The sequence below is a fragment of the Vidua chalybeata genome, chromosome 12, assembly GCF_026979565.1.
Source record: "Vidua chalybeata isolate OUT-0048 chromosome 12, bVidCha1 merged haplotype, whole genome shotgun sequence".
In the NCBI taxonomy this organism is placed as follows: domain Eukaryota; kingdom Metazoa; phylum Chordata; class Aves; order Passeriformes; family Viduidae; genus Vidua; species Vidua chalybeata.
The window spans coordinates 6152503-6729218 of NC_071541.1; the positions used below are offsets into that span (position 1 = coordinate 6152503).

At 43.1% G+C, this 576716-nt stretch overlaps 1 protein-coding gene and 2 long non-coding RNA genes across 9 annotated transcripts; 2 read left to right on the top strand and 1 right to left on the bottom strand.

Annotated features, from left to right (window-relative positions):
- Positions 1-72992: 72992 nt before the first annotated feature.
- On the bottom strand, positions 72993-73901 carry LOC128794243 (uncharacterized). Its single transcript, XR_008433032.1, has 2 exons — positions 73717-73901; positions 72993-73562 (listed from the first exon to the last, which is right to left on the bottom strand). It is a non-coding gene; the product is annotated as an uncharacterized LOC128794243 (long non-coding RNA).
- A 12861-nt stretch (positions 73902-86762) lies between these two features.
- Positions 86763-419870, top strand: MAGI1 (membrane associated guanylate kinase, WW and PDZ domain containing 1). 7 transcript variants are annotated; one of them, XM_053953674.1, is made up of 23 exons: positions 86763-87352; positions 253537-253653; positions 333575-333694; positions 345044-345250; positions 347829-348039; positions 351414-351496; positions 354282-354317; positions 358753-358810; positions 360973-361061; positions 364918-365100; positions 366251-366871; positions 382820-382851; positions 389410-389626; positions 395325-395402; positions 398049-398140; positions 399058-399250; positions 402473-402766; positions 405945-406148; positions 410653-410743; positions 410854-410917; positions 411920-412066; positions 413206-413344; positions 416988-419870. In XM_053953674.1, exons 1-23 carry the CDS (start codon positions 87067-87069, stop codon positions 417686-417688), a joined length of 4263 nt encoding a protein of 1420 aa, XP_053809649.1. In that variant the 5' UTR covers positions 86763-87066; the 3' UTR covers positions 417689-419870. The 7 variants fall into 7 exon arrangements, with proteins under 7 accessions (XP_053809649.1, XP_053809650.1, XP_053809654.1 ...); XM_053953675.1 differs by lacking the exon at positions 354282-354317; XM_053953679.1 differs by lacking the exon at positions 354282-354317 and having other exon boundaries at positions 410857-410917; positions 411923-412066.
- Positions 419871-534439: 114569 nt separating this feature from the next.
- Positions 534440-541394, top strand: LOC128794359 (uncharacterized). Its single transcript, XR_008433063.1, has 3 exons — positions 534440-534512; positions 540037-540104; positions 540660-541394. It is a non-coding gene; the product is annotated as an uncharacterized LOC128794359 (long non-coding RNA).
- The last annotated feature ends 35322 nt before the right edge of the window (positions 541395-576716 follow it).

Here is a 576716-nt window from a genome sequence, read left to right on the forward strand (position 1 = left end):
ACAGCAAGCACCCTGACTGGCATGAAAGTGCCATTGCCAGCTCCAGCAAATCCATTACAGCTCTCCTACAACCCTGTGATTTCTTTTCTGAGCTGCCTCAGTCCCTGGAGACAGGTGATGTTAGAGCAGTCTTCATTTCATTTAGTCTTCATTTTCATTTTGAGTGAAAAGCTCAAAGCTTCTACAGGCAAAAATTTAAAGAACCCAAGCGTGTTGCATTTCCCAACCTCCTTAGATTTTTAAGGCAGCTCCTTGGTTTTCTGTCTCTAACTTACAATTTTTGCAGTAGTCTGGTGGGTTATCACTTCTTTGCTTTAGTTTGGGCTGTATTGTGCTTATTAAGAAACACTTTTGTTTGTTTCATACCAGGAATGATCAAACAAGTGGGCTCCTTTGGCACCTGTCCCCAGTATGGCTGTCTGACCACCTGAAGTCTAAGGCAGGCTGGTTTGCTGTCCTAGGAATTAATCCCTGAAAATTCCCATGGCACAGGGGTTAGAACTAGGTATTTAAGGTCTCTTCCAACCCAAACCATTCTGTGATTCTACAAAATCTTTGATCCTGTTTCTGGAAGAAGCAGGAGCCACAGTCCCATACTCCAGCTGTAATATAGGGATGACTGGATTTGAGCAGTTATTACAGTAACACCCTCAGAGCACCTGGCTCTCTGAAAGAACCCTGCTATTTACACAGAAATAAGAAGAATCTGAACTCTACCACTTCCAGATGGTTTTCTGTTGAGTGGCTAAATAAACTCAAAAGCTGAAAGTTCCTCACTTTCCAGGTCCATGTCTGTCATTAAATAAAGCACATTGGAGCCATATTGAGGGAAAAAATCAGACATCTGCAGTAAATGAAGCGGGCTTTTGGACTCACTGCTATCCCCCAGAACCCAGCCATGGCAGCACTTAAAACAAGACCTTTTTTCCCCCATGTGCCCAGGAGGTTTCTTGATGTAAAGGTTCTTGGGGTCACAGCAAGCATTCTTCACATTGCAAAGCTTTCAGACACACTCTGTGGCACTGACTCCTTTATTTATCACCTTCTGTCAGTGGAACTGCTGCTGCATCAGGGAGGTCACAACCTTCTATTCTTCCAAGCCACTGTCCTGTCTTAAATGAGCAAGTTCTGCTTAATGCCATAGGCCAGACATCAATCTTTGTGCCAAGTCCTTCAGTGGACTCCCCCTGGGCTTGAAAGGTAAATTGAGTGAAGAAGGAGATCTGGTTTTTCATATCCTTTCTTCCCTGCAAGAAAATGCTGTGGGTGCTCTCCAGCATCGCTCCACTGTGAGGAAAAAAGATGGGCCCAGCAGAACCTTGCACAGGTAGTGCCTGGCTGCACCTGAATAGGGTTCATGCTGAACCCTATTTTCAGCTTCTCCCTGGCCTGAGTCCAGCTGTGGCTGGAGCTCAGGGGCTGGAGGGCAGGCTGGGGAGGCTGAGGAGCAGCCACATGGGGCTTGTCCCAGGCACTGCAGGGGCAATACCCTGAAGCAGGGGAGAGAACAAACACCTGTGTTCATCCTGCTGCAAGGGTAGACTCTGCCAGCACCACAGCAGCTTGCTGGCCAAAATTTTTTTTGCTCAGCCTCTCCTTTCATCTTCTGTTGTTTTTTTTGTTGTTTTTTTTGTTTGTTTGTTTGGTTGGTTGTTTTTTGTTTGTTTTTTTTTTTTTGTTTTGTTTTGTTTTTTTGTTTTTTTTTTTCTTTTTGTTCCCTGCTCTTCTTTCTCTGCCCTTCCTTGCCCACGGCTGCAGGTTGGTAAGAATGCTTTTTAAAATGGCCATTATGCCCACTCCACCTCACCTGCTTCCCTCAGCCTTTGCAGCACATAAAAACCTTGATAAGAGATAAAAAGCCTTTTAATTGTGAGAGGGTAAGGAACATACTGCATCTCTGGAGTGGGATATGAGCTGCCAGCAACACAGCGACCCTCTAGCTTATGTTCTGCAGAAAAAGAGATTGCAGGCAGTGAGTGTCAGCCACTTGTGGCTCCTCTTTGTCAGGGCTACTAAAGCACCATTTTGCATTGATTTCACATTAATCCATCCACTAGTACAACAATGCACCTGCACAGAAATGCCTGTATGTGTGGAGCTGTGAATATGTAAGCATGTTACATATTTGTGTGTATTTCCTCCCCACACTCTGGCTGCTGTTGGATATCTGACAGCAGCAGTAGCAGATTTATTGATCTGGTCATAACATATTAAGGCTGCTGAAGAGCAGATGTTAAAAATAGACTTCTTGGCATATATCAGCCCCCGGTGGTATTGGTCTCACACATGTTCCAGTTTATTTATTGAAGCAATTGCTCTTCTCATTCTCTTCATTATCTTCCTTCTGGGCAATTCAGGCACACCAGAGCCAACCTCTTCCAGTCAGTCAATCCTTCTTGGATCATCGTTTTTGCTGTAGCTTGGGCAACACCCAACAACTTTTCCTTCCGGAGAAGGAAAAGCCCATCCCACTGTTCATAAAAGCAGATGGAAATTTATCAGCTGCAAAAATTTATCCTGGCATAAATACAGTGAAAATAAAGACTCAGGGATCCCCCTAATTTGATAATAAGCAGGTGCTTAATGGGGCCAGGGAAGCTATCTGAAGGGGGAACTTCAGTGGTGTGACCATATACAGCAGCCAAGAGGCTGTGATGCACCACAGCATTTTGTGGCAGATGAGGAACAAAACACAGCCCTTTGACCAAAAAATTGTTGTTTGTCCCATTTTATTACAAACAGCCACAGAGCTGTGAAATTCATGCAGAGCAAAGGGTTCTTCCTGTGCAGGAGAGCAGCGTGGCTCCAGGCACCAGAAAAGTGTGACCCTGCTTCTTCTCCAGGAGACAGCCTTGTCACCAGCCTCCTTAAACACCTGATGTGCATGCTCTAAGGTGAGGGCTCCTTCCAGACTTGCAGCAGCACAGGTTTATATTCTGCAGCTTATTTCTGCCAGGGATAGGGCAGCAATGCTCCTGGCCACAGCTTTGGTGTAGTAAAATCCACAGGCCCCCTGACACCAGGGCTCTGGCACGAGGAAGCAGAGTCCTGTTCCCAGTAATTCCTCCCAGGACTGGTACTTGCCTCCAGCTGTCACCCCAGTGCCCCATGGCCTCTCTGTATGCTCAGCAGCTTTGCTGCAAACCTCTGCCCACATGCTTCTGGAGCTGCCACCTTCAGAAAAATTTAAATTCACTAAATATTTTCCTAATACCTAGCCAGCAGTGGACATCTGTAGACCTGGATGGGCAGGAATTTTTCCAGCTCTCCTAATTTTGTCAGTCTTCCTTTTCTTGCCTTAACCCTCATGCAAAACACAGGCAAGTCTGGTTTAATCTGGATTTTAGGTGATTTTTTTGCCACTCCTGCGCCATTAGCTCCCCCTCATGCTTACAGTAGCATTCCCTTTTCTTAAGTCTGGCAGGGTTTAGAAATTCTGCTGAAATAATAATTGCAGTAAATTTTTATGGAAACAGATGGGGGAACCAGACAGCCATAAATTTAATAACTCCTTTGAGTACTTAGCAGCAGAAACACGAGTCCCCAAATTCATTAAGAAAAAAAGTGATTAATGATGATATAGATTTTGCATAATTATAGAAAGCCTTAAACTGTACAACTTTTGAATGCTCCTCATTTATTCTGCCTTATTGGCTGTCTGGACAATTGAAGATGAAAGGCCTGGGAAAGACAGAAAACACACATTTTAACTACTGGGTAAAGTAAGTAAAATAATGATCCAGTGGCAATGCAGTGACCTTTACACATGAACATGTCTTTCAGACCCTCTGCAGTTAGTCTTACAGCACAGATGAGTTAATCTAATATTTCCATTTTAGCTCATAAGAGAAATGAAGGAAAATCTTAATTATGCCTGTAGTTGTGGTTATAATCCAACCCCCTGACACAGGAATTACTCACATCTGTTCTCAACTCATTTTGTGGGCCAATGCAATGACTTAGTTGACTCAGAAAGCAAAGCTAAGAAAAAATTTACAACAGAATGGCCCTAACCTGCCCAAATTGTGCATTTCCAAATTATCCCAGATGAGCCACCCTGATATTCCCACAGAGTGGCTGGAACCAGGAAACATGGTTTCTTCAGCCAGTGCTTTGCTTCAGTCATTCTAGTGATTTAGGCCCTTCTTTTTAAAAAAAGAGTATTAACAGACCTGGTCTCTTCCAAAGGTTGTTGCTGCAGTTAGTGAAACGTGATGTTGTCCCTCCTAGGAGAAGTGTGGATGCAACATTAGTGCTGGACCTGCTTTCCCTCCCCTCCCAACCAGTATGGACCAGCACAAGATCAAGGCCACCCTGGTGCCAGCTCAGCATGACCCCTTGGGCTATTTGGATGGACCTTTTTAAGAAAAGGCTCAAGTAGAAGAGGATTTCCTTGACTTTCGTGGGTTTGGAGAGCTGAACTCCTCCCTGTTCCATGGGGTTGGATGTGTCCCCCATGGCAGTGATGTGGCCCAGCAGTGCTTTGCAGAGATGGTGGCCCCGACACCTGGGAGAGGTTTGTGGCTCCAGCTCAAGGGTGACCCTCACCTCCACTGCTCAGCTCCATCAGCCTCCTGGCAGAAACAAACTGCAACTGTTTCTGGACAGACAAGGAGCAGCAGTTTTAAAAATCATTGACAGCTGTTTGCTCAGCTCCGAGTTTTTATCAGCTAAATCCCATCCCCAGCTCCCAGGGAGTGGATGGAAAGTGCTTGGAGTGGACATATAGAGCAGCCATCATGGCTGAAACAACCCCCCTATTGGGAGATGTCACTGAAGACAGGAGCTAAGGGGTTTATTTGAACAGCTGAACTTTGGCATGCAAACTAAAGATACAAACTATCTTTTTAACATCAACTGCAAAAATAATACAGTTTTCTCTAAGAAAAATGAGCTGTGTGGTTGGAACTCTGTACTTGATATAATTCATTTTTAGTATTATCTAATTCAAAGAAAAGAGTTTCTCAATCTGCTTAGGCTCAGAGAAGGACAAAGAAACCAAAGGACATGGGTGACAGGGTAGGGTCAGGGAGCAGAGGGCTGGAGGGAGCACAGACTCTCATAGCTGTTGGGGCACATGTTGACTGTCCCAGAACTCCTGCACATCCCTTTTTGCCATCACTCCACACTGCTGTCCTGTAAGACCACATGAAATCCTGCTCCATATTCCCTTCTAAAGAGCTGGGGACAGGAGTGGGCTGGATGGGGATGACAGCTCCTAAAGAGGAGGTGAGCAGTGTGGAAGAAGGTTGTCTAATTTCAGTCTTCCATTTCCTGTTAACTGTAAGTCAAACCCAAAGCAAAGCCCCTGGAGAGACGTGAAACAGCAGCTCCAGAAGATCAGGAGTGTGTCTTTGTCCACACCCAGCTGCACCTGTCAGGCTGTCCATACACCACCATCAAACCCAAACTAAACAGCTTTATTGGTACAGGTGAGTGGCTTTTACAGCTCTGCTAACTCTCTCCAGAAGACTCACTTTCCAGTGTCTCCAGCAAGCTGAGATCTCAAAGGGAGAACCCTGACCCCCTTGCTTGTTTTCTTTGACATTGTGGAGCACAACCCTTTGGTGAGAGGCAGCCGAGAGGTCCTTCCCAGGACCAGCGGAAGGAGCCTGCTGACAAGAAGTTTTAATTTACCTTCCTGTGACTTTCCAGGACCCTTTTCCTTTTCCTTCTGTTTTGTAGAGAGAAACTTGCCAGTTCTTCTCCTCTCAGCAGGATTATCAGAGCTGGCTTCCGATGTGAAGTTTCCCATTGCTGAAAGTCCCTGATGGTCCCTGCCTGCGGTGCCGTTGTGAGAGGCGTTGCCATGCCCAGCCGATAACCTCTGGCTCGGGTTCTGCTGCAGAAAAGCCATATTATCTAAGGGAAACAAAAAGCTCTGGGAACAGGGGCTCTGTACATGGGCATGGAGCAGTGCATGACATGTGAATTTGCCAGATGTTACCACTCTGAATCTTACTAAAATATGCCCTGACCACAGCTGCTTTATCTGCGTGGAAGGAGTTGGGACATAAGAGTTTACTGACAGTGCTGTAATGGCCTGACCAGGCAGCCTGGGATCAGCTCCCTGACACGCATCACAGTTCCTTGCAAATGTGCCAAATGTTGGGTTTTGTGTGGTCCTGAGCACTGTTTCATTTGACAGTGTCCTTCCTTCATGCCTATTCAGACAGATTGTTTTCCAGAAAATTACACCACACCATCTTCCAACATGTACATTTGGTTTATAAAGGGCCTTGACTTTTTCTGCAGTTCAGTTGATGCCTCAAGGCCTGTTTTAATGCTCTTCTGACAGTATCTTGTGTTTGTCTGATTGGAAATATTCCAGGTAATTAAGAAATTACACACCAACTGCTGCTTAAAAATCTATTGTGTATATATTTTGTATATTTTGGCTTTGGAGGAGGCTGCTTCAATTCTCCATCCCCCCTTTCTGAATCTCCCATGTCAAGACTGGAGCCCAAGCTCTTCTGAAGCCTGCAAAGCCAGAGAGTGCCCTTAAGTGAAGCCTGTTTATTTCTCATTGCCTTTTATTCTTTACAGGAAACAATATGGGGAGGCTGTGCCAGAAATACAGATACTGTAATTATTATTTTTATTATTCCAGAGTATGCACAGGAACTTATTATTTTTAATTCTGGTCATCCCTGTAGCCTGCAGTGCCTTCATTTGGAAATTCACACTTGAAAGGAGAGAGAATTGCATCCACATTCATTGTCTGTCCTTGTCACAGGCATGGGGTGCACTGATGAGCTCTAATCACACACGTGAGTCCAGAACAGGGAGAGGAGGCATTTCTCTGTGCACGGAATAATCAACTCTGAGTTAAATGCAGAGCTTGAAAGTGATTTGCATCCATCCTTACCCCCACCTCCTCAGTCTAATTAACTCCTCTAATAGAATTAATCAGCACACTAAATACGAGACTCACCAACAACTGAAAAAACCACACCACTATTTATTCCAAAATACAATTACACTGACAAACTCAATTACATGCCTCAGTCACTTCTGAAATTACTCACCAGTATTGGACTGCGCACAGTTTAAGTTTCATTGTTGAAAGAAATCATAAACACTTTCTAAATTGTACAATGTTTACAGAAATACACAGAAGCACAGCTTTTATTACCCATGTGGCAAAATTAATTTGACACATTGAAAGCAGATGAATAGAGCTGGAGGACTTTATTCAGGCAGTATTCTTCCCACTGATAGAATTTACACTGGGGGAGCATCTAACACATTAACCTTATTAAACTCTGATGTAGGTAAATAGCATTTCAAAGGGAATGAGAGAGGGTCCAAATCAAAATCCTTATTGCATTTGAATGAGAAACATCCAATTCTGCATTTCTAACTGTTCTTTTAGTTTACAACCCCCTTTCACCAAAGTAGGCTTTTGCTCTGGAACCTTTTGCAGCAGAAGCAGTCCACAATATGCAGTTTTGATTTTGGGTTTAGTCTTCTAAGTCTGTGGTGAACTCTACAGCTGAAAATAAACTCCCATCAGATTTGGTTATGTGAGTTTAGGTTAATTTGCAAGTCAAAAGAGGAAGATAAATGCTGCTTGTGTTTTTAATAATCCAAGTTTATCTAAGTTCATCTTGATCTGAAGATACAGAAAAGTCTTCCTGAACTTTTTATTTGTCTGGTCATATGCAGCACCTGCTTCTCAATTTAGTTTATTTTCAAACTGTGATACCAGTCAAACAGTAATATTTCTCACGAAAGAGATAGAGCTGCTCTTGCTTACAGCTGGGCACAAGTAGATAAAAATTTGAGCTCCAGGCTGACAAAGTCAGTGTTGAACTTGAAATACCCTCCTCTGACTGAAAGAAACATCCTCCCATCCTTAGCAAGGGCCCACATCCATGCAGAACCAGTACAACAAACTTGTTTTGAGCCTAAAAATTACAGTGGCACTTGCCTAGTAGGAAATTCTCAGGTCAGTAGAGTAGGTTACTGAAGGAGCTACAGATTGCTCAAAATTCCTTTGAAAAAAGAGAGTTCAGTACTTTGAAGAGTTCTTCAAGAAGGCAAGGAACATCCTACTGGGTCTCACTTCCTGCTGAACCTGAGAGAGACGCAGGACCTGTCAAGGGAAGAGGGATCAGAACTCCCAGTTTTAATCAAAACATTGGAAGAGTTGAGCAGATACATTCAGAGACCCAACACCAGCTCCACAGGGATGGAGGGACACTGGGATGGCACTGGGAAGTTGTGTTTTTAGGATGGATCACTCACGGTGTGCTCTGCCCATGTCCATCCCTGTGGGCTCTCCCATCCACCCATTCCATCCCCTGCTCTAAACCAGGGCAGCAAACAAATCATAGGAAAGGAAGATTGTTCAGTGCCAAATGATGATTGGCCTGTGTTAGTGAGAAACCTTTTCTCCTTCCACTTTCCTTAAAAATTATGAATTCTTATCATATGCTGGGACAGTAACATTTGAGGAGCAGGGCAACAGAACAGAAAGGATCTCCAGAAAAACGAATCCCATGCCTTCTGGATGTATAGAACAAATATTCTGGGGAATGTTTGTTATATTTTGGCTTTTTGCCATGCCCATTTATTTCACAGCACGCCAGTCATCCCTATCCATAGTCCCCTTCCCACTGGAGTTCCTTTTATGTGCAGCCAGGCAATTCACACCCACTATTCCCTTCCTTCTCCTTCAGGTGTTTAAAGGTTGTTTAAAGCAAAGTATTAAACCAGACTTTATTCTAATCCACATGTCTGCAGCTCCATAGCCATTCCTGTTAGAAGTGCTGTGACACAACCACACAGTTTCAAAGCTGAAGATGCATATTGGGATAAAGATAAATTCATGGTATGAAATTGGGGCCTTCTTTTGCTGGAACTCAAGAATAAGAATCACTTTGTGAAATAATAGATTTTATACTTTCATCAGTGGAATATCATCCATCAAATCAAAACCTTTCAGAAAGGCTGGAGCTATTCCACATCCAGGCATCTTCTTTATTAATTCTGCACATTTCTGCAGTCATCAGTGCTGCATTGGATGACACTTGCAAAGGATTACAGACCTGATACGATATTAGATAAAAATTACAAGTGAGAAGCTATTTCATTGCTATTTGTTTTCATCAGCAGAGCATCCCTCTCCCAAATGCCATCCTAGTTTGGCTGATATTGACTTTTCAGGCTGCTGAGAAGTTTTGTAATTCTTTTTTGTTCATAGTTTATGTATAGCAATCAATACTAGTTTGCAATTTGTTGAAACTGGTCACAGAAAGAGTAACATGTACCTGATTTATCCTTGCTTTCTATTCCCAGTCAGAATTGGATTAATTTTTCAGTCAATCTATGATATCTAATAATTAAAAATTGTGATATCCACATCTCACATGCACTTTTTATTAACCTCACACTAAAACATAACTGAACAAAGCAAGCAGGAACATGGCTGTGAATCTTCCTTAACATAACTGATGTCAGTGATTGAGATATCAAGGGTCTGGATTTCTTTTTTGATCAGAATTTGTGCTCATACCACCAGAAATAGAGATTTCACTGGTTTTCAGGTAGAGCAGTAATGATTAACTGCAAAATTATCAGACTCAAGATCTCATTTTCTGGAAAACAGTTGGAAATTGTTTACAGCTTTCAACTTTAAGTGCAAAAACTTTGGGTCAGAATAACGTTACCACATCAACCCAACTATTCACCTCAAATGTCGTGTTGCAAGGAGCAAACCCCACTGAAAGAGCCATGATTTGTGTCACGGCATTGTCAGACATCCCTGGAATGTTCCTGGACTGACACTACCATCTAGCGTCCCCATCACAGACTGCAGCTTCTCTGGGGGGGAAACGCACAACGCGCTTGTTTGTTCACTTCTATAATTACATTATCATAAATAATTCATCTCCCGAGACATATGTACAAATAGAAGAGAGACTGAAGGCCACACAATGCCAGCTTCCTTTTCCTCTTGAATTGTAATAGAAAAGCCAGCTAGGCACACAATCCTGGGGAAAAAAATCGTGAGCTGATTTAGTAATAGCTCTCACAAGAAGACTAAGTGATGTGTTTGGTTTCCATAATTTTCTCCCAAAGGTCCAGTAAAATTGAAAACCACATTAATGCTCTTGTAGCACACCTGGGATGTTCAGCAAAACTGGCACAGATGAAGTGTGGAGCCTCAGTGCCACACAGGGCATTTCTTACTGCCTTAGGAGCAGCTTTAGCTTTCCTGGGAGAGGCTCATGAGAGCTCTGCTGGACCAGCCACACTTGAGGACACTTCACATTTCCTGGTGGGGGCTAGTGAGCATATTTAGAACCTCTCCAGGATGCCAGAAGAGGTAGCTTTCTTCTAAAATAGGTTTCCTGCATCAAAAACTTCCTTGGAGCCCCAGCCCCACAGTTTTCTGCCCTGTCTCCTTCAGCAAGGGGCAGGTGACTTCAGCAAAACCAGCCTCATTAAGCTACAGTCTTTGCCTGCTGTGCCCACCCTGGAAAAGTGAGTCCAAAGAGCTACCAAGTGAATTGCAACCCCTGCAAAACTGCCTGAAGGGGAAAAGGACTCTGTTCTGGCCAGGTTGCTGCAGGGAGACTGGAAAACACACTGGAAGCCATGAAACCCTGAATGGTTGGGGGTTTTTTTTTGTTTTGTTGTTTTTTTTTGGTTTTTTTTTTGTTTGTTTGTTTGGGTTTTTTGTTTTGTTTTGTTTTGTTTTTTTTTGTTGTTGTTGTTGTTGGGTTTTTTTTTTTTTTTTTTGTTTTTTTTTTAACTTTTCCAGCTTTTGACTTTTATTACACTTTCCAAAACAATTTCAAGAAGTTCTCCCTTTGACCTATGAAAACTCCTGTGCCTAAATATGCTTTACAATCCTCTCATTCCCCCACTTATAGTTTCGATGTGCTGTAACAGTATTTTCAGCCAGAAAAATACTACATTGGGGACCGCTGAGGCAGCTCTGCTTTACTGCAGACACTGAATGGGCTGTGACAGACTGCACCACACCAGGCTCATTATACACATCTTCCACTGAAACACTGCAGTCCAGAGAAGCCTTTAACCTGCTGATTGCAAAGAAGAGCCATTACATTGCTTTTGATGCTGCAGCCATAATGGCACCTTATTTCTTCAAATTATTGACACAATGTCACAATGTTGTCTTGACATCCTCAGGCTGAAGGTATCAATGCTCTTGAACTCTTTTTAGAGCACTAGCCTTTCATTTTCAGCACACTTAAAACATGCTCTCCAGTGGACTGTGAAGAAATCTCAAACTTCTCCTGCAGCTCAGAGATCCCAGCTGTAATCCCCAGCACATCTAATGGTCCTTCTCTGATAAAGCCATTTGAAAATTAAAACTACTCAGTTATTTGGGCCAAAGCACATTTTGTTACTCCAAGATGAAAGTTCAACAGTTCCTGCTATGGAGGTGAAGGGGTAGAGCAGAGGTTGCTGGGTTGCAGAGCCCTCTGCAGTGAGGGAGAGGATGGAGATTGTTCCCAGTAAAAATCCCCTGTACTGGGGCCAGGGACAGACATTTGACAGGAGACTGGGGCAGATCTCTTCACCCACAGGCCTGAGGGTGCCAATTGCCAGCCCAAGGCTGCAGCAGTGTCAGAGAGCAGCAAAACTCTCACATCAGCCAGCACTGAAGAGACTTTCCTCAGCAAAGAGCGACACAACCAACAGCACACCTCACTCTGGTCTCGTCAGAAACGTGATCAGGACTGACATGGAGGCAAGTCCTTCCCCCTAGCATTAAAATGACATTGTTGACATCTAAACCTGATGGCTCTTTTCTCTCTCAATGTGAACCATGTGGCAGCAGCCAAGGAATCCCTTTCAAAGGAAAGTAGATTTATTTATTTAAGAGAAAAGCTTATTTGAGAGATTTGCCACCAACATTCTCACTTGCCACAGATATTCACCCACTAGAAGCTGAGTGACCATTCACAGACTGTTTCCATCAGCATGGGAGTGATATCAGTAGACTTCATCATGTCCTTTCTCTCTCCTGCTACCTGTTAGTGCCCTTATTAATTACACAGACACAAACAAACCCCCCTTCTTGTGGTTCCCAAAGTCCCTTGAAACCACACAGCTACTCAGGTTAGGCATGCCAGGAGATTATTTCAGAGTTTAAAACCAACAGGAGATCTCAGGCTGATTGATTAAGAAAATAGATACAAAGGGGAGATAGAGCACTAATGCACCTGTGACAGCAGAACCCCTCTGTGAAACAAAGGGGGGCAGACTACATTCACTATACTAAGGGGAAACTACTCCCCTGAGCACAGGAAAATGTGCTATATGGGTTTTTTTCAGAGTCTTGAACACCTTGCAGAAAGTCTGGGATACCCAATGTTCAGGGTGACTCCATAGTCACTAGGATCAGTATTTGTGTTTGTGTTTGTCTTTGTGTTTAGGCATCCGTGAAAATCTTATACGAACAACAAAACACAAGCCAGAACTGAAATTGTGGGCTTGGTTGGTCACAGCAGATTAGAACATTAGAACCCTTTCAACTAAGGAAAATACTCAGGAAAGGCTTAAGATCCACTTACTGTGCAAAAAGAAAAATCAGCGCACCAGCTCCTTCATCCTGAAGGCTAATCACTGCAAGATTAGCAGTGATTCTACAGAGCTTTGCTGTACCTTGATCTTTGAGAGCAAAAATAAAGTGAAAATGCAACTGTTTCTTTCCAGCCCATCCTATTGCTGTGCTCCAAGAGCACCATACAGCAGCACTCCTCAACTGAGAAACCTTTTGGCCCGGAGCAAAACTTGCTATAGCCCAGCCTGGTAAACCCTCTTTGTGTAACTGTGCTCAGCTTTACATTTGATGGATCAGTGATCCCTCCCTTCCTCAGCTGATGCCTGAATCATCTGGGAGTCATTCAATCACTGACATGGCTGGGAGTGACAATCCCTTAAAAAGGCAGATGGGAGAGTGTTACAGAGGAGAGGTTATGTCTTTTTCTTTTTTTCAGAGAGGACTGGGATAGGAGAGTAGAAAGTATCTCCAAAGTCAGCTGGTTATTATGCAGTGAGTTATAAGAACAGTCTGACCCAGGTGGAAGTGGAGGGAAAGCTGGGGAAGGCCCTAGGAGAAAATAGGCTGAATAGCAAGAGCAGGATGGTGGGAGGTTTTTTTTGCTTTATGGTCAAATTTGTCCTATCTGAGAAATGCTGCAGGACATTGACCAATCTCTGCTTGGTTAGCGGCCTGCTCGGGTAGGAGTATTATATTTAAGACCATAAATACTGTTCTTGTACTCTGTCGTGTGCTGTGCCACATCCCTCCAGGCTGTGCCCCCCAAAACTGACCCTGCTGTCAGTCAAGGGCAATTTACTGAAAGTTTTGCAGCAGGTGGTGTCCAGGTCTTGGTCTTTGAACTCACTGCGTACTCTGAGAAAGCCATTCAGTGATATTATTCAGAGTTTCAAATTACTTGCCATGCTCTAAATGCTTAGATAGATGCTGGACCCAGTCTTCAATGTGTTTAAAATTGTATCTGAGCTGGAGAGATTGCTTTAACTTTCACAGCTAAGACTTTGGACAGATAAGAAGAGCAATAATATGTTCCAAGAGTCAGAACTAGGTGTTTTGACAGTGTTTCTCCTGTCATTTTATTTAATAATCCATTGCCCCTTGGTTAATAGCTTTCTGCTTGATTAGCCTGTATAAATCAAAACTTCACAGCTTTATCCCTGACATGTTATACATTCTGAGCTGAGGGTAATGAATCGTGCCGTGGGTTGACGTACTCTGCCTTCCGTTCGGAGGCAGTCCTGTGTCAAGGAAACACCTTGGCTTTCAAATTGAGTTATCAGTACACTGTCAAAATCCAGAGGCGGAAATGCAGAGGATCCTAACACTGTGCATGAGGGATTGCACAGCCCCGAGCAGAATGTGAAGCTGCAGGGACTGGCTCAGCCTACGCCGGCAGCTCTTGGGTGTCTTCACTAACAAAGGCATGAAACTGCCTGCTCTGCATTTCCTGCCTTTCTGCTCCAACCTCCTGCCCACACTGCCCTGTTTGGAGTGGTGCAGCAGCACCAGCCTGGTTTCATTGCAGCTGTTCCCAGAGCTCCAGGCTCCGAGGGCTGCTGCAAACCTGGGTCAGGAGGCACCTGTGGCACCTCCAGAACGGGCATAGCTCAAAATGCTGAGCTGTGTTCAGTGTGAGCTGCTGCTTTTCCTCAGGCAGGAGGATTGCTGTTGGGTCCCACTGGGAGCAGCAAGGACAGAAGCGTTTGTTCCACTCCTGGAGCTGGCTGTTACTTTTCCTGCCAGCCTGGCCCACTCCTCCAAAGCCAAGCACTGCTCTCCTTGGCCACTAGATGCAGCTCACGCTGCACTGCAGTTTGCTTTACATCATTCTAGTTCTTTGACGTTCATTTTTTTTCCCCTTGTGTTTCTGGGTGTGTGTGGTTTGAGGAGGTTGAATCTTTATCCTAAAATCTTCCTGGTTTACTTCTAAGTCTCTTTTCCCCAAACTTCTTGCTTGCTGCATCAACTGTGCCCATTTTGAAAGCCCAATCCTGCCTCCTCACATTTCCATAGAGAAACCTACTCAGCTGCACTGCTCTGATGGACCTGTCAGGGTAATGGAGAGGGAAGAAATCAGCTGAGTTAATAGGGAACACACTGATTTTCAGCCTCCAGCTGAGCACAGAATTTTACACTGAACTTCCCACCTCCTGCCATTTCATTTTCCCAAATAGCTTTTTAGGCTGCAGATGCTGCACATCAATGCTGCCTCTCATCAGACACCCAGGGTAGGGATCTCCAGCTCCCACTTCTAGTGTGAGGAAAACCTCAGCACAGAGCCCAGGAGCACACCAGGGGAAGGACCAGGAGCTCTGCTCTGCTTTTAGTGCCCACCCTGCCTGACACAGCAGGGTGAGAGTCCCTTGGAGAAACAGGGAGTCTGCAGCCAGCAGCTGCAGCAGTTAGAGAGCTCATTAAGAGCTATTTGAAGTTGTCTTGAGAAGAGCAGAAATTGGGATGCCATTGCAAAAATCAGAATCGCTGAAAGCTGGGGCTGGACATCAGAAAGACAAAAGGGCTGAGGAAGCAAAGGAGTGACACTGTGGCTGCCCCTGCCCTTCCAATAGTCCTCAGCTCAGGAGTCACACGTGGTACAGGGGAAGGGGTGCTGGGGAAAGGCTGATTGATGCTGTGAAAAACCAGCTTTGCCCTGGGCAATTGTGGGAACACAGGGCCACAGTGAGAGACCCCCCTCACCTGCCCTAGCACTGCCTCTGAGCAGGTTTTCCAGAAAGACATAAAATCTTCCAATTTATCCTCTGCTTAAATGTGCTTCCTCTTGAAGATGTGCTTTTGGTCTGGATGCTTATTCCTTCCACTTCACCTGCTGCTCAGCCCAGGGGTTCAGGTGGAAAAACAACACCTGAGGAACCCTGAGCTCTCTCCCCTTGCATGTTTGATCCTTGCTGGTTGTGCTTGCTGGGCTTTCAGCAGAAAGGTACCTGCACAAAAGCAGCCCATCACCTCCACGTGGGTGCCAGCCCTGGCTGCCACTGAGGCTGGATCAACTCTGATTCTCCTGGAACACAGAACCTGCAACTCTGGCTGTCAGTGTGGAATCAACTCCAGCTTAGTATAGACTGTTTTCTTACACAATGAGGCTGCTTGTGGAGATGATATTCTTGTACTGTGGCATATAAGAAGCCAGGGTGCTAAAAATTACTGGCAGCAGCTGTGGGTACTTGTAGGTAACAGCTGGGGAGAAGACCTAAAGGGCCTGATTATTCTATTTTATTTGACACAGTGAGATATTCCTATTAAGCAATTTCCTCCTGGGAGAAGCAGCAAGGTAGCTGCACCATCATTCCTGGTTTGTTTGGGGTTTTTGGGGTTTTTTTGGGTTTTTTTTTAGAAAATCTAAAATAATTTTTTCATAATGCACCAGATGAGATGGCTCAGACCTGCTGTGAAGGAAGCAGAAAGTAATGCTCACAGTTTGTAATATTTCCTTGAGCTTTTGCTTTTGCACTGAAAAATGAGCTTCCTCCCATTAAAATGCTTTTAAATTACAAATCCACAGCTGCTCTCTCCAGCTTGCTTGAACACAGTAAACTCAAAGTGATCCATGTGATGGCTGTGGGCTAGCCAGCATGTTCTTCCCTTGCTAGGGGCATGGTGATGGTGTGGCAGCTCCTTGGGCTCTCTAAGGCCACACTGCCATCCATCAAGCTCTCCTTTCCATCACAGATGGAGCTGGACCAGAGGAAAAGCTCCCTGAGACAGAGCTTTGGGAAGCAGCAGGCAAAAATGTCCTCCAGCATCAGCCATGCAGAAAAAATTCTCCATCCAGCCCTTCAGGAGAGGCTGGGGAGCTGAGCTCCATGGCTGGGAACAGCAAGGTGCTGGAGAAGCAACTGCAGCTTGTCTGCCTGAGCATGCTGGATCAAATCCCACAGATCACAGAGGGGAAGCAGAGCCTGGCTTTAGGAAACCCAGCACTGCTGGTTTGTGCAGGTGCCACCAAACCTTCCCAGTAGAGGCAGTCCCAGCCCATAACCCTGGCTGTGAGCACAGGACCATCCTGCCTCCCCTCCATAACAAGAATTTGATCAGTTTCATTTTGCATTGAGGAAAAATACAGCAGAAAAGGAGAAGCAGATGTTTTTAGAAAATGTCTACAATTCCTGGAGCTTCAAAGAGTTTTTTGATTGCACAGACTTTAAGAAACATATAAAAAAGTGCCTTTCACTGTATTTTCACTAGGGTAAAACCCTCACTGAAATTTGTATGAGAAGTTTTTGGACTGAGCCTATATGGGAAAGTCTTATTGCTCACAAACCATTTTTAAAGTCCTTTTCGCTGTTGTCTGGTTATTTTTTCTTCTCGTGTGCTGCCTTGGAGGCATGTCCAACTCCTGCCTGTGCTGGTCATTATGGACAAAGCAAGGCAGGCTTGCAGGTGGCACAGGGTTTCTTCCCCTCCAAGGGCCACTGCCTGGTGCCACCAGGAGCTGCATCAGTGCCCCTTGGGAGAATGAAGCAGAGAAATTGCAGCTCTACCAAGTACAGCACTGGTGCTCCCACCTGCACTTCTTTACCCATCTTCAGCTCACAGGAAATAACAGGGACATGGGGAAGGCCAAGTCCTTCCAGATGGGAGTGCAGCTGGCATTCTACATACAATTCCTGGAGCAGCAGCATTTTGGGAGGCTGGCTGTGTCTCTCTAAGAGCTGGACAACTGTTGTTACTGCAGGGAGGACATGGAGATTTCTTCATGCTGAAGGAGTCTAGAAGATCTCTCAGGGTTTTAATTAAGAAGTTCCCTTCTCTGGCCATTTTGAGAACTTTTGTCCTACTCATATGAGGACCTGAAACAGCTCTGAATGTCATAAAGCAGGCACAGGGCTGCCAAGCAAAAGCAGAGATGCATGACTGTCAGAAAATCCTGTCATCAGCTTCAGATCCCTTCTGCATGAATCCCACCTGCAGCTCCACACATCCTACGTGTTGCAGGGTCCTTCCCAGGAGCTGCTTTAAATGCCTGGATTTCTGTTCCCTTGCCTGATAAAGGAGAAAGTATTTCTACTTTGGTTGCCTTAAGCTTCTATTTCTAACAACAAATCCTCCAGGAAATGATAATTTTTTTGCAAAGTTACCTTCTGAGTGAATTTTATTCTTTAATAACAGAAATTCAATGTAAACTGGGCATCCTTATTTCTGATCTAGAGGCTTTGGACCATGTTCTCTGCCTTTTCAGAAGGCTCCTGAGAAAGATGCTGCTGGAAAAGGTAACACACAGGGGCTGTGAAGTGGCAGTAGGTGCCAGCACTGGGCCTCCTTTTGCCATCTTTAAACTGGGAATGATGTTCACCTGCACGTTTCCTTACCCAGATTTGTGGCCCTGTAATGATCTCTATGCCAACAGACATTTCAGCAGAGGGAAACAAGAGGCTCTGCTGTCTCATGGTTACCCTCCTTTCTCATCATTTCTCACTAGATTTCATCTCTCAGCCCCTGGTGCGTGGAGGAGCTTTTCCTGGGGAGCAGGTCACACTCCTGGGCAGCCCCCAGGGGACAGTTCTGTATTTGGGAGACTTCACTGCCATGGGCCTCTCTCCTCTGCAGAGGCTTATAAGCACCATGATGCTGTCTGAAAGCAGGGCTTTATCAATGAGTTAATGAGTAAATGAGCTAATGAATAAAGCACTGTAAGCCCTGCTGAGAGCCCTGTGTCCTTAGTAAGCTGGCCAGGGTATCAGGATTGAAAAGTTCAGGTTAGGTCCAGGATGGCCTTTCCCTCCATGGCTACCCCAGGAACATCCAACACCAGCAACTCAGGTCCCAAAAGCTGCTTTTCCACCATTCTTGTTCTCCCAGAGGCTTCTTCTGCTTGGGGTAAGGGCTGCATTTCATCCAGGGGCCTCCCAGAAGGGGCTGGAACATGGCAGGGATGTGCTTGGCCGTGCACTCTCCTCTCAGCATTATTGTATTTGTGCTCTGTATGTGTATCCCATGTGGAGGAAATGGGAGCTGGCTGCTCAGGCAAGCTGGATTTTACACTGGGATAAAGTTTTGAGATTGCCTCATCCCATTGGGAGCCTGCCCCTTAAGTCCAGGGGAGCTTCACACACATGTTGGCTTCAGTGAGCTGTTCTTGTCTCCCTGAGCTCATGGCCAAGAAAATGGACAAATATCTGCCCTGCAGCAAGGCTGAGGCTCCCAAAAGCCCCCCCTCCCCCGTCTATAAAAACCACACATTTCTGCATCCAGCTAAAGGCAGATAATGTATAAATGCTGCCATATGTCTCACAGGGCTTTCCCTACCCCTCTGCAGAGCCACCTGACACTGCTCTCCCACAGCTCCAGGGGTCCTGTGAGACCACAAGCCTTCAACAGCAGATTGCAGCAAAAATGATAGTTTGGAGCTTTTTCACTCTCAGCATAATTTCTCACAAGCACAGTTTTTAATTTGATTTCTTCTTGGCTTGTTTCCTCCTGTGGTGTACACACATCTTGCAAGCAATGAGGAATTTGGATGTCACTTTTCATTTCCCCTCAGCCTTCCGGATCCAAGTCCTGGTTATCCTTTTCCCCCTCAATGTGGAGAAACAGAACAGCATGTTGGGAACCAGCTGTGAAGCTCTCAGCCAAAAGCTGAGTAGGAAGTATCTTAGGATGAGCACTGGGTACTACGTGTCATCTCTTCCCTCAACCCCAATAAATGCACCACAACAGGACTTTGGGTGCCTAGGGAAAAGAAATTGGCTCTGTTGGCTGCCCTTTCCTTTTCTTTTTTGCACTCCTGGGAAGAGTCACCAGCCAGAAAACTTGTCTGTTCCTTCTTGCAAGGACAGCAGCATGTATGACTTCCTGAAGAGTCAGAGTTGCTGATCCCCATGTTGAGAATATGTCCCTGTCTTCACTCTCTAACTGTGCTCTCCTTTGCCCTGCCTGCACACTCACCATTTTGCAGCTGGAAGAAGCTGGTAGGAAGCCACCTGTACCTGTGCAAAACCAGCCCTGGCTGCAGGGAATGCTTTGCCGAGGGCAGAGCAGCAGCTGATGCAAACCATTGCTCAAGACTTGCAGATAAGCTCCATGCTGCCAGGCTTGAATGGGTTTACACTGCTGAGCATGAGGATTATTCCTGTTCCTGCATGAAACATTGCAAAGACAGAGGAATCTGTGTCAGACATGAAGTTAAAACTCCCAGAAACCTATTTGAGCTCCTAGGAATGACCACTGTCTCCTGGCATTCCTTTTGCAGATCTCCCCTGCTGGGATCTGCTCCCTGGGCCATTCTCATCCTGTGGCTCCCTCTGGGATGCCTGAGGAAGGTGTGCTGGTATTTCTCAGTCCCGTGATTTCATATTTTGGGGTTACAGCAAGTTGTCTCCCAGGAATGTCAGGCCCTGGCACAGGGTGCCCAGAGCAGCTGTGGCTGCCCCATCCCTGGCAGTGCCCAAGGCCAGGTTGGACAGGGCTTGGAGCACCCTGGGATAGTGGAAGATGTCCCTGCCTGTGGCAGGAGGTGGAACAAGATGGGCTTTAAGGTCCTTTCCAGCCCAAACCATCCTTTGATTGCCCTTCCAGTCCCATGTTGGTCCTGTCAGTGTTTTTGGCAGGTCCAGGGGTGCTCAGCAGGGGGATGAGAAGCACTGAGAGCTGAGATGAGCACTGTGCCTGTGCCATGCACATCCCTGGCTTTCCCCGCTGCCAAGAGCAAGCCATGCCCACAGACATTCACCATAAGAACTCTCCACCACAAACTTAAAGAGGAGGGATGTACAAGGAGTTGTATTTGCAGTAACTAAGTGCTGGTATGGGGCATGCATAAGGTGATTAAAAAACTCTCCTCTCTGCCTTGCTTAATAATTCGGAAAAAGCCTGGCATACTCTCAGGGACTGCAGTTTAATATCTGGCTGATGATGCTAATTTAATTACATGCCAGCAGGTGGTGCCCAAGTAGAAAAAGGAGACAATTTAATACAGTATTCACACAATTTAATATCATATTCTCACTCCAAGTGAGGTTGTGAGTGGCGTTTCATTTTGGAGCCATGATCCAGCCATTCAGACAACATTTAACAACTCAATATTGGTGTTTTCTTCTTTTCTGCTTCATCCCATCTCCCCAGACAGCTCCCAGATCTTCAAGGCTTGTGAGAGGGCTGGGAAGTACCAGCTGATAGCAAGGAAAGCAGTTCTAAATGCACACTCAGTTTGAAGGGGTTTCTTGGTCCCACTGTGGTGGGAGGGGACAGGTCAATCCAAACGAGTGTCGCAGGGCTGGGAGGCTGCAGTTTTTCCCAGGTGCACTCACTGCTTCTAGAGATTTATACAAAAGAATGGGCCAAATAATGAGTTGGGCACTGTTGAATTTTTTATGCAGGAGAGAGAAGTGGCTTCTCTTGGCCTCCTTTTAAAAATACAAGGAGAGGGATTTTGTGTCATCTGCTTTCTCCTGCAAAAACAACATGAACCTACTCAGCTGGTTCCCACTAACAGCACATACTAAACAGATGCAAAAATACCAGGTTTATGTATTCTGTAGCTCTGGCAAGTTGCTGATCTGAGTGGTTTTTGCAGGTGCTAAAACACAGAACACAGGCACTGCCTCTGCAGGGCTTGCAAGCTCTTTAAAGGAAAGTACAAACCCCTGCAATTCCGTAACTTCGGTGAACAATGAGAGCAATTTCTCACTGGATTAGGACAGGAAACCTGTAAAGAGCACTTTCATGGTCCTCCTTCCCTGCACTAAGAATAGGGGAGCTCTGCCACTTTGCTGTGGTTACACTGGCTGTTGTTATGTGAAGATGGTCACACTCAACCCAGCCTGGGCAATGGGAGAAGCAGGACAACATCCAGGCAGCACCAGGCATCTCCCAGCTGAAAATCAGCCTTGTTAAAATATAAGCTGGAGGGAGCTGGGGTCTTGTTACTGCTGAAAGCAAAGGACAAAGTAAGTGGGTAATGCCTGGGAGTGACTTTTCCCTCTGATCAATGAAGGGAGAGGGCCTGAGCCTCCTGGGAGCAATCTCTGCTGCAGGAGGCTTTCTGCTGGTTGGGAGGCAGAAATCTCCTCTCCTTCTTGTTGAAATTCCCGACACGAGCAGACGAGCCTGATTAGAGTCAGTATATACTAGTCCTTTAGGAGCTGAGCAGACAGGGAAGAATGTCAGGGAAGAGATTGCTTCCAGTGGTAATTTATGCAGTTATTCTCCGTTTTTTTTTCCCTATGGATAACATAAAACACTTCTGCTGGGGAGGAGATGAGCCACTTCAGCCATCTGCAGACATCACCAAACACGGATTGCTCGGAGGCCTGAGAATGGGCCTACCTGTGAATTACATTTATCTCATTACAGTGGGGATCTCAGACATTTCATCCTCTAAACAGCTGAATAAAATAAAAGCTAGAACCTTACAGGGTCCAGATATATATCCTGGGAAGGAGTGGAGAGATGAGGGTACTAAATGATGAGCTCTTTTGTTTTACTCCTTGGTAAGCTGGTTTTCTGATCCTTGCTGAAAACATGCTGTGCTCTCATGGATCAAGCCTGGCTTCTGTCAGTGCTGCAGATGGTTGTGCAGCTTCTTCTGCTGTATTAATTCTTCTGCTGACAGCCATGCATCACTGAGAGGCTTGCAGAAAAGGTCCCACATGCTTTGTGTTGTTTTTTGCCCTGGGAAAACAGTGCAGGAACAGCAGAGAAAACACATGGAGGGCTCATAGGCAATGATTTGTGCTGCTTTCCTGGCACACATATACCAAGAGTCGTTTCAAACCTTGGTGGGCCTCAGCTTCCCTCATGATGTGCTCTGGACTGCACCAAAACCCCAGGTGCTCCCACTCCTTGGATATTGGACCAAATGTAGTGGCAAAGAGCTGCAGGAAGGCAGAGTGGTTGGGTGGCCCAGAGAGCACCAAATTCCCCCAAGTCCCAAGAAATCAGGTCTAGAGGGGTCCTTTGTTTCGTGCCCATTGCAGCATGACCCTCCCCAGCTGGTGTTTGCTTTCCCAGTCCAGAACAGCTCTCTGTTAAGCCAGGGCTGCTGCTGTCCCTTGCTCAGCTGCCAGTCCAGGACACTGTACATTTGCTCCCCAGCTGGGAAGGGGACACCTGGACACTTCTCAGGTGCTCATCTTCAAATCCCCTCTCAGACACCGGTGCTTGTGGTGGTGCTACAGGGGCAGTACCTCCAAGGAGGCAATTTAATCATGTACCCTCTCCACTGCTTCCCACAGAGGCAGAGGCCAAGTGCTACTGCACAAGTCAAGACAACCACGCAGTGTGTTCAGCTTATCTGGGAGATAATGCTTTATCAACATGCCAAGAGCTACAACTAATGAGGCACAGAACAGAGGAAGCAGTGCAGCAACTGGTGTGCACCCTCTCTCCAAACACTGATAGCAGTGCCTTGCAGGGAAGAGCACACAAAGAGCTAATGAGTAAACACCCAGGATCCAGGCACAGCCAGCAGCATCCCCAGACATTTGGTCTGTTCTTAACAGAACTGAAAATTGCTGCTGTGCAGCCAGCAAGAGCTTACAGGGTATCTCACTCATCTGTTTTAAATTTGTACATAAAATTTAAGGTTTTCTGAACAGAGGCTGGACCTTGAGGGTCCCCAGTCACAAAGAAAGCTGCTGGTGGGGCCATGAGCAAGTTTCTGCAATCAGTCTGTATTTTCTTGATACCCTTTCCCTGGCCCTGCCAGGGGGTGCCAGCAGGTCCCTTTGTTTGTGGAAATTCTCATGACAGTGCAAACAGCCAAAGCATTTACAGGGAGCCAAATCAGTCCCTGATACAGGGGGATTAACACATCCCAGGCCAGCCCTGTGGTACTCTAGAGCAGACAGACAGCAAAAGCTCCAGGAAACTTCTGCTCACTTCAGCCTCTTCTCGCAGGGCTGCTCGGGGGTGCAGGGGTTTCCTGGGGGAGAGAAGGGAGCTCCAGAGGCAGCATGCCTTACCCATTGGGCTGGAAGCACCAGCAAGCAGAAAGCCTGAGCCCAAGAGCAGTGTGTCCTTGACAGGCAAGAGGGAAACATCTGTTTCTGTAGGAGACTTTGCCTGTGCCAAGAGCAGGAGGCTCAAGCAAGAGGGAAGAAAGTGTGATGTGGGCAGAGAGCTAAAATCTCTTTTGTAATGCATGCTTGAGAGAGAATAGGTTTGAGGTTTAAACATCAGATAGCAGAGTCAAGTCTAGAAAAACCTGCTCTGGTGCACCAATAAACTCCTGGGTGGACATCGACTTCTTAAAGCTCCTATTTTCTTGTTGGTGATGTTATCTGAGACAAAAGAAGAAGAGCCTGATTGCTCATCTATGGCTCTTTTTTTCCCCACTGGTTTTCTGGTTAAGAAAGAAATTATTTATCACCATTGACTAAATGCTCCACTTCATTACTGGCTGCTGTTTCTCACAAAGAAATAAAGCTGAACATTAGCCATAATTTAGCAAAGTGCTGCAGATTGCAGTGCTGAGGGCAATTAAACAATGCAAAGCAGTCAATCCCTTTGCCATCCCCTCCTGCAGCAGGGCTGGGCCTGGTGTTAGACACCAAATCTCTTCCCAACCTCGCAGGGCCAGGACTCAATGCAATCCACACTCCCTGTACCTGCTCTGAGGAGAGGTTTAGCTCCAACTTTACATCGACTGAAAGGAGAGCTGTCTGTATTTTCCAGCACATTTTGCCTTGTCAGTGACTAAAGCTGTAACACTGGCAGCTTCCCAAGCCCTTTCCCCTTTCCAATTTAAATAAAACCAGAAAATCAGTGATGCTGGAACGAGAGGCTGCTGCTGTCAGTCTCACTGGATCTCACTCTTCTGCCAGGGGTCAGGTAACCATCAAATCACAGCCCTCCTCCAGCCCTAGGCCTCAGGTCACATTTTTGGAAAAATCCAAGCAAGGCTTTGCACAATCAGTCACACCTGGATTCAGACTTTTTTGTAAGTAATATATTTTGTATTAATATAACACATTTTTAGGGATTTCTTGCCCCCAGGAATTCTGACGGAGGCCAAGAATGTATTAAAGAGTTTAAAAAAAGAGATATTTATACCCATAGGAAGGATATCCAGGAGAATAGTTTGCATACACAAGGCTGCAGACTTTCAGAAAGGATGTAAACTCAGTCAAACATTAATAAACAATAAGCTGTTTTCAGTCTTTGCTGCTTCTTTCCCACCATACCTACAGAGAAGTGGCAAAAGCTTTCATTCAGGGACTTGGGACAGATGGTTATTGCTCCTGAAAGAGTGAACACCAGTTTCTGGTAGAAATTCAGAAAATGTCAGAAAGATTTGCAGGCAAAATTTACCCTACTGAAAGTAATAGAAGTAATTTGCCTTAGAGATAGGAAAAATCACAGAATCAGTGAGTGGTTGAGGCTGGAGGCAGCTCTGGAGATTGCCTGGTCCCTGCTCAAAGCAGGGTCACCTACAGCAGGTTGCCCAGGAATGTGTCCTATTGGCCTTTGAACACCTGCAAGGAAGGAGAAACCACAGCCTCTCTGGACAACCAATTTGAGTGCTCAGCCTTGCTCACAGTAAGAAAGTTGTTTGTTATGTTTAAGTAGAATTTCCTGTATTTCATTGTTCTTCCACAGAGAAGAGTCTGGTTGTGTCTTTTTTACTTCCTCCACCAGGTATTTGCATACACTGACAGGATTCCAAGGCTCCTCTTCTCCAGGCTGAGTAGTCCCAGCTCTCTCAGCCTCTCCCCATCAGTGAGGTGCTCCAGCCTCTCCAGTGTCTCCATGGCCCTTCACAGGCCTCACTCCAGCACTTCCACGTCTCTCCTGCGCTGGGGAGCCCAGTGCTGGACCCAGCCTTGCAGCTGTGTCTCACCAGTGTGAACTGGGAGGCAGGAGCACCTCCTTTGACCTGCTGACAGTCCAGGAGACCCGTGGCCTTCTTTGTCTTTGGTCCCTCTGCTGCCTCAGGCACAGCTCGGTGTCCATCAGGACGCCCAGGATCTTCCCTGCAGAGCTGCTTTCCAGCCCAGCAGCACCAGCCTGTCCTGGTTCAGGGGCTGTTCCTCCCCAGGCACAGGACTTTGCATTTGTTAGCCCATTTCTCCAGCCTGCCAAGGACTCTCTGAAGGACAGCACAACCATCTGGCACACCACCAGTCCTCCCAGTTTTGTGTGGACCATGAAATGTCTGTCCCCTCTCATCCCTTAAGCTCCCAGCTTCCCGAACACCCTCATTTTTCATCAAGGGGGGACATTTTAATGTGGCTGCAATTGAAAGAAGCTTTTGACAAACCATTTCTCAGGTGCTGCAGCCCTTGATCCTCCTACAGACTCATCAGTGTTCCCACGTTTCATCACCCCAGGTCCTCGGAGCTCTGATGTACCGGTCTGACAGAAAAAGAACACAGGGAAAACAGAAAGGGCGAGGGCTGCATAAGCAGAGAGCGGGAATCTGGAGAGTACCTCTAATTAAGTTATTAGTGAACAAAGCCAAACACCTTTACAAAATGAAAAGATCATCTGTGAAGCTGGCACTGAATCCAGCTTCTAAAATTAGTCCAGAGAGGAAAGACTGATAGATAAACCACCAGCCAAGGAAAAGCCATTAATTGCCAGGACAGGCTGCTGCTCTCTCTGCACTGCAGGCATTAACTGCAGTTAGAGGCAGGAAGAGTTGGATTAAGGGTACCAGAGATGATGGGAACCACCACCCTTGAACTGAGATCCCAGGAGAACCAAAAGGCCTGGAGGTGAATTAATAGTTACAAAAGGTCCTTCAGCCTGCTTGGACACCCAGGGTTTTGATAAAGCTTAGGGAAACCAAGGACACTGACAATTCAGGGGATAGACACAGCCATGGAAGATGAGCTCTTCCACACAGCACTTGGCCAAACACCTTCTTGGACCAGGGCTGTGAGATAAGTCCACCTTTCCCTTCTAGGATTTGGCAGTGCAGCTGCTTCCAGCACAAGCAACAGCAGTAAGGAGCAGCAGATTAAGTGGATTGATGTCAAACCTAATGCTCACAGAGCCACTGGCTGGCCAACGCCTTTGTTGTGCTGCAGGAGGGCTCAGCACTAACTGTGCTTCAGGAGGAGGAGTCAGATTGCAAACCAGCTCAATGAATTCTCCCATTTACAGTCACCAAAGGATGAAACCTATTTAATAACCTTCCTACAGGTCATTAACTGAAGATAAATGCCATGCAATTATGAATATATCTGATATTTATTATAATGGTACCGATCATAATGAATTAAGCCAGTGTTTAGGTGAGTTATTTCTATAGGTAATTAAAAGGAACTTAAATTTTCCTTTACCAGATCTGTTTTAAAACTTATAACTTTATCTTTAATGCATGATCAATCACTTAATGACAACTTTTGGCTGTGCATTAGTGAACTCCAGCTGATGCAATATTTCTTCCAGATAATTTTTCTAGTAAAGGAAGTACAGCATTTTATGCATTTTCAGGCAGGTCTTGAAAGAGGGGCTGAGAGTGAAAGTGCAGGTTCATATTTTTCTACAATGGAAGTGAAGATTAATATTTTGAGAACCTTTAGAGGAATTTTACAACCTCTATTTGCATGTGGTCAAGGGTCAGTGGATTAAAGACCATGGCTGCAAAACTGGACTGAAGGCAATTGTCCATCGGTGTCAGGGATAGTGGTGCTCATGGGTTCTTTTCTGAAACTTAACCAGCACAGACTGAAACCATGAGGAGGATCTTATTTCTAACAGAGTTTAGGAGAAGATGAAAGAAGAACAGGATAGTGTGACCTTCAGAAAACTGAATTAATTCAAGATGAGGAACCTTATTCACAGCTAAATTTCAGTGTAATTAAATTGTGATCAAAAAGGACATCAGGAAGTGATAAAATACATAAAATATATAGTTGAAAAAATTACCTTTCTTGGTGGCCACTGAACTTTGGCAAGACAGGCCACAAACACCAGCTATGAGCTAGAAATGGTATGGAATTGAAAATTAAACCATAAAACTGAGAGCCTTCAAATAATAATGAAGAGGGCATTTGGGATACAGAAGCACACAATAGGTGCAGAGCAAGGTCTTCAAAAGTGCTTGGAGGCCTTTTCTTGGGCCTCATAGAAAAGAAAAGGCACTTTTTCTGTATTCTGCACCTCAGTATTTAAGAATACTGATTTGGTTGAACATTTTCTAATTTACTTCAATTTATTTCATATCAAGAAAGAAATGTCATTTAAAAGGACTGCTGAGCTGCAAATGTCTTCTTACAAAGAGATTTAAAATTTAATCTTTTCAGAGGAAGAAAAAAATTAAGCTTTTTAGCCTCTGAAGCTACTTTCTAAATCAGTGTGCTGGACTTCCAAGTGAAGTTTGTGGAGCTCAGATTTGTACTTGCTGCTGAGCAGCAAATGCCAGCAAGGTAAAGCATTTTGTTAGGCCCTGATGACAAGAACAATCTATTAGGAAAGCTGGGAAGGTCAGATGTGACACAGTGAGACCTCCCAGCATGTCACGTTTCAGCACCACAATGCTGCTCCCTGCCTGTGCCAGGGATCACACCGTGGTGTGCCCAGGGGGGAAGGGGGTCATGGAATGGGCTCAGGGACTCTGTTCAGAGATGGTGTTGGCCAATCTCTACTCCCCAGGGAACTGCAAGCTGCCACCCGTTATGCCTAATGAATAATATTGTGAAAACCTGTTTCAAAGTTTGATCAGGACCATGCTCTGCACTCAGGGGGGGCAGCCCAGGGTCAGGTTCAGCTGTTTCACCTGCTGGGCTGACTGCCAGCACGGTGTCCCCTGATGCTCCCTGCCTCAGACAGGTGGAATGCTGCTCTGAATTTTGTGTCTCTAAGCTGCTTCTTGTCCCTTGTACTTGGGCTTTTCGAAATATCTTGAACCTTTTGCAAAAGGAAGTTACAGGTTCTTGCCATTAGCTTGTGTAAGTTCTTACAAAGCTCCCGATACCATAAAGCCTTTTTGGAATGATGGAATTATAGAGTGTTTGGTTTGCAATGGGTGTTAAAGACCACCTAATTCCAACCCCTCTGCCATGGGCAGGGGTACTTTCCACTACAGCAGGTTGCTCAGAGCCCTGTCTAGCCTGTCCTTGAACACTTCCAGGCATGGGGCATCCACAGCTTCTCTGGGCAACCTCTGCAGGGCCCCACCACCCTCACAGGGAGGAGTCACACTGGTCTTGCACAGAAAGCTTATTTCACTAGAAACACCAAGTAAGGAAAGACACAAAGACCTTCTACATGGCTTTGTTCCTGCTTTGGTTCTTCAGCAGAACCACAGTCTCAGTACAACCCTGATTAGGGCTGGGTTATAGGCTCAGCAACACAGGAGCACATCATGATGTAGCTACACTTCCAGTATGAGGTCAGACTCAGATCATGACTGAACTCCATTAGCTGGGCTGTTTATTGGAGATCTGGACTCAAACCAGATTCTATTTCAACACAAAGAGCCCCAGTCATGGTGGCAGGGTCTGTGGTCCTTCTCAGCAAAGTGGTTCACAAGTGACATTGTCACAGAAATCTCCCTGCCTTCTTACTGTGGCAGCAGCTCTCTGGCCACAGAGAGCAGGCACAGACTTTCCCAGGCATTTTCCTGGGGAAGGCTGTGAGGAGATCAGAGGAAAGAATGAGAAACAATTCTTATCTCCACTTGCACCTGCTGTTGTGCACACGTGGAATGTGTCATGGAGCTTTGTTTACCAAAGGCTGATTTCTTAATTGGACACTGGATGGTGTTTGGATGGATTGACCAATTAGGTCAAAGCTGTATGGGACTGGCTGTAAGGGTGACTGAGTTTCTCAATAAGTATGGTATAATATAGTATAAGATGATATAATAAAGCAATTGATCAGACTTCTGCAATCATGGAGTCAATGCTAATTATTACCCAGCTGGGGGCCTGCAGCAACATCTTACCTGCAACCTTCTCTCTCAAACAAGCAAGGAGGTTTCTACACCATGGCTCACCATCCTGGTCAGGCTCTTTCTAGGAGTCCTTATTGCCTTTGGGTGTAAAAAAATAGGATGTCTGGACATTAAAACAAATGAACAGCTTTTAACAGTGTAAAACATTTTGTGCTTGCTGCCAGCCAGAGCTCAGCATGTTTAATTAAGGTGTGTGAGCTTGAAAGAGGCTAATCTTTGTTGCTGAGGCTAATTTTTGCTAGTTTATTAGATAATACAGTAAAAGACAGATTGAAGCTCCTTTTTCCCCATTTTCTTTTCCTTGTCACCACCAGTAAGCAGGGAGGAGATAAAATCCCTTCACATGAAATAATTTTAGTGAAGCACCAGAACCAGGACAATTAAGCAGAGGCACAGCTGTACACCTCGCTGTGCACGCCAGGTCCCATTCCCCATTTCCCCCGTGAGGATATTTCCACAATGACTGCTTGGGCTAAAGTTCATAATTAAAGCTGTAAATCTTGGCTCACTGCTAAATTTGCCTGCACAGAGAGAGAGAGAGAGTGGGAGGGAAAAGGAGGAGAGTCTATCTCCCTCCTGGGAAGCCTTGTTTACTAGTATTTTGTAGGTTTGCTTATGCTGGTGGTGCTTATCAGGTATAAGAGGTGGGTACTGAGAGCACCCCAATATGGAGATTTTCTGGGGCCCTGACACCCATCAGCAGTGCTGGCTGGTTTCCCTTTTGCAGCAGTGACATATCAGGGGAGCCAGATGTCTTCACACAGGGTTCCCACACTGGCAGCAAGATTTGGGGGTGATCAGGGACATCATCATGCCATGAAGAACAGCTGAAAGCCTCAAAGTAAAGATCTGGGGGTGATCAGGGATGTCCTCATGCCATGAAGAACAGCTGAAAGCCTCAAAGTAAAGATTTGGGGGTGATCAGGGACGTCCTGGTGCCACGTAGCACAGCTGAAAGCCTCAAAGTGAAACACTTCACTGTGCACTGAATCATCCCCACTGCCAACCATACAGCAGCACCCTGGGAAGAGCAGGGCAGAGTTGGGACCCCAAGAAAGACCCTAGAAGGTCCCTGAATAGCCACGAATGATTGTAGCTTAAATCCAAGGAGTAATCTGCTGCCTGTAATTAATAGGTGCAGTTTCATGTGTTTGCAGCAGAAAGCTGGTGAGCAATCCCTGTTTTCTGGTGAGCACAGCTCCTGCCAGGGACAGACAGATGGCCCAGCTGTGACCTACCCCATCCCCAGCACGGGGTAGTTCCTCCTCTGGAACTACCTTGACATGTCTCACTTATGGACAAGATGAAGTATCACGGCAGAGTATTTACCACATTTGACCATATTTAACATATTTACCATATTTAACACATTTTCTGATAGACCACCTGAATTTTAGATTTTTTTCCCCCACAGGAAATGGCATATCTAATTTACCAGCAACTATGATCCTCTCTCATATACTTCTGATGGGGCTACTTATATGCAAATCCCTCCTTATCGTTTGTCCATAATCTGTCTAAATGTGGCAGAATAAGGTTTTATTAATAATATTCTCATGCCCATGGCACAGGGCTGAGTCATTGCTTGCAGTACACAAAGCAAGACAAAGCAGTGGAGCATGTCTATTAATAAACATGATAGGTTCATACCTTTGTGAATAAAAGTTGCACGTCTCTGCTGAAGAGACAGCCCTTTGTTGAAATAGTGATTTATTGCTATTAAAATTGTGTGATTAGCCAAGCTTGGAAAGCAGACCCAGAAAATCTCACGGCTGCCTACTCACATGATGAGTTTCACCAAGCATGGAAATACAGGAACATTTTATCAAGTCAGAACTTCAGAGGAAAACATTTAATTCCAAGGTCAGTTCCTGATGATATGGTTGTAGCTTTTCAGTCACAAAATTACGACATGATTTATAATGAAGTTTATATTTGAAATGCTAAAAGATTCACACACAGACCCCAAAAAAAGTCAGGGGAAAGGCTGTGATAAAGCTAAATTACATGGCGTCAATCAGCCATCTGTTGTGCACTGTGGTTTCTAATGATCAAGGTGAAAACTTCAGCAGGCTGCAAAAATAGAGAATTGCAACATCCACCCTCCCTGCAGTTAAAGCTTCCAGCATAGTCAACAGGATATAATGTGCTCTGGAATTACCACTGACTTCAGTCCTGTCGTGCACAAACCTGAGCACCTGATGGCCAAGGTGGGACATTCAGCCAGGACACACTATGAGCTGTGGATACACAAAGCAGGGCTCTGATGTGAAGGTCTGGTGAGCTTTGGAAAGGAAGGGAGAATCCCTGAGGTCAGTGTGAAAATCATCCTTCTCCAAGTGACCCCGCAGAGCCCTGGATTGTGTCATGTGCTCGCTGCTAATCTTTATGTAATCAGTAAATGAACTTTCATTTGGAGATTGTCCTTTATGTGCCCCCCTTTGCTGGCTCATTTTATTTATCTCAAATATCTCGATAATAGAATAATATGAACCCATCAAAATCCTCATCTAATTAAAATTCAGTGAAACCTTTTTGGTGGCTACCTTCAAGCGCTCATTTTAGAAGTCTCCAAAGGCAATGTTTACTTTTCCTCCTATAGGGTATCTTCCTTGTCACCTTTGTGCCTAATTGGGAGAAAATGTCCTTTTTTTTACAGAAATGTTTGCTCTTACTGTGTCTTCTCACTGGGGTTGAGCTCATCATGATGGTTTCTCCTTCTGAAGTGATCATGGAGTCAATTCGGCCAGGAGGAGTGAGGCCCTCAGAGTTCAGAGAAAGGAGCCAGGGTTTGTTGGTTCATAATGAACAACTCAGATGTGGGAGCAGGGAGACACAAGCTCTGCAGTAATTACACAAATACATGGCCAGGAGGAGATCTTTTGTGGGATGATGCAGCAATTTTTAATTTGCCTCATACATGGATGATCTTTTCTCTATTTTACACAGGACACTTTTCTCTGTGAATATCTGATACCTACAAGTGGGAATTCGTATGCTGATGCCATGAAGATCATCAATGGATGGATGGATTACCAACTCTTAGAAAAAGATAGTGATGGATCTGTGAGCCTGAGTTCATTTGACTTGTTGCAAGTCTTGGGGCCAAGGTCAGCAGGTGCAGGTTGGGTCAGATTTCATGAACGTAACTCATTAAATGCTGCCAGGCAGCTGCCAGCCAGAATCCTGCAAGAGCATGCTCCTCGTGCCAACTTCTCTGCTTGAAAGCACATTGCAAAGCATCAATCTGATTCTGTGATAGAGTCAGCCCATTTCAAGGGGCTTGGCTGCAGCTGCTGGAAGAGACTGCAGTCATGGGGTGCTGGGCTTGGGGTGCTGGGCTCAGCATCTGCTCCATCACCTGAGGAATAAGAGACTGCTGCTAGTGGAGCCTGTGGCATTGCAAGGGCTCCACAGCATCCATAACTTAATGTGGGAGCCTCATCTGCAGCTGGTGAAGGCAGAAATCAAGATAGAGGGGACTATTTACTGTGTGTCCCTCCCCAGGCCCTGCTGGACCCTCTGGACAGCATCAGCCAAGCTGAAGAGCAGTGAGGAGACCTCAGTGGTGACACAGATCATAGGTCTCAGGCTGAGCAGAGTGACCCAGATTACTCCAACAGGAGCCACCACAGCAGGAGGTCAGCAATTATCTGCTTGATTGGGCTTGGGCACATGTGAACAAGTGTGGGCTGCTGGCCAGGCAGAAAGTCACAGCTGCTGTGGCTGCTCCAGCCTGACCCAGTGGAGCTCAGAAGATTTAGAAGATGAGGGAACTGGAGGTTTCCAGGCTGCTGGGCAGAGGCTGTAGTGTCCCACTGCTCATGGGCTGATGTACTCTGGGGCTGGGGTGAGGCTTGTGCCAACATGCCCAGTGTACAACAAGGAGATCCCAAAACTCTGCACGGAGGAGCAGCTGAGGAAGGATGCAGTGCTGGAAGAAAGAGAGAGGCAGTTGCTATTTGATCAGTGTGATGCCCCAGGCTCTCATCCCTGCAGAGTGCTTTGATCTCACCCTTGTTTCTCCCAGTACCCTCCTACACAGGCAAAACTGGATTGAGGCCGTCAAGCAGGGCAGCATCACTGTTTGGCTCTCTGCTCTGATCACTTCTGTCGTGGTCCTCAGCCTGCCCTGTGTCCTTCACAGCATCCCAGACAAATGGCACCAAGAAGTCAAGTCTGATCCCAAAATGTGATGAGATATGGACAGGGACCGTTTCTGTTGGTGTGGCAGAGCATCCTCCAAGTGCAGCATCCTGGCAGCTCAGCACCACAGAGCCAGACACTGGAAAGCCTGCAAGATGTTAGATTAAAGGCAGATGCTCCAGGAACAAAGAGAGAGGAGAAGGATTATATTACTACTTCAAAAGGAGCTGATTCTGCAACTAATTAAATGTTTTTTCAGGTGAAAGATGATTTTTAATTCTTTTTTTCATGTGCTCATGAAAGTGTTATGAAAATATATGGAAGCTGGCAGAAGGAAAGGCTGCACAAGGTGGGGTTTGCTGGTGAATGGTGCATCACAACCACTGCACAGAAATGCAGCAGGGCACTGCACTGTCCTGTGCTGGATCACAGGAAGGGCTTTGAGCTTGGAGCAGTGCTCAGACCCCTCCGTGTGCCCTGACCTTTTCCTGTCTGTGATGGGGTCACACTTAGTGGCAGCCCACCAGCTGTCTGGCCAGCAAGCAGCTTCTGACCAGAGGCCATGGTAGGTTCCTGCAGGAAGGCAGAGCTGATTATGCTGTTTTCTAGTGAATTGTTGATTTGGAGAGAGAAGATCCCCCCTGAAATCCAGCCATTCTTGCTGGAATCCATCCAGTTTGCTGCTGAGCAGTGGAGCCCAGAGCAGCTCCACGCAGCCTTGCAGAGCAGCCCTCCCTGCAGAATAACACCACAAAGAGCGTCCCAACCAACAGCCTTAATGATGGAGCTGTTCTTTTAATGGTCCCCTGCACAGCCATTAGTTCTTAAAGAAGATTTACATTACAGCCAGCTGCTATGAAGATATTTTATTGGTATAGTAAATACAGAGAGAGAAATTGTGGCTTTTAGTCTCTGATTGCTTGCGCTTTCCTGCTTTCCTGTAATTCACAGCCCTTTGCATCAGAGGCTAAAATCTATCTGGGTGTATGCTCTGAAGTGTCCCCCTTGATCCCCCAACATGTCCAGTCCAAAACCACCCTTAGATGCCTCCCTCTTGATTTTAGAGTCTCCTGCTTTGGGATGGGTGGCAGAAGGATACCTGGCTGTGTGGGGATGGACCCAGGCACAAATTACCACAGCAAGTGTGCCAGGAGTGCTGCCTGCCTGTGTTAAATGGCCATGAGGGCACTGACAGCAGTGCAGCAGCATGTGGGCTTTTCTCCCTGCCCAGCCTCTGTGGGCACCGTTTGGCACCTCGGGCAGGAGGCTTGGCCCAGGGTGTTTATCAGCGTGGGGCGGGAAGCTGAGGCAGGGTTTGAAGTTGTTCCCATTCCCCCAGGGCATGTACACAAAGACCTGGGATAACTGCAGAGGTCAGTGCCACCTCTGCAGCTCAGAGCAGCATCAGAAGACTTCACAAATGACTCCCAGACACTCCACAGATGAGGGAAGCCTGAGAGCAGAAGCAGAGCTGCAGAAAAATGTCTTCTGTGTCTGCCCACTGAGGTGTGAGCCATTAGAATCACACAGGATGTTGTTATGCCTCTTGCAAGTCATGCCTGAAATCTGGTCTCATAAATGAGCTTGTTTTTATTAGAGGGAACGCGCCTTTACTGGGTTATAAATCCAAATGTAAATGCTAATTTTATAACCCTGCACCTAGAGAATAGCAGAAACACAAACATTACAATCCAGATAGCATGGCCAAAAGCACAGACACCACATCCGAGTGTGTTCCTGAGGAATTTCAAGCAGGACATGAGCTCTGCCTCCTCCCTCCCTCTCTGGTTGGCTGCTCTAGATCTGCTGGAGGTGAGCAGGACCTGCCTGGCAGAGCTCAAAGCACGCATCAAGCAGTTAGGAAGAATCAGTAGAATTAGGTGCTGTTATCCCATAGTTTAGCTGTTTTTTGGAAATTCCTATGGCACTTGCTGAGGGTGCAGGTTATGACAGTAGGGGAGGGTGTCTCTCATTCCTCTCTGCTGTAGCAGAACCAGCTGCAGCTGCTGGGTTTGGGCATGGGGAGCTGTGGCTGGACCTGCACCGAGCACTGTCTGCTGTGGGGAAAATGCCCGGTGAGGCTGATGCCACTGCCTGCCTCACAGCTCTCCAACAAGTTTTCTCCTCTTGCACAAACAAAGTGGCTCATCTCCTAAATTATTTGCTTGGAACATTTTCTTTGATGCAGAGATGCTCTGGCTATATAAACCAAGAATAAAATTACTTGATGTTAGGGCACTGCAAATAGCAGAGTCCAGCACAGAATAAAACCTCTGGGAGGTGCCTTGCCTACCTTGCTAAGAGAATGATTTCAAATGTAGTAGATTACCATGTCCTCAGTGCTCAAATTACAGCTATGTTTCTATGCTAGAAACTTCTCCTGGGAAAGTAATAAGAGTTAAGAATTTAAATTTTTTGGCCAACATTTCTTTGCTGGCAAAAGACGTTTTATGCTGGCATAGCTGCTTTCACATGACTTGTACTGGCTTGGTGTCATGAAGAAATGGTATCCCTAAGGAGCATTGCTGTGCTGGTGGAACTTTTATCTATAACTCAGTCTGGGAGATCATTTGTGTCTGTAACTAGAGTCGGTGTATTTCTTGCTGTAGTTTATGTCATTTCTTTGAATAAACTAAGCCATCACTTCTGTGTTACCTTGGCAAAGCTTTCCATTGCAGACAGAACCTATGTGTTGATTGAGAACAGATACAGGGGCACACAACACTCACTAGAAAGGTATTTTTGTGATGAATGCTAGGGACGCTGACTAACGCCTCTGGCAAGTGTTAAAGCTGTGAAGTGCACTGACCCTGAGGCAGGCAGGGCCCTCAGCAGATGCTGCAGATCAAAGGGAGGAGCAGAGCTGTTCAGTGGTTTCATTACTGACCGTGGCAGGCAGCAAAGTGCTGCCTTGTCCCATATGGAAAGTGGCTCAGCCATTAAGCAGGGTACAAATTTGCAGTTGCACTCTCTCTTGGTAATTATTTCCAAGGCTGATTTAAAGTAATAAATAGCTTCTTGAAGTGGCGTTGGTTCTTTTGAGATTAACTTGGGAAAAGTAAAATTTGATGCAATCACTGCAGCCACGAGCAAAGACAGAAATGACTTTAACCAAGGGCCAAAACTGTGATTGACACAGGGGTGCTGATCAGTCCAACTGCAAGACCTCAGCTGGTCTTGTAAGGCACTTTGTGTTTTCCTCTGAAGACCTGTGCAAAGGTGCTGAACTCAGCAGGGAGAGAAGGATCTGAATGTCCTGGAGACCTGTCTACCACTGTGATTATGTAACTCACCTCAGAAACTCAGGATAAATGATTTACACTTCCATTTAGAGCCTATTTGTAGCTTCTCATCCAGAGGCCGCCTAAGCCGCCTCCTTCCCCATCTGCACTTCAAATGTCTCAGAATGGAAAAGTGTGTGGAGCAGGATCTTCCTCCCAAGACAGTCCTGAAAGCCACCTTAAATTATGGCTCTTGTGTGAAAAATGAGTCATTAGGAACCACAACATAATTTGCCTTCTTTGAGTAGTTTCAAGCCAAATTTTCATAGTATTCTCTTTTTATTTTATCTGGATGCTTGACATGCACTTATTAAAACCGTTTCCCTTTAAAACACTGTGCTCATCGCCAGATTTTAAATATGTTTAAGGGGAGAGGGCTGGAACAGATTACTATGATCTGAACACCTCACAGTGCCAAGTACTTGGTATCTTTATGGCATTTGCTTCCAAACCCTGCAGTCAAACCAGGCTTCCACTGTCCAAGGCAAACATCACACTGGTCCTGGAGAGCCACAGGGCTGAATGACCACCACCATCCCCCCATGCTCTCCCCTTGCTGGGGAGGGGGAGCAGCCATTCCAGCAGCTCCAGACTTGGCTGTTGAACTGATCTGTGGCAAGTTCTTCCTATCCTGCTCAGCCTTCCCAAGGACATACCAGGTCTATGTAGAATGGGAAGGATCTGCCTTTCCCTCTGCAGGTGCCCAGTGCTGCCAACTTCTGCCTGAGGGGAAGATCTAAAGAGATCTAAAGATCTGGAGTGCACCAGAGTTAGGGCAGGGCACAGCTCAAGTAATTCCTCCAACCTCTCTGGAAGGGAGAGTTATGGCCCAGAAATATCTCCTGCTGGCCTGCTCCACGTGCAGCCACTGGGCCACACAATCCAGGCATCCAACACGCTTCCTTGGGGGAGGATGCTTCTCCAGGTTCAGCCGTCTGTTCTCAGCCCCTGTTGGCATAGAAACACCCTTTCCAATTAACCTTCTGCAAAACACACACATACAGAAACATTCTGCAAACAAATGATCTTCTCTTTCCTTTCTGTCCCTCTCTTTCCCTTTCTTTTTTCCGTTTGGTCTGTGAGAATGAGGAGTCAGGAGGTGTGAATCTGGGTCTTTTTAATTTTAGAGCATTTCAGACTCTCTGCAGGCTGTTGCCAGGCTGTGTAGCTGCTCCCTACCGATAGTAACAGGCAGACAAAATACTAAGCAATCAAATTTTCCCTCTCATTCAGCCCTGTCCTCCTCATGTTTTAGAGAAGAGAATGAGAGCTGGACCTAATAACTATGCAAATTGCTCAAAGCAGGAAACAAGTGAGGATTAGGAAACCCAGGGCTTTGGAACAGGACAGATCCAATACAAAGGGAGCTGAATGGCTGCCAAATGCCCCATCCTACTGGAAAGAGTGTGTCCTGCATACCTGTCATGGCCCATCAGTACCAGGCTCTTGATGGGTCACACTGCCTCTGCCAAAGCTGGAGGAGATGGTGTCCAGGGCCTGCCTCATCTCTTGCTGAAATTCAAATTGTTGAATTCAGAAGTCAGGGGAGAAATCCCCTGAATTACAAATCTTCTCTGCTCCTGCTGCCTCTATCCAATTGCTTTTCAAGGCCCATGTCTAAGAATCAACCTTGATATTCCTCTGGAAAGAAAGGGAACATGGCTCGTCTCCACAGAGTGGTGGAAAGGAGAAGTTCTCATCTCCAGAGGATTGTCCTGAAATCCAACGAAGGAAGGGCTACCACTGATGAGCAAAGTTGGTTTGCTGGAGGAAAGGGAGCAGATGAACACTTTATCCTTCACCCCAGCATTACACTGCCTTGTATGCTGCTGTACAGCATTAATCACACAGCTCTTCTTTCAGGTGAAGCTGTTCCTCCTCCCAGGATGGATTTGGGCACAAACAATGTCTTCAAAATCCACAAAAAAAGTTGTACCAGCAGAGTTGAAGTCTGAACCAACTTTTCCTCGGTTGTTCCTAGGACAACAGCATCTTAACTGTGTAGGATCCAGCTGTGCCTTTGTCTTGAAAAAAGGAAATAGTAAGATTTGCCAGGGGATACAGAAAGCAAGAACACTCTTATTTTTGCTCTTCTGAAAGTTCAGGAAGGATTATGGTATCCTAAAAGCTGGAACAGAGGAAAAGGTCAGTGAAGAACATGCCTGCAGCATGACAGCTGAAGATGTGTGCAATGAATTTCATTTCAATACATTATTTTTATCTGGTCTTGCATAGAAAAAAAACATGCATCAAATGTGTCTGGTTACTGACTCTGAGGAAAAAACACGCCACACTTGGTGTCTCTGCCCAATTAACTCCTAGAAAAGAGGATGTGTGATAAAATCTTTGTGGTGTGAGGGGCTTGAAATACCATCTAGGTGATGGCAAGATGCAGCACATGGAGTGAGTGACAGGCATTTTTAACCAAAACACCAACAGACAGACTGCTGACTGCTTGCAGTGCCCATGGAAGGGGTTGAAATTACAGCCCATCATGGGGGTACAGTGACATTCCAGCATGCTGCCATTTTCATTACAGCCTTTGTCAAGAAGATGGATACAGGTTCTGTGTACTGTTCTTGGTATAAAAATAAGAAAGAGATCTTTTTTTTCTTTCATCTTCTGTTCTCATCTTAGCTCAGCTCTCAGAGTGAGACATCAGTCAGCTGGCAGTGCTGATAGATCTTCATTTTCACTGCATGCTTTCCCTCACTTTTGTGACAAAGATTGCTAGACTAGAAAAGAGTGTGCCATTAATTCATTGCACTGTCAGTATTGGGACTAAAATGGAAGGGGGAATATGGCACAAGATGTGCCTCTGCAATGAGCAAAGATAGCAGCATGAAAGAATGAAATGACTGGAAAGGAAGGAAGGTTTGGCTGGAAGGTAAAATCCCAGCCATCCTACCATGCTGTGTTACCTGTAGCTCTGCCATTTGGGTCCATCTCTGGTCCTTGTACCGTGTCCAGCACGGTGGGGCACCAACACAGGCTGTGCCCAGATATGAAAATGTGCTGAAAATAGATCCTGGGTGATACATCTGAGCAGATATGCCTGTGTCTCCGTGGGTCTGGAGGACCTAGTGTGGCTGTAAAATGCCTCATGGCAGGGTTTGAAGAATGTATGAGTTCAGATCGTGTCCTTCCCTCCCTCATTCCACCAGGGACTTTCTCTGCTGATTTTAGCAAGGTTATCTGGGTTTCCTCACTTCCCTGTCTTCCAGGGCATCATTAGACAGGAAAGCACAGCCTGAAAGTGCAGCAGAGCACAAGAAGCATTTCAGCCAGCAGCTCTAGTGGGGTGCTACACCAGCCTGGTGTGTTAAAGGCATGTGCATGAAAGAGACAAAAGCTACATTACAGTGTCCTCAGCAAACGTGACATTCCTCTGCTTCGTGCTCCTCCAGGAAGGTCAGGTGCATGTTCTCCAGGACTGGCTGTTGCCATGGGCTGGGATAGGGCTCAGCCAGAGCAGGACACATCAGCTGTTGTCAGCACTCCTTCTCTCTGAATTACAAAATGTCATTCTGCTGTTACCACCCTGTCACTTTATCTTCCTGATGGTACCCTGCTCTTCTCTCACAGGTCACTTCTCCCCAGTCATTCTCTAAATGCATTAAATATTGATTCTAATACATAGGGGGGCTGTAAACTTTCAAAAAGGAGTTTTTTTTAAGTATTAAGGCTCATATCAAAAGACATCCAGATATTAGGTCTCCCTGCTGAGGTCCAGGAAGAGTTAAGGTATGGACTCTGACACCCTAAACAGGGAAAGATTCACTTCCCTCTGAAGGTTTTACAGCCCATTCTGTCAGCCACACTGCAGTATCCATGTCTCTCTCCTGCTGCTTTTATAAACAGTAACGAGGGAATAATGCTGCTGTCTAATAATCAAATAATCATTACTCTGTACTTGGAGGGAAAAACCAGCCTTTGTAACAATGAGTAATGCCATTGCAATATACAATGTCTGAGCTAGAGATAAGTGTGGCTGAGAAATAAGCTGCAGCATCAGATCCAAATTCAGCCTACATGTTCTTCAGGACCTTTAGACCTGGTGATGAAAAGACCTCCAGCTCCGGGGGCAGTGGCTGTTGATCTTGCTTCCCTCCTGCTTTCTGGTTTTTGCTGCTTCCTTTCACCAAGTCCACCGAATTCAGTGAGAAAACACTAGGAAACTGAGTAAGACTTCCTTTTGATTTGCCCATCTGGCCACCCCCCTTGCTATCTGTTGAAATAATGGCAGTCTATGGCTTGTATTGCCATCTGCAGCTGCAGGAAGAGGCGCTCCCCACCCACCTCACACTGCACCATTGCCTGTCCCGAGGGAAGGAGATGCACCAGTGTCCTTAATACATTTCCTTTTCTGGATCACTGGAAACTGCCTCAGGAGCTGGAGCGACATCCAGAGCTGCAAATGGGCAAGGTGCTCTCTAACCCAGATACTCTGTGCAAAAACTGAGATGACTGGCTCAAGTTTGGACATCTGTCGTGCCCATCTTCCCCTTGCCGCTCCATTTCCCTGCACTGCAGGAGGACCAGGGGTACACAAAATGGAAGAGACTTTTTGGCAAAGGCTGCAGAGCCAAAATTTGATTTTTTTTCTTCAAAAGATAGGCAGGCCAGCCCAGAAACAGGTGGAAAATATGTGTATTTTCCTATTTCTAGCTGCCTTAACATCAAAACCCAGCTCACAAAACCAGCCAGCAGACACCTTTCTCATTTGGAGATCCTTCCTGCAAAGGTAAATCTCTATATATTCATGGCTATGGCTGTGTCCTTCCCTCCAAGCCTCTGCCTTTTTGCGTTTTGGCTCTTTACCCACTGGACCCCAGTTCTGAAGCCAATAAATTTCTTTCTATCAGTGGCTTTCAAATCAACCTCCAGGATGGTGCATTCTCAGGGGAACATGCTGGAGATTCATTCTTTATTTTAATGGATGTAAACCCTAGCAAATTTCTAAACTTTGCTTTTTTAAAACACACAGGCTGATAAGAAAGGTTCTTAATGGAGACTTACCCATGTGCCTTGCTTACACAAATTCACCCATTATGATCCATTAGTATGTTACCAGAGTGAGGACTGAAGATCTTGATCTTCTGTCACTTCTCATTCCCAGGCTGACCTATAGGCTTCTCCGGAGATAATTTTGTAAACATACATGACAGATTGCTGAGAGTGTGTATTCCTTGCTCAAATCAGTCCATCCAGGAAGCAATCCCAAGCACAGAGCAGGGAAAGGCTGGCAGGTTATGCTGCTGAAAGCCTTGTGGGATTTCTCCAAGCTCAAGACACTTTATGTCATGTAAATGGTATGCTGGTAGTGGATCTGTTATAAAGAAATGGGCTTAAACATTTTCAGGCACAATTTCTGTATGTAAATCTTTGCCAGCAATTATCACACATAACCAAGGAGTTTTGCTAATGATCGAATAAAATAAACGATCCTGTTTATTCTTTTCATTCTGTTCATTATAATGTTTTGGCCTCAAAATCTAATTACAGATAGTTTGACTGTGTGCTAAGTTTTGCTTCCAGCCTCTTTTGTAGGTCCATTCTCCAGCCATATTTTAGCACTCTGCTGACAATGCTGCAGTTTCTTCTGGACCACGAATTTATAGGCAAGGAAACAAATGGCTCTTGCAGGCAGTGCGAGCAGAAGAGTAAGCAAATCAAAAAAGCAGATGGTAAGTGAAACACTTAGTGTAATTCAGGTTCTTAAAGAGAGTAAGTTCACTGCATTGAGCAATTCCAGTATCTTATGAGAGGCATCTATCCTGAGCAGAACGTGGGCAGCACACGGTAATGACACCTGATTGAAATTCAGAGGGAAACAGCAATGCAGGCTGTTACAGCAAAAGCTGGGAATCACTGGAGACTGAGCACAGGTTAGTTTGATGACTAAGAACCCAGCTGAAACAAGCAGAGTGTGTTTGGGTTCCTTCTTTCATAAATCAAAAGCCCGTATCCACGGCTACTTTTCCCCCATTAAGTGAGGAGGAGGGCAGGAAGTGAAGATCCCCCAGGAAATCTTGCATCTACATTCTCCTGTGCAGGGACTCTCAGCTTCTTCAGACACTAGCTTAGTTAGGGCAGGTGCAGGGGTAAAGCACTGGGCTGGTACAACTGAAGAGCAGAGGTCATGCTTGCTGTTCCTCCAGAGCATCCCAGTCATCTGTTTATTCCAACCTCTTTGCTGGTCCAAGCACTCCTGCAATTACCCCTGCTCCTCTTCAACAGCTCGATGGTTAAGTAGGCAGGGAGTGAGATGGCAAAGGTGAGCTACCAAATATTCCCTGCAAACAACCCTATCCTCTCTCCTCCCATGCTGTGCTGAAGGAAGACAGGAGAGAGGCAGCAGTGAAATACAGGTGTTAGTAGGAAAACAAAAGTGTTGATTGTAGAGCAAGAAGTAAGTGATGGAGAAATGCACATAGTGGAAAATGCTAGAGGGTAGAAAAAGTGGAGGAGGATGTGAACAGTTTCCAGCCTCAGCGTGTCCCAGGCATCAACACTTGCAATCAGCACATTTCTGTGCATTACAGAATCTTCTTCAAGTCACTGGAGGTATTCCAGCATTCTGCTCATTATTATTTTCCTTCCTGTACTGGATGTGGCTGGACTCTGAAATGAGGGAGCCTGGCTTCTCATCACAGAGTGGTGAGTGCCAGCAGGTAGAGGTGGGCAGGAATCTCTCACTGGCTCTCTTTTAGGATGTGCACAGTCAAGGATGGGGAATCTCTGCTGGAGCCTACTCACCTTTCCAGCTCCATGCCCACCCCGGGCAAGCACAGCCCCAGTGCCTTTAGGAGGTCCTGTGAAGGTGATCTGCCCTTGCAATGCCTTCTAAAGGAAATTTTTTATCCAAGAGTAAGAGGTAAGAGCTACAGCTCTTTAACTCTTCTAATGAAAAAGGATCCACATCCTGCTGCCACTGAGGTCACCCACAAAATAAGGTTTGTCAGTAAGCAAGGCATGTGGTATGGTATTTGACCCAGACTCACTTCACTTTAAACAAGGTTGATGCAGTTTTTTCTGCCTTTCTTTAAGGCAGTAAGGGTAAAAATGAAGTTTTCCTATCCAGAGAGACTTGATGAAGCAAAAGACCTGTAAATTAGAGGGATGGAAGAGTTTCTGCTTCTTTCTAGCTCCATTTTAGCACTGGCAATACTGCACAAAAGCTCAACAGCAGTTCTGGCAGCCAGAATCACTGCCCTTGGTGCTGGGCTGTTCAGGACATCCCTTTTTCCTGCTTAACTTGTCTGCAGCTCAGGCCTCTCAGAGGTTATTGATTTTTTTTTTCCCATTCTCTTCTTTCTCAAGCTCTCCCAAGGCAGATGATTTAAACATTGTTTTTAAAAGTTTATGGCGAGACAATTTAAAAATTGTCGTTGAAGGCTCTGATCTCTTGGCAGGGATGGGAGAACTTGCTTATGGCTTCTGCAGAGAAAAAATATTGGTGTGCTAATCCCCTGAACGACTTCTCTCACCACAGCAGTTGTTACTCCACAACGACCACCCTGAAAGCAAAGCACTGCTCTGCACTGGTGTGGGCAAAGCCTGGAGTCCTCAGGGGTCTGAGGTAAAGCTGGGGGATATGGAGCAATGTTAAAGCTATTCTGTTGTTATTACTTAGCCAGTTCCTGTGCAGCTACGTTTCCTTGAGCATTTTAGCAGCAAATTCATCAAGTTTAGAGGATCTCGAGGGGTCCCAATGGTTTGGCTGTGTGAGCAGTGGTGTAGAAAATGCTCAAGAGCCTGGTTAGGTCCCACTGAATCAAACCCTACTGAGACACATCCACAGGCTTCTCCATCCATCCTGAAGTTCTTTCTAAAATATGAGTCTGCCCACTGTGCTGGCCTTGTGCACGTTTGTCTATTAATAAAAAATTGGGCATTCAGCATATCCGTATCACACTTATCCACTCAGGGTGCTCCAACCACGTTAGGAATTTCAAGGGTGGCTACCAAGGTGTTTTACAGCCCTGACAGTAATTTATTCCAGCTAAAATTGAGCCATACCTGGTCATGGCTCCGTGCTACCCTCAGTCCTGGCCACATGCTTTTGCAGAAAAGGAAGAGAGTACTGCTTTCAAATATCTTCAAAGTATTGAATTATTGCAGGATTTAATGTTCAGTAGATGAAATTACCCTTTCAAGTGACCTCAAATATAATAAAGAACCAAGACTAGTCAGTGCAATGGTTTTATTGCAGAAAATTACAAAATGATGTACTGTAGCAGCATAAACTTGTAATAAATTACCTTGAGTAATGAACCATGAAAAATACCAAAGGCGTGTAAACTGTGTGTTTCTGAAGGAGGGTGCCTGTGCTGGGTAAAATATGTACACAGATCCCATAAGAAAATTGTAGGTGTGATTTAGCTGGATTTGTTACTTCCTGCTTAGGCTTGATCATGCTGAGTTGACTGCAGTGATGTCTGTGGAAAAATTACGCTGAGTGTAGAGTGTCATTGTTATAAATTAATGGAAATTAGCTGACAGCATCAAAAAGTATGAGAAGCATAAGGAGAGATGTTTTTTTGGTTCATGCTTTCTGTATCCTCTACATTTTGGGGTTTTGTTCTAGTTCAGTCATTTAGAACATGTTTCGTTTTCTGAAGTCCTGCTATTTCTCTAGAAAATATATTAGGGCTAGCTCCACACTGATATAAACATGGAGAGTCCCATCACTTCAGTGGAGCTACACTGATTTCCATCACAGCCAGGAGATTCTTGCTGAGACTCATCAGTGTAACTGCTTCATATTAACTGGGACAAGGGAGGATAAAATGCACAGTGACTTTAACTTCACTGTGAATCACCCTTTTCAGGCAGTGGAGCTTCTCACCTGCATTCTGCATTAGGAGTACATTTAGTAATTTTTTTAGGGCTCTCCTTGGCCAGGTCAGACTATCCCTTGTAGGAGGGGATTTAATCCCTCCTCAAAGGGACAGGCAATGGTACAGGGCTTCTCTTGGGCTGACGTGCACAAGCATCATGTAGCATGTAGCCTCAACTGCACAAGTGTTGGAGTGCCAAAGCCAAATAGGCTGTGATAGAAGGAAGAGGGGAAAAGGATAACATCCTATTGGTACCTTAAATACAGCTCCATGCATGGAGAAAGTTCCCTGCTGAGCAGGAGGGGTAGAGAGCTGAAACAAGAGATGTTCTCACCAGCCAGTGTGTTCTGGTTGTGCACGAGGGCAGAGTGAGGACATCTGTGCAGCCTGGACCCTCGGGTCTGGGGTCTGGCTCCTCATCTCCAGCTGTGTCCTACAAGCACTGAACTCAGAGTGACCCCTCTGTAATGGAGGGAAATTCCTGCACACACAGGAGCAGCTGAGCAATGGGTGTCTGGTGTCTGGTGAGGAAAGCTCTGCAGGTCCCCTCTCTGTGCCACCACCCACCACAGGGCACAGTGCTCTGAACCTGGGGTTGTGTGAGAGCCCAGCTGCAACGTGAGCCTTGGTCACAGCTCTGGGTGCAGGCAGGAATACACAGAAAATGCCCTGAGAGGCTGCAGAGGAGTTGTTTACTTTCCCATGCCATGGTTGTGTATTTTGGTGTAAATGATGGGCAACATGGGAGTCCAGACATGCTGGGTGTGCATATGTAAAGTGCCCATATGACTCCTGCTCTTAGCATTACCCACTGGGAAAGTGCCAGTGAGTATCTTTGTAGAGCTAATAGGGCTCACAGCCACCTCCCAGCCCTTTCAGAGGATGTGCAATAACACTCAGAGGGCTGGCTCTTGAATTAAAATGAATGAATTAAATTCTCTTAATTGAAAGGAGAATAATTTTGAATGCAAACACATTGTAATTGAAAGGAGAATAATTTTGAATGCAAACACATTGTAATTGATATATTATTTCTATTTGTAAAAGATGAAGAAACAGTTATGAACTAACATATCAAATTTGAGTTATCTCACAGCTGGGTGGATTTAATCCAGCCTGTTGGTGAGATTAAGTCCAGCATCGAGTCCAGAATTTAAATCCTTATTAAATATTTGTACAGCAACTAGAAGTCATGGTTGATAGCAAATTGCTAGCACGTGAGTGCCATGTATGTGCAGGAAAATCCTCAGCTGGAAGAAAGATATGATGGAACCAGCAAGGCAGACAAAGGATGTGCTGTTGGGGCAGATGGCAACAGAGGGAGGGAGTTATTTGCCTGAGGTGACAGAGAATGGCTGGGGCAGAGCTGGGGATTGAAATCAGATCTTAAGGACAGCAAGGGTGTTCACCTGAGCAAAGCCTGGCCTAAAATAAGTCTGATTTTTTTAGTCAATCACTCAAACTCTTTTCAATGGATGTGGTAAATTAACAGTTAACTGAGCTTGGGACAGCTTATGGAAAATTCTGTGCTCATTATAGTCTCTGAGGTAAGGTGGGTTTCTTTATCTTAGACATCTTCTCCATCAATCACAAATTCCTCAGTTAAATCTGTGAAGTGCTGAGTACATTTCAGAGGTTTTGGTGCTTGAGAGCCTGAGCTGGGTGACAGAGATGGTCCCTCAGGGCCTCCAGATGTATGACCTGGAGAATCTTCTCAGTCCTGAGCAAGACCTTGAGCATGGGCTGTCTGAGCTTCCATTTTTGAGATCTTTGATTTCAGTTTAGGGCAGGTTGCAAACAGTAAATCAAACATAAATGGATATAAATTCCCATTTTTCCAATTATAAATCACTGAAATAATAAAGAAAGCTGAAATTCTCCAAGATTTAGTCTGTTTTGAGAACCAGGCAAAAGAATGTAGAATTTATTTCCAGTTTTACTTACTGTGCAACAATTACTGTGAGTGCCCAAGAAGAGACAGCAAAGTTTCAGGTTTGCTGAATCTTGGAGCTTAGCCTCATATCTCTGAGGATGAAGCATGGGAGCAGAGATTGGGATATGGACCAGGCACATCACTGCTGCCTGCTTGCCACAGGACTATGAAAAGTATCCTTGCGGAATTCTCCAATCCCCACAGCACATGATGAATTACTGGCATTTATCTATCTGGCCATAACAGCCTCAGAGCTCACAAATCACATGTTCATGCCACTGCCTTTTGTAAACATATATTTTAAATATGCATTGATTGGGTATGCACTGCTATTATTCATCAAAATATTCTCCTCTCTTAACACTTAATAACAATTATAAAGATTAATGCCAAGCTCCAATATGGATAAAGGCTGCACGACTATGTATTCATTTTGCAAGTTTAATTAAGGCTGTTTGTTACAATAAAAATTAATGTTACTGTCTTTCATGTGCAGCACAGCCAATATGAAATAACTGGATTTCACACTGCAGCTATTTGAAATGGCACTGGGCTGGAATCAGTCAAAGGAGATGATACTGTGGATGTATTTGTGTTTATATCTTTTTGAACTGATGAATGATAAGAAAACGAAATTCCTGCAGTTTTCTTTTGGTGGGGTGCATGCGTGGTCTGAACCACTTCATTTCATTTGTCACCGTGTGAGTGCCACTATGGGTGACCTCTGATAATCCATTTGCCCTCCTCGGACCTTGTTCACCCTTCAGGTACTTGTTGGACTGGAACCAAAATTAAAGGAGTGCTTAAATGAATGAAAGAGATGAAGTTGTTGATGGCTATATTGTGAACAGTCCTTGATGCTATTAGAAACAGGAACCTGGTCTTATGATGGGCTGCAAACTGCCCGTGGTGTCAGAGTGCATTTCTCTTTCCTCTGGGGGTATCCTGGCAGAGAGGGATCAGTCACATCCCTGAGAGGGATGGACACAGAGGGGTTTGCTATGACCAGGGCAAGCAGCCCTCCCCTGCAAATCCAGCCAAAAGCACCTGGGAGGCTTCACCAACGTGTTCATGGAGAAGGAGAATGCTCCTGCCTCTGGGAGTTATCTCCCATCCAAAACTCCTTAAACTCCCAATGCTGGTCCCAGGCACTGGGTCATCCAATGATTCCCCAAAACACTGGCACGACCTGGAATAGTCATTGTCCTTGACTGTGCTCTCCTGCCACTGCCAAGCCAATCTTGTGTTTTTTCCTCCTGTCCCCCATGCCCACCCTCAGCCAGGGCCACCCAGTGAGGGCTGTCACACAGGAGCTCCCAGCTCCTCATCCCCCAAGGGATTTTGAAGGCGATGGCCTCTGCTCCTGAAGCTTCATATCTAAAAATGAATAAAACCCTTCACATTTCCCATCTGTCTCTGAAGCTGACGTCTCTGGCCTGTACCACTGCAAGAAGCAGATGGCACATCCTGTTACTGCAAATAGGCTTCAAAGTAAGATGTATTTGAGTTGCTTTATTTGAATCAATAACTCAAATATACTTAGGATATGCCATCTTGATAGGCTCACTTGAAATTGGTGTGAGTATATTGGGTTGCAAAGAAACAAGGACGGTCACAATAAAGAGTAGCAGACAGACCCTGACAGTTTTTTGTCACTGTTTGGGTTTTTTTTGCCTTTTTTTTTTTTTTTTTTTTTTTTTTTTTTTAGGTATTGTGCAATGCAGTGTCTGTGTCTCCCACTCCCTTAACTTCCATCAGTGCTCACAGACCCACTCCTTCCCAGCCTGCTCAGACCGTGAATGCGAATTTGCAGCTGCCTCAACAGAGTAAGGCAGTAGGATTGAAAATACTCATTGGGGCTGAATTGTTGTCGAAATGCGATGTTCCCCTTGGCAAAAAGATCTGCTATCAGGAGAAAATCAGCAGGTCTGGCTTTATCCAGCAGAGGGCAAAGCCACCCGCAGACCGCCCGGGCTGGCAGGAGACCCTTCCCGGCTTCTTCCCTGCAAAGCAAAACCACAGAGTAACTTCGGTTGGAAAAGACCTGTGAGATCATCGAGCCCCACCGGTAATGAAACATGCCCAGAGTCCAAGGATGGCACGTGAAAAATGCAGTTTGGACAACGGGTCCCTTCCGCAGGTGTGTCCCTGCGCGGGGGGGTGGGAAGCACCCTCGCTAACCAGGGGGGAGTTTTCATCATCTTTAGCCTTCCCTCTGTGTGCTGCTTTCCATAAAGGCTGACATTAAGGACCCTTTCTGCTGCCATAGCCGCAAACTGAGACGGCTTTTGCTGGAAGGAGCTGTGAGTGGAGCAGGGGAAGGAAAGGGGGAGCACACACAGGGAAGAGCCAAGGGTGCACCCAAGGAGGAGCTGTGTGTTTAAGCCCTTCTGCCATAACCTGCCACCCTAAAATACCCCTCTCTGTTGCTTATTCCCTACCCCAGTCACCATTATAGGGTTGAATATAAATATATAATATAATATATAATATATAATATATAATATATAATATATAATATATAATATATAATATATAATATATAATATATAATATATAATATATAATATATAATATATAATATATAATATATAATATATAATATAATATATAATATATAATACATAAGATATATGATATATTTTATATATAATATAAATTATAAAATATATTATATATCATATATCATATATCATATATTATGTATTATATATTATATATTATATAATATGTATTATGTATTATATATTCAATGATATTAGATAGTCTACATGCTATAATTTATAATAGATAATATATACTACATTATATATGGTATATATAATATATAATATATTATACATTATACATATGTATTATGTTATATGTTATGTGTTATATATTGTGTTCACTGTGTCTGCCCACTGAAAGGGGTTTTCAGGGTGGAATTTTCTAGTGCCAGGCTGACCCACTGCTGCTACTGAGATCCACAGGAACAAAGGATGTCCTGCTCACCATAAAAGTGGAGATTTATCTACCATCCATCTGCATTATTAGCATTTGGACAGGCACAGGGTGTGATTCTGGAGGTTGCTCTGTGCCAGGCCAGGAGCTTGACCTCGTAATGCTTGTGGGTCCCTTCCAGCTCAGGAGATTCCATGGATTCTATGCCAGCTCTGGCTGTGGCCAAGAGCATTAGAGGGTGCTTGAGCAAATTGTGCTAGGAGGGTGCTGAGTAATTAATTAACTGACAAAAGTCCTTGTTCTAATCCTAAATTGTCAGGGATCGCCTCACTCTGCTCAGCAGTTGGTTTTGATCCTTTCTAAAGCTCCTTGCAGAAAGTGTTGCTAAAAGTTATTCCTTCCTCAAGTCTGTTGAGTTCTTGGCTCAGAAAATGAGATCATTTTTATCTGTGTTTTATAAAGTTATGATCATATTCTAATCAAAACACTAATCCCAAGGCATTTCCAGACGCCTTGCCAATAACTAACAGAGACAGTAAATATGATTTGATACCTTAGAGCTCCTCTGAGTCTGATTCTCATTGAGATGAAAGCCTTCAGGCAACTGAGAATTTGGCTCCTACTCTGCTGATGAAAGCCTAATCAGAAATAGGGGTGGGATTCCCAGCAGTTCCCAAGAGATCCTTGCCTGGCTCTGAAACGAGCATTTAGGGTTTCATTTCTGGCAGTTGTCTTTTGGAAAAATAAAGCCTGACATTTTAATGCAGGCCCTTCATACTAAAGGAGTTTTTAGAAAGCAGAGAAATCTGCAAAGCCACACACAAAAAAGAGGAGAAAATTAGATGGAGGAAACATCTGCTAAAGTTTTCCTGCTATTTCAGGAATGTTTGTATAACTCAAGCATTCCCTACCTCCTTTTGATTCACAGACAACATCTTTGCTAAAAGATTATCTCGTGTCCCACTCCCCAGCACACAACCTCTCTCCCTGTTTGCTTTTGCTTACACAGAAAAGCAATATTGGGAATGTACTTAATGCATCTGAGTTTTGTTTTAACGGAGCAGCTGGGGACAAGAAGAACACTGCAGCTTGCTCACCTCCAGGAGACCCTGCATCTCCTCCTGCAGCTGTTAAAGCACATGGAATGATGTGGTATTCCATAACCTGAGACTAAAGCCCTCTACGTCCAGTGTAGAGCAAACACCCCAAACCCGAGGCAACCTTGTGTTTCTTGTTATGCAGTTAATGCAGAAGGCTGGTCTCGTTAAAATTTTAGTAGCAATTGGGTTTAGATCTGTGCATAAAAAGTGCTGAATACTGGTCTGATTATTGAATTTGCTCAGACCTTGCTGAAACTGGAATGCACAGAACACATTACATTGAGGATAAAAGGTAAAAACTCACTTGGATTGTCCTGGTGCCATCATAAATGAATCATCACTTAGCTATTAAGAGCCATGCTTGATCATGCAATTTAAAGCATACCAAAAAGGAGCACTGGCTGATTCATGTAGCAGTATCAGAGCACAGCACATTTCCCTGTGAAATGTCTGTGAAGTTGGGCAGAGTCAGATGCACTTCAGCTGCAAAGCTGGAAGAGTGTTCCTGATGGATATATCTACTTACCTCCAGGCAGACTGAAAATCTGTCTTCTGTCCAACCAGAAGGAAAAGAAAATAAGGAGAGCTTTAGTTGCACACTTTGGGGTAGGCTGTCCCTCTGGGTGATCTGCTGCCTGTCACCATCTCCAGCTCTGCCTTCTTCACTGCTGCTGTCACCTGCAATGTGGACACCTGCCCACAGAAATATGGACAGAAACACCAAATGGTCTCAGTTTTAAGAGCAGCTTTCTGAAACAACTCCCATAGCTGGGTTTTACACAGTAACATGGGGTCTTGGTCCTGATCCTAATCCTCTAAGGGTTTTCCCCTCCTCCGTGCCTATACAAGAGACATAACAAAATCCACCCTGTAAGGAAATTATTTTTTTCCTTGCTCAATCAGAAACACATGATATTAACCTTTGGAGAAAAATACATCAAGTTTTATGTTTGCTCCTACAGTAACATTGGGAATTGATTTCAGGACAGACTGCAGCAGTACTAGTTAGTACTTTAGCAGGACTGTAAAAATAGGTATCAAGTTACTGGTATGAGAATCATTGCCTAGATACCATAACAGCAGGCAAGATGGGAAAACCCTAAATAGACAGTGATTATGTATGTATGGGAGAGCATGCAATTTAGTGTGGGGATGGCTGGGCTTAACACCTGTATTTAGTCCTTCAGTTCAGCAAGCTAATTCCCAGAAGCCTAAATTAATAAACTTAATGTTTAATGTGTGGTGTTTTCTTCTCATTAGAGAGACTTTACTCCTTGTTCCCATTACCTTTACATGCCAAGTAAGGCACTTCTCTCCCTCGGGACCAAGGGCTGAGTAGCAATTTCATGTATAAAGCCCAGTCCAAATGCTGTCTTTCCTGTCCCCCTCCTCCCCCCATTTCCAGGGGGGAGCAATGGGATGGGTGTCTCATCCAGAGCTGTTCTTCTGATCATGGGCAGTACAGAGGCTGTGGGCATCAGGCTGTCTGGACAAGGAAGCATGCCAAATATCCTGCTGATATATATATATTAAAAAAAAAAAAATGCAGACTTACGCCTCCCTTAACTCCCACATGTTTCAAACACCAGAAAACACTATCTGCTAGTAGTTGTAAGCCTCTTTCTAGCACAGACACTGCTCAAACCTTCCATCTTTACATATTTTCCCAGCTGTGATATTACCTGTGTGTCTCTCACGTGCAGATGAGAGATTCCTGGCCAATCTCCTCTGCTCACACAGTTGCCTTCCTGCCTCATGTGTAACCTTTGGGCACTGGTTCCTGTCCCAGCTCCATCAGGAGCTAAATGCTCTTATATCTATCCTGGAGTAGGGTAGTTTGCCATGCCACCAGTTTCAAGGAAACTTTCCACAAACCTTAGTGGTAGCACAATGTGAATGACAAAAAACGTCTGCAATGTGGGATCAGCCACTTCTGCTGTACAGCAGAGCATAATGTAAAACAGAGTTACAACTCTTAGTTTCTTCTACGTGCATGTGTATGGATGTACCAGTGCACATGACTTTGTATTTCTCTTTATAAAGCAAGCTCTGAGAACATGAATGGAATAAAAGTACTAATTCACTGGCTGAATTCTAACTTTCAGGTAAACAACAGGGATCCACTGAAGGCAAAAAGAGCTTGCAAAGTTTTCTCCCCTTTATATGTCTCTGACTGAACTCCTCTGGAAATGAGTGTGTGCTAGATATGAAAAGCAATTAACGAGCATAAAATAATTCAAATCTTTCATCTAGGAAACATTTTGCTGTATTTATTTTTTCCCATAATCTTTAAGAAGCTGGGTTCTGCTTTTTGTCAGGAGCAAATTAGTGACCTCCATTTCTTCTCCTCTGCCTGAGGAAGAAGGTTTGTGTCAGTAACAGATCAGAGAATGAGCAGAGGTTGCGGATCAATTTGCAGCTGATGTTTGTTTGCATTGTTTCAGAGTTCAGTCATCTTATTAGATATCCTTCAGCTATCACATGAAATATCCTCTGGAGCCCAGGGGAGAGCTTGCAGCTTGCCTCTGCAGGGGCTCTGTTCTCCTTGAGAAAGAAAAACCCTTCAGCAAAGAGCTGAGTGACTGTGCAGTGCCTGCCCACGTGTCCTCCTCCAGCTCTTGGCCACTGATCCCAGTAAGCCGTGTGCTCATTGACTGCTTTGACAGATGCCAAGCAGAAAGCAGGTTGGATCTTCAGTGTAGTGCACTTAGGGTTGGTTACTGCATTGCCCTGAAACTGGAATGTAGGTTTTCAAAAGAGATTGGGGTCTGGAAAGTAATGACCCTGCTTATATTCATGAATTATGCCTCAGGAACTGATTTACTGCACACTAGTTTGGAGAGGTGCAGCACCACTCTGGAGGCTGAACAATTCCACAGCCCTGGAATTGTTCAAGGTCAGACTGGATGAGGCCCTGAGCAAGCTGACCTAGTGAGTGCCCTCTCTGCCACAGCAGGGGGGTTCAAACTAGGTGGTTTTTAAGATGCCTTCCAACCCAGGCTTTTCTATGATTCTATAATTCTGAGGCTAGAGTCTGGACAGGCCAGAAATTTGGGAGCAGGAGGAGCTCAGGGCTGGCAAAGACCCAGTGTGGCACTGACTTTCAGAATGGAGGGACAATGAGCCCCCCAAGCCCTTTGTTGGTCCCACATGAATCCAGGGCTGGGGCACTCATTTGGTGAAGAGGTTTTGGGGTTAGCAAAGTTGCTGAACAGCTCCTGTCACACTCTGTCACCGGGCAGAGAAAGGTGTTTGGACATGCAGGGGAGTGAACAGATCAAGGCACAATTGTGTTACATCAGTTGTGACAAATTCTGCTAATTGCTATTGATTGTCAGGAAATTTTATTAGACCAGGATGTCAGCTCAATTTTAGCCATAAAAATGTGTATTTCAGCTAAGATAATAATCAATGGTAGCCTTTAAATGCTACAAACACTTTTGTGATCGAGCAGATTGAATGCTGTGCTACTGAAGTTGCTAATCTAACACATTGCTTGGCAGGTATAAATCATTGCCTGCATGAACACAAACTTCTCAATCTTTCAGCTACAGCCAGTATTTTTTGGAGGCATATTTGGACACATTATACTGATCATTAATAATGTAGAAAACTAAACAGCAATTAAAGACAGAAAAATATATGTTCTGGTTTGTAGGACTGCTGAGTAACTGCAGTCCTAGTTAGAGATAACAGATGTTGTGGGTGTTCTGCCCTTAGAAAATATCCTTCCCATGGTCCTCAGGAAAATGAATGGGCCTAATTTAAATGAAGAGATTCTTCTGGTTTTGGAAATGTCATGTGGATTCATTTTATTGACTCATTAGTAAATTACTTCCTTGAACCTTAAGGTTTTGGATCAATGAAATACATGCCCAGGAGTGTTTAGGGGCTTCTATGACTATTAAATTTTTTTATTGTATTTTGTACAATGTTTGGGCTGCTTTTGTTTGTTAATTAATATCTTTGCTTTGGCTGTAAACAAGGAACATTTTCCAGTGGGGATGGAACAATTTTGGGGATATGGGGGAGACAAACAAATACCCTTGGCCACTTGCACCACAAGTTCAGCCACCTTGCAGCTCAGCATATGCCATCTACTCCCCACCTGACCTTTGGGATTTTCTTCTTTCCCTCTCCCGTAGCGTGTCCTTGCCACGTGCTTGCCTTCCTTTGCCATTTCAAGCAGCTCTGCGTTTGCCAGGCTGGCTTTTCGCAGCAGCTGTGTGATAAAGAGTTATGTTTTGCAAAGGTTAGGATGTGCCTTTTTGTGCCTTTTCTCTCTCTGTCAGGCAGCAGAGGCAGCTGCTTGCTCACCCCATGTCAGATTGTGGTAAAACATGACGGGTCAAGTTCCCTGGTCTAACCCAGCTGCTCTCAGCCCAGCTCTGGGAGCAGAGTGGTTAGACTGGTTTTAGGTCACCCTCTCTCAGCACTCCTCCTGGCTCAGCCTTAGTCTGAGCTCTGGCAGAGGTGAGGGGGTCTTGGAGGCTGCAGGGGCTGCCAGCAGCCCCAGCAAGGGTGTGGGGTGATGGTCACAACCCCCAGGGGAGACTGGACGAGCTGTGGGCATTCCAGGCAGCCACAGGAACCCGAGGTGACCATTTCTCCCTGCAGGTGTTGTTCCTAGACTCCCATGCAGGTCAGAAACACTTTACTCCTTTTGTAGACCTTTAGTCCAGTTCAGGAAAGCTGCAGAGCTTGTACCCATTTTGGATGAAATGCAACTCCTCGGTTTGACACACCGTGGTCTCAGTTATGTTTTGGGCTGGTCTGGAGGGAAGTCCTAGGCACTGGAAAGGCATTATGCTCCCTCCAAAAAACCTTCCTTGAGAGCTCTCTTCATTTCCTGGGTACAGACAACCTTAGGACATTGCAGGTGTTTTGTCTCCTGTAAGGATTTTTGCTTCTAAAGGCTGGGCAATGAACTGGTTTATGGCAGTTTGGACATCAGCTTTACTTCAAAAATGCCCATTTTATTCTTCCTCATAAGACAACAGAAGACATGATATTCTGCTTTAGCACCAGGAGTAAAGAAACCACCATTTCCATTTTTTCTAAACCCAGTGCCCTAAAAAAGGGCTGGATACACCAGTGCCTGCTGCAGACCAATGTCCTGCAGAGCTGTAGCTCACCCAGACTTCTACATTTCAGGGAATTTCATGTGCTCTCAATTTTTTTTCTTTTTATCACAAGCACTAAGGAAATTGGGTGGACTTAGATAAAAATATGTTGATTGCTTGTTTTTCAGTTACAAATATTTATTGTCTGTTGGCTAGGATAGACAGTTGTATTTCTTGCTCAGTGTTTCAAAGATAATGATCAAGAGCATTTACTGCAGGAGGATGGCTCTCCTGTCTTCCAACAGGTTCAGGCTTTAATCTGCTTTATTTGGAGATCAGGGCTGAAAACTGGATTGTACATGTCTGTTGAATGCCAAAGTAAAAGCTGTAAATCTTTGTAGTAAGCTAAAAGAACTGATCTAAAATTAGGCAGTTCCATAGGAAACTGTGTTCCTGTGGTCTTTCTTGCCATCCCAGCAGGGTCTGGGAAAGTTTGGTGTTCTTATTCGTGTGTTGTACTGGATGGAATAAAAGCAGCCTCATTAGCTCCATATGATAAATTATAGATCTAAAAATACCCATCACATTTAGATGCTGCAATGAAACCAATTTTCACTCAGGAGCAGAAAAAAGAGGAATTTGTTAAGAATCAATTGGATAAGACATCTGCTGAGACTGCTGTGCTGTTTCTGCTAAACATGAAGCACAATTAGCTTCTGGTGAAAAATGCCATTTTAACCAGCCCCATACCCAGGTGTGCATCAGGGCCTGTGCATGATCACAGAGCTGCTCAGACCTGGGTATCACAGGGAATTCTTGCTTTCTGCTCAATTTTGCAGTCTTGTCTGTTCAGAACAAGGACTACAAAATCCAAGCTGACTATGGACATATTCTGTGCCTTATTGCAGATATTTCTGGTCACACATTATACTTGATGGAGCTAAAACACTTCTAGAGACTTTTGGCAGAACGTGCTTTCACTGCCAGTGACCTTTAGAGATTTACAATTGTTGTCATGCTTTCCATGTGAGTTACATTCCTGAGAGAGGAGTAAGGAACAGGGAGCTGTGTTCTGTTGGATACCCAGTGCCAAGGATGCCATGAGAGACTCATGAAGGAAGGCTGGGTGGCCACAGCAGGACATGGGGCCACAGTGTGAGACAAGGACTGAACAACTCCTGGATTTTGAAAAACCTGCTGAATCAAACTTCCACCCAGCAGCTTTGGTAGACATTCCCAAAGCAATCTCTTGGACTGAAAAGGGCTGAGGAGCTGTAGGCACTTGGAGAATGGAAGTTTACATTAGCTGTGACAGGTACAGCAAGTTGAAGAAGCTCCAAGGGCAAGCAAAGCCAGTGAGATCCTACATCTTGTTCAGGAGCCACATGTCACACCACTGCCTGTTACTTAGAGCCCTGGTGGGTGCTTCAGCCAGTTCCTGCCGTCAGCAGAGGTTTGTTACTGCAGACCCCAATATTGACATGGGATTACTTTGGGTAGAACTGTCCATACTGCTTTTCTTGCATTAATTCATATTAAGAAATGCATCAGATCTCACACCAGGTTCTCAGTTTAACCCTTCAGGCCCAACAGCCATAGTTTTATTGCCTGTATATGTTATTTTTTGTCCATGTGCCTCCGACAAGTAAATGGTTTTGATCTTGCTCTCAGTGTGTACCCTTTGCTTCCTCCCACTCTTAGTGAAAGGCATAAATCAGCAAAATTAATTAAGGATTCTTTGAGAGCTCTAACACTTCCAAGTCTTTCAATGACTGTATTTAAACAATCAAGGATGTGAAATGTTTTTCAAACCCTCTGAAGCGATGGTAGTGTGTGCACTCTTTATGTGGGGGATGGCAGGTCGCTGCCTTTACAGTTTTACTCAGTCTTCAGGCATTTACTGCAGGCCAGAAGCTGTAATGACAAGGAAAGAAATTTACTCCGTTGCAGACAGAGCTATTAAAAGAAAATTCTTGTCAAAGTAATTCTTATCTCATGACAGGATTGCTGAATTACAGCGTATTACAGGAAAGGGAATTGAAAATGTGTTGGCTCTTCTTCCCATTAGAATTTTTGTTTTATTACAATTGTCATAAGCACACACACACTTTTTTATAAAATCTTTTAGAATATGAAATCATCCCGCATTAGGTATGGAACGTAAGATAATGTTATCAAAATTAAAGAGCAGATTGCTCACATAGGTTGGCAGAGTGAGCAATTCCTTTTTTTGGCAGTCTAAGTGCATGTCCCAGACAAAAGCAAGAGTGGGGCACTGAGGAATGACTCCTCCATTCCTCTGGGACACCAGAGAGGTAATTCTTCCTAGGAGAGACAGCTCAAACAGTCCCTTGCACTGACCCCTCTCCTCATCCCATCCCCATGTCACCAGGATGCAAATCCATGGACTCTGCAGGCCAGTCCCACCAGCTCATCACGGTGAGAGCTCTGCCTCCAGTTAAGGTTCCTGGATGAAAAGGGATGGCAGTGCTCAAGGTTTTATGTGGCCCCACAGGCAAAAAGACCTTTTTGGTCCCTTCTCAGCTCTGGGTCATTTTGCATTTGTGTTCCAGCCCAGTTCCTGCCTCTCTCCACTCAACTCCTCACCTGCCTTCCTTTACCCTGTGGTCTCAGTGGAAGTGGCAGCCCCATTTGCAGGTCTGCAATGCAACAGAGCAGCATAAGAAACATTTTCACTTGCCACTGGTTTTAGACCAAAATACTAAATCTAATTGTGCTTCAATTTCTATTCCAAATGTCCAAGGCAATGGTGTGGAAATAATATGTAGCTTAAAAAAGAAATCAGAAGAAATACTATTCTCAGCCTCCTGCGTATTACAGAACATTAGTCCACCGACACCTTCCTGCAGAAGCTGCAGGGGCTGAGCTTTTTGGGATCGTTCCCAAAGTGTGCCCCAAAGGTGCACACACATCCAGAGGTGCTTGGGATGTACCAGAGGAGGAGTGGCTGTGGGTCTGTGTCACCCTTCCAGGTGTGGGCAGCAGCAGAGCCTGTGCTCTCCAGGGGTTGCTGACCCCGGAGTCTGCAGCAGCCACGACACTGAAACCTTTTCCTGTTCACCAAGGGCACCATCAGCTCTTCTCCCACCTTTAGTTTCCTTCTCTTAAAGCTTCTGCACGATAACAGGACACAAATGTGAAATCAGGAAACTGCCTGATACGCCCTGGCTGACCAGTTAATCACTGGTCCTTGTGCCTGTGGTGACAGGCCCCCATAAACAGCAGTGCCACTAACCCTTCACTTCCAACTGCTTATGTCTCCCAAAATCCCCTCTCCATGAGCTCACCCTCTCCTTCCCAGCACAGCACCACACTCCAGCAGCAGCCAGCTCAAGGACACAGCCTGGAGTGCCTCTCCAGAGGTCCTTCTGCTAAGGCAATGGGCCATTCTCTTAGTATAATGTGCATTTTTGTCCCTAAACAAACAAGATGGGCCATTCTCTTACTATAATGTGCATTTTTGTCTCTAAACAAACAACCCTCACAAGGTCTGTATGTGCAGCTGCCTGTTACCAGCTGGGGTGGGGTCCTCTCCAGCCCTGGGAGGCAGAAACCTGATAAAGTCAAGTGTGCACCAACCCCTTGGCCATGTCTTGATCTCCTCCTGGGATGAGGACAAGGACCCAGCTTGGTACAAAGCCTTTTTGCTAATCTGGCCTCTCCTGTAAATGGTGTAGGAACAGGAAACCATTTTCCTCCTCTTTAAAGTTTTGGTGTAACTTGAGAGTCAAGCTTTATGCAGATCGGAACATGTTAGTAATGTCTGGAAAGTAATTACGGCATGTATTATTATTTTAATATTTACCAAGTGCTGACAGAGTAATGCTTTTATTAAATCTTTAGGGAGGGTGAAATACATACCACAAGGCATGGTGAGATGAAGATAGTCTTCTGAAATCATTCATTTAAAATTCAATTTTACAGTCACTTCCCTGTGATCTACTTTTAATCATCTATTGGTTTCTTTGCATCTTAAATTATACAAGGTGGCTAATGATTCTAACTTAAAGTTCTTTATGGAAGAATGCAAATAATACTTCTGCCTAGTCAAGGCATGCCATGAACTTCTTACTGAAAAACAATTTATCATTATACTGAAGTGCAATGGAACTTTGCTGCAAGCTTGAAGTCTTTGTTTTCACTTATTGCACTTGTGCAAGAGCAATATGCCAAGGGTTATCAGCAGATCTCAATGTTTCAAATGGAGACTATGAGATTAAATAACTTTTGGCCTCTGTTTTATTTTTTGGCACCTGTTTTATTTTTCTCTACAATGAGGAGAATCTACTAAAGTAATCTTGCAAAATCAAAGAGCAGAATTTCAATATTCCTCATGTATAACATTTTGGATAATCCAATCCAATCCAATTCAATCCATATTTTCACCTGATTTTTTTTTACTCAAAGAATATTTATCATAACCAAGCATTAGGGTTAGACTTTTTAATCCAACTTGCATACTCCTCAGAGAATGTATAGTCTTCTGTGACTTGGCATTGAGTTTAACACATTAATTGGCTATCAAAGTGATTGTAAGAATTAGTGGACTTGATTTAGATGCTCCATGAAGATTTGAGTCACAATGTTGGTGAACCACTGAGGCTGGGCCCTGGAATAAATGTTTGTGATGTGTCCAGTCTAGTCTTCACTGTAACATTTGGTAACTCAAGCAATTGGCCCTTGACTATTTTAATTTAAACCATGTCCACAGACTTGAAAGAAAAATCTATAGCAATATAATTATATGAATATATGAACTTCGAGACAGCTGAGGGACATAAAATCACTGAGAAGCCCACAGTCTAAAAGAAATGAGTAGCTGATAGGTGGAGTTCCCCGACATCTGGATTTCACTACAGCAAACCATTGTGGAAACCTGACTGGGTTTCATTTGCTCATATCCCATAGCTTTAGCTAAAACTCCTAGGTTTTATACTTTGTTTTAATTCCCAGGTTATTAATTGCCAATACAGATAAGATGCCTTAATGTGTGCGAGCTCTCCTTCCATTGCATTTCATTAGGAAGATATCATTCCATTTCAGCCACACATCATTAAACATTTCAAAGCATATCCAGAAAGGCAGTTGTATATATGAGACACATTATTACAGGTAATATATTTTGCTGAGCTGCACAGCCCTGCAGATAAAGAGGCAGCACTGCCCTGGCCGCTGGCACCGGTGTGTTCGGGGCACACGCAGCATCCATCGCTGTCAAACACAAACTCTATTCCTTTTTCAACTTCTTTTTCTTTGCCTCTCCACTCCCACCCTTCAGACACCAAGGCTGTGTGCCTGCCTTTGCAGGGGAAGAGAACAGACTGCAGCCTGAAAGCCAAAATCCACAGTCAATGCAAGGATGAATGCTTCACACCAGACCCCTCGTGTAGCTATTTGTGTGAGAGTAAAGTTCAAAGGCAGCGAGCTACAAAACACTGCCAGCCCCCTCGGTGTGCGAGGATGGGGAACTGAGCCCTTAATCCACACTGGGCTGTCTGGGAGCACTCGCATCGATGGATTTCAGCTTTCCCCGGAATTGATTAGCACTGCAGCGCTGCTTCGCTGCCTGCCTGGGCTTGAGCGAGCCCTGTATCTGTTACCAGCCACTCTTATCCTCAGAGAACCTCTCTCAAAGGTCAGCACAGTGAAGTTGCCCACAAGGCAGCATTATTCTAGTCAATACAAATATAATAAAGGCCAGCAGGAGCGCGGGCAGGCTCCTTACACTGAGTGAAAGCTCAGGAGAGATGTGATTTCTTAGAATAAGCAGCAAATATACAACTGCCCTCAGATAAAAAAATCACCAGGCAGTCAGTACCACATTGAAGGTATTTTGTTTATTTTTTTCCCAGCACTTGTGACTTGTGCATCTGGGCTTCCTCAGAGACCTTTTCCACAGCTGTGTGTCAGATTAGACTTAACACCATTACCGTGGTGAAGGCAAGAAGTCTCTATTAAGAGACTCCTAGCTGGGCACACAAGCTGGCATATTAATTTTCCAGACACTGCAGTACAACTGCACTAATCCACCGAGCTGGCTCAGATATATAAGGTCCTCCACAAGTCAGAAGACGCTCTCAGGTTCTTCCCCCTGTGTGGTACAGCCCCACAGGGGCCAAAGCTCAGTGGTGCAGAGCTGGGTAATCACAGCAACAGCTGTGGTGAATCCGTGCTGGCCTGGAGTGCACGTTCATACAGTCATAGGATATAGAAGGGACAGGGTTATTGGGAATAACTGAGCAAACTGGCTTTTTAAAAAATATTATTCTTTGAGGGAAGGTAAAGAGAAATTTAGACTTGACTCATTTCTCCCAGTCTCCTTTGCTGTGGTGGTGAAGTAAGTGCTCTGCACTATTGTGAGCTTTATTAGATGGCTTCTCACACACTTAAATGTAATCCTTCAGACAGGAGATGTCTACAAATCCGATTCTTTAAACATGCCATGGCTCCTGGTGATTTGCTTTTTGTCAGCCATCCATGCACCTATTTTTCATATTTATCCACTTTAAATGGCATTAGCACCAACACTACACCAGTGTGCAGCTCCTGGTCTGGCTGTGCCCCACTCATCCTGCTGGCTGCCTGCAGCAAGGCAGTGGGATTTCAAGGAGGTTTTTCTTGAGCCAGTTACTGTAGCTGGATTAAAGAACTGACATAACTATCACTGCTTGTTCTGGCCTGATAGATTTACTGTGATTCTTTCTCTAAAAGTCACATTTAGAAGGAGCCTGGTGGGGTGTCTTTGCACATGTCTAGAACTGCAGCTGGTACGGAAACATAAGGTGCTTAAACATGGTGCTCTGGGTGTAACCAGTGCTGGCACAGTTCTGGGAGGAATTTTCTCCTCTTTCCACCACACAGTCTGTTACAGAACTGTCCTTCACCCCATGGGCTATTCACTTGCATCTGATTGACTGAACATCGACTATCTCTGAGTCAGAAACCAGGATTTTGATGAGAGAATTATTTGAATGGGGCTATCCAATCCTGCTCCCTCTGTCTTTAAAAGCTCTCTCCGTGTCTGCATTGCTTCCTTTCCATTTGCAAATACAAAAGAGCAGCAACAAGAAACTCTCAAACCAAATGGAAAAGGAATAGCATGACATGAGACAAAACAGTCAAAACCCAGCCCTACTCCATGCAAAGCAAGGTCTCCCCTCAGCACACAGCCTGGCCAGGATTAGAGAAAACCCCAGGATTTTCTTTTTTAATCCTAAAAGCTGTTGTATTTTATAAATAAACAGTTGCTTTTATATACCAGTGAATGGTGTAAATGACAGTAATAACACCCCAAGGTGCTGGCAAACAAACTGTATATTTCAAACGGTGGGTAATGGGGGAACTGGGGAGGAGCTTAATTAACTCTGCCACTATGCAGCAGCTGAGTTTTGTCAGCCCAAGACAGAGCAGAGAAAGAAATGCATGTTCCCGAGGGGGCCACAGGATGGTAATAGTGATGGGACAATTTGTGTGGCTTCGCTCCCTGGGCACCATCACCCACCAGGGAGCACAGCGGGATGGGGGGAAGGGAAGGGACCACGGATCAAGCAGGAGTGGAAGGAAAACTGGGATCCTCAGACAGATCTTGGAGGAGGCAGAGGGAAGAGGAGTATCCTGGAGAAGTCTGAGTGTGACAGGAGTAGGAGTGGGTTACATTTCCCTCCTGGTTTGATCACACAGGAAGGGTTGCTTTGGCACCAGCATCTGTATGGGCAAAGGTACCAACCCACGGTACCAACCCCTGGCCACAGGCAGCAAGGAGCAAAAGGGGAGAGACTGGTTTGGAAGGAATTTGGGGTACATACCTGAGTGTAGTTTGCTGCTGGCAGCACCCCATAAAGGCAGCACAAATATGCAGTTTTCAATGGAGCATCATAATTAAGACTGAATATAGAAAAAAATCCCTCAATTCCTCCATGAAGTCAGATTACTCCAAACATGAAAATTCCTCTCCCTCTCTCCTAGAGCAGCTGCTTCATTTAGGTAACTCAGACCCCTCCATTCCTGCTCTGTAGGATGCTAATGGCTGGAGATGCTTTGCAGAGGGGCTGAGTCCCATCTGTGCCAGCCCCTGTGGGCACCGACTGTGGGTGACTGCCTGGGGAGGGAGATTTGGGGAGCCCAGAATCCTCCCTGCTCTTCATTTGCTCTTTGTTTCTGTGCATGCTGCTGCAGAGGGAAAAGCCATCAAGCCTTTCAGAGGGAACAGGGATCGATGCCACACAGATCAACTCAGCAGTTGGGAAACTTTGGGTGAAAGTGTAATACTGTGAGTGCTTCCAGCTAGGTTTCATTCAAGTCCTGATACGGAGGTTTTAGTATGATGCCAATTTTATCTTGAATTGTCTGACAGCTCCTCTTTGTGAACAGAAGCAATATTGACAGAATGGTACTTTTTGAAGGGTGAGTGATTTCTTTTTTTCCCTAGAGAAAACACACTCCATGTGTAATGGGATGATGCTGCTTCTTTTCCTTCTGAACTAAGGCTGTTTAAAATGAAAGTCTGAGAGCTGGCTTTCATTACAGCCATGGCTTTGAGTTTTCTGGGAAAATCGGTATTAGCTATAAGATCTGAGGCCATGCTATTTTAGGGAGGTTCCCCTTGGAGTTACTGTTCAGGTGCCTTCTCTGAGAAGCTCCATGGAACACGTGCCCTGGGCAACTCATGGCTAAATCCCAAGGGTCCTGGGCAAGGAAGGACAAAAATCATTGCATTTTAATGGGGCTCTCCTTAATTATTCTCTTGAGCTGAAGGGGACCATGGTATATTAAGTGGCATCTGTACCATAAAGCAGAATATGACCTCGAGGGAGATTAAAAAACCCTTCACATGTGCAAAGGCATTCCCACTTCCTGGGTTCTCAAAACTTGCATCATAAATCTCAGCCTGTTGTCCCCCAGACAGAGAAAACTGTTTATACTGGGAAAAAACAATCTGACGAGCATAAATTTCTCTGCTAGGCTCCTTTTTCCTTCATCATATAATTTTTTTCACATCTTGTCATTCACATCATGCCACAACGAGAAACAGCAAGGAATGAGCAGCTATCAATGAGTCCTGAAATCACAGTACAATGGTAAATCACAAAGGCAGCGTGGCTGTGTCACCTCTGCAGCTTGGAAAGGGTGGGGGGTCAGTGGACATCCGATTTCCACCCACCTCTTCTGCCTGCTGCAGCGAGCTGCTTCCCTGGTGAGGGGTAGATAATGGGAATACTCAACACTCTCTTACACAATGCTCTGACATATTCTGCCTAAGCTCAACGAGATCCAGAGATAGAGAAGTTGGTGTCATAACAAAAATTGTAATTAAAGTTATGGTCAGATTGAATCCATTACATCTCTCCCAAGTACCCAGTATTGATTTCAGCCCCAGCCCCAGGGATATGTAGTCTGATACTTCTGTAATCCTCCTAGCAGAGACCTAAGCCCATTGCACATGCCATTTGTGTGGCTTAAGCCCAAGAAAATGCTTCCAACCAACTTCAGCTCCGTAGGATTCCTGTTTTATTGACTCTGAGCAAACGCAAGCAAGCGGAAGCTGTATCTGCCACAAGGAAAATGGCTTTGGAGACACCAGCTGTAAATAGAAGGCAAAGGGCTATTTTGGCTATATTTTTGTGTTGGCATAAAACTGCAGCAGATTGCATTATTCAGTGGTTAATGTAATGTTAATGCAGCCCCATAGCTGGGGGCGAGAGAACTTAAGGTTTAATCATTTTGTAATGCACTTACATTGCCCGTTTTAGATTTGTCAGCTGTCATAAATGAACTGCAGTTTTATCCCAGGACTATATATAGAATGACTATTTATATATTTTTTCATCTGCAGCTTATGCAGTTTAAATGGAAAAAAAAAAAAAAAAAAAAAAAAGGAAAGGAAAGAGCCAGGATGGAGCAAGGGGGGATGCGCTCTTGGCTGTGCTCCATTCAGAGAATTCCTCAGTGCCTCACCTAAGCCTCAGCTTAAGTAGTTGACATTTTCAATAAAACAACACCCATTTTCAGCAGACTTTTAATGTTGTGGGGAGTGAGGCACAGAAACATTGCATGTGAAAACGCAGCCACATAGAAATGGCAGTTGGTGAACTTCTGCTTTGTGTCTCACGTACCTATCATTCATAAGAACCTAACTCCAGGAAATCCCCTCCCATGGCATCACTCCTCACCAGTTTTTATTGAAAAACCATAATATCCTTTTGCATTCTAAATTCTGACTGGAAGCCACCCACGTTACAGCTTTTTGTATACATATTTTTAGCAGTTCTCAAACAAAGACAATTCCTCCTTGGACTGCTGTGTCCTGCTGCTTTCCCTGCTGCGGTTCCTCACAGCATCACTGGAGATCTCATGGCGTGTTGCAGACTGCCCGAGTGCTGATTAATGTCCTTGCCAAGAAAAGAAAGAAGGGGTTTGCAAATGGATTCGCCTCTCCTATCAGCTCAAAGTACTTGAATGTATTTGCTTTTTTGGGGCAGCCATTTGGAAAAAAATCTGAGGGAAATTTGAGAAAGTAGAACATCCTGCTGGTCTTAAATTCCAAATATTCCCATTGTCTCCTCTTTTAATCAAATTCTTACTCTGAAAGTGATTTCTGTAGGGAGTTTTGCCTTGACTGTTCTCTCTGCTGCTACATCCTACAGGCCAAAGGAATTCTTTTCTCCAGTAATAATAATCGATGTTTTTTAAGAAGCAAGAATACCCCTGTTTTCATCCATAGCATTTACCTACAAAGAACATGATAATTTATACAGCAAATGCAGCCTGTGCTTCCTGCTGGACAGCCTGATTTATCGACTGTGCATCTGTTTCATATAAAGTGCCCTGAGCAGAACAAAAACCTCCATTCTAGCAAAACCAGGACAGTTTCTCCAGTTTTCAATAAATCATGTTCTACCTGTGGGATACCTTGTTAACGACTATACACTAAATCCAGAGGGGGTTTTCCTTTTTCTTTTTTTTTCTCTTTACTTTTTTTATTTTTAACTATCCATCCCAAATATTCTGAGTTTCTGAGGCCATTTTAATGCCCTTGTTGCCCAGGCAAAACTCCTTCTCACTTCTGAGGGAGTTTGCTATTAGTAAACTGGCTACATCAAATATCTCATTAGTAACACACATCTCATAAACCAGCCTCATAAAACCACAAGGCAAAATCTTCCTTCATTCTGCTTGTAGTTTACATATTTGCCTTTACCCAGCCAACTTTTTTTCTGTACAGGATGCAGCTGAATTTCCATTAAGGAGCCTGATTTCTATATCCAGGGAAAATACCTGGATCCCCTCTATGGAAAAAGCTTCCTTAGAATCATAGGAGGGTTTGTGTTGGAAGAGAAGCAGAGGACAGTTGCCTAAGCAGGACAGTGAAGGAAGTGAAGAGACTGACAGTTATGGAGGAGTGGGATGAAGTTCCAGCAGAAAATGCAGTTCCCCCTTTGAGCCCATGCCTTCCTGGAGGAGATCCCAGCCCAGCACAGCCTTGCCACAGGGAATGGCTTCTCACTTCTGCTGCCAAGCTCTCGCTTTGAATCTTCAGCACCAACTTTCCCCAAACCACCTGAGGTTTTAGGAAACTGAAGGATGGGAGAAAATCCATGTTCCCAGTGCAGCTCCACTGAAAATGTGCAAGTGCTGCCAACCCAGGCCCAGGGGGCCTGTGTCTATCAAAGGCACTGATACAAAGCCAAAATCATCGTTTGAAGATTTAAATTGATGTAACTGGGAGTAGAAATTGTTTTTTTACTGAGGGCATAATTCATGCAGGAGGATGCTTATAGCATCCAAAAGGCTTTAAGCTGGTGTTACAATACTGACAGTGAAGTACAGAGGTGTCTAGGGAAAGGGGAGTACATTCCTGTAAAACACCACCACAGGGAGCTGTGACAGAGCTGGATCTCATTTCTTACCCTGTGGGCTGGAGCCTTACAGCATCTGCATCCCCCTTATCCCCCTTATTGTCTGGTGAGCCCCAGCCAGGCCAGCAGTTCCTCAGCAGAGCTGGAAGATCTTTGCTGCACCAGATCCCTCTCAACTCCACTGTGCCCCAACATCCCACTGAGTGTACTTCCCTGAAGAGCACTCTGGGGAGCTGGCCTGGAGCACGTGGCTCTGAGGCACACACTGCCTCTCATCTGGGGCTTTTCCTGGGGACAATGGGGGTCTTAACTTCTGACAAGACCTCTTCTTCCCACTGTAATATAAATTGCCATGTGAAAACATCACAGATGGGATGAGCGAAGTCCTTGACCTTGTTTCTTTGCTGCACAAAGCCAGGTGGTGCTTTTGCCAGTTTCTCTATTGCCAGTCAGGAATCAAACAGTTCCCTGTCATTAAATTGCCAGTCCTTTGTCCCTGGGCATAGTGCAAGACAAAGTCACCTTTCCAACAGTTTGCCAGCTCTCGAGACGTGTTGCTATTTCAGTGTTATCTGCAGGGTTGTTGGCTTTGCCCAGGTGATGTCACCAGGCTGCTGGGCCAGACCTCGGGGACGAACCGTGCAGCCTGCATGTGACACTGCTCTGCAGGGGACACGCAGAAGCCCTTGGGCTGGAGGACACCTTGCTCTGCTTGTTCCTCTTCTCCTCAGCAGGAATGCCCCAGGCTCCGGCTCACCCTCCTGCAAGCTCCCAGGACACCTGGCAGCAGCACAGGGTGGCCAAGGTGCCATTTTGGGCTTCTTCCTCCAAGGAATTCTTTCCAAAACACTTTGGTCTGTAGTGGTTGCGTCTGTCCAGTGTTTTATAAGGACAATTTCTGTTTCAGTCTTTTTTCAGCTGTTTTGTCTGTCTTTCTGATGCCTTTGCCAGTCTGGCCAGGACTGACTTTGGCCCCTTATAGAAAGTTCTCCATTAATCAGAGATTTGCCTCAGTGGCAGGGTTGTTCTGACGTCTAATTAAGTTTACAGTTTCTAATTAAATTGATTTGAGATCCTGGGGTGGAAGGCCTTTTAAGAGAAATCATATATTAAAAATGTAAGATTTTTTGCTCCAACAACCTTTTTGTGTAAGACTAATTTGAACATCTACACGTGAAGGATGAGTAATCCTTTCTCAGGCTTTGGCAATGTTAGCTGAAGCTTTTTCTCATTCACCTTTATCAGAGAAGCAATAAAAATTTGCTAATCACCTTGACAAAGGTACTCATGCCAAGGTGAAATATTTGGCAATCGTACACAGCCAGGATCAAAAAGAATAAAGTTGCTGGACTGAAGAGGTGTGTGAGACCCAGACTGCAACTGTTTTGCCCTCTTCCTGTGGTGGTTTTTAATCCCAACACCCAGATAATTAATAAGAGATGTTTGAGAGGGTGTCTCATATCCCGCTCCTGAGCCAGTCACTTCGAACAGGCTGTGGCTGTGAAATGCACATCATCCTCAGTCAGATAAACTTTATAACTTCATTTCTTGAGACTCAATCAACCAAATCAAATATTTCCTGTTGAAGATTTGATTAAATGTCATTAAGATGTGGCAGAGAAACTTTCAAAATGATGAAAATTGACCAACACACTCCCCTTGCTTTTGTATGTCAAAGTTATCTTAAATCTTAATAAACCCTAATCAATGCCTACTTTATACTCACACATTAAACAACCCTTCAAAGGCCTCCCTTGGGAGACTTTAAAGGGTGTTTGGGGTCAGACCAGGTCTTTACATGGTGTTTCCTCCAGGGCCAACTGCACATTTGTTCACTTTTAGTCCTAGAGAGCAGGGAGCCTCATTGCCTTTGTGCCCTGCTTGTGTTACAGCTTTTTGTGATGGGAACTGAGCCACCCCTTTGTCATTTTGAGGGTCCACTGAAACATTATCTCCCCAGTCTTGTCTTTGGAGAAATGCTGAGGGTTTGACTGATACTTCATTTAAGATCACTTAAGATACCTCATTTAAGAAAATGAGAAGAAGAGCTGTGGATTGAGATGTAAGAGATACAGAACTGTGATGCTCCTGTCCTGCTCCACTTGGTTATGCTCTGTTCCCAATACCTGGACAATTAAAAAATGCTGTTTGATGGGTTGTATCATTTAAGGTAACTGAGAAAACTTGTCCCCCTCCAAGGCTCTTGCCTTTAGAGATCAGTAATATGCAACAGATGAAGGACTGAGAGGTTAATGGATTTTTAACTGGGAGATTTTTTTTCCCCCAAAGTAATGATGACTTATTTATTTTTTTTTTCATCTTGAAAAGAGATGTTTTGATAAAGCTTTTTTAACACTCTGAAATGTTTTTATGTTTAAAATGAAATTGCTTTCCAGATATGCAATCTGAACCATATTCTTGATGTTAAAAAGTAAAATAATTATAAAATTGAATTATAATAAGGCCAGAGAGGAAACAAGAAACATCTCAAACTAATGTAAGCAGATCCAGGATGAACCTTGTCTAAATTTTCTTTCACTTTTCAGTTTTTATTCCTTTTGTCCTAAGCTAAAACAGAGAAATATTTCAGAATCTGCCACATGCAAAACCATTTCCTTGCCCAGCTCTAATTGCTCAATTGAATTATTTGCAGACAGATCACAACTCGCTTCAATTAATCAGTTCCATGAATGCTGTTTTCCCCCAATCCCTGACCCATAGCTCATTCATGGAGCCCATGCCTGTGCTGATTTAATTTAGCTCACGTGGCCTGGGCAGCTTTCCTGTTTGCACAGGCCCTCACTTAAACTCAGGATTTGCATACAGCTTCTAATTCTCCCTTAATATTCACCCTTCCACCCTTTTCTGCCTCTGACCTCCCATGTTGGGATGGATCCATGTGGGAACCCAATGCACGAGGAGCACGAACCCAGCTGGAATGAATTTGTTTAAAAAGCTGGGAGGACTTTCACTGAGGTTTTTTTGGAATTGCTCACCCCGTCCTAATTGCTTTATAAATTTAATGGAGTTAATTCTGGCCACTGCGTGCTGGATAAGAGGTATAAAGGCAGCACAGAGTCACAAAACCTCATCTCTTGGCACAGGGAAAGTGCTGAGGAGGAAAATGAGAGGCAGGGAAGAGAGAGCATGCAAGTGAGACTTCAGACTCCTCTGCAAGAAGTTGGAAGCCAAGGTGATGTTCCTGGAAATTTTTGAGTTTCAACTCCCATAAGCCACTGAGGTGGTAAGGAACTGGGTGGGTTTCTTTTTTTTTTTTTTTTTGGTTTTCTGTTGTTGTTTTGGTCTGCTCCCTAGTTCACAAGAGCTGGTTACTGGAAACTACAAGAAAATCAGGGCTGCCAAGATATCTCAGTGGTTCATGAAAAATTGTTGAGTTTGGTTGTTTTGTGAGTTTTTTTGTCTGTGTGTTTCTTGTTTACTTGCTTTTGTAGGGTTGCCATAAATTCCAGTTTAGGGTAAATCTGTAGCTCTCCTGTTCCTTTGTCAGTGGAAGAAATCTTTAAGTATGTTAAACCTTTCTGCTGCTGATTACTGCAGGGATTTTTACTGCAAGGTAAATCTGCATTTTACAAACAGGAATGCTGTCCAGGTGGATGTTTCTGATATGCATCAAAGGCTATATCTGATAATGTTCTCTGCAATTGAAGGCGACAATAATTATAGGAAAGAAAATGGTCTACTTCTGTGCATATCCCAGAATATTAATTTCTCTGGTCAAACCAAGATTTTGAAGAACAAAATACTAAAATTGCTTAAAGATGAGGCTTAACACTCAATCAGCCAAATTCCCTTAGTGTCTCTTACCTGCTCATCCAGAAATAGATTGTAATCTGCTTTTGCACATGGATGAGAAGAGTGAGGAGTGGGGTAATTCACAGAAAGAAAAACATATTTGTAAAATACCTTTTCTTGGAATGTTGCCCACAGTGTCATGCGAAGTTTAACTGCTAAAGGATCCCTTCAGAGGCTGGTCTGTGCAAAGGAAGGTTGCTCTGCTGTTGTGCTGCCCCAGGCCATGCAGAGGCTCTGCCTCTGCTTTGTCCCCTGCTCTGGTCTCAGCTACTGTAAGCAAAGCCCCAGCAGCCAATTCACAAAATTAACTTTGGAGAGATCTGGATTTATTTCTAGTTCTTTAAGCACCAGGGCTGTCTTTTGACAGAACTTGTTGCGGATCAGCTCAGACTGGGCTGGGCAGTTCTTGGCCACACCAGGGCAGCTGCAGAGAATAAAGAGCACAGCCATAGCTCAGAGTGTCAAGGGGAGCAATAAAACCTTATCAAGAAGGAATCACAAGCACCTAATGAGAATCAGATGCAGCATAAAGAGGCCACGGGCATGCTCTTATCCAGATGCACAGGGAATTATGTACATAAACAGTGGATAATTTGGTTTTACATCTTATTTTTCATCCAAAACTTCAGGGAGAAATGACTTGGTTACTGAAGTGGGAAACTTTTCCTACTGTGTAGGAAAGCTGCTGTTAAAAGCACTCAGGGATTGCTCCCACAGAGCTTGGGGTGATGGAGCTGCCCTGGGGGATCTGACACCTCCACTCAAGGTGGGCTGGAACAAACATCACGAAGTGCCCAGCTCTGGCTGGGACCCTGCAAATGAGAAGCCTCTGGGTCAGGAGAGGTGAGCCAGAGTCCCCTGGAGCTGGGCAGTGGTGGTGTGGGGCTGTGGTCCCTCAGCACAGGAGGTCCTGCTGCTGGAGCTGTGCCATAGACCACGTGCAGAGGTGGCTTTGGATTCAGTCCAGGGGCTGAAGGAAGGTTCTGCCTGCTGTGCTTCCTGCTCCTGATGTTCTGGTTTCCAGGCTGGAGGGACAGAAGGCTGTAGTGCATTAGTGGAGATTTGCTTCCCACATGAAAAGGAAGTTGCTTCCAGCTTTGCCTGCCTTGTGGTTGCAGATATGACTGCACTTGTTGTGATAAATGCAGGAAACCCTGGACTAAAATACAAAGGGAAGGGTGACTGTCAGTCAGCACAGAAGGTTGGAAGGGTGTTGATGGTGTTAAGTCTTGCTTGGCCTTAGTGAGGTACATAAAGCTGGGCAAGTTGCAGAAAGCTCTTGCCTTTAAAATGAAACATGTCTTGGGCTTCACCTCCGAGTGCAAGGTACCATAAAGGGGTCTGGTTTGATGGAATGGAACTATGTCTCTTCTGAGGCTGTTTGAGGTTGCCTGACTTGTTCCCAGGATTGACATTCCCAATCTGCTTTAAGAGGGCTCAGTCTAACCCCTGCACTGCAGAAGTCATTTCACTCAGGGGGCCTGACAACAACGAGACGTTCTCCCCAAGGATCCAAACCTGCCTGACAACCTCATTCCTCTCCACCACAGAGCTGACTTCACAAAACCCCTCTCTGACATGCACCACAGAGCAGGCAACTGCTTTGAGCCAGCCCAGAGCTGTGTGTTACCACCAGCTCTCTTGCCAGGAAGGCTTTTTACCACGTGCTGGCGTCCGTGCTGACGCAGAGCTGTCAGTGCTGCTTGGAGAGAAGAATAATGTGTTTAGGGCAGGTCTGCAGGACTGTAAATACTGCTGCTTCTCGCTGGGAAAGTGATGCCCTCAGAGATTTGGCCCTCTGTTTCCCATGTATTTTGGTGTGAAATCCTTTTCCAAGGATTCATCATCCCAGTGTCTGTGCTCCAGGAGCACCGCAGGAAAACCAGTCCCTGCTGCTGTTATCCAGAGGGGAGCCCAGCATCCAGCAGAACCCAGCTCCATTACTGCCAGAGCAGTGTAGTTGAACCAGAATTGTGTTAATTACCTACTTACCTGTGAAAACCTTAAGGTTCAGGACTAAGGGCAAAGAAATTATTACTCAGGGGATATTTTAATGAGCAGAAAAACCCATACTTTGTTTCACAAGTCACTTTTTTTACATTAAAACTTCCTGGGCTTATAATTAGAAATTTAATGTTTTGTGAACTGCAGTTGTTCAGAAACTATGGGGGAAATGGTTTATTTCCCAGCTGCCCTCTTGCTTAATGAATCCTCTCAGGTTTGTTTTCCAGTGGTTAATAACATAGCACTTATGCCCACCCTGTCTCACAGAGGAATTTTAAATTTACAGGGCACTTCTGGTTGTTTTACATACGTATGTATAAATTCAGGCAGCCAGTGAACCATAACTAATGCAAGTGTTTGGGAGCAGAGGAGAGAGTGAAGGAAAGGCAGGCAGTGTGGGGACCATGGGCTCCCCAAGGACTGTCACCCTCCCGGCTCATGGGAGCCAGTCTGACAGGCAGGGTGGCGTGGGGGGACATTCTCAGGGCAAGGACTGTCTCTTCCAGAGGCCATGGCACCATGCAAAACACTTAATAAATGACACAATTTAGTGGCACTTAGGTAATTGTACCTCTCTGCTGTGCTCCTGAGCTCAGCACACACTCCAAGCTCTCAGGCTTAGGCAGGTGTTACCTTGATCTCTGTAAAGCTGAGTTTTTGGAAGGGTCTTTTTGTTACATGTTTTTCCCTCTCTTTAAGTCCAGAAACTGTGGCAGGAGAGCTGCTGGCTCTTTGCTGCTCCTCCCAAGGGCACCCAGCTACTCTGCCCTTCCTAATATCCACAGCCCATGCCATGCCAGGGGAGTATTTTAATGCACAGCACTCCCCATTTCAGGGGTAGATGCACATATGTGGTGAGGCTTGGGGTGTGTAGAGACACCTCCCTTACAGTGCTGTGCCAGACAGCACCACTGAAAGAAGCTGCACAGGGAGGAAAGAGTGACCAAGGGGCTGGGTATAGCTTCAGACTGCCTCCTCATTAATCTCAGGGCAAAGTCACTTAAAATAATCCTGACCTTCCCTTCCCCATCCATTTGCAAGAGGCTGTCTAATTGTTCCTGTTCCATGGCAAAGGACCACGGGCTGCCTGGCTCTCCAGTGAGTTGGGCTCATAAGGAGAAATGCTGACAGGGCTCGGACTTGGCACTTTGGGGCCCTGATGACAATTTGGCAGGGAAAAGGTGCTTATCTGAGCTGGGTGGATTGCAGGAGGGCACATTTTTGGGTCTGGCTGTGCACACTTTTCCCCCTTGAGGGAAGCAGGTGTAAGGGAGAGGTGTCTAGCAAGAAGGCAGCAGCACAATGAGCCTGAAGGATGCCTGGCTGCAGGAGGAAGCTTGCAACCAGAGAAGTAGGTTTCTCCAGTCTGGGGTCTGGGTTTTTAAGTGCAGAAGCTGGCTCCTCAGTGGAAACATTTGGGGAACAGCTGGTATCAGCTATCACTGCTCCTCCTTGTCCGTGGGGATGGATTGCACTGCTGTAAATCACTGCCTTGGCAGCAGTCCCTGTTCACACCCCATGCCTTGGTAAAATCGTAGGCTGGGAGTGGAAGTTGTGGAGAATCAATCCTGGCTTTATGCCACCTGGGAGTGAAGGCAGTCCTTGGGTACCATTGGGTGAACTATCTAGGAGGTTTTTACTGCCTGAGAAGTGGTTGTGAGGGACAAGCAAATTTGGATCTAACCCACATGATCTGCATATAGCAAAAATCCAGATACACCCAGAAGGAAAGAAGGCAAATTAGGACAACAGAAGTTGATGGGCTGAAAACTTAATTAACATGTTGAAAAATTTGACCTGATCTCAGGCTTTTTCCCTTTCTTTTTTGCTTTTTGCTATTGGTTTGGTTTTTAATATTACTGCTTAGGATACATTTTGGTCTCAAATTAGGAATAAATTATATCAGCAACATGTCAAGATAATGTGTTAATTCTGTTGCAACACAGTGGAAACACGATACAATAGAATTCCCCTCATGTACCTTCCTCTGGTTTGCTCTGGGGCTCAGCTAATAATCTTGCAGCCCTGTAGCTTCAAAAAAGCAAATAACAATTTAAAAGTTTTCTCTTTATTGCATTCATCTGTTCTGCTGGGATGAGGAGCAGCTCCTTGTGATACACTTGGAATAACACATCTGCTGCTGTGTTATTCCATTCTGTGTTACATCCCAGCCCTTCCCTTGCTTTCCATGGCAAACAAGCAACAGAATGACAAATAAAGCCATGGTTGCCATTGTCAGTGCCAGTGCAGGCTGGATGAAATATCCACACAATCATGGCACCATCCCACATTTATTTAAAAATATTAAACTACTTATAATGGAGGGGTCATCAGCATGCTGCATTCATTAGCCAGGGCTCCAGGGAAGAGATGGCAGCACACAAAGAACACAAACAGGCTCTACACAAAAGGAGAAAAGAAGCATCCTTTGGAAATGTCAGTGCTGAGCAGCAATTAAAACCAGCAAAAGTTAAAATACAGGGAATTCCAGTAGTATGAGTGCAGCAGCCAGTCCTGACTGTCAGGGAACCTATGGTGGGATTCCCATGGATGTAAGGACAGATGCACAGTAAAACATGAATGGGTTTTCTTTATGAAAAGAGGAATTAAATTGCTGCTTGCGTGGAGAACCAGCAGTGCTGGAGGCAGGCAGGTGTGCTGCAGGTTGGAGAGAGAGACAGGGCTGGGTTCATGCCAGGGTTTCATCCTGCAGGGTGCTGAGCTTCTCTCTGAACTGTGGGGAGGCTGCCAAGCTGCACACAGGTGAGTGTGAGGTTTCTGCCAGGAGCAGGCTGGAAAACATCACTTGAGGGGAAGAGACTGCTCTGCATGATGTGGTGTGGGCCCAGCATTGGCTCAGGCTGCTCAGAAATGGCCATTTGACCTTGCAAAGCACTTCTGGGCATCTCAGGGCAAGTGGTATTAGAGTCAAAGGATAAAAGGAGGGAGTGAGGGATGTGCTCTCTTGTGGAAAATGTTTCTGAGCAAAAAGGTGTTTGTCCAGTAACTCCATTTGAAGTTACTCCATGCTATTGCAGTGATTTTATAGCTCTTAGTCCCCTTCACTCCATCTCCCACTGGAATCTGTTCAGGAGGGTTGTTACTCCTTGTGCCTTCCATCCCTCCCGATTTTGCATGCAGAGAAATGCTACTGTGGTCTTGAAGCTTGCAATTAGGATAATGAACTGAAAGAGGTCAGAAGAAATGAAATATTCATTTTTGGCTTGCCATGCCCTTTCAGGAATTAATTTACATTGGGCAGTTATGTGGTACTTTTCCTTTTATATTTTCTTTTCTCATTCTTTTTTAAAATAGACATGGATCACATCCAAAACCCAAAGTGCTCAGATGGGCTTTGGAGCTGTCCCTGGCTCTTTATACTTCCCATTTTCCAGGCTGCCTTCTGAAAATGTGTTTTTAGAGGTTTCCCACTCCAATTTTCCCGTTACCTGCCCACAGGATTTTAATGTTTTTAGTGACAACAGAACTGAAGCTGGTGCAAAGTGGCCAAAACAAAACCAGGAATTGTATTTCCCTTCCTTCTCCACCTCAGGATCTTCCACCTCCCCAATTTCTGCCTTTGCTCTTTCTTCCCTCTGCCCTGAAATTCCACTAAACATTTCCCAGATTTTAGCAGTCCCTGCAGGCACAGAAAGAATGATCCTTAATTCCCAATTTCCATTCTGCTGCTGGTCTCAGGGCTTTTTATTTCAATGCAGAATTATACAGAAATTCCTTTGGGGACTTTTCACATCCATATTTCCTTGTAGCGCTGCTGCTGAATCATCTAGGAACTGAAACTTGCTTGGCTGGAGAGCAACGTGTTTTTATAAATTATCGACATGCTGAAATTGGCCCTGGTCCAAGGCAAGCCTTCTACTTTGCTAATGTGACTTGGGTCTAATCCCCATCACATTGAGGAGGATGAAGATGACTCATCTCCAGCCGGAAAGGCTGGATCTAGGACCTAGTGACACATATGGGAGGTGGAAACTGGGAACAGATATGCCAGGAGTGGATTTGTAGCCAACACAGCGCTGCAAACACAACTCTGTTGGTTCAGATGTTGTCTCCAAAGACTCACTGGGGAGCAACAGCTCCCAAGAGCAAGTAATTCACTGCAGGAGCTCTGATGGGCTTGTTTTCCCCAGTTCTGGATCTCTGCTGGGCAGTGGACTGTGTCTGTCGTTGTACAACACAATTCTCTTTCCGTGGATCTGGATCTTCACCTAAAAGCTCGTTTGATTCAAGTCAGGAGTTTTAAGACTTTATTCTACAGCAATAAAAAAAAGAAATGAGCCTGGCAGTAAAAGGGTGTTGAGGGATGTATGGAGATGTGGTGTCCATCCATACGTGGTGCTGCATGGATGGATTTATTGCCCAGGCTTTTGCACAGTGCTCTTGGGACTATGGAAAGCCTCCATGACATCATGCTGAGAACTGGGAGTTGAGCTGCTCCTGCTGTGTGATGGGAGCAATATCCTGATTTATCCCTGCTGCAATGGCTGCCTGTGACAGGTCTGGCAGAGCTGTGCAGTGGATGCTGTGACCTCTGTGGGCAGAGCAGGAAGGTGGAGCTGCTTCCTCTCGGAGCTGTCTGCCAGGGACATGATTCAGGTTTTACAGCTAATTGACTGCACTGATCTTGCTGCCAGAAAGGGATAATATTCAACGAGTCGCTTGTCTTTCAATAGCTGCTGTCCGAAACTCTGCATGCACCTTATAAAACCAGTCCTGTGACTTGGCTGACTGGCTGCTCAGGGGCACAGACTCTCCCACGACCCCCTCTTTTTCTTTTCCCCGCTTCTCTGTGCCCTGCAAGCAGTGCCTCACCTGGGCTATGTGCTGTGCGACTCAAAGACAGGATTTGATGTGATTCCCCTGTTTCTTTCTGTTCCTGTTTAAAGCCTTGCTCCACAGAGGGTAATGAGCCTTTCCATTAGTGGAAACTAATGCCATCAGCCCCTGCTAGCAGGAGGAGATGGACTCTAAGCCAACCAAAACTGCTGGGGGCACTGGTTTGAAACCCTATTAGCCCCAGCCCCCTTGTGCTGAGGGCTGGGTGTTTCTGTGGACAGCCCTGAGCTTGTGGCTGGAGGGCACAAGATAAGAAGCTCCTGTGGCAGACAAAAACCCATCAGCCCATCCACCACTGAATGCAGCGTGAGGAAGGAAATTCAGGGAACTTGTAAATACCACTCTGAGGAGGCCGGCCTGTGCTGCTGCTTTCTCCTTGGCCTGCTCATCTGCCACCAGAGTTCATTTGTTAACACTTCTTCCCCAAGCTGGCACCCAGCAGAGCCACCATGGAGCTGGCTTTCATCCCTGCCCGCGCTGGGGAGCGGTGCCAGCTCCAGGATGCTGCCCGCCATACTTTGGGGATGATGCTTGGAAAACATGGAGCAAACAATGCTGTAGGAATCACTGAGCCCACATGCACTCTGTGAGAGCTGTTCCCATGATGTTTGCTCAGCCCCTGACTGATTTAGCACACAGGATGGGCTGGCAGATCATGCAGCGAGACGCGCTAATTCGGGCCTGCAGCTCATGTGAAAGAACGGCGAGACGAGACGGGCTGGGAGACAATGCGAGCTAATATTAGGACGCCAGGCAGGGAGTCAGGAATCCCAATCCCAGCTGACCTGCTCCCAGGCCCCAAATCCCTCTTTGGAGCTGTCTGGAGAAAAGGAGCATCTCCCTTTATGTTAGCCCTGGGAGCTGTTTGTCCCAGCCAAGGCTGCTGGCTGTAATTCTGTATAAATAGTAATGATGATGATAATCTTTCCATAGGGGGTAAGGCATGCTGGGGTAGTGCCTTGTATCAAAGCTGCTGCTTTTGTTGGACCCAGCTCAGATGTGCAGTAGATGCTGCTTTAACATGGAGATGCTCTTGTGGGACCAGCGAGCAGGAAGTTGATCGGGGATGCTTCTGTGAAGATACAGCACCAGACACCGCCGTGAATTCTTCTGCTTCACTGCTTCAAAAAGCAAGATGGGGTTTGTATACCTTCCAAATCACAGAGTGAGATCTCGTGGTGTGTTAATTGGCTCTGCTCCTGAGAATATTTGTGTGTGCTCAGCCTTACACATGTGGCTTGTCTGATGCCTGTAAATTACTCTCACGAGCAAAGTACAGCCAGGCCCCAGATGGCTGCAGGATCAGGCTGTGCTGTCTGTTGCTGCCTTGTCTCTTCTGCCTTTTGCCAGGATTGTAATTCTGACCGAGAGGGATTTCCCAGCTACTCCTCACCATGAAGGAATAGCACATCAATACTGCTCCAAAGGAATTCCTTTTCCAAACCTTCAGCTTGTCCCATCATTGTGCCTCACTGCTACCTTTTTATTTCTTTTAATCTTGCTGAGGGTACTTGGGCAAACCTTTTGTGAGGATGAAATCAATTCTCTATTACAGAAATCTTTCCTCAACTCAGTATTTTTATGAGAGAAAAGGTATTTTTTCTGTTTATTCTTTATACAGAATTGCTATTGATATTCTGTGTATTGATTCTTTTCTTTTGAGAAAAACAAACCCCTTCAAAGTGGAGCTGGTGGACAAGATACTGCACTGATGTGCCAGTTAGTTTTGGGAAGCTGAGCCATTGTGACTAGTTTTATTTTCAAACCAAATAATGAGATTGACAACTCTACTCAAGTTGTTTGAACCAGACTTTGCTATGGGGAGAGATGGGTTATTCCCAGCTTTTTCTTCCTGATTTTTTTTCCATATTTAAGCCATTAGACTTTAATACAAATCCACCACAAGGGACTACCAACTTATTCAGCATGCAGCACGTTTGAAAAGTGCAGACTTTGCCTCTTCTTTATGGCTCCATAAAGACTTAAAGCAGAAATCTTTCCTGATACAGCTTTAGTTCTCAGGATTTTTAGGGGGAATGAATAACAAGGTTTGTGTTCAAAATACATGGAGAAAATAGAAAGGAGAGGACTGGAGAGGTGAGGAAACAGGGGAAGGACAGGGAACAGCATCCCCATAAGCCTCAGCTGAGCAGGGGTGGAGTTTAAGGATGCAGTGAGGCTCGCTCTGTATCTGCAGAGGGAACAAGGACAATAAGAAAGGAGGAGAGAATGAGGCTCTCGAGCTAAAGTGAGTTTGGGTGAGTGTTGGTGCCTTGGGCAGTTGCATTGAACTCTTGCAGCACAAATCAGAGGTGAGCCCTTTTTCTTTTTCAAGCAGCAGAAGTGGAAAAGTGGAGGTTTATCAGCTGAGACAGGTGAATTGGGATAGCTTATCTTGGCAGGACACAGCTAGTGTCTACTAAAGAGTCTTTGGTGACAGTGTCTACTGAAGAGTCTTTTTAATGTGGAGACATTAAAATAGCAAAGAAAAATTCCTGGGGAAGAATGTGACTTAATAAGACCCAATATCTACCAGACAAGGAGGAGGAATTTGCTTCTTCTATAGCTTGATCATGGTCAGGAAAGACTAGGAAAAAACATTATTTTCTTTTGTTTTCTTCTTCTTTTTTTTTTTTTTTTCCTTTTCTTTTTGGAAATACTCTTGTGGGTACCAGAGACCTCCACTCCAATAAAATCTGTCCCAAATGAAGATTGACATTTCCTTCAAGTCTCTTTCAGAAAGTTGAAACATATGGCAGGCTTAGCTTCCCCTGCAAAGCCAATCTGATCCCTGCTCTAACCAAGAGGCTTTGCCTGCTCTGTGCCCAACTTCTTCAGAGCTTTTCAAGCCTGCCTCCCTCCATGCCAAAAAGCTCCACCCACAAAATCCTACCCTGGAACAGAACAGCTTCTGCAGGGAAGATGTGCCTGAATGAAACGAATAAACCTGGGAATGCAAGTGCTAATGAAAGTTCATGAAATTTGTGATTGATTTTTCTAGAATCTTGCTTTTTTAAAATGACTGGGCCCCCTGAGGCTGGTATCCTCACTTCCAGGTGGTCACTCTGACCCTTTGCTTCCACCCAATAACCTCAACCACATCCCAACATACTCAGCCTATTGTGTGTTATTTAAGCCATAGGATATGACAGAGCATGTTTTATGGAGCCATTCATTTTTGCTGTGGGTGACTTTAACCACCCAAGAAGTATATTAATGGTCCTATAAAATACACCCCAGAGTGTCTTAATATGGTTATGAGATTGATCTTCAGCTTTATATTCCACTATGTGTGATATTATTGAAATAAATTGTAGAGGAAGGTGACATGAAGTCCCACTAAGGGGTGAGTTTCCTTTTTCCTCCCAGCATCCTGTGGTCACAGATTCACTCTGAGCCAGCCCTGGATGGGACTCCAGCCACCCTGCTGCAGGAGGCTGGAAATGCCCTACACAAGGGGCTGCCTTTTGGGATGGACCTTGCTGGCACAGCTCTGTCCCTGAGCTTAGGCAGGACCTGTCTGTGCTGGCTGGTCAGTGGCTTTAACCAGAGCTTCTCAAGTCCTGACACTTGGAAGGTTTGCTGTAAATACAGGCTTTGTTCAGTACCTGGAGCTGGGTCATCTGTTGAAATGCAGCACCAGCCCATCTCCTCCTTGCTACCAGAGAGCAGCACCAGCCTGTTGAGAAAGCCTGGATGCTGCACAGAAAATTCTCCTCCAGTAAGAGTTAAGCGGGATTACTATAAAAACAATTATTGTTTGGGAAATAACCACAATGCATGGCTTTCCTACTGACAGATTCGGGTAGTGTGAGTGTGCCCACAGGAAACTTCAATGCCTGAGAAACTGGATCTTGTTTAAAGTCTGTCTTCTCTCTTTTTGTTCCAGGATCGATGTGCTCAGGCTTTCAAAGCCTTGAGACCCATAATATCAAAGGTTTGGGGGTTTGGGGTTTATCTGGAAATTAACAATAAATTCTGCTGTATTAAATAAGCTGTACTTTCATTTGAAGTCTTAATCATTGTCATCTTTCTTTATGTTCTCTGGTGGGAGTACTTGGCTGTGAACTGCCATAAACCCACAACATTCTCAGTGACTAGACATGGTTTTCCATTCCAAAAAAAGTCAAACTGTGGTTTCCTCAAGTTTCAGTAGGAAAGCTGAGAGAATGATGCTTGGGGGAGCTTTGACCCATTTTAGAATCCAGGACACAGCACGAAATTTCAGAGATGTTTGAGACCAAGACCATGGGTCAGTATCCTATTTGAAAGAACCATTTGAGCTGTTGTGTGTTTGTAGCAGGGCCCAAAGCATGTAGAGCACCTTCTGAAGGAGGAAGAAAGCACCAGCCTTCTCATCCTGACAAATTAGCAGCTGCCAATGCATGGGCCAAAGTGACTGCGGACAAAAGAGCACAAGAATCAGGCTCTGCTTTAAAGCCTGAGCCCACCCAAATCAGTTTTCACAGCAATGTCATGGGCTGTGAGCTGGCAAAGAGCATGCAGACCTGCATGAGATGAGGCTGGACCAGCTGCTGCAGGTGAAGTAGGATGGCTGCAGTGAGCCATTCTCGGATGAGGAGTGTGCCCTGAGCTTCTCCCTGCCCCGTGTTAATGTTCAGCTGTTCCCCAGGTTGGTGCCCTCTGAAGATTCCTCAATTACTCTTTGTGAAGCATTTAGAGAGCCTCACAAAAAGCAGAGTATCATTATTAGAACTGCAGTTGTCAGAGATGAAGACAGTCTGTTAATCATTAAATCCACCCCCTGCAAAGGCTGGACCACTGTCCCTGGGAGAGAGGCCAGGCTCCGCAATGAAATGCAATGCCAGGTTTGTATGGAGTAATCACCCAATTATCCATCAGCTGGTGTCAGGGACCCTTCTGGGCAGGAGATTGGTCAAGGGCTCAGTACTGTTAAAGGCTGACCAAGAGCTTCCTTTAATCGAGGTGGTTGGAGCAGCTGTGCCCTGAAATAATCTCCTTGTAGCAGTAAGGTGCTGGGCAGTCACAGAGTCAGCAATCAGGACAACAAAAAACCTTGGCTGTATTTGAGCTGATATAAGCAGTGCCAGCTTCCAGGATCTAGGGTTATCCAGATTGACCACCTGGATGCAACGAGGCGATAAAATGGTAGGAAATTGGTCCAGGACAAAAACTAAAGTGCAAATCTGAAAATCAAGATGAAGTTCTGGTTGAGAGTTGCTGGTTTTGTTAATTATCCGCAAGAACAATTTTGGGAACACAGTGGCCCAGACATGGGTACAGTGTCAGGATTACAATGGGGACAGCTCACTTTCATTACAGTTGCAGTGTTTGTAAGCAAACTGAAAAGGGCTCTTGGAAGTCTGTCATCTCATAAATTTTACTATCAAAACCTGTTTTTCTAAATAGTCTTTTCCAAAAATTTTTCCATGAGGCATGAGTAGCTCTGTAAGATCTATTCAGGGCAACCACAGCTCATGTGATGTTCACATGGATCCCAGATGATTTTTAGCTTAGCAGGGCTGTCACATAAGACATCCTGCAAAATGATGGTGATGAAAATACGTCACACCCGGCTCTGGGCTGTGAACAAGGGGCTCCCTGCACCATGAGCTCACGTGTGTGACACAACTATCAGCCAGTGATCAGATGAGAGAGAAAGCCTTCCCCACAAGCCATGCTGCTGCCCTGTAGGGTCTACAGACCTCTGGAGCATTTATTGCCCAGGGGATCCAGCCTGATGACCTATCCACTCTTTACTGGTGAAGGCACAGTAAAAAGTGTGCCGTCATCTTAAAAGTGACAAATGGGGCAGCTGGTTACTGAGCCAGGAAAAGCAGATGTGAGACAGTTATTGCTGCTCAAACATAAGGGATCAGCACAGCTTTAAGGATGAAAACACAGATGAAAGTTCCAAATGGAAAGAAACCTCTTGGAAGCAAATGGGGGCTAGACACAGCAGGTACATTGAACTTCATGAGTCCATTTCTACCCAGGAAGGCAGGCTCTGCCTCTCCGTTGGAAGGACTTTCCTGAGCTCTGGTAATCCCATCTGCTTCCCATGGACAGAGGTGCCTGAGGCACAGGGGATGGAGCTGAGTCACTGCTGTGCTATGTGACATTGGCCAAGCCTTCCATTCCCGTGCCTGGATGTGGCTGTGCCACTCGGGCCGGGCACTGCGGCTCCCGCGGCTGCAGAGCAGTGTCCGCAGCGATGGGAGTTCTACAAGATAGCCGGATGAGGGATTGCAGTGGGGAAAGGAGCGTGGAATGCAGGAGGTGAGGGAAGGACAGGCTTCCCAGGTCCATCCGGGACAGGTGCGAGGGCAGGGAAAGTACCCCGGTCACCTCTCAGGTCTGTGCGCTAAGCCGGCTGATCAGCTGGGCCAGCATCGGACGATGTTAGGCGGAGCTTCTTCCCGAAGCAGCGATGCTTCCCGAGCCTGCCGCCTCTCCTGCATCGCAGATCACCGCGGGACACGCTTGCCTGGGGAGATGAGAGGTGAAAGAGCGACGCGGGCAGCAGTGAAAGTCTGCGGGCTGTAGTGTCTGAGCACGCATTAGGGCAGCACAGGCAGCCAGACCAGACTCTTTGTTTCCCTGTGTCACTCCTCAGTCCCGATTAGCGGCAAAATAGGGCACGCACACATCTGACAAGTGAATTCCTGGCTGGAAGGGATTCGGTCATGCATAAGACTGCTCAAAATGAGGCCTGGCTTTCAGTTTTGGAAGCATGGAGCATGACCTGGAAGGGACAGCTGGTACGTGCGCTCTTACTTATTTTCCCGTTTTGAGTTTTGCACCAGTTCTGGGTAACTTTGAAGAGTTTTGGCGAAGGACAAACAAATGGATGCCCGTCCCTTTCCCCAGCAGCCAGACCTCGCTATTAGTCTGTCCAGCTTCTAAACAATTACACGAGGACAGGACAATGTGAAAGCATTATTAATGTCTCAAATTCGAGCACTCAATCAAAAACTGGAGTGGAGAACTAAGAGTAGGAGACACACTTTCACTCAGCCTTGTGCAAGCGCTTTGATACCATTTTAATGACGGGCTTGTGCAAGTTTTTCCTCAGGATTTGTACTTTGCGTCCTCTCCTGTAACAACCACCTGGAAAGCGTAGGTAAGAAGTGATCGCAGAGGTTTGCAGCTGGGAAAATCCTAGAAATCCTCTTGGGAAAGCAAAGATCTGCCATCCCCCGTCCCCTGGAACATGAGCATCGAAGGGGGCGCGGGGCAGAGCACCCGCGCTCCGGCCCCGCTCGGAGAAAGACGATTCCAGCCGCGGGGGCGGTTCACCCTCGCCACGGGCACCGACTTCTCCCTCCGGGAAAGTTGTCCGTGGGAGCGGGAGGAGCCGGGGCCGCACGTGGGGCGGGGGGGCCGCGCCGGCCGGGCCGTGCCGGGGGCGGGGAGCGGGCGGGGGCCGGGCCGGGCCGGGGCGGGCCGTGCCAGGGCGCCTGCGCCGGCGGCGCGGAGCGCGGCGGAGCGGGACGGACCGAACTGGAACAAAACAAACGGCGCTTTGTATCGCCCGAAAGGCTCCGCGCCCCGCGCAGCGCCCGCGGAGAGGGGCGGCAACACCGTGCGGCTGCCGGATTTGCTTTTGCAGCGCTTTAAAATTATTTTTAATTTTAATTTTTTTTTTTTTCCTTAATAAGAGGGGAGAAGGGACGGCGCGGAGGGGCGGGCGGGAGGCGGTGCGCGCCCTCCGCGGGCGCGGAGCCGTGCGGGCGGTGATGGCCTGAGCGGGCGGCGGGTCCGCGCCCCCTGCGCACCTGCCGAGCGCGCTCCGCGGGCGCGGAGGGACGCGCAGCGCCATGTCGCGGGTCGTGCAGAAGAAGAACCACTGGTCCAGCCGGGTGCGGCAGTGCGCGCTGACCCGCGGGCCCGGCGGGCAGCTGGGCTTCGCCCTGCTCGGCGGCGCGGAGCACGGCGAGTTCCCGTACGCGGGCGCGGCGGCGGGGGACGGCGAGGCGGCGCTGAGCGAGGGCGAGCTGCTGCTGGAGGTGCAGGGGGTCCGCGTGTCGGGGCTGCCGCGCTACGACGTGCTGGAAGTGATCCGGAGCTGCAAGGACCCCATCGTGGTGAAAGCCGTCCGACAAGGTGCGAGGGGGAACGCGGCGGGGACAGAGGGAACCCGCGGGGCTGGGTGGCCACGGGCGAGCGCGGTGCCGGGGGTGGCGAGCATCAGCCCTTCGGGGTAGCGCGGGGCCCCGACGGAGGCACGGCCGCGGGGGCCGATGCACCCACGCGTGTGCGCACCTTCTGCGGGGGCACTGATGCACAGGCACCTCCTCGTCCGGACCCGGCTGCAGCCGCCCCGCAGTCCCTGCCCTGCGCTAAGCGCAGCGAGCAATTGCGTGAGACTTTCCCAAAGGCACCGCGGAGCTGCCAGCGCTCCCTGCGGGGAACCCGCGCTTGTCCGGGGAGCTCGGTGTCCGGCTGACCCTTGGAGAGGATGAGGGAGCTTCGCTGCTGGGGGAATGGGGCAGGGATCCCCTCCTCCAGCAGCTGAGCATCCTTTGGAGCTGCTGAGTGATTAGTGGAGTCCTGTTCTGAAAGTGCAGCGGGTGTTTGCCGGCTGCCAGCGTGGGAAGAAGAAGCTTGGACCCTCCTGCATCTTCCCTCTCTGGCTGAAAGGCTGCTCAGATTTACCTTTCTTCCCCCTGGTTTGCCCTAGGTGAGGGCACATCCGTGCTGCCAGCCCTGCAGCGCACAGGTGAAGGAACAGACAGGTAGCTCTCCTGTTTGGCTGAGGAAGAGGATAGGAAGAGTCCTCCCATGCTGGATTTAAAAGATGCCACTCCACATCCGTGTTGTACATTCCACAGTCGCTCAACAGGTTAGCTAACAGGCCTGGCTAATGGGCTTGTGATTTCCAGGACAGGACTTCAATTTAGTGCCAAAAAGCTGTTGGTGCTGCCGCAGCCACCGAGGCTGGTTGGACGGGCAGGAGGAGCAGGACTGCAGCTGGACAGCCGGAGGTGTGAGAGGTGGAGGAGCTCCCCGAGGTCAGCTCCAAGTGCAGGAAGGAAGGGAAGTTTTCTTCATGTTGCCCAAGAGAGTCCTTAGGGGAAAGTTTGTCATCCAGACGTGTGCATCCTAAAGGTGGGGGTTTCACCCTGGCTTGTGGTGTGAGGGTTTTTTCCCCTGTACTTCGTTCAACCCAGCTGGTAGCTGCAGACAGAATTTCTGGCCAGCTGGCAGGACTGTCACCTGAAGTTTTGTCCCTGGGCTCACTGATGAGCTGAGATGAAGGGCTGCAGGTGCTTGTTTCATCCTTGGAGCCTCTGGAGCCAGAGCAGATGACAGCGAAGGTGTCGGAGAGCAGCTGAGCCTGTGCACTGCCCCTCCACCACCTGCCCCGGAGCTGAGCCACCAAAGCACAGAGACTTGTTAGTCCCTTCCAGGACTCAGCAGCAATATTCCAGCAAACACTGTCAAACTTCCAAAATACCCAGTTTTTCTTAAACAAATGCCTGTTTTCCCTGCTGCCTTCACTGCACTGGGAAGTGGTGAGGGAAACTCAGCCTGCTGGTTTCCCTGCCCAAGTGGGAGGGGGAGAAAAGCATGAAGAAAAGTATGAGGAAATTAGGCAGAGCTTTTTTTTTTACATTCTGATTGTTTTAGCAGAAGTATTAAAATACAGCTTGTGGTGTTGCAATGTGATCGGTGTTTGTGGAAGGAAGGTGTGTGTAAAACCCTTCCCAACCAAACAGTTTGTGATCAAACTTCTTGCTGTTTTGGAAACATGAGTTAGTATAAATAAAAATAATAATAATAAATTATTATTTATTATTACACTGGGAATAAACTGCACATGACAGAACTTGGTGGTAAATGTGTCTCTGCTCCAGGATATGGTCAAAAGAACGGGCAGAGAGCTGAGTTTTAGCGTTTTGGTTGGGTTCACCTGGAAAGTGGGAGAAAAGGGTTCAAAACCCATCTGTAAGTCAGGGCAGGCACTTAAACCTTGGACTATTCCCATCTAGAGCTGAGAACCAAACCCTTGGTTACTGTGGGATTGTAGTTTCTTTCTTTCTTTTTTTTTTTTTCCCCCTCCATATTTTTAAGAAATGCTTTATTAGCCAAGAATGTGGAATAGAAATAAATATTTAGTGATTTTTTAAATCACTAAATATTTTTGTGGTCTGGAAAACCTGTCAATGGTAGCCTGGCATCTGCATGCTGCTCTGTGCAAAGCAGGGATCTCCCTCATGTATCAGGATCATAAGCGTAGAAAGGAGAGTATTTTAATTAAAATTCATTACTTCTGTGTTGATTAAAAATCTGATTATGGGAATGGCAACTGTCATTCAACAGGAAAAGTGCAGCACTAGAGCAGACAGCCAAGGAGTGTGCAGATAAGATTGTAAACATGTTTTTAACTATGATTTTCCTCCTCCCAGTTTGTGTTGTCTAACCAATTGGTGCTGAAGTGCTGGGGCAATATTAGCCTGGAAATGTATACATTTTATTGCCTGTCTGTTTTGTATGACATTTATAAGGCCAGGAAAACAGGAAATTTACTATAAGTCAGTCATCTGCAAGCATGAGCAGGAAAATAACAGTTCTGACCTTGCTCTTGGTGAAAGAGACTAGGATGGAAATGTGGGTGGAATAGGCTATGCATGGACTTTATCATTAAACCAGAGTTTGTAAACTTACAGGTTCAGGTGCAACATTTTTTTCTTGCTTTTGTGAGTGGTAAGTTTGAAAAGTAAGTACAAAAAGGAGGGACCTCTATGAAATCTCTTAATGGAAATACTGGTGTTTAATACTGGACATATGGGATTTCTTGGTCCTTTGCTTACCCTGGGAGGAAGAGTGAAGAAGGCTAAAGAACTTGAATAGAGCTTTCCCTTCCTTTTCCCCTTATGCCCCCTTTTTTGCTGTGACATTTGAGAATAAAACTGTGCCATTGTAGTTGCCTGTTTTGGGGGAGAGAGAGGAAGAATCTTGCTGCCATGTATCTTAGTAACTTTCAGAACTGTCAAATGTGTGAAAATGCCTCAGTTAACGTGTAGTGCTTTTATGACTGACTGTTTCCATCTTACATATGTGCCTAAGTTCTGATGAAGTTGGCAATTAACTTCTGTGGAGTTAATAAATGCATTTTTATTATTACTTGGTCAGAGAGTATGGAATTAATAGATTGAATTATAGGAACAGTGGTCACATATTCTACTGTAAAGCTGGTATTGCCTTAACGTAGTGATTTCCCAGCTGTACTGTGACTATTGTAGCTTCCTTGAATACATTTCACATTTGTCAAAATATCTCACTTGGATAAATTGATAATTGATTGCATTGAATAGATCAGTTACAAAATCAGGCACACCATTTCTTCTCATGGATCTTGGTTAGCAGAGTCCAGCACAATAGAAGAGAAGTTTGTTGTGCCATCCTTCAAAAGAGAAGAATTAAGACTATCTGTAAATAATAGACCATGTTTTGTTTGAGGCAGGGTATCTGGGTTTTCATTCTCCCTCAGTGAGAGATGAGCACTTTCAGAGAGATTTCCAGGTTTTTTTAAGGCTCCTTGGTTCAATGACTTGTGCCAAACCACACCAAGCCAGATGCTTGGTATGGGAAACTGTCAAAGTTAATATGCTTGTAAATTAAATTGGTTTTTCAGTTCTCATTTCAATGCTTTGCTTCCCTAAAAAAGTCAGAATCCCAAGCTCCTAATGACCTATTGCTTTGAAACCAGGAGGTGCAGAGAGCAGTTTATGCAATTAATAATTTTGATAGGACTTTGCAGCTGGGATGATCCCACGGTAGGGAGGGATCGAGTGTGCTTGTGGGGTTTTTTTTAGCCCTGTACAAGGCAGACAGGAGCAGGCGTGATCCCAAGCAGAAACAGTCACTGTTTACCCAGTGCTATCAGCTGCATTTGTTCCTTTTCAAACATTAACTTGACCCTAAGATAAATTCTGCAATACAGTGCAGTGACTCAATGCTTCAATGTCAGGCTGGCATCTGCTGTACATGAGATGTTAAACTCAGTTACATATATTAGTGTGAACAAAACCAGCTTCTTTCAAATAGTTTGAGTGAGCTGGCATTTGAGTATTTTCCTTTTATTTTCCTGAGAGAGCTTGTCAGATAATTTCTGTTTGTTATTTTGGGATTTTTTGGTAAAACATTAAAAAAAGAAAAAAGAAGAGTTGATGCATCTGTAAATTCCTGCGTGTTTGGTGGTTTAGCACACAGAGGGAAGCAGTGTCACTTTGTGAGCGGTGATGCTGAACATGCCACGCTAGCTGCCCATGCCTGGCTCTGCAGAAACCCAGCAGTGAGTGTGGAGCAGAGTTTTGGGGTTGATGTGTTGGGCCAGCAAAGGGAGAGGCTGCTTAGAGAGTGAGCTCTTGCTGTTCCCAGTTTACCTCTGCAGCGTCTCGCTGCAGCTCCAAAAAGTGTTTTCCTTCAGTCTCTGCAGCTCAGTGCCAGTCGCTTGCACGGTGAATCCTCTCAGTCATTTTTCCATCTGACCCAAATTCTTTTTGGACCCAGGTGGGTTTCAAGTGGAGAGAAAGAAATGTTGCCATCCACAAACCTCAGAGGTGTTCTTGTATTCTAGATTTATAAGGCCTGTTTTCAACTGTCACAATTGGAGTAGTCGTGAATGAAATGTAAAATAAAAAAAGACGGAATCTCTTCTTCTCTCGCTTGGAGCATATTTTGCTATAAATCAGTAATCTTCTTTCTTTAAAGAAGTACTGCACTTAGTAGTCATGAAATTTGTATATCTTGTATTAAAATACTGCCTTGAGGAAGACCTTATCTTTGTGCCTGAATTTACAGTGTAGAACTTGCCAGCATTGAGAAGTTGATCCTGCTTGTGGCAAAGCAGTCATCCATCCTCTCCAGCCATGGAGTAGCACCCCAGAGATGGAAGAGAGAGCCCAGGAGTCACATTATGCCTGTTATAAAAATTTCCAGGAGTTGACATGATACTTTTCATGGCATGAAAGGGGGTTATGCTTTCCACAATAAAGTTGATCTTTCCACCTATTGAGATGGGACTCCTCGCTCCTTCTTTTTGGCCAGTCAGATCACAGAGCAATTAAATCACAATTATGGGCTAATTATGAGCAGTCATTCAACACCACTGCAAAATAAGATGTTAACACCATCCTGCATGTTGTTCCACGTTTTTAAGACCGAGTTACAACTCCTGCATGAGTGAATTATTGACCTGCTATCATGAAATTTAAGATTCATCTTCCATGTTAGAAATGTAAGAACTTCTTTTTAATAGGTGTGAAAGCCAAACCAACAGTAGCTCCTTGCATTCCTGGGTTTGGGATTGTCATTTTCTTCTGGTTCAGCTCAGGCTGTGATCGTTCATGCATCTCTTCTGGCTGTTTCTGTATCTCTTGATCTGATGCCTGAGAAACAGCACTTGCTTCTTTGGCAGTGTAGTGCACAGGGAAACATTTGCCCCAGGGCAGCTCCATTAAGGTGTAAAGATATTCAGAGCAGCACTTTTGTGGCTGTGCAGAACTGATGATTTGAGCCCTCTCTCATTAGATTTCAGCATGGCTCAGTTTGAAGTAATGTGGAAGCTGAGAAGATGCTGCTGCCTCAGGGGCTTTTTTCTATTCCATTAGCAGGGTCTGGGCTGTGGGCAAGGACAGGATCTTTGGGACCTCTCCTGAGGTTTTTAAAAATAATTGGCCAAGTTTTTTATTTGCATTCCTTTACTTAGCTCCAGACACGAGCTATGCCTGCTAGTTATTTCAGGTGTTTATTTTTTTTTTCCATACTTCCTCTGACTTTGACTGAAACTTGTAAATCAAGGCATTTGGTTTTGATCTTTGTGTGCTGCAAGTGACTTAAATTTGTTGGTGAAAAGCACGGAGTAGTGGTTCTGTAAGAGCAAGTGCCGTGAATTTGTAGAAAGACTATGAAGAATTTGAGGCAAAATGTTAGCTGAAGGCATAGGGATCCTTGCTGTGAGCACTCAGTGGTACTTGCAGGGCTGGTACTCAAACTTCTGCATCCTGTCTGAGCTCCTTCCAGCTGCATGTCCCAATTCCAGCAGCAGCAAAATGCAGATCCTCCTGGTCCATACTTCTCCAGAGTTTTTCTCTAGTTCAGCTGTGGAAAAGATCTATTTTTGCCTTTTAGGAAGCAAGTATGAAGTGACCTTTTTGCACCAAGGGCGCAGGGCTGGGTCATCCCTCCCTGTGATCCCTGAAGATCCTCTTGCCCTGTCACCCGGGGCATCTCCTGCAGGATGGGAACAGCAGCAGCTCCTCAGTGCTGAGTGACAGCACTGCTGAGCCTGCAACACCAGCTCCTGCAGAAACATCATTTTCACCACTGTCATCGTTTTCTCTGTCTCTCTGGACACTTGATGTTTTGCTTTCTCGGTTTGTGTTTCGGTCTCGTGCAGTTTGCCTCGGCAGGTTTGACAGGTAGGGGCTCAGAGCTGGCAGCCCAGAGAGACCCACAGCATCAGTGCCTTTGGGGGCTCCAGTCTGGGGCGTCCTGCAAGGATCTGGTGCTGGGAAACAGACATAAGCCTAGGCTATCATCCAGACTTTATCTGCTGATTTGAGAGGGAGCCGTGGAAGAGGCTTCCTGCTTCCAGAGCACTTTGGTGGCTTTTGCATTGCACTGGTATGTTGGCAGATTGGGATATTTATTTTCTTTCCCCCTTAATTGTAGTTTTTTGCTTTTCCTTCTGAACCAAATAGGTGGGGCAGCATCTCCCTTGGCCCTGCAGGAGCAGTATGGCTCAGGGTAAATGGGATAGTTTTGTTGAGATCCACCCTTCAGTTTCCAAAGGTCACATCCACGCTTCCTCTTGTGACATTTTAAATGGTTTCCAGAACTATTCCACTGCTGCAAGCAGTAATGATGGCATCATGCTCTCTGTTGGTCCCCAACCCTGACTCTGGCATCATTTCTGCTGAACTGTTTTGTGTTAGTAATATTATTTAAACCTGCAGATTTTTTTTTAACTGCCTCTAGTAGACCTTGGAGAAACAAACCAGTTTCTTCTTCAGGTCCTGATGTTTTGGTTTACATTTTTACACACTTGGCTTTTGGCTAAAGACAGTTCCAGTTTTTATGGTTGTGAGGGTTTATATCAACTTAAAAGCAAAATAAGGTTTTAAAAATATGTATTGAATTTCATTAACTGTCCCTTATTAGACTAAACAGTAATGCTTACTACACAGTGTGAAAATAATGCAAAGTGCCCTGTCTTCATAATGGGACAGGAAATCAAAACAAACAAAGCCTTTGGGATGACTTGCAAAGTGGAACAGATGCCCTTACAATTGCAAGGCATTTGAATAAGGAATCAGTTTTGCATGGTTTGCTAATCCTTCAGTAAAGAGTTCATTGTCTTGGATTACACATCTCTAATTTTGGAGCCCTCAAGTCAGTGTCTCAGTACAATTAGAGTGGGAAGAGACTGACTTCTTTCTTCATATCCTTTATCTCTGGCTTGTTTTTTAAGAGGAAAACCTCAACTCTGGGTTTTTCATTTAGTTGTTAACAAAAAGCCTTTGAAAAAGAAGCTGCCTAAAATCCAGCCACTCCCTCAACACAAACAAAGCTGGGCAGATATTGTGTACTTTAAAAAAACCAAACTTTGATGTTCAACCTGTCTTATTCCAGTGGTACAGATCCTGCACCAAGTGGGTGTTAGACCAAACTGATGACAGACACAGATGTCTCAGAGGTTTTTGGATGAATAAGAGGAGAGTTACTTCCCAAACAGGCTGAACTGGACAGGTGGGGACCCGGGCTGCAGAATAACTGCAAAATGCCTTTTCTCAAAAATAGCAAGGAACATGCCCATCCTCCTCCTTTCCCAAAGGCTCAGCTAGAGCTCCCAGTTAGCAATTTAAATTAGCAGGGGTACAGGTGGAGGTTCCTGAGGCTTGGAGCAATTCCCTGGAGCCCTGTGGGAAGCCAGGGATGGCTGGAGCAGAAGTGGAGAGAGCAGCACGGAATACATAAATGATACCAAAAGCTTTGGGTTAGGGAAGAGTTTCCCTGTTCCCTAGTGGAGTTGTTCATACTGAGGCTGTCTCTAAAAACAGGCTGAGTGTTTTCTGCAGGGCCAGCCAGGAGCATGGCTCTTTCTAGCTGGTGACAGTCCCCAGTCCCACAGCAGTCCATCGTCTTGTTCTGGCCCTTACAAGAGAGCTGGAGATGGACTTTTTACAAAGGTGTGCAGTGATAAGGGGCAATGACTTCAAGCTGAAAAAGGGCAGAGTTGGTAAGATACAAAGAAGAAGTTCTTTGCTGAATTGGTGAGAGTGGAGAGGCCCTGGCACAGCCTATCCAGAGAAGCTGTGGCTGCCCCTGGATCCCTGGAAGTGCCCAAGGCCAGGCTGGATGAGGTCTGGAGCAGCCTGGGACAGTGGAAGGTGTCCCTGCCGTGGAAGGGGTGTCAGAACTGAATGATCTTTAAGGTCCCTTCCAACTGAAACCATTCTGTGACTCTGTGATGCAGCTTTGCTGTTCAATATTCTGTTAGGGTGTAGTGCATAAAATATCTTGTGCTGCCCCAGGACAGCACATGGCTCCTCTGTGTGGCACAGGGACAGTGGGGGACGTGTGGCAGAGCCCTGGGGGAGCTGATCCGGGGAGCTGGGGGGTGAGAAGTCTGCAGTTTGGCTGAATCTGGGGAAACTGCTGTCTCCAAGCTGGGTCTCCTCTTTGCAGTGCTGCTGCCTGGGGGAAAGCACTGAAGACACCTGATGGGGCTTTGGCAGCCACTGGTCCAGCCCAGGCTTTGTTCTCTCCCTGTCCTGTGGGTGAAAGAGGGATTAGTCTGGTGCAAAACCAAGAATTATGTTCTTCTCTTTCCCCTGGTAGGCATTTTTCCTTAAACAATGAAGTGACTAATATAGAATATCTTCTCAATGTGCTCTGGTGGTGGTTTAGAGGAGCAGCAACAGCCTGACTGCATGAGCAAGTCCAGAGGCTCTGCTGACTGCTCAGCAGGGACTCTGAGGATCACAGAATCTGCTGTTTCTGAATAAAATCAGTAAGTTGTTTACTTAGTGGGAGGGGATGGCTTGCTTTGTTGTTGGTAGATTCTCTTCTGCTGGTACCCCAGCAAACGCTGTGTATTTGTTTGATGTGCAAATACCAAACTTGCTTAGCAATGGTAGATAGTGTTTTGTTAACTTGTGTATAGTCTGTGTGCCCTGTGGAGTCCTCCCTGTCACCTACCGTCTGCTTTTATTAATTAAACTGTTTCCAAGTGGAGATCTGAGCTGCCAAATGCTTTTATACATGTACCATAGCTTTGCTTCTATTTTTTTTTTTATTTTTTTTAATGAAGAGATATGGGCATGCTGAGATTGTTCCCCCAGTTTCATGTGGAGCTATTTTTGTCTGGACTCAGCTACAGTCTATAAATCCCTCATGTTGCAGGAAGCTTTGTTTGCTCCAGGTGGAGTGAGGCAATTAAACCCCCACTGTCTGTCTCTGGCTTTCTGTGGGAGGCGTGGAACTGCTCTGGGCAAAATCCAGATGGGCACTGAGGATATCAGGGCTCTGCTGGTCCAAGGGTTGGCTGCTCCATGAGGTACAGGAGAAAATTTTATATCTACACACAGCCTGCACCCAGTATAAGAGGAGGAGCTTGTGAAAATAATGTTACCCATCAAAATAGATTGAAGTCCTGGGTGAGACTCTGAGACTATATGATGGTGTGTATATAGATATATTTAACTTTTTCACTTTAGCATCCCTATTGTCAAATGCTGCTTCAGTGAAAAGTTCCAGAATGTCCTTGTCTTCACTCTTAATTTTTCCTTTACAATGGAATCCCACGATTTCAGCAGCTCAGGTTGCTAAACAGCCAGTGCCATGGGTTTCACCACGAGTGCTAAAATTCATTGTTGGCACAGCCCTTTGGAAGCTGAAAAGGAAGAGTATGAAACCACCACCATTCTGGCTGAGAACAGTTCCCATGCCCATTATGTCATCATGAGATGCACGAGCAGCCTCTGATCCTGTAAAAACTTGGAAAATCACTATTGTGGTGTTGCTGTGGTGAAACTGTTTCGGTGATACTTGTCCTGTAAATCATCTGCAGGAACATGTTGGTTTTGGGAGATGGTTTGCTCATGAGACCTCAATGGCTTTCAGGTTCCGTGATGCAGCTGCTGAAGGAGATCCAGATTCCCTTTCCTGACAAACACTGGGGACAGCTGCTATCTAGACCTTGGCTGGCCCCTGTGAGTCATTCCGAGCGTGCAGGAGGGAAATCCAGAGTACACCTATCAACTGTATCTCGGAAAGGTGCCCAGTTTCGTCGTGCACAGAGGCCTCTGGCATGTTAAAGGCCATAAAATGGCATTTAGCTCCCTCATTCCCGGGGCAGGTGGCAGTTACACTTTAACACAAGGTCATTCCTTTATGAGGATGGGAAATGTGGTGAATACCTGGATGCATGATGTCAGCCTGTCAGGAGTGATAACTTTGGGGCCCTCTTGTGCCAGGCAGTGCATGGACCTGAGAGAGTTGTCCCTGCCTCGGTGTTTACAGGAGAATGAGGGCTATGGAGAGCTCAGGTGATGAGTGGAGGGGAGAAAGGCTGTGTGGCTCAGTTGGGATGTTTGTGACAAGGGCATGGACCCCCAAATCTTGGCTCCCTCTTGCTGTGCTGTGGGGCTCAGATCCTCATTAAAACAGGGGAAAAGGGTGAATTGCCTCAGCTGGAACAGCTCCCTTGTTGCATTGCCAGGTTGTCCTGCTCAGGTGGAGCTTTGTCACAACAGTGTTTCCATAAAATGTCCTATGTTTTTTTTTTTTTAACTTGTGCTTATAAAACGTGTCAAAGGCTGAAATTTTTATCAGCAAAAGAGACGGACCAGGGACTAGCCAAGGCGACCTTTCCATTTATTTTTGTTTTCTGTTGCCAATTTTCCAGTTGTATTAGTTGATGCTAGAAATACCCACATATCAGTTTTTCCAGGAGCTAAATACAAAGAGGTTTTTTTTACATAGTTCTGAGCTGGGATAGCATATCTTGGTCATATTGCAGACTGGCAAATTTGGATGTGCTGAAGTTGTTGCACATGAGAAAAGCCCCAGTAAAAATGAGAGTACTTAAATTTAAGCATGTGCTAACATAACACATTGCAGAGGGCTTTTTGTATCTTGTCTGTAAAAGATGCTATAATCAGCACTGAGGCTTGCCTAAACCGGTGTGGAAATTGCTGTTTGCCTAAAAAGCCAGGCAAGTTGTCACAATCCCAACATTAAAAGGCTGCAGAGGATTAACCAAAACCTATTTCCAGTTGATTTAGTGCAGCTGATGTGCAGCTCAGCTGTGTCCTGCCGGGGACTGTGGCGCTTTGAGCTGCTCTGAGTCCCGAGACCAAGTGGGTGAGTTGGCACTGCAGCTTGCTGGGATGGCTCTGCCCGCTGTCCCCCTGAGGATGCTGAGGAAGCAAGGGAGCCCTGGCTCCCAAGCTGGCTCCTCACACTGAGCTTTTATTTGCTGTGCTCTTGTCCCACTCGGCGCAGCGGCTGCCGCGGCCGTGGCTGCCCGGGTGGGATCTCGCCCCTGGCAGGGAGTACAAGCATTTTTCCACGGTGCAGTTGAGTTGGCAGGGAAGGTTCCATCAGCTGCCTGGCTGGAGCCCGGCTCAGGATGTGCTGGATACAATAATTCGTTGGTGGATTTCTGACAAAAGAGTGTTTCTGCTGCCTGCAGCACCTCCTGCCCTCCAGGCCCTGGGTGTGTGCTCAACAGGAAGGTTCAAAACTTTCCTTCAAAAAGCTAGGGATTTTTTTAACAGTCTTACTGACTTAATTGAAGCTGGTCTTCCTTTTTTCCTGTATTAGTTGCAGATGGAGGTAGATTTTACAAATAATAGGTGACTTTTGATGCTGTTTTGATGCTGTTCTACTCCATTTTTGTAAACCTCAAGCATCTTCCAGCAACCTGTGGGCTTTGTCAAGCAGAGCCTGCTCCTCCCTGAGCTCTGGCTGAGGAAAGGCTTCCCATTAGCAGCACCAACTGATAAACAAAACTTCATCAAGGCCTCCAAAGGACAGAGCTTTCAAGTACTGGGACACAGCAGCAGCCCTGCTGAATGCTGATAGCTGTCTGAACTGGTGGCAGAAACAGCAGTGAATATTTACTGTGTGCTTATTTCTCCCCAGAGTCCCTGATGTAGAAGAGACTTCAGCATTATGGTCCATTGTAGTGGATCATGCTCAGAGAACTTTTTGCCATAAAAACATTGTTTTAGCTCAGGTGTAGCTAAAAGGTACTGTCAGCCTCAGTTCTCCTTCAGCTGGCATTTCACATTGATGCCGTGTTATACCCTGGTGAGCTTTAAGTTGTAACATTGACAGGAAATGTAGCTGAAGCTTCCCCCTCTTGGAGGTAAAGATGCAATATTTGCATTTCTTAGCACTGGCTCACATAGCTGCCTTTGAATCAAGTTTTAAAAAATGACAGAATGGTAAATGCATTGTTTTCTCCTTCTCTCAGCTCTGCATTTCCTCTGCATTGGTCAAATCAAACAGCAGTGACATTTCAAAGTCTTCCTGAATGGCAAAATTAGAAATACTCCTTTTCTAAGGAGTCTGTGAGAAGCAGTTTAAACTTTGCATGCAGCCGTTCCGGTAGGAAGTTGTTTAACTTGTCGAAATCTCTCTTTTACTGCAGAACCTCTATTGAAAATGACAAATTGCTTAAAGCAGTTTCCATGTTAGACTTTAAAAAATTCAGTTTCCTTCCACCCAGAACACGTGGAAAGCATTTGTGCACTTGCCTGACTGTTTCTCTGTCCTAAGGCTCACACTCGGTGGCTTTGGACTTCATGTAATTTTCACATGCAGCTGCTCAGGTTTGTTTTCCTCAGTTTTCTATGGAATGGGATTTTCTCCTGCCTCAGCTTAGCTGTGAAAACTCAACTATCTTCCTGGTTCAGACTTTGGGGACCATGAAGTGAGCAGAGGATAGACACTCCAAAGTCTGTGCATTTAGAAGTGATGTTCAGAGCATTAAAATCCATAATTTAAGCAGGAGAGTCTGGATTCACAGCCAAGTTGTTGTAATGTCCTTTAAAAGCGTTGAGCAGTGTTAATGCTTCACAAAATGACAAAGCATCTTTTGCTTAAACGTTTTCAACTACTTCTCTGTAGCTGTCACTGTAGCAAAGGGTGGCAGGAACCAGATAGTGAGCCAGGCAGTTGTCTGCAACTGCTGTAAAAATAAAAAATGCTCAGTTGAAAAGGTTTTTTCTCTCACTCTTGGTTTTTTTATTTATTTATTTTTTTAAGAAGTATTTCAAGTTGTCATTGTGCTCAGGTGGCCCTGCAGAGAGCAGCACTCTGTGTAGTGTGTATCCCATGAGGATGCATTGCCAGGCCTTGCATTTGGGCTTGTGAAAGGAGAGAGGGTGCAGAAGAGAAGTGGGTCCCCTCAGCAGTGCTCAATAAATGGCAGGCTCCAGAAATAAAGTGGAAATTATACTTGTGGAACCTTGACAGGCTGAGATGGGGCTTTCTGTGCTCTTCCTTTTGCCTGGAGTGAGTTGCACCAGTGTATAAATTTGCAGAGTTGTTTTTTGGTGGCTCTGGTGCAGTTCCCGTGGATGGAGATTGGTCCTGCCCCAGGGCCACAAGCAGAAGGTCGTGTGTGTGTCCCCTTGTGTCCCCTTGGCTGAAGGGCAGGCTCAGGCTGCACCCAGGTCTGTGCAGCCCAGGGCACAAACTGTTCCCTGGCTGGCTGGGAAGGTGCTTTGCCCCAAATGGCATTGGATGAAAAGAAGTCAGCATTGCCCCATTGCTCTGCTTGAGACAGCCCCGTTGCTCAAGAGGGATGTTACCGAGTTAGACAGCAGTCAGGAGGGGATCTGAGGACAATCCAGATGCTTTTTCTATAACTCCCAGGCATGTCATATCCTGGCATTTCTATTTTTACCCTCCAATACTTTCTTTTATCTGTTATGATTCCTTCGGTTTTGGCAGGTTTGGGCTGATGTAGTATTTTAACTTTCTTTTTGTAGCTATGCCTTTATTTTCCGTTTAACATTTTGCTACAGTGTTGTTTTTTCTAATAGTGGTAGTTAAAAAAGTAACAGTTAGAAATTTTCTGGGTTCTGTTTTTGTTGCCCTTCTTGTGAGTGGTTTTGGAAATTACTGTGTTGCCCCATGCTGTTTAGTTTGGTGTAGGATGTGTCACAGCAGACTCAGGTGAGCCGTCCTCTCAGTTGCTTTCCTGATGCAAATACTGGTTGATATAATCTGTTTTAGAAGATAGCTTTAGAAACAGGTGCCTGCTGGGAAGAATAACCCATTCCTGGTAGAGTGTCCTGGTCTCTTGTAGGCAGAGGGCAGTTGCTGGAGGCAACTCACATAAAGCTTTATGTTTTTTTAAACAAGGCTTTATGTACCTTGTTTATAGTGTGTGTTGCCTTTTGTGGAGTATCAGATGCTGCCTTCGGCTCTTCTTGTTATGAGAAGAAATGTCTGATCCATTTCTGAGCCCTGCAGAGCTCCTTGATACCAGGCATAAAATATTTTTTTAATGGGCATTAAGCCTGCCTTGCTGGTCGTGATGACTCTGGCTAATAAAGCCATTGCACCCCAAATACCCTGCAGATATGGATATCTGTTTCAGAACCAGCTTCTTTAGTTATGTAACAGCATGAGAGCTTTAATCCCTTTCCTCTTGCAGCTGGTCTGGATCCCTTTCTGCTTGTCCAGCAGCCAGTATCATCACCAGCAGGACTGGGCTGCTGCTGTGTTTCCACATTTTCAATTATCAACCCGTGGTTGATAATTAACCCACTTCTTTAATAATGGTGCCATGTTTGCTCTGACCTTTTTTCTTTCCCGCTCTCCAATTGCAATCCAGATAAAACTCAGCCTCTTTCCAGCAAAACACTGGAGTTAATATTCCACCAGAGGTGTGCTGATAAACCCTTTGGTTACCTGGAAAAAACTTAGCTCAGAGTGCATGATTTAATATCTCAGGTCAAAAGAATGCACCAAAATATAGGTGTAAGTGCCTTTGAAATGCAAGGTGAGCTCACAGGTTCAGTTTCCTGATCAGCAGTGTTTGTCATAATTGACACACCAGCAAGTTTTTCTCTTTGAGGAGGGTGTTTGACTTGTAGAGAAAACAGACCCACATTCTGTGTGAACTTGCACAAGCTGGGAGTGGGAACAGGCTCTGCCTCAGCCTCGGTGTCTGGCTGTGTTCCCTGTCCCTGACAGGGTGGTGGCTTTCAGAGGGTGCCTGGCTGGGGACGTGGCCCTGGGCAGCTGTGGAGGTTGGCAAGGTCAGGTCTAAAGGCACCAAAGGCAGTGTGCTCCTGCAGCCCACTTCTGGAGCAGGGCTGAGTGAGCAGGGCTCATCCCTCTGCCAGCAGGCAAATGCTTCCAGGGCTTGGTGCATTCCTAGGTATGGGCATGGCAAATCACACAGCATTAAAATTAATGAACCCTCATGCAATTTTAACTAGAATGAAAACTGTTGCAAAACTTACGTACTGGATAACACCAAAGCCTGTTTTACTGGGAAGAGATGGGTGTTTGTGAAGCCACTGGGGCTTAGCTCCTCCACTGCTTCCCTTTCAAAGATGACATGTTTTATCTTCCTTTCCCAGAACCTTCTTTCAGCCTTAGAAAAGCAATGCTTATCATCACTGTTGTTGGGAGCCTGTGCAGCAGTTTGAATTACTGCCTTTCCCTTTCTAGTGCCATGTAAGCCAGCATAAATCTGTACATTACACCAATTTACATTTGGTGGGATTTGTTCTGACACGTCCAAAGCTTCTGACTCTTGATTCATTGTATGAACAACTCCTTTAATATGGAGCCCTGGGGACAAGACCCAATTTAAAATAAAGTTGTGCAGGTAAAAGCAGAAAGGCATGGACTGTACGCCTGTGGTCTGCAGCTGAGCTAACTGAGGAGTTTAAACCCTGCTCTGCATTTCATCTCGAGTGCTGCACTCCAAAAGGCAGTGCCAGCTTCTGGGCTCAGCCTTGCCTTGGCCAAGACAGAAGCTGCTGGGTGTGAGCACCCAGGATCTCACAGCAGGAAGAGGCTGAGAACAGCAATTCCTCAGCTGCTTGCAGAATGAATCCATGTTGCTCTTCTCATATGTACTCATTTTATTTAGGTTAGCCTTGCTTGTTGAATTAAAATATGTATGCAGAAATCACTTCAAGTTCTTGTTAATGTGGGTTTTGGGTTGTTTTATTATTTTTATATATTTTTACCTTGCCTAATGTGCATTTCTCTGTTTGAGAAAAAGGTAGTTTTAAGTAAAGTGTAAACTATAAAACGTCCATTAACTCCATCAAGGGGATAGGATAGCAATGAGCCCCAGCTAACTCTGTGAAACACCTTGGCTTGAAAGTTTACTACTCTGGCTTTATAAGATTGAAAGCCTTTTGACCCAGATGAAAGGAAGGCTTTGCTGTAAAACCCTGTTCCTTACTAATCTGGCTATTCTGAAGTTAGATGCAAACTTGCTGTGTGCTTTGTGAATCTCTAAGGGAGAAATTGGACATGTGTGAATAGCTGAGTGATGTATTAAATAAATGAAGCAAGGAAATGTGCCATCTTCACTTGATAGAGACTTCTGTCACTTGGGACTGATTTTTCAAAGGATCTAATTTCTAATTCTAATAATGAGATTTTTAAATATGTACAAGCCTCTTAAAATCAGTATCTCTAAAGGGCCAGATTTTAAGTGACACCTAAAATATACAGGTTTCTTATTGAGAATGCTATATATATGCACATAGTAGAAATTCATCTCTATAGAGTCTACAACTAGAAACTTTTGGGGAAAAAACTTAGTCTATTGCCAGTTCTGGGCTAACACTTTATTTTTCTTAGATACTTTTGTAATCCTTTTTATGGGTACTGGATTACTTCTGTGACACACCACATTGCAGACAAGGGCAAAAGTTTAGCAATCTGCCGTGCAGAAGGGCTGATTTCATTGCCAGCTGCTGATTCTGGCTGTGCAGCTCTTGTACCAGCCAATTAAACCACGCTCATTACAGCCTTTGTGGTTTGGAAGTGAAGTGTTCCTGCCTTTAACTCGTAGTTTTACAGGATGTTGGTTTAGGCTGGAGGTTTGCAAAGCTTGAAATCTTATATTTTCCTCTGCTGTGTGCTCCAGGGTAGGGGAGGTGAAGAAGGAGAGCTCCATGGAGAGTGGAGTGAGAAGGTGAGCCTCTGTCTTAGAGCACTGTGAAACTGCAGGCATCTCTTGAAATTTTCATGAAAGACCATGGTATCTGATGTGCCAGGCTGCGACAGATAGGAATAGTGTTGGCTGCAGTGTTGGTCCTGCAAAAAAAAGTGTCCAGTGCTGTAGGAAGTGCTGAGCATCCCTTCCTAAGCACGTTCCTTCAGCTTCCTTCAGTTCCTTCAGATTTTTGCCTGCCACCCTGGGGAAATCCTTCCATGCTTGCAGGCCAGTCTGGGAAAGCTGCTGGGCAGAGATGGGAGGAGGCAGAGATGGAAGAAGAATGTGACCCTCTCAGCTGTGACTGGTGACTGTGCTATTTTAAAGTCAAACTTAATTTTTAGCTCTCCATAAACAAATTTCCATGCCAGCTTCTTGTGTAGCTCTGAAATCGCTTGTGTCTGCTGTGTCCTCCGTGGGTGCCACAGGGAGAAGAGCCCCAGATGCCTCTTGGCATTCAAGAGGACCTTTGAAGAGGTGCTTTGCAGAGGGATAAACCCTTCAGCTCTTCTGAATGTTGCATGACAGCTTCTTTATCTGGGGGTAAACAGATCTAATGGATTGAGTAGGACGCAGGTTACTGTGGGAGCTGATGTCCTTCACCCACACATCCAAGGGACTGTCTTTCACCCCAGTACTTTCATATTTGACCTAGAAATGCAGTATTTTCCTTGGAAATACCACGTGCACCATGGGCAGGGAAGCAGCAGGGATCCCGTCCCTCAGGAGGGTCAGTGGTGTTTAGTTTCCTTATGACATTACTGCCCTGTTGATTTTAACTTGGAGACTTCAGTGAAAACCACACACACTGCTGTGAAAATTCATACTTAGTAACAAGTAAACAAGTGATCCAGCAGTCTGACTGAGTCAGGAAATTCCCTCCAGACCTTGTGGGGAGGAGGAGCTTTGCGTTTTTCTTGTCCCTCGTTTATTTTTAGTCTTGCCTCTAACATTGCTGATAGTGCCATTACAGCCCTGCAGATTAAAGCCCCAGCATGGGGTGGAGTTGAAAGAACTATGCTGCAAAACAGTCAAAACCTCCAGGATTTTCCAGCAGTGTCATGCTACAGGCAATTGATTTAGTCCATTATTTGCCTGCCTGGGCACAGCTCAGTGCCACAGTTCTGTGAAAGTCTTTGATATCCTTGTGCACCTCTTGTCAGAAGCCATGTCTTCAGTGAAAGTGCCACCTTTGGGATGCTAATATTTTGGGTGTAACAGCTGTCTTTTTAGGCCTCTTTCTCCCTCAAATATATTTTGCCTGTGCTCTGAGGGTGTGTTGTGTTTTAGAGTGGAAAGACAAGAGTTTAAGTCCTATACAGCTCCCACCACCCATAACCTTGGTCTGAAGCTGTCAGTAATCCCCAGAGGGTTTTGGGTGTCTTGGAGGAGCCAGTCTTGGCAGGAGCACCCATCTGCAAGACCAGGTGATTTACCCAAGAGCTCTTGGCATTTCAAGGAGGCCCTTTTTTTTTTTTTTTTTTGCCATGGCTGACTCTGTTAGTCTGAGTCAACAGAAGGGTATTTAAGTCAAGTAATGGTTGTTGGGTTTTCTGAGTCTTCATTTGCTGACCCGTTAGTCAAAGCCCTGAGACATGGCAGAGGATGTTATTCAGGACTGCCTAGAGCTTGAAAACTCTTAGAAATAGCAGTTTCTGTGAAGAGCTGGTGTGCAGTCTTGGTTGCATTGCATCCATTTCATAGGAAACAATTTTACCCAAAGTATGAATCTAAGCTCGTTTATCTTCTCCAGCAGTGGAATCTGTACCTGGTCTGTGATGAGAGAGGTGGTGGAACAGACACAAATTTCACTGTGCAGGTGGGGAAGTGTCACTGTTATTTTGGCAGGACAAGGCTCGGGGAGCACACAGAGCAACACTGACAGTGCAGGACCCAGAAACAGCATCCAAAGCTGGGCTGGGCTTTGGCTTTGGGCTTGGCTTGGAGAGCTCTCATCACCAGCCAGCCTGGCTGTCAGCTCCCCTGGTCAGAGCCCTGCCCTCTGGGAGGGCTGGGGATTTGAACAGAGCTGCTTAGCCCTTTGGTTGTGGTGTTTTGGATTTCTATGAATTTATTTATTGAGATTGACACAAGCATTTTAGTGCATTTAAAAAAAAATATATATATAATTTACGTAAGATTTTGATGCCCACATGTTCCCTTCCAGTTTCATTCTACCACATATGGACATTTGCATACAAATACAAGGAAATGTCTTCTGTCTCCTTGTGGATATACCTTAAGGCATATCCTCAAGCAGTGACTGAGGAGCCTGATTGTGTAATAAGGACCTGGCTGTGCTCAGGTGCAGATCTGCTGCTGCTTGGGCTTGGCCAAAGTGTCACAAATCTGCTGGATTGTGGAGAAGGAGGCTGGTCTGTCACAGGGAACCTGAAGAACGTGTTTAAAGACAAGACCTGCTGCTTTGCTGTTTGGGGTTTTTCTTGTAGACTTCTGCCAAGCATCTGCAGGCTCTGATCAGCCTCTTTATACCTGAGCAGCTTTAACAAAACCTTTTTGTTTTCAGTTGAACTGGCTGTTGGGTTTGCTTTATTTTTAAACAAAGCAAGATCTCTGGGGGCTGGTGTCAGTGGAAGTCTCTGTGATAACATAGAAAGGTTCTCAGTTAAAATGCAGCTGGAAAATAATTTAAAAATACAACAGTGTGTGCAGAGGTGATTATAGAAACTGAGGAGATCTGTTTCTTTGCTTGGGAATCTTGGATTAAAGTCTGTTTTACATGAAAATCCAAATGACAAGTTTTACTCAGTCTCCATTATTCATGCAGTGAGCACTTCTTAGGGCTCCCCATAAATATGTCCTTTTCTAGACTTACAATGAGTAGACAAACACTATGTGTTTATACCAAATGCTGGAGGATTTACAAGTAACTACTACATGGCTTGAAGTAACAATATACACAATGTATTGTATATTTTTATATTTGGCCTATGTTCAATATAAGATTAAATGCACGGGCTTTAAAAAAAATAAAAAATCTTTCCAATGCTGAAAGCAAAAAGCATGATCTATAATGAGGCTTTACAGTATATAGAATTTTTAAGGGCAATTTTTAATTTCCTTAATATATTTTCCATGTACAAGCGTGTATTTTGCCCTTCAAGTAAGATTCTGTTGGTTGCACTTAGCAGCAAACAGCTGGGGATTCTAGTGCCTTAACCACACAGCAGCTGCTAATTAAAAATATATAATTCTACCCTGATTAGTTTATAACGATTATAATCCCCTTAAATTTGATTATTACCACAGCGTGGTAACCTCAGCCACCCCCTGTTTCACATTGTGGGGCCTGTGAGTAACAAAACTACTCATTAAGAGCTGATATCTGGCTCCTGAATGATTTCTTCCCACAGAGCAGCACAGGGGAATAAAGGCACCCCATTCCTGTGTGGCTTTGGACATGCCTGTTTGGAGTTTGGATTTTTTTGTTCATGTGCAACAGGCAAGCAGTGCACTTAGTTCTTGGCTGGAGTGAATTTTCTACAATGCTACTCTGCCTCTGATAAATTTATTCAGTTTATTCTTGTTTTCTGATATGAATTTTCTCTTTCCTTCTTTCCTTCTTTCCTTCTTTCCTTCTTTCCTTCTTTCCTTCTTTCCTTCTTTCCTTCTTTCCTTCTTTCCTTCTTCTTTCCTTCTTTCCTTTTTTGTTTAAACCACCTGGTCAGCTTTGCAAAACAAAAAAGCTGTACAAAACATAAAAGTCATGCTTTCAGCCCTAGGATTGCTTTGCTTTCATCTTGTGCCCATCTGCTTATCCTTTGCCAGTTTTTTCTGAAAATCTTTTGTAACTTTTGATAGCAGGGAATGGCCTCCTTCTTTCCTCTGCAGCACCTGGGTGACATTGTAGGGCAGAGCAGTAATAAATAACTGCTGCTGGAGAGCAGTTTGGAAACCCTGAGTTCTGGGCAGTTTTTTCCCCTCTTGCTGCAGTCCCGAGACATGAAAAGAGGCTGTGTCAGAAGCCTGTCAGAGAGATGCCCTAATCTGAAAGTGTCAGAGTCACTTAGAGTTCACCTCTGACTTCAGTGTCTGGTATTAATGGGAGAGCTGAAAGGCCAGTTTTAATATATACAGGAGATAACAGAACCTGTCATTAAAAAAAAGAAATAACATCTCCCAGAGCACACAGAAGGGGCTGCATCAGTGTGTTCATTAGGAAAGTGCTTAGGCAGGGGAAGGTTGTGCTTGTCCCAAAGGTTTGGACAGCAGAGCTGTGCTGGCCAGTGTGAGCTGAGTTTCTCCCAAGATCTCTGTGTTGGTGGGACAGCCAGAAGGGTCTTACCTTTTTTTTAAGCCAATTAATTATGAATTATTTTGTATCTCGAATAACAGAGCCTGGATGTCTTCCTGTGTAGCTGTTGTACTTCAGAGATCAGGGCAAGCCTAAGTGCCTCATACAAGAGATACAGGAAAGAGTTTTATTTTTTTTTCCTTAACATCATTCTGATTATTCCTCTTAGCTTTTTAATTGCTTGGTTGGTTGGTTGGTTGTGGTGTTTTGGATTTCTATGAATTTATTTATTGAGATTGACACAAGCATTTTAGTGCATTTTAAAAAAAATATATAATTTACGTAAGATTTTGATGCCCACATGTTCCCTTCCAGTTTCATTCCACCACATAAGGACATTTGCATACAAATACAAGGAAATGTCTTCTGTGTGTGTGGATAATTGATAGCTATTCCTTAGGTAAAGTCAGCTAATATAATGCTCATTAATTTTAAAGCTCTCCTGTGGTTGGCAAGGAACTGAAGGAATCGATCAGGCCCTGAGAGATGCAGTTTCTTGCAGCTCTGAAGGATGAGTCTGAGAGTCAAGAGTCCACAGTCAACTTGTTCTTGGGTAAAAGAGAAAATTTCAGTGATTTCTAACTTTGCTTTCCACTCTGCCCGAGATGTGAGGTGTCTGTGCACAAACAGAGCTACAGAGATTTATGGTTCTCCTGGTGAAGAGGCGACTTGCACTGCCGTGACATCTTGTATCTCAGAAGTTAATCACAGCTTTTCTCTGTGTTGCTGGGTTACGTTGCTTTGAGAAAAAACAGAAACTGCTATGAACAGTATGAATAGCTGAAACCACAAGTCCCACTGAGATTACAGCCAGCTCCTCCTAAAGGAAACGGATTCAACCACCAACATAGTTTTTCATTAGATGATTTTTTTTCTGAGTGAACAAAATACCCCTATTGTGGCATAATTGTTTAGTTTTTGGAGATGTAGGCAGAGTTGCAACTACATGACTGGTTGAAATAATAATTCAACTAGATGAGGGGGGAGGGCAGAGAGACATTTGGCTTTTTATTGCATTTTGTAGCATGTTGCAGACTAATGCAGAAGGTTTTAATTTTCTTGGTTTTTGTGCGTTTTGGCTCTGCAAAGGGGGGAAAGAGGAAAGTCTGTCTTGCATTTCAGGACAAATCTAAATCTGATGGACAAAAGTTTTGGCTATCTGATTGAAACCTTTTGTTGCTGAGACTGAGTGACTCTACCAGGCTGGTGTGGCTGAAGTGATTTCTGTCTCGGATTCAATGTTTTGAACTGGTAAAATGTATTTATTTGTGGTTAATGGAAAAGTTAATACTTTCATTGTAGCAATATGATAATGGCTAAAAATCAAGCTGAGTTTTAAGTGGGGAAAATGAAGTATAGAAAAACCATGCAAGCAGAGTTTGGACCCACAGATGTAATTTAATATAGGCAATTTTTGATTTCTGGTACCTTGACCTTTCATACCAGAAACACCCAGAGCTGTACCTAGTTCTCCAAGACGTGCAAAATTATGGCGATTTTAATAAATTTAATTAAACAGAAGATGGTGAAGTTTACCATATTAATGCATGTCATCTGAAATTACTTCTATGTCTTAGCTGAAGGCCCAGAAATTACTATGGTCCATTCTTTTCCTGCCCTTGTATTGACAGAGTACGTCATTCATCAACAAAAGATGTTGCTGTTTCATCCAGATGAGCACATCAAAAGGCAACATTTACTTAGGGGTTTAGGAGGTGCAGACAGTTAGGAATTTAAAAATATGATCAAAGAATGGGGGATCTTGGATCTGTGTTTTTTAGTGTGAAGAAAAGACAACAGTTTCCAAAAAGTGTTTGAATATCTACCCACTGGAAGCTTGATTATTTAAACAGCATCACATTGGGATATCTCCATCAGTTTTAATTTTACAAATCTCTGTTGTGTTCATGTACTATCTAGGCTAAATGTAGCAACCATACTGTAGGAAATTTTTAAATAGAGGGTTGGCCAGCTTCTGTTTCTTTGGAGACTTTTCTCATGGGAATTGTCTGGCTGGTTACACCATGACCACCAAACATCAGACAGTACAAGGAACTTCTTTCCCTTGCCCCACTTTATTTCCATCTCTCTTCCCAAAGGCAGTCCCTTGGAGTGGTGGCTGTGGTTTGCTTGTTTTTGTTTTTTTTTTCCTCTAGGAATTTTGTGAGGAAACTCTTGGACTTACTCATAAAGGCCTTTCTAGCATCTGATTTTTGCTAGAAAGTTTTCCAGAGAAAACTGTGCTGTGTGTGTGTTTGTTCAGAATTCCCTTGGGAATTAATAACAAATGAGGGAGTAAAATTATTTTGTTGATCTTCTTCAAAAGCTGCTGAGCACCTCATGAGTGTTTCCATGGACATTGCTGGGTGTCTGTTAAAATGACTGAAAACTGTTGGGCTTGAAAACTGCACTGTGAGCCTGCCCATGTTTAGAGCCTCTTTTTAGGCAGGCTCTCATCAGAGCTTTGGAAAGCCAGTGGCATGCAGTAGGCACTCTGGGAAGTAAAGAATGTCTTTGCATAACTCTGGATTTAAATACTCTCATTTATTTGGTCTTTAATGTTTTATTAACCATCTAAACCAGTTTAGATTGCAGCTAGAGATTCAGCAGCAAAACCAGATAAACCAGTATGTTTTGCTCCCCTGAACATTTGTTGATAGGAAGATACTCCAAGCACTCCTGTGTGCTCTTGCAGAAAGCTGGGCTGGAGAGGAGCAAGCACGGAGCCCTGGCAAGCCAGTGCAGAAGGTGAAACTCCAAAAGAGGTGGAAAACGTCCAGAGAAGACATGTACTTCAAAAGGAGTTTTTCTAATGAAAATAATCCATCATGAGGAAATGAGTATGTTTGAGGCTCATTCAGCAAGTGGGAATACAGCTCGAGAAACTGATACAAGTAAACTCTGTCTGAATTGCAGAGGAAATTAATACTGACAGTTGGTTTAAAATATGACAAAACTTTGAATTTTAAACTTCATAAAAAAGACAAATGAAACGTTTCCATAAGCAAAGACAAACCTGTGAAAGACAAATCAGAATGGAAAATAGATAGAAAGTTACTCATTTAAAAACAAACAAACAAACCCCTCAAACCTATTAAAAGCATGAAGAAAAGGGAAATTGCTTTTAGACCATATGAGATGGCTTGTGACTGTTGGTGCAGTGGCCTGTGAGATTTTGGAAATTAAGTCTGCTGTGCTTCTGGTCACTGCTGTCATCTGGAGCATGGGGATGTGCATGACCCCAGGTGATTTGAGAGCAGCTGTCATCCCTAAGCCTCTGACTCCTGCTTTGCATGATTTCCTAGAGGGGGGTTGGGGTGAAAATTCAGGACTACAAAAAACCCCCGAATGTACAGTTTGATGGAAAAGTACCTATACAGCCAGTTTGGGCCCTGCCTGGCCCTTTGGTGTGGATTCATTGGGTGCAGAGATGCCCCAAATGAGGAGCAGCCCTTCTGGAGCACAGTCCAGCTGTGCTGCACACAGGGACAGTTTGGTTTCTGCCTTTTCCCTGCAGTGTCAGCAATTCAGAAGCAGGCACTGAGGAAGAATCGAGCAAGGCTGTAAAACACTGCTTCCAAGGGCCTCTGGAGAAGCTCAGCCCTCCCCAGTCTTGCCTGGAGTGGGAAAGCTGTGTTGTGACATGAGGTTGGGCAAGTTTGTCTCAAGGACAGAGCCAGATAGCAGAGCTAGCTCCCATCCATGCACCTGCAGCAGAATAGTGAGGGCATTTATGCAGAGCTCCCTGCAACTGTGCAAAATTGAGAATGCTGCCTCTAAGGCTGCTTGGGGCACGGAGGCTCCTGGGCTGTGTCAAGGCTTGGAAGCACCTCTGATTTATTTGATTTAACTTGCATAATAATATGAGAGTGCTTGTGTGGGGTGTATTAACCATTGCAAAGCAAGCAAAGTTGATTTAGAATCATAGAATCATTAAAGTTGGAAAAACCCTCCAAGATGATCAAGGCCAGCCTTCAAACAAATACCACCATGGCCACCAAGTCGTGTCAAGAAGTGCCATGTCTCCTCCTTTTTTAACACTTTCAGGGATGCTGACTCCACAGCTTCCCTGGGGAGCCTGTTCCAATGCTTGATCATTCTTTCCGTGAAGAAATTTTTTCTGATATAGAACCTGAACTTCCCCTGGCATACCTTGAAGCCATTTCCACTTGTCCTAAAGGGGAAATGTTTTATCATCTCTTGCAGCTTTTAACACGGGGGATGTGCATAACATCATTTTATTTCTACGGTTTTCGAGGCAGAAGATTTTTAACCTGCTGTGCTTTGAGGTGCAAATGGATCCCCCATATCTGCAACAAGATCACCCTTCTGTGAAAGGGGCCTGTTGGGCACAGGAGCAGAATGTGGAGTGGGCAATTATCAATGGCCTGGGCACACCAGAGCCAGATCAAAGCAGAGGCTCAAGAATTAACATAGAAAAAGCCCGGCTTTGCAGTAGTGAAGTACATTTACCTGTGTGTCAGGGTGGTCTGGGTGTGAGACTCCTCACATCCACGGCTCCCAGCACTCCCAGCAGCGTGTAGCCCCAGGGAGTGGCAGGGCAGGGCTATTTGCATTGATAAGGAAATGTCAGCTTCTATCATATGGAAATGTAGTATTGTTTTTATACACACACAGACACACAGAGATATGTATGAAATCTCTATCCTGTTCCTCAGGAGCCATCTTTATGAGGAAATGTTTGTCAAACTGAAGGTAGCTGTGATGCAAGTCCCAAAAGCAATAAAAGAAGGTTCAATGTGCACAGCTGCTCTGAATGTAATAAACTGTGTCTCAGGGCTGCAGGTGTGTAGCAGTATCTGGGGTTTGGTTTTGCTATTTTTTGTTTTATCCACTTTCTTCACTAGATCTTTAAAATGAATGTTCGTGCTTTTCAATGTGCAATGCTTTTTGTAAGTACATGCTCTGGAGGGAAGATGAAGGTGTCTTACAGAACCCAGGTTTGTCCTTTCATGTTGCAGAGGCAATTTAAAAAGTCTGGAGGGCTGCCCCAAGGACAGCACCCATCACCTGGGGAAAACTAGGTTATCACATGGGAGTTGGGCACCTCATCAACTGCATTCCTGGTAAATCTTGGGGAGAGGAGAGGTGACCTACTTGTAAATGGCAGCAGGCTTTGGTTTGGAGAAGGCTAATTGCCATTTGGAAGATAGGATATATATATCTATCTATATCTGTATAACTTTATCCACTGAAATCTCTGTAGTCTTCTTAATTTTTCTGGTGTGTAAGCACAGCTGGACCTTAGGCAAAATGCTGTTGACCTGAGGGCAGTCTGGTATCTCAGCTCCTGGTCGATCAGAGGAGGTACAAAATCCTTCCTGGATGAAGACATTTGGGAATCTTACCCCAGAAATGCATAGTGCTGATTTTCTGAAGTCATAACATCATGACAAAATTTTGCCAAAGTTTTTCCTTTACCAGAACTCATCAGTGAAGAAAAGCAGTCAACCAGCCTATTCCCAAATACGTAAGGGATGGTCTTCCAGCAGAGCTTCCATTTGCAGCAGTTTTCAAAGATTTTTTTGGTATCTCATCAGGACACATGGTCCTGGCTCAGAGCAAGTGTTGATATTATCAGTCCCTCCTCTGCTCAGGAACTGTTTGTTATATTTGAAATTTTATTTGACTCCTTGTGAATTAGAAATTTTACTACTGAACTTTTCACTAGGTCTACATTTTTTCTTTCCTTTGCCATCCTTCTTCCCCTGCTGCATTTTCTTTGTTGCCAGACTGGATTCTCACAAGGTGGTTTTCATCCATCTCACCCGAGGGCTATATTGGGTTAGGCTGGGCACCTGCCAGCATTGGAGATAGCTGGGTTAGTCCCAAGCAATCCATTGCAATTTGCATACTGATGAAGGTGGGGCACTGTCTCTCATTTCATGTTGTGAAGTGAAATAATTATTTTCCCACCCAGTGACCTGACATGGCTTTATAATTAATTTTTGTAATTGGTGGAACACATACTTTCTAATGATACCAGTCAGTTGTCTGCCAGGACACAGTGATGTATTTACTACCAGATGCTGCCTTTGACTAAATCAACAGTTCTACTCTTTGAGCACGGGATGATCCATGACTCTGTGTCAGAGTAGTATTTAATTGACTTACAGGGTTTACTCAGAAGTTGTTGGCTAGCCTTGTAACCACCACTTCTCTGAAAAATCATTTGTAGTAGCTGGCAAGCTCCATGTAAATTTTGTGTGAAATATCTTTTTTTTTTTAACGTTTGCAGGTGTTTCTTTGCCTCCCTCCCAGGGGAAATTCATGTTCTTGTAGTGTTTGTGAAGCAGGGTTGTTTCTGCTGTGGGGCACTGTTATGTGCAGGAAGGACTGTTGATGGAATTAAGTGTGTGTAAGTTTGTATATATTTGTATTTTAGGTCTCCATCTCTGCCAAGCAGAGATGCTTCTGGTGCCAAGAGCTGCTGAGGGGTTACCAGTAGCTCCTCAGGGCAATGTTTAGCTCAGCTCTGGGCATAAAACAGCTGAGCAGAGTGTGGTCATCCTTGAGATGGGCATGAGAAATTAGCACTGATTTGTTGGATAAAGATTGCTTATCCAACAGTTCAAATCTGATAGGGATGAAAAGTTGATTTCCTCAGGTGATTTCCAGGTTTTCTGTTTTGTTGGGAGCTTCTGTTCAAAACTGTTCTTATTTCTAATGTTCATTATCTTTCCCAACAGGGAAACCACTTTGTGTTTAGCAAAAGGGTGAGGCAGAATCACCTTTGATGAAAACGTTGGTTCAAAGCCATTTAATTACAAATCAGTGCAAGTTCCTGCAGCACTTTGGCATTTTTGCTTGCAAATGTCAGCAGACAACCTGAGTGATGTGCACAAACCCCTGGAATCAAGCTACAAAAGTGCTTAAATAAGAAAATATTACCGTGCAGGTGAGGACCTTGTGTGGTGGGAAGTAAATGAGGATGATAAAGCTGTAGGGTCTCCTGGCACAGATGGTATTTGACAATGTGTAAAACCATCTTTTGGGGACTGGGCCCACGTGTACTAGGTCACAGGTCTGTGGTGGCTAGAGATGTCCCTTTCCAGGCCACCAGGTCCATGGGAAGATGGAGGGAGCGTGTCCTGGGATGACAATCAGTGGGTCAGGCCAGACTGCAGGGTGGGGATTGGTGCCGGTCGAGTTTAGGGGATGTTTTGTCTTACTATTGTCCCAGTGAGCTGATGGGGTTTATATCATCTTCAGTCCTGGGGGAAGCTGTGTGGGTCTGGTTTTGTGCTCAACCAGCCCTGTATAAATTCTGAGGGGTATTTGAGCATTCTGCACAGACAGCAAGAAACGACAGGTTCCTGACCTAGGTTGTGGTGGAGGGAGGCTTCAATCAAAGGGCTTTGTTTGTGTTTTTGCATTTCCCAGATGATGTGGCTGAAAACACCTTCCTGCTCTGTCCCCACTGAGGTCTCTCTCACACGGATGTACCTGAGTGAGCCTTGGGAAAGGCCCTACAGACATGACTGTGAGAGCTGTAATTAATGCCCTGCTCTGAGCAGTCCTGAGCCATTCCCTGTCCCTCCAGCTCCAAGCAGGGGACTGAGAGGGCATTGCCTCCAGGCAATGGGTTTGGGGCTTGCCATGAGAAAGAGGGGTTTATGTGCTTCCCTTCAGGTGTGGTCCTGTCACATGCTGTCCCTTGTGCTTGCTGCCCTGGCCAGAGCTGGTGTTGCACACCCCTGTTTGCTGAGCTGCTTTCCCTGCCTGCCCTGCACCTGGCTTGGTGTGTGGCTGCACAAACATTTGACATGTCACAAACAGCAACAGGAATGGGTCAGACAGCCAGGATCGCTGCTTCCACCCCCAGTGACAATTTTAGTTTCAATGCACATCAGACTGCCACCAAAGGGAAGGGGAACAGAGCTGAGAGCTTCAATACTGGCCAAAGATACACTATCACCACGAGGAAATGTACTGATGAAGCTGACTGTGGGAAAAATTGCTGCTATTTCAGATTTCAAGGTGTGAGGAAATTCTTACTTTACCTAGTGCTAATTTGTAAATTGTAGCCACATGAGTGTGGCTGTTGCAATTCAGGAATGGCATATACAACATTCTGGATGGATGCTGTGCATTTCATTGCAACCACATAACCTGCCTTGGGCTGGTTTTTAACATATCCCTTTTGAGCTGAAATTTTTTCTGGAGGTCTCTTTAATTTTGGGTGGCCTGCATGGATTGTAGCAACCCAGCACAGTAGGGATGAGTAAGAGGAGAGACAGTGTTGTTTCTGAATTTCCTTGTCTTTGAAGACTGAGGTTAGATACTTTGTTCTTCTGGCTGAAGTGGAAGCCTATGGTTTAATTTTTCTTGAATATGTGTATTATTTCAAGTCTGTGCTTTCCCATAAGTGGTTTGCTGGCCTTTTAGAGGTTTCATTTCTTAAAAAAAAAAAAAAAAAAAAGAGTTGGAAGCATCTTTTAGACTGCAATTGCTTTTGAAATCTCACTGTGAGGAATGGGTTGAAGAAGAACTGTGGTGCTGCATAACACGGGAACCTCATCTCAGCTGTATGTTTAGGGCAGCTTTTGCTCCAGCAAAGTGCTCTGTTCCAGTGGTCTGGCAGAAACCCAGCAATACTGGGTATTTTATTGTCAAGCAAATGTAAAAACAAACAGGTTTTGTGCAAGGGGGCCCCAGTAATGCCAGTCACTCCAAACCTTGCTTTTTTGGAGAATTCTTGGCCCAGGCAAGAAGACTTTGCCAAACAAATTGAGCCCACTTCTGTCAAGGCAGGGCTCTGCTGTCGGTGCTTTGGGAGCAGCTGCAAAGTGCTTGTTGGAAAATTGGAGCAGTTCTCCTACAGACTAATGCAAAAATGTAAAAAATGGACATGTGAGGTGTCTGCAGCAAGAGGGTGCAGGGGATGAGATGTCTGTGTGTGTCTGGTGGTCTGGGCAGAAATGCTGGGAGGTGAGTCTTGTTGTCACCTTTTTCTGAGGTGCTTCAACTCTCTTCCACATTCACTGCCTTTTATCCTATCTCTCTCCTAAAAAGACACAAAAATTCAAGGCCATCACACCAGCATCTGCTTGATTATTGTCTGGGCATCTGTGTCACCCTTGAGAAATCTTATTCTGACTTGAACATGTTTGTATAAACTCCCACAGCTTTGGACCAACTGTCTGCTCCTGCCAGACAACCTCAACCATTCTGCATCTGTGCTTGCCTTGTGTTGGGAGAGCTCCTTTTGAATTAAATGGGATTGAAGGGGGTTGTTTTATTTTGTGTGACAGCTCTTAAATGGGAAATTTCCTTTTCACATTTTTTCTTTTTTTTTTTTAACAGTGCATAGGTTTTTTTTTTTTTTAACAGACCATGGTCCTGCTCATCTGGCAGCTTGAGCTAAGGCTGCCCAGGACTTTGCTGCGTCTCAGAGTGGGGAAGTTGAATTTTTTGTGAGTCAGTTTCAGGAGAGATGCACCTGTTGGTTTGCAGTCCCCAACCTCTTGGAAATGTTTTAATTGCCAAGATTTAAGGAAAGATCTGTGGGAAGAAGTTTCTTACAGAAAGTGATTTTGTTTATAATTTTGCTGCAGTTACATGGCCTTTGATTCTTTTCTATTAAGGAATGAAACTGAATAAAATTTAGTTATATTTCCTTGGCATTTCCTCTGCAACAGTTCATTTATTATGTATAAATGCAGTGTTATGTATTCCAGGTAATTTATATAATTACTGTGCCATTAATGTGTCTGGTTAGAATCAACAAAATTAGAAAATGTGAATTTTCAGTGTCTGCAGTAGTGATTGCCTGGTTATGTTATATCCTGAATGGGATTCCCATGTGAGATCCTTCCTTTCTCTTTTTTTTTTTTTTTTTTTTTTTTTTTAGTATGTGAACCTTTAACACCAGCATGAGTTGCATTAACACTAAATGATTAGACAGGAAAAATATTTCATTGGAATGACATATATGTAAAACATGACTTCTTTAGTGATGTTATTAGAATATTTAATGTTTTCATTTCCTGGCCTCTGGGAATTTAGCTATGCAGCTTTAACATTGCACTCCAAAGGAAACAGGGAATGGTTTCCCCCTTGTTAATTCACAGAGCTGCTTGCCATGGGGTGTTACTGAGGGCCAAAATTCAATGTCTGAGACGATGCCAGTAATTAAATATACATGAACTGCTGGAGTAACAGAGATTTAAGGCAAAAATCCACCCAAAACAAAACCCAGCCCTCTGAAAGTAAGAATATTGGATGGGTTTTGTCTTCATGCTTCAGGATATAAATCAATATTAAATTTGGATTTGGGAAGAAGAAGATTTTTCCGAAGCACATCAGGAGGAATTGCTGTCACTGCTCCACCCTGTGTTCTGAGCCTCCCCTGCTCCAGCCAGGATGCTCTCCCTGCCAGCAGAGATCTTTAGCATGAAATACCACAGCATCAATGGTTTGTAAAAGAGAAGGGATAGATAAAAAAGGGATTCCTCCTTCATTTCCCCGCTGTTTCTGGAGCTGTTTGCAGCTCCATTCTGGGTGCTGCTGTAATACCAAGACCTGTTTGGTCAATTGTTGGAACCAAATAATCTTTCAGGTCTGTTCCAGCCCAGGCCTTTCTGTGGTTCTATAATTGTTATCCACCTCTGTTCAGGCCACGGTTTCCACCTAGCCAAAAATAAATAATTAGGGACTGCAGGAATGCTGGGGGATGTCTGTTCCTGGGTAGGAAGCTCTGCTGAACTGTTTAAAAAATAATAATCTGAAACATTTAAAATATCTTTGTCTTTATGGGTTTTATGTGGCCATCAGTCATCATACTGCTGTGTTTCTGCATGAAATCACTGCACTGGGAATATTTCTCAGTGTTTTCAGCCAAGGACTATCAGGCAGCCCATGGATGTCCTGAATTCTCCCACACTTCCCTATCAGCAGTTGTCCAAGACTTGATGGCTCTTCTCTCATTTATAAAGATTGGAAGCATTGTCAAGCCAGGCTTTCCTGATGTTTAAACATGCTTTTTGACTGTGTTTTCTTTGGAGTTTTTTGTTGCATTAGATTATAAAAACTTGGTGGATCAAAGTGGGTTGAATTCCAGCTGGCACAAAAAAAAAAAAAAAGAACGGTGATTTATTTTCTTTCATCCAGGATCATCCCTAGGTACTGTACTGTTCTTGGTTTTAGAAAACAGTATTTTTCTGCAGGGGTTAGAATTGGTTCATTCAGCCTTTAGGCCTTTCTTTGCTCCATAGTGGTTTTTATCAGTTCCAATCTGAGAGCACAGTGCCCTTTTCCTTGTGAGAAAATGTGAAGCTGTAGAGGGAGGGGAAGGAAGAAAAAGAGCAGGAATGTTATTTCCTCTCTGAAGTCATCACCTACAGAGCCAATGGCATTTTAATAGATGAGGTGCTCCCCATCCAATATTGTGATAGAAATTCATTGTGTGGAGGATCAGGGAAGTTGGGAAATAAAAAGCACAGAAAAGAAACAAGAAAATACTGATTTGAGCTGGAAGGAAGGGGAAGGGCAAAATGTAATAAATGGGATAGTTAATATTTAGTGATTTAATGGGGTCCTGTCAACCTTGTCTAAGAACTCTTGGATTCTAATAAAAGAATTCAGAAATGTTGGGTAGAAACCAGCTGCTCTTCATAAAGCTCTTGTCCAGCCAAAATGTAGTCAAGGGTTTTTTAGATGTTTGCTTGATTGTACATTCAGTTTTTCTATTTGTTTTTAGAAAAGGATTTGACTGATATGGGATTGATCTCAGGAAATTAGGGTGACACATTAGTTTTGGGGCAACAATTTGCTTTTCTATGTGGGTGCTTTGCTTCTGTGGAGAATAATAGATCAGGCTTCAAGATCTGAGCAATTGCCTGAGTTTATTATTTAGCTGTGCTGGTTTCTGTGTGTGAAATCTCCATTTTCCCACAGATTCAACTCGTGGAGGCAGCTTTGGGGAAAGAAATTACTTCAGAGCTTCGAAGAAACAAAAAGTGCAACTTTAACATCTTGGCCAAAAGCATTTAATACCAAGAATATTATAAATGCTTTCTGTTGGAATTGCTCCCTCTGGGCTGCTAATCTGGGAGCAATTCAGGCGTTTGCTTCTGACCTTACCCCCCTTCCTGGAGAGCCAAGCTCATGAGAGTGCAGGACAAGGGAAGGAGGGGCTGGCAGAGCTGTTGTTTTCCAAAGGAAATGAAGTCATGTCACTTTTGCTTGGAATTACAGCCTCTGCAATGTCTTCAGAAAAGGTGACGCTCCTCAGAAAGGAAAAACAGCTGATGGGAGGTCCTTGAAGGTGCCTTGAATGTTTGTGTGCTTTCTTCTCTGCCAGCAGTGCAGGCTGGCTGTAGCTTTATGTGAGTTGGTAGTTGGTAATTTTATCACTTTATCTGTTTGTTTTCTGATGGATGGCAAATACATCTCTTGGGATTAATTCACCAAGGTTACACCTGCAGGAGCAGGACACAGAGCTGTGAAATCCCCAGGGCATGGGAAAGGTGGCCCTTGGTGTCCCTGCAAACGGTGGTGTGTGATGTGGTCCCACTTTACCTTGTCTTGCATAATCTGCATTTTCATGTTATTCTTTGTGAGGATTGTGGTCCTGGCAGAGAGGCACTCAGGCTGCACACCCAGGCACCTGCATGGGCCTGTTGGATGGGTTTCCACCTGCAGGGCCCTGTTGATTCTGCGACTTGTTTTAAGTCATGAGAGTGTTTAAAAACCTTTCAGCCTCGGCAGCGATGTGCAAACAGTGCTGAAGCCAAGACTGGCCTCCTGCAAATGGCAGCTTTGGGAGCTGTCAGGAGTTTTTGGTATCTGCAGCAGGTCCTTGCTTCTGCTGCAGCAATGTGCTCCTTGGGACTGTTCAGGAGGCTGGGACTCACAGGGGAGAGCTTTTGTTCTGCTGGAGATGACCATACTGCTGTGCCCCCAGCCCATTTAAGTGATCAGCTGCCTTTTATCGTTGTTATTTTCTCCTTTTTCTTCCCCTATATGGGAAGTTTCAGTGCTAGTGGAGCATGGAGGTTTTATGTACTTGTTTTTTGGAACTAATAAAAACTTCCAATATTCTTCTCCTGAGCTCACAGCAGCCAGGCAGCATGGTGCAGCTCCTGGAAGGGGCTGAGTGTGTGATGGTGCATCTGGGATGTTGGAGTTTGGATGTTTGGGTCTGTTAGTCCTCAATTTGCTCCACATCCACCAGGCTTCATTTGCATTTTCAATGAGCCCTTGGCCTTTTGGTGCAAAGCCTTTGCACACCCTGTGACCTGTGCAGGGGGCACCTTCTGCAGCTCATCCCTTGTGAAGGCTCAGGAAAGGTTAACAGAACTGTTTATCCATTTTTTGCTCAATTTTTTACTTCTTCCTGCCTTTCCTGTTCTTACCCAGCCACTCAGGCTATGGGGGAGAAAAAAAACACGACAGGTTTCCTTGCAATATTGGTTTGAATGTTCTGGAAAACAGGAATCATGAGTCATTGGTCCTAAATTAACGTTTGTGTGCGAGGCTGAAATGACATGCAAGAGATGGGTCACCTCTGGAGACAGGAAGAGTGTGGTAACATGCTCAGAACTCTCAAGGCTACAGTTCAGCTCTTCCGTTTATAAAATCCTCATTGGGGAGCCTTGTAAACACCTCTGTGTACATTAGTCTTGCTCTTGAATCCAGGGTCTCAGCCTGGGAACAGGTTTTAAAAACAAACACTCCTCTTCTGTGGCTCTTCCACTTTAAAGTTTCTTTACATGTCCTTGGAACTTGCAGAGATCAGCAGTTTCTGGAGGAATTTGTTCAGCCAGGTTTCTTTTGCAAAGTGTAAACGCAAGCCACGGGGCTGAGATGGATTTCTGGATTTTGAGTCTTGAGGGTCTGTTTCTGAGCTACTTGCTGGCAGTAGGAAAAATGGGTTTCTCTGCATCTCCTAGGGAAATTTTATCAGTTGAAAGGCACTGGGGTTTCTTTTTATCTTTTTTTTCCCCCTCTCTTCTTCCTTTCCATTATTGCTAGACTCTGCCTTCCTGTTGTAGCTGGGCCATCATCTCCTCCTTTTCAGGCACCTGGATTGGAACACACTGCAGTGGAGCACACCGAGTGCTCCTTTAATCCTCTGATTGGCAAAACCATCTGTGTAAATGTCCTCATCTGCACACCCTGTGGAGCCAGAAGAGATTATTCCAGCCAGCCTCAATTGCCTCCCATGACCAGGAGGTCTGTGAGGGTCCTCTCCTGATTTCTGAAGGGATATTTTGGCCAAGCAAGGTCTCTCTCTCTTGCTTTGCTCAGGTACTGTGTACTATTTTTAGGCACTACTGGCTTTGGCTTGCTTTTTTCTTTTTGACAGAACAAAAATAGGACAATATTTATGCATCATTTGGGTCCATCCTGAAGTGTGTTGTTGTTGGTTTTTGTGGCGTTTGGGTTTTTTTTTTTTTTTTTTTTTGCAGTGCTTGATCTTTGTCATTTTGGTAATCAGCATTAACCTGAAGGGTGCTGATTTTATCAAGCCTTGGAGTTCTAATTGGTTGATATTGTTTAAGAAGCCAAAAAAAGCCTCAGAACCTACCTAGGTTAAAAACAAATATCCTAAGTCAGGATGAAATTCCTCCTTCACTGAAATGTGGTGTAGAAAAATATTTCACCACTACAATGCCTTTCAAGAGCTTGACCTTGGATTGTTAATCTCAAAAATATGCAGTGCAGATGAGTTTTTTCTTTTCTAGAGAGGGAAGAAATGCCATGTTTCTCAAAAGACCTCCCTGGAATTAAGGGAAACCAAACTAAAACCCAGAGTGGATGATAAATGGAGTACAGGCTAATCTAGGAGTTACAAGAATTTCATGCCACCAGAATCAGCTTTATTTTGTTAATTTGCCTTTTTTTCCCCTTGCTGTCCCATTATTCTTGTTGTAATTTGCTATCTGTCAATGTATACACACTAGTAAGTGCTTAAATTCTGTGTGAGAAGCTGCAGCCTTGGAAGTTGAAATGCTCCATATTTAGCCTCTGCTCATGTGCCTTATACCCAGATTTCATCCAGGCTGCTCGGCTTGGGTGGGCTGAACCCCTCTGAGAATTTGGCACAGTCCAGCTTCTGCTGTCTCAAACAACTGCTGAGGTGCCAATTTCACATCTGCTGCCACACACACCTGGGGCTGGGTCAGGTTGGATCCCTTTGGACAAAGAGCTCTGCCCAGCCTCCCAGCAGTGACCAGTCCAGCCTCTCAGGAGCAGAGATGGTCACTTGCTCAGGCCATTCAGGGGACAGGAAAATGCCACTTTGGATGCTGGAGCTGGGTTTGAGGGTTCTGCTGGATTACAGCTGAAACTGCCTCAGCTGCTTTGAGCTGGTGGAGGGGCTGGGTGTGCCACTGGCTGGCCACGTGCAGGGGAGAGTTCTGCATCCAAAATGCAGTTTGTGGTGGGTGGTTTCAGCCATCCAAGGAAAACCAGACAGCTCTTGGTCAGGCCAGGGTGCCCTCCCTGCTTTGCCTCCGGACACTCAGCCATTGCTGCACGCTGGCAGCACAAACCTGCTTTCATCTCTCCTACTGTTTGGCAATCTGCTCTTCCTAAATACACTTCCTATAATTATATTTTTGCTCCCCAGCTCTCTTGAAACTGGAGGAGTAAGGGGCTGCCTGCACTCCTGGGCACAGGGTGGTGGTGAAGAGGACGTGTGGGATACCTGTGTGTTTTAAACACAGGGGGTTAATGGGGAAATGGAGCTGAAACCAGCCATGAGCAGACTGGCAGGAGGAGGGTGATCAGTAGAAAAAACAAAAGGTTTTGAAGGCAGGGCATGAAATGGAGGAGAGCTGGCTGCCATGGCATGGCTGTGCATTTGGGAGAAGGAAGATGCTCTGTTCCCAGTCCACCCTGGGAGCGTGGTGTGGGGCTGGGGGGCCCAAGGAGAAGTGTGTGGGTCACCTTGGGCAGGGGTCTGACCAGGTGTGAGTAGGGTCTGCAATCCCCAAAGACCTGCCAGCCACCTGGGCTTTGAAGTATCCTTGAGGCTGACAAGGAGAGAGGTTTGAGCAATATTGTTCTGGGTTTTAATTAAAAAGACCTATGTTTCTGTAAATGCTTTTTTTCAGGGGGGTCAGTATTTGTTAAGGCTCTTGCTGATGGTGAAAATTGGAGGTGACTTATTTCTAGAGCATTTAGTCTTCTACTGGCCAGAGTAGGCAGGAAGCAGGGCTTGTCACAGCATTTGCCACTGGCACTTCCCTGTTAAACTGCACATCATTTCCACTTACTTTTTACGAAAGGATGAGGAAATTTCTGTGTATTTATCAAGGAGTTTTATTCTCCAGTTTTTCTTTCCCCGTTTTGAGAACTATTTTGCAGGACTGTGTTTCTGTGGAAGAATGTGCTGGGTTTTTAGTAGCTTACAAAGCACAAATAGTGTGACACCCAGAATTGTGGTGTGGGACACCAGGGGTGGCTTGATGCTCTTGGCTTTGTGTAAGGATGTCATGGGAATATGGTACCTGATGCCAAGCACTTGGCTATGAGAAGGTTGACGTATCACAGGGAAGAGTTAATTTCTAATGAAGGGGAAAACTTCGATGGAGAGGGAAGAGAATTCCTATAACAGAACAAGTGGCAGAATTTCAGCTCCTGCAGAAAACAGGAAAACAATAGAGAGAAAAAGAGGAGAGGTTAAAACATTGCAGCTGCAATTGGAAAAGCTGTGTTTGCTGGGAAGTCTTAGGATAGAGGATGCCCTAAAAAAATAAATGAGAAACAGAAAAATGAAACGTTAAAACATGTACTTTTCTTCCCATCTCTCGTTTGCCAGATCTCAGTTTGTTTTCTGTGTGCACCTGCAACCCAGTTCAGGCTGAGAAAGATCTGAGTAGGCAAAGGTCTGCTGGAATGGAAACATTAGGAAATTAGAGTTTTTATATTATACAGAATTATTTGGAAGACTGGTTTTAAGTTTTTTAATGTGCAAATGCAGTTTTCTGAATATATATGAGGTGTTGTACATCTATATTGACTGCTTCCACTATATTATTTCCTTTTGGTAATGCTCAAGGCCTTGTTAAAATTGGGTTTATTGCAATGCTTGTTCACACATTTCTAGAAAAAGGGCATGTGTATAATCATCTGTTTCAAAATGAAGCATCAAATGGCAGTTCCACACTGGAGTGTAACAGAATATACATTTGAAGGCTTTTCTGGTTTTTTTGGGTTTTTTTCCCCTCTACTTAGAGCCATGTGCAGCCTCTGCCTTTGTCCTCCTGGCTTGCTCACTCATTACTGTTTGCATCTCCAGGTTACAACAAAACAGTCAAATGCTGTGGTCATTCATCTCTGAAACCTTTAATGAGCTTATCAGGAAAGAACTATAAATATGTATCTTGTACTTCTCTTGTATAGGGAGATGCTTCCTCAGGCCATGAATAATTACATTGGCCCACCTAAGCTAATTACAGACTGTCTCACTATTCAAAATACCCTCTGGGGAACATTGTTAGGACTCTCTTACCAGGTCATTGGCTTCTCTGCAGCCTGAATATTACCTTGGCCTTTACTACCCTGATCAAAAATGCACTGTATGGGAGCTTTTGCCATGCCAATCTGGGACTTGTTTTCTGCTAAAAGCATCATCTTTCCTCCTCCTTGAATGATGATCTGAGAGGGACAGGGCAGAGCTTGTCTGCATCAGGCTCTTTGGAGTCCATCCCTCAGTTCAGCAGTGCAGCTGTTAATGCTTCTGTGAGAGTCTGTTGAGTGGCAAGGTGGAAGACAGCAAGTCCTAAATGTCCCTGGTAAATCTGATGGTTTGTGCTTCTGCCATGATTACCTTTCAAATCTGTTCAGTGTTGTCTAGCAAACTTAACTCACCCGCTTATCTTCAGGAAAACAAATGTACCAGTTATTGCCTACTGGAAAGTGCGAGCTGAGCTGTGTGGTTTTTTTTGTTTTGTTTTTTTTTTTTTTTCTTTTCAGTGGGCTTGCTGTGATTTTGTTTTGACAGATTGAGCTGTGTTTCACTTTGCTTTCATTTTTCACCCTGTCAGAAGAATTTTTAGTGCATTTTTTTTCCCTTCCCCAGCCTCTTGCTGTCTGTATGGATCAGTGCACTGAAGCAGTGACTCCCTCTCCTCTGCATTGCTGCTTTGCAGCTTCTTGTGCCACAGAGGCCTGAGCTGAACCTTCTCCATGGGAAGCTTGGGTCAAACCTTGGCCATCTCAGTGGGCAGCATCTTCTGCTCTGGCCAGGAGAGCTGGGAGGGGCAGGTGAGCCTCCAAGTGGGAATGTCTTAGGCAGTCTGAAAGTTTTCTTTATTTTTCACTTGACTTGTGCTGTGTTTCCCTGACCCACCCCGAGGAGCAGCACACCCTGGGCTGGATCAGCTCCTCTGCTTGGGGTGTGCTGTGCACAGTCCCTCTGCCTGGGTGTGGAGAGGATGTAGGGCTGTTGCTGCACGGGGTGGTTTGCTGAATTTGATGTGTGTGAGGGTTTAGGGGTTCAGCTTCCACTGCTGCCCTCAGCTGAGGGACGCCCCCTCATGAGCCCCTCATCAGTCACTGTGGTAATCTCAGGAAGCTTCATGCCCATGTTAGAAGAGAGTTGCTGCTGTGCAATAACCAGAATAATTAGAAAATGAGAGGGTTCAAACCAAACTCACTTGACCACTTGCCAGGCCTAAACTGAGCTGGTGCTGAGAAGTTTAGTGGTGAGTGAGTGCCTGAGCAGCACTGACTGAAGCTGGGGGAAGCTGAAGTCAGGTTTAACTGTGCCATCTTTGTGACAGCAGTCTCTGTAACAGAGCCCTGCAGAATGGACTGTGCTCAGTGGTGTAAACCTCTCAGTGATGCTGCAGTCCCTGCCCTGGGGAGCCTCTGCTCCAAGGGGAGCAGCACAGGAACATGAGCTGCTGCCAGCACTGCAGCATGTGTGCTGCTGGAAAATGAGCTGCCAGATCCCTCCTGCACTGAAGGCAGTCTGGGTGCATTAACCACGTTAGACACATCTTGGTTTGTTCTTTTTATTAGCAAAGGCCCTGTGTTTGTGCAGGGCATGCACATGGAGCTTTCCCTCCGCAGGCTCCGTGTCCCTGCCGTGCTCCCCTCAGCAGCAGGTGTGGCTGGTTCCTGTGGGTCCCTGCTGGGGCTGCAGTGGCACATTGCTCCCATGGCTCTCACTGCCTTGGCATGTGTTCTCCAGGGACCAGATCCTGCTGCTCTGCCTGCAGGGAGCTGAAGTGATGGTGATCATGTATCAAATTCTTAAGTACTTTTTTCTTTTTTCTCTTCTGAGCTTGGATTTCTTTTTTTGGCTGCAGTTTCCCCTTTTTTATGGGCTACATGTGCCATTCTTGCCTGCTTAATACTTCATTTCTTGAGAAGTTCAGTCGCAATGCAGTGATCAGCAGGTCTGGCTTTATTATGAATTCTTCCAAATTCTCTCTCAGTGTCTAGCAGTGTACTTAGGACAAGCAGAGATTTATTTGCATAACTGGTCAAACAGAGGTTAGTGTGAAATAAAATACATGCATGTGCTTCTCTCGGCCTCCCCCAATGCAAGGTCAAGGCTGGCTTATTTTTTCTGAGTCCTCCCATTGTCAGAACCTCTCAGGGATCTGGGCTCTGGTCCACTTGCTGTCAGTAGTAGTTTACTTTGCTTCTCAGTAAATTGTCCAAGTTTGCAAACCTCCCCCAAGGCTATTGTATGACAGCATCCCTCATGTGATGGGTCTGGTAGCAGGAAAAAAAAAAAATACTTTCTTGTAGTCCAAACATGCAGCCCTTTCAATTATGTACGAGTGAAGTGCTCAAAGGATGCAAACCCCTTGAAGTTGGCTCAGGTGTCTCTTCTCCCCCCATTCTCCACCCTCCCTGGTGCTTTATCATAGTGGTGGGGTGAATTTGCCATTCACTGGGTGAAACAGAGGGAGAGAATGATCTGGAGAAACCCAACCAGGGCTATACCAAGATAACATTTTTGGCTGTGCTGGTCCTTGAGGCACAGCCTCTGCCAGGTGGAGTACTCTTTGGGGAAGTACTGCTGTGCACTTGTCCTCCTCTGGGATTCTTCCTGAAGCAATTACTGCTGCTGTTCCATGAGATAGAACTGGGAGGATACATGTTCTGCCAACCTCTGGCCTTTCTTCATGGATAAAATGAAGCCCTGAAGCAAGGCAGTTCAGTGCCTAAGTGATACAGAGCTCTCTGAATGGCTGTGGGCCAGTTCAGGTTTTGCCTCAAGTCCTGACCCTGTGGTGAGCCCAGGCAATTCCCCTCTCAGATATCCCTAAAACTGGGGCCCAGTGTGTTGGTTATACCTGGATCTGCTGCATGAGGTGCTTTGGGCAGGGCCTGAGGACAGGCTGAAGGGAGCAACTCACCTCCTAGAAGGTCTGTCCCTTCAAAAGGTGGATAATTATTGGCATGTGCCCCTTATGCCCTTTCTGGTCCTCTCCTGCCTCCATAAGAAGTAACCAGAACTGTCCTCAAGCAGTGGGGTGGTGCTGGAGAAGGGACTTGCCAACTACAGGCAAGGGCCAGTGTTCACAGTCAATTGTCTGCAGCTTTCCAGTCCCAGATCTCTCTGAGTCATTGTTTGAGAGATTTGCTACTGGAATTCCCTTCCCTGATGGCTGGAGAGGGATTGGAGATGAAAGGAAGGTAGTGATAACAGTGGAAAATGGGTTTTCCACTCCTTCCCTTTGAATGTAGAATGCTTCATTCTGCCTGGAGTTTAGCTACAGGTTACATTTAAAATGTTTGTTGAAGCTGGGAGTGGTTAGACTGGTAGCTTAAAATAAATAAAGGCAGTGACTTGAGACAGTGAGGTAGGAGACAGTGGCAGCGGAGTTGTAACTGACTTATTTATTGCAGCCTTGAGAGCAAGAAATATTACAGAGGACAAAATTTTTGTAATGTTCATATAAGGCTGTAAGAAATTGATTACAGCTCAGGTATGTTTTGTTGCATGCTGCTGGGAAGAATCATAAAAGTCATGCAGCAAAGTTTTGAACATCATGTTATTGCCAGTCTGCTCCAAAGCCCCATTTGCCACAATGAAAACCTGTCATTTGTTCTTTTTGCTAATTCCAGCTGTGCTGGCTTCCAGCTTCTGTGAGTTGCTGCTTGCAGGATTCAGCTTTTTCAGGCTGCAGTCCTCTGGGGGTGAATTGTTTCTTCTATTCTCAGCCATTTAAAACAAACAAACAAAAAACTCAGGATTTTGCGGAAGTGTTTCCCCACAGATGTGTTTTCTTTTAGTTATTATTTGTAATTTGTATTATTTGTCCTCTTCTGTCATACTAAGAACTTTGGAAAGGCTTTCCTAGTGTTCTCCCCATTTTATCCCACCTAATCCCATTCTCCCACTGAACCATGCAGGACTTGATGCACCAGCACATGGTGCCCAGCAGCAGCTCTGGGAGAGGGCAGCTTTCCTGCAGCTGGTCCTGATGGGACCAAGCCCTTCACTTGCTCCTTGTCCTGGAGGATTTTGGGGGTCCTCAGCAGTGGCTTGAACCCCTGGCCACCCCCTTCATGCAGCTTCAGCGCGAGGGTAAGCAATAGATCTTGTAAAGATTCGTTTGGGGTTTGGCATTTACGATGCTCTACGGCCAGAAATTCACCTCTCCTCTTGCTCTCCTTACACTTGCCCAAGGCAGTGTGTGATAAATCTCTGTCTCTGAGCATCCACAAGCCTCTGCTGGTAAACGAAGTTACTTTTGCCTGTTTACGTTCTGATATTCTTTCAGGGAATGTGCATTAAATTGTTTTTCAGGTGGATCTCCTCTGAATAAATGGCATCTTGTGCCGCTTCAGGAACTGCAAGGAGCAGTAGAATGAAAGCCATAAAAATAAAATATATGCATTGCTGGTGTCCAGCAAGACTAAAGACTAAAGCTGACAATAAAAGGGACACAGGAGTGCTGTCTTCCTGCCTGGCACCTCGCAAGGTCCGTGGTCTCTGCAGGCCTGATGGAAGGTGTGGTGGAGCAGGCTGGGTTGCTCACAGTGATGCTGGGTGATTTGGGGCAGGGATTTCCTAGCAGTTACCCTGGATTTGAGTTCATCCCTGAAAACACACTGCACACAGTGCCTTGCCCTCGTTTTTGTTGATAACTTGGAGCTGACTGTAGAGGCTGGTTTGGCCTTTGCTTGGCAGAGGTTTGTGTGCAGAACAGACAAGGTGCTTTGAGGTTATGAAGCCCACCTGCTGTTTGGCAGTGCTGTTTGAGATGAGGGAGGGTGTGTGGGGGCTGAGTGTGCTGACAGACTGTTCCTGCACAGGTAAAACAGGTTTGATCCAAACTTGTTAGTCAATAGCTGTGCTCATGTGTTGCTGCAGCTGTTCTTAGCACACCTCTGCCCAAGTCCTCATGTTACTTCAAGGAGAAAAGTCTGGTAAGCTGGACACAGGATTGCTGAGCTGCACAAGATTGTTAACCTGCTAATTTTAAGCCATTGCATTACTTTGTCACTGGCATCAATGAAAGCAGCACTTGCCACTTATCTCCTGGTATATGCCTATGATTGAGCAGCAGAGAGAGGGATTTAAATTGTCATTTCCAGCTTCACTGATGATCTGACACTCTGTGAACAATCATCCCACCAGATCTCAGAAGATGGAAGTGCAAATCCCACTCAGTCTGTGTGAACCAAGAAGGAAAGTCAATGGAAGCACATCTGAAATAGCTGCAACCACGAGGAGAGGATTAAATAATACGGCCCTCAGACAAAAGGATTCAGTTGTGTTTATTTTGACATTAGGAGAATGGGGTTGAATGAGAACATGTGTGGTGTTGTTTTCAGCATGTCTGGCATTTTGAGATGTAGTTTTGTGTGAAAATGAAGTGCAGTCTCTGGTTGCAGAACCTTAAATATGATGATAATTTATTTGAAACTTCTCAAACAGTAGAGGTGGTACTTTTGGGAGGACTGAAATGTTCACAAATGGTTGTCTATGAAGCTGGATTTCATTTTGATACTACAAAAAGTGCCTCAACATTTTTTATTGTTATTGCTTTTATTATTATTTTGCTATTAAGTGCTGAGTATCTTTGGGCCTTCACTGACTAGAGGGAACTGTAAGACATTCAGTACATCTGATACTTCCTATGTACAAGATCCAAGCATGGATTTGAGTGCCTGCCTTCTCTAGTAAGGATCTTGATTCATGTAATGTAAACTTAGAACAACAAAATTAGATTCAGATGCTCCCTTCTTTTTCTTCTTTTTTTTTTTTTTTTGTCCCTGTTGCAGTCCTAAGCCAAATGATTTACTGTGGAATATAGTTGAATTGCTTGTTTTATCTCATGAAACAAATACGCCTTTGTTGCTCTTTTGGACTGATGTTTTCCTTAGCTTGCAGTTGTGGCTTAGCTATACCCTTCCTTCCCTCTTGGACTTTTTAACTTTTCTCACACCATGCACGGATCTTGAGTTTGGCCTTCTCTGCTGGCTGATGAAATTGTCTTTGCCATGCCATAGGAGCCTGCTGCCTAGGCAGTGGAGATACACTGATAAACCCTTTGCTTTTGTGTTAGAATTGGTGTTTTGTTTTGATACAGTGTATATCATTTCCCATTTGAAACCGCTGTTATTGTATGCTTGGAAAAACCCTCTTACTTGGCATTGGCAAAGGAAGCAGAGTTTAAAAAGAAAGAAAAAAAAAATCCCTTTAATTTAATAAGCAGTATTTCAGGGTTCCTTTTGTTACGTGCTACCTTTTGAACTCTGCAAAGCAGCATGCAGATCTAATCCACACCAGCGTCACTGCGCTGGGCTGCACAAGTAAACACTTTAAATGGGAGGAAGCACCTGCGCATCGCTATTGTCTCCCTTCTCCCATTAGCAAAAGTCTCGGGGCTGACTCTGCTCCAGCCAAACCCTCCAGGCAGTGGGAATCCACAGGCAGAGTGCAAACCTCCCTGCCCTGGGCTGGAGCAGTGGGAGCACCTCGGGGACAGCTGGCCATGGAGGGGAGCATGGGGCTGCGTGTGGACACCCGCACACGGGTGGGCTACCGGGCGCTCGCCCATCGCCTCGGCAGCGTGGGATGCAGGGATCACAGGGATCACAGGAGCCAGCAAGGTGGGTCTGGGCAAGGCATGCTCTGCCTGGGACTGTTCTGGGGCTGGGGAGGCCGATGGGCCTTGAGAGCCACAGTGCTCTCAACATAATGCTCTGGAATCATCGCTGTCGTCCCACTCGTTTGTGTAACCGAGTGCTTGACTTGATTGCTTTCCCATGGAGTTTGTGTTTTTGCACCATTCCTTATTGAGGAACTGGTGAAATGTGTTATGGGCATAGATATAACCTACAGCAAGTTTACAAGGCAAAGTTTAAGGCTGAAAAAGCCGGTTTGAATAGAAGAGCACTGAAGGCTAAAATCTCTTTAATTTACGCAAGACAGGTCAGGTAAATTACCATGTGATTTACCATGACCCAAAAGTATCTGCAAACAGAAGTACTGGTATAAAACTTCTTTTGAGCTAGAAAACCAAAACATTAAAAAGTTCATTGTTTTGAAGCTAAATTTGACTAAATTCAACTTAGAAAATACTAGGATGGGTCTTCTGTCTCCATTGCTGTGTTAATGTTGTGCTCTGTGCCTAGTGAGAAATATTGAGGAGGCATAGAAATCACAGGATAAAGTGCTTAGTGTGAAATAGGAAATCTTGTTAGAGTAGCATCACTTAGGGATTTTTAGGTTTTCAGTCTCTATGAGACATTTTATGGTTGTGTAGTACCTGGGGAGCTGGAACTACATCTTAATTTATTGAGTGTTCATTTATTGAAGTTTGAGATGCCTTTGAAGATATGTTAGTAATTATTTTATTAATCCTTCTAACATCAGTTTCCATTTAGGAGAAATTGTCTTTGTGCCCTCTAGTGGAAAAACTATTTACTTGAAAGCTTCTAAATTGGGTGAAGTTTTTGCAAAGAAAGGTGGAATGTGTGAGAAAAGACACAGAGGAGCAGAACAAGGCTGGAGAGATGAAGTGCTCTGTGCTTCCTCTACTTCAGTCCTCCCAAAACTGTAACGGTGATGACATGCACAGACTTTGTCAAATAGAGAAGATATTCAATATTCATATCAGTTGGACTTGGTGAAATTATTCTAGGTATAATTATGAGGAAAACCCAGTCTCAGCAAGCTCTGAACACTTGTCAATCATGAGTAATTGCCATCAATGTTCTCCAGGGATGTCATGGAGAGGGAAGAGCAAAGCAAAGCCCACACTGGACCTTCAAAGGGAGGAGAAAGAAAGACACAGAAAATGAATGATCAAGGAATATGACACTGGTTTCTCAAAATAGTTCCAGAGCACTTTGTTCATAGCAGAGAGGAGGATGGGATGAAAAAAAAAAATCTGGCTTAAAAACAAATAGGTGAATCTGTCCAACTTCCCTCTTTAATGGGGTAACTCGTTAATGTGTGAGAAGGGCTGCTGATGTGACTGAGGCTTAGGAGCAGGATTTGGATCATCTTGGTGAACAGGAAAGCCAGCAGGGCACCATCGTGATGAGGAGGAGGGAAGAGGAAGGTGCAGAGGTGGCTCTGAGGGAGCAGGAGCTGGATGGCCGAGTGCAGCAGCCAGGGTGGTACTGGGTGGTGTGACCTGCTGTGCATGGCCAGCCCAAACAAACCAACACCCTCCTGAGGTTTGAGGAAAAGACTTAAATCTCTCTCTGAGTCATCTTTACAGAAGCTCTGTGCGTAAGGCAGGGCTGGAAATCCCTTCCTGCTGCACCAAGGGGAGCTGGGCAGTGCAGGGCAGGGGGAGAATGGTCACAGTGGCAAGTCTGGGCATGAACCACAGAGGTGGGAGACTCAGCAAATGAGGCTGGAGAGGGAATACTGAAGGAGCTGTATTTGGAAATATAAGCCTGAGTGCAGGCAACACATTTTCTGATGCATAAAAGATTTCTGTAAAAAGGATGATCATTAGCTCTTACTTGCTACTGGAGAAAAATACCTTGATTTGCCAGAAAAAAAAATATTCAAGGTGCAGATTGGAGAAGAGTTTCTCACTAAGAGGTAATGAAGCAAGAGCAAAAGAAATTGTGAATCTGCTTCACTGGAGGATTTGCAGAGCAGTTAAAGCAGTGCCTCTTGCTGATGGTGTGATTTCTCCCCCTCTGTTGCCCTCTGTCCATCCACCCACTACACAGGGTCTATTTCACTCATTGCCCTTCCAAGCTGGACTTTTTATTTCTGTTGCTAGAGTTGGTTTCAGGGGCCAGGGGTCAAAACCAGTAGCAGTGTAGTAGGCTATTGCATGGCTTTGGGATATAAATTCTGCTCTCAGTGCAGTCATGAAAACTTCAAGCACGGATGTAGATCACAAGAAGCTACTGCTGTCCCATATATCTTCCCTTCTCTGTTTCTTTCTGGAGCTGCTCATTCGGGATGCTATGAGAGCAACAGATGTGAACGTGGTGGAGTCCCCACACCCCCCTCCCATCACTGTCATCCTCCCTTTCCTCGTACTGGACTGTCATTCTTGTTTATTTTGGTTTGAATTATAATTGCAAAGCCTCTTGCAGTGTTGTTTGTGTGCTGTGTGTCGTGAGTCACTGTTTGTGTTTGCTGCCGTTCGCGTTGCCGATCCTCTCCCCCGTCTCGCTTGCAGCCACAGTTCCCCTCCCAGTATCCTGGAGCCTCTCCTATTCTGAGTCTTCAGCACTCCTGTGAGTGCAGGGAAAAGCAAGCTGTCAGGGAAGATCCAGGATTAGCCTTTTTTTCCCCCTTTGTTTTAGCTTTCTTCTGGCATTTTGTAATGGTCCTTGTTCAACTCAAAAGACTCCTTGGAGATTCCTTCCCTGAGATCTCTGTGCTCAATTAGTCTCTTCTCGTATTTCTACCAGGCAGCAAGATCAATACTGTGTTTTCTGGCTCGCAGATTTCAGGAAGGGGGGTGGAAATCGTGTTAAAAAGACCTTTTTTGAAGTTACTGAGGTGCTCATGTGCAATTCCAGCACCTGCCATCACAGTGGAGGTGTTAATTTCTTCACATGCATTGTCACTTGGGTGGACACTTCAGCATCCTGCTTAAGATCATAAGTTTGGACCAAGTGGGGCTGACCATGCTGGCCTCTGAGAAGGGTTGTGGGTGCTCTGGGTGGATGGGGAAGAGACTCTCCATGCCCTCATGGCCTTGGGTGATCCCTTGTGCTGCTTCTTTGTGCTCCTGGTAAAGTGCCATCATTGCTAGCCAAGAAATCCTACAGCTCCGTGCCTGGGCAATCTGAATGGTAATGGCTTACAAGTCACTCTGTGGATTTATCAAGGAGAAACAGACACTTTCTTTATGTCAGCTTAATGAAGCTTCAGCTCACAGAGCTCCATGTGGGAGAATTAGCAGTGGGTCTCGAGTCTCTCTCAGGTTGTCCAGAAGCTCAGCAAATGTTTGATTGTGAATCTACTGTAAAATAGCTGCAAGATTCCTGTGCCTCAATTAGCAGCCTTGCTAGAGAGCAGGCAGATTTTCAGGTAAAAAAATGTCCATTTTGACTCTTTAAGTGTTCTCATGTGGCCCATAGAATGTAAATGTTTTACTCTATTTGTAATGCAAAACCTTTTAATTATCTCCAATTCATAAATCCCTAGTTTGTTACTTCACTGCTTGTAAGAGAATGCTCATCTTTTAGTGGGTAGTAATCAGTGTCAGAGGAAATGGGGAATAGATGGTGTGTTTTAAATGGTGTCAGTTCCAGCAAAGGGGAATGTATAATTTAAGTCACTTACAGTTAATCATCCTTTAAACACTGAATCCCAGCCTCTGCTGCTTGTCTCCCAGGAAGCTGACAGCTTTTTAATGCCACTGTGGCAACACTTGCAAGTTCCTTAACCTGCTCTAGGCTGTGATGTGGCTCTGTACCACGTGTATTGGTGCATCCGTGGCTGATTCTCTGAGCCTGGATGCAGCTGGATGCAGGGGTTGGTTGGGCTCTGCTTTACTCACTCCCAGCCCCAATTTTGGAAGTCTCAACTGTTTTACCTTTTTACGGAGCGGTAACATCTGTTGTAAGTACCACAGCAAATGTAACAGCTGCTGAGGCTGGGATTATGGATCTGGGGTGTGTGTATAACAGCTAAACATATTCTAGTAATTCAGCAGGTTGAAAAATAAGGCAGATCAAGCTGCGTTCATCATGCTCTGGAGCTGTGTGGTGGGGATGTTTCCTGATGGAGTGAAATTGTGCTGGTTCAGCCTAGGTTCCAGTGCCTGGAAGTGTGAGGCTTTGACCTCATGCATTTCAGCAAGGGAACAGGGCAATGTGGGGTGCAGCAGGTCCTGATCCTGCCTGGGGAGCAGAGCAGCAGTGCCCTCAGTGCTTGTGGGACCCCACCAGTTGTGATCATTGTGTGTGGGGCTGGTGACATGCATACAAGACACTGGCTATTCACTTCAGTGACAATGTGCATGGTTTCAACCTGCACATGTAGATGCATATATAAATACATGTGCACATATATAAGGGAGACTTCAGGCACTTTTAAAAAGCAGCTGAGAAGCCCTGTTTGGACTCATGTGGGATTCTGACCCCTGGCTGCCTCCCCTCTGCCTGCTCCCTTGGCAGTCTTGCTGCAAATAAAGTAATTTAATGCAATTCTTGCTCCCAGCAACTGGTTGATGGCATTGATGGAGTAAGTGGAATTTCACCCATAAAAAAAATACATCTGGGCTGCTGGGGAGTGAGCCCCACAGTCAGAAAGGGTCAGTGGGTTCAGAATTGGTCACCTTTATTTGTGATTGCCCATTGAGATGGCATTAGAGCTGACTGACCATCCACATGGGCAATAGGTATTTTTTGTTGTGCCTAGCGGTCAAATGGTATGGTCTTAAATTAGAAGCTGCCACTTCTGCTTAGAATAAAACTTGCATTTCTCTGTACATATGAAAATGGGAGCGTTTCAAGCCCGCTGCGCTCGGCGGAACGCAGCGGATTTGCCAAGGAGCCCATTAGTGCTTGCAGAGGTTCAGAGCGAGGAGGGGGCAGCGGGAAGGAACATCTTAATGAGCTGGGGTGAGGAGTTGATGTGAGGACACGGAGCACTCGGAGCCACCTTCTGCTGCAGGGGGGATCCAGCTGTGGCTGGAGGAGCGGCAGACTCGGGGAGCGGGCGGCTCGGCGCTGCTGTCGCCCAGGGGAGGAGGAGGAGGTCTCCCAAGTGCCTCTCCCAGAGTGTCCTGCAGTGTTGGAGGTAGTTCAAATGTGGATCAGGAGGTGGTGGAGGAGCTTTGGTTCTCTGCTGCCCACAGCCACCAAGTGAATCAGCCACAGAGGAGGGAAGAGCTGCTGCTGACCCCATTTCCCTGGGGCTCAGGGGTCTCAGGTCAAGCAGGGTAGGAGGGTGGCAAGTTCAGCCTGAGCTGTGGAAAGGATTCTGCTCCCATGTGATAGCTCAGGAGATGGGTGGCAGCCATGGTCTGAGCCCAGCAGAGCCCCATGAGAGTGGTGCTGGCTTCACTGAGGCTGCATCTGCTTGGAGCATGGGCAGAACTGGCCCCTCGGCTTCCAAAAAACCTCTTAGAAACACACAGGCTCAGCACCAGCTGTGGTGTGGGCTGGCCTGGGGCTCCCCTGTGCTGGGACTCCTTCCTGGCAGTGCTGCTGTGCCAAACTCCCATTCCCCACACCAAAGCCATCCTGGATGGGGACAAGACACCCTCTGTGACCCTCTCTGGTGCCATGGGAATGACCCATGCCCACCAGAGCACATCTCAGGTTTCTGTCTTGAGGGATCTGCTAGAGGTGTGGTGGAAAAATCTAGTATTCCTTAATTGTAGTAGAGCTTCTCTTCCTGGAGTGGCTCAGAGTTGGCAGGTGCCACCAGGTTATGCTGTGTTGGCTTTCAGTGGCAGTCTCATCTCAAAAATTGGGGGATTTGTAGGGTTTGGGGGGGAAGATCTTAGAGTGGAACATGGAGTCTTTTGTCTGTGCCTTTAGAGCTCTCCAAGTTGTATTTAATTTTTAATTTTATTATTTGAAAGATAGAGCACTCTGTAGTGACAGGAGGAACTAAAGGTATAATTGGGAGTTTGTTCTGTTCATGTCACCTTGGTTCATATTGCTGAAGGAGTGGTAGAAAGCACATAATTTCCTTGAATTTATTCACTGCTCAGAATTACTCACAGCATAAATTTCTGGGAAAAAAAAAAAACAACCAAGCAAACAACTTAGATGTTTATGTAATTTGTGAGATAAGCTCCAATAAAAAAAAAAAAGAGCATTTAGCTTACTTAGTGCCCACTCCCCCTGAGATTTAAAGGAACAGTAACTGTTAAAGGGTTCTTTGCTGTAGGATTTTTCCAGTTTTGTAATGTAAAGGTTCATTTTTCTTGTTTCCTGGGCAAAAAGATGATCTGAAAGCCTTTTCCTTAATAAAAGTGCATGTTTGTTCTTTATCGCATGACTCCAGGAGCTGAGTTTTTTTTAGGAAAATCATCAGATATGTGTGAAAATCATCAGTGTTGGCAGCACTGAAGTCGTTAAGGACAAGTTCAGTGCTGTATTTGCTCAGAACTGAGTGTATTGGGACCAGGGAGGTTGCAGCAGTCTGGCGTGCTGAACAGCCTGGCTGTTTGAAAGCTCCTGCTGCAAGTGCCTGCGATTATATTTTGAAGTTTATTTTGTGCTGCACTTGATAAAACTTCATTCATTGCACTGTTTGACTCTAAAAGGCAAAATCCTGGAGAAGTGCAAGTAGCTTCTTCAGGGAAACATGGATTTTGCTCTTGGCAAGCTGTTGATGTCAAAGCTGCAAGTGGAGGTGTGCTGTGCACCTTTGCTGTTTGGGGTGCTTGGAGGTTCCTCATTTTCATGTCTCTGGTGACACGTGACTCTCCGGTTGGGTGTGTTGAGCTGTACTGTGGTCCCAAAAACAAGTCCTTGTGCAGGAGGAGGCCAAAGCCATTCTGATGGTGACTGGTGTGGCCCCCTCACCCTGCTTTGCTGGGTGTTTGTATGGGAAGACCCAGTTTCAGCTGAACATCTTCAAATTTATGACTTTTTGAGCTGGACATTGACCTCTCCCTGCTTCATGGTAAAGCATGAGGCTGCCAGGTCCTTTCCTGGTATCACCACATCCCCCATGCTCAACATCACTTCCCAGCCGAGCTCTGTGGTGACAGTGACCCCTGGGAAAGGTGTGTAGCTCCTGCTCAGGGCTAACCCACACCTGCACCCCTCCATCCTCCTCTTGCCTTTTCAGGTAGTTTAACCTGTGCTAAATTTCAGAGTGAAATGAACCAGTCTCATACCACAGCTCCTGTGGGCACCAGGAGAGGCCTGGAGAGAGAAGAGGGCAGGATCACACCTGTGTTAGCTGTGCTCATGCTGACAGCTTCTGTCTGTACTTCTGTGTTACCAGTGCAGGTACTGGTAATACTGGACTGCAGTCCTCTGCTTTGAGTGTGACTGAGCTGCTTCTGCTCCCTCTGAGACCCAGCTCAATTAAAAGGGCATATTTACAGCTTTGCAGGACCTGGGGAAATGGCATAATTTACAAGGCAGATATGCTAAAAATGGGCATTTCTGTGGCTGGACATGCACATCAGCATGCCAGCTCAGCCCCAGCTGGCTGGGGGGATGTCAGGCACTGCACAGGCACTCAGGGGAGCCCTGGCCCCCATCCCAGCCGTCTGGCCAGTTTGGCACTGGTGTCTTGCATGGAGAGTACCTTTATGGAAAGTTGGCTGGTTTAGGATTTTCACCTGAGGTGCAGCATGGACGTGTTGTGGGGATCTTGCTGTGCAGTGGGCACAGAGATCCCTCCAACTGGGAGAGCAGAGGCTGTTCAGCCAACTGTAGGTTTGTGTGCTGGAGTGAGGCTGACATAAGGAGGCTGGATAGAAACTGCATCAGATTCTGATGCAAGATTTCTGGCAAACTTCGACTCCAGGGAAGCAGTAGTCCCTGAATCAAATGTGCACTTCCAGCTGTGGGGAAGCAGCCTGCCTTTTTCATCCTTCTGCCCGTTTTCCTTTCTGATCTGTAAGGTTTCACATCTCGACTCCAGCAGCTTTGGTTCTATTGCTGGCACTGTTTGGATACTAGAGGAGACTTTTTTTGGCAGCCACTTGAGAGCTGTTCCTTATTTGCCCAAGTTCTGGGTTTACAGTGATGCAAGCAACGTGATACTATTTAGCAGCTCTAATAGAGGTCAAGGTGCTGTTGTCTTAGGTATTGTAAAAATGCCTTATAAAAGGCTGTACATTATCCAAATGGGCCACAGGGAAGGCAAGCAAAAGAAGGAATAAACCAGGCCCTCACAGCTGCTCCGTATAGATGTGAAACTGAGGCACAACCAAACACGCAGGTGTGTTTTGTCAGCACCTGAAATGGGACCCAGCTCTCCTGAGTTTTTCTCTAAATGACTTTTTGTTCATATGGGTTGATTCAGAGTTAGTTGCTAAAATGAGCTAAGGCTGTGTGTGCTTTGCTCATTGCTTTATCCCCCTTTGAGTTTAAATGCTTTGAAAGGGATCCTCAGTAGAGCTCATCCACTGCTGGGACATCCCTAATCTGCTTTCAGGGAAGCTTTTTTTCCCCTTGAAACCTGGCCAGGGAGGAGGTGGGAGCATGCTCAGTGTCCCAGGTATGAAGCAGAGGCCGCACCCTCTGCCAGCAGCTCATCAGTCTCTGCTTAGGGATCCCAAAACAGAGCGAGGGAGCGACAGAAGGCAGCAGGTAAGGAAAGCTGAGCACGGCTTGCCCTGAACCTGGGCAGGTTTTGTCTTCTCCCTAAGATGCAAGGAAGAGGCTTGAGTAAGAGTGAGTGAGTTTGGAAAGAGTTTCTGAAGGTGCATCCCCCAGGCAGCTGCTGCAGCTCTTTGTTTGCTCCTTCTCCCCATCCTTTGGAGAGCCATGTTGAGAGCTGGGGTAATTGATTGGGTTTGTTTCTGATGGAATTCCTGCTCTGTGGGCTGTCAGGCAGAGCTTGGCCCATGTCTGCATGCTTAGTGCCGCTGTCAGCTTTGGCTCCAGCTTATAATTTTGGTAATTAGGTTTACAAGCTGCAAGTTTTATTAAAAAAGTCTGTTGGGTTGGGTTTTCTTCTTCTTTTTTTTTTTTTTTTTTTTTTTTTTGTTTTGTTTTGTTTTGGTTTTTTTTGGTTTTTGTCTTTTAAGAAAGAAATTACTCTATTTCTTGCTTCTCTGAAAATAGTAAAATTCTTGCTCTGGCTGTTGTTAGGTGGCTGCCAGAAAGGGCGGTGCTCTGATCCTGTCCTGGTGTAGCTAAGAATTTGTGTGTGTTCTTTCCTGCATTGAAAGCCTAAATATTTATGTTACAGTTCTGGTTCCTTGCCATGATCTTTACTTATATATCATTGTGGTTATAGTTCCTAAATGATTTGAGCGCTAATAAATAGTTTATTCTGTTTCATATCAACCAGCCAAAATAATAATTGATCTTTCAGGATATAAACTCCTTTTATTACTTGAGGTATTGTTTGCTTTTACGGTTCAAGTTGTTTACAAGGAATTGTTTTTATGCAATATATTGTTCGCTTGTGTATTGCAAAAGAATAACAATAAAACATCATTGTGCTCCTGATTTCCCTTTGAAAAGGCAAAGCAACCCTCCAAGCATGGTTACTTTCCGTGCTCTAATGGTTCTGTGCTCTTTACCATTGTGTTCCTTAAATAAAAAGCACAAGATGATCCTGCCGTACAGAAACACAACAATTGCTTCTGTAAACAGAGTGTGCTCTGGTATCTGTGGCAAGTAACTAGTTTCTTGTTTATTATTTTATCTTCTTAATGAGAAATCAAGTTGCTGATACTTCCTTGCTTTTTGGAACGAACTGTTCCATGATTTTAAAAAACACTTAATATAACTGGTAGTCATTAACTTCTAAATGTGATGTAAATAGAGGAAGTCCTTATCTGAAGGGCTCTCATGGCACAGATATCCCAGCAAGGATTGCTCTGGGTGTGCGTTCAGTGAATTCCTCAAATCCATCCTCCTGTTCCTTGTGCAGGAGCAGAGGTAGGGACCAGCCTGTCCATGGGCATTGGGTAAGGCTCATGAAATTGAGAAAAACCCCAGAGCTAAGCGGGGGCTCAAACAGCTGACAGAACCCAGCCGTGACTTGCTCTGTGTTACTGCCTTGCACCTGCGTGTCCTGGAGATCGCCAAGGGGCCACGGTGGGGAGAGTTTGTTCTTTGCTTTGAAGGGCTGGTGATAAATGTCAGTCCCCACCCCCAGTCATCCAGGTGGGCGATGGAAAGATTCCCAGGTGACTGATGGGGAGGGGAAAGGTCGGCATTTTAAAACCCTGACTGAGGTGCAGGGAAGTGCGCCTGACAGTGCAGAAAATGCTTGTGGGGTGAGCTTGTGGGGCAGCATCCCTGGGACTGGGGGACCAGGGCAGTGCCAGCAAAGGACCCAGCTCTGGGGAGAGGAGAGACGTGCCTGAGAGGTGCCACAGCTGAGTAAGGGCTGTAAAGCCTTCTGGAGCACTTGCAGACACTGGAAGGTGCTGCAGGCACTTGAGCTGCAGCAGGACAGGTGGGATGCAAGGGTCTGGGACAGAGCTGGGGGCTGAGCTGTGTTAGTGCTGCTGAGCTGTGTTAGTGCTGCTGCTGCCCTGCCTGCCCCTTGCCTGGGCAGGAATGCAGCAGGCAAGTTGTTTTTCTTCACCAGGCAGGAGGAGTTGATGTATTTTCGTGTCCAAATCTTACTCAGTTTGGTAAGCATTACCCCAGCCTAGAGATACTGACTGCTCTCACTTGCTGGTGTGCTCGGTGCTCTTTCCAGCAGCAGCTTTGTCACAGTCTGTTGGTGACAAAAGCACCTGAGGAGGGCATGGGCTGGTTTCCCTGTGAGGATCCCTGGGTCCTCTGCTGTTTCCAGCACTGCTGGCAGCTCTCCTGAGTTCCTGTGCTTGTCTGAAGGCAGGGCAAACTTTGGGTTATCTCATCATCCATTCTAATTGGGTGCTCTTTAAGGCAGAATGTTTTTCTTTTTTTTTTCTTGTTCCTTCTCCTTTTCTGTCTTGAAGTAGCACTGCTGCAGCCCATGGGCTTTATGTTCCCTCTGCAGAATCTTCTGACAGCAAAGCTTGAGGGATGTGGCCCTACTGTAAAACACTCTCGGATCACTTGCAGAAAAGAGAGATTACAATCCCTGCTATGTTTTGCATGCCACAGCTTGAAGCCTTCAAGCCTGGAAGGTGGGCTGCCCAGCTCCTGTCTTCCAGAGAGAGCCTCTGAGAGGAGAAAGCTGCTGTCTCTTGCTGCTTCCTATCTCCATCTCCGAAACTGTTTCCCTGTGAATGAGTGTAATGGTAAAACAAAGCCTGGCAATAAGTGGCCTTCCAAAACTGTGCATTTTCAGTCTTCTGATCTTGCTGCCTTTTGTCTCTGGGCTGTTCTGACCTATTCATGTCAAGAGAGCAAAGAATCTGTGAGACTCTAATAAATTTGTACAGCCCCTGCATAGTCTAGGGGAAGGTTTAATTTGATCTGACATTTACTAATCTGCCAAGACTTTCAGTGATTTGTTTTCATACCAAGTTGAGTTTTATATCCCATAGAGAAATGGGTAAACATATTACATTGGTAACAACAGCAAGTGTATAAAGCCAAAAACTTGTATTCATGCACTTGAAAATTCCTTTCTGCTTGCTTTTTATGGGGATTTATTCCTCTTGCTAATTGTCAGGTTGCTGATTTCACTCACCTGGTAAAGTGCTGGCAGAGTCTTAGCTGTGAATTATGTGAGCCATTTTGTTTGGTTTAGTCTTGCATTGCATTCATATTTTCCTAAGGCTGTTGCCTTAACACACTGGCTGTTAAAGTGATTCCAAATATCAGATCGTTTTTCTACCCACCACATGTGACTGGTCTGACAGCAGCTTGTGTATAGATATTCTTGAATTTATGTCCTTAAATGGCTCTCAAACTACAGTGGGAAATTCCTTGATTATTTATGTGTTTCTCACACTTTGTTAGTAAATTAGTGAAGCAGTAGAATTCTCCAGTGCATTTTTTGAGTGTTTTGTTGGTTTGTGTGTTGTTGGTTGGTGGTTCTTTTTTCCCCTTTTCAACATCTTTTCAATTTCTATTACTACTTTTATATATTTTAGGATACCCTGATTAGATACCAGTAGAAAAAAAATTGTGTTTAGATCTGGAATCTGCATTCAATGAAGTCATACTAGGAGTTTACTTGAACCCCTGGATCAGAAAAAATAATTTCACAGTTGTAATTGTTGTGTCTGAAGCCCCGAGGATGATGATCCCTTTTTTGTAATTACTATTCCCTTACAAAAATCCGTAGTGATGGCATAAATGTGGCATGGGAAGCTTATGCATGAGAAAAATCAGTTGAAAATCAGAGAAAAAGTTTTCCCTCTAAAGGAAAAAATAAAACCCCAAACCAAGAACGTGCACCCTGTCCTTACACTGCTGATTTTCACTTCAAGCCTAAACAATGTATTGCCTGCCACAAAGTAAAGCATAGTGATGGATTTGACTGTAGAGATTCTGTGCCTGGGATACCACAGGTGCTCATCTGGATTATCCCACTGGTTTAGATTTGTTTCCTTGTTGTGAGAGGTCTGTTCTGAAGTGGAGACATTGGATTGAGGTTTCCAGGTGTGTTTGAAGTGTGTGGGTGGATGCAGCCCCACTGGGGCTGCTGCAGTGCTCGTGATCCCCCCTCACCAGGGTCTCTGCTGTCACTGCTCCGGTGACTTCGCTGCTCCCTCCGAGGAAAACCCAAATCAGTACCCAGTGGGTAACCTTATGTTATGTAAGCCTTTATTGCCCAATTTCCATATCTCTTTCCTTCCTTGTAAGCCCTCCATCTCCTTGCTGGATGGAGCACAGTGGGGACTCTGTTCCCAGCTGGGAATGAGGTGATGGTGCCTGCAAGGACATGTTCACCCCCACCAAGACAAACAGAACCAGCCATATGCCACTCTGCTCCCCTAACTCCAGTAACATCCCCTTTCTGTGGGGAAAGGGCTCCAGCCAGCATAGCCAGCTCCAGGGCCTTGTGGCAAGGCATCACTGTCCCTTTTTATTTCCTCAGATTGTATTTCTTTAACCTTCAGCTTGCTTGCTCACTGCAAACTAATTTCTGACAAGCACCCGAGTGAGCTTGGGGTTTCTGGCCTCCTCCACCCTGCTCTGCACACCATCAGGGCACTCCACCTTTCAGTGGGTGCTTGGAAGTGCTGGCTGAGCTCCTCAGCATCCTCCTCCTCACCTGCTGCAGCATCCCTGCCCTGAGCCAGGGAGGGATGCTTGCTCTAAAGCACTGGGGAATGGTTTCCAGCCTGGTAAACCCAGCAGCAATCGGGAAGGTGATCACTCTTTCTGGAATTAGTAAAATGTTAATTGGCTGCTAGTAAACCTGAGTCAGGCACAGCTGCCTGTGGGTTTGATTTAAAAACTATTCAGGATAAAAACTGTTGACAGCTTAAAGCTGTGTAGTGCTTTTTAATTTTTTTCTGTTTCCATATTCTCACCCTGAGTAAGTTGGCAGAAGGTCTGGGATGCTCACCAACCATATTACTCAGGTTTTGGTATCAGCATATTAACTGCACACTTGGCACTTTACAATTGCAATGGCTTTGTGTTAAGCAATTATTTTGGTAATAATCAGAGGGATTCTGATGAATTAAGATATTAATTAATCATGTCTGGGTTCTTTCTTAGGGTTTAAAAATTAGTACCAAGTTTTGAAGACAAAAGTTTTTTTAGAAAAACAGCTTGATTTTTAGAGGGACTTCTAATAGCTAACAGAATACTCATATATTTTTTGAACATGTAGGGAAACTTTGAGCCACTCTTTACAGTAAATCCTCATTCTTCATTATGATTTTTGCTATGTCTAAGTCATACTTTTAAAAAAAATCACTACTTTTTACTTTCTTTCCTCCCAAAAAGATATTGTCCATTTTGTCAAATGCTGTGAGAGTAGGAAAGGTGGCTCTGAGTAGAACTCTCTGCTCTTACCAGAGGTTCTGCTGGCTGTCCAGAGTGGCAGAGGAGAAGTTTGTCTGTCCATTTTGGGGAACACAGCCTATCTTTGCCCAAATGTAATGTAATTGTGAGTGTGGCATTAGTGGGGAATGATGCTGAAAACCAGGGTGCTCTGCAGTCAGGTGGGACAGGTTTTGCAAGACTGTCTCACAAAGCCAGTGCTAGTAAATACATTTAAATGCATTCATTGTCAGTATTTTGGACTGTAAATAAGAAAAGATAGTGAACTAAAGGGGAGTCCTCCCTTAATTTCAGCTACTGCTGGTCTTTAGTTTTATGGTCCCTGAAACACATTCCTCCCCTTGACTCCTCTTATTTTGTGGGGCTGTGGCACATCCAGAGTGCAGAGGTGCCAGCAGAGAACTGATTAATGTAGTAAAGACTCTCTTCCCTCCCTTTCTTTTTATCTCCATCTCCTTTTTTTTTTTTTTTTTTTTTAATGACCTGGCCAGTGCACTAAAGAGTTTGATTCTGAAAGCCTTAAAAATGCTGGTTCAGGCCCAATTGCCTTTATATGCCAAGGTTAAGTATGATGTAGGTCTTAAATGTGTCAGAAGAAGCTTATGCATGCATAGCTTGCTTTATGTCTTCAAATATTTGACATATGCAAAAAAAGAAAAAAAGCTGTAACTCTTTGCTCACTGAGATGCTTTTAAAAGAAGCTAAAAAAGAGAGATTCTTCAGTTGCTTTCACTGTGCTAAATGTTACCTCATTAATTCAACTTGATATTCATTGTTAGACAGTGCAGTTGGCAAAGTTCATCCCCTCTTCACCCAGGCAGGATGGACCTGGGCAATTACTGGCAAAGTGGAGGTGTTTGAATGGTCTTTAGAGAAGGCCTTCTGCAAAGGAGGAGGTTTTTACCATGAAATATCTTGTTATCCTGACCAGGAGGCTGTTTATTTAAAGACCAAGAGCATCACAAGGGTCTTACTTCTCATGTCCAGAGTTCATTGTCCAGGGATTTAGCTTCTTTTTTTTGCTGAACAAAGGTGATTTTAATGCTATATATAAAGATAGGCTTCCACTGCCAGCTGGGAGAGTGATGTGGGACACGTTGCTGTCCGTTATTATGGAAAGTCTCTTTAAACATCTCTTACTCATCTTTTCTATGCAGAAGTACCTTGTTTTGTGTTCTTTTTGTTCAAGCAGTTGGGAGATTATGTTCTTATTAGTCCACTCTTAAACAGCTACAGATTATAAAAGGCTTTTTTATTAAAGCTCTGTTGTAATTTTGCAAGTAATGCATTGTCAGGAAATTGAATACTTTTTTTTTTACCGGAGTGGATAATTAACCACTGAAGCAATTTATCAAATGTTACCCAGTGGGTTCCCTGTCATGGAATGTGTTAAGTCAAGGATTGATGTATAGGGAAATGCTCTAGATGGAGCAGAAGCCAGGGAGGAATTGATTGATATGATGTGGCCTGTGTTATGTGGGGAGATGGGAATAGATCATCTCGGGATCCCTCGAGGCTATAAATCCATATGAATCTGTTACCTATAAATACTGATAGGAGATTACATCTGGATGTGTAAAATGCCTTTAATTTCTCTGAGTGACAGCAGTGCCATATTGAGGCATTGTCCTGGTCCCAGCACGGTGTCACTCTGTGAATTAGTGGGGTGATTTAATGAGCACTCCTGGGTGGCTGCCCCTGTGTGTGCTCACCAAAGTGAGCCTGGCTTCGCTGGGGAGAGGGGAGATCGGGTGCTCAGAGACCAGGATGTTGTGGCAGAAAAGATTCCACAGTGAGAACTATCCTCCTCCACTGTTGGCTAAAAAGCCCTCCAAACTGAAATAATGAAGACCTGTTTGTTTCATGCTTTTTTCCCTGAGGAAAAGTGTCAGTGTTGAGGAATTTTTAATATATATATATGTGTGTGTGTCTATATACATATATGTATATACATATGTATATATCTAAAAGTCTAAATCGATTTTTTTTCTCTGTGTGATTTTTTTTTTTTTTTTTTTTTGTTGAATGCATTTACTTGCTCACTTTCCTTAATAAGAGAAAACCTTGGAGGGTTTCAGGTTTTAAAAAACCCCTCGCTTTGAATTCCATCCAGTTCTGGTTGTAAAGTGAATCCCCCCATTTTATAGCTGAGTAACTTTGGGAAGTGTTAGAAACCTGCGACCTGATTCCCCTTTCAGTGTCAGGATACTTCACATGTTTTGTAGGATTACTGGGAGCTTGCTTAAGAAAATGTTTTTCTATTTGTGCTTCTCTGCCAGTCATTGGATTCATACTAATGGTTGTCTTTGCTTTGTATTAGCATTTATATAATCACAGATTTATTTGAGCTGCAGCCTGTTTTGAAAGCAATTGCTGGCTGAGTGATGGTGTGGCCGTGGTTGGTGCGGGAGGAGCCTGCCCATGAATATTAAATGCTCGTGGAGTGGTACTTTGTGTGTTGGGGCTTAATGGAAGGGCTGTCTTTGATCCAATCACTTTGTTATTAAGTGTTGAGAGGGCACATATAGTTGAATGAGGGGGTGAGAACTTAGTCATGGATTTTAGAATCAAGGTGCTTAAATGTAAAAACAGATTTAAAAAAGCCCAGAGTTGGTTGTTTACATGGGGGTTTATTGTAAGTGGTTTGTTTTCCAGCAGTGACTCTATATTTTCTTCTCCCCTTTTCCTGCAGCTCGGTGTTGATGGGACTCTGCATGTCCCAGTCCTCCTCGGGGAATGTAGATGCTGGGATTTGGGTTCTGTGCCTGTGCTCTGCACATGGGAAATGCTGCTGGAGCCTCGGGGAGCCCAGCTCTGCTTTCATAAAGCCAGGGCAGCAGAGTTGCCCTTAACTGGACTGTTAAGGGCAGTGATGAAAAACCCTCCCCTCCGTTTTTTTAAGGAATTTTTATGGTCATGTCCCTCCCTGAGCACTGAGTCAGAGCCTTCCTGGGGTTTCAGCTGCCCCCCTCTCCCCATTTCCAGGCAGGGTGATGCTGTCTGGCGGGGATGGGGGAGGAGGGTGCTGCAGGGAGCCTCCAGCCCTGGGGATCTGCTGCAGTCCCTTGACCAGGTCCCACAAACAGATCTGCACCCTGTCTTTGAGACAGCAATTTTCTTGACCAATGGATTCAAAGGTCTACCTGTCTCTGCTTTATTATTGCTATTTATTGCCTCAGTGTTTGTTTGGCAGAAGGTTTTTGTGTTTAATACCAGCCCTGCTGCCCATTGCCAGGAAATTTAGAACCTGTGAGTGATTTCAAAGGCCATCTGACTCCAAAGCTTCTAGCAGGATTTATGTTCTTGTGGGTGCAGAGTTACAGTGTCATAAGCTTTTTATTTGTTCTTATTATATCATGGGCATCTGCAGACTGTTGAGTCCAGTTTTCTTCAGCTGTTTATGTGCAAATACATCTCTGATCTTGTGAAAGGAGGTCATTCATTATTTCCACTGACTGCTGCTCCAAGGAAAAGGCTCCCCCCCCCCCCCCGCCATAAGTCATTAAAAGAAAATTGAATTAGTTGTGCCAAAACTGATGGCTACAAAATACATATGACTCCACTGTTCATATGAAGGCTGAAAAAAGCTTTTGGTTATTTGGAGTATACTCCTGATTCTGTGTCTGATCAGGTTTTATTCTGGTAAATCTGGCTTGCTGTCTACAGTTTAGCTGGCAATGGAACCTGGGGTGTGCTGCCAGGGCTGCAGTGGGATCCCTGGAAGGCTTAATTTAGTTTCAAATTGTTGTAAACAATCATTTATTAAACTCCTACTCTGTTTCCTGCCTGGCCAAAACAGTAGCAAGTTCCCTTCCAAGATTACTTCTAAAATTTTGACTTTTGGTGGAATCCAAAGGTTGCAGAGTGCAAGACTTGGGGTCTGGTCCTTCCTCCTTCTGGCCCTTGCAAATGACTTAGGAATTCTGAGTCAGGGCTTACTGGTTAAACCCATTTCTGTCTGCTTTCAATGTGTTTATTAATGCAGTATGATTTGAACAGCTGCCAAATGTAACAGAATAACTAGGTTTAATTTTTAAAGTGCTTTTCTGGAGATCTTCACTTTTTAACTTCTGATATTTCTTTTCTTTTTTCTTTCCTTAAAAAAAACCAAAAAAACAAAAAAGGTTTTGCTGACTGACATGATATGTAATCCATCAGGAGAAAAGATATACATTTTCTAAGTACTGGTCTGGTGTCTGTGTGGGGGTATGTGGTGGGTGCTGGGTCACTGTGGGATGAAGCAATGCAGTCATGGCATGACCAATCCTGACCCTTTATTTCTGCTTCAAGCTTTAATACCTTCTGTCTAAGGATATGATGCATCCAAATCATCCAAATAAAGCACATTTCTGTGCCACTAAGAGCACAGAACAGAGAGCTGTAACAGAGTTCAGATCACTGAATGATAAAATTCCACTTTTACTCCTCCCCCAAGTCTTAGCCATGTCTTTCAAATGTCATCTGGAGGTGTTGTCATTATCTGTATCTGCTTGTTGTGCCTTGGACAGGCAACAGAGATTTGTGTGGGAAAGGAATATCCTATAGAAAGTAATATAGCTGAATGACTCTTCCAGCTTTTGCTAATGCCTCTGCAGAAAAGATGGCTATAACTCCTGAGTCCTGGGCTGACAGCACTGTTGGAGTGTGTGCCACACTGGCAGTGTAATCTGTCTTCCCAGCATTTCATCTAGCATGCATTCGCCTATCCAAATATTACTTTGCTATTTTTATAGCTGTCACTTGCAATTCAGTTCAGAATAGCAAATGTCAGAAAAGAGTTACAAACAGCATCAGCATTTTTGGTGGTGTATTTGTTTGATGGCTCCTCCACGTAACTATTGAAAGGGGAAGTATGGAACAGGGGAATGATTCTGCGAGGGCAGTCAAGGATTTCTGGTTTTTTCATCCTAGGCATCCCTAGCAGGTAACAAAGATGACAAGTCTTGTCCTGCAGAGCTGCATTTTTGTATATCAATGTGTATTTTTACCCTAGTATTGATCCTTCTTTGTACAAGGATTTCCAGCGTGGCAGGGAGGGAGGGGAGCCTCTGTTGAGCCCAGCTCCAGCTGGTCTTAGAGGCACAGTCACAACCGGCTCTGATATTCTGAGGCACCAATCCAAGCAGTTCTCCAGTGTGGCCTTAAGGCAGCATTCCTGGAAATCCCTCTTCTGGGTCTTTCACCAAATGTTTCAGATGGGGCTTTTTGAAAAATAATCTACATTACCTTTGTAAGGAAAGGTAGTTGTTCCGAAATGCGTATTTCTCGTGTAGTCGTCTTGCTCCCTGAGAAGGCTCTCTTGAAAATGAGCCCTGCTGTGCTTCACTGCTAGAATGATGTCATCTGGAACCTTATCTGTGAATTTTGGATGTGTTCTTGTTGCTGGAAAGAGCACTGGTGTTGATTCTGCTGATACATTCCCAGATACACTGCTGGGTTTTCTAGTAGGCAGATTGAAAGGGAGCACTGTGGAATCAATTGATGCTCCATGTTCTGCTGTGAGGAGTTGTGTAGCAATGACTTGTAGCATGTAACTGCACATCTTAGCGTGGATGCAGATGTGTAATGCCAATTCTTGAACACGCTGAGTTGGTTCTTTTGAAATCAGCATTATTTCAGTTTTCTGGCAGGCACTGGAATAGATAGGGGATTTTGCATATTTTCCTTGAAGTCAGTGGACTGTTGGCATGGCATTTGAAGGTGTTTGAGGCTGGGAAGAAGTTTTATGAAATCTTCAGGAATCCTTCAGTTGTGGTGAGGAGCTGTTGGGAAAACAGGGTGGTCTGGTGGGAAGGAAACTCCAGGCATTGGCCTCCAAGGTGGTCTTAGCAGGCTGTCCCTGTGAAAGGATGATAATCGTAGCAGCTGGTTTCTTTGAGCTTTGCTTGGCAAATGGCTATTTCCATAGAACCTAGGCCTACAAAAAGCAAGCTTTGTTCTCATTGTTGCCATTGCTATGGAAGTTGTTTTGATGCTGTTGCTCCATTTGTGGGCTCATCCAACAGGACCATCCAAAAGCAGAAGTTTCCAGCTTGGCTGTGTGATTTGTACACCTAGAGGTGCCATCCCAAGGTCAGGAGCTTGGGTGGTCATGAGATGGTCTTTGTCTCTGGGGCTGTAGGGAAGGACTCTGGGGAACCTGAGACTAATTTCAGCCCTTCTGTTATTATTATTTTTTTCCCTTCTTTCCCCACAGTGCAATCTGGCTATTAGTATTTGTGGAAGTCTAATAAAAACCAAAATAAATGTGGACTATTATATTTTGCTTCCCCTGTAATTGCCAGCCCATATCTCCCTCCATTATCCTTTCATCTTCTTTTCAGACTGGCTAATAGTTGCTTAGTGATTACATTTAATGGTGTGAGAGCCTTTTAGTTTGGATACCCTGCTTTTCCTTCCCTCTTGCTTATAGAGATGTTTACATTTTTAGCCAGAGCTATGATTTGTCTCCTATATAATTGCATGGAAAGCAACAATTCACATTCCTAGACGGGCATCCTGGATTTATTTTTATATCATTCTAATGCCTTTCCCACACTCAGTTCACTCTGTAGAGTCTCTTGATTAGTTCAACTAACTGTTCCCCTTGCCATAGATTTATTTCTTTGCAGTGAACTGCATACTTTAGCCTGTCTTGTGTGGTCTGTCGGGCTTTTGGAAATTCGCAGTAAGCAGGTTGAGGTGGAGGAAACTATGGTAAAGGAAATATTTCACCAGGTTGTGCTTCATGCAGCTGAAGTCTGTGGAGTCACTGGGATGCTCTCCTTGCCCAGGTGCTTGGAGGGCCTTGCCAGTGAAGGTGCTTCACTTGGAGCAAAGCAAGTGCTGGCAGAAGCTCTTTGGTGTTGGCTAACTGACCATGCTTGGACAGTGTGGAGGTCATTTAAAAATTATCCACTTCATCAGTGTTATTGGTGCAAATTATCAGGATGGAGCTCATCCAGGGCTGACCTTCCATCCCACCTGGGTGGCTGCTGAGGAAGGAGTGGCTCTGAGCATCCTGACTGTGCCAGCACATCTCTGGCTGTGGGTGGGGGACAGGGCTCAGCACAGCTCTGAGAGCTTAGACTCATCCTTGAGCTGCTTCACTTGTGAGATGGGGAAAAGGGGATGGTGTGAACACACAAGGCACAAAGCAACCACCTCTGGGATGAGAGCTGCAGTGTTGTTTCTTCAAGAAAAAACATGTTGTGCAGTACAAGGCAAGCAAGAGGCTGAAGCACTGCAAGCCCTGTAAGTCTTCAGTCCCCATCTCTTAAGGCTTTTATCTGTCTCTCTCCTGTTCTGGCACCAAGAAATTTGGAAACTTCAGGAAGAATGTCCACTCTTAGTCTTTGATGTAGGAGCACGACTGACTCATCATCACTTAAGCCTTTGTTAGGGAGTGAGGAATTTTTGCTTTTTGTTAAAGAGCCAGGAGCTGTCTATTTTCATCAGTGAGTTTGCAATCCTAGCAGTTGGAATGAAGCAAATTTCAAAGCTTTGGAGAAGTGGCTGGGGGTGTGTGGAATGAGTAATGATCCAATATGAGGCCTCAGCAGGGTGAAAAATGTAAAACTAGCATCTCTTCTCCTGTTGGGGTTTTTTTAAGATAAATTCACTAGCAATGAGAAGTATTTTAAACGTTGCTGCTGTTGCTGATAGAAACAGGCCATTAAATTGCTACAGTCAACATTCCTTTGGGTCCTGGTCATAAGCCAAGCTGCCAACTATTTGTAAATTTACTGACAGTTAGTAAGCAGAATACAATATTTAAACTGTCAGAAAACTAATATTCACTCATTTCAGGGAAACATAGCTCTGTTTCTCTTGAGCTCTGGCTTTTCAAAGTATTTGGTTAGTGCTTTTATTTTCTGCCTTTCTGAACTCCAAGACTGACCCAGGAAAAAGCAGCGAGGAGATGAAGAAGAGGCTGCCTGCTTTCCCCTACCCTGTGCGCCCTGTTCTTATAATCCTTAACAATATCCCAGTCCTTTTTGGCAGAGATGCTCCAGATTGCAGCCAAATTCCCGGGCTCCCAGGGCCAGGGTTCTCAGTCTTGCCATGGCTTGCAATAGATGCTGTTCCATCCGAGCGAGCTGTAAATATGAAGACAGACACTCACAAGTGCTAACTGTAAATGCGTGGTGGCTTCCTGTGGTGTGCACTCAGAGATAGTGCAAAGCAGCTTGAGAGAGCCTAGAAAATACTTTGAACTTATTTATCATACTACTAAAATGTTGTGGGAAAAATGGCAGAATCATTTGTTTGCTGCTTGCTCTTGAAATGCAGGCCTGGTATGAATTACCCATGCAAAGAGAGCTCTCTGTTGTGAGCCAGCATTGCTGGGAGAAATCTGCTTTTCTTTCTTTACAGCAGCATTAAGGGTTTACCCTGTTGTGGGCCTTCATCTGAAATAGCTTTTTTGTGTAACTACCTATGTGGATGTTCATAAAACATGAATCCAGGTGGGTTTTCCCCAGGCCCTGCTGAGCAGTAACTCTCCTGTCCCATCAGAAGAATGAGGAGCTGAGCTGTTTGCAGGGGTGGACCTCTATCAGCATGGCAATCCTCCCCTTCCCATGCCTTGCTGAGGGACAGTGTGCTAATTGCCTCTGGAAGTGATAATTTCACTGGGCACTGTAGGCTGTGGCCTTGAAAAGCCAGGAGGATGAATTTGAATGGACTGCTGTGGTGATTAGATAACAGACAACAGCAAAACAAGATATTTACTTCTTTTGTTGTTGTTGTTTAATTTAGAGAAGTCTTTTTTTTCAGACCTCAGGAAAGCCCCTATTCCATGTCAGGATTATGCCAAGCCTGAAATGTTTGAACCAAGAGGATAAAGGGCACAACAGTTGCTTCTTGGAGAGCAGTGGTGATCCCTGCTGAGGGTTCACCAGCACTGCCAGACACCTGGGCTTGAGTTCTCTATTTCAGCTGGGTGCTGCAGAGCTGGATCCTTTCCCCTTGCATGCCAGAGGAGCAAGCATGCCTTTATCCTGCTGGTTTTGTCAAAATTTTTTCTCTGAAAATAAGCAGCTTTCCTCCTCAAAAGCAGCATTCTGCCCAGAGCAGTCCTGGCTTGGGTGAATCATTGTGTTCACAGAAGAAATGTGTTGTAACTCGCTTGCATTCCCCACTGTCTGTGCTCCTGGGGCCCAAAGTGTGTGGGAAAGCCATGCTCTGAATTTCCACCATCACCTCTGAAGTTTGGCCCAGCCAAAAGATGTAAGAAATTGGTAGATGTTGTGTGATCTGCAGTATCCTCGAGCTACAGCTGATATTACCTGGGCATGGAGAGGCCACTTGTGTGTGCTGTTGCTGCTCAAGTGCAAATAAATATCATATTTATCACCGTGTACTGTCAGCATGTTAGAAATTAAGCTCACAGCCAGCTATACCAATAAGTGTTTTACCAATCATTATAGCATTTGTCAACATTATGGGCTGCAGTCTGGCAGTAGTAAATGCATGCTGGTCGTGCTAGAGCAAATGGCTTCTCCAAGGAGAGGTGTATTTAATGAAGAATGAACAGCACAAGCTGTAAAAGGAGCAAGATCAGTGATTTTTACAAAATGGTTGTAAGTGGCACAAAGCAAGGTGGCACAGGCTGTGGAGTGATGTCCCCAAGGGTGCCCTGGAGTGAGCTGAGGTGGCCACCCCCACTCTTTGGAGGATGCATTGAAATTAAGAAAATGATGCATTGAAATTAAGAAAAAGAAGGCAAGCCACTGGTTGCTGGCACTGCTTGGGAGTCAGGAGCCAGCCTGGTTTGTGTTGGCAGCCCCTGGGGGAGCCTCCTCACTGGGAGAGGTGCTGAGCCAGAATTTCACCTCCCACCTGCACTGGGGCAGGGATAATGGGGTGGGCTCCTCATGGTGAGGGGATGGGTGTTCAGTAATGGCTTTAGAAAGGAGGAGGGAGCTGCCAAGGCTGCTCTTCCCTCCCTCCTTCCCTCTGGCTGGAACTGCACAGCTTGACTTTTGGTTTCTGCTCCCTTTATTTCAAAAGGGCAGTTTTGATGTGTGTTCAGCTTGCCAGATGGTGGTGTGCAAAAAAAAGGCCTGAAAGCATGAGGGAGGAAGGAGGAGGGAGAAGCACGTCCCTGCCTGGGACCTGGGGAAACCTGACTTCTGAAATTGCTGTCAGCTGCTGGAGAACCACGGGGTGTAGCCTGGACTGTGGAAATTGGGATTGTGGTATTCATTAACAACACATCTCCATCCTAGTACAGGCTTTGATATATGGAGTTTATACCAACTTTTTTTTCTCTTTTTATTATCCCTATGCATGAACTATCATGTGAGAAGTGACTGTCATTTAGTTCCAGGACTGTTGTGCTCTGTGTGTGTGAGGGGGTTTGTCTTCCCTTGTGCAAATATCCCTTTCCTTGTCTTCCCTTGTGCAAATATCCTTCTTTTTCACAGAGGAACAAGTTTGCTTTTTTTCCCCCTCATAGTATGTGGCAGGTAAAGGTGGTATAAAAGCAATGGCACCAGTTGAGATCCAGAAGGTATTTTTGTCTACTGGATGGAGAAGGAAGGACAAGATGTGGTGAATTTTTTCTGGCTCCATATCCATATTGCTGAGGAGCACTGGAGTGGGACATCCAGGGCTGCTGTAGCACAATTTAGAAAAAGTTGCATTATCAAAATACCAGGAGAGAAGAGAAATGAAGCCCCGAGTCCATTTGTTTGCAACATGGTGTGATTAAAGATTCGACTGAAGTAACAAAGCTGTTGGATTTAAAACTAACTTAATGTAGTGTTTGTTTCCTGAAGAAAAGTTGATGTGCTGTCTCCCTAACAAATAGCTCATGCTGCAAAAGTGAAGTATGACACCTTGTACAAATCAGACTTTTATGAATGACAGTGTCACCTATCACTGTGTCAGCAAGATGCAGGGATGACTTTTCAAATGGTTCAAAAACATCTACTTTTCATTGTGTTTTCCCTATAGTGAATATTCCACTTGCACCCAAAACATTACTGAAATAAACTTTGTCTTCACTGCTTAGAAGTAAACACAATAAATAGTAATATATATGTTATGTACACTATTGTCTATAGTGTGTGTATACATCTATATATATCTATTTTAAATGTAAATATAGATTTATAGTATTTACAGCAAAAGTAGCTGTAGTAAACACCTAATAGAAAGATAATGCCTGTGCAGGTACCAGACATCATGGTTACTTTGTTAATTCATGCCTATTAGCTACAAGTCAAAACTCAACTGGAGTAACCTTGAGACCTCAATGCAAAGGTGTCCAGAGGTACAGTTACACCATCTGTGTCAGAAATGGCTCTTTTCCTCCTCTTCTGTACCTCATCCCTCCTACAGTGAGGTACTTAAGGTCTTAAGGCTTAGTAACGATTCTGGTTCACATCTGTCTTTCACAAATGCAGTTCTAAAAATATTTATTATTCCCTCTAGGAAAGAACTTTCAAGTCAGGGTTCAGAAGATCCTCTGTTACTGCTCTATGCATATGTTTAATTTATAAAATCTTCCTTAGTTAAGGTGGTTTATCAGCTCCAGGTCAGGGGGACTGTTGGATCATCAAGCCTGACCCGTGTCAAGCCATTGGATCCCGCTCAGCAGTTCCTGGCATTCAGCTGCAGCACTGACCCCCAGGGTCTGAGCAGAGCACTGGGAATGTGGCTGTCCTTCTCACCCAGCTTGTTTTTTATCCTAAGAGGAGTTTTTTTCTTTAATTTGAGATCTGGCTGCAAAGCTTGTGTTTTCTGAGTCTGTTCTGGAAGATCACTGGAGTGCTCCATTAGGCAGAGCATTGCTGCTCTTGTGTAAAACAGCAGCACAAGAAGGAGGGGGACACAGCCTGGGCTGCCACCTTGCATTGATCAGCCTCTCTGGGTGACCCTGTAGGACTTGCAGCACACAGGGAGTGTTAGAACAGGTTTCACTGTTACAAGAGCATTGTCAGGAAGGGGAATTTCCATCTGACATGAGATTACACATCCCAGCGCATCAGCTCGGCTCACTGATTCACCCCTATGGAAAATGGTAACTGTGATACCTCTGTCAGAAATTTGAACTTCAGCCTTGCAGCGAATCTCATGAAGTGGCAGGCACAAGACTTCATCATCATCACCTTGGGGAAGGGAGGGAAAGGCAGTCCAAAGCAATATTTACTTCTCAGCAGTGATGAGATCAGGTTTTCAAAGCATCAGTGCTGTGTGTGGTGATGCCTTTTAACTGTGGAGTTGAAAGGATGATGCAATTTCTAAGTGTTGTGCCAAAAGAGGCAAAGTGTGTCAAAAGAGATGACCGTTGGCAGTGTCTAAAGGGAAGAAGGTTGATATTTTAAAATTTTCTTTTTTTTTTTTTTTTTTTTTTAAATCTGGCTGAGGAGCTGGTCTGGGAAGGGTTGCAGCATGATAGGACCGAGTTCTGAGCAGCTCCTGGCAAACCCAAGTAAATGAGCTGAAGTTCAGTTAGAGCAGGGGAAGAGATTATCCATATCCTTTATACAGAGGCACTCCACATTTATGAAGGAAAGCACTGATTTTTTTTTTTTCCCCTGTGGCCAACTGTGCTTCTTAAGTACTTTTGCAATCCCCTTTAATTAAAGGGTGTCTGTCAGCCTTTCTCAAGTTTTCTGTTATCATAAGCAGCACAGTAATGGGTACCTGGAGAGAACACCAAATACCTTTCGGTGCTAAATGGGCTTTGCAATCTGCAGTTTAGCTGAAACATTTTAATACCACCCAGGTGTTGCAGTGACAGTACTCCAGAATAGTGCCAACTACTCTAGAGGCTTTGCACATCTTGTTTTCATCATGTCATAATCCTTGTCTACCCTCATCCCATTTCAGATACTAAGTTTGGAGCTACTGTAAAGGTCAGTTTCAGAATCTCAGGATTTTAATAATTTTTAACCGCGGTGACTACACAGAAAGGTATAAAAGATCTGCCTGCAGGAAACTTGGTCGGTAATTTTTTACCATGTGCATATAGAAGGAAGTTAACTTTTTGTAGTTTAAAAGTCTGAAGGTTTTGGGTTTTTTGTAAAGCATCGCTTTGAACCAAGCGTTGATGACCATGGCATCGCTTAGGAGAAAGTGTTTCATGTTTTTCAAGTGTGTGCGTGTGGTTTTGTACGTGCCTGGCTGCCTGCCTGGTGTTGCAAACTATAACAGTGCTGCTTCATGGTGTTAAAAAAAAAAAAAAAAGTCTTAGAGGTCTTGTCACTGAGCTCTTTGTTTGCATAGGGAAACATCTGTCTGAGATTTAATGTGCTGTTCGTAACACTGCTGTTAGAGAGCTGTAAATCCTTCCCACTTCTTCTCCAGGGATTTGATCATTGTGTTTTTCCTCTCTTCCTCATCAAAGAGCTGCAGTTGAGGGTTGTAATTAGTGTGTATTAATTCATTAATTTACAACCGGATTGTCACTGGTTGTAGTAATCTGTGATAATAACATGACAGAATTTTATTAGTTCTATAATAAAATGCTTAAATATTGTCACTTGAAATAACATTAAAATAGAGCTTTCATATGTTGTTTTTTATTATCAATTTGTTATGATTGACTAATTGCACTTGTTTGCATTGACACCATTCATTCCTGCAAACACAAGCTGTTTAAAGATTTAATTCTCATTTTTTAACTTGTTCTCAGGCAATTGGAGGAGGGGAGGGGGAAGGGATCTTGGGCGGAGTTGTATGCACTAGGTGTGTGACATATGAAAATAAATTGTGTTTTCTGCTACTTACTCAGTTGGTTTCGACACAAAATGAAGCATGAATTTTCTCCTCCCAAACTGACAGCATGCTTTTTAAAACAAGACGTTGTCCTCTCATTTTGTTACCTCACCAGCACCTCCAGCTTGGCAATTTTCATGGATTGCAGTTCAGTTTAAATTCCTGGTCAAAGTGTTAGATAAAACCAGTGCTCCACATCAGTAATTATTACCTAGAACACGCATGTGGGTGTTTTTGCAGGATGGATTGGCATGTTGGGTGTTACCTCCTTTAGCACTCTTGTCTGATTTATAGCAGCTTGTTTCAATGAAGTGCTGTGAAATTCCCCTCCCTCGGGGCCCCCGTGAGCCCCAGAAGGGAGTTTGTGTGGGGAATGGGACACCCAAACCCTTTATGGGCTCTTGGAGCCTGTCTTTGGAGACTTCACAGGGAAAGGACTGTCCATTTGGGCAGGGAATGGAGTTTGGGTGCCTGCTGTCCACCTCTGGGGGTGTCTCAGCCCCTCTCATCTTGGCTCCCTTTGGCTTTTCTGGAAGATTAAACAAGATTTTTGTGGGCGATGCTGAGGGTGTCAGAAGTCACTTGCTATTTCTTGTGACAGTAGCTTGGGAAACTTTTGAGCAGTAGCCAAGATAGATCTCTTCCCATGGGTGAAGTGGTCCAAGGGCCCCTGGGGACGGGACGTGCAGAGCTGCTGCCGAGCTCTGCTGCAGTGCATGCCAGGCCTGGCTGGGACTGTGTGTGTACTTCTGCAGCCTGCTAGGGCAAAACACCTCGCAGAACTCAACCTGAGGCAAGGAGGCAGCAGGAAAGGAAGAAAGGTCAGGAGGCACCACTAATTCTTTGCTTCTTGTTGGCCCCCTGCATGTCCCAAAAAGTCTGGACTCAAAGGCAAGGTGAGCTCGTGTGGGGGAACAGCTCCAGATGTAAAGAAGGAAGAGCTGGTGGCCTGGTCTGGGAGCCTTCAGGGAAGAAGGGGAGAAGATAAAGGGAGTGTTTTCTACTGTGACCTGAATATTTGTCAAGTGTAAAACCTTCACAGCTCGAAGCTGAGTGTTTTGGCTCGATCTGCAAGGTGTTCTCCAAATGTGTTAGTGTCTCTTCCTGGAGGCATCTGTGCCCAAAGTGCTGCCAGTCCTTAAACAGAGCACTTGCCGTGGGCTGCTGTATAATAAAGTAGACTGGGAGGTACAAGCAGTGAATTTTCCTTCTGAATAAGCACATTTTCCCTGCCTCTTCTAGGAGTACACTTAATGCTACTATAAAACGCGTAAACCTAATAAATGTCACCTCTGTGGATGGATTTGGTGTTCGGTGTTTTTTTCCCCAGATTGTGTGCTGGCCCCTCCCGAGCTCTTGTTCCATAAATCAGGGAGTAATGAGTTGTGTTACTGTCAGGGGTATCATCTTGCAGTTTGGCAGTGGCTGTGGTCTAACAAATGGTCCCAGTGTGGCAAAGCCCATTTGAAGAGAGCAGAAGGTAGTCTTGTACAGAAGTTTTGCCAGCAACATCCATCAGCAATTTCATCTCTCTCTTATGTCTTTATTATTTTTTCTGGTGTTATGTTTGCTTTGTGTTTTCAGGAGACAGATTGCTCTGATTTCTAGGGAGAAATAAAAACCACCAAAGTTTGGTCAGAAAGCTTTCACAAATCACTAGGAACTCTGAAGTGTGTTGGTCAGCCCTCTGGGCTGTGTCTAATTGCTCTGTCTCCCTGCTACCATGGGAAATTTACAGTGATTACTCTGTTCTTTAAAATAATGAAGCTTTTGCCAGACTATTTTGCCTGTAGATAGCAAAATGTCTTCTGTTTACAGCTGCAGTGTTACGGCTGCTCTTTGCTCAGACAGGGAGGGATGATTTAACTGCAGATGCAAACTGTGGTGGCACTGGGGGAGTTCAAGGCCAAGGCTTCCTACATTTTTGCATGTTTTCCTTCTATAGATACAGACTTTAGTTTTTTAGAGCAGCAACAATAGCAATGACTATTTGGTATAAGAAGGAAAGTGAAATGAGTTTTGAAGTTTGGTATTGAGGAAAGGCAGCGATAAGGAAGGGAAACTTAAATGAACTGTAACATCACACATTTGGAAATATGATAAGGACTACAGTTTATCAGAGACTACCTTTCCCTGGAATTAAGCAAGCAATCCAACATAAAAGCAATTATTTCTGTACCCAGGAGTTTGAGCATCTCATTTTTCATTTTCATGGGATCTTCCAAGTAATCACACCTAATGACATATCTGCAAACCCAGGGCAGCACATTGCTGCAAAACTCTGAATCCAAACTTTAATTATAAGAAGAATGATTCCTTCCTTTGGAGGGACTATTTTTCTGCCTTCAGGAAATGAAAAGGAAATTATTTCACTTTTGTATACAGGAATGCAAATGTCAATTTTCTGATGTAATGGGAAAGATTTCAGGTGGGATTTAGTGTTTCTGGCTCAAGGCTCTGGTGTGAAAAATGGTGCCTGCCTGTTAGACCCCTCTTGGCCATGAATCTGAAGTTCTTCACTGTATGGAACCTGTCTTACTCATAAGGTTTATGCTATGGGGGGAGGAAATAAGCTTTTACTCATGCTTCGCCCCATCTTATTTATCAATTGCAACATGAAGCACAAAGTTAAGTTAAAACTTAAGTTAAAACAAAGAGCTTATGTATTACAAGCCTTTTGCTGGGAATCCAAACATGAGCCAGTGCCTGGGATTTTCTGTCTGTGTTTATGAGGGGTCAGTATTTAAGATTTAGAGATTTAGTATATGTATTTCAGACATCACTATTGCCTTACTAAGTGCCACAAACATGGCAACATCTGGGTGACCCCAGTGTGTCTGTGTGTGAAATGACAGTGTGTGCATGCAGGGTAAGGCTTGCCCATGAATTTAGCCTAGGCTTTAGTGACCTGTTAGTAGATGCAGTTTTATTACCAGATTTTTTTTTTTTTCTGAGGATTAAGTGGCATTTGGAGCATGTCAATTTAGTCAACTGATGCTTTTGTTAATCATGTGCTTCACTGAAGCAGCATGGTCTGAAAGGGGGACAGAACTGGCACTTAGTTATGTGTAGAAAACATGGGGGTATTGACTATGTGAAATACATGTAAAACCAAAAAAAAAAAATCCCAACTGTTTTTTCTCTACATGTAACATCTGTAAGTTCAGGGTTACTGCAATAAGCAAGAGATTAAAGGCAGTAGGAGTTTGGAAGGGATTTGGTTTGTGTTTGCAGTTGGCTTGTGTCTTGACTCCCTACACTAGGGAGTGGAGCACGGAGCCAGCTGGACAGGAGCTAAAGCCAGGCTCTGGGCTGGGGCTGTGCTTTGAAACTCTAGACCAAGGATGTGAGGGCTTACTCAATGAGAGGGTGTGCAGGATGGGAAAGCCCCGAGACACAGCTTGGGATGTGTGGCAAAAATAGAGCTTTCCCTGTGGGGAAAAGTGCACTTCCAGCCCTGCTTCTGCCCAGTGGCCCATCAAGGAATCCTGGAGAACTGTTTGGATGCTGTGGATCCTGAGTTCTGCAGAAGCCTGTGGAGTCCCAGCCAAGTTTCTGAAAGTCAGAAAGATCTTTCATGCTCTGGTAGCTGACAATCAACCATATTGCCAGTATAAAATTTAATTGCCAGCATATGGGCCATTTGTCTGACCACAAAAGCTTTTATTCACATGCTTTAAATTTTTAAAGGCTTGTTATCAGCAGAAATATCACACAGCATGAAGGGGTTTCTTCTTTTGCAGCCACTGAGCTGTGTGGCACAGCGACGGAGTGGCAGGAGTGTGCCACCACCCCTTTGGCTGTGAGCTGGAGTGTTTGGGGTGGGGAGCACATGCTGCTGGGCTCCCCTGGGTGAGTAATCAGTAAGTGACTATTAGCCATGTTTGTCTGCGAGGAGAGGAGGAGCTGGGCACAGGGAAGCTCTAATCCTTTGTCAGAGACCCTGGTGGTGTGTGGCTGCTGTTGGGGTCATGCAGTGCACTCATGTATTCAGATCACTTATTAAGAGTGGCATGTGGCATTCTTACAGGTACTAAATTATTGTCTGTTAGACAAAATGTCTTTTTTTTTTGTCTCTTACCAGCTTCATTTGTGTATAGAAGTGCCACCATGGTGTGGTGCCTTCTGGTCTCATCTATTCATAGCGTTCTCCTGTTGTTTGTGCAAGTCTTCTGGAGGAGAGGCTTCTGAATATTTTGTAAGACTATGGAAATATGGCTGTGAAAGCACTTGAAAGCACTTATGACTTCTCTCCAAATGATTAGATGTCAAATTAACAATGTCCTTAACAGCAAAAACATGTACTGTCTTGAATTATGAACACGGTGAAACACATCACACCATCAGCATTAGGTAACTAAAGACAATCTGTTGTTCTTTTATACAAAGCACTTCAAGTTCATAACTTTGTCAATCAAAACCATTATATTTTCAAATCTGCTATTTATTTAAAAGCTGTCTAGACTGCAAAAGAAATGTTATCTACTTGAGCTACTGATGTGTTACCCCTGGTGAAGGATAAAGATAGACCTTGGTGCTTCATTAGCTGTTATTGTGGAAGATTTCTTTTTTGCATGTTTGAGATACAAAACTGCCAGAGACCTGTGGGTCATTTCTGCAGACCCCTAAGTGCCAGGAGGGATGATGCCTTATACAATACTTTGAGAGAATTTAATGACATAATTTTCCTTTTCTTGCCTCAGATGTTCCAAACCTCACTGGCTTGGTGTTTAAAAGCCTTCATAAGGAGCCTTCTCCTGTGCCATAGTGGGCAGGTGGGCACAGCAGTGTCCAAAGCACCTGGTGGTTCACAGAGAGTGGCATTAGTGTGAGTGCTCAGGAAAGTGCCAGAGTTTGCCTCATGCTTTACATCCTCTCTTTTTTATAAAGATGGCTTTCCAGCAGATGTGCTTTTATCTATGCCCAGCCCAAAGCTTCCCTGCCCTGCGTTGGAGAGGGTGGTGTGGGATGCAGGGAGGCTCTGCTGGCAGTGCTCTCAGGGCAGATGTGTGCTCATGCATTTCTTGGGAATATCTGCCAGTCTGGCCTCAGCCCTGATTTGTCTTGGCATGGCATTACCTATTTAGCACTATACAAAAATAGAACATATCCTCCTGTTCTCTACAGGCTGTCACTTTTTAATTGCTATAGAGGCAGCACTTCAAAGAGTTTCTGTAAATTTCCCCCCCCCCCCTTAAATACAAAATTTTTCTCACTTGAAATATCATTAGTGGATCAAAGAAGCCTTTATCATTTCCTTGAGATAACTGATAAAAGCTGGTGGTTACGTTGTTGCAGTGGCCAGTTTCTTGGATTATTGTGTAATTAATCATCTTATTGAAGGAGAGAAAACTGAAATGGAGGTTAGATCATAACTAACTTCTTTGCATCATCCACTAAAATCCATCAAGGCCTTTTCAGAGCTTATCAACTCCTCTCCAGGTTATGAGTCTGTCTCTCCCCAGCAGTCTCAGCTGTTTCCAGCTGAGTTGCTCTCCTGTTGGTTGGTGCCTGAGAGAGGGCATTGGTCCCTATGTTAAATGTCACCATAAAGTTTTATAAAACATCTTCTGAAGGGATCTTGGGAATTGAAGTCTTTTGTTACCAGAGAGGATCAACTTTTCTTCAACCTGCCTGAGCAGATATTTATTTATGTGCCCATTAAAAGACATCCTTCCAGCTCTGTCAGGTCACTTATTTCCTTGCTTATCAGAGATCAGAAGCAACAGCCAGAATCTGGAACGTGGGGAAATTTGGGCTTGCTATACTTAAAATTTCTCTCTGTGTGCTTCTCCCTTAATTATCTTGGATGTGTTTCCTTGTGATTCTGGTTGCTAATTAACATGGTAAAGATTACTCCTGTGAGTACAGTCAGGTTTTTTTTTTAAGTTTTATCTGCTGATATCTGTGCACAGGCTGCCTGAAAGATTGAATCATTTAATTAAAGAAAGAACAAACAAGAGGATTAATGTAATCTATGGGATGGGGACAGGACATTGGAAAGGGTCAGGCAAGAGCTACACAGGGCCCACTCCAATGCCTGGTGAAAAGCACACATGGTTCACTGCCTGCTGAAATTAGTAAATAGAAATACTTTAATACTTCTGGCAAATAGCAAAATCTTGGTGTCAAATATGAATGTTCTCATTTACATTTAAATAGTTTAGGTTTCCTTGTGTGTGTCACACATAGGATAAAACAGTGCTCTGTTATTGCAAATATTACTTGTAGTGAAAGTAAATATCATTGTCACCAGGGTTAATCTGCTGCACTCAGGAGTCTGTTTCCAAATATTGATTTCTGGTAAATGACCTTTATCAGTGTCGCAAGATTTTATTTGGAAAATGTTTTGTGTCAAAGCCTGGCAATGTTCACTGGTGACCTGGTTACATTTGTTAGTAGCCATCAACATCCAGTTGCCCGATGTCTTACAGACATGTGAAGAACAGAGCATCCTCTCTTTCAAAAATTTTGGGGCTCTGATGATCTGGGGGCCAATTGGGACTCAGTGGCAATCACTGAGTGATTGAGGGATGAAGAGAGATCAGCAGATCTCAAAGCTATAGGATGACCTCTTCCAGGAACATCAACTTTGTGTGACTTTTGAAGCCCCAATGTGGATTTGAGTGTGGCACAGATGTTTAAGAAACCATTCTGGCCTGTAGAGCTGGATGCTGGTCCTCATTTCCCAGCTTGGATTCAAACCTGGGGACTGACTGAACATCTCCCACCAAGGGATTTTCTCTTTTTAAAATTATTGCAGTTTATCAGGTCTGACTTGGAAATAGCTTGCTCATCTACATAATCAGGCTATAAATAGCAGAGTAAATGAACTTGCTTTTCAACTTTTCAATGAGGTTGTTTTTTCTTCTTGAAGCTCAGGGGACTTATTGCCCAGTATGTGAGTGATTTTCCTAAACCCTTGTCTTTGCCAAAATGATGGTTATTCATCCTGGGGTTCTACAGAGTCAGGTGCTATTTGGGAGTAATTAAACAATGACTTTGAGTTATAGGAGCCTGTGAGTGACAATAGGAGTTAGGAAAACCTCTCCCATTTTTGTATTCTTCTGTATAAACTATGAAGCTGGAAGGTAGGGAGAGACAGGACAAACAGACATGGCTTCCTGTTGGCATTTTAGCTGCCTCTGAAATAAAAATGAGATGACTGAGGTCACCAGTTGGCTGTAAGTCAGCGAGTTTGTGTTGGAAGCAGTTCTGCCCCTTGGCCAGTGTTATTGATAAACCTGATAACAGCTTCTGCCATTGAAGTTTGCACTTAATTTACTGCAGAGAAAGTCGTGCTGACTGTCCCTGTAGATGGTTTTTCCTGTTGGGATAGGTTCTGACTTGGAGCCAGGATGCTGGCATGGATGCTGGAGCAACAGCCCTTGTACCAGCTGCTGGGTGCCACGCGGCAGCGAGCCAGGAGCAGCTGATACAGGGGATTGGGTTACCAGGCTAAAAAGTTTGTTTGCTGCCTGTCAGGAAGTGCGTATCCAAAAAAAGACGAGAAACTCATGCTTAGTTTTTAGATGAAAATCAGCCATGCACAACAAGAAACAGCTTAAAGTGGCTTGAAACTCAGTCTCTTGTGATGCCAGAGTAGCAGATGGCCTGTTGTCACTGCCGATGAAAATTATGTTAATTAATATATTACAAAACTGACTCTGGTTGAACATTTGTTTCTTATGAGCATGTGATTATCAGCTTTTCTGGAAGATAAATTTTGGGAGTATTTCAACTGATATATTTCTCTGAAATAGCTTTCTGGAGGTTTAATGAGCTGTTTGTTTTTGGTGCTGTAACACTAAATGGATATCAGTCATTCTGCTGGTGTTAAAGAACTTGGAGATAGTGGAAAGCAGAGTGAGAAAGCCTAGAAAATACTTTGAGAGTGTGCACTCTCACCTGCTGCACACGTGGGTGCCCCAGGGATGGCCACACCATGGCCCTGTTTTGAGCAGCAGCTGTTTCCCATATTAACAGCAGTGATTTTATGGAGGGATGAATTGAGTGAAGATCTGGATTCTTTCCTATTCGTGGGCCATTTATGCACTTTTTTTTGCTCTAAAGGAAAGCTGTAGAAATCCAGGAAGTTTTCTGGGGACTCTGCCCATCATGTAGATTTTCTGGGTTTTATTAAACACCAGGCTTGAGGATAGATGTTTCCTTTGGTAAATTTCCCAAGTCAGGGCCAAGTCCATGTTTTTGCAAATAAAAATTAAGTTCTACATGGCCTGATACAATCAAGATTTCATTTCTGTTCTTCTAAATTACTGAAAAGTCATACATGCTGGCACTGAGGACCTTTGCACACAACCTAGAAAGCTTTGCATTCCTTGCCTGTGGAAGATGCTGGCTCAGGCTGAAGAATGGTTTTGACAATAGCAGGCACAGATGCTTCAGAAGGTGTAAATCCTCCCCAGTGGCAGATGCAGATAATCTGTCCCCTCCTGTTAGCCACATCCTGATCTCTAACAGATAAAGACTGACTTAATCCCCAAAGCATGAGTTTTAATATCCTTTACAAAAGCCTCCTCCTAATTCGAAAGGCCCTGGTATGGTTTTGTCCCCTGTGGAGTCTGAGAGCTCTTCAGGGCTGTCTGAAAGGCAAAGAGTGTTTGCTGCAAGGGTTGGTCACTGCCCCAGAGCTGCTACCAGCTTCTTCTCTGCAATGTGCAGAAGCTGCTGACTCTTGTTTACCGCTTATTAATTGCTTAAAACTTATTTTATTATCCCCTCTTTGACTTGCTCTCTTTAATTTTCTTATGAAAAGAGTTGTTTTTTTGGTGATGCAGCCCTTGCTCCAGTGTCTTTAGTGTGATACAGCCTCATTCCTTCACTTCTGCAGGGAAATGGAGAGATGGGGCTGCTGGCCCGTAGAAGGCACTGAGCATTGCTTTGTTTTGTGACCAAAGCAACCCTGTCTGACAGCCCTTTCCCATCCCAAAAGGCTGGGATTTGTCTTCCTGCAGATCAGGGCTGGCTGGTGTGGGCAGCAAGCCCTGGAAGGGAGGTGGCTGGGTGGGATCAGGAGCCTCTGTGGCTGTGCTGGTCCCAGTGCAGCAAGTGAAACCCAGCCTGACACTGGTGCCAGTGTGAAGGACGATTTTGCTGCCACAGTGGTGATTTTGGCTCAGGAAAGCATCTTGGAAGAGTTGTGAGAAAAGCCACTGTTGGTCTGTGCTCTGTGCCCTCTCTAAACACGTGCCCCTCTTCTGTCTCTGCAAAAGTCTGAGCAAATCTGACTTTTACCCTCAGTGAAACCATGTGTGATGCTGCTCCACCCCAGTGTTTGTTCCCTGGGAGGCAGCAATGACCTGGAACATCCCCATGTGCCTGACTCTGTGTAAGCACAAGGCTGACCCTTCCCTGCTGCACTGAACATTTGTGAAGCACTTGAGATCCTATGTGGAAATTCCAGCAGAATATTTTGGTTGTGTTTCCCTAGTCTCTGTAAAAGCACAGTGTGAGCACTTGTTTTGGACAAATCTGGAGGGAGTAATGAGCTTGTGTTGAAGGTTGAGGAGTTTTGATTTTTTTTTTTCTTTTTAGGGAAACCTGTTTGTTTTAAGTAAATTGAAAAGGACTCTGAACACCCATGAGAGCAGCTTTTAATTGCTTTGTAGCAAGTGTTATTTTTCTTCACAATCTCACAATTAACCTATTCCCTGTGGCTTCCCTGTGTAAGTTCTGCTGTTGGTACAAATTGATTTTGCCTCTGCCTTTTGTATTTGGGAGGAGAGGGGAAATTAATTCCCAGTGCCATTTGGCTCACTGGAAATCTTTTCCTGCCAGGGTCTCTGAACCTAGATGGTGTTCTGGGATTATTTAAGGGCTGAGCATCTTTGTATTGTCCTGAATGCTATTTCATTTCCTTCCACCACCCCTCCAGTCTTTATTTTTCCTAGAATTTAAATTGCAGCTGGTATTAGCGATGAGCAGGATTATGCAGGTGTGAGTGACTCAGTGATAAACCTTGTGTTTCAGTGGCTTGTTAAATTTGCAGAAGGAGTGGGGAAAAAAATCCTGTCATTTTGAGCTGACAATGTGAATGCCTGAACTAAACCAGCAATTCATTATATTTGAAGGAAAGTTTGGACAGGGATTTGCTTTCCTAATTTGAAATTGTCTTTGAATTAGTCTCTGACAGTTGTTATATGAAAACTCCAAGAGTTTTATTTTACTGTCAGTGCCTAATCAGTGCATAATGGCAGCTTGAGTTAGTGAAGAGGTAGCAAATGCGTGTAGTTTGCACAGCTTCCAGGGCCATAAATAGACTCTGGCACACATTTCTTTTAAAACCTTGATTTGAGCAGCAAATAAGCATGTGTGTAAGCATCTCACCAATTCCTGCATGGCTCTGGTAGTGGTAAGAAGGACAGTAAAATCCCAAAGGAGAGCAATGGGTCTGGGTGCAGGTGTGCCAGCATGGACACACGGCTGTCTGTGCACATGCTGCTGGTGTCTAAAGTTTTCTTTTTTTAAAGTGGAGAGGTGTGGGAAAATAGTGACCTTAGATACTGCTGGCAAGTGCTGTCTGAGCTGGCAAGCCCTGTGTCTGTGCTTTGTGCAGACGTGGAATGGTTGCTGGAGGCTGTGGGTCATTGTTTCCTGTGCAGGGTGAATCAGACTGACCTCACTGGTGGGGAAGCGGTGCACAGGCACACCCCAGCCTGTGAGCGTGTGCTGAGAGTGTCTGGGTGTGTTCTGGATGTGTCTTCAGCTACATCCAGAATGAGCAGGTATCACTACAGAGGGGGAAACACATCTTACACTCTGAGAGTGCACAGGAGAATGAGTAGTGAGGGCTGATCAGAAATCAGCCAGGAAGGATCTCGGAGAACATGCCCTCGAGCACTGAGAGCAGCTTCCACTGCCAAGAGGCTGCTCCTGACGAGTAAAAAGGCAGACTGTGGGTGGGGGTTTGGAGCAGTGCTCAAGTCAGTGAACCAAAGATTTGCTGCCACAACCAACTATTAGTAACAGATGGTTTGATCCTGAAACTGTAGGTCAAAGCCAAAAGGCTGGTGATGTTGAGCCACATTTGTCTTGTCTTGCTCAGCAGCCTGGTGTGCTAGTCTGGGGGAGTGTCAAATAAAACATCCAGCCTGCTCCTTGGTTTCTACCCATGTTGCCCCATGAGGGAGGACAGAGGGGTTCCCAATGACCCTGACCAGACCATGCACAATGACATGGCCATCGCTGCCATGTCACACAGGGCTACTCCTTTCTGTGGATCGTGGGTATCTTTTAGCAGTCCTTTAAACGCCTGTGGTCACAGTCTGTCTCACCTTAGGATAGGGTTTAATGTAGGTCTCTTTCTTTAGTTGCTGTTAGTGTGCTTTGCTCTATAATTTTTGACTGCTTCACTTGAAAAATGGATCTCAGGTCTGTGCTTTCATTACTTTGCCCTCTTGTCTAAGTGATGAAAAAGATGTGCTGAGGATGTCAGCCTCACTCATCCCTTGTACTTCTGCTGCTAGCAGGGTTTTAAAAGCAGAAAAATAAGTGATCTCATTCTGTTGCAAAGATTTGTAGACAGAATTGCCTTTATCATCTCTTTCTCTCTCTCTCTCTCTCGCTGTATGTGGATGTTGTTCTTCTCTTCACTGTCTTTTCTCAAATACATCTTGACATAGAACATGTCCATACAGGGATGTTCAGGAAAGCTGAATTAAATTAACTAGAGGTGTGAATTTAAAAAGGATTATGTAAACCTCATTAAACCTCTGTGTTTGCACACTTTTCAAAATTAAAAGTTGCTTTAATTTGATTTCAGTTCACTCCACTTCCTAAGTGGAGTAATCTCAATTTAATTAAGGCAAATTAATTGAGTAAATGTCCAAAGAGAGATTTAATGTCAGGTAGAAGAGGAACATTCAAGGAAAATGAGTAAAAGGGAAGCTGAGCTTATTCAAAACTAATAAAAGCAGAAACTCTTTCCAGTCTGAGATATTGCAAGAATTAGACGTGATCTGTGGCAAACACTGTAATTGTTGTCTTGTAAAGGATACTATCAACAAGTGAGAGCCATTTCTTTTGGCTCATATGAACAAACTCTCATCACTCCTTCAATTCTGGGCACCAGCCCAATATTGTGAAAGGAGAAAGCTACGTGTATTGAATGTCTTCACTTTTTACTTTATTCATTCCTTTACGAACCAGAGTAGATTTATAGCAAATAATAACCTGTTTGTTTTTATTTTACCTCCCTGTCTCCTCCATCTGTTTCTTGCACAATATTTTTCTAGTGCTTTTTTTCTTGAGGAGAAAAGAGATTGGGAGGAAGAGGGGTGAAAACACATCCCTTCTTTCATGTGAAGGTGCTTATCTCCACCTGTGCAGGAGGTGCTCGGCCAAATCTCATTTCTATCTTGTTTCCAAAGAAATTCATGTCAGGTCCCTATCTGTCAGTTCTGCAGAAGGCTCAAGAGCAGCAATGGTGAGGAAAGTGAAGGGGTGTCATTGATGGCAGCAGAAGGGTGGAAGGCAAAGGCAGGATGTTACGTGCTGCTGGAGGTGCTCAGCGTGACCTTCAGTCTGATTTTCATCATCTGAGAAATGCAGTAATTAATGAAGAACCTTCTCTGCTGCAGAGGCAGGATTTGAGCAGCATTAAACATCATAAAAGCCAGGAAAAAGGTGTGATTTACAGCCCTAAGACCTGTTTCCTCTCTGGACAGGGTGAAGCACCAGGGGTGTTAGCTTTGCTCATGCTTGTACTCTCATTGTTGGGTTAGCAAATCCAAGCATATGGATGAGGCGTTCTGCAAGTATTTTCCAGTTTCCTTGCTTTGCTTCTGTGACAGAACAAATATTTAGTGAACTGAAGCTCATCCTGGGATAAGCTAGGCCAGCAGTTTGCATTTTTTATCCTCTTATGTTGTATTTTTAATGGCGGAAATGAGCTTCTCTGGGTTTCTTCTTTGCTCCCTGGCTTGCAGTTGGGTGATTTTTTTGGTGTGGGGATTTTGGGTTCTTACCCATCTCTTTTCTTATGGAGCTCCATGCAAAGGGCTTTTCTAAAGGGAACAGAACTCTTTTCCAACACTTCCTCCATCTGGGAGATGTTTATGAGCCAGTGCCTGCCCCCACCAACTTAAGGGGCATCTCAGAGTCATTCAGAAACCAAGTTCTGCCCACTGGTCTCACAGCAGGGCAGTTCACAAGGACAGACTGGATGATCAGAGGGAGAGAATGTAGGTTCCTGCTGTTTCCTCTATGTAGTGTTTATGCATTAGAACCATACGGTATCAAAATGTTTGTATCTGACACTGGTTCTTCTTTCTACTTTGTTAAACCCAAACCCCAGTTTTCAGACATCTCATGGTCATGCAGTGCAAGAGGTACAAATTTGGGTTTGATTTTGTCTTTGGGCTGTCAGCTGTGCAAAGAAAGGGAAGAAAGGACACAGTTAACAAAGATGTCTTTGTAGGAGATGATGTATGCTAAATTCAGAGACTCTTTAAACAGACATTTAATAAAAAAGCGGGTATAATAAAGAACTTTAACCCAAAATGCTTTTGATGGACAAGTAATGTGTAGGTAGGCTACTGATTTCTCTAGCAGCAGTAAATTACATGATGTAGTTAGAAAGCTTGAAAAAAGTTATGAATATAGACATAGGTATTTAGATTGACCTGTGTTAATAAGGCAAAAGTATCTCTGCCTGAATAAAATATAAGCATCAATTACTCATGTAAATTTATTGCTGTGGGATTGATGGTAGTGGTCCTTAGACACCATTTAAAACTAAAGTAATAGCTAATGAAGGCTAGTTGAAATGAATAAAAAAATCTTGTTATGTTTGATTTGCACGTCAGTAATACAGGTCAGAAAACTAAAATGTCATTGGAGATCTGTCAAGGCAGCTCTTTGGATTTGATATTGCCCTCCAGCAGATGCAAACCTATTTCTTTGAATTGGAAACATCTACATTTTACCATCAGTCAGAGCCAGAAACCTTCCATGCCTGACTCACAGGACTCAGGCTTTCACAGGCTCTGCAGTGAAGACACAAAAGTGAATTTCCTCCTGTGGATATTCTTCAAGGTTGACTGATGGTGAGCAGTTCCCTAAAGATGATGCTTTCTGTCAGCCAGTCTCTGATCATGGACTTTTTTGGATTCTTTAGTACTCAAATGAAGTGAAGACATTCCTGCTGTGCTCAGCATGTCCTCAGCAGTGTTTCTGCTTTCTCCTGCAGTGTGTTTCTGTCTCAAGGGTATTGCAGCCAGCGTTGGAGCCCTGAGGTTCCTAAGGAAGGCAAAGTGTTGCGTAAGAGTTGCATCAAGTGTCAGTGCAAGATCTGTAGCAGCAATAGGAAAAGGTTAAAAGGAAACATCCAAAGGTTTCTCTTGCTGCCCAAACCCATTTGATTGTAATTTTCAATAGTCCCCCAAGGCACCCTCTAACTCTATAAAGATTTTAGAGATGGCTCAGAGCTGGTGAGGTCCCTGGCACACGGTTCAGTCCTTTCCCTGTCTGAAGGTGTGGTGTTCCATCAGCATTGGCTGTCTGGGCTCTCACTGTCCTCACCTCTTTCTTCTGGAGTTACTCAGAACTCTGTAATGGGCTCAGTGAAGTCATGCACTGTGTGAAGGTCAAGGAGGTTGATGTTGGGTGGAGCAGCAGCCTGAATTCTGATGTGCTGTGAAGAAGTAAATTTGTCCTACAAATGAAGAAAGTGCCTTCAGGAGGACAGGCTTCTTGTCTGGACAGTTGACTAATGGATTTATCTAATGAGGCTCATCTTGCATGTAGCCTATTGTATGTGTGTTTGCCAGATATTCAGGACATGCCTCTGTTGATTTGGCACTAGAGATGCATCAAAAGTCACTGATTTTAGTCTTCAGAGCTTTTTTCTTTTTCCTACTACACTGTAACAACTCCAGTGAGAAGCTAATCCTGAGTGAGTTTGGTGTGCTACTGAACTCTCATTTCAGGGACACCGTTGTAGGGTTTTAATGAACATTTGAAAAAAAAAAGAAGCTGAAAGTTCTTTCATTAGACCATTGGGTATTGTGCAAGTCTTGATGAAAAAAAAATCTTTATTAGGATTTTAAGATGGTATTTTTCCCACATAATAAAATATCTTCAGGGACTAAGTGCAAACATAATTTTAGTGATCTTCCTGAACTTCATGGGAATTTTGCCTGCTGCTGCCTCAAAGACTGTCTTGGAAAGAGGGGACACTTGTAAAGGTGCTTGTCACTGCCATATAGCTAGAAAGAAGACCACAAAATGAAGGCTTGTCTATTCTAACTCTTGGATATGTTTGAATTTTTTTCAAATGGGGTCTAAGCTTTACAGTTTTCATTGTTGACCCTTACAAGGAAAAGAGATGCAGCATCTGTCAAAATCCTCTGTGTTAATATTAACTTATTTTAAAGAGCTTGCTGATATTAAGGCAAAAACTATTATGTAGTACTTGGCTTATGCCTTTTTTGGTTTTTACCCTGTCTCAATGGTAGACAGACTAAACTGGTAGGTAGTGAGAATAAGTTCTTGCTGTGCTTCAGTAGAAGCTCAGTATCTTGAAAAATAACTAGGTGCCTTTTCCATTTCAGTTTATAAGACAGTTGAGTGGGAATATTCTTAGTAGCTGCTTTTAAACTGTGTGTAAATTGTTTTCTCTTGTAGCTACTTTCAGCAGGGAGAGGTTGAGGCATTCTCAGGCACAGAACTCTCAGGACAGCAGAAGCTTGTACTCCTGCCAGAGTCTAAATCAAAAAAAAAGAGAGTTCTGGGGAGCTTAGGAGGGGAGAAGGCAAAGATGTGGTGACGGAGAGTGAGGTGCCCATAGCTGCAGAGCTCATCATTGGCAAACTTGTCCCAGCTCTGCTGAGCCCCTTTTCCTTTGGGCTAGATATCCTATTGGGCTTTTGCACTCAAGCTGCTACAGGATGAGGGGTTGTTTCAGGGTGATGTACACCTCAACACCGAGCTGGGAGTGGGTAGTGACACTACCTGCTGCCACCTTTTGTGCTTATGACAGTACAAGGAGAAGATAATTACATGTGAGTAACTGGCTCACATTTGACCTTGTTTTGTATAGTTGAATAGAAGACCAGGAGGATTTTGATTTATATGAGGAAGGGGTCATATACATATGCAAGATATCAAGCTTATGAGATTTTTTTCCTTTTCTTGTTTTTTTTTTTTTTTCCAGCTATCTGCAAGGAAAGGAAAGACTGGGCTGGTTTATTATATGGCATTAGGAAATGGATGTGGTTTTCTTTCCTCTCTGCAGCATCTTGCCTTTTAGAGGAAAGAAGCAGTCAATAGGAAACAGGTGGTGATTGGTGTAAGAGTTTCTGTAAGCTGTATCTGCGTATTTGAACTTCAGGTCTTGACATGGTTTCTTGTCTTGCCCAGACTGTGCTGACAGTTGTAGCTCTTTTGAGAAAGCTGGAATGAGCAGACAGTGAAGCCTTTCAAAATAGGAGTTACTTTATCCTTCCATTTCCTATTGTGAAGCCTTTTCATTAGGGTGAATTTCTTACCCCCTGCAAATCAGGCACTGAAATGATGGAAGCTCTGCCTTCAAGGCCTGTTTGCCGTATTTTAAAAGCAGAGAATGTCTTCCCTGTTAAGAACAGAGATCAAAATGTTTTGCACACAGTCAGTGCCCAAGTAAAAATCTAGCTTGCCCCATGAACCCTCTTGGAAACCACAGTCCCTGATCCCAAAGGATGTAGCCAAGCATCTCTGTCAGTGAGGCTGGGTGGGAAGGCAGTGTGAGGATGTCAGGAGCCTGGGTACCTCCCAGCTCCTGAGAAGCTGAGCTGGTGGAACAGAGTGGGAATTGTATTGTTGTTCTGTGGGGCTGGCTGACCTCGGGCTGAGCTCTGGCAGAAGCTCAGTGATGTGTTGCTGCTTTTCCATCCTGTGCCAAAGCTTTAATGAAAAACATTTAAGGAAATATTAAGGAAATAGTTGCAATATTTGTGTCTGCTCTCCATGGCATAAACTGCATTTTGCAAATTCCACAGTGTAGCAAAGCAAAGAGAAGGTTTTCTCATCCTTAGTTTTGAACTGTGGTACAGCTTATGAATGAGCTTCTAGCAAAATTAACAGAAAAATGTTAATAATTAGAGCAAATAACCTTTCTTTTTTTTCCCCTCAACTTTCTTCTGCTTCACTGTGTAAACTAATTAACAATAAAGCCTTAAACAAGCACTGTAGCAAAGTAACTGTTGTCTTTACATATATAATTATAATTAAAAGGCATTTCCTTATGGTCTTTCAAATCTAAATCCTTATAAAATAGGATCTCTCTACTGCAATGATTTTCAGAGGTTTCATTAGTTCTCAGCGTAACCAGCATTTATCGCGTTCCGCTCTCTCCTGAAAACTTAGTGGCTGTTAAGATTGAGAATTGCATTGCAGTGCTGTGTACACTAATTAGTTTTTTTTTTCCAGCCTTGGTTTATGCCTCAGAGATGTGCTGCAGAAAAAAAAAAAAAAAACCCAGTTAGATAAAGAAAGCTGTTACAGAACTAATGAGTCTGTGCAGCTTGACTGAGAGGTGGCATGAGCTGATGGCACTAGGCTCTGGGGCAGGGAACGCTTTGGGGACTACAGAGACCCTGAACTCACCCAAGTGAAACATGACCCCTCTGCCTCGTTCCTTTGATTGAAGAACCAGATCAGGACAACCCTGTTAGTTGTAAGAAAGATGCTGCCAGGAGTGCTTTGTACTCTCTTTCATGAAATGCTTTGCTGCCTTCCACCAAGAGGTGGGATTGAAGCGTTGCAAGATCTTTCCTTGAAAACAGGAAGGGAAGTTGCGGGAGAGGTAAGGATTGAGTGGTTTTCTGTGGCTTCCTTCATAAAGTTGCCTCCTGTTTGCTGCAGGCACATAGTCCTGTCATGCTCCTTTGTTCTCCAAGGTTGGATGTGTGTGGAAACCTCACGAGCAAAAAAAAAAAAATGCTGGTTAGGAGGCCCTGGCTGGCCTGAATTGCAGTTCAAAACTCTTCCTTAGAAATGCAGTAGTAGGCTTCAGTTGCCCCCCAGCATGGGCAGTTATGGGCAAAGGAGAGAGTGCAGCCATCCTGTTGGACCCAGTGCCAAAGCATGCAGTCATTCTGGTTAAGAACAGTCCCGTTCTTCTGAATCTCCCTTTTATGCTTAGTGGTGTCTCCTTTGTTTAAGCAAAAGCATTGGTGCCATGATTTTTATTTGTAAAGTGTTTAATGGCCAGGGCTCCTGTGATTCTTGGTGCCCCTGAGATGGACACAGAAGAGGCAGTGAGCAATGGATGGAGCAAACTCCATCCCTCTGGCATGGAATACTGGTTAGAAACCTGCTGCTGTAGTGGGGTCACTGACAAGAAATACAAAAGTGAGAGGTGTTTTAAGTGGGTTCTTTTTCCCATCCTTCCCCCATCCCTCCCTTTAATTCCTTTATTTATTTTTTTTTTTTTTAGCCTATGGTTTTCAATCAACCAAAATTGTGTTCAGCTGTAGCCAGCATTTCTGCCTCTGACATTATTGATGGGAAGGTTCAAATTGAAGATTCCCTGTAGCAGCCTGTCATTTCGCAAGTGCCAGTAGCCAGACTTGAGACTCAGTCCTGGCGGTGAGGACTTAGCTTAGCTTAGCTGCTTAGCTCCAAGCTGGGCTCATCAGGGTATGAGCAAGTCCTAAATCTGCCACATAACAGTCAGCCACAGTGATTTTGCACAGTCAGAGAAATACTGTCTTATCTCCTTCATGTAGTATTGACATCATGCACTGGGGGTTGTTGTGTGTTTTCGTTTACACGCAGTGGCTTTGGGCAGATAGCTGCCATAATGAGGCTTTCGAGAGCATTAACCCTTGGAACAGGGAGCTAATTTGGCTCTAAATGAAGAGATGAAAACGCACAGGGCTGTCAGAGGGAGAGGGAAAGATTAATCAGAAGCTGTTTTGATAAAAACATCATGCTTTTGGCAGAAGTCCTGCTGAGCATGCTGCATCCAGGACACACAGCTTTGTTGTAGTCTTTTACTTCTTTTTCTCTCCAATTGACATTAAACACAATAATTAAAGCAACAGAGATTAACATGTCAAGCTTTTCATTTGTCCTCCTTTATTTTTTTCTTTTTCTGTGAGCTACTAAATTTTCCCTTAATTCAGCAGATCATGTATTTTAAGGAAGGTTGACTCTACAGCATGTTGGTGGCAGAGGGAGGTAAAAAGTCTTGCTCTCCATCTGGAATTTCTTCATATAAATACTTTGTTGTGTGCTAATGAAAGAAAATTATCTTTGTTAGCAGCCTTTCTTCTGGCAATAAGCTTGGCATAGCAGGAGTTTTGAGGCATTAAGAATAGAGATTTATTTCCAAATGACCATCCAGTCTGTTCAAAAGGATTTTCATTTTCATAATTAGTTTTTCCTGCTTGTATTTTTCACTGTCTTTATCTTCTTTGCTTGAGCAATGCAGAGCTTTTCATTTAATCACATGTACTTGCATTTCTTTGATTTTATTCTGCTTGATATAGTAAATGCATCCAGACAGTGTTATAAATCTTCTTCTATGGGATTTCTGCCCAAAATGCTCATTGTAGTGTAATGAGTGTTAGTAGAACCTCTGTGTAAATGGTGTTGTATCACAACAGCATTCTGATATGAGGAAAGATAAAGCAATTGTTCTGTTCCAGGGCAGATGAATGTTTGGGGCTGTGGTGCCCCACCTCATTATCCTGCAGAGGGGACCTAGGAATTCTGCAGTGAAAGGAGCCGTAGCTCACCAGGTGCTTTTTTTCTGCTCTCTCCTTAGAGGGTATATCCTTACCTATGAGCAAACCATAGGCAATCCTGGAACAGCCATTAAGTACCTCGTGGAAGCTTTTCACGGCACAGCACAAAGCTGGGCTGCTGCACTTGAGGGGTGCCAGTGGTCAGCCAGGCTCCCTGTACAGAGCACATTTGGTGAGCTGTTTCTGCTCCCTCAGGACACTAAGTGGTCCAGTTTTGCTCCACTTCCAATTTACCTGCTTAAGCTGGTGATGAGACAGAAGTTGTGGAGCTGCCTGTGGCTGTGCTTGCCCTACGGGGTGTCCAGGGGAAGGGGTGAGCATCCCTTGGTTGGCAGGCTGGCACGTGCTCCTGTCCTGTTCTGCTTTGGGTTTTAAAGGTGGAGAGTAAAGCTCTGAACCTGCTGAAAGGCAGAGCAGAGCTGTGAGCCACCACCTCCCACCTTTTGATGTCTGTGTGGTTTATTAGATTCCTGCTGTGCTTGGCCAATCTCACCTGGATGGCCAGACTAGAACCAGCTCCTGATGGATGTTCTCCTGCTGGGAGGGGCTGATGTAAACAGGGCAGAGGAGGCTGGATTGTGACATGCACCACATTTGCTGGAAGTGAACACCTGGGAGCCTCTCCTGCTGCTCTGGGCAGCCTTGGTCCATTGTGCAGCACGGAATGGGAGTGCTCCTTGGCTAAGTCCTTGTTAGTGAGATGTTAAGTTTAAGTCCATCACTCTTCCAGTGAATGAGCTGTAGCACAGATGCATATCTTATGTTTTTTAAAGGCATACAGCAGGTAGAGCTAAACCAGCCTCTATAACTTGTGTCTTACTGCTTTATTTATCTGCAAAATGGGCTCTCCTGCTTTGCTGGAAGACAGAGTGTTTGCCAGCCTGGCTCTTGTGTGTCTCTGGGATTTAGTTTCCACTCACAAAGGCTGACTGCTGCTATGCAGACAGAAAACCACAAAACTTTGATTTTAGTTGGCAGTCATACTTGGACCACTGTAAAAGAGAAAATGTATCTGGGCTATGTCTGCCCATAACTTGCCCACCCCTCCACACTTTGACCTCTAAGAAGAGATCAAGGCAAATGCTCTGCTCTGGATTAGACTTGATACAGCTTTGAGATAGACTATTCCCACCATAGAGAAAGGCTAATGAATCTGGGGAAGCTTTGGGAAGGTATAGGACCCTGAATGTGTCTCTAATGGAGCCAAGTTACTGCAAGTTATGGAGATAAAATTGATGGACCTGAAAGTGCAACTATTTTGGGTGCTGATCCAACACCTGCTTTTAGAATTTAGCACTGCCACTAGCACCTTCTGAGGATATTGGTGACCCCTTCAGCAAGCTGCCTTGGGTATATCTTAAAAGAATCAGTGAAATTCTTCCCTGCAGTGAGGATGTTCTTGCCTCTCCAGGACTTGCTCCCCTGGGAAGCAATGAACCTCTGTCTTTGCTCTTGGCTGTGTGTTCTGTCCATGTCAAGGTGTGTTGACTGGCCTTTCTGATCCTCCCAATCTGCTCATCTCTCATCTGCTTTGTATGACCACAATGATCAAAAGCTGTCCAGCTGAGCACAGTTCAAGCAATTATAAAAGGAGGCCTTGTTCTGTTGTTTAACAAGGCAAAAACATCACTACAGGTGTTTGGGAGGAGTTGCATAGAAGATGCTCTTACATCTTTTCAACAGACTCCTTTTTGCTTTTCTTCTCAATTACCTATTGGTTTGCTCTTCTGTGGGCTCTTTTCTCAAGGGTGTTTCAAACCCAAAGCATGTTTTTTGAGTGCAAACTGCTCTTTTCCTCTGCTACACACACGTATGGGTGCACCCACGCTGGCTCTCGTCTGGCAGCACTCAAAGTGTTTGTGTTCTTTATAAAACAATCTGCTTTGTTTCAGTACAGTAGCACAATGCACACGATTGCTGTCACTTATTGTGGGGAAAGCAGCTTCCTTACGTACTCATCATCCAATGCAGGAGAGACTCCCCTTGTACCCTCTCTGCTTTTGCCCTGGAAAGCCTTTGTGGTGGTTCAGCTGCTGCTGTTTTTCTGTGTGCTGGCCTCTGGCTGGCACTGCAAAAGCGAGACAGTGGCTCCCTCTGGAGCCAGCACCACTGTGGCTCCAGGGGCTGTCTCTTGCTGAGGCTGTAATGATTTTCAGCTAAATATTTCAACCCAAGCAGTCTTTAGTTTTACCACTAAGGAGGCCTGTTTCCTGCCCAGTGGTAGTCTTAGAAAACAGTAATTAGCTCAAAAGTTCAAACAAAAGCTATACAAAGAGGGACATGGGCTTGATGCTCTATAATTATTATTTTATACCTCCATTTAGCTATCACCTTCCATCCCAGAAGTTTCTATAGAGATTCTCATGATATCATATCTTTGAAACAATATCGGTGCAATATTTCTATGGATAAATTTCACTGAATTTGCTGGGCTGTAAGTGGAATTATCCCTTGTCAGGATAGACCAGTACAGCAACCAGCATGCAATGACAGCAGTGCTGTGGTTACTGTGCATGCTTCTAGGTGAAGTGATGGCCCTAAATAGTGAATACCATTTGCATTGGGGTTGGGTTTTTTTTAATTAATTCTTTAGATAAAGCAGCAGTTGTTTGCAAAGTATTACTTTGATTGCTTTCAGGAGAGTGGGCAGTTTTACAGCAGTTTTACAGGGCTGTACACCTTAAATTCAGCATAGCTGGGTGTTGCTGCACTGTACAGGCTCCTTAAGTGGGCTTCTAGCATCAAGGCTGTTTTACAGACACGAGAGTAGGTGACAGGCCTGCCCTGGACAGTGTAAACATTTGTGGCACGTGAGCTCAGCCTGTGAGCAAAAGCTGGCTTAGAGGATGGCCACTGAAGGAGATGACTGGAATTTGGCTGACTGGGGTGGGCCAAGTGGAAGTTTCTTGGATCTGGGCTTCCTGCATGGCTGCTCCTGCAGCAAATGGTGCCAAACGTGGCAGGCTGGAGGTGGCTGAGGGATGTCAGCCTCCCTTGTCAGCCCTGTCCTGGCATCATCACTGCCAGTTTAGGGCGGAACCAAGGCTGGGCTGAAAGCTCTGATTGGTATGGGTGCAGTGAAGCAGTGCTTCTGCCTGATCTGCTGCAGAGCTGGAGTCTGTAGGATTGGGGCTGACATAGTTTGTGGTCAGTTAAGCCTGAAATGATGCTGGAAAGGAATTGGGAACAAGACTGGGGAGGGGGAGGGAAGTCTGAGGGGTGTTTGGAGTGTGTGGGTTAAGACTCATCTCTAGACTTGCTGGATGCTAGCAAGGTCTCAAGTTTGTAACCTGTGCTGGGAAGGAGGTGTGGTCATCCTGGTGAATGTTTGTCTGCCTGACAGGTTCCTGGAGCAGATGGGGCAGCAGTGCACTGGCTCTGCTATGGACAGTCCTGTACCCAGCCATCATTTTCATTCTCACGTGCCAATCTCTGAAGTGTCACCTCAGATGTCACCTGTGCTATGTGCTAGGAAGATGGCAACCTCTAAACTAGAGTACCATCTTCTGGAGAGGGTGGATAAGCTCTCTAGTCATGATGAGGGGATTTTGCTTAATTGTTCTATTTATATTCTCTTAGAATCAAAACAATTTAGTATTTCTATTTGTATCATTTCTGACCTCACAAAACTTAGGAAAACATTGATCCTTCCTTTTGAGACACAGCATCCACTAATTTTGATGCATACCAGCTTAAGAGCCTTCCTTAGCTGCTAAGTGCTTTCCAGAGGTGTCTATTGGTATAAGAATGACCCACAGAGATGTGCAGGCTGTGGCACAGTAGTTGAGTTCCCTGGGCTCTCTTGTGACAGTTTCTGTTGTGCCTCTGGAGCTGGTGTGAGAACAAATGTCCTTTAGCAGCCTTAATTTAAGAAATAACTGAGCATCAACCCTCTGCCTTTGCCAGACAGATGTTGCTTCTCATGCCCATTTACTGCTAGAAAATTTTAGGATAAATTGGACTGTTAAGTATTTTGGCTTTTGTTGATTTTCTGCCAGTATGTGTTTGAATGACTGACTGCTCTGGTGCAGGAAGTCCCACTGAATTCATCAGATTTTCTTGCAAGCTGGATTATAATGGTTTCCTTAGCATTGTACATGGCTATATTTCAACATAAAGAAAGTTTTGACACAAATGCGGAGTTTTTATTATCAACAGGCTTTGTGGTGTCAAGGAGTAGAAAAGAGTCATTGTTAATTGTTTCATTATACAGAGCCCTGATCTCAGGCTTGTAGAAATCTGAGAGCAAATGAGGAAAGCAAGTTTCCTTTGAAATGTTTTGAAAAGGTTTATTAGCAGGGAAATTGATGTGGAAAGCCCTGAATGGGATGGCACAGAGTAAGGTATTGGAGCCAGTATTGGCTGCTCCCTTCTTGAACGAGTGTTTGCCAAGGAAAAGTATCACTGTTTTGCCTCTAATCAGAAAGGAATAAAAACTGGACCTGTGAATTCTAATCCACTATCAACTAAAGCAGGTAATGGGCTATCTTCTCTGTTTAAAAGAACTGCAGTAAAAGAGGTCTGAATGTGTACAAGACACCTCTACAAACCTGTAATATGAAATAATGACCTTCCTGCAGATCTGCATTCTCAGCTCCCAGGCACCATTTGGAACAGAGCGGTGCTGCTGCTCTGTCTGCAGCAGGTTTCCAGCGTGCTCTGACAAATGCAGCCCAGAAATAAAGCTGGCAGGGCACTGTGTGTTATTCTGCAGCTTGAAGGAGAGATGAGTGCTTCCTTTCATAGAATATTTTAATATCAGTACTTCTGAGTGCAGTTTAGCCACATAAATAATTTTCTTACTAGAAGTGCAGCATTGACTTTGTGAGCATTCTGAAATCACAGCTGACATTTCGAGGTGACAGCAGAAGTGCAAAGTACCTTTGGTGTCCACACAGCACCAGGGTCAGCAAAGAAATGCTCAGCCTGTCACATGAATGTTTGTCCTGTATCGAGCCTGAGCACGCTTATTGACGTTTCAAATTTTCAATCTTTGTGCTGCCTTTTCCCCGAGCACTTTCCCACCTCGTGCTCCAAGCCTTTATTCCCTCACCGGAATAACATCTGCTCCTAAGTAGGAGTTTGGTGTTTTAGGTTTTTAAAACGTGCCCTCTCGTGGTGAGCAGCGGTTTGTGCACTCGGAGTTTATTTATTAATTTGTGAAAATCCTGTTCACAGAACACAGATGTCATGGTCGTCTCTTAGTCCTGTGGGTAGATGTTTTGAGTTCATACAGATAAATATGCCTCTTTGGCTCTTGTGTCATTACAATGATGGTTTTGCCGAGGCTGGAGGATGTGCCCCTTTGTGCCCAAGGGATGGTGTGGAATCCTCAGGAATTTGGGGTAGTGAGTTTCAGCAGCTTTGAAAGCTGTGGCTGTGGTCATTCACCGTGATTTTGTGAGATATATTATATTTAAATGTAGGTACTGCAAAGACTTGTTTTGATGGTTCACATAAGGTATCATCTGTCTATTTGGTCTATTAACTGGATTGCAAAGAAGCATTCGTTTACTTTGAAAAGACAAAAGAGAAACCCTACCACCTCTGAACCTGGTACTGTTCCATATGGCTTGGACCCCAGCTTTTAGGGAATGGGAGCACTTTTCTTTATGAAAGACAAGTTGCATCTTCCTAAGTCTTTTTTATTAGGCTTACCAGACAGTAATTCAGTTAAAGATATCAATACAAATAGGATTTTGGGGGCAAAGGAGCATCAGTGTGACTGAAATTTGTGATTTTTGAGTAATACTCAAGCTAAAAAAATCCCAACAAAACCCTCAAAACGATCCTAAATGATAATTATTGTCCTTAAAAGCTCTTTTTAAATGAAACATGTAACTCATTCACTGCAGACAATTTCTTCAGAATTATGCTAAAGAGGTCTGAACTTCTCAAACTTCTCCTCCAATGTCTTGTTAATTTGTGCCCAAAACGTGTGACTTGACTGACTCATCAAAGATGCTAATCGAGGATAAGAATCTGTTTGCACAGGCTGAACAGTGAATCACCAGTGTCTGAGCTATCAAACTTGAAGCACAAATGCTAGATGGGACAAATATTGATTATTTCAGTCTAGAACAGCTAAAAATTAGAGCTTTCTCTAAACTTTTCTAGAGCCTAGCTGGGACCCTGCGAAGTCGATTGGAGATGAGTTGAATTAATTTGCTCACACGTAGCTGTAGAGCAAGGCTGTTTGCATTAATAGTGGCAGTGTGACTGGTTGGTGATGGAAGAGGTCATATCTGCAGTAATGTGTGCTGGAGCATAAATTGAGTGGTTGAGATGAAAGGGAGGCTCAGTAACTTGCTACTGTTGTGGAATTTAAGAAATTTGCACTGCTTCCAGCTATCTATTTAAAAGTCAATGACTGGAAACCAAATTACTCCTTGGCCTTAAAGGCAGCTTTGAGTAATTTTTCATGAAGTGATTAGATAAGGGAAGGGGTGAGCAAGAGATGATGATTATTTTTTCTGATTTATCTCATGAATTGTACTTGCAAGGTGTAATACAACCAGAAGTTCCCTTTTAAGAGGAAGTATTTAAATGCAAGTATTACAATTTATCCATTGTTATAATGAAGGCTTCTCTCAGAAGTTAAGAACAGTGTGAAGGAGCCAAACCCATCTGGAGGCACAAATTAGTGATCACATGCTGCCTACTTTAATTCTGACAAGGCTATAATCATAAAGGGTGCTTGGCAAGGCAAAACCTATGTTGCAAACTCAGGGTTAATACCACCCATAAACGCTAAAGAGAGTGCTGCCTAGCACACAACTTGATGAACCTGGTTGTGCCTCTCTTGGCCCGTATGTGTTTTAAATGTGTGCTTACATCCTGTATGCTGTGCTCTCTAGAAGAGCTGCCCGTATTTAAACTCCTACTTCAGGGAAAAAAAAGGAGGTAAATCAAAGTAACTTCTTGATCTTTGAAAACAAGATGAGCTGTTTGATGTTTACTGTGTAAGGACATGGAACAAGTAATATGGAGATTTGTGGTGAATTTCTGTCTTAGAGCAACATTATCCAGCATCTGTATCCTGGAGCCACTCAGGTTAGGGATTTGGGTGAGGTGAATCATGTACTTCCCGTGTCCTGGAAACCTCAGGTATTAAGGACTTTTTCCTGAAGCATAAATCTAAGATCATATTTGTATTAAATTCACGAGGAGCAGAAGAAAATACAGTTGTGAGTCGGTAAAGTACTTGCTAGTTTTACTGGCAAAAGTGGGGGGATCTGTGCTCTTTGTAGGAATGCAGACCTGTGATGTGTGCACAGCTGAACAAGGCATTCAAACGGGGAGTGGTAACAGGAGAACCTGCAATTGAAAGGAGGGTTTGTCAGGGGGATTAAATGACCACTTGTTAACTAATCGCACAAGTGTCTTTCATCTGCTTCTGGCTGTAGGCAACACAGAAACATGCTTTCTATTAAATCTGTGGTTCCACTGAGGGGCACCAGCTTTCATCGTTATCATCTTCTTTTTTTTTTTTTTTTTCTCTTTTTGGTTTTTTTTTCCCCCATTCTAATGGGTGAAACTGGATTTCATTATTTTAGTGGTATGCATGCCCAAAGTTCTTATGTCCCTGCCAACAAAATTAAATCTCCTTTCAATTTGATATAATTTTAACATATGTGGGGTTTATATACTGGTTATTTTTTTAAATAGCTTATTTTTATACCTTTTTAAAAAGAAAGTAAAACTTAGCTCTGTGGAACTGCTTTATTTGCAGTTTCTTGAGTGGTATATTTATTTGTTCTAAATGAAGATATTGGTCAATAAAATAGGTTATCTCAGTGGTATTTAAAGCTATTCTGCAGATCTCTCATCTTTATGGTCTTTATTACTTTTATTACTATCATATGAACAGTGCAATAATGTGTATTTCCATAATACGGTATTGGGATTTTTTGTCTTTTCATCTTGATCTCCCACACCTCAAATGACAAACCTAAATAATATTTTGATTTCCTTTTCTGGTCCTAGTCATCTGTAATAGGTTGTCCTGGACTTCTGCTCTCAGACTTCATGCTTTGGCCATACTGTCTGCAACCAAATGAAGGGAGCACCTGATTTTAACGGACAAAATAATCCTATGGAATACTCAATCAGATTAGATGTTAAAATCTTTGATTGTTTCTTGCATCAGGGGAACAAGAGATGATCTAGTGTTGATGATCTCAGTGTTGCAGGCACTGGTCAGTGTCCTGTGCAGAGTGTTCTTGCCTATCTTCCTCATCTCTTTGGGGGACACTGGGGAAGTCTTTTTCACTTTTCTGTGAGTTTTCTACTCATGAAACAAAGTACAAGGTGAACTCAATTGAAAGTTCAGTGAGAAAAGGGCAGATATTTGCTGAATTAAAAGGACTCCTGCATGTGATGCTAGGGAACTTTCCCCAAGGTGTGTTTCTTTACGTGACTGAGTCCCAGCATTAGCTCAGCAAAATAGCTCTTGTTTGCCTTGGGTGCCAGTTCATCAAACTACATTAAGTAAGTATTTACACTTCTCCCAGCTGAGAAAGGCATTCAAGCGTGTAATTAAGTCCTATCTAAATCAGTGGAATTTAAGTACAAGCCTCAAGTTAAACATGTTGAAATGCTCTGCTGAACAGGGAGCGGTTGCTGGGTGGAGGGGCAAGATCCATCTGTGTTTTCCATTTTGGGCAGGCAAGTGTCATGTGAGAAGCCAGGTGTAAAAGCAGCCCCTTGCCAAAATCCTCGTGCTGTGCTCTCGGCTCTTGGAGCGTTCCCAGCCCTGCCAAAACAGCTGTTTATCTGGGGGGAGGAGGAGGGATTGTGCTTTGGTTTTGGGTTTTTTTCCTGGCCCTTTATCCCTTGTGTCTTGGCCTTGGTGAAACACAATCCTGCAACAGGAGTGGAGCCAGCCCAGCAAAGGCTTCAGCTGGCACCACCCTGCTGCCCTGGAGCCCAGACTGGGGCTGTGCTGTGACACCAAAGGTTTCCCTAGTGGGTTTGGCAGTCAGTTTGCTGCCTTGGTGAGTGAGGAGCAAAAGCCTAACTAGAGCATTTTGGCTTCATCCAAAATAATGGTACAGTTATTATAAATATACCCCTGCTGTGCCCCAGGACAGGAAGAGCTGCAGGGTGACACCATGGTCGTACAGCTGGTCCCAGAGGAGCTAAAAAATGGACTATTAGCAGTATAAGGCATCTTCCTCCCACCATCCCTGTGTTTGCATTAGTTATAAACAGTGTAATTTTATTGATTTAAAAAACACCACATTAAAATCATCCCTCCCTTTGGTATAATTATGCACCACTTTATGGAGGCCTTTAAATCAAGGCAAATCTTAAAACTAAAAGAGTGTTGGGCTTGATCTTTCATTATGGTTAAAAAATAGTGAAATAAACTCTTAGGAGAGTGAGGTGGAGCCTGAAAGCAGCTGTGGGAAATCTGAATCAATGTTTTGGACCTTTTTTTTTTGTTGTTAGCTGTGATTTAATCCTTCACTGGATATCCATGTCCTGGTTTCTGACTCCGTTAAGTCTGCTGTTGCTTTTTAGGCTACAAAGGCTGAGAAAAGATGAGTAAACACCATTGCTTTCACAGCAGAGAGAAGATGGCAGAATTACAGCAGGAGCTGGTATTTCCCCTCAGCCTTGTGGTGTGGTGACCTTGTCCCTCTGCCACGTGCCCACCCTTTGCCTCCTGAACAGGAAAAGGGGAGAAGATAAGACCAAAAAAGCTTGTTGGTCAAGGTGAAGGCAGGGAGATTGCTTACCAGTTACTGACACAGGCAAAACAGATTCAGCTTGGTGAAAAGTTCATACAGAGCCAGTCAAGCCAGGTTTGGATAGTGAGAAACTAAGCCAAAGTCAAACAGCTTTTCCCCAGGCTCAGCTTCAGTCCATCATTCCCTCTCCCCAGGGGGATGCCCAGTCCATCACAGCTCTTCCTTCCTCCCCAGCTCTGGAGCTCCTCATGGGCGGCAGTCCCTCCAGAGCTGCTCTAGCGTGGGTCCATTGCAATGAGCTCATTTTTGGAGTCAGACTCACTGTGCACCCTCTACCTAATGAATGTCTCCCTCTGGGTCAAGTGGCTTCTCATTTTGGAGGCTGAAGCCATCTGCTAGATTTGCTGTTGAGCTTGGCATTACTGTTGGGCCACTGCAGTCCTCATTATCTACATCCCTGCGGCATTAAGAGCAAACAAAATAAGCTGGAACATTTCAAGTCATGTGTTTGAAATAGTTTAAATTTTACCCTACATGCAGATATTAAAATGCTTTGGTATTTTTTTAATAACAGTTTCTTCCCAGGGTTTCAGCACTTTTCTTTTATCTCCTTTATTCTCATTTTCACCTGTCTTTTGTGCAACCCTTCCACTCATCAAAGCCTTAATGAGATTTAAAAGTGAGACTGGTTAGCAGGGAACTAAAGTAAGTGTTACAGGGGTCACTTGTGAGTGGCTGAATAGTTTTGACTTCAGATTTCTTTAAGCAACTATTTTGAATTACAAATTCAAAGAGGAGAAAGAATTTTAAGAAAAATAGAGAGGCTACAGGAAGAGAACAGCTGCCTGATCCGTGAGCTGGATCTGCCCATGTGCTGTTAGTCTGGCTCAGCCAAGAGATTGCTTTTCATGCCTGAACTGTTCTGGACAAATATCCCTTTACAAAAATATAGATTATACCCTCTCCAATTAAGCAGTGCAGTAAAAATGAATTGTATATTTATCTGCTTCCAGTGACTTAGGTATTTTTTTATTCCCAGCTAACTAATGTGGAGGTACCTTCTTTTTTTCTCCAGAAGATTCTCTGTGGCACAAGACCTTTGAGATCTGGAAATGCTTAATAACCTCAGCCTACAGTACTGCCTTTTAGCTGAATTTAACTTGCAGCATGAGGTTGTAAACTAGTTTGTGAATATTTCAGTAAGAAGAAAGTATAGCTCTGTAGTAATTTCAGTTGCTGGAGAATGACCAAGAAGGGTCCCTGACTGTTGAGGTGGTGAAGGAACCCTCCCTTGCTGAAGGAACATTTCCTCTGTTTAATATGGTTCCTTCCTCCCCCCTTGTTGAAGGAACATTTCCTCTGTTTAATATGGTGCAACTTCAGTTTGCACCTGAGAGATGAGGAGAAGTCAGTGTCTCCACAAAGAGTCTCACATCAGTCATGAGCCTGTCGTGGTTGGGTGAGGTAAGCTCTGGGGGCATCAGAGACACAGCAGTCCTCTTGAAATAGCACCTTCTCTGTGGTGGATCCTGGGGGTTCTTCCACTGCTGCAAAGAAACATTTCCCACTTGTTTTTTGTCTCTTCCCTCAAACACTGCCAGTTGCTCCTGACAACAGAGATTCAGCTGCAGAGACAGGCGCTGGGCACTGCCTTGGCTGGCAGCTTGGGACTGCAGCTTTTCCTCTGGTGGTTAAAATTCATTTTACCGACACTTTCAATGGGCAGGACATTTCCCAGTGCATTATGAGAGGGAAGAGGTGGTGCTTGCCAGACAGTAAAGGTGTTTCAGATACCTGTGCACTGACCTCTCCAAACCTTTTTTTAGTTTTACTAACACTAGGTCTGGCTCTTCCATGTAGTTCCAGATGCACACTGTGTATTCTATTTGTTGTGTCTGTTTATGTACTGTTCAGTTTTTTGGTTTGAATTAATACTCCCTTTTACCCATAGATCCTTTCTTTTGCATTTAGTGACATGGTTTTGTGCTGGGTTTCTTCTGGATTGTGCTTGCTGATGCTTGAGGGGGCGGGGGTAAGTCATATAGATGGTTAGGCTCTGATTCTTTTTCTGTAAATTTCTTTTAAAATAAGCTGAAGTTGAAGCAAGTGCAAAAAAACTTTGCCTTTTCATCAGCTACATGAGCAGCTGTGTCTTGAGGAACTGGGTTCTGCTGATGTGTCCACTCCTGCCTTTCAGGATGAATGATGAGTGGTGTATAACTGAAGGCAACAGCATCAACTCTTTATATTTGGTTGCACTCATAAAACTGTGTGTTATTCCCCTCTATTTTTTTGCATTTTGCTGACAGCTCTTGATAAAGATGATGTCAGTAGGAAGTGAAGGTGCAAACACTGCATATCTTTAGAATTATATAGAATGAAAGGCAGCGTTGTTTATGAACAAATAACGTTGTTCCTTTTTTATTTTGAGACTTCAACGAATGATCCAAATGGGAGAGACTTTGTATAAACTATCTTGGCTGTTATTGACATGAACTAGTGGACTACAACCATGAACCATCAACAATTTTAGTTATTTTTAACAATATGAATGAAAAAATGTTTTCTGGTATTACATTACAAGATGCAGTGATTAGAAGTAATAGCCTTGGCATAATTTCATGAGTATTACCCATGATTATAAACACAAAAATATGCCTGATGTTGAAATGTGGGCATGCTGAAAGTGTGGCAGTGTGCTGGGATCTACCCCAGGGTCCCTTTTGTGTACCCACAGCTGTCTGAGATTGGGAAGAAAGAGTTTGGCTGATTTTCCTCTGTGTTGCTGCCATGGAATTTCCTACAGGTCACGTGTGCATCAGAGGGATGTCTGGCAAGAAGACTCAGACCTTTTCCTGCCCATAGCCACATTTTATTCTTTCCTGGCTGCAGTTTTCTGTTCTCACGGTGTTGGTGATGCCTCTTCAACCCTTCCTGTAATAACCCCAGGGGGAACTGCTGGCTCAGAGCAAATTTAATAAAATCTGTGTTCACCTAAAGGTGGGGACCCCTGTGCAGATCCACTTTGCAGAGAGGGGCTTGTGCTGAGGGAGCAGCCCAGGGTCTGCAAGGGAGGTGGGGGGAAAGGGAAGCTGAGAGGTGGAGGAGCTGCTGGGGCACGAGGACCCTCAGCTTTCCTGGGGTGGCAGGAACAGCCACATCCAGAGTTTTGACACCACAATTTGGTGGCTGGATGCTCTTGTTCTTCTATTTCTGTTGGCTCCATCTCACTGAAGATATGGGAAGTTAAAAATCCATTAGCTGATTCTGCCATAAACCCAGGCTTTTCCTGTTCCTTGTGAATCTTACACTAGGGAGGTAAAAAAAGCTGCCTGAATTTGGTAAATATCACTTTAATAACACTGTAATAACAAATAACACTACAATTTTATATCGACAATTTATGTTTCTTATATTTTTTAGACTCTGGATCAAGAAAGTGTAGTAATAACTGGTGTCAATTTAAATAAAGAAAGGACATAATCATAACCTTTGAAATAACTGGAACTTTTTATGTACTTTGCAAATATATTCTCTGAAAGGTTATGCTAGTGCTTTAGCTAGACACAGAAATTTTAGTGTCTTTCTCCCCATAATTTCTTCAGTAGCATTTTCTTTTTATTAGTATAATTATTGCAGGTTAGCACTGCTATCATTTTCTCTTTTCATGGCTCTGTAACATGCTATTATTTTCAGGAAGCAAAAAATAGGTGTCTTTTATAGTGCCATTACTGCTCTTCAGCCTTTAAATTTCCTATAAAAAGCTAGTTAAGGGGTATGATCCTAGTGTTAAAATTGCTCTCCATGGAATGCAATAAGATGATTTATATCATAAATATAAACCCTTAATAGGCACCCAAAATGGCAACCCTCAGAGATTTAGTATCCCCAGTACTAAGCTTTTGATCACTTTAACAGTACATTTGTAGAATTTTTATGCAGAGGAGGAAAATTTATTTCCTTAGTAATGGATCTTTGGGCATCAGCTTGTCTGTGTTTCATTCTGTTGCCCTGGAATTTAGGTAATTTATTGACAGTATTGAGATGTAGGGAAGGCAGTCCTGGGGGTTTAGGATGTTGACAGTGAAAATTCAGATCAGTTTAGAAGGGACTGAAGCTTTTCATGCAAAAAAGGATTTGGCGTTTGTTACCCACACCAGGGAATTTGTTGCTGTGATTGGCACCAGTTGGCAATTCAGTAGCTCTTGGAGCTGTGATGGAGATAACAAAGCAGCCTGAAGCTTTGGGGCTGTGATTTTTGGTGGTCAAAAGTTTCTGACTCGTTGGTCATGTTTTCCCAATAGTTTTAGTGGTTCTGCTCACCTCGTCCTGCGCCACAGTGTAGCTGCAGCTCTCTTCCCCTGCAGCTCTGCATGACTTAACCAGTCATCTGCCAGGGCAGCATTTCTGTTCCCTCCTCTCCTGTGCAGAAAGGTATCTAGCCAGTTCATTTCCTTCCCTGCCAAGGAAGGGGCTATTTAAAGTTATTTGGGTTAGATGACCTTTGCCTGAGGCTCCATTTGGCTGCAGTAAGGTCAGGGGCAGAAGGCCCTTGGCAGCAGAGCAGTCGCTCTGTTATCATCCACCTACAAGTAATGAAGTTTGCACTGTTCTGAGTTGGGTTAATAATTAGTTCCCAAACTACCTTTCTCTGTGTCCTCTCTCAAGTTTCAATGCAGCAACACAGAGCTGAATCTGAATCATCTCATTATTTTTTATGCTGAGGAATGTGTTAGTGCTACCTGTTGTGCCTTTGCCCTGTCCATCTACCTAGTCCTCTGCAATATGCAGGGCTGGACACTCATCCCCCAGGGCAGGAACTTGGCAACCAGTAGTTGGGGGGAAAAAATCCCCCAAAGATATGGTTTCACAAAACATGTGGTAGTATTTAATATGGGAACGTTTCAATACCAAATGTTTCCAGATTTCATCAGAAATTCAGGTAACTGACCTCATTTGCTGTCAATATTTATTCAAACAGCTAAGGAACTACTTGCTCTCTAAGCTGCTGGAATATTAATTTGACTGCAGATAATGTTCAGTTTTGCTGTTTCCCTTTGGCATTTCTTTATTTGCTGCCAGTAAACCCCTAACTTCCCACACTTAGCCAGGGCTTAGTACTTAGATGAGTGTTAGTCTATACCTAAGGTTGCAGTCATGACTTTTTTAGCCATGACATTTTTTAGCCTTTGGAGGAAGCAAATGTTAGGAAACCAATTTTCTCCCCACGCAGCTGTGTTCAGAAAGCTGCTAGTGAAAGCTATTGCTGCTAAAATAACACTGAATTTTTAAACAAGTGCTTCATCCTGTTATACACAATATGGTGTTCTTTTAAAGTTATGAAATAATGTAAAGATTCTTTTTCAGTTTTTATTAGTTGCATACCATGAAACCATAGAGATGTAAAAGCTTGTTTGGCTGTGCCATAATCTTCAAGCTAATTGCTAAGATAACATAGCTGCAACGTAGAACCTGCAGCAGTTCTGCAAGAAAGCTTCATTGTTTGATATTTTAGTTTTCTATCCCATTTCAATTGCTGTTGTTTGTTTCTGCAAGTCTGTGTGTCATGTTCATAAAGCCATATCAGAATATTTTCCGTTTTCTTTTAAGAACATTGTTTTTATTACTGTGTTTCTGGTATAAACAGTGCATTCATCACCAGGATAGTCTCATATGCCAACTCAAGAAATTAAAAGCATCTGGGAAAAATCAGCTAAATGTTCTGACCTGTCCCATTCAATTACTTTACATTTTATATTTTCCAGTATAACCTAGACCAGAGTCACATGTATTCAATGTCTAAATGTTTGTTTTACTCTGAAATGAGGAGAGGAAGGTCTTTTTTAAGACCCCCCATTTAACAGTCAAAGCTGGCTTTGTTATTCCTTTTCTATATGCTGGAAGTGCCTCAGGTGGGATAAGGAGGTCCTGCTGTGCCCTGTGAGTCCTGACCTCCCAAAATCAGGTGTCTCTGGGACAGACAGGGTGCAGAGGGAGGTCTGAGGTGTGGAGTGATGTGTCCAGGACTACCTGGCACATTGGCAGCAGGGTCAGGATTGTCATCACTTTGTCTCAGCTGATGTGCTGAGGGTGAGTGTTGTGTGCCAGGTGCAGTGCCCAGGGAGCTCAGTTTGAGGGGCTGATGTCACCAGGACTGGCATTCTGCCCCAAATTTCATGGGAACCTCTCAGGGATGGTCAAGTAGCAAGCTGGGAAAGAATACAACCTTTAAAAATCTCTGTGAAAAACTTTTCAGAAGTGGTGGCAAATATGAAGAAAATGCTAGTACAAGGTTTCTCTGGAAAACATTTAGATAATTCCTATATGGCTATGAGCAATTCTGCCAGCCCAACCCCAAGCAGATAAGTCACTCTGTTCCTTGTCCCAGATGTATGCATTTTAAATGGGAATGTCACACTTCAGATCCAAGTCCCCAAACTATATCAGGTTTCCCGTGACATTGAAGTGTTGCTGTGCAAACAGAGTCGTGTGTCACCATCATGTGTTAATGACACCTCTCAGTGTGTGCGGTGACTTCAGACACAGCAGCTCAGTGTGTGGGTTAGCAGAGCTCTGCAGGAAGGAATGATCCCCTGTCCTTAACGGGGGGATGAGGCAAAATCTCCCCTCTGCAGGGGAACCAAGAGGTGCTGCTGAGAATGAACAACTAGGCTTGTGCTGTTTCCTAACATCAGAGCCTGTAACATTGGAATAAATTTTGCTTTTCTTTCTATGTAATGTTGAGCTGAGCCAACAACATCTGTGTCAAATTTCTGTCAAATATGGTTAAAACCTGTCAGTTTTGAGCCCTCCTGCATCACACATCTGTAACAGGAAGTGGTGTTTGAGCTGAACTGAGCCAGGCAAGCAGCGTGATCTGACATTATACTGAAATGGATAAAGGAGACACTTTGTTCTCCTTGTGCTTTGGGCCACTGCTGAATCCATATCTGAAAAACCTTTGCTCATTGTTGTGGCATTGCCTGATGTCTACTCTTTGGGAGAGAGTGGCCAGTCATTTGGGTATAGACAATTCTGCTCTGATATTATCTCATGCTACAAACCTGTGGGGAAAATAAAATGCATCAACTCTGATCAAGCAAGTTCAAGAATGTCCCTTGAACTCGGAGAAACTCTGAAAAGCCCTGCTGATACAGCTTTGTCAGAAAACCTGTTAAAATATCATGGTCTGGTTATCTCTTGCATTCTTAAACACAGGAGAGAAATTTGTCTCTGAAGGGCCTTGCTTGCAGATAAAGGTACTTCAAGAAAATCACATTAAAAGATATGGGGTGCAGGGAGCTCTCCCAAATTTCCTGTGTAGTGAAGTTGAACTTCCTTCAGTTTAATTATTAAATGCAAGATGGCTTCCTCACAGAAAGAGAAGCATGAATACTGCAGAACTGAGTGTTTTGCAGGTACTTTGATTAGATTGATGGATACCTATTCCTTTCAGCTCAAACCAATGCTCCACCCCAAAAGCCCATGGCATAATTAAAATACAATTAAAAAACTTCCAGGAGAAGAAATTTCCTAGAGCTTTACCTGAGGAACTCAGGGAGCCAGAATAGGTTGTTTGGACATATTAGATATTTTTCCTTGTATCTCCATGAATTTTTATTTATGTGCATTAAGAGTTCAACCCTAGACTTACTAAACTTTTCTTCCATTGCCTCTAGTAGCAGGATTGGAATGCATTTTGAGGAGGAAGAGGGGAGGAAAAAGAGGACACAGTTTTTGTGGAATTAAATGTGGCCTTTCTTAGTTCTCATAGTTTCCTGGGCATTTGCACTCTGTTTGATTTGTATGGATTCCCATTGCTGCTTGAAGATGTCTGTAAAGAGCTGTAGTGTTTTACTGATGCTTTCTTTTTAGTGTTGTGGGTTTTGTCCCTTGTGGAAGCTTTATACATTAATACCTTTTTTAAATGAGTATAATCCATCTCTGACTGCAGCTGAGGACTTCATGGCAGCTGTATGGATTCTGCCTAGATCCCTGTGGATTTCAGATGATTCTAGGCTTATGGGTTTGTTCCTATTTACTGCAGAGACTTGCACCAAAAACATTTAATACCTGAGCAGAGCCTCAGGGGTCTGTTCATATCTAATACAAATTGATCCAGATGGAAAGGAACTGCAGATCTGATGTGAGTGCAACACGGGGGAAAATGAAAATGCTCTCTGAAGTTTCCCCTGAATGCCAGTCTGGGATTCAGACCAGAGCCAAGCGACACTCACTGCTTGAGGCTTGCCTGTGCACATCTCCCACCTGTGCCCTCCTGCCAGGGCTGAGTCTTACATCTGTGAGCTGTGTGTGAGACCCCAGAGCAGGGGAAGGTGCTCCAGGAACATGTGCCATGCTCCTGTCCCAGAGAACTTTCCCTGGGCAAAGGAGGACCCTTAGGGTGTGTGTGGTGGTCGTGTTTTGGATGTTAGCTCCCTTCTTCTGGTGTCTGGGGGGATCAAACAACTTCAGTCCTTGAGCAGAGGGTAATTATGGGAAGTGTTGTACTCCAGTGAGCTTGTATCTTGTAAGAATGTTAATCACGTTGCTGTATTTGGTATAAATATTTACATCTCAACTGTTTTAATTGGAAACTACTGTTGATTTTAAAAACATTCTACACAAGTGATGTAGCATCTTTGCATGCTTAATAGGAGGAACTGGTTTCGTGTGTGATTTAGGGTACTAAATAACATATTAAGTTATGCAGAGCAAAATGTAAATGTGTGTTTCTTATTTATGTTTTTCAGGTAAGAAATTGCATTCCGTTAAGCAAGGCTGCCTGAGGGAGTTGACAGATGCTGGCTCTGTGCATTCATTTGTAAGCTACCAAATCATGCAAAGTATTCTAGCATTAATCCTGTTTGATATTTTGGCAGCTTTCTGAATTAAATTATTGCTTTTAAAATATCCAAACAAAGTATTTCCTCAAAATTCTGTTGTTCTTTTCCTTCCCTTTGCAAAACTGTTTTCTAAATACTAAGTTAAAAAATAGTTTCTGGTCCTTTCATAGATCTGCAAGTTTTTCAGTGAATAATATGCAAATTTTGCCTGATTACTCTAGATCTTTCTGAGATCTCTCAGATAATCAGTTGCATGGATATTTTTTTTTTAATAAATGTCATGAGGCAGTCTGCATGTCTAGTTGAGATAAATATTTGGGAATTCCCAGACAGTATTTTATCTCCATATTGATATATTCTCCCCCAGGATCAAGGCTTAATTTTGCCTCCCCATTTTTTTTTTCTTTTTGGGTTCCTCTCTGCAGTAAGCAATATAAAAGGCATAAAAGTGTTGCTTCCAGTCTCTTACAGCTAGGAAGTCTACTAACTACAATCAATAACTCTGAATTTCTAGGGTAAATTAAATGAAAGCAATATACATGATTCTCCCTCATTACACAGGAGAGGAACAGAAAGAAACGTGATCTGGTTCTTGTAGATACTTGATGAAAAATAATACAGCTTTGCAGCAAGATAGCCACCAGGAGTCTAAAATTGATTTTCTTCATTATAGCTGTTTGAGATTTGCATTTTTCATATCAAGAAACTTTTACAGTGGGAAGCATTTTTCCTTCTGAAATAGTTTCTTTGGTAAGACAGGGAGAGAAAAGATTTTATGTAGACAAAAAAACCCTCAAGTGTTACTTAAGAAGGCAAAGCTACTGTGCATCTTTGCCATGGATACAGTGAGGCACAGGTGCAAGACAGTTAATTCAAGTCATTAATCCTAATATGACTACATTTCCTTGCCTTTCAGCACCAAAAGGGTTGTTTGAAGGAGCTCACCATTTTATCTCTGGAAGTAGATGGAGAAATGTGCCTTAAAATTGCAGTGTGGGCCCCTAGTTCTGATTGGGCTCCAAAAAGGAGCTGTTCAAATACTGCTTTTTAATGGTGATCATATTTATCAGGCCTTATCTAGAGCATGACTCATCTCATGGGAGTCAAAGTGGGTTTCAGCTGTGTGGTACAAGCTGCCATGGCTTGGTGGGACTGGGGAGCCTGACGAGCCCTTGGGCAGCACCTGGGGCTCCATCCCACTGCCACATTGCATTCCCTGTGCTGAAACAGCTCTTCCAAGCTGTCCGTGGTGGTGTGCCTAGGCCAGCCAGGCATGGCTGGAGTAAAGGGAGCAGCTACATTGGCTTTTAGACTGAAGGAGCTGTGGGTAAGACACAAGTGAAACCCTCAGCTGCCCATCTACTTGGTTGCAATCTGTTCCTCTGCAAACAGGGACTTTTGTTGGTTAATAGATGATGGCGTGTTGAGAATGGCTACCAGTCTTTTGGATGATATGGGAAAACCTTATTATTAGCTGAACATAAGGCTGGAAAATATTTGGCAGGAAGATGCCTTTGCATTTTAATTAATCAGTGTTTCTTTTTTTGTTTTTTCCTGGAAACAAATTGAACCCTGTGCACTCAGTTGGCTTGGACAGTGGAGAGCAATTCCACAGCAGAGCCCACAATTTACTCCTTAGTTTCAAAATAGATCCCTGGACCTGGGCAAAGAAGGTTATATGGGGGTTATGCTGGTTTAGAATTTGCCCTGCATGTTCATTTTGATTCCCTGCATGAAGCTTTCAGCCAACAGAGATGGCCCTATAGCATCATAAAAGGGATGGATGTGAATGTTTTTCTTGCAGAACTTAAACCCAGATTTATATATCTGGAAAATTGGCTCTGCTATCCAACTGATGCAGTGTGTGAATTTTCAGACTGCAGGCTCTGCTGTAGAGATTCCTCTTGCCCCTTTCAAACTGTTTCCTCAGAAGGAAAAGTGCCAGCATAATTTGAATATGCATAAACTGTGGAGGAAATGATGATAATTAACAGCAGGGTGGCCAATTTTGAAATCCTGTATTTATCCTTCTTTATAGGTCTTTTTTATCATTCCCACTTTTCATCAGGCTGGAAAAGATTTCTCTTAGACCGTGGATTATGAAAATAAAAATTTTCTGCGGTTTTCTTGCAGAAAAGAGAGAAGGTGATCCAGGGAAGGCAGAGCCTAGTCCTGGTATTTGTTAAGTCAGTTCCAAGGCTGTTATTTATTTTACCAGTACTAAGGTTGAACCTATAGAGTGTAGCTCATCCAGAAATACTCCAGACTTCTGTAGGATAAAATCAGTACAATAGAAATACGTTCCTCTTCTTTAATTGTCCTGCCTTTAGATTTAACACAGAATTTCATTCCTATGCTAAGTTTCATATGGAGTATTATCATCATTAATTCATTTTTGCCATCATGTAGAATTTGAATCAGCTGGGAACTTCAGTCTTCCAATTCAAAACATAACTTAAATCCATAAGGAATTGCAGTTGTTGTTAATGACTCTCACATAATTAATTTCTTCATAAAACAGAATGAATGCATAAGTGTCTCAGGTACTAAATGGTCTGTATTCTTACAATGCAATTTCAATTTTAATTTAATTAAACTGTGGGATATCTCATTGAGAAACATTATATGTGAAAAAGAACTTACTTAATGTGAAAGGCAAAGTGCTATTATTCTTGCAGTGATAAAACCTAAATCAAATGGAAGTGGAAATCTAAATCAAGTGGAAGACTAGTGCAGAGCCAGTAATCTCTGTTTAAAATGAGACACTTTGCAGTCAATAATTTAATCTCATTTGTTTTCAGACCAGTCTTATTTTAAAAGTGGCTTTTCTGTCTTTGCTCTGCGTTCCTCTGCATGGCATCTGAGGTGGCTTACACAAGGCACCTGATTCTGTTCATTTATTGCACTTTTGTACAACTGTAATTCTACTCAATAAACACTCAGCTGGCCATGAATCTCTTAAACTCAATAGATGGCAGTGGTTTACACAGTTCTTGCCTGTTGTCTTTGCCAAGGTGATTACTGTTCTGCAAAGGCTTTTGAGAAAATATATGAGCTTTTGTATACGCAACGGTCTGTATGTTGTGGGTTACTGTGGTTTTATGGGGTTGTTTGTTTGTTTTAACACGTGCACTGTAATTTAGTGTTTTCAGAACATATTGTCTTTATAACCCTATGTCCTGTGTACTACTTGTGCTTATGACAAATACCATCAAATTATTTGGATTGGAAAGATTCCTGGGAGATTGTATAGTTCAGCCTCTTGCTCAAAGCTGGGACAGCACTGACTTTATACCAGCTTGCTCAGGGTTTTGTCTACACCTTCAAAGACAGAGATTCTTCAGCTCCTCTGGCCTCCTGTACCAATCCCTAATTATACCCATGTGTCCAGTATTTCCAGTCCAGACAGTCTCATTGTCTTTCCTCAATCAAGAGCATGGCTGTGTTCTCTGTGAGCCCTACCTTGGTACTTGATGGCTTCTGTCAGCTCCCCAAAGCCTTCTCCTTCCCAGGTCAGACTAACTCAGCCTCTCCTCACAGCTTGCATGCTCCAGTGCTGACCATCCTGGTGGCCTCAGGTGGACTTCCCCAACCTGCTCAGCATCTTTCTTGTATTAGGGGAGCCTCAAGATCGGAGGCACAATTCCAGCTGTGGTTGAAAGAGCTGAGAAAGGGGAATAATGACTTTCCTTGATCAAGTGCATTATACACTTGTTGTTGCAGCCTTTGGATCCTGGCACTCTTCACTGCTGTTAGGGCTCACATGCTGCCAAGTGTCCACCTGGATCCCAGGTCCCCGGGCAGTGTTTGTACAGATGTGGTCCTAGACTAAAGTTTGCAGAACTCTGGTTTTTACTAAGCAAGGAAAACATTGCATTGACATCTTAAAACTTTAACTCACATTTGCCCTTGCCAAAAGAGTGAGCCACCTGCTATTAATTAAAACCAGCCTACTGCAGCTAATGGCTAAAACCCAATTCAGGCCTATGCATCTTCTATTTTAACCATTCATGTGACTCTCCTGGCATCCTGTGTCTTTCAAAGGCCAAATTCAATGCTTTCTCTTGACTCCCACAGGCTTTGAGCGGTGCCTAAAACATTTCCTTTCAGTCAAAAGCTGTCCAACTACTGCTTTCTAGACTGCCCACACACGCAATGAAAGAGCCATGTGGAGGCATTAGAGTGAATTAGAATGAATTAGAGGAGCCAGGTTTTATAAAGGCTGGAGGAAATGCAATGTAAATGGTAGTGACAGAGAGGAACTGCCAGTTCCTTCAAGCTGAAATCTTGTTTACGTCTTTGTGTGCGTGCTTTTTCCTTTTTCACAGAACGAACTGCCTCTATGCCCTTCCTCACAGCTCTTTGCTGTCTTTGTCTAGCAAGTCACTTGTCTTCACTTGTGGACTATATTTATCTTCATCCAAGTCACCTTTCTCAGTTAATACCAGATTTTCCACTGCTGATGTTAGTGGGACCCTTTCCTCTGTCCTCTCTCATTCCCAATTTGCACAGCCTTTCTTGCCAACACAGACCTTAGACCCCAGGCACCATTTTCTTTTCCCATCAGGTACAGTTTAAAAAAAGAAGCTGTCATTTAAACTCTTGGCTTTTTAAATAACTTTCTGCTAGAACTGTGAAATCCAGCTGTTTTCTAGCACTTACCTTTTCTTAATATAATTAGAAGTTTAGACACAGGTTTATTTCACAAACCCAAACCCAAATCATTACAAAAAGGAAGCACAGGACTGGTAGAAATACTGCTGCTTGTGGTAGCCAAACTTTTAATTTATTTATCTTCTGACAGTGCTGCAATAAGAACTGAACCTTTTAAATGGTGTTTTACTATTTTCAACATACTCTGAAGTACTTTCTGAAAAAGCTGAGTTCATAGGGGTTGGCATTGTGGCTGCAGGCAAAACTAACAGCTGTTCAAATGCCACAACAAATGGCAGAACTTGGAGTGTTTTTGGATGAAGGGTCCTTGGGCCAGCACCCTCTCCTTGGCTGTAGACATTCTGTTTAGTTTCACCTGTGCAACAGTGCAGAGCTGTTGCCATATGTTTTTCCCTGTTCCTAGGGAATACTTAACTGTAGGATGTGTGGGTTGATCTCCTCCTGCACATTTCTTGTGTTCTGGGAATTGTTTGATTCCCAGGGGACCGAGTGTGCCAGTGCATCCTCTGCTGTGGCCTGCCTGAGTGCTTTCAACACTCCTGAGAGTCACCTTTTCTCCATTCATCCTCACACTCCTGGGCTCTGAAGGCTCTGATAGGTTGGACTTGATCAGGTGCAATTTGCACCATGTTCTGTATAGAATTTGTAAACTGTGCCCGGGTATTTGAATGAAGTCTCTCATAAGCTGAAGTGATGATGGCTACCTGGGATGCAGTGAATGTGGATCTGGAAGGAAATTGTCCTGGGGAGGTGCAGCACAGGAGTTTGTACTGCTGAGGAAACCTCCCCTCCCACTGACCCCCAGCACGTGCTGGTTTGCCGAGCTGTAGCAGGAGAGGGAGGTCTTACTGCCTTAAGATGTGTTTAGGGGTTTGTCTTTGGGCACAGGGAGGCATCTGACCCTGCCTAAGCCTTTTGCTTTGCTTGAGCAGCTGCTGGAGATGTTTGGAGCTGTCAGTGTCCCTCCAAAGGTGTTCTGGTGGTGGGGTGGCTCTTGGACCTGGGAACTGTCTCTGCTGTCAAGTCAGTGTATAGCCTTGGGGCAGACAGTTTAATCTCAGCTTGATCTCCTCTGAAGATCTGACCTTATTTCCCTACTGTGTAATTTTTACAGCCACATGAGGATTGAGGATTAATTAGTTAATGCCTGTGAAGTGTTTTGAGTGTGTTAGTTAAGGGTGAAGTATTATCATAAGACTCTAGGGAAGTGTCATCATGTTTAACATGTGTACTGGTGTCTGTCCTTCCTAGAAATTTGTGATGGATAAATCCTGTTCCAGATCCTTTGATTTCCATGTCTTCATTATTCATTTTGCCCTATTTTGGAAAGTGTTTTCATTTGATTTGAATTAGAAATATAGCTTCTAGATGGCAGTAGCATGTAAAGCTAATTTCAGCTTTTGGACATGTCATTAGTTTTAGCAATATTTCTGAGAAATACTACCAGAATCACTCCAGTCTGTAGAACTGAGGGGGTACTCTAATTCCTGGGAGTAATTATTGGCGTTTAGGGTAGTTATTCTTGTTTCTTTCTCTCAGGGACTTTCCTCCCGTATGCATTGCTAGGAGAAAATAACAACTGGGTACTTAAGAGAGACAAAAGAAGTTGCCAAGCTCAGGGGAGGGGAGCACTTGGCTGTGCTCCTCTTATCTGAGGGATTCTCTGGGATAAGCAGAGGTACCTGGAGAACTGGGTTGTGAAAAGGGGCTGGAGCAGCTTCAAGCTCCTTCCTGCTCTCTCTCGCATTCAGAGGGGAAGGAAGCCGCAGTCGCTGTGGGAAGAATTCACCGCCACTGCAGGGTTCTGTCCTCTGCTGCCTTCTGCCATGAGTGGAGCTCTGCTTGTGGGAGCAGAGCACTTGGACCTTATTAACACTCACCAAACTGGGGACCCTTCACCATCTGCTGGGGTGCCTCAGGGGAAACCCCGGGATTCCGGGCCCTTTTCCTTGCAAGGGATCCTCTCTTGGCTGTGTTTGGGAGCCGGGCGGCCACTGCTCAGCCGAGGCTTCTGTGCTGCACCGTAACTACTGGGACGCCCCATGGTCCCAGCTACAGCTGCCGAGTTTCTGACACATCTCATCCACCACTCCGGGACTTTGCTCATCCCTGCCTTCTGAGCTTCCTGCTCCAAGGTTCCTGCTACAGCCCCTTTCGCTGTCCAGAGGGGCACTGGGACCAGCTGTCCCTGTGAGCTGTAAAGGCAGCCCCCAGTTGTAAAGGCTGTGCCCGCCATTGCTGTGTGAGGGAGGCGGCCGAGCCCGCGCCACAGCGCCCCCTGCAGGCGCGGGGGAATCATCGCACCCCGTGTCCGGCCGGGAGCCAGCAGCGCCCCTGCTGGCCGTGCCCGGAACTGCACAGAAGGGGAACGCGCCTGCGGCCGGGCGAGGCCGGGCCGGGCTGGGGCTCTCTTTGGGGCTGCCGGGGCTCTCGTTGTGGGTTTGCCTCGCTATACATCTGCACACTCGTAAAGAGCTGTTGTTCCTTTTCCTATATCTTTGCCTCAAAGCCCCTTAATTTCAAAATTATAAAAAATCTGAGGGAAGGGGATCATATTTTCCATTCCAAGTGAGGCTCCTGCTTTCCTTAGCAGACACCTGTCTTTCAAACCAAGACAGTAATTTTAACTGCATGTACTTTTCTAGAATTACTGTATCTTTTACAATTATTTTTATCCTAATACATTTGCACAATACTTAAAGAGGGAAGCTGTAATAACTCTCAGCAGTGAAGAGGATGCTCAGAAGAGCACTTACCTTTGTTCCCCCTGTCAGCTAAGGAAATACACAGAAAAACTCACACACATATGCAAGGTTTCCTTGGAGAGCTAGCCATTACAATGGGAGATGGAAAAGCTGGCATTCTTGCCTCTGCCTCTAAGATAAACTGCTTTATAGATTTTGATTTCAAGTTTTCTGTCTTCTGTGCAGAGTTTATCCTGTGATTTTTGCTGTGCTTATCCCTTAATTCCTTGCTCCTTCCCATCTCTAATGCTGTCATCAACTGTTGTTTAGTGGAAAGCTTGCAAATGTGCAAACTAATCATCTTTCCTTCTGCGTGAAGTTTTCTCCCTAGGGATCTTTAGAAGGTAATTTCTTTTCTCTATATCGAGGTGGCAGAAATCACAGACTCTTTGCTTTGCTGATTCCATGCAGCGCCATTTGGTATGTTTGAGCTCTCCCCCTTATTGTTAATAATCTGTCCTGCTCTCCAAATGTGTATTTTGTGCCTGTCCACTCCAATGAGTTATGTCTTGCTTTCAGAAGAAACCCTGTAGATGCTGTCAAGTATGTGGTCTTTTAGACAGCTCAGGAATCCTGAGGTGGTGTCTGGGCAAATTTCTCTCTAGTCCAAGGCAACCCTTGTTGTGGGGCGGGGCAGAAGAACAGCAGGGGACAAAGCCAGGCTGGCATCCTCCCAGAGGATGTGTACAGGGAGGATGGGATTAACCTGGTAGTGCAACCAGCAGCACCTGAGTTGTTGCTGGGGTTGCTGGAGGGCACAGAACTGTGCCTGGACGCAGTGGTGTTTCCCCATCTGCTGTCTGCAGGCTGTTGTGGAAGGCCCCCAAGGGAAGAATTGCAAGTTCTACATTTGCTCTTGCTCTTTTGGCCTTGGCACCAACACAGGGACTGTATTTGGCATGAAAACTGCTTTTCTACTGCAGCTTGTCACATAAATGGTGCCTTAGGTCTAGAATGGATTAAATAGGACTCCACTCCAGCCTCTGTATAGTGTGTATAGATAACTATTTGTTCATCCATATGGGATTTGCTTTCCATTTTTAGCATCTCTATAAAAATCCACACTATATATAAAAACGTAGCCCTATAAAGACCTGAAACTTCTTCCTGCAATGCTGACACTTTTAGAGAAGTGGGGGGTTACAACAACCAAAAGAAAATCCAACATTCGGCATCCGGAAGATCTGTCTTCTGACACAAAATGCAGTCATTCTCACACAGGCCAATTTTCTACTCTGCCAATACAATTTTGAATACTTGGGGAGGTCAGTGACCTGGCAATCTAGGGAACTCATGACTAGAAGTAATGGGAAGGCACCATTACAGAATGGTCAATAGAGAGCCATTTGTCTGTCTTGCTCACTCTGAACTTAATGCTCACAAAATCATGGCTTAATTTCATTCAGTAGTTGAGGACAAACCTTGTGTTGGGGGAGGGCTTTCCACTGCTGTTCTGGGAGATCTGTGCCAGTCCTTTTTTCCTGTCTCCTCTTTGGTAAGGTAGCTCACAAGCTGGCCAAGGGAGCCAAAGCATGCCAGGCTCTGAACTGCAAACACTGGCTTGCCCTTGCTCAGCCTTCTGGAAATCATTCCTGTGCTCTGATTTGTAAAAGGAATGAATTATAATTTTGTATAACTCTTAATCTTGCTTTCTTTTTTGTGTATTTGTGTAAAATACAAATATCTTGAGGTAAGAATAAGTGGTTCAGTCTAATCAGTTTCCATAAATATTTCATTGGTGTGATTACCCGCTACTTAAACTTATTTTCTTGCATGGCTTGTGCCTGATTAAAATACAAAATCTAACTCATTTCTGTAGTGCCAGTTTGAAATAAGCGTGTGGACGTATTTGTAAAACCTGTTAGAGGAAAGAGGGGAAAAAAGAGTCATGCAGGGGAAAAACATCCAATTGCTTTCAGTAATGTGAGATGAAATCAGAAAATACCCTTCCAAATTTGTGAAAGTTACTTGATTAAGAATGTATTTTGAAATGTAGGTTTTAGGAACATACAGAAAAAGAACAAATCAGGTCTGAATACATTTCCCTTTTTTCCTCCTTTCTCATTTTAAACACTTGTGTTAGAGAGCTCCTATGTAATACTGCAGCAGGTCTGAAAAATCTGTCTTAAATGCCTGTAAAAATTACTATGATCCTTTTGGATTTAGGGACTTTTTTTCTTTTTTTCTCATTTTGTTTTTGCTTTTCTCCCCATCAACTAATTTTCTTTATGGCGTCCTCTATTATTTACTGCAAAAGTAGTCAAGGCTTTTCTAAATTATTCTAATGATATAATTTATATCAGAGAGATTTCTTTAGAGTATTTTGCTTCTTTCTGGAAGACTGAACAGAACTGCAGCATATACAGGAGTTCATGCTCCTTTGTCCATTTTTTTTAGGTCTTTTTCCCTTTAATTAGACTATGTTTATTGTTCTTAAATCCACACCAAAAAAAAAACCCAGCTGATGTCAGCAGGCTCAGATCACCATGGAGATCTTCCTAAAGTAAAACCTGCTATTAGTTACTATTGGCCATTAACAAAAAACATTATGGATCAACAAAAGCAAGCACCCCAAAACTCCAAATCTTCTTGGGCATTTCATACCTCGTAGAAAGGAGCTGCAAGTTCATGGCCTGATCCCTGATAAACCCCAGCCCTGCAGCTCCCTCTGGAATTGCAAAGGTGTGTTTTCCCAGGATGCCCATGCCTGCACTCTGGGAATAAGCCACTGCAGAGGATGGAGCAGTGTATCATGTGTGAGCACATTGCTGAATAAACTTGCACGAAAACAAGAAATTCCTATGTTGACATAGGACAGGGAGTCTGAGTTTACTCTCAGGTAAACTCAGTTTCACCAGGGCAATTTGGGCACTATGAGCAAATCCTGCCCTGTGGGGAGAGACTAATTGGTGCCAAAAATGCACATATTTGGGTCTGCATGCAGGCACTGCAGCGAGAGGATCTTTGCTTACACTGAGCAGGGGTGCTTTGTACTTGGAGGCTCCCTAACGCCAGTACCCAGTGGGTGGCACTGCACAAGCTTTGCATGACTCTGTAGGCTTTTATTATTTTTTTAAGTCTCCAGCTAGTTTCCATGGTGATGACTGCAGCTTTGATGCCTGTGCAGAAGTGGAGAGGGAAAGAGAAATAAGAGGGCGATATTGCATTAAACTAGGACTTGGGTAACCCATGGAAGTCACAGTGGTCACAGCCAAGTGCAAGTCCTGCCAATAAGGCAGTAGTGGGCACAGAAATTGTGGATTCCTGAAGAGCAGCTTCCACCAAGCTGTTCTGATGGCGTGGTCTAAAGGTGGCAATAAACCTGAAAGATTGAGAGGGGACAAACCAAGGCAAATGTGATGTATTTACATTAAGTGAACTAGACTCACTTCTGGAGTCTAGGGGATTTTTGCATTATATGGGTAAAGCTGTGGTAAAAATTATAATGCACAGTAAAACTCAACATGGATTCTCCTGACAGTAGTTTAAAGTGATACATCTAATTAACATTGTGGATTTAAATGCAAGGTCACAAAAGCACCTTTTTTTATGAACCCATTCAAGTTTTTGCACTGATTGAATTTTATTTTGTGGTACAGGAAATAATTGTCAGGCTTGAAATTTGGATTTGTTCAAACTCTAAAATTCTCTTTTGAACCCATTGAGCCTCCTCTGCAGCAGTGTAACCTCCAAATTACACAGTAGAGGCCTTGGAATTCTGGCACTGCAGTAATTGTCAATACTGTTGACTTTGCACCATAATCTTTTGTGACTGCTATGAGACGTGGCTGAATTTAATGCCCACAATCTACAGCTCATCAGCATAGATTGATCCAGGCGTGTTTTGTGTAAAAGATGCTGATCAAGGATTGCTACAGGTTTGTTTCTCAGACCTGCTTCTTCCCTGCTGCTTCAATTCAATCAACTTGTCTCCCTTATCTTAAACAGAGTCTGTCAGATGGAGGGGGATCTGCCAATGCTTGTGAGGGGGCAAAGTCCTAATGTGCACTTCACCATCTGGAGCTCCAAAACCACGCTATTCGCTTGAAATTTAGCTGTGTATCAAAGTTCTTGTTGGTTTGTTTGAGCTCTTTTGGGTTTTGTTTCAAAGAGGAAAAGAAAGGGATGTCCAGAGGGATACTTTACTTGTGCAGCTTCTGGGACAGAGATGTGGATCCTTCTCCAAACTTCCCTAGGCCTCTAGTAAAACTGCAGCCTAAATTCATCATTGGGGATATTCTGGCTTTTCCCAGTTTTTCTCTCTCTTTCCTACATCTCTCATTGCTCCTTGATCAACAACCAGACACCAACAAGAGTCTCCCTGTTTGAGAGACTGCCTTGCTGAGGATCTCACCAGCCCCTGAAGTGATTCTTCCCTCATATGGTGAAGCTCGCTTTCAGACTCCTGCCTTCTACAGCAGATCTCGTGTTTTTCTCCCAAAATGTGCTTCATGTGCAGCCACAGGTGGTACAGGGGGAAGGCTTGAGCCTGCATCAAATTGAGCTGAATTTAAAGCTTTGTGTCTGATGTTAATTCTTTGGTTCTGAGGTAAAGACACATATAGTAGGATCTGGAAAACTGTTGTTGGAAAGACAGATTGTTGCTTCTTTGCTAGAAGGGAAACAGGGATGACAAACCTTGTTCACAGAAATTGCGGTGTGTGTTAATGCTTCTCAGTTTTCTGAAGGATCAAACAGGAGGAAAGTCAGCCTTTTGTCAGCTCTGGGTACCTGAGTGTGCACAGGAGGTATGCTGGAGTCTCGGGGCTGGACAGGAGATGAGAAGAAAGTAGACAGAGATTGCTGGGCCTTCTTTTTCTTTTCTGTAGTTGCTTTGCTGTGGATGTACCTTTTTTTTTCTCATTCTCAGTGTGAACATTTTTTAAATGAAAGCTGATCAGCTGCATTAGTCAGATGATTCCTGGTCCTCAAAGCAGCTCTTCTGTATGGGGGGATATCTGGTCATTGCCTACTATGAGTCTTCAACAAGAGATCTTTATAACAAAGGATGACCAGAGGAGATGAAATAGAATTTACCACTGTGTTTAATACAGAATATCTAAGGCTATTTTTCCTCTATGGAGTTAAGTTACATTTCAAGGAGGTGACTTGGTTAAATTGACTTAATGGGCATGAAACCTTCACTGTCATTGTGGAAAATCAGCTTACTCAGAGGAGTTGTTTTCTGGACTTACACAGGTTCTTGCAAGCTGTTTAAGCAATGGTAAATATATTGCAGCCAAGAAAAGCTGACAAGGATTGTAGCTGCCAAATTTCTAATAGCAACTTTGTAACTTCATTGCTTTTTCAGCAACAACAACAAAAGAGAAAAATACTGTTAACTTGGCAAAATCAGTTTTCTATTTCTTGGGGTGTGGTAACAAACCTCACTAAAATAACTGAATATAAGTCAGCAAAAATATAACCTACTTTCAACAAAAATTGGAGCTATGTAACCCTACCAGTATCTAAAATCGGTGTATGACTTCTCTTGTTAAAATTCATTGCCCTTCTGCAAATGAATTAGGCAGTCTGAAACTCGAGACGTGAGGATTAGTAGAGGGCTTAATTAAAACATCATCAGTGTTGTCCCTGCAGAATCAAAATCCTGACACTCTGGTTACTGAACTATATTTGAGCCTTAATTTTAAATGACTGCCTTTTACTTTAAAGGGATCATCACTTAGAAACTTTAATGTGGCTTTCTTTTCAGAATTGTTACCTTATGTGTATTTGCAGATCAAAAATAATTCTCACTATTTTGTTAGTAATATGATACCATTTTCAGGTGCTACAATGTGCATCTAGAGTTTTGCCAAGTTAATGATGGTCTTGACTCTCAAAATATAGTATTTATAATTGGACAAAGTCTTTCAGATTTACAGCGTTCATCCTCCCCAGAGGTCCATGTTTCCCAGAAGACTGAGATCAGTTTGGCTTCAGCCTGTCAAATAAGCCCAAGAAATGCATGCCAATTTCAAATCCTAATCTTCAGCAAAAAGTCTTCTTTTTCAGTCTTGGCAAGGAACATTGAAGTCATAAAAATGTAAAATTAAAAATACCGAAGGAGTCCAACAAGTTCAGGCATTTAGTAGTAAAGAAAAGAGAGCTCGTGTGTCTAGGGTTATGGTCAGGAATCCAAACTGTGGACTAGAAGCTCGAAGTTCTGGTTGTATTTTGGCTTTTTGGCCTTTCTTTGTTATATGTCTATATAACAGAAGATACCCCAGCAATTGGTGCAGCTTTTGATACTCTGAGGTAGAGTTCACCTGCTGTAGCTAAACCAGGGCTTTGCACATGCTGTGCCAGAGGACTGGGGAAAAGAACTCTGTAAGACTTTTTGGTAAGTCAGATGCATGAAAAGGAGTGTGCATTAAATGATAGAAAATACTTGATTTTCAAAAGGCTGTGATGAATTACGCACAAGTTTAAGTTTGCATATTTTAAGGTTCAAGGAGAGCTTGTCTTAGTTCTTGATTTTTATTTCAGAATTGCATGTTGCTGTAGCAGGTGGTGAAAGCCTGTTTTTTCTAGGAGCTTTAAAATCAATTTTGTTGTTTAACCAACTCAGCTTCCCAAAATTGTAGGAACCCTGACTCTGCCTTTGACCTTTCCATATTTTTCATCTGGCGCATTAAACAGTTTGTGGCCAGCCCTGTGCTACTAAATGCATGACATTTGTTAGAGGTTTTGCTGTGGTGAGTAATAGTGGAGGGAGAATATATGTTGTGGACCTTTGCAGATTAAATGCCTTAATTCATGGGTACTTGCAATTTCAGGAGACTGGATTTGATATTGATGGCGGCCTTCAGCCTGATGTTCCTCAAGTGGCTGGGTGGAGATGTGACTGTCTTGACTTGCAGTCTAATAGGCTGGGATCATGTGTGTTACTTTCACAGAGTTCTGTAATTACCTGGGCATATTCTGTGTCTGCAGTCTGAAATCACATATTAAAAAAAAAAAATTAAATTTCAAACACCTTTGGAGTAGCTTTTCTCTTTGTGACTTGTGGTTCAGGCTCTTTTTTGAGCTGTGCCAGTGTAGTGATTGTCATAGAATGGCTTTAAGGAAATTGTGACCATCCTAGGAGTGAATGGCAGAAACTTTAAAGTGATGAATTCCCTATAAAACTGCTGTTTGGCTCTCACTCAAATGTGAGTAAATTAGGTGTAGTGCCACTCAAGTCAGGGCTTCAGGAGGAATGTAAATGGTAGAAGTGTATTTCAGGAAATGCCAATTTAAGGGGTTCAGATAATTTGCATAGTCTCAGGCACTTCAAGATTCTCCCATCTTTTGGGTATAACACCTCCTAGTCTCTTGCAATTTAAGCAGAACTCCTAGGCACAGACTGCTAAGCCAAAATGACCTATCCATGACTTTTAGAAAATTCAAAAGGGCAGATCTTCTGTGTTATCTCTAAATGTCAACATTGAATCTACTTGATTTTCTGCAATAAAAGCAGGTGCAGATGTAAACAAAATGTGCATCAGATTAAAGTCTTCAAGAAATTTCAAATAGCTCTTGGCTTGTAAGGATTTTCTCCACTTGTAGTCTGAGTTTCCCTCTGGGGAGGCATACAACCACTTTGATGGCTGCATGTTTAAATTATTTACTGAGCATTGGTCTTTTTTTTTTTTTTTTTGTGGCATCAGCCTGAATCCACCCAAACAATGGACCAGCAGCAGTTCTGGAGACCAGCTGTGTAAAGGAACATCTCAGCTGGCTATTTTAGTTCCTCAGGGCTGCTAACCACAAGTGAAAAAGCAGAAACCCTGCCTTTGCTTACGTCCTGGCTACGAATGCAAGCGCAAGATTTCCTCGTGGCTTTAACATTAATGTGCTCTAAACTGCTAAGTCAGAGCTCTTATTTTCCCCTTGAGCTGGCAGCTCAGGCCATCTCCCTTTAATCCACACATTAAGCACACATTTTAAAGTGTGTTGTTTTTGGAAAGATGTTCAGCAACTTCCCTTTTGAATCCAGACGCAGAGGTCTCTTTCCAGAATTGATAGCCTGTACTGGAGTGAACTGCTCTGTCTCTAGGCTTTGTGAAAGACCAAGTCTGTGACTTCAGGGATCACCTTTCTAAATGGGGCCTCGTAAAAGGCAAGGTGAAAGGAAGGACAGCTTGAAGGGGAAAAAAAAATAGATGAACTTCAAGAGTTTGGTTTGGCAAGAAACAGTGCAAGTTCATTTTGCCTTAAAAACTTTTAGTGGACTCTCCCCTGGTTTAATTATACATTATTTTTATTACTTTCATCTTGCATTAATATATAAAGCTTATGGATGTGGCATTGTGCAAGTGTGGCTTAGCTCCTTGAGCCCTAATTTTAGTCATGCATGGTATCAGAGGAACGATGTCCTGGTGGTTTTCCTGACCCTGCCCTGGCAGGCTGATGGTGGTGCCCAGCACAGAGGGCTCCATACTCACCATGCAGGGTACAGAATTAACAGAGCAAACCCACAACTTAACTCTCCTGAATACTTAAGTTCAATGCAATTATCCAGCCAATGCTCTCACCTCTCACTAATGACTTGTGTCTTGTGAAGAGGATGAGCCGGGGTAGGCAAGGTGGGACTCCATCTCTTCTCCAAATAGCAGGCAAGAAAACAAGAGGAAACTTGTTTCCCTCAAGTTTCACAGGGAAAGGTTTAGATTGGATTGTAGGAAAAATTTCTTCATTGCAAATGGTGGTCAGGCATTGGAACAGATTGCCAGGGGAAGTGGTAAAATGGCCAACTCTTGGAAGTGTTCAAAAAACAGTGGATGTGGAATTTAAGGGGCATGATTTAGTGGTGAACATGGCAATACTGAGTTAACAATGGGACTCGATCTTGAGGCCTTTTCAACCTAAAGGGTTTTAGGATTTTATGATTCTATGATTCCAAGACTACTGCACTTGCTGTGTGCTGGCAGTCATCCTTTTTCACTTGTGACCCATGTAATTAAGGCTGCAGCAGGATCTACTGCTACATCTCATTACTGTGTTCCTGGGAGCATTTCTCAGTGAGGCAGTTTATTTCATTTTATGTATCTAGAAAAAAAAATGCCTCAGTTTCTTTAGTATTCCTGTAGTCTGTCAGAGGACTTAGCATTTTTTTGAAGGCCTTACCTTTTGGGGTCAGCAGTTGCTATAGACAAATTTTGTACTGTCTCATTTCTAAATGTTTTGGATATTTCATATAAAGGCTTCCTATATTTGCAGTTAAAAAAAAAATCTCTTTGTGTAGGCAAAAGAAATGCTAAGACATTTTGTTTGCAGTCTGCTGATGTCTTTTGCAAACATTAGAAGTGTTTCCACTTGATTGATCAAGTAAGTTGCAATGAAATTTAATTTTGCTATGTCATTTAAAATAGTTCAGTAGAGTAAGAATACCTATTATGATGCAGCCCTGTTGTGCATATTTTTGTGCTTCTGGGTAGATACATTATCTCAGAGAGTCATCTTTAGTGCTGGGAAGCTGTAGACAGTACCTGGAAGGCTGCCTCTACTGTATTTGTGCCATGTACCATCTTTTGTTTTTTATTGTTAACCGGTCCTTTTTCAAGGCATAAATAGCTTACCTCCATCCAGGGCAGGCATATGAAATCAGAACACCCCTTCCAACCTTTCAATTATTATTAAAATAAAGACAACTTTAATTTGTATCCAGGTGTCTGAAGGCCTGCTCAGACAAAAGAGATAAGTGGGAGAAAACTTGTATGGGCTGCTGTGTTATTAATAAGTCAGGGAAATATAGGCTGGAATCACTTTGATTCCAGAAGGGAGACATTTGGTTTTAAATGAAATGTTTTTCTCCAGGCCTCACTGATTTCTTGAGCCAATGCCAAGTGTCTGAATTTAAAATTCAGTGTTATCCTAGAAGTTATGCCAGACTTGCTTTTATCAATGTATAGGTGAATGAGGAAAACACAAAAACAAATGCAGTGTTACTCCTTTCAATGTGTGTAGATAGACAAAAATCAGGGTTTTCTAACATCTTACACTCATGAGAACAAATTGCTGATGGAGTCAGATTTTAACTCATTTTTACGAGTGTGTTATACTTTCTGGATACATTTTTACCCGTGTTAGTCTCAGGAACTCATAAAAATTATGCTGGATAGTTAAAGATATGAGTTCTAGAAGATAAATATTGGGGCATCTAATTGCTAGTGATCAGGTTATTTTTAAAATTTCTAAATTTGCTCTACAACTGCAAAACATGTCTTGACTTTGGAGGAGTAAGGGTGGGTGCTGTAGCAATGCTATGTTCCCCTGAAGCAGCCAAATTTTCATTCCTACATAAAAGGGCTGGAAAGTGCCACCTCTCAGTGGTGTTTGCTTGTCTCTTCCCTCTACCTCACTTTCTCCATCACCAGCTGGAGGTTCTGGCCAGGCAGGTTTACAATCAACACTGCCCTCTGCATTTCCAGCTTCTTACAGTGGTGTTTTAGTCTTTTTTGTTAGTATATAATGACCACCAAATTTTTTTCTCTTGCACAGTGTGGGCATTTCAATGGCAGAGCTTGTAGGGCTGGAGCAGAGGCTGCTGGAAATGGTGCAGCCCAGTTTTTCTGGGGTCCTTGGAATGGGTCGTGCTGGAGCTCTGGGGATTGCTTTATACTCTTGTCTGTTTTGCTGCAGGTCTGCTGTCAAGAATTAAACTTCCTATGGGGAGCCACAACCCTGCCTGTATTGATTTTTCTGAACAGTTGCTCTGTTTTAGTGCCCTCGAAGGGACTATACATCTTTTTAATTAAAAATAAAGTAAATATCAAACGAGTGATGAGGGGTGCAGTGGGCAGAAAACCAACTGCATATTGACTTTTTGTTCTGGACATGAATTCATCGAAACTGCTTACAAGGGACTCCAGAACATGGAAGTGTTTTACCTTTACTGGTTATCTCGCGTGGGTACCTCGTGGGAAACATTCTGGCATAGCTGGGAAATACAACTGATCATTTACCTGAGACTCTGGAAAATTCAAGAAGTTAAATTCACACAGCAGATTTTTCTAAAGGTCTCGAGACTGGTCTTCACTGATGCTGTGGTTTCATCCCTGAAATCTCCACACTTCCTCAGCTGTGCTTTTGGCTGCACCCTCGTGGGGCATGGTGTTCCATCTCACCAGTGTGATGTGTGTGGTCCCACTGAAGGGATTGTGTGTTTAAGGCTCTGGGCAATCCCAGCATGAGATTTTCTTAGGAAAACTTTGTGGAAGTGTAACAATAAGTTTCTCTTAGTGTAGTTATTGCTAGTTTTTCATCCTTATTCAAAAGATTACTTAAGGGTATGTTTATCTACTGGTAGGCACTTAAAAATAGTGCTAGGAAAAAAACTGGAGTTTAGATTTCTGGCACATTAGGAAGCTGTTCCAAGTTAGATGATGTCTCATAGAGGATGTCTGATATGCAATTAATTCTCAGCTTTCTTCTAGGTCATTCAGTTCCATAGCAGCAAGGCCAGCTAAAGCAACTTGAATCAAGCTTGTAACACCTCTAAAATGCTAGTTCACGAGTTATCGTAAACATTTTTTGTAGATGTGTTAAGTTTCCATTTGCACAAAAACTTCCCAACAACCACACGCAACGCAGAAATCTTTGCTGGCATCTCTTTAGAGATTTGGCAGCATGAAGGGAGGTGAGGAAGAAGAAGGATTTCTCTGATTCATTCTGCATGCCTTGTGTTTGGTTCATCATGGGCTTCAGTGATATAATAGACAGAAAAAGGGAAATAAATCCAACAAATAATCAGCAAATCTGAGCATGTTCAGGACAGTGTCATTATTTCATGTTTTTAAGGGTGTAGCAACAGTCACTTTTTGGTGGCCTGGGCAGAGCTGGCAGCAAAGATCTGCTCTGCAGAGGTCTGCTCTTGCATGCTGTTCACTGGACCACCCTGCAAAAGAAAAAAGTGGAATTTCACTTTTAAAATTTTCATAGTAAGCATTGATTAGAATTGCTCCTACAATTTGATGGCAATAAATCTTATTTGACAGTTCTGTTGTATTGTAGTGGGAGATGGATGGGAAGGAGGGTGCAAACAATTGATTATGCATCTAACTAGGCAAGAGCAGTACAGGAATTTATAGGAAGAATAGTGAAGCTGTTTGGGCCAACTAAAGTTTTTAGAAAACAGCCTCAGAATTTTCATGTGGAGATCATGTCTGGCTGTTGCTACAGAGGAGGGCTGGCAACACCACAGGGTGCCTGCCTGGGCGGTCAGCGTGGTGGGCTGCAGTAACTCAGCTGCTCTCTCGACTGGAGATAAATTGCAGAGACAAGGGAAATCTTCATTTCTGTGGCTTAAATAGTGGTTTAAAGACCATGTTCTTAAAGTGGCTCAATAAAGGAATCTGTTTCAGGTGGAGGTGAACAAAAGCATCAAGGGAAGTACATCTCTCAGTGCCCCAATCATCGTGGTGGGCCCGGGCAGACTGGACATGCTTTGTGCTTGCTGAGACTGGGCTGTGTTTTCTCTTTGATGCTCTTTGTTTGGAGACAGTTTCCTTTAAGGCTGATTTGCCAGAGCAACAGTACATCACACATAAGCTTGTTTGATAAGACTAGAAACTCGAAATCTCAGATTACGTGGAAAAGGGGAAAATTTTGAAATCCTTCTGCTTCTCTCCCCTCCCCAGTCTTGTAGACTAGGAAGCTTTGTAATGGTCTCCTAATAAGAATTGCCTTTCTAATTCTGGTTCTGGTTCTAATTACTGAATTGAGGCAGCATTGTTGTCTGTGCTGTTTGCAGTCTCCTACTTCTCCACAAGCTTATGGTCCAGTGAATGCCCATGCAGAACTGAAGCGAGTAATAATTTTATTTTTTTCTCTCTAAGATATGTTGCTGGATTGTCCGCAGCTACATGCATGCAAATTCTAAGAGGAATTGTGGAGAAAAATGTCTCTTATTGCTGGTAACACCAAATTACTATTTTTTTATCTGATGGTTACAGTCCTGTGGTGTTTAATGCTATCATATACTTTTGCCTTATTAATACTGGCTTGTGAAGTAGCACTATTTGTCACAAAATAATGAAGCAGAGCCTTCATGGACAAGGGGTTTTTTTTGCAAGATTCTTGGCAGCAATCTGATAGGGAACTGGTCTTCCTAAAACTCAGCTTATGACAGAATATTCTCTTTGAAGCGTAGCTACTTTAGCATTTGGTATTCAGTGGCTCTGGGCACAGTACATCTAAAGGAGTTCATCCAATATTGATAGTCTTCCAGTAAAATCAGGAGGGGGAAAAAATTCCTCTTTTTTAAAGCTCTTACATTTAACTTCTTGTTGCCTGATCTTGGCAACAAGATCACAAAGGTCACAAGGGTGAAGCTGTAGCAGGGTAAACCAAAATTAAAGAACTGTGCTTTGTTCTCTGTAGATGCTCCTTAATATTTTCTCAAACTTGAAACCTTATGGAGAGCAGAAGGAGCCTATTTCTAAGAGCATTGCTCTGTATTGTAGCTCAACATAATACCACAGTGTCTGAAGGTGTATATAAGGCTGTTCTAGATCAGAACGTTGGCACCCAAAAACATGACTGTGCTGCTGTGTTTGAATGTGATTTTAAAAGCAGCAGTCCTGCCTCTCATTTGGCCACAGTGGTTTGGGCTCCTGAGCTGACTTAAGAGAATTAATCTCTTTGGTTTACTGCTGTTGTCTCTTGCTCCACTGCTTTGGCATCCCCACACAGCTGCAAGTGTCAAGGCAGTGAAGGACCTCAGGAAGCTGAAAGGAGCAGAGATGAGGACTGGGGCCTTTGGCAGCTGTGCTGTCCAGGTCACTTTAGGCTGGTTGAGGTGTCCACCCTGAAGCTGTGTGTACATGTCCACAGAGGATGGAACTGATGCTTCTTAAGGAGTTGCTGACCCCCAGGTGTGCCCCTGTAACTGGCTGTGTGGGGCAGTGCCAGACTGCAGCAAAGGAGGTGTTGCTTAAGTTGAGCTGATTATTTAGAATTTTCAAGAAGCTGTAACTTCTTGAGCTGCAATCCCTTGCTGAACACACTTCACCCTGTATGAGCAAAAGCAGCTGCTAGAGGTGTTGGCAGAGCTGCCAGGATTTGCTGATGCAGAACAGCTGCCTGGGTAGCAGAAGCCTTACCCAGTGTTGCTGTGTGGTGTGAAGGTTTGGGGTGTGATCCTGGCCCTGACACCACTAACTTTAAACATGCAGCTCTGAGCTCCTTCATAATCTCTCTCATGTGGTAGCAGCTATGCTCTGTGTTCTGTGTGCATCTCTGTGTTTAAACCTATCAGACAGGATTTTGCATGGTGTGTCTGGGCAAGCCTCACACTTTTTTCCATGTACATACTCATCTTGGATATCCAAGGTAACAGGTTTACCATGAGGAACCACTGGAGCCATTCTTTGGCATTAGAGATTCACTCAGGGCTCACGGCTGAGGGTAACAACAACAAGGTTGTAACATGGCAGTCCAAACAAATATGGAAATAAGGCTTTAGTTTACTTAAAATTCTCTTATGCCACAGAGAGAATGAGTAAATGTAATTTCATTTCTGTTATTCTTTATTAGTTTTTCATATGCAGTGTGGTGTGGAAACATTTGTATTTCAATTTATTTTATAGAAAAACCTTTTTTCATAATCTCTGTCAGCCCATTGTGAATAGCAACCTCTGATCACAGAAGGCTATTAATTCTTAATTATCTGCTGGTAATTTACTTGTGCATGAGTTTAGCAATCCATTAGGTGGTGATTTATTTTTGAGAGAAATATGTAATGAAAAGTTTTAGGATTTGCTTTCCCTCACCCCCCTTTTGGCTTGCACTGGAATTAGCTGATTGATTAGATTACAGGATTTATCCAAACCACACTCTGTGTGTTAGAGATTGTAGTTAAGTACATTAAGAAAATCGTAAGCAAAACACAGATAAATGTAATAGTGTTTTTGATGCCAGTCTCTGAATTAGGCTACTGGCTGAGCAATTGGAAGTTAAATTAACAAACACTAGAGTACTGCTCTAATTCAGGGATTTTTTTTTTTCTTCTAGTCTCTCTTGATTTATGGATATCTATAAGTCTTTGAGTGGAAATATAAATCCCTCACAGCAGAGGAGCTCAGTAGCAGTGAGCTGGTTTTGTGCCATGCTGTGGGACTACATGGAATAGGGACTAAAAACTTTGAATTAATGCTGCTTTTTGACGCACCAAGGAGAGATGGAAAGCAAGGCCTTGAACCTAAAATGCCAATTTAGCTCAACTGTTGTGTGAAGCTGTGTCCTGCCATCTTGGCTAGTGCTGAATGCAAACAGGGAAAAACTCAACTTGCTGTACAAATAGTTTTCCAGAAGTGTGGGATTTCTCTATAGCACTCACCCCTGTCCCTGTGCTCCTTCTGTGGGGCATAAGGCTATCTCAGTTTGGAAAAACAGCCTTTTAGTTGCTTTTTCCTCCAGCAGAAGCTCAGCATTTAATGATGGGTGTCACCTTGCTGACTTGATACTGGTCCTGCATTTGTGACTGTGGCTCAGCAGCTGAGCTGTTGTAGCTGTCTGGGGAGGCAGCTTTTGGTAATTTCATTTACTGTCACTTGAGGTGCACAGGGTGGGAAGTTAAATCCAGTTACTTCTGTTAACAGTTGTTTTTCCACACCTTATTCTGTGACTTAAAGGCATAACATCACCATTTATACTTGAGATACTGAAATACATTGCGCCTACTTTTTTTTTTTTTTCCTGGTAGTTTCACTTGCACCAAATCAGATCTCTTTGCTGAACTGCTTAGCTGAGAAGTTAATTAGTCATTAAAAGAGTTAGTTCCTTTATTAGTTCGAGTTAGCTTTAGTGTGTTGTCTGGAAAGTGACTGTTGTAATGTGATTTTTGCAAAGCGAGTGGTTGGTGCTCCTGACAGCACAGACCTGAGAGCAAGGGCTGCTTTTCCTGCCCAATGCCCCATCCTTGCATGGTGGCTTCCCACTTTTAGCTCTACTTGAAGCAGTGACAGAGTCTATCGCACATTTGTTATGTCAAAGATTTTGTTAGTAATTGGCCCCAAGTCTGACAAGATAAATTACTTGGAGGAAGAAGATGTCATTAAATAAGGATTGCTCACAGTTTTCAGCTGTGTTGGCCTCCATCCCTGAGCAGAACACAGGGTGTAGCACAACCTCACTGATGGCTGGAAATTGCATAAGGTACTATTAAGATATATATATAAGATAAGATATATACATTGTGTGTGTGTGTGTGTATATATATATACATATACACATACAGGATATCCCCTGTATATCCTTCTATAGAGGGGATAGACTGCCAGGGGTCTGCACCTCAGGCTGGCTGGTTCAGGGGGGAATGGGGTGTACATTCCTGGTGACTGCTGTCCCTCATGCCACACCTGGGGGACATCATCTGGCTGTGACCCTCTGTAATGCCTCTGGGCAGCAGGGCACAAGTGTTTGCTCCTAAGATCTCTGAGCCACAAAGAGGCAGAAACAGAGCCCTGAAAAGGGCAAGGCAGATCCTTGCCAGTCTCTTGAGCCATCTAAGTGGGGTCTCTTCTGTTTTAGCAGCATTTCTGAGGGTGGAGCAGAAGAGCTGCTGTGAGCCTCAGGCAGCACTGCTGCTCTGCTCCTCTTAACTTGAGCTTGATGGTGACCTGCACCAGGGTTGGGAAAGGGAGGGCAATGCTGGCAGAGGGTTTTTGGACCATTGCCTATGGCTTTTCTGTCCCACCAGTGCTGCCAGAAATGTTAGCCAGTCCCACTGGTGGCAGCTGCATGTACCTTAGAGAAGAGTTTCAGGTGTCTGGCCAGAAAGACAGGGCTGAGATGCAGAAATTACATTTTCACATAAGCTGTATGCATTCTTCATGAGGTGTTGGGCTCTGTCTTGTGTTTAATCTGTAAATGAACAGTGCACTTTGGGCAATTTGAATCCTCTGTCCTCACACCAAGCTCTGTGTCGAGTCTTGGCTTCCTTGTGTGTGAGGAGCAGAGAGGGCAGCCAGGAGCAGGGTCCAGAGGTGCCAGCAGTGTGCTGAGCCCAGCCTGGCAGGAGCTGGGCACTGGAAGTGCAGCTGGCTTGTTTTTCTCTCTGTGGAGAGGCTGTTTATCAAGATAAATAATGAGAGAGGGCACTTAATCAGCTATTTCTCTGTAGTTAGAGATGTCTTTCCTTCCAAGCCACGTCCTCAGCAGAGCACACAGCCCACGTGGCTGAAATAGCCACAGAGCAGCCGTTCCCATTGATCACGAGGCTCCCAAGGCATCATTTATTTCCAGAGTCTGAGGAAAATACTCAGTGAAAACCTGATGGCAGTACATTAAAAATTTCTGTTTATCTTTTAAGCATGCCTAGGCTTGCACATTAGCTCTACGTGCAATCCACAAGCAGAGAACAGCAGCATTTCTGTCTCACCCATCATGTTCAGTAACTGCAAATAGCCTATCTTATTTTGACAAAGGAAGGAACCTGACTGTGCATCAGAACCCTTAATAACATCATATATCCTAATAAAATTCATAATAAAGTAACTGAAAATATATGGCAGTCTTGTCTTCTCTCAAGACTACGTAAATCTGATGATTTCTCTGCGTTTTCTGATGAGCATACAATGAAAGAGAGGTGGGGGGACTTTAATGAGGCTTAATTGTCATTTGGTTTAGTGAGAATTTCTGCAAAGTTCTAAAAGAGGTGGGACTGTTTTAAAAATGTTTAGAAATAGTTCAGATACAAACAACAGTCCTCAGACAAGAGAATTTCAGTGGCAGCTTCCTAGCATGACAAACCCAATTTTAGGTCAAATATTGCCCTCTGAATGTCCAGCAATCTTTGGCTGTGCATTTTCCAAAGTAATTAACTAAAAATCCTAGGGATGACATTGGACTCTGCTGTTTGTAAATGAATTAAAAGAGTTTTTTAAGGATGAGGAAGAAGCTTAAAATTTAGCCTAAACTACTTTGCATATGTTGGCCTTTGAGTTAATAAATTCAAGTTGGGAAAAGATTAAATTTCATTAGCAAAGACATAATTAATCTGAGTTTGAAAAGTTCCAGTGCAACATCCTAACTTTAGAGTTTGAGGTCTGAAACACACAGCAGATACCCTGCTTTTATAGGCAAATTCATTTCCCTTCCAGATTTAGACTCAGGGTGATTTAGTCTGGTTTTGAAGTCTGGTTTTGAAGGTGCTTAGCACAGGCCTAAGTGAAGTCTGCAAGCTGGCAATGAGCACTGCTGAGCCCTACAGCTCTGTAAAGCAGTAAAGGAGAGACGGATAAAGCTTTTTTTCTTTTTTCTTTTTTTTCCTGAGAAACAGAAATAAATGGTGGAATGAAATACTTCTGTTGATTAATATTTCACTTTGAAATGGATTAGGAAGAAACTGTGAATTATGTATTTTGATTCAATCCACTGCTGCTTAAAATATAATCTTGGTACAGTTTGCAGTTAGCACTGTGCATTTGAATTTTGCCTTTTTGGGTTTCCAGAACCCGAACTAAATTGCATCCATGTACATGTAAATTCTGTCTCTGTGTTGCATGGTTTGGTATAGACCCTTAAATGTTTAACTATCTTTGTAGCTTATTTATCTGTTTAATGTCAATTAAGTTTCTGGGGCTGCTTTAGATTTTCAGTGAGGTGCCACCCTCCCCTCCAACCACACAACCTCAATGTCAGCCAGGCAAAATCAGCAGCACTCCTGATCTTGGAGTTTGCAAGTGAAGTTCTTTGTTTGTTGAAAGCATCTGCAGGAGCTGGTGGGGCAGAGCTCCCAAGCAAATAGACCTTCACTTTAGGCAGTAGTGCAGCAGTAGTGAGGAAATCTGCCTCAGCTCAGACAGGCAGGATCTGCAGGAAATGGTATTATCTTCATTTTACTAAAGCTGAAGGAGATTAACTCTACATGAGAAGTCTGAGGCAGAACTGACTATCGAATCTAAATGTCCTGGTTCATTTATCCAGTTCCTCTAGCAAAAATTATCCTCTGGTAAGGTGTGTTGATTTGGCATGGACTGGTTTTTGGTCTTGGGGCAGCCACAGAGGTGACTTCTGTGAGAAGCTGCTGGAAGCTCCCACCATGTCCAGCAGAGCCAGTCCCTGATGGCTCTGAAGATGGACCATGCTGCTGGCCAAAAGTGGGCCAGTTACAGAGGCTGGTAACACCTCCGTGGTAACAGATTTAAGAAGAAAATCAAAACAAAGGACGCACAGTTTTTTCCTAGCCAGAGAAGAGGAGGAGGTGAGAACATGTGAGGGTAACAAGGGTGGATGCCTGCAGGAGGCTGTGATCCAGTGGGAAACCTGGTGGAGAGAGGGCCCTGCTCCCAGGCTGGAGCAGCCTGGCCTTGGAGCACTGCACCCATGGAAGACTGACCCACACCACAGCAGTTTTGGGAGAACTGTGTGCCCATGGGGGGAATTCACATTGCAGCAGGTGCAGTTGGGCTGCTGCTCATGGGAGTGGACCCAGTCTGGAGAAGTTCACAGAGAAATGTCTCCATGGGAGGGACCCCACGGTCTCACAGGGGAAGGACTCCTCTCCCAGAGCAGCAGAAGAAAACTTCAGTGATGAACTGACCAAAACTCCCATGCCCTGTCCCCCTGTGCTGTTGGTTGGAAGGAAGGGAGGGTTAAGTGAAGAAAAGGTGTTTTAAGGGCTTATTTTACTTCTCATTTATCCTCCTCTGACTCTGTTAGTAATAAATTTACCTTGTGCCTTTAAGTTGAGCCTGTTTTGCCCTTGGAGTGTTTTCTCCTGGTCCTTGTCTCAACTCATGAGCCCTTCATTAATTTATTTTCTCTCCTCTGCTCAGCTGTGGCAGGGGAGGGTGAGTGAGATGCTTTCATGGGTGCCTGGCATTGGGCCAGTGTCAAACCACCACATAAGGCAAAACAGTAGAGCAGTTCATCCCACTGGCAGCAAGATGCCATCTTTCCTTTGGAAGAGCTGTATATTACCCTCAGTGATCAATAAAGACAGTTTAAAAATTTTCAGGTTTAAAATAAGCTTAAATGAACTGCTAAAGTTCTTTGGCTTAGAAAGTTACAGACAGAAGTCCTTGTGTTCAATCACTGTCAGCAGAAAATGGATTGATATTGTAATGCGCACTTCAGTGGCAGGTGTAATCACCAGTGCCAAAATCTCCCTTCTTGAAAGCATTTAAGTCTTGCATATCTTTTGATTTTCCATTCATATAATTTGCTTTTCCAACTTCCAAGGGAGTAGAGATGCAAAATCAGCCATTGTTTTGTCTGTCTTATTAAAAGATTTTATTTATCTTATTTAATGCGTAATTAATTTAATTTTATTAATTTTCACTAGACAAAATAGGAATTGTGGGTAGCAGAAGCAACCCACTGAAACACCTACTTTCCCCATCTGCAACCTGTTTACAGGAGTAAACATGGAAGTGGATATTTTTCTGGTTGATTACAACTCCTGCAATTCACTGCTGAGTGCACACACTCATTAAAAGAAAATTGTTACTTGAGAAACTCTGCAGCAGATGAGAAGCTAAAGCAAGACTGAGGTGAAAGGACTGAACAAACAATACTTCAAATGAAGATGGGCAGTTTCTTTGTGATTGGAACCCATTACTTAGAGTGGGGATCTGTTGATTCATAAATCTTGAAAAATGTGCTCATGGTTCCAATGTAATTAGAAGTTTCTAAATTGAAAAGAGCTGGTACCTTAATGCTGAGGAACATCTTGAATGTTCAAGCTGAGGAAACTTCAGACAGCTGGAGTTACTGTGTATTAGGTTAAAAAAGAAATAGTGATTGGTTTTAATAAGGATCATAAGAAAAAGGACAGACACTGAGATCTGAAGCCTAGAAGACTATAAAATTCATCTGATTTTACTTAGTTTCTAATTTTGCAGCTCAGAATTTTCCAGTCTGTTTCCAGAGCCTCTTTTTTTTCCAGTAATCCAATTTTCAAATGTGTTCCTGTAGCTCCTATTGGCTTCTCTGAGACCAAATCTCTGAAAAAGCTATAATGTTTTGTTAGAGAAAGATGAGATCTAAACAGGGGAGAACAGAGACTGCAGTGATCTGGTGAGAAAGGCTGTGGTGTATAAGTACTGAACTTTTTTTTTTTTCTTTTTTCGTGAGAGGCAGGCAATTGGATTTGGATAAAGAACACTCACATTTTGCTGTGTAAAACCAAAAAACCCTATGAAGGCACTGGTAGCACATGTGACAACCTCAAAATTCAGACCTGAATAGAGCCAGGAAGGGGGTGGAAGTTTGAAATCAGTGAGCTGCAGAAGATTCACTTGTAAAAGCAGAAGTACCTTTCACTTCATACTTTGGCACATAATATCCTCCTTGCTGGCACTAATGATGCGGAGACATTTTTCTATCAAATGGTTTCTGACAGTTCAATTGCCAAAAATACTCAAGTGGCAGAATGCAACTGCAATTACTAACAGTGTGCTTGCCCCAGAGTCTGTAAATTCTCTCATGAAAGCCTAAAAAGCCCATTCACGTTGTCTAGAAATAGCAGCAATAACCATGGTAATAAGTTCCTTTCTTTGTTGCTGTGGTTCAATTCTTTTCATGGGTAGGCTGCAAAAAAGCCATTTGATTTTTCTGTAGCTGCCTCTATTGTAAGGAGACGTTTCTGCTCTGCAGCAACAACAGTGCTACCGAAAGCTCTGCAGCAGCTTAGTTTCCAGGTCCAGAAATTTAGCTAAGGAGAAGAAATTTAGGTCCTGTTTCAGATAAGGTTAAGCCCAGTTTTGTGTTTGGGCAGTGATCTGGAGGAGAGGATGTGTCCTGAAGGAGGTGCTGAGGGGGAGGCATGCTGTCCTGGGGAGCAGCATGGCCAAGAGACAGGATTTGAGTTCTTCCAAAGCCACCAAGGCAGTTAGTGCATGTCCCATCACCCCTCTACCACCTCTTACCCCTCTGAAACAAAACCTGATGGCTTTTACCATCCTGGAGGAGTTTGTCTGTATGCTCAGAGGTATTTCTTCATTATCCCCCTGAGCTGTAGTGCAGGCCATATGGAGAATGCAGGATCTGGAGTTTCTTTCCATCTTAGAGTAAGTAGATTTACTCAGGTTAATGGGGCTAAATGTGCTGTGGTCCTGCAAGAGTTGCTCCTGGGCGGGTTTCTGCAGGGAGTGCTACTGACTGCAATAAGGTTTATTAAGATGTAGGATACACTTTATGGACATATCATGAAGGACTGGGTACAGGAGGAGAATAAGAAGCAGTTGTGTGAGGCAGCCTGTCTGTGCCAAGTTGCTCACATATGTGAGGGTTTGCAGCATTACAGCTCTAAATCCAGTACTTAGAGACTGCTATTGAGTCACAGGGTCAGTCAGCTTTGATGCTTGTTAGAGGCAAGGAGCATGCCTGTAGACTTATTCTCCCTGTTATTAAAGATTATTTTATCCTATAAGATTGTTGTCATGGTATGATGCTTGAACAATTTACAAATGTAGCTTCAGAATAGAAATGCCTTAGCTTCTGTAAGCTCTCCAAATCAGAAGCATTGAAGTTTTCAGCAGCTATTTATCAGAGCACTTGGAATGATACAAACTTTTGTTTATTTAGCTTGAATTTCTAGGACATTACAAGAGATAAATACTGGAAATGGCTGTCATTAAACATACTCGGCATTTATTTTAAGAAACTTACTAACTTAAAGTGTTGTGAAGTGTCTCGAGAACTGTTGTGGGCAGGAAAAGGGAAACCCCCACAACCATATTTAGCTTGCAATTGCTAATTACTGTTATATTGGAGGTTATCTCTGGGCTTGTAACTGTGTCTGTGAAGGTTCTGGGTGCTGAGGCCAGCTGGTACAGAATGACCCACATCCATACCATTAAAAGTCTCTTAACCTGCAAAACATTCCCATAGGACTGGAAACTGTGCCAGCTCTCAAACTGTGCCTGCGAGTGCGTGAGAAAATTATAGTTGGCACAGGCCAAAATTGTGCCAGGGATGCTTCTGACAGCCTAATAGATGGGCAGTCATGGCCCAGGGCACAGGAGCATCCCTGGGCACTGCTGTACTCTAAATCTGGGCACAGCTGCAGTCTCAGGTAGAGCTGCTAAATCAACTTTTCGGTGCTTTTCAGGCATCATATAAATCGGGTTGCTTTGTTGCACAGGGTGTCCCTGAATGACAAAGCTGGTTTTGCTGAAAGGAAGATTTTGTGTCACACTTTGAATATTATTAGTATTTTTTTTTCCTATGTAATTTTAAGACCTACCAGCAGCAGAATCAGATACAAGTATCCTCTAACATTAAGCCTTTAGCTCTTCACAACAGTGAAAATCATTACATTGACAAAGGGATATTTCTGTGAGTCTTGAGTTTGTTTAGTAAACAGACATTACCCATAGATCACTGGGCAACAACAATGTTCTCTGTCAGTTAAGCTACAACTAAGTGTTGTGTGATGTCTGGTCTTATTTTCTCCTTCATGCACTTCACCTCTTTCACTCGACCAGCACTTGACTCCAGCCTTGATTCCTTTCACTTGAGAGCCTCTGGGTAGGGAGACCACAGAGAGGTTTGGAAATTTTTTAAGGCAAGTCGTTAGTGTAGTTGTTAGAGAAGTTTCTGCACTTGCTATGTAAATGACTTAACATTTCATGAATGCAAAGTGAATCAGTTCTCTCATGTTGCTTGGGTTTAATAATTTTTGATTCTTGGTTAGCATATTTCATAGCTGAAGCCTGAATTTTTTATTTTGCGTTTGTCAACGATGCAACAATCACCTCATTATGTAGGATGAAGAATTATGTGTGTGGAATTTGGGCTGAGCTTTAAGCTTCTAGGAGAGTAAGGAGCTATTAAGACATCCTGAGACTGCACATAATACAATGTCCTATATTGGGCTCTCTGACACAGCCATGCTAATTTATCTCTGTTCTAGCAGATGACAGCTCTGCTCTTCCTGTCCCAGGCTTCTCCAAAGCAGCAGAATATTATTTATTTTGCAAGTATATCAAGTAATAGTTTTTTCTTAGTCTTCCTAGCCAGGCTCTTACAGACTTTGCTGTTAGGGTTTAATTTAATTTGACTTGACAATTGGTACTGAATATCAGAAAGTGTTTGTCTCATAGCAAAACCTAGGGGTGAAGCTAAGTGGAAACAGTTTAAACCAAGTCATATTGTAGTTAGTCCAACGACTTGCATGTCACTCTAATCTTGGCTTCCCAAGAACTCTTTTTTTTTTTGCCTTATTCCAGGGTGCAAAAGAGCAAATCTTTCAGAAGCAGATCTTCTTGATAATACGTATGTCACATTAAGGTCTTTGCATTTTCTAGGGTGTACTGTGATTTGCTTCTTTTACAAATTTTCATCACGTGATAAGGTTATTGTGATGAAAATTTTGGATTTGAGATCCAGAAAAGTCACTGCTGAACAAAATACAGACAATAAATTCAGCTTGAAAGATTATTCTATTTAGTTACAGCATGTGACTCTTTTGTGAAATGAAAATCTGAAAAAACTAATTATGAAATGCAGACTGAAGATCCCTGGTGACTTGTTTAAGGTGAAATCTTTACTAAGGAAGGGGAAAAGTAACTTTCCATTACTGACTAAGAATACCAATGTGCTCCTCAGCATCTTTATTTCACCCCACCTGCAGTTCAAAACGTTGCATTTAGCAGGTAGAATTTGTAGCATCAGTACATTTGAGTTCCCTATTCCAAGTGGCTTTAGCAGTATTTAAGTCAGCTTCACAGCGAGTTTATGTGTATTAAAATGAAAATTAAAAGATTTTTAGATAATAATGATTCTAATGAAAAAGTATTGCCAAGAAGCTATCAAAGAGATCAAATGTACTTAGGAGTGCCATGAAAAGAATATTAAATAGAACACAGTGCATGTGCAATGGCAGCCTAGATTCAGACTGTGGTGCTTTTGCTATTGTAAAGGGATGCCACTGCCAAAAACCTTTTTACTCTAATTTTAACCAGAAAATAAAAATACATATTTTGCCTTTTGGGAAAGGTAAAAAAGGTTTTGGAAAAAACAGTGGTTCTTCTCTTGCAACTGGTAATGAATTGGAATGACAACCAAATCAATTCTCAGCGGTGCTTCAGTAGGACAAATCCCCTTGCCTACAATGAAGTGAAAGAAATGTGGGAAACTGAGCATTTGCCCTCCAGAAACTGACAGTTTGCGTTACAGGAAGAAATTGGTGCACGTTTTATTGAAGGTTGTTACAAGTAAAAAAAGTCCTTGAGGTGGTTGAACTGTGAATCAATATCTTCTAAGAGTTTGAATCTGTCTTGGCATGTTGTTACTTTGAGACCTGCCCGAATTTGTTCTAGCAAAGGAGAGGGGATGGATGGCTTTGCTTTCAAAATGCCATGCATTTCTGCTAGCTTGTGTTCAGGTAACATGGGGTTAAACAATCAGCTGGGTTAGCAGAAGTGGAGCAATGCCAGGGTATTAAAGCCTTCTTGATAACTGTTAAAAGTTTTTGGGTGAGCAAAGCAGGCAGCTGAACCACCTAGAACTTCTCGTCTGTGTGCTAAGAAAGATAAAAAGGCAGAAATATTGCCTTTGCAATGGCTTTCAATTGTCATAATCATAGAATATCCTGAGTTGGAAGGGACCCATGAGGATAATTGAGTCCAGTTTCTGGCCAGGTACAGGACATCCCAAGAGTCAAACCATGTGCTGTCCAAACTCTTCTTGAACTCAGACAGGCTTGGTGCTGTGGCCACTTCCCTGGGGAGCATCTTCCAGTGCCCAAACACCTTCTGGGTGAAAAACCTTTTCCTGATACCCAACCTAAACTTCTCTTACTCAGCTTCATGCCATCTCCTTGAGTCCTGTCAGTGGTCACAAGAGTAAACAGATCCTCTGCTGCCCCTCGTGAGGATGTTGAAGACCACAATGAGGTCACCCCTCAGTCTCCTCCAAGCTGAACAAACCCAGTGCCCTCAGCTGCTCCTCACACAGCCCCTCCAGACCCTTCACCCCCCTCATGGCCCTCGCTTGGATGCTCTCTGATAGCTGAATTACTTCTTTATATTGTGGTGCCCAAAACTGCCCCCAAGACTTGAAGTTGCAGGTCAATCCCCTCCCTGGCCCAGCTGGTGATCCTGTGCCTAATGTCCCCCAGGTCATGATGCACACATGGGAAATCCTAAATTAACGCTTCCAAGTTTGTGCCACAGCACCAATTCCCTGCTGCTCTACACTGAGTGGTTTCATAGCTGCCCTTTGTATTCAATTTCTTCCAAATGAGCTTCATTTGTTGACAGATTTTGAGATTTTTCTTTGTTGCCCTGCGTGTTTCAATGCACAGTTCTTGTCTTTGGTCTTGAAATAATTTATAGCATAATGAATCATTATAGTGCTGTGTGATAAAACCACACTGAGAGGATGGAATCTGAATGAAAGGATGTGTTCACAAACTGTTTTAGAACTGCTCTGTGCCATCACTGAGTGTTCTCTGTGACCACTGCTGGCCCTGGTGCTCTCTGCAATGGCCCAGAGTGTAAGAGGACTTGGGTCAGGCAATCCAGTGGGCTTTTTCTCCTCCTCCCCTCTGCATGCATTCCACATGTTTTCTGAATCAATTTTTTTCATATGTAAAACAAGGAGTGTTCCCCTGCCCTACATGTAAGAATACATTGCATTACTGCCCACAGTGTGTACTGCAGATATGACTGCCCAACAGGCTGCCCAGCATGTGCTCAGTTGTACACAGCATATATATCCAAAAAATGGGTGCTTAACATAGTGATGTTACAAGGTTTTTTTTTTTTTTAATCGTTGAATTAACATATGTGACTCAAATCCTGCAATCTGGAAAAAAGTTTCAAACTTGTGTTAGTAATTTTGTGTCCTTTCATTAGGGGTATTTTTATTGCAGCTAATAAGGAACTCAAGATGCTCTCAGCTCTTGAGTAAGTTACAGTGAAGAAGCTTTTCAGTCATTTTAACCCCCTACTCCAATGTTAAGACTGGAATGCATTCTGCATTTTGCCTCAGACAGTTTACATGGTCTGCTGGTTTGTGTTTATTTTCTACAGCAGACGTTTTTGCTTTCTCTTTATTGTTTTATTAGATGGTTCTACTTTAAATTGCCTTTAATTTCAGGCATGCTATTCAGCACAAAAGCTGTAATCCTTGAATCGTGCTCTCTTCATAGCAAAACTGATGGGAAATAACTTTGTTCTGCACTTTACATATGGTAATAACAGTAACTCTTGACATTTGCTCTTTGTGATTATTTTAGGCTCTGTACAGCAAACAAGCTTTTGGGGGCCTGGTGCTGGACTCTAATGGAACCATTAAACTGCTTGTGCACAGTCACATGAGGATGCACAGCTGGGGTTATTTGGCTTTCCCAAGATCCCTGTTATTTCTGATATATTTTGGAGAAGTTAGATAGAAATCTATGCCCAAAATAAGTTTCTATCCTGAAGAAGAAAATGGTGTAACTGTGTATGTGTAGCATGAATAATCTGTATATTTGTATTGTGGATATTTCTACTGGCACCTTCTGAGGCTCAGGGTGCTTGGTACTGCAGGAATGAAGTTGGAAGATAGCTGATAGTTCATTGAACTTCTCATCTGAGCAAAGGAGGGTTGGGTAAAAAAAGGAATGGCATAATAACTTACAAGTAGGATAGCATAATTAGGGGCATTTGAAAAATATCTTGTCTCTTTGAGACAAAAAAAAAAGAGGGGAGAAAAGAAGGGGGAAAAAAGCATCCTTTCCATTTAAAGTTTTTCTGTCCTCATAATCATGTGCTTCTATCTCTCTCACACCTTCTGTCATTTCCTTCTCTTGTCACTGGGTACTTAAACAGCACTTTTTTTTTTTTTTTTTGGCATTGTAGACCATTATGTCATGTATTACCAAGGAGAAATGGGCATTTGGACCTTGACAGTCTGGAGCTTTGTAAAAAGCAGCAGGCTGTGAACCCCTGACAAAACTCAGTGTAGTTAAGTTCATTCATCAGTGTTTCTTGCCACTCTGTTTAAACTGAATAAAAAGTACCCTGTCTTCCTAAAACCACATCCATTCAGTTTTATATTTCTGTAATATTTTCTCAATGAAATTATGGAAGTGGTGACAAGCCATGCTTTTTTCATCTTTTCTATTTTCAGTTCTCCCTTAACACTGTGACATGTAGCATATTGGAAGTCATATTGCAAAAAAAAAAAAAAGGTTTCCTGTCATATTTAATTGAGACTCCATTGTGAAGTCAGGAATTTGCTTAATATCAAGCCTGCAGCTTTGGTTAGGTGAAGGACTTGGAAGAGGGAAGCATTGGATACAATTTTCATTTTCAGCGCACACAATCCTCAAAATGGCTTTTGATGTGAGCTGAAGGGTGAGTTTATTTGCACAGAACTATTTCAGTCATTTCTAATGATTTGCCAGCAAGGAAAAGCCAAGGTGGAGCTGGCAAGCTTTATAGAGTTTTAAGCTGTAAAATGCAAAAGAGGAGAAAATCCATTGTGAGGAATTATGAGGAAAAAGTTGTGGAAGACACCATCCAGAGACATGATTTCCTAGTGCTGACAACCACAGCAGGCTGCTGTCTTTAATGCAGGCAGCTTACCCTGGTGCTCTGACTCTCCTCTGGCTTATGCAGACAACTCCTGTGACATTAATAAATTCCTGGAATAGCTGATAGAAGAGCTGAAACCTGTCAGGTATCTTCTTCTTGAGCACCTGTAGTGCTCTGTCACATTTTATGCTCTATACCAAGGGACCACAGCATGATCACAAATAAATGAGTTAATAATTTTGTGTATGTTTTTCCATGTGTGCATTTAACACTCCCAGGTCATTTCTTTTTATCAGCTGAGTCAACCTTCCCTGATAATTGCAATTCTTTCTATTGTATGAACTGTAATGCTTGCAGTATTGAAAACAAATTTCTAAAAGCAATCTGGCTGAAGCAAAAGGTGAATTCTTATTGAAACAGGCTGTTGAAGGGATGCATAAGTGTTCAAAAGCTTCTGTTGCATGTATACTGTTGGGCACAGGAAGAATCCCTGATCCAATTGTTTTCTCTTCAAAAAGGACAACAACAATTTGTTGTGCTGCTTATGAAAACTGAACTGTTTGTTAGAGAAAACAAATTGTATGAGTGTGCAGATAGAGAAAGAGCAAAAAGTCAGATGGGTTGAGAAGTGTACAGTTTGTTTAGCTTGCATTAACTTGCCCATGTAATAAAGCTGGTGAGAGACAAGTGTATTGCAGGTTGCAGTGATGCTTTGCTTCATGTACTTCTATAAAAAGTGTTCAAGCACAGAATTATTCATGGCTGCTGGACAGCAAAGCTGCTCAAATCCTTTCAAAATTAAACCTGGTGGTCAAAATACCAATGTCTTAACCAGATCACTGAATTTCAAATAAAAAATACAAGTACTTTCCTTTGCTTTGGCTTGGATATATTTATGTCTAGTGTATCATACCTTTAGTAACTTAAAAGTAACTGCTTTTTTATTGGGAAGCAATGTGATTTTCCTTAAATATGGTTCTAAATATGAAATTTCATAGGCAAGCAGTGGCACTTGGCAGCATTGTTTGATGTGCAGTGCTTAGTTTTGTTCAGAGCACTTATTTCTACTCTGTATCTTCTACTGAGATATGCATATAAGCAGCCTTTTTGTGTGCCTTATTTCTCAATTAAATGCTACAAAATTGCTTTGCTATTTTGCCTGGAAAGATAAAGATATTCACCAGCAGAAAATCTTAATTCAAATTATAAGATGCATATTTCTGGCTTCCTTTTCAGTAATGTGTTACTCGTTTTTCTTCATGTTAATGGGTTCCTTAGATCTACCTTTTGATGACAAAATCTTAATGTAAAGAGAGAAATGTTGTTATAAGAACACTGCAGTAATTGTAGTCCTGGTGTCCCAAACTTGCTTCTCCACTTCACATTTTGACCTTGCACCAATAGGTCATTGTTGTATTTGCATTTTGACAAATTTCTACTCTATTTTCGCTCTGTACAAATGAATTGTCATAGCCATGAATGCTTTGCATAAATAGCTTATAATTTCATTAAACTCTGCTTTATAGCTGTCACTCTAGAGTGTCTGTGTTCTTCAGCCTTCTGTTCAGTAGGCACTTATCTGCCAGACAGTATGATTTGATCAACAATCAGATATGTTTTGCTCTTGGTTTACCTCAGCTTAACTGCATTCTCAGTTGCATTTTGTTTGGCTGTTAATTCCATTCTCTTTTGTCTTTTTCTTTTTATTTTTTTTCTTTCTTTCTTAATTTATTTTTAGATATTTTTGAGTGGCCTTATTCTTTGATTAAGTAGTGTGTGTGTAGGAAATATTATGTATGTACAGGTATTGATTGTTATTTGTAGATGCTCAGGTTTGGGTGCTCTATGTCATCCAATAAACAGAAGATATTTGTGTTTCTGCATATGCTGTTGGGTCTTTAAATAGTTTGGAAATGTAGTAGGAGGACTTTTGTGTATGAGCTCTTGCACAGGTGATGGTGACCTGGAGTGTTTTAAGCTTGGGTGGGATGGGCAGAAGGACAGGGTGGAGTTTCCCAGAATTGCTGGCCATGGAAGGAAAGGCTCAGGGCTCTGCTGCCCCGAGAGAAGTGCTGGTGCCATGGGGTCACCACGCCTGGGACAGACTGATGCAAATCCCCAGCAACCTCTGCCTTCCCAGACCCATAAACTGGAGCTGTGGGGGGCCTCAGATCACATCCACTTGCCTCCTGTTAGTTTGAGTAGAGTGGTGGTGATGATTAGCAGCTAATTCACACTCTTCTGTGCTTTATTGGAGCAGTTTCCTCAAACTTTTAATACCTTTAAACCCCACTTCTTACCTTTTTAATCTCTGTAATTCTACACAGTGGATGATCAACGTTTCCATATTCTGAGCACAGTTTAGGTGGGCATGAAGATAATCCACTTGATTGAACTTGGAGCTGCTACAGCAGAATTATGCATTTCAGGATTTTGCAAAGTAGTGCGAACAAACAAACAAAAAGAACTCCACAGGGGGAAAAACTGTGGCAGAGATGTTTAGATGTACCTAACCTTGGCCTTAAAATAGTCGTGGCATGAAACAGCATAAGGGGAAAAGGATCTTTTGTATCATCGTGCTGTGTTTGCAGCTGGCCCTGGAGCCCATGAGCCAAGTCAGACCTGAGACATTTGCTTCGCTTTCTCAGTGGTGCGGGATGCCACAGTGACACACATGCCTTAGTGCATTTTGTTTTGCTTTAAAACTTAATTTAAAGTGAATTGTATTGATAAGCCATGCAAACTCTTTGTTTCTATGTTTTCAGGTAACTTAAATTTATCTGCCTAAAATACAGATTTTTTTTTTTTTGCCAGTGTATCTTGACTGCCAGACTGCCATATCAGTTCAAATTTGGAAACCAGTCTTCTTTTTAATTGATACTTTTCTTGCTTGGTTTTTGGGTTTTTAAAAAAATTTCTAACAGTGTGTATGCAGCCCCTGAAACAAAGTTCAATCCAGTTGCCCTTCCTGTCCAAAAAAAGGGAAACAAAACCTTTAAGTGCCTCCCTTTCTCTTTCAGACCTGGGAAAGTCAGGGCTGAAACAGCAGGATGAAACTGCAAAAGAATTAAACCATGTCTCATTGCATCTAAATGCTATCTTTTTCAATCCCTACTGGTATTTTTGGAATCCAAAGTGGTCAGACCATGCATTTTGTTTGTTTTAATTTAAAATCAGTGCACTGAGCTCCCCTTTGATTTCTAGCTAGGAAAGTAGAAAACCCACTGGTGTCACTGTGCACTGCTCATCATCCAAGACTTTCTCTTTTTTAGCCATCTCCTCCCGGGATACATGCACCTTTCCCCCCAGACCCTGAATTCTCTGGCTATTAGGATGCAAATGAGGTAAATGAGAGAAAAGGCTCCTGCTGCCTGTGCTTTCTCACTGGCATGAGAACATGCTGTAGGTGACAAAGGTGTCACACAAAGAACTTGAAAAACAGTCGTGTAGTCTTGCACACCATCCTAAGCAGGAAACATTTTCACACTTTTTAGCAAGTGATGTAAAAGGAAATTAGAGGAAAAGGTTGTGTGTTTGAACACTGGGAATGTAGTGAGTCTACAAAAGGTTGGTGTCTGTTTTCTTCATGCTTCTTGGAGAAACAATAGCAGCTAAATGGGATATAATTCACTAGTCTGATGCAGCATGTTAAGCACATGAGCAAAAGAAAGCTCCAAGTCTTTTCTCTTTAAATTGCAGCTAGAACACATTAATATTAATTTTTTTTCTCTGCCATCATTTCATGCTTCAACCCTCCAGATGATAATTAAGACAATAGAAGATAAAATTTTGTACTGTATAAAATTGCATTCAAGCCTTAACAAATAAGAGATTATTTTGTCCAGTAAACAAAACATAATCATCCTGGCACCCTTGCGAAGGAGAGCCTAAAATAGAAACTCTGCTTTTTATAGGTCATGTAAAATGTCATCATCTCTCTCATTATCTGTACTGTTTGGATGAAAAAGAACTGATTAATTTAAAAGAACATTGGCTTTTTTGCTAACAAGGTTATTTTCTCATTGATTGCTAGGAAGTCTAGTTCCTTTGCAAAGGGTTGCAAATGATGAGTAAATCAATTGTTAGCCTGTGTAGACGCATCTGCCATTTCTGTGCTGGCAGTGCAGGGTAATGTGTACATGGTGTTTCTACAGCAGCTGTGGATGCACCTCGTTTGGAATCTCTAGGTCTGAGCAGAGGTGCAAAGGCAGGACCAGGAGAGAATCAAATAATGAAAGGGTCACGCTCCTTAAATTTCTTTTAAAAACTTAACTATCAAATGGACTGTGATGTAAAAGGAAGACCAAACTCAAAGAAATGTAAAATTAGACCAATGAATTAATACTTAGGCAAAAAACAAGGACAGAAGTGTGAAAGAAGCACCTGTCAAAGGTGGTGGGTTTATCTGGCCAGCCTCGCTCGGAAACAGCAGCAGAATTTATCTCTAGGAATCTGGAGGTTTCCCCATGGGGCTTATAAGCAGAGGGGTGTGAGCAGCCCAAAGCTGGGGACAGTGGTGCAGCTCCTGTCTGGAGGAGACTTGGGATTCTGAGTCCCCTCTGTGAGCTGTTTATCTGTGGCTCCTGGATGCCTTTGTGCATGGTGCTCTATTCTGTTTAAAGAACAACCTGCCTTCCAAAGCTGCTCCTTTGTTCACCTGCCCTGGTTCAGACTCTAAAAGTGGGGCAGTGGGACTGTGTTCAAGCAGGAACAGTGATTATTCTGGATTGCTCCTTTGATAAATAGCTATTCCTTTTGCATGCTGTTTGTCTGACACCTTTTCTTGCCAAGCTTGAAGGTTCTGACCCAAAGTCCTTTTAAGCCAGCAGAAAAAGATCCTGATGATGTAATGACTGGAGGTAGAGCTTTCTGAAATCCCAGAGTAGCATAAAAACAGAAACCACAGTGACATTCACTCAGCAGAAATGCAAAGCCCATTCTGTGCTGTCTTGCATCTTTTGCTGGATCAGTTTAGACCTCTAGAACTTGTTTTTCTCCTTCAGTAGCAGAGGGAGTATAGGAGGATTCAGTGCACCTGTGCGGCTTAAAAACTCTCTCAGCTTTGCAGAACTTCCAGAGCTTTGACTGTGCATTCCCAAAAGTGAGAGAAGCATAAAATTAATTTGAGGTTAAGCTGATGAGAGCTTTCCATTTCAGAGTCAGTGTTAGGGATCTCCATCCAAATACATTTGATTAAATGAGAATGGAAAATGTTTGTTAGCAAACCAACAAGAAGGTGCAAGAAGAGCTCTCCAAAATTAAAGAATAAAAACTTAAGGAGGAAGAATTGATATTTAGACAATTAATGCTGATTTTTTCTTTTTTCTATTGCCTCTCTTGTAGTCTTTAGCTGGATCATCAGAATGCGTATCAAGATAATAAAAATAAAGGGGCTGTTGGTTTTAATGGCAGTGACAGAAAAGCTGCTGCTTGAGTATGCAGATTTCCTGGCAGAATTGCAAATTGGTTAAACCATGTGCGTCTGGAGAGCCAGAAGTTACTGGTAAAAACGAGCATAAAGCATAGTCAGGTCTACTTGTCTTGTAAAATGGGAAAAATCCCATGATGCCAAAGCCAGCAGCAAAGCCTGATTCAACATTTAATTTCTGCTTTTCCTGTTAGTCTTTCACAAAAGGTGTTCATTGTGGAGTAATGTAATGGGAATGAAACCAGTCTTTCTTTCCAGTTGGAATTCTGAGAAACTGTTATTTTGCCCACTTCTGGTCTTGTATTTTCCAGTTAGTTGTTTTTAGTGCAAGATGCCTGCAGCATCTCGTCTTCGCAAAAAAAGTCTGTAGGTCCGTTTCTACCAAACCAGAATGTGTGAAAGTTCATTCTGGAGGCACCACTCTTCAGAACTAGACTGGCACTTTGGTTAACTTTTTTTGTTTGCAGTGGGAAGGTCAAGCCTGGGTGTCGGTAGCCTTCGTAAGCTCCCTCTTTTAGATGAGTGTTCAAATTCATATTCCTGCAGTGTGCATTGTCTAAAGACTGCAAGAAGGGGAAAGAAAAGGAGCGTGTGGGTGGAAGGGCTGGACTGACTGAGCTGGACCCTTCGGAGCTGTGGTGGGGGTCAGGGCAGCCTGGCAGGGTGAGGCGTGATCGGAGCAGGCGCCGTCAGAGCCGTGTCTGATTCCTGCAGGAATGTCACGTTCCTGAGCAGTGTCTCCATTCTCACAAATGCCATTCTGGGAGCAAGAGCATTACCAGGAAAATGTCTAACCATACACACACACAAGCTGAGTGTTTCTCTCTTTATTCCAATATTCTATTTGCATCAAAAGAGACCTTTTTTATTCTGCTGCAGAACTGCTCTGCTTTATATCTAAAGAAGCAAGTTGTATGCGGTTTCTTTGTAATTAAAATTCTTATCCCCAAAAACATGTTTTCCATTATAATTCCTGCACTAATAAGTCAAAATCTTGTAACTATTGTCTCTGGAAAAATACATTTTGCTATATGCTGCATATAAACATTTTTTTCCTGCTTGAGAAAATGTGGGTTTTACCATCTGTAGTATTCATATTTGTTTCTCGTAGGGAAAAGTTGGGGTGACAGAAACATGATACAGGCACTCCTAAACTCATTAAGAAAACAAAACCTTGTGACCAGGGCAAAGATATTTGTTACAGACCCTAGTAAGCTTTTTAATGTGCCTTTTTATTTTTTTATTGCCAAACTTGCTTTATATGAAGGATTATATTTGAGACCAACACTATACAGGTTATTTGGCATTTTGTTTTAAATGTGAGTTTTTCAATATTTTAGCTGTTGCCTTTGACCAGACTTTAATGTGAAGGTTACAGGAGGGAAGAGTTGCTCTGTGATAGAGACAGTCCAAAGAATAAGAGCACTTTTGCTTCACATGACTTCATGTGCAATAGTTAACAGCAACATTCCCCTCATTCACTTCTGACTTTTACTTTTGAGTTTTGCCAAAAGACGTAGTGGTACTTTATTAAAACCCATCACTGACTGCCATGGTTCTTGCTTGCTTCATCCAACTCATTCAATTCTGTCAGTGCTGTAAAATCTGATTTTCAAATTTCAGTTCCATTTCCTGCACAAAAGGGAGGCCCACAATGCAGTGTATTGAATTGCTTTTACAGCAGAATAGCCATGTTAACACTTCTCTTTTACCAGGAAGGTTTTCTCAAACTTGCCCAGGCTCTTGCTCACCTGAGCAATTCAAAAGATTCAGTTCATTGCCTCATTTTGCTCTGAACTCTTTTAAATTGCTGTTGGCTCTCCCATTCTTCCAGATCCTTTACCTGCCTATTCTACACAGTCTTCCTAAATCACATTTCCAAGTAATAGCTCATGACATTAGAGAACTTGAATCAATCATTAGAGTTTGAATCAATTTCTCTTTAATCTTGATTCTTCAAGAAAAACATTCAATGTGGATGGAACATTTTCCAGAGATGGAGACTATCCTCCAACTCTGAGAAAGCATTTCCAATGGTACAATAAAAATAAAACAAAAATGTTTGGAGTTAAAATAATTAAGCAGAGCTAATCCAGTTGCTTAGATCTTATTTTCCTTTTGTCTACGACATGAAACTGAAAAAAGCTGCACTTTCCCTATAAGTCAGGTTTGTTTTTAAACCAGTGTGACCTCCTTACTCAATTTTTGTGGCGTTTTGGGCCTCTTGTAAAATGTGCTTCAGCAGCTCCCAACTGTTATACACATTTTTCCATTTAAATGTTTTTTCCCAACAGATTTAGCTCATAATTATATTCAGCTTTGAGAACCTGATTTTCTAAATCACACAGCATTATTGCCTGTGTGCTTCCTTTCTGTACTATATGCTAGTGGTTTGGCATCTATTCTATATGCACATAAATATGTGATTATATTTAAAAAATAAAAAGAGTTCCATCTGAGGTTAAGCTAAGTTGTGTACTTTGAAAATAACATAGAAAGAGCAGGAGCTTTACTTGTTAAGGTGAGAACACAGCAAATCTTGGTTTTGGTTTTATTTGTTTCTTGGCAAGTTTTGGTTCTGGGAAATTGCTTGGGCAAGTTGGAAAATTAACCTGTAGCACTCTGTAAATGGATATATTGCAGATGAAAAAATGGTTTGTTTTTCTTTGTCTCAGGTGAGACACTTCTGCACCTGAGTGTGTATCATCCAACCACATTGGAAAAGGGGCAAAAGCAGCTGGAACATGCTTTGGACAGATAATCTTCCTCTGGGACACATGATTTTCAGCTGATTTCTTCCAAGAAGGCCAACATTTTGTATGTGATAGAGATGCTTGTGAGGGGAAAAAAAGAATTTGAAAAACAGCATCAAAATTCTAGTGTTCTGACAATATCTTCATTTAGGACAATCACAGGTTGTCAACATTAAATTTTGTGTGTTCAGTACCTCTGGAAATTAGGCTGTTAATATTGATGTGTGTCCTGGAGCCTGGGAGGTCAGAGTGAAAAACTATAACCCTGTGATCAAAATTCAGAGGTGACCTGGCTGGGCTGTGGGAATTTGTCCCTCCAGCCAAGAACAAGAATGACTGCTTGAGAAATTTGAGATCAAGTAAAAAAAAAAAAACAAAAAACCCAAAAAAAACCCCACTATCCAAAAATTACAGAGAAAAGCAAGCTAAAAAATCAAAGAATATGAAGAACTACTTAGAACTCCCAAATTCTGGCATATGTGTGGCACTTTTTTCCCATTCTGGAAGAACCAAATGCTGTATTTAGGGAATGGGTTTCAGATTTTGCAAATATTTTCCTAGTGCCATTCTAGAAAATGAGTTTGTTGGCATATTGTTATGGGGGGCTTGTTCTGCTAAAGCATTGTAATGCCGTCTGTTTCTCAAGCTGATTTGGCTTTTACAGCTCAAATATTATATCCTACTTTTAGAACATATGGCAACTCCTTTTAGGAGACATAGAGAGATGTGCATCTCATTTCCAGAAATGGGTCTTTTCCTTGGAATGAAAGACTGCAAGTGCTTTTCATCTTGATTTTCCCATTCTTATTATTTTAGCTAGACTTTCTTCTTCACCCCCTGCCCTACTTCTGCTCCTCCCATCAGCCCTCCCTGCATCCAAAAAATGACAGAGCTTGCTGACATCTTCAGAGTGAGTGAAGGAAAAGGAACAATGCTCCCTTACCCAGGTGGCTTCACACAGAGGAGTGTGGGGACAAAGGCTGTTGTGTGGCTCCCAGGCAGGCTGTGCTTTCCTGGGAAGCCTTTCCTGGGCTGCTCACGTAGCTCAGTCTGTGCTCATTGATGGAAATGCTCAGAGCAGACTCCACTGCATCCTTCAGAGGCTGCATCCCGTGGCACTCTCTTACAGTGATTCCATTCTGCATTCACTTCAGTTCTGTAGGAGGGTTTTTCTTTTCTTACTTTTTTTTTTTTTGTTGTCTTTGTTGTGTTTTTTTTTAAAAGCCTACGTGGCAGCATCAGCGTTTCTTGCCACTGTTGATGGCTTCACACTGCTCCTTGCTGGAACACACAGTGCAGAGTGCCCCAGCACAGCAGTGCCTTTGTGTGCAAGGCAGAATGCCTTGCTCAGAGCAATGTCTCTGCATTCACCTCTGGGTCTGCCTTGCTGTAAAGCTTTGCAGAGCTGAGGCTTTGCTTTGGGCACTTGGTTTAAGGTCACTGCCAAGCAGAGGCATTTATGGACGTAGCTTTAATGTTACAGCTTGATTGTCAGCCAGTTAACTCGGGGTCAGCACTGATCTGGCCACAGAACTGGATAAAGTATTTAGCATGATACTATCCAAGCTTCATTGGAAACAAGACCAGAGGATGTTGCATTGCTTTGTTCTTTGTCCACGCACCTCCTGAGCTTTGTTGTGAAAACACAACGAAGTTTGTGTGAAATCAGTTCTATAGTTTTATCTTGAGATTTTTCATTTCAGTAGGAAAATATTCTGCATTTGTCCCCCAGTGTGTCCCTTCTCTCACCTTGGCTCACCTTGCTTCTCTGCTGTCATTCCCAGAGACCACCTGACAGTCTCAATTTCCTCGTCATGTGTCTTTGGGTTCCTAAAAGTGAACAAAGAAAACAAAAAGCTGAGGCAAGAGCAGGGAGCTTGTAGCATTTCTTGAAAACAGCATAGAGGAAGAAAAGAGGTCTCCTATGAGTCAATAAGAGAGTAGGAGTGGTAATCTCCAGTTTTTAGTTGGTTGGGTTCATGATTAACTATGGCTACAAAGCACTGGGTGGGCTCCACATCTGCCAGCACCCATCTGGATGAGGCAAATCACATTTCATGTTTTGTGCCTGGCCAGTTCAAATGTGTTTTAGAGGTATCTAAGGCTAACAGTCATTAATACTGCTGGCCTTGCTTTTCCCTCTTCTATTCATCACATGCTCTTGTTGCTTGAGCAGCATGTTCTATTGTATTTTTGCCTCAGGTGTATCAGATTTTCTGTTCCTTTAGGCTTACCTGGGGCAGGTATGGTTGCCACTTTCTCTGGAGAAATGTCATCATTTATCGACCATTATTTATCATATCTATCAATAGATATTTATATTCATATTTATAAATATCTATCATTATTTATCATGATGCTATAGGCTCTATATGGATGCAAATGATACCACATGATTTAAGAAGAGGAGCAGAACTTAAACCTCAGTATTTAGAGGAAGAAAATAATAAAACAGGTCCTTCCTGAGGTAGAAAGATCTGATTTGTCTCTCCATGACAGAGCAGGCTCCCCTTCCTGGGATGCAGTCATGGCTGTGTGGCCTCCCTGTCTCCCAGGTCAGGATTGTCCTGGGCTGCAAAGATGTCAGACGGTGAAGGAACTTTTCTTCTCCTAAGAAATTCAGGGCTGAAACTTTGAGGGCACTAGAAACCTGAAGGGCCCAAAAAGGGAGAGAGTTGGAGTTGCTGCTGCATTTGCAATCGTTGCTGATCTGAATTCAGTTGAGAGCAACAGAAGCGTATTTGTCACAAATGTTCAAAATTTTCAGGCCTGGTGTATAAATAATGATTTTTTTTTTTTCCTTTTCAACCTCAGTGCCTGAGCTCTGTGGGTTTTTCTGGCCCTTTTCAGCCGAAAGGCTATTTGTTTAAATTTAGTGTAGAAATATGAATCTATATTAATGCACAGAAAATAAGGTGGAGCAACCTGCGAATCCAGTAGATGAGGTGATGTGCTCTTAGAATAGCTTTACCAGGGATTTATGATCTGTTAAGTGCATTTCTGCAGCAGCAAATGCTGAATTACCACCTCAGTGCTGGTTCACTCACCCATGCAGATTGAGAGCGATACCAAAGCCCTGCCAAGGAGGCTCTTGCCTGCTCCTGATTCTGGACATGACCTGAAAGTTTTGAGTGTGAATACATCTCCTTCAGATTCACAGCTTACACCTAAAATAACATTTTAAGAAGTTCTCTCAGTAATAAAGTACCAAGGGTTATTCATTCTCCAGACAGGAATTACTGGCTGCACTCAAGTGCTCACTGCTGATTCAGCAGCCAGGCTGCTCCATCAAAGTGGGGTTTTATTGCTGTGCAGGTAGCTCATCCTCTGACTTTGTGCAATTCTTTATGCCATAACCCTCCAGCTTATCATCATTGCCTTCCACTGGAAGTCTTTTGCAGTGGATGAGGCTTTGTTGTTCAGAGAAGGTTCTAAAGCATAAAAATTGGGAAGTATTTTATGCTTTACTTCAGGAGGTAGGCAAAGGGTGAGCAGTTGTTCGGCTTTTGTTGTGGTGTGGACTTGTTAGAATAATGGCAGCATCTGGGCTCTGATCTGAGCAGTTCATCTGACTGTAGTCTGGTTTTAGGAGGCTGGTACAAATTAAAGTAATATATTAGTTGGTCCTGGGTGTAGCATTTCCAGCAAAGATCCAGTCTGCGCCCTCAGACCAGTAGTTTTTGTCAGCAGAGACTGTCCACATTGGAATGGGAGCAATCACTGACAATAAAAGATGAGGTTATTGAAGCATTTATTGGGAACATTTAAACATCTGGACTTTATGGTGCTGGAATTGGTACCCAGCAATAAAAGTTCATTGGTGTTTTTTGTTTGTTTTTTAGAGGAAAAGAAGATGAGAAAATGGAATTGGGATCAAATTAGGTGTTTGCTGAGCCATATTAATTGTTACTCTGAACTCCCATGGCAATATTTAAATATCGTTTCAGAACACTGGACCATAAAAGGTTTTTAAGTTTACTTGTGTTAGGAAAATGAAGTAGCAATTTACCAACACGTTATGTGTTTACAAGGTACCTTCATTTCATGGGTGGCTGGAAGACAGAACATGCTTAGATTGTATTGAATTTAAGAAGCCACATGAATTCTTAAGGCTTTTAAATGGGTTTTCTCTTCATGATCGTATTTGAACTCTGGCCAACCATGATGAATGTTTTCTTGTGTCTTTGACCTCGCAAGAGACCGAAATAACAAATGTAGGTACTGCACTTTATTTACTTATTTACTTAGTAGTTAAAACAAGAAAGCAAACAAAACCATGATGTATTTCACCTCTTCTCCCCAGCACCCCCTTGACAAATGGCTGTTGAAACAGTGCTAAACTGTGACCTTAAAGCCACAGGCATAATGAAACTGCGATCTGGCAGATGTGACAGACTCATCTTACATAAATCACTCTCTTTTGTCACTGCTGGCATATGGCCAATGAATCTTCTAATTATTGAATGGCTTTTATAGCCCCATTATTTATAATCACTTTTGGACAGCAGCTGGAAGACAAGGATGGGACAGGATGAAACGATATAGCACAAACTATTATCATTTCCATAACAACTGCTAGGATTAGGAATATTTGATGATGATGTGGCTACCAGTGCAGTCTTGTTAAATGATAAAAATCTACTCAGCCTTCTAAGATGGGCTGCTGCCTCCTGGACCTTACCATGAAAATTATTCTATTAATTTGCCCAGAAATAGAATATTAATCTCTCCAAGCATTAACAGAATATACGTGTGAGTATCAGGGCCACCTTTGCAACAGGACTTGAGGAAAAATGATGGCAAGTATTAGTAGGAGACAGTGGTGATGCCCTGGCATTGCTGCTGGAACAGTTTTAAGAACAGTCTTCTGTTTCCCAGGAGCCCTATCTACACCCCACTTTATAGTAAGGATTTAACAACAGATTGAGAAGTTGTCTTGAGTTACATCATTAATATTTTAACATTTCTTTTAAAAATTGTTGTTTTCAAGAGATTAATAGATTTATAACCAGCTTAGTTAACACACTTCATAGCTAAGGGGAGATGTTTTGGCTCTAATTATAGATGAGTTTGTGCTGAGTACCTTCTGCTGGGCAGAGCAGGAACCCTGGAGAGAGGAGCACAAGTGAAGTCCTCCAGCCTGTAATTCCAGCCAGCTGACACTGCAAGTCCACTTGCTGCTCGAGAAAACAAGAAAACATGAGCTGCAACTTCTCTGCTCATGCCTCTAAACGAGCAGGGTTTGGATTTTTTTGTTTGGCTTGGTTTTTGTAGGGTTCCCCCCCCCACCCCTGCCTTATCTGCAGTTCTACGTTTTGTAGCACAGAAATAAAACCCTGCTAACCACGATAATTTATTAGTTAAATACCTTCAGATAGAGATCTTCAGATGATAGACAGTACGTTTTAGTCAGGGGTTTATACTGCAAATCCAACATGTGCAATCTTTGTGTCTTTAAAACATTGAATCCTTCCCTCTTAATGTAGACATCAGGGTGGTGAGAGAGAGTCTTAATCCAGATGACTCTATTGCACTTTTATCCCTTTAGTGAGGCCTTTAACCTTTCATTGCTTCACGGCCCTGTTGTTTTGAAATGGTCTTTGTCTGACCACGGAGAATCCCTCTGCTAAAGACACCTTTAAACAGAGATCCCGACAGGAGAAGGGGGACTCTGCTGCAATTCAGGAATGGAAAATAGATTTTTCTAGTTCAGATGCTATCAGTCACTGTGAGTGTAGCAATTGGTTGCCTTCCTAAAGAAGGGTAAAGCAAAAAAAAATATATACTGGTGTAATCTGCTTAGAGGAGTGTAATATAGGTCAGGGACCAGTGTGTCCCAGGCCTGACCCTGACCCATCTTTGCACGAGCATCTCTAGGCTCTGTCAGAGTGTGGCTGTTGATCAGGATTATCTGGGACCATCTCGAGCAGAAATGGGATCAAACAGCTGCAGTAATTAACAGAAGCATAAACTATCAAATGATAGTTTCCAAACACGTAAAGCAGGCGTTTAAAATACTTCTTCAGCGTACACATATTGCACAGTCCTGGCATGGACCCTCCACCAGCTGGCAGGAAGGTGCTGGCAGCCCTGCGATGTTCACACTCAGCTTTTCCTTGGGAAAAAATTCAGATTCTGCTTGGTCATTTATGCAGCCTGCTTTCCCTACTGGAAGGCAGCATGGCAGTGAGGGAAGGGGCTCTCAGCCCCAGGTCTGTGCTGCTGCTGGGAGAGCTCTCCAAGAGGGGATGTTCTCACGCAGCAAAGTCGGTGTTAGATGATCCCACATGCAGCTTTCTTCCTGCAGAACCTGGGAATTTTAGCACCAAGTGTCAGTGCACAGTTCAAAGCATAGCTTCCCTAGTGACTTTATATCAGGTAGCTGTTGGAGGACAAATGTGTGACAGAACTGTGGGTTTGGAAGCAATGTGTTTTGAAACAGGCAATATTTTTCATTAATCACAAACCCGTCTGAGTTACACATTGAGCTACAAAAACCTGACAGTTCATTGTTTCCCAGAAAACCATATGTCAGTAAATTTTTTTTTTCTTTTTTTTTTTCTATGAGAGATGTTTCCCCCTTGGGTTTCTTTTTGCTGCTGAAATGATGTTACCATGTAATGGTTGAAGAGACCTACTCTACAATATAATAATTAAGAAGAATATATTAATAAACCAGCCATTTTGCTCTGTGTTTCATTCAAAGGATTGAGATAATAAGATGGAAGCACCTCAGATTTGGAGTAGTACTGCAAGGAGTGAAGAAGTGAAAAGTTGGTTCTCTGACTGTACCTTCACATTAAAAAAGGGCATTGATTTTGTTCAGCAGAGAAAAAAGGGAAACTGTTGCAACAGCACCAAAAAAAAAAATCTTTTAACATCTTACTTGTGAACTATAAATTTTGGTGAAATTTTCATTTTTTGTGTGTGTCTGATGATCTAAGCTACATGTATCAGCCTAATTTTCATGACAGAAATAACAAGGTGATTTTTCTGTCTGCAAATGAACAATTTCCAACATATCCTGACCAGTACAAAGGAAGAATAGAGCACTGGGTCTTCAGACCTATATCCTCTGCTTTGGAAACTGCTGTTCTTGGTTTGCATCTCCTGTTCCTCCACTGTTATCACTGTTGGATATTTTCACATCCTTTTAGCAGAGAAGAAAAGAAAGAATCTCAAAAGAGTAAAGGTAAAATCCAGTGTCCATGAGAGCAGGGGAGTATTTTGAAGGCCAATATTTACTTCTGGTTGACACAGCTCTTCTCTAAAAGAACTATTTTATTGAGCACAATGACATGGATTTAAATTCTAGAAAGGGGAGGATTTTTGCATAAAATGAGGTGGTTCTGGGCACCTGCCCATCTTTTGGTCTGGTAGTGGCTGGTGCATGGACAGAAGCCATCAAAGGTGAGGCTTGGTCTCAGAGGGATTTTGCACAAGCCAGCGATGCCCCTGAGGAGCAGAATGAATTCTGCTGCTAAGATTTGCACAGAGGAGGTTGCTGAAATGTCACTGGCATATTTTTCAGGTTCTCAGAGATTATGGGTGCATACATTTTGGACTAAGGGTATAGCAGAGTTTATAAACTAGTGTGCAGCTCTAGAACCTACTGAATAAAGCCAGTGTCAAGCCTGTGGCGTCTCAGCTCAGGGGAGATTTTGGAAGAGATCAGAGTGCAGAGAAGCATTTCAAATGGTAAAAAATCCAACACGTTCCAGGCTGGATCCCTTTGGCAGCTTCCCACATAGAGTTTGTTTCTGTCTTAGCTCATTTTCTTCTGCCATGCAGTGGAGGGAGTTCCTGAACCTGCCTGTGACCACAGCTTGTGGCCTCAGCGACTGCTGAGCTGAGATCATCAGAGCTGCAAGAAGCTTTCATTTCTGTCAAGACTTTCCTGGAATTTAGGAACAGGAGCTCAACAAGCTTTTAGGGGGTTGGGTTTCTTTTTGCCTCTTTTTTTTTTTTTCTTCTTCTTCCTTCTCTTCTAAAATAAAAATGCAATAGAAATAAGCATCACTCTGAGCCCCCAGAGGGGACACTTATGCGAGTGTAAATGTTGCTACAGCTCCTGTTTTTGCAAGTGCCTTTTTAACTAGTGCTTCAGTGACTCAGCTGGGAAATCCCTGCATAAACCAAATAACCAAACTTTCCAGCGGGGCCATAATAGACTGAGATGCTAGATGGAATGGGCGCAGAGGGGAGCTAAAAGCAGGATATCATCATTAAATTGCATATATTCTGTGGTCAAACAAGCCCTAGCTCAGCAGAGCTTTTTCACCTCAAGACATTATTGTTACATAAATCATTGAATCAGGGATCACACAGTATTTTGGAAGAAAGTTTACTTATGTGATACATGCAGTTCTGTGCATTAATTTCTTCCCTGGAATAAACCCTTGCAGTTTGTCATATTTGTCCTTTTCTGCTATGAAAACCTACCTTGCCTTACTCTCTCTTGTGCAAAGAAATATATGGACTGTTTAGTTAAAAGATAAAGAACTACTTTATTATTTCAGCAGATGCTCTTTTTTGTGCCCATCTGCCTCTGGAGTAAAACAACGTGGTATGAAATCAAACACCTGGAGTTTGGAAAGTCAGGTCTGATATTGAAAAACTGTAGCCCACAAGTCTACCAAATCTTCAAAGCGACTCCTATGTGGGAAGCAAATTTTATGGTGCAATAACTGGAGACCATTTGTTGGAAAATGGGTTGATAATTCACTCTGGGAGTAAGAGGTGTTGCTCAGGAAAGTGTTTTGAGCCAATTATATCTCCCTCAATTTCAGTTTTGTTTCACTTCTGCAATGAGCATCTTGGTCTTTAAAAATTTCCTTTTGTTAATAACTGGGCCTGCTGCCTGAGCCTTCCTTTCTTCAATAAGAGATTTAATTAAAAGAAAAAGCTGTCAAGAGGATCTAAATACAAATCATGAAATTATTTTAAAAATTTGACATGGTACTTTAGACTGCGATGTTTTTTTGTGTTTAGTTTTGTTCTTAAACCAACGTTTCTGGTAAAACCCTGCAGGGCTACAGTGGTTTTATCCTGCCCACAGTCTGCACTTTTTCTTATTTCACTATTTGCCTGGTGCTGCTTCTGCCTCCCAGACCCAGTGTCCAACTGCACTCCATTGCAGTATTATTATTTTTGATTTGCTCTGCAGTGATTCCTAGAGGCTCCAGCCAGGAATCTGCATTCAGTGTCCGGATGTATTGAGATGATCTCTGCATTACATATTCACAATCAAAAAAATCATAATGCAAATGATAAAAGACTGAAAACAGCTGCAGTGGTTCAGCCCAAGGTCCATGTAGTCCAGCATTTTGGCTCCAGCTGGGGCCATAAATAAGATGCCTGGCAAAGGGAAGGAAAAGAGCAAGATACTTGATATTCCCCCACTTCTTTCCCAGGTCTCCCAGCCATCAGCCATTAATGTTAAGCCCAAGGGATTTCCTTCACCCTCTGCTTTTCAAGGCCAGGTTGGATGGGGCATTGAGCAACCTGGTCCACTGGAAGGTGTCCCTGCCCGTGGCAGGGATGAGGCAACAAGGTGATCTTTAAAGTCCCTTCCAAGCCAAACCATTCTGTGATCCCAATGGGTCTGTCCTACAAGGGAATCTCCCCTTGAATCTCCTGAATCAGCTTCTTGGCCCCACAGTGCTCTCCAGGGAGAGTGCACAGCCTGGGGACTCTTGTCCCTGATGATTCTGAACCAGGCTCCTGTTTAGCTTTCCTGGGTGTCTCCCAGTCCTTGTGTTGGGAGAGGCAAGCTGTGCTCAGTCCCCAGGTGGCCTCAGGACATGTTGGAGGCTGATGTCCACAACAAGCTGCAGCATCCCTCTCTTGGTCCTTGTGTGGCAACTGCTCCAGGCTTTGATCATCCTGGTTGCATTTCTCAGAACATCTTCCAGTGTTTTTTTTTCCTTTTCATTTTAGAACAGAGGAGTTTCAATCCCTGTTTTTGCTCTTCAGTAAAATTAATGCCAAACTTGGAAATATTTTTGGGAAAAGATTTCATTAAGTTTCTACAGTTCATGTGTCCTGCTACCAAAAAGGGTTTGGTATTCAGCAACTGGCAATGTTCATTAACTACATTTATTTTTATTTTCTTTTTTTTTTTTTTTTGTATGTTTGGTGTGTTTTGTTTTGTTTTCAGCTCATTTATCTTCTTTCACACTTAGGAAGGTGTTCAAACCTGAACAGGCAAATAAACTGATTTAGATGAAAATCATTAGATACTATTTTTTTAAGGACTTTGGGTGCTCTTAAGTCAATACTTTTGTAACTCCTGCTGTGTGTTGGGATGGATACCAGTGGAAAGTATAGCACTTGTTTGATTTTTTTGCCATGTTCAGCTTTATTAGTAACTTCAATGGGAGCAGTTTTTGCCTTCTGTCTCTCTGCCCAGCTCACCCTTCAGAGACTTGCAAAAGCAATACCTTTATTATTTTTCTTCTTTTTGCTGTCATCTGTCTGTCTCCATTTGCTCAGACAAATAAGTGATAAACAGGAATGATGATCTGTTTAACGCCACAGGAAGAGCAATGCATTATGAGACAAGAGAGACCTCTTGTTTACAGCAACTTATTTTTGGTAATTAGCCATTTGTAGAGGAAGATGAGCCTCTGCTCATAAAGTCAGCATGCCATAATTTAGGGGGCTCTGAATGGAAATCTACCATTTGCCTCAACTGGAAATGGTAATTGTGTGCATTTAGAAATAAATAAATGGCTTTTTTTTCCCTGCAGGAAGCAGACTGAACAAGGATCTGCGGCATTATCTCAACCAGAGGTTTCAGAAGGGGTCACCAGATCACGATTTGCAGCAGACCATTCGGGATAACCTTTATCGCCACGCTGTGCCTTGTAAGTGACAAACCTTGACCTGCTGGACTCCGTGGGGCAGAATTTATTTTTGGGGCAGCCTTCCTGTGGGGGAGACTGTTCTCAGTTTGGGCAGACTTCCATGTGTGACAGCAGATAGGGTTGAAAAGGAAAATGATTCATCTCTGAATGAGGCTTTTTTGATTACCTTTTTGGAGCAGTTGATGGTGTGATGCAAGCCTTGTGATGCCTGCTTTGGAGAAAAACCCTAAAAAAAACTGCCATTAAGTGGTTGTTTGGCTTAGAAATAGTCTATGTTAATATCACAATGGTGAATGTTGCTTATTGGTTTAAAACCTATGAATATAAAAGAGGCTTCTATTTTTATTTCCTGAACAGAACTTTATTTCTGATGCTTGTTTAGCTTATAGACTTGAACAGCATTTTATGGCTGGGTGCCATTGTTGAAGGCATCTGCCACTCTTGGAAGGTCGTCCTTGATTCATGTAGGGGATAAGCAAAGAGTTAGCAAAGCTGAAAATGAAATGCTCACTTTCACTCAAAAAAACCAAACCAAAAAAAAAAAACCCCAATATACAACAAAAAAAACCCCACCAAAACAAAAACAAAACAAAACCAAACAAATCAAAAAAAAAAAAAAAAACAGACAAAAAACCCAAAAACACAAACAAAAACAAAAAGAAACCAAAACAACAAACCAATTGAAAAAAAAAGCCAAAAAAAAAAAAAACCAAAACGAGAAGAAAAACTAAGAACTCTGGTTCTTAGGAGCATGGTAATCCTTAGAAGGTCAGAATCATTACTCAAAATGAGAGTGTCCTTGGCATTTTGGGAAGACATACAAAGAGTGGAGAGTGATCCTACTTTGTTGCACCTCTGTTTGACATTCTCCAGGTGGCAGGGAATACTCTTCTAAGAAAAAGCTTTATTTGCTTAATTTGGCTGAGTGGTGGAAATAATTATATGCCCTTTAGATCAGGATGGAATAAGTAAACATCTTAGTTATAGGATACTGAGATAAGCAGCAAAATAATTTGGAGTTTTCTGCCTCGTTGTGAATCAGAGATGGTTCATCCTGGTAGACTTATATAAATGTTGAATAATTATGTTGCAATTCAAAAATCAGTATTTGCCAACAAATATCACATAGTGGTACACACAGCAGTAGTCATTTTCAGTCTAAGTGTTGCGTGCAGGAGGGCTGTGTAAGACCAGTTAAAATAGAGTGGTAACACTGACAAATGTTGATTCTTCAAATGGCAGATGCTGTTATAACACCATTGAATTTATGCTCATTTTATCAGTGAAAAGCACTAAGCAAATTATGTTTAAAGAACATAAAAGGACATAAAGAATAAATATGGATTACTGTTTACTATTGAACACTTCCATTTGCCATTTTGTCAACGTGAAATGTGATTATTTTTCAATCACCTAACTTGGCAGGCTGCAGATTTTTAGGGCATACTGCAAAAAGTGCCTTCCAGGAGAGCACGTGCAGTGTTGGCTTGGGAGATGCAGTGTTGTGATACTAATGCCCTTCTGCCTATGTGTGATATTTCATTTCCTAAAACAACAAATAAAGCAAATGAGTGTAAGTTCTGGGGAAGTATTTTGCACGTTACCAAGGTTACATTTTGAAATGTTTTCCATTGATTCTTTTATCTGATTTATTGAACTTGATGGCGAGCTAAGCTGCTTGGACTTGCTTTTGATTTAAAATTAAGAGCAGTGAAAGTGATTCCTGCCTTTTCAAAATAGCTGGGGGTGATGTGGGTTGTTGGTATATTAAGAACATCAGTACTTCTGTTTCACTTATGAAACAAGTGGAAAACCTGAGAAGTGGTGTTAGTTATTGTGTATCTCCACACTTTCTAAATTGTTGGGCAGGTAGCATTTAATTTTTGCTTCATTTACTGTGGGGATGGTATTAATGGTAGCTTTTAAGAATGATGCTAATATTTGTGTATGGCTTGGAATGAGACTGCTGCCTGGTGGGTTGGGATGCTTTACAGGTCTGGAGATTAATCTGGCTGTATGCTCATATTTTTATTCCTTGGTGCACGTGACCAGTAAATCCAGAGCCCTGGACCAATCTCTAGTGCTAATGGATTATGAAGTCTTGTATTTTGAAAATGGAATTCCCTGATGCTTATGTGGTAAACACAAACAAGAACACAAGGTCACTTGGACTGAGCATGACAGCTGCTTTTTATTGCACTAATATAAGGGCTAAATTAAGTGATAAGTAGTAAATTCAAGATGCAAAAAGGTGATGTTAACCAGTTCTTGCCCAGAAATTCTGGTGAGAATAGCACGTGATTCAGCCCTGATTGGTTTGGTGCAGGTGGTGAGAAAACCCAGAAGGTTTCTGTTTCCCACACAGCCGTGTGCCCATCGTGTGCTTGGCTCTGAACTGAGTGAAGTTGTGACAGCTTTTGTAGAAGACAGAGGTCAAGCAGAAGGGAGGAAAAATGCAGGATGTTTAGCTCAACCTCATTATTTTGTTAATGACACACTGCTTAAGCATCATTTAGATTTTTTTAGGAGAGTTGGTTAAGAGTTTGATTCATTTCCTGGTGAACCCTTGAGAATGAGTGAGATGATGTCAGCTTCCAGGGACCATAGGAGCATTTGCCTGTATGGGTGACACAGGATTGTTTTCTGAGAGATCAGAGGATTTGATCCCTAAATCTGTGAACCATCATAAACAAATGAGACCTTGAAACAGACCCGAAGGTGAAGTATAGTTGAAATGAGTTGGCAAACCTCACACACATTTCTGCAAACTGAATTTTTCCCCTGCTCCTCAGTGCCATCTGCCCCTCCAGCACGCTTTCTCCAAGTCCTCATCCCCTCAGCTCCCAGCTCCCCACTGAGCTGATTTTTTCCTGCAATGCTCTGTAGTAAACAACAGCTGTGACAAGATTCCAGGTGGCCTCCAAGTTTGGTTGTTGTGAGTCGCGAGTGCTCTGCTGTTCCTGTCACACCAAACCCACGGGTTTATTTACAGACCCAAGGCATTCTCCTCTGAGTTTACAACTTCAGCAGCAGCATGAGCTAGGACCAAGACAGAGTAAGGAAGAGAGGCAGGGCACCTATTCATATATTTGGATGGTGTATAGGTGGTTATAGCCATGCTACAATGGACAAATCTTTGGAAGAGTTAGCACAGTTCAGCTTTTACTTCACATGAACCACCACTGGGTTTTCACTTCATTGACTTTCTTCCTGAGGCTTTCATTGCATTGTAAACTTCACCCAAGCCTTTACTTTGGAATATTTTTGTCCTTTGCTTAGCAAAAATCAGGATTTTAAAACTTGAGCAAAGTTATTTTCATAGATGTTCAGATGAATTACTGTTTTCATTCCTGGTATGTAGTTTCCATTGTCAAAACTAGACAAAAATCCATCAATACATCATCCAGATTAGTATTATGTTGATCCAGCCTTTAACTATCCTTTTCCTTCTTTTGTTTTGAAGTACCACATTTTTCCTGTGTTTTGATGTGCCTAGTGAAGATGACCAGAAATAATGCTCTGTTTTGGGGTAGTTAATGGCTCCATTGAGCTTGGACTATTCTGTGAGATGGCAACAATTCCATGATTACCCCTTGGCCATGCCTCTACCAGAAGTGCTTTGACTGATGCAAAGACCTGGTCCACACCTTACTTCTAGAGTGGATTTCACTTACTGCAGCTCAATTTTTCCAGCCCAAACATCTGGGAGCAAGAGAGAAGGTTTATCAACCGTGTGAGGCATCTTGCTGGGGCACCCTGTGCCACATTTGAGTCCATCTGTGCTCACAGAAGTTGGTGTGATTTGGGGGAGGCTGAGGGTCAGTGATGCAGTGTGTTGACATTCTGGCTTTAGGTTTCAGAGTGTTTCTAGGAGCAGGACTTTCCCAAACAGGATTGTTGTATGTGAAGATTCACCTGGAGGAATTTGTGATTAGTTGGAAGCTCATGTAAGAGTATATCCATTAAATAGGTATTTCAAAACTGCCCTACTGGGGATGTCTGTGCAATGGTGTTTATTGAGAAAGATATGTTATAGCAACTTACTTTAAGGTACTAATTCAGCAGCCTGTCCAAACCACTGTTCACAGAAGGCTGAACACACAGAATTGTCTTCCTCTTTTTGAAATGATGGCAGAGGGTATCTGATTAACATAAACATGCAGTACTGGCTATTTGTCCTAGTTTCTTATACTCAACAACCTGGCAGCTGTTTTCTTTTCAAAGTGCATCAAGAGGAATCAGAAAGATGATACTTCCATAAAAGCTTATCTCAGTATGTTGTTTGATTTTGTGGTTTTTTTTTTTTTTTTTTTTTTTCCATTTACTTGATTCTCCACTTGTTTCAGTCCTGTGTGATATGCAGAGGAGCTGTGGTGGGTCTGATGTCTGTACCTTTACTTGCCATTGCAGTACACCTGGTGCAGACATGACTGGAATAACAGCTAATCCTATTTCATCCTGTGGAGTTCCTTTCCTTGCCAGGCTGCAGTCTTCAGAAGCAAAGCTCTGGAAGGTGCATGGTCTTTTTGATGGTAGATGAAAAGGCAACAGTGGTTAGCCTAGAGTTAAGTCAGACTAGACACTGTAGGGCATTCTTTTTATTTTTCCCCTTTTCTTCACAAAATTGGCTTTTAAAATGTCAGGAGGTCATCATTCAACAGTTGATTGACTTCCCCAAAACAAGTACATGTCCTGGGATTAATTGGCTGGAGATCTGAATGTTAGAGATTTACCACTTTCATTCCTGCTGTCTGTTCTGTCACCTTCCCAGAGTCTGATCTGTTCCTCTGTCCTCAATTACAGCACAGTAGCTCCAGCTGTTGTGCTTGGTCTTATAGAGGAACATGGAGCAAAATGGAAAGAAATGGATAAAAATCAATAGTTGTAAGTGTTGAGTGACCTGTGAGGAGGCTCAGAAAAAGCCAACAGCACTCAGGCACCTAGCTGGCCTGAGCTCTCACATTTCAGTTGGAAGTTTGAGAGTAAGTTTCTCTGTTCCAAGTGATCTCCTGGTGCAAAGGAGAAGTCTTGTTTATAAGCAAAACCAGTAATATTGAACAACAGAACTTCACAGTTTTTATAGGACAAACTTTAGTAAGTGATTGTAGACTGCACATTGAAACTTATTCTCTGAATTCAAGATTTTCATGGATAATTGAACTTCCAAAGGGCAGTTTAGTTTGTCCAGGAGCTGGATAAGCTGTTCTGTGCATGACTACCATCATCTGCAGGTAGTGGAGGACTAGAGGGACTGAATGGGCTGGAGTGTGATGGAACTCCTGTCAAATGAGCAGACTTAGGTGATTTCCCAGGATAGTTTTTAAAGTCCAATAGCTCTGGGTTCCCCCATTAGTATTTCTGAACTTCAGAATGAATTGATAAAAGGGATATGCAAACCAGCTTACAGAAGGTTCTTTTCATTAGAATAGAGAGCATAAAAGTGTATCAGTATACTGGGGAAAATTGCTGAAGTGTAGCATAAAGACCTTTATGTTACAAATGAATGTGTTTTAACATATGTGCATATTTGAGTTACAATTTCGAAGTTATTTTTAGTTACTAATTTTTATTAAGGATAAACAGAATCGCAGACAGTGCACATTAGTTTTCTTCCCAGGCAATAAATCATCAGTTTATGTACACAAATGTTTTTGAATTCTCAAAAGCTTTCCAGACCTGCAGCTGTATTTATTATCCAAGTACCTTTTGTTGCAGTTCCCTTCCTAGAGGTGTAATTCTGCTTTTGTAATGAGAAATATTTGCAGGGTCCACGAAATGTTCATTTGAAGACCCTCCCTGATAAGGTGAGGAGCAGCAGACTTTTTTCTAACACATAAAAATAATTGTTTTACAAGATTTATGTTAGGAAAAAGTTTTAAGTACTTTTAAAAGAGTGCCATTATCACTGGGTTGCAGCATATGGATACCAGTAGTATGTAAAATTAATTTTTCTTAAGAATATTTGCTTGTGAGTAAATCTAACTCTGTATAATATGAGGTATATTTTCTATGCCAGCCAGTGTGCACACATTTGATTTGTCCTGTGTTCAGCAGGGACTGTATCCTGAGTAAAACCACTGGCTTTAGAAAATCCTTATACCTGTGTTCCAGGGAGTGCCAAATTGCAGCAGCGTCCCCTGCAGTTTTCAAGGATATAATTCATTCACTAATTGGTGAACCAGATGTGTTTTCACTTTTAAAAGAGAGAATAATACCCTATTCTGAGCAACACGACCAATATTTCTGTAGTTTAGTTCCTTTCTATAGACAATTTTTGTTTAATCTAGAAGACTTCAGGACCTTTCTCCCATCTGGTCTGTCCTTTCAGATCAATAGCACGTTTTGTGCCAGTGAAACTATTGTTTGGGGGCGGGTTTGTTTGTTTTGTTTTTTAATTTTGGAAATAAAAGCACTTACGATGGCAAATATTGCTCCATCTGCTTCCCCATTTGTGAGGAATAGCTTTTTTGTGTTCCACTGTACACCCAGTTGGAATTGCATGAGGCACCAGAGAACAGTACAAAGCAGAGGAGCTCAGCCTTCTATGCTCTCCCATGGCACTTGCCAAAGGAGATCTGGGTAAGGAGTGTGGGAAGAGATTACACGGCCAGTTTTCTTTGTTTTCTTTGTTACTCCCCAGTGTACTTAATTTTGCAGGTTTTTCATTGCAGTTGCTTTGTGCTCTGGCAGAGCAGCTGCGAGTGGATATTTAGGTGCAGTGCAATCAGTGCCTGTGCATTTGTTTTCAAAAATAAAGGCTTCCAAGGTGAGAGTCTCTGGGAGAGCAGAGAGGGAATCAGAGAGCAGGTACTGCTGTTTGGGGGTTGAAGGGCTGGAGATGAATTACCCCACGTTATTTACTTCAAAACTGCCTCTGTCCTGCCATAGAGTTTCATATGATGTCCCAGGGTCCTCATTAGATCTTTGCTGATGGCTGCAGTGCCACAGCTTTAGATTTCTAGGAAGTTTGATTTCTTTTCAGCTATCACCGTGCATCTGTTCAAGGGTTTCAGTGTATTGATTATGCTACAAAGCAAGAGAAGGAGTGCTCCAAGCAAAAGGATTGTTTTAAAACGAGGTAAAATTAAATGTGTAGCTGTTCTTTAACCTGCTTTTCCACTCACATTTGTATTTGGGCTTCATATTTGGTACTTCATGATTAACTCCCTGCAGAAAGCACCCATCACTGTGTAGGTATGTTCATGCTTGGCCGTGCTGGTGGTTTCACCATTACAAAACTCCTGCTCTTCCCATCAAAGATGTCAGTATTTAAAAAGGAGCACCTGTAAAATCACATTTACTCGAGATTCTTCTGGCCCAGTGTGATACCTGCAGTACAGCGTGGGCAAAGCCAGTGGGATGGTAGAGGAGGAGTTTCCTGTGTGATTCCCAGTCACACGTCCTGGTCCTGCTACCGTGACAGTCCCTGAGCCCAGGGGGGCAGTGGCAGATGCCAGCTCCTGATGGTTTGATGGGCATGCAGACTTGTCACATTTCATCTTCAAACAGTTATCCCTCTTTTTTTTAACATTACATGCTTCCTCACATAAAGCATGCTGTATTTGTCCTCTAAATCCTTTTTGTCTTTATTTCAGCAGAGAGGAGATTAGCCATGGAATAATTTATAAAGCTGTTTAGATTCTGCTAGCTGGTTTTCTTTGGGGAGAGTCATATCCAGTACCTTTACTGGGAATAACTCTGAAAATTCATCTTCACTGATTTCCTTCCCCCCACCCCAAGTGAATAAGAGGGTAGAAAAGATAGAATAAATATTTGTATTTCTGTCTCTATTGAAGGAAAAATAAATCTTTCTTATTAGTCTTAACAGTCTAGATGTATCTTTTTTCTGTGATGTTCAATTGAATAATTAGAGCTTTGAGTTATGAAGTCAAGATTCCTGGGTCCTTGCCAGAACAGATTTATTTAAGGGGGACACTAGTTCTCTGAATTCCTTTTAAAGGGCTTTGTTAATGTCCCAGACTGCTCTTAATTAGTGATTTAAGAGGGAATACATCTGTTTCACTGTGGATTGTGAAAATTTTTATTTAAATGGAAATGCTTAATAAATGGCTCTTTAAAAGTCTAATGTATCTTCAGAATGAGAGGTGTATCACAGAGTAATCAGGTGAATAGTGATCTGGCAGTTCTTCTTGCATGGTCTTTTTCAGCTGAATATGGAGGAAAACCTCATCAAAGACCTTTGGAAGTGTCATCTGCTCTTGAATTGTATTTCATACTTCACCATTCATTCTCTACCTGCACTTTTTCATTGAACTTCAAGTTTAACATTTCATTTACCTGGGGAAAAAAAAACAGTAAACAGAAGTTGATGTTGGTGAAAGGCCTATAAAAAAGCTTATTAGAGATATTGATGGTATTTTGTTTTTTATCTTAGGCCATCATGGCAACTCAAGTACCAAAAGTTACTTAATGGGACATTTGTCATATGTTGAAAACATATGCAGGTGATCTTTGCTGTATTAGGGATTTGAGCTGGCAAACCTCAGAACAGAGGGGCTGGAGCAGATGCTTAGGGAAGGAGGAGCTCCACATTAAGAAGCTGCTGCTGCTTTTAGCAAGCTCTTCCTTGGATGCATGAGGAGATGGCTATTAATAAACACAGCATTACCATTTCCTACTGTTCACAAGGCTTTTGAATTAGTAATCAAAACCTTGACACTAGGTATTTTGACTTTTTTTCATATAAGTGTTGATTTATTAGCCCATCTTTGTTCATGTTTTTCTAGGGTGTGTGCTTTTTAGTGTTTTCTTTTGTTTGGAGGGGGATCACGCAGGAGAGCTGAAAATATGCTTGAATAATGAGGTTATTAGCAATTTTCCTAAATCCAGATATAGAGGGTTTTCAGGAGAGCAGCAAGTATTGCTAGATGTGAGTCATGGAAAACCCAGCAGGACACTGTATGTGCAGAAATAGGAAGGCTGGACTCAACAGTGGGGCAGAGCTGGACCTAGTTCTTCCAGGAATGTGAACATCCCATCATGTTCATAAATATCTTTCCCATTTTTTGCATTTCCATCACTTTAAAGATATAGATTACTATCTCACTTAGCAATCCTCTGCAAAATTCCAATGTTTTCTGGGAGGGAAAAGCTGATGAGGTGCAATAGTGCTGCTTCTGTGTAACTAACCACACTGGAGAATCACACTGACAGACATTCAGTAAATTGCCCACATTATAGAACATTGATGATACTATTAAAGTGGTAAATTTAATATTATAGTTCTACTAGATTTCTCCCTCATTAACTCTGATTTGATAAACAACCTCCGGCATATTTTGAAGGTAATAATCACCTTACAATCACTCCTGCTCCTCTCTATCTGGCATTTCAAGCTCCTATAGATTTACAGCTCTTTTGTCATCTAATCTGTACTTACTCCTTTATTTCTCCTTTGAACTTGTGCTTACAGGCAGACAACCCTTTTCTAGAGGGCCCTAGGCACGCAGCTAACACTTCATAGCTAGAATAAAGTCATCCTAAATTCCGTTCCTCAGATTGTGGACAAAATGGATCTGAGAGAATAAAATTAACCCAGTGCTCAGGCAAGCAAGATGCAGACCTGCAGGGGTGTTTTAGGACTGAGCACTTTCTAAGGGTTGGTACTTGGGAATGTTGGCAGCACTTGGCTTTTGCAAACAGGTCTGCAAACTCTTGCTGGAAATGTGGGTGGTGAAGAGGGGACCGTGTGGGTACTGGGCAGAGCCCTGCCAGGCAGAGCAGCCCTGCTGCAGCCTGCAGGAAGATGGAAATGCTGAAGGAACCTTTGTCAGCCATGTCTGTCTAGTGGAGACAATTTCCACTCCTAAACATTAATCCTCAAGCAGCAAAACCCGCAGCTTAACCAAGTAACCTTAGCTCGTCTCGACTGGCAGGAGGCTTCCAAGGAGCCTCTTGTTTTCCTAAGTGAGTCATGGTTTGATCAGAGTGCTGTCTCAGGGAAAAGGTGGTTGTTACACATCACCTATCACAATGTAAAAGTGGAAAGCGACACTGAAATGCTGACCCCTAATCTGAAGTGCACCATCTGTGTTTTATTTCCACATCTTGCTGAGTTTACAGTTATTTGAATTCACAGTTTGTTCCCCATTTGCTGTTCCCACATGGTAAGTGAATTGGATCCAAAACGTGCTGATGAAAGAATGAGAACTCTGTTGCAGAAGTTTGTTCCTACCTACAAGAGTGCTCTATCTCACACTTTTTCCACCCTGTGAGTTAAATCCCAGCTGTAAAATCTTGTCTCAAGATGGCCTTCTTTCGTGGTGGGAAGCTGGGGTTACCGTAAGGACAAAGACTCCTTTCCCCATCCTGAAGTGATTTATGATTTGCTTATGACATTCAGCTCTAGAAAAGGTAGAGAGTTCTTACATCTGACAAAGTATTTGCTTTGCTGTTCCTGTAAATTTCTGTGGATGCTTATCTGGTAATAAGCTCTTGCTGTTGGAGCACCACTCTTATTTAGTACTTCTTTTCTGGTCACATAAGCAAAAGTGTTTGATGCTAAATTAAGACTGGGTATAATATAATGATGAGAGCTGTAATTAAAATTGTAATAGTTTTTCATGGTGCAACTTTGAACTACTCTGATTTTGGAATGGGCAAACAGCTCAAAACCAGGTTGAATTTCATTTATTCTCCCTTCCTTCTATTTTTTCTACCAAGAGCAACCATTTTCTTAAGACATAACTAACTGTAAAAAAAGATATAAAATTTAAACATGTCGTATTTCAAAAGCAAGCCATCAAAATGCTGAAGGCTGTATAAACTTAAATACCTTCTTTGGCTTTTGCTGCAGACCACACAAGCTCTGAGAAATTGATTACTCTGGTACTGGAATGGGCTTTCATGATACAGAAACAGAGGTTTGCATTGAATTTCTTTCTTTGTGTGTGGGACTTTTTTTTTTTTTTGGAAAGAAAAAAAGCCTTTAAACCCCAGATTAAAAATAAGTCATTTCATTGTATCCGTTTTCCCCTCTTCTAAGTCTTATGAAAGAGTTTCCATAAATGACTGGGGAGCTGCATCTCTGAATAAATCTAAAGTAAAATACTCCATTTCTTTTTTTAATAAAGAGGTTTATTTTTCTGGAATGTTCCATGTAGGTACTGCCTCACTGAAGTTTCATCTGGTTGAGAGAGTTGCAGTGTGGCTCATGCAGATTTTTCTATTTTGTGGACATGAAGAGGAGGGGCGAGGAATTCAGAGTAATTTATTTTCATATTGCAGTCTTCCAGATTTACTGAGTGCAATATTCTAAACCCAACATTATCAAAGGCTTTGGAGTTCCCACAGCAGCTTTGAGTTGACCAGACATATATCCAAAAAACAGTCTATGGCTCCAAGAGGCCAGTGTTGAAAGATCAGGAAGGTGATCTTGAGCAAAGAATTTTTGTCCTTTTTTTTTTTTTTTTTTTTTAAACAAGAGACATATAATGGGGCCAGCACCATAACCCAGATGGTGTTTTCATGAAAATACTGATGTCAGATAAATTTAAGACTGTTTATAAGCAGTCCAATCTCCTGTGAGTGTGTGGCCATATCTCCTATAAAGGTAATGCAAGGGGTGCTGACTCTTTGATGTTTTGCCCATACCTAGTTCAAGCACTTTTGAGGACTGGGTATGTCAGCAAGAGCAGTGTCTGTCTTTGCTGCTGGGTTTGGGGGTGGGAGAGGATGATGTTTTCCCTTTCTGGCCCTTTCACACAGGTGCTGTGAACCTGTGAGCTGTGTCCTGTGCCCACAGCTGGACACAGCTGCTTTGCCAGCGATGGCTCTCAGCTGGTGTGGCTCAAAATTCTGGTTGTTCCAAGAGCAGGAATGGTGCTGAACCCCCTGGGCCATGGGAACAATGGCAGGAGTGGCCCTACAGTGCCCTGTGCCCACCCCAGCAGTGCTTCCCATGCCATCCTCGGGATTCCCATGTCCCTGCCTGTCTCAGTGCAGCTGCAGCAGCCCCAGCAAAGCTGCCCTGGAGCTGCAGGGGAGCAGATTTCCTTGCAAGGCTGGAGTCCCTCAGGATTTCCAAGCTGCATCTAAGCAATCGTGTCCTGTGAGATATGTGGAAAGCATCCAAGACGGACACCTGCTGGCTCTGAAGCAGTCAAGTGCTTTTTCCAAAATATCTTTGCCCTGTTCTGGATGTTTACTTTTAAAAAGATACAGGCATGTGTTGGCTGTAAAAGAAAGGGGAGTGGGAAATCATTGTTGCTGCTGTCACTGAAATTCCCTGCAGACTTAAAAGGGAGATGAAAGTTGGTACCTTAAGAGAAACTCGAAGCCCTTGGGACAAGCACAGGAGAAAACAGGAAGATGCTCTGTATTCTGTCCAACTGCTTGCAAAAATGAGTGCTGTATCTCCTACAGAGAGAGAGACAGAGCCAGAAACACCTATTTGCATCGTTCCCCCATGCTTGAGCCTTGCTAACTAGGACAATACCATTTTGCACTTCCCTGGGCATATTTTCAAACAGCAGCTCAGTGCAGGTGATAGAGGGAAAAAAAAAAAAAAGGTGAGGGAGAAAGAAGTGAGGGGGGGAAATCTGCCTTGTGGTATTTCAGATCTCCAGTATACACAGGTGCTTTTTAATCCCTCTGGCCTACATATTCCACAGCCCCTAGGAATAGAGGAGTCGTGATGTAATGCTCTTTTCCTCACACTCGCAGCTTAAATACAGATGGAAATTGTTGTCATGTGTTAGAAATGTCACCAATAATATAAAAGGCAGGCTTCTGCATTCTCCCTTTTGCACTGTCAGCTGCTGCTGCCAGCTTATTCTTCCCTCTCAAACCTATTGTCATGTGGCAGAAACCCTGATGTAAGTAAGCCCTGTCCTCCCCCTGCTTATGATCCCTGCATTTTTTATTCCCCTCTGCTGCAGTGCTGAGGATCATTACATACCACGACTTAAAGACAAGACCTCACAAAGGAAGGATTAATCTTGTATTTGTGCTTGAATTTCGAAGGACTCAGGCAAGTGAGAATGTTCTGTTGTATTCTCTGTCCCTTTTTCTTCCCTCCCCTCTCTCCTAGATGCTAACGCGAGGAATGAAAAGCGGCAATTGTGCGGGGCTGGGTGCGTGTTTGCTGAGCCGCAGGTCGGGATGCGGGGCTGGGAAGGAGCGGGGCTGGCAGCCCGAGCCCAGCCTGGGAGGACAGATGGCTAGTGCTGCTTTTTAATTCATCAAGCAGGCTTTACGTGAGGCCCGTTGGCGAGCGGGTGTGCTGCGAAAAGCGGGGTCAATGGGCACGAATAGGCTGAGATCAGGACCAGATGCCTGCCGAACAATGGGGCTTTTGAAAGAAATGCGGGAGGAAGCGTGGCGCTGGCTTTGTACTGCCTCCGCATTGCAGGTTGGAATGGGGCAGCTCCGATTTAATGAAGTGCATTCCTAAACGTGGTCGTCAGCCCGGGCTGGGAGACAAGGGGACATGTCAGAAGGGGGCTTGTGGGGCCGGCGCTGGGGGTGGGGGGAGCCATCCACTGATGGATCGCCCCGAACAATGCGGGCTTAGTGCTGGATGGGAAAAACCATCCATACATCCCTGTGCATATTAATGCGATACAGCAGGTGTTGCTAAATGTCTGTCCCCGCATTGTTCTCCCGCGGCTCAGGCGGGGAGGGGGCAGGAAGGAGAACCCCGCCAGGGATGCGCTCATCCCGGCTGGAAGCGCGGCGGCTCCGGCGCGGCCGCAGGGAGAGCGGGAGGCGAGAACCGGCCCGGGGTCACTGCCCGGACGGGGTGCGGGCAGCCCTGCCCTGTGCTGGCCCTGGCAAGCAATGGGGGGACAGGCTCAGAGAGGCTGGTCACAGCTTAAAGGCATAGCAGGGCCAAAGGGTCCTTTTTTCTGCGAATATTCCCCCAAACGAAGCAGGTGTGAGGGCTGAATCTCCCGAGAGCAGTCTGGGTCACCAGGGTGGAGGGCAGGGAAAAGGGAGGCAGGAATTGGTGTCTCGGTTGGAATTCAGCAGCGAAAGAGTTAAAAAGGGGGCATATTTTTTTTTCAGCTTCTCCAGAAATACATCGATTGGGAATGAGTTGGGGAAGCCGTGTTAGTGGCAATAAACAAGGTGTACAACATGCATAAAGCCAAACAAAACATCTCCGTCTGCTTCTGTGTGCATCCTGCTGCACTGGCTGGATGGACCCTTCCTTTAAGAGAGTTTTCTGTCTAACAGAGTAACATCCTTAAGCACAGCCATGTTTGCCAGTCTAATTCTTGAAGGCTTGGGGAGGGGGAGAGTGTACACAGTCAGTCATTATTGTATGTATTTCTTAATAAAAATACACCCATTTAATTGCTGTCATTGTGTTGTCTGCTCCCCTTGTGATTTGTGACATGCTATACTGTATTTGTCAGCAGAATGAAAGGGGTCTTTGTTTCTTATTCATATTATGGCCCACTGCATCTCTCACTGAAAATGGAATACTTGCCTTTAGAGCTAACTTAGCTGGTGATCTGTGCCTGCTGTTACACTGGGAAGGGTTTGCTTTTTTCTGCTGGCAGTTTCAGAGGAATTTGCAAGCAAGGCTTGAATTGTTTTATTTATTAATTTTTACATATCAATGGGTTAATAGTGATGAAGAGTGATCAGCCTGTTTTGCCCACAGTTCAGGTAAAGCATGACCAGTGGCTGCAACAGCTTCACATATTGCAGCTGCCTTTCTGTGTATCCCTTTTCTGTGGATGAATGGCCAAGCTGACCATGAACTAGGATCGTTGTGCACCTTTGATCGTTTGCTGCTGTGTAAATTGCCAAAAAAGGTGTTGAAAAATAAACCAAGAGTGTGCAATATGGACAAGCTCAATATGTGTCTGCTCAAAGGTTGGCCAAGGCTGCAGTTGAAAAAGGGCTGTTAGTGAGTGTGGGAGCTGTGGGAGTGACTATTTGGGGGTGCCAGTGGCACTTGGAGAGCACTGTCCAGGCACTGGTGGAGTGTGCTGGGTTAGGTTATGTATCGTGTAACACCAACAGCTTTATCACTTGTGATGTATTTGCTGTCCTTGCTGTGCTCTGGCTACTTGGGTATCAGTCTGTGTGCCTGTTAGTGGGAATGGTTTATAGTGTAGCAGCTGGAATTGGCAGCCAAAAAAGATTTAGGGCAGTGCTTGCATAGACAATTCGTAAGACTTCTTCTAGCACACCCACATGGCATGAATGTATGGAGCTTGTTTTTAAATTGAGCTACCAGGTTCAGCAGCTTGAGCTTTATGTTAATTACGCTTATTTTCTACTCTGCAGTGCCCAAGGGAAAATGAGCAAAAAATGCAAAGGCTGGCTCAGCCTGGGAGGCTGTAGTGTGTGCAAAGGGCTCCTCTGATGCAGGGGCTGGCTCAGCAAAGGGCTGGGCTGTGAACCTGTTGCTTGTTGTTGTGTGGCTCCTTCTGCAATGTGGGAAATGGTATCAAGGAGGAACTTTGGTCTGGAGAGAGCGAGGGAGCGCTCGGTGGTGCAGAAGCACAGGGACTGTTTTCTCCTTTGCCAGCTTGTTTCCACTCATCCTTGTCTTCTGCTAAGTCCTGTCAGATGGAAGCAACGATGGATCCGTGTAGATCCAAGAATGATGCTGCACTTCCTCCAGGAAAGCTGCTGTAATGTTTGTGAGAAGGAGCACAGGCAGCTGCTCCAGGAGCACTTCAGCTCCCTGCTGCTGAAGTGATGCAGAGACAGGTTTCACCATAATAGCAATAACCCTTCTTTTCTTTTAATACATTCTTCTAATGCAGGTAATCCAATGTGAAATACCAAACTTAGAGTATGCCTTTTGTCATTACTGAGAACCCCTAGCACAAGTAAGGCTGTCACAGCAGTCAGTGTTGCATAAAGAAAAAAGCAAAAATGAAGCCATTAATTCAGCAGCAGAAGCTGATTGAATGGTGTTGGGCTCCTGACTCTGTCTCTGACAGTAACAACACTTATCTTGAGTTTCAGTTGTTTAAAAGTTCCTAATGCTGCAGGGAAGGCTCTTGCCTGCACTTTGGAGCAGAGTACAGACACCTTTCTGCCAGCATTCCATCCTTTCCAGTGCACCAAGTCTTGTGCATGGTTGCACAAGAAATGCTTCTAAAATCAATGCACATCAAGTCATCTCAGCCAAAAGGTGCTGGGTGCTGTGGTATTCAGTAAAGCTTATTCAAAATGTGGTGCTATTTTCAGTCAAATTCTGCTAAATCCTGTCCTGAAATCCTCTGAATGTTTTGCTCTTGAATATTCTGGTAAGCATGATGACTGGTTCACTGTGTTAATCCTATATGGTCTTTCTGTCTGCAGCTAATCCTGAGCTGTTGTTCCTGTTCTGCACACATGAGTAAGAGTGTGTCCCCCCTCCTCTTGACCACATACAGTAGAGTTCCAGCTGACTGCTCGAAAATAACAGATCAAATATGCTGCTCTTCCTTCTTCTCATCCTTTAGTAGGAGAGTTAAGTTTCTTCTACTGGAAAAACAAAACCTGGAGAAGTAGGAGAAATATTCTTGCTCTGTTGAGCTCTATCTGGAGGCATGTACTGGCTCAGACTGTGCAGGTTGTCTTCAGGAATCTCAGCTGTAGACAAATGTGGAAGAAAAGACTTACTTAAAGTTTCCAAATTCACATAGATTGGACAGAATTTCTATTGCGATTTCACATTAATTAGAAATAATGCTGGCAGTGATGGCTAAAAGTAAATCATTTTCCCCTAAAATAAGTTACTGGATTCTCCTATTTTTATCCTAGTGATTGTTTAATTTTTATTGCTGGACCTACCTGTGGAAGATGGCTTGGCAAAATCTATCCCTTTCTCATGGAAAAGAAAAAAAAACCCCTTTCCTCTGGGACAGTTAGTGTCACTTCAAAATTATTACTTGAGTGTGTTTCAGGTTTAGTAGAAAAGCTCATGGAAGGAAGAGTGATAGTTTAACCTTGGGTTGATTCTCCCCACCCCCACTGATTTTACCCATGGACAGACATTGTATCTCCTTGTAGTCAGATTAGCATATTTGCATAAATATGTTAATATCCATATGGCCTGTATTGACGTGGTTGCATGGGATGTATGTACCTGGTGTGTGTGTAATACAAATGCTTACACTTGCTTTTAACTACAAACATCAAAATGTCATCAATGTGAGAGTCCATGATAACTACAGTCAAACTTTCTCAAAAACTGTGTAATATTTAGTTGATGTAAAATATCATGAATACCCACTCTTTTCCTTGGAAGAGATTGAATTTTTTTTCCTTCTAAATAGATTTTCAAAGGCTTCATTACAAAAATGAAACCCAAGAAGAAAAATAGTTGACCCAGCAGTTTGAGGCCAATGAGGCAATTACCCAATAAATTTGTGTCAAGTCAGCCCTAAGTGAGCTGTGCCTAAATGACTCTGTTATATATATTTTCTGAAAATGTTCCATATTGAAATAGGGAAAAAAACTCTGCTAGATGAATAATGTCATTCTGTCAGCAATTGGAATATGGCTGTGGATATCACCCACCATACAGAAAATAGCTTGTTGCTTTGCCTAGCTAAACAGAGGTAGTGTCCCACCTGGAATTTGCAGTGTTACCACCTTCTTTCTTTGCCTGAGGAACACTCAACCCATTGCAGATCAGAAATTTAATTTGTGGGGGACTTTTTTTATGTGTGGTTTTTTTTTTTTTTTTTACTAGGGTACAACACTGCCTGTTAATGCACATGAAGATGTGAGCCAGGCACACAAAAAGTAAAAGCTCTGAAAGAACTCTGTAACTGAGATTGTGATATAATGGGGAAAAAAAGGAGATTTGCTCCTTTTTTCCCCTTGTGCTTGTATCTTCTTTGAGCACAGGCTTTCTAGAAGTCTTTGGTAGGTTTATTGCTCACATTGAGAACTCTCTGGTGTTGATTTTTTTAATCCCCAATTTAAATGAATGGGGAGCAGCTGAATAATAGTCATGTAGAAGGTGCAGCTGGAAATGCAGTTCTGTCAGCACTGCCTGGTGATGAACAGTGTGTCACTGCTGTGATGGCACGCTGACAATTCAGCACCACCATGCAAGCCTTTGCTAAGGGTGGGGACGTGACTGGGGGAAAAGTCTCCTCTTTCTCCTCCTCCTCCTCTGTTTCTTGCATGGACCACAGCAAGAGCCTGAGGCTTGAGACATCCCCTGAGGCTTAAACTGAGGGATCCAAGTTCTTCTCAGCAGCAGAAGCCGGGAATGGGCTGTAGCAGAGTATGCAGTGCTGGTTAAAGATGTGTATTGAATGTAGTTTAGTGGACAAGTGTCCTGGTGTTGACAAGGCAATAGTTTAACGTGTGATAATCGGTCAGCCTAAACTCTTAAGGGAAACTTACCACATTTAGATACACAAGTTAAAACTTTGCCTTTTCTTCTTCAAGACTTGATTTTTTTTTTCCTGGTGAAGATGAAGTAAACTCATTTTGAGTCCTAATCAGGAAGTGACTGAGAGTCTGTGCTCATTAAATCTTTCCCTTCACTCCTGGGACTGTCAGGGAGGATGTCACACATTACCTGCTGATGAGTTGATGTTTTGTGAAGGAGATGAATGTCCCAGAAAGTATTCTCACAGTGACAAACCACTGGGAACCTGGAAAGGGTTTAGAAAGCCACAGTGAGGCTAGAATATGAGTACTTGAGCTAGTTTTATCATCACTCTGTTAAGCAGCTGCTTACCCCTTAGAAAGAACTCATCTTTAGTTGCATGTCATTTGGGGGACATGAAGGTTGAGCCCTGCTGTTCTCATTATTTGAAGTTTCAGATTTTCTTTGGGTTATTAGGGTACCACACAGAGCTTTTAATTCCCCTTATCAGCTCCTTCAGTTATCGTGTGATTGGATGGACCCTTTTCAATTTTTTTCCATTTTCCTCTTTCTCATACTTCATGGATTCTATTGTTTTATTAGTTCACTGGCCTTTCTGGGTCATTGCAGTCTAAGTATTCTGACTTTTATAAAGGTCTTGGTGACTAAATATTAGTGACCTCTATTCATCTTCCTTTTGCTTCTCCAAGGCAGAGCAGTTTGATTTTGAGCTGCTCTGGGTTACAGTATCAGCGAGTTCATCACATGGGGAATCAAACCCCATTTCTTCTCCCCAGATGAAGGTGTCCATTCAGTACATTGAGCTGCAGAGTTTCTGTTCCAGTGTTTGGATAATAGAGAAAAGAGATGGAGAGAGAAACTAGCCCATGGAGTTTCGCCAGCCTAACTAAAATAATGTACCACTACACAATTGAAGGAATATTGCTGGATTCACAGCAGTTCTAGGAAAGTCTAACAAGCTGACCATGATTGACTTGAATTTCCAAATTATATAAGAGGAAATGGAAAAGTTATCATTAGCTGCACTAGGGACCTTGTTATACCAACAGAAGCCTTTTTGGAAAATTCAGCTTTGTGTTGGTAGGCATTCCTTCTAGGGCACCATCTATGAGGCATTTCCCTAGCTCAGACTCTGCATGAGGGGTGAATAGACATGTCCCTGTGGAGAATTTGAGGTTCCAAGGTTAGGAATGGATGATGCCATCATTTGAACATTTTACACATCATATTTGCCATTATTTGGGCAAGTCTTGTCAAACAATGTGTAACATAGGAACTTTCCTCTTGCCCAGTCTTGCTTTCTCCTTCTGATAACCCTCTGACTCATTTGTTACTCTCTGCTGCTCCCTAAGTGAAGTGAGAAATGGGGTTTATAAGGGAAATAAGAAGGTCTGACTTCAGAATGTGGAAGAGTTCTTGAGAAATACCTACAGGAACAGAGAAACAAAAAGTGTCTGAGCAACCTGAACTGCAGGCTTTGGTAGCTCAGAAGTGCTGTATTTGGGAGATTATATTTTAACAGACATTTTTTTTTTCTTGTTTACTGTTGTAGTTATTTTTAAAAGGCAGGGAGGAGCAAGGGAACACCCCAAAATTTCAAAGTTTTACCTTCCTCCCAAAGCCCTGGCTTGAAGCTCTTAAGGAGGGTCAGAAAACAACTGTGGGAGATTTACCCACAGAATTTAAAGTTTGGGGAATGGAAATGGGAGTCTCTGAAGGTAGCAGCTGATAATGGAGTGTGTGAAATGTCTTTTCAGGTGTTGCTGTATCTGATAAATACAAAGCTTGCACTTTCAAGCAAGGGAGGATTTGAATGCTGCCCAAAAGTTGCTTTCATGCCTAGATCCTTTTGCACCTCTAGCTGCAAATGGCCACTGGCACCATGGGGAGGTCTTTAAATTGAAGGACCTTTGTCTAATAAAAGGTCTGCTTCACTGTAAAAGAGATACTAGGGCTATAGCATCTTGCAGACAAGCTGATAAATGAGATATTATTATCTCAGTGTGTTCTTTTAGTGAAATATTTAAAAGTGGCTCACTCCTGGTGAATTACCTGCTGGCCTCATCCTCTAGCAGCCTTATTAAATAGTTGCCTGTTGTAACATTCTTTGTAAAGTTAAAGAGTGTCCCACTGCACTAAGCACTATTTCAGATACCCCCACTATAACAAAAAATCTTTATATAGCAATAGTGCAAACCAATGACTCTCATGGGTGCTTTCATAATGAGGTTTTATGGTGGCTGTTCTCTGATCCCTTTTCTCCTTTTCCCAGTGTATCAAATCTACTCAATTCCTCTCCATATTCATAGAGCTCAACAAGTTTGCTCTGCAAACTCCTCCAACGTTCCAAACATCAACACTTCAACACAGAATGGGTTTATCAAAACAAACTGTGGCAGAAAATAAGGGTATATTTGCAAAGCAAAGTGCTTGGGCTGGGATGGCCTAATGAGCCTCTGGAGCCATGTCTGTACTCCTTGCCCTGAGTGAAGGCAAAATGAAAGGGGTTAGTTTAAAATCTTAGAACTTTTGCTGTTTAGAAGCTTCACTTCTGCTTGAGTACTGGGGTGCTCTGTTGCTGTTGCGTGGCAAGTAGTAACTTGATTCCTTCTGGCCACCTGTCTACAACATATTTTAAAATATTTCTATTTGCCATTTGGTGGTCAGCAGCTGCCCTTGCTGGTGCTACCTGAGTTTTGTAGTAGTTGTAGGTTGGTTACAGCAACCAAACTAACGGGGCTGTGACCAGCACCTGAACAAACCATTGCTCGTGTGCATTGTGCTTTGGAGCTATATTCCTTGGATATTCTTGGGTGGAGTGGAAGAAATCTTAAGCTCCTTTGATGTCTTTCCTGGCCTCATATCTAATTACATATTTTTTGATAGTTTTCCCTGAGGAGTTCCTTATTTTACATGAATTTTACAAATACATTGCCAAATAAGCCTGACACTATTAATTTTTGTAGTCTAGTTATTTTGTGTTGCTGACCATCCCCTTGGTACTTGAACTTCTTCCTACAGACAATATTCACTGTACTTCAAGAACTTGTGGCCTCTCCTCACTGAAATAGAAAGCATGGTTGGATTAGAACCTTCTGCTTTTTCTCCTTTGATTCATACACCCAGTTTGACATGGTCTGATTTTATTTGGATGCATCGAGGCATTAAGAAGCAGAGGTGCTCAGAGCCTGCCAGTTTTGGTTCTGTGATTTGCAGCAGTCAGGTTTGCCAAACCCCATCTTTGTGCAGCGAGGGCTGGCAGGGAGTGGTGGGAGCTGATGGTCTGCTCCACAGCTGAGCAATGGGCCAGCAGGTGTTGGTCTAAGCTGGTGGATCTCTGTGTGTTCTCTGGGAGCCTTATGTCTTTGACATTGGCCACCTTCATCTCTGCATGCTACAGGTTCATCTATCTGGAAAAAAAAAGTGGGGATTGAGAAAATGACCTGTCCTAAGTTACTGTGAGTTCTGTTAACAGGAGCTTGTTATGGCTGGGTGCAATAACTGTGGCCTTCCGCATATCCTTCCACAGTGTGTCTCAATCCACACAATTGTCTTTTGCCTTTTGAGGAGCTATTTTGCTAGGGGTTGCCTGCATTTTGAGAAAAAGAGGGTTTTAAAAAAGAAATTTCAAAATACTACATGAAGCAACAGCAAGGAATAATCCTGGTTTCTGGAAAAATGCTGCAGAAGCTGGTGTGGATGCTCCTTTGATCTGTGCTGCTCTTTGACACAGCTACAGACTGCCCAAACTACGTGCAGCAGTAGGACTGAAACGGTTCCTGTATTCAAAGCTTCTCCAGCTTAAAGTTTTATTAAAAAAGGTCTGTTGGGCTCTGCTTGCAAGCCCATACATCCCACATTGCACTGGCTGTGAGGTCTGATACCATCTCAGTAATTAAGTGCCAGCATCCTACAACACAGTGGGTTTAAAAGGCTGTCAGCAGCTTAAATGCCACCTGATATTAAATCTATCAGTCTAACTTTTCAACATTCTGCAGCTGACCCCCAGTAACAATGACCACGGCAAGTTATTTGTAGACGGTGCCTGCTGCACCCTCACTGCTGGGCTGCTTTAATTGCTGATCTCTAATCTTCCTCAAAAAGGTTGGAGTGCAGGAGAAGAAAGGCAGCACTACACTTACAGTAGGTTTTTTTTGTCCAGCTGCCATCAGTCCATTCCCTGGGAGATTTTTGATTTTCCAGAGCATCAGGCTGTGCTGGGCCCCCAGGGCAGTGGTGTCCCCTGTGCAGTGGTCAGTGCTCAGAACCTTCCCCCCACTTCCAGGTGTGGTGATTCCATCACTTCCCCAGGCAGCCTGTTCCAATGTCTGACCACCCTTTCAGCAAAGAACTTGTTCCTAATACCTAATTACAGTTCCTCATGCTCCCCAAAAAATGCAAATAGTGGCGTGGATTTATCCCTCTCTGCCTTATTTTCTCCCATTGTAAGTTGAGGCTAATGATATGCTCCTTTTTTAAAGCTCTTTGGGATCATTGGATGAAAAGCACCATGTAATTATTAAAATGCAGCTTTTATGGTGCTGCCTTTAGAAGGAAGGGGGGAAATATATTCACTTGGCAAAATATTGTGTTGTAGATGCAGCTTTGGAAATCTGACTTTCATTGTTAAAGCTAAAATTAAAAAGGACTGTTCCACTGTGGAGTGTCATACTAAAACCAGGCCTGTGTTGAGGCTGCATGGAAGCTTTGTGTGCCACTGGAAATGTATAAAAAGAAAGAAGAACAAATTGAAGCAAAAGAAGGGCTGGTCAAAAATAGAATTAAGTAAAGCCAGGGATGGCTGTGAATGCCACTTGTGTCTTTGGGACTCAGAGGGACCTGGGCAATGCAACATCAAGTTCTCAGCAGTGTAGATGCTTCTGGCCACATCATTTTCATGGCCATTGAGTTCAAATGTTTGTCTGTTTCCTGAGATGAAAGGAGTGAGAGCTGTCTCAAAAAAAGAAGCTTGCAAATTCTAAAGCAACTGTGCTGTATGCAATTTGCCTGGGAATTTTACCTCAAAATACCATTTTTACCTACTTAGAACAAGGCAGAGGCTGATATGAATGCCTCATTGTTTTGTCTCAAGATTGTTTTCCCAGAAAATATCTTTCAAAATATTTATTTTTTTTGGTAAATACATGTGTATAATTATAGATAAAGGCTAATTTTTGTAGTTGATTTTTATGCTGTCAAATGGAAGCTGAGTGGTTTAATACCAAAATGGGACTTCACATTTAAATCATGCCTATGTGCTTTTTATGTGTTTCACAATAGATTCAGTAGCTAATCATCACCTAAATTGGCTTTTCTAAATAACAAGCCATATTAGATAGTCTAATGGCTTACTTGGAAACTGGGAAACAAAAATGATACCACAGTGAGTCAAGACTGTAATACTGAAGTTAAAAGGAAGACAGAAAATAATGCCCCATTTGTCTGCTCATGTGCACTCAGCCTTGCTGATGTATTTCCTGAGCACCAGAATACTGGAACGTTTGAAGAATATGACTAATAAATTGAAAATTTCAAACAAGTTTAATGGAAACTAGCAATTTTTTTTTTTTTTTGTAGCAACATCCTAAGTGCAGGGTGATATTTTGCTGAAAACACCACAGGGTGTTCTCAATACTCAGACTTTAATTCCAGTAAAAGCCCACCTGCGTGCACATAATGAGAAGGATAAACTCATGGCATTGTCACCATGAGGGGATCATCAAAATCAGGGAAAGAAAAAGCTGTGGAAGTCAATGCTTTCATTCTCAAAATCAATAAAAGCAGAGCATATCGGGGGGAAAGTCTGCTTTCCAATGCATTAGCCCAAGTTGTTCATGCTCACCATTTAATTTTTTTCTTTACAATATCAGATGTGGCAGCATCAAAAAGCAAACAGCTCTGTCCATCACCCAGCTGGAAGAAACTAATGCACTGCTATACACAGCTCAGTATTCCTATGGTCAGCCATGATGATGATTTAAATGATCATAAAGCTGTTGTTTTTATATACAGAACTTTAAAAAAACGCAGAGAAATTATTTGGTAGGCTTACTAGTTGCCAAACTTTTCAGAATTCAAACTTTCAGAATTCTTCTGCTGTGGAAATCTTTAGAAGTTCCTGTAAAATTTGTGTTATTTATTTGTAAGCCCAAATAAAAATGTTCAACTAAATATGACCCCAATCAGTTAAAACATTTCCAAGTTACAGAACTGTGGCCAAAAGTCCTGCTTTTGCCAAAAAAAATAGTTAATTTGTATGTAGGTCTACAAGCAGTTATTTTTTAATGGAGACAGGTGTCTTTTTGGTGTTTCAAACATGTCTTTTATTGGGCAGGAGATACTGAAAATGGAATAGCTATGAAGAGCTTGTGGAAACTTGTTTTGGAATGAACAGAGCTGCAAATTCAGCCCTTAGTATTTTTCCAGTGGCCTTACAAATGGCTTTTATGTGGAGAACCATGGGGAAAATGTTGGCTTTACAGTCCTGATGCATTCCAGGTATGAGTTTTCCAGCTGTAAATTGTCTAAATTTTGGAGTTTGGGGGGGAGCAGTTGTGTTCTCTGGGTGTGGCAGGGAGCACCTGCCTGTGACCTGGTCCCACGAGTGAGCATCAGGTAGGGCTTTGCTGCTTTATTGTGGCTGGGATGAAGCCTTGGCAGGAGGAGCAGTTTCAGCTCTGGTGTTGCTGTGTAGTGAACACTCACCAGCCTTACACTTCAGTTTAAGCCATTTGCTACCAAATTTCCTGAGTTGTTCCAGGAGATGAGCGTCCTCTGACTTGGGGTTTAATCAATCACTTACTTTTTAAAGTGTGCTCCTCACTTGGGCTTTAATTTGCTTATTTGTTGTGTTACTAATTGGATGGGAAATGCTTCTTTGAGGTACACATGTGGTTATTTGTGTAAAGAACTGCTGCACTGACCCCTCAGGACAGCTCTCCTCACTCTGGAAATACTTCAGGAATTTGCAGGACACGAGCTAGAGATTTAAAGGAGCAAAGACAGGCTCCTCCTTGCCTGCCTTGATACTATTAAGTATCTTGGCTTTGTTTTATAGCATTGCTACATACAAACTAGGTCCTGACAAACTTCTGAAAGAATGGGGTTGGATTCTTCCAGTCTTTGAGACATCCAAATGCTTTAAATATCAATTTACTGCATTGTTGAAGTGGAAGTTACAGCCATGGTGGAGGTATTCCTGGGTCAAACATTCTTTGCTTGTCTAGAGAGATCAGACTGAATTATAAGAGTGGTGTTTTCAGGTAGCAAAGATTCTTTCTTTCAGATTGTTCTAAACTTTAGTAATAACAGGAAAAATTCCTCCTGCATCACAAGAGAGGCCATCTCCTAGTTTAACCTTCTCAGCTGGCATAAATCACTGCAGCTTTTTTTTAAGTCAGGTCACAGGCTTGGATAAGCATATTTATTCATATCAAGCCACTGAATATTTTGAGGTTCATCTATGACTAACTGAAAGTCTTTAAAAATAGACCAAACATCAGAAAGCTCTTGCAATGTTTTGTGATATAAAGTCTACTTCAAACAAATGGGATGGTCTCAATGGCTCTTACAGCTGGTTCATTTTAATGGATTTTTATCCTCTTTTCTTTCCCTGATGAAACCAAATGCAGCTCACCTCTGGCATGAGGTCGGATGAGTGCCTGATGAGATTTGCTAATGTCCCTGGTTATAATAACAGCCATGGGCTCACCTGACTTGAAAGGCCCCCTCTGCACTTATCCCTGCACATCCAGGTCACCTGTCCCTGTGGGGGCAGGCTGAGGGAGTCTCTGACACATAACTGGGCATCTGAATATCAACTGTATAAAGAACGAGGTTTGGTACGTGGGTAACAGTTGTGTGTTGAAAAGCTTCTAATGAAAAGAAAGTGATGGGCCACAAGATCCAGTATGGAACAGCTTTTTAGCTGAGGCTTCCCTTTAATTCAGGAAATTCCTCAGGACTAAGAATGTCAGTTCTCTCCTGAGATGATGTTGAAGATCCTCATGGAGGGGCTTTCAGCCGTTGAGATTGTGGTGCTTATCTTGGGGTGCTGCTTAAATAAGGCTTGTGGGAATGGATCTTGGATCTGAGCTCTTTGCTTCTGTGTTTTGCCTTACTAGAAATCAGCACCAGCTCGGCCTGTAGTTAATTCATGTGACTGGGGTGCGAGATAGAAAGGAGACACATTCTGAAGAGCTGCACTTGAGGGTAAGGGACACACAGTCTAGGTCCACCAGCCCATAGTGGTCCCAGAAAATTACTTTTTGTTTTTCTATTCATTGTGAAGGGATGAAAAGGTTCCTCTTAAGTTCATTTATGTTGTTTTAATGATATGAAGGATTTAGTGGGGCAGACAATTTGAAGTGGAAACTGAATTCAAGAATGTTATTGCGTCCTACACTGGGCAAGTAGATTAAGGACCACACATGCAGGCTTGAAAACATTTAATTTTTAAAACCTTGTTATGTAAGGGGGTACAAAACAATGTAAAAGACTTGAGGCCACACTCACAGCTGGCATAGATCAGTGTAGCACCATGGATTTCAGGGTAGCAACACCAATTTCTACTGGTTGAGATCCTGGCCTTTAATCTGTCATCAATCTAATAAAATCGAGCTGCTCTAATTACCACCATGTCAGTCAGAAATATGTTTGCCTGAAATGATAAAGCTGAGTTGGATCCTGGAGCCCACACAAATCAGCAAACACTGTGCAAATCTGAGTTAAACCATTTGTTTGCCCACTTAAGGAGAGGTTGTCCACGGTCATGGTATGTGTGGAAAGACAGCGGGGGAGTGAGAGGAACAACTGAAACATATGGCCTAAGTGAGCTTTCTCTTTATTCCAATGCATCAGGATAAGACAAGCTGTTGAACCGATGGGAAACCTTCTTTAGATACCATATTTCAAGATTAAAACTGGGAGAAATTCAGTACCAGTGATCTCACATCTATGTTTGACTAAAGGTATAGAAAACCGTTAAACTGAAAGCACAGGAAAAAAAGAAAAAAGCCCCCAGGCCCAGCCTCCCCTAATCCATAATAGCTGCATCATTATGTAAAAGAAAACAGCAATTTCCCCACCAAACGTGTCCATAAATGGAAACCTTATCAATACCTCCAGATGCTCCCTGCCTTTATGACACTATTAAGTTTAATTGCACTGATATAATGGATTTGTATGGAACAAGGTCTTTTCAGGATCGGGTTTGGGGAGCCTGCAGGCACAGGAGAGGGGTCACATACATTGAAACATGCTCTTCACTGCACCTTAACTTAATTTTGGCCTCGTGTTTCTTGAAGAAAAAATGTGGAATTAGCATTTTTGCGGTGTCTGTGACCTCTGGAAAGGTCAAGATTGAGAACTTTATTGCAGCCACACTTGCTGCAACTTAACGCTCTTGCAGTGGGAGTTAATTTAGTTTTCAGTAAAGAACATTGGATTATTATTTAACATGAACATAGGAGTTATAATGTTGAGTTATAATCCTTGGGCTGCTTCTCACCGAGTCAATGGAAAGAGAATTTTAGCTTTAGTTTCAGGAGGAGCAGAGGCCAACTTCCACTGGCTCTGACAATCCCAATTTGTGGTGAATCCAGGGAGAATCTTGGTGTCTGTTATTGAAGTCTTGTATCAGCAAAGCCTTTCCACCCCCCAAACCTAATGTTTGCAGGATTTATCAGCTGTCTTAGCAGGATAAGTTCATCTTGTCCATTCCCGTCATTAATTCAGAACATCTGCTTTATTTTGTAAAATGTAGCCACTCACCAGTGTTGATATACCAGTAAGATTTGACAGGCTAAATACAGGGAAAAAAAAAAAAAAAAAGCAACACTATTCTCTTCTTGCCTCTCCCCCAAAAAACTCAGACACCTACAGGGTTTTCTTTCTTCCAAACCAAGATGCTGCCTCAGAGCCAGGAATGAAAAATACACAGATTTTGTCATCTTATCATCTTTTTTTAGCTCCATGTGCAAATAAAGATACCAGTATGACAACCAGTGACTAAGTGCAGCTCACTGTGAGTAACACCAAGAGGCTGTGCCCCAGCTTTGCCTTGGCAAGACCTTCTAAAATGTCCCCAGTGAAGGATGCAAAAGCCAGAAAAATTGACATTGTTACATGGTTGCTATCCCAAGGCAGAGGCAGGAATCTTACTTTCAGTGCAAGGGAACAATAGTAGTGGCTGGCTTTGTAAGACAGGCAGGGATTTAAGAGCACATCTTCCAGTGCCCCAAAGCTGCAGATGGTTTGCAAGCTATATGCAAGGTTTTTCCCCTCAAATTCTTCTTTGGTTTAAGGTGCTTGGAACTGCTGCTAAACATGAGCTGACATGACAATATCAAAGGAATTGCCCTTCATGTAATATAAAATAAAAGTGAATATTTTCTGTATTAAGGTTGTTTTTTTTTGTGTGTGTGTTAATCTTGGAGAGCTTTCACCCGAGACAGCTTTTTCTCTGCATCATATATGTCATAGTTATGCTATATTCCTTAAACATTTTTGGAAATTGATGAAGTGCTAGCACTGGCTAACAGCTCTCAACAATCCCAGGGTCATCACCTGCTGACTCCTTCCTGGAGTTGTGTTCTTCCATCAGGTACTCTGCTGAGTGTTTTTATTTCTTTTAATGTTGCCTCTCTGAAGTGATAAGTTGCTGTCAGAAATCTAGTCCTGTATCAGTCCTGGTTGAGTCTATGTAGACAAATATCATGTATGTATTTATTTTTCTATTATTTTGAAAGTTTCCTGTAAGTGTTTCTAGGAAGTGCATAGCTCTCTGCTTTTCTTTCTCTGGGTGAAGTATTCCCTTTTATTACCATAAGAAAATCTTTACCTCTTCTCCATTACTGTGTCATTTAGTCATCATAGGCAGATGAGTTTATCTTCTGAAAAGTGCCTTTAAGATGTTAAAGTGGTAACATTACAATTTAAAATCCTTCTGACACTGCCTGTTCCACTGGAGTGCTAAATCTTGTCTTCAGTGTGAATGGAAATCAAATAAAGCTTTCACTTGCTTGACAATTGTTGCAAAATAGAAGAAAATGTTCAGGCTTTCATATAGTAATGACTGTGTCATCTCAGTGCAGTTCAAAGAGCAAACCCTTTCATGCACATAGACAAGGTTTACTTTTGAGATCCATTGCTATTTCCTAGACTTCTGTGGCAAAAAAATTAACAAGGGATTTTGTAGTTACCATGCTGTTTACCACGGTGTCACTTAAATGATCTTGCTCATTCACATCCTGAAAAAGAAAAGAAAACTACATTGTCAAAAAACCTCAAAACTTTGGGAACTGATAAACCAGAAATAAACTGAGAAGCATGGAAGGGTTTGGGGGTTTTTTGTCTTCTGTGCATGGTGGTATAGCTGACATCTGCATAGTGCCATGTAGGAGGGAAGAAAGAAATGGTTTATCAGTAGTTCCATCTCCAAAGTACCAAAGAATGAAAAAAAGCAAAATGAAAGCTGTACAGCAGAGAAAGCAAGAGCTTCACAAAAGCAAAATCTCTCTCTTGCATCCCAGGCTTGAAAACAGAAGAAAATTCCATGGTTGGAATGCAGTCATCAGGGTTGAAAGTGTCATGTGTACTTTTCCTTCAGGTAGACAAAAGTTAATAAGTCTCCATGCTCATTACTACTGTAATATGCACTGATGAAGAGGGCATAATAGTAGTTCTTTACTCTTTATGGTTTTTTCTCCTGTAGTTTCTGAAATCTGGATTTCCACAGGGTGTTGTGTATAAGTACAGGTAATCAATGCTGCAAACAGCCCAGGCCATGCTCTATGGTCACAGAGGAATAACTTCCTGCTATGATTTGCCTTTTTAATTATCGCTTCAATCATGGGTGCTCAGCATTTGTAATGGCAATTGATACAGTCATCAAGGCATAACGAGGAATCATTGAGTAGCGTGAAATTCATCACGTTTATTTAGCCTTTGTGAACCTTGGAGAAAAAAAAAATCTGTTTTTTAATGAATTATTGTATCCATGAGAGTTAAGGTAAAGCTAGATAAGAGAACATGACTTCTGCCATGAGATGCAGTCTTGTCTCACCCTCTCTGCCAGCACAGAGCAATGGGTAATGGGTATTTTATGGGGTATGTGTGAGCTGAAGGGACTTCATAAGAGTTTCCACCCTCTGTGTGCCATGGGAATAAATTTGGGCTGCTGAGCCTGCTCAGATTTGGGGGCAAGCTGACAATTTTCAAACTCAAAGGAAGCTCTCTTGCCTTCTGCCTGTGCTTGTCATCTTTGCAAGGCTGAGCTTCTGCTCTTGCTTAATCTGTACTCATATTAATCATCTACATCCCACTCCCACCGGCTCTGGGATCTGCCTGTACCTTTGAGCAGGACTTGTGGCAGCTGGCTGTCTTCTCTCCATGGAGTTTGCTAAAGCTGCAGCTCAGTCCTGAAGCTTGGTTCTTCTGTTCCTGCCAATCCTACTTGTGTAAAATCCAGACCAGAGCCTGGTTTTCAATGTGGTGTAGGGACCACTGACCTCTCAAACTTCTGTTAGCAGATTCTGGGCTTCAGGTTCCAAAAAATGAAAATATCTCTTTGGGAATTAATACAAGAGTCCTAATGAATCCATATCTGTGTGCCCTTTCCCATTTTTCCACTGCCTGAGTCAATTAGCCCTGTGGTTGCATGGTGTATTTGTTGTTACTTGTGTGGGGCAACCTGTGACAATTTGTTGTTCAGATTTCAGCAAGAATATTGTTTTCCTTCAAAGCCATTTCAGGATCTCTTCACAGAGACAAAAAATAAAATGAAGGGGTCAATTCCTACAGCAGTTATTTTGTAGTAGCTCTCTTGGATAAAACCAATTACTTACATGGCCAGTGAACTTGCATTGCTTGTTTGACTTAGATTGCATTGTATGAACTGAAACAAAAACGGCATACAGACTGCTTTGGAGTGGAAGAATTCTGCTATCAGTTCAATCTGTTTTCCTTGTTGTTGTTTCCATGTAATGAAAAGATAAATATGCAAACATATTTACTTCATTAATTTTAAACAGTGCCAGGAAAAAGGCTCTGTCTAGGGATTGTGGAAAAATATTGTGAAAATTAGCTCTACATATTTTGCTTTCAGTCAACTCTGTTAATTAGGATCAAAGTACTGCAATTTTTAAAAGTTCTCACTGTTCCTTCCCACACATTTTCATATTTCAAGAAGACGCAGTTAACTAAGTCTGAGACTGTCAGTGAAGCCCATGGGAATGAGGGTTCATGTACTAATAGCTGGGTACCAACATCCCTGAGGCCTTTGAAAATGTCAGGATTAGCTGTGGAGGGAGGTCACATTGGGTTGTCTGTCCCTTGGGTGGCCTCTGGGATGGAAATGGGGCAACTGTTTCCCCACCCATCCTCACTGTAGGGTGTTTGTGTGTGGTTTCATCTTCACTCTGGCGAGGTAGCTGCTTTTGCAGGTGTGAAACATCTCTTTTTGCCTCGAAATGAGCAACTGGGTACTTGCAGGAGGAAGGAAAAAACGAGTAATAAGTTGGGTTGGTACTAGGTACTGGTAGATTGTGGTTTTCCAAATGAGCTCAATACCAAATAAAGTCCTTAGAGTGGTTGTCTGAGAAGGAAACTGGGACACAGAAAGGTGATGTCTAGTCTCCCACGGCCATGGACAGAGCTGCCACACCACAGCCAGCCCAGACAGGAGGTGCTCATGCTGTGTTTCATGTGCCTTTCCTCTCAAGCATGAAGACATTTCAATTTTAAGCAGGCACATAGTTATAAAAGGATGTTGAGTCAGCTTAAAAATTGTGCTGAGATAAATAATTTACCTTTATTGGCACTGATAACACTTAAAATTCTAAATACTATTTTTCCCTGCGTTTCAAGGGGGATTCGTGGCTGCAGTTTATGTTGCTGTGTTGCCTTTTCTCAGTTCAGATGCAAGGCTTCTTAGTTTTGTGCTTTGATATATATTTTACTTCCCAGTTACTGTGCATTGAAATATCAGAGCATTTGCCTTTAAAACATTGTGTGAACTGCTCTGGGTTCACTGCTGGATCTCCAGCATTGGCCTGTTAAGAGTTTCAATTTTTAAATGCAAATGGCATGTAACTGTTTATAAATCTGACAAACGCCTATACAATGGGCATAGATCTGCCCTAATTTAATCACACTGGAAAAGTGGCAGGAGGTTTATTTTGCCCCCTCCACAGAAGTGTCAGCTCTCTTCCCCCTGCTGAGAAGCCCTTGGCACTTTGCTGGTCCATTCTCAGTGAGAGAAACCTTGCCTTGTAATTCCCAAGGGCTGGGTGAGTGATGGCACACATCAAACACGTGTTTTCCCAACCCCAGTGACTGACAACAGCGGATCAGAATGGGTCACGGCTGAAGGATTGCTGCTGCTTAGCTCTAGGTGCCTTGGAGCAGGAATCAGTCTCATTATTCTTTGTTACTACAGCATCTTCCTGAGAGTGGCCCTGGTCTGTAGCTTGGCTTTAAAACAAATCCTGCAGCCGGCTCTCGCTGCTCTCGACTCACTTCCTTGACTGGGAAATGCAAGGGGCTCCAGGGCTGCAGTTCACCAGGGGAGGGGCAGAGGCACAGCCAGACTGGCCTTTTGCGATCGGGGCGATGCAAATTCTGGCTTTGGTGCCAGAAATTGTCCTCTTTTGCATCTCTTGAAACTTCACATTTGTTTGAACCGGTCACGTGTTCCACCTCCCGAATGGGTGACAGTATTGTCCCCTGCCTTTCTTGGGACACTCGCTGGTGATCTAATCTGGCTGGACATGCATAGCAGCCACCAGCCTTCCCTTGTTCTTGCTTCTCACAACCGTCCTGGGTGTAGCTGCTGATACAGAGCACCGTTGTTTCTTGGCTGGGGGGTGTGGAGTGTCTAGTGGCTCGACAGGGAGATGATTTTCTTGCAAAGTGCACAGCTATTCTGTTAACTTTTAAGTAAAATTCAAAATCAATCCCATTTCTGTCATTGGGTGCAGTCTAATGGGAGGCTGGTGTGTGGCATTAATCGTTGCAGACTTCTGCAGTGAGGCTGGGATGCATTTGTATTCAGACAGAGGATTTCTAGGTGCAGGAGGAGATTTGATTCCAGATGCATTATAAGCAGTGGGCCATGTGTGCATGCCTCCATCCCTGTCCCATTCCTGTGTTCTTCTGGGCTGGAGAGCATGGCCAGGGCTCCCCAGCAGAGACACAGTCCCAGGTCCAAATCTCAGCCTTGTTTGGCTGCTTGATTTTCAAAAAATTACCTCCCTTCCTCTGTATCCCTTTGTGCCTTTTTTAAGCAAGTAGGAATGCTGTTGTTTGGTTCTTGTATATTGAATTCCTGACCCTGTGCTCTGTTTAAGGGCTGACTATTACTTGTTATTTCACCAAAGTGCAAACAAAAAGAATGAGCTCTATTTAGTCCTTGATGTTTGGTATGAGAACTGGGGGAAATTACCTTTAGGTTGAAACAATAAAAGAAAGAATAAACATATATTGCATTTTTCTAACTAATAAAAATTAGATATGTGGTTTCTAATCCTCAGCCTGATCGCTCTTGCATTCCAATTAATAAGAATAGCTTCTATCACAGAATATTAATTTAAGACAGAGTTAAAAGAACCAGTTTCAGGCAGGTCTGCAGTAACATGGGGTGGGTGGTACCCCCGTGCCCTCTGAGCAGTTCAGGTGTGCTAAACTGCACTGGGCAATGGCCAGTTGGGCTGGGGGGCAAGGGAGTCCCCAAATCTGTGGCAAAGAGAGGGGACACAGCAGAGGGGCTGGCTGCTGAGGTGGGCAGGTTTGGGTGGGCCACGTGGCACAGAGGAGCAGCAGAACCTCGGAGCTGCTGACAGGACGTGTCTTGGGGCACGTGTTGCTTGGTACACACATCACAGGTTTGCAAAGTTCAGTCCTTGGCAGAGGCATGCAGAAAGCCTGGTGGCATTGTACCCTGAACCTGCACTGGAAACCCTGGCCTTTGAGTGGGCTTCATGAGCAAGTGTGGAGTTGTAGCCATCACCTGGAAACAAGGAATTGAGGAGGGGGGCAGTGAAGGGTCTCTGCTCAGGGGAGTATCCTCACTCATGTCCAAAGGGTCTCAAAATGCTGCTGAGGAGGAGAGATTCTCCCTAGCTGAGGAAAATCATGGGGCTTTCAGCAGTGCATCTTGGAGGCTGCAGTGTTTGTGGGAAGTGGGCTGGCTCTCACCTGGCAAGGGTGAGCCAAACTCCCACTGCTTGAGATCATGTAGGTCTGAAAGGGCAGAATGCTGCAACTGGATCACAAGGATTGCAAGCTGCTTTATTATTAATAATAATAATAATATTTTTTGTTGTTGTTCATTGAGGCCTGTGCAGATGACTAGTTTTCTACCAGGTGTCCTCGACTTACAAGAAGCATCATGCCAGTCTAAAATGAATGGGATTGTGGAGCTGGTCTGACTGGGCAGCTCACCTGGGCAGACTGGAGCTGTGATCTGAATTGTGCTGGTTTAGGTTTAAGTCTAGTCTCCTACAGTGCAGCTTTGCAGTTAAAATGAAATAGTTGAAAATGGAATAAATTGCATCAAGTGGGTCCTTTGATGTCAATCAGCTGCATGTCTGAGCCTGGCTCACATTAGCAGTATATCAGGAGGAAGGTGGCATTCCCATGGATCCGTGGCTAGAAGAGCTTCTAGTGTGTGACAAAGTGAGTTGTGGCTGTCACTTTTAAATGCTTGTTTTATTCTTCTGTTTATTTGTTTTTAAAGAAGACAGGAAGATGGGGGAGGATTGAGGACAGCTTTGTATTCCTCCTGTCTTTCTAAAAATGTCAGACTTAAATTTTACTGATTCAGTATTGCAGAAAAAAAAATTTATCTCTGATAATTTTGTCTCCCCTGTTTCCCCTAGAGCTTGCATCACCCATTTTTTTGTTTCAAATCATCTTTTACGTAGGCCAGAAAAGAAATATCAAGAAGCAGAATTGCAGCTGTGGTAACTCTGTACAGTTCCCTCAGTGGGGAGCAGCCAGGTACTGGGCTGTTATTGGGGTTGGTGCACAGGCATCCATATCCTGCCAGGCCATGAAGCCAGACATAATCTTCCAGTCCTAGAACACTGAATCAATGCTAGGAAGTGATGCACAGGAAAGTACAAACCTCTCTCCAGTGCAGACATTTGTAGGAGTTCCCGTGGGGTCTCGAGGGCTCCGGGGAATGGTCTCTTGGCTCTGTGCTTCTTTGCTCTCATGCTCTCCTGAACATTTCCAGTGTTTCCACCTTCTTCTGTCCAAAATCAGCATTGCTGTGCTTAGCACTCAGCTTTTTCGAAGTAACAACCCAGTTGCTTATGTTCCATCACCTTTTGGTCCATCTCAGCCCAGATGCCTTTTTCCCTCACACTTGTACAAATCTGTGTGCTGCACTGGCAGCGAGGCCTCTTCCCTCCCCGAACCTCAATGGCATCACTTTACACACAAGTATCAATTTCTGCATGGCTGGTGTCAGCTTTCCTCATGTTAAAGAAATGTTAAGCACCATTAACATAATCATACATGTCACTGGCAGTGAACATACCTTCAGAGGTGCCTCAGTGAGTGCAATGTGAGCTGCCCTCCAGCTATGCAGAACAAAAGGTTGTGTGTTAACAATATTAATGGCTGCATGAAACCAGTGCAGATGAAATCAGGCTTACTTTTAATCAGTCTTCAGGGGTTTCATGTGCTGAGGCTATTTGTTTATAGTCGAGGCCAGGTTGTGCCAGAATCTATTAAGCACAGGGAACATGATCAGTCCATTTTTTTTTGCTCATTCCCAATGTGAGAAAAGGAGACACTCCATGGCAAGGAAACAGCCTGAAATGATACTTTGCAGAGCATCTCCTGGTCTGAGTGAGGCTGGGATACAGCAATAAACACCGTGACAAATCTGTAAAAGATCCTTTTAACATCAGTGATTCTACTTACATCTGTAAGCATCAAAGCTAAATGTGTCTGTGGGTTCTCTGGGGGAGTCCTCAACCTCTTCAGGGGGCTCTGTCTCATAAGGGCAAGAAAGGGAATGTCAGGTAGAGATAAATACAGCAGGTCATCATTTGCTTGTGGGTTGTATATTGGTAAAACATAAGTCACTGATCACTGACTTGCGTGAAACACTTCCGTTATTCAATACAAAAAGCACTGTTTCCTTTAATAGAAAGCTAAATTCATTAGGAGGGTTATTTTCTTTCTGTTCTGTGAATATTAGAAGTGTCATCTCCTATATATCAACTGGAATCTCTTAACTGTCATACTTCTATGGCATGGGGGATGCTTTTAAAAAATTATTTTCTTATACAAATCCACTGAGATGTTTAAAAATTAGAAGTTTATTCTTGTAACACTGAAAGAATTTTCATGTTTCTGCTCTTGCAAAATGAACAAAAATTCATAGTGGAATGTACAAGTGTACCAGAGTCCAAGTCAAAATTTCAGACTGATATTTTACAAAACTAGCCATTTTCAATCTATATATTCAAAATGCTTCCATTTATCTGTTAAAAAATGTTGTTCAGATACACTACAATATGTGCTTCCAGACATTCTATGGAAGAGCAAGGAGGAATATCAGAACAGTGTGGGTTGGGTTTCGTTTTGTTTGTTGTTTGGTTTCTTTTAAGCTGATAATAGTTCTGCAATTTTATCTGCCTGCGCTCAGTACCAGAGGAACTAATTGAAATTTTAGGCCTGATTTTATACGGTGCAGATTAAATATATGTTCCTAAAATCAATGACCATGAAGAAAAATCAGTGCATAATAATGCAGATAGTTGATTACAGTTTGCAGCCAACAGTGAATATTGCTGTTCAGAACTGTGCCCTCTTCATGTGCCTTTGTGTAGTACTCTAAAAAAAAACAGATTTGCTCTCCAAGGACACACACACCCACGTGTTCCTTGCTTAGCAGGAGCAGATTACAGGTGAAGCAATGACCTGAGAGATCTTGACCTTTGCACTACCCTGATCAGGCTTTTACGTTATTCCTTCCTCTCCTGTCTGTCTGAAATAAATAAATTTAGCAAAGTAAGTGTCAAATTAGAGTCTGAGAGAAGTTGGAAACCAACCAGTTGTGCTTCCAGCCAACTTCAAAGAGTGAGGATGTTTTTTTTCTTCCTTCTGCAACACAGAATCTTGTGGATATGGGCTCCAACTGTTTCTCTGAAGTTAAGTTTTTAGGCTGCTTAAAGATTGTCTCTATGCTTTTCTCCCCCCTTTGTTTCTTTCTACAGAGTCTTGGCCAACTCCAGGGCTACCCGGTGATCATTAGCATTTCAGCAGGAGACAATGAATGGAGAGGCACATATGTCACCTGTTCCACGGTGACACTGCAGCCATCGCTGCTCTGCGGGGGTGCTTCAGGGATGCTGAGCATCAGGGGGCTGAGATTCCTGGAGAGAAAGATCTGGGGATTTTTTTAAGAACTAAATTGCATTCCCTTAACAAGTGATCAAATATGCAGGAAGAAAAATGTCTTATAAATCACTTTATCCTGCTTCAAATGATTTTTTAAGAAATACTAAGTTAAATCCTAGCAATACACTAAGATGTCTTTCAGCAATCAAATGTGACAGCAAAGAATGGACTTTCATTTTCACCTATTCAAAGTGATGAATTGGGACTTTTTTTTCCCTAATGTTCCACATCCTGCTGCCATTAAGGACAATGACAAACCCCTATTGACTATAGTGGGGAACTGTTTGGCTTTTTATCAGGGCTAAATTCTAATTAAGCCTGAAAAAATAGGTCTTCAGCCAACTGTACTTTGCCATGCCAGTATTACATCTGGCCCGCACATCTTTACATTGTGCATATTCAATCTCCTGCTGCTGCTGGAATTTTCACGGGCTTTGCCCCATGCTATGGGCACCTGGAGTTGTTCCGAGATGCTGAGCAGTGGATCTTGCTGAAAAGGTGTAGAAAGGTGAGGATGTTCACACTCTGGAGAGGTGCCAGTTGATCACCAGGGGGCTGCAGCATCCTTCACCTCTCTCACACGTTGATTCTGCTCATATGTGGGAAGTCCTTCCTTTCCACTCCTTGGGACTAGGACTTGGGAACATCCACTCCTCCGTCCCCTTGGGTGGATGTTCCTCACCCTTCCCAGACCATGAGCTGCCCTCACTGTGCTGCCCTGGCTGCTTGCACACACGTGTGAGCAGCAGGTGTAGCTCTGATGGCAGCATGGACTGCCCTTCCCTGGATCATGGATCATACTTCCCTGTGGGATGAGGGACAGTGATGTGCCGAGCTTATTAAACGCTCTGTACTGCAGTCCCGAAGTGACTTCAATCCCGCCTCCTGCTTCCTCTCACCTTCCAGGCAAGAGAGGTAATGAGTGAGCAGAGATGAGCAGAGGGGCAGTACCAAACCTTCGTGTTCAGACAGGGGCAAATTAAAGATAACAATGCATTGCTGAGGCTGGAAATTGCAGGCAGGCGGAAGATCAGCGTTGCCTTTCCCGATTGTCAAAGACACTGCTCACTCCCTGCTCATCCAGCTCATGGATTTTTTTGATTTTCTTCCACTGACTTTGAAATTAATTTATAACCTGTTCCAAGAGCTTACCTTTGTTGAAATGCTTCTTACTTCCTACAGTCAAATTTGGATGGTGGCCCTGATTAAAGTATCATTTGCTTTTGGGTACTGCCAGCCTCACAACATTAGGAAGGTGGCAATAGCATAGGAAGCACGAGGTTTGTTTCTTTATTATTCTTTTTCCTTCCTCTGCCTTTTATTATCTTTTCTCTTTTCTTAAGCCTCTGAGGAATTTCGGGAGTAAGTTCAAAATTCTCTTTCAGAGCCATAAAGTTCCTTTCCCGTTTCAGAAAAGGAAGAAGGTTTTATGGAGTTTTGTGTCTGTGGTTTGTGTGTGACGGCTCCAGGAGCTGGGTGATGTGATGCCACAGTGTGTTTCTATTAACCCATTTTTTGGATAAACCTGCTTATAGTCAAGCATCAAGTACCTTATCAGTGTTTACTTTTGTTTTAGGTGGATGGCTTACACTAACTTCTAGTTAAGTGCAAATGCTGACACGAAGTAGGCAGCCATCAGGGATCAGCCAGATTGTTTGGATAACTCTTCCAATTAACTGTGTTACTTTGCAAAGAGAGAGTTTAGATAACCAAGAGAGGCTGCATTTCATAGGATATATATATATATATGTGTGTGTTTATTTATAGTTCCATATGCATACTGCTTCCTGTGTTGGAGGGGACAAAGAAGGACACTGTTAGTCCTAAAGATACATTGGAGTGCAGGGGGAGAGAAAAGGGCTTTGTTCTTCTCTACTTTGTGCTATGACAGAAAAATTGAATGACTTTCATAAATGTTTCTTCTTCATGTTTGACCCTGTGGGTCCCACTCATGAGTGTATTTAGGGGGAAGATGCCTCCAGTGTGCTGTGCCCGCCAGCTTTGCTCCCCATTCCCAAGGATGGCACAGTGTGTGCTTTATTTCAGTGTGTGTATGTGTGGCTATTCCTATATGAATATTTTAAAATGGTTTATGGTGGGGAAAGGAGGAGAAACAAAGGGCTTATCACATTTTCTTCTTTAAAACAACAAAATGGAAATCAGTGGCTTTGTAGGGATCAAGGATGCACTAAGTGTGGTCAGCCTCACTCTCCAGGAATGTACCAGCCTTTATCCAGGATCTCTGTCTGATGCTTTGTGCTTATTAGAAGTCTGAATGGCACTTCATTTCGGAGTGACACTTCATTTTCCCAACTGAGTCGATTAGGAAGATATCCCCATCTTCAAATCTTTGTGCTCAGTTTTTGTTTTTTTTTTTTTTTTTTTTTTTCCCTTCTTGCTTGGGAGGGGGACAAAAAAAAGGAAAGGTAGGGAGGGGGGGGGGGAAAGAAGGGGGAGAGGGAAGAAAAAAGAAAGCTTTTCCCTTTAAAGCAAAGCCTTTCTCGGGCTTTGCCTCTTTCCCCAGAGTGGGGCGAAGCGAGAGGTCCGGTGAGATGATTGCCAGGATCATGTGGTGCGTGCAGTGGGTGCTGGAGAGCCGTGTTTATCCAGGGCCATGTGGAGGTGGGCGGGTGCCTACCCGGGGACAGGGGACAGGAGAAGCTGGGCTCCTGCAGCAGCCACGCTGTGAATAGCCCACATTGACTGAACTGTCTAACCGGACTAATTTGCTGTGCCTGTGGGCTTGATAAAAGAAGCAGCTGCTGGAAAGGGCTCGCTCAGATGCATGTAGATGAGGCTGTGGACTGCCAGAAGGATCCAAGCAGAATTTATTTTTTTTTTTCCTTCCTTGCTGCATTTCTGCTAGGATCCCTACCTCCGGCTCCCGTGAAGTTGCATTGATCAGGTAAACTCTTTTAGCTGCTGCCTGGCTTTGGGGCCGGCTGGCCGGCGTGCCAGCCCCGGGATGGAGAGCGGGATCAGCGGGCTGTGCTGCAGGGCTGGCAGGAACAGCTCCCTTCGGAGCAGACACACATTTTCACTGCTCCCCGCAAGCTGCCAGTCGGGGAGGCTTTGAAAATTGTGCAGCCATGTTACACAGCCACAATTATTTCCCCTTCTCCCTCTCTCCTCCCCATTTAATTTTGCTGTGAATGAGGCTAAGTCTGGTATTTCTCGTTTGCATCTGCCGATGCACCAGCCAGCCATGTTTTTCCTATGATTATGTGCTGTGCTGGTCTTGCTGGGAATGCAAAGATGTTCGCTGTCCTTTTGGAGTCAAGCCGTTTACGTCTCCTCCTGAGGAGGGAAAAAAAAAAAAAAAAAAAAAAGGAAAATATCTGTAGCATGCTGCATGGATTTCTGTGAGCGCTGGGGACGCGGGTTACAGGGCTCGTTTGGAAGCAGGGGGAAGACGAGAGCTGAAGGCTCCCCACATCCCCTCACCCACCAAATTTGATTCTTTGTATTAAAATAGGTGTTGTCCCATATCACCCCCCACCCCTCAATCCCTACGCCCTCCCATATTTGCATCTATTTTTAAGTGTTGATTAAATAAAGCTATGGCTCAGCTGGACAAAATTAAGAAGGAAAAGGATGAAAAGGATGGCCTTTTGTGTGGAGATCTTTTGTGCGGCTCACCCGCCCCCCTACAGCTTCCCGGGGTAGTACCAGCAGCCTTTAGTTTAACTGGCTGCTGCCTGCAAAAACAGCTTTGCAGAATTTAGGGAAGGGGTGCAGGGGCGGGGGGGGTAGGGGGAGCTGCGATGTGTCTGCTTGCAGCGTGAGAGAGATGTTAAATGGGATTGAGAATCTGCAGACTGGAAAATGCTGCACAATTTAACGGAAAGGGTATTACCTGCAGGGATTAACCCTATTTACCGACAGTCTCTTCTCTTTCTGTTTCTGCACTTCACACTCGCTGTGTAATAGCTGTTGCGTTTCTGCAGCAAGAGCCTGGGTGCTTTGGAGCACGGGAGTGATTTTACCTGACACGTTTGAGAAATGCCCTGTAAATGCCTTAAAACCCGAGTGTTCCATTTCTCCTCGAAGGAAGTGTTAGGAGGTGTTGTCCCTCCCTGCAAGACGTGTTAATCAGCAGGTTACACCTTGAGAACTTTTATGAATGAGTACAGAATTCACTCTCTATGAATATTTTCCCACTTTTCCCCACTTAAAGTGCTTCTGCCCCAAATGTGTCTATGTGCAGTCCTGCTTGTAAGTATTGCCACTTTTGGGGTCACAGCTGGTTTGTTGTGGTGGCATTCATGGCTCCTGTGTTGTGGCAGGTGCTCGGTCTCTGAGAGAGCCCTGGCATTCCCTTTTGCTTGGGGAAGTGCTGTTTTATCCCCACAAATACATATAGGTCGAGATCCTGGTTAAATGGGGGGGATTTGAAGCTGTTCGTTGCCTGTACTGGAGGGTGGAGCATCTCTTTTTATATTAACCTGAGTTTCAGGCTCTGCTGTTTTAAAATGTGGGGGAGCAGAATACCTTGAGCACTGTGTCCCACTGGAGACCAGAGCACTTAGTTCAGGGGTGCTTGTATGCTCTGCTTTCCCTCATCTGTGCTAACTCACACCTGAATACAGAAATTTGCCTTCACAGCCTGATTGCTGGTGGTTCTCACAGCCAGAAGTGAGCGTGTTGTAAATTGCAATGTGCCAATATGGGTTGTATCTAAAACCTGATTTTCTCTATCTCATTGTAAAAACTAGGAGTAGCTTTGGATACACATCATTTATCCCTGCAGGAATATGGGGGTGTAATTGTACAAACATTTTCCAGGGTTTCAGAGAGAGTGGAGTGGGTCCAGGCCATTCCTGGAGGGATCTAAACCCAGCAGGCTAAGCTTTGTTGTTCAGGATGTCACTGCCTGATTAATCCCTTTTCTTGTGGGATATGGGCTGAGCAGAGATTGGCTATTGTCAATGTGAATTATGGAGTGGATGAGCATGTCATCTGTTGCTTTTAGTGGTATGCACCCTACAATACTGAAGCAGGCAGTTGAAACAAGCTGAAAGGCATCTGAGAGAAGGAAAACAGCAAAAATTGTGAAACTTCAGGTTGCCTATGGACTGTCTCACCAGAGGGGGATGCTTTATGGGGATTCAGATGCCTCTGCTAGGTTAACCACATGAAAACGTAAGTCTGATTCAGTTATCAGTAGGATCAAAAAAAAATCAGCTATCAATTTTAAAACAACAGCAACAACATATCATTGCATAGAAAGGCAGTTTTAATTTTCCAGTTTCTGGGTAAATTTCCAACTGTTCTTTTTATCTGTTTTTTGTTTGCCTTTGTTTTTCTCCCAGATGAAAGCAGGTGAACATAGAAATGAAACAATGAGATGAACTGCACGTAGAATATTTCAAACTAAAAGTGTAAAGTATAAAATTATTAAAAATTAAAAAAAAAAAAAACACACCTCTTTTCTGCTGTCATCTGCCTTGCAGGCATAATTAAAGCTAGGACCAGTTTTCAGACAGAGCAGTGATTTTCAGCTTTATGGTGTCATTTTTAAGCCCTTGTTGGTTTCCTTACCGGCGGCTGGTGTCTGGATGGATGCATGATTGGAAAGCCAGTTTGCAGTATGAGGTGCTGTGTTTCAGCTGTCCCTTCACAGTGTATTTCAAATACTGGTCTTCATGTGTCTTCTAGCATTTTGTAGGATGGTGATGTTCTCATACCATTTTCTTAGGTTTCAATTAGAGGAAAAAAAAAAAAAAAAAAGGAAAGAAATAGCTTTTCAAGATTTTGGATAGTAATAAGTAGATAAAAAAAAACAAACAAACAAACCCTCCATGCGACTACCTAAAAGAGTTTCACCCATGATGATGATCTGCTGTATAGGTTGTCACTCTGCTTAAATTCCACAGCAGAACTGTGACACCATCTGTTCCCTTTCACTGTGTGCAAAAAATGGTTTCCTTTCATTAGCATTAAGCTGCATAAAGAGACTGGAGATCTAGAAATATCCCAGTCTTTCCCTGACACATACCTTCTTATGACAGAGTTCATTGCAAACATCACTCCTATTCCTAAGAGAATGGGAGGGTTTTAGTTATATTTTATTAAAGACCTTCGAATAGCAGGGAAATAAAATAAAAAATCACCCCATCCATATATTGCAATGAAACCAGAAAGCTTTCTGAGATGTGTTAAGATGATGTTGATTCAGAACAGCTGTCTTTACTATTGCATCCCCTGAAGGCAGTAGGGCTGCTGTCTGCCAGTGTTGGTGGTATCTGGACTGCTTTGGGGCCTCTGGGATGCAGTGATTTCCTCAGTGTGGGTCAAACCCCACTATGCCCATCCTCAGAATGTGACATTTTATCTTACAGTAGTCCTCTTTTCACTAAAAATTCAGATCAGAGACCTCTGCAAAGTCTTTGTAAGGTCCTCAGATGTAGAATTTTTCTGAAAGTTATGCATTTTGCTTTCATTGTCTCTTTTCATTGGCCACACTATGTTTTAATGCTATTTTAATGCCAGTGCAGTGACCTCTTGGTGATGACACAGAGATGTGAATTCAGCACTGCCTTATTGCAGGCTCATCCCCTGCCTACCAGGATAACCAGGTAGATAAATGTTAGGCATAAGAAATCAACATCATTGTTCTCTGAAATGCTATCTATATGTAAATCTGTGGTGCCATTTATTCCCCTTTAAAAGTTGCAAAGCACTTTCAGCTCCTGTTTAGTGGTTGCTTCCTCTGAATTACATGAAGCAGTGAGAGAGGTCAGCCAATGCTGTCCTGTGGGAATGAACCTCTTTTTGTTGTTGTTCCAATAGGCTGTTGCAAATAACATTGGAGATGCAGCGAACATAGAGCAAGACAAGCCACCAGAATTGCACTGCATACCCAGTGGATCTCAGTATAAAATATTAACCAGGCACTGCAGATCTCAGTTGTCATCTCCTCGTGTGTTACAAGGCACAGAGCCCCACTCTGCCCCTTCCTCCCAAAGGTCTCAGAATTAAAATATTTGTTAGCTGTGATTAATAAAGACACCTGACTGAGCCCTTGTCAGGGAAGTCTGTCAGCATTTTGGATCAGGTTTAAGGATCAGACTTCAGAGCTTGATAAGCACAAGTCTAAGCTGGAGGGAGTGCAACATACTTGGTTTAAGCTTATGCCAACTGGTGAAATTCAGTTCCTTTGGATGTGACAGGGAACCAAATTTTGTAATGACTTTTGTCATTTTTAAGTCATGTTTGTCATGACTTTAAAAATTGTTTTGCCCAATTACCTTTTAGTGATTCCTATGTCCTTTAAGCCCCATTAGTTCTTCTCATTTCTCTTTTTCAGTGGTGAAAAGAGCATTGTTGCTCAGGTGCATTTTGAAACTTCAGTTCTGGTGACATATTCCATTCCAATCCAATTTAATACCACCACAGCTCTTTCTCTACAAACTGGCAGGCTGAGGTGAATGAGCTGTCAAGGTGTAGGAACTTAGCTTGTCATGCAGTCACAGGGAAAGTCTTCTAAAAGAAGATAGACTCTTGGATTTTTGTGCTGGATTTGTCTGAGCAGCTGGTAATTTCTTCTTCATCCATCTAGTGAGGGCCTGCTAGTTCCTGGTCAAAAGAGCAGCATGTCCTCAACATAAAGCATGGTTTGGTTGGTGAGTTTATGCCTTATAAAAAGACTTAGGTCTGTGGGATGCTTTTGTGCATGACTTGTTTTCTTACAAATGGAGCTGGCATGAACTCTTCTCCACCAGGACCTTCTCTCCACCTAAGCAGCAATTTGCATTAAATGTGTCAGAGCTGAATAAGTTTTAAATTTTTCTCCTGTTGCAAAATAAAAGGTCGGATTTTTACTACTCAGATTAATTAGGGAGAATTTGACTACAGCAATATCATGACAATGGGAAAAGAAAGGCAGGTCTTTGTAAGTGACTACACTGTGAAAGTCCTGGGAGCAAAATTAATCCTGTGCAAAGCAGTTCTGATTTGGGGAAATCCCCAGGAATGGCTCCTCTGAATTCTTGCCTGAATCACATTGCTTCAAGTCACAGTTCTTAAGATGGCCTACAAAAATATGGAATCTAATTTGTGGCAGCAATTTATGATCCAGTGTATAAGGAACTGATTTGAGATAGAGATGGAGGAGGGAGGATGTGTTGGGATTCAAAATGCTGGGCTGCAGATTTTGCTCATCATGACACGGAGTTAGCACCCATCCTTCCAGCCTGTCCTGGCACAGAATTGCCCCTGTGGAGTCCTGAGGGCAGTTGAGCTTTCTGGCCAAGTGTGGGAGTGAGCTGCATCCTGCCACGCCAGTGATGGGTGGGTACCCAAGAGCCAGTCCAGCCAGTGGGAGAAAAATGGTGTTTAGTAGAAGGAGGCTTGAGGAGGGGTAAAGCCATAATGCTGAAATGTACTGAATATCCCTCAGTTATGCTCCGAAAAGAATCAGATCTTCCCCTCAGTGTGTGTTGCTGCATCTTGCAGATGTATTGAAAATCTGTGTTAGAGCTGTGAGCAATTAACACATTTCCTGAGGACACATGGAGAGAAACTAAACTTGCATGTGATCTACCACGGTTCTGCCTTAATAGATCTTGGCTTTACCTGTGATTTAAAATGGCTTTACTGACACACAGCCACAGTCAAGTGGTGCTGCTCTGGTTGTGTGGAGAGGATTCATGGTGCCAGTGCACCTGCTTACATCCCTGATTTGAGTAATTTGCTGGGATGCTGTGAATCTTCCCATTGCAATGGATACAGACTTTGACCCAAATTCAGACTGGCAGTTTTCACCTAGAAAAGGGTGGTTTGGCTTCTCTTTATGGAGATGCCTTCAGAAAAAAACACAGGTAATGAATACAGTTGGATGGGAAACAATTCTCTTTCCTTCTAAGTATTTTAAGGAGCAAGAACATTTTTATAAGTTCAAGACCTATTTCTCTTGAACAAAAATGAGACAAATTAAAAATAACCCTCACTGCAGCCAAAACACATGCCAGGGAGAGAATGGGAGAACTGGCCTTTAATAAACTGGATTGGTGCTAGCACCCTGCTCCTGGAGCACGGAAAGCACATCCAGTTCGTGCACTGCTCAGTGGAGACAGGTGCACAGCAGAAGGAAAAGGGCTGGGTGAACGTCTGCATGAGGGAGAAACAGCAGGTAAGAGCATTTCTTGGAGAAGAGGGGAGGGTGGAGATGAAAAGCAGTAGAGCAACTTTTCTGATCTGGGGAATGTTTTTCAGATAGTGTGGCATGGAGGAGGAATAAAGATAGTTGATTTTTTGGAAGAAGGCTCCCAGTCTCAAGCTTTAGAGATTTGAGACTGATTTAAGATTAAAATTATGTGATCTGAACATATCAGTGACTTTTCTCTGAAATTAGAGTTCCTGATAACTCTTGGATGCTGTGCATGTGCTAAGACCTCATTCAAAACATTCAAACATAGATTTTAGTACTGTGCTGGATTGAGGCCACCATGATAAATAAAAATGTTAATGATTTTCCAGGCTCATACTTAAAATTCAGTGGTGGAAGTTTGCAAACGGATTGTGCAGATTGCCAAATTAGGTCCAATTACTCAAATTTAGATGAGCTTAGCATAAAACATACAAATGTGTTCAATGCAGTATTCTGCTTAGGTCTGTGATTTCATTTCACCAGGCTTATATTTGCATGAGTTCATTAAAATTGGTTCCATTTCTTTTTCCCTTAGCATCGCTTTGAAAAAGTGGTATTTGAGCTGGGGAAAAATAGTAAAGAACAGACTTGTAATTATAAAATGAAGCTAACTGGAGTCATGCAGCAATGGTGTGGTTCATTCTGTCAAAAAGGGAACTGGAGAGCTCATTACTGAGCCCAAAGTTCAAACTGACCACTCTTTATTGAAAGTTCCTGGTGTAGAAGTCAATTAATTGCAACCTTCTACTCCATGGTTTCCCAGTCTCTGAAAAAAAAAATTCCATTTCAGCAGGACTGCTCTTGGTTTGTATTCTAATTAATATTTATTTTTCTTATTAAAAATAAGAACTTGAACAAGGAAGCAGTGCTCGTCTTCTGTTTGTTAATCCTTTTTGGGGAAAAAAAAAAAAAAAAAAAAAAAAAAAAGTCGTCTCAGCCCAAACAAATGAGAAAATCTCCAGACAGACTAAAGGCTTTAATGAGGTTGTTACCTCTCTCTAAAGCCACACAACCCTTTCAAAAGGTGATGGCCTGGCATCTCCTGGAACATGGAGACATGCCTACTTGTCTGTATTAATGGCTTTATTTATTGTTGTATAAGGTATCCAAATGTCAGAGTAATATTTATGTTTATTTAGAAGTACCACTTAGTGCTCCAGTAAGTTATGGTTTGTTATTTGGAAGTTATTTTATCTAGTTCATGGTCCAGATGTGAGAAAGCACGCTTACTTTGCATGCAAAACCACTTTTTCAAAAAGAGCTGTAATACAGCTCTACACCCCCCATATGGGTATCTGTATTGGCATAAGAATGAATTATCCGTGCTGTGAGTCTGAACACTTTTAAATAGCAGTTTAAACAGTAATCTCCAGCAGTCTCAAAGAAGCCCTAATGTTTAATAAATTGGTAACGAGCGGCTTAAAAAGTATATTATGGTATCATAACAGCAACTTTGTAATCGAGATTGCAAACTGTTTTTCTGCTGCAAGCAGGTTCTGACAGTCTGCTCTCACTCAGCCTTCTCCAAAGAATGGGTTTCAACTTGAAATTCCTTGTGTGTGATGGGAGGGGGTTGTTCTACTTCTCCCAGTCCCTGTGTGCTGAGGGTGACTGCCCAAGGTGTTTCCTCTCATTCTCCTGTTTTGTCAAGATGAAGTGATTTTGCTTTTGAAAATGTGCTCTGGCTCTTGGATAAAATTGAGTATGTCAGAAATTGTTTAGTACAGGGAAAAAAACCTTGTTGTTTGGTTGACTGCCATGACAGTTATGCAGGTGTTTTCAGAATAGTGGGATTGTTTGCAGGATGTAAAAATTCCTGAGACAAATCTTCTCTGACCTCAGTAAACCATGTAAACCTTAGTTACCGCTGGCTGTGGTAGCTTAAATACCTTACTGTAGTCATAAAATTAGCCATGAAAATAGAATCTGATCTCTGGAGAGTCCAGAGTGTCCTATTTCCCCACTACTTCCCAGTACAGCACCCTTAATAATCCAGTGTGTGCTGGATCTGCCTTTGTTAGTGCAGCCCCTTTCGGCGTAGGTGCTCCGGTGCCATGTGCTTGGGAACAGTAGCTCCATTATTTGTGGAATGATTCCTGGTGAATGCTAACATTGCAGCCACTTCCTCTGAGTGCCCTGGTGCTGTCAGTGTGAGTTTTCGCAGGGGGAGATGTGAGTTTGTGGGGAATGCAGTTATATTTTATGTTTCCACGCTGTCACCACCAAACCAGGCAGGGCAGCCTGGGCAGGCATGTCTGGCACAAGTGGTTCTCAGTTGCTTCCTCCGTGAAAGCTGTTGCTTATTCATTTCATTTGTTTCTCTGCTGTAGTTTGGAATAAAACCCCCTAGAAAATCCAGACCTTCAAGTGATAATTGCGTGAAGTTTTGAGGCTGACTTCAGTGGCTGAGCTGTGAAACAGAGAGTTGTAAATAAGGGCTGCACTTACCCTTGGACAGCAGTCTGCAATGAATGTTCCAGCGTTTTCACTCCGTCACTTCCAGCCACTCACTGATTGTATCGTCCTAAGTTGCCTCATCTAAAAAAACTGTATTGCTAGTTTTTCCATGGCTCCCAGGAGTGCAGGTAGCCTTCATGGGGCAAGCAGTGTGCCCTGGCTGCCACCAGCCCTGTCCGTGGGACAGCCTGGCTCCCCGGCCGTGCCAGCCCCGCTGCCCCGCACGCAGAGCTGTGATGTGTTTGAGTTCAGTGGGAGCCAAGGTATTTGACACCTCTGAAAAGTGAGCTTTATATCAAATAGACTGTTCAAGCACTTTATAAAAATGAAGTCTTTGGGCATTCCCATTTAAATCAAGACACCAAACTGAGGCACAGGAGGGAAAGCCAAAGAAAGAGGCGGCTGCAAAACTCTGAAGCCTTCCAGTGTTTGGACCGAGATTGCTCTGCCAGGCCTGTGCCCTGCTAGAGAAGCAGTGGGGACAGCAAAAGTAACCAAAGAAAACAGTCACTGAAAAGAACATTTAGTCTGGACTTCTAATCAGATATGCTTTGAGGCTTCTCTTTGCCTTTGGAGGTCAGAAGGGGCTCTCATCTGCAGCTCATTTGGCCAAAATTCATGTGACGGAGGGCAATGTTACCTGAAAACCAGGTTTTGTTGGGATGGAGGTATGGGGGAAAATATGGTCCAGATAGCATGATATCTTCTGGGTGTCACCTCCTTCACAGGGAAATACAGGACATTTCATCTGTGGGGACTGGCTGGCTGTATGCATCACCCTAACTTGTGTCATGTTGTTTTGTGCTATTCCTCCACGAGAAGCCTCTGAGCTGATGTCAGTGTATTAACTCAGGAATCTCCCTCTTGTGTCTTCCACCTTGAGATTTAGCAAGCTTTACCTAAATTTGGATTGCAGGACTTGAAATATTTCTTGGTCTTCGTGTTTAAGTGAGATGCATCAGGGCCATCTGTATTTCCTCCAAATTCATGCAGAAGTAATGCTGCAAGTCCCTGCATTTCTAGATAGAGAAATCAGGGCCATCGCTGTTATGCACTTGGAGACATTAGAAATTGTCCTAATTAAATTCAATTTAGGAGATAAAATACTGTGGGTTCTCTTAGGTTTGTTGAGAAACCAAGTTAAATGTTTACATTTACTCAATCTGTGAAGCTCCTGGGGTGTGGCTTAATGGGCAAACCACAGCAGTTCAGGTATGTAGGTGGTGGTTGCAGATATGTGTTTCTGACCTTCTTCTGTAACCTTGGGAAGCTTTTCCTTTTCTGTAAAATAGGGTTAACAATACATCTCTGCTTTAGCAAAGTGCCTTTAAGGGACCTGATGAAGTGCTACATACAGCCAGGCCAGGATAAGAGCCTTTATCTGCTGTGTCAGTTATTCCTATTCTATGGCTGGCTGCTGGGGGAATAAACAGAACCTGTTCCTCTGTGTTACAGGAGTGCCCGAGTTCACGTCTGTTCTATATTTAAACATGCACTTACATGTTTTAAGACATACTTCTTTACCAGTTTTATTATTAAGCACATGTGCCTTTTATAGTGTCATTGGGACCATAAAGTTCGAATGCTGGATGCAGAAAGGGGAGAGCAAGAAAACCTTTTAACCTGCACGTTATTAGAAATCCATTTCAGATGATCCCTGTGGAAATGTTACTGATAGTTTTGTTTCTGAGGGCAGACAGTAACTAGTCATGGTTTTTTCCAGAAAGGAAATGCTATGAGCCGTGCAAAGCCTAATGAAGGGGAAGTGGCTGATTTATTGTAAACAGTTATAGCTTTCTGATGTTGCCCGGATTTTATGTTAATCTTGTTGTGTGGACTGTGTGTTGGGAATAATTGAGAAGGGAAGATTGAGTAGCTTTTGTAGTCCATAAATTATTGCCTAGTGAGTGTAGGTTATAGTCTTGATCAACTTCAGCACCAGTTTCTTTTATAACTTTTCCAGAATTTTAGCTATTTTAATATACCAAGTTATGATAAATAATAAAGTTCAGAATAGAATTGTGTCCTATAGAAGATTGCTTTAAAGGAGGGATTCCTTTAAACCTGAAGAAGAGAGGACAGGAGGAAGTGAGACATTAAAGAAAACCCAGTCTATGTAAAGTGTAAATTCTCTCATTTGAATTGTGAGCATATGTTTCTTTAGATATAAAGACATACAATGGCAACAGCACTGCTGTATTTCCTGCTGTTGCAGAAACTGGGAATGGCACATAAGACCTTCCATGCTGGGAATGATCAAAAGCCTCCCCCAGGTTTTTGGCTCATCCTTTGGTCTTAAAATGCCTTTTGAAGACAACATATGTGGAAGAAGTAAGAGCAGAGGACAAGGTGCCAAGGTTTCTGCTGTGATGCCCGAGCACCACTGAATTCCTGGAGCAGCTGGGTGCAGGGGGAGGTGGGCACCTTTGGGCATGCTTTGAGATGCTTTCCAAAGCCCTGCCTTTGCTGCAGGATTGTCACCAGCTCCTTTTGTTTTCCTCCCGGCCTTTGCAGGGGCAAATGAGCAGTGAATTTTGCATGATCCATAGGTTATCTCTCCACAATGACTCCTGATCAGAAAGAGGCACCATGTAGCTCCTAAATAGCTATTTCATGAGAGTTCTGCTATTTTATGAGAGTTCTGCTGCAATCTTTTAGGGGGAGCACAGCAGAATGTGCCAAGCTTAAACTTGTACCTGCAACATCTTTCTTTATTAACAGGAATTAACACATTAAAAAGGGACTTTAAAGGTTATTATGTAAATAAATCCTAGATTTCAGAGAACACTGGCCTTTCTGTAACTTTTCTTTGAACAGTAAAATATGTGACTTGTATAGAAAGTATGTGGTCGTGATAACTGAGATACACTTATCATTTATACTTGAATTCACCATCTCAGCTAAACTTTGAGCTTGTGACATCTTCTGCTTAAAAAGAAAAAAAAAATCCATGTCCAGCATAAGAAAGTTCTTCTCTTCTTCTTTCTATCCAGAAATTAATCTTCCACGTGACATATTTCTAATATCACCCAGGTAGCTTGGAAATCCTCCTTTTTTCTTACGAAATGCAATGTGTCAGAGCTGAGGACAGGATGGGTGTGGATTTATGCTGCACTGAGCACAGCTCTTCTAGATGCCAAGATGCTGGGTGTTTAAAAAGGTTTCCTAGAGAGCTCAAGAAACAAGAGCTTTATGATACTGAAGCATGGAAATTTTTACCTACTCTATGAGAGGCTCACCTCTAGACTTGAGAGAGAGCTGTGCAATCAGACTTGAAAGCTGTAACACTTAAAAGCTCTCTTTTTTTTTTTTTTTGGTGTTTTATTATTTCCTGCTGTGTTCCTATATTGATGTAAAAACATGTTCTGTTACAGTGCATGTATTTTTATTAAACCAGAGTCTTTCTAATTTTTCTGTGCACCAGTGCAGAAGAAGGAATAGCTGCAGAGGGCTTCAGCAGACTGCTGCTGGGACTGGCCTCTGTATCTCCAGATGGGCTGTGAGGAATAAAGGTTGTGTGAGTTTGTAACAGCTCAGGAGTCCCACTGGTGTTGGTTCTAGCATGGCTTAAACTTAAAGCTAAAGAAGCCAGCTTGTGTACATTGGCCAGCAGATTTGAAACCCTCACACTGTTATTTATTCTTAGTTTAATGTGGGGTAGCCTGAGAAGGGCACATTAGTCACAGGTTGGAGCTGTGCTGGGTGTGAGACACTCAGCATGAAATCAATATGCGAGATTGCCAACAAGATATGATGCAAACTGATGTAAACAGGGAGGGACTCTGTGAAACAACCTGTTGGACAGTAGCTGGTGGTCCTGGCACCTTGACAAGCCACTAGCTGCCAGGAGGGGCCTTGGCTTTTAAACCATGATGGACAAAGAAGGCAGAGAAACCACAGCATGGATGGCTGCTCACCACCTCTGCCTACCTGTGTTACTGTGAGCACAAGGATAGGATGGATGGAGCAAACACTGCTGGTGGCAGATGGATGGAGTGAGATATCAGTGGATATTCTACAACATAAAATAGCAATATGTAAGAGACAAGGGCATGTGTTGACTTAGTAAGGTGTCATAGTAACTGGTGTTTAAAGATCGCTCTTTTTAGAAAAGAGGTTCCACTTTGCTTTTCTCAATGGATTCTCTTTGAATTTCTCAGTTGCTGTGATCCACGCCTGGGTTGATTTTTACTGTGAGGGTGGCGAGGTACTGGGAACAGGTCACCCAGGCAGACGGTGGATTCCCCAGCCCTGGCAGCATTCAAAGATTGATAAGGCCTTGATCATCTTGGTCTAGTGGGAAGTGTCCCTGCTCATGGCAGGCACAGCTGGGACTAAGTGATCTTTAAGGTCTATTCCAACCCCTTAAGATTTTATTATTCTAATGATTGTCAGTTGGGCTCTCAATGAGCTTACTACTCTCAATGAGAAGTTGGGCACTCAATGAGCTACAACTCTCTTGTAAACTCAAAAGCAGCAGAAGCAAAGGTAGAAAGAGATTTTGTGCCATAGCTCTACTTTTTCGTTCCTTCTGCTTGAGGGAAGTTTGGATTTTCTCTACCTTTCACCCTTGGCACTCTTCCATGTTGTTTTTAATTTCAAAGCAACATGGTGCTTTTTGCTCAGTTGGAAGAGTTGGCACATTGTTCTTTTGTGCAACTGAGACAATAAACTGCTGTATTAATCACTTCACACAAGGTAATAAACAATAGCAGAACTGTTGCTTTTCCCTCTCAGGTTTCTACTAAAATAATCCAACTTCCCACTTATATGGGATCTATACTTCCCATAGAAGTGGGAATATACAACTGGATTTAAGTCTCTGTCTTTCCTAGTGTCTTCTGCCTGACCTTGCACCATGTGGGATACCAAAAATCTAATTGGCAGTGTAATTACTAAAATGTGTTCTTACTTGGAAGCATGATTGTAGACAAATTTGTGTGTCATGTACCTGGTAAAGTCTCCTTTAGCTGTGGGGAAAAGAACTGTCCCTGGCATCCTGAGCCATATGGCTTTCTGTGAGATGTTGCTAGGTGCAAGCTGCCTTTCTTCTCTGGCAAGATTAAAAGGAAAAACGAGCTGGGATTGCCTTTTGGAGATGGTTGTTGATAGGATGTGAGAAACCCTTCAAAATTCCTCTTCTCAACATTGCTTATTTTGCTAACAGTACAAAGCATCGAGCACACACCACGGCAGATAAAGGGAATTTGGAAACCACAAGCCCAGACCAGTTTTTCACAGTCATGGGTTTTGATCTTTTGAGGTTGACACTGTTTTACTGTCCCTACCCACTCTTGTAAACACCATTCTGGGAAAGCACAGCAGGAACAAGGATTTCAGAGACAACACATAAAGCTTGCAGGCTGGTGGCTTCCCCTGGTGTGCCCGAGGAAGATGTTGCATTCTTTTCTTCTTTCTCTGCTGAAGGATGGGAGACCCATGTAAAGCCTTTGTCAAGAAGATGTTACAATGAGAAGGTGAGCTGCAGAAAGTGAGCATGTGAATGCATTTAGCCCTAAACTCCAAGGAGGAGTTTTCCTCCTTTATTTCACCATATTTAATTGCACAGTTGGTCTAAGGGGGACTTTGCAGTGAGGTGCTGCAGCACAGCTGGATTTTGGTCAGTGCTAAATGGTGGTAGCTGGGTTTAAGCACTTGGAAATCTCAGAAAAACTCCCATTTTGTTGTTTACTTTAATTTTTGAAAGCAACAAGAGTTGCTTGCTGGAATTTAAATACACTTAAAACAAGTGCCAGGAATGAGCAATATTTCAGGTTAACAGCAATGTTAATGGCAATATTTCTGTTCAGGGCTCTCTTGAAAGCCAGGCACAAAGCAGGAGTGCCTGAAAAGCAGAAAACCACAGCATTTACAGTGGAGAAGGCTGTAGCTTTTCCCTACTGGGACATGGTGCCCATCAACTCAACAGCTGTTCTGCTCTGCAAGGGCACTGCCAAGGTTATTAGTGTCTACAGATTGAGTGGCTTGCTGATGATCTTTTGTGAAGTATTTAATTTCTAGGTGAAGGAAGAAGGAGTGAATAAATTGCTTTATCCCTTGTCAGAGCTCTTCTTTATGAAGTGCAGTCATTTTACTCCCAGTTTGGGATTGGCTTCCGTATTTTTTAATTACAAAATTAAAATATTCTAATGATTAAACTCTGCTCAGGAGCAATAGCAATCTCAAATGTTTAACCAAAAAAAAAAAAATAGGAAGAAAAAAGCTCATACTCTTAAGTTTCAATGTGGGTCATGTACACATGAAGTTTATTACAATATGTTAAAAAACAAGGTCACTTCAGTATTTCAATATTCCAAGGTATTTCTGCAGAATTTCTGTGGCCTGGTGTGCAACTGCAAGTTCTCAGATGCACCAATATTGCTACCATGAGGGAGAGAAAATGCCAGAGATTCAAGGAAAACTGTTAAATTCTTCAAGGACTGGCTGCCCAGAGTAGAATGGGCTTTGGGGAGATTTGCTTATAACAGAAGCCTGCATGATACTTATCTCAGTGAATTGGGCAGACAGAATTGTAACAGGATCAAGAAGTGATCCTGAGCTGATTTTCAAGTGCTTTGGGTGTTTCTTCACTGTCAAAATTTGCTCTTTTTTTCAATGTCAAACCGTGATTTTCATTTTCTTGAATATCACTCAAAATTCATGAGCTGCGAGCATAGATTTGGCTTCCTACACAGTGAGAATTATGTATGCTTATGTGATTTTTTCATTAAAAACAATGGTGGGAAGATTCAAAACTCAGAATTCATAAGAGACTTCATAATAAAAACAGATGCAACCCAGAGGACAAGATTTTCCTTCCAAATTGTATCAGTAGGAATTTTTAAAATAAAACTTGACCTACATTAGCAGTCCCACCTAAAATAGCTCACCTTGCAGGTGATTTTCATGTAGTTTTATTTCCTAGCAGATTAGTGTGCTGATGGCAGAATTTCTTCTTTAATAATGCAACAGAAGTGTAAGGAAGTGTTAACTCAGCTGCCAAGGCAGAGCCAGAGACTTGTGGTTGATTCAGTTGTTGGAAGAAACCTGGATATTGGAAGAGATGGCAGAAGGTGTTGCTTCTGTCTTAGCTGGAGAGAGAACTGTCCTGTGGCAGATCATGGGTATGTGACTGGGGAGAGGGAGGTGATGGAGAATGTACCAGTGAATCTGGAAAAAAAAACCTTTCCAAATTTGAAAGAGTGTCCAGAGACACAGGAGCAGAGATGGAAGAGGGAGAGGAGGGTGGATGCACAATCTCAGTACAGGATGAAGAAGCTGAGTCTGTCAGGTGAAATACAGAAGGATTTACAGTGATAAGGAGGGACTGACACCAAAATTCAGGGCCTCTGAGACAGCCAGGCTGGTGACACTGGGGTGATGATGCTGAGTGGGTTATGCTCTGAGGTAGCATTCATCTCACCTATTTTTTGTGCAGCAAATTAAAGCATGAGCACTACATTTGCCTTCCATTAAGTACCTCTCTGTTGTGTTGTTGTGGTAGTGGTTTTTTTGTTTCTGTTTGGGTTTTTTGGGGGGTTTGTTTGTTTGTTTGGCTGGTTTAGTTTGGTTGGCTTTGGTTTAGCTATGGGCTTGCTTTGAAAATAACATGATATCACTTCCCTGAGCTGTACCAAAATGCTTCATCAGGAAGCTGTGTTCAGACTGCAGGAAACAATACTGAAATTTCATATAAGCCTTCACCATGTGCAAATTTCTGAAAAGACCTCATGCAGTAAGCAGCAAACATGAAGAGGACTCCTTCCATAAATGAGTTTCCTTCAGTTATGAGCATTTTCCATGCTGGATATAAAGCCTTTCTCTTTACCATATTTTTATCTTACTTATCTGGATGTACCTTGTAGAAAACATTATTTTAACTGCAAAATCTGTGCCTCCTTTTACACTGTGCTGTTGTTCTGGGATGTATCATAGCGAGATACAAGGATGATAAGCTGTGAAGCGGCAGCACGTTGAGGACTGGGCCACTGGTAGCATTCATCTCAGACTGCAAACATCTGCATCTGAGCTGATGCTCCAGAAGGGCCTTTAAGGGCAGATTGGTGCTCCTGGGGCTCATCATGAGGTGGCTGATGGCCTGAGCAGTGCCCTGGTTTGAGTGGTGGTGTCTGGTCGCTGAGAGCGCGGGGAGTCTGCAGCGCTGGCTCAGTCTGAGCTGTCTGCCCTGCCAGCAGAAAAGCTGGGTGAGATCAATGCCACCCCAGGACATGAACCAAGCTCCACTGCAGCTGATGATGGCTGGACATTAGGGGACTTCACCTTTGTCAGCAGCAGCAGAGATTTAAATGGCAGCAGAGCAATAGAAGAGGTTTCCAGCAGATATGGCTGAGTGGCTGCTCTGAAAGCACAGTCCTCTGGTTGGGTGCCCACTGAGTGCTAATAAGGTGGCTTGTGTTGCATTATTTCATGAGATGGTGTCAAAGGCTACAGAAGATCTTGTTAGTAGCTGCAGGAGGACTATGATATATTCTGATTGTGTGCTCCCTTCTCCCAGAGGAAAACAGTAATTTAGTACTTTTCTCATGGGAACCAAATACTGGAATAAACTCTGGGGTCATGAAATCCAGTGACCCTGTTCCCTCAGGCAAACACATAATATCATCCCTTTCATAAACTGATCAAATATTTGATCTCACAGAAACCCAGCAAACTACAGGTTATGCTGACAAAAATAAAACAAGCGGAGAAAGAGGCATTGCTCTGTGCCTTTCCCTAGCTCTTTTGTTTCTTGTTTTATGCACTGTGGTGTCAGTACTCAGGGCTTAACTAAGGCTGTAAATATAGATTTTTAAGAGAGGATTTGGATTTGTTTAGTATTTGAACATCTTTGTGCTGTCCGTGGTAATTCTCACCTATCTCCTTGTGGCTTTGAAATGGCAGTTGTGTTTATAAATGGCTTTAAGATAATTGATGAAAGGGGTGATTTGCATGGAGAACAAAGTAGTGCTGAAACTTCCACGGAGACCTATCCACACCTTTTGGTGCATGGGGAAATGTAACATGAAAAGGGGAAAAGGTTTTTTTGTTGGGTTTTTTTCCTCTATTTCCACTTGTCTTTGTTCCTGCCCATGGAGGATGCCCATGAAGCAGAACTGCTCTATTCCCAAGATGATTTTAAACAAGTAATCAGTTGGTCAAAAGGATAAATAACCTGCATCAGCTTCTGTAAGTGGAATAAGGTCCCAGAATTGATATTCCCCATTATTATAAATGACCTTTCCTTATCACCCTGGAGAGGCAGCTAGCTGGCTTCAAGGGTACGTCCTTGCAGGAAGGCTGGGGTGCAGATCCATGGGTAATAGAGCTGGGAGGTTAAATCCAGACCTAAACTGAGAAATAAGTGTAAAGATCTACTGAAGTTTTAGAGCTGATCACACAGCTTTCTATGTGGGTTTTTGGGTTGGTTGGTTGGTAAAATTTTTTTTTTTAATTGTAGAAGATTTGAGCACAAAATAATAAAGAGAAGATCTCATCAACTGCCCACAAGGAAATTTAATGAAGTCCTCTATGAATTTTATTTATTTTGGGTTAGTTACCGTAAATAACCTTTGTTAAGTATTCCAAACCTCTACCAAAAAAAAAAAAAAAAAAAGAAAAAGCCCAAAAAAAAAAAACAAACCCAACTGGGAAAAAGCTCTTGGACTGGGAACCCACCAAACTTTCCCAACACCAGCGTTGGCGAGAGGTCTGGTGCTGGTGCGTTGAGAAGCGCTGGGTGCTCCGGAGGGCAGGATGAGGATGCTCCCCCCGCAGACGCCGCGATGGGCGGGTGCAGCCGCGCGTTGCGCTCCCACCTCCGCATCCCCCGCGCATCCCCCGCGCCCTCTCCGCGGCGGGGCTGCCACCAGCACGCCTTTTCCAGGCAGAAATCCTCCCGGGCAGCAGGTCTGCGTTGCCCACTCCTCGCCTGTGCAGGTTTTTCTCGCCTTCCCTGCCCTGCTGGACATCGCTCCGTGCGCCGGGGCTGGGGCGGCTCCGGCCCCTCCCGCCGCCGTTCGGTGCTGGCAGCCCCCGGCTGACAGAAGCTGATGATTGATGTCAAGGCTGCGAGCAAACAGCTGCTGATTTGATTATTACTGTTTCGTCTCCTAACCTTTGGGAGCATTATGGGAATACTTATTCACCTTGTCACGCTTTAATGGCATTTGGTGCGGTACTTCCCCAGGAACAATGGAGGAGTGGTGTTGTACAGAGGTAGTTTAGAAATTCCTGTTCTTTGTGTTTATTTACAGATACAGGGAGAGAAGCGAAGATCTTGGTGTATGGAGGAATGGCAAATTCATCTGTTTGACTGGGAGCAGTTACAGACATAGATGTGCAATATGTTAATAAAGTAATTGTGCTGTGTTGCTATAAAGAGGATGGCTTCATTATAAAATTCTTGGTTTAATACTGTCATTACAGCAGATGTATAGCATATGAACTAATTTGCATGCAGATAAGGAGGCTCTGACAGCTTGGTAGCATAATTACTGCATAGCATACAGCTCACTAGTGCTGGGAGCTGAAGCTGTTACTGGAGGGGTGCTCATGGGACTAATTACATTGGCTTTGTTAAATTTAAAATAGTGTATAGCCAGAAAGGAGACCCTTCTCCTGTGCTCCATGGTGTTGTGCACAGTAAGTTACAGAAGCCTTGAACTGCTGCAGCCATTTTAAGCCATGCAAGTGTCTGGATCTCAGCACTTCCCAGTGTGGTGGAGTCAACTTGAATTTAAACATGGTGCCTTTATCAACTTTCAGACAGAAGGTTTGAAAACTCTGATATTTTTGTATATTAAAACTCCAGTTAGGTCCTTTGGATGAGTGAAGAAAACTACACCTGCAGTAACTTTGTTTTGTTCAGTATCTGATGGAAGTGGATGCTGAATGGGTGAACTCAGGCTGGTGAATGGATTCTCCCCCCTCTCCAGGGTGCACCTATTGCCTTGCTTCATCACATCCGTGTCTTTGTGATTTGTCTCCACTTAATTTCAAACACATTTCTGCTTCCTTTTTTTTTTTGTCTTTGCTTTGACTGTGTCTGCAGTTTTCAAAGATCTTATTATTGAGGTTCCTTTATGGATTTCAAAATGTTTAATTCATTACTAAGTCATTATAAACTGAAGGCATTTTATTTTCCCAGGGAAATCAAGACAGTGCCACAGGAGATTATTTCCCCCCCTGCTACTGTCAGATTAGCTTGCAGAGAAGGGAGGAATTTGTGAATGCACAGTTGACTTTGATTATGTAAGCTGGAACAGTATGGATTTATTTCAATTCCACTCACTTTAAAAAGAAATACATATTAAATTGTGAGTGCCTTCGGGCATCAGACAAATGGGAAGCCAAGCAGAAAGTGTGTCTTCCTCCCTGACCTCTCCTGCAGAGCAGTGGGTGACGCCAGGTAGCTGGGCAGGCGGAGCTGCAGGTTGTGCTGGAGGAGTGGGATGGTTTTGGGGAGGATGCGAAGGAGACAGAGGCTGGTTTATAGCCAGGACCAGGCTCTCTGCCCTCAGGGAGGGGAGAGGCTGCTGGTGTGTGTGGGGCACTGCAGGTTCTCCCTGGGATCTTGCTGGGATCAGCAAGGGATCACCCTTGTCCCCGCCCTGGCAGCACGGGTCCGGGTGATGCTCGGACAGGCGCTGTCACATCCTGCTTCCATCAGCTCCCAGGAGGTTTTACCCCTGAACCCATCAGAGCCTGGCTCTCCTGCCAGGAGAGCCCTTCTCCCATATCCTTACCTGCTGCCAGCCCCAGGATGGAGCTGGATGTGGAGCCATGCTCCTAAAAATCGTCAGCATCAAGGGACCACTGGGACACTCAGCAACTCTGTCCCATGCCATGGGTAAGGACACTGCTCCATTGCCTTCATGCATTTCCTCCCTCCAAATAAATGGTGCAACTCCCACTCTGTCTGTCTCCATAATACCCCATGCTAAACAAATATTAACTTACACCTTTTTTCTTTTGTGCTAAGTATTTGCCCAGGTATTTTATTTTGCAAAATTCAAGCTCATCCTTGTATGATCAGCTTGTATTTTGTTAATCTGAGAATATTAATAGCCTGCTGGCATTACTGCTAATTTGGAGTTCCAGCTGTGGAGTGAATATAGTAACAAATTTTTGGAATGGTTTGTTAATCTTATCAATGTTCATTATGTATTTATTAATAGTAATTAAAGCCAGTCATAGTGATGCATTTGGATTTTTTTTTATCAAACAAGAATTTTTTGAGAGGATGATCATTTAATAGGAAATTTAGTGTAAATATGTAAAAAATTAAATATGGTGGAGAAACAGTACAGGAAAACACTGAACTGAATTACTAGTTTTCACCAAAATTCTTGTCTTGTTTGATCCTCCCCTTCCCACCATCTCCCAGAGCAAAGTTAATAAAGGTGGAAGAAGGGAAAGATCTTACACCTCTTTTTTAAAAAAATTACTCATGAAACAGTTCTAATTGGGCTTTTTTCCATATATCAGAGATTTCAAGGCAATTTTTTGCAGGTTATTCAATTTTAATATGCATATGCATGTTGAGATATTTTTCTTCTTTTTCCTTCATTTTTTGGTGGTGAACTTGGGTTATTTCAAAGGAGTTTGGTTTTTCAAAGGCCAGAAATGAACACAGTTCTTTTGAAAATCAGGGCTCTGCTCTCTTGACTGGGTCTCAGTCACATAATCAAACCTTTCCCAGCCATTGGTGTTGCTCATTCCTCCAGATTAATGTCACAATGTCCTTTTAGGATAAATCCTGAATGAGTCCTTTAGGTCTCTTGCAGTCATATGAACAACAAAAAGAGCAAGAGCATCTCTGAGGAGTCATGATTGGACTTTGTTGTTGTTTCCTTACCAACTCTGCTCCTCTGTTTATGCTCTTTAGGCCTGCTGGTGCCACTCAGGAAACAGATTATCCAGCACTTCTCCATCTTCCAGCCCAATCAGAGATTTCTCCTGAATCAGCAGTGCTTATTATCTCCAACTGTACATAATTATGGTAGAGAGGTTGCACCACCATAACTGAATACTGTCAGCATTTCTATTACAGCACCATACTTTTAGTGTCCTGAAATGGGGATATAAAATCTCACTTTAGCTTTATAGTCCTTCCAGTGGTGAGAGATAAGTGTGTTCAATCAGCCTTTAAGCAGTTAAAGAAACCCATTAAAAAAATTCCTCTTTGGGATGTCACTTGTGTAAAAGCTTGTTACAAACTGAGGTTTAATGCACTTTTGCAAAACTATTAAGCATCTAAAGCTAGCAAGCAGCCATGAAAATATCAATAATGCACAAGCACAGAATGATTTGCAGGTTGCTGCAACAAAAGAAAAAAAAATAAAGTATGTGGGCTCCAGTTTTAGCAAGTCTGCCAAAATGTTGTGAATATTTTAGGGTGAGGAATGACTCCTGCAGAGCTGTTCTACTCCAGGAAACATTTAAGTATACACATTTAACAATCTATTAGTACAGTTGTACAAAAACCTTTTATATATATTTAATCCTTTATGAAAATGGTACTTGACATATGAGAGGTCAGCTTTTTGCAGTTGTTTTTCTATAAGTTTTTTGTGGTATTTTGAACCCTTTTTCTCACTGCAGACTGCTGTCCCTCCTGTTACCCCCTGCCCTGTTTGCAACATCATGAATTAAAGGCAGGAGGTTGACATTAACCAAGGGCTTCTGCAGAATGAACCAGCCTGATTTCTTTAAAACGTTCAATATGATCTTTTTCAAACAGGAGAAGAGGGTGAGAGTTCACCCCTGTTTAAGAACTCAGATAGAAGTTCTGCCTCATGCTCTACTGCTTATCATATTCATGCCAGCAGAGACCAGTGATGATTGCAGTGCTCTCTCTGAGTTCTGACACACTTCTAATTATAGCATGCACTGCTGTAAACTCCAGAGGTGATAATGAAGCCCAGACCCATGTGCCAGCAGAGCTTTGAAAGGGTAATGCATTCCTGTTCTGCTCTACTGGTCCTTATTTGTATGTTTGCAGGCACCTAGACTCCAGCAATGATGTCTTGCTTGTTTTCACTGAGCCAAGAGGTGAAACATGCAGAGCAGTGGAGATGTGTAATTTTATCAAGGTAATTGAGTATTAACTATTTGCATGTCCTTTGAGAGATGCACAAGGAGAGGGGCAAGGGCAGGAAGCTTTTCATAGAAGACTTTGTATAAACTTGTTGCCTAGAAAGTGTTGACAGGTCTTTAGCACTTTGCTGTCTGATGACAAACTTTTTCCACTTCTGAGCATGGGGTGTAGGAAATGACTGACCCTGCAAGCCAGGCTCACTTCTATAGCACAAATTCAGCATTCACAAAATCAGGATCTGCACAGAGTAAGGAAGGGACTGCGCTGAAGGTTAGTTAGAAACTTGCCCTAGGAAGCTCTTGGTGAGCTTTTTTCTTTTTTTTCCAGAAGTGATGAGCATAACTCTTCTGCTCTCTTACGCTCTCCTAATTGAGGTGTGAACCTATCATGCAAACCTTTACATATTCTGCTCTTTGATCTTAGCATATGAACCAAGCTAGCTCTCAGAGAGGGACGTAACCAGCTTTGCCCTTCCTTCAGGTTCTCCAAGCAAAAAAAAAAAAATAACCTTCCAGGCTTCAACCACTAGGAACACCTTCATGTCTGGATGACCTGACAAATGAGTCCTGCTTCTTACCTGCAGATGAATCAGCACAGTCTGTGTGACAGATTTGGCCTTCCATTTCCTTTGCTGGTGACAAGAAGTTTATCTTGAAGCAGATCATGAGGGTGCAGCAACTGGTGTCTTCTGTAGCCATTACTACTTAGTGGAAAAAGGAGATAGAGGTGGCCTTATGGTCCAGTGTGGGAGGAATGTCTCCATGTGAACTTCTCCTCTGTCTTTGGTGAGAAGGTTGGGACCTTATCCCAAGGTCCCAGCTACTCATTTGAAAGATAGAGTCACTTGACTCTTGTGGATGTGCTACCTGTGGGCCAAGGATACCAGGAACACCTGTAATGATGCAATTTCAGTCTCCAGGAGAAACAGAGGTTGTCCCCTGCCTTTGCTGTGGGGTAGAAGCAGCTGAAGGAAGAGAGAAATCTAATTTAGCAGAGGTTTAACAGCTAATGTGCTCCAAAAATTTTGGTATGTGTTGGGGGCAAATCTGACATAAGTGAAATTATGCAAAAACCAGGCATTTTGTCCTTCTGATCTCACCTATTTTTGTCCAAGAGAGGGACTGAAACTCTGTTTGTGAGAGAGGGGGAAAGTGCTTGAAGGAAAGGAAGGAAATCACCATGGTCTCCTGATGTGCTAAGCCAGAAAACTGCAGCCATGTACAAAGCTGAGAGTTGCAGAACATGGGCCTTTTGGTTCATCCATCTCTTTCTGTCTTTCTAAATACATTCTTTCAGTTGCGTGTTACCAGCTTTCATTTGCCTGGACCACGCTCATCATCCGCAGCTGTCTCCAGGGTTATACAGAATACAATTTAAAATCAGTTGGTATTGTTTAAATCCAAATGCAGCCTGCTGAGGGCTGCCAGGTTGGCAGCTGCGGTGCCCCGAGGGCTGTGCGAGGCAGAGCCGGCAGCCGGCGGTGGGGATGTGCGAGGCAGAGCCGGCACTGGGGATGTGCGGGCGGCTCGGAGGGGAGGAGCGGGCGGGAGCTTGTCTGGGTGCGCAGCGCCTCGCAAACTTTTAAACCTTTAATCTGCCACGCGAGGTTATGTAAGCCTGCCTGTGGAGGTGTGGGGGTCCCCGGGCTGCGGCTGCCCCGAGGCTGGAGGTGAGCGGGGCTCGGGGTCCCGGCCCGGGACACGGAGCAGGAGAGGAGGCGGCGGCAGCCGGGAGCTGCAGGGTAAAACCTGAGTGACGGGGGAGGGAATTGACGTTTCGGACTGTTCCTGTGAATAAACGGCTCTATGGAATGAGCCAGCCGGGACTGTGCCCTGGGAATGCTGGGGTGGAAGCGGGAAGGAAAGCTGGTCTGACTGGGGAGGGTCAGCGGGGTCCTCGTCGGTCACTGGAGCTGCTGTGGTGAAGGGCTCATCATTACAGATAATCTGTAATTATCTATAACAAACATATTGATTATAGAGTTCTATATGACAATATAGAACAGATCTATATAGAACGATTGTATAATGATATCTATAGATATAAAATTTATATATTCCAATTATTAAATACAATCCTGGAGCGTGCAGAGCTGGGCTGGGTGGAGCAGTGCTGCCCCAGCAGTGAGTCCCACCCAGCACACTCCTCCATCCCTTCTCCATCCCTCCTCCACTGTCATTCCTCTCCCAGCCCTGCTGGCCTTCCAGGATCTTGGGGGAAGAATTTGGGTCTGGACAATGCTCTCAGGCACCCAGTGGGGTTGTTGGGGTGTCCTGTACAGGGCCAGGAGTTGGACTTGATGATCCTTGTGGGTCCCTCCCAACTCAGGAGATTCTGTGATTGAGTGTGTGGCTCTGTCTGTGCAGCAAAGTGTTGATCACAGGTGTGTAGAGGTCCTTGACTGGATTTGAAGTTGAGTGCTGCTCATAATCCAGACACATGATCTCTTGCCCTTGATAGGATGCAGCACCTGCCCTAACACATCCATAAATACTTGGCTGCTGAGCTCTGTCCTCGAGTGACTGCAGCATAGATGTGCACTTTGTAAAAACTCATTTGAAAGAGGCCTGCTCTAAACAGATTAATGAGTTGGCTTGAATACCTTTGAAAAGAAAAATCTTCTTCTACCAGCACACGTTACGACTCTGTCTTAATTTACAACAGCATTGTCCTCTTGAAAATTCTGCTACATGATTACAGTGTTGCCAGATTTTGTGATTTGCAAACTTTAGAGGAGACCTTGAAGGAGGTCATTTAATCCATTCCTCTACCTGAAGGCAAGAGTAGCTTTGCCTAAGCATCATCTGTGAAAGACATGATAGGGGTTGTTATTTTTCTGCTCTTCATGGTTTCAAAGCCACTGACCATTGGGACCACTTGCAGCTGCTAGTGCAGAGCCAGTCCTCCTGCAAACTTGAATTTTTGACGTTGAATTCTCTCAAAATCTACCTGTAAGTGCTGTAGTTTTTACCTAGACATTTAAACATCACCCTGGGAATCTGAAGTCCTTTCCATGGGAATGGTGTCTGGGAAAATAGGATGTCACTAAGGAAACAGGTGCCATCAGCAGTCCACAAAGTTACTGGCCTGTGTAACAGAGTATACAAAAAAAACTACTCACTTTCCTCTGCACTACTGTTAGGCTTAGGAAGAAGAAAAGCAAGCACAGCTTTATAAATCCTGTTCTATAAATATTTTGACCACTGCTACCTAACTAGCAGGTATACCTCTCTAGATTAATTCATTATTATTTGTAATTTCATACATTGTGGTAACTTGTAGTGATGGTTTCCAAACAGATGAGGAGTGTGAGCTAAAGGCCATGAAAGACTACCACAGATAGCCTGTGGATACCTTCAGCATCTGAGCTTTCATTGTGTCTTCTCACAGCCACACACTGATCCTAATGGGAGTTGTTTGCACACACCAAGTGGGGAATAAACCAGGAAATCACTCACTTGTCCATTAGAGAGGATTTATGTAGATCTGTGATGAGCAAGAGGCACAGCTGCCACTGTCTGCTGTGAAGCATTCCTTCTGAATGACCCTGATTTGTGTGCCATGGTAAACACCTGCTTAGGTCTGTGGTAGCAAGAGCCTCTCATTGATCAAAGCAGGCTTCTCGAAGTTTGACTTTTTAAAAGTGTGTAAGTTCATCACTGTGCATTTATCTTTCAGAAAAATTCCTAATCCAAGCTGTGGCTGATCAATGGTTACATTAATTATGCACAAAAGGGTCAGTTCTACGAGCCTCGAGCCTCGTTCCCTTTGAATGCTGCTTTACCCTGGGAGGAATTGACTTGCATTATGCAGGTTGGACAAATTCACCTCCAGTCTGAACTTCTGTAAAAGTCTCCAGGGAAGGTCAAGTTTCTGTTGTTTTCAATAATAAATGAGATATTCCCATTGAGTAAAATGATCCAGGAAATCAGCTTCAGCTCTTGGAATAAGAGTTTTGTGGTCTCTGATGGAGGGCTGAGAACTGATAAGGGTTAGAAGAGAGATGAATGAATCTCTCCAAGCTGCAGGTTTTACAATTCTAACCTAGTAGAATTGGCTCCCAACACAAGTGTTAATAACTTCTTATTTGTTTTGAAGGTTGTCTCAAAGTTGTGATTTTCAAATACATTTGTTTACAGTCTTATCCTGTTTCAAGTAAAATTTGTATAGGTGAAAGACAGCTACAACAATAAAAGGGATGATGGTATTTGTGTAATAGACAATGATTTCTCACAGCTCAGAGGAATGTCTTCCCTTCTGCATGTTTTTCTGCCAAATTGATGTTTGGAAGCGTTAATGATTGCATTTTCCCCTTCAACTCTGGAAGTAGCCTAATTTGGCTGAACAGTCAGAGGGGAAAAAAGAAATAATTAATGTGATTCATTCATCTAGAAAGTGTAAAGCATAACTTAAATGGCAACAGTGGTAGAAAAAATGCTATAGTGAATGTTTCAAACTTCAGATTTTCTGTTGAGGTATGAAGTGATCTGAAAGGAGTGAGTGGCAGTTCATCAAAAGGATGTGTGTTTTCTTCTAACACTGTTTTATTGGCCCTTTCCAGTTATTAATCTCAGAATTGCTAAAATACATGGGATAATGGATGGTTGCTGTTCAGAGCCCTAATTTACTTTACTGCACAGTCACTGTGGGAAAGTGCTTAACTACTTTGGCTCTTTTGTATTGCCTCGAGAAAGAATTTTCCCCATGTGTTTTGCTCCAGAAGTCATCTGTTGTTTCTCAATGTATGCACATAAACAGCTCTTGCCATTATGCCTGAATATTGAGTCAGCAGTTCCTCTGATGAAGCCATCACCAAGGCCTGTCACGTTTATCTGCACAGATCAGCATCACAGAGCACGTAATGCTATTAACTCCCAAACATTGTCTGCTAGCCACAGAACTGTGGGGCACGAGTGACCTTCTGCTTTTTCCTTCCTAATCGGCTCTGGGCTTGGGCTGCCAGCTTGGCTGTTCTGTGCCTCCATAACCCATCTGAAAAACGGGCACAGTTTCATCTTCCCACCTTGCTGGAGGCATTTGGAAGGCAAATGTACTGACAAATGAGACCTGCTCAGGTTTTTCTATAGATGGTGGAAGATTGGGGTGTATTATTTTTATTTTAAATATTTAAAATGCCTCCAATGAAATGATGTCTCATTCATTGGACTTTGCTCACCCTCATCCTGCAGTGGCAGAGGTAGCAGGGATTTCTCTCTTATTTTCTTTTGCCTTTCTGCAACTCATCCTTGACAGAATGAGAGAATATTTCTTTAAAAAATGGTGCTGGGAGATGGAACCACTGGCTCTCTCCAGCCCTGTCACCTCCACCAGTGCCATGGGTAGCAGGGACCACCTTAAATCAGCAGTGTCCTGAGTCAGAACCAAAAGACAAATTTTTTTCTTTGTTTTTCTTTTTTTTTTTTTTTTTTCCCACAAAACATTTATTGCCCCAAGGCTGTTACCCTGCAAAAGCTTGAACATGGGTTTAACACCAATCAGGGAAATTGGTCTTGAAGCAATTGGGATACTTGTGTACTTTGAACTGAGCAGGTGATCTGCAGCAAGTCCCATTATCAGTTCTGTACCAGCATCTGTCTGGCAGAGTGGTTTCACCTGCATCACTCTTCTGAAGGACTCCACACAGCTGTCGAAGGATAAATGCTTCACACTTTGAAAATAAGTGCTGGAGTTTAGATTTAAACTTTATTTTTTTTTAGTAAGGTCTTATCTGTCATATGATATTCTTGTGCTGAAGAAAAGAGCAGTCTATCTCTGGTAATCACTCGACTGTCCTCTCAGTCAAATAACACACAGATACTTCTGGGAGAATATCATCTCAGGGTTTTTCTAAAGCCTGGATCTGATTGTGTGCTTCCAGGCATTCATTTTCCAGGCATGTAGTGATCTAGCAGCATGAGAAATCAGATTTCTGAGGAAACTGTCTTCTCAAAACCTCAGATCACAACAACCTCCACCAACCGTGTCTAAGCCGAGGAGGTAATTTGGGGTATTGAGGATTTCTTCCTTATCCTCTGTGTGATGCCAACACAACTGAGCTAAAACCTGGTGGTGTTTTTCTTTGCGGGGAATTGGAGGCAAGACAAAGAACAGCTCATTTGTTTGGGCTGCCAGACAGTTGCATGAGGATAATTATTGTGTGCTGTTTATTTATGTTGGACTCAAACCAGTGGTGGTGGGGACCTGGAGATGCTCTGGAATTACTCACCGCAGTGAAAGTCAGAGCTGCTGGTGTTACAGCTCCCTGGGGCATCTGGTGCTGTCTGGTGCCCAGTCAGCACCAGCAGGGCATTGATAAACCAGCAAATTAATTTAAAATGGCATTTAAAATTGGGGCACTTGCAGAAAATTATTTGCAAGAAGCTAATAAAATGATGGCGTGTGTAATGTGATGGAATGATTGTTTTGTGTGAAGGCAGAACTGTAAAGGACTATGCAGGGACATTTAACAGAGAGAAGGTAGAGCTAGAGGTAATCAGATGAAATAAAGCAAAGATCATTTAAGCCAAGCACTGGAGTATTTTATAGGGGTTTTGCTTGGCTTCAGAAAGGCAGAGTAAACCACCCTGTGTAGGTGATGACAGGATTTGTAGGCAAGGATTTTATTGTTTGTGTACAACTGGCAAAGCAATAAAATCAATGAAGAAGCTTGTATACATTATCAATAACATGACAGTTAATTCTGGACTGCACAGATGCAGAGTTATGCACTACCTAACCAGTAGGCTTTTCCCGTACAGGAAATGCTTTAATTAAAAGTGAGGAGAATTTATTGTAACTTGAATATTCTTTAGTATTCTATTGCACTTAGAAAATGACAAGTTCTTTCTGTATTACAGCTGGTGGGTGTGGAATTTGCAGCAAAGGAACTGTAAATAACAAAATATTGTAATAGTTTTTATTTCAGAGGTAAGAAAAGATTTTAAATGTATTTGATTTTTTCTACATTTTAACATTCCAGTTATCAATAGGGATGAATCTGAAACACAAGCACCAATCAGCTTCTCAATGTTTGGCATTTTTTCAGCATCTTGAGCTGTTATCAAATCAGCATCACAGAAGGTGAACCAGCTGAAGTGATAGCAATCATGAAGGACTAAAACATGCCTTCCATACAGAGCTACTGAAAAAAAAAAAGCAGGAATTGGTAGCAGTTAAGAACAGGTAAAATTAAGGGACAGAATCTGTAGGTAATAGTGCCTAAATGTGCACATTGCTGGGTAGATTTGCTGTCTGTTCTAGTCCTTCCCCTGAGTTTTACAGCAAGTGCATCCATATGGTTACGAGTGCACATTTCTGTAGCCTGCATCCTCCTTGCTATAGCACAGGCATTTGCAATCTTTGGTCAGCATTGAATATGGAGCTGGAAAACTGCTAAGCAAAGGCCAAGGAGGATTTGTGAGGGGAAAAGAACCATCTGAACCAAGGGCTGGTGAGTGGGCAGAGCCAGAACTTGAGGAGCCACAGGAGACTCTTGACTTTCCTAGAGTGTGCTGAGGTTATCAAAGTCCATTAGTTTTATAGCATTTCATGGCTCTGGGCTAGGGGAGAAAATATTCCATGGAGACAGTGTTTTCAATGTATGTTGTTCAGGGGAAAAGACTGCTTTTAATAACTATATTGATGTCCTGTGGAAGTGTGGTTGATTCGGGGTGGTGGTAGTGGTGTGTGTTTGTTTGTTTTGTTGTTTGTTTTTCTTTAATGGGCAAAAAACCTCTCTGACTCTTTCTTTTCAGTAGACTGGATGTGGTCACTGAAAGAAATTTGAGGCAATGCCTCAGAGATAGATCCGTATGTTTTCTATGACTCTTTCTTTCTGTAGTGGAATTTTACAGAGATTAGACTAATGAACTGATCTTCCTGCTTCATGGCAGGTAAAAAGGATTGGTAAAGGATTGGAAAGGTATAATGTTTATAAAACCCTTAAGTTTTCTCAGGAAAACAGTGAGCTTGGCTGATCAGACTTCCCTAGTTTTGTGTCTGTCTTTGCTCTGTGACGTGGCAATTCACCTTGTAACAGTTTACAGCATGCCCAGTCCCAAATGCTGTCTTGTCCCTTCATCTTCTCCAAAGCCCTTTTCTCCCAGCCTTTGGTCTGGAACATCAGGCAAAAGGTTTGAGAGCCATTTATTTCTTACCTGTTCCATGGTTCTACTCCTGTATAATATATACTCCTGTGTATATACACTCCTGCTCAAAACTTGTGAAGATGTGACATGAAGATCTGATAGCTAATTAAAAACTAAACAGTTTTTAATACTGCATTGTCTTAATCCAGCCACTCAGCCAAACATCACAGGGAGTCAATGGCTGTTTTCTTTCTCAGCAGCTGGATGCTGCTACTGGACCAGTTCACAGCTTGGTTTAATGCTGTCCTTGAGTTGTGAAACTCTCAGACTGGGCTACACCTTCTCTTTGGCAGTTTGGAGAAATCAGATAGCTTTGCAAGCAGCCATGAAAAAAGCAGATATAAAGTATGATAGGTTATACCTCCTGATAAACACTTCCTAAAATATGAAAGTATAAATAAGACTATGAAGTATTTGTTTAAAAGTGCTGAATGCATGGGAGCAGCCCTCCATCCCAGGTCTCCTGTGAGTTAAGGGTATTTTAAGCACTTCCCCACACACACCTTTGTCCTGTTGTATTTAATAAAGATGTGCACATTGCTATGGAATAATCATCTGAATCCACGCTGTGCTTTTCCACTGCTCTGCCTCAGCATGGGGAGGCTGCAGGTGACTGATGTGGAAGCACCTCAGGGGTCAGGCTGGGCTAGGGTAGAAATAGCCCAGAGTGAATGATCTGCAGGATTAAAAATAACCAGCTACTCAGGATGCTCTGTAATTATCCAGTGTATGTATTTAATTTACCACCCTCAGCCAACCTCTCCCAAGAGAGACATTTCTACTGAAAGTAACTATGATCATTTTTACAAAGATGAAAAGTGGATCTTCTGAAATAAGGGTGTGTGCCATGGCTACAGAATTATCTAAGCTTCTAAAAATATATATATGAGAAACAGAATATAAGTGCATGTATATAATCACCTTGTTAATTTACTTTCAGCTAATTTCACTTTCTGTAAGTTGCATCCACACTTAGACAAATGGCAGTTTTCATTCATTTCTGTGCCAGTATTTAGAAGCAGAATGTTACAGTGCAATCTAATTACTACAGCTTTATTGATTTATAAAATTATACTTTATTACACTAATCCATATATTAGAACGAATAGAACTGTGCATAGTTACAGCTAAGGTATTCTTGCCAAGGAGGTGCACAGTTTGCTTTTTCATCAGTAGTTCACAATTTAAATTAGTGGATGTCATGCTGTTGGACTCTAGGAACACGAGATTAATGGCAAACTCATTAGTTCATGAAGTTTAATCTTCTTGGTGGGTGTCCTACCTCGTGGGAAATAAGAGGGATTTGGCTGCAGGTGTCTGGTGAGGCAACAGCAATCACTCAAAGAAAGGGATCTAGAGCTGCTGCTGTTGTAAACCCAAGAATATTTATTATTTATGCTTTATTTGGTACCAGAATTCTCTTTCCTTTGCTTAGGAGAAAGCAAATGAATGCTCTGAAGGACACATGAAGAGGCTGTAACTGCATTAGCAAGTGCCACATGGCAGTAGAACCACTGGTGGTACTTAGGTCAGGGGGATGATGCTCTGTTGGAATATTTGGCATAGATCCTTAAACAGGTCTTTTTACAGTGGCTTTCTTGAGGAATGTGGCAGGTTTTATACCCTTAGTTCTCATCATCCGGTAATTACCAGTCTTTTTCAAATTGATATTGCAGTGGGGAGTGAACCCCTGGTGCAGAATTGGCTTTGCCTAGCCTTGGCGTGGTGTTTCACAACACGTACAGATGAGCTTGCAAAGCCCCGACACGGTGGCAAGTTATTTTTGTCCCTTTTAATCTGTTAGGCCCTGATCCTGATCTGTAGGGTTTCCTAAATCCCATTGATTTCTCTAGAATTAGGTTCCTGGAGTCCTTTGAGAGCCTGGGTTTGACTGGTCTTGTGCTATTAACCGGAAACAAACCCACTTTCTCTACCTCAGAGCGCTCAAAGGATAAATGTGTTGAAGATTATCTGTGTTCTTATTTGGTGGCAGGGAAGGCCACGGAAATACCAAAAATAGATTTATAAAGGACAAAAATAACTTTCTGCCTGGAGGGTTTACACAATCTGAGCTGTGCTGTGTGGCTTGGCTGAATCACTTCTCCAGGGAGGCTCGGGGCAGTCTGTGCTTCTTTGAGGGGAAGGGCAGGGAGATGAACTGGACACAGCATGTCAGAAAGAGGGGAGAGCAGCTTCTGTGTGTGCTGAGGGTCAGCTGCCAGCACTTGTGGGCATGGCTGGCACAGAGCAAGAGGGGTTCCTCACAAGCTGCTGCTCTGGGATCCTTCTTTGGCCACTTGCTGGAAAGGCAGGTGGGAGAAGGAGATGCTAAGCTCTTCTGTACAAATCCCTTCCATCTCCCCCATGGAAGAAAAATTGCTGTAGACTGCGGCCATGAAATGCATTTCTCTCTGAAACATTTCTGTAGAAAGACAGTTCTGTCTTGCTCAGCTCTTTTCTGGGTTTAATCAGTTGTTCCTGCTGACCACAGTGATAGAAATTTACCTTTATTCCTGCAGTTGTGTGTGTGGCCAGGAAGAGTCAATCAGCATCTGTTCCTGCATGTGCATCATTAACAGGGCTGGGAGTTAATTTCTAGTGGCAGACACATTCTTCTTTGGGTTGAATTTCTACTCCTTCACCAAGACACTTTGAATGCTTGTCACGTTCTTGGGGTTTATAGGTGTCAAGTCGCTGGCTGGAGAAGGTATGGACAGAATTTAAAATCCCAGAATGGGCTTTCTGAGTTTCAAGTTTCAAGGAAAAATTGTATTTATAAGCTGAGTGTGTTTGGTTTGTAACAAATTGGGCCTGTCTGAAATGACCATATTTATGTAGTTACAACTGTGAATGACCCCTTACCACAGGTACGTGGGGTTACAGTGTATAATGGATTGCACAACGATGTCCAAATACAATTTCTTCTACTTCTGTTGGGGAAAAAATAAGGTATTTTTATTTTGAGTGACCCCAGAAGTCAATAAGATAAGGTGGTTCTGTGTACAGTGTCTTCTTGCAGACAGGTTACACTTTATTTTTGTGAATGTGGATAAGGCTGTTTTTAGTACTGTGCTGCTGATAAGTTCTGCCTTAAGCTTGGCTGCTGATCAGGTTCCCTCTTCTGGAGTCAGACCAGGCTGTCTCTGTCTTTTCCCTTCTCCATTTACTGTTAGCAGATCTGTGAAGTTTGTTCTGCCTTTCAGTTATCTGGCACCATAGCTGACAGATGCAGGAGAGCCAAAGCAGCCTCTCCAAATTACCCCGTGATGGGAGGGAAGAAGGTGACCTCCAAACACAGTGGGAGGGAAAAGGGGCTGTTTTTCCTAATATGTTTCTTCTTTGGCAGCTGAAGGCTTTTTCCGTGTAGGTGATGAGAGCAGTCTCTTCTTGCTGAATGAACAAAAATACCACTTTTTTAGAGCAATGGGAAGAGTAGCACCCTGCCTTCATCCCACCCCAGCCTTCCCAAACCTCCCACAGCAGCACTTGGCCTTGCAGCCTCCTGAGTCAGGAGCATCCCTAAAACCTTATTTATTGCAGTTCCCCCCACTGCTGGTGACCACCAGTGGCTCAAATCTGTATAAAATATGGTTGTAGCAACTCTTACCATTACTCTGAGTGTACAGCTCCCACATTATCTGTCATTTTAAGAGATGCTGGCCAGTGGAGATGAGGAACAAATGACTTGTGGTTTGATGAGATGCATTTTGGTAGCTCACCAGATTGTCACTGCCAGCCACTGGAACTGGAGAAGAAGCTTGCAGAAATTACTGCATTGCAAATGGGAGTTGCAGGTATTCTGTACTTGAAATGATGACTTCCAAATGACTTGCCGGGGGTTGTTTTTGGTGCACAGTAGCAGTATTACTGCCCAAGAACATTTTTTCTTTTAATGTGGAAGCAATTGAAGTGACTGCAGCCCCATTAAGTCTTATTTTTAGATTACAATAAGCAAGACTCTGATTAATTTAGCAGCAGGGCATCAGTGAATATTAACAGCTTAACTTGAAGCCCTGGTAGATTGATAAAGAGCTAAACAGCCCCTGAGTCGTATATTAACAGTCTGGCCATAGTATAATTGAGGCTTTTGTTGGGTTAGTGTCAGCATGGTTGATAGGCAGCACAACAGCAGAAGCTATTTGTCTTTTAAATGGGCACTTAAATTATTCAGCATAGTAGCTGATAGTCATCTGTACATCTGAGCCACAGCTCAGTTATTCTAGGCATGTGTGCACAAGCTCTAATTAGTCCATGTACAGCACTGAGCTCTCCTTGAGCAAACTCACCTGTGTCTAGAAGCAGTTTCTCAGGTGTGTTCTCCAGCCCATGATGAGATCCCTCTCCTGTGGCCCAAGCATTAGGGATGCATGAATAAACTGATGCAGATAGCTTGGGGGTGATAACCAAACCAACAGCTGGGCAAACATTTCATGTGAGCCACTCATGTTAGATGTAGTTTTACTTCCCCAGGCCACAAGAGAATATAAAAACTACAATGCTAACCAGTAGCCTTTTGTTTTGTTTTGTTTTCTTTAGTCTCCTGCGATTACAGGAAATTTGAGGAATTCCCCTGTGAATGTAATGCATCTAACTAGTTATGTATGCTGTGGGATATGCTAACCAAATAAGACTGAAAGCTTATGAAACATTAAATGTGCAGAAGGAGTTGGTAGCCACTCAGTTTCCCCTCCAGTTCCTTCTTGTTGAAGCATTAGCAATTCTGAGGTAATCACACAATGGACATAGCTCAAATTAATTAGCTAAATTGGTACCTAAAGGCAATAAGATTTCATGCCACTTAATATTTCAATGCAAACAAGACAGGCAACTAAATGTATTTAAATATGATTGGCTCATCTTCTCAGGTGGAGTATCTTATCTTTTGTTTGGGCTAAATACAGCTCTCATTGTGCTCAATTTATTCTGCCATTAGCAGTGGTCTGACCTGCTATTAGCTCTGATAAAAAGTACAGTCATCCCCTTCACTGAAGACCGTCCTGCGTTAAGGATGTTGAAATGCAATTTAAAGGGGGAAGGAGGATACACACACTTTGCTTTTGTACATAATTAAGCCGTGCTAGTGATGGGAGACTTAATTACAATTGGAGTTTATCAGCAGAGAGCTCCAGTGGTGGCTAGCAGGCTGTGATGGTGCTGGGCTGCACAGCCTTGGAGCAGTTGTTCCAGGCTGTGAGAGGGCTCTGGGGGGAAGGTGCTGATTATTCCCGGTGTCCTGTGCCTGGGAAAACTCATGGAGTTTGTGCCTCTTGGCCTTCTTTTCTTCCCCCCTTTCTTGCCGCCCGCCCTCTCCCCCCACCCTCCTTGTGAAGCAGCCCTTCTGGCTTTGTTGTAAGTGTGGTTTGTAATCATTGTACACATCCCAGATGGTTCATGAAAACTCTTTGAAATGCCATCTGCCAGGCGTGTGTCCAGCCGGCAGCCTGTCATTCTGCTACAAGAAAAACGGAGGCGGGTTTTCCCTTCCCCCTGCCTCCCTGAATTGCATTCAGTAACACTTGCTCAGATGTGGAGCAGGATAACAGCCGGAGCATCTGCAAGCAATCTCTGCTCCAGACAGCAACATGGAAACTTGTTGGGTTTTTCGCCTTCGCCCAGATAAGATATCCCAGCCAGTGCAGTTTTTGTTTTCCCTGGGTTTGCTGCTGAGGACCAGCTGAGGTGACAAATGTTATCTCTGTGATGCAATGTTTTCCTTTTCCGCGGTGACTTTCCTAATGCTTTCTGCCTGTGTTGCAGGCAGCCGCGCTGATAGCAGGCACAGCTGCAGTTTTTTTTTCACTTGAACATATTCAGGAAATTAAGAACACTCAGATGAAACAAATAGATCCATTAAAATGGCTCAGAGGAATTATGGCAGAGATATAATTGTCATGTCAAATAGGCAGCCAGCACTAGTAAACTGCTGCCCGCAATTTCACCGCTATAAAAATTCAGGAGGAAGGAAAAAATGATTAATAAATATGCTCTGTGGGAAGATAGAGATAAAGAGAAGAAGAGGCTTTAAAAGATAAGGTGAAAGCAATCCTGAAGTTCCCTGATCTTTGTGTCTCATCAATGTGTTAGTAGTTATTGGGAAAACACAGTCCCGATCTTTGTCATTCGGCTCACATGGCTGGGGGTGATGTGTGACTGATTGATGAGCAGTGCTGGAGAGTCTAATTCTCACTTCCCTTGTTCTCTGGGCATGGGACAGCTACAGCATATCCCTGCTCAGAGTTATTGGTGTGGCTTTTCATCCTTCTTGCTTCCCACTCCCAGACAGGTTTAGGGGTATTTGGCAGTGGCCACCAGACACGATGCCCCTGGGAGGGTCCTCACAGCCTCAGTGGAATGTCAGTGCTCAGGGAGGAGATGTGGCATCTGGGCTGTGATCATCCTGGCTGCTGGGTGTGTGCTCCATGCTCCTGGTGTGCCAGGGAGGGACCTGGGCGAGCCTCTCTGCCTGCCTTGGGATGGAAGCACCGGCACTAGGGCGGAGAGGGGCACATGGTGCAGCTCCAACATTTCTCTGGACTAGATCTGTGAAAGAAAATTGTCTTCTGTTACAATCTACCCAGTAAAAACTGTTGTAGCCTTACTATAAGGATTCAGAAATACAAAAAATGCAAGATTGAGTCCTTTCCAAATAGGAAAGAGTAATTCTGGTAGAGGGGTAGAGATATCCATCACTGTTTCCATCCCCTTCCTTACTCTTTCTCCTTCCTTCACCCATTCATAAAGCTCCAAGAGAAGGAATGATGGAAAAAAGCACAGGAATTTATAGACTCTCTGAAAGCTGATGGTAAATAATAAAAACAGAGTTTCTATTTTGAAACAAGAAATGGAGGATGTTAGAGAAAGTGGATGTCAATCAAGGAAATTAATCTAGTGATAGTCTTTCAAGGGTGTCACTCTGTCAAGACTGACCTCTTGAACAGTCTCTCAGATGAATAGGAGATAAGCAGACTTTCCGCTTTCCTGGCACTTGAGGAAAACATTTGCCAGATGCAGGCATGGTAAATTTATGCTCTTTCAACTTCTGAGAACTGGAATCTTCCCAATTAGTTTTCAGAAGCTCAGCTTCTTTATTCTTTCTTCTGTCCTTTTATAGAGGGTTTAAGAAATTGTACACACTGAGAAGGCACTGCCCAGGGGCCAGAAGAGTCCCTCAGAAGTGAGAAATGATGCTTTGTTAAATGTTAGGTATGGTTTCCACATCTCTGAAGTTATTCCCAAGCCAGCAGATTGGTTTCAGCCACAGCATTCAGACACCTCCAACTCTGTAACTCTGGTCTTTCTTCCAAAATTCAGCTTCCTGTACCATCTGTAAATCTGTCATTTATATTTAATCTCAGATGTACAGAATCCAGAGTCATGGAAAATAAAGGCTATTGAACTGAAATAGATCCTTATCAATGAAGCTGTGCTCAGTGACCTAAAATGCAGCATCCCAAGATCATCTTAGGAAAAAAGTCATGAAATGACTCATCTTACACTGTGCTTCAGAGTGCTGTAAATTGGCCAGAAGGGACAAGAGTTTTAGAGCTGGCAGAGTGGTGGCAGTGATCGGAGCCAGTTCTCCATGGGCACTACAGAAATTGTCAAATGCTGGAGAGAGAGATTGAGTGTGACTTTTTGCTCAAAAGCATTCCTGAACTTGAACCAGCTTCTAGGTGAACTTCTGTGAGAAGAGTTGTCAGGTTGTCTCTTCAGTGAGCGTGTGTGGATGGTGCATCAAAACCATCTCATGCTACCTTCTAATGCTTAATAAAAAAATGATGGCATAAATAGAGATAAAACAGTAAAAAGAAACAAGGGAGAAATTATGTTTATGATGTGAAAGAACATTTGATGAGCTAGTGATACAGAAGTAATGGAACCTGGAAAATAATTGCCTTATCTGGTAATACAGATTGCAATTTTAGTGAGATAAAAGTGTCTCTATTTTATGAGAGACAATGCTAACAGCAGGAAAGTAATTGCTGGCATATTCCCAGTACCAAACTTTTCCAGCTGTGTTTCTGGACACAGAAATGAGAGATTTCTTTGCCAGAGTCTGTCTGAGAACACAAGAAACGTCCCTCAGTTGTTTTGCTCTAATTGGTGCCACCAGTTCAACCTGAAATCTATGTCTTGTTTTTACATGGGCTCCTAACTTCAAACTTCTTTTGACCGTTGTAGCTCACAGAACTGTGTTTTACAGATACTCTTGTATCTTTGTGAAAATTTGTTACTGTGCCTTTTAACTCTTGGTAAGAAAACATATAACTTTACATTCTAATACATTCTTATCTACATTCTAATAACATTCTGATTTTTCCTTCCAGGCACAACCCGCCCTCCAAGAGAAGGAGAAGTGCCTGGTGTGGACTATAACTTTCTGACTGTGGAGGAATTCCTGGAGCTGGAGAGAAGTGGGACCCTTCTGGAAGTAGGAACTTATGAAGGTATGGAGGCAGGGGCAGTGAAAAAGCACTTCAAATACCCGTGGTGGGACACCACATGTGCATCACCCTCGCTCAAGTTAGGACCTTGCTTTCCATCCCAGTGCTCTGCTTCCCTTTTCTCTGTAACCTGAGAGAAGGAATTCCAGTTTTGCTGTGCTTTTATCTTCTGCCTTCAAGTTAACTGGCTAAAAAGTTAGCCTGTCAGTAGGCCAGGAGAATCCAATATGTAATCCTGTAACATACTGGGGCAGTATGCATTTATCCTTTGTGTCCACTAGGGCTCATCTCCTTGTTCAGTTTTTCTTTCCTCCTGCTCTTTTTCTTTCCTTCCATCTTCCCTAAATACACTTCTTCATCACCCAGTTGTGTGTGCAGCTATGCAGCTACATGATGCACTGCTTTTGGTTTTTTTTCCTTATTCTTGGATAATTGCTTCTAACTTGGGTCATTGTGTTGATCCTTTTTACAGCACAACTTTGCAAACAACAGTACTGAGACAGCCAAAGGGGACTGAAGTGTCACCAGGGTGAGAGCAAAAAAAAGCTCCAGAGAAATGCAAGGCAAATTGGCCATTTTTAGGTACACAATAGGATTTATGTAACTGAATCTGTAGTCTGTATCTCCTTTAAATTGAAAAGTCCTTTTGGACTGGGTTGGGTTTTTTCCTTCAGGAGAATATTTAAATGTACCTCTTGACAAGACAATGAAAAAAAATACTTTACAGGTTTGAAAGTCCTTCCAGTGTACTTCAGCTCAGTCATTTAATATTTCCATTTGAAAGAAGTTTAATGGTTCTTTCTGTAAATCTGAGAGATTGAAAAAGCCCTATCCTTGCAGCCTTATTCTAATTATTCTTTATAATAAGAAATATGGAATACATTTAAAAACACAACCTACACACAATTAGCCAAAAGTCTTTGAAAAATAGTCATCAAACATGAGGAGAAAAAATTGTGGCATGGTTTTGGTGTTCAGGGACTGACGAAAGTGACCTGAAATACTGTTTGCCTACTTCTTTAAAAACTCCTTTTTAAGGGCACCTTTAAACCTTATGCTCATTCCCAGCTGCAGACCTGGTTTGCATGAAGATGCTAAATGTATAATTTGGTTTCACTCTTCCACTTCTCTGAGCTGATTAGCTCCATCAGCACCAATGCTAGCGTTCCAGCAGCAGCTCTTCTCCAAAATGAGCTTTTTCCTCTCTGTGTTTCTAATTATAACACCAAATTAGTTTTCTTTGTCGTGGTGCTTGAAATAGATCAGCTGAAAGGCCTCGCCATTGCTTCCTGATCTATTTGTTCTAGTGACCTTTCCACTTGGAAAGACAAAATGGGTAACTGTCTGTAAGCTGGCTCCTGGGACATGCTGGGAATTAGTTCTCAGGAAATGCTGAATCCATCTGGGACAGTTACAACACGGTAGTTTCATTCCTTATGTGATTATATGCAGCAGCAGCTGAACTGTTTAGGTTTCATGGCTTGCTCTTTTCAGTTGCTGGAGATGAGGTTGATTTCTCGTAAGTCTAATGTGTATTTCATTTCTGTGGGTGATAGAAGTGCCTGAACTTTAAAGGAATAATTTGTCAGAAGTGCTGAGAAGCTTTCCCCGTTGACATCAGTGATGCTGGTGCATTGTGGTTCTGGAGTGCTGGCCCATGGAAGGAAAAATCAATAAGAATAAAGCAAATAATGATGATGCATGTGTGCACATATGCATCAAGACACATTACTATATGATTGTAATGTGAAATAAATAGAGTTCATTTTTCACTTATGGCTTAAAGAAATTATTTTGCTGCCTTCCGAGATTTCTTTAATGGCTTTGTTGTACTATTTTTTTGAAATCTTATTTTACAGCTGTATCGATCAAGACAGTGTTGATCTTGATTAGATCATGGAAGATGGGGTGATTCAGACTTGATGCTGCAATCACAATTTTGTCTATAAAAAAAATCTGCCAAAAAACCCAAACGACAAAGCAAGTTAGACTTCTAATGGCTAAGTCTCTGTTATTGTCCAGCTTTACAGTCTTATATATTTTAATTATCACTTGGTTTTTGCTGCATTTTGCTGCCATATTTTTTAATAAGTGTTCCACCATGATAAATTTGTCTGTGTTTTTGATCAGTGATGGCTTATTCTAAACCAGAGAAATAAAACCTAACACAAGGAAATTATCTTCTAGTTCTACCTGCTGTTTTGAGTAGAAATCAGAACAACTGAAGAGATGGGGTTGCTTGTGATTTAATGCTCTCAAGTGATTTAGCATTCAAGAGGAATGCTATGAAATGGACAGTAGGGATGAGCAATGGGGAAGTTTTCGTGTGCCAGCCACAAGCTCGTGTGGCTCAAGCAGGCTGGTGGTTTGGGGTCACCCTGGTCCCAAGGACCCTTCTGGCCTTGTAAGCATCAGCACGTGATGGTGGAGAAGATGGACATAAAGTCACCTGGATACTGTCACTGGGAAACATCTCGCAAAAGAAGAGGTAACAGGAACATTTAATAACAGTTACTGAAGAGAAATTCTGGGGAGAAAGATTAGAAAACAGGGAGGCATCAGAAGAGGGGTAATACACAGGACTTTGATGCTGATACAGACACTATTGATTTGGCAAGAATAATGAATAAGCAGGAGAGAACAGTTGGAAACCATAAAAAAGTAGGAGAGTGTATCAGGTTTTCAAAGAACACCCTGGGTTTTGAAAGTTCTCTAATTGCAAAAAGAGAAAGTGCTAGCTGAACAGGAGAAAAGAGGTGTTGCTGACCTACAGCACTTCGTAATGCCATTATTATTTCTTCTGGTGCACTACAAACAGGTTCCTCTGGGCAGCTTTTGATTCACATCCCAGTGAAGGCAGAGCAGGCATGGCAGCTGCTGTTCTGGTCACCTCTCATCTCCCTGGTGTGTTCTGCACCCAAAAGACTTCAAAAAATGTTATCAGGTGGGAGGGGGCATTGGCAAGCCTTAATTCCTGGGGTTTTCAGTTTGGGTTTAACATCCTGATTTTTAACCATAAAGCCCAGAAACAACTTCTTTCCTCCCCTGATGAAAGCTACATGTTGATCACATGAATTCAGCAACTGGAGCTGGAGGACCTGCCCAAAGCTGTGATGCTGCCCCAGTATTGGTGATTTTGCCCCACATGTGTGCTGCACACAACCCTTTCAAGCCAGTTAGAAATTCCCATTGACAATATTCATTAGGAAGGAAAATTCTTTTTAGGCTGCACATCGTCTAGGCCTTCTGGTGGATAGGAAATCACTGTAATTGTAGTCTCAGGCACTTATTGACTGCTCCTTCTGGGCAGAAAATACTGATGGATGCATGGAAGTAATTGTGTAGGTTACTAATTATTTAGCAATTACTTCTGCATTTGAATTGCAGGCTCTCACAGGCACCCCAAGGGAGGGCTGTTTTGAGCACAGCTACCACTTCCAGATTTTATTCCCGTTTTTTCCCCAGCTGCTGAGTGGCCCTGGGCAGATCAGGTAGCTGCTCTATACTTCAGGTTACTGGCCTGAAGAATATTAAAAAACAACACTTAGTTCTCTCCTCATTAATATTTCAGCAGATACCCTGTGCCTGGAGCTATCTGCTGTTTGAAATAGGAGGGGCAGAGTGGAAGCCACGGTGTGCTGGAGAGCTGTGCTGCATTCAGGCAGCCCTGCAGGTGGGAGCTGGGCAGAGGCACACAGGGACATGGGCATGGTGGCTGGATTCTGAATGGGGATGGCTGTATCACCAGGGTTTGGTGAGGCTGTGTGAATGGATGCCTGCCCAGCACTTAGTGATCCTCAAAAGAAAAAGTGCTGCACTTTATAACATGTGAAGGGTTATTACATTATAGAGTATTATTGTCAAGGTATCATCTTTCATTCCCAGGACAAGTGTTATGTGATTGCCAAGAGAAGTAATAAGTAATCTGCATTAGTCTCATGACTTAGATGTAATGGGGTGACTTGCTAACATTTTCAAAGTATATAAAACTAGCTACTGTAGACAGGGTCTCCAATTGTGGTACTTAATGATTGTAATAAATTACATTAATAGTGCAGTTTGAAATTCAGCCAAAGTAGAGAGGTGTATTCAGCAACATGCTTCAGATCAAGATGCCTTAGCCTAATTCATCTGATGTGCTGGCTCTCCTTGGGCTTCTCTGCAGCAGCCACACTCCCCCAGCTGCTTTAGCAAAATAGGTGGATTTTTTTGCTGGTGCCTTTGCAGCCTGTGGGTGTCACCAACTCAGTCCCACCTGGAAATGGGAGCTGTGGCAGGCAGAACATGAGGGGAGGAAGGGTGGCAGATGCTGGGGATGCCTGGGCAGGTGAACAACACGTTCTGTTTAATCAGATCAGACCTGCTGATTTTTGTCTCCAGACTAGAGATTGTCTCAATAAATCATAATGGCTTCTTTAGCACCATTGTAATGTGTCACACTGAATATCCACATACTAATATCTGTGCACTGCAGAATGATTCCTTTTCTATTTTTTGTTCTTAATACTTTGCTTGCTTTTTGTCTTGTTACTTTTTAAACCATTGGTAGAGGAAAAAAGGCAACACCTTCTTGTGTATATGCACAGTTATCAGTGCTAGCTAAGCATGAGTGCTGCTGTAGTGAAGTGTCATCTGATAACAATGCTTCATTCTGCAAACAGCTGAAGTGGTATCTGAGTAACTCTTGTTCTCTAAAAGCAAATATTCAAATATCTGATAGGGGTTTAGAGTGGCTTTGAATTTCCTGCATCATTTCTGACTGGCTTCTCCCTCTCTCTGTACTTTCAATAATAAGTTTCTCAATGTGAGCTCTGTCAGAAATGGTTCATTACCAGTCATGAGTTTTAAAACACAAATCTCAGGGAAAAGGTTCCCAAATACCTCTGGCAAAAAAAGAGATATGGTGAATTAGTTGCTTTCTTCTTAAGTTAGAGTTCTGGTTATTTCAGGCATCATTTACTGTGTAACCATAGTTTGTTGTGTTGGAGGCTTTCCTAGCAGTCCAGGCACATTTTGGCATTGTTGTTTTTTTTTTTTTTTTGGTACAGGATGTTCCTGGGGCTCTCCAGCAGTGGCTGCTTCTTGCTGGTGTTACCCAGCTCCTCTGCAGAGGCAGCCTGGCCTCCCCAGACTGCAGCATTTCCCTGCCTGCAGAGCTCACTGCCTCTGCCTTCCAGAGAGGGGAGGTGCTAATGGGACACATCCTCATGGTGGGACCATATAGATAAATATTTAACTATTTGCAAGAAGAGTTTCATATTGCAATGGCTTGACAGGGTGTTTTCTTTATTCTACAGCCCTATGCTAGGTAGGGTGTTTCCAGCTGCTTCTCCTGCTTTCTGCATACACCATACACAAGTACACGTTTATTTATGTTTCCTATGATTTTTTAAAATCTATTTGAATGTGGATATAGCAGTTGAGTCCATAGCTGGTCTCATGGAACACCCTGAGCTTCCCCAGCCCCCTCCTTGTCCATGCTAACAAGGTTGTTCTGTTTGTTTATTATTTTCAGTATCATTGCTTGGGTTTAGGATTTTTCCATGCCTTAAATGTGCTAACAATAGTGTGTGGCAACACCTAGTGATAACACAGCAAAAATCAGAATAAGTAAGTGGGATTTGTTCTGTGACTTTCTCCCATGCTGCCACTGCCTTTAGGACACTAATTGGAGTACATATTAAATTTCAGACCAATTTGAAATGTGCAGTTTGTAACAGTTTGACTTATTTAACAAGAAATCCAAACCGATCTTTCAGGTAACCTCATCATTAAGAACTACAAAAATTGCCAGAGAATCTCCCGTTTCAAGCAAATGGATATATTGTAGGTTAATTTCTCTGAGCTCTCCTTCATTGCCTGTTTTCCTTCTGATCCAGATGCTGTATCCGCAGCCTCCTCCTGGTTGCCTGGATACTCTGAATTTCCTCAAGGCAATAGCTAATCAATGTGCAGTTGCAGCTAGGTGAATCCTGCAGACAGCAGCCAGATCTGTCATCTAGATGTGGAAATCTGTAGCAGAATGTGATCTGGGAGGAGAGCAGACAAAACACCATGGCAGGAGCTCTGCTCCCAGGAACCAATTCATCCTGTGCTAATCAGACACAAGCACTCCTGCTGGATTAGATGAGCAGAAGCTCTTCTGCTAAAATTAAGGGTCAATTGTTTTGGTTCTTGTACCGTGTAGAGAAGAGGAGCTGAGTCTCAGAAAATAAAACAATTACATTTAATAATTGCATTTCAAGTCTTTGTGTCAAGGCCTTGCTTAATTTTGCTGCTTATCTCCAAGCGTCTTTCCCAAAATACCCATTTTCACCAAGACAGAAAGCCATGAAGTGCTTTTTGAAACATGAGCTATTAATGGAGTCCTTGTTAGCACAGAGTGGTCGCTTTGAAGATGGGATGCACTTCTCATGGACACAGGGCCCTCTGTGCTGCACTGAGGCTTTTGAGTGCTTGGGATTTTTATAATTGCAAAATTAGACTTCACACATAGGCATCAGTAAATTCAGAAAAAATTGGTAATTTTTTCTTGGTTCTTTGCTGAGACACAAATGCACTCTCAGTCCCAGGCATAGACATCTTTCCACCAGAAAGGAGAATAGCTGCTGCAGAGCAAACACCTACAGGTTAAAGTAACTCAGATACGTGGTTTGGGAGCACATTCTTCAGTTGCTCTAATTGCACCATTAGAATTAATGCTCAAACTCGTGTTTGACCTTGCAGTTAGCTACTCTGCCTTCTTCCACCTCTCCATGTCAGCTTCTTGTCCCCACCCCAGCAGCCTCCATGGTCTCCTCTTCCCTCTATGCTTTAGTGTCCATTCCACTTTTGAACCTGTTTGATTGTGCCTCTCTTCTTCTGCATTTCAACCATTTCTTGTGCATTCAGCCCATTCCAGAAACAGCAGCTTGGCTGGATGGAGTCCTTTCAGCCCAAATGGAATTGAATTCAATAGTGTAAATTCAAGGGTTTTATGGAATAGATTCATAGATATTTTACTTAACTAGTTGATGTATTTTTATGAATTGTATTTTAAATTCCAGGTCACATAAACAATTTAAGGTGAACTTACTGCCCACCAGGGGAATACTTAACAAGAATGCTTTGTTATTTGAAATATAAGACAAATTTTCCAAAAGCAACGCTGTCAAGTCAAGAGAAATTTCTTTTTAAGTTTTAGAAAATTTGCTTTAATTCAGGACAGGGTGGAAGCTGCTGTTAGATTGCTTTCATTGATTGTGATCACTGCTTGAATTGGCAGAGCAGGAAGTGTTATGATGATGAGAACTTGTCTTATTGTTGTGATAAGCTGTTACCAAAGTCTAATTACTGGGTGTGATGCTAAAATGTGTAAGCTGCCGACACTTAAAGATAAGGAGATGAAAAGAAACGAACTCATTCCAAATAGATCTTCTGTTTGGGTTTTATTCATTATTATTGTTATTTTTGTGCACTCTCCTGAGTGGTTCTTTAGTGTGCATGGATTAAGTCATGGATTTGGCTGCAGGTGCTGCCATCAAACTTCAGCTGTGGTTGAGTAAGTTTTAAGCACCAAGGGACTGAATAAAATAATGGTTAGTGAAAAGTGCTGACGAGGGATTCAGTTAATGGTGTGTGCATCTGTGGGGTGAATGGGTTGTTATTAGTTATTAATTCAGGTGCTGTAGGCAGGATCCAAGTGTGATTGAAAAGAGGGTAAGGGGTAGAGGCCCAGTTCCCACAGGAATTGGATGTGGGAAGGTGCCATTCCTGCCACGCTGGCTGCTTCAGAGCTGGCATTTCCACAGAAAAATAGAATTTCCTGCAGTCTTGTCCTGGAAATCTCCAGTGTCTGGGACAGAGACATCCTGTTGGGGTCAGAATCCTCAGAAGTTTTGTAGAGCTTCACCTGAGCTCAGCACCCTGGGGAGTCCTGCCCTAACTGCTGTGCTGACTTCGGAAAACGTTTTGGGATCCTCTGGGATGACAGATGCTTGTGTATGCACATGTAACATGCTGTTAATAATTAGAGCTGATTGGATATTCAGTACAAATTACACTGGCTATGAAGTTAGCCCCTTCTTTGGGCTTACAAGTGGCTCACAAAACACTGTTAAAGCCTATTTTTAAATGTATGTTTTTTCATAAACATTGATAGATTTAATTTGAACGAATAATGTCAAGTCTGAGTGTTGTAAAACTCTTGCTGGGCTGTTCACTGTCAGTTGTTAATGGAGCATGTTTGGATTTCTGAGTCACAGTGTAAATATTTTCTATTTCCAATTTTGAGGATGAAACATGAGGTTTGATGATTATTCTTACCAGTCCCCCCTAATAGTGTGTCTGCTCCCACGCCCAGGCCCACATGCCATGTCTTCAAAAATAACTGCTTAGAGAAGATAAATAGGGCTGACTGCATCCAGCAAACATGAGGGAAAGATAGCATTTCCATTTTCTTTCATTTTCCATGTCACCTGGAAGCTGGGTTGGAGCATTCTTTCAGAGATTTTCATAATGAGCTGGGTTATTTCCCCAACCTGTCCTGTGTGAATCTGAAGGCAGAGCTCTGATTTTTTTCGAATATTGACTCAGGCTTAATCTGCCTCCTGTGGTGAAAAAAGAAAAGTTCAGCCCCAGTGGCTACATTTCCCATAAACCCCACACATGGAGAGCCATGCTCAGTTTCAGATTAATATGTGCTCCTTTTATATGCTCATTTATATTTACAGGGATCCTCTAAGACAGCACACTGTCTTGGTAGAGAGTAATTATTCATTAATGTTAGTACCAACAGCCATGGCTGGTTTGAAAAATGACTAATGATTTTGGTACAAGAAAACCTGAAATACTTTAGAGAAGCCTGTTTTTCTGTTGAGGAACAGCTCTCTGTGGACTGGTAGGAACTCCAGCTTTGCTGTTGCTAGAGGAACTGAAGAGGAGCAAAATTCAAAGATATAATCATACATTTCTCCATAACTGGAGGAGGGATGGTGCCATCTGTGCTTTGCTCTTGTCCAGGGGAAATAAAACCCACACTATCAAGATCTATATATCCCCCTTCATCCTCCTTGTTGCATCCACCCTAAAGAATTTAACCAGTTAAAATAGACCCGAAATAACTTTTGCATAAATTAGTGATGTGCAGTGCTATAAATAAAAGTAGTTTTCTTGTGCATGGCACACACATGGCTCTCTCTGCTTAGCAGTTAATATCCTTAGAAAACTTTTTTTTTTTACCCCTGGAAAACCAAACAAAGCAACAAACTAAAAAACCCCAAAAAGCAACCCACAAAATCCCAGAGTAGTGTCGTTCTTCATGAGAAATGCCAAAGAGGATAGATAGAAACAGGGTTAATTATCCTTTTTTTTTTTTTTGCCCACCTACGTTTGTATTTTCCCTCTGCACTCCCTCTCCCCCATTCCTCCTCTTTTTGTATAAAACAGTTCTGCAGTATGTAGAGCATAAGAATTATTTCTCTACAACCTGCTTACAGAGCCTCTGTACCCATTAGAGGCTCTTTCCAGAAGAAGTAATTTCCTTCTGCCCATAAATTATGCATCAATGTACATTTAAGATTCTGAAATGATGAACAGAAGATGAAAGCCTTGCTGCTCCTGTGGAGCTGGATCCACGTTGTTGTGTACAGGCTGGAGCACACCTTGTTAAGACAAACCTGCACGTGTTGCTGTCCTGCTGCTGAGCTGTACCAGCACGGAGGTGGGAGCTGCTCTGCCTGCTTGGGCCTCAGCTCTGGGAGGAAGATTTTTTCACCTCACAGGAGGCAGTGGTGGTGTTTCCTAAATGGTCTTCCCAGATGGACTCTGCCAGTGCAAGTCAGGGTGATTGCAGCTCCTGATGGGTCCTGGTGATCCTCTTCCAGGAGGAGCTGCTCCATGATCCTGCCAGGCTCAGAGGTGACTCTTCCTGGGTCCTCCCTTGTTAAGAAAGGGATTGTGTTTTTCTTTTTACAGTCAGTGGGAATTTCACCAGGCTGCCACAGCTCCTCAAATATGGTGGAAAGTGACGTAGCAACTCCATCCAGGTTCCCTGCAGATGCACCTCATCACTTCCCATGGGCCTGTGCACCTTCAGGTTCCTTAGATGGTCTCAAACCTGATCTTCTCCTACAGTGGCTGAGAAAATATGTACTGAAAAATTGAAAAACAATGCTTTCAGGTTATATATAGCATGTGGAGATCAATGAAGAATGTATGTTTTAGAGAGGAATTTTGTACTGTTGCCATAATTTAACTATGGGAGGGCATTCTGTATTGTGTCATGTCTAAGGGCATAGGAAAAATTTGTAAGTCTGAAGATGGCAAATAAAAATTAGCAGTAATTCCTGAAAGAAAAAATTTGGGTTGTTTTATATAAAACAGTTATATTTAACAGGTCATTGTGTAAAAATTAGATTATTCACCTTGCAATGGGTCTGAATTCCTGTAATGCCCAGTGCTGCAGGAACAGATTCCAGACCTGAGGTTGCTGTGGAGAATTTTAGGGCAAATCAAGCACTGCTCTGGGATGGAGGTGAAGTGAAACAGAGCCAGTGAAATACTTCTGTGCTGTTCTGGCATGAATAAACGTGCACTTATTCTGTGTCTCTTCTGTGGTCACTTAAAATGGCAGGGAGGCAGCCCAAGCACTTTGCAGTTTCCACCACAGCTGCTGATGGATTCCAAGCATGTATTGGTGTAACTGGGGTGCATCTGTGCCCCTTCAAGTTGAGCTTTAAGGTCTGGCTTTTCACTTCTACCCAAGCTGACCCAACTGCTGAATTTCCTCTTCGAACAAAGCAGTGCCATGTGGTATCTTTCCTTTTCTCTCCTTTAACTAAGTTTTCTTTTAGGGAGAAAATAGTGTTTGCTTTCCAAATGCAACATCCTCCCTAAAAGAACCTGTGTACTAAAGCAGGCCATCGAGCCTTTCATCACTTCTCTTGGTGATAGCAGTCATGAATTTTTTATTTTCTGCAGGGCTCACTCCAGATCTGCCACAGCATTGTGTGGGTGCACACATGTAAAAAGGCTACTAATTGAAATTCAGATGTAACGAGTTGAAGTTTTGCTATTCACCATGACTGCCTTTTGTTTTAGCCCATGTACGCTCAGTGCACCTAAACAATACAACCATTGCCTCTCCTTTTAGATTCAACAAGAATAACTAAAAAGGCAAGAAATATTTCTGTGTCTGCTGCAGACATGAAGTATGCACCCCCAAAAATGGGAATGGCACGTGTTAGCTTCTGTATATACTTATCTGTGGGGAGGGACCGAAATTCTAATGGAACTGTAATGCAGAATGAAATAGAAAACTTACTGCTATAAACTGTTCTCTTTTGAAGATGCAAATGTGTCTCTATTGCCTAGGTAACTATTATGGAACGCCGAAGCCTCCAAGCCAGCCCCTCAGTGGGAAAGTGACTTCCACCAATGCTTTGCAAAACCTGCAGTCTGGCTCCAAGCAGTCGACTCCAAAGCGAACCAAGTCTTACAATGATATGCAAAATGCTGGCATAGTGCATACAGAGAATGAGGAAGAGGATGATGTACCTGAAATGAGCAGTAGCTTCACAGGTAAAGCAAAAATACTGCTGTCCTTCAGTTAGAATACGTGGGGAAGGCTTTTGGAGGGTATTTTGAAGAGGGGGTGTTGTTTTTAATGTGCTTTCTGCAGAGCTGTCAGTGTCAAACAAAACTGGCTGACACCCGAATGGCAGATACCCAGGTGTGAACAACCACATACACAGCTGTGTCTTTCCAAAAAGGCCTTGTGGGATTAAACTGGTTGAGACAAAAATGTGGTAAAGTTCATATCCATTAATTGCAGAAAGGTCAGGGAAGGGTTGAGCTATGGTTGACAGTTACAAACAGTATGAAATTACTCAACCAGGTTTACTTTTGAAATTAATTATTGCTTCTTCCTAAATCTGTTGCTGTCCTTTATCCTTCCTTGGATCTAGAGCTGCCCATCACATACAGTTACTGTCCTGGGTCCTCTTCTCCAAGAGCTCTTCCCCATATCCCCAGTCCCAGTATGTGTTAGTGCTTAGAGCATTGTTACCTCAGCTCAAGCACTAAATTCATCTTCTGGGCTCCTTCTGAGGCAGGTTCTGAGCAAGTATTATCCACACCTTCAAGCCTTTCCCAGCTGCTTGCCATGGGAGCTCACCATAACTGGCACCCAGTCTTTGTCCTCTGATCACTTTCTCTCACCATAAAAATTTTCCTTCCCAGCCTCTGATGAGTCAGAAGATCTGTCCTGCCAGTTCCCACCTGCCAGTGTCCTGGCTCTAACATCTGTTTAGAGCTTTAAAAGGATTTAGGCTGAGATTTAGTTTTGATCCTCTGCAGGCCAAACTATCAAATGGCTTTTGAGGGTTGTACTCTTTGGCTGCTACCTGCTCCATTTCCATCTCAAATTGCTTCTAGCCAGCCTAATTTCTCCAAGGTTGGAATTTCTGTCTCTGCTTACCAGCTCATTGACAAACCGAGGGTGGTTTCTCGCATGTTGTGACATGACAGCAGCCTCAGCCTTTGTCATGAGATCTGATTTTGGGAAGAAGCTGGTGGGAGATCTGTTATTTGATTTTCTTGCTGCCTGTCTCAGTTTGTTGCCCCTGAAGTAGCTTGAGCATCATTTCTCTTCCTTGTTTTCCTTCGCAAGATGAAAGATGGAAGGTGCAGCTCATTTGTCACAACGTTATCACACCCTGGCCCCTTGCCTTCATTAAATGAGCACAGAATCAAGAAAAGAGTTATTTCTCATATACCAAAGTAATTCCTTATGCCTATTTCACATGAAAGTGTGCTAGCCATATTAAAATGCTCCTGCTTCCCTAGGAGACCTCTCGGTAACTGTTTTCCAGATTTTGGCATGTTTATACTCTCAATTTTTAGCTGGTTATGATTCTTTCATGCTTCTTTATGTTGTCATCTTCTACCTAAAAATATCAAGCTCCAGGAGGGCTGAAAAGCAAGCACTGAGGGTACTGATATAGTCTAGATGTTTTTCTTCCTATTCCTCCCAGTGTTCTTCTCTTTTGGTAGTGGCAGCACATAGACTAGAATAATGAAGGAGTTATTTCCAGGGCTGTGGGCTGTGAACTGAGGATGTCCATGGTCTCTGGTGGAGAGCAGGGAAGGTTCTGTCTGCAAAGCCCTTTCAGCCCCACTCCTTGTGGATTTGGCAGAGGGTGACACTGATCCCTCTGTTTTTTGCTCAGTGTGTTGTCTGTCCTTGTACTGATGTTCTCAGGGGATGTGGAAGCACTACCATAAATTGTCAACACCTTCAAGAGCCAAACAGAGAAAGTCCCTTTGGTGGACACAGGGTTCATTTTAGAATTTGTCCCTTGTTGCCAAAACCTCTCTGTGAAGGAGTGAGGGCACAGACCTGTTTATTGGGGAGCATTTACTGCAATTAGTGATGGGAGGAGATGAGCGGCATTGTTTCATGGATACAGCTCAAAACTGCATGGATACAAGCATCAGAAATATTTCTTTAGAGGGAGAAGGGCCAGATGCAGCATAAAATACTCCTGACTGACTGGAAGGATACTGTGATGAGCCTTGGAATAAACCTTCTCAAACAGCAAGAATGGGCACTAGTGAGCAGCAACATGTGGACACATGGTCCAGACATTCATTTTAATTTTTAATTTAAAATAACACACTGCACTGAAGACATTCACCATTAGCTTGTTGATTTTGAGCTTCTGGCAACATTTTACACTTGTAAAATCTCTTTTGATCATTCTTCAAACAAGAAATTTTATCCTTCTAATCCTGTCCCACAGTTGGCACTGCAGGGGTGAACCTGTAAGCCTGCTTGAAAGCACACTGAACTCCTCTACACCAGTGAGCCCTGGCCCCAGACAGCTTGGAGGAATTTGGTACCTCAGCAGGGCCTGTTGGAGCTGATCACAGCTCCTGGTTTGTTTGGCAAGGGCCTGGCTAGCAGAGTGTGTGTGGGCAAGGAGAGCTCGCCCCTGCTGCCTCAGAGACTGCTGGGGCTCTGCCCTTGCCTCATCTGCTGCCATGACTCGTGAATTAAAAGGCAGGGAGAGGAAAACTGGCAGGATAAACCTGGAGGAGCAAAGCGGGGAAGGAAAGGACTGATTCTCACTTGTGTCTGTGTGTGTTTGTTCTGCAGCAGAGTCTGGTGACCAAGACGAGCACAACGCGCATATCGTGAGGGAGGCAGCCCCACCGTCCACGATTGAGAGGCACACCCACGTCCCCACCACGGAACCATCTCAGAACCTCCCTCAATACCTACCTCCTTGTGCCGAGGATAACCTAGGTCCTCTGCCCGAAAACTGGGAGATGGCCTACACGGAGAACGGAGAAGTCTATTTTATAGAGTAAAGCACATTTTTGTTGTTCTGATTCCATCTCTCTGCCTCTCTTTGGGCATAAAGTAAACCTCCATGGATGCGTTTTGTGTGTATTAAATATTTAGTGTATACAGTTAGGTTGCAGAGCTGTTATTTCTTTACTGCTTCTGAAGAGGGTTTGCATTTCCTGATTGGATCAACATCCAAATTACTCCTGAGTTCCAAGGCAGTGGGAATTGCTTGTTTTATGAGGGTAGTTACAAAAGCAACAGACACTTATAAAACACAGGCCAGTTGTTTTCATGGGTGGAATGAAAGCTCCTAATTGGAAGGGCTGAGACTTCATTTCTGTGCCTGTGTCTGTGCATAATGCAGCAGAGGGGATTCCTCCAGTCCTGTGCAGCAGAGACAGAGATGGATTTTGTGTGTTGTCCCCTCATCATGGCAAAGGGGCCAAATGTGTTAATGTTCTCCAGTGGCTTGCAAAAGGTACAGCTCAGTGCAGAGTAGGCACAGCAAGTTTGGAACAACAGTACCTCAAGCTCTGCAGTCTTTGCCTAAGAGCTGATTGCTGTCAGCAATTTTATGATGATATTGATTTTTTTTCATGCCATAAATAATAGTCTCAAATTATACTTGTCTAAATTTATTGAGGTAGGAGTAACTTATAAAATAGGAGCTGTTAGTGTAAGAGATGTCTTGCACAGAGTTTAGCTAGACATTAGCACTCAATTAGCCTTTGAAACTCAAACCCTTAGCTGCCAAGTAGAAGAGGGGTTGAGGAATTGATTTTGGATTTGATGGTCTGTTTAATGCACTTGTGGAAACCCTACCAGAAGGCAATGCCCAGTTACTGCAGAAGAACTTCCTCTGTTAATTAGCCCTGTCTCCTGCGGAGAGTTACGCTGGATCAGGGCTGTGAGGGCAGCAGTCCTGCCTCATCGCCAGGAGAGGAGACTTCTGGACAGGGCCAGGGGAAGGTTCAAGAGCAGGTTTTCTCTTGGCTGCAGTGGCAAGGGAACACAAGAGAAGATTGCCAGAAGATCTGAGGAGCTGCGATGACTGAGGGCACTGCGGCAGCCCTTTTTCAGCTGGGAAAGGGCTGCTCTAAAAAAGGCCATTTTCCAGGGCACTCCCAATTACCTGAAGAGGCTCCAACAGTCCCTGAGTGTAAGACAAGTTCAAGAAGGCAGAAAGCAAATTCTCATCAGATGAAACCAAGATGAGTACATTACCCTGAGCACGGCTTTCTCCCCTCACTGTGTCCTCCTGGTGCCTCGTTATTTTGATGTAAGCTCTGCCCTTAGTATATAGAACAGCCTAATAGCCCATTCAGCCTGCCATTTTCCTCCTTGGAGGAGGACAGATGATGAGTAGTAAATGCTACCCAAGCAGTCAGTTGCTCCCCTTTTTGACACCACAGGGGCCCCTGTTGTCCTTCCTTACAGGTGCTTCCATCGAAGCTTCTGCTGCCACCACTGATTTCCCCAAACCCACCCCCATGGCTGCTGTATCTGTGTTCTCTGAACAATGCAGTACTGCAACATCTCTAAATAATTTGTCAGGGGAATCATGTATGTGTTGGGAAAACACAGCCTGTAACATAGGCCTGTGTGATGGGAAGCTCTGGTAGCAGCATCCGCTCCCTCCCTGCAGTGAGGCTTGAGGATACTTTCACATGGGGCTGATTTTGTGCATGAGCCTGTTGGTGTGGGTGCAGCACTGAATGACTGCAGTTCTATTAATTCTAAGAACACCATGAGCCTAGAAACCATTTTGTTTTATTTGTATCAGATTAAGAAAGTGAACTAATGAGCAGTGTGGACCCAAGCTGGCTCAGATGTCTGTTCCAGCATCTGTGGTGCTTTGGGTATCAAGTCAGGGTGCTGAAAGGAGCAGCATGAGCTTCTTGCACAGAACTAGTGCAGGTCCAGTGAGGCCAAGGCTGTATGTCAGATAACCAATCCTGATGTTTCTGGAGCAATTTGGTTCTTGAGATGTTTTTCTGGTGCTTTAATTGGGATTTTCGTTACACAGCATATCCCAGTCCCCTGTTGTCTGTGCATGCTACAGGTCTAACACAATCCTTTCCACCTGAGAGTGTGATCTGAAAGGTGTTTAGCTAAATTTTCTGTGCCTCAGCAAACTACTCTGTTGTGAGTCTTTGCTTAGTGAGTACAAAATTGCAAGAAATATGCAAATATTCTATTGCTCTCCTCCCACCACCCTCCTTCTCAGCTAGACTGCAGACTTGCTTATAAATAAGGTGGCAGACCCCCTCTGCTTTATTTTTGTTAATTTTCCTGACTTGCTGAATTTGTGACATTCAGCTTTCTAGGTGCTGATTAATTGCTCTGAAGCACACATAAGGATTAAGCACATTTGCTCATCCTGCCTTGGGAGAGCTGGGTAGTAGGATGTGTGAAACAAGGACCTTTTATTTACTCACTCAGATCCTGGGAGCAGGGCTGGACTCTTTTCTTCCACTACAATACAAGTTTGCTGGTTGGTTGTTAGTTCCTCAGGGATCATGGCCCTCATTACAGAGCCCTCATGAGACTGTTGTGAGGCTAAAATTCAGTTTGTAAACCTCTTTGAGACCTTGAAGGAAAAGTAAATGGCATTACTACGGTATTGAAACTTAAAATCGTTAAGCAGTGTTAGAGGCTAAGCTAGCTAAGTGATATACCTCTGGGACTGGAGAGATATCTTAGTAGGTTGTGTCTAGGATGACACCAGTTGTAGAAGAGGCATTATATTACCAGATTGTCCGCTTATGCAAATGAAATTATGGGAGAAAATAACTTCTAGAAAAATGTATTTTAAGCCTGTTTGCTATGCAACCTTCACTGCTGGGACTGGCATCATGAGGCTGTCAGGGGACTTGTGGAAAGGAAGAGTTGAAAGTAAAGCTGTTCAACTTCCATCAAAGGCTTAGACAGAACATTTTTATTTGTGTAGTTATAAAGTTTTCAGTCAAAACCATTTTCGACTAATGCTTGGGTCAACTCTAGACATGTCAAAGGTCTTTTGCAGGAACAAAGCTCGCTGCATAATTTTGTGAGGAAGGGTAGCTTCTGCCTTTAGCTCAGAGACAGCTCTTGGTATTAAAAACAAGCCACCAAAGACAAAAATTTGGAAATTAATATTATAATATTACAGCATTCACATGCCTCTTTCCAGTCAGGAGTTCTGACTTGTATATTTTCACTTGTTACCTTTGTGTTTTCAATGCCAAAGTTCTTGTGATTTGGTACAACATCAAATTGTAGAGCTGTTTCTTTGAATCAAAAGTATGTCTTCAGGTCTGTTGAATAATAAAGAAGATATATACTTTTATGTCATGGATACTTCAACTCTGCTTTATTAATGAAGGTTGTATTTCCATTTTTGGTTTCCAGCCATAACACAAAAACAACATCTTGGCTAGATCCACGGTGCCTGAACAAACAGCAGAAGCCTCTAGAAGAATGTGAAGATGATGGTAAGAGACTAAGAATAATGACATAATACTGTGTTTGGTCCATTCCTAGGTGACTTTTTTCCTTTTCTTCCTCTTTTTCTAATAGCTAGTATTCAGAAATACTTTTAAAAATTTAAAAAAGATTTATTAGTAAGTACAAAGAGACAATGTCCATTATGTTGTAAAATCGCTGTGAACGTAAAACCATTGAGGTGCCAGATCATTTAATAAAAATCAAGGAGGTGCTACAAGTAAGAGGCCTCTGTTTTTGAAAAGGCATTTGAAAAGTCACTGCTGCTGAACAAGACTCAAAGCTGTCTGACATGCTGGCTTCTTGGATCGCTGTCTGGGGGGGAGTGACTGAGTCTCTGTGTGCTCCGCTGTGTTCCGCTTCAACCGCCTGCTTCACGTGGATTGAGAGAGTTATGTTGTTATTTCCTTGTTTGAGCAGAAATAACTCAATTGCTTCACTTGTGCTGTTAAATGCTGACAGTCTGTGCAATGTTGTGATTGCTGAAACAAGTTCCATTTGAAAGTGTAGATTTCTGACACTGAAAATTTGCACTGAGATTTGGTATTCCTTGAGATGTTGGAAATGCAAGCCACTGTCCAATTTAGAGCAGCCAAATGCAGGACTCTTAAAGGAGGCCCCTTCCCAGCCTTCTTTACGAGATGTTGAAAGAAAAAGCAAATTATGAAAATAACTTAAATGTTTGGGAAAGCCTGTGAGGGAATTTTGGTCTACTGCCCAGGAAAGGTGATGGTATTGAAATACATAATTTTGGCTAATACAGTACTGCCATGGTAGACACTTCTTAAAAATGAAAGGGTTTCCTTCATCAGTATTGGTGCTGTCCTTGTAAAATCAGTTTTCAAAATATGATGAAACTCCTACTGGTGTCAGTCATCTTATTAAAAATCACAATTTTATTTCAGAAAATAATCAACTTTTCACTGTTAGGTTCAACAGAGGTTCTGGCCTCCAGAACTGCTGGTTACTGTTTTTACACATGTAGTAGTGTAGTAGTCAACCTTTCCTATTTTTCACTTGTGAGATTTTGCAGGGTGTGAGAGTTTACCTCTGCAGTCTAGGCTGCTGTGATGAAGCAGGTCACCAACTTCCTAGAGCAGAGTGCAGGATACTCTCAAACCACAGAGATGTGCCAGGTGAGGAGCAGCCAGCACCACAGGGCTGCAGAGGGTGACTGAGCTCCTCTGTTACACAGTTTGAAGTCTCCTCGCAGAAGGGAAAGTCTCTTGTCCTCTTAGCAATTATAAAGCAAACATTGGAATAATTAGTTTAATTTGGAATAGAAACATACAGCTGGTATTATTGTATTTAATTGAGTTCATAATTTTGGAGAGCAGTGGCATTTTTGTTTATCAACTCCTTAAAATCAGCTAATTTCATCTTCCCACACACCCCTTCATTCACCAAGTTGCTCATTAATAGATATTTTTAACATTCAGTAGTTAAACCAGTTGCTTCATAGTTACATAGTTGCTTTGCTTGGCTGCTCTAATCTTGCTTAGCACATAAGAATAATTATGTTTCAAAAAACAGAGAGGAGAGAAGGTTAGTTTTGCTTTGTCATAGAAGCTGGACATTTTTTGGCAAGGGTCACTCTTGTGTGTTATTCCATAAAAATCAGTGGGATGACTACTCTGTTTTGTTTGGTGTGTGTGTGTGCATGTGAGTTGCCAGGCTCATCCCACCCTCTTTATAGATTTTATAAATGTTAGATATCGTTTCAGATTTGTTTGGGTGCAGTTGCCTTGTGCTTTTTTTATCAGGATATGTGTCCCTAACTAAGTTTTTACTTGTTTCCCATTGTTTAGGCTATCAAAGGAAATTGAAATTTGTATTTCACACTAATGGTCCCAAACAACTGCTTTGATAGAATATTTTGCAAAGAGGTCATGGAAGTGGTTTTTTTGGTGTTTCCAGGTGTTGCAGCCCTACATCTTCTGGTTTCTTCTGTCATTCATTTATGTGGCTTAAACTTTGCTGTATTGGGTCCAAGATTGTTTTTACCGTCTCTGTTCTGGTTTTGTCACCATCTTTCATTTTCAGACTGCATTATTATTATTTATAGGCCAAGCAATACTTTAATCATCTGTGTCACTGTTAACTTATGAATATGGAGCAGATAATGATAAATGGAGCAACAGCGAATATTGATGGCTTTGTGTCTTTGAAAAATTATGTGATCTTTGTCCCAGGTGCCCTGCTAAAACTGATACATTCCTGTCTGTGCCTCACCAGTGCATCTGGACTGTGGGTCTGTGCCTCCAGTTAAACAAGACTCTTGCCTGTCTAAATCATCTGAGTAGGGCAGTGCGCACATAAATTTAGATGCTTTCTTGAAAACCTTGCTACATTAGTCCTTATTTAGGTGCAAGGTTTTCCTCTCAGATTCCGTCATTAGTGTCCAGGTCTGGCCTTCTGCTAGATCCATGTGTCTGTAGAACAGATTGCAAAGGTCGGACCGCACAGATCTGAGGGAAAAGCCTCACCACAGTGAGAACATCACAATTTCATGACTTTGCCATATCAAACCATGACATGAAACTAGTCCATTGATGCAGATGTTTTGAGAGTGCAAGAGCCAGTTCTTTCATTATCTGCATCAGATCCATCAATATTCTGATCACTGCAGTGTGATAAATGGGAAGCTTGGGCTCGGTGTGTAGAAAATTAGTGCTGGTTCTGCTGTTTGCTGAAGGGAATTTCTTGCTTGGGGCTGGTATCTGAAATTTTCTTTTAATTTTTTCTGTCTCATTTACTGCTCTTCCCTTGGAGAAGAAGGGGTGCACACGGAGGAACTGGACAGTGAACTAGGTAAATCATCCATCTCTCATTTTGATATTTGACTTCAACTGCACTGTTTTGAGCCTTTAATTACTTACTTTCTCCTTTGTATCATTTTGCATCTTTCAGTTTTTTGGGTTTTTTTTAATTTCACTAAGAGTAATTTATCAGCAAAACTTTCCCAGCACATAAAACATTTATCTTTCCCTAGCTTCAGATCTGCAGTGCTTTTCTTACTAATTCAGAGTTTGAAGAAAGCTAGAGAGCCTCAGTCTTGCAAAGTTGTTTCAAAGCTGTTTCCTCCTGGACTCTGCAGAAGTTGGGGTCTTTTCCTTTGGCATCTCGAGCTCCAGGAAAAAGCTTATAGATGCCAAAGATGAAATGAAGCAGCTCACGATGCTTTTTCACTGCGGCCCAAGACATTTCCCAGACAATAGAAGCTAAGTGTGATTCAGAAAGTTTAAGTATTACATCGAATGCTTCAGCTGAGCTTGTGAATGAAACAGCTTAAAATTTTCCCTCAGTCAGTGATTTTATAAACAGATGATTTTCAGTGATGTGGTACACTTTTATTTGCTGCATCTCTTTATGAAGGATGCTGTCTAGATATCTAATCTCAGCGGTGCTGATTGTGTTTATACTGATGGCAGAGGTAGTTGTTATTTCTGTTCAGCTATGCTCTAGTGCACTCGCAGAGCTGAAAGGATAAGAGGTTGCACAGGATTTTATTTCCACCAGAGCTATTATTGCTTTTAAAAAGGACTGTAGTTACAGTTCATAGTTCTGCATATTGGAGGAATTGTATTACCAGAGAATTAAGTTCTGGTTTCTGTAATGACTTGCAAGTAAGTGTATTCTGCTCCCTCCTTCTGTGTGATGGATATGGCATCAGCAGCCAGCAGTGGACGAGGAGCACTGCTCCACAAATGGTTCTTCTGAATAATATGCCTGGAATAAAATGCCCAACTTCTTATAGAGCAAGAATTTGAAAAAAATGACAACTTAAAGAAGAATGCAGTCTCTTTAGTGGTCCATGAGTGTTATATGCAGCTTGCAAAAATGATCAGCAGACCAAGTAGCATCAGAAGTAGGTGGATGCATATCAACAATCTGCAAAGAGTTCTCACTAAGCCTTCAAAACCAGTGGCTTAAAATGAGAGGGAGGTTTTAAAAAATCAAATTTAGAGGCAATATTAAACAGAAATTACCCTTCTTTCAGTCTGCTATCAGGAACTAGTGCAAGAGCAGAGCTGAAAAAATAGATGCAGGAAAACTCATTAATTGATAAGCCTGAGACCAGATCTGCAAGCACTTACATACACAAGTGTTCTGCTGGAACATCACAAGATGTTCCCTTTGTTTCAGTGCAGATAAGTTTTATTGAGCTCACAGCCCATCAATACACTGTTGAGATGTGCAAATGTTGCAGTAAAGAAATACATTTTCAAATTACTTAATTGGTTACAGCAACATTAGGGAGGAGGAATGAAAACTTAGTATAGTTATAGGAACTCAGGTTAGTACAAACTGGTTGGCAACAGCTATTTGGCAACAGCACCTAAACTTATCAACAGTTTCTGTTCTAAATATAAGAAGACTAAGACTCAAGGCATTTTCACAACTTCTTGTTTTCCAAATAGGTCACTGCATTTTAACAGAAGTTGTTCTTCAGATACAAAAATTTAACTTACAAAGCAGAATTTGGCATGGCTTGGACCGACCCTCCTGGCTTCACAGGGAGCAGTAAGAGCTGAGTGTCCTGAGTTCCAGCTCCCTCACAGTTGTGCATGGCTCCAGCTGAAATACCTGTTGGCTAGAGAAGTAATTTTTTAGGAATCCATCCAGCTCCTCTGTATGTAGGGCAGGATATTAGAGCATCTCAACAGGAATCCATGTACTTACCCAAGGCTTAAAACTGTAATATTAGATGTTTGTCCATTGAATTTACCTACCTGCTGATACATGCTCTGAGACTGCATTGGTGCTGCATGGATGTACCAAAATAAAAACCATATGGCTCACTCAGGCTCCTAATGGTGCAAAATGTTTTTTGAAATCTCCTCATCTTTGTGATAAAATCTAATGCTCTGGGTCATCTTCAGTTTGGCAGGAGAGATACAGAAACGAGATGAATAATTTAAAGCAGCTAAGAAGCTAGACTGCAAAATGGCTATGGAGAATATTTTCTTCTACTTTAGAGAACTTCTGGAAGCTTGTAGGAGTCAAAAAGTGCATCTACATAATCATCAAGAAATTTGTTAAAAGCTGCAGTTTTGTATATTGTTATAGCTGAAAACATGGAGATTTTTTCCTTTAAAAAGCTGCAGAGATAGTAAACTGGAAAGATTTTGGCATACTGCCATTTTTGGGGTTAGTAAAGTGCTGGTATTCTAATCTTTTCTGAAAATACTTTAAAAGGGAAGAAAAAAAAATAAATTTAATATCAAAATCTTTTGTGAACAGAAGAAGGAAAACAATTTTTTTTGCTTAAACTTTAAAAATAAAAAAAGCAATTAATAGTCCAAAACAGACAAAAGATATTTAGCATGAAAATTGCTGGAACTCATTTGAAGGCATTTGTGCATCACTTCTCCTTTCTCTCGTTGACTTTTTATTTTTCTTTCACCCCAGCTTGATCTCTTTCTCATTCTACCTTCACCACAGTGCAACAAACTAAATGGAGACAACAGCTTGTGATTTTCCCAACTGCATGCTAGGCTGTAATTGAATCACACTGAAACTTTTGGAGCCAGTCCCATGGTGCTCCCACCTTCTGGGACTCCTCTGCAAACCTGAGAGTTCCCTTTGTGAAAAGACTTTCAAGATTGGCCTCTAGCTTTCTGACCTTTTCTCAGATAGACTTGCAGGCTGTAAAGGAATATCTAATTCTGAAGTGTTCAATCTGCTGATAAAAACATGGAGTTTTTTCATGCCCAGAAGTTAGCATTGGCTTGCATTTAATGGCTTATGTCTCAAGGAATCCAAAGATGTTAAACGCAATGAGGATAAAATAGTGATAAGAATGGAAAACCTACCTTTTATCTGCACATAAGGGACATGTGGAGCAAAACTCATGAAAACTGATTTCATTTGATCTCCAGCCAATTCTGAATACAAACATAAACTTTGAGTAATTAGTCCATGTGTGTTTGTATAGGTTCTGTTCCTCTCCAGTCCTGAGATATTTCTATCCTTATGGCAACATTATTCTAATTAATGGGCCATTGTTGATTGTATTGGCTCAGCAATTGATGCCATTAATGGAAATAAATCTCTGCATTTGATAATGAACGAACATAGATTGCTCTTAGTGTTGACAAATTTCAGGTTAAATTTTGACAAATTATTTTGCATGGGCTATTTGAACTTGTGTTATCCAACAATGTTGGTTTTTTTCCTGTATTTGAGTGAATGTGCAGAGTTGGTGGGACCACATGTGCATAGTCCATAGTGTGGTGGATCCTATTTCTGAGTTGTTTCACAGAATTACACAAGCACACCACTCTGTATTGTTAATGGGATGTTACTTTGTTACCCCCAACCAATGGGAACACTGTTTTTAAATGAGTGGCACAAGGATCAGGCCCTTTAGTAACACATACAGCTTTAATAACCCTCAGTTGGATGCTGAAGTGATTGCATTACATTCACTAATTACAGTTAAAGTACTATCTGCAGTCTCGAAAATCAACAGGAACAAAAGCGGATCCTTTTAAAAATGTTAATTTCATCTTCAGAACAGTTTTTTGTCAATTATGGTAATGAAAGGAAGGAAATCTCTGTTCCATGTGACTGTGGCAGTGTGTGTTCTTACATGAAGTGCTGTGCAATGAAATGCACCCATGTGCCAGCCCCTCCTGGGTGGGTTCCATATGCTGGCATACATGTTAAATCCACCTTGTCCTGGTTTTGTGTTGAGCTCATGGCTGAGCAATGCAAATCCCAGTGAAAGGAGGAAAAAATTCCTCTTCTCTGCACTGGTGAGCATAAATGACTCAGCCCTGGTACAGGAGGTGGAAGTGGTCTATGTCAGTGGGCTACAGCAGTTTTTTGCCATAGTTTCACCCACCTTCATGGGTTGGTGTTAAAAGGCCCTGGCCTTTCTTGCATGGATTTCTCCTGCAGTGCTCCATCCAGGGCCACTGGCCATGGTGGAGAAACCAGGGGGGCACTTGAGGCAGTCCCAGACAGGAAATTTATTGAGCATTTGCTCATTTAATGCAACAAGCAAATCAAAAATTGACCAGTGTGGTGTTTTCCCGGTGATGTGCTGACCCAGCTCAGGGGCACAGGCTGGGGTGTTGATGTCGTGCTGTGCCAGCCCTTCAAAGGGGGCTGTGATCATTCTGAAAAGTACCCAAAGCAAGGTCTGATCTACTGATGAGTTTCGCACGTTGGGCATGAGCAGCTGCCTGTCAGAAAAAACCTGCCTTGGAGGTTTCAGTAATGCTTTTTCTATTTCCAGAGTTGCCTGCTGGTTGGGAGAAAATTGAAGATCCTGTATATGGTGTCTACTATGTAGAGTAAGTGCTGCTCCCTGTTCTGGTGTGGCTGTCAGGGGGTGGACCTGTCCCTGCAGCCCACTCTGTGCTTTGCTGGTAACATCTCACACCAAGGAGGAGGAGAAGACCTTGGCCCATTACAGGCTGGGGGATGTTACAGGGTTTGGGAGAGGGTTGAGCTCAAGGAAGGCAGGAGCAGTCCAGGGTTGGGATGTGCTGGAGCCCCAGCACTCACAGAATATTTCTATCCAGAGAACATTAATGAGCGTGCATTTAACTGAGCTCGATGGGCTTTGTGCAGTGCTGTGGTCACAGAATGAGTGTGCAAAGCAATCCACCAGCCAGTTGTGTCAGAAGAGGAGGACTGGAGAAGATGGTGTGACCACACAGCTGTGGCAGAGGCTCTTCCATCAGGCTGTGTGGTTGTGGATAGAATTGCAGGTTTAATGGGACTCTCTGTGGAATTAGAGCAGCTTCTCCTTTATCGATATGTCAGATTGCTCCTTTGGGAAACCAGAGATCGGAGTTCTGTTTCATCACTGACCCCATAAAATGAATTTTTAATTATGTGTATACTCCTGTCTAGTAGGATGGCTTATCATAGCCCTCAGAATAGACATGGAATACAGTTTCTGTCTGCTTTGGCTCGTTTCTGACCCCACCATCTGTGCCTAGGGAAACAAGGTTAGCAAACTGTGTAATTAAGGCTTGACATTTATTTACCAAAGACATCAAGAATATTTTTCGGCTATTAAATGCCATGCCAAGAGATCTTTACAGGATATTGTCCTGTCACTTTATATACACATGCCTGTTGATTTTATGGCGCTCCTTACTGATGGAATTAAATCAAAATATAAATTCAATAAGACAATAATTTTATTTTACTTGCTGTCTCTAAGCTAGCATGATGGTTGTAATTTTGGCATTTGTCTCTGTCCCTTCAAATCAGGCACTTTGTTATTACAGAATAGTTTTTATTGAGAGACAATTGTATCATGAAAAAGTTTATATCATTTTTAAAGTAGTTATCATTTTTTCTTGGCTCTCCAAAGATATCTTGAAATAGGAAATCTTTTTCAGTGAGTGAGTTACAACTCACTAACTTGTTTTTTATTTAGTAAGTTAAATATTTTTTAGTGATTTAATATTGATCTTTAACAGAAAAAATTCTGAATATAAATCCCTGGCATGCTTCTGTCACAATTACTTGAAAATGTGGTTGGTTTTCATCTGGGTTTTTTAATAAAGGCATACTGGATAGGAGACAATGTAATAGCAATTACTCTTAATGGTAAACTTTGCTTTGCATACAAAGATAGGCTTTAAGGTAATATATTTTTTGAGGTCTACCTGTTCCTCTGCTGTAGCAAAATCTCTACTGAAAGTGGCTCTTGAGCAGTTGATGAGCCATTGAGGGGGTCCCAGCCCTGCCCTTGCCACCCCAGCATCTGTGGCTGCTCTTCATCACTTGGTTTAATAAGGCGGTGAATCCTCTGTTGAGTGCATGCCTTGTCTGCCATGATGGGACTGGGCTGATTCTTTTATCTTTTCCTGGAACTGGTACAAAATATTGGCTCTCAACATCTCATAATGCTCAAAAGCTGCCTGAGGAAAGCAGCTGAAGTTTCACTAAATGCTGGTTTCCACTGGGAGTATTTGCTGGTGGCTGATTCTGGACAGATTTTGATCCATTTGGAGCCCAGCTCATAGCCTGCATCCCTGCAGATATTTTTAAGACACCCTGTGTGCATTGATCAGATCGCTGACAGATGTTGGGGTTTGTTTTGTTTTGTTTTGTTTTAAACTTGGATGAGCAAGGAAATGACTGCACCTCTGGGAATCTGATTAAAGCAGGGATGATACAGGCCTGTCTTTTAAAATGCAATCAGACAGTATGCCTTTCCTGCTTTAATCTCATTTTTCACAGATAGATCACTACTTTAATGTATTTGAAGGAATTAGCCATCCCTACTCGAGACATCATATCAATACCAGAATCTGCTTGTTTTTCTAAATACTCTTTTTGGGACAACTGGATGAGCCTTGCTCCACACCCACTGCTGTTGGGTTTGTTTGGTATTTTACTCCTTTCCTCAGAAAGAGGAGGTCCAATGCCTGGCTCTCATTCCTGCTTGTTGCACAAAGGGTTTCCCTAATTCATTGCTCTCTTCCATCTCCAGCCACATCAACCGGAAGACGCAGTATGAAAACCCAGTCCTTGAAGCCAAGAGGAAGAAGCAGCTCGAACAACAGCAACAGCCTCCAGAAGGTTGGCACCCTTGAGGGCACGGAGGGTGGGGTGTTCATGGGGGAATGTCCTCCCTGGCCATGGCAGCACCGTGCCAGCGTTTGTCCTTCCCTCCATGGCCTTAGGGTGTAAAGGCAAAGTGATGTGCATGGGAAAGGCTGTGCTTGTCCTGCACAGAAGATGCAGTGGAGGAGGAAATCTGTATCACTTAAATGTAGAAAGTTTCAATCTTGTTAAACAGAAGAGATTTTTCTTTGTATGTCCTTTGTTTCTGGAAAGTTTCTAGACTTCCCAGAGACAGCTAAAACACATTTTCCTCTTCAGTGTGCTCCATGAAGTTAGTCACTGTAGGTGGTGTTGTTCCAGTCTGCACTGGACTCAGGCTATCAGAGGAGATGAGGAGTGGGCACTTACATGCACTAGATAAACCCTGCATGAGAGATTTCTTAAACCAAGGCCTTTGTATGTTGTCAGGCTCTAAAATCGGAAGTAATTTCCTTATTTTGAAACACTTTTTAAAAATTATTTTCCTCCCTCCCGGCCCCCTTTTTTTCTTTCTTACTTTTTACATTTGTTTTCTTCAAATGCAGCCCAACTGCAGTGAGGGCCCTGTGGCATTTGGGTTTGTTCTTCTACTTAGATGCCAAGAGTGACACAGAGATTAGATTTCATTTAAATGTCAACTCTACTTAGATGCAAAAATCACGTCCCAGGTTTCAGTGTGAGATAGGCTATCCCAGCAGATGGATCAGCTGACCTGGATATAGAAATCCTTCAGAACTGGTTTTTGGACATCCCATTCATTGTATTCCCTCTGTCTGTGACTCTGTTTCCTCTCTTGCCATACTTCTCACCTCTCCTCTGCTTGACCCCCACACTCCCAGTGTGTGCACATGCAGCAGCTCTTGGTGCTGTTGTGAAACCAGTAACATTTCCCTCTCTGCCCTCTCTAGAATGGACAGAGGAGTGTCCATCTCTCCCTCCACCTGCTGCTCCAAACCATGTTTCAAACAACCAAGAGGCAGTTCGGGAAGCACCAGTACAAGGTAACAGCCTTGTTAAACCAGTTGTAAAAGAGCAACAAGGTTATTTTTCCTGAGAATGACATTCCCTCAGCCACCACAAGGCAGTATTTCCACGACTGGTGACACACCAGGCCCTGTGCCTGCTTATCTGAATTCCCAGATTTTGAGACTAGTTATTTCAAGGCTACATTTGTTGCTGAGTGCAAGAGGTGAATGAGATTTGATGCACACATCAAAAAGAGGATTGTGGCTATTCTCTGTGTAGCGTTCCAAGTTTTCAAACATAGTGGACTTACTCAGAAGTTGTTCTTTTGTACGGGTGCTTGGGGCTATTACAGCTTATTTATTGTGTCAGTGGTCTGTGTAGCCAGTTACTCACAGACCAGTTGTTTGCCTTAAATAACTCATCAGACAGGACATGGATCATTCCTGAATTTGCAGCCATGAGCTGAAACATTGCCAGGTCAGGTCGCCAGCAAGAGCAGGGTGTTCCACTTGTACCTGTGGCAGTAAAGTACTCTCTGGTTACAAGTGGTTGTAAGTAGGCTTATTTTTGACTACATCTGAATTGCATAGCAAGTGAGTGGCATTGCCCTGGTCTGCAGGAGCCAGAGCATGGGGAAGGTGAGAGGGGGAATCTGGCTGGATGCTTCTTCCTAACAGAGCTGAGAGCAGCTGGGAGCTGGGAAGTACTCCCATGGTCTCTGAAGGCAAACCTGACTGGAGTGCTGCTGTCCCTGGCAGCCTTTCTTGCCAGGAAAAGCCAGGAAGTGCTCTCTGCAGCAGGAGGAAGCAGATCAGCCCTTCCAAAACAGATGTGGAATTTCACAGGGCCCAAAGCCCCCAGCACAGTCCTAAGGGGTATTAGACTACATTAGAGTAATCCAACCTGGTAGCAAGGAAAAAACATGGGAGGTCTGAGAATGGCACCCTGACCACCAGGCACCTGAGTTTAGAGATGTCGTCAGAGTGCCCCAAAAATGCCAATCTTCCTCCTGGAGGCATCTGTGAATACTACCTTTGTCTTTCCCACAGTCAGGCTGAAGCAAGGGCTGCCCAAGCATCCACACGTGGCGATGCAAAGGAGCCGTGACGCAGGGCTGATGTTGGGAGCTCAACATCACCCAACAACTCAGCCACCAAAACTGTGCAGCAGTGTTAGAGCAGAGCATTCACCTGTCTCAGCACCACTCTGAGTGACATATCCTGGTATCTGCTGATGACTCCTCCCCTCCTTCATTCCTTCCTCTTCCTTTCTCAGTGCTGCTCCTTCTTCTCTCACTCCCCATTTGCAGCAGCTTTTTTCCAGCTTCCATGCCTGCAGGTTTCCATCTCTCCCCCCAGTGGCACTGCTGGCAGAGACATGGTCACAAGGAGCCCTCCCTGTGCCCCTGGCAACACTCTCACAGCCTGGGTTTTGTAGATACACTAACTTCAAAGGTGATACCCCCTTGAATGCTGTAGGTGGGATGTAGCCTGTGGTGCTGCTGTCCTGTAGCTGCAGGGCAAGCTCAGCCTGAGTCTGTGGGCAGACACCAGCAAGCTCTGCTTGTTCTGCTTGTGCTTTGAACCAGAAATGAGCCCTGCTGCACTCTGCCTCTCAGCTCTGTGTGTTACCTGAGACGCTGGGTTGCACTTTGATAGTCAGGGGTTTTTGCAGGCTGGGGTCTGAGCAGACCATCTGCCCACGATGTGCAGGATTACCATGTTCCTCTGCCACCCTTCAAAGGCAGAAAACTACAAGTCTTCACACTGCCTCCTCATGAATAATCTTCAAATATACATTTTTTCCTCCCAGTCAAAGGCTTACGAGTCTCAAATCCCCGAGCTCTCCCCCGAGGTCTCCTTTCTGAGCAGAGGCCCACAGCAGTGCTGCTGAGGTGTTTGAAAGTGCGCCAGCTCTGCTGGCTGTGATACCCACTGCTGATCCTGGAGCTGTCACCAGAGGGCTTAGTGGCACAGGCTAAGCATTAAAAACAATTAAAAGTGCAAAGGTGTTTAGTGTTGGCACTGTGAAGTGCAGCAAGCATGATCCCTTTTCTGAGCCTGTGCAACATGCTTTGCAAGGATGTGCTTTTGTCCATGGAGCACCTCTTTCCCTCATAAGTGTGCTCCCAGAGAGCATTCCCAGCCCTCCAGCACAACTGCTCTGGTCCTGGGCTGCTCTTTGATTCGTACTTCACACCAGAAGTGTTTCATCCACAACAGGCAAGGAGCAGAAAGGAAAAAGACTTCAAACAGTGTCTGAAGAACAACATCAGCGTCCTCTCCTTTTTCTCCAGTGGAGGTCACAGGGCAGTAGCAATGGTGGGGCTGGGGGTTATGCTAAAGGGTATCAATGTCTTATCAGAGCTCAGAACTTGCTTTTTGCTCAGTAGGTTGGGAGAAAGTCAAGTGGTGAAAAACATAGTCATGCTTCTTTCTGCAGAAACTTTCACTGCAGACTCCTGTAGGAGGCCCCCTAACCCTGCCCCATCCTTCCCAGGATGGATACAACCACCTCAGGACAGAGATGAAACACACATCCAGCCCAGCATTCCTAGCTTTAATATATTCCATTCTTTAAAGCAGCATGTTTTCCCTTTTGTAGCCTTGGGGCTTTGGTGAGCATGACCACAGCTAACAAAGTGCCAGGTACTGGGGTTTTGTTCGTGCCTTTTACTGCGTGCCTGGATCCAGGGAATCAGGCTGAGTGTGATGAGATGAGAGGCTGCAGGAGTGAAGTGCAGTCCTGTCCCTGCACACTGCTGTGTTTGTCCATGGACTCGTTACAATGGGGAGGGGCAGTGGAAAAACAGATCAAACACTCTTGCCTGCCTGCTTATAGATTTTTTTCCAAACTTCCTACACAGGAAAACCTTTTTTTACACGAAACCCTTCTGAGCTGAAAGGGAAGTTCATCCACACCAAGCTAAGGAAAAGCAGCAGGGGGTTTGGCTTCACCGTCGTTGGAGGAGATGAGCCAGATGAATTCCTCCAAATCAAAAGTTTGGTGCTTGACGGTCCTGCAGCGTTGGATGGCAAAATGGAAACAGGTACTGATGCTTTATATCAAAATCATCACTACCACTTTGGTTTGTGTTTTTGCAGCTGGTTTGAAGTGCCATTCATAAAGGACTGTAGTCTTCACCCCCTTCTTGGGGAAGGGCATTCAGCTTTCCTATGAGCAAGTAAGGAAGTGAGATACATTGAGGAATATATCCAGAATCTTGGAAAAGGACACTTCATGTGTCGGAATTCCGTCTCAGTGTCAAAATACCCGCTGGGGCACTGCCAGCTTCTGCTCTCCCCACAGTGATCTGAGGAGAGGAGCCAGCAGTTGTGGGGTTCCACATCAGGCTATGGGTTCCTGCTCCCCGCTGTGGATGATGGATTTTTGTCAGGCTGCACCCCCATGTGTTTGTGTCTCTGCCATGCTGCTTGCCCCTTTCCAAAGCTAATTAACAATGGGCTAATCTGCATTTCCTTGTGTGGAGGCACCAAGGGCAAATTAATTTTGCCAGAGATTGGGTCCACCACAACTTAGTTGCAAAATAGGAAATATGGTTCCATGGTGAACACAGTGGTGCTGGGTTAATGGTTTGACTCAATGATCTTGGGGGTATTTTTCCACCTTGATTCTATGAAATCCTCTTAGGCTTCATCTGAGGTTACAACTCCTCACTTTCAGTTGGAGCATCACAGCACTTAACATCCCTATTTTGCAGCCCCAGTGTTAATAAAATGGCTCATGACTTAATCAATATCTGGATTTCAGGCTGAAGTATGAGACATGACATGTGGCACTCACTGTGTTTGAGCAGTTGGTGTTTGAGAGCCTTCTGTTACAGTTCCCATGTGCTCTCAATTTTGTTTCTATCATATGTCAACGTGTAACAGTGAGAGCTGGACTTCAAAATAGCTGTGAAACGGGCCATATACCATCATATAAATTCATTAATTTTTTGCATGACCAATTCCATTTTCACTTCCAAAAACATTTATATACATAAAGCCTTTATGCCATGAGTCCACAGAGTTTTTGCTCGTCCAAGTGTCACCGCTCCTCTTTCTTGTGCTGAAATGCTGCTGTTGCCTGTGAGTGGTACCTGTGGATGCTGCAGCTCTGCTCTCAGGCTCTAGCCCTCACCTTCCTGCAGTGCACAAAACGCATTTCCTTGGTCTGTCTGTCTGTGTCTGCTGCAGGGGACGTCATAGTCAGCGTGAACGACACCTGTGTGCTGGGGCACACTCACGCCCAGGTGGTGAAAATCTTCCAGTCCATCCCCATCGGTGCCAGCGTGGACCTCGAACTGTGCCGGGGCTACCCCCTGCCCTTTGACCCCGACGACCCCAACACGAGCCTGGTCACGTCCGTGGCCATTTTGGACAAAGAGCCGATCATTGTGAACGGGCAGGAGAACTACGACTCCCCGGCCAGCCACAGCAGTAAAACAGGGAAAGTAAATGGCACAAAGGAGGCGAGGCCCAGCAGCCCGGCTGAGGTCTCCTCCAATGGACCCCACGGCTACCCCAACGACACGGTGTCCTTGGCATCCTCGATAGCAACGCAGCCTGAGCTCATAACTGTGCACATAGTGAAAGGGCCCATGGGCTTTGGGTTTACTATAGCAGACAGTCCCGGAGGGGGAGGCCAAAGAGTGAAACAGATTGTGGACAGCCCACGGTGCCGCGGCCTGAAGGAGGGCGACCTCATAGTCGAAGTCAACAAGAAGAATGTGCAGAGCCTCACTCACAACCAGGTGGTGGATATGCTGATTGAATGTCCTAAGGGAAGTGAAGTCACGTTGCTGGTGCAGCGAGGAGGTAAGTCTTCAAAACTGCTTTAAAACACCTCTTCTTGATATTAAAAAAAAAGGAAAAAATGCATGTCATGAAAGATCTGCTCTCCTAAGCTTCTCTGTAGAAATGTTTTTTTTCCTGAGGTGTAGGAACTGCCCCAAGTTGGGAGTTGTCAGGTCACATAGATGGTTATAATTATTTATTGTGTGTTGCTGCACTGTGGGGGATGCTCAGGGTCCCACATGCACACAAAGCTGGTAAGGGGCAGGAGGGTGGTGTGGTTGCACCTTTGCTTACATAACAAACCCTGGTCTCATGCTCGGAAAGCATGAGTGTTTTAAATAGAACAGACATTCCTTGAGCTATTCTGAGATATGGAAAAGGCTGGTAATATGTTCTGTAATTTGCAGTGTTTAAAATCAGATACTTAATGACTCTTCACTGGGGAAGGATTATACCTGGGATACATTTGGGAGCATAGAAGAGAATTTAAATTTCTCCAAGTTGTAAGCAATTGCAGTGTGACTTCTGCACTTTTGTTTGCTGTGCCACTGGGAGCTGAGCTCAGTTTTTGGTAGCACTGCTGAGGCCACCATCAGGTACAAAACCCATCCCACATGGAGCATGTCTGGCAAGTAACCTGTCAGCGGTCAATCCATCCACAGGAACCCTTTCCCAGCACACAGTAAGTGTAAAGTAATCTGGGGTAGCACCCCTTTAACCTGTGGATTGAGATTACTGGGATAGGGTCAAGCTCACAGGAAAGTCCAGGTTGGCTGTTGAGTGCAAAATCAAGAGCAGAAGGGTCAGCTCTCCCTCCCTCCCTGGCACTGGGGCTCTCAGAGGGACAAAGGCCTGTCCCCACTGTGCTCCCTGTCCCATGCAGGTTTTTATGGACAGTACACACATGGGTGCCCCATGGATGACAGGAATGACCTCTCTGCAGAGGCAGAGTTAAAGGGACAAGTAGGTGCTGAGCACAGTCCCCAGCCAGCCCTGAGGGGAGTGGGTGCTATAAAAGTACTTTCCTGCTGACTTTTCTGAAGTGTTTTGATTGTTGTAAACGCCAAAAGCCAATCCATTTTAACAAGGGACAAGTCGTTTCTTGAATTCACAAGTCTGCTTTGTTGTTTTCCAAGACTTATTTCAAGGCATTGAATACATTGATTCTGTAATTAATAGCAGCTCTGGAGAAAGCACTGCCTTTCCTATACTCCTTTCTTTCCAAGTGCTTACTGTGTTTTTGTATTTTGATAGTAAATTAGAAAGTAGAGAACAGAATATATTAAGAATTCTTCAATTTTCAAAGTGTGAGTTCCTTAAAGATTTTCAGTACTAGAGAGATTTTAAAAATGCACTTCATTCTTATGATTAATATATGTATTATAGAGAAAATATGGTTGGAAGAAAAATAGCAGCTATTATTAATCCTCCTGGAGAGTTCTTATATATCTGGTAACACCATATATTAATTATTTGAATTGTGCCTGACATTTAATAATTCTCCTAAAGCCTTGAAGGCATAATGAAAAGTTTTGATGAGGAAATAAAAACATAATTTTAATAAAATAGTAAATAGTTCCCTGATAATCATGTTGAATCTTTTTTTTTTTAATTTAATCGAGATACTAAGCACATTTGCTATCATCTTCCTAGATAAGGTACCATGTCAGTCTCCTTGAACTGCCTCCCTCCCTCCTTCAAGGTCCTCACATTTCCATCTCAGCACAGAGCACTTGCAGTTTTGAATTTCACACTCTTGTGGTACAGAACTTGGAGATCCTGATGGCCTCAGTCCACAGTTATTTATTGAAACAAGGTTCTCCTCACGTCCAGAGGAAAGCTGGACCAAAAGGTGCTCAAGCTATGGCAGAGAAGCCAAGCAGAGTATGCACAGTAGTAGCCTCAGAACCAAAACCTGTCAGGTTTGTTTAAGGCTTCTGATGTTGGGGGGTGAGAGGCTGGACATGGCCCAGCCATGCGCACTCACAGCCCAGAAATCCATCACCTGGGCTGCAGGTGAGAGGGGGACTCTGCCCCTCTGCTGCACCCTTGTGAGACCCCACCTGGAGCACTGCATCCAGCTTGGGGAACCAGCACTGGAACCACCTGGACCTGTGGGAGCGAGTCCAGAGGAGGCCACCAGGATGATCAGAGGGATGAGGATGTGAGTAGCTCTGCTGTGAGTACAGGCTGAGAGTTGGGCTTGCTCAGTGTGGAAGGAGAAAGCTCCCAGGACATAAAGCAGCCTACAAGGTTGCTGGAGAATGACTTTTCACAAGAGCATGTAGAGGACGGGGGACATGGCTTTAAACTGAAAGTAGGTAGGTTTAGATTGGATATTGGGAAGAAGTTGTTCCCTGTGAGGGTGGCACAGGGTGCGCAGAGCAGCTGTGGCTGTCCCATCCCTGGAAGTGTCCAAGGCCAGGCTGGAGGGGCTTGGAGCACCCTGGGATAGTGGAAGGTGTCCTGTGCCCAGCAGGGCAGTTGGAACTAGATAATCTTTAAGGTCCTTTACAACCTAAACTATTTAAAAAAACAAAAGCTGGAACTGGCTGAAATCCAGCTGGCCCTCAGTGCTGCTGCACTCAGGTCCTTTCCCCTGTAACTTCACCTCGTGTTACCCCTGCCAAGTCTCCTCAGCAGCGCCGTCCCCAGCCAAGGCGCCGCTCTTTATTTTGGTGCGATTGCAGAAATGTATTTGGCTCGGGTGTCTGATAAGCTCCTTCAGGGCTTTTGAAGCTGTTCTTCAGCTTCTCTGTCACTTGTCCTTTCCTCCTCCTCCCTCTGGTGTCCAGTGAGGAAAGTGCTCAGATGCTGTCAGCATTCTTCCTTCAGCCCAACACTTGCATTCAGTCCCGCTGTGCAGGAAGCATCCCTGCAATGCTAAGGCTTGTATTCAAGAGCTGTTGAAAGGATTTTCAGGAGTGATTACTAATCAAGCAGAAAAATATCAGAAAGAGATGTGCAATATACAGGAAAAGCTCTGCCTGCTCCAAGCTCCTGGTGCACTCCTAACAAGGAGGTTTAATTGTTGAAATGCAAACGCAGAGTTGCTGAGAACAGCCTGTAAAATATTTACTGTGAAGTGTGTTCAGCTGATGCACTGCCTTATGGGAGAGGGCAAATCCTGCTGCTGCCTCTGAGTGAGGAACACAAGGATGATGAATCCTGATGATTTCAGGAGGCATGAAACTGAAATGCCCCTTCTGTATGCTCATGTGTCATCTGAAATCGTTTGCAGGATTGGGAAAAATACTTCAATACAAAGTCAGATCACTGAGAATCTGCTTTCCAGAGGCCTTGTAGAAAATTTACCTTGTCTGTGTTCTGGTTTAATTTTTTTGTATTTTCTTCTCCTTCCTCTTCTCTGTAGGATCAATCATATTGCTGTTGTTTTCCTCTTTCACCTATATAAAAACTCACTGATATGGTGGGTTCAGAAAGAGTTCAGGCCCCCAGGGTGCAGAGGGTTGATTGGGCTGACTGGCAAAGCTGCTTTTGCTTAGCAAAATGAAGGGACAGAGGGGACAAAATGATTATTGTCTCTATTAGGCAGGAGAGATAGAAGGTACTTAAATGAAGGAGTTGGCTGAACAACTGGGTGTTATTTGGCTGCAAGTAATTTAAACTGGAAATGAGAAGGGGGTGCCAAGCCATTAGAGCCTGTAAGTCAAACCGGAGGAGGCATGAAGGCTTTACTGGCCTGAAGGTGAAGCTGAGCACGTTTGAAGGGGACAGGACATGGTGCCTGCAACAGCAGAGGAGATGCTTGATAACCCAGCAGGACCATTTGAGAGCTCTGCACCTGAAAGTAAACCAGTGCTGCTGCTACAAAATGCAGAATTAAGCTTGTGTTTTTATCCCTGCAGTTGAGATTGTGATTACATACTTTGGTTATTTTAAAGAATTATTGTTAAGGCGGACGCAAAAGGTACAACTTTATTTTGAATGTTTGTAGCTGAAAAGGTTCTTTTAACCTTGTACCTACCAAGTACATTAAGTACTTTCTAAAAAAAAAAATTCAAAAGTGAAGAAACAAAGTAATATTATTTGCCACTTGAAATACATTAGTCATTGAAGCTTTGCCTATGCACTGTAATCAACTGAAATAAGCAATTCTCAAATACCTCTCCATTCTGCACAGACTCTATTCATAATGCAAGAAACATTTTGTCACAATAATTTCCGTGCTTCCCAAGGGACTTTTATTCTGGAAGTTGTGCCTGTGTTGGGACAGGTGGGGGGCTGTGTCAGAACAAGTTATTCTGCAAAACTACTGTGCTGTATTTCTTGGAATCACTAAGAACTAATATTTGTTTCATTGAAAACTTTCATATATTTTATATTTTGTGAATTGCCTCTGATTGAAGAGGATTTTTTTTTCCTTTTTTCCCTCTTTTTTAGGTCAGTCTTGAGGTTAACCAGAATATACGTGTTTATTTTGTGTTCAGTTCCAAGAATTACACTGAGCAGTGTTCATGCAGGTTTGAACAGATAATTTACCTTCAAAGCTCTCAGTTAGTGCTCAGTTGCATCTTTATTCACTGGAAGGTCAAAAATAGCATAAACCTTGAGCCTGATCTACGTAATCCCCTGGAAGATGTGTTCCCACTTTGTTCCAGATCAAAGTAAAGGCACGCAGGTGAAATGTCACTCACATGTCATGTGCAAATCATTGTCATTTCTAATTGCTTTCCCTAGTGCCAAATTCACGTTAAACTGGGGAATGGAAATACATCTTCTAAAAAAAATATATATTAAATATAAATATATATATATATATATATATATATATATATGCTAAATAGTTTTATAGATATACACAAGAGTGTCAAAACTAAATGCATTTTATGGGAAGAAGAATCAATGCAGCATCTACTTGTCTAAATGCCCATCAGTGAGTACCTGAGTCTTACTTCCATGTAAAAGTCCATGGTAAATTCCCTATTTATGGTTCAACGGAATGAAAGGTGCTTGTGGGAAGCAGTGAGGTTGGTGGAAATGGGGAGATGTTTGTTCCAGTAGTCCTGCTCACTTGGTCCTCAAGTCAGTAGGTTTAAGAAGTTCCTTGTGACACATGTAACTACAACAAAAGTTTGCAACAATGGAAGAAAATTACAAATTTATTGAGTTTCCTTAGCTACATGAACCTTCCCTTGCTGGAATTCCCACCTGGAAATGAAGATTTCTCTTTCTTTCTTTAGCTGGACCTGGATCATTGAGTGGTAAGAGCAAAAAAAAAAAAAAAAAAAAGGTGGAATTAGAGCTCCTTTTCATTTGCTATCTCTAATGATGTAAAACCGTGGTATAATTAGAGCTGTAATCAGCTATTCAGTGCAGACTTGAACTCTTTTGAACAAGCCACTCACTTCTGTTTGCCCTTTAGGCTTGCAGCGAAGAGTGAGTTGAAAGTCATGCCACTTAAGCATCGAGCTGCCAGAAAGTTTCAAACTGTCTTATTAGCAGCTGCTGAATTAGAGAGAAAGTGAGTCCAAACTGCATTTGGGACAAAAATCACAACCTGGGAATCATCTGATGGTTACCACAGAGCATATTTGCCAGTGCCAGAGCTTGTGGAATGGGAAGAAAAGCTCACCATTTCCAGCAGTGTTTTCAGCTCCAGTACAGAGGGAGCAGAGCTTTATGCTGAGGTCTTTGTGCTGTGTTTTTATCTCGGAGCTCCCTGGACCCATCTGGCCGAGCACAGAGCTGCTGCTGCTGCCAGGCATCGCTCATTGCTGCCGTCATGGCTGGTTTTCTTGTGGCAGCTCCTTCCCTGGACCCTCAGAAGAGGGGCAGACCTAATTCCTTTCTGCCCTCTGGTGTGCTCAGTTGACTTCTAAACTTTTTAAAAATCCCTTTTCAAATCACCTCTTTTTTTCTTTGTCTTACCTTCTGTCCATTTCCACCAACTCCTGGTACCTTCTACTCAGGTATCTTCCACCAAACCTGTTTGTTGAATCTTTCAATTTGTCACTTAGTAGAGGCTGTTTTGATCCATATGCTGAAAAATACCTGATATTGTAATACAAATAATATCACCCATAGGCACTCCTAACTTGTTAGTAAATCTTATCTAGGAAATCAGATTTGCAGTATACTTAAAGAAATATATGTCCATGTGTAAGGCCAAGATTTATTTTTCAAGTTCATTACTTCATATTCCAGAGTCATTAATTCGTAATTCCAGAGTTACAGATTTCCTGGTTAAACTTGGAATATCATTTGGCATTTAAAAATCTGTCTTCAATTGTTTCCTCTTGTTTATTTTTGATACTGTTTCCTTTAAAGAGCTTTGCTTGGCAAGAAGGCAGTCAGATCAGTGAAGCTGGTTTACAAACTGTGTTAGAAATGAGATGTTTTAAGAAGTTTTGCATTGTGCCTTTTTGCCATTTTCTGAAAACAGACAATCCTAGTAAAAAGGCATAGTTAAAATTTAGGTGCAGGGAAGGAGCAGGACTGGGGGAACCTTTAGTTGGGAGTGGCTGAGTCTATTTTTTCTAAACCACCAAGTCACTCTTTGTTATTGTCTTCTCTCTGTTGACTGGAATTATATTCTAAGGCCAAAAGAAGCTGTTGAGATTTTAAAGAAAGTTTAAAGGAAGTTTGATGTAATATTCACTATTCTCTCACAGCCTTATTCTGATTAGGCAGTAGTGTATCAAGGAGCAGATAGGAAAATCAGTTGAAGTCAGGAAAAGATGAAATAAAGGAAATGTTATAAGTTTAGGTATTTATAGTAAGAAGTTTGAAGTTCATACCCCTCATTAGAATTGCTCATGTGCATGTGTGTCAATCCAGTGTGTGAGTTAATTTTCCTGCAGCAGCTCGGGAGTGTTAGATACGCCTTTTTGGGACAATGCTGTGTATTGTTATGCAGCACCATACACTGATCACTGTAATTGGTTTTGTAAAGCAAGCAAGCAGAAACTTGTTTTCTCTTTGTGATAAAAATAAGCCGAACTTAACATTTAAAATCAGGTCGTCTGATAAATAATGTAATATGTTGGGATTACGTGGTGTTTTTTCTCCTTCAAAGTGCTTTACAGGTGTTAATCTTAGTGACATTAGTCATTTGTTTTTGATTATCTGAATTTGTGAGGTTTGGGATGACTTTGCTTACCAAAAACTCAAAGGGGGAGGTTTTTGGTGATGTTGGAGTCCATGGCAAAGCTCCCATTAGACTCCAGGAGGCAGCAGGGTTTCACCTAGGTTTTCCACACCAATAGATGCTACAGCTGCTAAGGGTAATTGTTGGTAGCTTGCTCAGACACCAAATAGTTTAATGAATGTTCCTAACATTCATATAAATAATGCATTTGCAGGAACTAATGAATTAACATTACCAGGTCCTGCTGGAGTTTTTCAGTACAAGGCATCCAGTTGAAATAGCAATTGACAAACGCAAGTATCAAAAAGCCCACATGTGCAAAAATCCTACCTTAAGCTCCCAAAATTCCAGATATAAAAATACCCCATTAAAATGTTTGGTTTTTTTTCTGTTGTTGATTTGTTTTTTTTCCCCAAGCTTTAGTATTTATATTCAACTGCCTTTCCTAAACCAATGGGAGGCCAAAGAACTCCAAACAAATCACATTGACCTATGAACACCTGATTCCAAAAGAAGCAGCTTTATAATATTACAGTTCTGATAATGAAGGAGACTCAGCATTGCTGGGGTATGAACATTTTAATTGCCTGCAGAATTTCTAGCTATTGCTGGTGTGATACATGTGAATTGCTGACACTAATCTGTTAGGCATTCGAGGCCCAAGTGTTTTCCCCTCAGCTACCCTTCATTAACTCCATTTGCACTGATTCTCTCCTAGAAATGAGTAAGCAAATGAAGAGATGCCTGTGAAATCTGCTTTTTGGGTCAGCATCAGCTTCACATGAGCTACCCTGCATTTTTGTGGCAGCATGGCCTATCTATGCTATAGCTCGTGTCCCCCAGATAAAAGTGTCATCGGAGCTCCAGAGTTGCTTGGAAGTGTAAAATAGGATAGAACAGTTGCTGATTCATTATTTGGCATTTTGTTACACATTTTGCATTTATTTCAAGGGCTGATATAATCTTCTAAGGTTTTCTGTTATTTCATGAAGCATGCTTTAAGGCCAGGAGGAAACCTGTGCTTTAATTACTAAGGAGATGAACAATTAACATGTTTGGAATAGGGAAATAATGTCAGTTTTGTGTAGTCCTGCATGCTGACAGCACAATAGTGGTGGTGTGCATATTACATGCATGGCTGCCTTTCTGTGGCAGGGAATCTGGATCTGCTTTAGCATCAGTAAGAAAACCAAAACATTTGCTGAATGCTGGAAGAAAAAAACATGGCTGAAATCTCCTCACCAGGGTGTTTTATTGCCAGAACCATCCTATCTTGCAGAAAGCAGTAGGATCTGAGATGAGAATAAAACAGGAGGTTGTTCATCAAATGAAAGATGAGAGCTCTGAAACTCTTTTTGAATGGATTTTTTTGTCCTCCTTAGCTTGCGGTTTTGAAAGTTCATGCTTTTTTTTTTCACCTTATGTTGATTGGGTTTTGGTATTAAATGCTGAAGTGGTGTAAGTGGAGCAACTCAAACCCACACGGTGTTGTTTTATATCAAATGTGATGTGATGTAACACAAGGTGGCACAGCAGAACCTAATACTGTGCATTAGATAAGGCAGATTTAGCTGGAGATGTGCTTCCCACATCTTCATTGGGATTTGCATGGCAGGAAACGGAGCAGACTTGGAGGTGTGCAGCAAGGAGGGTTTCAATCCACTCAGCTTTTCCTCCTACCCTTGCATACTGCTTGGGTGACATTTTGGTGTGCAAGTAAATAATGAGTTTTTATCAGCCACACTGCAGATAGGTGCAGTAGCTGCTGCCTTGATTTGGCATTATAATAACCAGCCATAACAGAAGTAATGAGGTGTCAGAAATCCAAGAAGGGTCTTTGTTTATCACTGTAATTAAATACATTTGGAGAATCATTTAAAGCAATAGCAGGTGGGCAAAACTGAGGAAGAAGGATGACTTTGTAATGGACTAGTCAATGGTTTTGTTCTGAAATTGATTGCTTTTAAATATCTGTTTGCATGTCTCTAAGTCTCTCCATTCTGAATTTAAATGTTTTTCCCATTCTGAATTGGGAATTTATGTTTATTCGTTTTAATGTTTATTTTTTTCTTGGTAGATATTTTTGTGATGGTGATAGTAATTAGGTTATACCAGCTTTAAGAGTCAGTTAACCTGTGCCTTTTGTGCCAGAAGGCCTGCAGTGCATCATAAATTGGGCTTAAAAATTTGGCAGGGCTTGTAGGCCAGAGAGACTTGGAAGAGGAGGCTGAGCTTCAGGGAGGTGACACAGCTGGCTGAGGATACTGGGACTGGTCAGGACCCTGTGGCAGGGAGCACATGAGGGTGATGTTGGTAGGGATGTGCAGGTAAATATCGGTCCTCAGAAGTTTTCTTTCCATCCTTCAGGATTAGTTTCTGAGATGTACAGGTTACATCCTTGAAAGTATATCTAGTCACTGATCTATTTTAATAGAAAACTATTTTCAAACGAATAAAATTATGTTTTGTGAAAGCATCCATAAAACCATTGTCTTCTAGTAGAGCTTTTTTAGTGTGCCATGTGTATGTGCACTCCCCAGGTCTGAATCTGCCTGAGCATTCTGTAAATGCTAGCTTTTTATTAAGGGATGTTATATATTAATAGTAGCATCCAGGTAATGCCAAGAGCCTCTGTACAGGCTGCTCTCCAGATATGAAACAGAAGAGTCTGCCATAAACCACCCAGTTTGAGCACATGGATTTACACCTTGTAGCAGTGCTGTCGTAAGTCTGAAGACAAACACTCTCGCTGAGCAGGATAAATACAGATGTGACTGTAGCAAAATATTCTTTCTCCTCCCTAGTGTCCTCTCTCCTGAGCTTGGAGTGGCAGTGGGGTTGGCCTGGAGGTGCTGCTGCCCTTTGGCACCTCCATGGTCATGGGCAGCAGGGGAGAGGAGCCATGGGACTGGGCGTCTTCAAAACTGCAGCATGCCCCAAAAACTGTGCAAGGGTTTCCAGAAATAAAGCTTGTAAGTGATGGATTTTTTGGGCTTGTGGAAAAGGAAACTTACCCTCATGGATAGCCACACATGTATGATTATGTGTATGAAAAATAGATACATAAAACTGTGTGTACACAGCCCCTTATCTGTGTAAGAAGAATGTGGGGCTCTGTAATTACTTTCCAATTCTGGTATTTAGCCTCTGAAATTTGTAAGATTTCAGAAATTTAATGTCTATGTACATATTTGTTTAAATATCAACAAAGGTTTTCATCTAAGCATATGACTCTGACAGCTTGAGCTTTATGATAAGCACTTCATTTAATGAGCTTCAAAATAAAAATACAAGAACTGCTGACATGCTTTCAACCATAGGCTAGATGGGTAATTGTGACACTAATTCTCAATCTCTTTATTACCTTGCTGTCTTGGAATTATCTTATATATATATATTACTGCATAGTTAAATTTATATTTTCATAGTAATTAAATAGCATTTTATTAGCCTGTATCTTTTTTATTGCTTCTAAAATCAATTCTCATTTGAGATGCTGAAAATATGACTGAGACTTTAATGGCGAGGAATTGTTTAACATCCCAACCAAAAATGAGTATTTGAGGACAATAAAATTTAGCATCTTTAGAGCATCTAGAACTGAAATTCTTCTTAATGGCAATAATGTTCTATGCCTCATTATGCTGTTCATCAGTGACAGTGGGTTAATAATGCCCAAGATGATCTCTTCAAAACATTGCTTTCTTGGCATTAGCATTGAACATTAGCATTAGAAATGTGGCAAATTTCACTGTATTTGGTAGTTACCAAACTTGATTTATGGCAGAGCTATATTACTGCAGTGTAAATTATTCTCTTGCTTAAAGCTTATATTGCATAGCTAATTTTTTTTTTTTTTGCTAGTGCAGTGTCACTCTTGTTATGTAAATCACGATGACGAGCAGAAAAGTTTGGCAGGGACAGGTAGGGGATTTCCTCTTAATTTTTTCTTTCTTTTCCTTATGCTTGCCTCTCTTGCTGCTGATTGTTCTGGTCTGGAAAAGATGAACTTCCATCTACTCTTTTAAATAGTATTTGTCCTTTATTAGAAATTCTTTGGCAATGGGTAATACAGAATCAAGGGGATTGCTTTGTCACCACCAATCTCCTGTCCCCTGCCCCCCAGAGCAGCACTAATGGCTATTAGCATTAATTATTTAAAGTTCCTTGTTCTGCACACAGATCAATGTTCAATACCAGGTATGTGGTTGTGCACCCCCTGACTCCAGTACTTTACCTAAACCTCATCTTTCAAAGTGTCTGTTTTCTTTGATACAGCCTTTGGTTTTTATTCAGCACGGTGTAAGTGCTATTTAGAAAGCTTGAAGGTTTTATTTTTTTTTCCAGGCAGGAACATTTTCTCTGTAAATGTTAACCTTGGGACACAATCCGAAATCTTTATTTTCCTGTGTTTTCCTTCATTTCCAATTAATTTTCAGTGCTGGTGCATTCTGGGCTACAGGTGACATAAGGGCAAAACCTAATGGGTGACCTTTCCTCTTAGACTCACCTATGGCTTGTTCTGCTCTTGGATAGATGATCCACAAGCCGTCCACATGTTGGATGAGTTAATGAGAAGTGAAGAGCTAGAAACAGCTGTTCTTCTCTCTCATGTGCAAAACCACCCCGAAACTGAAAAATGTTGAGCAGTACGCAGACAATTGTAAGCCGTACATAAGATGATAGTCAGGCCTCCAGACTGGCTCTTAGCAATTCCAGGAGCCTTTGTCCTGTGGGTGGGTTGTGCAAGCTACTGAATTGTTCCAACTTCAGCTGAAATCCCATTGAAATAGATAATTTTGTGCATGTGTGTGTGTGGTGAAAAGTGAAGTATTCACAGCAGCTGGCCTCCACATGTCCGAGCTGTTGGGATGGGCTGACTGCATGACTCCTGTAGTGCCTAGAGATAAGTCTTCCATAGGATTCAACTTTAGATAATTTTAACCTACTATCTCTAAAATGCGAGACTGTGGAACGGGGCATGTTGTCTGGTGTCTATTTAGGTAATTTTGGGGCATTTGTGGCCTTCTGAGCTCTCACCAGAAGCAGGCCCAGGCTGTGGTGTGGGTTTCTGGTCGCACATTGCATTCTGTATATGCTCAGCAAAGCACAGTTTGCCATGTTTTGTGGTCTTCCCGTGTTACTTAGGTTGCATAAAGACAAAGGAGATGAGGAAAAAAATGTTCCTTTAAAAATTGCATGTTAGAAACAGCAACACTTGAGGTCAAGTTTTGTCCCCATGTGTTCTTCCATGAACTCATCATAAATAGGGTTAGCAACCTTACAGCTTCCCAAAAGTTTTACCACTCAAGACTGCACAGTTAACACAAATAATCTGAAATAAGCTGAATTACGGATTTAATTCATGGGTCACATCACTCACAACATAACACAGTGTCATGCAACAGAAGTACAGCTCCACATGGGTAATGGCTTTAAGAGTGCTGAAGTCATGCTACAAAACTTGCTTAATGGTTTGCGTTTTTTCCCCCATGTTACAAAATGTAGTTGAGCAGATGGATGCAGCCAGCTGTACACAGAGCTTTAGGGAGTACTGGGGAGAAAAGAGAGAGGGTTTTGTTAAGATAAATGTAATAATCTCTGTGATAATTAGTTTAATTTAGATCCCTGCATCTGACTCATTTTTGACTAACCTTATATGAAGTCTTTCTTGCTTTACTCATGGGTCTGTGAATTTAGTTTGATTACAATCCCTTTTTTTGTTCTTGTGGATTGCTCACTGATCACTGATATTTTTCATTAAGCAGTTGCTTTATTGCATTGTTATTTAGAGAGAAGTAATTTGTGTTTTCTAATTAATTTAATTCTAGGCACATTTAGTAAGTAGCTACAATGAGCCCATTCAAGGGGTTTTAGGTCATATTGACATTGTTTACCAGATGTGCTGAGTTTGTTTTAAAACATTGTTAACTCTGTGGTGGCAACAGCCCTGTGTGATTGCTTGACTCTTCCATCTTCTCTAATCTGTATCTCCAACCCCCCCCAAAATTAGAAGATGCATTTCAGGTACTAATGAGACATGCCTATAGGTATCAAATCACAGGGAAATTATATTGCAATGTTGGTATAAACTATTACTATTCTGGCTTCTCCTAGCCAGGGATGTGAAGCCATTTATACACCCACCAAAAAGCTGGATAATGCCAAAAAGATGCAGACTGGGTGTTCAGTCTATGCTTGGCCCATTTACCTCTGAAAAAGTTGCAGTGAGGCTTCAGGAGAGAATAGGGCAGCCAGGAGACTGAGCTTCCAAGCAAGGCATGGCGTGAGCAGTGATGAATTCCATGTTAATAGAATCCTAAGGCCAGTGCTGTAATTCACAGCTGTCACTATCCCAAATTCATGGGTTTGGGAAATGTTTTCACCAGCAGCTTTTTGGAAAAGCTCGGCATTTCCTTGCTAGTGGAGCTCCCAGGATTTGGGAGTTATTCAAGCACTTCGTGTTCATCACTGTTAAATACTGTATCCATTCCATCATCTAAGCATGAAAATTCCCCATTACACCTATCATTTGCTCATTTGGCCTGCTGTGCCAGGAACTGGAGTTCTAAAATGAGAACCTAATTAGATGAATAAATAATATATTTTCACAAGAAAATGTACAGGCAGGTTATTCCCCTGACTATAAGCTTGTCCCATGAAAAACTACCAACATTTGTTAACGTGTTCTGCAGTCACTTATTTTGGTAAGAAGTAAATTATTGCTTGTTCTGCAGCAAAGTCTGGCACAGAGCAGTGACACTGTAAGATTCATTGGCCTCTGAAGGACCCACCAAACAAAAGCCTTTATGTGTTTCCATTTATTTTTCAACTGTTTTCCATCTCTTTGGGGTTGGAACAGCCAACATTAATGACAAACTTTGAAGGGAAGGTTTGTTCAGTAGTTCATACTTACTAAATTTTAACATTTAATTCTTGTGATTCAGTAGACTGAATTCTGATACAATTTGACCCAGCAGCTCACCTGCATTTCCACTTTATTTTTTGGAGGGAACATTTAAAATGCTGTTAAATCTTTTCTGTGTCATGCTGGTCTGTTAAGGGTGTGTGTGTGCATGGAGATATGTTCTATGTATTGATTTAATAGGAAAGATCATCTCTAGGAAAAGGAGAATAAACGTGTGTGCATGCATGTGGAATGAGGGAGAGAGAGAAGAGAATCTCAATCTGTGTGTTTATCTCTGTGATAAATGATGCCTGCTAAAAATGTGACTTGCCATGAACGTTATGAAGTGTTTTCCTCTTTAAGGGTATTATACAAACACATCAGCAGAAATGAAGCTGCAGTCTCGATTGTTCAGTTCAAACAGTTTGATGTTTCGTTGTCCCTCAATCAATCAGTGCCTGGAGGTGTATCAGCTATTGACTGGGAATGCATCAGAGTGACATGCAGAGCACAGATATTCCTCAAAAGCTTGAAAATATTTAATTTAAAATACTCATTACAGTATGCATCTCAGTCTGAGAGCAGCAAACTGAGCTCTGATTATAATTTTTCATTGTGATCTTCCCTATTCAGTGCTAACATCTCCCAAATTACCTTAAAATAAGCATCTTCCTAGACAGATTTGTAATTCACTTGCATTGCTTCTTTTATTCTCTGTGTAAAAGTTATATGAGGGCATGGGGTTTCGAATAAACAAAATGCATAAAGTAGAAAACGTAATGCGGCATAAATGCCACATAAATCACATCCTAAAGACAAAAGCAGATTTCAAACATCTGAATTACTGAGCACTTAATGTAGAGTGTAATCTGTGTTTTGGTTTATGTTTGTTTCTGGAGTGTCACAAAGAGAAAAAAAAAAAATATGGGGGGGGTTTCCTCACTCTTCCAACCGCGGGGGAAAAAGGGAGGTCTTGACCCCAAGAAAGAGCTTGTCCTGCATTGTAGGTAAATCCCCAGACAAGTGTCTCCTTTGCTGCTGGCAGCTAGGCTCTATGCACAAGTAGCTAATTGAAATATCACTTGAGTTCTCTTGCTCATCACAGACTGAGTAAGAAGCTGCTTCAAAATGCAAAATTATCCTTGAAAAAACCTTCCCTGGTGCCCTCCCGGTGTTTGTTCCTTTACATCACCTGCAATCTGTGTAAGCCCCACTTCTCCAAGCTCCCTAGCATCCCCCCAGGGGTCAGGGCACCGGTAGTGCTGTTCTCAAGCCACAGCTTTCTGAAATTGTACCTAACAGATGAAATCTCAAAGACGTACGCTTAGGATGCACAGGAAGGAAAACCTGTGTTTTTTTCAGTAACGTTCATAATTTTAGGGAGAAAAGCTTATTCTTCCTCATGCTTTTGTTTTCCTTTGCCCAGCCCACACCTCTCGGCTCAAACCCAACGCACATTTTTCCATTCAAAAAAATCAATTTCTAGAGAAATACTTTTTAAAAAATCAACCTGTTCCCCCTGCGCCACTGCGATTGGTCCGATCAAAATCGCCGAGCCGATCACGTCAAAAGGAAAGAGCCCCAGCTTAATTGTGAGCTAAGCCTCCTGTAATCCAGGGGAGCATTTGAGATTCTGCCCAGGCAGGCGCTGGGTTTGGGCAGCCGCTGAGGGCTGTGGGTTTCTCTCGCAGCCTCCCGGCTCTGCAGCACAAGTCAGCATAGCTAATGCAGACAGAGCTCTCCCCCCGCTGCCTGCTCCCCAGCTCTCGCTCGCTCTGCCTCTCGCCGGGCTTTGATTCGATATGAACAGACTGCTAACTCCGATGCGAGAGCGAGAGCTGACATAACTCTGCAGATGGCTACCTTCGGATGATACACCTAGGGATTTTTTCTTTAAGGGAAGGTAACGCTTAATGCTAATGTTTATTTTTCCCTTGTTGCCATTTTTCAGGACTGCCAGTCCCAAAGAAGAGCCCAAAGTCGGTAAGCACTTTTCAGCTACTATTTCTGTCTGTTTGTCTGCTTTGAAGGAAAAAAGCACGAGTTTGGCTTGTTTGCTTTTCTGGTTCTCGATTGTTTTAAGTTGTCCTTCTGTTGCAACCATGATTACCTTGCACGGCTCCTGCTGCATGGGGAGATGAGAGGGGGATGCAGTACGGAAGGGGGACTTGTTTGCAAATAAAGCCTCAGGTTTACAAATCCGCTTCCCTGACAGATGAGCTTCTCTGTCATTTAACTTACCCAAAAAAAAAAAAAAAAAAAAAAAGCTATTGTTTCCTTTTGGAAAGATGGGAGGCTCCACCTTCTTGCCAGATTCCAATTCCTGTCGGGTGCTCATAGGCACCAACCTTTTCCATTAACTCAATGAGTTTTCTTGAGTATCTTGGGCTGAATTATTAACAGAATGGAGAAGCGTGCACCTTGTCGGGAGAGACAATGCATGAACAGAGCATGGTTACAGTTCCCAGGGAATACAGCCAGATGTCCGAGTGCCTGCTCTGGAGGCGTTTCCATACTGAGCAGGATTGTCCTGCAGGTGTAAGATTCCTCATTTTTTAAAAAAGCAACAACAGAACAATATTTTCTTGTCCCCCTGAATGTATTTCCATGTAAAGCTGTTACCTGGAAACATCTTAGCATCTTAGCTAGCAGCACAGAAGCTGTGATCTCAAGTATCGTTAAAGCTCCATGAATGATATGGAAGAAATTAATATGCTATTTGTATGCAACAAAAAGCAATGCTTTATTTTTAAAGGGAATGAAATACCTAAAGCCTGAAAGTTTGCAGTTATCTGTTGAGTGTGGGTGAGAGACAAAATTCTCTGCCAGGAGCTTTGGGGAAGCAAAGCAAGTGAGGTATTTGCCGTGCTGAAAGATGGTGTGAAACTTCACCAACGGTCCCTGGTGGTGCCAAAACCTGCAGATGGGCACAGCCCACCTCGCCGCAAACCTGGGCAAGAGGTTTAGGAAGCGGCTGAGCAGAAGGCTCTTGCTTCTCATACGAGCTCTCTGCTCATCCAAAAAGAAAGCCCTGAAATAATTAATGTGATTCTGATGGCTTAGGGCAGCACTGATTAAAGTCATGTGAGCCCAGGCCTCTACCATTGTCAGCTCGCATTAATGTTGGGAGGCAGAAGTGCGGGGTGTGCTCCTCGCAAATCACAGCACTGTCAGCCCTGCCCGCTCGCCGCTGTCACACGCGGGGGTTGTTTCAGCCCTCGGTGAGCCCGAAGCGAGTGTGTAAAATACAGACGTGTCTGGCACGTTTCTGTTCTCTGCCTCCACTTTCTCCCCCGGTCAGAGCAGGATTGGCTGCACGCGATCTGGGCTATGACTTCTGTCATTAAACCAGCCCTAATCCATCAGCCTCGGTCTTCCCAGAGCGTGCATGCTCCCACTTTGCCACACACACAGCGGGATCCTGCTGTGTCAGGCACCGCTCTGGTTGACACTGAGCTATGCACAGTGAAAATCTGAGCAGCATGTAAATCCATGGCAGGATAGTCCAGCCTTGGTGAACAAAGAGGCTGCTTACAAACAGGTGTAGCTGTGCAACAGCAGATTTCTCTCTGCTGTTTGCTCTGAGGAGCTTGTCAGCCTGGGAAAAGCTGACATTCCTTCGCATGCCTCTCCCAAGCCTTTTCAGGGTTCCTTCAGTGATTTTTCCTAGGGTCCTAGGTGGTGCTGTTGCTTCTAAAGCACAGGATTCCCAAAAAGCAGAGCCTCCTGTTCCCCTGGCCGCACACGGGGTGGTCGGCAGCGCCGTTAGCAGTGATGTTGTGCTGACTGCAGCATCCTGCGGCCGCTCCTCGGAGGGCAGAGCCAGCGGGGCACAGCTGCTGCAGCCGCTCCTTCCTCCCCGGGCATCGCTGGCATGTGGGGGGATGAGCGTGGAAACATGGAGCAAAGTGCCTCGGGGCGTCTGTGTACAGAGGAGGAAACTCCTCGGGCTCTCCGGGCTGGATTTACACCAACCCCAGAGCTCGCGTGGCGACAGTCAGAGGCAGGGAAGGGGTGGTGTCCAACACTGTCCATCCTTGGTTTGTTGAAGCGCTGCTGCTCCACCGTAGGGAGTCCAGCCTGACCTTCCTGGCCATGAGGATTCCCACTCAAGACAGTCAAGAGCCAATCCGGCCCCGCTGGCATGGACCCTGTCTGGGATCCCATCTCTGAACTGTGCCCGTGTGTTTCCCGGGGATGCCCTCAATCCCAGGGACTCCAGATTGATGCTGTACTGGCAGTGATGGGGTGAACACAGGAGCTGCCATCAGAGCCGTGTGCCAGGGGCTGTCCCCAGCCCAGCACAGCTGTGGGGCTTGGGGGGACGTGCTGCCCATTGCCCCCGTGCCCTTTGCTCAACATTTCCCTTTTCCAGCATTCCTTGTACAATAAACAAGCTGCAGTTAGAGGACAGCACACATCGAGCTGGGAGCAGTTGGCTTTGATCTTAGCTTGTGCTTGTTTTTTGTTTCTTCTGCTGCATCAGGGAAGTCACGACTCAGGTGTCCATATTCTTCTGCTTTGCTCAGGAGATGAACCTTCTCTCGTTCCCTCATATCCTTTCCCAAAGCCCAGACACATTCCCCCTTACTGCCAGTGGCTGGTATTCATTCCTTAAGCAAGTCCTATTTTCTGTTCTCAGCCCCCAGTCCTGCATTCCCCAAAGGCCACCTTCAAGCTGTTGGTACCTCCTGGCTGTGGTGAGGTGTTAAAGCTGTAAGAGGTTTGTTGGTGCTGGGGCTGTGACACAGCCTGGGAAGTTTTCTTGTCTTCAGCTTAGTTTTGCTGGGCTGTATTTGTCAGTCTGTGTGTATCTTCTGACAAACTTTGCTCTTCTCGGATTTTAAGGAGAGTTTTTCAGCCTTGGTGAAAGAGCTAAATTAGTAAAAAAAACCCTTTCCAGCCATACATGGGACTGGACATGTCCAAGTTCTTTATTCCCTTTCCCCTCACCAAGGACATGCTCCCAGCAGCTCTCTGTGCTGCTTCTTTTTTTTTTTTTTTTTAATTTCCTATTGATGATTTTTTAGATTAAAATGAATAATATTTTGTATTGAGCATCAGAGATATACATTCTAAGCATGAAAAGTCTCTAGTATAGCATTTTCCCCTGCAAATATCCTGCTATAACATGGATGAAAACAAACTTTTTTTTCTTTTTTTTTCCTTGTTGCTTGCATCAAAATACTCCACAAGGGGGCAGAGATTCCCACTTCCAGCTCAGTTTGCTGTCACTGCCAGGACCAGCTTCTCCAAAAAGCTCTACAGCACAAAATCTGCAGCTAGATCATTAGAAGATGGGATCACTGCAGGGGGGATAAGATGCTAAGTTCTTCTAAAAATCTGATGTTTTTCTTTTGGATTTAAATAAGTGCATTTTCAGCATAGCTGACTTGTAACCAAAAATGCAATTCCTCTGCACAGCTAGTCCCAGACAAGAGATTTACCTCATTTTTTGGGTGGATAAGCAGCACCAGGGACTCTGCCAATGTCCTGATTTTGGAAGAGGAATTGGTTCCACAGCGAGTTTGTACAAGACATCCGTCTTCATTTAGAGCCCAGGGGCTTGGGTAGGGCATGAGAAGCTCCAGATTCCCATGTATTTATTTTGTCATGGCTGTAAAACAGTATCAGTATTTTATCCCATCACCTGTATTTAAGTGTGCAGTCTGCCTAAATGGACTCGAGGTAGTCACCTTGATTTCTAACCACTTGGTAAAGGTCTTTCTGGTGAGCCACTGATGCTTTATCAGCAGCTCTGGAGAAGATCTCTCAAGAATCAGGGGTGCTGTTCCTGGCTCAGGTAGTTCAGTACCCCATGCTCTTCATAGCTCCTGGCAGAGCTCAATACAGTTCAGCTGATCTGCTTTACTGGACTCAGAAAACCACGATCAGCACCTCAGGGTGAGCTCAGAACCTCCTGCTCTGTCACCAGCCAGACCCTGTGCTCATCTGCTGTTTTGTGCCCATGTGTATGAACCAAGCAAGCTGGACAGTAAGATTCAGACCCAGGAGGATTGGTCCTAAAGCCCGGCACAAGGCAGGAGATGGACAAGCCATCCTTTAGTTGGCATTTGGTCAGCTCATCCCTCTTGGGAAAGCTCTACGTGTACCAGGACACCAACTTCATCTGAGAAGTGCCCGTGGCAGGGACCAGGATGGTCAGACCCCCGCAATTCCTCATGGCTATGACGTGCTGAAGCTGCTGCAACATGTGCAAAGAAGTTTGGCCCCAAACCTTTTTGGCCTTCTCTGGCTATATGAAAGTCAATAAATATTGTCCTGAATTAATTTAATCACACACATTCCTTATTACCATGGTTACGTTGTCCTTGCTCTGGTCCCCTCTCAACCTCCTAAACAGAGATGTTTCGGGCTTTTTGAAGGAGTTATTTCTTTGGAAAACCACCAGTCCCACTAAAGAGGTTATCACCTATTTCTTGAAAAATACCTATTTTTGCAATTGCTACTCCAGTTTAATTAGAGGTAGTTTTGCTTGAGATATGCTGACACCTCCATTTGCAATCCAAAATACAAAACAGAATTCAGTTTGTTCAAAATGTAAACCTTTTTTATCACAAAGTGAGAGCACTTTTTGAAGTTCAAACTTTATTTATTTTTAAATCAGAAAGCTTTCTGAGAGTTCTTATTATTTCCCTAAGGGCTGAATAAAGCATTTTAGTCCCTGTCCTCCACATTCTGTAACCAGCTATTTCCAGTGAGATTGGCCTGAAGTTTTACAAGATTCTTGTAGTTATTTTAGAAGTTTGGCTAAACAAACCAATCCAGATGGCTGGACTGAGAGATGTATTTTTTTAAAGTTGATTATCCCCAGCATAGCTGTTTTTAAATGGCTTCATTAAAAATTGAAGGGCTGCATGTGAATTAGCTTAATTTGCCACTTAAAAAGCTAAAAAATGTTGGAAATTGGTTTAGATATTTGTATTTGAAAGTCTGCAGATGAGTAATCACAGCAGGTAAGCTTTGTTCAAAATTGCTTTAAAGGACAAAGGCAATTTCACATTCTAGTCAATCGAAATACCCTTTAAAAAGATGGTGGATCAACAACTCAAATTCAGGGCTGAAAGGTCAACATTATTTGGGCTGTTGAAGATGGGATTTTTTCTTAGCATAAACCTAAAGAACGTGCAACCTCACAATAATTTTACCTGGGTTTTGGGGTTTTTTTAAGACTTTAAAAGAGAGCACTTTGTATAGTTACTCTCTGCTCTGTACTTAATTCAGCTGTTCTGTGATGGAGCGTTGGCTGCCTGGGTCTCATGTTCAGAGTGAGCCAAGGGGTGCTCAGACCTGTGGCCAGTGAGCCCCCCATGCAAATCAGTCTGGGTCTGCTGCTGGCTTCTCTCCCTACCCCAGCTTGGGTTCCTAGAGTGAAGTACCTGAAAGCACAGATTTTTGTTGCAGTTTTCAGATACCCTCTGCCAGCAGGAGGCTTAAATTTCCACCTGAGGTTTATTGGTGTTTGTAGCTGACCCCTTTTCTGCTGGGAAATAGTGGATGTTGGATAAACAACCTGTGGGATGCTGTTTTTCCAGCCACCCTCTGTGTCACAGCAGCCCTGGGAACACAATTCCCTGTTCCAGAGCAGGTGGGAGATTGCACTCAGCCTTGGTGGCAATCCAAGGTTCATCTCAAAAGAGCATTAAAAAGCATTTGCTGCACAGTGTGGGGAGCTCTTGTTGAGGATTTTGCTGCATATTGAGCAGTACAAATCCTGGCAATGCAAATGTGACTTGTGCTTCATTTGAGCACAGTTGTGAATTTGAGTTAAGAACTTTATACCTTGCTTAGCTAAATAGTAAGCAGTCAGAACTCTTGACATGCTACTTTGGAATAAGCCCTGAGTTTAGATGGATGCATTTTTTTTCCTATTTTAATATACTTGATTAAAACAAATTAAACTTCAAATAGATATTTTCACAGTTGATAAGGTCTGCAGAAGTCCCTTGGATGCTCTGGGGAGCAGAGCCATTAAAGGGGTACTCTGTTGTTCACAGACTTGTAATGTGGGGAGTTGCAAGAGCTGCAGAGAAAAAGTGATCTTGAACAGTAAGGGCTGTGCCTGAATCTGTTTCAGGGAGACAGTCTGAGTTTTCACAGTGAAATCTGGTAGTTCATCCATTTTCTTTCAGGCTCAAGTTAGACTCAGATGTTATCTGAAGAGAAGGTGGTTGAGATTTTCTTCCTTAATTCAGGAAAAAATAAGTGCATTGAAACTAGTAACTTATAATGAGATTTAGATCTGTCTTACATGTGAGAAGGAAAAATGCCTTTTTTTTTAATGACGAATTACTTTGTTTTGTATGTCTCTTTCTGTCAGTCTGCCCATCAGAATCTGTCACCGGGGAATTCAACTGTACCCAGCATTAACCGGCTAGCAGCAAAACTGTGACTTACATATTTACTTACGTGCATGCAGAAAAGCCTGATCAAAGAAGGGAGAAAAATTGATGGAAAACACCCACTCAGCGACCAATAACCGTCTGTTCTCTCCCTTTCCACTCACTCTCTTCCTTACAGCAACCACTTGAAAGGAAAGACAGCCAAAACAGTTCCCAGCAGAGCGTCTCGAGCCACCGCAGCGGGCACACCGCGTCCCCCGCGCACAGCACCCAGGTGCTGCCAGACTACGCCGCCCCGGAGGCGCCGGCCGCCGACCAGCCGGACACTTCTGGGCAGAAAAAGCCAGATCCATTCAAAATCTGGGCCCAGTCCAGGAGCATGTATGAAAGCCGACGTGAGTATGAAGCAGGTGTAGTTGCTAAGGCTACGGCGCCAGCAGCTGCTCCCTGTGTATTTTCTTTGCAAAGAAATGAATCTTTTAGGTTTCTGCTGGAAGTGTAGGGCTTCTGCTGGTTAATTTGGTGCCTGTCAATGAGTTCCACTTGGTAGAGCTGCAATTTGCTGTCTCACGAGGATTGGGTTTAGATCATCTCTAGGAAAGGGCACAGAGACCAAAGCTTAATATGAAAAATCCCTTTAAAATTAAAGACTGTCTTTTCCCCTACGTTTTTATTGTGCTTTTAAATTAGGCCGGAGGAGAATTTTCAAGTTTGTTATCCAGATCCTAACCTCTTTTTTGAGGTTAAGATTGATGATCTGATATGCATAGGAATTTCAGTAAGGAGGGGAAGTATTTAGTTTGCTGAAATTCATATCAGATGCTTTTCAGCCTCACTCTGGGGAGGAGAAAATCCAGCTGAGCCATTTTACTTTGACCAGAGTGGACACTTTAACAATACAGTTATTAAATGCATATTTTAAGTGGCTTTTATGGCAATTAATAATCTGCACACTTAGCTAATAATTCATCAGGGTTTTGACTCTGTTCCAAGACTATAAATGTGGTTTCAATCAGTTTCTTCTCGGGAAACAAAATAAACATATTGGCTTTGCTTTAATTACGCTGGTGAAGATGATCAAATCTGTAAAAGCTTCTTAAAGAGTTAGAGTGTTAGGTTCATTTTGAAAGGCAGTAGTTACTTTAGTTAAGAAAAGGAGTTTCAAAGTCTTAGTGCTCTGAGAGTTATCACCCACAGTTTGATTTTATTGTCTAACTGGAAATTGGTAAAACCAGTAAGAAATTAACCTTTACCTCAGAAAGAAAAATGGTAGGACTTTTTTTTACTGACAAAATGAATCACTTTGAAGTCTTATATCCTGGGAAAATTAAATCATGAGTCACAGTTTCTTGGCTGAAGATGCATCTCTTTGGGTTGAATGTCTCAGCAATGCAGTTTGTAGGTGTCTCTGCTTTTGTGCACTGCTTCCCTTCCCGTCCTTTCCTAGGGATTGGGGTACCGACCCTGTGGGCTCTCAGGCCAGGTCACACTGATCTGCAGACTGCAGATCACTGAAATAGGAAAAAGGGGCGAGAGCTGAGGGACAGCAGCTGCTGAGCCCTGCAGAGCTGTGGGCAGAGCTCCTCCTTCTCCTGCCTGGGTGGACAAGTGTCCCATGGCACTGGCCTTCCCGCTGCCCAGCCCGCGTGGTTCCTGCTGGCACTGTGCTGCCATTCCCTCTGACCCCCTGCAGCTACTTGGTTAATGTCTAATTAACTGTTTAACTCACACTAATTAGTCATTAGTATCAGCTTAGCAGCCTTAACTCCTGCCTGTCTTTCCTGATAAAACCCAAGACTGATCTGGAGAAAGCCTGAAGTTCACAGGCAGGCAGTCACCCTTCTGTGTCACCTCCAACACCATGTGCTAAATCCTCTCTCTTTCCTCGATGGCTGCAGTTATCCTGTAGAGGTTTTGTCCTTGGCTGGGACTAGAGCCCTTCCAGAGGCCTTTTCACAGTCTCTTGACCTGCTGGCTTCCCACAACCCATCTTTTTCTTGTGCCACAATCCTCACTGCTTGGGCCTGTTGCTAGACTGGGATCTGCTACACCCCTTCAGCTTCCCTGTCTCACCTTTCCATAGTCCAGCATCTCTGTAGTGGAGCTGATCCTCTTCTCCTGCTTCAGTCCTTGTCTCTTGCATCTTCTACCAGATAAAACCTGTTTGAACATCGGTGCTTTTCTATGACCTTTTCATCGCATTGCTGTTCCCTTCCAGGAAGGTGTTTTTCTGAGATTTCTTGGTTTCATAGATAGGGTTTTTTTTGAGATGGTGGAAGTGTGTGATATGGTCATATCTCCTTTTAAACCATTAGAGGTGTCCAAGAGCCTGTGAATTTCCACCCTAAGCTGGAGTGAAACATATTCCCTGGGGATTAACCTGCACTCTTAGCTAGTGACATGGCTTTGCTGTGGGTAATGAAATGTGAAGAAAAGCAGGAAAGATAAGTAAAAAATTGAGTTGGATGTGCTCTTCTACTTTTGTGGTCTGATCCGAAGCATGACTGGTGGTTTTACTTCGAGGTCAGCGGTCAGCTCCTTCTTCCCTCACCAAGCCCTTATTTATCGCCGGTCTCATAAGTAGAGTCTGTGGTTCACAGCTGAAACCTGGCTCTGCTGCCCGGGGGGCTTGGGGTGAAGTCCTGTGTTTCTTTTCCTTTGTTATGAACTTGAATCATCCCTTTGAAACTCATTCCCAGTGTTTCCCAAGCGTGGCTCTCAGGTTATTTGTAGGGAGCTCTGCTGACACTGAGCAGCAGAGTGTGTGATGGGGAGGAATCATTCCCCAGGGACTCCAGTTCCCTGTCTGTCAGCTCCACCTGTGCTGCTGTTCTTGTTTTTACCCAGCTGCAGTTGGGTTTAACTCCAGTGCCACCTTTGGCTAGTAGGGAAACAGTCACATCTTCTCTTTCTCCTTTACTTGGGCACCCACCCATTCCCTCAGGCTTTGGGACTGTCATCTCCAGTGACAGCTTTGGGTGCTGGGTGTGACTCTCTCTGCAGCCTTCTGATGGAGGTGTGAGCAGAACTGAGTGAATATCTTATGCACAGCAGGAGGATGTCACCCTAGTGCCAGGGCTGAGGGTGGGTGACACATCCAGTAACCAGGGAATTTGGTGGGTTCTAGAAGGCTCCACCACTTGAGGAGCCCCAGCAGAGCTCTTCTGCCACTCAGGCCAGGGCTTGCCCTCTGTTAATTGCTGGCCTTAAATTTTAAAAAGCCTGAAAAGGGTTATAGGATGTTCTTCTATAGAATTTTCTTCAGGGTTTTGAATCCTCAATAAGTGGACTGAAAAACAGGAACAAGCCTTTGTGTTGAGGTATATGATGAATTTAAGAAGGACAGAATTTTAGAGTGTTAGATCATCTTAAGTGGTTTATTTTGTCCCATTTTTGAAATTTTTGAGCATAAAAAGAGCATAGTACAGTTTTTCAAGTGCAGTTGACACAAGAAGATGAATTCATTAGCTCCAGCCCAGACAGATTTTTTTTCATCTAAAAATAATATTGTAAAGAGGTTTTATTCAGTATATGAATTCCTCTTCTCCAAGATATTTGTAAGAAGTACTGAATCTGTAATGAATACCTACTGCCTTTTTCTCTGGGAATGCATCCCACTGTTACTTACATTAATAATAAGAATGTAGACACAGAAAGCAAAGGCAACATTTTAATATTTCAGAATTTCTAAAATTCGTTCCTCCTCTACTTGAGTTGTCTTTGGATCAGTATTTAATTCAAAAAGACTGTATTTGCTTTATGTGACCTGTCTCACTGAAGTCACTGGTAGAGTGCAATTAGGTTGAAAAGCACCAGTTAACACATAATTGTGTAAAAGCATGTGTTTTTAGGATTTACCCAAAGCATCTTAATATCAGAAAGTGTTCCAATTCTGCAGGGGAGAGCCACAGACGTTGCTTGTTTAGAGGAAGGGAAAAAACCAACAAAAATTAAGCTAGAATTAATAATGCAAAGCTAAGGAAAGGCTCCATCACTGTTTCTGGACTCTGGCTGAAGGGAAGCAGATTAGAACTGCAGCTTTATTCCACAAATGCGGGTTAAAGTTCCTTCATGTGGAGCTCCCTGGGGTGAGGGGATCAGCCCTGCAAGGTGCTGAGTGCTTGGGCTCGGGTCCAAGGAAGCTTATTTTGAAGCTGTAAACCCAAAGGTATGCTTTAAGGCTAAGGCTGAGCTCAGATGCTGTGCTGCAGTCTGGCCCAGAGTGACCAGTCTTTGCTGGATTAAGACGTTTGAGCATAGCCAGCTTTGTGGGGATGTGAAAACAGAGCATTTGGTGGTGGTAACAAATGCACTCTTTGCTGGTGCTGAGCTTTAGCTGCCTGAGCTCCTCGTTATGGGTAACTCATTGCTGCTTGTGGGAGTTGTGTACATGAATCAGAGAGAAGGATAAACCCTTAAGGTTTGAAAGCTGAAGCAGTTCCAAGATCCAGGAATGACACACTTGAAGAACACTCAGAGAGAGCAACAGCAATTGAATGGCTTAGCAGATAGCCACAATTCAGAAACCTCACACTGTTTTATTGAAATATATTTTTATAATATGCTTTTTACTTTTCAATGTATTATTAAACTTCCTTAAAGATTAACACAATCTGTTGTCAAATTTTTCTCATGTGGCCTGATTGCTTTGCAAAATACTGTATCCTACATATGGCCATCTGTCAAAACAGCAGTGACAAAATGAATTAATCTGAATTGCAGATGTGTTAATGAATCCCTTTGAAGGGCTTAAGCATTTAATTAAAAGTAAAGCAGAACACGATAGAGAATTTTTAAAGCTTTTAAAATATTCGAAGTTGTCATTAATATTTGAATTTTATTTTCAGGCACACAATTTGTTTGGGAGGATTTTTCTCTCCCCAGATCTAATTAAAATAATACAAACAAGTCTTGACCCTAGCGTGTTCAGTCATCGGCAGTTACATAGAACTAAAAATATTTGCACAATAACACAAACATTAGATAATTTTCCCTTAAAATAGAAAAGAAGAATACTCTCCTGAAATCACAGCCACCTTCTGATTAGACTGAGTTGAAAGATGATGCTTAGTAAAAGCCCTTTGGTAGGGTTATGTCCTTTTATTATATTAATAGTAGACAAACAGTTGCAGTGATACTCTTGGGCACACAGATGTATCCGTGCCCTTAGAGAATGTGTTGCTAAAAGGGACCATGATACTCCCAGCACATCGTGTGAGCTTGTTCATCTTGTCAAGAGCTTCTGCTGAATCCATCTTTCAAAAGCTTTCCATGCCACCACAAAGGGAAAAGAAAAAAAAATTGAATTCTCCTGCAGTGGGATAGTTTAGAAAATGGATTTCTTGCAAATATGGAGCCTTATGAGATCTATGGGTAAATTGCAGGACTTTTCAGCTCTGAAACTCTCCATCAGCTTCAGTGAGACTGTCCACTCCTAATTTCAGAGTTGTCCTTACATATTTTGCTGAATCTGGACCTTAAACAGTTTGTGCTTTGCCAAGCTATGAGTCACTGAAAGTGCTGCTGCCTCAAATGAGCCAGTGACTAAAGCAAACTCACACTGATACACTGATCATTCTTGAATCCATCTTATGTTGAAATTGATGTCACACTAGGCAGATTTGTATTTTATATAACATGTTAAAGTTTGCATACTAAAGTTTGATTAAAATTATCTGTAATTAAGCACTGTTTTCATTGTTCATCACCACATATTTAGAATTTCTTTTAACATTAGGCGAAGATATTTCCATTTGGAAAACTAACTCATGTCATGAAGTTGGAAGGTTTTTTGTAGAAAAGTATATTTAAGGTGTTCTTACAGAAATTTTTCCTCTAAGGAGAAAAAAGGTTTTTCAAATATACCTGCATGCATGTGCATAAATGTGTAAATTCATATGTGTGTGTATTTTATATCTACATGTGCATAGGCAGAGAGATGTGAAACTTAGGATGTCATAATCCATAGTAGCTATTACTTTAACAAATTGTGCATGCAAGCCTAACATGACCCTTAAATTCACAATTAATTAAATGAACTAACAAGAAAGCAAATACATTAAGCTTTGCAAAACTGTAAAATTAATATTACAGCTATGTCACCTTCACCTGCAACTGGACTGAGCAAGGGTGAGAGAGAGAGAGAAATCAATTCCACGAGTTTTGGAGAATGTAAGACTGTGCTGAGAATGTATCTGTGTCTGTGATGTCTCGTTCTGGTGTCATTGCTGCTCTGTGGTGGGGGGCTCTTCATCACCAAGGGAGTCTGGCAAGGCCATATGCCAGGTTTAGCCACCCAGGGGCAAAGCCTGGCTTTGCTGTCCTGGCTGGATGGTGTAGGTGGCCAGGGGTGGGTGCATCGTGTTCCTGTTTCCTTCATGCGTTTGCCCACATGGCTCATCAACGGGGCTGCATCACCCACCTTTCCTGACATTCACAGAACTCTTTTTACCACTTTTGCACTGCTCTCCAAATGGTCTGGTTTAATTTGGGACAAGCAGACTGCTGTTGAATTTTACCCATTTGGGCTGCGTACATGTTTTATCAGAGTCAGACATGCTTGAGATCAGTCAAGGTGCAGGGTTGCAGTGAATGACTCCTAAAGGCCATTTTTCATTCATTTTCAACAAAATTTCAGCAGCACCATGCTCCCATTGAGTAAGGAAAGTGGCTCCTCAGAAGAGCAACTGAATAATGGGACAACCTAAAATAATTCTTTAGTATGGAACCTCAGAGGGTCTCACCTTTGAAGCTTGGGGGTGGATGGGTGTTCTGGGCTGTGCCAGTGAATCACTGCCTGGCAGAGCTGCTACAATAAGTGGTAAAAGGAGCTTTGTACCCATTCTGTGAAAAGGTGTGTTGTCTGTATGTCTGTTGTATCTGTGTTCCACCTTGCTGAAATCCTTCCAGTGGGAGGAGTGCTATGTGAAAGAACCAGCTTCTTTGGGGGCAGACTTGTCTTTTTTTGTTGCTTTGGTCTGACATAGCTGGTCCAGCTTGGCCTGCTGTTCCCTCCAGCAGCACTAATTGTGTAGCTGGGACCCAAACCAGAGCCATACGGCATCGCTCAGTGAGACTGGAGGGGTGACAAATGGGAAGGTGTTGAGAGATGCCGAGGACACGGGCCCACGCCGGAGCTCTCTGCAGCAGCCACTTTACCTCTGACAGATCCAACACACACTATTAATTGTTTGGGGCCAGCCTTTGCCAAAACAGCCTGCAAAGAGCTGAGAGAAGCTCCTGACCGTGTCTGCTTGTCACTCTCCCCTTGCTGAAGGCAGTGACAAACAGCAATTAATTCATTGTCTGAATTCTGTTGTGCTGCACGTCTGAGCGTGGCGAGCTGCCTTCAGCCAGAGGAGATGAGCCACACAGGCAGCCGGCGTGTTCATCACCCGAGCGCTCTGTAATTGTGTCTGGGCAAAAATCAGCCTCTAATTCAGTGAGGGCACGGGTGTTAAGCTTAGCTTATAATTGCAGGTAATTAAAATGTAAAAATATTATCTGTAAAGCCAGCTTAAATGAAAATGTCAGAGCAGACATCTGTACCTTACCATTCACCTATTTGTTTAATTTTTAGTATTCCCATTCCTTCAATTCATATTATGTTTTAACTCATTGAAGAGAGACCTTCAGAGGTAACCAAAAACCTGACAAGCACCCAAGCAGACCCAAATTTTTGCAGAACAAGCACAGTGTAAAATCCAGTTAGAGTCCAGTCTGACATTCACTGATGCTTAATGGAAAACAACCTGTTCATAGATACAGAAAGCTAGATGATGTGTCACCAAACCTGCTGCATCCTGTGTTTGAGGAGGCACTTATTTAAATTGGATTCCTGAACAATATATTTTGGTTTCTTTGCTGAAGTTATAGGCAGCTGACTGATAACAGCTTTTTATTATCATTAATTATAAATTTTGGGAGGGGATCATTACAAAATTAGTCAATGTTACAGATACTATCCAATAAATATTAAATGAACCTGAAGTTGTCTTCTGATATGATATAATGTTAGCAATTAGTTCTGCATTTTTAAAAAAGGGATGAAAGCAAGCATGAGTAAGTTAATATAAAACATTGCTGTTCAACAGCGCTTCAAGGTTGGTACTTCACTGTATGTAATATTCATTGTAAAAACCTTGCTGGTGCTCCATACTAATGAGTAGGTGAGGCTGGCCTTTTTTATGTTTCCAGCTGGTTTTATCTCTTCAGTGCTTTTGCAGAGCCTGCACCACGAGCAAGTGAGAGTCAGGAGAGCTGCACTGGTTTGAGTGGAGCCCTTCTGATTTACACCAGCTGGGGATCTGTCCCACAGTTATTTAAAGCAGAGTTGATAGACAGATAGCAAACTATGCTTGGGAAAGTTAATTAAGCAGTAGAAGTCATAACAAGTGGCTCTTCTGTCTCCCATGAAAGAGGAGGCAGCTGTATTGTTTCTGGCAGAGTAATTCTCTGCTGTACACATTTATTTATTGATGGTTTGGAAGAGACTTGCAATGGGTAATGATGCTAATATTGACAGAAGGAAATATTATAGTGATAAATAAAGGGCAAGTCACAATTAGATACTTAGAAAGTAGAAACCACTGCATAACTTTTAATGGTTAAGTAATAATCCTTTAGTATTTAAAACTATAAATGTTGATAGTTATGTCTCTTTTTTTTTATGTGAAAATGAGGTGGTCTCCAAGACCACCTCATTTAAAGGTTAAAATTGCATGGGACTTCCTTTTATGTACATCTGAGTAGTCCTGATTTGGGTAAAAAGGTGTGGTATTTTGATTAAAAATGATAGTTTTTCTTCTTTCCCTTCAGTCCCAGATTATCAAGAGCAGGATATCTTTCTATGGAGAAAGGAAACCGGGTTTGGATTTAGGATTCTAGGTGGAAATGAGCCTGGAGAACCTGTGAGTATCATGTTTTAGTTTGTGACATCTTTCAGAAACACAGCAGTAGAATGTACAGATGTGCAGAACTATGCTGTAGCATCACTGCTAAACAGTTAGTGGACTATATTTATATATCCTGCATCTCCCCACCCTCCCTCCAATAACCCCACAACTCCATAACTGAAATGGGTTTGGCTTCTCCTTCTACTTTAATGCTAAACCAAATAAAAACACATAGGTCCTTGGACACTGAGGACAGGATGTCCTGGTCATGTTTGCAAGTGTTTTGATCTTAGAATGCCAGGTTCTCAGATCTTAGAATGCTCAGTTCTCTCCTTGAATTCAGTTCATTTATTTACCATAAATCCAGTGCCTGTGGGAGGTGTCATCCTTTCCTGTGCTGCACAGGTCCTAGCTAGATAGTGGCAGCATGACTTTCCATGTTTTTCCCTGCCAAAATTATTTTGCTCATTTATGGGAAGAGAGACCACGAATTCGTCTCGTGTTAGAGTAACTCCACAGAGCTCACTGAAGATAAATGAAGACTGAGTTGGAGGAAAAGCGTGTGGTGCAGAGCTTGTAAACCCTGCAGGCAACTCAAAGGGTAACTCAATCTCAGCTTCCCTGACAAGACTCTCAGTGCTATTAGCCATCTTCCTGTCTGGTCACTGTCTGGTTGAAGAAGTTTCCCAAGGCTGTCTGTCCTTAGAGTGAATGGACTTCCTAAAGAAACAAGATATCAAATTTATTACAATTTCACAATGTGCTGTATTCACACAGAACCACTTTCACAGGAGCTACTTTCCTGACCAGCAGACATTTGTCAACAATTTCATGCCCCTACTAAATCAGGTCTAACTAGGAGTGCCCCTTGCTTCCAGCTGGCTGTTGAGCTGGCTCTCATTGCTCTCTCTCCTCCTGTGCCAATCCCTCAGATTTACATCGGTCACATTGTACCGCTGGGTGCTGCTGACGCCGACGGCCGCCTGCGATCGGGCGATGAGCTGATCTGCGTGGATGGGACGCCTGTGGTGGGGAAGTCACACCAGCTTGTGGTCCAGCTTATGCAACAGGCAGCCAAGCAAGGTCATGTCAATCTGACCGTCAGGCGCAAAGTGGTTTACACAGGTAGGCTGCACTATCACCCTGCAGGGGTGGATTTTCTTGCCAGGATCCCATCTGTTCAGCAAATGGTCTAAGGAAAAAAAAAAAGCTTCTTCTAGTGCTGGGAAAACTCAAAGGATGTACTGTTGTTTTTCCTCTTTTGCCTGTTTTTAGACTTTTTTGTTCCTGATCAAATAAACTTCAAGTTTTTTTCCAGTCAAGACTCTCTAAGTTGGCTTTCCCAGTCTTCATAAGGTTTCTGATAAAATATGGAATTGTTCGGTTGCAACATACAATTTTTAGTTTGATTTATGTAGCAGACACTGTGGCCAACTGCTCGTGTATTCTGTATACTTCCCAAAATAAATGTGCAGCCTGATAGTCACCCTTAAACTGGGAGTGAGGGAAAAGATGATGAAGAGTCCACAGAAGGGAGAGTGTGAGTGAGGGCTCTGATGTGTGGTGGGTGCTGTCCCAAGCTCAGAGGAAACTTCAACATGTAGTCAAGTTGATGGGAAACTACAAACATTGTTGGTTCTGGTGGGCCAGGGTGTGCATGTTTGTTGTCACAGAATCATAGAATGGTTTGGGCTGAAAGGGACCTTAGAGATCATCCATTTCCAACCCTTCTGCCGTGGGCAGAGACATCTTCCACTAGACAAGGTTGCACAGGTCTAGAGAGTTTTCTGTATACTGAGTTACGCTGGGCATTGTGCACACACTGCACAAGTGTACGATCTAAATGAACAGAAATGAAGCTGGCAGAAAGACAAAGATGCAAAGAGAAGTGACACTGTCTGGTACCATTTTGGCACCGAGATAAGTAATTGAAAAATGTCATGATAGCAGAGAAAATGAAGACATGAGCATGAGCTTTCTGAATAACATGTGGCCATATGTTTCATATTGGAGAGGAACTTTTGAGTGCTGCCTGTCCCTTTGAGTCCCTTTAGGAACTCAGGTGTGGGAGCTGCTTTTACTCAAAGAAAAGGATATTATATTGCTTTTCAAGTTTAGGAATCATCAGATAAATAGGCAGTGATGTACTTTGATCTTAGAGAGAATCAAAATAACATTCAGGTTGGAAATTAGGTCCTCAGTGGAAGTTAGGACTAGAAGAGTACCTCTAAAATGGATCTGTGTTCTTATCCAGGCCTGAGCTCCTTCTGCACAATAATAAATAAATGTTCAGTTTTCATTTCTTTCTTTCTTCCCAATGTGGATTAAACACCAGGGTATGTCTCTCCTCTGACAGCCTCTCTTTAATTCCTGACCAAGGTCTGGTGTGAGAGAAGCTTTAGAAGAGCATTGGGAGGAAGGGGAAGGGCAGCTGAATTTTGGTATTGTTTTTGTGTGTAGATTTTCTATGCGGTTTTACAGCCTCCAGGCTGGAATTTACCATGAAAGATTTAGATGCATGAGATCTCTCTTGATATTTCATTCAGAGGCATGTTACTGCAGATCGAGCTATTTCTGAATCATTGCAAATGTGGACACTTACTCTAGGATAAATTATTCAGAATCCCTTCTTTCACCTTATATTTGCAGGCTTTTAAATTTCAGCAGAACTTTGTGGAGAAGGCTGTTTCTGAATTTCGGTCCCTTGTTCCCCTGTCATCTGTATGCCAGTAGAAAAAGATTGTTCACCTAAATGAGTACTCTCTGTCCTGAGATTCATGTAGGGGAAATTTTATGCTCCTGTAATTTTAATATGAAGAATGCTATCTATTTAGTACATACTTGTGAGTATATAAGTGCAGACATAACTTCTATCCAAGGATATTTTAAAGTCCTTTTTTTTTTTTTTTTTGCATCATGATTTTACAGGCTTAGATTTTGTTTACCATCCTTTTTTGTGCTGATGCTTTTAAAATTTTCAACTTAATTTTGATTCACCAAATTGGAGAAGTGACCTGATTAGCAGAGGCAGCCATTCAGCAAGGACAAGTGCAATATGCAGCTCTCAGCTGCACAAATGGGCTGCAGAGAACAGGCTGAGTAACAAGAAATGGAAGCTATTGTGCACCACAAGCTTTATGCTGAGGTTGGCTCAGGTGAAGAAAAAGACTGTGCAGGGATGTAGGCAGGGGGAAACTCTCCTGATTTCACAGCAGATGATGGCTTAGTGCAATATGGTCCAGCACTTCAAGAAAGACATATTTGAGTTGGAGAAAGCCCAACTGGAGGGAGTCCAGAAGACCAGGGAAAATAAGGAGAGATCTAGAAAACATGGTCTGAAAGGAAATATTGAACAAATTTGGATTCTTTAGCTTAAAGCAGAGGAGGTGGAGGAGGTATTAAACTTCCCATGACTATAAGAGGCTGCTGCAAAAAGGAAGGGAATAATATGTTCTCCATATGCCTGTTAGATAGCACTAGAAATAATAGCCTTATGTAGCAGCAGGGAAGATTTAAGTCAGATATTACAACCAATAGATTGCCTGGGGAGATATTTAACAGCTGATTAGACAAACATCTGTCAGGACTGATATTAGGTAGAGTTGGCCCTCACTCAAGGAGAGTCTGGACTAAGTCATTTTTTTGAGATTTCTTCAAGCCTTGTGGTAGCTGATTAGATTTTAAACTAATACCCCTTCCAACTTCAATTGCTGTTAAACACTTGTTTAATGTTAGCGTTAGCAATGTTTAATGTCTCTACCAGACTGTACAGATGATAGTTGCTGGTTCTTCAAAAATATCCAGAAATATTTGGTGCACACGTTGTTTTGCTCATGTTGAGAGATTGTTATTACTGAAGATCCCATTAACCAAAGACAATCAGTGCACTAATTGATAGCTTTCAGTTTAAAACTACACAGAAGTTGTTGTTGTGAGATATTACTGCCTTTCCTTATGGCTTGTGCATATATATGTACGAGGTACATATGGTCGTACATATATAACTGAAGTGGGGATGCAATAGCTAGAGGAGGAGCCTTTGAACTAATGCAATCCAGGTTTAAAATGCCACAGAGCATCCAAGCACACAACACTGCACTGGTTTAACCAGGCTGCAGTTTGGCAGTGGACAGCTTTGGCTGAATGACCACGCGCAGGAGAGGGTGAGCAGTGTGGGCAGTGCCACCCCTGAGCAGAGCTGTTGGAGGTGACATCTGAAAGCATGGCCACGATATGATGGCTAGACTAAAGCAGGCGATTTTCTTTTACCCCTTTCTCAGTAGACAGCCGTCTCCAAGCACTAAACGGTGCAGCCTGCTCCAACACTCTTTGTTCTCCCCTCCCCAGTTCCCAAGGCGGAGAATGAAGTCCCATCCCCGGCCTCCTCCCACCACAGCAGCAACCAGCCGGCCTCGCTGACGGAGGAGAAGCGAACGCCGCAGGGCAGCCAGAACTCCCTCAACACGGTCAGCTCGGGCAGCGGCAGCACCAGCGGCATCGGCAGCGGCGGCGGCGGGGGCAGCGGGGTGGTCAGCGCCGTGGTGCAGCCCTACGACGTGGAGATCCGCCGCGGCGAGAACGAGGGCTTCGGCTTCGTCATCGTCTCGTCGGTGAGCAGGCCTGAGGCGGGGACGACGTTCGGTGAGTCCTGCGGGGTTTTTGGTGGCGCCTCCAGTGAGACGTGAGGTTTGCAGCCCAAGGAGGCGGGTGGGGATCTGTTTGATTAAAAGTGGTGAGCGCACCCCGATTTATGTAATTAATAGCAAAATCACGGGCAAAGATTCGGTGGGTGTTTGCCTCCTGGGGTTTATTCGGCACTGAGTTGAGAAAAGTGAAATAAAACATCCCAACCCGAAGAGCTAAAATGCCACCAATGGCAATTCCTGATGCTCACTTTCTAGAAGAGCCTCTCTGGGGTTTGCTCTCAGAGGAGCAGCTGGGGATCCTCCCAGTGATGCTGTTTGCCAGTGCAGAAATGTAGCAGGTGGAATGAAATATGTCTCATGATGGTGGAATCAAACCAGTTGATTTAAAAGGAGTAATGCTTAAACTGATTAACTTCTCTTTGGCAATCAGGGTTATTCTGATCATCATTATGTTTTTTGAGCATGCTGGTAGCAGGAAAGTTTTAATTAATGCTGTTTGTTGGTGAGACATAGAATGGGGAATACTGTTAAAAGAACAGGATGTTTCTTTTACTTATTTGACCTCTTCCCAAATGCATTTCTTCAGAGTAGGAAGAAATGAAGCTTGTCACATGTAATATCCTGACCTAATAGAGGTGGTCATGGTTTCTGTCTCAAGACAGTCTTTCTGCTACGCAGAGACCCATTTCCAGGGGTTGCTGCAGAGGAGATGTACATAAGCTGGTTTTGCAAATATGCCCAGAACAGCCTGTTCTCAAGCAGAAGTGTTATTGCAAGGAGGAAACCAGTCAGAGATGCTATTTTCTTCCCTTTCCATCTCCTCCAAAAGGAGACCAGAGGCAGCATCCACTTGTACTTTGAAAAGGAAGGTGTTCCCTTAGTCTGTGGCACATGACAGGGGTGGAGAGAAAGGAAGGACAGAGCAATGCCTTGGCCATCTTCACAGAACCTCCCACAGCAGTGCTGTGGTTTGCAGAGAAAATGCATTTCAGGCTCCCTGTGTAGCTTGAGTGCTCCTGGGGCACACAGGTGTAAGAAGTGGCATTTCCCTCATTCTCCTAGGCTTTATTTTCTGACATTTCTTGCCATTGCCCATCAGTGACACCCTTAGTAATACATCGAAGGAGCAGCACCACCTTTGCTGGTATTGATGTAGAACAGGCCGTTTCTAGCACTGTTCTGGGGCGTCTGGCAGCAGAGATTTCAAGGGGGAATTATTAGTAGTAGTACAAAACTAGTGCATTGAGTTCTGTCAGTTCTCAGATTCTAGGCTCTCTAACACTGTCCTTGCTGCTGGAAACTGCTCTTCCAAGATAGGTGTTTTGGTGCCAGAACACAATGGTGTAATGTAAAACAGATTAAACTGAACACAGTCTAGAACAGGGGACGTGCTTTTATCTTCTGAACGGATTTGCAAACATATGTAAATAACTTTTACTGTATGAAGATTATGCTGTAATTCTTTGCAGAGAAACCTTGACCTGAAGTTGTAAAAAGTTGTGTTTGCTTTAGCCCAAAATTCTTGCTAACTGGAAGTTTTCTGTGCAGGGGCTCCCAAGGAGATCTGTTGATCTGTGACTGTTTTTCCTTTAATTTTTTCAAGTATATTCAGTTTTTTCCTAACACTCCGCATGAGATGTGTTCCCTCTGCTGTCTGGTGCTTGCTCTGGACCTGCTTCGTAGTTTTTTTCTTTCTTGGGTAGTATTTAGAGATGGGCCAAACTGGTTCTAAAACCCACCTTGGTCACTTTGGTGTGGGCTCTGTCATCTGTGCTTATTGGATTGGATAGAGTAGAAACTCACATCCTCAAAACAGGATAAACTGCAAACTGGATGGGGCTTTGTATTACCAGAAAGAGAAACTTTCTATCATGGTAAAATTAAAGAAAAAAAAAAAAAGAAAGAAATCTCCCTAATGTTTATAACTAATATTAACACTTTCTGCCAGTTTTCATCGCATCTTTCCGACCTCACATATCCTTGTTTTAGCCTTTTCTTCTTTATGGTCTTTCTAGTGTTGTCATGTGTATGTATCTCTAAAACTACTAATCAAATAAAGACTACAGCAGAGATGGGAAAGTGCATCTTGAGGGTGAATGTATTGTGGATGCAAAGTGTGAGATGACCATGTGCTGTGTGCCCCAAGGCCTCTTGCCCATAAAGGAGCTGTAAAAAAGCTCACTGGATTTATCTGAGTGATGTTGTGTATCCCCTGTGTCCCAATTCTGCATGCTGTGGACAACCCCATGGTTTTGAAACAAAACAACTGCATGGAACAGGAGGAGAATTTTGTCTCCAGAACACATTCATCCTAAAGTGCTCTCACTCTGTCAGACATCTCAATGGTTTTGTGCGTGGTTTTAGAGGTATTTTAATGAGGAGAACCTTATTCCTTCTTTGTTCCCACCTGGTGCCATCTAAGATCATAAAAGAGGAAGGGTTAGTAGAGGCTGAGGTGGGTGCCAGCACCAAACAGGTTACCTTTGTCAGTCTTGGCCCATCTGTAGTGGTCCTGTGCCTTCCCTGGTAGTACCTTTATTCACAATGGAAGAAAAAAGTTTCATGTTGCTTCCCCATGCAGCGCTGGTAGAGTGGGTCTGTGTGGTAGATAGGGAGCCACACTCCCTCCTAGGCCTAGAATGATTTTATCTTTCTAAATTGAGAAAGAACAAAACATTGGCAGAAGCTTGAACAGCAGTTGGCTTAGAGAAGGACTAGAGAGGCTGATCCTGATGTAATCTTGGAGGAGGAAAGTTGAGTTTTCTACAAACAGTTTCAATTTTTTTCTTCAAAAACAAAATCAGATTTGGGTTATGATGGAGCTGCTAAGTGCAGTTGTAGTCAATAAAAATTGCACCATTTATTATCAGAAATCCACTTGGGGGAGTATTGAGGGATTAACAAAACACCTTTTTGTGGAAGAAGTAAAGTGTTGTGCACTCAACTAGTTGATTGCCAATGTTTTGAACACTGGCAGCAAAGCTATCCTATAATAACTTTTGCTTGATGCATTAATTAATTAACCCTTAACCTTCTCTTTCCCTTTTCAACCCTTTTTTTCCTTTTCCCCTTCACCATATTCCCACATACGTAAACAATTAAAAAAAAAAAAAAAACACCAAAAAAAAACCAAAACTAAACAAAAAAAACCAACCCCCAAACCAATTCAAAAGCGGGAAATGCATGTGTGGCCATGCCTCACAAAATAGGTCGGATAATTGAAGGGAGCCCCGCCGACCGCTGTGGAAAGCTGAAGGTCGGCGACCGGATCTTGGCCGTCAATGGGTGCTCCATCACCAACAAGTCGCACTCAGACATCGTCAACCTCATTAAGGAAGCTGGGAACACCGTCACCCTGCGCATCATTCCAGGAGATGGTAAAGTATCTGTTTCCTGCTGTCTTGCCTCACCCTCTTCTTGGTTCTGTTCCCCGGGCTTTTTCTGTCACTTGGAGCTGCAAAGCCGTGGAGGAGTCGGTTTCCGCTCCCACTCTGGGAGTTAGCAGTGAAGGAGGTTGTGAGTCTCCCGTAGCTTTGTTTTTTGTTTCTTTTCTTAGAGATGGTTAGTTTTTAACAGGGAGGTGCTGATTGAACAATACAAAAAAAAAAGAATATTACATTCCATGCATCTGCTTAAAATGATCTTCCATAAATTTGATGGATCTCTCGACGCACTTTGGTTTGATTCTTAGCTTAATAATGCAGCTTTAGAATATTTGGGAATCACTTGTTAGTATGTGGGATTCCTGAAGCTTTGTATAGACACAAGCAGGCTATAGAGTAAAGAGATCACAGAATGAGATAAACACTTTGACATGTTTTAAGCTGTTTCAAAAGCGGATTTGCTTTTATTCTGGGTAAGTTGCTTTGGGAGTGAGCTCAGTACATTTTTGAATGATTGCTTAAATGGTGATGGTTCTGAAGTTGCATTTTAAGAGTTACCCTAGACAGGATCTCACTGTTTCAGATGAGATGGAGTGTGCAGGTTCTCTAATAATCACTTGGTGCTGATTTCAGGTCACTGAAGTATTTAATAAAAATAAGGATCTGTGTTATATATCAGTTCCATTAAATTAATCCCTGGCTTGATCCCTAGATAGGAACTGATCAGAAACCTGATAAAGTATCTGCAGCAGAACTAAAATTGTTGTGGTTCTAAATTCTGAGTATTTTCTTTCTTTATTGTGCTTCTCTGTCATGGATGGGTTCAAAGTGAGAGCTTCTGGGGCAGAAACCTTTCCACATTGCTCCCCACAGACCAGGATGAGAAATGATCTGGTTATAAATTATTTCTGTTTAGGGTGATCTGTTTTGCAGAAAAGCTTTATTTTCCTACTGTCTAGTGGGTACCAGGTCAAATGGTGTAAAATCCTCTGCTGCTTGGAGCAAATAGGGTGCTCATGAATAATAAAATGGCTGTGAATCAAGCTAGCATCTGAGCTGGCCTGTGCATGCCGGCTTTGGAAGATAAACTGAGAGAACAATTGTTCATTACCTGTATTTCAGTCTCTGATAAAAAGGAGGGTGAATCTTTAAGTAAATAAAGGGCTTATTTTCTAAAAAAGCAGAACCATCTGAGAACTAAGCAAGTTCTGAATGATTTAAGAATTTTTTAAGACTATAACCTTCTGACATAAATGCTGAGCCAGTCTTGCTCATGCAATTATGTGTCCCAAATATCATGTAAATTGCTTAGGTTAGGGAAACATGTACCTGTGACTGACATCACGTATTCCTGGAGGAGATGGAAAGCTGTTCTTTAGGGAAGGAATCAACTCTGCTTTCATAGCAATTCAGGCTTTAAGTCTTTTTATTTACTGTCACTTTGAAATTCCAAGTCAGATTGCCAACTTTGTATAGTATTACCTGCATTTATTTTCCAAAAGACATTAAGACCCAACACTCTCAAAATCTCTGAGGGGTTTGCTCTAAAACCCCATGAGATACAAGAAATCAGTCTCAGTGTTGTTTTCTTTTTGATGTCTTTGTATGCTTTATTTGATTTGTTGTTTTCCTTTGCTTCTTTTTGAGTGCTTTTTTGGCAAATATAAATGATCTGTGTGCTTCAGGGAAGGGGGAGCATAAATCAGAAGCCACTCGTCAGATAAACATGAAACTGAGGTGCATCGCAAGACTCACAATAAACTCACACTGCTAATCTCTTCTAACATTATTAAAAACACCAAGAGTTTTTGCTTTGTAATAAGTCTTGCACAAGTTAATTGCCACAGATGACTGCAGGATTGTATTTGCAATGAAATGATGATGCTTTCCCACACTTCCAGCAGATTCAAGGATACAGAATGCTGGAACAGGACAAGCTTAGATTTGGCATGTAATTGGTGACTGAGAGTCTTAGAGCAGACCAAGGCAAGGAATCAATGAAATATGTAGGGTTTAGAACACACAATTATAATTGTACTAAAGATAATTTTTGCTATATTCTGTTCCAGTTTTGCATGGTGGCTGGCATGCGTCCTGAAGCAGTGTCTAAAACACTGGCAAAATTATGCACAACTCCTGACTCATGGGAGAGGGTGGGCTAAAGATAGATGCAGTACAGTGGTGTGAAGATACATCTGTACCAAAGATGTGTTGTTGCTCTGCTTGGTATTATTAGTGTGACCTACTAAAGGGTAGGAATCTTGAATTCTCTTTGAAGCCCATCTTCATCTGATCTCCAAATATTTGTGGAGGATTTCAGAGTCTTTTGTTCTGGATGAATATAGAACACTTAACCATGTTTTGGGGCTTTCTTATGTAGGAGACAAATTTTAACATCAAGGCATCTTTACAAAATAAACAGAATTATTTCTTAAACCCCAACAGTGTAGCTACATGTAGGGACATCTTCTGACACAAGCCAGCTGTCAGTGGCACATCATCACAAGGGTGTGGTTTGGTCATGCCTACACTGAGAGGTGCAGGCAGACCCAGGAGCCTCTCTTGCTCTCTGAGCTGCTGGACACAAGCCAGCTCTGGTCTGGAGGATGTTTCAGCTCCATATGATGAGGGTTTGGGCATGTTAACTTGGGCACAGCACTGCAGGCAAAGGAGCTGTGTTCTTGTTGCACCCATCTGTTTAAGTGGTTCTTCTTTTTCTCTGTCCCTTTTCCTGAATTTCCCTTGACATGCAAATAGCAACAGAAAGGAAAAAGCTTCCCCTTATCTAGACTTCTCCAGAATTAATATCAATCCATGAGGTAAATTAAACTCCCAGGATCCACCACATCTTAATTCAGGCAGAAATCCTCCCATTGCTGCAATTTTGTATTACAGCTGGACTCTGTTTAATAACGGCAGATTTCTCCATAGCCAGTAAAATGAATTAGTGGATGCCTGTAGCTCAAGAGGCAAACAAGGGCAGGGTAGAAGGCCTTGTAATTTTATGTTGGAGACCCAGATGTTTTCATCCAGTTTTTGTCACTGTTGTCTTAGTGGCTGTGTATTCGGTTTAGATTTTGGTCTTAAAATGTGGATCATTATCAGTATTTTGTAGTTACTTGCAGTCTGTGGGTCTCTCCTGGGTACAGTGGGTATAGACACAAAGAGGGGGTCTCCTGTCTACAGAGCTGTTCTGCAAAGGAGCAGCTGCCTGCCACTGCAGTGGCTTTAGCTGGGGATGCCATGTCTGATGACATGGGCATGGGTGTTTCTGCTGCTCTGCCCATCATTCTCCAAGTGCAACCAACATAGCTGTTGAACATTTTGTGTGGTAAAGCGCCGTCAAGGTACGTGGAGTACTACTGAGACTTCCTCTGCAGTCAAACTCCCACGGGAGAGGAAGAGTGTTTTCAGAAACTCTGGCTTCTGGAGCAATTCAGCATTTGAAACTCTTCAGTGCTAATATCAGTTCAGAATTGGTACAATATATAGTTCTGGAAAATCTGTTGAGTTCAATACGGAAGAGTTCCTGGTCTGTGTTGCTAACATTCAGCAAATGGCATTGACATGACCTTAATTTTAGGCAGAATTTTAAGTGAGTTTGGGGTTAACTCTGGTCCTACTTAAGTCTGTGATGCAGCTGCAGAATGACAAGGGGAATATTCTGCCCTGCCATACTGTGAGGGACATCTACATAGTCATTTTTCAGTTGCTGCTATCTCAGTTGTATGAAGCAGGAGACAGGACCTCTCCTTGGAGCTCCTCCTTCCATGCCTAAAGAAATCTGCAATTTGCACAGACTGGTGCTGGGCTGAGAGCCCTTTACCATGGCAGAAATTAAGCTTAGAAGTTACTCCTGCTCCCTGTATTCTCTCAGCGCCCCGTTTTGTGTTACCCAGAGTTATTGATGCATTTGGTACCAGTGGCTCCATGTTCCTACTTCCAGTGCTGAGGCAGCAGTGGGTTGTATTTCAGAGAAGGATTTCAGTAAATTTGGGGTTTAGCCACATTCAGTATCATCTTGTGAGGTATTGGATAAGAGCCACATCTCAATTCTACTGGAGATTGCAGTTTCTGATGGAAGAAGGACTGATAAACTTATAATCCCTGAAATAGTTATAGCTACTATAAAATTAATCCGCCCAACCTACAATATTTAGAGACTCAGTTGATTGGAATTCACATCTTTAGACAATAGACAAAACTTTGTTCAATCCTTCATCTACAAGTGAGTCATCATGAATGTGTCTAATGGTCAGGAGGGTTCCAATCCAGATGTCCTAATTTAATTTTTTTTTTCATTTTCCAGTTGAGTGTACAGTTTCATATACATACTTACTATATGCATTTGGGGAATTAAGAAATTTGATCCCATCTCCAGTTCTATAAAAACACTGTAATGCTGCTTTTCAGTGAAATGCTTTTGCAAAACTCTTTTTTTCTTTCAGTGAATAGCCCATGGTCTTCCCTCATAATAAAAACAAAATCTATTTTGCAGAATCCTCCAATGCTACTTTATTGACCAATGCAGAAAAAATTGCTACAATCACAACCACACATACTCCTCAGCAAATACCGCAGGAGACCAGGTCAGATTGTTTTCCTTGAGGAGGGCATCTCAACATGCTCTCTCTTCAGTTATTTCTTCATCACTTTCACGTCCCATGTATTTTTCCTCTCTCCCTCTCATTCATTACAGCAGGAACAACACCAAACCAAAGCAGGAATCCCAGTTTGATTTCAAACCACCCCAAGCAGCACAGGTAAGGAGTACCTCTCTAATTGTTTTGCTTACCACAGACTGTTGTTTCCAATCTGCTTGAGGGCTGTGTTTAAATAGTTCCCTTGAAAATTCCTGCTGAGAAGCTGCTCTCCCTCAGCCTGCTGAAAAGAAAGAGGAATTTGCTGATTAGTTTTTTAATATGTGTTGCTGTTGTTTCAGCTGAGAAACATTTCTACACATTCTCATCGAGACTTTGAGGGAGTGAAAATAAAGAAAAAAAGAGCTGACATTTTTAGGGCAGTAATAATTTTGTGTTTGTTTATTGAATTGTCTGTTTTGAGGGGCCTCACCAGAAAGTATTGTGGTGTGCAAATGATAAATTCAGATAATAAAAAAGAGGAAAACTTAATAAGGGGCGATAGCTGGAGTGTCCCAGCTTGCACAGATGTCATCTTATTAGAGAGATTATCTATCTCACTGTTAACTTTCCTTGCCATTGGCCATCCCAGAAGTAACATCTTCCATTAGGGACTTCAAAACATCCTCATAATAGCATTTGAGAAAAACAATGCAAAGGCTTCTGAGCTTCTTTCAATGCAATAAATGATGTGGTAACAGCACAAAAAGCCAGCACCATGGCACAGGCTCACCCCAGGTGCCGTCAGACAGTGCACTAAAGCTGGCACTGGAAGGGAGGTTGTCCTTGCCTTCCCTGGTTGATAGAACCTTTAATCAGCTTCCCAAAATGTCCTGGGCTGGGGAGGCGCTGCCCTGGGCATGGGAAGTGCTGTGTAACAGGGATGCCCAAAAATGCATGGATATGGCCAAGCCCACTCATTCCAACAGCCCTTCACCAACCACCAGAACTCCAAATTGCAGAGCGGGGTCTGAGGAAGCAGCAAATACTGGTCTGTGTGTGAAAATTCAACTGATTTTCCATTTTTAATTATTGCCAACAAAACATTGCTTGAATAATTCCAACATGAGAGCAGAGCAGTATTTGACTTTCTGTTCAATTGGGTGTTTGCTGTCTTCTCTCCAGCAGGACCAAGACTTTTACACTGTTGAGCTAGAAAGAGGAGCCAAAGGGTTTGGCTTCAGCCTGCGAGGTGGCCGGGAGTACAACATGGACCTGTACGTGCTGCGGCTCGCTGAGGATGGGCCTGCTGAGAGATGTGGGAAAATGAGGGTATGCACAAACTGGCTTTATAACCACCTTGCTCTGGAATAGGCTGACTTCCCTGCCTCTCCCTTCTGCTGTTCCAGCTAAGAGGGAAATTAAATGTGAACTGAAAGTGGTTTCTATTTACTTCTGCTGATGGCATCTGTCACTCTTGGTACGCAGTCTATAGCAGTGTGTGTTCAGTGGAAGACTTCACCCCCTTCTTCCAACACTACTTACCAAGCTCTAGTACATGATCCATTGTTTTAAGCCTAAGTGCACATGTAGCAGTGAAAATGGAACAGCCACACTCTTTGCCTGCTAGTGGGCAGAGAGGGGACAGAACATGTCTATGGCCCATGGGTTACAAAATTATAATGTAGGTTCTGATTAACATTAATTGTTAACTTCACGTATCAGCTAAATTACAAACGTTATAACAAGGGCATATGTTATAAAATGCCTACTGAAACAATAATTTGACAGGTTTTATGTAGTCCTTGGACCTCTGTTAGAGAATGCATTATAACTTTCTCAATATGTCATTGTCTCCAGATATGTCACGTGAAGGGCATTTTCAAAATTTTTGTGCTAAGGGTAGATCTATGGGTCCAAAATTTTTTTCTGATGAACCTATGATGCAAAATCAGTGCTGCCCTGTGAAAGTCAATGCTTTTTGATGAGCTCTTCCATGCCCTGTTTTCTTCTCCTGATAAATTATTATATTTACAGAATCAGCTTTACTGATTCATAGTAGGTATAGCCAAATTAGAAACAGACCTGAAAAAGCTCTGTGAACATCCCAGCTGGAGCAGACTGTGAAACAAGCAGCCGCTTTGACTGAAGACTTTAAAAAGAATCAGAATTAAATAAAATAGCACCCTTTCTAACACTGCACTTACTTTTGAGCAATACAGTAATTGCAATGTGATTTTTCAGAACAGCAGTGAAATATTTTGATACCTCAAGCTTTCTCCATCACCTTCGTGTCTCCCAGACTCCTACACAGTGGGCACTGTGGATGGTCAGTGGAAGGAGTTGGGCATGTTTGGCTTCACCTGATGCATAGTTGTTCCAGCTTTGCTATGGCCACTGTCTTGTGGTGTGCTGGTAGGGACCCTCGTGGGGCCTTGTTTCTAATCATAGCCTCTTTATTACATTGGCAGATCGGTGATGAAATCTTAGAGATCAATGGAGAAACTACCAAGAACATGAAGCACGCTCGGGCCATCGAACTGATTAAAAATGGTGGCCGCAAGGTCCGCCTGTTTCTGAAACGTGGAGATGGCTCTGTCCCAGAATATGGTGGGTCAAACTATGAAAACATTCCTTTCTTCCCTGGCATCACTCCATGAATATTTGTCTCAAGATCTGAAGCGGGAATTCTTTTTTATTTTCCTTTCTCACCAGTGTCTTACCAACCTTTGCAACATATAATTGCCTCGCTTGTGCTGAATTTTCTACACATTTCATCCTTTGCTTGCTTCCATGGACTTGGGGCGCAGTGTAAGGCAAGATCATCATAGCAGTATTTTTTGGTGATCAGAGAGGAAAGCAAAACAAAACAAACCTTATTGTCTTGTCCAGCCAAAAAAGGAATGTCATTGAACTGTGCCAAACTGTTTCTCAGCGGCTGAATTGTTGTTTCACATAGGTCTCTTCTTCTAATCAATGCAAAAACTGGGATCCCGAGTTGCTATTCTGAAGCAGTGATTTTTTTTTTTTGGTTAGGTTTTTCTCTTAGTTCCTGGCTGTATCCATAGACATGAATGCTGAGATGGCTTATGAGATTTTTGCCTTTCCTTAATATTTATGTAAATATTTATAAAGTTATTTGAGAAAAAGAAGGGAAAAAAAAAAAGCTTTACTGCAAAAATATATTGATTTGGCCTCCTGAGCCCTTTTCTCTCCCCTTAAACAGTCTGCTGGTGTCAACTAGTTCATTTGTAAGGTCTGAAAAGGTGAGGAGGTTACGAAAAGGTGCTCTCGTGTCTGTCTTGGGGGAAACAGTCAGTCCTCGTTTCTTACTAAGAATTACATTAGATTTCCTTTTCTTCCCCTGGAGGTTGGATTGCTGGGTGGCTTAACTTAGCACACTATTTAATATTATAATTATGTCTTATTTATTTGAGATAATTGTCAAATATTGTGCCCTCGATGGAGGGCTACTCCCAACCAAAGGTCTTTGAGGTTTCTATAGAAACTGATGATTGAAGGGATGTCCTTTATACTTTCTTCCCCGTATTTTGATTATTTCTGTGTCAGTAAGTTCTGTGTTTATCATTCTCTCCATGCCCTAACACCAGAAGCAAAACCCTTCTGCACAATTTATGAACTAGTTTTTATTTTCATTTACTGTACTATGTTTGAGAGTTTCTGCTCAGTCTGCTCATTATTTAACTTAAAATGACCAATTCAGAGTATAACTAACAAACAATTGAAGTGTTTAACGACATGGAAGGGAAGTTGTGGGTTTACACTTCTGTAATATAAATAGCACACCAGAAGGTTCAATGATGGCACTGAAATTCTGTAATGTTCTTTCTACTTTTGTCTTTTCCTATACTCCTTTGGATGTACAGTACTGTATCATATGCTAGACTGCATAAATACCCTGTAAATTAAGTGCTTCACTTCTCAAAGCATATGTCTGTTGCACTGAGGATGGAAATCCATCACCAATTTTCTTTTGGCTAATGCTAACCACTAAACGTTTGTTCTCCAAGCAAGGATTTAATATACAGGGGTTGCACTACTGTAAAGAATATCCTTGTAACATTTGGGACTCCTTTCTCTCTTTGTTCTGTTCGCTGCAGTCGCAAATGGTTCCTCTAATAATGTTAAGTTCCAATATTTTTCTGACTTGATTGGAACGTGCTTCTCTATGAGGCTGTATATTTTTGTAATGAGTTTTGTACTTATTTTTAATGTTGTGGTCTCTGGTGGACTTTATTTTTCGTTGTTGTTTGATTGTTACTGTTTTTTCTATGACATTCTGTGTCGCTGTTCCAGCTGTCTTTTAGAATGGATGCTCTCGTTGTCTGGGTTATTGAATCACCTCTTAGATGTCTCTTTATGTCACAATAATAACAACTGCTGTCTTTGCAGCCTTACATTTGGGTGAAGCCTAGACAATCTGACTGGAAAAATAAACTTTCTTTATTCTAAGATAAAATATGAAGATTTTTCTTTCTTTCATCTTTGTTATAGGGAATCTAAATTTTCTACTTTTCTCTTTCTCTTTCTCTTACTTTTCTTGGTGCTGGGCTCTTCCTTCCTCAGCGATGATACCTCCTAATATCGCTGCATGTATGAGAAATGACAAGCTCGGGGAGTCTTGCTTCTACCTTATGGGCCATAATCAAACTACGGTTTGTAGCTAAAATCAATATTAGGTGTTTTTGTGCTGTGGCCTAATTCCCTCACATTGCTTTTCTGCTTCGCTATATTCTATATGTACAGCAATTCATCCTGAACACCCTGCGTCCCCCAAATTGTAAGTACACACACCACAGGACATGTCTGAACCTCGCTTGTACCTTGTGTGAGAGGCAGGTTGCCACAAGCCACGTGCTTACAGCCACAGAAAAGCAGCGTGGTCCCATCACCAGCTGTGGCCTCAAAGTGCTCATAGAGCAAAACTCTATGAGCTGCAACATGGGTTACACTACTTGGAATTCACAAAAGTCACAGCCCATGCACACACTGACCCTCCCAAGCTCAGGAGTGGAAATGCCATCAAATGGGAGAGACTTGGCATGATGGCAGGAGGAATGTAGAGTGTTTGGCTTGGTGGGAGGGAAGGCAAAAAGGAGAAAAAGAGGAAAAAAAAAATCTATCCTCACACGTGTTTGTGAGGGTTTTCAGTCATTGCCACCAGGGCATTCCACCTCAAGGTGGGTGTTGGGGTGCAAGTGTAAGGAAGTGGCTAATGCCAGCCAAGCTGCCACAAAGGAGTTACTTTAAGAAAGAAAACAATAAGCAAATAAAAGCAGCACTTGCATTAAGGCAGCGCAGCTACTTTAATGTTTTTTTATGTTTGTAATGAATCATTCATAAACATCCGTTACAAATGACGGGAGTAATTGTAGCTTAGCTGCAGTGCAGGGCTGGGGTTTAGTTTGGATGTTCTTTTTCTACTTCTGCTTTGCAGTCTGTCTTGCAGAGGCAGCTCAGCTGTATTTTACCTCAAATAGTACATGAAAAATAATGTACTGGAGATTAGATTTGAATCAAAGCCATCCTACATATTACAATATCTTTCCATTGCTTTGATATGAAAAAATCATAACTACTGTCATCGTTGTTTGAATCATTGTGGCAAAACCAAAATCGACCCTAGGACTTTACATAACATGGTAGCACTAAGTGAGATTAAGCTATGCCTTAAATGAAATGGAAATGGCATGATTACAGTCTAATTCTCACATTTTCAAAATGTTATTTTACAAGGTGAAAACTTAATAATCAATTCTATTTTCTGTACATTTTCTGCTATTTGAACCGAGGCCTCCCACACCTGGAAGGCAGTTCTTTATAATGTCTTAAAAGGCAAAAATCCTTTCCTAAAGACCCTATTTATTGGAAGCTATTAAAAAAAAGCAGCCAACAACCTGAACTACAATGGTTTTTTCCCACTGGAAAGAATGTAGTATAACTGAAACTTTATGAATTGGACTTGGGGAGAAATGTAAAGTGCCCCATGCCCAGAAGAGCATAAAGATGAGATCAGCTTGGACCAAAACATGGCTAACGATCAGAGCAGCACCAGTACTAACCTGTAACTCTCGTTGTTCACAGTTAAATTAACAAAAGCTTCGGTTAGCCTTCGCTGACTGCTTGAACAGTTGTTTGTTTTTGTCACTAATGAAGTCTGAAGAGTGCTAAGTGGTGTCACAGCACCACGGAAGGCATCAATACCAAACCCTTTGCTGTTATTTTCTTTCAGACCCCAGCAGTGACAGGAACAGTCCCGCCACAGGTTCACAAAATGTATCGGAAATGAAACCCGCGCCATCCGACCGACGGCAGCACCCATCATCGGAGTCCAGTTATCCACCAGACCTTCACAAATCATCACAACATGGGGACAAGCGGACTTACGTTAGAGACCTAAAAGGCAGCAGAGAGTTTAGCAGACATCCCAATGAACACCACACTTGGAATGGGACTTCTAAAACCAACGACCACGTGCCAGGCAGGAAGACGGAGAGGTCGCCGGAGAGGAGGCACGAAAGGCAGCCAGAGAGGGCGGTGGTGAACGGGCAGAAGAGGAGGTCTCCCGAAAAGCGCAGGGAAGGGACAAGGAGTGCTGACAACACTTTGGAGAGGCGGGAGCGACTTGAGAGGAGGAGAGACCTCTCTCCTGAGAGGCGCAGAGAACGGTCGCCCGGCCGCCGGCGGCGGTCGCTGGAGAGACTCACGGAGCCCAGGAGGTCCCCTGAGCGGAGAAGAGAGAGCTCCCTCGACCGACGGGCCAAGTCGTCCGACCGGCGGAGGGAGAGGTCGCCCGAGAGACGGCTCAGGGAGGAGCGAGTTGGCCACCGGGAGAGGGAAGAGCCCGGCTGGAAGCACGAGCCGAGCCGCAGGCACCCGCCCGAGCAGCGCAGGCGGCCCTACAAGGAGTGCAGCACCGACCTCAGCATCTGAGGGGCTCCCCGGGGTCCCTGTCACCTTCCCCACACCAAGGGAGCAGAGGACAGAGTGAAACCAACCTGGCTTTCGCAGGCGACGAGACGTCCGCCACCTGCTGATACTACAAACCGTTTATGCAGATGAAATCTTATAACAAAACAAAAAAAGCGTTGTGCCTGATGTATAATATTAAAGAAAGTATTTTTCAGTGTATTCTTTTTTTTTTAATTACTTGCCAAATGTTGGTCCTAAAGGATTATAAAATTTTGTTTCTACATTCTTTGTAGATTTCTTAAAAATAATCCCTTTATTGGGCTACTTCCCCCCCTCCCCAATATAGTAAGTGGGGGTAGCCAGTAATATAATATAGGCAAAGGATTTTATGACCAAGTTTGAATAATTTGATCCAGACTGTTCTCTAGTGACTCACTGCTACACTGTATGTAGAAAATTTTTTAAGGGTTGGGGGTGGGGAAGGAAGAAAATTGTTCATCTCAGTAGGAATGGAGCGCTCCTGCTGAAGGAATTAAAAAGGAAAGAGACAAATGTTCCTAAAATTGCAAGAACTGTTTGAAGAGACTACTGTTTCAATGAAGGATATTTATAATAATAATAATAAATAATTAAAAATAAAAAAAAAAAAGCAACCAAACCCACACAGCACAAGACGATTTACAATAAGTAATTTGTAGTTTGTTCCATGAACAGTTTATACTTTCAGGCCCCCTGGACAGGATGTGCAGAGGCAGAAGGACTGGTCACCACCATGCCTGTGTCACACGCTAACGTGGACTGTTGAGCTCTCATTAGCCTCAGCAACATGTAACGATGATATGTCATTAAGGCAGCAGCCCTGCTCATCTCCCAGCTGTATATGGACAGCAACTCCAGCATGCATGGTATTGTGTATCTGCTTGGAAGCAAGGGGAGGGATTGGGATTCTGGGACAAGGCACAATGCGGTGGGAGCACAGTCCCCCTGCTCAGAGTAGGTGTATTCCTTCTGCTCAGGCAAAACCAGTGGGCTTTTATTTTGCCAGATTCCAAAAGCTCTCAATTCTTCTTGCTCTGTATTTAAAGGGTTGGTTTTTCGTTGTTTTACTGGTTCATCCTTACTGAGACAAAAGGAGTGCACTTGCTGGGGAGGGAAAACAAAAAAAAAAAAAAATAGGAGAAAAAGAAAAAAGTATCAAAAGAAAATCACAGGCTAAAAGAGGCAATCAGTGGGACAACCTGGTTGTGGAAGCCTATCCATACCTGATTATATGCTGTAAATTTGAGTCTAAGAACAGCAGCAAAAGAGAAACCTGCAAGTTTCTAAGTTGTATTTTTAAATTTGCAAGCTGTGTGGTAAGTCTGCTGTAGCATTGGTCTAAGATTTAATGGATTACTGCCTAGCTGAGCCAAAATGTTTGCCGTTACTGTTGGACCACTAAAGTAAACTGCTGCTTTTTCCAGTGCATTGGTGTGTACATGTATACTGACTCACATCCTCCATATGAACACAAAACCATTGCAAGTCTATCACTGTTGTTGCCATGGTACTGTAAAAACAAAACCAAGAAAGAAGATGGCCAATCATTGTGTGTACAGTTGAAATTGTAATTAATAGAGCCTGTTGGAAAAAAAAAACAAAACTGTTGCCTTTTTCTTGTATAAAAGAGGATTTATGACAAAAGTTAGGTGTGAGGAATGTGATTAAGTGTTTATATTTCTAAAAATGGAAAAAATTTGATTCAGGGGATATATTTTAATGTAAACTGAATCAGGTATGTAAAGCTGTTTTAAAATGGGAGACTGTATCAGTAATTCTAAAGCTTTTGTTGGTTTGAAAATATCATTTCTTTCTTCATGGTGGGCCTGCTTATGTATTATTAAGCACTTGTATGCAGCCTATATTCTCCAATCTTCATTTCTTGCAACATGCTATAGGCAAAATGCTCTTTTCTGTGTTGATGAAAAGCAGTATGTGGGCCAATCTTTTTTATAAAACACTATGCATATATAAATACTACATTGTTCATAGCTTTATTTGACTTAATTGGGTTTATACATAACACTAGGATGAGTAGATGTGGACTTGCCCAGTAAGAGCTTCTTTCCTTGGAACAGACACTATGTATATGATGTAGCAACAAAGAAGGAGAAAGTCTGTGAATGCTATTTTTATTATCAAATAAAGTTTTCCATACAAAGCATGCATGCGAGTGTAGTGATAAGATAAAGGAAGAACCACACCTTAATGTTACTTATTCATCCCTGCCTAAATTAATAAAACCATAGGTTATGGTCGCCAAGAGCCATATATTAAATATGTATTAATCATCCATTAAATATGTATTATCATTTGACAAGCCTTAAAGTAAAGTTTCCCAGTCTTCCAGGATAAAATTTCTTCCCCCTAAAATAGTCAGAAACTGAAGGTGTAGGTGAAGCAGGGTCTGTAGTTGTGCCTGAGGTTTGTATAATTGATTCTTCATAACACATAAGCACATGTGGACAGAGAAAATCAAGGCAGCAACTGCTCAGTTGCTGCTGTGGAGGTTGTTGGTGCCATATATATATATATATATATATATATATATATATATATATATATATATATGTGTGTGTGTATGTGTATGATATAAGTGTATATATACATATGCACACAAACATATATATTATATATATATACAAGTCACCAAGGCTGTATGTCTCCCATCTCTTAGTTCTTAAATTGTAGAAAGACTTTTAAGTTTGAAAAGTGTTTCTATTACATAGATTTTTAAAGCAGCTTTTAAATCTTGCATAGTTTAACAGGCTCCACTCATCTGTTTACCTGAAACTTCAAGCAACCTGCTGGGAGTCCTGGCAGCTAGAGAGAGTCGATGGTGAAGGATTTGTATTTCCAGTCACAGGGATTTGTCTGGTGCATCCTGAGTCCTTAGGGGTATGGAAGAGTCACTGAGAAAGTGTTTGGATATTTTAAATTTTAATCTCTTATGATGATCAATGCCTTCTTACTCTGAAAGCATTTTTTAGTGGTATACATTGGTTATGCATTTGTACCGTCTGCTGTTGCTACTGTTTTTCTTCTCCTTGTTCATGTTATGATTTAAATGATCTTACAGAGCTGAGTAGGTGAGTCTCAAGCTTTGGAAGTGTTGAGTCTCAGCTGAAGATATTATATAGATAATACCAAAATTACAGAAATATTTAATTAAAAAAAAAAAACACTGAAAATTGCAAAAAGAAAAAAAAATTTTAAATGCCTTTTCAGTGATGGGATCCTTTCTAGTGCTTCCAAACCCCCTGAGAGCTGGAGCCCTGCTGTGCAGCATGAGCATTGCAGCTCCATACTCTGTGGTGCAGCCTTAGTCACTTTAATTAATTCCGGCCTTACTTTTGACCATAAAATATTTTTCAAAACTTCTAAAAATGAAAAGAACCTCTTTTTAGATTGTAACTTGGCTCCTGTTTTGTCAAACAACATCCTACAACTGTGAAGCTGCCAAGAAGATGAATTAGAGTCTGTTTTTTATGAAGAACTGGGAAGTTTCTAAAGTGGTACGTGAAAAAGCTCTGCAAATTGATTTTGTGGGGGTTTGGGGTTGAGTTTCACTTTTTTTTTTTAATCAGTCAGACATGATCGAATTCCTGTGCCATCAGTATGCTCAGTCCTGCTGTTTGCATGGATTAATTCCTAACTGGGAAAGTTTTGACTGCAGAGGGATTGTTCAGCCAACATGGAGAATTGTGTGGGGTTTGATCTCTTTGGTTAGTCTTGCACTTCTTGTAACTTCTGGGTTTACTGAGCTGCGTTTGCTGTCTTTATACACTTTTACTCACTCCTTGAATATTCATCTCTTGGCATTGGAGCCAGTGTTTTATTTAATAGTGATCTTGTGTTAAACCATCTGCTGTAATATGCTTGTTTTATCACTGGAGTAGAAATTATAGATACTGTTCTCCTCCTCACTTTGCTACCTTTTGTTACAACAGGCTTTCAGCTCTGTCTCTTGGCTGACTGTTCTGCTGAAGAACATTATAAATGGCTCATAATATGTTCAGGTTTTTGGCTCTCATAAATAGTACCAGGAAAAGATGTCATTTATGATTCACTGCTGCCATCTGTAAATGTGTGCCTGTTAGGCCTTTGGGATTGTATTTTCTTAAGATTTATTTCTAAAAAAGGAAGAGTGGGGACTAAAAAAAGTATCCAAATTTACTTAGTAGTTGCTGTAAATCTCGTGAGTCTGAGATGATGCCAGTTTCTGTGATGCTAATCAATCGGCATTCCTTCCTGCTATATAATGAAGAGGCTGTAAAATGTCACCCAAATGGCAATGTCAGGGTTTCAGGACAGAGAGGAGTATAAAATATGTGGTGCCACAAGGAATCCTGCTTAATGAAGGTAGGAATTCAGTGGTTGGGACTGACCATGAAAACATAAGCTTTGATTCAGAGATTTCTTTTTTTTTCCCCAGAATTTAAGGCATACTGCTCCTGAATTCCTGTGTCTGAATTCTCTGTAAATACCCCAAGCATATCCTACAAAATAGGGTGCAAATGCCATTAAAATCCATCGAGGTTTATGCATGAATTCAGGCTCAAGCACTGTTTTCCCCTGTATTTTGGCAGAGTTTAGACTTTCATATCTGGGTCTAGAGGCACCGGGGAGATGAGCTCTGGCAAGTCAGCAGAAAATAATGTGTGCCCTGGCCCTTCTGCATCCATATCAAACATCTCTGCACAGCCCCATTTTGGTGATAATGTGAGCTGCAGTGATGTGCTCTTCACTGAAGCAGCAGAGAGGAGCACCCACCATCCATGGTGCTGACTGGACAGATGAGGAGGCTCCTACCCTCAGCAAAGCTTCTTTGGCAGCTTTGCAATGTGTATTGCAAATCCTCCTTTCAAGGAACAGTCTGAGCCTCAAGATGCTGAAGTTGGAACGGGGGCGGTTTCATCTCCTTGAGAAGTCTCATTAGCTTTAATTTTTGCAGCAAAGAGTTTCTTAAAAGAGAACTTCTGAGGAGGTTTTGCTGCAGCAGGAGGGAGAGGTCATACTCAAGCAAATCCAAATTGCTGGCATTGTGCCTCAGCTAAGGTTCTTTTGGTCCATCCCTAAGCTGATGTGACTTTGGTGCTGACTGAAAGAAGGAGTCAGGTTTGTATGGAATGGGAATTCCACTTTGCTTGTGTAGATTTTGTAGACCAGGCTTCATCTCTGCCCCAGTGTCATCTATGACCAGTCTTATATTTCCTTTCTTTCATTTGCATTTGTAAGAAATTTCAGTCTTCAGGTTTTCTGCCCATCACTGGCTGTTTAGGCTCATGTGACATCACCTCACATCTGCTGTGAGCTAAGGGCATATGTGTGCATATATTTGGATGTGTGTCTGAGCTTATCTGCATCAATTTGTTGAGTCAGGAAAATGGGATGGTGAGACCGTCCCTGCAAGCCTGGTGGCTCCTGTTCATATGAATGAGATTTTGAATTAGCTGCCTTGCTTCTTTCTAAGGATAGTCAGAAATAGGAATGTCTGGAGGAGGAAGTTGGCTGAGGCTCTTTCCATATGTGCTGAAGAAAATATTGATTGGATTTGCAAGCAGCTTGGAGAGCTTCTTGAGGACTCAGGCTTTTGTTCCATATAAATGAGCTGGGTTTTTTCCTCATTGTTTCTCAGCAAATTCTTCTGGATCCTGTTTTTTCTTCTGAGACTCCAGTTTGCTTCAGGGACCCAGAGGCAACTTCTTTCCTCTCTGTTTGATCCAGCAATTGTTGCCACAGCTTTGAAGTGTGGAGTCTGCTGGCAAAGCCTTTGCCTTTGCAACCTCTGAACTGCAGTTGTGTAACACAGGGCTGACTTCCAAGGACACGAGGCAGTTTCTCTGCTGTACACTACAGCAGACATGGTCAGCACGTCCTGCTCCTACTCTTCTGTGGAAACAGAGGTCCTGACCACAGGCATGGAGAGCTGAGGAAAAGCCAAGAATCACCCTCTGAAGGTGCACCCAAGTACCATGTCCCACTGGTTTCCAGATGTGACATAAAAACTAAAAGAAGTCATTAAATTTTGGGGGCTGATTCACAGTACTTGAATTCATTATTCTGTGAAATGATTTAGTAAATGGTTAGAAGATGTTTAACGATTCCTGTGCACATTATTTGCATGGTAACAACAGTAAGAGAAAAAGAAAAGACCATAAAAATATTTATGGCATATGTTTTCTTGTTTCTTGTTAAGGATGCATCAGACATCTGTTTCCTTCTCTAGTCCCTTCTCTAGTTGAAATGATAACCTGATGAGACAGGTGTTTTTAGACAAAATGCTGGAGATGTCAACATGAAGTCATTTTGCTGGAACCTCAGATAAAAAGTCTAAACGAGTTCTTCATTTGTCCTTGAAAAGTATTGGCTTATAAAAATGGTACTTCATGTCACTTAATATACATTTGCTAACCTGAAAAAGGTTTAATTCTTCATAAAAGAAACTACTGCCTGTCTTCCTAACATGTCTGACTCACATGGGCCCAGATTATTTTTTAAACCTCTGACCAATTACCTGGACTGGATTTCCTTGTACTCTTGGGACAGCTTGGTCAGAAGTCTTCAGCTTAATTGTGCTATAGAAATGCAAAAATATGCAAATATGCAAACTATAAATGGCTCTGAAGTGGTCCAAGTGACAACACACACAGTCTTGATGTTGGGAGCATGGCACAAGCCTGTGTGAGGGACCCTGTACCTGCTGGGTGCATCCCTGCCTGGCGCCTTCCAGCTGCCCACAAAGCTGGAGCATCTGGGGCTTGGGGGCTGCTGGGCTGTAATTATTCAGCAGTTTGGGCTGGGAGGAACACAGCTCTGCTTCATTCCTGAGTGCATCTCTGGGAGCATCCCAAACCAGAAGGGAGTTTTCCTCCCAAAGACCTCCACGTAAGGATTGCCTCCTTTTGCTGAGAGCAGTGGTTGACACTGCCACTACCTGTGACACTGCATCAACTCAAGTATTTTACCCTGAAATTCTGCCTATCCTAGAGATTAATCTTGCTTTGTAAGTAATATTAATGATTGTAGTTTCTGTTATTGCATTGCTTCAGCATATTGTGAAAATTCATATCCCTCTGCTTACTAAGGATTTCATTCATCTGCCTGACTCTTCTAATTCCAATTATGACTTAATAAAGAGAGAGCCTTCTAACACAACTTCATGGCAGTTACAGAGTATTAATCCTTTTTATGACTGATGTGTTTTACAGCAATGAAGTCTCATGATTTTTTTTTTTTGCATCAGAATTTCTTTTTAAAAAGTATGCACTCTAATTCATTGAGCCAAAAATAGACACATGCTGTCTTCAGGTTTAGGTGTACTTTACTCCCTGTTCATTGTGGAAAATGATCCATAAGGATAGCCGTTCAGACAGAAAAATCAAATTAATTTGGAAGTGTTAAGTAATTAGACAAGTAGACTTGTGAGGTTATTAGAAAGTGTCCATCTGCTTGCTTGCAATTCTCTCCAAAATGAGATTTGGTTTGCAGTGGATTTTTATACATATGATTTTTCTACTTTGTGTTAGTCAGTTTGCCTTCCTACCTGAAATCTCCTATAGCTGCTAAAACCTGATGATTTATATCACTGTCTTGTATCTCTTTTGATAAAGTAGCATAAAGCTGATTCCTTCACTTTCAGCATGTTCCTTTATTTCCAGCATGCTCTTTGTCTTTATCAACTTTTACTGAAAAGCAGAACAATTCATTCTTTCTCAGTCTCTGGTTCCTACAAGGTCTTTTGCTAAAGGCAGGATGTTGTGAGGTTTTGGGCTTCATTTATCACAGCAGAATTGCATCAACAGTTTTGCAGCAAAATGGAGAAGATGGGTAAACAGTGAAAAGCTGAAGCAGCAGATTTCATACACCAGGCTATTAGCAAAAACTGATTTTCCAATTTTGCACAAAAACAGAGCAACTTTTGTTTGTGTGTAGTCCTGCCAAACCCACATTAACTGTATTTAATTTGATTGCTTGGAGTCCAGATGAAAATGCTTTTCAAATAATTAGTTGAGTGTAATCATGGAGATCCTGATTCCCAAAAATGCCTTGCCGAGGAAAGCAGAGAGGCAGATGCCTGAGACTTGCAGAAGTCAAGGGACATAATCATTTAATTAAGAGCCTTCCTGAGCAAGGTCAGGAATGTTCATAGGAGTTAATGATCAGCATTCTCTCAACCTATGCCAGAAACAACACCACTTGCAGTCTACTGATTAATGGTTTTTGTGGCTTCCTGTCCTTTCCTTTTTTTCTTGAGCGCTCTGACAAGGATCTCCATGTCTGGGACTTGTTTCACGTGTGCTATCAAGTGGCAGTGCCCCTCAGGAGCACATTCAAAACATGGTTGTGGCTTTGTGTCCTATTGCTGTCCTCTTGCTCCACAGGAAATTCCTCTCCAGGAAGCTTTCCTCACATTTCTTTGCTTGCTCTGCTTTGTGGTGCTCGAGTTCTCCAGAACTGCAGAAAATGTCACTACACTGAGGATCTAGCTGTGTTGGATGAGAAGAACATCTTTTCTCTTTCATGGTCACTGGTAGCAAATATTTGGAGGATTTCTGTTTTGCCACAGGTTCTTATGGTCCCTGTGCTGGGCAATGCTCCCATTCCTGCCATGGTGGAGTTTCATAGCTCAGCCTCAGGTGTGTTCTCAGACTCAGGGGACACATTAGCATCTGTGTATCACCAGATCCTGGCTGAGGGGCTTCAGTACCATCTGAAGGACATAGACCAGCATCCTGTGCTGCCCTTACCCTCAGTAAAGCCCTCTGCACTGTCAGTGAACACAGTTTTATATTGAAATTAAAATGCTGAAAAACAGAAATACCCAGAACTGTGTGGGCGATTCAAATAAAATAGTGTTTCCATAGCAAAGAAGTAGTTGCATACTATATAATGGTCTAGAGTTAATAAAGAATCAAGAGAAGCTGAAGTGTTTTGAGTATTTTCTATGGTAGAACTGAAACAGCAATGTTAAGGGAAAGGCAGATGTTGAAACAAAGATAAAGCCAAGTGCACAAAAATCCATTTTCTTAAAACCAGCACAACAAGACGAAAGGCCTGTCAAAATGATAGTCAGGCTAGTATTTAGCTCTTGATGACTAAGAACAAAAAGAGTGAAAAAAACAAGCAAAAAGAAAAGGTAAGCAACTTAAAAGACATTTCCACTCAAAAATGTTTTCCATTTATTTTTAAAATTTTGTCAAAATGTTAATCTTTGAAAATTCACATCTTCCTATAAGCATGTAAAAAAAACCAAAAAAACCCCACCCTAAGCATCCCATCTTTCAAGTGTTACCATGTTTTTCCTCTCATGGTACACCTATAAGAAGATTTGGCATTGGACGTGTTCCAATGTAGTGTGGGTATTGAAGATAAAGTAGCAGAGAATACTGAGGAAATAGGGAAAGCCTCGGACTGCTTTCCCCCACACACTGTCATGTTCTTTCTTTGCATATTTAGCAGGGTTAAAACTAGGTCAGAGTCGCCCTGCCGTGTGCTGAAGCTGTGGCTGTGACATTAGCCCGGAGCTGCCTCTGGCTGCTGTGGGTTTGCAGGGCTGGTGGAGCCAGCCAGCCTGATCTTCCTCTTACAGACCATGGCATAAATCACAGTGAGTCTGCAGAGGCAGCAGGAACCCGTGGGGAGGGAAGGAGGAAGCCTGGGCCAAGTACTTGCAGATGCTTCAAGAACCAGCAGAACACTGATGGTGAAGCCATAGCAGGAAGGAGCAGAGGGGTCTGTTGCAGGAACAATGTGCACCCTCAGGGCACGAGGCCTGGCTGGCAGCAGGGCTCATGGCTGTGGAAAAGGGAGGTTTTATTGCAGCCAAAAGCTTTGCCATTGGCATGGACAGGGTGGGGGACAAGATGTGTGGGCAGGGACACTTGGGCTGGGTTAAATGCAGCTCTGCCTGTCAAGCACCTCATCTACCCTTGCTGAAGGGAAAGCAGAACAGATTTCTTCCCCATATGATACCAAGAGCACATCAGCATGCAGCTGCTTGCCATCATTTGGTGCCCTTTTTGCTTGAGCAAGGGACTGAGCCCTGAGCCAAGTGTCAGCATCAGAGGGGATGAAATGGGTTGTGCTAGAGGCAACAATGCCTCAGAAAAGGGCTCCAGCAGTCAGGGAAGGGCTCTTGCCACCAATGGTGGAGGCAGCCCTGTTCCAGAGGAGCCTGTGGACCAGAGGGTCCCAGTGGAGGTTCTGAAGGCAGGAGAAGACAGGACCAGCCTGGCTGGGAGCAGTCCTCATCTCTTGTGCTGCTCCTCGTTCTGGGATCACGTTGTCTGACTGGTCTAACTACCAGCATCCTCTCATAGAAAACTGCCCTGTGCCAGCATGTTGTGGCATTTACTCTTTGTGATTACTAATTACAGATTTTGTTTTTATACGACAGTAGAATTTAAAGAACAGACCAAAGTTCAGTAACTGCTGTTCCTTGGGTTTCTGAAATGAACCCAACTTTAAAGGGAAATGTAAATCCTAATATGTTGTGACTGCAACAAAGTATTACCCCTGACAAATAGATTTTTACACAAAGTCTGTGGGAAGGGAGGCCATTCCCCAGTGTGTCCCTGAGAAACTCCCAGAAAGAAAAGCACACAGATTTCAGGTCCCAGGATACCAAGACTGTAGCTGCCCTGGTGGGTTGTTTTTGGTTTTGTTTTTGTTTTTTTTGTTGGGATGTTCTGTTTCATTTTGCTCTTTTTCTAATGATTAATAAATTGAGATAAATTCAGAAGGAATGGTAACCACAGTATCTTACCCCAGACATGTCAGTCAGAAGTTTGCAGCATGTAAATGAAACTTCTGTATTGGCTGTCTGGAGAATTGCCTTCCCCACATTTGTTAAGTAGTGCTCTCAAGGACCTAAAATTAAATGGTGCGAAGACTCCAGTTTGGTTTTATTCCTAACACCCAGGGCAAAATGGTGGAATTCTAGAATATCATGACAATAGTGGGATGGAGGAGAAGGAGGCAGGAAATATGAAAAGGGAGCAATCCATGTGTCTCCCTTGGTTTTGGCCAAGTTGAGCAGTGAAATGAATGCAGTATATCAGCCAGTACAGTTGTGTAAAGGATGCAAGATGCATCTGCCATGCTCCACAGGCTGCAGGAGCTATTATCCTAGGAGAGGCAGAATATTTCACTGGGAATATTGGAAACCATTCTGGTTTTGGTGTAGAAATGGGCTCTTAGGCTTGGTATCCAGTCAGCCCCCAGGTACAGCAGGGGCTGGTTCTGCAGAGTCCCCCTGGGTGACACATCCCATGCTGGGGAGAATTCACTGGCCCCAGCCCTGCAGCACCTCTGTCCCCTGGGGCAGTCAGGGCAGGCACCCACTGGGAGAACTGGTGGTGAACCGGGGGCCAGGATCAAGCTGAGCAGGAGCTTTCAGAGACCTTCCAGCTGGAAGCTGAGCAATAGCTTCCAAAAAACGGAGGATGCAAATCTCAGTGCCCTCCCAGCCAGCTGCAGTGTGTGGTGCAGCTCAGGACTAAGGAGATTTGGAGGAGAGGATTTTCTACCAGAGCAGATGTATCTGGCAGCAGTAGATGTGACAGTCCTGGGCAGTTTCTCACTTTGATTGTGCTGGTTGCTGTCTCAGGAAGCAGACACCTGCAGTTTGTTTTGTGTGCACACACACATGTAGGTGGTCTCCAGTTTCCCTCCAGGATTTCCTGCATGCTAAACGTGGCCAAAGACAGTCAGGGTTTTTTCCACCACCAAACAAGTGAATCCAATGGATTCCTTGAATCAAGGTTTGAATGCATCAGAAAACCTGCCCTTATCTAAATACAGTCTGTTGGATTCTCCTGGCTCTTGGCAGCAGCTCAACCCTAGGGTGCCCTTCTCACCCCAACAGCCCCTTCTGATAAAGGCTGCTTATCAGACAAATCCACTGGGGCCTTGGGGTGAAGGGGGAGATGGCTTTTCCAAATTATGAGCTCCTTTGGCTGAAGGTGGCTTTCCCACACCATTTGTGGCAGTCCAGCATTTGAAGAGGGTTTTTCAGGCTGGGATTTGGCCATGGGAAGTAAGAGTCAAGTTGAGCAGGAGCTCTTTAGTCACTGGGCACAGAAGAGGGGAAGACAAATGTGCTGCCAAAAGCCACAGTGAGTTCAGTGTGCAGCGAGGCCTTTGGGTGTTCCTGTCACAGGCACTGGTGGACATCACAGTACAACCCCTCTGTGATCCACTGGGGATGGGGACACTGGAGAATGTCAGGGGCAGTTGTGGAAGTCAGAGACCCATCTGCACAGAAGACAAATTTCCAGAAGCACAAGAAACCTGTGGTCCTTCTGGAGCTGACCTGCAGATCGTGTCCCTGGGGGGGTGGGGGACAAATCTCCCGATGTGTTGGGGGTGGGGGTGGCATGCTGGATGCTCCAAGGAATATTATAACTGAAATTCTTTATCAAGCACCCACCTGTTTATCTTGGAGAACTTGAAAGAGTTATGAATCTGCTGAGTGTGTATCAGGCTGGGGTGGAGAGCACAGGAACAATGATTGCTGTGGCAGGCAATATATTATGGCCAGCTTGCCAGCTTGGAAAGTGAATGCAATTATTCTTTGTGTTTGCTTTAGCGAGGGATAAGAGACTGTTTTGCTTTCTCAGGTGTTTTGAGTCTTTTAAGTCTGCCTTTGTCTTGCTGGGTTTGGGAATTAGCTTCTAAGTGTTTGTGCATTCCTCCTTCTCAAGCTGGAGGTTGTTTGTGTGGAATGAAGTAGGTTTTCTGTATGGAATATTACCTCATGCTCTCTTAATTGCTTTGCTGCTGCTGCAGTTTTGGAGGGGAAGTGGCACAAAGAAGATGAAGCAGCATTTCTGTTTGAGAGGAACAAAACCCAAAAGTGTGCTGTTTATTTAAGAAGCTGTTGCCAAGGCTTATGAAATCAGCCTTGGTTTGTATAGTTCTCCTACTGCAAGAGAGGAGAATAAAAAGAAAGCATTCCAGTTCAGGTTAAAGGACTAAAGGGTGAGACAGGCACCTGAAAAGAAGACAAATAGGTCCAAACAGTGGCATTCAGAAAACCATAGTGGCAAAAATTTTGTCCTTTCTTCTTGCATAAGCTGTCACCCTGCTAATGTGGCTCTCTGCTTTTAGAGTAGAATTGCTTTGCATCTGGCCAGCTCAGAGCTGGGGCATAGAGCATAAGTCTGTCAGTCCTCATCCATGCAGCCATGCCCTTAGTGTGACATTATTGCCACATGTGCAGCTGGTAATAATTTTTTGGGGGAGCATTATTGAGTTTGACATTGACATAGCAAGGATTTTGTAGAATATCTCCAGCTTTTGTTCCTGCAGGGAAGAGGAACCATGCTGTAATAATTCAACATCTGATTTACCTAGAGATGTCACAATATATTCCCTCTAAATGGCCTGCATGAGTACTGGATGGGTGGAGAGCGTTATTTTTTGTTTCTTAATTCACTGGGAATAATTCATTGGCTGACAGCTGTGCTGGTGACATGGGTAGGTGCATCCCTCCAAAACAAGCCCTGACAATCCACTCAGCACCCACTTTGGCTTCACAGCATCTGTGCACTTGTAGTGTGTCTGTTATGCAACCTCTGGGCCTCTACCCACTGTCTGTTGACATTCATTTATTCATTTGATTTCATCTTCACAAGCAGCGGCTGCTGTCATTTCCACATTACAGAAGGAGGCTGGGAACATGTTGACACAAGGCTTGGGCTCATGTCTATGCTCAGAGAGCAGATGGGGAAAGCTCTGTACTCATCAAGGCAAAGAGGGTATTTAAGGACGTCTTCCCTTTGTATAGAGGCTCTGCTGGAAGAGATGATCGGAAGTGGGACTTGGTTCCTTGACACAGGTCAGAATAAACATTTTATCCTGTTTTTGCAAAATAAAATTCCAGTTTATAAGGGTGAGAAGAGGCAATAACTTTGCAATGTTCATTACAAACAACCTAAATGTTCTGAATATCTGAAACAAAAATTAACCTGAAAGGCCAAGCAAGAAGAAAATTGCTCTAGATCCTCCAAAGGACCTGGGATCCAGTCTCCTTTGGTGAAAATTAGTAAAAACACTGGAGCATTTGAAAATGGCACTCCCAGCTCTGCAAAGGAGTGAGGAAGCTCCAAAGTCCTAAGAAAAGGCAAATTTTCAAGTCTCTTTTCCCAGTTTTGTGCCTAGAAGCACCCTTTGTTGAGTGAGGGATGGACAGCTTGCAGTAGGCACACAAAAAATATTTAAAAGTGATTTTTGGACTGGATGGTTTCATGTTTGCCCAGGACTCTTGGGAGTGGACTGGATAGCTCTTACTTAAATTCTTCCTGTACTTGTCTGTCCAGCTAATCCTCTTCTATTCAGTCCACACCCTCCACGTGTGTGTCCCCCATTCCCAGTTTGATCTGTCAGCTTGACACAAGAAATATGGTGTGGATAAATTTCTTATCTGTATTACAGGATAAAACCTGCTTTTTAATTCTGCCATTTGGAGAGGAGAGTAAAGGTGGAAAAAACTCTCCATAAAAAGGTGAGACCAGCAGGTGCCATTTCATTTTCAGTGGTTGTCTGCTGGTTCTGGAGAAAGATGGATCTTGGCCAGGAGACAAAACCAAGGAACACCTATTGAATAATATTCTACAGGTGAGAAAGGTTGCAGTGATAAGGGAAAAGAGGCACTTTCTTGAGGCAAAATGCAAGTCTTGACTGTGCAAGTCTTGACAATGCAAGTCCTGACTTTAACCTTAGAATATCTTCATTTGACCTCCTGTCACAAACCAACCAAGGCTCTGAAATGATCCACTTTACTCCTCACAGGTAATAATCTTGCCTCCCTCTAATTTTTATCTAAAGTAGTTATGTCGTAAAAACGTGATGACTGCTTCTGCAGCACTCGCCTGCTTCTGTAACGGGATAATTGCAGTTAAAGGTAATGTGTTTTTAATTTCATACTATTATTGGGTTGCTGGTAGGTAAATATATCGGAGATGGTCTAAAAAGGAATTTGAAATCTCCCAGAGTGAGCTCTTGGAAGGACTTATCAACCATGAGTGAACAGTACAGTCTTAATCAATATTTGCAGAATTGCTAGAGAGGAGATGAAGAGGGGAGCTAAAATGGCATGGCTCGTCCCTCACTTTGGTGCTTTGGCAAAAGCTCGGGGCTTGGGCTCAGCCTGGGGCCAGCACTTCTGCTATGCTGCTGATGCAAGAACCAGGAATCGTGGCTTCCAGTCCTCACTCTGCCAGAGTTGGTTGTTTCTGAAGCCAAGTGACTCTTGTGTCACTACAAGTGAGGCCAAAATCATTCCCTTTCCTCCTGCTCTGGAAAGGCATTGATAAGAAATGTTCTTTGAGCACCTGTGAGTGTTGGATGCTGCCAAACTCCCTGTTGATACCTCCTGGGCTGACTAAGGACCAAATCAAGTGCTCAGCAAGCTTGGACTTTGACATCCTCTTCCACTAATGGAGAAAAATACCTATTGCTTGGCCTGCCTTGCATTGTTTGACATGAAAGCTGAGCTGCTGTGTTCCTGCCTGGTGCCTTCAGGCATGAAGGCTGGTAAGGAGCAGTACCTGCTCTCTCCTCTGTGGGATAACTCATCAGGGCAATTAGAGGAGCTGTCTCCACACAGGTAAGGCACTGCAGTAAGAAATGGGCTCTTAGTCCTTCACTGGGTATGTTTTGTCCATGGCCCTTTCTATCTGCACAAGGATTTTTTTCCAGCACTGAAGGCACAAGCTTGGTTCTTTTTTTTTTTTTTTTTTCTATTATTCAATAGAAAATAATTTTTCTGCTTCACTCCCCTCATTTGGAAAGGAGGGAATGCAGAACAATGCTGGATCTCCAGCTCTCTGGCATGCTCTGATTTCCCATATTGTCCAAAAACTCTGTCATCTCAGTCAATAGCATACTCAGCCCTTCAGCCATGCAGGGAGCATCAGCTCTCTGTTAGTCTTCAGATACTCAGTTCTTTAGACTGTTTTTGCTTTTCATTTTTATATCTGGCTTAGAGCCATATTTTTCACCTTATGGAAATCCTACCCGGTGTGTTCAGGTCTTAGTGGAGGTACATGCTGTTTGTCAAGCAGCCTCTCCAGCTGCTTTCTTTCAATTCATCTCTGTTTAGAATTCAGCCCCTGACTTTCATACCAGGTAGGATTGCAGCAGCCAAATCCTGCCAGATTCACACATTAAAATTCTGTATCCCATGTACGTGGAAATAATTTAATAACCCTGAATATGAAGGAAGTACAGATTCTTCTGTATGGGATGGAGTTTTGATGCTGATTAAGCTATTAAAGATAGTGTTACTATACTTTGGTAATGAATTTTTGGATAAACAAATTATTTTAGACTAATATTTGTAAAGAAAGAAGTTCCTTTATTTATGTTTATGCTTTGTGGCTCAAGTATAGCATAACCAATTCCATCTATGCATTTAATTAATGCTCACAGGGCAGCACCTAGGGATGCCCAGCAATAGGGAATATGACATTTGACTCAGCAAACCAAAAGGTTGTGGTAAAAAGTGATTAATGTTATTTAAAAATGCAATTACGACTTGGCCCAAGGCACGTATGGATCTCCTATGACTGCTGAGGAGATGCAGGCTGGACATAAAAGGCACTTGATGCTGCTTGTTCTGGGTAATGTAAATGTTTTGTGACTTCTCTCACCTTAGCAAAAGTGCAGTGCCAACCTGTTACAGGAGCACTCTTAATTGCTCTGTAACAACAGTTCCATTGTTGCCTGAATATGCGCTGTGGCCCTGCCTTCCACCTCCACCCCTGCCCTCAGAGCTCTTGACATTAAAAGCTATTGATGGATGAGCTTGTTTTGACTAGTTTTGAATCCACTTGAACATGAGGTGTTCAAGAGTTCAGTGCTGATGTGCCTGAGTTCACGTGCTGAGGGAGAGAAGGATGCTGGCAGAAGGGGAAGGAATTCCAGTGGGAAAAACAGTTGGAAAGGACAGAAAGGTGGTGAGGAGAAACATCAAGACCCAGCTGGTGGGAAAGAATCAGAGGCAGAGCTGGGAATGGAAAATGTGGTACAGATGGGGATGGGGGAGAGGCACGTATTTGGCTTATTCCTGAAGCTGTACTTAGCAGTGGATTTCCTTCTTGTCTGCAAATTAACTTAGTTAAGAAAGTGAACTCTGTCTTGCAAGGAAAAATATCTGTTGTAAATGTGATGGGCTGAAAAAGATGATGAACTTGATCTTATGTTTCAGACCATGGAAACTTAGGGGTTTGACTTCATAAAGAAATCATGTCCTCCCTCCCCACCTTCCCCGCTCTGCTTTCTCAGCTCAGGCATATGGAAGAAGAGGATTAGCACGGACACACAATTCTGACTGACATGGAAAAGGCAGTTTTCACCTCAAGGGAACTGAAAAATATCATCAGACACACGTTGGATTATATAAGGTCAGGTGCTGTGTAAGACTGCAGTGATCACTGCCACGTGCTGAGGGACCATCCACTCCCCCAAAGGGCTGGGGAGATCAGCAGAGGGGGCTTAGGAGAAGTTAAGATGACCTAAATTAATCTCATACTGCTTTCAGCATCTCTTCCAGCATATGAGCTCCCCCTCAGCACCAGTATTTATAGTATTAATACCTGCTCCACTCCTTGCATCACATCTGGATGGCTGGCAGGATATAACAGAGGACAGGAAGGATTGTGTTTCTCTGTCTCCACTCCACTGGTCAGGAGCTGGATGCTGTATTTGAGCCATGCTTGCTTTGATGGTAATTTGTAAGCCTTTGCTTGAAGCACTGCCACCAAGTCAGTTGTACAAGCAAAGCTGATCTCAAATCCAAGTCCCTGATAAATCACTTCAATGCTGACCTAACGAGCTCTTCATGACAAGAAGATTTTTGCAGTGGCTCATTCAACAAGCTATTTTTTATTTTCTATAGCAGTGGTAAGGACTGAAGAAATGGTTTCTCACAGAAAAATGAGGAGCAATGGCACTTTGTGAGATTAATTGGTGACTCGATTGGTCTCACTGTCAAACACCAGATGTTCTGGCTTTTGTAAAAAAAAAAAAAAGTGCCTTAATTTAGATTTACTTCATTAGCTGCTGATGTCACTGCATTCCACCCTGTTCAAATAATTGATAAGATTCCTGTCTTTCCTTCCTAAGAGACTCATTTTCCTCTTTGAATTAATTATAAAAGGTTGATTTGAGGAGGAGTGGGACAAAAATCTCTCTTTTCCTTCTTTCCTCCTTGTAGAGGAGAGTGTATCAGGGAAGGTCTGGATCCACACAACTCATGGATGGGGAACAATGCTGCCACTGCCAGCCCTGTGGGGCTCCTCAGCCCATGCCCTGTGCAGAAAACATCCCTTCTAAAGCAGACCTGAGGTGAGGGACCAGCACAGCCTCTAGTGATGCTGCCAGGGCTCCGTGGTCCCCACTCAGCACAGGGGAGTGATTCTGCAGCAGCACATCAGGAGTGCTGAAAACAATATTCCAGCACTGTGCCTAGGGCTCGAAGCGCCAGGAAAAAGTGTCAGTGTCTCTTCTCCCTCATTATTGGAGGACTGAAGTGGGGAGGCAAAAGGGCTGTGCAGCTGCCAGCTCTGTCCTGCTCTTTCCCCCTGGGTTTTCAGCCCAGATCCTATTCTCTTGCACTGAGCTTCAAGACCTCAGTGTAACATGCAGATGGAGCTATTTGAGGTCTTTAAAAAATGGTATCTTAGATGACTAATTATCGTGAGCTGACTAATAGCTAATGCTTCTGGGCACAGCTGTACCTACAATAGCCAAACATCTTTATATTTGCTAAAAATGAGGAGGAAAAAAAAGATAAATTTTGCCTAAGCTTGAGCTTTTTCCAGGTCAAGTCTCTTCTTATTTAACTGTTAATCTTGAAGTATTACATAAAGTTTGGGGCTGTGAAAAACTTCTGCGACGTCAGGTCTGTGTTAATTAAAAGGAATCCTTTTCTCTCTGGAGGCGCTGTGTCAATCTGGGCAGCACAGGGCCATCCCATGGGATCTTCCCAAGGAGACACCTCACACACCCGCTGCCGTGTGTGCAGGGCTTTGGGTCTCTCTTTGGGGGAGGATGCAATGACCTCCCTCTAAAATCTCCACAAAGCCCCAGCAGGCTCTGCTGAAATAAAAGGTAAAAAACACTACTTTAAACCAACCACGTGATTTTGTACTGACACCAGCCCTTTACAGTGAAATTTAAAGTTGCTGTTCAAGGTGAGTGCCCAGGGTGCCCAGAGAATCAAGGCTGAATTCACCAGCAGCTGCAGGAGTGGCCACTTTTTTTACTGAGATGTTTGGCTTCACAGTAGTGGAAGCTTTTCTCATATCCACCACGTCCTGGCTTGGACTGCTGACCCCACAATCTCACCAAGAACAAGGTATTTCATTGCCCTTTACAGCCATATTTTTGTGGGTTATTTTTTCCCTTTCTTCCCAAGAAAGTTCCCATGCTGGTCACACTGGTCAAGATTGGGTTCCTCACTAACATGTTTGTTTTCCCTTTTCTCATGGGAATTTCCTTCCACAAAGACCTTGAATTCTCTGTGGGAGCCTTTGGCAGCCTCCTTCAGGGCTCAGAGAAAGATGAGGCCACATCCATGTGCATTATCCAGCATCCTCCTGTGTCAGCAGTCACCTCTATTTCTGTAGCACCTATAGGAGCTACAGACCATGCAGTGTGTAAAGGCTGCAGAAGATGTGGAGCAAGGAGGAGAAAAACCCTCCTGGCTCCTGTAATTCACCATTGCTCTGTTGGCTTGTGACCCCAGGCATGCTAACAAATTGTGTGTGTCAGAGGCAATAAGTGATGTGAAAACAGAAGATCACTGTGTGTCATTTAAAATCACAAAAGGTTTAAAATATTTGCCAGGCTTCAGTCAGTTTGCACAGGATGACTTTTTACTTTATGTATGGTTATGGGCATGTGCTTGATGTAAAAGCTTCCTAATAGCCACCACTTTAGGAACTCATTCCACAAAGGAGTCTCAAAACCAGACTCATTTTGCTGCACCGGCACTTCTACTGGCACATAAACCATGAGCTTTAAACAATGATTTAAAGAAAAGTTTCTTGATGTTTCAAGCAAATTCAGGCTGCTGGATGTTTCAGGTTTTTTTTTTTAAATGGCAAAACCCAGGCTACACCAGCAGGGATGGAGTTAATTCGGTTATTTGTTTTATTTTCTTTCTGGGCTGACTTCACCTCCCCATTCAACCTTTTGCTGACTCAAGCAGCGGTGATCAATGTTTGACACCTGCATGTCTGTAATTGTAGGCTGGCATCTGATTGTAGGAGCAGTTCATTCATTGTAATAACCAGGAGAAGAAAGATGTGTGACATTTTTGGGAGGGAAGGTGCGTGCATGGTAAAAAATTAGGCAACTACCTCAATTCCCTATTGACGGTCACGACGTGCCTTATCAGCCATCTCATCGTGCCTGTGTTGAGCTATCAACAGCTGTGATATCACAGCTGTCAGCTCCTACAACCTTGAGACTTATGATTAACAGGATTTCCTCTTCGGTTATTAAAGTAATAACAAGAGATGCTCTGTGGGAAGCAGCAGAATCTGTGACAATTGAATGTGCTGTTTCCCTGAGATACATCTCCACTTATTTGCTGGCAAAAGGCATTAAGCACCACACTTTTAATACCTGTAGGCAGGCAGAGCTTTAGGGGCTGCAGCTCACCAAAAGTGAACAGGGTGAGATCCCTCGATTTCAAGGCAGACCAATACTGAGGCTTTGGCTCTGTTTTAGCTCTTCAGTGTTTTGTCTCTTATGGGACCTAGAGACACCCAAGACTCTGGGGTGGACGTGCTGGGACTTTCCTGTGAACTGACTACACTAAGGACATCAAAGGGACTTTGAATTATTAAAGTGGCCTAGCATTGGGTGTCTAGAACATGCACTAAATAAGACAACTTTGGAAAAGGATAAATTTAGATCTGATGAATAAATAAAAGGGTTCAGAAACCAATTTCTCCTCAACCTTATATACCCTCACAGGACAGACTGTGCCCTCGTGTTGGACTTTGACTACAGGACTGGAGTCCTGTGGACTCCAGACAGATCCTTTTGAGTCCCTGATGCACCATCCTTCCCCACTACCCATGGAAGGGTCTGGCCCCAGCTCCCCACTGCTTCCAGAGCTGCCCCAATCCCACCTGCCTCATCCCACCCCTCTACTGAGGCTGTTTGTGCTGGTGCCTGGCAGGCAGCACACACTTTCTCCCCACCCATCACCTGGGGTATGACAGCTGTCACAACTCTTTTTAAGAGGGCATGGATCCCATCATAAGTACTGGGATTTCTGCTGAATGTCCTAAATTTGGCAATTCTTATTTAACTCATCAGCAATCTGTATTTCCCTGTGTGTGTTGAACTTGCTCGTGGCAGCAGTCATTGCCAAGAACACCTCTGCCTTTATTCTCTGTATGTATCACCAGGGCACAATAGCAACCAAAAAGCCAACCAATTCTTCCTCAGCCATTCTTTGGTGTCAACTAAAACAACCCCTTGCTGTTTAGCCAGGAGCTCAGAAACACAGTGGAGGTTCTGTGTCATGGCTGCAAGTCTGGGAGTCCCTGAACACGGGAGGTTTTGTCTGGCCCCCGTTGGCTTGTAAGGTCTGTAGCTATTCCTTTTCTTCTGTGTCCTGCCTGGAAAATTAAATTACTGCTCTGCCTTTTCTAGAAAGATTCAGGGTGATCTGGGCCAGAATCTCTGCTAGAGTCAGCTGGGCCTACTAGAAATGATCAAACAAAACTGAAATTTGGCATTTTGTGGTCCAGCTCCAGTATAGATGTCTGCCTGTCAATCCATTGATGTACACGTATGTGTTTGTCTTTCTATCTTGTCCTGCAGCCAACTACTACATACATATATAAAATTATATTTCAGTCCTGATTCACAGCAGTATTTAGTGCCTCATAAATCCCTCTGCAATTCTGGACATTTCATCTTTTTCCCTGATATTTTTGGCATAAATCTGACAAATAAACAGAAAAGTCTTTCATTTACTGGTTGCTGTAATCAACCAGCTGTAAGACGAGGTGGCAAAGTTATTTATATTTTGTTCAGAGAGAGTAATTCTTTTCTCTCCTTCCACATGGCAGAAAAAATGCTTTGGTAATGTCGAAGCTTAGATTTTCCTTTGAAAGTGCCTCTAGTTGGCTTACAAGACAAATGAATGTGGTTCACTTGCATTAAAAAAATGTTTCATAACCTTTCTATACAATGAAAATCATGTGTGACATGTAAATAATACGGAGTAAAACTTGCATCCATTAACATTTGTGAAAGGAATAACAAAGGAAAATGACGCTGCGAGCGATTTCTCGCCTGACCTGGGGCTTTGCAGTTCATCAGCTCAGTGGTCCTCTCCTGCTTTCCAGCTCCAGCTTTTTTCAGGCCAGCATGCCTCAGTGCACAGCTGTGCACTGTGGATTCTTAGACTAACACTAAATGGGTGTTTAAGCACCAAGGTCAGAATTCTTCAATATCTGAGATGCCACTCGAGGGACTTGGATGTGCCCGTGCTCACATCCTCAGGCAGGCTGGAAAGTCCTCTTGGAAATCAAGGAACTCATATCCACTCTTCAGGAAATTTTTCTTAATCTTTCTAGGCTAGAATTTACTGCCAATTTGATTCCTTGCATGTTGGATATTTTGGACCTCATATACACATTTCTGCACTATTTTTTTTCCTAAAAATTCCTTTCCCATTAAGAATAAACATTTCCCACAACTGCTTTGTCTTTTGTCCATTTTCTCTTACCTTGAGAAATACTCATCTTTGTGTGCTTGTTTACTGCTAAGATGAAAAAGTACCTTTTCTTCCTAGTCACCGTGTAGGAATCTACAATAAAAATGAGGCATATAAGCCATCAGAGACATAGCTACAGGCAAGAAGCAAAGTGGGCTTAGTGACCTTGATGTGCACGCTGGAGTTGTTATGGCAACAGGCAAGTGAAATGAATGTTGCTAAGGCTCAGAGAAAAAAAGCAATCTCAGTCACTTAGTGGTCATTATTCTCTAGTAACTTAATTTTGAGTTTGCTGCAAGCTAAAAGGCAAAGTGAATCAGCAAACCACCCTAAATACTTAGGAGAAATATGAATGAGAGGGGTTTTCTTTGCATCCCTCTTCCCCTGAGCCCCTCGAGTGACACAGTCAGGAGCAGCCACAGAGGGTTTAGAAGGCTGGGTGAACCAGGGAGATAATTCCCAGTGGCTCTTGGGAGCCGTGCTGTGTCAGAGTTCAGGAGCAGTGGATGGTGCATGCTGACCCCCTGGAAGAGCAGGAAGCTTTTTTTTTTTTTTTTTTTTTTTTATTGAAAAATAGTGATTTTCATCTTATATTTGCAAACAACAAATTATAGTACTATCCCCGACAATACTAGAAAGTTTGGCTGTTTCCTTCCTTTCCTCCAATTGGTTTATTTGCTTGATGGAAAAGAAGGGAGATGCCATATTTTATTCTTGCTTGACCAGAGCTGATTTGGCTATTCCACTTAGGTGTGTGAGGACTGGACTAAAGTGTAGTTAAACTGAGTGAAAAATAATTAATTTTAGTGGTGATTTTAACAGATAAAAATAAAGATACCCTTTAAACAAGTTAAATGTTGGAAACCAATCCTTTGGCATGAATTTTGTAAGCCTTAAGGAGGTTTAGGGGTTTTAGCAGAATAGGATATTGTTAAACTTCAAGAAAACAGCAAGTATACAAATACCAGTGCCAGTTTTCATTCAAGATGGCAAAATAAAAGAGCCATGAAAAATCTTAATCCCAGTAACATTCATCGAAAATGAATGCACAGTGGGAAAGCATAGTCAAATTGCATTTTGCTGTGAAAATACATTTGGTAAATCACTGTTCCTGAATTCTTTCATAGACTAAAGCCAAAAACGAGAAGAGCCTTTCCCTAAAATAAATCCACAACCCCCTGTGTTACACACACACCACCAAATCCCTCTGAAATGTCTCTGAGGGCTCTGGTGTCCTGTTCCCTGCTTGTGAGTTAGTGAAGATTTTTCCAAAGGCTAATTGCTAACCCCTTTTGATTCACAGTTAATTTCCAACAAAGCCAGATGTGAATTTGCAGTTCAGGCCTGGGTATTGTCCCAGAAAAAGCAGTGGCATTAGCAGCTGAGAGCAGTCATTACGTGTTTGTTCCTGCAGCAGACTGATTGCTCATCAAGGGAGCAGAGCCTGCACAGGCTGAGCTGGATGCAGAGCTATACATATGTATTCCCTCTTGAAAATGGACACAATCAGGCCATTCATGCATCCTGCCAAGATGCCTCTTGGTTGCAGATGCCCTGGGTGATTGCAGGAAAGATTTTCTTCTGCGTCTGTATGAGCTCACATTTATCGGGATGGTCTGTGTTGAAATCAGGAGTATTTTACTGAAATGTAGATGGGACTGGAATCCATCCTCACGATGGAAGCCAGTCCTACGGAGGGCATTAGGACTGGTGCCCCTGAATTCTTGGAGGTTTGAAATTGTGCCTGGCCCATCTCAGTGATGCCGGGATGGAGGGGAGGGCTGGGGGTGCTGTCCTTGGGCACCACTGCTGCCTCAGCACTGCTCAGGGGCTTTGGCTGCACAGCTGCAGGTAGTTCAGGCTGCTCTGCCATAGCAGAGATGTTGCTGCAGAGTTGCTTTCCTGGGGTAGTTCTGTCCCAGCTGCACGTTTGGCATGAACCCACCTCTGTCTCAGCCCCAGGAGAGCTGGCCAGGGTGGAGGAGATGCTGTGGGGCTAATCCACCTGCTGCCCCTATCACTGTGTGCCAGGATCTCCCCCAGCATCCCCCCCTTGCTGGGAAACCCCATGGCCACACTGCTCAAATTCAAAGAGGGCACATTTGGAGGGTATTTGTGAGGTGGAACAGGCACTATTCAAGAAGCTGATATCATAGAGAATAATAAGGGAATCAATGCTACCATTTCCTTTCAGAGGTTTACATCTTACTTGATGTAACTTTTAACTTCCAAAGTTTGCAGAACAGAGCTTTTCTCTGCTGTGCTGAAGGCTTTGCTGCAGCCTGATGTAGGGACTTTAGTGCCTCTCTGACTACCCCAGTGATTTTAGTAACTCCACTTAGTTGCTAAGGCTCCTCTTGTACCCAGTACTCTTTCATGTGCTTTTTTAAAACTCAGACCAACAGAATGTTGGTGGGACCTCCAGCAACTAAGTATAGTGAAAGTATTCATTAAAAAATTTTTGATCATTACCTTAAATTGTTATTGAGAATGTTGTTGCTAAACAGCAAAGCTGATGATGAAGCAAAGCTTTTGCATGAATGTCCAGAATAGCAAAAGCAATGGTGGAAATTGCCATTGTCCTTGACATGAACTGCAGTGCATTCCCACTCACATGGGAGATTTCAGTTGTATCAGCAGAAGAGAAAGAGCTGCAAGAGATCTGCCCCATCAGTGTGTCACCAAGGGGTAAACAAGGTCACACTTGTGATGCCTTGGTGTGACATGGGCACCTTTCCATTGACTCTAGAATTATGTGTGAAAATAGGAGGGTTTGAAATGGCCCATGAAGGTGCCAAAAGAAACTCTTTTTTTTGTTCTTTTTGATGGAATGAAATGTATTTCAGCTGAACCCCCAACTTGCTGAATTTTCTATCTTATTCTTTTCACCTTTGAAAAATCCTTTGCCTCTTACTCTCCTATGCATCCTTCAGCAAGATACCCCCAGCCAATGCATTTGTCTGTAGCAGGGACTTTATTTTACTGATCAATGGCATCAGAACTGCAGCATTTGAAGTTTTATGGCATTCTCTGATTTAGTGGGGTTTTAAATAATATATTGTGCTTGAGACCTATCTCTGTGATTGAAATGTCACTTGGAGTCAACGTGGCCTCTTCTTGGGAGAGCAGGAGCAAAAAAGGTCAAACTTGAAAAAAAAGGAAGATGGAAAGAAACAAAAAGCTGGTGATGCCCAGCTGCTTGGGAAAAGCTGGAAGTGCCTATGAGTAGTCGTTGGGAGCATCCACACCCTTCCACCATCTTTCCTGATGCATTGCCATCTTTGGCAGCTCAAGGCCAGTAGCAATTTTTACCTTACTCTTCCAAACATTCTGATGTATAGAGAGTACAATTTTTTTTTTTGCATGCTTATAATAAGAGATGGCTATTGTTTGAAAAACCTTCTTCTCAATATAAAAGGAAAAAAGTCAAAAGGTAGCAAAAAGGGCTTATCTTTTCACTATTAGATAGTGTGGGTACAACATCATCACACATCCCAGCTGTGGAGGAAAGCCAGTGGAAGTAGTGGGAGTTCATCCCCAGCCTTCTGGATCCACTTGGCTCTTGAAAGGTGTTTGGGTTCATTCCTTGAAAAATACAGTTTGATTGCAATAATGCAGTTTCCTTTTTGAATAGATTTGGGCAACAACCACTGAAGCTGCTGTGCCCATAGCTGACACAACAAACTGGCTGCAGTAAAAGTTGGTGTTGTTACTTGTGCACTGTCTGTTCCTGCACGTTTAATTAACACTCAGTTCCTCACTGCTTTGGTTCTTAGCATTGTTATTGCTGTGTCAGGTGCTGGAAAGGGCAGCAGAGGCAAATAGAGATTTAATTTTAGAACTGGACATTGTCTTGGGGTCGTGGAAGGATCCATATAAATCGAGCTGGTTGTGTTTTCTGGTCATTGGTAGCTGCCAACACTTTTTTCTGCATTCTTAATTAATAGTGTCCTGTAAAAGGCCCATGTGGAAAGCTTGGGGCACTAGAGAGTAGTTTGACTGTCTTGTCTATGCCAGTTGCCAAAAATTCACTGGGTTCTTTCATTTGTTTGCCAGGGTTTTGGATTGCAGGCGTGAAACACAAAAATAGCATAAAATAGTTTTGTTATTTATTTGATTAGGGAAAAATGATCCTTTTGTTCCCAAAAGCAGCATTTTGAGAAAAATTGCTCAGTTTATTGATTTAATACCAAACATGCTTTAGCCCCTGGCTTCACCTCTGCCTGAAAGCAGCTCTGTCTGAGGAGGGAGATGTGGTGTATCCCTCTGCATCATTCAATTTGAGGCTTGAAATAGTCATGAAGGATGGCAGTTTTTACCAACCATCTCAGCTCCTGGAGGGGAACTTGTCTCTCTCTGTTCATAAATAAGTGCAGATTTTACAGGTAAGATTAAAGAAAGAGATGTTTTATTCTATTAGCAAATAAAATAACAAAAATAATTTAGGAATAAATTCTTTACTGGGAGTGGTGAGGCACTGGAACCGAGAAGCTGTGGCTGCCCCATCCCTGGAAGTGTTCAAGGACAGGCAGGACAGGCCCCTGAGCAATGTGGTCTAGTGGCAGGGGTGTGAAATGAGATGATCTTTAAGGTCTCTTCCAACTCAAACCATTCTATTAATCAGTAATAGATGATGGAGAATACAGAGGTCCTGGGTTTCTGTAGAACCAGTAAAATTTGCACTATAAGCAAAGTTCTGTGGAGTGCTTTTGATGGGAAGGTTTAAACCAAGAAAGAAGGGCAAATTGCCTCCTGTGCCCTCAGCTAGGGTGAGAATAAGACAGCAAACCCGGTCTCCCTCCTCACAAAATATATGGGCAGGATGTCCCTGAAAATGTTGTGTGGAAAGAAGGGATGGTTTGTTTTCCCCACTGAAGGTGTGGTGCCTTGGCCACGAGACCTCGGTTGTACCTCACAGCACACAAAACCTCGGGGGCCTTCCAGAGCCTCAGACCACTTGAACATCGCAGTCAGGATGTTAACCTAAACATCCTAAAAAGAGCTGATCTGCTGCTATACCCTTCTCTTGGTGCTTGTTAGCCTCACAACCCAGCTGCCTTGGAGAGCTGTCCAGAGAGAAATATTTGCAGCATGGGCAATCATGTTGGCAGTCAGTAATCAATCAGCTCCCTTGTGTAAACACAGAGCCAGCCATTGATTGCTTGCAGCTCTGCCAACGATTGCTGCACCAACGGGCCCCAGGGCTTTCAATGGACTAAAAATTCATAGTTGCTGTTTGGATCCGGTCACCTTTCATCCGACTCAGAAAGTTAAAAGTAAATTAGTTTCTTCGTACTAGGATGCTTATAAAATCAACCTGCTTTAGTGCAATCCATAAGCTCTCTCTGGTGAATAACTTGCTGAGTGGGAAGGAGAGCTTCTGATGCTGTTTTCATGTTCCTCTGCAACTGCTCTGCTGCTGCCTCCTGCTTCTGTGCCAAATCTGGCCAGGAGTAAGTGCTACAAAGGGGGGAGAGAGCAGATTTATGCCTGTGTAATTGGTGTCACGTTTGTCTGGGGAAGGAGATGCTAATGGCACCATGAAACCACAGTCTGTGCTCTTGGGTAGTTTGTACCAGGTTTATGCATAGCATGGTTACGCTGGAAGCACTTTGGAAAGTTCAAGGGAAAAGATCGGGGGGAAAGAACACCTCTGGAAGTTTTTGTTGAAGGTCTGAAAATGCAATATTCCCAATTTCCTTCGTGCACGGCCATCCTGTGGAATGGTGACATACTGAGCTGCAAGAGAAGGGAATATGCTCAGTTCCTTTCAGTGAGAAGAATGAAGCTTTCAAGGTGACAAAATACATTAATTTTGTTCTATTTGTCAATTTGTTGGCAGTTTTTCAAACAGTTCTAATGTAGCTCTGCCTGCTCTATGTGGCAATAGCAATATGGAGATAAAGCAGCTTTATAGGGTGGCATGTACCTTCCTGAACAATAAGATTACTTGCTTTTAAAATAGTTTCCAGTACATAAAATGACACAACTGGATTGGAGACAAACATGAAATGGATCTCTCCACTTCTATTAAGTTTCATTCTCAACTGAGTGCCTGCTCAAAGCAGATATATCTTCGCGGCACAGTAGTCTGGAAAATGTATCTAATCTCTTCCTCCTCTAAATGTAAAATATTCCCCTCTGTAACTCAGGTGCTGTCCTGCAGGATGGTTACTCACCCTGGGAAATCCCACCTCCAGAGGGCTCATACTGGAAAACCCCAGTGGGGCTGGAGCACTTCAGATTTAAGACCAGCAAGGCACCTCTGTGCATTACCAGAGCCCTAAAGACCCCTCTCCCTGACACCCTTTCTCTCCCCTTCCCAAAAATTCCTGGTTCCTTTTCTGCCCCATGGCTGTTTTGATTTGTGGCCTCTTTGTAGCTAGCATCATTTTTCAGAGTGACCCTTACATTCACTTTTGCAGTGTGAATGTGTTGCCTGTTGGTTACAGCTAAGTTGATGTATCCTTTACTAAGTTAAATCAAAATACTCCTCAGTGTTGCTTCAATTACCAAGGTGTGTTAGCACTGGCATCTCAATGACTAAGCACAGTCAGAGTTTAACTGATTCAATTGAAATGTCTTAAAGCAAAGGAATTATGCAGGGTAAAGCCAAACCCTGTCACTTTGACCAATGCTTTATTGGTTTTGAATGTAAAATTAACTGGCCAGCATCCATACATTTTAACATCTTTAGATCCTTTAATATTTTTGAAACATTTCATTAGTGAAACAAATGTGCAAAGAGTATCACAACTCCTCTATCAAACAGGACTTCAATTCTACAAGCTCAGGGAGCACTTCTGTCCTTCTTATCACAGCTGGATAATAACAAATTCCTCTAAGATTACAATGCTACTCAGGCAGACAAAAGGAGCAAAAAACAGATCCAGAAGCAAAGTGAAAATAATAGCCTCTTCTGCACCTTGAAGTAAGCCAGAGATTTAGGAAAGAGTTGTTGTTATGCTTTATGTCTCTGGATTTTCAATGCAAAAGTTTTCACTGTGTTAATGCTGGGGTTTAAATGTAAGTCATCCTCAGAACAGACTGTAATTATACACAGAAATGGCATAAGAGGATGCATTGGAGAAAAATACAATTAAACACCAAATATGTGAAATATTGAGGTAATAAGAAAGATGCTGAAGTGAGGACTTAGGGCTGGGGGCACAGGGTGTCCTCCTCTGGCACTGCCTAAGGGATTTTTCAGCTTTGTGCTGTGTTAGATGAGTTTGGTACCTCAGCTCCGTGGACTCCAAGGTGATGGGTGTGCATATCTGGGACATGTCTGGCTTTGCTTTCTTTGTTGGATTGGAACACTTCTCAAACTGGGCTGTTTCAGATAAGATCTCACAGCTGAAGTAGATCTCAGGGCTTTCTGCACCTGAGAGTCAATCTACATTTTCCTGCTGGTTCAGCTCTTCTAGCAAGAGCTGCTTCCTCTCCCTGTGGAACTTGTGTCCCTTTTTTTTTTTAAAAAAAGCACGTTTCTATTGGGTGTTAACTTGCAAGACTTTGCTGTCCTGTTGTGTAGCTGTGACAAGGCAGTGCAGTTTTCGCATGAGATAAAGCAGTAAATATCAGCAGTCCATGTGTGTGATGGAGGAGACATAGAGACTGATCATGTTCACTGTCTCTAAAAACTACTAACACCTTGTCTCAGGTAGTGAGGGAATAGTTACATCACTGTGCCAGAAAGGAGAAAACCCAGTGCAGACATTACAGTTTTATTTCACAGCACACTCTCCCCAGGGTTCATACATTCACCTCCTAAAGGGGCTTTGCTCCTTGGCTGCTTCTCCCCAGGGCATGGGAGGAGTGCAACACCTTATCAAGAAATTATCCATAGGGCAAGAGTGAGGATGGTTTCTTTTGTGGCCAGCACACCTCTGCTCTAGCTGTGGAACAAAAGAGCAGCTCTAATTTTGCCTGTGAATCTCCCTGGATTTGGGTGAACAGGAGACACCCAATGTTGCATGTGATCTCTCACCACCTGAACCAGCTTGCCCTATGACAGCACCAAAAAGCAAGGTAGGCACTGCTCCCAACACTCAATTTATCCCTTACTGATGGAGGGTATTGTTGGTGAGGGACAAAAATCTGACAATTCTAATCATTCTTTAATTGTAATTCGAGCTGTATTCTCAAAAGGTTAGTCTGGTAGTTTATGGCTGGCTATTTTATCTTTTAATTAAATGCCCATCAAACCTCTTTGATGTGAGGAACAAGAGCTCATAAAATGCAGAGTCACTGCTCTGCCCAGGTAAATCTCAGTTATCCAGATTGTCTCATCCTGCAGCGTGGAGGTAATTTGAATTGAGCTGTGGGTTGCTGTCGGGCTCCTGTCAGTGCTGGACTTGTTGATTTGCATTCTGAGAGGATCTTCCAGAATATAATGGGATTTGTGAGGAAAGTTGATTTTACCTTGTTATCCAGTGAGGGAATAACATCATCCTTTGAGCGAGAGGAAACGCAGGATGGTAATTACTCAGATAACAGGGAACCAGGGAGGCACAACTGCTTAGCCTGACCAGCTCCAGATTGTTCCCTGTTGTAGAAATGCTATCACAGAGTTTCCTTAAGCAATTCCCTGAGGCAAGGAAATGAGGGAAAATAAACCTCCAGTCCTCAGCTGCAAAAATGATGACACAATTGCAGGAAATCATGAAAAGCTGAGACTTCATGAGATAAAATTTATATAACTTTGCTTTTCTTTTGAATGCATGCCACGAAGATTTTGGACTCCTAGATCTGAATTTAAAGCTCCTTCTGACATGCTAAGAAGCAGGAATTTTATTTTTTCTTGAAGTTAAGTGTTTTTCTCATGATCACCTGAACTGAAAAGTGCAAAAAACCCAAATAACTCATGGTTCATAACAAAATGTTTGTGAGAACCTGTCACCAGAGGTGTCCCAGGTCTGTTCAGTGCCAGCCTTGCTGCTTTGGCTGCTGTGCCTCACTGCAGCAGCCCCTGCTTTGAGGGCCCTGGGCCTCATGTGAATGCACCTTGTGAGGTCTTTGCTTTGAGCTTCCCCCTGCTCACAAGCCTGTGCCCGCTCTGTGCATCTCAGTGGGATGTTCCTGGGAAGCCCATGAACCCTGGGGGAGTCCCTGGGGACTAGGCAAAGAGCCAGAAAGGAAGAGTGGTGGAACAAGAGGATGTGGAGTAGGAAGAAAGCAGTAAGAGAGGGCAAGCCACTGTGGCAGCAGCTCTCTGGCCACAGAGAGCAGGCACAGACTTTCCCAGGCATTTTCCTGGGGAAGGCTGTGAGGAGATCAGAGGAAAGAATGAGAATTCTTATCTCCACTTGCACTATATTCCACTGCTGTTGTGCACACGTGGAATGTGTCATGGAGCTTTGTTTACCAAAGGGTGATTTTTTAATTGGACACTGGATGGTGTTTGGATGGATTGACCAATTAGGTCAAAGCTGTATGGGACTGGCTGTAAGGGTTACTGAGTTTCTTAATAAGGATAGTATAATGTTGTATAGTATAGAATAAAGCAATTGGTCAGCCTTCTGCAATCATGGAGTCAATGCTAATTATTACCCAGCTGGGGGCCTGCAGCGACAAGCCACTGCTCAGCAGGGTCCTGAGCAGCAGGCATCAGGGCTGAGAGGCTCCAGGAGCCATGGCTTCTGCTCAGTCTATCCCATCCTTTCTCCTCCTCTTGACCAGATGTTTCCAACCGTGGCACTACACTGGTCACCCCCGCTTCACCTCCTGGACTTTCTTCAGGTGCACCCTTGACTGTGCTTCTAGCAGTTCCCAGGAAATGCCCTCCTTTTTTCCTCACCTTTCACATCTTCCCAGCTTGGGAATTGCTTCATAAAAATTTATATGAGATAGCAAAGCCCAAAACAAGCTTAGGCAGTGGCTATTTACGCACATAAATATGCGAGTCTGTGCGCCAAGCTTTTCTCCCCATCCAAGCTCTTCATCCCCAAGCTCTCTCCCAGAGGACTCCCTCCAAGAACCCTTCAATAGGAGCACTGGAGCACCTACCAAACCTCAGTGCATGCCATTTAATGTATAACCCAAGATGTTCTGTCGTGATGCTTCACCCCTCCTATGAGTGCTGGCCCGGGAGGTGTACAAAGGGCTACGGAGGAATTCTGACTTGGTAAAAGTCTGATCTGGGGATGATGTCACCCCATGACAGTGATCACCAGCACATTTGTATGGTACAGCACCATAAAATGTGCTGGTGATCACTGTCATGGTTGATGCCTCCTGCAGTATTATACCCTTTTTAGTTTTGCACTGTTTGTAGCATTTCTTTACCATGAAACCTGATGTGTTGGTTTAAAGAATCAAGTGGAGTATCTTCACCACAAAATAAATTAACAATGAAGTTTGTTCATTCACTCTTCAGTGGTTTGAACTCCTTCCCTGCAGGTCTCCTGCTTTCATTTGTGTGCAGTGGCTCCTGGATCTCCCTCATCCTCTCAGGGGTAAAATCACAGTTTTCTTGTCCTCAAGAGCTCCCTGGGTTTTTGCTCTAGGTCAGTAGGGCAGGACAACAGCTGCAGTCACATGAGGAGCAGACTGATGTTATCCACATAAGCACTTGCAAAGCATACAGTATATCCCAGTAAGTATTCCTAATATGATAGTTAAACCACTTCACAACACCACTTAATCTTGCTGTTAAATCATTCATACAGGACTCTATCACCAGAGGCTGTCAGAGGTCAGCTCTTTCCTGCTATCTTGGAAGCCAGAGTTTGAATTCAGTAATGTCTTACCAGGAGACAAGATGCTAAAACATAAATTTTTGTATATTTCAGATATACTTCAAACTTGGCTCCCTTCAAATATAATATTCCTTATTTCTCTATTAACAGGAACTTTATGTCCTTTTTTGCATGAAAGTAAATAATAGTGTAACTTTCATATGAGATCTTAACTGGCTTCTATCCTACAAAATATTCTCAGATATTTTGTAGAAACAAGCAATTTTTTGATTAGACATATAAAAACCTCACTGTTTTTTGTTTCTGTTTGTAGACTTTGATTAGATACTACTGGCAAATATAAACATTTGGATTTAATCCCCACTATGAGCAAAGACTTACTAATACTTCTTTCAATGGGAAGTGGGAATAAAAGCAAAGTTCTCCTAAAGTTTTAAAACTTGTAGCTAATCTGGAAAAAACCCATAATTGATGTTGTCCCTGACCTTTCTCATCTTTTCATTTCAGAGCAGGGAAACTGAGCCTTGAAGAGCTTTATGGTAGTGGGGTGCAGATATTCTTTGTGCTGTAGCTATTCATTGTGCACTCCAAGAGTAAAAACTGGTATTAAATGTTAGAGTGACTATCTATAATCACTTAAATTTGTCCCTTAAATATAAACTTTAAAGGTGTTCTCTACCAAACTCCTTGTACAGATTTTGACCTGTCAATTAGGCACCACGATGCAGCCACACAAAAAAATGTGTAGCATAAACAAAATCAATTCTATTGATTTCTAAGGGTAAGTTCACTTGAGGGATGTCTCACAAAGCCCTAAAAAGCATGATTTCAGTGCTAAACATTTCTAGAGTCAGGGCTCTTTTTTCATCAGTGCACTGCATGTTGTTACTCTCATTTGAGCTGAATCCTTTCAAGACTAATGGGTTTAACCACCACCCTTCATATGGCAGCTCTAAGAGACAGTGAAGACCTGCTCCTGCCCTGTGCCCCTCCCTATCCCTCCCCCCCCCCCAAAAAAAAAACAAAACCAAAAAAAACCCCCACAAATTAGTCTTATTTGGGCTTTTGAAAGCCCCAGGCTTGGATGGATGAGCTTTTCCAAAGTATTTTATGCATGAATTTGCAGAAGAGTGAAAGAGGCACTGAACCTGGAAATTATGTATGTGAAGGGGAGCTTAGAAACAGCTTCGGAATCATGAGGAAGGGGCCATTTTCAGTGGTTTGGTCTCCTTGTTTTGATCTGCAAAATATGGACCTCATGCAGTGGCCACTGCAGTGGAACCACCAAACCCATCAACTTCCCCTAAAGGGCAGAACTTCCCAGAATCTGAGTTGTGAGTAATTACTCAGGTCAGCATTATCAGTGCCTTCTGTGTTGGTATCTGTTCATCACACTGCCTGTTCAATCACCAAGGCCTCTGCCACTGTGGAAAGATATTAAAACCCAAGGAAGACAGCAAATGTCATCGCTCGTTTTCCCGTGCAGGTGGGGAATAGCAGCGCTGGCTGCTGGGGCACACAAGGGAAGGCTCTGTATCCACATGCACCTGCAAAGAGCATGCACTGGAGTCAAGGAGAGCTCAGGATGGGCCCTGGGAGAAAAGACCCACCCCCCACAGAATCCTTTGTGAATCACACCCCTCATGAACTGTTTTGAGTGTTTGGAGCTGTTAACTGCATTTGGCATCATGGATTATGCCTTATAAAAAAAATTTCTTGTTGCCATGAGTTTTACAGCTATAACTCACTGTACAGCTTTTCTCAGATTATTCCTTTCATAAATGTCATGTCCACTAGCACAACTGAAGGAGGTTCCCAGGGTGGTAGAAACAAAGCCTCTTTGAGAACAGCTGCCTTTATCTGCAGGTGGCAGAAGAAGCTTTTTGATAACCTACTAAGGCCTTCCATGCCTGACTTTGAGGCACCCAAAGGAAGGTTTAATCCCCTTCGTCATCTCTGGAACAGCTGCTGCTGCAAAGGAGTTCTTCAGCTGAGTAATCTGTCCCCAGGAACAGGCACATCAATTCTTTACTGCATGATCAACACAGCTCTATCCAAGGGACAAGTTTCCCAGGATGGAGGTCACTTTGCAGAGTTAACTAGTTAAGGTTGGCTGGTTGCTTTAAAAGGTTGGCTTATCATTGTGCATAGGAACACTTTTTATTATTTAAAAAAACCTCTCAATTGTAGATATTAATGATTTATAAATGTACTGACCTTAGAGAAGAAGGGGTTCCTGTTTCTTTTTGGGAGCATCTTGATAAATGCAATGTAATTCAAGAGGTTGCAAATCCCTAAACTCAGACCCTGCTGAAAGGCCTGATTGGAAAGGGATGCTCACATCCTCAGTTTCTCAGGAGCCTGCTGAATTTTTCATGAGCTACCCTGTGAAAATAACATAATAACATACCACCATTTCTATTTAAAAGATGCATTTTGGAATGAAGCCTGGGAAATCCCCATGCTTCCCTAGTCAAATGCTTGTCCACTTTTTCACAGATCCTGTGCTCTGTGAAAACACCTGCAATTTTATTGTTGTTTATCTTAACACCTTCTTTTCCTAATTAGGGCTGCACTGTGCAGCTTTCAGTCTGTCACGTTGTGAGATACAACAGAAGTGGTGCCTTGCACTGCAGAGGCTGCAGACAGGCTGAGACAGGTGATGGAATTGCTTTAGAGGCTCTGCCTTCATTAGCAGGGAGGTTTTAATTGCAATTAGCTGACATAGTACCTGCTGCAATTTGACCCATTTTAAGCAGAGCAGCCAGCATGGTGTCAGCTAACCCAGCTCTTCATTCATGACCACATCCCTAATGAAGATGCTCTGGTAGAATTCTGTCATGGAACGTTCCACCCTTCTCTCCTGCTCTCTCTACATGCTCTGATGGACAAAAGCATGACAATAGATTTTTGCTTACTGGTCTGGCTTTTCCAAGGCTCAGGGCTCTGGAGCTGAACTCAGTAATGTGAGAAATGGGAAGGATGGGTCAAGCTTTGAAGAGGATTCCACATCCAGTGAGGATGGGATTACTTCTCCTCCCCAGTTATTTCCAGTTCTGGAGCATGTTCAGTCAAATATGGCTAAAAATGAGGGGATCCCTGTTGGCCTGGGGTGCAGTATTCCTCTGGTATTGCCCTAGCAGCCTGGCTAGTGAGTATGCAGCCCTACAAGCTGCCATGGCTGTTTGTTCACTTTGTCCTTCATGACAGAAAGTGACTCTTTAGTAATTCACATGAGGTGAGCGTTTTGCATCAAAACCTCCTGCTTTAAGATGTTAATGATGCCTCTCTCTGATTTTTAGAAAACAATTATGCTACTATACTGGTTTCTCTCCTCCCCCCAGCTATTTTTTATTTCTGCATTTTAGGTAGGTTACTGGTCCTGAACTCAACAGTCTACAAGTTCACGTTTGTAAAGATAATTAGCCATTGAAAAAAATTGGTTGAAATTTGTCTTTTGGAAATACTATGATACTTCTGTCTTTTCCTGCAAGCTTTTAATTACTGATATACATTTGGCCCTTAAATTGTGTTTCTGAAACCAGATTGAGTTCAGATGTTTCTATTATCTAAAGCCTGTGCCCCACATTTTGGCAGATCAATCATTGCTATTCCTGCTTCGGAGCTGTGGAACAGGCTGTCAACTGATATTAATCAATCTTTGTCATTGCCCGTTTCCAAAAGTCATTAGCATGCTCAGCCTCACATTATATTTTCCAGCAGAAAAATAACACATTGTCAACTGTTCTTTGTTATGAGTTACTACACAAGTGACCTTATTGACTGCACATATGTAATAGAGGTCTGTATTTACTGAGAACCTTGAAGTCTTTGTGTTCATCATTATCATACTTCCACTTTCTCTTTTTTTTTTTTTTGTAACTTTTTTTTTTTCCTTAACAGCTAAAACAGTTGTTCTCAAAAAATGAAGATAGCTAAGGAGCTGATATGAACGTTACAAGTAAATGAAGATATGAGGTAAGTACATCTGACTCTTGGAGATGACTAAGAAATGAATAATGACCCTTTAACACATTAAAAAAGGTCTGTCAACAAATAGCTATTTTTGTTGTCATATAGTAACACTTGAAATTCCTATAAATGTGTCCACTATGAAGCTGGCATGTGTGAAAATCCTTCTTCTTGGCCATCAAGGCTTTACAGATGGATTACTCTTGCTAGTTATTCCTCACAATGCTTGGTGAAGGCTGAACAGACGCATAGACCTCTTTTTTTATTTTCCTCTTCTTCTTTTTTGGAGAACTATTCAATTTAGAAAAAAATCTTTGTACCAGCTAAGTTGTCTGGCTTAGTTGTTGTTTCTTTTTATGTGCCAAAGGAAAGAAGTGGTGTGTTCTGGGCTGTTCCATGATCCACAGTGGATCCTGTGGTTCCCAAAGTGACGTGGTGGATGGACACCACTCTGCAGTGCAGTGAGGGGCTGATCCCCACAGCAGCTGCAGCCTCACCAAAGCTTCCCCAGTCCCTGCTTAACCAAAGTGGGGCCAAACCCAAACTCTTTGTCAGCACATTTGGTAAGGAAAACCTTTCCAGGCACCCGAGCACAAAACAAATCCAGCTCTGACAGCAGGTCCGAGACCTGAGAAGGTAAAGCTGAAGGATATCTGTGAGGACTGGTGATAGGTGATTCATGTGGGGTCCCTCCCCAACAAGTGAACATAAAAACTGTAATAGTATAGAAAGTTGGACTGCTGCACCAAGGGTCCATTTTAGGCCCTGGGCACCTGGCAGCAAACAATAGCTCTTTTCCACAGGAAGGAAAGCTGTCCACGACCCTTCCCAACTGACCTAACCACAACCATAAACAGGACCCTAAACACTACCCCTGCCACTACACATGCAGCTAGTGATAATCCTAACCCAGACTCAGAAAGATGGAGAAGCAGCAATGTTGGAGCTCTGTGTGGATCACCTGAGCATTCCTTTTACAGCCCCCTGTCCCTGTCCCTGTAGGTTCTGTAACTCTCTCACCTAACCCTTACCCTAACCCTTACCCTAGCCCATTTCCAGCCCAGCACCTGCCTGCCAGCCATGGTTCTTTTCCACAGGAAGAAAGCTTTCCACCCTAGTGTCTTGGGAGCAGTGGACAGGTAGCATCCAGCAGTCCAAGGCCAGCCACAGCCCTAGTTCCTGACAGCTTTTGCCTGGGAGAAATCCTCTGACATTTGCAATTTTAGGAGGCGGAATCATTTTGCAGCCACAGGCAGCCTCAGGGCTCAGCAAGTCCCATCCCCTGCTCCAATGGCAAGCACACTATAAACCCATTTTTAAATGAAACAGTCTTTAATATAGAGACTTCCTTGCAAAGCAGAAAGAAGTTCCAGCACAGGATGCTTATAAACCTATTTATCATTTCCAGAGTAAATCCACTCAGGGCAACAATAACAATTTTTGCCCTTTGTCCTGCCTTCTCACTGTTTCCCCACTGTTGGCCAAGAGTGCATTTGGGAAAAATTCAAGCACTTGATATAGGCAGTGAAGCACACATTAGTTTTCAGACAGATTTTTTTTCCAGCTTCCTTGAATAAAATGTCCTACCATACTTAATGAGTAGGCATCCTCACTCCCTACCATTTCTAGAGTGCCTTAAGGTATAGCCTCAGGAAAGATGCATTACAGACCCCAGTCCTGACCAGATGAATACTGGAATATACTGAATAATACTGGATACTACTCTTGTGAAGAAATTCTTTACAGTTCTCACAAGCTGAACTCAGCAGCAAGTAATGGGAATTGCAGGCCATTGCTGTTGAAAAACCCTTTCTATCAGCTGAGAATCCACAAACCCCCACAGTACAGCTTGTGACATCAAGTCATCCTCCACTGGAAAAGAAAATACAATATTAGTCAGGGCTTAAACAGCCCTTCAATATGTTATCAGCTTTATTGGGACTAAATCTCAGGCAAGCAGGTCACTCTGCTCTGTTCTCATCCAATGCTGTGCTTTTCTTTAACTGGTTTATCAGAAGAATCAATCTTGCTGGTATAATAAGGGTTCTGGTAACTCTGGAAGAAATTCCTGCTCCTGTCTGTCAGAAAAACAAGAATGCAGAAGTTCTAAATCAGTTCACACTAGGATGCCTTAAACTCTGCCCAGTAAAAGGTTCACAAAATAGTTTTTCGGTCTACTTGGAAGTTTTATTATTAATACTTAGTAGGAGATGCCAACTCTGAAATGTCAAGTTTCCTGGTCAAAAAAAGTTGTGTCATCTTTTCTTCTCTAGGTTTTATTTAGAAAAATGAATGCAGGATTTTCTGACATACCAGATCCTGCCTGAGTCTATGACAATAGTAGAATAATTGCCAGCAAACCACTTAGTGCATTTTAATAATGCCTGAAGAGCTTCCCAAATCCTCAGCCACATCTCTCCCTAACAGAAACATTTTCAATATTTAATTTGGGAGATGCCAGGGAAGACTGCTCTCCACTTCCTGCCAGCCCAAAAAAAACTGAGACCAGGTCTCACAAACTGGGGGCAAACAACAAAACCGACCTGCCTGGATGGTGTGATCATCCACTGCCAGCTCTGCTGTCACAGCAAGAGGGGAGCAAAGAGCTGGATTTTAAATCCAATTTAGAAGGTTCTTTTTTCCCCCTACAGCTTTGTACTGCAGCAAATGATCTTCATCCTGTTTCAGCCAGCCTAAGCTTCAGTGATTACATATTTCATAGGCCATTGATTGAAGAGCTCTTACAGTCCTTTCCCCGTGTGAATGAATGTTTATCCTCCTACAAAGGACCCAGGGACAAAATTCTCAACTAATGGAAACATTTGTAGGTCCACATGGGCAGCCTTGCCCTGCATGGCAGGTGAGCACATTAGAGCTCATGTCCTGACAACCCAGTCAAGCCCATGCCTGAGTGTGCAGCTGGAAATGATGCAGGATCTCCGTGCCTGTATCTTGGCACCTATTTTATTTTCTCTCTGTTTTTTTTCCCTTCTGCTTATGTAAGTAATCTATTAAATAGCAATACCCAGGAATTAATCAGTGTTGTGTCAGAAAAGGTCCTTCTTCCTTAGAATGAGGAAACATTATCAGGTTTTCTTTCTCCTCTGTGAGTATCACTCCTTCCTCCAGTGAGTTTCTAATGTCTTTCTGCTCCAGTGCTGGCTCCTGCACAGCATGCACAGATTTCTAAAAATAAGTTTTTTAAGTGACCATTTCTGTCAGGTGGAAGTTCTGTCCAAGGCAGGTCTGATAAATACTGAAATAAATCATACCTGATCTATGCCCCTTCTGCAGAAGACACAGTGATATTTGCAGCCACTTGAAAGGAGCTGTAAAAGCACAGGGAGAGATCCTGCATTGTAGATAGAGAGACAGTGCACAGTCCTGTGCTTTTAGATTTCTGCAGCCTCTCTCCAAGGGCTGTCCCATCGACTCCAGCCCTGCTCCCAGAGACCAGGAGGAAGGACAGTGGGTGGTGTGGGGTACCACCATCCTTCAGGAGGATGAAGCAGTGGATGATTTCAGGGATGGCACTTCATCTCAAAGGTGTGACTGTACTACGGAGATCTTTATCCCCAGCAGAATACAACCAAAATACTGTGCTACCCCTCAGGCTTCTAAATGTGTGTCTTGAGAACTCCCTCCCTGAAATCTGCTGGAGACTGTGGAGGGAGAGCTCCAGACATGCTATTGCCAATGACTATTGAGCTGGTTGTAGCTCTTTCTAGGTAAAACATTAATCATGATGGATTTTTTTTTTTTATGCTTGGGTTATGTGACTCTACAGAACTAAATTTTAACAGAGTATTAATTAAATGCTGATTTCTGCCATTAACCAATGCTTTAAGGATTTTTACACAGCCTGTATGAGGCAAAGTGCTTTCATAACTGTGCAGTTTTCTATTTTTTTCTCTTTTCCATTGTTCAGATGCTTTGAGTTGTGATTATATTGTTATTTTCCCTTTGATTTTATTACTTTCACCCATCACTTTAATCTCCCTGGAGTGAGTGAATGGGTAGCCTAAGCTGTGCAGGACACCCATGCTTTTAGAATGACAAGAGATGGAGATGATTTGGCCTCTTGGGATAAAATTGGCACTGCTTTACAAACAAGTAGGTAAAACTGGTTTCATAGATTGCCCCTCCCTTTAATTAAAATACGAACCAGTCACCTCCCAGCCCCTTACGTGCTGCAGCACAAGAGGGCAGTGTTAGGTTGGATTGAGTCGCACAAGGGTGCGATTAACACGGGAACAATTCATGGCTCATTAATTTTGCCTGCCGGTGAAGGCAGTGTGGGGTGAGGGCAGCTCCCACTGGGGCTGGGCAGTGGAAGAGGTGGCCAAGCTCCTGAACCAGCTTTTTTTTTGCCTGGATCAGCATCAGCTGCCATGCGACACTGCTGGGCGTGGCATTTGGGGGCACCAGTCTTACTCCAGGGTGCCAAGAGCCACCCTGACCCCCATGGGGCTTTGCTGTGACTTGCAGCATCTGTGTGTCTGTCTCTGCCCACTGGGATTTTCCATCCTACCTTGGCCACAGGGTTCCATTGACGGCACTTGCTGCAGTGCTCAGCACAGCTGCTGCTTCTTACCTTGCTCAGCAGGGCAGGAATGCCAGTCCTTTACCAAATCCCTCCCCTGGCATGGCTGGGGTGAGATGTCCCAGCTCCCACGTCTCCGATGGAACTGCTGGAGTCTTTGTGCCTTGTAACATCACCCAGCACCTGCAGGAACAAACCCACTGGTCCAGCTCAGGATCTTGACAGCAAAAGACAAGCTCACTGTCAGTCTGTGCCTTTTATGGGGCAATCAATGAGAAAAAGTTTAAAAAGAAAAATTATGCATGGAAACAGCTGTGAGGTTATGAAGCTAATAATGTCCTCTCTTCCTCTCCACAGAACAAGCATCACATCCCCTGCAGGATACTGGTACCCAATTTTAACAGCATGCTCCTCTTTTACCCAGAGCACTCTGGCCTCTGAGGCTCCTTTGTCAGCCTCTGGTTTTTCATGAATGGTCGGGGAGTGTGGGTTATCTCTAACTTTTTCCCTGTTTTCAAGGGAGCATGGTGTTAAAAGCAAAGGTTTTATGTGCAGCTGTGGTGGCTCATCTCGGAACATGTATTGCTGCACACGCAAAATAAGGGTTGAGCATAGTCATACATAATTTATTTGTGCCTGAAGGCTGGTTGCTTTTGTGCTCTCTGGTTTCCTGGTTGTTGTATCATGCTTGGGAATGATCTTGAGCCACGGACATGAACACAGTGCTCCAACCCCAAAATGGAGGCCGCTGAAGGATTCTTCAGTGCTTCATCCTCTTAGCCAAGGCTGTCAGGCTCAGCTGGTGCAAAGTCCTGGGAAATCCCACTGCAGGCTCAAAGCCTCAGGCACCATTTTTTGATGTACACAAAAGACCTTGTTTTAATAGGAATTAATTAGCAGTTTAAGTACTTGCAGGGTAGGAAATCCCCCACAGGGTATACTCGTTAAGGTTTCTTTACACATTACCTCCCAGGAGGATGCAGACTTTCCCTTCGTTTCCTGCATCACTCTCTGCTTCAGCGGTAACTCCAGTAATTGTACAACAAGCCCAAAGTACTGCAACTGCAACCATAAATTCCTTCCAGTGCTCATCTGTTCCCCTGTGTTAGACAGAACAGTGATGGGCAATAATTTATCAAAGAGCCTGAGGTTGTAGTGTCACATATTCATGCCCCGGGTGCAATGATGATGTGATAATGTCAGTGTAACCACACATCTTGTTTGCATTATTTATTGCTCTCATGAATGACAAATTTGTATTTTAAAATGACTGAGAAATTTATCTGCTGTTCCGAAAAGCCAAATTATGAATGTGGCATAATCTTATCTCTAGGGCAGACATTCCCTTTATTATTGGCATTTAATAAGAGAATGTGTAATTAAAGGAAAGTAATTAACCTATTTCTAGGAAGTTTGTATCTTGAATAAACTGGCAGCTATAAGTGTGCTGCCAGGAGTCCTGTCTGCCCAGGCTGTGCTCTGAGGGAAGCAGTCTGCATTCCAGGGGTGAGGAGAGTGGATAGATTTCTTCAGAGTGGTTCCACAACACCACATTTTCTTTAGGAGTTTAAATTTTGGAGGCATTTTGCATATCAGTGATTCCTCTTCCCGTGGGATGATCAGACAGCTGTGGCAGAGTCTGAGGTGAGATGAATCCTGGCTGAGCCCTGGCATGGCTTTACCACAGATATGGCAGCCCTGGCACTTCGGGAGACTCCCACAAGTGGGGTGACTAAATGGGACAAAGATCCCACTGTTTTCCTTCTCTAGTGGCACTCACCAGAGACTCGAGATGGCCACTTAGTAGAAGCAGGCAAATAGTTAAGTAGTGCTGAGTTACCCCATCAGCAGGGATCAGTGCTTGCCTCGTGGGCTGGCTCTCCATGTGCTCTGTGGGGTGTGTGACTCTTCTGTGCCACACTTGCTGCAGTGTGCAATGCTTTGCTGGAAGCTGCTCTGACACACATAGCAGGAGAGGACAATCACAAAAAAAATCCTATGAGTCCTCTGTCACTGTCCTACATTTCACCATGTTTGAAAAATGTGACTAGTTCCTATCATTTAAAAAGCTTTCCTGATAGACCATTTCATCTTTCAATAGGAGAATATATTGTGGAGGTTAAGAGTGTATCCAGAAAGACAATGGGCATGAGTAACAGCAAAAGAAATTGCAAGTAGACAAATGGGAAAACATTTTCACAATGGATGTGAGCAAACACTAGGAAGAGAGACTGGGATCCTGGAGATAACTCAGATACTGTGCAGGAGGCCCTGAGCAACCTGATCCCCTTTTGAAGTGAGTCCTGCTTGGAGCAGGTGTTGGGTCAGTGACTTCCAGTGATGCCTCCCAACCCAAACTACTCTGGATCTGGAAGGTGATCAGCTCCCCAACCACCCGAATGACAGAGAGTGCTTGTCTGGCTGCCTGGGCAGCCTCTGGGGAAAACAAGGATGGAGAGCACTGGCTGAGGCTCAGCCTGCCTCAGACACAGGAGCTTGGTGTGCTTTTGGTGCTGCCAGGCAGAGCAGCCTTTGGTGCAGTTTAACACAGGGATCCAAAGAAATGCTGTTCAGAGCTTGTGCAAATCACGCAGATGCTGGGAAGCTGTTCTGACACCTAATGAGCCACTGTTGTTCTGCTCTAAAAGTGCTCTGTATCTGCTTATCCTTTGCAAAGTGACACCAGTATGAATGTGTCTGATTTTGTAAAGTGTGTTTTTTCTGTAGGCATTCAAACAGCTCTGAGCTGCATGATTATGAGAGCTGAGCCTCAGCTCCCACTTTGCTGTCATCGTCAGCATTCATAACCAGTGCTGAAAGGCGTTGGTGGTGAGAATCCAGCCCTGGTGCAGCTCCAGGTGACTGCTGCCTTCTCCCAGAGCCTCGGCACACGCTGCATGAATATCACCATGCAGTGGCTGCCATCACTCTGCTGGATAACCAGGTAAGAAAAGCTGTGCCTATCATTTAAATGAGTTGCTGGCTCATCTGAGATTCACAGTCCTGCCATGAGGTTAATTAATTTTCTTTAAATAAATATGGTAGTGAAATAATCCATTCTTTTATTTGGGATGCTGAAAGAAATTTAAAGAAAACTGATATGAATTTATACTTCACAATTGCACTGCTGAGCCTGGAAAATATTTGCCCTAGTGCAGATGCAGGTACACTGGAGTCACAGATGAAACAATCATATGGAGAGTAAAAGGGAATCAGCTTGAACATTTCTCATGTAACCAAAGCCCAACCAAAGCCCTGCAAACTGGAGAGGTAGCCATGGCAGGATGAAGGTGCATTAAGGCAAATGCCCATAACCAACCAGAGGTTTTGGTATTTGCTGTGCCTGATCTAAGCTGTGTGTGTGTGGAAAAAGGTGTGCAGCACCTTCCTCAGACCCCCAGCTGCTGTTGCATGGGGTGTCAGCTGGCTGGAAATCTGCCGTTGCAAAATGGGTTGAAGCATTAATGTAAATCTTGATATTATCTCTGGAGACGGGCGTCAGAAGTATTTGACACCTTATCAATTCATACCACATCTTTCAAAGCTGTCTGCTTGCAGCAGGAGCTGTGCATGTGGAATTGTGCTGTGCAGGGGGCTCAGGGCAGCTGTCACACACTGCAGATGTCGGATGCTGTGCCTGCTGCCCAAGGCAGAGAGAGGCTGTCCCCGCTAGGGCTGCGTTTTTAGCAATTTGTTCTGATGTTTCCTAAATGAGGGAATCACTACAGTGGCTCCTCAGCACTGGCTCTTGAGACCCTCTGCCCCTTCCATCTCTGTCCAAAGGTCCCTGAGCTGGAAGCCAGCCCCTGAGCTAGTGGCTGGTGCTCCAGCACAGCTGCAGGAACAACCTCCTGCCTTGCCCAGGAATAAAAAAGGGAGGGAGATTCGTTTTCTGCAGTGAGCTCATATTCAGAGAATGGGCCATGGCAGCTCATTACTAACACATGCAGTGCTAGACTGTCCACAGGCAGTGGGGGGGCTGCTGGGGGCTGCCTGCAATCCCAAACAACAAAGCAGGAGAAGTTGAGGCAGAGGGCGACAATGGCAATTGCACCTCTTCGTGATGCAGAGATCAGACACCAACTGGCCAGGTATTAACACTGTTTTAAGCAGCCATGGAGCTTTGAAGTGTTTTTCTGAGCTCTGAGTGTATTTTCTTAAAGGCTAAAGCACACTTTGAGTGCTGTGCTGTCGCTGCAGCGAAGGATGGGAGGCAGTCTCAGAACAGAAGGCAGATATATATTTTTGTTGAGATTTAGTTGCTGAATTGGTGAAGCATCCAGCAATTGCCATAAAGCTTTTCTCTGAGTAATACTCTTGTCCTTCTAGATTTGGGTGACTATCTGACACACTCTGTTGGCTGAAGATCAAAGGGTAGAGGGAGCCTGTGCCTCTGGCTGCAGTTTCCTTCCACCCTCTGGCAAAACAAAGCCAAGGCAAATGTGACATCCTGCCCTGTGAGCTGGGTCTGGGGGTGGTTTGGGGGCTCGAGGCAGGAGGGCTGGGGGTGCTGGGCTGTGCTGCCCTGGCTGATGGGGCCATGCTGGGTTCATCCTCCCTGGCCACAGTGCAGGGTGAAGGAGAGCACAGTGGGAACTGAGCTGTGTCACACTGGGTGCCACAGGGATCCTGGTGGAAAGGCTGGAAATTCTTTCCCTGAGAATTTCCTGGGAAAGACCATATTGCCTTTGGAAAGCTTTTAGGACATGTTGGGCTAACATGCATTGAGAGAGTTGAGGTGGAGCTGATTCCTGGGACTAGGGGGTGCTACAGTCCAAAAGTGCTCAGCTGAAGTGCTTCCCAGACTTCTTGCCCCATGATCCGTGATCTCCTTCCTCTTGATGGAACTGGTTCTAAGCCCATAAAGAAGCTGTGCTCTTCAGGGCCTCAAATTCTGTTTTGCAGAGGTGCTACCAGGCTCAACACCTTCCACATTTTCATCTCCCAGTGACAGCACTGCTTTACTGAACCTCTGCTCTGAGCTCATCTGTCCCAGGGAAGGGCACCCCAGGCAGAGGGATGCTGTGGATTTTGGAAGATGTGAGTGTACCCCAGGAGCCACATCCCCGTGCACTTCAGAAGGCAGGCAGCCCAAAACTTCACTCCAAGGTCTTTACTGGCCAGGAGTTTCTGCGCTGAGATGCCCTTCAGGGCTGATGTCCCTGTGGTAGCCTCGCTCATGAGACCAGGACCTTTGGAGTGGTGGGAAGAATGGGACAGGGACAGGGCACCTCCTTTCCATGTTCCCTTTCCTTCCACTGATTGCCTGGCACCATCCTGCACTGCATGTCACTTTTGTTTTTGCCGTGAATTATAGAATCTGGGGGGAGAAGCACTTGTTTTATACCTCAGAGGGAGAACAGCACTTGGAGCTACCTCTAAGGCTAAATCCAAAATGTACATCTGCCCCGAGACTTTTCCAGACTGCACCAGGAAGCTGCTGCAAAGAATCCCATCCCCTCCAGGATGCAGGGAAAACTGTGCATCCTTCTGCAAGAGAGGAATGGCAAATGGGAGTCATTAGTGGTGCCCCAGCCCCACTGCCAGCCCGGCTCTGAGCACTGAGGTGCAGCTCCCTCCAAGGCTGTGCAAACAGAGGGTTTGCTGTGAATGGTCCATCTGGGTTCTCTGGCAGTGGGATGGACAGAGGCTGAGCCACCCACAAGCTCCTGCCTCCTGCTTTCCCTTATCGGAAGATGACCCCAACTCAGGGAAGAAACGGTGATGTTTGGCTCCAGATCAGAAGGCTGAAGGATAGCTTCATTAAAATTATACTATATTACATTAATATACTATTTAAAGAGAGACCATCCTCTTCTACATACTTCTTACTTACCTATCAACTAACTAACAAACTTGTGACTCTGCTGAGAGCCCGAGCCACAGCTGGATGCGACTGGTCAGTGAACCCAAACAACCTTCACCAGAATCCAACCCAGCAATCACTGCAGGTAAACAATCTCCACACCACATTCCACATGGGGAAACCAAAGGAGCAGAGATAAAGATTGTTTTCTCTTCTTCTCTCTGTGCTTCTCCTGAGGGACAGAATTATGTCTCTCTGTCCAGAGAATGTGAATGCCATGCTCTCCACCACCTTCACAGGGTTCCAGTGAGAGGTCAGGTCTAGGCCATGATGAGGGGCCCTGGTGCTTGATTTCCACCAAAGTCCCAACACTCACATGGGAGCCTTAGCCCTGGGACCTCAGAAAGATGCCTTTGGGATGAGCCCCTTGGCCTGGTGGGAGAAGCTGTTCTCTCCACAGGACTTGAAGTGTGCCAGTGCATGATAAATCTAATTTGGCCCAAATTTACTTCCAGAGATGCTCTCTTCAGAAAAGCCTATTTACCTTCCTCCTGGCAGTGACCCAGCCACGTGATGCTCTGGTTTCACAGAATTGCAAGTGCAGTGTATTAAATTATTGCTGCTCCTTCGACTGACATGCAGAATGGAAGTTACAACTGATCTGGTTTTCCATGAAAAATTTATTGCATTTAAGTGTATCTAATTGAGTAAATTTTGTTTGTACACAGGGACTGCTTGTCTATCACTCTGGAATTGTATTAAGGTCTCCCATCCTGCCCAGGGTCTGTAGCCTTATAGACCCTTGTGTGTGTCCCACTTCCAGCAACATTTCTGTCATCTTTTCAGCCAAGCTCCTCCAGGCTATGCCTACCAAGAGAAAAACCCATCCAGCTCCATCCAGCTATCAGCTCTCAGGCCTTAGTGTAGGCCCCTGAAAACCCAGCTTTTTACCTCTTATTCCAGGCAGGCACTAGTCGGTTGATTGCTTTCTGCATAGAGCAGTCTCTTCTCCCAATTACTGCGACTGTTGGAGCTTTAAAGTTGATGATTGTGTGTTGTTGGAATACAAATTGATCATTAGAAACATTAATAATGGCTACTTGACTTTATAATTAGTCACGTATCTGTATTGCATTCAGGAGCTATTAGTCTTCAATGAGCACATTCCAAATAATCCATTTATATTTAAATAAATTGACACACAATAGCTATCTTAATCAATCTAAATATAATTCCTATTTAGGAGCCTCTGCTTTGCCACTTTTATTTTTTTCTTAGGATAGCAGCAGCTGGGTTTGGTGGGATTTGGAGCTCCAGGAGGGTTGAGCTGGAGAACAGGCAATGGTCTACTCCCCTGCAGCTTCCAAGTCCCAGGTACAGGCAAATTCAGATTGTGATAGAGGAAGGGTAGCACTGCTGGGACAGGGGTTTGGAGCTTCCATCACTTGTGTGGATTATTGGATGTATCCAGCAGTGTCATGGTTTCACCCCAGGCAGCAGCCAAGCCCCAGGCAGCTGCTCACTCACTCCCCCACCAGCAGGAGAAGAGAGAGAATTGGAAGGCTAAAAGCCAAAAAACTTGTGGGTTGAGATAAAGACAGTTTAATAGGGAGAGCAAAACCCAAGCACACAGGCAAATTAAAACAAAGAATTAATTCATTGCTTCCCCTGGGCAAGCAGGTGTTCCACCATCTCCAGGAGAGCACAGCCCCAGCACATGTAACAGTGACTTGGGAAGATAAATGCCATCAGTCCAAACACATCCCCTCCCTTCCTCCTTCTTCCCCCAGCTTTACATATGAGCATGATGACCTATGGCATGGAATTTCCCTTTGGTCACTTTGGGTCACTTGTCCTGGCTGTGTCTCCTCCCAAGCACCCCCAGCTTCCTCACCACTGTGGCAGTGCAAAAAACAGAAAAGGCCTTGGCTCTGTGTAAGTCCTGCTCAGCAACAACAAAAATATCTCTGTATTGTCAACCCTGTGTTGTCCAAAATAGAGCCCTGCACCAGCCAGTGTGAAGAAAATTAACTCTACCCCAGCTGAAACCAGCACAAGCAGTAGATTTCTTTGGATCTGGGATCATTAAAAATTAGCTTCCATTTTTCCATCCACAAAATTTTTAAACATTTTTAAAAAATTGTTTATTTAAAACAGCTTGATTCAAGTCTGTTGGTCACTTTATAGATTTGATAAGGTAAAGACTCTCTAGCTTATTGTTACACCTGGACTAATTCCAGGTAACAGGCATCTGAGGGAGGCCACAGCAGTCACCAATGATGTGCAGATGAGATGATGGCATACATCTGGGAACTTCAAGTTGAGTTAGCACTGCAAAATTTGGATCCTGCCAGTCCCAGACAGGTGAGTTTTGTGATTCAATCTTCCACCCATGATATGAAGTTTTTAATTTTCTGGACCCTGACTCATCTAATTTACCTGTTTGATGCAAATATTTGAATATGGCTGAGCAAGGAACCACATATCATGCCTGCTAAAAATCACTTATCAGATTTTACTGGGAGATGGAATTGCATTTTTGTGCCTTTTTGGACAGTCAGCATTAATCGTTCCTTGCTCATTGGTGAGGGTATTTAAGACTGTATTGTTTTTGAGATGACAGGACTATTCCTCAGCTGGTGGACACTCCCTGTGACTTTGCTTAAGCCACATTAGCACTCAGGGAGTGAAGATCACAGTGGTGCATTTTTTCTTTTGGGGAGTTGTTTGCTTTCACTAGCAAAAAAGAGGTGTCTTCTTTTTTACTGAGCACAGTCAAACCCTGAGGAAATTATCCCTCCCTAAAGGACCAGAGGAGGTGTGAATACCTGAGCAGTGAGCAAACTCTTACACCCCACCAGGGAGCTCCTGAAGGTGATGAAAATACTGTTTTCCACTGTTTTGCAATATGCTTTTATCCCCATGCAGCTCCTATGGAAACAATCACACAAAACCCCCACGTGTTACTGCAGGCTGATCTTATTTCTCTGTGTTGTCTTTTTAGTGAGAATAGACAAACAAAATAATAACAGTAAAAAAAAAAAAAAAAAAAACAAAACAAAAAAAAAAAACCCAGTCTATGATGCCAATGGAGATTCTTAAGCCCTACAGTGCTTGGGGTGGTCAGAGTGTGTTGCACATCGTGTGGGGTGTCTGTCACACTGTCCCCAGCCCCGAGCACTCACATCAAGACAGGTTAGGTAAAGAGGAATGGGGGTGTCCACGTGGATATGGCTGCTAGGTCACCCCCAGCTGAGATCTGGGTTAGCTGGGATGGTAGGAGACCTGGGGGACATTGCTCTACTAATTACAGGTGTTTGGCTGCAGAGGTTTGCGTGCCTGTGGCATCCTGGCCAGCGACTCTTGTTCAGGGACCCCCCGCCAGATGGACAGAGCTCTGTCCCTCCCCAGATAAGGGAGTGGCCTTGCTGGGCAGCGCTCCCAGGAGGTCCTTAGCACGAGCAGTGCTGGAGCTGCCAGGAAGGAGCTGAAAACCTGCCAGACCTCAGCTGGGATGAGGAGAGAGCCCGCGTGGGGCTCTGCTAATAGGGAGCTGTTGGGGACTGCTGAACAAAAGGACTTGTCCTGCAACAGTACAGTAGGCAGGGAGAGCTTTTGTTTATTTGACTGTGTTTCATCCAGGTCTGATGGGGTTTTTTCCACTTTGAAAATTCTTTTATTCTCTTTTGTGTTTCCACAGAACAGCTGCAGCATTTCAGGGCTCCTGGGGTGTTTTTGTGCACACAGTGAAGAGGGGTCCAGACCAGTGCTGCAATGGGTTCACACCACATGCCAGAAAACTTCCCCTGGCCCCATCCAATGAACTTTAAGCCTCCTATAGCCCAGATCAACACCTAAAATCACTGCAAGGTTCCACAGTAGGAGAGCAGGAAGGACAAAGTGCAGAAACAGTTTGGTACAGCTTTACAGGTAGAGAGAATTCATTAGGTGAGAATGGCCATGTGGAAAACCCCCAGAGGCTCTGCCAAATTTAACCCTGGCATGAGAGTGGCCTAGGAATAATACATGTTTTATACAAGCTTCCATTGTTAGCTTTTCCCAGAAAGATTCTTTATCTGGTGGGGTTTTGTTCACTGAAGCTCTTTGATGCTACCTTTCATTTCCCCGAGTAATTCTTCCTTTCCAATGGCCCGTTGTTGTCCATCCTTATTACCTGGAGTCATTTGGATGACATCCATTTTCACTTCTTCAAAAAAAATTCCACTATCTTTGCTAAAGGCTGCATCACATCCTATTTAAAATCAACAGAAAGATTACAAAAGAGCCCCAAACTGGACCTGAAATTGTTACTTCCTTTCAGGTTTCTCAATATGATATTTGCCTCCTAGCAACCACCATCCACAGGCAGGGGTGTAGCAATATTAAGCTCTCAGTTGAGTGCCACAAGTGGCATCCCAGGGCACCCTGCAGAGCTTTACAAAGCCCTCAGTAGTGTCAACTCACTCCCCTTGCTGTAAGCATCATTTACACACAGGGTTATGCAAGAGTCTGAAAAGGAGAGGGAAGTTCTGCCCTGCAGAGGCTGTGAAAGGAGGATGGGGAGTGCTGCAGGCTTGATTTATACTCCAGGTGTGACAGAAGCACCCAGAGGATGTCTGGGGATCTACTGTGTTTTTACTGCCTGGAGTACCCCAAGCTCTAACCCTGTGCATCATCTCATCCTAGTTGCAGTCCCCCTCTTTGACAGCTAATTTGGTGCCTTTTTCTTTCTTTAATTACAGCAATTTATCACATTCCCTCCCAGCTCATCCTCTCTAATATACCATGATGGTGAATGTCACTTGTTCAGGTAGGACAAGGTGAAGTTTGCCTGCTGGGAACAGTGATTTTTTCCTTAAGGACCTGGAAAATGGTCTCAGCTGAACAGTCTTTGGCTCTTTTTGGCTTCCTTATGCTTCTTTTGCTACTATTTTTGCATGTCCATTCCATAAAATCAGTTTTTCTTATTAGCCCAATTGAATCAATTGTGGATCTCTTTGGGGAAGCTCAAGATCCTTTTTTACCTTCAACTCTTTAGGAAGAAAGTTGTGTGTTATTCCAGTGGGGCTGGAGAACCAGCCATGTTCATGCAGCTCCATCAGCAGGACATTCCAAGGGCTTTTGTGGCTCAGAACAGCCTGACTTCCTCAGCTCTTTCTTAAGAAACAATAACAGACATCTCAAAGGGATTGGATTAATAACCTCCCTTCTGGTGTATCCTATTCGAAAGTTGCCAGTGTCTCCTCCACGTTTTTTAGTCACTAATTTAAGATCTAAAGGACTTTTTGCTCATGGTATTGGTGAGGTGATATGAGGTTATTTAGTTGTGATGTTTCATGAGAATCTCAGCTTTCATTAAGGAACAAGACAGGAGTAAATATTTAGTGCACGAACAGACTCCAAAAAGAAAGCTGAACATGCAAAGCTGGAGGGCCAAAATTTAGAAGGCAATTTAAGAGTCTGCCACCTTCAAAACTCTCATTTAGTAATTATTTTTAGATGTCATGATGTTTTTAATGAACTGAATTTTTAGAGCCTGGAGCAATTCAGCTGGGAGGAATTATATTTTAAAGCTGCAGCACACCTTTGGAATCTTCCCTGGTTTAGCTGAGAGGGATGAGGATGCACAAGGGATCTGTGTATGCCTGTGGGGTTTTGTACAGTGCATATAAACTTATGATCCCATCCATTTTACTTTAATTGTATGTATCTTGCTAACTGGACAGTTTCTGAGGACCACATCAATAATCCAGGAAGATAAAAAGTTTAAGAGCAGTGGCATAAATATACTGTGCATTTTACTGGTTCAACAGTCATAATATCTGGATCATATAAAAATAGCTATTTAACAACAACTGTTTCTCCCACAGCAATTAAGAACCTATGAAAGTTGAAAGATGATGAGCATCATATAATTGGTTTCTGCAGAGCCTAATGAGACTCTATTTTCTCAGTAAAGAGAATATTCTCTTTCTTGAGAATAGGAAAAAAATAACTGATGATAAATATTTATGAGTGACTCTTATCTTTCTCCTGTCATGAAGTTTTCATCAACAAACTACATTAAAAAAAGGAAAGAGGAAAGGGGAAAGGGGAAAGGGGAAAGGGGAAAGGGGAAAGGGGAAAGGGGAAAGGAAAGGAAAGGAAAGGAAAGGGGAAAAATGATGCTCATATTAGAAATGCAACTAACTTACCACCACATCCCCAGCCTGCTGCCCACAGGGTGCCCTCATGACAGCATTATTTTGGGGAGAATTTGGGAAACTGGAACCATCCTAAATAATGCACCCTCTAGTCACTGCCTTATGTTGTTTCTGCAACTCCACTTAAGGTTTTTTGTATGGGTTTGGGGGATGCATTTTCTGTAGTAATTCCAGGAACTACTGGGGGCACCCCTAGGGAGTCATTCTGGCCATGGTGTGAGCTGTGCATGTGCAGTCTGAGCCTGTTTTCCAGCATGGATTGTTCAAAGCACTTTTGTAACATCTCTTGGCCAGCTCAGTTGACATGTACTACAATAATGGTCTGGCTGCAAGTAAAATAATGTGAAGATAAATATTGATATTTCAATTACCTTTTAAATTGTACTTGCTGAGATCCCTGTGCCTGACTTGGGTGTTAAAGCATGGATAGTACCTGGTTCTGTGAACATATCAATGCATATAACAGCTTATACTTCCATCCTTGAATAATAACCTCTGCTTTAAAGAGTGAACCTAAATTGTATTTACACAATAAATTCATGCTCAGTTCTTGCAGAAAAAAAAAAAATCTTGCTTCAAGGAATCTAATCTAATTTTCTCTGCTCCTCTTCCATGATGTCCATCATAATTAAGTAGCTATGAATGCTCATGGGACAGTGCAAGAGCTTCTAGCAAGCAGTTGCTTTTACAGCTACTTTATGGCTAGTGTTTTGAGGAACTAACAGTTTGAAATTAAACCAATGGCGGTTAGAAATACATCTCTTTACGTGGCTATGTCTTCACTTTTTTTCCAAGAATGAGATAATGGCAAAACACAGGTTCCTGAAGAGCCTCTTTTTGAAGACAAAGGTGATCTCTTTTTAGCTGCTGTGACTGCAAGGCAAGTTTCCTTATTTAAAGGGGGGAAATTCTTACTTGTCACCAGGGAAAATTTTGAATGCACAAGTGTCTCATGTAGTATGCAATACTACTGCACTCTTTCCTGAGGCATATGCCTACATGGGATTTTCTCTAAAAAAAAACAAAACAGAGAAGTGAACATCATGTGCTAGATGCCTTCTTGAACTTACTTGCTAACCAAGGTCATGTTAGTTCTTCTGGGTTCAAAACAACTTCACTTACTGGATACGGAATTCATATTTAATGAATGCACAATAAAAGGTTCAGGTCTTAAGAGATGATTTTTTTTTTTAAACTGGTATTCTCTTATTAGAGGAAATCAGATGAAATAAAGCATCATGACCTGTACATCTGCTGAGACCAGGGACATAGGAGAACAGGGAATGAATGGTTTAACCTTCTCCTACTCTGTTGTTATTGTGAGACTGGAATAGCAAATGCAATTCTGCCTCCCACATCTCAGAAAAGAGGTTGCAAAACTTGGAAAGGACACTGCAAGGAGCCATAGTAAAGATCTAAGGGCAGAACAGTGTGTGTTATGGTGTGAGATTTACAGAGTTCAATCTGTTTGGCTAATCAGAAAGACTGTGGCCTTCATTTGATTACAGGGCTTCCATGCGTTCATGAGGAATAAATATTCTAAAAGTAGTATTCCATCTATGCCTATAGGCATAGCAAGATCCAATGTCTGAGTTAAATTAAGAACTACTTATGTTTTAAATAGCACACACAGTTTCACTGATGGCATGGTTAGCCACCAAGAAAAGAGGAGGAAAGTCAAAAGAGGTAGCAGTAATTTGTTTTGATGCCAAAAACCATGATAATATGTGTCTAGAAAGAATTAAAAGGGATTTTTGCAGCCAGTGGAGAAGCCAGACATGGGTGTCCCTGCACGATGCAGCTCTGAGCACTCAGCTGAGCCGGGTGTGTTCATGCCCATTGTCCATGTCCAGGTGTCCATGCCCAGTATCCGTGCCTGGGTGTCCATGCCCGTGTCCAGGTGCCCATGTCCAGGCCTCCATACCCATGTCCAGCTGTCCGTGTCTGTGTCCAGGTGTCCATGCCCGAGTGTCTGTGCCCGTGTCCATGCCCATCTCCAGGTGCCCATTCCTATGTCCAGGTGTCCGTGTCCAGGTGCCCATTCCTATGTCCAGGTGTCCGTGTCCAGGTGTCCATTCCTGTGTCCAGGTGCCTGCTCCCATCTCTGGGCGTCCGTGTCCGGGTGTCCATTCCTGTGTCCAGGCGTCCATTCCCATGTCCAGGTGTCCAGGCATCCATTCCCATGTCCAGGTGTCCGTTCCCATGCCCGTGTGTCCGTTCCCGTGCCTGTGTCCGGGTGTCCATTCCCAAGTCCAGGTGTCCATTCCCGTGTCCGGGTGTCCGTGCCTGTGTCCGGGTGTCTGTTCCCATCTCCATTCCCGTGTCCAGGTGTCCGTTCCCGTGTCCGGGTGTCCGTTCCTGTGCCCGTGTCCAGGTGTCCGTTGCCGTGTCCATTCCCATGTCCCGGTGTCCGTGTCCGGGTGTCCGTTCCTGTGTCCGGGTGTCCGTGCCCATGTCCAGGTGTCCGTTCCCGTGTCCGTTCCCGTGTCCCAGTGTCCGTTCCCATGTCCAGGTGTCCGTTCCTGTGCCCGTGTCTAGGTGTCCGTTGCCGTGTCCATTCCCATGTCCCGGTGTCCGTGTCCGGGTGTCCGTTCCCGTCCGGCAGAGCTACAGCAGAGGGTGCTGTGATGCCGCCGTGCGGGGCAGCCCCGCTCCCGGCGAGCCCAGCCTGCCGTGGGCCGGCTGCTGAGGGCTCTTACGGCTGGGAATTCAATCACGGCTCGGATTCCGGGGCCTCGGGAGCTGTCGCTGCCCGGTTTCTCGGCTGGGAAGCTGGAGCAGCACCGTGTGTGCGATTCCCACCGAGGGTGGTTATGTAAATACCGCTCTCACAACAGTTCTCTAACAGAATTAACTCGGCTGGGAGGCACAAGCAACGCTCCTCTAATTTGTCCTCCATGGTCCTTTCCCCACCACAATGTTGGGAAAAAGACCTTCTTTTATCAAAGCTCTGACAGCACTTTTAATCAAAATAATCCATTTTAGAATAATGTCTCATCTATGCGTCTTGTATCCTTCTCTCTTTTTTTTTTTTTTTTTTTTTTTTTTAACTTTTCTCACTGAAGAAAAATGAAGAAGGGCAATCAGGAACATGGAAAAAATGCACAACTCATTTCCCAGTTTTGTTTTTTAAAAGTTTCAAAATCTCTGAAGCAGTGCTTATGAAAATTTCCTATTTCAAAATCAGGGCATTACTGGGGCCTGGGAGAGAAGCCCTCCAGCCCAATCCAGCCAGTTCTCATATAATTTTAAAGGACTGTTAATATTCAAGCTGAGGGTGGAATAGCACCTCCTTCCTGAACGATGAAGGGGAGCAAGCTTGGGTGGCATGGCAGAGGAGCATGTGGGAAGCAAATCACTGCTTATTTTCTCTTCCAGAAGACCCACCCTACAATGTGGGTTTGGGGATGGAGGAAGAAGAAGGGATCCTTGCCCTGGATGCTGCAGAAAAAACAATGGTTTGGGAAGGGAGAAAGCCATAGCTGAGCTTTGGGGGTGCTCTCTGCACGAGGTTGCCATGTGGAGAGGCCAAAGTCCTCGGGAAGCAGTGCCATGGACGTGCTCCTTGGCATTTGAAGCGTGGCACGCTGTCAGCTGTGGTTTGTTACTCATGCTGGGTTCCCTGCCCCTCCAAATCTTCAAGGAAAGGCTTGGTATTTACTCTCTGACAATTTATTTACCAGAGGACTGTTCTTAAGATATTGTGGGTTATGTTCAAAATATTGTTCATGCATAAAATAGCACTGAGGCTCAGTTGGGTCCTGAGCTGACCTCTGCCCAGCCTGCAGATCCTTTGGCTTCTCATTTCTGTGTCTCACAGTGTAAGGGATGCTGCTGCCCCTCTCCCATCCACACAAAGCTGCCTTCCCAGTACACATACCTAATTTGTAGCTAATATTCTCATTGTGGCTACTTCAATAACAGTACAGATTTTTTTTTTCCAAATGAGATACACATGTGGCTCCCAAGCCAGTATTTTTCTGTTTCAAATTAAGCATATTTTTTTTTTTCCTCAAGGATGCCACATCATACATAATTTTCTATAATCTTTTCTATTGATTTCATTCTTAGCCTTCATGAAAACAGTGCTGGAGCAATCGAGGAGCAGATTGGGACCTACCTTGCAGAGAAGAAAAAGGGATGAGTAATCTACTTACACCATTATATTGACCTTCTGCTTTGTGATTAAGAGTCCTGGGTCAGAGGAATAGTATTACTGAGGAATGCTGCTGCCAAGGATAGGAGTCCTGGCTGTTTTCTCCCCTGCTAAGGCTCCTAGAAAGTGTATCTCACCTATGGGACACAGAGCTTCTAGCAGTGCCACTTCCTTCCAGGACAAGCTGGAAATTCACAAAATGCCTGTGACATTCTTGCAAGACCACAAGCAATGAGCACAAAAAGGACAAGCCCGAATCTCAAATGGGAACAAAGCTATAATTCAACCAGCTGGAGTTGAAAAAGGTCACTGGCTCAGCTCTAGAAAGACTTGTTATGTTTTGGTGTTTGTGGAATGTCCTCAGGTTCCTTAGCAGGACACACTGCTGGGACAAGATCATGCCAGAGCAAGTTTATGATGCTGAGGCATCTCCTGGGTTTGACTGCAGCAGAAATACCTTGTGGTTTCTCTACATCTGCGTGAAATTAGTAAGTCCTGGAACACATGAAAATTAGTAATAAAAATAAAAGCTTTCCTTCCACCCCCCATCACCTCCTCCCACTGACACAATTTAAAGATTTAGAATCAGTTTGTATCGTGGCCAGAGATTGAAGTTACGATTGTAATGTTTCCACTTAGGACAAGGAAATTGAAGTAGAGCAATTAATCAATAACAATATGGGAAAGTAAAAACTGAGACAGTCACTTAGAGCTTGCATGCTTAGCTGCATAAGGGGAATTTTAGAAAACTTCTGTCTTTTACTGCTCTTTTAAGTTTTATATTACCAACTTTCAAGTCGGAGAGAAGTCATGCTTTGTGCTCCCCTACTTCACCCAACATTATAAACCCATTCATTTGCAGGGAGTGGATATTTAATTATGAATAATCCCAAAGTGTTTCACTGAGTGTTGTACAAACTGTGCACTCAGACCCATTTCATACAGTCATGAAATGCCATCATCCCTCAGGTGAAACAAAGCAACTCTTCAGCAGCACAAAGCAAAGCTGCACAGCAATTTGGGGAAGGAAGTGAGCAATAATGGATTCATTTGAAACTGCAGGGGGATTTTAACTATGCAGAATGCAATTACCAGAACTGGAGTTTATCCAGGACACTGGGGTTAAGACCCTATCTATTACAAAAGATGCCACAGAACTTCCAGCATCATTCCCCTCATTTCCTATGTGTTACTCGCTGGGCTTCTAAGTACACACTGAGAGAGGCCAGTCCTGTTTGGATTGTGAAAAATGATGGGACCTCAGGGCAAGGTGCAGAGGAAAAACTAGTATTTCTTACTAGAAATCAGAGCTTTCTCTTTGCATATAATGCAAAGGGCTTTATACTGGAGAGGGAAATTAAAAGCTTTTGGGTGTGTGGTTCTGTCAGAGCGACCTAACCAGGCAGCTGTTGGTCTCTGGTGTGAGCCAAGGGCTGCTGAAAGGCCAGGGTGGCCCTAATTTGGTCATCAGTACCATAAGACAGAAATGGACCATTTCCTGACCAAGTTTATGTAAGTTAGGCTGAATTCATTTAAGTATCTAAGTACTTCTTAATTGGGATTGGAAAATCCATATTTCCATGGGGGCAATAAAACAAGGGCAGTATCTCTACATCCTGGTGAGGAGCACAGAGCAGCAACACTGCACAGAAGAAAGACTTAAACTTCATCTATGTGGTGCCTGTTAGGAGCTTTCCTGAACTGTTTTGGTTTTGGAGAGTTGCCTGACCTGCTGAGCCCAGCTCCCTTCAGACCCTCTGCCACCTCTCCGTTGTAAACACACAATCCCTTGAAAAATAACCAGACACCTTTCTCTTGGAGCATTTACACCCCAGAATAAAATCAGCTGCCACAAGCTGGTTTATAAAGGATAGAGGAGCAGGGAGGAGCAGAGCAGTAAAGCCTGGCCTAGGCAGGGGTTGAGAGGCAGAGATGTGGCTGCTCCACAGAGTCCCAGGGCTGTCCCTGCCTCCCCTCTCACCACAGGCAAACAGGCAGCATCAGGTCTGCATGGAGGAGGAGTGGAAATATTTGTTCAAATATGTATATATGTATTTTTAACTCCCACAAAAATACCAGTTGTGAAACTCCAGGAGCAGCACTTTTTATATTGGCACGAAAGCTGGAGTGTATCTGGAAAGCTGCTTTGTGAGGTACAAAAGTCAGTATTCAACACTTGTATTTCTGGACCTTTAACTGATTACATTAGAAGTCAATAAGGCCTGTGTCTTTTGGCCTAGAGATGCAGGTATTAGATGTGCTCAGTGCTGGAAACACCTGTCTTATCTCCCTTCCATTTACTTCTGAGAGTGTTTTGGTCTTACTTAAATGTATGTAGTTCAATACTCACAACAACTGTTATTCTCACGTGGCTGTTGAAAACAGACAAGTAAATAAAACAAGTAATCATCCCAGAAAATGCCTAACAGAATCCCCTTGCCCACTCACAGGTGCTGGTGCAAAAATTACTAATTACCAATGAAGCCGCAATAAATAATGCTTCAGACTTGTAACTGCAAATCTTTCTAATAGAATCTGGCTATTTCAGGCCTTGCATTATAAATCAGTGCCCACAATGAGTGGGCTCTGAATGGCTGGACAAAAATAATTAATCAAGATTAAATCAAAAGCAGCAGGATGCATGCAAAGGCAGTCTTAGCCAGGATGCATTCCTAGGAATAAAATCACTCAGAAATGGCCTATAAATCTGGAGCACGGCTGAGCTGAATGTAAGGAAATGTGACTGGTATGGATTTTCAGGTTTTATGCTGCATAGATATTGCATATGATTAAGCTTTTCTGCTGCTACAAAAGCATCAGATTTCAGGCCATGTCTACCTTGTACCTTTACCAAAGGCAATAGGTGACCATGGTGGGCTGGAGAACCACTCTCATACCCCTCCTAGAATCACACAATCATAGAAACACAGAATATGCTGAGCTGGAAGGGACCCATCAGGATCCTTGAGTCAGCTCCTGGCCTGCAGCAGTGTCTGACTGATAGCAGCAGAAATACAGGACGGCCACAAACAGAAAAAAACCTCATGAGATCAGACACTACTGATGGTTTTACTGAGCAGATGAAGGACATGCAAAATCTAGGAAAATAAGCCTTGCTGGGATCATTTTACATCATTATCTGATGCTCTCACTTGTGGTGTCTGAGCTTGGTCTTGTGTATATTCTCAAGCAGATTGAAAGTGACAGTGTTCTGATAGCTACAGTGCTGACAACTGACCCAATCATTCAGGCCTTAAGCAGTTTTTCTCTTGTATTTATTGACCATTAATGAATCAGGACTTATTCCTCAGAGAGACTGAGCTAAAGCTGCATCTCTGATAAAACCAGGAGTAATACTCAGAAATACAAGAATATCAACAGGAAAATTAAACAGGCATCAGAGATGGTCTAAGTACCTAATGCAAAATAATGCCCTATTTCAAATTCATCCTTAACAGCCTCTCTTAAGCCAGTCTAATATGTTTTTAACACGTAACATTCCTGTCTGGAATATTTTCTTTCTTAGTTCTCCGATTCTTCTCCAGGGGAGCAAAGATTTACATATCATTAGGTCAAAAGCCAGTTGAGTATATACTACATGGGAATTTTGTAAAAGAGACTCATCCCCTGTCTGTGAAGGGGAACCAGGCTCAGAGCAGCTTTACAAAGGCACCAAAAGCCAGACATTACCCAGAGGTTCTGCTTGATACCAACAGTGCCTGGCAGGAAATGTGAAGGCACTGAATAGTTAATAGACCCATCACTGTGGTACATAAAGAAGACAGTGCCAGGGCAATATAAAAATCTCCCCAGAAGAATGATAAGGTGGTTACTGAAAAGTGATTATGATTTATAAGCTCATAGAGTGGGCAGGGCTGGTGCTAAATGTCCCAACATGGCTGAGTCACTTTTGATGTAGTAGCTGTACACCTACTACTCAGTAACACAGTTATCCACACTTCCCATCTCTCAGCATAGATAAAAGTTTCTGTTTGGGATATTTTTTAACTTTTAAACATTGAATAATATACATTTTTTTGGAACTCCACCTTTCAGGAAAAGAACAATAACTTCAAAATTTTTAATAGCCTTCATCATTCAGCAATCATGCCAAGAAGATTAATAGTAAAATATTTTAGTATTTATATAGCAGGTTGTAGAGGAAATGCTTTTTTGTTTCCATGTCAAGTGAAGGTCACTGACCACCACTTGTTCTGGGGCAACATCTGTGCAACTGGTTCTATAGTCCAAGTGTAGAAAACATCATTACTGAAGAAGGGGAAAAAAACAGCCCTAAAAATTCAGTGCACAAAAAAAAAAAAAAAATCTGCAGCGCCCAAACAAAATCAATAGCACAGTATGAAAAATAGCATAGGAAGTAAAATAGCTGATGTGCTGGTTGTTTGAGAAATGCTTCATTCTGGTCTGAAGTTTCTGCTAAAAAAATTACAAATTTCAGCTAAAAAAAATTACACACCTAGTGTGCAATATATATAGGGTTAGGGTTGTGTTCCTATTTTAAATTAAATCCAACCTGACCAAAAAGGGCCCATTTCTGGGCCTCATATTGAAGCAGTTGCTCACACTAAATGTCTGTGAAAGCTTTTGGTGTGGTTTTCCTTCCCCCTGTGCATAAAATCATTTAGGTGGGACAAGACCCCTAAGATCATCAAGTTCAACCATTAACCCAGCATTGCCAAGCCACCATTAAACCATGTCCCCAGGTGCCACATATCCTTTAAATCCCTCCGGGCATGGTGATTCCATCACTTCCCTGGGCAGGCTACTGTGTTTTTTGTCTTAGTTTGCTCTGAAAACATGTATTTTTGCAGCCTGAGTCAACTTGGATCCTCAGCTGAAGAGATGCTGCTTAATTCCTCTCCCAAAGCCATCAGGTGCTGATAAAAAAGGGGCCACAGGAGATTCTCCTGAGTGCCCAGTGACCACTTGTTTTCCCCAGCCTGAACAATAGGTTTTGAATAGAACAAGAAGGGAGGGAGGTGGATGTAATTCCCTCACCCTGAGGAAGGTGGAGATGAAGTGAGGACGTGTGGCACTGTCAGCATCATCTTCTCAGCAGGATGGTGAGTGGAGGCTGCTGCTTGTGCAGCCCTTCCTTTGTACCCAGTGCCTGATCAGCTTGAATTGTGTGGAGCTTAGTCTGGGATTAAACCAGGGAAGTTTGTGGTTCTCAGCTTTGGATTGTGTTCCAAAACCATGCCTTCCTTTATCCAGTATGGGTTGTCTCTCCTGCTAACTAGCATTGTCATAATGGACTCTGCTGGCTCATAGACAATAGAGAAACAATATCGTGGGCGAGTGAGAATAGAAATGATCCTTAAAATAGGTTGGGGTGAAGTGAGGATTGGAAGAGGATAGCAATTGTCTCTTTATCTGCAAGAGTTTTCCCCATCCAGAATCAGAATCCTGCGTTTTTCAAAAATAAAGGCTCTCTTCTATCCAAAGCACTTCAGAGTTATTTCATCTCCTGTTTATCTCCTGCCTAATAATTTCATCTTTCATTTCCTCCTATTGTTCACCCTGGCACATATCCCATCTATTATAAGCCTCAGATATCAGAAAGTAATTTTTTCTTTAGGGAGAGGAAAGTAAGAGTCAGCTGGTTTGAAGTAAGGTTTTTATAGCAGCACAAGTTCCGGAAGTGCTGTGCAGAGACTGGTATTAAAGAAATAGCTCCATGGGAGGAAACTGGATTGAGGAGACAAAGGTTTCTGTAAAAGCTGTATTACTGCCAAAGCAAGGGTAATTGCTCCTCTTTAGGACTCTAATACAGAATGGTGTTTTGCAGGCACTGAGGATAGATATGAAGTAGTCACTAGATAAACACTCATGGGAGCTGGCCTTTACTGAAAATCTCCAGCCAATTACTTTACTGAAGTAGTTGGCTGCAAAGCAGCCTTTTAAGCAAATTAAAATGTCTGTAAATATGGCTTTTGCCTCTGCACACATGTAGACACAAACTGCAGAGTCCATCAGCTGGCCTAGAGTACGTGTCTCACATCAGGGACTGGGCTCAGCCCAGTGCATCTCTAGTGCTGTGCTGCTTCCACACCTTCCTTCTTTCCGCTGAGAGAGGCTGCTCTTTTGGAGGAACTTTGTGTTCCTTTTGTCTCGTGAAGGTGGGTCAGACTCCCAAAAATATCAGCAAAGCCTGGGCTAGAAATCCTGTCTGAGAGTGCTGGGTGGAGCCTTGCAGCTCTGCTAATGAACCTATCCTCATCCCCTTTCCCTCCTACACCCATACCAGAATTTTTTACCTACCAGAATGCACAAAGGTGTGTGAGTGCTTTTTGGCCATTTAGGTAGGGCAGGTTTATGGAGCTTTCTGGACACATAAAACTGATCCTTCTGGCAAATCCATAGAGGAAGTGGGTGAAGGAACAGAAGGTGAAAATGTTGGAGTTTTGTTTGCTCTGGTGGTCCTCATTCAGTTAAAAAATAAAATATATGGCATGTGGGGGATGCAATAGTGCATCACCAAATTGTTCAAGGAGTCCCAAATCATAAGAGAGACTCTAGAGATTAGCTTGGGAGCAGGATATCTGGTTGCTGTCCTGGAGTAGCAGACCTGTCTCATTCACTGTGAGTTTTCTTTCCTTGCCATGAGATGTGAGGGATACCTTATAATCCGTAATGCTCATTGCTGGTTGTGCTTTGATGTGTAGCACTCAAGGTTAGTATTCCTCTAAATCACAGCTTTTCACTAAACTCTTCATCTCCTCTACCTCAGGTTCCTGAGCCAGAAGGAAGGACTGGACTGATGCTTTGCAGGCATCTCCTGCTGTTGTAGGTTTGAAAATTGTAAGAGCAGTTCTGCCAGTCTCAGGGAGCCTGATGTTGTTTTTAAGGGTATCTCTCACTGGTCACCCCACTTCCTGCACCACAGGCAGCCCTGTCAGGAGCTGAACATCAAAAAATTTCAGTTTGCCTTTTCTGAAGACTTTTTCATGGAAAGGCTGTAGGAGACCTGCTAGGTTTAGAAAGGGAATAAGGACAATAAGGGTAAGCAGTGGATCTACCAGGTCAGTCCAAGATCCAGCTCATTTGAATGTGGGATATCAATACCACAGGTAAAGATGAAGGTTATCAGGAAAAGATGGAAGGTGCCTCAGAAAGAGTTAGAAAATAAACAACCCATGGTGTGTGTTTGCCAGTAGCTAGTCCACAACACAAATCTTTCTCTCATCTGTCCAAAATATTGGCAATTAATTAAACTCTGTTGCAACTTGGTTTAAATGTATATTTTCATACAGAACTACCAAGGGGATAAATGTTTTCTTCTCCCTGAAGGATTGTTGGGGCTAATAACAAAGGAGGTGTGACAACTCTGTTTTGCACCAGTTTTCTGAACTTCTTTGAGGGATACAGAACTAAGTTCTCTTGTGATACATGCTGTGGCAACTTGCAGATTGATGGTTCATTCTGATAATGCACTGCATGTTATTAATGACCTCTACTTCCAGCAGCTCCCTAGGACTTGCACTCACTGCAGTGTTCAGGTGTGATCCAAAATCTCTTGAATCCTCCAGCACTTCCAGAGACTCTGGTGTGCTTAAGATTAGCGTGCTAGGACATAGGTCTGGCCCCAGAGATGTCAGTCTTTAAATACCATACTGTTCTGGATTAATTATTGTTCACCTGTATGTGTGTTCTGGATTTGATGAACAGTTATGATGATAACCAGGTTCTCACCCTTTATGGAAAGGCAGCCCTTTATAAATGGCAGTAGTCCAGTAACTGTGCTCTTTCTATGTCAGTGCTTGTTTCCTACAAACCTAGAAATGAAATTACATGGCTGCTGTCTTAAGAGTGTAACCATTGAACAGCTATTGCTAAGAGGTCATTCCAAAATACATAAATAAGGAAAGGAATTCCATATGGTCCAGAAAAAAACAATTGCCACATGGTGTTTCTGAAGAGGCAGAAAGAGTATGTTTGCTTTTTTCCTTGCAGTTTAAAGACAGAGCAGTACCTGGTGAGAGCAGCAAGAATTGGTGGATTATCCCAAACTGGGGCTCCCTAAAGATGCTTGGGGTCAGAGAATATGCTGGTCTGAAGGTTCACTGAAACTGTTACATGGCTCTAAATGGTAGTGGGAAGAAGTCACTGCTAAACATGCAAAGACCCAGAAAGGTGACTGGAAGTCAGTATTTTCCTTTAACTCTTCTGTTAATAGTCTGTTATAAAGAATTGGCTGGTATGAGGCAGCAAAGAGCTAAAAACTACAACAAAAACTCTAGACAGATTAAACATTAAATTATTCTGACAGTCATTATATTAAACAGTTAATTATTTACTAGTAGTACTAGGGAGAGCACATGAATTCTCTAGATTGGAACAAATGCAGTGATGCAGTCCAGGCTATTTTTAAGAGCAGAGCTTTGGACACAGTGTGCTGAATCTGCTGTGTCCCGTCACTGTGTGCATCATTTAAAGCTTTTATAAACAGCCATGTTTTTTCAGGAGTCAGACATTAGGCAAGCACTCGGGCAGCATCGTGGAGGAGTGACATAGCAGTGTCATAAACATTCACAGAGATCCAAGCAGGGCCTTGAGATGGCTAAATGTTTGGGATAACAGATTATCTGGGGAGGATGGGTTGTTATGGGACTTGGAACGCTGCACTGGCTGTGCCAGCAATGTGTAGAAAGCAAATTCACTTCCAAATTCCCGGAATCCTTCTGAGGCCTGTCATTCAAAATAGCAGCAGTTTGCTGGAGAACTCTTTCAGCAAAGGATAATGTATTTCTTCTGCTCCTTGCATGAACATACTAATAGCAGAGGAAACTGCTGTGAACACCAAGAGGCAGCTGTATAAGGCAGGATGTCACTTTCTCCTCCATCCCAAGCTGGCTGTGTGGAGATGAGTGCAACTTCCAAGAGCATGGAGTTTCTCTCCTGCAAGGCTGCTGCATTCAGGTTGTGCATGCAGGAGTGATGGCATGAAAATCTGGTCAGAGTTGTAGAGGGAGTGATTTTAATGTACAAAGTGTTCTAGTGTATGTAACCCTGCTTTTTAAGTAGCTCCACCTCCTGTGAAACAGCAGTGCAGCTCAGAACCCATTTCCTTGGAAACACTTCATTGCCAGCAGCTGCCTGGTTCTTTCCTGGTGTAAAAGGGGCTGTGGGTATTTGGGAAGTATGGCGGTGGTTTAGGTTCCCTATTTTTTATCTTAAGTGTGAGTTCAGGGACTGACCTGCAATACAGTACAAAGATGAGCTGTAAGGAGCTAGTGCAGCTGATGTGGGACCCTGTATATGTACTACAGTGACCTGCTTTTTGGGAATCTAACTGCTGTGGATCCTTGGAGCAGAGGAGCTGGTGTGTCCTGTAGGGAGGCAGTGCATCAAAGTAGAGAAGAGTATTTTGTGTATGAATGGGACATAACCACCCCATTACCTCTGTGCAGGCTACAAATCCTTTACAGCTGGGATGGGCTTTTGACTGGTTTGAATGCAGTGGCCAGTGGAGTGGACCCTTATCCCTACTTGAATTAGAGAGACAAATTGGATATGAGTGACATCAGAAAATGTGTTATCTAACTGACCTTTAAATAATATTATTTAACAGCAGTGACAAATGCACTGACAAACATTTGGGAAAAACCCTAAAACGTAAGCAGTAACCATATTACTTAAATACAAAAGGGAAATGCAGAACTGATGTTCAGAGTCTGTTCCCTGTGTCATACACCCGTCCAACTGATGCAATTCCCATGGAAGTCTTGGCAGTACTTGTTACATTCTACCCCAAGGGAGGTGACCCTTGCTTCACTGAGAAGCGGAAAAAAAAAAATCCCTTCCAGATTCAACAGCGCAGTTCCAGTTTGACCACGTCCTTTTAACGACTTGCTGAGCTCTTACATGTTTACTTACCCAATTCCTGCGTAATGAAAATTGGCAAAACTCTTTAGAGAGAGCCCATGACTGTGCACTTACTGAGCAGCATCAGACTGCTGAGCAGTGCCTCTTCTTTTGACAGCTCACATGATGCTGGGACTTATTTCCATATGCTGGAGCAAAGAGAGATCTAAGGCAGAGAGGCCCAAATGGAACAGGGAGAAGCTGCTACCCCTTGCCATGAAAAAGCCATCCTAAATAATTTGTATGGGATTAGAAAGGTCATACTGTGGAGTAAGTGTAGTCATCACTGACAGCAGTTCTTTCCTACCAGTGTGAAGGAAGAGAACATGTTCTTGAAGCCTGTGCCATCACTAGTAAGGGATTGGTTGGTCAAAGTGAGGTTTATAGCTGTTGCCTTACAAAATGTAAAGGTCAAAACTATGGGGAGAGAGAGTGGGAGACTTGTTGCTATCTCAGTCTGTTTGCAACACTGATGATAATGGAGTAAGGAGAAGGAAAAAAAAATCTGAAATTTGACTCTGCATATTAGCACAACAATCAGAACTTAAAAAAATTTTCTTCATACTTTTTCCCAGATGAAAGTGATGGAGAACTTTAAATGAAAGCAACTGAAATATGATGTAACTAAAACTTCTTTCATGTCCTGCTCCCCAAATAGACATTGCAAAATGTCACAGGGCCATGTCTCTATCTTCTTTCTAATTACTTTGTAAGCATATGTAGTGTGAAACACCTCTACAAAAATCAAAATGTGAATGCTGTGCACCCTGTCATGGTTTTGTTTGCACACAAGGAAATAGGAGCTTACACTGGGAGCTTTGCTACTGTCCTCAGTCCTTGAAGCAGGTTTCCTTTCAGCTGACATCTCTTGATGCTGCTTGATGAATCACATCAGGTCCATTGGCAGAGAAACTTTTGCAAAAGTATTTCAGATATGGAGAAGGAAATGGATAATGTGGTAGGCTCAGAGCACCTGAGGGGGTTGGCTTAGTTTTAGGAGCCACCCAAATATTTGCACCTCTTAGGGATTTAAAAAATATGTGTCTTTTTCATAGTGCCAAGGAGACTGTGGCAGCATTTCAGAGGGATCCAGGTGAATGAGGAGTCCTCAGGACTGGGGTCACTGAGGGTGTGGCAGTGGGATCTGCTGGCTGCCCCAGTGGAGCTGTGGGTGCAGGGGGCTGGTTCATCACAGGGTGCTGCCACCTCAGTGTAGAAGTGCCAAATGACAAAAGGGGTCTTGCAGCCTCCAGCAAAATGAGCATGAGGACAGGAGAGTGATGGAGCAGTGAGGCAGAAGAGGAACAACATAGAAGGCCCACAGGAAAAGCAAGTGAGGTATTTTCTGTCTGGATATACACTGTGGTAATTGGCAACAGCCTTTTGAGATTGAACAAATCCAAATACTGAGCATGATAGTGGTTTTGAGATCGCTCTTGTCCTAATATTAAACTGTTGTTTTTTTTTTTTTTAATGAAACCCTCTATTATAAAAACAGATTTTGCTTGCCCTGCCTCTGGGATAACTGCTGATATACTAAACTTGGGACAAAGAAAAGGACTTGCATTTCATTTAAAAAGTGCTAGATGGGAGATGAGCATAACAGAACCCAGGTTTGCTCAAAACCCAGAGCACTCAAAAATGCAGCATGTCCTCTGCTTGCCTATCCTCCCTGTTTTGATATTCATCCACAGCTCTATATTCCCTACTGGTATCATTTTGCCAAATCTAAAAGCTTTGGCATTGCAAGACTACCAATGATGCACTAGGACTCTAAAATGAATCGTTATTTTTCGGCTGCTCTGAAAAGACCATAAACTAAACCTCTTTCTCCATATATTAAGCTCAGCTGCTGCTTCCCTTTCTGATCTAATCTGCAATAGGTGGTTGTCATATCCTGAATACTTCTCCACCTGGGTCTCTGTGGTTTCCATAAAAAGTCAGGCATTCTTACAGGAGAAATGCAATATGCACATAAATCTAGCATCCCATTTTTTACAGAAGGCTGAATCTTTTATCATTAGTCCCATGACAAAGCCTGAGTAGTTGCAGCAATGTTCCCTCAGAGATCAAGCCCCACAAACTTTGCACTTCCTGGAATAAACACCACAGTTAAAATGTGAATCTATTTCTGCGGCCGCTGCAGTGTCGCTGCAGTGAAGAACAAGCAGTGTTACTGATTCAGCTGAAATGCTTCTTGCAGAGCAAGCATCAAAGCAAGGCTGTTTTATCAGTTTACATACTTTGAGCAGAGAGTTTATTTCTTGTGTAATCCTCCCTGAGGCGCTCCGGTGGCTGAGCAGAACCCTTGCAGAAACGTCTGCTTCCTGCTTTGTAAATGTAATTTCTGCTCCCTTCCCTCTGTTTTTGGGCTGACTTCTGTGAGTTCTTTCTATGTGCTGTTGCTGAATGTTAGAGAGATCTGTTTTATGAAGAAAACATGGATTTGGGTTTTTAAAGGATTCCTGGCTTTAGACAGAAATGTCTGATTTGCTTTGAGATCAGCTTCATCTCACTGTGAAAGTGAGCTGAAACAAGCAGGCTGGAACAAGGGGTGATTTTTCCCATGTGCTGGGATCACACCAGAACTGAAAGCTACTGTGTGTTGTTCAGCTGCAGGTCTGCAGCACTGCACTTGAGCCATCTGTTCCTCAGGCCCTGTGGCTGTGAGAGTGCCTTGGTAAAATCAATGAGCTGTGAGCCATGTGAGATAGTTCTGGCTGGAAGAAATCAACCTGACTTTAGAGAGTACACATTAATGCAGGGCTCCTGCAGCACCATGCCCTTGGAGAACTCTCTCCTCCTGTTTTTGTGCTCTCCTCCTGGTATTGAGATCACATGTTATAAAGGTAGCTTACACTTTGAACCAATAGTGAGGACTGTAAAAAGCAGCTTATTAGTTGTATCTTTTCAATTATTCCAGTTCAGGGAATCTTCCGTGTGTGAACTTCATGGGAGACCTACCAAGGGAAAGACACATCTGTTTTAGGATATGGGTGAGGTGGGTTTGTTGCTTTCAAGGGTAATAAGACTGTCCTGGGTAGGAAGCCCATTGCAGCTCCAGCAAAGCAGGTAATTATCCCCTGGTAATATTCAGAGGTACTGAATGGCTGGATGTTTCTGCTGCTTAGAGCAAAACCTGGGCAGTGCAGATTGAGTCATGCTAAGAGATGAGCTGCAGCACAAAGAAGTGTCTATCTCCTGTTGCTTTCTGTCCCATGTCCTGCTTCCAAAACCAGGTTGAGATTCTCCTTGGATGCTTTGGTTTACACACAATTAATGTAGTGGCTCCCAGGTAACAATGATGCTGCCTGAACTGAGAAATAATGTGAGACCTGCTATTGACTTGTTTTCCTACTTGTGTTGAAGCAAGACTTGTGTTTGATGGTTGGACTTGTTGATTTTAAAGGTCTTTTCCAACTTTAAAAATTCTAAGAAACCCAAGCCTTTGGTTGCTGTGGGACTCGATCATCAGGCCCCTCTGTCTCTGCTGATGATGGACTCAGGAGGTGGGAAGAGTCCTTCATCCCCCTTCTTGATCTGGGGTCTGTTTTCACCTCTGCTGTTCTCACCCCTACTGCCACCTGTGCTGTTTCTCTTCCAAACGAAGCTGCCAACATCAGCTTTTGTTGTGCTGGCTAAGCCCAGGTGGCAGTTTTGAGGAGGGAGAACAGGTACAGCAATTCTTTTTTTGAGACAGTTTGTTCCTCAGCACAGGAAGTTGTAAAATTGCTGATAATGAGTTAGTTCACTCATACCTGATGCCAGAATTTACTGCCTTCTGTCAAGGCAATCCTTAGTGAAAAGGAGCAGTGATGAGTAAAGCAAGGAGTTGTCAGTTCTCTTTCAGTTCAGTGGACCTTCTTTTTCCTAGAAGTTGGTTATCTTCAATCATTTCCACTAGAAGACTAGTCAGTCTTTATCGATGTTGGACTCTGTTATTTTTAGTAATTAACAATACTTCTCCAGTGCCATTTCTCTCTTGTGGTTTCTACTGACCAAATGCCAAGGGTTATTTTCTGAGCTGTTGTAAATTGTTGACATTTCAGCTCCTGTATTGTTACTGAGACCTTCTGAGAATTATTTTCTAAATGCGTTTCCCAGCTTGATGCTAATGGTATATTTACTTCTCGAGATGTAAGAAGGTATGTTAGTCCACAGAAGAAAACATCCCAAGACTGAAATATGATTCCTGGAACTAAACAGCCATGCTACTTTTATGCTTATAGTTTAAATCAGATGAAGTTATGGACAAGTGACAGGATGTCTCTTGTTTCAGTGTTTTGGGATTTTTTTGCTTTCAGCATAGAAAGACAAAGATTAATTTTGTTGAGGAGTTTCCTATTTCATGTTCTTAACATACTTGTGGAAAAACAAATGATCCTAGAGGGTGGGTTTTGGTGTTAATTCCATTTTCCTGTCTTTGGTTCTACCCAATATCTCTGGAACATCAGGAGTTATGTCATGGCTGCAGGGAGGACAGTTCATGGCTGTTTCTGGTTGCAGTCATGTTCAGGAATCCAAACAGTATTACAGGACATGCTGGAGCACAGATTATTTGCAACAAGGGCACATTGACCCAAACATTGGTTTTTGTTACCACTTTTAATCTTTGTGGGCATTTTTTTGGTGTGACCTTGGCTATAAAATGGTGCTAGTTCATTCCCCCCCTGATCTGTGGCTTTCCTCCTGAGGCTTGCACTGGGGGTCATAATTACATTGGCTGAAAGACTAAAAAAGGGCAGATGTTGTAAGGAAGTGTCTCTGCAAATCCATCTCTTGCCAGGGTCCTGTATCCTCTCTCCACAGGGTATCAGTTAAAGCTTCATGGAAGCAGGAAGTGTCTTGTGAAATGCATAACCCTGACTCTAAATGCCACTGCTTTTCTATTCACCTACACCTGTTGGGGAAGAGGGCTTGGGGAACATGAGGGCAAAATCATTCCAGACACTCATTCTGGTGGTCTCCTTGCTGCCTAAAAGAGCCCTGGATAAGCTGTGAGAGCAGTGCAACTCGTTGTGACTGTCCCCTACATCTTGTCCCCTCTTTCTTTCTACCATTGGTTTTAGATTGATAAAGAATTGTTCTTCAAGGCAGATATCCCAAATAAAGGTTTTTCAGCTAGACCCAAAAAACATCAGTCTTTCCAACCAGGTTCTTGCTGCCCCAGATTTGCTGTTGCAGTTCTATTTACCACTCTGCCTTTGGGGTGATAAAAGGCAGTGAAATTGTAATGCCTACTTTAAATTGTGCTATGTTGATTTGGTAAACACAATGTATGTAACTATACCCAGGGCTATACTTGATAGGATACAATCTAGGAATTCAATTTTTAGACACCATAATATGTTGTCTTCTTTGCTCTTATTCCTTTTTACTTAAGCAGGAGCTTTAGAAGACAATTCTTAAAATAAATATGTGTGGCTCTTTGTGTTACTGAGATAAAAGGGTTAGAGGAATTCTTAGGTTTAGAAGAAGTTATAGTATCCTTGGCTGCTCTGAGGTGTCTGAAGCTGGGTTCTGCTCTAGTTCTCTCCTTTTCAGTGTGTTCATTAGAAGTAGAGACAGAACAGCCTGCCACTGGGGGAGAGGAAAATCTGCTGTCACTCCGGCAAACTCTGAGAGACTCTGGGTCCTCCTACGAGCTCTCACTGGGTCCCTGTAGTTGGTTTATACTTCTAAACAGGAATATCCAGCTATGTTGCAAGAAGTGAATGGTTCTTCACCCTTAACAGTCTGCGCAGATAAGGAGTGTTTGCTACCAGAGAACCTGTTTTTCCAAGTAATGAAGTAAAGCCAACTGGATTGGTGATAAGGGCTTGCTTTTCCTAGCAGGATTCATCCCAGGAGAGCGTGGTGCAAAGTAGTCAACAGCTCTAACACTGCTGCAGCAGAATAACCCTTCATCTGGGGTGCTTCCTGGCCTGTGAGTACTACAGAGATTTTTTGGAGCCTCTGAGAATGGCTTTTTAGATGGAGTCATTAGATGTGGTGCAAGTAATTTGATGGTAGAATTTTAGTAGCGTGTGTGCATGCTATACTCTGGTTGAAAAAGGGATACGATCCTTATTATTGCACAGGGAGTTGAAATCCTCCTAAATGTGCCTTGCATATGTTTTTAAGAGAATTAAATTGCAGGACTGGATTATCCCATGGAGAATACATCTCTGCTCAGAAAACAAATTGGGGTGTAATGTTACACATACTGTAGATCTTGAGTATGTAGAGTTTGTGCCTCTCGTGACAAGCCTGTTCAGTTATGGGCAGCTTTCTGAATAAATCTCATTATGTGTGCCACCAGAGCCACATGCTTCTGTGGTTACATTTGCTGGGTTGTGCTGATATAAACCGAAGCAGGATTTGTCTGTGTAAAAAGAAAATGTGTTTGTATCTAATCAAATTCCACCTTGTTTTATACTGCTGTTCAGCTCTAGTGATTCCTGCAAAGATATGACTAACATCAGCATTAGCTTTGCTGCATGGTTTTGCAGGAGCAGAGCAAGAATCTGCCATTACTCAATGCAGAATTTCTGTCACTGGCAAAAGTTGTTATATTCATGAAGGAAAAGGCTTCAGTTAGAACCTGATTGTGTTTCTGTTGGTTTTATGTTTTCCGTGATGTTCCGAGCAACACAGTTCACAGAATTAACTGTCCCCTTTAATGGAATGTGAGTGTGAAGCTGCTGAAAGCAGCTGAAGGACCAGGATAGCTGGGAAATCTGCAGCCTATTGGCTGCACTAACAATGCTGAGAAACATCTGCCCTGCCAGTCTCTCAGTTCTGCTGGTTCCACTTCATTATTTAGAGCAGAGAGCACACTTGAGTCTGGCTTTTTTCTTCCTTGGAGAGTGGATGCAGTAGCATTTTTCTGATGATTTGTACAGATAAGGTAGTGATTCCAAGTGTGTCTCATGATGCAAGAATTGCTTTTGGAGACTTTCAGATAATTAAGTGCAGAACACAAAATTGTCTTGCTATTTCATCAATCAGTGTAAAATGCTGCCTGTGATTAACATCTCCATTAAAAGTACTCTCTTGAACTGCTCAAAAAAAATGTTTCAAGTGTGACATATTAATACATTAAAAAGAAAGTACTGAGTGGTCCAATGTAGTGCCACTGTCAGTTTGCAGTTTTGGTAGTTACAGTGTAGATAAGGCTGGGGATAGTGCTGGACACCAGAACTACTTTTTTTTCTGTAAAGAAGCAAGCATGTGGAAAATAGATTATTTTTCTGGTTATAACAACTCCTATATTTATAGACTTTGTGCAGTGGAAACTAAAGCTGTTTGTCAGACTGAATGAAGAATAATGAAATGCATACATCTGAGAGTAACATGACATTCTATAATAATTTATTAAATATTTCCAATAAGCCATATACAGATGTGTAACATCCATTAGAGGGCAGGAGCTCAGGGCTTTCATTCCCTGGCTAGACAGTAATCTTTTTGCTTGGAACAAATATTTTGAATGTTCCATTTTGTTATTGGCTCTAGGGGTGACTTTCTTCCCTGATGCTACTGTTGTAAAGACCACTCAGTGTCAGTCTGTAGAGTTAATTAAGGAACAAAGCTACTACAGAAGACAGGAGTCAGACAAGAGTTTATATGTTGTATATTTTAAGCACATGCACCAAGTAGGGCCCTTCAGACAATAAAATGTGCTGAAGTGTCATCAGTCACACAACTTTGCACATCTCCCAGAATGGCTCTTGCAGGTCAGCCTGTATTGCTCTGGGGAAGCACTGACCTCACCAGGTTACAAATACAATCTGCTCAAAGTGAACCATGTGACAAGAACACGGCCATGGCTAGAAATGACAGCATAAAAAGGAAAGTTTGTACTCAATTGCTCTGATTTCATCTTTGAGAGGAATCAGCTGTAGATTCTTGCCAGTGTGCTCTCCTGCTCTTCTTCAAAGTAACAGCTGTCCTGTGTTGATGTACTCTAGATGGAGGATGTGACTAGTCATTATTTTCTGGAGTGTGGGATGAGGAAACCCTTAGAACCATTGCATCTTCCCATTAAATTCAAAGTACCACACTCCTGACTGACTTCTCTGAAGTCACCCATGTACTAGGCTGGCTCTTCAACAACTGAACAAGCTCTTCATGCACTGGTTGCCTGTATTGGAGCATTCATCATGGACAAAATGCTGATAGTTTGGAAAATTTAGCACAGGACAACAAAATAAATGGTGGGTCTAGTTATTATGAGAATCATGAAAGGCTTGTCTCATCTGAAGGCCTAGTTCAGAGCCTGATGATACCAGGCCCTTATTGGTTCGTAATAACATGCTGAATCTTAGCTGAATCACAGCTGAGGAGCTGTATCATCCCTTGGATTTGTCACCCCTTGGATTTGTTGATCTAATCCAGCATGAGGTTTGTTTTACAAAGAAAATGCAGGTGAGGCTTTGACTTGGATAACTGAATGTTGGAGGGAGCATTACTGGCTGGAGTGTCCCCCTGAGGTGTCAATGAGAGAAGACATCAGATATTTCATACAAAAAGCTATGGTGACAAATAACCATGGGAACATTTGAGCCTGCCAGGTGGTGCTAATAGTGCCTTCCCCCCTATCTTGCATTATCACAGCCCCTGTGTGGTGGGGGGAAAGCAGGGGACCAGGCCCCAGGACAGCTGCAGGGTGTGAAAGAGCTCAGTTCTGTGAAGCAGCTCAGTTCTGTGAAGCAAAGGAAGGGTTTCATGGCATTGCTGTTCCTTCTGCATCCAGGCTCTGGAATGGGCCATGCCCAGAGGATCAAGGCCATTTTTCCAGCAGCAGCAGAGAGGAGGGGTGATCGCTTCGCTCAGGGGTGTTCACTACTGTCCAGGCTTGCAAGAATGGCTTATCCAAAACCTATGTATGTATGGGAGCACGTAGGGGGGGAAGAAACCAAATTTAATGTCTTGGGCATTATTAGATGAGTTAAAAGAACTACATTCCTCATGTGCCTGGTCATGTTAATGAAGTGTATTATCAGGAAACCTGGGCATCTCCAACCCATTCACTGGCAAAAGAGCTCTCATTAAAGCTGCAATCAATTACAGAAGTGCCATGGATGTTGAAAATTAATTTCATTGGGCGTTGATCTCCAAATTTTTCTTCTTTGCCCAGAAGGAGAATGTATCAGAGTAGGGTAATAGATTTATAGAAAAGAAGCAACTATGAATTAAAGAATTAAGGTACAGCTCTCCTCAGATATAGGACAGCTGACAAATTCAACAGGAAGAACACACACAGGACTGAAGGTGTGCCAGTCATGAAGCCATCAGGAGAGCTGAAGAATAGGATACTTTAGAGGGTGGACACCAAAGGTGCAGGGAGGTGTCTACAGGAAGGTATATAATTCAGGAGAAGAGCCTAGATGGGATAGGTTAGGGAACCACTCAGGTTTCAGGCAAGACACCAAGAGCAGGTGCTGGTGAGGTAGTTTAAGATGCCACCAGTGGAAAGATGTGGTATGAAATGTCCACTACAAGGAAGAGTTCTGCTGCTGACCCTGGCTATTTTCTTAGCAACAAATTTAGTGAAATCTAGTTACACTTGCTTGGTTTCCAGGTAAAATTTTGTGTTTGAGTTTGGGAAAAAGAAGAGTGTTGGTTACAGGCTGTATTTTCTCCCCTGCCAGTCTTCCATGCACACATTTCCTCCTGCCTTCAGTAAGTGAAAGCTTTGGAAGGCTTTCTCCTAATGTGCACAGAATCTTTGGAGCTTTAGGAGTTTGTCTTGTGCAAGGCACATCAGCCTTTGCAACATTAAACCAACGGCTCCAGCTCAAGCAGAAATGTCCCACTGCATTGGTTCCAAACATTGCAAGAGGCTAACTTCAAAGTGCTTAAAAATGGAAAATTTATAAATAGTTGGACCTGGGAAAGACCTACAGGGACAGAAAGGAGAAAGGCATTTAAGGAAAGAGCTGTTAAAGTAAGACCTCAATTTCTCTGTTTAGAAGAAGCCAAAATTTCAAGAGGGAATTGGTCTTGGATTGTTTTGGATTAGATATTGTTTCTAATTATTCTATTCCTTGATATCTATGTCCAGAGAAAAAATCTGTTTAAATCTTCTGAGTGATATTAGAAAATAAACATTTCAATTTGATTTGAAGGAGTTAAACAATGTGGTCACACTTGAAGACACTATATTAAAGTGCTGACAGATGTCCAGGCCCACTTTCCTCCAGAATGAAAGCCCTACTTGAATAAAACCTGAAAGGTTGTTGCCAGATCTCTTGTTTCAGCCTTCTTTCATTACACTTGAGGTTCAGGTTTTGTATAAAACTTGGCGGAAACCTGAGAAGCACAGTGAAATCCAGGCTATATATGACAAATAGAAATGAGCATGGCTGGGCACTTGTGGCTGAGTGCATTTTGAATTTTTATGACTCTTTGCAATGGAGACTTCCTTTATCAGTTGTGGTGTTCTTTGAAAATTAGTTTCTCTCTTTTTGTCCCCAGAATCAGAATATTTGCAATATAAAATTCAAATATTTTTATTCCTGTTGCAATATTGTACCTAAAGCTTTCAGCACAAATAGTTTGCTTCTCTTTCATTTGTTTCTCACTCAAAGTGGAAACTTTTTGCTATATTTGCTTCAAAGCAGTGGTTTTGAAGTAAAATCTTGATTATTTTGGTATGGATGCTCATTCTAAAAACATGGTTAAGCTGATATGCTTTGTTCATGACTATACAGGGTCCTACAAAGAAATCTATATCTTCTACTGTAACTAGAATCTCTCACACTTTTTCTGCTGTATGGCTTTATAGCAAGATCTTATCAGCAGAAGCTGTGCTCTTGTCTGCCTATTATCTTCCATGAAATCCCTGACTGAGGTTTATTGATCCTTGACTCCTGTTCCAGCCCTGTCAGGAGCAGGGCCTCCATTTATTTGGAGTGCTCCTAGCCATGGAAGAGGCAGGTCTGGAGAACTGTTCCTAAGCAGTTACAATGCTGTGTGTTAAATTAGCTGCCACATCCTCAGCTTTTGCCCTGAGTGAAAGGTATTTGCAACACCTCTTTCTGCAAGTGTGGATTAGGTACCTCAATACGTGCTCTGTTCCTTGGGGAATGCAGATGACATGTCCTTTTGGAAGACAAGGTAATAATCAGTGAAGTCAGGTAGAAAGCTTGTTTTATCTGCTGAACAAAAGGGTGTCTCAATGACTTTGTTACTGCTAAATACCCCAAGGACAAGAAACACAGGCAGAACGCTGTGGCAGGGAGGTAAAGCAGCTGAGAGCAAGCCTAGCCTTTTCTACTGATCTGAAATAATCTTCAGGTGTTTGTGATCTATCTGAGAGTACACAATTCTAAAACTATTGCTGGGATGGACTGGGGGCCCTTGCTGTGATACTGCACCAAATCACTGTGGGATGTCTGCAGTATGTGATTATCTCTGTGCCACCTTTTATTAAGACTGCAGAGTCTCTGCTCTTCTGAGATGAAATTTTCCCTTGGCTGTCTCAAAAGGCTTAAGCACAAAGCAGGCTGGGTTGAAGAACACTTTATCCTGAGGTGAACTGTGCTCTCAGGAAACGCCCTGTAATTGTACCCAGCCCGCACTGGGTTTTGTCCTGTTGCAGTGATGTGTGTCTATGTTTTAGTGTAACTGGGTGAGGGCTGTAAGATGTGTAAAAGTTGGTAATGGAACACTTACAGAGGAGGTGGGGGTGCAATTATTTAGCAGTTTTGAGAATCTGAGTTGCTTGCTCTCAGGTATTCACTTGCTAGTTTTGAAAGAGAACTATTTCTGCTAGAAATTGTTCTGTTATATAGTTGTTTTAATGCCTGTGCATTCTTAGTACTTTTAAAGAGAAGGGACACAGTCTTTTCTTACTTTTCATTCACTAAAGTCTTACTTATAATTGTGGAAGACTGGTTGAATCATGAACAGGTTGGGGCTACTCCAGTACAGCTGAATATCTACAAGTCGACACGTTTTCTGCAAATCCATCCACAGGAATCCTAATAAATGAGATATCTAAAAACTGTATCTAAAAACTCTGATTCCTGACTGTAAAGAGAAGAAACCCAACTGTCAGTCAATAGACAGAGAAAAGGAATATTGACAAAAGCAGGGAATTAAGCAGAAGCAAATTTCAGTATTTGTCCTGTAGAGAAATGTGGATGCTCATGTGAGGAAAGGGGTTCCCAGCTCAGTGAGGCTGATGGTGTGGGGGGGACATGTGCCTTGGAAAAGGAGCAGTGCAGACATCTGGGACCCAGAAATGGGATCCAAACTGGGGAAAGAACTGAGTCTGAATGAGTTTTGATACCTCAGTTCTTGGGGCTATTCACTGGTGCTGGTAGGGAGCACCTGCAGGCATTCATGTAAGAAGATGTTATGCTGAGTAATTAAATAAAAACTCAGTGTTTATTCCTAACACATTTCAGTTATACTTTATCTATTACTGTTATTTTGGAAGTACTGTAATGCTAAACCATGCTTGAAGTTGTTTTAAACTTAAAAACACAACCCCCCCAAAAAAATTCTTGATGGCAGTGCATTACCTAAATTTACTCTTGTGTTGAGCATTTTAAATTTGCTTTATTGCAGCTTTACTGCAGTTTTATTTTTAGTTAGTTCCTAGTGAGAATAAATAAATAAAAGGCCATATCCCAGATTTCTACACAGGTTATTTTAGACATATTTTTTTCCTTTGCTGCATGTAATAACTCCTGAGTAATGTTGTAGGTACTGCAGAAATAAATAGTGCATGTTTAATTTTAGAGGAACTACATAAATATGGCAAAATAACTGGAAAGCAGCAGAGGAAAAAAGGCTGCTGGTTCAGATGTTGAAGGCAGAGTAGGTGAGACACTGGGGCTGAGCAGGGAGGCAAAGCCCAGCAGCTTACCAAAACAGGGCTTGTAGGGCATGCCTTTAAACCTTTTTTTTTTTTTTTTTTTTTGTACCTAGGTTGTCCAGGCAGAAGCTAGGCTGAGCCTAATTCCCTGCTCTGGAGGAATGCTGAGCTGCTGTAGGGCATCCCGCAGGCTGTTCTGATAATCCTGCTTTCTGAGAGGAGCAAACATTTTGCAGACATGCCAAACTTAGCTATGTAAATCTCCTTTCAGGAAAGCAAACACCCACAGCAACCATGTATTTAAATTCCCAATCTGAAACCTCCAACACCACTCTTTTTTTTTTAAATTTCATTTTAATTTAGGCAATCATCATGTTGCAAATGGAAGCTATTAAATCTTTGCACAACAGGAGTATCTAAGATTGAAGTTTCTTCTGATCTGTCCCAGCTGCAGACAAAATGCCAATCCTTACTGGAAGATCATTTTTCTAAGCTCCTGTCAGTGAAGCAAATAATGCAAAGAGTTGCATTAAACTCCCTGTCTGAGGAGGTCCTAGAGGAAGTATTGGGAAGCTGGAGAGCCTCACTTGCTTTAAAATGGTCATTTCACTGCACAGACCTCCTGACATGTGTGGAGTAGTATCAGCTTGAAATGTAGTGTCAGAATTTTCCAGGCTTTCTTTTTTTTTTTGTGTACACTGCTTTTGTGTCACTCCTATATAATATTTTTGCTTGGCACCATGTGGTTTTTATACTTCTGCAAATGCTTTGTGAATGTCTGTTCTCAGTGCTTCTTTTGACTTTTTTATCTTTTAATTAACTAACATCTGCCTGCCAAAGCTCTATTTTTGAGGTCAAACCTATTCTACTGGTCACTTTATGGGAATTCATGAAAAAGAATCTGTTGTAAGTCAAACAAAGGATTTGTTTCCTGGTACTGTGATTATGTTCTTGTTCAAAAATTTTGCAACTTTCTTGATGACACTGGTCTGAATTTTCTTTACAGATGACTCAGGGCTTTGCTGTAAATTTTGTACAGATCTAATTGGATAATTTACAAACTGTTCTAGAATAAACTGGAGTCACTTGACCTTTGGGGGTTTATGCTGGGGAAATGATTTACATTTTTGTTTGTAGGGCTTCAGATTAGAGGACGTGCTGAACTTCAGTAGATGTGGAAATAGCTTTTTGAACACTTTAATATGTGTTACAATACTGCAGTAGGAAGCTACTCACAGCTTCTGTAGAAATGAAAGAAAGAAGTTTTTCCATAGTGAGATTCATTGTCTTTTATAAACCTATGAGCTGAAAATTTCTCTCTGCAGTGCCTGACTGGAGCAGGGGCACAGATTGTCATTTCACACTAAAAGACTTGCATTTAGATGGCTGAGGGTGGGGGGATTCCTCTCTGCCTCTGCTGTTCCTGGGTGGAAGGAGGATTTCAATTGCAAAGGAAGAATGATGCTCAACAGGATGACGAAGGGTAGCATTAGGGCCTAGAGTACATTCTGGGCTGATTATTGAAAGCCACAGGGATAAAATTCTGGCAATTTTACTAAGGTAATGTTCTCCTTTTAAGGCCTGGCTAACTTCAGCTGAGCCTAAGGAGGTCACCTTCCAGCTAGAAGATGTCTGTGGAAGGGAAATGGTGCCCTGAAGTGGAGGGAAAAGGTTGTTACCTTGAATAAAAGTGCAATAAGTAGGACTAGGAGTGCCCCACAGCTGACTCCAGGATTTCATGAGTGTGCCGCAGACAGAGGAAGCTGAGCCAAGGTTTGCTCAGGGCAGGCACAGGTTTGAGAGGTAGACCAGGATTTAACAATGATGAAGATGGAACACTAGTGCCCCTCACTTTCTTCTGTCACAGCATGATGAAGTCTACACTTCTACAGTCTGCTCTTTCTGTGATTTAAAATCAGCTTCCTCCACCTCCCCTCCCTCCTCTCTGCTGTCAGCAGTGGCATTTTCCAGATCCCTTCCCAGGGCTTAAATCACATTCTGAGCCTGAGCAGTCCTGGCTCTCGGGCCTTGGATGGAGATGCTGTACAGTAGTCTGTTTTATTTACAGGAATGTGTCTGTAATGAGAAATGCCCTCTAGAATTTCCCTCAAAGAATAGTCTGGCTGTTGATATGTCCTGTTCTCTGGGAGACCCACAGACAGGGCACATGGATGTTACACTGCCCTGGGTGAAAAATATTCCTGTGAATGTAAATTTTCTTCTGAAGTTCTTAGGTATATTGGGATCTGTGGTCACTTTGTGTGGTTTGGAGTGCTGCTCTGTTCTTTGCCCTCTGGAAGAGAGGGTTGTGATTCATAGTGGTTCTCTGGCAGAAATGGTAATGTGTGATTTATAATGGTATTCAGCACACAACAATTATTTCCCAAGTGTTCATTTAAGAAGAAAAAAAAAAATAACCCTAGTAGTGCAGAGGGATGCTTATGCTGCCTGATAGGTTCAAGACAGTCTCCATCATGCCCAAAATACTCTGTGGGTACTGGTGGGAAGATCTGGAAGAGACATGTGGCTTTTCACTGCAAATTTTGACAGAGGCACCCTATAAGCAGTGCAAGAATCCTTGGGAAAAGCTGCAACTCTTTATGCAGCCTCCTGAAAGGACTGGGCAGGCTGTTGGGCTTCCCCCTACCTTGCTCTCCCTAACTGTGGGGAGTGCCTGTGAAATTCAGACCTGAAGCACAGCAACTGTGCTCTAGCAGTGGCTTTGGGCTGGCCTTTGCTTGTGGAAGCTGCAGCTCTTGCTCAGGTCAGACAAAACCAGTGGAGGAGCTGGCTCATAACTCCTGAGCACTCTGAATGCACTGTGAGTTCAGAATTATTATGCACTCTGAGTTCAGAATGTGGCTCCTCCTGCACTGGGATAAAGCCAGGTGTCTTCTTGGATCCATGAGTGGTCTTGGGATAGCTTTGCATCTGACTGCCAGATAAATGGTCTGGGGCCTCTGGACACTGCTTGGGTGTAGGAAGGGCTGCTGCACACTGATGCCTTGGGGTTGATCAGTAAATCCCTTTATCTTGCATTTCTGATAAAATCTCTTTCTCTCTTCACTTAATCCCCTTCCCGTGGTGTGTGAGCTGGTGGCAGAAATGAAATGTATAGGTGCCCTTTACTCTGTCTCCTTCCTGTAAGCTCAGTTGGTGCCAATGCCTCGTCTGAGAGGAACAGACCCCTTGGGGTGAATAAATACCTTTTTAATAAAGGGAAAAAATACTTTACTCTCCCTGGTGCCAAAGGGCTTTGCTTGCAACAGCAGCAGGCAGTCCCTGCCTGATTCTCTGCCAGCACCTCCTTAGCCCAGGGTTTCCTAGAGGGGAGCTTTTGGCTTCAGTATTACTTGCAAAAATAAGGAATTGTGGCCTTTACATTAGGCATAGCAAGTTTCTCTTGTTAAGAATATTTCATTAAAACTTTATCCCTCTGTGCTGCAAACTGCTCCTGTTGTAACAGTGTCCAGATGTGTATTTAAAGTGATCTGTATCCATTGGTTTTGATAACCTCCTTTGGCAACTTACCCTCTGTGCTGAACACTATTCATTATCATGAGAAGTTCTGCCTGAGTGCCTGGGTCTCTCCTGGTTTTTCCTTTGTTTTGGTCTGGATTTTTTTTTTTTTCTTTTTCGTGAGAGGCTCAATAAACTCAAACTTATTCCATGTTGGCGAAGGCTTTAGAGTTACAGTTCTCTGGTTGCAAACAAGTTAAAACAAACCCCAGTCATTTTGCCTTATCTCCCTGGTGAAACGCTGTCTGCAGGAGCTGAATTCATCCTCTTGTTTCTGCTGCTTTAGCTGCTCGTTTTTCCCCTGCCTTTTCCATTCAATGCATCCCAGCCTCCCAGCACAGCACAGTTCTTCTTTCCCATGCTTTGATTGAAACTTCCTCCCGTTTCAGTTGTGCTTTACCAAGAGTACTTTGTCCTGGGCAGTAAAGGAAAGACGCAGCTCCTCGGTGCTGCCCTGTGGAGCCCATGCTGGGAATTCTTGTTCCCATACAATACCAGCCTTCCCGAGGCAGGCAGTGGGAATGGCACACACATGTGATCTGCACCCTGGCAGGCAGTGGCATCACTGGGGCTGGGATGATTGTTCCTGCACCCTCTGGACCTATTTGCATTCATACATACACTGGGAAATTGTAAGGACTTCATGGGAGCTATAACTAATAATGCTTCTCAGGAGGAGGTTCCGGGGAGGGGGGGGGCAATGTTCTTCCCGATTTGGGAGGTTTGCATTTTGTCTTTTTGCTTGCAAATACTTTACATCAGTCTTGCATTTTTGTGTTTTTTTGTTCTGTTGAGAAGGCATATTTTGAATTCTCAGCAGGATTTTTCTTTATGGTACTCTAGAGTCATAGCTGCAGATAAACATTGAATCTTCAGTTTTTAAGTTATCAGCAGTCTTGGCATCTTATTTTCCTTTTCTCCCTAATTATGTGCAAATCTATAAAAGGGGCTTTTCCTGATGTTTCACTTACAATTTTTCACCAGTGGTTGCTGCTACTTTTGACCACTTGCTTCATCCTTGCATGTGAGAGTTTTCTGTGAGAGTATTGGTTTGAATGACCTGGATGTTGACATCCCTCTGGTACTGACAGAGCTGGGTGTACAACCACAATCTGTCTCCATAATGGCATGTATCAATTTCAGGAGAGTCCTTAAATTGGGCAATTTTTGCATCGTCCTATCACCTCACATTTGTGGCTTGCAGATGTGCCAAGGGGAGTTCAGTTCAGCAAACCACATGCTTTCCTTCATCCTTGTGTATTTGTAGAAGTGGGTTTTGTGTGTTATTGTGTCTTACTCTTCTTCTCTGATTAAGTCTTTCTCTTGAAAATCTGTTTATTATGCAAGTGATACCCTCTTGCATTTGTTTTTGAATATTTTTCCATCATTAATTTTCAGTTTTATCTAATACCAGGCCTATATCAGAAAATTCAATGCCTAGGGATGTAAAATAAGTGAATGTGAAGATTTCAATAGTAACTTATAGCATTGAATTGACCCCTTTTTAAATCTTCCCTGGCAAGAAAAGGTGACATTAGGTAGGAGTAGAATTAAGGAGTTATGGTTCTGGCTTATTTGATGCATGGAAGATAAGAATTTCAGAACTTCCCAGATTTCATTATTCTCTGGTCTATCATTTGTCATTCCAAATGGATCAGCATCCTGTCGATGATGCAGTTTTGCTTCGTTATTGTGGGAAGAGCATGAGTCAATATGAGTTCAAGCAGATAAGCAGCACTTCAGTAATGTCAGCAGGCAGGAACAGCAAAAGCTGTTTGTGCCAGTCCAAGGCTTGGCTGAAGACCTGCTCAGTGCTGCTTCCAGCCTCTTGCTGTCCTGAAAGCCAGACTGACCCTTTTCACAGGTTCTTGACATGCTGCCAGTGTCCAAAAATGACCAAAGTACTGACTTCTATCAAGATTTTGTCATCACCAGAAAGGAACTGTTTTGTTAGCAATGGAAAGATTACAAGTTAAAGAATGGACTACCCTTATTTATGGTCTTGCCTTTGCTATGTGAAGTAATTTTCTAGTTTCTTGTATTTTTATTTCCTTTATTTCCAACTGCAGTTGAATTAAAAGTAGGTTAAACAAAAAAAGGCAGTTTTGTTTTCTAATTATTTCAGTATAACCATTACATAATACTCTAAAATATGCCCTAGAGTAAATGGTGCTATTGCTATAAGTCAAATGTCTCTCATACTCTGGAGTGAACCTTTGAGTATCCAGTACAGGAGAGCCCCAAAAACCTCATGGAGCAGGGAGGAGGAAAACTGGGAAGAGAAATCCTTGGGTTGCCCATGCTAATGGCCTCTACCTTCTGCGTGCTTTACAAAATGGTAAACTCTGTGCATGCTTTTTTCTAAATGACAAAGAATCTGACCCTTTAATCCTCTTTTTCTAATTACCTTACATCTGTACCTTGCTTGATTTCAGTCTTAAGGCAGCAAAGCTTTTTAAGCACGTTAAATAGTCTTCCTTAATCAAATCCTTGGGTTCTAATTCAAATACTCCCAGAGGCCTTCCTTTTCTGGTTTGTGTTTCCACATTTCCAGACAGAAGAAGCAAAACATGGTAAAATTTTTGCCTCCTTGGCATGACTCACAGAAACCTCTTATCAATGTTTGGAAGCATTTGGGCTCTTTTCCTCTGAGTAGTGGCAATAAAATTTGTCTGATATGTAGGTACAGTCAGGACAGAGCTTTCCATAGGGCTCAGGAGCTGCTGCTCACACTGCTGAGTGTGCTCCAGGGTGAGCAGCTGTGTCCCCCTGCCCACCCTCACTGCTGGGGGGCTCCCCAGGGCTCTCCACCTCCTACTGCCAATGAACAGCACCTTGCATATGCAGCCACCTCCCTTTCTTCCTCTTCCAAGGCAAAGGACTTGAAATCTGACTATGTGCTTTTAGTTTTTTTTCACGCCACTTCAAATCTACTGCAGGAAGTTGATTTGCTGTTTTACCACACAGAGTTTGTTCCCACCATCCTCCTGTGACTGTGCCAGCAAGAGGCAGCCCCTCTCCTGCTCTGCAGCACCTCCAGCTATATTTGGTGCCAGCCTGGGTTCTGATAGACTTTGTGTGGTTCTCTCTGTAGACAAGTGTCAAGCACATTTAGCCTGTTCTGCCCAGGTATGACCCTCCCACACCCCTGCCCTTCCTCATCATCTCTGTCCCTGCTTTCCTTCTCCAGCTAATTTGCTCCTAAGACTTGCACCCATCCACACACAAGAATCCCAGACAGGATGCACAGGACTCCTGGCCCTTGCAAACAGTTCTTGTTTTGCCTCTGCACTAAGCAACATTTCCCCCATCTTCATCTCTGTCTTCTCTACTGAGGCTGCAGGGCAGAGATCCCTTCTCTCTTTTCAAAGATGATTGTGGTTTTGGCTGAGCCCTGCAGGCTTCTGCACAATACAGAGTAATATTTGGTATAATTTAGTTAACTGTTAGTATTCTCTTGATGTGATGCAGTCTATGCTGAAATTTTTGTGTTGCTTTTGCCAAAAAAAACCAGTGGTACTAGAGAGCAGCCCCATACCTGTTAAGAGGGGCAGTTCAGGTAATGTTGAAGAGTGTGTCATGATGTGCAACATATTCCTTCTACGGTAAAGCTGGGTAATTTATATGCCTATAGAACTCCCTCTATGAGGGTCTGTGTGCTTTTAAAGGGAACTTTATCATTCTGCTCAGATTTTATAGAATTGTATGGGTGTTATTCAGATTTAAAATTTTATTGGTCATCTTCATTGTGACAGAAAATTGAGTTTTGCTTTTATTGGTTTATAATGGTGGCTGGTATATGTCATACCACTCACAATAAAAAAAAACCAAACCAAACATAAAAAGACCCAACAAAAAACAAAGTCTACTTTAAAGCAGGAGACTCTGCTGTATTTCATATTTCCACTACCCCAAGGGAATAGCTTAACATTGCTTTACTGCTTTTGAAAGAAAAGTGTTCTGGCTGGATTTGGAACTGAGGTGGACTGTTGTATCCCTATTTCACATTAAAGAAGCTGAACTGTAGGGAAGAGCTACTTCTATGCTTGTCACAAATCTGTGGCAGAGAGCCACGGGTTATGAAGTGCAGATGAATACTGAGAAAGTTTCTCTCTAATAAAAAGTGTGGAACCAATTTCACTACCTCTCTGTCCATAGAATGGCCAGTGGGCATACAAGACAAAAGGCATCCTGAGATAATTGATACAGATGAAAAGAGCACCAGGAGTGACAATGGCATGGGAGACATGCCCTACATCTGAGAGACATGGTGCATACCCAGATTTGCAGGCTGCAGCTCCAGAGTAATTCTTATTTTCCCCCTCATATTCAGATTCCCTTGTTCACCTTGGGTCCTGTTTCATCTTGTGCTGGTTGAGAGCAAAGTCCTGGCTGAAGGCCACAGGGCAGGTTTCATCCTTCACCTCCCCAGCCACTGGCCTCTGGGGTTGAAAGGAAGGGGCTTTTTCCCACTAGTATCCTCTTTTCTAGAATGCAGTTAGTACCCTCTTTTCTTCTCTGGAAGCCAGGCAGGCTTGGGTTATCTGTATTTTTATGATATTTAACATGTCAACTCTGCATCTCAGCTGGAAATTTGAAGTGTAACCGTGATATTATCACAATCACCACAGGTAAATGGGCAAAGGATTCTTGGCTCAGCCGAGGTTTCCTCTTCAGTTTGGCCACTGCCATCCCCTGTGTGTGTTCTGCTGCCATAATCTTGCCTGAGCACGTCACAAGTCCCCAGAGTTTATTTTTGAGATTGATCAAACACATCATTACATTACTTTGGCAGGTTAATTGAAGGAGCTACATGAGCTCAGGCAATGAACATGAGTTAGGATGAGCTGAATGCTAATCCCCCCCGTGTGTTCTGAAAGCTCCTCTCAAAATCAATAAGTACACAGTTATTTTCCCCTTTTAAATAAATATTGCCACAAAGAGCCCTGTCCTTGCAGGTATAGGCAGTGCTTCTTGGGCAGTTGTGTGAAGATATCTTTTGGAGGAGGACACAAAAGGGCAAACAATAAACCCAAAGGAAAACACTTTTATAGAGCAAATCAGATTAAAATCAAGCAGGTTGTGGAGGAAATGATGCCTGGTTTAGTGTACTTTAATTAATCTTCTTTAGGTTTGCATCACTAATTAATCTCTTTTTATGGTCCCCATTACTGCATGCAACTGCATATTTCCAATGTGATAGCTTGTCCTAACTGCTAGCATATCCTTGTAAAATAAATAAGCAGTCCTTTCTGCCTGCAGTTGTTCTCTGTGGATTTCCAACCTGCCAGTGCCTCTCCTGAAATGCAGAGTAGCTGTGGTGGGAGATATGAGGCTCTGCATAATCAGAAATAACTTTCAAGAGCAATAACTGGAGCTTCTGGCTATTTGAAGGATATGATTCAATAACATCCCTGAACAAAAGACTTGCTTTTGGGAATTTTAACTCTCTTTAAAATTGCCCCTCTCTGATGACTAGTATTTGTGACAGAGTCAGTGTAAGATGACCAGGGCAGAGGATGTGTGATGGCTGTCACCATGGATGGAGAGACCATGATGCAAGTGAGAGTGAACATGGAAATGCCAGAACTGACTCTTCTCTTGGATGTTGCTGTGATAAAATCCATCTCTGTGCAGTTAAGTGTTTGCACAGCCCTAGAAGAACCCAGGCCTGGACAAAGTGCTTTAAAGTTAATTCATTTGCTTTGAAAACAAAACCCTTTGGAGGTCTTGCTTCAGCTACAAATCTATTGGGTGTCTCTTCTTCCACTCCCAGCTGTGGTGTCTGGTGTGAGATGCAGGACCAGACTCAGTCTGTAAGCACTGCAATAATCTAATATCCAAAAGTAAAGGCACTGATGATCAGACATCACTTTAAGCCTACTCTGTATTCATGCCAGCAGATGAATGGGACTGTGGCTGGCCAGTTGTTGGGTTAAAAGGCTTTGATACCCAATATTTTATCAAGAGGGAGGAAATGAGATTGATTAGCCTGGGTAATCTGAATGCAGAAGCTGTATTTAACTGAGCAGTAGGAAAAAGAAGGCTTCCATGTTTCTGACAGGGTCTTAAAGAGGCTCTGCAGGTCCTGAGGAATCATTGATATCTGGCTGGAGGGAAGCTGAGAAAAATTAGTTGCTGCTGTGTGAAGGGAGGCCCTTTCACTGCCAGTGGTGTGCAGCATGCTGCCTCTGAGAAAGAGTGAAGAGGGAAACAAAGCATGTGAGTGAGATGCATGACAAATTAAACCTCTGGATAACCCCATGTCAGTAAATCACTTGCCTCAAACACCAGTACTTCATTCTTCAACATGCCATGAAATTGTGTAAAAGCAGGGCTTCACATCTTGTGTGTTTGAAGCTGAAGCTTTACTTAAATGCAGAAAATAGTGGATCTTGGGAAAACTCTGCATGGCCATTCCATACCACAGGGTGTACCCAAAAGTGGTGTTGGAGTCAAAGCATCCCATGGTTAATGTGGAAGTGGGGAAATACCTATGCTATGATATTTGGGTACATGGAAATTTGGGAATGTTATCTTGAATCTCCACAGAAAGTCAAACCAAGCTTCATCCACATGGGACCAGCCTCAGTTCTGTACATTTGTGGCAAGCTGGGAGGTTTCTGTGCAATGTAAGGTCCCTTTCCAGACCCTCATACATGAAAGAAAGCATTTAATTGTACAAAATTCTTTAGTTACTAAATAACCAAGATAACTGTTGCTAAACAGTGACTAAGGGTAATGCAGCATTCCCAATTAAATTATTTATGTTCTGGAATTGGGCCAGAAAGAGCACTTTGGGCAATCTTTCCTCTGCCTCCCTGTGCTGTCCCCACTGCACAGCCCCCCAGAGACCTCAGGCCAGATGCAGCCCATGTGTTTGGACAGATTTGCTCCTTTGCAGTTCCTTTGGTAGGCAAGGCAGAAGTGGAGAGGATCTCTGTGTGCACATATATTTTCAAGCACATGAAGGAATTCAGTGTCTTTGTTAATGCTGTTTTATTAGAGGACTTAAAACACAATGATGAGCTCTCAAATAGGCTCAAAAATGCAAATACTTCTGCCTCTTGCATCTCTTTGTGACAGTGGTTACTCAGAAGTCTTATGATTAAGGCAGAAAAAACGTGGCTCCCAGCTGAAGCTGAATTGTGGTGTAATACTGCTGCACACTCCTGGGCGTTGCTGCATGGAAACACAGTTCTAGGTAATTGCCTGTGTTTCCCAAATGGTGTTAAATTTCAAATCCAGATGCAAATTCTGGTAATGCCCACTGTCCTTCAGGCTCCAACAGAACCACCAGCTCCAGCCAGTTGTGGCCACACATGAAATCGTGCAAAGAGCTGTGTTCTGTATCTCCTCTTGTTTGAAATGTTGACATTTGGATGTGTTTGTGATGAAGGGATGCTGCCAGGAAAGAGAAGGGGAGAAGTGCATGGGCAGAGTGTTGGGCAGCTGCCCTGCACGACTGGCTGCACTTGTGTGACCCATTGTAGGCAAGGGGAGTTGGGTAGAGGGATATCCCCCCTGTGAGTTCGAGGAAACCGATCTGGGTTTGCTTTATTTCAGAATGAAAGTTTGGTTGTAAACTGGATAAAGTCCACTTTGTGTTTTACCAGTAGCATCCCTGAATCTGCAGGGACAAGGCAAATGGGGGGAAAATGAGAATACAGAGGACTCTTTCTTAACAGAAGTTGTAGACCAGCAGTAAATAAGTGCAGACTGTTTTGGAGGGTTTGGTTTTGTGCACCAGAGGCAAGCTCTCATCCTTAGCTGTCCCTGCCAGGCTGTAAATGAGAGCTCAGAGCTGCTTCTCCAAAGGGTTCTCGAGCAGCCTTCCACCAGGAGTAGCTGGTTGGGGCTGTGCCTGGAGAGTTCTGTGACTCCTGACCTTCAGCTCAGCTCTGGGATTTGTTCTCCTCTCTACTGTGGAAGAAGCTTTGTCTGGTTTGTATTACTCAGTCAGCATGGAAACGTGCACATCTCTTTTTTCCAGCCTGAGACTGTTCTCATCTTTAAGTCTTGCTGAACAAATGAGATATTGTTCACTAGTTCTGAGAGCTGTTTGTTAGTTAAGAAAAAAAAAAATCTCCTTTTTCTCTTGTAGCAGAGAAAGTTAGTTGTAGTAACAACTGGGTTTACACTATCTTGTTTAAAAAAAATTCTAATAAATGTTTAACACATTAACAAAGTCAATACATGCTCCAGCAGCAGTGCATCTGTGTTTCCTGTACTCTTTTTTGAAGCTTGGCATACAAAGTACCATTTAAATACCATGGTGAAAAGGGCAAGCATTCAATTTAATGCCTTTGAAATAATTCTGGAATTAAATCCTGGGCAATATATCTCAGTCGAGCAGTGTTGCATGTAGCCACATGCAGCTAATGAGCCATCAAAGGCAATACTTTAAATCCCATGCATACAGTACACAGATCTTTTATTTCTGCTGTCATAACACAAATCATGAACCTTGATTCTAAATCAAACACAGGTATAGGAAAAAAAGAGGGGGGGAATAGAACAAGAGGGAAAAGGAGGGAGTAGCTTCATGGCTAATTGGAAAGAAATTTGAAACAATGGGGGTTTCTTTCAACACCATTAATCACCTCTGCTGGAACATCCCTCACAACCCAAGCTTTTCTTGTCCCTGTTGCTATTTTTCCTCTTTAACATGGTACAGAATGTACATAATCATTGCTACTCTTGAAAGCCATTTCTCTCATGCTGTGGTGGAAGGGCTCAGAGTACAGGCCTGTCACAGATCCCTTTGGGCTTGGTGGGGCTGCAGGTTTTCTGCCTTCATCTGCTGCCCTGAACTCACCAGTTCTGGTGAGTTCTGAGGACACAGCTGCTCCTCCCTGCCTCGTGGGCTGTGGGGGAAAGATGCTGATGTTTTCTACACAGTCCAGCACAGCTGAGACACCAAGGATGTAATGCAATGAATGCAAGAATCTGGAATGGGAAGTGGGGAGAGGAGGACATTTGTGTACAGGGTCAAGACATGGGTTCTGCCAGCACTTCCCCTACCTTGTTTTCCCCCAGGCAAGGAAAACATGTGCGGCAGCTTAAGATCCGTGCTGGTTGCCTCCAGGCTGTTTAATGGCCAGTGTCAAATGAGTGATGGCTGTTAGCCAGCTCCAGAACCATGAGCACTCACCTTCCTAAATCCTTGAGATACCTGGAAGGAGGAGGAGGCTTTGCTGAGGGCTGCCCAGGGCTCCTGCTGCCCTCGAGCAGATGATCAGTACTGGCAGTGTATGCAAAGACACACCAGTGACCTTGGCCACCTTGATTTTCAGAGACTTTGGGGACATCAGAGTAGGTTATTCCCACCCTGTTTCCATTTGATTAAGCTATTTGCCAGCTAAATGGGCACTCAGTGTGTATAATTACTACTGCTGCTATTATTATTATTATTATTATTATTATTATTATTATTGTTGTTGTTGTTGTTGTTGTTGTTGTTATTATTTTAAAGGTGAGAAGTCATTGCACCTAAGAAGGCTGCTAGCTGTGAAGTGAGGGGCTGTGAACTCCACATGCATCATTCCCAATGTCTTTTCTTGCCTGGTTTATGTTTTGAACAGCATCATGGGGAGGGGTTTTAATGACTCATGGCAGAGATCCTTTAATTGCATGATGCTGATGGAAGCTGGAAAATGAGCAGCTGTAAGAAGCTTTGTGTTGGGTGAAAGGGGTTTGAAGGCTCACAGGTAGTGCTTGCCTTAAAAAATGCCCAGGGTAAAAAAGGGGGGAGGAGGGAAAGGTTATTATTGCTGGTACAGCTGCATCAGTGTGGCACAGAGGAATTAGCTGTGCTGAGATGTCAGGGAGGGGATCAGCCTGGAGTTGTGTTGGAATGCTGTGGCTGTGTCCCCGTGCTGCTCCCACCTGCACAAAGCCACATGCACACGTGGATCACATTCATGTGTGGAAAGGTGTTCCCTTGCACTATTCTCAAGTGGTGAGTGAAGAAGCCTGAGTGGGAATTTGTAACTACAATAATCCTTTCAAAAATAATTAATAATCTAGTAAGCAATAACAAAAAATACTTAGGAGAGTGGAGGCTGTATAAGTCCTTCAGCCTGCTGTATTAACCAGGGTATTCCCAAGCTCTTATTATGTCTTGCTTATCTTTGTAATGCAATTTTTGAGTAAAATAATGGTTTTATTTTCTTATTTAAATGTTATCACCAGCTCTCACTAATGGAGTGGTTAAGAGGTTATAACATTTTAGCAAGTTTTGAGTTTTCTCTGGTTTTGATCCTCAGGCAATATAACTCATATTTTTGTGAGATGCTTGTCTTTCTGGCAAAAGGGGTATAGAATATAAATCAAGCTTTACCATTAGAATTAAAATAGCATTTTCTACTTTAAAGCATTTTTGTCTATGTGTTTATATAACACATACAAACTCTGCAGGTTTTTTTCCTATAGTGGAAATTCTATTCGTGTCTTAAAAAGAAGACTGGTCCTCTGTATCCAGAATACATTAATGTGATCAATAGAGATATTTTCCACATTCCATTGCAAATATTTATAAACTACACACCAATGCAATTTATGCTAAAATGTATTTCCTCTCACAAGGGTTTCCTGTTCGTCACGGTATTTATCCAACTGGAAAACACTGAAAAATGGGCATGTGTTAACAGAACAAGCTAGAAGGATACAAATCATCCTCTTTCTTCCCCTCTGTGGGGAATAACGTGAATATTTATAGATCTGGAAACTTACAGGAGTCTATAATGAGTAAGAGCTGAGCCATTCTTTGTGCTGATGCCATTTCTTGCTTTGACCTGAACATCCATCAGTTAGGAGCTGTAGCACCAAGGAGACTGAATCAAATCAGTCTTCTGTACTTAAACCAAATTTGTGGGCTTGTTTTCCATTAAAATTGCAGTAGAGCAGGAGCAAAGTTGCAGATCCCCACAAGGATAATTCTGTTAGCAGCACATGGCAAAAAAGACACTTGAATGCTGCGGTCCTGGGGAGGGGGAAGAAGGTGGCTGCTTGTTTTTAGACATTGCTGTGAAGTTGCCTAGGTCAAACACAAGACCTATTTGACAGGCTTGTTTGGGGCAGCCAGCGATGCTCCCACGTGGAATTTAGCAGTGTTCCCAGGCCTTGGAAGCCATCATTTTTTGCCAAACTGTTTTATGTGGAAGGTGGGTAGGGTTTTATGAGAAGTGAAAGCATGCTGATAACACAAAAGAGGAGGTTCCAGTGAGCTGCTCTCGCTTATTGAAGCCAACTGATGGAGCGGGGAAAGGAGGAGGGTTAACACAATCCAGTGGGAAAGCAGAGAGCAGAAAAAGCACATCAAAGCAAAGGCTGAGCAGAGGTCAGGAGCAGTGTCAGGTCCAAAGAGAAATGGAGAGGGAAAACCTGAACTCCCTGCGACTTCCCTGACAAAGAGAGCAGTCTCGGATACTAGAGGGAAGAGGGGAGGCTGGCTAAAATGGACACACCATAGGGAAAAGATTAGAGAAATCTGGAAGAAAGAAAACTCATTGTGATTTTAAAAGTAGGGAAAGGGAAAAAAAAATGCAAGCAGGGTATCTCATGAAAAAGCCAGTCACGTTTTCTTGTCTGTTCTGGGTTTCCAGGAAGCAGGTAGGAGCAGAGCTCCAAAAGCGAGAGGGAACGTGCCCAGGTCTTGTAAGAGGAAATGTAAGGTTGGGGTTTAGCCTAGCTCATTCTTCATGCAAGTCTGTCATGCAAAGGTAACATTGAGTTTGTTGTTGTTGGCTTTAGGACTGAAGGCCGAATTCTGACTGGGACAAAAGTCACTCTGTAATATGCAAACAACCTAAGTTAAAGCTGCAGGATAGATCCTCAATTCCCTGTTCATATATAGCCAAAACTAATCAATAAAATATATTTAAAAACTCACTTGGGATCACAGATCTTATAAAACCCTTCTAGAATGTTTAGCTTTTACCGAAGTGTTTTGGCTGAGGATGCTGTGTGGGCACAAAGAATCCCACAGCAGTAAATGGTCATAGAGGAACTGGGAAGCTATCTGTTATAAAATGTCCTTAGTAAAATTATGTGTTGTCTCAGGATGGAGGCAAAGCAGCCTCAAGCAAAGAACATAGGGCAGGAAGAGTGGATTGTGTTAAATCTGGCTTTGGAAGGGGAGAGGAAATAAGTGAGAGGAAATAAGTGTCAAGTGTGACACAAGATGCGCTGCTGTGTCCACATGCAAGGGCTGGTAGGAAGGGGGGTGGAGGGCCACACATGCAGCTTCCCAGCAGGAATGACAAGCATTCCCTTCAGGAGAAGTCTGACTAGCTGATAGCAAAGCAGAGAGGAGGTTCCTACTGACTTGTGCTGAAGCACTGGCCCTTTGCCTGCTTGCTGGCAAGCTGCTTGGCAAGCTCTCGGGGAGTCTGGGTTTCCAGGGCCTGCTGGCTCAGCCATCAGGCTGTTCCTGGCTCTGGTATCTGCAGGTTTAGGATAGATGTGTCCCAGCAGCTGCCTGGGTTGAGGGTGCCCAGCTCCATGGTTTCCATTTGGAGAAGCCAGCAGTTTGGCAACCTCTGCTGCGCCCTTCTGACAGCCTGGGAACAGGCTTGGGGACACCTGGCTCCCTCTCGGGTTACTGGAAAGAAAAGGTGAGTGCCTGGCAGCTCAAGGGACCAAAAAATGGGAATCTCAGCTGTTGTCTAATTTGGAAAAACTTAATATTGTTTTGATGGGTTTTCTTTCTCATTTCCTGTCTGTAAAGAATGCTATAATTTCTGGTCTTCTCTCCAAAACAGCATGATGATAATTTTATCCCAAACTTCCCATGGACTAAATTTCAATCATTCTACCCTCCAGATTAATCAGATTTTCTCTTGCATGTCTGTTGTCCAGACCACAGTCTCTGTTTTTCTGTGCTTGTCCAACTGATCCCTCTGGCCTAGAACAACCCCAAAATACAGTAAGATCTTATGGTTAACAGAAAATTCCAAGTTGGGGAGCAAATTGACACATAAAAGTTCAGTGTCTGAGAGCATCAGTTGTGTTAATAATTATTGAAGGAGGAAGGATCAGTATGGGAGATTGTGGCTTCCCCTCTCATTGTGATGACTTCTGGGCCAGAATCTCAATGATGAGATTATACTGTCCCCAATGAAAAGTTGGAATACATTAACATTTAAGAGAGTGGCTGTGCACCAGTGTTTTGCAGTGCATTGGTTATTAAAAAATCTTCAGTTGCAAGACAGTCAGGAAGGACTTTCTTGGTTTGTTTTAATGTTGTGGAGTGCTAGATGCCTGCAGAAGGAAAATATGCTGTGTGCTCAGAGCAAGCGCATGAATCCTGGAGATTGCTGAGTGTCTTGAGCCTGGGATAGTAGTTCCATCATTTCTGTGCAGAAAATTGCCCTGTCCAAAATCTTAAGTTGTCCCCTGTTGGTGTGGGTGTCCTCACTCAGGTCTCTCTGCCTTTGCTTGCTACTTGGGGAAGTGGTAACTTGCTCAAGAATCTCATCTGTGCCCTGGGTGATGTGCCTTGTCCTGGAATTGCCAGTCTGGTCCCTGCAACAACTCACAGCAATCTTAATCTGTGGCTTTTGAGAGCTGATGGTTTGCACTTTAGACATGCAGCACCTTAGTCATGAGAGTATGCTCTGGAGAGTCTCTGCTGTATCAAAATCAGAAAGGATTTGATCCAAGAATGCCCCTCCACATTAAGAAATTCAGTTATTAAATGCCCTCCATTTCAGGGGGTCTATGACAGAGCTTTTGAGAATTTAAATTAGTAAGTCAGGTTGGTTTGTCATGAGCGCCCCTTCTTACACTGCAGCATTATTTTTAATCACACCATTAAAAAATAATGATTTTAAGAGAAACAAAAGCCCCTTGAGGAGAATGCTGTGTCCTGAAGTACCCCAAACAATAACACTGCTCCAAATTCCTGCTCAGTGTGTGTTGAGGAGACCAGGATAAGCCTGGGACTTTGATTATGAGACCTGAGCCACTGCCACTGGTGAGAAATGGAGTAAGAAGGCTGGAAGGGAGTCTGTAACAACACAGAGGCAAGGCTGCTGTCTGAACCGGCCCTTTACATAACCTGGGGTGCCAGAAGTACTTTTGCTGGGGTTTATTTTAATGGCTCTCAGTAGTTAGGGCTGATTGACAGTGGCAGGGCTCACACCCTGCCTTGGAGGAGCAGCCTGCAGTGGGCAGTGGCACTGAGAACCTCCATGCCCAGCCACAAGGGGACTGTGTTCCACTTGTCCCCCGTGCCCTTTGGCTCCTGCTCTCCCTGATGAGCCTGGCAAAAAGGTCTCCAGCTGCAGAGATGGTTTTGTGCCTGAGGCCGGGAACCATCAGCCACTGCTGCCTGTCAGTGGAGGCTGCTGTGTCACAGCTACCAGGCTCTGTGCTGCACAGAGCTGCATCCCCACCACAGCTGCATGGAGACCATCACCCAGGGGTGGGCAGAGACCTTTGGGTGGCCTCGTTTCACCCACGTGCTCCTCAACCCTGAGGTTTCTTTGCTTTACAGGGAGCAGTGTTGTATAAAATTGAGTGGTCCAAGGACAGATCCAGTCCAAGACAAATTAAGTTGTAGCCTCTGACGTGGTGAAGAAGCACTCCCCTTTTCATTTTTATGTTGTACCTGCAAAAAAGGGTTGTGAGTGATAGAGTACAGATTGAGTTTGTTCATGTTAGAAGAAATCTGGGGAATGGTGGGTTGTCTGAGGGATGGATACATACACAAGCAAACAAGGGCTGTGGGAAGCTGGAAGAGAAGAAGTGAAATCATGTGAAGGAGAGCTGGGCTGGTCTCCTATCTCCAAGAGAAAGACCAGTTCTCTAGTCCCCACAATTACTGCACCTAAAATCATGGCTGAATAATCTCAGAGGAACTAGGAGAAGGAGTCAGAGAAGTGTAAATTACCACAGCTTCAAAAATCCACAGTTCTAGAAAGAATAGCATGTCATACATAGAATGGCAGCACTGAGAACAGCTGTCTTCCTTTTGTGCAGCATAACTACACAGGGATGATTTTTGTGCTGTAGGATTTTGAGTCACACGCTGAAGACTGAGATGTCCAAAAGTGAGTGGGGTTTAGGCATCTGATTTCAGGAACAGGATTTTGCACTCCCTAAGATCAAACATTCATTTCAGAAATGGTTACTTGGGGAAAGTATGATTGCACGTCTCATACTTGCAGAAGTTTTAGTTGCATGACTTCATCAATTAAAAGTTGCAGAATGTAAACACAGCTTTGGGGCACCCAGCTATGAGCTTTGTGTGTCTCAACACACAGGGAGATGTTAATTCTATTTCTGATGGCTTCAAAGCAACTGTGTGCCTGCTTGCAGCAGCTTCCTACAATGCAGTTATAGAGATGTTTCAGGAATCTCCCCTTTTCTTCTGAGGCATTGGATAACAAAAATGCCTCTTACAATGGTCTTACTCTAAAAACCCTTGAGCTCACTGCTTTGCAATTCAAAAGCAGGCAGTAATAAAACACTCTTGGAATGCTGAAGCTTTTTCTCCACCCTGCCAATAAACTCTTGAATTATTTGCACATTGCATTTAATTCTTTTATTGTACCAAAAAGAAAGTTCAGCTGATGTGCTCATTTTAAGCAAGATGTTAGTGTCACTCTTTTCTACTCTGTGGTACTGCATCCATCCTTAGTCTCCAGGAATGTGCTTCTCAATGCAATTGGATTTGGGTTGCTTGCTGGTTGGTTTTTATGACTTTCCTTCTATTCCTGCAGTTAGGTTCCTGGGGGCAGCAGAAGGTTTCCTCTGGAGAGGAATTCTGTCTGTTGCCTTCTCCATTCTGTCATTGCCTTCTGCTCCCTCTTCTGTTTCTTCTTCCATTGCAGTGGCTGTTTAAGGGGGAAGGGGCCATTGGTGCTTATAATACACTGGACCCTCAGCCCGGATTGTTGCTCTTCACTTTCTAGAATTGCTGTGTAGTGCTGATTTATGGCATTGTGTATTACAATAGCAGCCAGAGGCCCAAAGCAAACACAAGGGCCTCTGTGCTTCCCATCCTGCAAACAGAAGTCCTACACCATGAAACAGCAAAATGCACAAGACAGGCATTGAGTTGGGGAATGTCCAGTCACTGGGAGTTTCCCACTTCTTAAGCAGTTGCATTTTGAGACTGGAATTCTCTCTGTAGAGCTGCAATAATAATTTCCTCTGTCCATGTTGTGTTTAAATCTTTGTTATATGTTAAAAGTTCGTCTATTCTTGTGTTAAGCAACCATAAACAACATTTCATTTTACTTTTTCTTTTTATATACCCTTTTCTCTGAGACTGTGTTTCCATACATTCGCTTTCTCCTCATCTCCCACTCTTTTGTTTAAGCACAGACTCACAGCAAATCTATCAATCTCAAACCAGCCATTATACTTCTTTTTTCCTCTTGAGGGATGCATTTATGTGTGTAGCAAGGTCACCAAGCTCACTAAAGACTGCTTGTTTAAAAATCTGTGTGATTGCTCACATTTACATAACCACATGTAAAACTGGCTGAAACACCTTTCAAAATATCTTTGGAAACCTGTGCTTTACCTTCTGTTTTGTTTAGGGAAACCATACTTAAAAGAGTGTGTTCTCTTCCTTGGGAAAGGTTTTGCCTTTTATGTTGATCTAAGCTGAGGTGTACCTTTCTTGAGGGTAGGTTAAGGCACTGCAGGACTTGGGACAGCCCAAAGTTCTGGGGGTCTGGAGAAGTCAACCATGGCCTCATGCATTTTACCTCTACAAAAAGCTGCTTAATGTTCAACAGATCCAAATAAGAGATATTTTTATACTGCAGAACTTAGGCCACAGGAGCAGAGAGTGAAAGATTAAGGGTTGGTTTAGTCTTGGAGAGACTATTGTAAGCAGGCAAAGACAGGAGATCACAGAAATTAAAGGATGGCACATTCTGAATCTTCAGCTGCCAAAAGCCCAGGAAGCTGAGCGTGTTCCCATCCTGAGGAACTGAATTGTAGTGCAAAGAAATTACCATCCTTAACAGAGAAATTCACAACTCTTACATTGATTGTTTTCTCTATTATATTATGAGGCCTTTACATCTCTCAGCTGTATTGGGGTGACTATAATGAAACAGTTGAAGTGTAATGGCACTTTATAGCTCATTTGGTAACTTGAAATTGTGTTGTCAGCTTAGAGATAAAGCAAAAAGGCTAAAACATTGTCTTTCTTTTCTGAAGAGAGCAGTTTTGTGTTTAAAAAAAATAAAGAAACCTCACGATTGAAGTAGGTGGCTGAAGGCACTGTAGTGCACTTATTGGGTCATGTGCTGCCCTGTGTGAGACAAGGACCCTCTTGCCCTGAGAACTGGGCAAAGCCTACCAATAGTGTGTATTTGACTTTTATCTTTCTGGAGACCGATGATGACAAGGGGTACTCAGAGTTCCCACTCCAAGCACAGCCTTGTTCAAGGCTCTGTGGGTGAGCATGAGCCATAATTGGTGGTTTTACCTGTAAAATAGCTCAGCTGAAGAGCAGATTCTTGGCTTGGCTTTTTCCCAGCCTACAGGGTACAGTTCACTTGAGGTGAAGAACATCAGTCATTGCTCTCTGCCAGCAGAGTGCCTGGGAAATAGGGTACACCTGGTTACCAGAAATCTTTGCTAGATCTTTTCCATCAGTTAAAGACTACACGAAGACATGCATTTTTCTAAATCTGCTGTATGGAAAACATTTGGAAAAGGCTGCCTGGCAGTTAATGTTGGTAAAGTTTATTTTAAAGCCTTTGGTAAGGGCTCCAATGTTGCATTAGTTACAGATGTCATGAGGACAAAACCAAATGTCAACAGGTTCTTAGGGTAAGGCAGTAAAGTCTTATGTACATTCTGTTACCTTAAGATGGATTTTTGGTTTTGTGGCACTCCTGCACAAACTGGAAAGTCAGATTTTAAATAGGATGTGATGCTTATACTGAAGAAAAAAAAAAAAAAAAAAAAAAGAAAAAGAAGGAACCAGCATCTACAGCAGATATAACAAGTGAAATGTTTTTCCTTTTCTGCATTTTTGTTGCCAAAACTGTGGGGTTTTTTGTTGTGGTTTTTTTTTTTTTTTTTTTGGCAATAGTAAGAGAATGTTTGGCACAAAACGAAGTAGTCTTGTACCTCAAACATATATGAAGAGCTCCAATAAGTTGCAGATGTATTTGACTGGGAGTAAAATCGCAGGGTGTGTCCCATGTTAAGCAAACAACATACTTTGCAAACTAAGAAAAACAATATTTAGAAATGGAACTTTCAAGGTCCTTCTGAACTTTTAAATTTTTTTATCTCTGACAGGTGTGTTGACACTGAATACGCTTATTGAGATCTTGCAAGGTGTAACAATATTAATACTTGTTAAGTTTTGTAGAAAAATATTATATTGCTGCCTGACAATTGGTATGGAAATATTTATTCCTTATATAGTAACATGATTAAAAATGGCACTTCAGGAAATTACGAAAGCTCCACCTTACCACGTTTTTCCATGGCTGCTGTTTCATTTGAGATTGGACATAGGAAGTAACAGCCGTGGTTACCTGATGGTGCCAGAAGAGCACAATCCTCTTTCACCTTTTCTCACACTGGTAATGGTAAGGTATGAATCACAGTTACTGCTGGGTACGCCTTCAGGATGATGTATGGTGGCTGGGATGCATGTATCTGTAATTAATGAGAGGGAGTTGCATGGCTAATTCCCTGTGCACTGCTGACATCCTGTCTGCAGCTTTGTCCCTGATCTTTTACTTACGTGCTTCCAACAGCCGGTTATTGCATTACATCCTTGTACTATATAAAGATAGCCTTGACCTTTGTCCTTTGCAATATTGGTTCAGTGCAGGTTCTTAATTCAATTTAGAAAAGAAGCCTGAGCATTAAAACCATTTGAATCTCCTTAAACACCTCAAACATTGATGGGACTATTTCTGTTTAAGAGAAAGCATTAAGGCTAAGAAATTGCCTTCTAGCTTTCTGTCATTGACAAATGAGTGCGTGTTCCTTCACATTGAAACCATGCAGGAAGCCCTCTCTGGGCAGGGAGTACACATCCTCCTCTGCATTGCAAGGCAGCATGGGTCTACAGAAACTATTAGCAGTACAGCAGTTTGTTTATTATTTCATCAAACAATTCTGAAACAATAACCCTTCTGAGGCAAATAACCCTCTCCCTGCTGCAGGAAAATCTCTAGTCCTTTTCTTATTTTTCCTCACTACTACATTCTATAGCTTATTTAAGGCTTGTGTTTCTGCATCCTCCGTGATAAAGCCAGGCTGACACTAGAAATATTGTAGTGCATTAAGACAGACACCAGCTCGTGGGTGTCTTTTGCAACGTGTGTGTTAAAAGTGAGGGTAAGCAGGGTGGTTAATGTCTCTGAGTGTCTAAACCCTGTTACTGCTGAGCTTCAGTTCCCCACTGATTGAAAATGGGCATAAAGGTGCTCAATTTTCTTCTGTGGATATTGTGGGATAAATTCATTAAAGATTTGGAGTATTAGAGCTAGACACAATCTGGCTTTTATTAAAATCATCATGACTGTAATGCTGTTAGTACCTCTGTGCAAATCCTAGCAAAAGTAATTTTTTTATGATGATGGAGATACAGATCCTCTAATTATCCAGGACAACTCAAATTAGCACCACAAATATCTGCTATAAGTTGAGACTGCATGATGTGAAGTATAATTGATTTTTAATATGGTAGGGCACAACTGCTGTTAAGTTATATACAATGTCATTTTCTACTGTTGGATGTTTAGAAATGTTTTGAAAAAACCTGCCTGTGATTTATATCATTGCTAGAGATTTGGGTTTTAAATCAATTTTATATTATTTGTAGATTCTAAACTGGATGCAGTTACAAAATCAAAACTAAGAATTTTTATTTTGTAATTTATTCTTAATTTCAGAACATTTTCAGTAGAGCAAAAAAAAGACTCCTAGCAAACCTGTACTTCTCCTCCTTTGGGAGAAGTAAAATAAACCTTGAGCACTGATAAGCTGATTTACTCCCCCCGCCCCTCATTTTTGGGACAATTATGTGTAATCAGTGATTGCTGCCTGGATTCCATGTAAATGATACGTCTTTGGCATATGGGAGTTTTTGTAAATCATTTTAAGCAAGGCATTCTTCTATGCTTGGCAGAGGAAGGATACAGAGAGCTTTTGTACCTCAGTTGCACCAAATTGAATATTTCTATAATCACCCTGGAGAGGAATGTTCTTGATTGCATTGTGCAAGTTGTGAATTATTGTTTTTGGGTAGACCTGGTGGGTAATGAATGACCTGACTCCTCACTGCCACTACCCAGCCACCCCCTCAAATCCACCAGCTCTTCTCCCTTGGGCAGGACCTGCTCCACAGTCGTAGCAATAGTGCAACAGTCCAGAGAAAAGAATGTGAGGGGATAGCCATTAATAACAAAGTTGGCAGCCCCCTGTGAGGAGAGCAATTTTCACATTAAAATCTTCCCCAAAGTAATGAAGCCTTGCTTCATTTGAAGTCTTAACAGGTAATTGCACAGAAGGTGATTTCCTGGTAAAGATTTTTTTTCCCCTGAGTGAAGGCCAAATACTCTCTATTTAAAAACAGACAAAAAGCCCAAACTGTCAAAGAATTAGCACCTAGCGCAGAGTTTAATGCTTTAGGTTTTTCCCTAATAAGATGGCAAAAAGACAGTAAGACTTATATGACAGATTATTAATACTCCAGAAGAGGGAAACTGATGAAAGTTTGTGGCTGTTTCTGCATGTGGCTATGTGGTAACATACTTAATTTTGAAGTCCACCAAATATGAACCTATTCCGCCCCTTTTTCATTTACAGAAAACAGTAAAGGTGAGGCCAGAACTAAAAAAGAGATATTGTGCTGTCATCAGTTTAGACATTTTTCTGGGAAATACTATGAAAAAATATTTAAGGGAGAAAAACATATTTCTCCATTTTCTTTATGCTCAGTTTTCACTCATAAACTCCAAGATTAAAGTAGTCACTTTAATTAATCTAGTCTCAATCCTCAGACACAAACAGGAGAGAGAAGCTGTGTTCTGCTGGGGTATTAAATTGACAAAGTCAGAGTGAGTACCAGAAAGCTCAGAGGAATCACAGTTCTTGGCCTCAGTTTATGAGCTACTTACCAATTTGACAAATGTAATGCCAATTTGACAAATGTAACTTTTTCAGCAAAGGGCTCATTCAGAAGCAAATGTGTTTTCTGACAGTGGGGAGAAAGGAGTTAAACTGCTGCTGCTGCTTTCCCTCTGAAGAAAGAGCAGTGGTGCATCTGCAGCCAGCCTTTCCTTGGAGCTCGGCACAGAAGGGATAAGCCACTCCCAGGAGGCAGACAGGGTAATGCCATTAGTTAGGAGCAAGAAATGCTCATCCCATGTTTGGAGCAGCTACTAGAAAGTGATGCGTGACATCCTAAACCAGCATGAGCACATCTCATTCCTACTGAGCTCGACAAGCGTGTGGGGGCAGAGCTTTGCCCATCCTATTTTCATTGAATCCATGTGTTGGAGGCTTTATTTTCACAGTGGTCAGCAAAATCTCTGGCTATACATGTCTGCACAACACAGGTGCAAGCCTTTGGTTTATGATCCCCATCTGGAAGCGAGGCAGCCCGGGCTGGGAGCTGTGCTTTGTGTGCTGAGGAGTGGAACTTGGGCTGGGTGATGCAAACAAAAAGGGACTCCCAGCTGCAAACCCTTCCCCTCTGATGGGACCCAAGCGAGTGCATGGCTGCCTCTACCCATATGTGCAGATATATCACATGTAAACATGAATCCAGTTAATTTTCACACACTTGTTAGAGCTTCCCCTGTCTCGGTGGAGGCCTCTGAGAGTCCTCCTCCTTCTTGATCTTGCTGGGAAAGCCTGGATTTATGACAGCTTAGGCTGTTCCCTGGATGCACGCTGGAGTGCCAGATGTGGGACAGTGGCTTCATCGCAGCTTCAAGGAGAGAGATGAGCCAGGCTGGGGGCAGAGTCAGCCTCATCAATCCATATTGTCATCTTAATTTATCAGCCATTGCCACAGAGAACAGGGAGCCAAACTGATGGAAGGGAAAGGCTTCTTTAAAGAAAGACCCAGGGGGTCATAAAATGTCTTAAACTGGGAGGAAGTCAATCAGTTGTCAATCAGTGCTTTCCTGCTCACAGTGTTCCTGGCACGGCTTTCCAGGTTAGCACATCACTAAATACAGTGTCTGGGATGGGAAGTGATTTGTCCCCCCGGTTTGATGCTTGCTCTTTTAACCAGAGCCACGGAAGAGGAAGACGTCAATGATTTCTCATATGTGTACTAAACACGTGGGTTGTGATTATTTATGGGTTTTTTTTCCTGTGAGTGTCTGGGGTCCATTGGAAGCAGCAGCTCAGTGCTCTGCTAGTGCAGCAGGTAGTCAAACATCAGGAGAGGAAAGCAAAGAAGGAGGAAGTTGCTTGGCTGTGCACAGGGATCTGTGAGTCCCACTGAGGTTTGGGGTGCCAGGGTGCAGTGCTGTGCCAGGGTGGTGGCCCCAAGGTGCTGGGACCAGGCTCTCCTTCCTGTGCATGGGTGTATGGGACAATGGCCCCGACCTGGCCAGTGAATCAGAGCCTGGACTCACCCTGCAATCAGCGTTGCAGAGCTCAGGAAATTAGCTTCCTCTCATTTAAAGGGTTTATTTTTAAGTGGAAAAGGCTATGAGATTTTTTCCTTTTTCTCAGGGACTTCACGTCCTCTAGAGATTCCTGAAGGATGGAGTGATGTATGAGCAGCCTCAGGAACCTTCCCTTGGGAACCACATCTTGGTATCTTCACTCAGCACCAGGCACCAAAGCTGAGGCTGTTCATGGCATACACATGAACCAACCTACCGAGAACGTGGCAGAATCTCCTGATGCTATCTGAGCTTCCTTCCACCATGTTCCCAAAGTGGAAAGTGTTGCTGAATAAAAAAAACCCAGGTCCTGGCTCTGCTGAGCCTGTGTTTTCCACATCTGCATCTGGTGACTGCCACTGTAGTCCTGGTGAGCAGTGAGGCTCTCAGGCTGGGAGGCAGCACCATTGCAGTTAGTTTGGTCTGGGCTTTTGCTGAGATCTCTACAGAATTTTAGATGGTAAACCTGCCTCATTGCCCACTTGTGACCATGACACCACTTCTACTGGACATTTTGTGTGAGGAGACTGAAACCGAGGTCCATCTGTGGAGCAGTGGATCTTCCTCCATGGGGTTATTCCTCTCATGGGCAGTATTTGAGATGCTCACAGACTGTCAGCTATCACAAAATAATCCATGTCAGACACTGTGAATCTGATTTTCAAGAGTACTCCTTTGTAAAACAGGCCCAGAAACATCAAGGCAATGTAATGTGATAGATGTTTACTTTGCATATTTTGAAGAAATGTGTTATTTGTGCTCTTCTATTCAGTGACTTCTCTGTCTCCATCTCACACTTTGTTTCTCTGTGAGATGTTTCTCTTAGATATAACCTAAGTGCTGCCTGGGTGCTGCGGGTCTGGATCTGGTGCTGTACCCAAGTGAGACGTGTCTGTGAGGTGATGGCCTTTTGGGGACCTGAAGTGGTTTGTCTGTGGCCCAGCACTGCTCTGTGCAGACGTGCTGGTTTCCTCATCCAGCTGCCTTGGGGATCTCCAGCACACCTCTGCGTTACCTGGTGCAGGCATGCCTATGTTTGCAAAACACCGGCAATAATTAAGGATTAAGTAGGAAACAAAGGAATGCATCTAAGATCCTTAGAGCAGTTTAAGGTCTATCCATGCTTACAGCCCCCTCCTTTTATTCTACTCTTCTCTCTAGATATACTAATTTACTTTAGCACCAATTAATCCATATGTTTCAACCTGCCTGCCCATCCTCTTTTTTTTTTTTTCCTCCAGTTTAGAATAGCTTTGGGAGGTGGTTCCTTAACTCTCACTGAACTTTTTCCAAACCAGAAGTGTTCTCAGAGAGGAATGTCAAGTGCTTAACTACAACTAATTTTAGTCAGAAAGAGAATAAATAGCGCACCACCACATGTGTCAGAACAAAACCTGTCTGTGTGGTGTTTGGGTAGGTTTTAACCATAGCTCCACTTAAAGGATTATGCTTCTTTCTGTGGGGAAGGGGAGGGAAGGGGGACTCTCCCAAAGCTGGAAATGATGCACACAATTTCATTTCACCTCTACACAGGTGTGAGTGTTGGTAACTGGGAAATTGGTCTTCCCGGCATGTCCTTCACTTTTACCTGGTTATCACTGTTTGCAAAGCAATGCTCTGCCTGTAGAAGTAAAGACAGACTGGACTGAACCTAAAAAACCAAATGTTCTCACTACTGTGATCTCAGAAGCATAGAAGGGTTTGGGTTGGAAGGGACCTGAAGATCATCTCATTCCAACCCCCTGCCATGGGCAGGGACATCTTCCACTAGACCAGGTTGATCAAAGCCCCATCCAATGGCCCCATCCAAATGTTCAATGGCTTTGAACATTTCCAGGGATGGGAAATCCACAGGTTTTTGTGTTTGCTGGGCAGTCTGTGCCAGTGCCTCACCACCCTCCCAGTAAAGAATTACCTATCTGCTGTGACTAAAATCTTGGTGGGTTTTTTTTTACATTTAAATCCTCTTACAAGGCCTGAAGTTTTCACCAATGAACAAGGCAGAGATCTCTAAACACCCATCTAAACTCAAGTTTTTTTCTGGATTTCTGATCTTTCCTCTCTCCTCCTTTCTACCCTATTTTTAAACATCCCTATGAAACCTTATTGCAGTCTTTGTTCAGGAAGTAACTAACAATATTAACATAAACCATGTAAACAAGGCAGCATTACACAACAGCAATGTCTGACACTATTCATTGATATTTCTAGCTATGATTGTTTCCTTCTCCTTTCTTGAATTTTATTTTGTTTGGAGCGTACCCATTCTTTCCTTTCTAATGTTTGGGTTTTTTTCCAGTTGATGAATACAAGGTTTAATTCTCTTTCTTACAAAACATGAACCAGCCTGGCTTTTCTCATTAACTTCCCTATTAGCATAAGCACCACCACCTGTAACATTCATCATGGAAGCAGCAGCATGATGCTGGGAGCTGGATGTATTGGATAACACGCATTCTCTCTTAGAGTTAAATGCCAGGATGGAAAGATATTGCAAGTTCAGCTTTCATGACAGGGTTTAAGGGTTTTTTATCTTCAATTATTTTGCAGGAGTGCAATAAAAATAGTTACAAAAACTACTTTTAAGAGGCTGAAATCTGGAGGAGATCAAACTCTGGCTCATTTGGCACGGGAAAGCCAAGCAACAATTCAGGACTAGAAACTTCTAGTTGGTAAGACTGGTTAGAGTTAAATCAAAGAGGAGAGTCTTTTACTCAAAGTCATGCAATTTATTACTCCACTATAGAGTCTCCAGAAGAATATAATACCTTGCTGTAATGGTAACTAGGAAAATACTTTGAGGTTTTAAAGCAGGATGTGCAGTTCATGCTGGTTACTGAGAGATAAATTATACAGGCTGCACAGAAAAATGATACAAACATATTATTTCAGCTAGCACAGCAAAGCACTTCAGATATAAATTAAAAATAACTACAGTCTTGTGGTCCTTGTCAGTTATTTACAAGCCTCTTGAAATATTTCCTTATCTGCCTTTCTCATAAGAAATTAGGCAATTATACTATAAGTCTGAAGCCAGAGAACATCAAATAATGAATCATTATGGCATTATTACATGGGAAGTAGGAACAAGGGGAAGGCCAAAAGAAAACCCAAAGGTTTTTCATCTTCAGGAAATCTATTTTAAATTAAATTGAAATAAAAGCCTTAAATAAGTTTAACGTAATTCTGAGGAAAAGGCAGTTGCACAATGAAGAGGTATTTGCAGTCTGAAATTCAACTTCGGGGAAAAAAAAATTTCCTGTCATTGAGCTAGTGACAAATCTTTGTATAGGGGAATCTTTCATGAAAGAGAAAGATAAATGTGCTCTGGAAGTCCAGTGACTCAGGAGTTTCTTAAATATGGGAGGGAAAAGGAAATACATCAGTGTATATGCATTCCTTATTAACTCTTAATGGCATTGTAAATGATCTGTATTTATGAAGAATATATTGTTGTGTAACAACTATCATAAGAAAGACTTTCAGGACCAATATAGTTGGGATTTTGAGTGTTGTGGGTATTCTTGTTTTATTTTGTTTTGTTTTGGTTTTTTCACAATTTGAATACTGACTTAATTTCTTCCCTTCTGACTCAGCATTAGAGCACATTTCAAGATAATTCATGTATTTTGGTTTTCTTTTCTGAGTCAAAATTCCAGCTTAGTTAAAAAGGCATTACATTCCCTACAAACCAAATCAGACATTCAAAATATGTCCAGCTCCCATGAGTATCAAAAGGAGGAGGAATCAGCAAGTCTCAGGCTTCATCTTCATTTGACAATTTAGAGGTAACATCTTTTGACATTGTCCATAGCAGATGCAGATAAAATGAGCCAGTGGTCTTCAGTAAAGGAGTTGTTGATATCTTATTCTGTTTGTGCTCTATGAAAGATGAAATCAGGAAACATCCCCACACTCACCAGAAATTGCAGTCTGATCACAACAGGCAGGATTGATGGCTTTGATTGCTGAACTCTTCTCACAGTCCTCTCCTCAGCTGCACTGCTATTCACTGGAGCAATGGGCCATCATAATTTGGCAACATTCTGTTGTGTAAAAAAAAATATTTCCCTTTAACTTTTTAATTCAATTATTTCTTCTTTTAAATGAATTGTGTCAAGGCAGGGCAAATTGTGTGGAAAAGACACTATTTGAACAGACTCAGATTTGCTAAAACCCAGTGACTCTTTAAAAGACACCTCTGTATCCTGTATTTAGTATTGGTCAGTGCTAGGAACGTGATTATACCTGAGTTTGCACCTGAAGAATGAGAACCTAATATTTTTTTCCTGACCTCAAATGTGCTGTAAGGCAACAAACGGCTAAAATTTCATTTTGCGAAGGATGAGAATGCTCTGAGGTAGTTAATGTAGTTCAAGATATGTCATTCCTGATTTGGGAAATGGCAGGGCTGAGAACTGAATATTTTGGGTAAATGGAATTCTGGGTCACCAGGTCTATATAAAATACAGCTGAGAAATATGTAGGTAATAATGACAGCTGGCAATGACATGCCACTGTTCACAAAGGATGAGCTATAGCAAACGGAGTCAAGAAAAGGAAATCCTTGATGTTACTCTGAAAGAAATTATTAAAAGCAATTTTAGAATATTTAGCTTGGATACAGAGCAAAACATATTCTTCTTCTAAGGATGTGATAACATATCCTTCTAACAAGGATGTGAACATTTTAACATCAGTATTTAACCCACTCTTTGCATGGACTCACACCATTTACAGAAATGGTGAGGAATGTCTCATCATCCTATTGAGAGTGAAGGACATAGAGATCCTGAGCAAGTTCATTTTCCAGTTTAGAAACACCAAACAGCTTCTCAGAACAAGTGTTAGTTATGTTCTTTCCTGTGTTGTGCCTGTCTTTGAATCCTTTTCTCTCAGTAAACACATAGACTCCACTGTTTGTTGTCAGGAAAAGTCTAAGTCACAAAATGTGAATAATACTGACTTACACATTTCTAAGGGCTTGAGAGAGAACAAGGATCCATCATGCAAGGTGCTGTCTAAACATGTAGCCAGTACTTAGAGTCTGAGTAAATAAAATAGGAACAGAAAAGTTCAGTGACTCGCAACAACCCATGAGAGGAAATAACAGCCTGGAGTCAGTCCAGCTGCTCTGACATCTCGTCCATTGCCTTTTCCACTGGATATTGCTGAGCTGACATCTTGGATGGTGCAAAAAGTATTGCATGATATATACCAAATGGGAGGCTTATCACAGTTATCTCTGCAATGTCTGGCACCAGAAGGATTTAAAAAACAGACATCAAATTATAGAGGCATAGATCTATCCCGAGCGTGTCTGTTCAGTGCAGTAATGCATAACTGCTTGATTATCATCAATGAAATCCTCATGCTGCTACTCATCTCTACCTGTCTCCAAACACGTTGAGATCAGTGTCTAGATTTATTTCTTGCTCTTGGTCTCAGGTGTAGCAATTAAAGAAATGTTCTGTATTGCTGAGAGCACCAGATGTGTGCAGTGGAGCATCCTATCCTGACAAGCATTTTGCTCTTAATAGTTCCTTTGGGTACACATTGGCGTCTGGTTTTATTTTTCTGTTTATACTTTGTTTTTCTGTTTTATGGCACTATTTTCTTGATGTTTTTTTTTTGTTTGTTTGTTTCTTTCTTGCCTTGGAGAATGGTTTGGAGTAGCATGGATTATGGTACAGCAGCATTAAGAGTTGTCTCCTGTTTCTGTTTTCAGTTCCTTAAGGTCATTCTAAGTTCTCCATTTGACTGACCCTGTATGGAAGAAACAAAGAAAAATATCTCCTGATTCTGAAAACCAAATTGTGAATCATGCTGACGTCTTTCTGGACTTTCTTGATGTTTCTCTTGTCTTCCTGGACCTGGGACCAGACTTAATATATATATATATATATATATATATATATATATATATATATATGACAAGATTTCTTTGGGAGCAAGGTTGAGGAGCAAGGCTTTTTAGTCACAGAAGTTACAAACCTCCTTTCACCTGCACCCTAGAAACGGTGGGCACCTAGAAGATGGCAGGTGATTTTCCCTTGAAGTGTGTTTGCAGATTTTGTCCTCCAGTCTAACTTTCAGATGGTTCTTCACTGCAGAGTGGAACAAGATGCTGAATTGCAATCTCAGTGCTAGGGTGCAGCAGCAGGCATATTCTGATGTAGAGAAATCTGATCTATTTTTTTCTGAAATACTTTGTACCAAATTGAGAGCGCCATGATGGATATGACTAGCTGACAAGGGCTACAGACTATGTTTATTCCTATAAGCAGAGAAAAAAGTCTTTCCTGACTTCTGCAAGTGGTGTTCTTTACTTCCTAAAGAGTGGAATTTGACTACAGTATGAGCAGTATTAAATGTTACTCAGTGTGGTGAGTGCTATTTCTTCAAACTAATACAGGCAGTCAAAAAAACAGATCTTCACACACAATAATTCCTTATTATTTATAAGGAATGTTGGTATATCATGACACCATGACCAATTGGTATCAGGGTCTAATGTTGGAACTTCTTATCTCACCAAAACCTCATTTATTTAGTTTTTAGAACAACAGTTCAGGTGAAACCATGATAAGGAAAAGATTAAAGCTCTGTCAGATAAAAAGCAATCCTGTACCATTCCAACTATCCTAGTTTTCAAAAGAGAATGAAATATGCAATAATTCACACAAACATAAATATTGAATAACCATTGCAATGGATTGCATTAATAGATACATAAGATGAATAAAAACATATTTGATTTAGTCCTCTGCTGATGGTGCCAGCAGATTACAAGGACTAACCTGTCTACTGCAATGTTACCCATCAAATAGCTATAATTCAAATATTTCGTTCTTTTTTTTTTTATCTCAGAAAAATAGCATAGCCAGGATAAATAACAGTCTTTACATCATTTTGTTTCTCAAATTAATTTCTGACCTCACTCAGCTACCTGTGCATCCACTTGGCCTGACACCACATGACAGAATTTGGGCATAAATTTGGTGTGAGAACTGCTGAAGCACAAATAGGAGCCAGGCTCCCACTGATGGTGCCTTGAGATCAGGTCTCATTCTGCCCTCTTTCCTCCTGTCTTGTAGGGATGAGCATTTCAAGGGTGGAGGTTAACAGGCATTCCTAACTATGCATGGCATCCTACTCCTTAATGCTGACACGAATGGACTGTTTCCTAGGAGATAGCTCAAAAGCAAGTAAATTATTTGAGAGATATTCATGTTAAAAGATTCCATGGAGTTCATCTTTAAATAAAACTCCTGTTACCAATTAGCTGGCTCTAGATCAGGGCTACAAGATGTGGCAGATATGATCTATTTCCCTCTTCACTGTGTGACAAAAGCTGTGTGTGGTCAGACTCCTTTTCCTGTGTCATGCAGCCGGTTGAGTGCTCCAGAGCCCCTGTGTTCCTGCCCTTGCTCAGAGCCTCTCTTTCCTCCTTGTGCCCTCACAGTAACATCTCCCACAATCTGAGGGTAAGTGTGAGTGATGTCAGCTGGAGGATTCCTCTTTCTGTCCTCATGAATCCAGGGTGGTGCAGTGCTCTGGGGCCCAAAGCCTTGAGGCTGCAGTTTGTTATCCCCACACCTTGCATTTCAGAAGTGATAAATCAGACATTCTGCTTTGTTTTTCTCCACCTCCAGTAGCTTTTCAGATTGCATCTAGTGAAAGAATTGCCCATGAGCTGGCATTAAAGATGTGCCTCTAGGAAATATATTACCTGAAAAAAAAATGTTCTAATTCAGAAATATATTTCCCACCTTTTTGTTGCCCTTGTTAGGGAAAAATGCTCCACTTTAACCTCCAGCTAACTGATTACCTGCCAGTTCAGATGCTGTGCTCAGAATTAATGTGCTCCAAAAGCCAACAGAGATGACTTGTGTTTGGGCACCTCATGGGAAAACAGGGAGATGAAAAGCCTTAGGAAAACTTTGACAAACAACTTGGAGTGTTTGACCAGCTATGCACAGCTGCTGCTGAATGAAGAATGCAAGTAACATGCCAAACAGAGACAAAAGGGGATCAGCAGGGAAGGCAGCTTTGGTATCAGCTCTGGACATTTTACTCTTGGGAAAGGAGAGGAAATATCCTGAGTTACCTGTAGGAGGTGTGCCTGCTTTTGCTAACAGATGTGCATGGTTAAAGAATTCCTAACCACCAGATCCTGTACTGATGTATGCTGGAATTCTCTCTGAGTCAGTGGAGATACATCCATGCACAGCACCTTAATTTGATTGATCGCATCCCACTCATCTAAACATGCCTTAAAGACTTGTTTGCAGAGCCACAATCTCTCTGCCCCCTCCAATTCCCTATTTGAGGTGATAATGTCTCCTCATAAATCCTGGATGTGATAGCTCCAGCGTGACCCACCACTTCATTACACCAGAGCTGTGTAGTGCACTGAGGAGGAGTTTATCTGGACAGAATGGATCTGGTCCAGGAGCAAATTAAGGAGTGAAGAATCTGATTATTTCTGGGCCAATTCTGTATGAGTTACAGCTTCTCAATTTTCCTGATGTCAGCTAGTTTTACTTTTTAGTTTTCCTTCCTCACTCAGGAGGTGAAATATCTAGCTGGCACAGACATCTTGTTGAGCTGTGTCAGGAAAGCCAGCCTGAAATTCGGGTCTCGTTAGGCTGCAATGTACCATATCCAGTGTCATTTGAGCATTGGCTGTTTTGGAGTGTGCCAGGCTTGTTCCAAAATTGGGGATCACCTCACTATCAGCAGCAGGAGTGTGGTGGCTCCTCAGACACCCCATCTGTCTTATCCAGTGCTGTATGGGAGGAGCAGCCTAATTTCCTCAGCTATGTGCAAGTGAGGAGTCCTTGTACAGAGGCAATTTCTTGATGACCAGGTACAGTGGACACAGTATAGCATCTTTCACTGTCAGCATGAAGGGATGAAAGGGAAGTTATATGTCCGGCTCTAGGCTGCTCTGCACTGCTTCAGACATGAGTAGTAGGGGAAAAGAACTATTTCTTCTGTTTTATTTATTATTTCAAGTGTTTCTTTATGATTACTTCCTAATTTCAGAGATAGCTGTTCCATCTTGGCCTTGCACTAGCTAGTTTAGTCTGATGCCATATATAATTTCTTTCTTCCAAGGCACTAATACATTTACTAATGCACAATACATTTTCCATATATTTACTTAATGGTTTATGTTTGCTTAATTAATGTCTTTCAGCAAGACACTCAGACTTCAGTCAATGATTGCTGGAATTTCCTATGTGTTCCAAAGCATAAAAATTACATCTATGTGTTGAGCCTTCCCTTGCAAAATTCCTCTGTGATTCTCCTGTGCAAGTTTTGCAAACTTGATGGGCTTAGCAGATATAACTCTTGCAGGTATTCACTGAGATTTTAAAGTATTTAATTGGTCTTGAATGCACAGTGCAGCTCTCCAAATACAGGACTGAGGTATTTACTGATCCCTTTCTTCTGTTCTGTACGTTTGAGTTGTCATTTCTAGGTAGGCTGGCACTTGAAGAGGAATTGTGAACTATGGTTGTTTTCAGCAGAAAAGTAGATGTTGCTAAGGGGAACTTGTGGGTGTATGTCCTTAACTGCAGCACAGTGACAGCTCCTCAGTTACTGCTTTTGGCATCTCTTTTTAGTCTGTGCCTGCTCTGAAGTTTAGAGTAAGCAAAAAATCTTATTTGACAGAAATGCTTTTACCCTTTTGTAAAATTTTTGTTTACTAATCAAATTTTTATTTGATTTTTTTTTTTCACTCAGGTCTTCATTTGATTGGGAAATACTTCTGCAAGGCATTATGGCAAAGTCAGCTGGGTGTTTGTCCTGCTCCCTCCCAGGTGGGTGCCTGCCTATTCCCAGTGCTCCCACACCTTTGGGTGAGCACATGCCGAACTGGTGAAAAGCTAACTTGCTCGATTGTTTAATTTAGTTTGAAATTCTTACCATACTGGGGAATTCATTCTTTTCTGCACCTCAAGCAGAAATTAAAACAAATGTCTCTTATTTCAGAAAACTGATTGAAAATTAGTATAATTTTCTGGGGGCTGGCTAAGGTATGAAGGACTTAGTGTAAACCCCCATTGCAGACTGCAGTCTGGACACCTCTTATGTGATCCCTGTTACACCACAGATTTTTGGCCCAGGGAACACAATTTCCTAATGCCAAATAGCAAGAATAGCCCAGAGGAAAATTATGACCCAGCTCCAAAGGGCATTGTGAGTGCTATGGTGCTGCTGCCCAGAGGTGGAACCCAGCCCTGCCAGCCTGCCTGAGCAGTGTTGATGCCCTGCCCTGCTGCTGGGGATGGGATTCATAGAATCATTAAGGTTGGAAAAGACTTCTAAAATAATGGTGTCCAACCTTTAGACTGGATCCACTGAAACAAGTCGTGCCCTAAAAAACTGTGCTGCAAACTTGCTTCAAGTAATTGAGTGGGAAAGCTCTCTTACCCAGCAGCCACATAGTTAATTAACATAGTTAACTTAGTTAATTAATTTCTAAACAGGTAGAGGTTTAGATAGAATCAACAATAAGCATTTGGATTAGGAAACAACACTTTGATATTAGAGCTGTGCCTTTTCTCTCATGTTGTGTGAGAATTATGGTGTGAGGAGAGTTCATTGCCCAGCATTTTCCTTGTGGGAAAGGGAAGAATCTCTATCCAGGTGCAAATGATAAATATCATACTTTGTCACTTGAGGGCAGGAGAAAAATCCTCTAGAAAATAAAAATCTACAGTGTTTTTGTTGTGCTTCCTTTAAAAATAGATGGCAATTAGTCCATTCACATTCTTGTTCTCTTTGTCTGTGGTTCCTTAGTGTCAAGAAATCCATGTGTGTTTTTACAACACATATTCATTAATCTTTGAATTTTTAAATTAGTATTTTTGTCTTCTGAAAATAAAACTTGAAGGCATGCATTCTGAAATGACGACAGCCTAAATTTGTTATGAATGCCCAAAATAAAATTTTATTTTCTTATTAATAACCTCTTTCATAAAAATAACAACCAAGTATATATTCATTGCCAGAATTCTGAAGAATGTCATATCACTAAAGGGGATAAATTACTAACTAGACACCTAGAATTGGAATTTCTTGAGTAATAAACTAGCTTTTGACAGCTGCAGCCCTTTTTTTGCAGGTGCAAAAAGAATATTTTCTTCTTTTTGTTTTATCTGCTATACATCGCTTAATGACTAGAGTATCCCAAGTTGGGAAAACAACTGGTAGTTGAAAGAACAGGAAAATTTGCTTATCCTTTCCCATTTTATGAGTAAAAGATGGGGGCGGGGGGGGAGGGAAGATGTGAGCTCAACCAGTTCTAATCTTGACAACAAGGAAGCAAGGAAAAAATAGCTCAGCTGATTTATTGCTGTTGATATTTGCACTGTTCAGTACCTCAGCTGCCTTGAAATGCAAGGACTATTTTGATAATATTTCCTAAAATATGCAGGACACAATGTAGTTCCACTTAAACAATTATGTTCTTCTGGATATTTTTGTTCAGAAGCAGCATGACACAAAGAACATATTTAAAAAGTTAATCAGGTGACTAAAAACTCCATGTCCTGTTTTCTCATAAATCAAACATAAAAATCAAACCCCAAAATAAATACTTAGATATATAGTGACGTGTGATATTGGTGTGCTATTTGTTTTTGTTAACTAAGAGTTAACAAAAACAAATACTAAATACCAGCTCAGAGCTACCTTTCTTTGCAATCAAGCATTTTGATTAGGTGTCAGTCTCTGAGAATAACCCTTTATCATGAATATCTGCTAGAAAGAACAACTGCAATGCAAATTGAATTATTTAAATGGTGATTTAAATCACAATTAACAAAACTGATTTGAATCAGGGTGATATAAATTGGTCCCTCCTGCTTTAAAATTAATTAAGGATGTGCTTTGAAAGCATGCTCCTATCCATGCTCTGACTCAGTGGGTTCTCCATATCTCTCAAGTTTTAATAAATCAGAACAAGGGATGGAATTTTTATTTAGTTCAGTAGTCTCAGTCTCTGAATTTAAGGCCACTGAAGAATAGATTAACATTTATAATTGCTAGGTTGATCAGTAATGTAAATTAAAAATGGGGATTTCAAAACAAATTAACCTTTGCAGTACATCTTGTGGAGACAGACAGACAATGGTATCATTGAAAAGCTTCCCCTCATCCTTGAAGTCACAAATCACTGTATTCTTCATGGTGCCTCGCTGCTCTGCAGCCTCTGGAGTCTCAGTGTCCAAAAAATAAACTGTGATAGCTGAAAGAACAACATGGGCTCTTTGAGGCTGGCAGGTCCCTGCATGGGCTATCGCTGCTTTGTGTCGATCCAGGCAGATTTGTGTATTTTGGGCTAAGATTTGGATGTTTAGGCTAGGGGTAAATGGGTTTATAATTAGATATGTCCCAGCCCTTGACCTATTAATTGAGGCTCATACTCCCCTGCATCTACCCTCCACCTGCAATGAGACTGTTATTTAAAGCAGTTGAGAAAAAATGGGCCTTCTGTACCCACAATTTTTTTGCTTCAGTGTGCCTGTCCTGGGCTCAGCTGAGAGCTTTTCTGTCCCTCTTTGAGATATCTCATGAATAGAAGAGGACACTATGTCAATATGGTCTGTGCTGTATTTATTTATTTATAAAATTAAGAGCTTAGATTCTATCTGAAGAAAAACACCCTATGCAATCAGCACCTATGCATTTGCAATGTTTCTCCTCAGGTAGAAAAGCAGTCATAACTGGGGAAAATGGAGTGGGTTTTGATGGCACCATACAGAATCTGAGGAGGTCCAGGACTGTCCCTTCCATGCTGAGACATCTATGGAGCTGGGAGATGCAGACCCCTGTGGGATGTTGTGTGGGGGAAAGAGTGGGGCAGGCTAAGGACGACTGTGGATGGAATGGAAAGAGTGATCACCAATGAGAGCAAACAGCTTTGGTCTCTCCTGCTGCAGGTACATCAGCTCCTGGGAACTGATCAGCTGCCAATCAATGCAGCTGATGCAGGAACCCCAAGCTTTCTGTGTGGTGGTGTCCCAAGAAGCACCACACTTTGGGTGCAGGCATGTATGATGTGTTCCTGACATGGCTCATAGGCTCCCAGAAAATTGCTGTTCTCACCTCTGCAGTGCTTTGCCCAAAATTTAGGTTTCCGTGGGCAACCTTTCATACCTTCAATGCACATCACAGAATATGCTGATTTGGAAGGAATGCACAAGGATCATCAAGTCCAGCTCTTAGCCCTGCCAAGAGACACCCCAGAGTGCTCTCAGAGTGCCTGACAGAATTGTCCAGACGCTTTTTGAACTCTGCCAGGTTTGGGGGTGTGACCACTTCCCTGGGGTGCCACACTGATAACTGAAGTTGAATGCGAAGAAATATTCCCTTTTTCTCATAAATTATCTGCTTCCACAGTCCTTACCAAAACTGAGCCATTAGAAACTGCTGCAGAGTATATGACCCATTAGTCTGATCCTGTGGAAAATATTAGCTTATGCAGATGTTGATGCACATCCTTTATGTAATGGTAGAGCTATTGTGTAACTTGCCTTTTTTTCTATGAGCAAATTTACACCAGGGGAAGCTGGTAGTACTATCTTCTGATCACAGAGCTCCAGAAAACTATAAATAGGGAATGAAGAATGAACAGTGGTATTAAAAGCTTGCTCTGAATGGATTTTTTTTTTTTTTTTTTGCTAAGCTTATAAATAGAAATAAAATCTAAACAACCTAAACTAAATAGACCGGAATAAACACAGAACTGTGGCAGGTATTGTCATCACTGCTCACACCAGTGAATGGTTTTTTGGTAATGAGAAAGCAAAGCCAGGAAGGAACCTTAAAGATGTCCAAGTCTGAGCAGTGGAAATGAAGAAGGTTTTTCCAGGAGGCAGAGCACAGATGAGGAGCCTAACCCCTGGTCTGGTGGAACAGGGTGTCCGTGGCTCTAGGCAGGGCTTGATGGTGCACACATAAGGCATGGGAGGTGGGGAAAGCCCCCTCCTTCCTTCCAGGGCCACACCAGCCTCTTCCAGCTGAGAAGCTCCTGGCTTCTGTCATCCAGAGGATGGCAAAATGTGGGTGGTAGGTGAAGAAATGCTGATGAAGGGGATATTGATAAGGCTACAGAGTAGTCTGCCAAATACTTGGAATATTTTTCAAAGCTTTTGGCAGTCAGAACAGGATTGCAGCCTGGAAGAAAAAGATCTGTGTGTCTTGTTCAGTAGATGTTTCCAGGTGCTGGTAATGGTATTGGCAATAGAAGTTAATAATAACTGGAAAGTTATTGCTTTTTAATGCATACAAATGTTGTGCAACTGCCACTGATGTTCAGCTAAACATGCCCTACTTCGCATATCTCATTTTTTGTCATCTAAATAAATTGCAGGTTGTTGAACAATCTCTTCCTTTCCCCACACTATATTGTTTGCTAAACAATTTTTTGGGTTTGGGTTTTTTTTTTTTTGTTTTTTTGTTTTGTTTTGTTTTGATTTTTGTTTGGTTTGGTTTGGGTTGGATTTTTTTTCCCCTTTAAGAAGAATAAAATATTGCACATGGCCCTTTTCCAAAATCAAAGCTCTGTAGTATGGTTAGCCCTTCTGGTCTATTGTATACTGATATTTATACAGATTACTGGCAAACACAAATTTATTGCAATATTTATTGGGCTGACTTTGAGGTTACTTATAATGTGGTTAGATGGCTATTTATTAGACATGTCACAGTAGCTATTTAACACTTCTATAGCTGTCTAGGTGGAATTAGGACATAAAACAGAATTTATTGTATTTTATCCAGAAAATGTTTCAGGAAGAGTAAATTCTAGGAAAGACACAACTGTCAGAATAATGAAGGGACCAGGAAGAAGAAAGTAGTTTTAAACAGCAATTCTCAGTCAAACTGAAGAGGGAAATATTTAGGATGTGAGGAAATCCAGGTGCAGATTTTAGCTTCTCTAAAGTGCACCAGCACTCTGCCTAACACCTGACCTTTCCCTCATGAAGTGGACATTTTTCATTTAGAAAAGGAAATGAGAGTCATCTTCTTTGATTAGTTTTGTGCTGATTAAGTAGAGTTAAAAAGTTCTATGGGACCATTTTCTCAAGGAACAATTTCATAAGAATCAAGCCTTTCACAGGCAGGTGGTACTTTGGTGTTTCTAATGTGTTGTGTTAAGGTGGTTTTGACTAGTGTATGTCCACTGTGATGGATTCAAATGACTTTTTTTTTCCACATTAGTGTGTTTTAACTCTGCATTTCACTGTTGTGAAAACTTTTTGCAGCATCAGGACAAAAAAGCTTTATTTTCTATTAACAACTGTGGGGTTTGGATCTTTTTCTTATTTGAAACAGAAAATGAATGCACATGTTGAATGTCTTATGAAGAAACATGGATGAGACTTGTCTGCAAGGAAGAGGCTGTAAGTGCAAAAAAAAATATTCAAAAATACTTATGATTTTCCTTTAAAAATAGTTTCCTGTAACCTTTAGAAAATGTAGATTATTTAGGAAAATAAGTCCCCGTTTTCATATACAGACACAGACCATCTTAAAATACTTCACCAAAAGAAGTCAGTCTTTCTGTTTAACAAATAAACCCATTTCTGTGGGAGGATGTGGAGGAGGGAGGAAATGAGGCCATGGAAAGGCTTGCAGGTGTGAGGGTGAAGCTGGGCAGCCATTGCTTCCCATTGCTGGCGAAGGTGCAGTGGAGGCAGGACAGAGTGAAGGGAGCTGCTCTCCTTTTCCTTGTGCCTCCTTTTGGCATTTTCTTGGGGCAAAGGAGTGTTTGTGCCCAGTGCCACTGCTGTGCAGAAGCAGCAGACCCCATCCCAGCCTTCGCCTTTCCAGCCTAATTCAAACTGTTCACCCCAAGTCCCATGGGAATTCCCTCCCTGCATATGCCTAATTATCTCATCACAGGATGGCAGCTGTTGTGGACCAATAAATACATATTTATCCCTTGATTCTTGCAGGTGGAGGAACCCAAATACTCCAGCCTTCAGATGCTACAGTCTTGAATGCCACGGGATGAGATGTTCAGCAACACAGAAGCAGGAGATCATGGGGGGAAACCTCTTTGTCCAGATTACACCTGCATTGAGATAAATTTTAATGATGATTTTTTAGACTGTAGCTACCAATTAAGCTCAAGTTAATGCTGGTGAGAAACTACAGTAGGTAATTCAAGGAGGCTATATATTTTCTTAAATTCATTAGCTGTCCATTGAGGGTTGAAGAGAACATAACTAAAAATAATTACATATGAATTATGAAGTTCAAATAGAATGTGTTACTTTGCTCATACAAAACTTCAAGAGAGACAAATCAGAGAGGTTTATTAGTATATTCTACTTTTTCAACAAGCCTTAGAAGGAAGGGAAAATATAATAATGTAAAGGAGTTGAAGATTCATGTTTCCATAATAGCTGTATCTGCACTATGCTACCTGTGAAATTTATTCTCTGGGGGTGGTGAGACTGTTAAATAGCTTTTATTTCTCAGCCATCTTTATTTTTTCCCCTGTAAGCAGCTCTTTTTTGTATGTCCATTAACATGCAATCCTCTCCTACGCAGAACTTTCTTCAGCTGCATTACACCTGAGCCAGGGGTTTTGCAGGGAGCAAAGGGCAGCACAAAAAACTGATCATAAATACACTCCCAAAAATTCATTTTTATTTGAGCTCATTCATTCTAATTGTTCTCTTGAGGCTCGATTTGAAGCACAGAGAAATCCAAAGGGGGCTCACTGGGCTGTGGGTCAGGTTTTCAGGTCACCTGTACATGGCAAGTGGTGAATAATGAGCAGCACAGTGCCAGCCCCTTAGGCCTGACCCTGAGGATGGAGGAAGAATTTGGCCTTCTGATCTCATCAAGTGCAGTCTCAGGGATGGAGGAGAGCACAGCACCCACTCCTTCTGCAGCAAAAGGCAGTCACAGACAATGACCAGCAGGCTGGTGTGCCCCAGTAATGCAGTTCACCATGCCCTGATTAATTGGTGCAAACTGTGCCCCTGAACATTTTCTCTGTGGAATTAGTTCTTTTGTTGATGGCAGTGGTCCAAGAAGTTGTTAGAGTCACTGCTGGGACTTGATATGATTACAGATACATTTCCATGTTCAATTAGGAGTACTGTGATGACTGGTTTGTCCCTTCCACTGGTATAAACAGGTTAGGATTAATACACATATTTTGCAAACCAAATTACAGACATTAAAAATTGGTTAGGGTGGATTTTTTTCCTTCTCTTTGTTTTTGGGTTTTTTTTTTTGTTTGGTTTGGTTTTTTGGGTTTTTTTTTTTTTTGTTTTTTTTTTTTTTTTAATTGTTGGTGTTGTGGAATTTCTGTTTTGTTTTTTGGGGTTAGTTTGGGTTTTTTTTTGTGTGTGTTTGATTTTTCAGGGAAGTGTTGAGGCTTTTTTTCCTAAACAGAATCTTTAAGCCAGTTTAAAAAGTTTGTCCTTGCAGACAGAAGTGTTCTTTCCTTTAGTCTAGATTAGGCATTTGGATGGGAAATGGAATGTGGAGGTCCTGGCCCAACTTTCTGTGCAACCACATGTGAATCACTTCATACTGTGGCCCCTTGTTGCTATACCAAACTTAACTTTACCCTGCTTTGCTTGATTTAAAGCCTGTGGGAGGTGGTTGTCACCTTCTGCCTTTTTTAGGGACATCAGCATGTATGATGCAAGACTAGGGATTCTGGACATCACTACAGAATCATGATAAAGGTCTGAGAGCCTCTTGGTCAATTCCAAAACTCCCACCTCTTTCCACAGTGTTAGAAACAGGTCCTTGTTGAGCTTCTTTTAGCTTCTATCGTCTTTGATAAAGCTTTTAGTACTTATAATCTCTGTCTCCATGGGTGCCCCTTCCTGGTGTCCTGTTGCTTTCCATACATTGAGTTCTACTGTTGTCACAAAGGATCTGGAAACAGATATGTAATTACCAAGTGTAAGACAGATAGCTGCATGGCAAAAAAAGGAGTGTTCAAGCCTGGAAACAAAAGAGTTAAAATAAAATTAATTTCTCTTACCCATTTTCCAAAAATGCCAGCCTTTCTGTATAAACTCCTCTGTCATTAATCTAATAAAGCTCTACTTTGTTCATAATTTACTACACTCTTGAATAAGCCATTCTAATATTTGTGCAGGGCAAGTACATAAATCATTGTTGCCCTTCTCTACTTTTTTTACTTATCTGGTTCTTTCAAGGTCAATAACCTACCTTACACCTTTCATCTGGTTTAAATATTCAGTTATTTCCTTTTACACCTCTTCCTTGCTCACATCCATTTGGATATATGCAGCTGTGTCTTCTCAAGTAGCTATTGATCATGTCTCCTTGCTAAAGGTTGCTAACTTCAGCAGCAGTAATGATACAAATTACATCTGTTAGGGTTCACTCACACCTCTCTTTCAGAAGGAGAGACTGACTTCTGACTTTGTTATTGGACATCTTTTCTGCCTAGGATATCTAAAACTCAGTGAGAAAATTTATATGCTGGAAAATATCCTCATTCTGACACGTGTAGGCTTTCAGTGCCCAGGTCACGCAGAGAAGCTAATCAATCCCTACTGACCTCCAGGAGCCTGGAATATAGCTGGGTAAGGCCCCAGTCCAGCAATGCACTTAAGGATATGCTTATGTAAACACAGGATCCATCCCATTTTCAGTGCAATTTGGTGAGAAGTGCATTTCAGAGCAGAGCATCTCCAGGGATGCTCCTTTTTGCAAGGGCCGTGCAGGATGAGGCTCTACCAGTTGCCACCACGAGCACACTCCAAGGTATCTGGTAATCTTGCACAGGGCAAAGTAACTTTCTTTGTCTTCTTACCTGTGGGGAGGCTGCTGAGGTGCCACTGCTTTGGAATCAGTGTGTGTTTGTGAGTGTGAACCCTTGTCCTCTGCAGAGCTGCTGAGCTCTTAGGAGCTTGCTGACTGTCTAAGAGAAAATTTAATTATTTAGGCTTAGGCAGAATAATTGGGTGCTGCAGGACCTTACAGTTATGCCTGTTGTGTGCTGAGGGATCATTCTGTCTTCTGACTTCATCAGATCCTTGACCCAATTGTGTTGCTGCCACAAGATTGCCAACTTGTACCAAAAAACAGAGGAGTGGAGTTTTGTCGTAGTTTTCTGCCAAGGAGTGGGGCTGGAATACTTACCACCACGGTATAGAAGAAAACAGGGCTAGAAAGGACCTGAACAGGTCACCTCATCCACCCCCACACAAACCACTCCTGACTCGTTTGTCTGAAGTGTTTTTTTAACCCTGTCAGGCGTGGAGATCCCCCAGCCTGCCCAGGCAATCCCCTCCAGTGCCCAGTGACCCCTGCAGCAGGGAAGTTATTCTAGTTCTGAACTCAGGTCTCCCTTGCTGCATTTAAACCCATTACTTTTTTTGTGCTTTCCCTGTGGATGTGGATAAAAATTTATTGCCTTCCTCTTTGCATAAGCCATTTATATAATTGAAGACTGTTATCAAGTCTCCTCTCTGTCTTCCCTGCTCTAGACTAAATAGCCCAGATAGGATGAAAGCTGGAATGGGGTGTCAGGGAGAAGGAGTTAAAGGAGGAAATCAGAGAGGGATTAATCCTGCTTTCAGTCCCTGTAGAAACAGACTTTGCCTTCTGAAGGATGGGGATGTGGGAGGGGGAAGCCGGATTCTCAGTGCTGCTTATTCACTAATGCAGCTCTGTGAAATGTGTATCTGATTGATGGGCCACTGCCTCACAGACTAAGGAAGAGGGGCTTGGGCTGACTGTCTGCTGAGCCATGACCCTGCTCTCCAGCCTCTGTGCTTGGAAATGAAGGCTTTAATTTCTTACACTGGTGAGGAGCGTATCCAGCTCACACATCAGCTCCTGTGAGATGCATCTGGTTGAGCTTCTGTGCATCCCAAAAGCTGCTTCCAGGTGCTGTGTGTGTTATACAATCAGACAACATGATGATGTAGAACCACCACCATCCAGACTGCCCAGCACGAGCCCTGCCAGGGAGCAGGAGTCCTCTCCTCTGATGGCAAAACGTTGTTTCTGCTGCCCTGACCTCGGCTCGGTGCCTCCCACCCATGGACAGCATGGGAAGCCACTCACCACACACGCTGCCTACATGTGTTTCAGCTGCCTACATGTTTACAGCTTGATTGCTGTTCATAAAACCAGCACGTGGAACAGGCAAACTCCGTGTGATCCAGAAAGCCCTGGGGCGTACTATGTCAATGTCACACACATCAAGGAAGTTCAGCGAGCGCTCAGAGTGACTTCTCGTGTTCAGAACCCTTTTCCATTATTCACATCTGCTGTCAGAGCTGCAGCACGTATGCAGCCATTGCTGTCACAACCTGAAACAAAAATACCTCCCAGCCTGGAGACTTCCAAAAGCCTAAGGTGGGGGAAAAATGTCTCCTTGCTACTTAATGCTCCCAAACAGCTTTTGGTGACAGTTTTGCCTTGCTCCAAGCGCTCCAAGAACAGCACATAAGGTGGAGCTGTTTTCCCTAGACTCCTGGTGACATGGGATCACAGCATTATTTACATCAGAAAAGGGCTGGTCTTGAAGAAAGCAAGATATTAGATGCTGTTAGAACAGCAAGAAAGTTCATTGCATTTCAAGTGCACTGCAGATTAACTCCAGCACTCCTAGTCTCTCTTCCTCCCCCACTGGCTCATCAGTCAGCTGTTAAGACTTTGCAGTTCAACTTCACAATTTAAAAAATCTTGACAAATTGCAATCCAATTGTTTGGTTAGTGTTTCTTTTTTGTTTGTTTGTTTTTTTGGGTTTTTTTTTTCGCTCCCTTTCCCCCACCCTTCCTTCTCAGAGTGACTTTGAAGATAACATTTGTATTTCTGAATTAAAACCACATTTGCTCAATACTGCAGAGGGGCGAGGCAGGGGCAGAAGAGAGAAGAAAAGCTTTTGTTCTCCTCCTCACAGTGACCCCTCACCTGCCAGGGCCAAGCTCCACAATAATTTCTAACAGCTGAGGTTAGTCAGGGACACCTAATCCCAGAAAGCTGGCTCTGAATTCCAGCACCAGCACACAGTGTTTGAGCTTCATCAACAGCCATTTGCATCTAATTCTCCCAATCCTCAGAAGTGTGAATATCTGTACAGGTGTGTGCTTATTTAATCAAAAATCTGAGCCCAAATGCCATCAACAGCATTGACAACATTATGTTTTTTAAATCTAAGCAAGCTCAGGAACTGTTTTGAGGATGCACTGGGATCTTTTGAGTGCACCCTAAACAGCAGTGTCTACAAAATGCCCAAGAATTGTGATTCTCAGCCAAAGGGAGGGCTGAGTCCTCATTCCCTCATTTCCTGTAATGGAAAAGGAGTGCTCTGTGCAAATGGAGCTGAAAGTTTCTTGCTGAGTGTGCTGGGACCTGTCCTGTGTGTCTCCAGAAGGGGCATAAGGAGCGTCCTGGCAGCACAACAGAGAGAAACCTCCCAGGGTTCAGCTGATGGGAGGATGTGACAGCAACGGGCTCACTCCAAAAGAAATGCATCTTCCCAGGCATGAACAGGGATCAGATGGGATGTGGGGGGTAAAATTACAGTTTTGTCTTCTTTGGAGTCAGTCAGAAGGAATAATGTGTTCTTTTTCTCAGGAGAGTTTTAATTTTTTCAAAGATAGTCCCCTGGTTGACCCTAAGTATTGGTGACCCAAGGATAAAACTCTAGTTCTGTTGCATCCCTTCCCACAAAGGAAATTTCCAGCAACTTTTCTCTTTGTGGTGTTTGCTTTAAGACCATTCTCTTTTTATTAAGAAAAAAACTTTGGTTTTGCTGTTTGGCCATTTGAAATGGGTAATGAAAATGTTATTTACATGGGACAAATGTTTTCTTTGCAATTAGTTCATCTCACTAATTGATTACAATGGGACTGCTTGGATATGTGTAGCATACAGCATCCAGTCCCTCTGTTAGAACAGATCTTCAGCCAACCTGATATAAACCAGCCCATGGGAGAAAACAAGAGGAAAAGGTGTCAGGTATGTAAGGCTGACCATCCCATGGATCCAGTTCAGTCTCCATAAGGAAACAATTATGGTGTCTGAAAAGATGTCCTAAAAATATTGGAAGTTTCTGTAGAAGATGAAACACTAGAGAATACTGATAATTAAAAACATAGACTAGAAATTAAAAAATTATCTAGAGAAAACTCCTCCAAGGAATAGGTATTTTCTGTTGTTCAGTGCAGACACTACTGAGAGCCTGCTAGGATGGAAAGTACTTGCTGTTGATGAAAAGTAATAATATAAATCCACAGTATGTCTGAATTTAAATCAGAAAGGAAAAAAATTAATATAAAGGATTTAAGTGTTACAGCACAATTCCCTCAAGAAGAAAAAGAATCTCATATTCGGAACTGATTTAAATATAATAATCTTCAAATATTCATGGCTGAAAATGTTTCCTAAATGCAGTTTCCAAAATGTTGTGAGACAACAACTGTGTTTTTGCTGAATTCAAAACCATGGAAAATAATATTGTTTCACATAAACACAGAAGAAAATGTGATATCAACAGAAATTAAGGGGGAAAAAATTGTCCAGGTCTGTGTGTCAAGAATGGTGAAAAACAGAGAGAAAATGCTTCAACAGGAAAGCTGGGAAAGCCAGCATGGAGAGGCAATGTCATTCCCAGCTCACCAACACATCCGTGTGATTCATGTGGTTAAGATCTATTCCCCCTTGGCTCCAGCAGCCGCTCTCAATGCTGCCTGCTGCCAAGAAGTAGGTCAGAAACCTATTTTTGTCCCTATTCTTCTGTGGCCACGCCGTGCTCCCTGCGCCAGTGAGAAGAAGGGAAGGTGAGGCTGGCAGCCCACGGTCTGTCCTGGGCTGGGCAGGGTGCCCAGCTCTGCCTGTGCTCCCTGACAGGAGAATGATCCCTCCAACAGCAGGGATTGACCACAGGTTGGTTTGACTATAACTTCCCAAGAAAAACTCACTTCCTTATCAACCTACGACACTCTGGGAGTGCCCAGAGCCTCTCTCTGCTTGCTGGAGAAGGATTTGAAGGGAATTAGAGACTTAGTCTGTGGTTAAATGCCTAAACTAAACAGGATGAATCTGAGCCAAAACACACGTGAAGTGCCAGCCCCATCCAGTGATGCTGCACCCAAGCAGGGCAGGGTTTTTTGTGTTAACGCCAGTCTTGGGGCTGTGGCTCAGAGGGGCCTTGCAAACCCTCGTGCTGATGTGGCCGAGGTGGGGATGGAGGGGACTCAGGCAGGAGCAGGAAGCTGGGGATGAGGCAGAAGGAATTGTGTTGTGACAGAACATTTAGTGCTCTGGGGCTAAAAGATTTTCCTGCTGTCCTCCAGGGCTAGTGATTTTATCACTTCTCCTCCTAACATTCTTCTTTTCTTTCCATATATCAGCTGCCCTTTGCCCTCCACCCCCCTCCTCTACATTTATCCAGTTGATTAACATAATTCAGTAAAATTTAGTAATTGTTTTCAAGTTTTAATTCCCTTTGAAGCTAGCTAGAAGACATGTCAGGAAGCTGCTCTGATTCTCCCACAATATAATCTATAAATTATAAAAACTACAATAAATTAACCTGAAGATACTGTCTCTCCTTATAGAGTTGCCTTATTTGTATATCTGTGTCATAAGTGCCAAAATCTTCTTGTTCCTCACTCCTCTCTTGTCAGTGGCAGGCAAAGACTGCTGGGGACAATGATTTTGCCACCCTGGCATCCTGTGACCTTTGGAGGACGAGTGATCCATCTCCCTGTGGGAGATTTGGTGTTTTGCCACTGGTCAACAAAATGCTGTCCTCAAGTGAATAGTTTTACAAGTGGCAAGCACAGTCAATGCTGCTGCCTCAGGGCCTGGCAGAGCCCCAAAACTCAAGGGTTTGTCAGCACCGAGGTGAGTGCAGGAGGGGCCAAGCAGGAGCGTTAATTCCAATGTGTCCCTCTCATGACATTTCCTGAAAGTATCTGCAGTGTTCAGTCTAGTGCTGCACTACTTTATCTCAGCCAATTGTGTTCCCTCTGACATGAAACAAACTGCAAAGCAGTTGTCTCATCATTCTGCCTCTAGCAGGTCTTGAGTCCAGCTTTTCAAACTGATTTTTCCCTTTTCACAGTGCACCTGTCATGATCCCACTCTGGAACAGAAGATCAGAGCAAACGGGGGCTGAGGAGAACAAAAGCTGACCCAAACCTTTGACCTAAATTTAACATAAAACCAAATGAAACTTTAGAGGTTTGTAAATGTTCATGAAACATTTCCACCTCCTGATCCCCTCTCCTTTATCTTTGGTTTCTTTATACTTCTACATTTAACTGTTTCTAATTGAAAGTCTAATGTAAAGCTCTCCTAAATTAATGGAAAGGCTCTCACTGATTTTAGTACCTTCTGATTCAGCCTCCCAAAGAAAGGGAATAATTTTTTTAATGAAAGTGTCTTTAAACTTAAGAGAAAAGAAAACCTAAAAAGAGACAAGGAAAAGCAGAGATCAAATGCAATTTTCCAGCTAGCAGCAGGTCCTTGATGTGAACCCCGCCCATGAAATTGCTATGGATACTGTTATCCCAGGAAAAAATATCACTGCACAGAAACAGAGAATTGCTGATACAATGGTGAACTGGTTTAATAAGCTTTAATGTCTTCTTATAAGAATGGTAAAATTTCTAGTTTTTGCAACCAGGTTGTGCTTTAGAAGCTAACTGCTGGTAATCAGCTGGCATTTGTCACCTGAAACTTCTGTTTGTATGTGTGAGAGTTTCCTTTGTACCAATATTGCAAAAATGAAGCACATGAAAACTTTATTAGGAATATCACTCTGCTACTCATACAGTTTTTAGCTTGCTAGGTGACTCTTTTCAGAAGGAGGTAGTGATTTTATGGGGCTTAGTTACACCTCAATTTCCCTAAACCATGCATTAAATGGTCAGAATATGCATGTTCTTGTCCAAGTTATATTCTGGATTCACAGACAAGGGTCTTGAGGAAGGCTAGTGAAACCAGCCCCAACAAAAATTAAGATGTGGCTCATGTTGAAAGGTTGTTACACTGTTTTTTGGCAGCTACAGGTCCTGGTGGATTGCTGTAGCCAGTTCAGGGCTTGATATCTGTAGTACTAACTTGCCTTGAGCTCTCGTTTTCTCATACAAATTGAGTGTTTTCTGTGTGTGCACTGGTGTGGCTGCATATTTTACTTGTGAATACATGCACAGCTTATCTAGGGAATTATTCCCCAATATCTGTGTAACAGTTTTGGTGTTCACAGTCACAGGGTAGATGCACACAGAACAATATGTGCTCCAGAGGCTGCTACTTGGTGTTAATGGAAAACACAGATGTGCAAAGTGGTCCTAGGATGATGCTGTTAATAACAAGCACTGCTTGTTCAAAATGCACCTATAAATGAGCATTATTTTAATATTATTCGTATGCAAAATTTACACAGCATAGAGTTTTTTTAATTCTCTCATTTTCTTTTTGTCTCCTATTTGTGTTTTTCCCCCTTACTCCTCCTAGATTTTCTGCTTCTGAACTCTTCTGAAGTCCTCTCCAGTGTCAAGGCTAGACTGAGTGGTGTGTGCCAGCAGTGCTCTCGCTGTCCCTGTCCCAGTCCTGACAGCAGTGATGGCACCTTGTTCAGACACCCTGGCCAAAATGCCTTCAGAATACCTGCTGGGTGCCTTTGTCTTTGGAGGTTTGGATAGTCCTGTCCATATACTGACCACTCTTCAACTCCTGAAAGAAAATAAGGACTGTGACAAAAGGTGCTGGCTGAGCTCCATGGACGATCCAGTGTGGGGATAGCAGTGGTGGAGCCAATCCACTAGACAGAGAAATCAGGCATCGGAGAAATTATCCGATTTGCTTATTTCAGCCCAAGTTAGAAGGGGAAAATTCTGTGTTGGCCTAGTGACAAATCTATTTTGACTGTCAAAACTTAGAAAATTTTTCTTTTTCTCACAACTTGTCTTGGATCCAGTGGTGTGGGTTTTGTAAATATTTCATCTATCTGTTTCTAGAAGCATACAGAGCATGAATTACTGGAAATGAAGCAAAATCTACCAGACATAAACTCAGCCCATCCTCTATAGCTCATATTCTCTGAAGACTCATTTGTCCTTTTCCTCTTTTCAGATATTTCCTCTCTTCTCTCTGGTCTGTTCTTGTTATTTGTTTCATCAGCCATTTGTTATACAACTCTTGGCAAAATATCAGGGAAATCTTCCTGTGAACAGAGAAGTGCTTTCTTAAGGGAACAACAACAGTTTCTTTACTTGGGAGAGCAGAAAACAAGTCAAGTCCAAATATTGTCTTTGCTGAGACAGAGTTCATGAGAATGGTGATGTGCTTTGTTGGACTCAGTGGTGCAGCTGATGAAGCTTGTCCTCTTGGGATTTTCTTTGGTTATTTCAAAGTTTTAAGGTGTTATTTCTCCCTGTGAAACTTGTCTTACTGCTGTGCCAGTGGTCAAGTAGGCAGTGATGGAGGGATGGACTGAGCTTCTCTCTGGTGGGAACTGAGCTCCCTCTGTGTGGCTCCATGGTGGGGGTGGGACTTCTCATCGAGGGGTGGGGATGCTTTTCTGGCTACAGGCATCCCAGTCAGTCATTACATTAAAACAAGCAAACTGCATGCTTTCATCTCTCCTGGGTCCACAGCTTCCTCAGCCCAGACGAGATGGCCTTAGACCCAGTCTGAGCCTCAATAAACTTTTCACTTTTGCAGATTCACCCAAGGCTTGACTTTGCACTGGGATTATCCTGAGATTTGTCTGCTTCTGCTTCTGGTCTGTTGGGTTCCTCTCTATCTCCTCTCCAGCTAGAAGATTATATCAGAGCTGCACAAGCATGTCCTAAACTCAGAGCAAACTGAAGGAAAGGCAGCTCCAGCTGCAGCTCACAGCCTGCCAGAGAGACTCCCCTGGCAGGTCTCTGACAAGCCTGTTACTGCAAGTTCACTCCCAGCGGCAATTCCGGACAAAGCAAAATTTTGCATGAAGTTCATATTAGTTCATATTAGCTCACATTGCCAGCAATTCAGTAGTTCCTTCTCAGTGCTTGAATCTCAGTTGAAAGATTTATGTGGACTTGCCATGCAGCCTCTCTGAGGAACTCATGAAGGTGGGCATGCATTTAGTTTCCCCAAATATCATGGTGCAAGTGAGTTGTGTAATATCTTCTGGAAGGACTGAAGATTTTAAGTCCTAATACAAAGTTATCATCTCTGCAAGATGTAATAGCATCTAGATTAACTTCCAAAGCAGCAAAGGACACAGTAAAAGTAGTTTTATATAGTATTTTTTATTTCCACTCACTGAATAAGTGAGGTCTTACATCTATTGAATAACCCAATATATACAAAGCCTTTCTTTTAAAAAAAGTTTCTAATGCTTTGACTGCATGCATTAAAACTCATTTTGTGTGTTTTAAATGAATTATAGTCTATTCAAAAGCACTTTCTCACCCTAAAGCACTCTGTGCATTGTAGTCTCTGCAATACCTTCAGCTGCTACAGAGATCTCACAGAGATGAGCATGTTCATGATAAATAGATTTGGTATTTTTTCATGATCATTTCATTTTGTACATTTGCCTAAAGATTTTTTTAAAAATACCTGTTATTCAAATCTTGGAGAAGGGTTGGTTGAAAAATCTCTAATTTAGTTCCTTCTGAGTCACATTTCAGTGGTGGTTTTTAATGAATGGCCATATGCAAATATTAGCCACATAGCTAACTTTTTCTGTCCTCTCCTGACTTATTGTAGATTAACAAGGATGAATTATTGTCTCACCCCTTGTGAACACTGTGTGATCTGGGCTAAGACTAATGAGCCAAACCCAGTCCTCAACTAGACCTGGGGTGAGGCAGTGGCTCCTAAGCTCCCCAGCAATTACAGCAGTGCAAAAGGCAGTTCTGTAGCCAGGGACCTGCTCTGGTACCTGCTGACACACTGCTGGGGATGTACCCTCAGCTCCTGGAGCAAAGCCCACTTCCATCCAGCTGGAAAGGGCTTTGCAAAGAGGAAGCAAACTCCTGCCCAGTGCTGTGAAGAACAGACAGAGGCTTTTTGGGGGTGTCTGTGGGAAGGGGAGCTTGCTATCCCCAGGAATGGGAGGCATGTCCGCTGTGGGAGGCAGCGCTCACGGGGCTCCCCACTCTCACCATTGAGCATTGTTCAGAGCAAACATAGATGCTGTATATGGATGTAAAGCTTGATTTGTGCTTTTTACACCCACCACATTTCTTGGAGCTGACAATTTCTAGAACTTCGGGACTTTTTATCTCCAGGCTGTTGTTTTCTTCAGGGGTTTTTCTTCATTTTATAGGAAGCTAGCTTGCAAACAAACCAACCCACGCTTTGGCCACAGCAGCTGTGTAATGCTGTTCTCCCCTCAAAAGTGTACAAATCTGCAGGGCATGGGGACACATGTTGGGTTGGCATAACACAGTACAGCTGCACCATGACATTGCTTGGGTGGATGCTGAGAAATCTATAGGAATTCCCTGGGGAAATGTGGAGTTGGGGGGGGGAAAATGCCTGCTCTACCCAGTGTTCCACTTTGCTGGAAAATCCACTGCCCAACAGTGAGAATAGAGTAACTTATTTTTCAGAAATGCCTTGGGCCAGCTGTGACTGAATGTTTGTTTCTTGCTCCTTATAGTTCCCAAAATGTTCAGGGCATTTTCCAGGTGGAAGCAAGTTAGAGCTAAGGAGACACAGAAGAAAGAAGGAGAAGATTCAACTCAGCAGTTGCTTACTATAAGTGGGATCTCATTCATTCTAAAATTTCAGCACTTTCTGATGACTTCACAGTTTTAAATAAAAGAATATTTTTGAACTCTCCTAGGCATGCTGAAAAGCTCTTTGTTCCTCCTGCTGTGTGGCAGAGGATGCTGCATTAGGATTTGTACAAGGTTTGTATGAGGTATGTAATGCTCACCTCTGAAAATAAAACTGATATTTTCTCTGAGGATGGAAAAAGGATGGGCCAGTCACCCTCTCTCTGGGAATTTCCAGCCAAAGGGAGTAGTTATGTACTTCAATTCATTGGTGAGTGGGCAGCAACGTGGCTTGTTGGATCTTCTAGTTGGGCATGGAGTGAGAAGCACATGGAGATGGCAGGACTGCTGTCACCTCGTGCTCTGCCATCATCATGTGCCTTTGGCAGACATCATGAATCAAAACCCTGGGGGGTCTTTTCAAACTCTAATGTACCCTGACCTACCACAGTCCTTCTCTCACAGCTGTCCCTTCCTCCTTTACCAGCCAGAATGGTGGATTTGGGTACACAAAGAAATGAAATCAGACAGAACTGGCTGGAAAAAAACCTGTAGGGTGTTGATGGACATTCTCCATTGGCTGAAAGTTTCTTATCTAGATTCAAGGACACTTTTATTTTTAAATCTCTTTTCCATTGGACATGTACATGTGAAGTCAGGATGCAGACACAGGGGCTGGCTCAAGAATACCCACAAGCTGCCTGATCTCTGTTGCATCCCATAATGACAGTAGCATACACTTTGGACTGACAGCAATTCTCAGCAACAGAATATTTTAGAAATATTAATCTCACATCAGCTATTTGTGTAGAATTTTGGCTTATTCAGCAGGTGATGTGAGCCAATATTATCATACTTTTATAGACAGCAAAACAGAGAAAGAAAGATTGTGATCCACCTAAGGTCAAGCAGTATGTCCAAGAGAAAACCTAGTTAAGCTTGGGGATTACTGCCTCCCAGTGATCGAGAAATGTCTGCAATATTTCTGAGAAGTTAATGTATATAACTCTACAATAAATTAGAAATTACACTGACTTAGGTTAGTCCTTCACTAGTGTAAGGGACATTTTCATTGCATGGTATTGCAAAAGCCAACAGACTTGATGCTTTAGACAGCAGCAGCCAGATCCTCCAAATGTCACCGTGTTCCTCCATGTGCAAGTCCCACAAACTGCAGTTTCTTAAAGGAGAGCTGAATCTTCAGCTGGTGATTAATATAAGCTGTGATTAGCTTGTGATTTGGCAAAAATGGCAAAAGATTTTACTCTTTTAACCTTATCTTCTCACTATTCAGCATTTCCCATTCCGTGAGCTGAGAGGGACTCATACATATGGGACTGTTCCCCAGTTATGGGGATGGGCTACATGATGTCCTCATCAGGAGTTCTGTGTGCATGCAACTCGTACAACATCAAGTCTCAAGGTAACAGCATTTCTTAAATTGAACACTGATGTTGTAGGAGTTTTAGGAAACTAATTATCCCATGAACAGTTGAATAAACATCAGAAGAAAAAGGTTTACATTGAGAAATTGGCTAATAATAGGGATAAGATAATTACACATGGGGGAAAGAAGCCAAGCCTTTTGTTCCTAGACTTTCTTCTCTTACATCACATTATGGATGCTACTCAAGGAAGCAACCTCTGCAGAATAATTCTAAATGTTAACTAATCATGTTTCAACAAAAATGAGCAGGGTCTCAGATTTTACTTGGCTTGGATGTCTAAAGGCAAATTATAAGTTACGTAACAAAACAACAGAATCATTCAACATTGATTTACTTGTTTGTTTTGCTATAAGAAATGAAATTTTTATTGGAATGAAATTAAACAAAGGTTTATGTGCTTGTGTTCCCCATAGCCTTTTATACTGTACTAATATAGTAATATTCATAAATCATATCAGAGTTTTCAAGTTTCCTCAACAGTGACCTAGACAACAAATGCTTAACAACTTGCTGAGAGACTTTGAAATTAAATTCAGCTGTAATATCATCATGACTAATTTATGGCAAGTTTGGTTGCTACAAAGATACACTTAAAGAACCATGTACACTGAAGTACATGGTGAGGATAAGCTAAAACATGGGTTTAGTATCATGTAGTTATTCCACTAGAAAGATTTTTTCTACGTTTCATTACTTTACTGAACATGGCAAACCCGTGTGTTCCTTGGGAGAGAGGAAATAGTAATTAAACATGTAAATACTAGGCCTTCAACAAAGTAAAACATGAAATGCACTGGATAAGAAATTAAACCTTTATATCTATTGAAGGAGTCTTCCCCTTGACATTTGTTAATATGAACATTCATGTAGACACATAGACTCTCTATATTAATGTGTATCTTAAAATACATATGTGCTTATACATGCATACAGCCTCCACAAGAAGGCATAATAGTAAAATATTGTTTAGGGTAACACAGACATTATCTGGTGCAATTGGAATCATGTTTCTGAATTGCCCAACATCCCTTAAGCCCATTTTTTGTCGCCCTGCAACTTTTGAACTTCCTGCAAGGCTCATTATGGCAAACTGAGATTGATGACAAAGTGCAGCATTTTTAAATTATTAGTAACAGAAACAAGATTTTTCTTTTATCATTGCTGCTGCTTGGGAAAAGTATCAGAATTGCTTGGCTTTTGAAGGTCCTCTCCCTGTCCTTTCTAACCCATTCTAAGCAGCTAGCTGGCCAATTAAAACAATCTCTCCTTTGGAAAGCAAGCATTTGTCAGGGTTAAGAATGAAGGCTTTCTTCTACTACATCTATTGTCCCATTCACTCATTTACATAACTACTCCAGTGTTAATCAAGTGCCTCTAGGCATATCTCTAGAAAAGTATAAGGCCATAAAAATAAAGGCAGACATATCTAGTTATAGATGAGCCTTCCATGTGCTGCAGATCTTTTCTCACACACTTATCTTGGTTTATCTCCACCTCTTTAAATTGGAAAATTCACAAAAATCCATCTCCTGTGAGTTTTCCAAGGTTTCTTGATTTCATTTGGGTCAGAACTGACACAAAAAGATGCATGTCTCAGAGCATTTCTGAGCTGCTGCCAGGAACAGGGAGTGCTGGACTGTGCCACTAAAAAAAGGGGCGGGAAAAGAATGTTTTTTGAAAAGTCACCAAATTTTTTAACCTTTAAAAAAAATCGGCCTGGTTCAGTCTCGGGTATGGTTAAAAGAGCTGCCCTGATTTATTGGTGTCAAACAAAGTATGTTAGGGTAGAACATTACTTTGTAATGGAAAAAGTGTCAGTGGAAGCACTGCCCATCAGCACTGCTTGGGCTGGGTGAGGCCTGAGCCTTACACTGTGTCTCTAACACTGGAGAAAAAGACTATTTAAAAAAGGAAGAATGCTTTACCTGGAAGGCCATCTCTTAGTCTCCCAGATAAAGCTGGCTGTAAAGTCAACCTCAGCATCTGGGGTTCTGCTGATTAAATTATCACAGAAATCATGAAATATACTGAGTTGGAAGGGACTCATCAGGATCATCTGAGATTTTCTTTGTGCCTCACCCTGGCCCTGCAAAGTAAAAGGAAACAAGTTTCTTATTCCCCATCCCACCAGGAATGCTAAGCCACGAATATGGAGTGATGGTTTGGGGAATGTTTCACAGAATAAGCTTTCTGTACACATAAAATTAATAAAAAAATAATATTCTCCAGTTGGTAACATAGTTGCTTCCTGCTGTCCTTTAATTTTGCACTTTTTCTTTTCTCCTGTAAATGACAAATTAATTTTTTTTTGACTGTGTTCTTGCTCTTGCACATTGTCTTACCCAGAGCAATGCTCTCTTAGAGTGCTGTCACAAGGACATGCCAGGACTGCCCAGAGACAAATTAAAAATGAAATGTAAGAGATGCAGGGGAGCCAAGCCTGTCTGTTAATAACCCAGTCTGTTTCAGCCATACTTGTCCCACCATCATCTTTCTGAAGTTTCTATTTTTAATAGAACTCCTATACAAAGGGAGACCTTAATAAGATGCCTACTCCTGCCCTTCCTGAAACCACCATGTTCATTTTTCTTGAAAACATTCAACTGTGGTAACTTTTAATCTGATTTATGACCCTTTGAGATGCCATTGAGATTATAGTTGAGGCTCTTAAACTGGACAAAATTAGTAGCAAATATAAATTTTATTTGGTAAACTTATGATACAAATTATATCAAAAAATCAGCACTGACAGGAAAACTCTTACATGAAAAATTAAACTAGAATTAGCAGAGTCCTCTGCACCTATACACATTTCTTCTAGCAGATATTCTGCCTATCCTACTTTTGGGCAACTACTTGTGATCAAAATGCTGCAGACTAAAAAAGGTGGTCCTCATTCTGTAGTGCTTGTTTTGGGTGAACAAAATTGTCTTCTGTCTTTAGATGTTTAATTATTATTTGAAGGCAACTTAATGAATAGAAGTCCATGTACTCCCACTTGGGGCAAATGTATTTTTTGATTGATTCATAATAATTAATCTTTGTCTAAGTGGAATGCATTAATTTCTCCTACTGGTGGTGACTGCACTTCTGTTTCTTTTCCTATGTTAGATGGTTGTGCTCCAGAGGCATATTTGCTGATTAAATTGGACTGCAACTGGGTGCTTAGGTTATGTCACTGTTACCCAAATGATCTTTTAAAGAACACAGAGTACTTGTTTTTGCTGCTCTTACGTGCTCCACATTTAATCACAGATCTTTGTAGCTTGTTATTTCTAAAATTCAGATTACTGTGACTTAAAAGCCTCTCTGTCTTTGCTAGTGCTTGGTGACATAAAGTAAACCCACATATTAAGAAAAGAACCACAAAACTTGTCAAGTTGCACTGAGGGATGGAAAGAAAAAGCAAGAATGCTTTACAGCGATTTGAAAAGGCTGTCTGCAGCACAGCTATAAAGGGAAATGTTATAACAAGTTGATATTATCCATGTAGCCAGAACTGCTTTTGAGAGTGCTGTTACACAGCAGCAGCCCTGGGGCAGAGGTCCCTGTTGAGTGTGGCGTCCCAGGGCATGGGTGAGACACACACACACAGCAGGAGTGGGTTCATGCCCTGGGGAATATGCAAGTGCCACTGGGCAGCAGGACTGGGAAGGGGAAAACAGAGGGTGAGATTCCCCACCAGTGTCCTGCTGCTCCTTGGTGAGAGCAGCCCCCAAACCCCCTTTTGCTTCTCCCCACCCTTCTGTGGGCTGGCTGAGACCCTCGGGCTCATGGTGGCTGGCCCTGAGCCGCCAGTGCACAGCAGAGTGTCTGTTGCCATTTTCCCCCCGTGCCGCCTCCTCCTTCTCCTCCTCCTCCTGGTCGCCAGGGACTGAGCATGATGGAGACAGAGCTGGCACAGCCTCATGCTTGACGGACTGAAGTGCTCCAAATTCCTTTTTTAGTAAAATTGCTTTGTCTCGGAAGTGCTGCAGAGCAGAGCCAACCCGCTCACCCCGTGCCTCCCTCCTTGCTCTCAGCCTGCTGGAGGTGCCAGGATAGGTGCCAGAAATACTCCTCATCCCCAGAGATCGACCATCCCGGGGTGCTGCAGCCTGTGTCCCATACCCCAGTTCAGTGTTAGGTTTCCCCAGGACAAGTGGCCTGTCCTCCAGCCCCAGCGCGTCCCTCTCTGGTGAGGCCTGGTGGCAGCATTGCTCCTTTGTTCTTTTAAGACATGGCATCTAAGGAATGGACAGAAACCAACAACTCTTTTTTCTTTTTGGCCTGGGATAACAAATAGCTTGCCTGCAGCTGTAAAATACTGCACTTGGGCAGAGTTTCTCTGGCTGCAGGATGAAGGGCTCTGCACAGCTTCATTAGTTCCTTCCAGACTCTGTTTTGCCTTTTCCTTGCTGCTCCTCCACAGCCCACGATGGTGCTGCTGCGGCATGGCCAGGGTGCCAGAGAGGAAAATTATACCAAGAGGTGATGGGGGCAATTACCTGTCTCTGTGTTTGGTTGTGCTCCATTCCCGGTTCTGATGCCTTCCAAATTCAGACAGGGCTTTGGCCCTAAGTCTTTGCCAGCATTTCACCACATGAACTATTTCCTTGTCCAGACAAACACCTCTTCTAGGTCAGATGATAGCTTGGGATGGAGATGACTGACATCAAGCTGGCCTCAGTGGAGATGCCCAAGGGAGACAGCGTGCACAAGGGTTGTGAGGAGTAGGTGGGTGGACCAGAACCAGGCAAAAGAGGCTTTGGTTAGAATAAGGGAGTCAGGGAGCTGCTGTGAGGTAATGAGCTGCTAACAAGGCTGATAAAGAAAGTGTGGAGATAAATATAATGAGAATTAAGCACGAGAGATTGTTGGAGACTGGGTGTGGACATAAACAGTGAATATAAAATTGGAGTGGAATTAAGGTGAAGAGGACAAACTTACCTAAGAGGCGAGGTTGCAATGAGGGCAGGACATCTGGAGCTGCAGGTAAGAAGGGGCAGACTTCCATTCAAACATTTAATGAACTGCTGTTACCCATTGGATGTTGTTTACTCCAGTGTCTGTTTGGAGCTCAGTGCTCCTGGTTCAGCTCTGAGCTCTGGCAAAGGATCCCTGCCTCTCCCATTCCAGAGGCCACCTGCATCTCTGACAGAATATAGAGCAGGTGCCTGCACATGCACTGTCTGTGTGGCTGCATGAGAAGTGGGCAAGAGTGGCTCTGATTTGGGGAAACCATGTGCTGCACAGTGATGCCATCCTTGGTGACATGCCAGGGTACTTCTGGGTGTTTTGAGGCAGGTTTTGTATTTTTATTCATATTTTGTTTATTTATTTCTAAATAAATGGTCTCCTGCCATGCTGGGTGCCTCTGCTCTAGTCTCAGATCTTGGAGATATCTTTCAGATTCATCTTCCTAGGTGATGGGAGGTGAGTGTGGGACTTCAGGGCAAGGCAGGATGGTCCCATGATTAAGGTCTCATGCATTTGGGTGCCCTCCCTATGAACTGGGTTCAGTTTCCTCAGTTACCCAAACCAAACTCTTTCAGGATGATTGCTTCTGTGGTTTTGGCCAGGGATTGGGTTTTTTTGCTGATGTTGCATATTCCCATTTGAAATAGGTATTAATGAGAGCTGAGTCTTACATGTACAGCATAAAGGCCCTTGTAAAGTTTTTTTGACAGTGTGGACACCCCAAAATTTCTGAAACTTTTTTTTTTTTTTTTAATTTTTATTATTTCTCACCCCTCCCTGTTCTCACAATGTGTGATTTAGCTGCAGGAATACTTTTGTTGGTTTTGAATGATTCACTAATGAGAAGTACAGAAAACCCATGAAGATATGAACTATTTTCTTCTGTGTGCTCAAGCAACAGGCAGCAAGTAAGGCTTGGTGCAGTGCAGTATACACAAAGTAGAAAACCAAAAGTAAAATCATTAAAATGTATCTTCCATGCTGTGCAAATGAAGGACAGAAAACTCCTAGGAAAATCTCTAGGAATTCAGCTGCACTTGCATAACTCCAGTTAGTGTGAAGAGAGTGCTCATTAAGCCCTTGTACTTCTGTGAGGTAAGGTCCCATTTGAACTTCTCATTTGACATTGGACAGTATTTATTCTGACACAAGGTGTTATGTTGCACTGTGAATAAAGCAGTTAGTTACTGACAGAGTAAATTCCACGTGCCTTGAGGGATGCTGATGTTACTGGCCTGTGCACTAGAGGCTGAAGATGGCTGTTCAGTTTCTACATCTCTGAACCCTGTTGGGAACCTGAACTGTTCACCTGAATGCTCATTTTTATGTGTTTTCTACTAAAACAGTTTTAAGGCATCTCTGAATTCTTGCTTGTTTGTCATAAAGGAGGAAAAAAACACCAAATGGGAATTAAAAAAAGGTTTTTCTTTGTGATTTCAGCTCCTCATTAGGAGGTTTATGATCAGGCTTAGAGAAAGCTTTCCTTGAATTATTTTGAGGTTCTAATGATAAAAACCTTGGGAAGGTCATGCACATGAGGGATTTAATACCCATTCAGAACCATCTGGCATTAGATTACATGCAGGGAAAGAACAAAATCTGGCAGTAGTACTTATGTCCATTAACCTAGAGTACAGGCTGATATGATTGTAGCAGAGAAAATACCCTCACTCTTTCACCAGGAAGAGTTCTTAATAGACCTGGGCTAAATTGGCTTATAAAACCAAAGACCTATTGAAGCGTGGGTCTGCCATCTCATTGGGTGCATTTGCTTTGGCTTTTAATATGTATTTCATATCTCTTTAATCTTGACAACTAATACTTTAAGGTATAAATTATTGCTGGGATGAAGGACTGTGTTTGCAGCTCCTAACTTACTTTGTAAGAGTTAGCAATGTAATCATCATGCTGAAGTAGAGCCAGTGTTGCTCCTGCCTCTTCTCTAGAGCATCACAGAGTGCACAGTCCCAGTGATATCCTCAACAAAACTCCTGATGATGTCAGTTGTGACAGGAAATCTTCCCTCCAAGACTCTGAACCACCTGTGAGCTTAAGCACATGCTTGGCCTGAAGCAAACTGACCAGTGAGTGGTTTGGTCCAAACCCAGCTCAGAGAGTGAACAATGCCAGGGAGATGATCCTTTCTAATCCAGATTAACTGTCTTTCACCCCACGTGCTGGGCAGGCTCTCTTCAGGCTCCTGAGCTGCTCATTACTGCTGTACCATTTTCTTCTTGTTACACTCCATCAGGGAGGGTTTCTCCCTGCCCTCAAAATTTTTCTCTCCTCTTCCCTGCTTTCCCAGCTTGGTGCAGTCTGATAGCTGCTCTCTTTCAGCCAATGTTATTATTCACTTACTACATGGAAAGCAAAACCATATGGAAGACAAGATAAAGGCCATTTATCTTGAAGTCTATTGAGATGTGAACATCTCACATTAAGGCTGCAGTTCAGCCAGGCTGTCTCACACATGTTGCTGTCATCTCTTTCCACCAGAACAGAGATGGACTCCTGCGTCAGCCAAAACAATCTTAGCTTGTCATCTGCTCTGTACTTAACACAGCCTGGCATGCAAAACACTCAAAGGAAAAAAGAAAAAAACTATTATTGTTATGTCTTTTCCTTTGCTCTGAGAAGCCACCTGTGCCAGCTTTCTCTTTGAAAACTGCTGTCTGAAGGAAATTGCTACCATCCTGAGATAGGGCTGAGTTAGGTAAATGCTACGTGCATTGAGCTTGGAAAAGGAAAGTTTGTTCTATATTCATTAATGAATGCCTCTCCCTGAGTGGCTGAAAGAGGATCATAGAACAACTTGTGTTGGAAGGAACCTAAAGATCATCTTGTTCCACCTCCCCCCTGCCTTGGGAAGGGACACCTTCCACTAAACCAAGTAGGTCAAAGCCCCATCTAGCCTGGCCTGGTGTTTTTATAATGGATGATATTATTCAATTAATATCTATTTGAAGGAAGTGACACCCAGCAGGGTGATGTCCCAGTGATGATGGCTGTGCAGCCAGGTGAGGGGCAGCAAGAACAGCATGTGACCCAGGACACTGCTCCGAGGTGCCGCGGTGCCTCCTGAGCTGAGGAGGAGCTCAAGGATATAAGCAGGGGTTTAATGCTCCTGATCTGACACTGTGTCCCTGCTTCCTTTCTGCAGGGAGTCCCCACCAACAAAGGAAATGACAGTTCACCCAGTTTGGGGTGAAAGCCTCCATCTTTCACACTTCTGGAGGATTAAGAGATTGTGCTGGTGGATGTCCCGCAATGTCTGCTGGTTCTTTTCTGCTTTCTTCCCCGTGCTTGTAACACATTCACTGATGGATTTATGCTGCAGCTGGAAACCAGAACCCAGGACAGCCTTTTCCCTGGCTTCATGTCATAGACACAAATAGACTCACAGCCATTTGTATCTGGTTCCTTCTATCAGCACAAGGGTTTTATTACCTCTCTAAAATGGTGCTGAATGGAAGCAAAAGACCAGCAACAGAAGGAAGAGCTGGAACAGGACTGTGGATATTCTCAACATCAAAGGAGCAAAGGACAGGAGGCTACCATGAGAACAGGCAAGTGAGAGCAGGAAATTAATGGCAGGTATCAAAGGGGCTGTTGGAAACCACCAGTTTTCTTATGAGGACTTATCTTTTGAGTAGGAGCTGCCATTGGATCACATCAGGGTCACTCTGGTCTGAAGTGCATTTTTAACAGGGAAAAAAGTTTTTCCCATCTCAAATTTTGAACTTTGCAGAATGAGTTTGCAAAGTTAATGACAGGCCTTTAAAGTAGCTCATGTTGTGGAGCAGTAATGTGGAAAAAAGATGCAAGTAATTATGTTTCAAATAAGCACTCACCATTTTATTAGAAACTACCTGAAAAGATACTTCAGCAGTGTAAAATCCATCTCTCAAACATGTAATCCCAGCTGTCCTGTGTGAGAAACTGTGAATCAGAGGGTTTGTACAGTGGGAATCACTGAGTAATTCCATGCAGGCTCTCAGCTGCTTTCCCAGGCTCCTCATGAAGCTCTCATACCCAGGTCCTGGCTTTGTTGTTACTTTGCCCCTCGTGTGCTGATGCTTCTGCCTGTGCTAGACCCCACACGCTGAACAAGACAAGGCAAACGGGAAGGTGGGCAAGGGGGGAACAAAAATTATTAAGAGGTATATCAGACTATCACTCTGCTCTCTGCTGGTTCTGGACTGAGCTGAGAGTGAATATCTTTCATATCCTGTCAGCCACAGCCATCCTGAAGCAGTCAGGGTTCTTCACTTGCGTAAGCAACGCCGTTGCCATCTTTCAATCACTGCTCTTGGGGAACTGCTCAAACTCTCATACTTTGAATGATTCCAGCTGTTCTCCACTCCCTCAGAGATAGCATGAGAAAGCAGTCCCTTACACTGAGATTACTTTACTGATATCAAAGGGTGTGGAAGAAGGCTGCTAATTAGTAAACCTTCAAGGTATGAAGATATAAATAGCCCTGGAGCAGTGAGAACAGATCCCAGTCTGCAGACTAACATTATCTTGGGATGAAAGGGTTACATTTAGGCTGATTCCACCAGAGAAGAGTGTCTGAACATTCCTGTTGAGGGCTTGTTTTGATTGATAAAGCTCCTTGTGGGGTTGTGCAGCATATTATCAATTTATTGAGCCACCTGCTGAGGCTGAGCCAGGAGCAGTGGTAGCAAGAACTTAGTCTGGGATGAGCAATGATGAGGGAAATTTCTGGCTTGTACTTCTACTTATATAAATAAATAAATAAATACATATCTTAATTCCCTTTGCCAAAGTCAAAAATGCTTTGGGGGGTCCAGCTAAAAGGCAAAAAAAATGTTATAAACAGCTGACATTCATCCACTAAGCATTTGCTAAAAAAAGTGAGCTTATCCTAGCCAATGTGCTTGTGGCAGAGGGGAAATGCCAGGGCTGGGAGAGGTGGAAATCACACAATTGACTCTTCTTGATCCCTTTGCATACTCAGGAGCCACATCCCTTGTCCCACAGCTCTGGTGACAGTTCATTCTCTCTTCATTCCAGCACAACTACAACCAACAAACCAGTCAGCTGCTCTTAAATGGCCCTCCTGCATTTTGACATAATTTACTGTACTCCTCCACACTTTCCATAGGGATTATTTATGGGGGTTTTCTAGTCTCCTACGCTGAGTCTCTTGAATATTACACAAAGCAGCCACTTGCAGTGGCTTGACAGCACTGTCCCCCTGTGCTAAATGTAGAGGTCTTGGGTTTAAAGTGAAGGCTGTTTTAATGAAAAAGGAGGAAAAACACATAAACTAAACCAAGTTTCCCTTCAAAATACCAGCCCAGCCATAAGTGTGGACTTGCACAGCTGTTCCCAGGGCAGGATCAGAGCACTGTGCATCAGGAGCACTACTGCAGGACCACACAAGTTTACTGCTGTTCTTAAATCCCAGCCTCACAACTGGTAAATTCCTGCCAAGTTGTTTGAGATGGGGGTACCTGGGAAATATTAGATGAGTCTGCATTGCATCATGAGAACACTATTTGCACTTAATTATGCGTATCCCTCCTCTCCCAGCAGACAGATGCTGCATCCACAAAGTGAGAAAGAAACAGTTTTCAAGTGGAATCTGACAGCAAGAAGCCTAAGAGCAGGCTTCAGACAATCCCAGCAATGGAGATCCTCATGGTATTGCACAGTTCCGACCAGTGGATGTTGGTTTTCTCTGCAGCAACAATTCCCACCTATCCCAGTCCAGCTAACATCCTAATTCAAACAGATTGTCTTGCACTTCTGCCTCCTTGTGCTGGAATGCTGGTGGAGAGGTCCCGACCTTCCTTCTCTCCCTCTCTGTGAGTCCATCTTTCAGCCAAAAGTCTGGATGTTATCTCCTGGCAGGTGTTCTGCATGGTGTTCATCATAACAGCCTTTCCCAAAGCGTGTTAAGATCCCTCTCCAGGATTACCCTGCCTCTGTGTCTGAGGCAGTAGCTTAATAGGCACCAACTGTGCTATTTCATCTTCTAAAGCAGACTGGTCTTCCAGGGATGGATGATGGGCAGGCAGGAAAGCCTCCCATCAGTTATGCTGGCCCACAGCACAAGCTGCAGCATCACCCTGCCGTGTTTGAGCAGAGCAGATGCCCTGTAAACAGACACAGCTGGTAGGTGAACACAGATCCATCACCAGCCAACACCTGCCTGAGCTAAATCCCAGCCTGTTTCTTCCTTGGAACGGCTGGAAGACAAGATACTTCTCCTTCACAGGGCAATCTCAGGATGTACTAACAACAAATGGGCAAACCAGGCTTTTGGAAGCAATTCCTTGGAAGCGTGAGTCTCCAGGGGCATTTCTAACTTGGGTCTGTTGTTGTGTGTACTCGGGGGCTTTACCCTTTCATCCTCCCCTCCTTTACACATCAAATCCCCCATCCCCTGATCCAAGACAGGAAATTTCTGTTTACATCAAGCCATGGTGATGCTGACACTAATCTGGCACAAGCCTGGGCTGCTGTATGGGGGGTGATGCTTTTCTCACCATCTCCTTCACACTGGCTCTACAATTCATGGGTTTGGGCTTTAATTCTGTAGGTACTTTAGAGAAGTCACAGAAGGTATGATGGAAAAGTATGTTTATCAGACATGATATAGCTGAGTGAATAATGTGAATGGTCCTCTACTCATGAAATGCCAATTTATCAAGGAAACTTTCAGATTACCTCGTTCAATAATTTTGTAGATGGGGATTATTGCCTTGGGTGAGGAATTCCTCCATATTTTGTCCTGACTCTTCATCTGCATGGAGCCCCTTGACACAAAGTTTGAGTTCCTGCAGCTGCCTCAGCCCTGCTTCTATGTAGGATGGCTTTCTGTACAAAACAGGGTCTCTGCTGAAGTTTCACTTTAAAACTTAGTCTAACTAAATCTGTCACCTATTTAGGCACATTCTGGATTTATAAGCAGGAGAAGGAAAATATGTGTGAGCAAAGTGGCACTTTGACACTCTTCAAAATTTCAAATGTCTTTTCAGGTGGGTGTGTAAATTCATTCTGTAGATGAATCAACACTTTTTCATGTATATTCATTTTAATATGTATTAGGGCTCCAATAAAACATTGGAATGCTTAAAAATTACCATCAAAACGCCACAACAAACAAAAACACATCCCAACCAATAGTTTAGTTTTCCTGTTTACTTTGGCATGTGGTTTAAACACATTCTTCTCAATACACCAAGGCTAGGTGGTGTCATGCTTACTTGACACATTCAGAAAACATATGTGTCTAGCTTTGCAGCTGAAATGGGAAACATCATTGCAATTAAATGTTTATATGCTGAGAAACACAGTGTTTTTATACAACACAAGGCACTGTGTTCAATGCATATTAAATACTAGATATTCAATGCATACTGAATAATGTTAGGTGGAAAATGTTTTGCTACAATCGTAATTGTTTTCTTTATAGTTCTAGGAAGTTATCCCACACTCTGTTTTAAATGTGTTTCCAAATTTAATGAAGTGTCTGGTTTAATGATGTGTCTGTTTTAATGACACAGGAATCCCAGTCAGAAAGCTTCATTATGCGAAGATGAGAAGAGGGGAGTTTTCATCCCAAATCCTGTTCCCCTCTGAGGCAGTAGCTCAGGTTTCCTTCTGTTCTGGAAAAAGTACCACAAAGATGATCTCATGGATATCACAGCTTTCCAGCTTTCTCCAGAATATGGTAAACTGGACAGTAAGTGGGCATTTTCATGATTAAATTCCTTTCAGAATTGGGAAACTGATATTCATTCACATTCAAGGCTTCTGAATCTGATTGTGTGTCATCTGGCCATTTAATTATTCAATAAGCAGTGCTGGCCAAGGAATGTAAACTGAAATTGCTGTAAATTAGCTCTGGTATGACACAGTCTCTATAATTGATGTTGTTTTTGCAGATACTTTCTCGCAACTTTTTGGCATTGAATTAATTCTGTTTTTCACATTAGTAGCCAGGTAATATTCAGTAGTGTAAGATCTCTTACCTGCATTGGGGTATTTTTTGTTGTAGAGGGGAGGACATGCTGTACTTCAAAGTGAGTTTAATTCAGCTGCTACATAGGCAGTGACTTGCCAGAATGAAAGCTATTTTTGTGGCTGGAACAAAAGAAAAGCAATTGAGATTTCGTGGAAAACTGTTTGGATCCTGCTGCAGCTGAGAGGCTGGAAGTGTCTGTCTCTGCAGGACTCCTTCTGGACGTCCCTTCTGGTTACACATGTGCCTAAGTATTCTGTGGAACCGGGCCCTCAAAGCAAGCAGAAGCACCCACACACTTCCACAGACTATCCAGGGACACAAACACTTTCCAATCTTCCCCCAGAAAAACTCACCTCGTCCTCGCCCTGCTGAGAAGCTCAACCTCAGCAGCAAAGACAGCTCTGCCCAGATCACCCAGCACTGCTGGTATGGGAAGGACAGATCCCCCCCGTGCATCTCTCAGGGAGCAGCTGAGGTGCTGGGTTTTCCTCTGGCTGCAGAATATCCTTCCTGGTGCAACTGAAGCATTTCTGGATTCTTGTTTTATTAGTGTTTTTTCCAGCCAGAATCTGCAGGCATCTCATCCCAAACCAGCTGCATACAGCCAGAGCAATGCAAGGGTATATTTAGAGGGTATAATCTTTTCTTAAAGCAAGAATAAATGTTAGTCTTCTCTGAGCTAGGAGAAATATTTATTAGATGTGCTTAAACATGTGTGTTGCTCTAGGATCAGGCAAGAAAATGAACAGTGACTCTTACCTCATGTCGTAGGTATGAGGAAGGATGGACAGCAGCTGGCCCCTGCCTGGATACTCTGAGTGAACAACAAAACGAGTCAGGTCAGGGTTTTCCTCACTCACACTCTTGCTGGGTCACTCAGTCAGAGCTGGCCTGCTGCCCGGCTCTCTCCACTGCAGCATCGATGCAATGGAGAGATGGAAGTGGAGGTTTTGCTGCTCTCTGAGGCTCAGCAAGCTGGGGATGCTCTGCCTGGCCAGCAGGACAGGAAACCTTCTGTGCCTGCTGAAAACATCATCATGAAGCAAAAAGCTTAAAAGATATTATTTATTTGCTTGTTTAAATTTGCTCTCTATTGTTTCAGAAGGACAGACTGTGCCTGCAGGGCATGAGGGGATGCCTGGAAGGAGGGATGTGCCTCTGACTGCCCAAAGCCCAGGTTTTCTCCATGTGCAGCACATTCACTTCTGTGTGGCATTGAATGGATGCTGCATTTCCAGCCTGGCCTGAAACCCCTGGTCTCCACTGCTGGCTGGGCTGAGAGTGTGGCTCTGCTGAAGCAGATTGGAGGGCCAAGTGTCCCTGAGTGCCAGGCCAGTGGTGCTGCTCCAGGGCTGCAGTGCAGGCGCAGCAAAGGCACCGTGCTGTGCCTGCCCCAACATCAGCCCCACCGAGCCAGGAGAACCTGGACTGGCCAAAAAACGACCTGGCTTCGAGCATTTCCAGGATTCTGTGCACCCACTGAGTTTCTGCCTGCCTGCTAGCTAGTGTAACCTGAAGGTTGATGAATCCAGCCTACATTGGCTTGAATAGCTTTTTGTTTAAAGTTTGTCAATTTTTTGAGAATACCTGGGTGAAATTTCCTCTTTCCATTTGACAGAAAAGAAAAATGTGCACATTGAAAGATGCAAAAGGCATTCAAGAAATGCACATATCATCATTTCAGGCATTCTGAGCAGTGGGATTGAATGAAATAATTTATAGCATCTGTTTTGATATTGGAGTGGTTTTAAATTGTAGAGTTTCACTAAACAATTTTGAGTAAATAAATCTTTCCTAGGTAACTTTTAATCTGTTCCGTTGTTTTCTCAGTCAGTATTGCTGTGCTCTGCCAAGCATCAGTGCAGTTGTGTAACTACAGCAAGACACTTTCAGCTAGATTAACCAATGCTTTCTCATAGCACTGCAAAAAAGAAATATATACAAATAAATAGATTCAGGGACAATTTGTCCAACAATAATCTATAGCACAGAGGGGATTCTGGAGTCATCTTCAAAGCATATGTTGATGTTCTTAAAATGACCTATGAATATCTCTCTAGTCTGTAAGGAGTCCAGAGGGATTTTTGATATAATAGATATAGGTTATTAAATTACTCTTGGAGTTGGGGAGCTGGTCTCCAGTGGCAAATCTTTCTGTGAAAACATTGGCAAACATTTAATTTGGTGAATTTTCCTCTAGTGTTTCTTTCCTAAAATCAAAATAAACAATAAAAATATATTGGATAGGGGGGAAAAAAACGCAATAAACCTGTTTTGTTGCATTTTCTGATGTATGTTTCTGTCTAACTGCTAATAAATAATGGACACACCTACTTTTAGCAGCTACTCCAAGTTCAAGATGCCTTTGAGCTTGCATGTAAAATGGGATGAAATTACCATCCCTTTTGTGCTGATTTAGCCTAGAGCTGGTGAGAAACCTCAGCTCTTCATTGCTCAATGCAGACGGACAGGGACGTGCCGGGTTCGGCAGTGCTGGGATGGGAAGGGATTCCTGGGGACAGATTTTTGGCTCAGAGAGGCAGGGAACGGTGGGGGTGACACGGCAGAGGAGCACTCAGAGCCGTGACACTCCCCTGCAATGAGCCTGCTTTGGAGACCTGCAGGGGCGTTTCCACCTCACAGCTGCCACCCCAACCACCAGATTATACTGGCAGGAGCTCTAATCTGATGAATGCTTCACTTTTTATACAAATTAAGCAATTCCAGCAGGAGGGAGAAAAAAAAAAAAACCAAACCTGTAATGAGCAGAAAAAGGACTTGAAGCTGAGCCTCTTGCACTGAGATAAGTACTTGCATGTGTATTTTTTAAATTAAAAAGACTGTTTTGATTTTGGTGATTAATAAACCCATCTCGAAGAGTTCAGGTGATGGATTTCCTGGTGCTTTCAGGCTCTTTACAGAGAATTTTGATTCAGTCCTTTAGTAATGGCCTGAAAAATTAAGGCATTTTCCTTGCGAATGACCTTTTAAATTTCCAGACTGAGCGTGCTATAATAAAATCTTTGCAGAATCTGTTGCCCTACTCTATGTGACACTTGTTTGACATGAATACTCCAAGAGCAGTTTCCCATCTGACAAGCTGAGTTTCTCCAGCATTGCCCAGCTTGTCCAGCAGCTTTTGCTGGAGAAACCCAGTCTGGTAACTGATGCTGTTACCATCTCTGGATGGGTACCCTTTAAGGTAAAATCCTGTATTTGGCATTTTTCCTGGGCAGAAGAGCCCCAAGGTCCTGTTCCTTAAACCCAAACTTCATGCTAGAGTAGTTACATGCCTCCAGGCATTTTGTGAGAGCTCATTAACCAGGAGGAAGAAAAAAAAAAAGGAAAAGAAAAAAAAAGAGTGATAAAAAACCATGGGACACAGGAATAGCAGAGATATGTTTTAAGCAGAGGAAATGTTATTTTTAAACAGCTTGAGAGGGTTAAATCAACAAAATTCTAAACACTTCCCAGCAGACCCCGTTCCCATCTCCTCAAAAGCACAAAGTCTGGACAGCATCCCCAGGCCAGATCTCAAATCCTGCCTTCTGAGCCCTGCCTCCTCAGCTGTGCCTGTGGAGGGGCTGTTGGCAGACTGGCCCCTTTTCACACTCAATTTCTGGTGTTCTGGCTCAGCCCAAGTCATCCAGCAGTAGTCACAAATAGAATCATAGAATCATTAAGGTTTGAACAAACCTCTAAGATCGCTGAGTTCAACCGTAACTCTCAGTGCTGTAGTTTGCTATAGTCTTTCCACTAGGTATCAAATTCTTCCCAAAAAATCCTTCCTTGATTTTCATGTCAGCACAGTACAAAAAAGCCAGAAATATGAATTATAATGCAAAACAACAATGTAAAATAAAGGGGGGGGGTAATGTAAAGGTCTACAAAGCAAAGCTAAGATCACTTTTATTTGTACCATGTTTCCTAGTGGGAAATGTTGAGATAATTCTAAAAACAAAATAGTAGCACATGACCCAGATCAGGTTCCAGAATCCTGATGTTCCTGATGTGTGGGAAACAGAACTGCATCTCTGCCACGCACCCCAGAGTCCTTTTCCTTGCAGCAAGGTAGTCAGCAGTTCTGTGGTCATGAATTAAAGCACTGCTGCAGATGTAAGCACAATGTATTGGCACGTCTGTGTGCTATGTTTTACAGTCACTTCACTGCTTTCTGCTCACCTCAGGAAAACATGCAATTTGCACATTGTTTTGCCATGTGCTCCATAGCATTAAGAGGAGTGATCATTGATAAAATGATAATCACTAGGCAGGGAGTGCAACTCCACTTTCTCCCTTCAGCTTGCCAAGACTGGGGAGCTGACTAAGCAGTGTCCAGGCTGGGAGTGGACAGAGAGCAGATCTGGTTATTTTATATACTGAGTGGAAACACCCCGGGGGGAACTGCAACCTGAAACTAGCTCAAGTGGTTTGGCACACAATGTGATAGAGCCTTCACATCAATAGCATCACCTATGAGATGCAAGACAAAGGCCATGCTATTGTATGGAGTCTTTCTTCCCCCCAGGCAGAAATGGATCCTGCTTCCTCAGTGCTTGCCAGCTACCCAAGTTGTTCAGTAATTGTTCAACTTCACGCTGATGAATGAGTGGTAAAACTGAACCAGAGCTGCAGAACACCGTTCAAAGGGTTCAACTCTTCAGCAAGATGAAAAGGATGGATAATTCTTGGGCAGCAGTGTCCAGAAATGAAATATGAAAACGCTGATAAATGATAACTGGGTTTCTAAGTTTCAAAAAAAGGAACACATGGAATGGATAAAAATTGAAGCATAAGCCATTAGCATTGAGTGGCCTTGCTTGTCACATGATGCTAATTTCCTGGACATTTGAGGGGAAATTTTTGGGTTTGCCAATCTGCACCACTGGTGGAAGCATTACCCTTTTTGCTCCAGAGCCTGCCTATAGCTCTGACTCTTCAAAAGACCAAGCCATGCAAGGCCCCCCTTTTCTGCAACATCCTTCTGTAAGTGCATAACACGCAGCCCCTGCCCCTACCTGTCTGCATTGGGTTTGACCATGGAATAACTCATTTCATCTCACCAAACCAAACAATCCATGTGTCAGGAGTTCCATGCCTATTATGCTGTGAATTCTCACTTTGTACCCAGATGTTATCAGTGATATGTTTTACCTCTAATCAGAAGTTTCTTATCAGCTTCCTTACATTTTTTACTTTTTAACCAGGGGCTGCAGCAAAACAATATGCTCTTGTGAATGTGTGTTCTAAAAATATTTTTTTAGTAACAGGAAAGGACTTGAAAACCTTGAGCCAAGGGAGTTCTTTGTATTCTTTCTTTTAGTTTTGCCCTTATTTGGACAGTAACATCTCTATCGGCTCCACAGGCTGCTGCACAGGGAGCAGTTCCACCCTGATCCAGAGGTGGTTCCGAGGCTATGAAAATTTACTCACTGATTCACTCCATGCACTGTGGCTCTTGTGAAATGAATCCATTTAGAAGTTTAATTACTGGAGATTAAATATATGACAGTAGAGGTAGACTGGAACATAATACTGATGCTCAGCCACCCTTGAACTTGCACGTTTGACTTGCTCAGCAAAACCCCATCAGATTTGTTGAACCACCAGATTCACCTTCGTATGTGTTCAGGCTGATGTTTGCAGGGGCTGGCATTTTCTGTGATTTTTGTGATGCTGGAGAATTATGCTAAAAGTACTGAAGTCTGCATCTTTTTTTCTTGGCTTTGAAAAAGTACTCAGCCATGGATTAAAGAAAGTTAGTACTATATACATAGTGGCCCTTTATACAATCTCTTTGAAAGATGCTTTTCCAGTTTTATTTTGCTAACAAAAGCATGACATACATGGGTCAAAGCCCACTTTCAGCTTTACTGTGTCATAAAAAAAAATGTGATAGTTGATGAAGAGGGACAGAAATATGTAATGAAAATAATAAAAAAAGAGAGCCGAGCCAATAAAATTCCAGAAGGCAGAAATGGGAGCTGTAAAATGAAAAAAAAAAAAAAAAGTTTAAAACTATTTTAATTAAATTTTGTAATAAGCTGAAGAACTGACCCATTTTGACTATCAGGAAATGATCTGTGACAATCCAGGCTTTTTTTTTTTTTTTTTAACTTGGACTGCTAGTGACTGTGGATGGATCTCACCCATCCACTTGCTTGACCATTTGCTTGACCAGTTGCTTGCTCTGGGACCAAATTATGTCCCAGTCCCTGGCCAGTTCCCACCTGAGAATATTTTGCACAGATCATACTTCTCCCCTGGGATGTGCATGGGGTGCACGAGTGGACGGACAAACCAATATCCACCTGCATCTGCTGCAGAGGTTGGTAAGTGTGAGTGTGACCAACACTTCTCCCCTGGGGCACAGAAAGGAGGGGCAGCTCCTTGCCCCTGTGCATGTCTTGCACTCAGGGGAGCTGGAAGGGCTCCATAGGAAACTTGGAAACACACCCTCCCCAGGATCCTAGAGTGACACTGAGACAGAGCCTGGCTCATTCTCTAGGACACACCAGCTGGGTCTAGGCTGCTCCCAACAGATTCCCATCCAAGCTGAACCCAACTACTGAGACTTCTCACCTGCCCAAAGAGTGTAAATTACTGCAGGGGAGAAGCCCACAGCCCACCCATGTGGGGTGGACCATTAGGAGTATGATCTGGCTCCTTAGAAACAGCCACAGTTCAGCCTCTGCTGTTTGTTGACTGAGCAGTCTTCTTGGAGGCAGCGTGGGCTGCAGAGATGCCATCCTCTCATCCTGTCTGTGGTGTTCCACAGGGAGTCCAGCACCCTCTGAGCACCAGCATGGTCCCTCATGGAGAGGGAGAGGAAGTAAGTAAACTTTGCCTGAGCTGTACTGATTATTTCCTTGCTGTCAGTGCGGGCTTGTCCTGGCTCTCCTTGGCATGGATGCTTTGTTACCCTCTCAGACCAAAGCTGGCTCTTTTATCTGCTCCTGGACATGCAATGCTGTGCTCTCCTACTGACACTGCTCAGGGCAAACATTAAGCAGGCAGGAGGGTTGCCTATTATTAATTATTGTTACACTACATTAATTATTGCACTATTATTACAGTGTATTTAGTTGTTCCTGTATTTCCTAACATAGTTTTACTTGGCTGTCTTTGCCATTCTTTCTTGCTTCATCTGAAAATACAGGTCTGGCAGTTGGTGCAGACACATGTTCTTATACCCCTACCAACTTCATTAGCCTGCACTGATTTAAATCAACACAGGATTGTAGGGCTTAAAAAAGGAAAAAAAAAAAAAAAAAAAAAAAGGTCAGAATAGACTTACCAGGCTGTGGAAAGTACCATGCTATGACACACATCAGTGCTGGTATCATGTTGGATCAGGAGTAGAAAGGACTGCCAGGCCCCTCTTGTTAAAGTTTGTTCTTGTGACACCACCCTGGGGACAGCTGGAGTACAGTCCCTTGTGCTCGGCTTGTGTGTTATGTACCCTCTGAACACTAATGCATGGTCTTCTGGGTATGTAATTATAAAATTGCAATTTCTTTTGATGCTTTCCATCCGTCAAGCTAGCAGCAAATTTTAAGAAATGTGGAGTCAGCTGCTGCACCTCTGGATCCCAGAACATATCTCTGGGATGCACTTCTGGGGAGAGCACCATACCATAATTTTGTAAGGAATAACAGTAGGACCCGATCATGCATCAGGGAGAGCTCTCTCATGTGGTGAGGCTGGCACCAACCCCAGTGCTCAATAGCAGATGGCACACCACTTATGAAGCACCAAATGTGTGAAAGGAAACGGGAGCTTTTTAATACCCAGCTCATCAGGGCTGGGCAGGCACGACAGTCCCCAGCCCCCTGGCTGGGGGCCTCCCAGCAAGCTGAACCCCAACTGCAGACATGACTCTTAGGGTTATTTTTAATGCATTTCAGCTTCTCAGTGTAGGTTTTGGCACACACAGATCCTTCAGGCTCCTGTGCGCTGCTCGGTCCAGCACAGATTGCTGGATTGTGACCTCTCTTGCTGGGGTGGCCCCTGCTCACACACACAGACCCTGTGCAGAGGATGCAGGGTCTCACCAGCACTCATCCTGCTTCAGAAGAGCATGAACTTGAGGCATACTAAGGACAGCCAAAAATAAATAATTTTTAACTGATCTGGTGGAGAAATCTAGAAACGATTTTATTTGTGTGAATGAATTTCCTAGGAATTACACTCAAATGTTCATGTGATGAAAAATAACACTTCTTTCCATAGTTCTGTGGTCTTTATGTTGGCATATTCAGAGCTAATTTTTTTAAAATTCACATTGATATGCCAAGGAAAACTTCCTCAATAAACATAGTTCTTGCATCTGTGCAGTAGTTGGTTTTCAAAGTTAAACATCCCTGCTGTTTCACATTTTTTTAGATGCCAGCAGTGATTAGACATTACCATGGGCTAATTGCTTGTACAATTTCAGTTCTTACCTTGCAGCCGCCTTGAAATTTCCAGCTGCAACAACAGGAACAAACCCCATGCTCTCAACAAATACAAATTAGTCAAAATCAAAACAAAACTGGTTTTTCTTGTGTTTTCATTGCAGCTGTTTATCCAAAAATTGGAGAGCTGCTTACCTCTCCTCCATCTGAACCTTATAAACAGACATTACCCTGGTCTGAGGCAACACATATTCCATTGCAGCCAGAGCTCAGCAAAGGCACCTTCTCTGCTCAGACAGAAATACTCACATTTATGATTAATATGGTGGATCTTGAGGATTTTCTTTTAATGCAAGGGATGCTGAACTCTCTGGTTAAAGGATTTGTGCAATTTGTCTTTTTTTAATGTCTTAGATACTGTTGTTCAAACGATATTCAGGCAAACAGGACTCTGCTCCTGCT

Coding starts and splice junctions, on each gene's coding strand:
- MAGI1 (XM_053953674.1), top strand. CDS start 87,067: ATGTCGCGGGTCGTGCAGAAGAAGAACCACTGGTCCAGCCGGGTGCGG. Junction 406,149..410,652: donor GCGCATCATTCCAGGAGATG/GTAAAGTATCTG, acceptor TCTATTTTGCAG/AATCCTCCAATGCTACTTTA. Junction 412,067..413,205: donor AGAGATGTGGGAAAATGAGG/GTATGCACAAAC, acceptor TTACATTGGCAG/ATCGGTGATGAAATCTTAGA.